We start from the raw sequence: 576,716 nt of genomic DNA on the forward strand, positions 1-576,716 counted from the left end.
GCATTTGTGGCCTAAGGCCCAGCAGTGCAGTGGTGCCGGGAATCACGCCAAGTCGCTCAGCACCGGAGCCATAGCCAGGATCTTACCTGCAACAGGAGCGGCTGGGGAAGGGCAGGGGTGCTTCCCTGGCAGCCGGGCTGGTGGCCACTCCCGACTCCTCAGAGCCCCTGGAGATGGTGGCTATGTAGTCTGCCTCTCGGCAAACTGTGGTGTAACTAAAATGGTGCCTACAGTAGGGCATTCTCTGCTGGTTGGCCCCCATAACCTCGTGGGTCCTGGTATAACCTCACCACTTGTATCATTATAGCTACGCCCCTGCGGCCAGGACTGTGTTCAGGGTGTTCTACCTTTCCATATCCTGCATGAATCCAAGTACAGGTTCTGTCCATCACCTGATGATGAAGGATGCCATGTGTCTTTTTTGGGAAGCAGAAGGCTGGGTACAGTGTGCCCTGTGCTAGAGTGACCAGGTAGCAAGTGTGAAAAATCAGGGCGGGGGGGAGGGGGGAATAGGCACCAATATAAAACAAAGCCCCAAATATTGGGACTGTCCCTATAAAATCAGGATATCTGGTCACCCTACCTGTGCCGGCTGAAATACAATCTTGTGCCAACAGCTAGTACAAACACCACATAACCCCCCAAAATAAATCTTAGTGGCCTATGCCATAGACCTGGTCACAGAAGGGACCACGATCATCTAGTCTGATCTTCTAGTCTGCGATCATCTAGTCTGACCTCCTGTGTAACACAGACCTTAGAACTTCCCCCAAATAATTCCTAGAGCAGATTTTTCAGAAAAATATCCATTCTCAATTTAAAATATTGTCATTGATGGAGAATCCACCACGACCTTTGGTAAATTGCTTCAATGGTTACTCTCCCTCACTGTCAAAAATTTACACCTTATTTCCAGTCTGAATTTGACTAGCTTCACCTTCCAGCTATTGGATCATGTTCTAACTTTCTCTGCTAGATTGAAAAGTCCATTATTAAATATTTGTTCCCTATTCAGATGCTTATAGGTTGTAATCAAGTCACCCCTTAACCTTCTCTTTGTTAAACTAAATAGATTGAGCTTCTTGAGTCTATCACTCTAAGGCAGGTTTTCTAATCCTTTAATCATTCTTGTGACTCTTCTCTGAACCCACTCCAATTTGTCAACCTCCCTCTTGAATTATGGGCAGAACTGGACACAGTATTCCATCAGCGGTCACACCAATGCCGAATACAGAGGTAAAATAACCTCTATACTCCTATTTGAGGAGTTCTTGTGGAGCCTTAGAGGCTAACAAATTTATTTGGGCATAAGCTTTCGTGGGCGAAAACCCACTTCATCAGATGCATGGAGTGAAAAATACAGTAAGCAGAATATATATTATAGCACATGAAAAGATGGGAGTTGCCTTACCAAGTGTGGGGAGGTCAGTGCTAACGAGCCAATTCAATTAAGGTGGAAGTGGCCTGTTCTCAACAGTTGACAAGAAGGGGTGAATACCAAGGGAGGGGAAATTACTTTTGTAGTGCTAACGAGGCCAATGCAATCAAGGTGGATGTCACCCATTTACAACAGTAGACAAGAAGGTGTAAGTATCAGCAGAGGGAAAATTACTTTTTGTAGTGACCCATCCATGCATCTGATGAAGTGGGTTTTAGCCCACGAAAGCTTATGCCCAAATAAATTTGTTAGTCTCTAAGGTGCCACAAGGACTCCTCATTTTTGCTGAAACAGACTAACACTGGATACCCCTCTGACTCCTATTTGAGATTCCTCTGGTCATGCATCCCAGGATCACATTAGCTCTTTTGGCCACAGCATCACATTAGGAGCTCGTGTGCAGCTGATTATCCACCATGACCCCAAATCTTTTTCAGAGTGCCCCATCCTATAAGTATGGCCTATGTTCGTTGTTCCTAGATGTTTACATTTACAATTAGTGGTATTAAAACATATATTGTTTGCTTGCACCCAGTTTACTAAGCAATCCAGATCACTCTGAATGTCCTCTTCATTATTTACCACTCCCCCACTTTTTGGGTCATCTGCAAACTTTATCAGTGAAGATTTTATGTTTTCTTTCAGGTCAGTCATTATTATAAACTTCCCCTTTCTTCCATTGGTTATATATTCATTTTTTATAGCTGCCTTCCTTTCCCCTCTAAACTAGGTCAGCTTTTTAACCAATACAGCCTTCTTCCTAAACTAAAAAGAAAAGGAGGACTTGTGGCACCTTAGAGACTAACCAATTTATTTGAGCATAAGCTTTCGTGAGCTACAGCTTCATCCAAAGAAGGTACTCCTTTTCTTTTTGCGAATACAGACTAACACGGCTGCTACTCTGATTCCTAAACTAAGGTATCCTTAAATTATTCCCAATTATCATTCACATTTTTCTGATTAAATTCTTCCTCCCAGCTGATTTGGCTCATAATTGTTTTCAGCTTTGTGAAATTGGCCCTATTAAAGCAACAAGTTTATATATTACTGGTCTGGACTTCATTCTGCTTGCACATTATAAGTGTGATCAAGTCATCATCACTTGTGCCTAAGCTACCATTAATTTTTAGGTCTGTGATCAGTTCCTCTTTATCTATTAGGACAAGGTCTAACATAGAATCCCCCCGTGTTCTCTGCAACACTTTTTGAGTCAGGAAATTGTCATCTATAATGTTTAGAAATTCCAAGGATGTACCATATGTCACTGAAACTGAAGTCCCCCATGATCACACAGGTTTTTTCCCCCCATACTTATAGATAGGTGTGTAAGGAGACAGTCATCCTGTTCCCTAATGTGATTTGGTGGTCTATAGCAGACACCAATTAGTGCCCCATCTTGTGCTTTATCTGTTAGAAAATTGATCCATAAGCATTCAAGATAATTTTCTTCCAAGTAATCAGTGATTAGGAAACAGGTAATGTCATTTTTGACAAAGAGTGCCACTCCCTCTTCTCTTTTGCGCACTGGATCCTTCCTAAATAGGTTATAACCATTGATCTTAACATTCAAATCATGTGAATCATCCCACCAGGTTTCAGTAATACCAGCTAGATTGAATTTATGCTAATAAATGAACAATTCCAATTCCTCTGTTTGTTACCCACGCTCCTAGCATTGGTGTATAAGCAATTCAAGTATTTCTTCTCTTCATGTCCTTTGGTTCCTTGATTAATTTTGTTCTCAGAGCTCATATGTTCCCTCTTTTTACCCTCCTCTTTTGTTTAAACTAATAATTTAATACTCTTCTCACTACTCTAGCCAGCCTGTCCCCAGGAGATTGGTTCTCCTTCTACTGAGATAGAGGCCATCCAAACTATATAACCCCCTCTCACTATAGAAGCTGGACCAACATTCCACAACACCAAAACCCTCCACCACTTACCTAGCCAGTGGTTCCTTTGCTTGTGGGACAGCAAGGATCTTAGAGAAGATTGCTTGTCATTCTTCTTCAGCATACTTCTGTCTTCCCTGAAGTCATCTACTATCTGCAAGATATCCCAAGAAATACTGTCATTATTACCGAAATGAACCATCACCAATGGATCCTGGCCTGTCAACTTCAGAAGCCTATCCAATCTTAGAATGATATCTCACGTCTTGGCTCTGAAAAGGCAGCACACCATTCTGTTGACCACCTGTCCATTGCAGAATTTCTTTTAGTTCTTCTGAATATTGAATCTCCAAGAAGAAATGTCCATCTGCCCTGGATGCTTGGAGAACTCTTTGTGGGCGCGCTTGATTTTCTTACAGGTTGGGCTGAATTGACATCCATGAATGTCTTGTACATTTCTCCATTCCCTTGGACCTACTGGATCTTGAGAGGTATCTTCCAAAGATTCCATATTGAGGACCTGGTATCAATTTGAAACTTCTAGCTGTATGGAATTCGTCCTGGTCCTCTACTCTCTGGTGGCCACGGCATGCCAATCTGTGTCCAGCCATGTAGAATATTGCCATGATCTCTTGCCACTGGTGGTTATGAACTGCTAGGCTTCCTCTCTGACTTATTCTTGCTCCAGATCCTTGGTGGCCAGCTCCATTCTTCCTTGAACCTTGTGTACTGGTGGTTCCTGAACCTGGCTATCTAGGAACTCCTCAGCTTCTCTGATTCACTGCTCCTCCAATCCAAGAATTTTTCTTCCAGCACAGCCATTAAATTGGTACTTCAGGCACATGAAATCCCTGCAGTCTTCAGGCTGGAAAGAGTACATGGCACATCTGTTGCATGTCACCACTGTTCCATCACTAGCCATCTTTCCAATTTCACCCATTATGAACTAGACTCTTCCATTAAGAGATAAAAAAACGGACTTTCCTAGGCTCACACCTGAAATTCATATTTAGATACAGATTGATTTAGTTGGTGTTGGTCCTGCTTTGATCAGGGGTTGGACTAGATGACCTCCTGAGGTCTCTTCCAACTCTAATATTCTATGATTCTTCTATGATACATCTTTGGTCACCATCCACCTAGAACACTACACATTTTGGAGGTTTGTCTAGCAAAATTGTGCTTCTGCCAAGAACGTAGCCCTGCTATTGATGCCAGTGCTTCCTTCTTGGATGACAGACAAGAAGCACAATCTGGATCTTCACACTTCAGAAAGATGATCTCTTTCAAGCCTCCCCTAAAAATAGAAGTAGTGATGGAGAAGAACAATCAGTACTATGTTTCAGCTCTGTGGCACCAGAGTTGTGAAGAGAAGTCACTCCAAGTAATAATAACCCATCAGCAATGGGACAAATCCTTTACTGTTCTGGGGCACCACACAGGTTGATGAAATTCTCAAATATGATGCGGGAGTGGTCTCTTTATTTTACTGTTAGCATCCACTATGGACAAGATTCTCCTCTCAGAGCTGTGGTGGAAAGCAACTGCTATATTCTGCTTTCCTCACATGTGCAGAAATGGGACTTCCACACTTGGAGGGGACAGCCTGATATCAGTACAATGAGCATGCCTTATGACTCTGTGGAAGGAATTTTGACTTCTTTCTGGATGCTGTAGAAAAGTCAGATTGCATCTACCACATTGGATATACTCTTCAAGTTCACCTGTTCACTTGTGTGGAAACAACAGCACTCCTCACAATGATTATGAGATTATGTGATTTGCTACCTATCATCAGCCGTGAAACAGTTGCTTTAAATGTATGCACCTAATTTTCTCCACATTTCTTAATATTTTGAAAAGAAAAAAGTATGTGTAATATGTTCATTACATGGGCCAATTCTTCCTCTCTTAACATGCATCTCTTTATCTTACCTATAGACCACCTATCACTAAGGCTATGATTTTGGCGTGGAAGTTTTTAGTAAATTTCATGGCACAGGTGCAGGAAAAAGTGATGAGTCAGCGAAAGGGGAGAAGGGCATTGGAGAGTGAGCTCACCTCAGTGGTGGCTTCGGCTAGGCTAGGTCTGGCTTCCCACTATGGGCGTTGTGACCTGGTGCATGGGGTTGCAGCACCACTCAGGTGTGGCTTATCTGCCCGTCTGTAGATAGAGACAGAAGGGTGGACAAACTGAACCTGAGTGGCTTTGCAACTCTATGTGCTAGGTTGCAATGCCACTGGGTTTGGAGGCCTAATCAAATGTGTTTTTACAGCCATTTCCAAGATTTCACAGGCTTTACTCAAATTCATGAGTTTCATGGCACAAAGTTATAGCCTTAGCTACCTTCTCCCCTTTCCTTAACATGCACATCTCTCTATCTTGCCGAGCCCATCTGTCATCTCCCCTTTCCTTAACATCCACTTTGATCTCTCAGCCTTACCAACAGACTACCAATCACCTCAATATCTACCTACCTAGGTACATATATGACCCTATTGCCATAATAGATTACAAGTTTCCTATGGTGTTCCTATAAGCCCAGCAGACATCTCCTTACACCTGATTTATTAATGTCTCTGTATTACAGTAGCATCTCCTAGCCCTGATCAGATCAGAATCCTGTTGCACCAGGTACTGGACAAATACAGAGCAGAGGGACAGTTCCTGTTGCGATACATTTACAATCTAAAGCCATGGTCCTGCAAGCTGCTCTGTATGGCTTGCAGGACCACTGAAAAGACTCACTGAAGATCCTGGGGCGCCATGTGTATGTGAGGGTCAGCCCATGCAGGGCTGTATGAAGGATCAAGGCATGATTGAAGCCAAGGCAAGATTCGACAGTGAGGATAAGAAAGGGGAGGAAAGAAGGGGAGCGGAAGGCTAAGGAAAGTGGCAATGAGAGCATGTGTTATCTTAGGCCAGCGACAATACAGCTGCTGTGAATGATGTGTGACTTTCTTTTGTTTAACTGTAAGGCTATGTCTACACTACAGCTTATGCTTATAATCTATGTCGCTCAGTGGTGTGAATAAACCACCCTCCTGAGCGACATAAGTTACGCTGACGTAAGTGCTTGTCTGCACAGCGCTATGTCAGCAGGAGAGCTTCTCCCACCGACACAGCTTCTGCCAATCGGGAAGGTGGTTTTATTATGCCGACTGGTGAACTCTCTCCCATCAGCATAGAGCATCTTCATCAGACGGGTTGCAACAGTGCAGATGCATCAGTATAGCCACGCCGCTGCAGCACTGTACACGTAGACATGGCCTCAGAGTCACAAATAAGAGAAAAATTGCCAAAGGCCCAAGGGGGTCATTTTCATTTAAATCTAATATAAATTTGGGAGGCCTGTGCATCAGTGGAGAGGGCACCGGACAAGGAGCCAGAAGAGCCTGTTCTAGCCTGTACTCTGCCACTGACCTGCTGTGTGACCTTGGGCAAGTCGCTGCCCCCTCTTCCAACCACCTTTTACCAGCCACGCCTTGTCTGGTTAGACTGTAAATTCTTTGGGCCAAGGACAGTCTCTCACTGCGTGCTTGTACAAGACCAAAGATGATGGGACCCTTCATCTCGGTAGAGGCACGAGCGGCCAGCGATCTGGCCTTTGGGGGAGGCTAGCCCCCAGTCCCTCCCCTTGTGCCTGAGGCCCCGCCCCTCACCTTTTGCCTCCCTCCCCCGCAGGAACCCAGAGAGCACCACCACTGTGGTCCCCGGCCCCAGCGCCGGGCAGCGCGGTTGCTGCACTCCCAGCCCCAGTGCGTCGGGTGATCAGTTCCGGAGCTCCAGGCAGCAGCGCCCCCAGCCCTGGAGTGCCAGGGTGGAATAATCCAAGCGCCAGGTGAGCAGTGCAGCCCCCGCATCAGCCGCCTGGAGTCCCTGCAGGAGGCAGGCCAGCTAGCCCCAGTCCCAGCCAGCCTGGGCCAAGGCAGAGTGCTGGGAAGTGCAGGAGGGAGCGTGGGGGCAGAGCATGGGCGGAGCCATACCAGGTTGTTTGGGGAGGCACAGCCTCCCACAGCCTACGATACCCGCCGCCCATGGCTCCAGGCACTACAGCAATACAAATAAATACTAATGACCATCTCAGATACTCTGCGCAGAATAGAAGGGAGATAAAATCGGAGCAGTTTGCACAGAACTGTATGAAACTTATCCCCCATCCTGCTGCACAGTTTGTCTCCTTTCCTCCCCTCTGCCTGTTGAAGGGTAATCTCATGTTTGTCCTCATTATCCTGGGCAACTGCTCTTTATGCTGAGACCTTTTGCCACTGATGAGTTAATCCAGATTATTCTTGCTCCAGTCAACTCCACAACTAGCCTTAATTAACTGGAACCCCTGATGCTGTAAGCAGCTGTAACAGGCAGTAATCACCCTAAACTGATCGTGCAATCATGGCCATGCCAAAAAGATGCAAAAGGGCCTTTCTGCATTGTTGCCTTTAAGCTTTTCACAACTTAATTTATGAGTGCTTTACTCGCATTAGTAGCCCTCCCCCCAAACCACACCCATTAAGAGCCGCGGCTCCAGCAAGCCCCGCTTCACAGCGCATTGCGATAAAGAGCAGAATTGAATTCAAGTGGGAAATGATCCATTTGCTTCAGCACGTTGCTCGGAGTATTATGTGACAGGGTTGGGCCGGATGGCTACAGGAGAGTAATAGAAGGCAGATATATTAGCCCCAGGTTAAGTAGGTCCCTTTTCCCTGGGTAACGTAACAAGGAAGGTTCCAGAACAATCAGGAACCTTCTGGAGACAATTAAGACAGACAGGCTGATTAGAACACCTGCAGCCAATCAAGAAGCTGCTAGAATTAATTAAGGCAGGCTAATCAGAGCACCTGAGCTTAAAAAGGAGCTCACTTCAGTTTGCGGTGCACGTGTAAGGAGCTGGGAGCAAGAGGTGCTAGGAGCTGAGAGTGAGAACACAGACTGTTGGAGGACTGAGGAGTACAAGCATTATCAGACACCAGGAGGAAGGTCCTATGGTGAAGATAAAGAAGGTGTTGGGAGGAGGCCATGGAGAAGTAGCCCAGGGAGTTGTAGCTGTCACACAGCTGTTCCAGGAGGCACTCTAGACAGCTGCATTCCACAGGGCCCTGGGCTGGAACCCAGAGTAGAGGGCGGGCCCAGGTTCTCCCCAACGCTCCCAACTCCTGGTCAGACACAGGAGGAGTTGACCTGGACTGTGGGTTCATGAAAATGGCCAAACTGAGGGCTGCTGTGAAGCTCCAAGGTGAGCAAATCAGCCAATAAGCGCAAGACCCACCAAGGTAGAGGAAGAACTTTGTCACAATTACTATGATCAAATTACAGCTAACAGGAGACTATTAATGTGCAGTGCGCACACCAGAGTTAGAGGAATTAATGTATGGATAGATTTGGTTTAGAATGGATTCAGGAACCCATGTTTGCATCAATGGATTGATTAGGCCCATCTAGCTAACCCTTGTATGTAGATTCTGTTTAGAGATTTCCACCACCTGCCCCTTTACATGGATTTCTGAGACTGGCTTTCCTTGGAGCCCGCACTTAGCTCTGCTAATACATCCCTGCTATGCCCTGTGTGTGTTTGGGGAAAAAACAAGAATGTACCTTCTAATTATAGGCAACTGGAAGAGATTTTTGGATGAATGAGAATGAAAATTATGAATATTTTGTGGTAGAGAATAGGGGCTGTCCTTTCTAAATGGAGACAGATATTGGGGAGAAGGGGGAAAGACTTTTCTAGTTACCACCAAAGAATATATTTAAATAAATGCCTAGAATTTAATATAGCCCTTTAGAGTCATAGTCTATTTTACAGATAGGAATAAAATGAGGCACAGTGAGATTAAGTGACTCATCGAAGGTCACAGAGCCAGGAATAGCTATTATGATTTAAAAAATGGGTGTTTGTACACAGTACATCTCTCTCTGTAAACAGCAAAGTGATTTTCACGAGCTCTGTGTAAAGATAGTTGTACCATATTACCTATAACAGTATAATTAAAGCAGTAGAACCCTCCTAGTGTGGACACAGTTACACCAGTGTAAATGTGCTTATGCTGGTATAGCTATTTCTATTTTGTGAGGGCAATACCCTAGCCTGGCAGAAGGCACTTTTATACCGGGATGGCTGTTTCCACACTAGGGGTTGTACTGGTATAGCTATATTGGTAAAACCGAAATAGTTTACACCAGTCCAAAAACTGTGTCTAGAGGTTTTAGGGTTGGATTCTGCCACCCCTGTTGACAGTGAGTATTACCTTATTCTGTGAGTTGTCTCCGTGAACTACCCTGGAGTAAAGTATGGCAGAATCTGGCCCTCAGAGAATCCTCAGAGAACGTTTAACATCAACAAAGTGTCTTTTCTAATCTGCCCTCATAACAGCCACTTTTTTACATAACCTTCTGGCTCACAGAGCTGAATGTATTTGTTGGCCAGACTTGGTCCTCGACACCATCTGGAAGCATGGAGAGGACATCTGTGATGTCAGATAGCTGGGTAAAGGAACAGGTTCGCTGGGAGCATATTCTGGGAAGTCACAGATTTAGCTGTATTCCTTCTACCTTGCTTGGCACAACACTTGAGTGGAATGGCTTTGGTTCAGTACACTTGCAAAGCCATATTGTTTCCAAGGCTGGATTAAGATGTAGGCACGTTAAGGATATGCCTTGGCCCCCAGATCCAGGAGCCATGTGATGGTGACAGAAGCGCAACAAAAAATATGTTTCTAGCTCTCCTGGTTGCAAAGAAAAGTTGGAAAACAAGTGCAACTAATGCAGTGACATTTGCCTAAGTCTGCAGACAGTATGAGCCTCACTCTAAAACCTGGTGCTCAGATGGGGCCCTGCTGACACCCCCCAGCAGCGAATCCTGGGGTTTGTTCCTCATTGCCACTACTTTAATGGATCTGCTGGGGTAGTACCAGCAGAGCTGCTCCCCCCATACCCACACAGATCCCTCTGCCATTGGCTCCGCGGGGCTGAGTCTCCCCTTCTCTTGAACAAGTAGCCTGGCTAAAGACAGAGAGAGCACGGAGGCCCCATCTTGCCTCAAGAGGAGAGGGAGTGTTCCCCACTCTGCCACCAGCTCAGCAGATGGCTCATGGTCGGGGGTCACTCTGTGTCTACCACCACAGGCTGAGGCATAGCCATGATACAGAGGTGGGGCCATTGGGGGCCTCTATGTGGGGTGGATTAACCCTGCCCCGACTGTTTCCTATGGCATCATTTCTTCTGGAGCCCATGTTCAGACCCTGACTGCAGCATCCCCACTCTCCCAGGGCAGCACTCAGTTTATGTCTCTCCTGCAGGGTTTCTCGACCCTGGGGCATTACCTGATGTTGGAACATGGCCTGGAGGAGCTGTGGTAACAAACACAATGTTAAATGGCTCATGTAGGCAAGGAGCTATCGTGTTTAACATCCTATCAGCTGGTCCTGTAGACCCAAGGGTCACCCACAACCAGCTGCTATGACATTAATGAAACACAATAGGGCCCCTCTATGCTAAGGTGTGTTCATCATCATGTTAATTACCACAACTCTACAGGGTTTTATTCGAACAGGATGTAATTTCCCATGGCAAACAAACCCCCCTTGATTACACACCCTCCCTGGAAGGGCAGACCTCCACACTCCCGGCTCCCTTCATTCTGGGTCCTAGAGCCACATGGGTGTTTCCTGCATGCTGGAGGTGTGGGGTCTTCCAGGTTTTGCTGGGTGAGGATGCTCCTGACAGTACTTAGCAGTGGGTATAAAGGCTGGCTGCTGCTGAGCATTCAGGGTAGAAACATGCTGCTGGTGTTGACAGACAGCATCACTGGGCTACCATGAAAACAGAAGCAGTCATTTGGAAAGGAGCACTTGCCACCAGAAGACAAGTAGCTGTTGATAGCTCTGGGTGAACAGGTTCAGATAAAATAAAAACCACCCTGAAACTTCATCTGATCTGAAACTTTTATGAGTTTTTTAAAAGTGCAGGTAACTTTTCCTTTAATTATTGTTCAGTTTTGCACTTCTTGGTTGTGGCCTTCCCAAAGCAATGCCATCTGGATAGCTCTTCTAGATGTATTTTCAGCAGGACAGCAACACAGAACTCTTACATGAGAGCCTGTTTTCATGAGGTTTCCTGCCCAAGAGGTTTGGCGCTAAGGATCCAGACAGAACCGTTGCACCTTTGCAGGGTTCACCAGCACAGGTTTGGGGTAGCAATGGTTTGAATTTCAACATTCTTGTAGAGGGTCGCCTGCTCTCCCCTCTCCCCCACATGGTTCTCCAGACATGCGTTCGCGTTTGTGACCTGGTCCTCCAGCCAAATTGCCTTTGAGGTGCAGTCCCCTTTCGGGGGTGTGGGGGGAGGGTCACCTAGTCCTTCAACCTCTTATCATTCCCAACTCCTCCAGCACCCACCCACGATGACTGGTACAATCATTCTTTTGCTATCAGGCGCCTGAAATCTCGCGTTTACCCCCTCACCACTTGGGGTTCCACCTCCTTTCTCCAGTTGCCTTTGTCTCTCCCCTGGGGCTACTCCCCTGGGACCACTTCCAAATAATCCTGGGCCCATCTTCCAAGGTCCTGCTGCCCAGGGTCTTCTCTTGTCCTTGCAGTCCCAATGTCCCAGCCCTTCAGCAAGGCCATCTAGCCCATGTCATAGGGTTGCCAATTTTCCAATTGCACAATACCAAACACCCTAACCCCACCCCTTCCCTGAGGCCCAGCCCCTGGTGTCCACTGGTGTCCAAAATCTGAAGCAAGATCTAGACTGCATTTTGCAAATGGCTGGGATGGTGCAAAGAATGAAAAGTTTCTATGAAATTGTGTTAGGAACTGATGCAATTCCATGGCAGGGCAATGACAGACCTGACAGTTCTTTGAGTGTCCCTCTGTAACTTGCCCATCACGGTGGTGTCTGCTGGGTTATAAAATTGTATTAAGCAAATTGGACGTTTGCTATCTTGGCCAACACACTAGGGATTGAACCAGGGACCTCCAGAGCTGAAAACATGATCTAGCTACAGCCTGAGCTAAAGGTTTCCAGCTGGAACGGTCATAGACTCATGTCCCTTGTAGACTGGCTCCAAAGGGGCACCCAGTTAGGTACACAACATTCTGACACTTGGACTGTCGTCTTCACCTTCTCAGTGAAACTGTGTTTGGTACAAACTCCTTCTCACCCTGGCCCCTCTTGCCACCCGTAGGGCGATTACTGAAATGGGGGAAAGCTAATACAAAGAGAGGGCTCCTACAGTTTCTTCTGAAGGTGGAGAGATCTGTGGCAAATGCTATGAATAAAAATACTAAACATCCTCACGCCAAGATTTCAGAGAGTGCTTTTTCAAGACTCAAATCAACAGCATTTCAAAGGGCAACTTCCCGCCCTTCCTGTCAGAAGCAGCACAGTGAGTGGGTGCAGAAAACTAGTGATGTCATCTAATGCTAAGTCTATACTTAAAATGCTACAGTGGGACAGATGCAGCTGGGCTGCTGTAGTATTTCAACGTAGACACTCACTACAGTGACGGGAGGCATTCTCCCATTTCTGTACATAATCCACCTCCCCAAGAGGAGGTAGGTAGGTCAACAGAAGAAATTATTCTGTCAGCCTAGTGCTGTCCACACTGTGGGTTAGGTCGGCTTAACTACTTCTGGCAGGGGCATAGATTTGTCACTCCCCTAAGAGACATTGCCATGCCAATGTTAATTTTCAGTGTAGTAGATCAGCCCAGAGTGTAAGGACTAGAGGGTGTAGGTCTCTCTCAGGCCTGGTCTACACTAAAAAGTTTGGTCAACCCAGCTACATCGCTCAGGGGTGTGAAAAATCCATCCCCCTCAGCAGCAGAGTCAAGCCAACCTAATCCCCAGTGTAGACAGCATGAGGCTGATGGATGAATTCTTCCATTGACCTAGCTACTACCTCTCAGGGAGGAGGATTACCTACGCCAAGAGGACAATGCTTCCCATCAGCACAGGTAGTGTCTACACCGAAGCACTATGGTGACGTTTCAAGTGGACACAAGCCTTCAGTGTTTTGGGGCAATTACTGAGGAAGACTCTATTATGTTCTCTAATGTTTCATTAAAGCTTTCAGAGGTGGTTAGGAAATCCAGCACCACAGCTATGGAATGAGTCATGGCATTCTTTGGTTCCACGATACTTATCTATATGCAGGCCCTGTGGCTGGCAGAAGCCGGAGAGAAGCCTTGTAGCCTTTGCAAAATGTAGGTCCAGATCTGAGACTTTGACCCCAAAGTGCAGGAGGTGCTTGGCTCTGGAGTTTTGGTTTGGGCCTCTCTGTAATACACAGGCTTTACTAGGTTTTCTAAGTGTTTGGAGAATACACTCTCACAATTCTCTGTTCTGACTTTCACAGCCGAAAAGGAAGGAATACTTTGTTTTAATTTAATGGGAGGGCAGGTTTATACAACTGCACAGTGGATGGTAACATCACAACAGTGAGCTCGGCAGCTGCACAAACACAACTAATCTACCGTTGTCTAATGCTTGTAGCCACAATATAAACAGACATATACAGTCATGTGCACTAGTGACTTCTTATCCTCATCCTCCAGACTACAGCTGGAAAACTGGCTAGACTGAAAATACCGTAAGGCTGCTGAAACTAGACGTGTTTCATTACATGTAAGCTGAATAAGGTAAGGTACCAAACTGGGTCAGCTAGAGCTGGAACGATCAGAGTTGGGAATATCATCTGCCTAGAAATGTGCTCTCTGTGACTCCGCTTGTACTCCTGACACAAAAGCTAGAAACGAGCCCCACAGAAGGGAAGTTTTATGTAAAAGTAATGCTTTGAATCTACATAGCACCTTGCACTCGAGGATCTCATAGCACTTTACACACATTGCTTCAGTCTCACAACTGATACTATTACACCCCTATTACAGACTGGGCCAGAGAATTTAAATCACTTGTCTAAGCTAACAGTGGCAGAACCAGTAATAAAGCCTGGGAATCCTGGCTCCCAGACCAGTGGCAGAACCAGACACGACTCCAGCCTTCCTGTCTTCCAGTCCTGGGCTTTAATCACCAACACTTTACAACCCCTAAAATTGGCCCAGGTGCAACAAATCACCAAAACAGAGACCATTTGTGATATCCAGTCATGATCACCTTAATGGATTCTAGCTGCATTGATAGGAAATGTACAATGTGAGGTCTTGATGGCCCCTAATCTGTTTGGGTTTCCCCAGCATCGGTCACTTACTGGCTGATGTTCCATTGATACTTGTGAATTACTTGGGAAGTGCTGTTGATGAAGGTGATTTGGGGATGACTTATTTTATTGTCTTCACTGAAGCCTTCAGTTTGCTGTTGAAAATGGCTTCTGGACAGTTATTAGGTTTCCCCCAGCTCTGCCTCCCCATGCAGATTAATGTTATTAACAATCTAACATGGATGCATCCAAATCAGCTCTCCACCCATCAGCCAGACTGAACATCTTAATGACAAACCCAGTGCTCACAACAAGCAGAGGTGGGTCCACATCACAAAGCTCAGGCAAATGCAGATTTCCCCAAGGCTTCAGGGCATTCCTGATCCCAAAACGTCATGAATTCCAATACTGTTAGCTTGTAACTCATTGTTCAGTGACATAATAGGTATTCACTATCATTACATTCACATCCTTCCTTTAGGCTCAATGCCCACAATGAGCGGATCAATAATGATCATTATATACATATAATTGCTCCACACCACAGAATCATCGACTCAGAGATGTAGGGCTGGATGGGACCTTGAGAAGTCATCAAGTCCAAACCCCTAAGCTGAAGCAGGACCAAAGAAACTCAGACCATCCCTGACAGGTGTTTGTCTAACTCGTTCCTAATAAAACCTCCAATGACAGGGATTCCACAACGTCCCTTGGAAGCCTCTTCCAGAGTTTAACTACAGTTCAAGTTAGAAAGTTTCCCCTAATATTTAGTCTAAATCTCCCTTGCTCAAATTAAGCCCATTACTTCTTGACCTACCTTCAATGGACACAGAGAACAATTGATCATTGTCCTCTTTAAAACATCCCAACCCTAACATATTTCAAGACTGCTATCATATTCCCTCCCCAAGTCTTCTCTTCTCAAGACTAAACATGCCCAGTTTTTAACCTTTCCTCCTAGGTCAGGTTTTCTAAATCTTTCATAATTTTGTTGCTCTCCTGTGTCCAATTTGTCCACATCCTTTTTAATGTGTGGTGCCCACAACCGCACAAAATACTCCAGCTGAGACTTTTTCCAGTGCCTGTTAATATGCCCAGAATGATTAGCCTTTTTGTAAATGCATCACACTGTTGACTCATATTCAATTTGTGATCCACTGTAGCCCCCAGATCCTTTTCAGTGGTACTACCATAGAATCATAGAATATCAGGGTTGGAAGGTACCTCAGGAGGTCATCTAGTGTCCAACCCCCTGCTCGAAGCAGGACCAATCCCCAACTATATCATCCCAGCCAGGGCTTTGTCAAGCCTGACCTTAAAAAACCTCAAAGGAAGGAGATTCCACCACCTCCCTAGGTAACGCATTCCAGTGTTTCACCACCCTCCTAGTGAAAAAGTTTTTCCTAATATCCAACCTAAATGTCCCCCACCGCAACTTGAGACCATTACTCCTCGTTCTGTCATCTGCTACCACTGAGAACAGTCTAGATCCATCCTCTTTGGAACTCCCTTTCAGGTACTTGAAAGCAGCTATCAAATCCCCCCTCATTCTTCTCTTCTGCAGACTAAACGATCCCAGTTCCCTCAGCCTCTCCTCATAAGTCATGTGTTCCAGTTCCCTAATCATTTTTGTTGCCCTCCGCTGGACGCTTTCCAATTTTTTCACATCCTTCTTGTAGGGTGGGGCCCAAAACTGGACACAGTACTCCAGATGAGGCCTCACCAATGCCAAATAGAGAGGAATGATCACGTCCCGTGATCTGCTGGCAATGCTCCTACTTATACAGCCAAAAATGCTGTTAGCCTTCTTGGCAACAAGGGCACACTGTTGACTCATATCCAGCTTCTCATCCACTGTAACCCCTAGGTCCTTTTCTGCAGAACTGCTGCCTAGCCATTCGGTCCCTAGTCAGTAGCGGTGCGTGGGATTCTTCCGTCCTAAGTCCGTTCTTCCATCTCCCCATTCTGTAGTTCTGCATTTGATTTTTCCTTCTTAAGTTCAGTACTTTGCACTTGTCTTTACTGAATTTCTCTTGTTGATTTCACACCAGTTCTCCAATTTGTCAAGGTCATTTTAAATTCTAATCCTGTCCTCCAAAGTGCTTGCAGTCCCTCCCAGGCTGGTGTCATCTGCAAATTTTATAAGTAAACCCTATACTCCATTATCCAAGCCAGATGTGCACACGCATAGCCCAAGTAACTACAAGATAAATTTGTCCTTCTTCAACCCATCCTTTTACTATTTGTGCTTACTCACCACTTCATATTCAATATCCGATTGTGAGCACTTTTGCATGCTATACCAATTGCATATGGCTACTTGGATATGATTGTGTGTGTCCATAAATTGCAAGTAGTAAAACAAAATATTACATGAAAATGGCTATGCATCACAAGCACACTTAATTATTCTATTGATTATACTTATGTGGCCTCCATCACTATAATATTGAGTGTTTCACAATCTTCAATGTATTTATCTTCACAACATGCCTATGAAATAGGGCAGTGCTATTATCCCCATTTAACAGATGAGGAACTTGAGGCACAGAGACAAAGTTACTTTCTCATGTTTCCCAGTCCCAGGCTACTACCCTAACCACTGGACCATGCTTCTTCTCTTCTAGACCAAGATCCATAGCTGGTGTATATCAGAGTAGGACCAATTTAAACCAGAAGGGGGCCTGGCTCATAGTATTTAATGAGAATGCTCTCCATTCTTTTGGATTTTTAAACCAACGCCTAGAATTTAAGAGAGAATATATCTATGAGTGATGGGTGTCCGCTAAACCTCACCCTATGGGAAAGTTCTATGGAACTCAAGAGAGAATATATCTGCATTAGCAACATTCCCAAAACACTTTCAGAAAGACAAGGTATGGTGTCTTAAGCAATGTAAGTTCTCAACAGTTCTTCCTTTGGGGTTTGGCACTGGGGGACAGGACTCAAACTCTTTCAATTCATTGCAAGTTTGGAACTAAGAGCTACCAAAGCTCAAGAGAAGGTGCTGGGAGTCTAGCTGATAGATATGCCTACTGCTGCTCTCAGCCACAGTTCAAGCAGCTTTTCATGCTTTCTGTCAAAAGAGACGACAGTTCTCAATAGCCCTTGAGTCTTTGTAATTCCCTAGTCCTAAAAACAGCTGCAGTACATAGCATGTTGCTTTGCCATTCTGATACAAATGGGAGGGGACAGAAGTAATATCCTACTCAGTCTCCTTCCCCAATCCCTAGCTCCATTTACCATCCACAGCCTATCTGGATACTTCTGCTGTGTGATCAATTAATGTTGGCATTTAAGTGATTCATCATTAGGCTTCAGAGCGTACACCTCATTGAGATGACTGGCGCAGTGGTCACCTCCCAATTTTTCCCCAGTCTGTCTGTCTGCAGACTCAGGCACACAGCCCTGCCTTGTTTCACATCTAGAAGGTTCCCCCCCATCCCCCGCCCATTAAAAAGAAATACAAACAAGCCTGAGCCAAATCTCACTAAAGTCAGCGGGAGCTTTGCCACTGACTTTAGCAAACTTTGGATCAGCCCCTATTCATTTAAGGAAAGCTTAAACTCTGTTGAATTTGCTGATGCTGCCTGAAGTGCTCTAATGATGTTCCAACCTATTTGACACATCTATTGTAACAGACAATGTATTTGGCTGGGAGACATTCCTTGATGTTTGCCGGAAGAAAAATGTTGTCTTTCCCAAGCCAGAAGGTGTAAAGGTATTGGGAAATTAAGTTCAGCCTTTCCTGGAATGGCCTATAAATATAAATTCCTTGTACAGTCCTTGCCTTCTGTTCATTAGATTTACCTCAGCTGCCTCCGTGCTCTGACAACACTTGCCTCTTGAAATATGCATCTAATAATAGTGTTTGTAAGGAAGTATCCTGGAAATTCCCGACATGTTGCCTATTCATATGGCTGGCAATGCACAGACCTGCCAAACGGGCACCTTTAATCATCAGTTACTTTTAGTGAGCAGTGTCAAGTCTGTGCCTGCGAAATACCTGTGATTAGCAATATAACTATAAAGGCCCAGTAGAGTTCAATATTAAAGGATAGGAGTACTTGTGACACCTTAGAGACTAACCAATTTATTTGAGCATGAGCTTTCGTGAGCTACAGCTCACTTAGTACTCCTTTTCTTTTTGCGAATACAGACTAACACGGCTGTTACTCTGAAACCTGTCAATATTAAAGGATGCAGTTGCATTTCCTTTGGTTTATTACAGGTCTGTAACAATTGTAAAAATTGATGAAATCAGCCCTCACAATTAGTCAGAGACTAACCTATGTTTGATGTATTGGGTCAACACACGCACTCTTACACATTCAGATGCATGCGGTAATGCACACCCATGCACCGCATGCATATTCATAGATGGATAGCATGGGTGGCCAGCTTCAGCTTTTTGTGCGTTACTGTGATGGTTGTATGAGGATTCACGCCAAGTCCCCCGCAGGGCCCTAACAGTTAATGATGCCTATAAAGCCTCATGGTGCTTTGAGTGCTCAATAGGAAGTATGCGTGCAGACAGGGAGAAACTACAGGCCCAGACAGCTGAGGATTTGAGGGAAGGACGGATCTGAGCTCTGCTGAGGATGAATGGTTGCCGGAAATGTCTGAGACCAGCGGTACGCATACCACTGAGTGTATGCAGAAGTCTTCCAGGGGCTGCATCAGCTCATCTAGATCAGTGTTTCTCAGCCTGAGGGTCACGACTCCCGGGGGGGTAGCAGGATGGGTTTAGGGGGTTCGCAAGTGCAGGGCCGGTGTTAGGAGATGGCAAGCAGGGCAATTGCTCAGGGCCCCGCCAAACTGTTATGTGCTGGAGGCCTGGGCAGTGCGGCTCAAGTTTGAGACTCCTGAAAGGGGTAGTCGGAAAAGGTTGAGAACCACTGATCTAACAAACACTTAGCATGTGGGGGGAAATCCATCCCTGTACAGAAGTCAGTACGTGGTGTATGTAACATTTAAGTTCACCTCAAGCCTTCTAAGCGGGACTCATATCTAAAGACCATCAAGGTCTTTCTATTGTCTCTAGGGAACTTTGGATCAGGTCTTTGGTACACAGGCTTTGTGCCATTCCTCTCTGCATAGGGGTGAATGTCACCATGAAAAGCTAATTGCACTTGTAGTCCCTTTCCGTTTTGCCAGTGAGAAGAAGAAAAAGGAAGATGTTACACTACACATCAAGGGCTTGGTCCTGAGTGGTGCCGGGAGGTGAGTTGAGGACTTCATTGGGGGCTGAGAACGCAAACTACTTGGCAGGATCATGAACATATTGAAGGTGACCTGCAAAGTGGGGGGAAATGTGGCTTTGTGCCCTTTTTAGGTATTTATTTTGGATTTTCATGGTGGCTGAAGGAGGCCAGAAAGGATTTTTTCTTTTTTTTTTTTAAAAAAAGATATATATTCTTAAAGTCTTGTCCTTCCTGTTTTTTCTTGGAAGACTCTATGGATGACTGCAGACTTTGTAGAATCCTGGCATCAGAGAGAGTTCAGAGAAATGGGATGTTTACTCTGATTGTTCAAAACTTAGCCTTGATTCTTCCCCTTCACCCAACCCCCACTCTGCCATTCTTCCTTGTCTCTCAGAATGTCCCTGACGGTGGCCAGTGCAGGAGGGAGTGGACAACAGTCCACCTACCTTTTTGCCAGTGAAGAATTCCCTTGCACAGGGCAGAATCTCCACTGGCCTTTCCCTGCCACTTTAAGGCCACTTTGTACCACTTAGCATGTTGCAAAGTGGCAGTAGCAGACCAGAGAATCTGGCCCTTTGTTTTTTGCTTGTGTTTAACAACAAATAATTCAGGCCAATCTACATTAGCAAAGGTTTGCTGGTATAACTATGCTGGTTTAGGTACACCAGCAAACCCTCGTAGTGGAGAAACAGCTTGTACCAGCAAAAACGTGTTTTTGCTGCTACAGCTTTGTGATAAAGTTGCCACCTGAACATGCCCCCTTCCTGGCTGGCATGGCATTGCAGCACCTTTTCCCCACCTCCCTTTGAACTGCTTCAGATGTAGGCCACTTTACAGAGTCCTATCCCTCCTGGGGCCTCAGAGTCTTTTACCAACCTCCAACAAGAATATGAACACAACCAAACCTTCAGCCTGGCTCTTTCTCACAGATGCACCTCCACTCCTCGTCTGCCCCCATGCCTCTCCCCAGACTCTTGGGCCTCCATCACCCCCACTGTTCAGGGGCTGGCACACTTCTCCTCTCGCTCAGGGGTTCAGGCAGGCTGCCACTCATCAGGGTTCCTACCTCTGTTCAAGCTTACAGCTCACCCTGGGTGTAGCCTGTCTCCCCTTTCTGCTTCTCAACCTTCTTTCAGGCTGCTTTCCACCTCCTCTCCTTCTCCAATTAGCTCATCCAGCTCTTTGGGAAAATCCCCAGCTCTTCCCTAGCTGCGTCTGATAACTAAATGGAGCCACCTGATCTCCAGCCAGTCAGGATCAGTTGTGTTGAAGCTAGCTGATCCATCATAGGCGGAAACCTTAAGGGCAAAAGCCAACACTAGGGCTTTTACCAGCATAGAAATGTCACACACAAAAATCACACACCAAACTGACGTTGCCATAGCAGGCAAACTTTCTAGTGCAGAACTGGCCTAAGTCAAACAGCCGTAAGAACAGTTGGGAGAAAAGCCATCTTTGGTAAACTTTCAATGCTCTTTGCAAGTAGGGGTCAGGAAACCACATAAATTACCAGTGAAACCTCAAGCAAAGCCAGGGAAGAAGAGACTTGACATCCAGATGTTCCTAAGGCAAAAAACACAAGCAGCAAAACCAATGTATTTTTAAAAGACAAAAACTAAACAACATTTTTAGGTCTCCTTTAAAAGGGCCAGAAAAGGCACATACTCATTTCCTTTCATCCTGAGGCATAGAGGAAGACTCAGTCAGTCAGTCAGACAACATTATTGTCTGAAGAGATTGGAATGGAAGATTTCGCATCATGGTTTGTAATGGGCCAACTCTTATCTCAACACACTGTTCCACTATTATAGGGTGGGGTGCAAAGAAATTAGAGGGTTGTTTTTTTTTTTGGAGTCTTAAGTCATGCTAAGCTGCTCCCATTAACCATGGTGGCTATAGCTATGCAACTGAAATGCCTTAGTCTTCGGTGTACTGCCCCTTTAAATCTTTAAAAGCTCTCCCTGTTTGCAAAACTCAGCAGCCAGGTTGCTATTCTCAGAGCTACTGCACAGAGACAAGAGGACACGGACACACACTGTATGTTCTCCGGGGGAGACTTGGGTTTTGTCCTTTCTTGATGTTGTTTTTCTTAGTAGAAAAAGAAAATGTGTTTTAGACTGAAAGCTAGTGTTCTCTCTTTGTGAATGGAAACATCAACTGAAAACTTTCCTCCCACCAATAAGTAATACAAATGTACACAAAAGGATCCCATGCAGTATTGGCCAACCCCAATCAATCAAAAATCACAAATCAGGCCCCCCAAAATCCTGAGATTGGCTCATAAATCATGAGTTTTTAAACATAATACAGCAAGGTTTCTTTTTATTTGCCTCTGCTGTTGGAAACTTTGAGGGTCATATTTTCAAGCTGCTCTCTACAACCATAAAGGCTAGAAACTTATTTTGAAAACAACAACAACCCCCCGCAAGCTGAGATTCTTACATCATAATGATGACCGAAGAAGGCGGGCTGAAAGAAAAGCTCCAAACATTGTGAGCTGGAAACACTGCCAGCATCATGTCTTTTTATGGTACTTACATGTAAAAAAGGATAAATCCTTTAAAATTATTCATCTAATTTGGTTTGCAGGAACACAGTCCACTCAGACCTCTGCTCTGCAGCAGAGGGAAAAAACACAAAACATGTCAGCAATTAAAATTCCACTTTTACAAACTTGATTTTAAATTGCCCAAAGGACATGGAAAATAGCGTGACTTTGAAGATGCGCACATATCTCCCCAACTGCTGTAGACACCTGCGTTTACAAGCTCCCCAGCTGCGAGATTATGCAGACTTCCATCCTCCTCATTCCCACCCCTTCATGTATTCTTTAAGGCGGGGGCCGGGGGGGGGGAGGGAGAAAAAGATAAAGACAGGCTGAAGTTTATGGATGTTGTTTAGGTCAATAATTTATTGATTACAGACTTTGAGGTGGAAAGGTTGACCTTTCAAATGGCAATTGGCGCCTGCAAGATTTGATTTAGGGGAAGGAAAAGAATTTAAATTTAATTTTCACTTCATATTTTGGTTGGGAGAAACTTGCAGAAGAGCAGATGCCAAGGACTCTTCTGCTGTTTTATTTTAAAGGTGTGAGCAAACTGCCTTGCTTCAGAGAGAAAATTGCACTGTTGATCCACCTCACTTGGTTCTGCTCTCCCTCCCAGCGGTACAAAGGAGTTTACAAAGCCCGAGCAACTAAACACAAGCAAGTGGACTATCTGTGCCCTACTGGAATACAAACACTAGATCAAACACTGGCCCCCCTATAACTGTTGGTCAGTACTGACCTGGGGGGATTGAAATCAGTGACAGAAGAGAAAGATGCTCTACCCTATTATCCAGTGCAAAGTGCTCAGATTTTTGTGTTACCAGGCAAACTATTTAATGCAGGCTGTCTTTAAAGAGTGTGTCATTATATAAACCAATGGCAAGAATCTGCCTGGAATACTGCATACAACTCTGGACATTTCGCCTCCCAAAATATACAGCAGAAATCAAAGAAGTCCAGAGAGGGGTAGTAAAAGTGATTAGAGGCTTGGAGGCTTTATTAATTGGGACTCAAATGATAAAGAACTAAAGGTGGGTAATGTAATTAATGCAAATCAACATGAATTTATGGCAAATAGATCCTGTCAAACTAACTTGATATCTTGTTTTGATGAGGTTACAAGTTTGGTTGATAAAAGTAATAGTGTTGCTATAATATACTTAGATTTCTGTAAGGCAGGGGTTGGCAACCTTTCAGAAGTGGTGTGCTGAGTCTTCATTTATTCACTCTAATTTAAGGTTTTGCATGACAGTAATACATTTTAACGTTTTAGAAGGTCTCTTTCTGTAAGTCTATAATATATAACTAAACTATTGTTGTATGTAAAGTAAATAAGGTTTTTAAAATGTTTAAGAAGGTTCATTTAAAATTAATTTAAATGCAGAGCCCCCCTGACAGGTGGCCAGGACCCAGGCAGCGTGAGTGCCGCTGAAAATCAGCTCACATGCCGTAGGCTGCCTACCCCTGCTGTAAGGTATTTGGCTTGGTACTGTATGACATTTTGATTAACAAACTAGAGTAATATAAAATTAACATGGGACACATTAAATGGATTAAAAACTGGCTAACTGATAGGTCTCAAAAATGTAAACAGAGAATTGTCATCAAGCAGGCCTATTTCTGGGGGGTCCCGCAGGGATTGGTACTTGGCCTATGCTATTTAACATTTTTATCAATGGCTTGGAAATAAACATAAAATCATCACTGATAAAGTTTGCAGATGACACAAAAATTGGGGGAGTGGTAAATAATGAAGAGAACAGGTCACTGATTCAGAGCAATCTGAATCATTTGTAATCTGGGTGCAAGCAAACAATGTATGTTTTAGCATAGCTAAATTTAAATGCATACTTCTAGGAAACAAAGAACACAGGCCACACTTACAGGATGGGGGATCTATCCTGGGAAGGAGTGACTCTGAAAAAGATTTGGGGGTTGGTGGATAATGAGCTGAACACAAGCTCCCAGTGTGATGCTGTGGCCAAAAGAGCTACTGCCATCCTGGGATGCATGAACAGGGGAATCTCAAGTAGCAGTAGAGAGGTTATTTTACCTCTGTCTTTGGCACTGCTGGAATACTGTGTCCAGTTCTGGTGCCCAAAATTCAAGAAGGATATTGATAAATTTGAGAGGGTTCAGAGAAGAGCCACAAAAATGATTAAAGGATTTGAAAACATGACTTATAGTGCTAGACAGAGCTCAATCTCTTTAGCTTAATAAAGGGAAGGTTGAGGAGTGACTTGATTATAGTCTGTAAGTACATACATGGGGAACAAATATTTAATAATGAGCTCCTAAATCTAGCGGAGAAAGGTAGAACACGATCCAGTGGCTAGAAGTTGAAGCTAGACAAATTCAGACTGAGAATAAGGTGCTAATTTTTAACCGTGAGAGTAATTAACCATTGGAACAATTCACTAAGGGTCATGGTGGATGCTCCATCATTGAACATTTTAAAATTAAGATTGAATGTTTTTCCTAAAATATCTGCTCTAAGAATTGTTTTGGGGAAGTTTTATGGCCTACGTTATACAGGAGGTCAGATGATCACAGTGGTCCCTTCTGGAGTTAGGATAAGGAGAAATCATTGAACAGATAAGCAGGGATGTGATTGAGGTGTACAATATACTAAAAGGTGTAGAAAAAATAAATTATGTTCTCTTCCATACCTCTTCCATAAGATGAGAATAAGGAGAAATTCAAGAATGACAGGCAAGGGATATTAAACCAGTAAAAGGAAATAGCCTGTTATAAAATGCAGTTAACCTATGGAACTCACTGCCACAAGTTATATTTAAAGACAAGAGGATTCAAAAGAAGATCGGACATTGACATGCATGATGACTAAGATTAAGATTTTGTCATTGCTATTTTTAGTAAAAGTCACGGACAAGTCATGGGCAATAAACAAAAATTCAAAGGAGCCCATGACCTGTTTGTGACTTTTACTAAAAATAACGGGAGGGGAGGGGTTGAGGGGAGAAGGAATGACAGCTGGAGTCCCATGGGCGGGACTGGCAGCCCGAGCCCCGCCGCAGCGGGGCGGGTATTCACAGCTCCGACTCCAGCCATGGGAGGGGCACACAGCCCCGGCTCCAGCCCCAGCTGCAGCCGCTGACAGCTGAAGCCAAATAAGTCACAGAGGTCTGGTGAAGTCACGGAACCCGTGACTTTCATGGACCAAATCATATCCTTAATGACGAGCACACCTGTGCCTCCATTATCTAGGAGGATAAAGCCTCTGGGATTCAGGGCATGAGCCAACCACGATGGAGTTGTTTTTTCTTTTTTTTTTTGGACAATGTGGCTTCTTTTGCCTCATTACGTCAGATGCCCCTGATGCCAGGGACCGATATAAGCCCTCAAGCCCAACTTTCCTCTCCTCTCTGCAGAACTGACCCTTTCCAGAGATGAGATCTGTCATCAGGCAATGGAGGCCGTCGGGCCAAGAGGTGGTTGACACTCTGCTGGGGCAATGTAATTCAAAGAAAGCTCCTTGGCTGCAGGACAGTAGACACTGAATCCAGGATAATACACTGTGTGGCTGATATAATAAACTAAAGCATGTCACTCATACCGAAGAGCCCCTGCTTCGTTGAGAACATGCCGCTCACTGTCATTGTAAAATGAGTTCAAAAACCATGAGCTGAGCCCACAAAATAGGAGGTTGTTTTTTTTTAATCACATGGTTTCTAAGCCAGAGCGCCCCTGGGGCTCTTTTTGTCTTCCGGTGTCACAGTCTTTAGGAGTCACATCTTCAAGCTTTTCTCTACAACCCTGAGAGCTTGAAACTTACTTTTTTTTTTTTTTAAAGGAAAGCTGAGATTCGCACCTAATCATTGGACTGTAGGAGCTGGGAGCCTTGCAATAAAATCACGAGAGCTGGCCATGCTGCACAAATCACAGAAAACTCCTACCTAGAGACACACTGTGAAACACTGCACTAGAACGTGAGCCATTCCCACAGTTGGTTCAGGGAGCACTGGTGCTGAAAGCTGTTTTCAGCTAAGTTCCATAAAGTAATGTGTAGACAGGGGTTAGGAGCGCCCAAGTGCGCATGGTTGGTCGATGGCGCTCTCTGGCAGCCCGACCTGAATCTACTCCTACTCGTCCCAACTAGGCAAGAGCCCTTTTAGCTGAAGTGTTAAGAGTCCTGAACCGAACTGAAGGATCAGGACACAAGGTCCAGCTCCTCAGAGGCGGGAGGTGATTTAGCCAGTAAATGGGGCCTTGCCTTTTCTGCACAGCCTGTGGGTATTTAAATGCAAGCAGGACAAATTGAACAACGAACACTGACACATGAGAGCATAATGGAAACCTGCCAGGTATGGAATTCTCATTGGCCAATTATATTTCCATCATTTCTTCAGCCTGTTTTATAAAGCCTCGCACAAAGCAATGGCCTATTTATAGTCTCCCCCTCTCACCACAGGCTGTACGTATAGTTAAAGTTGGCTGAAGCTCAGGGCAAACATTCCATAAATAGTTACTATTTACCCACCTATTTTGACAACAGCTTATTTTGTACACAGAATTATTCCTAAGCTTTATTTGGAAGTCAGGAGTATTGTTCTAAAGCAACTGTGCATGGGATGGAGAAGCATTGAACAGACACACATAATAGTGAGGCTGGGCTCCTAATGCTCCCCACTAGGTTTAAAATACACCGATCTGAAGGGTGGCAAGTTTTGATCAGTCAAGGCCCACCACTCAGCAGAACATTTGAGGCAGTGGTCCGAAAAGAGCAACTCCTTGTATTGTAAAACCTGAACAAAATCTCCAGAGAAACTGGAGGGTTATGGGTTCTAATCCAAAGTCCGCTGACGTCCATGGAAAGCCTCTCATTGATTTCAGTGGGTTTTGGCTCCACTCCTTGGAAACTCAGAGAAGCTGGCAATGGGAAGTGGAGTGTTCAGATCTGACCCAGCTTATTGCTTGGCTATGAAATGAGCTGGTGGATCCACACCGGAGGCAATTCAGACATGAATTGTTCACCCTTGGGGGAGTTCTAGCAGAGTGACTAAGGCCTGAGCACAAACGGAGCTACATGGCCCCTTTCAGAAGGGGTTCTCGCTAGAGCAGGGCTGAAGCCCATTAGCTAGGCAACGTATAGGAATCTTGCCTCATCAACACCTGAGCCGTGCTTGTCCTGGAAGGAGAGGACTTCAGTCTTCAGAGATGTCAATCCAGTACTTTACACCAAAACTGTGTAAGCCAATTAAATTAGCTATTCTTCTTCCTTTGCATCCATATATCTACTCCTGTTTGTCACTGCTGCTCATTGTGACAACTTTCATGAAGATGGGACTGGCAGTGAACACTGAGTTTTCTAAGGCTCTGCCTACATTAAGGGCATTTCTACTGGCGTAACTATAATGGTATCGTTACAGCGCTACACAATGGAACTGCAGATGGACAGCACCAGCGTAAAGCAGGGTTTACACCATTGCTGTTCATTCCAATATGAATGTTCTTAATGCAGACAGGACCTTCTTCTTTGAAGTATCCCACACTCCTTTTGGTGCTATTAGATAATAAAATAAACAACAGCATCAATAATGAATTGCCAGTACCAGAAACCTGATTCTAAGGATTACTCTCAGTTGGTTGGGAAAGAGAAAAAAAAATGCCATGAGCTCAAATTTCAGAACAAATATTTGCAACAAGCTGCCACTCCCAAACCAGCTTCAGCCCAAGCAATTGTCAGGAAATCATTTCCAAGAAATAAACTCATGGTCTGAGAGCAAGAGGCAAAATTTCCGGAATGAATTAATAATAATAATGGCAGCTAGCACTTTTCATCGGTAGATCTCAAAGCGTTTTCCAATGGCATTGTGAATTATTCAAGCAGCTCTATTTAGGAATAGCAGTAATATTGCCTGAAGCTTCCCACAGCACTTTACCGATGGCTATGTAAAGATCACTCCCCCACCACTGAAACGCAACCAGCTCTAGGGTACACTGTGTCAGCCCCTCTGCCTCAGCAATACTAACCAAACATAAGGATCTCTTAACAAAGTGCAGGTGGAATGAATGGAGGTGGAATATAATTCCCGATGGTGGAGGGAGCTGGCCAGGATTGTGGGGCTAGTAGTACCCCTCTTCTGAAAAGGCTTTAGGAGTTTTATTATGAACACAGTCAGGATCGCTGTTTTACCTCTTCCTCCAAGAGATGCCACCTCCACCAAGCTCAGCATCCCCTACTGCTACTCTGGGGCATGGGGTCAATACTGAGCCAGAGGGGGAAATGCCAGAATCTGTAGCACCAACCCCTAACTCCCTGCAGCCCTCTTCAGTGTCTCCCATTGTAAAGCTCTAGCTGATGCAAATCCACCAGGTTTCAGCAATAGGCTGGAGGGAGATTATATAGGAATGGATGGAGATTTGAAACTGCTTTGTACCTGGCACCTCTTCCTCATTGCATGCCCCCCTGCCCTATCCACACCCTGCTTACAGCATGGGAGAGCTACTGACTGCCCGACACGTTCCCCCCACATCTGAGATGTTTCTTGCCTTTGCTCCTCCTGGCACACATGGCCAAAGTGAGGAGCTGGTGGTATGAGCTCAGCAGAGGGGCTTGGCTCTCTGCTCAGGGCACCTGTTTCAGGCAGAATGGAGAGTGTTGAAGCTGGGTGTCTGGAGGCATGGACTCGTGGCAGAGAGCACACCCCCACATCACTGGCAGGAAGAAGGGGGCAGGGCAGGGCCAGGCACCCCACTTGTCTCTGTTGACTACAGTAGACTGGAAGGTGGCTCAGCACTCCGCAGGGCCAGGCTCTGAGGTCCCATTGCTAGTGACTACAGTTTGCCTCTGAAGTGGTTTCTTCTCCTGTGTGTGCTGTACCATAAAACAAAGGCAGGGGAAAAGTACCGTATTTGTCTGAGTTCATGAGCAATAAAAACAAGAGAGGATTGGGCTCATCCCGTGTTTTCAGGGAGATGGAGTAGCCATGAGATCAACCCCGGGCATCCCAATGCATAGTTTCTGTAACAACCATGCCGGCGTATGGTACGTCTGTTGCTTTTTGAGACTGGGGATCCTTTTTAAGAAGAGCAGCATCTCCAAGGATATCATGAAGCATCGGCTTATGGGATGCAAACAGCAGCAGCGGGAAGTAGACAGATGTTTCCCGTTTACATCTTCCAGTGTTTCATAGAGTTATTTTGTTCTTTGAAAAATATTTTTTGTAGTAACTTAATTTTGTAAATGAACGGAGGGGACATTCTTTTCTAACCGGGGATAAAGTTGCTGGAAACGTCACCAGTCAAGGGGCAAAATAAAAGGAAGATGTTTCCCATATCTGAGTTCCAAGCCATAATCTGAGTGCACTGTCACAAGCGAGAAATGCCCGTTCAGAAGTCCACATAACTCTCCCCTTATTGGGATGCTTGCTCACTGTCTGCCTTGTAGCTGATATTACAGGAGCAGGAACAATCCACACGAGGCAATCACATTGCTAAGCATTAAGGGGCTCTCTGCTGTAACTCCATAAGCTACATTCCCACCCACAAGAAGGGAGCGTCTCTCTCATAGGAATTCAGTATTACTCACCCAATAGGGCAGGCAGCCCCTCTCGGAAAGCAGACTGCTAAAGCTCCATCATTGCAGCTCTGTTTATTCTTGTAAATTAACAACTTTTTAACGACGTTGCCATCATATTGCACAGTCGTCTTTAATGCCACAGATGGGCCAAGGGGCCGGGCAGGGCTCAGATCACTCCCTCTGGCAGGAATACCCAGTGGAAACCCAGGAAGGATTCCAGGGGTGGGGCTTTCCTCCTACAGAACGAGCAGCAGTTCCAAGCCCCACAGACTGCCTAGACAGGTAGCATCTGCATACACCATTCCCCACAGTTTGGATCCAGGGGTTTTGGTTTGAGCCTGCACATAAAATTGGAAGTCACAGGCCAAAACCAAGACTTTGCTGCTAATGAAGGAAAAGTCTCTTTCTAGTAATTCTGTGAACTATCTTCAATTCCCAGTGGCTTGGGAAATGACAGAGGTGATCTACTGTGTTCTCTGAATTCTCAGACCTTGGCTTCACTGGGTCCCTATATGCCGTTCCCTAGAGATACTCCAGCTCCTTATGCTGCCTAGAAGGCTGTTTTTGATGTCAACTTCTATTTTGTTCATCTGGAGCTAGATCTTCTGGCCAATATTAGGCTCAAGAATGAGTGTGTGAGGTGAGGTGATATCAGCCACCATCCATCCTGGCAACTCAGATACATCAAAGCCCCCTCTAGAGGGGAAAGGAGCTATGGCTGGGGAATGGGACGACCAGAAGCAGGATGGGGAAGGCTAGGGAGGATTCTCCTGGGTAGAAGGGGAGGGTCAGATTCGTGGAAGTACATTAATTCTTCCAAGAACCCCGTAATGCTGGGGAGGACTCCTCTTGCTAGGGATTCCAGGGGCAGTGACTGTGGGGTTGGGGGAGAGCCCTGGCAGCCTGGTTCCCATACCCTGTACTGTCAGAGATTTGGAGAGAGCTGCCCCAGGGCCAGTGCCAAGGTACTGGACCACAATTCTTGAAGGCTGGGTTGCTCTGCTCATGGTTGTAGCTCCCTCCCGCGTGCTCAGAGTCGGCCTCTGTCTCCAGAAGCCGAGCCTGGGCTGGGAGCAGGCTGCCGCCCCTCCCCCGCCAGGCTCTCTCCCAGGCAGCTGGCTATGCTGCACAGTCAGAGCAGTGACCAGGAGTGGCTCCATCCCACTCCCGGCCCGGGCCTGGCTGCATGACTGTGCCGGGGATGGGGGAGAGCCAGCACAGTGGGAGGACAGAGCCCCTTCCCCCTCTCAGGTAATGTGGGATGGGGGCCCTGGACTGGGGGCAGGGCAGGGAGGAGACATATGTGGAGGTCACGTGTCCTCCCCTTTAGCTAGTGCCCCCCCGCCCCAGTATGGGGAGGCACCAGTTGCCTATGAAGGCAGTTGTTTCCTCCACGGCAAAAGTGACGCACACATCGGCCCTCTCCTGCCGCACGCTCCTCCCCCGTTCTATGGAAGCACACTCAGGGCACTGAAAAATGGTTACTTCCCATGTGCTGCTCATGTCCATTCCAATGGAAGTCTGTTTGCCCCAAGCACGGCCACTGGAAAGTATTTTCCTCAGTGGTATCTGTCAGGGCAGCTCTGGTGCCCCCTGGAGTCACGCCCTCATGGTGCTGATATATAGGGCCCCACCACCCCCTCAGTTCCCTCTTACCGCCCAGGCTGGTTGCTGGAACTGCTGCTTGTCCTTGTGTTTTCCTGCAAGTACCTCTCTCAGTGGACTTTGTTGATTTATCTAAAGTTTACGTTTCAGTTTTACTTAGTTATTAGTTAGTTAGATCCCGCTTACCAGAGTTAGCCCTTTCCCTCCACTGGGATATGCCTTGGTCGCCGGGGTTCAAGCCGTGCGTGTCGTGTCGTAAGCCGATGCCAGTTAGTGACCTACATTCCAGTTGCCTCAAGTGTCTGGGGGAGGCCCACATGCGGGAGCGTTGCAAGATTGGCAAGAGCTTCAGACCCAGAACAAAGGAGAACAGGGACACCAGGCGCGCACACCCCTACGTTGGAATGGACACAAGTAAGAGCTTGAAGAGCTAGATAATTCAGAACGATCTAGAAAATAGATATGGTTTTAATTCAAATAAATTCAGAACTGGATCCAGGGAAATTCAAAGAGAAAAAGCATAATTGCTGAGTGTATTTTCCAACAGCAGCCTCAGCCACCTACTTTGCTTCCCAGGAACGTGCACTGTGAATACTAACAGGAACAGCTCCCCCACCTGCTGCTCACTCTGCTGTTTCCTTTACTGCTTCAAGTGCCCGGAATAAACTCCTTAGGTCTTCATTCCAGCCTAGACAGTCTAGATACAAGCTTGCTTGACACTAGTGCAGATGTTCTCAGCCCCACAGCCACAAACAGGTGTCAAAGGGTCAGGATTGTCCTGCCTTCCCATAGCAATAAAGGGGAGAGGGTTAGGGCCCCAGTGTGGAAAAAGGGATGCAGCACGGAAAGGTGGAGAACTACTGCACCAGTGTACGTTGGGGACAGGGGAATAATGGATGGAGGTTCCCTGCTGAACAGAAGAAGGGGGAAATCTGCAACATGTGCCAGGTGGAGCTAAGATAAAGCAGGCGGCATCCTGACTCGCCAGGGGGCTCAACGTATCCCCAGATCAGAGCTCCTACCCCACACTACACAGCATTGATGCATGAATAGGAAATGTCAGGCTAGCCTTTCAACCTATCCCTGTTGTCTTGGGGCCCAACGGCCTATGGCTGCAGGTTTGGCAGCACCGTTTGAACTGGTCCTGCTGTTCACGTGGCAAATTAGGGAAGTCCTTAGGGTGAGGTTCCGCCGCAGACCTGTGGGTAGCTGGTTTTCCAGTGTAATCTGAACTTCTAATGTGCCGAAGGCACTTCACCCAAGGAACCACAATGTAGCCAAGGAGACGGTCTATCAGGATTTTCTGGCACCTAGGCTCTTCCCCAGGCTACTAGCTGAGAGTGCTACAGCAGGCAAGGTCTGGACGTGTGCATGGAGAACAGGCTAGACGGCTTCCATGAGAATTTATTCCGGTCTTGCTCAGGGAACAGGTTTATCTCCCACTGTGCTGGGCTGGTTATTCTTTAAACAAACAATTGAGGCAAAGAGAAGCATTTTTCTAGACAGAACTTCAGTTGTATAAGAAGGAATGGTGTGTGTGTGTGTGTGTGTGTGTGTGTGAGTGAGAGTGAGACACAGATACTCTGTGTGTGTGTGTGACACAGATCCAACAAAAAGAAAAGGAGGACTTGTGGCACCTTAGAGACTAACAAATTTATTTGAGCATAAGCTTTCGTGAGCTACAGCACAAGAGCAGCAGGTTGTGGAATCCTCGTCATTGGAGGTTTTTAAGAACAGGTTAGACAAATAAATTAGAGCTAGAGATGGTCTAGGATTTACTTGGTCCTGCCTCAGTGCAGAGGGCTGGACTAAACTACCTCTCAAGGTTCTTTCCAGCCCTACATGTCTATGATTCTAAAAAACCAAAATAGCCACACAGTACATAGACAAAACCCCTGTTCTTCCTTAAAGTCGATGGGCAAGTCAATGTGTTAATAAAATGAAGGGTGATCTTGCGGTTAAGGACTTCGGAGATCTGGATTAAATTCCTGTCTGTGAAACAGACTTCTCTCTTTGACCTTGAACAAACCAATTACTTGCTCTGTGCCTCAATTTCCCCATCTATAAAATAGAGAAAATCCTTCCTTTCTCCCACACTTTGTCTGTTATCTACTTAAATGGTATCCATTGTGTGTATGACAATGGGGCCTCGATCCCTTTTGAGGCCTCTAAATGCTTGTATAACACATATAAATAAAAAATAAGCAGCAACCTGCACGCTTAGTAAATCTACTGAATTTGCAACCACCCCGCAGAGTAGCAGAGGACTACAGAAACTCATACCATTAAGCAGGGGCGACACAAATGCCAAATGGTTTCCTTCCCTGCCTTTCCTCAGTGTGGCTTCATTTCTCTCTTTCCAGTCTTCTTTAAGATTTGCTGCAGCAGGTTTGAAGTGTTCAGAGGTGGATGTTCGGGGATGTGGCTGGTCTCCTGTCCACCCTTGCTGAGGGGATGGAGCACAATGGATGTTTTTGCAATGGGGGGAAAAATATACAAATTAGACTCCTGCTGCCAAAGTGTTTACAGAATGGAATGATGAACAGCTTCAAAGCAAACAATGCAAGTTTTGTAAAAACAATGAATGGGCATGTTTAATACAGCGATGTAGATCACCTAGCACGCTAAGTGGCCTATAATATTACAGTACTGAAGAATATGTAAACAGCCCCTGGTATTGAGAGTTTCTTAAGTGTATAAATGTTCAAGAGCCACTTCCACAGTCAGCTATAAGGTGACTGATTTATAAAATTAAAGCCTCCATATGTATGTAATGTAAAAGGCTGGGGAGTAGGAGATCGGAGCTTTTAGATGAATACAAAAATAAGGTCCTGCCCCCTTGTGCTGGTTGAAGGTTCCATGGCCCTCTTGCCTGTTCTGATGTTCAGTCCAGGATGAAGTGACCCCCCCAGTATGTACATAGCTTGGTAAAACACTTTGGGATGAAAAGCACTAACTGATAGATCATTTGCTATTATTAGGTCCCTAGTTTGAATCCAACCCAGGTTGGTAGTGAATGAGCATCATCTAACTACTCTTTGGTGCCATGAGTTGGTGGTCTTGGTCCAGGTCAAAGCGGATCAGCATCCTCATCATAGATCTGTAGCAGCCTTGCTGGCAAGTAGCGTTAAATAAGCCAAGAGATTACTGGGCATGGTAGGAGATTGAACTATCCTCTCATTGCTAGTGGAGATCTTTGTAGGGTGGAGCTGTAGCCTAGTAGTGGGGACCATGAGCATTTCATAGAGTCCTCAGAGGGGGTTTAGACAATCACACTTGAATATTCTACATGTAGTCAATCTTGTTCTGCTGTTGCTCAGTTTGAAGCTGCTCTCTGACTAAATAGAGCAGTGGTTTTCAAACTGTGGGTCGTGACCCAGATGTAAGGTACTGGGTTGTGGTGGCTCTGGTCAGCACCACCGACTGGGCTGTTAAAAGTCCCGACACAAGTGCTGCCCGGCTAAGACAGGCTAGTTCCTACCTGTTCTGACACCGTGCTGCGCCCCAGAAGCGGCCAGCAGCAGGTCCAGCTCTGAGGCAGCGGGCCACGAGGCTCAGCGTACTGTCCCTGCCCCGAGTGCTGTCCTCATCCCCGGCCCCACCCCAGAGCCAGCACTCCCAGCCCAGAGCCCTGACCCCCTCCCGCACCCCAACCTCCTGCCCCAGCCCTGAGCGCCCCCAAACCCAGAGCCACCTCCTTCACCCCAAAGCCCTCATCCCTGGTCCCCCCAGAGACTGCATCCCCAGCCCAGAGCCCTGACCCCCTCCCGCACCCCAACCCCCTGCCCCAGCCCTTAGTCCCCTGCCACATCCTGAACCCATTCCCGGGCCCACCCTGCAGCCCTCACCCCCGCACTCCAACCCTCTGTCCCAGCCCTGAGCCCCTCCCACACCCCAACTCCCTCATTCCTAGCTCCGTTGGGTCGCAAGCATCAACAGTTTTCTTCAACTGGGTCACCACAAAAAAAGTTTGAAACCCACTGAAATAGAGGACTCCCATTTTCCCCAGTGCTGTCAAATCTGGCACCTTTCAACAGCACAAATATTAACTTAAGAAAGATTGAAGTCTGCCATTGAGTTTGCCAAGCCGTTCAGTGAAAACTTCATGTACAGCTGAACATTTCACCAGCCTTGCCAAGTCTCATTCATTCCAGATTAATTTTAAGGCAGTTTTTAAAGTGATGATGAAGGATTAATGCAGTGTTTCAGCAGCATTTAAAATCTCTCTCTTTAAATCTTTCATTCAAATTGTCCCAGCTTGGCTATTCTGGAGTGTATTTGATTTGTGACTTGGAGCGATTCAGGGACAATAACATAATTCATTTATCTGAGAGCTTATAAGTGAATGTACAGTGCGTGGGTGGTTACAGTACCTTCCACTTTTAAGCATGATACTTGAAAGAATTCATTTGCAATGAAACCGTACCAACCTAAGACAGTGTCTGAAAAGTACCGGTCCAGCAATAGCATAACTATACGGGGAGAGGACGCTGTGCAACCCAGCTTCACACCAGCCGTAGGAACTTCCAGACCTGTGGGCTGATCGCTCGTGGCATGCAGGAGAATGAGCACGAAAGGGACACGCAGCAGTGTGATGCTAAAGTCAAGGAGCTGAGGCAGGCGTACCAGAAGCCAAGGGAGGCCAACGCTCACTCTGACGCAGTGCTGAAGACATGCCACTTCTATAAGGAGCAGCACGCCATCCTTGACGGCAACCCCACCGTTCCCAGAGGCAAAGGGTGACCAGTCGCACAGTGAGATAGCTACCCACGATGCAACGCTCTCTCTGTCGATGCAAGAGCCACGACTGTGGACGTGCTCAGCCGACACAAGGCGTGTTGTGTGGACATGCTCTACCGATGTTATTAATGCAACTTATGATAGTTGACAAAACTTAGCTCTTTAGTATAGATATGGCTTGAGATTCTGGTAAGAAGACAGCAAGGTGGGGGAGAGGTCATCTACTGAAATTGTGTGTCCAGGAGCAACAGGAAAGAATAAACACAATTTAATTCCTCATATTAAATGCAGGATTTAAATGATCTCTTATTTAGTAAAATTAACTCTAGTTCTCTGTATTGGAAACCACTGATAACGTTATAAAACTGCATGCATGTTAAGTCTAAAAAGAAAACTCAAACCCTCTGGGGCCAAGTGTTATGTGCAGTAAGTAATTACTATGCAAAACAAATACAACAGTCTGTGGTTTTTTGTTTTTTTTTTATTACTACATAATAAATCTTTCACACAAAAATAATGAAAAGGATCCCCCAGGTGGTACTTTACAGATCTGAAGGAAAATAGAGTATTTGTGAACGCGTCAGACTGCAGACTCCAAGACATTTGTATACCTGTATAATGCTCGGAAACTTGAAAGAATTAATCATACTAGGATGGATTTCATCCTACTGCTTCAACTTTGGATTCTGGCTCCCGCTGTTACAAACCTGCTGGCTTCATATGCACTGCATTTTAATTAACTGCACAAGAAAAGTATTGCACTGGAACAAGCATGCTTCTTGTTTACATTAGTGCAATGTCATTAAGAGGACAAACTGAAATTATTACGTGACTCCTTCATCGATTCAGTAGTCTTGTTTGACCTACCTATATCAGATTGCTGCTTTATACACCCCTGTGCTTATATAAAGTTCTTTTAAAAAAAATCAGATTTTCTCAAAGTTGACACACCAGCCAATAACCAGGAGGTCCTCGATGTCCCCAGCTACCCTGAAATCAATGGGGGTGGAGGATGCTCTTTACTTGCCAGGATCAGACTCTCAGTGCGGTTAAGTGACTTGAAGAACTGAACCAGCCAGTTAGTCTCAGAATCCACACTTCAAAGTGCACTGTTAGAATGACCATTCTAAAGGCCGTGCAGCTCTCCCGGCTCACAAACACTCTAGTCCTTTATTTAAAGGTAAAATTACAAATCACTACAGCAAACACAAAAGCCATTCATTCCCCTTTGACTTTTGTTCAGAGAGGTAAAAAACCAAACAACCCCAAAATGTAGCACAAACATACCCATATCTTCAGCCACAGTTCAATTGTTTCCCATATTTTACACTCAGAAGAGTCGCAGCTCCTGTCTTCATGTTGCCTCTTCCCAAAATGACCTCTACTTGAAAGCACTAGGAATGCTTATGCTGTGCACAGCTCTTTGTACTTACCGTTTTAATTAAATAGGGAAAGGAGTTTTTGAAAACCCAGCAGTTCCATTTGTCCAAAAGGACTTTGCTTCCAAACAAGCAGGTTTAAAAAAAAAAGAAAAAAAAAAGGTACAATTCCAGCTTCTTCAGCAAAAGAAAATGAGCACAGGAAAGTCTGTTTAAAGCCACTCAGAGGATTGTGTGAGAAAGCGAATGCGCACTATCCTCTGAGTCTATAAACAGAACATGCGGGGTCAGGCAGTGAATTAAGGGATTTGCCATATATGTGTAAGCACGAACTCCCTTATCTTTATATTTTGGCATGCAGTACACTTGATTTAGTGACCGAGACTTCCACAAAGCAGCCCAAGGTGTAGCAGGAGTTTCTGTGAGCACGTGGAAGTGAACACTGTCAGGAGCTTGTCCCAGAGACAAACAGATCCTTGACATGTGGGTGGGGGAGGGGGGGAGAAGACATTCTGTTAAAATAATGTCAACCTATTTCTTTCAGTTTTCTACCTGCGGAGAGAGTATTTTAATTATTTTCACTAAGCTAGGTACACCAGGAAAGAATACTTTAAAACATTCATTTTAAAGTGTTCCACATTCTGTTAAAACCACACCTCTGCTATAATCCCTTTAGCAGCAAAAAGGGGATTTTTAACATAAAGCTTCACTAGGGATTCCCATCAGACACTGCTGAAAGTGCACAAACTGTTTACGTGACATAGCTCTACTTTTACAAACTCGAACACTCTTCTCTGGAGATTTGTTTATGTGGTCAATTTCCAGGAAAATCTTTTGTACAGAAGTACCATAATGTGAGTCTGCAAGGGACTTTCCTTTGGAAGCTAGTGATTCAAGCCCCATAAAGAGTATTAACCATCAAAAGTGTTTTGATAGCTCTTCAAAAGAAAAGTCTCCCAGTTGAAAACCACCCCCCACACAGCACAGTATTCTCTCTGTCTAGAAACCTCATTTGATTAAAATGCAGCCTAGTTCACGCAGATGACATTAATATGGATATTTTAGAGACTGTAGACATTACAATGTCACCAAAATAAATGGCCATGAGAGGAGACGTGGTACTGGTGAGATGAACAGTCCATTGTAGAAAACGATAGTGTTCAAAGACTTTGACTCAAAGAAGTCAAAGGTAATAAAAACATAAATGCCACTTCCAAATCAACTAACACCCTTGATTTTCCCATTCCCCCGTTTTAGTTGTAAAAGCTATCAGTTTTCTTGGTGGTGGTAACATCACACTGCATGTCTAAGGCCTCATTTTCATTGGAGAAGCTCTAGGTTTTACGAAATAGAAATAAAAGTTTGCAACCAAGCTTGTCAGTTTCTCTCCCACACCACAATCTGCTTCCAGTGTGTCTCCTGCAGTCTGGTACCAAAATGTCAAAGTCGCACTGTACAATAGTAGCAAGCTTTATTCTCACTAAGCTTCAGGTTTAGAGGACGCAAGCTGGGAGGGGTCACATATTCACACGCAGTTTCAAGTTTCTTTGCTTGTAATAAGACAGAGCTGAGCTGGCTCTGCTGTTTGGCTTCTTCTCCCTCAGCCAGAGTCCATAGTAAAAAGCTGGATGTCCTGTGGGTTCCAGTACAGGGCCACAGCAGAATTGTACACCAGGGACCAGACATAGGGGATGAAGAACTCTTCAGGCTGCTCCTCCTCCACATACTTAAACTTCAGTTCTGGGAATTTCTACAACAAGAAAAAAGTCTGTTGAGTGAGGGTTTGCATCAATTCGTAAACCTGTAGACTGCGTAAGAGCTCAAGTAAGTGGTGATAAAAAGAGCTGTAAGGGAACTGAACCATCAGACCTGAAAGGAAAATACACTTAACAAGGAGGTTAAAAGACCAGCAGAGTTTTCTCTTTTAAATGTATGCTACATTGACACGTGCTATATTTAGCCCTTTGCTGTTGGTTACACACCTCGCTCTGGCTGCTTCAGTAGATCTCCAGGAGTCACACACGAGATGGGCCATTAACTAACGCTAAGCAGATGGAACCTTACAAACATAAAAAGTTGTGAAAAGGAAAACTGTAAGATATAGAAGCCCCAGGTCAACACTGCTGTCCATGCACATGCAGACCTGGCTATTTCAGTCAATATAAAAATGAATTATGCTATTATGGTCCATAGGTCCTTGAGAAGAGACTCATTTTGACAGGCCGTAGGAACCTGTATGATACTTTATGATTTGTTTTCAGGAATGTTATGATAAATTGACTTATTTCTCCAATTTTTAAAGATTGTTCTATACACAGATGTCTCCAGTATAGAAGCTAGTGCTCTCCTTCCAGGAAGTGTGGTCTGAGGAAAGAAGTGTGGTTAGATTAGGGCAGCTGGGTGCCTGGACTCCTGTATATTATTCCTAGCTTTCCCAATAACTCACTTTGTGGCTTTGGGCAAGTCATTAATTTCCCGTGCCTCAGTTTCCCCATCTTTAAAGAGAGAATAGTACTAATCCATCTCACAGGGCTGCTGTGAGGCCTAATTAAATTGCTTGTAAAGCCATTTGAGCCCTTCAGATGAAATGCATTAAATATGTATTCCATTCTATTTAAGTTCTCACACTATTCCCATCTGAGAGCCTTATTACCCTGTTATCCTCACACACAGATAACTCCTTCTCCCCCAAATTACTGGCCAAACTGTATCATTTCCACAATTAGAGAAACAAGGTAGGTGAGGTAATATCTCTTATTGGACTAACTTCAGCTGGTGAGAGAGAAAGTTTTTGAGCCACACACAGCTCTTCTTCAGGTCTGGGAAAGGTACTCAGAGTCACAGTAACTGCAAGGTGGAACAGATTGTTTAGCATAAGTAGTTAGGACACATTCTAAGGGACCATTCAAGGTAGAGTGGCCCGTTACCATCTTGCATTTAGCTGTGATGCTGAGAGTACCTTTCCTGAACTTTAAGAAGAGCTGGGTGTGGCTGGAAAGCTTGTCTCTCTCACCAACAGAAGTTGATCCAATAAAAGATATTACCTCACCCACCTTGTCTCTCTCATATTCTGGGACTGACATAGCTACAACTACACTGCACACAATCATTTCCACAATGTCTGGTGCTCTGCTGTACCATCTGCGAGTAAAACACTTTCCAGAATTAACATAGCATGGATGTGCCATGCAGCCCGTCCCCAGTTAGCCTGTGTCCACAGTCTCCAGTCTCTTTTCTCTCTTCCCTCCTCTAGTGTAATGTACAGGACAGAAAGTCAGCCCACCAGAAAGCCAGCATAGACAGTTCCTAACAAGGCACCTATTAGTTGACTATCAATAAGCACTTTTTTTGGGGGGGGGGGAAGAGATGGACCTATTTTTATATTGTGCAATTCATTCATTTTATCTACTTCTAAATGTTGCCTGTGTCAACAGCCTGGCAGGGATACAGAGAAAAGCCACATTACAGTAATCATTGGGGTAAGATAAAACATGGCTCATTTAATTGTTTATAAGGATGTGGCTAAGGCTAAGAATAAACTGCCATGGTGCAACATGATTAGAACAAGGATGACAATGGCTTAGAAGCCTCTGCCCATTAATAATGAAGGGATACCTTATCACCTTTCTCTAGTTCAGACTGTCAGTGCTTCCTCGTGTTGGCCCAAAAGACTCTTCCCATCGGAATTTCTCTCTACAGAATGGAGTTTTCTTGGCCCCTTGGCTTTCAGGTTTATTTACATTTATTCATCTTGTTTGTTTGTGCTCTAGGGAGCAACAAAAACATGGAAATTATTATTTCAGATATTTCCCTGTGTTGTCATCACTGTGAATGTAATATAGTAGTTTGATGCAAGCAGTAGCTTCCTATACTGTGAATCCAACAAGCCACAAACTAGTCTGGCCTTAGCTTGAAGCGTGTTGTATTAGGAACATTTTGTAGATGGACAGAAAAGCGAACAGCCATGCTCTTGGGCTTGTATAAGGTGTCGGGTTTAGTACATTCAAAGCAATGCCAAGCACACCTTGCTGTGCGCTGCTCTTTGTCAGTATGTGCTGACTCCCTCTTCTAGACTGGCACACGATGGCTCTGCTCACAGTGGGATCAGGATGGAGAGAGCTACAATCCTAAAAGCAGTTCTAACTCGTTTGGTTCTGATCCTAGTATAGATACGCCCTAAGACAGAGGTATCTTCGGTATTTATACGGTCCCCATTACTGAGTATCTGAGAGCCCCACAGTCTTTGGTATATTTTTCTCCCCAATACCCGTTAGTTGGACAGGATTATTATCCCTATTTTACAGATGGGGAATCGAGCCACAGAGAGACTAAGGCCTGGTCACACTACACTGTTAGGTCAACGCAAGGCAGCTTACGTCAACCTAGCTGTGGATGTTTCTACACTTAAATTTCAAGCACACTGATGTAAGTGCCCTGCTACACCGACTTAATAACACCATGTCCCTGAGTGTGTAGAGTCAGGGTTGATGTAATTAGGTCGATGTAGCAACAGAGTGGACACTGCTGTTATATATGTTGGCTATCACTGGCCGGCAAGAGGTGTCCTATAACGTCCCACACGGACCGCTCTGGTATTTTTGTGAACTCCACTGCCCAGGGGTCAGGTACACAGGAAGCTGCCCCTCCCCTTTAAAACTCCGTGCATTTTTGGAATTCCTTTTCTTGGTTGCCCAGTTTGACAAGCACATCTAGCAGCTCTCTCCAGTGTTGAGTGCAACTGCCCAGCTGACCCTGCTGGCTATGTGCTCCAGACTCGCTGCTGCCTGGAGTAGACAGGACGTATTGGATCTCCTGGGCCTGTGGGGAGAAGACACAGCTCTGATTCAGCCATAGAAACATGGACATCTATGAGCAGATTGCTTGGGGGATGTAGGAGAAGGGCTACAACAGGCAGGGCCGTCCTTAGGCATATGCAGCTGCATAGGGCACAATGAAATTTGGGGCACCAAATCTGCTTATCTACTTCTAAACGTTGCCTCTGTCAACAGTCTGGCAGGGATGCAGATAAAAGCCACATTACAGTAATCATTGGGGTAAGATAAAACATGGCTCATTTCATTATTTATAAGAATGTGGCTAAGGCTAAGAATAAACTGCCATGGTGCAACATGATTAGAACAAGGATGACAATAGCTTAGAAGCCTCTGCCCATTAATAATGAAGGGATACCTTATCACCTCTCTCTAGCTCAGACTGTCAGTGCTTCCTCGTGTTGGCCCAAAAGACTCTTCCCATCGGAATTTCTCTCTACAGAATGGAGTTTTCTTGGCCCCTTGGCTTTCAGGTTTATTTACATTTATTCATCTTGTTTGTTTGTGCTCTAGGGAGCAACAAAAACATGGAAATTATTATTTCAGATATTTCCCTGTGTTGTCATCACTGTGAATGTAATATAGTAGTTTGATGCAAGCAGTAGCTTCCTATACTGTGAATCCAACAAGCCACAAACTAGTCTGGCCTTAGCTTGAAGCATACGCGGCAGCACCAGCCCCGGTGACCAGCCCTATCCCTCGGCCACTCCCCCACACGGGCTGCACCCACTGCAAGAGGCAGGGCCATCCCTAGTGGGGTGTGGGGCCCCGGACAACTCCCTCTGCCCCACCTCTTACCCTTCCTCCCTGCTCCGCCCCGGCCCGCCCCCATTCCACCTCTTCTCCCAGCGACCCCACACTCATCGGCAGCGGCGGGAAGCGGAGCAACCTGGCCCAGCCTGCTCCACTCTACCAGCTCCCAGCCACGTCGCTCCGCTTCTCGCTGTTTCTTCCTATGTCCCACAGCAATCTAGCCTCCAAGGAATTGTCACGTTCCCTGCAGCTCCGCAAACGCTGCGGAATCAGGCACCGAGTGCTTGTGACGCCCATGACAATAGTGCAGACCTGTGCGGGCTCTATGCTTCTGTCATAGATGGCAGACAGTGAGAAGGGACATGCGATTTCGCAGGGATTTTGAAAAGAGGTGTGAAATACTACAGGACTCAGATGAAATTATGGGATGGAGAACACTGCCTTATGTAAAGTTGAACGCTTGCTCCCAGTCACCCCTGAACGACTTGTTTCACTCCCTTGAGGCATTGCAAAAACTTCCCAAAACACTCTGAGCTGGACGGTGGCGAGTTGCACAGTGGGATACTTACCCACGGTGCACTGCACTCTGTGTTGATACAAGTGCTCCTGGTGGATGCACACTGCCAACACAAGGAGCACACACACAAGCGATATAATAACTGCGATAGTTATATGCCGACATCACACAGGTCAACATAATTTTGTAGTGTAGACATGGCCTATGTGACTTGCTCACTCAGGAAGTCTGTGGCAGAGCAGCTTCCTCTTCAAAGCCCTCTCACAGCCTCAAACCAATCTTATTCCCTCCACCTCTTCTCCCCAACAATCTCCTCCCTTCTCTTAAATCTCCCCAATCTCATCTCCTCCTCCCAGTCTGTTCCCCTTCCCAAATCTTTTCATCTCTCATCCTCTTCTCTCCCGTCTCCCTCCTATTTCCTCCACTCATTATCTACTCTCAATGCCATCACTATGCCCCAGAAATCTCTCCTGCTTACCACATCCTTCCAGTCTGTGCTTACCCAACATTTGCTCCTTCCTTCTGCCAAGCATTCCAGACTTCTCCTTCCCAGTGTTTCCTCTCTCACTTCACTCTCTCCCTCCTTAATTCCAAATGCCCTGTTTTTCATCCATCATCCCCAACCCACACTCTCTTTGCTTAGAACTCTGCTGTGCATATTTTCATGTCTTCCCATAGATAACACTCCCTGAGCTGTCCTGGTGAACTTCACAGTAACCGGGCATCTGCCTCACATCCCCTCTTCATCCTCCCTTGATGCTCCCCTAGGTTTCCCTTCAACTACTGGCATCCCCCATTCCTCCTCATTCCTACAATCTTCCAGGCACTTCTCTTTTCCTTTCTACCCTCAGGATTCCCTGGGAATCCCTTCACACTCCATTGGTATCCCCAATTTTCATGCCATCCTCAGTTCCCTGAAGTGTCACTCCTTCCCCACCCACTCCCAAAACCTACTGGACTCCTGCATGACCTACAACCCCCTTAAAAATCACTTGCCCATTAGTACCCCACACTTTTCACTAAATCCCGTGTTGCCTTCCTTCTTGGCATCCAAAATCTCAAGTCTTTCTCATCTACCTTACCCCTGGCATCCTGGTATCTCGAGGATACTTCTGGTATGTTGACCTCTCATCCTAAGAATTACCTTCCTCCAAATTTCCATCCTGCTGATCCTCTGCATTCCCCCTAATTATTTCCTGATTTTGTGGTCAGTGTAGACAAGGCCAAACCATGTTCAGTTTTGCACCAGCTAGCTCAATGCTTAAAACTCATATTTAAAGCATGATTAAATTTCCTAGTGTAGACAAGTCCTTAAATAGCTGCCACCTGCCATGCCAGAGGTGGTTGTGCTTCAGGGTTGAGAATGTATGTTATTAAAGTGGTTTTGGATCCTTTGAAATGAAAGGATAAAAACATAAATTATAATAAATGCTGCTACTGAGGTAAACAAAACTATATATATTATATATATATTCCTCCCCCACAAGTCATGGCTTAAGAACTATCAACAGCAATGCCTGAGATGTTCAGCTCTCCCTATACCACTTACTCTCAGTTGAAAGGAAAGTGTAGAATATTCCTGATGGTGTTAAATTTTTCTGCCAATAGCTGTTTTTTGTTGATTTTCTCATCAAGACTTTCTTCAGACTGATCAGTGCTGTCATTAACTGTGACTACGGTAGCAATTAAATAATCAATTTAAGGATTAGAAATTATAACCCATTGCAATCAAATTTGTCTCATTGTCATGCTGAACTTTTTTTCCTGAACATTTTTCAGGTTTGGCTTGAAAATTTAGATGTCAATAATGAGATTTTAGATATCTATGTTTTATGTCAGCGTCTCTATGGTTTGTAGTTACGGCATGCAATTTCCGTTATGTCTTCACAAAATGAGTACAAGTAATGACAGATATGACCAGACTTTGATTAAATACCTAAGCAGTAGACACTGGATGGCTCACTGGGCTGATGATGAGATATGGAGCTTTTCACTTCTAGCTGACTAATTCAAATCCTGCCTCCGTAAGGGAAGTATAATTATCAATGGCCGTTTAGTGGACTGTGTCAAACTAATTGGTGGCCTAATGTGAAAAGGTATCCACATCATGCATAAAAGGCTATCGGAACTGACACCCTTTCTGGCAATTTCAACAAAGAGGACAAGAAGTGAATGTGTGTGGAGACTGAGCCATCTTGTTCCTAATGGTGGCCCCTCCACAGGGCTGGCCTTACCATGAGGCGAACTGAGGCAGTTGCCTCAGGTGCCAGACTGTGGGGGGCGCCACTAGGACCCAGTGTGTAGAAAATTGTGTCTGCTGCTCGTGCATCTGTATTCTCTCTGCTCTAGATGCACAGAGATGGTGGAGTGCTGTGAAGGAGGAAGGAGGGCACAAGAGACATAACAGGCGGGCAGGAGAAAAGGTGAGAGGGAATAACAGAAAGCAGCAGGAGCTGCAGGGAGAGAGAGAGGAGGAGGATCCTCTTATGTACCTCTCTAGCACCCCCAGGAGCCTGGACTGATTAACACCAGCTTCTCAGGGAGCTTCCTGTTTCCTGCTACCCATCTGTTTCTGTGAACCCACCTGAGAAGAACAGGCAGTCAGCTGAAGTGGTAGGAGCCAGTTAGGCCCTTAAGACACTGGTATCTTCCTTCACTCAGGCCCTGCTACCAGCCTGCTTATTTGTCCCCTTCAACTGAGTGTTGAGAGCCACTATAGCTGGCACAGAGCAGCAGTCATGAGTGAAAGAAGAAAACACCCCTCTGGGGCAGCATTCAGAAAAAGAAAGAAAGCAAAGGAAGCTTTTCTATCTAAACAGGAAGGAGCTCTCCTGAGATACATAGACACAAATGTTCACGGTGAGCCTTCCGGCCCCAGGGAGGATGTGAGTGGTGAGGAGATGCCTGATCTTCCAGTTAATCAGAGTGTAGGTGACCTGGCAGCTACATCCATATCTCCATCTCAAATGGATGTAACCATGCACATTCCTGAAGAAAAGTGTAGATCAGAGAAGAGTGTGGTGGAGGCGCAAGAAACAGCTGCTGCTGAGTTTAGTTCCCTAAGTCTAGATGATCCAGGACTGTGGACCCACTTGAGTAGTAGTCTGAGGGACTTCCTTGTACTGCATGGGCCACAGCAAGTTAAAAACTTCATGTTCCCCAAAGACAATGAAAATAGAAGTTTCCATCCAACACATTACTGGCTTGAAATCCCCAATGGTGACAAAGTGGAGAGGCCATGGCTTATGTACTCAAAAACCCAGAATGCTGCCTACTGTTTTTGTTGCAAACTCTTCCAGTCTAATGTTCTAGCCACACCGGGTTCTACAGGAACAAAGAGTCTTGAAAAAGACTCTCAGTGCTGTGGAGAGTCCGAAAGGAAGAACTCTGTATTGAAAATGGTCGTGACCGATTGTGAATCGTAGGAAGCGTCTGTGAGCTGGATGAATTGATATATGAAAATAAGCGTCCTGTAGGTTGAGGGCTGTGAATCAGCCCCCTTGATCCAGTGAAGGAATTATTGTGCCCAGTGTGACCATCTTGAATTTTTGTATTCTCACCAATTTGTTCAGTCGGCATAGGTCTAGTATAGGTCTCCATCCCCTGGTCTTTTTCTGGGTCAGAAAGTAATGGGAGTAGAATCCTTTCCCTCGATGTTGTGTCGGCACAGGTTTCACTGCACCTCATTGAAGAAGGTGCACCACTTCTGCGCGAAGTAAGTGTTTGTGAGAGGGGTCCCTGAAGAGGGATGGGGTAGGGAGAAGGGTAGGAGGGTAGGATATAAATGGGATAGAGTAACCGGACTGAACTATTTCGAGTAACCAGCGGTCCTGTGTAATCCGTTGCCAGGCATGTTGGAAACTCTGGAGGCGGTGGCCAAATGGGCAAGTAGGCGGTGGAATCAAGGGGTGGTCGTGCAGACCCTCAACCAACGTTTCAAAATTGTTGTTTATTCCCCAATGGGTGGGAGGTGGTTGCTTGAGCTTGATTTTGTCTGCGCTTAGGGGGTCTAGCGTGATTTCCTAGTTATGTGGTATGGTTTGGGTTGAGGCCGATAATACTGTTGTGTGTGTGGTCTTTGGTAGGGTTGGTATAGTTGTCTCCTGGGAAGAGATGGGTGAATGCCCAGGGTGTGCAGTGTCGCTCTAGAATCTTTCATGGTGTGAAAGAGTTAATCTTTTTTCTTTTGTGTTCTGTTTAATCTGGCTGAATACTGGAAAAACAAACATGGAGGCCAAGATTTTTCAGAAATGGCTATTGATTTTGCATGGTTCAGTTTCTGGATACCGAAGATGAATTACTTCAAAGGGCCTGGATTTTCAGAGGTTGGGTCCTCAGTGCTTTCTGAAAAACAGAGGCCGAGTCTAGGACACTTCAAGCTGTGCATCCAAAATCACTAATAACTTTTGAAAATCTCGTCCAGGGACAAATCAGCACCTAGTTCTTTCTCCTTAGCTCTATTCACTTGTGCTTTCTCTCAGCTGGCTAACAGCTACACCCTTCAACTAAGAGAAAGCATGTAGAACACACAAAAATTATTATTCACCTGCCCTTTTGCAATTACTCTTTGAACTTACTGTCCTGACCTAAACAGGCCTGGGCATTCTATGCATTTGTAGGCAGCCACTACCTCATTAAGCAAAGACAATCCAATAAAGCCAAGCTAGTTTAAAACAGAAACAATCCTAAAGACATTCAGTTGCTTTGAATTTTAAAGGCTAGGGTAATGCTAGGATTTTAACTGCAGCCTTCGATCCAGACAGCAAATTTATCAGCTCAGATGAATCAACCTACCACAGTGGCCTATCTTGCTTTCTTCTGCTAGAAAAAGCAGAAGTCAGATTTAGTGGTTGGAGCAGCGGTATAACTAGACAGAGCAGGAGCTACAGACTGTCTGAGCTGTCTATCATACGACTCGATGAAAAACCACAGGAAGTCCAATGAACAGATGTAGAAATAAACTGCAATAACTTTACTACCACAAAAGTTCAACAACATTTTTCCTCCTGCACCTAAAGATGTGAAGGATAGTATCACGAGTAGCTGACTACCCCAGCATAGCTCCAGAGGGGCTAATGCTTATTAAAATTCAATACCTCCTCAGTACATTTAAAAAAAATAAAGTTATGATTTAGGGCTCAATGTCATGTCAGTGGATGATCTCCATTTAGAAACAAAACATAAGCAATGGCAGATAGAACTGGTCTACGACTGAGTAAATTGGTATAGGTGGTCTCATAATAGCCTAGGTATTGCTTTGGATGAAAAGCTGGCCCAGGCACATGGACTGGGGCAGTAACAGGGGAAGGGCAAAGTATGAAAATATGGGGTTACCTATATGACATTAGAGACACTTCTTTTTCTCAAATATTGTATATGTATATTGTTTCTAGAAAGAAACTGCAAGAGATGCAGGCTCCTAAGTCATTTAGGTGCTTTTGAAAACATTAAACTAAGTCCCATTTAAAAAAGAGACTTAGGCACTTAACAGCCAAACTCCTGTTGACTTTCAGGGAGACTGAAACTCTTAAATCAGTTTGAATATGGGACATAGGTGCTTTTGAAAATTGTACCCTTAGTCTCATTTAGCAGCCCTGTGGCATATTGTCAAATTACGGGCTTGATACTGCCTCTGCTAATAGGAGTGCTGTGTGGGGAGCAGCTGTGTGATCAGACTCTGCATTAGCAATTCATCAAAGTTAGCAAAAAGAATTAGCTAAAGATTCAGCATGATAGTGAAGCCTTACTGCTAATGTTATATGCATTACAATGAAAATTTATCCTTACATGGCTAATTAATGTACTGGAATGACATAATGAGGCTTATCTATTCTTACAGCATGTCAGTCCCCCACAAATATGCCAATATACAAGGTGTTAAAGATGTCATCTGCACAAGAAGACTAGCTAAACAGCCCAGAAAAACCTAGGAGCTCTTTTCCCAGACTTTATCCCAACAGTCTCAATTTATGCCAAACTAATAGCTGACCAATCAAAGTGATGCAACAGCTGTACTTTGTACCCATTCCCTGGAATGTATTAAGACGACTATGTGCTTTGGAGGTATCTGGTTTTCCATCATTTCTGGAAGGCTGTTTCTCATCTGCTGTTTTAGGCTACCAGACAATATCCCTGAAAGTGGTACTTCAGTTCTTTCTGGGGAGGCCATACTGTTCCTCTCTCTTTGGTTCCATCAGCAATATCTGCATCGCTTCTCCTTTTGCTGCTGACAGACAGCCTATCTGACGTGGTTCAGTTAAGTGTCAGTGTGGTGTCCACCACGTCTGCCTCAGAATATTTTTTTCAGATTTACAGAATAGATACCAACTATGAAAAACTCGTGTTGCGAGAGACAGAGGAAGCCACAGGAAATGTACTAGGCAAAGCAAGATTTGTAGATTTTATTCAAGGATCTCTGTGTGTGGGCTGGGTGGGGATCATCACGGAGGGAGGGAAGCTGCAAGTGGGAAGTCTGTCTAGAGAATGAGGAAAAAAAGGGAACCTGAAGCGTGAAAAAAGGGAAGGCATGGAAAACGGCTGCATGGGTTACATTTTTTATATAGTTTAAACAATAGCATGGCCTGTACAGAAAATTAGTTTGGGAAAATGGTATTTTTGTGGACTCAATTGTCCAGGTAACCCATGCTCATCTTAAGTGAAATGACTGTAATTATGACATATATTTACTATTAGTTCTAATAAAACATGTACATTTACACAGCCCTTTACAAATCCAGGTACAACACTCCCTGCCCTGAAGAATTTACAGTCTGAAGAGACAAAATGTTTCAATAAGTTTAGGTCGCTGATACGATCCTTCCTGCAGCCGCACAGGAATGGACCAAATGATGAATGACTGCTATGGCCAACTGTTCAGCTAAGTGCTGAAGAAGCAGCTACAGTCGGAATAAGGTTGACATGTTATAAGATGATAGCATTGGAAGAGAGGTGTAAATATCCGAAGAATGGAAATCAGTGGATTGTAAAAGAAGAACCACAGTCATAAAGAGGAAGAAAAATATTTCCAGCCATTGCAAGATCTGTTTGGGTCCAAAACAGGTTTTCCAGAAGATACAAGTGAAGTCTTTATCTTGTAATGGAGAGAATACAATGGTGGTGCTGCAGGTGATAATGAATAACTTCATGACATATAAGTAACAGCGCTGAGGAAAGTTTTCAAGGCTGAAACCCTGGGACACAAGTCAGGGGACATTTTAAACCCACTGAATAAACAAGCAAGCAAACTACCGACAAAATTATATAAAAAGGTTCCAGCTTCTGACTCTGCTGGAGCATGTGATATCATTAGGCAAATAACGGATAGACTACTCAGACAGATAAGTAAAATCCTTTGGATGTTTTTGAATTTGGGGAATTAAAAACTGAAAAACAGAATAATCCCTAGACCTGTTTCTCACTGGCATTAAAATATATCGCTGCAAATCATCAGCTTTCCTACCGCACAAATGGAGATGAGCCTACTGGACAAACAGAGATAACCTTTATTGACATGAAATGGACATATATTGCTTCCTAACTAGAGATTTGCAGAGAATGCACATTTCGTAATGAGTAAATGCTACTTTTGTCAGTGATAAGGAAAAGGTAAATGAGTTTACAGCTCAAACTTCTTGCTCTTCATTCAAAACTCATACAGCTGGGTAAAGCTTTTCACAACAATGAAAAAGCAGTGTGCTTGGAGAAACTATTCTGATTATAAATCTGAACTGTTTATATCACATAAGCAACCATAGATTTACTGTTAAATATACAGACAAGATGTTGATATTTGTAACTTGATCAAGAGTACAAAAATATGGCTCCTGGTTTACAAACCCTGCAAATCTTATTCAGGCACGACCCAGACTAAAGTCAGGAAGAGCTGTGTCTGAGCGAGACTATAGAATCAGGCCCTCAGATGTGCCCGTTCGTCCGTCAACATAGCCACGGCATCTCAGACTCAGACTTGTAGACTTTAAGGTCAGAAGGGACCATCACGATAATCCAGTCTGACCTCCTGCACGTTGCAGGCCACAGAACCTTACTCCTGTAATAGATACCCATAACCTCTGGCTGAGTTACTGAAGTCCTCAAATCATGATTTAAACTCTTCAAGTTACAGAGACTATACCATTTACACTAGTTTAAACCTGCAAGTGACATGGGTGGATTAACTACGCTGACGGGAGAAGCTCTCCTGTTGCCACAGTACTGTCTTCATCTGCTGCAGTCTTTTAAGTGTAGACCTGCCCTAAGGGTGAAACCCTGGCCCTATTGAAGTCACCAAGCAGGATTTCACCTTAAGTCACTCCCATCCTTCAAGTGTTTTAATGTGTTCTAGTTACATTAAGTGAATTCCAGGAAGTTAACTTTATAACCAGAGGACCTGTGTGTTCTGCAGAATACACAGGAAGCAGAGTCCTTTCATAACTTTACTTTTCTGACTAGAAATGTGTTTTAAGACCGCCCTGATCAAGACGTAGGGTGGAGTGAAGTTTTGGAATAGCCTTCCAAGGGAACCAGTGGGGGAAAAGACCTATCTGGCTTTAAGATTAAACTCGGTAAGTTTACGGAGGAGATGGTATGATGGGATAACATGATTTTGGCAATTAATTGATCTTTAAATATTCATGGTAAATAGGCCCAATGGCTTGGGATGGGATGTTAGATGGGGCGGGATCTGAGTTACTACAGAGAATTCTTTCCTGGGTGTCTGGCTGGTGAATCTTGCCCATATGCTCAGGGTTCAGCTGATCGCCATATTTGGGGTTGGGAAGGAATTTTCTTCCAGGGCAGATTGGAAGAGGCCCTGGAGGTTTTTCGCCTTCCTCTGTAGCATGGGGCATGGGTCACTTGCTGGAGGATTCTCTGCTCCTTGAAGTCCTTAATTTGAAGTCCATGATTTGAGGACTTCAATAGCTCAGACATAGGTGAGAGGTTTATCGCAGGAGTGGGTGGGTGAGATTCTGTGGCCTGCATTGTGCAAGAGGTCAGACTAGATGATCATAATGGTCCCTTCTGACCGTAATATCTATGAATCTGTAATAGGAATTAAAATGGAAGCCAAATAATGTAATACAGACTAGAAATTACTGTGTTTTTACGTGGTTCAAAACTAATCTTGTATCTTTAAAAAAAAGTGATTTCTAAGACTTTCATCTCTGGCTTTGGTAAATGGATCATGTTTAAAACGTGCTCCCTTTCAAATATGCTACATCTAAACTCAAAACAAAGAAATCGACTTAAGGAAATCATGAATCCCAAATGCACAAATCAGGCTGGGTAAAGAGGGGAAAAACTCCTCAAAGGTGTAGACCTGGAATACCAACAGGATTTGTTCTGAATCCAAATTGCAACTAGATCATACTGCCAGAGATAGGAAATAAAAAAAAATCCTGTATGTGTAACCCACACACCTCCTGGGTGTGGTGTTCTGCCCCATCTAGTGGCACCGAGACCACTAAGAGAGACAGATAAAATGAGTCTGCTCTACAGCCTTAGGTAACAGCCAAATGGCTTTTAGCTCATGCTGTAGAGGCTCATGCACTAAACTCCAGAGGTCCCCAGTTTGATCCCGCCCCGATGACTGGGGTCTGTTGGTGTTACATGTGGGCTTATATAAAGTGGGACTGGGGTTCCTGAGCACAGTGGATCAACACTGTTATTAGTAGCACAGGTGTTTCTGTAACTGTAGTTCAAAGCTAAGAGTGCCCTCAGATCCATAGTTTCACCTGTGCAGTGCAATGGCTGCTAATACAAAACAAAAGGAATATTGGATAGTTCAGGATTTCCCAGAGGTTTCCAGGGTCTTATACAGATATATTTCTGCTTGGTTTTAGTATTTAGTGAAAGGAGCACATTTATAGAGGAGCATGTCAGAGATAATAAGATTGGCTTGGAATCCAAGAACTTATCTATATAAATCAGGGCAAAAATCTTTTTTGGACTCCTCACACAGTAGATTTTCTATTGCGTATTCTGTGTTTGTAGCTTGCATTGACATTAATGGGAATTTGACTTGGTGAATGAGTGCAGAATACACAACACAGATCTGCACATTTAGGGGCTTCCTTGGGACTCAAGATTCCTGGTTTCAATTCCCAGTTTCACAGCAAACTTCCTGTGTAACCTTGGGCAAGTCACTTGGTGTGTCTCTCTGCCACAGTTCCAATCTGTAATATGGAGACAAGAGGACTTTCCTACCTCAGACGAGTGTTGTGAGGATAACTGCATTAAAGATTATGAGGCACTTAGATACAATATGATGACAGGAGCCATATAAATACCTATATAGACAGAAAGTGCAATGCCAACATGCAACAAATGTCCAATATAACAGATGAAAAAATGGGCTGGGACCATATTGCAACACTGATACCACATTCAATCCTAAGGGACTTGAGCATCCTGTATAAATTAAGGTAGATTTTTGACATAATTTTATGGCTATTAAAGCAAGTGAACATCTTTCCCCTTTAACGACAATCTAAAAAGGCACAAAGCTGCAACAGAAATGTGATCTCTCCCTCCCCAGGCCAGCAGGAGGTGTGGAAGTTAGCACTTAGCATCTGGGGAGAAGCGGGGGGTGGGGGGGAAAGGGGGGAGGAGGCACAACATATCAGCTCAAAACTACTCTCTTGGTCAATGAAGGGAGTGGTGATGGCTTTCTTGGGGGAGTTGCATCCAGCCCAAACAAATTACCTATTGGTACATAGGAAGAAAAAGCCAATCCTGTCCAAGCCTTGTACAACAACATGAACTTTGAAGTCGGTGTCTCTACAAATTATGACAGTTTATAAACAGGTAAATGCTCTTTGAAGGTTGCAACTGACACCACAAAGGAAAGGGTTAAAGCAACTCTTGTGCGGGTGCTTTCATTTTGTCCTAAGTTTAATGTTTTAATCTTAGTGTGGTTACTACTACTGAGCTCAGTTTCTGGGTCTGTCCTCCTGACTGCTGGGTGTGAGGACAGAGCACCCGTGGGTTTTTTGGAAAATGAGCCCTGCACTGGGTCTCCCTGCAGCAGTCTCTCTTGCTGATCTAGGAATGGCCCCAATGGACTGTGAAGGAAGTACCAGCCAATTAAGCCCTGTCTAGACTACAAATACAGCCATGCTTTGGTAATGAGTGCATGAAACTCATCTGGCCTGGAAACAGGACTGAATCGTGTCTCCACAGCAGCTTTCCACAACACACCCATGTGTCAACTGTGTCTGCATCTGCACTTACACCAGCCACACTGTGTATCAGTGCATTCTGGGGATAGTGTTCCTGGAGGACATGTGCACAGAATGGCACCCGCAAAATGCTGGGCTATATCAGTAGAGTACTATGGATAAAATTACAGCCCTGTCTTCACTCTGTACCTCATAAAATATGCATTTTTACAATATTACAATCAATGACAAAGATATTCCAATTGTCTTGTCGGAAACAATAGCATGCCAACTATCTTCTCAAAAGTTAATCACTGCTTTTATCTCTTGTTAAGCAGATTTGTTAAAAATCTTAGCTATGAAAAATTAAACTGTCTTGAAAAAGAATTGCAAAAAGTTTTAAAGGGGTCTCTAAATGTAAAACACACACAACAAGGTTCTGAGAGCAAGAAACAACTGAATAATGAATTCACTCATTATATTTAGTTGTTTATTCAGAGACGAGGATCTACTGCGATGTCCTGTACATAAATTTTATAGCCATCCACACGTTAGTGAAAATATAGGAAATAAACTTCATATAAAGAGAGCTACTGTACTTTTATCTTCAAAGTCACAACAGCAAAGTGATGATGCTTTCACTGCTATTTTGATTTTGAAAGATGACTGGTATAAAACAGAAGGAATGTTGTTTACTAGGGAAATATTTTGTGCTAGAGATACCATCTTCTAATCTTGCTCCACCTATGTTAACATACACGCCCCATATCTAGTGCTCCCCATAACAAGAGTGATGCTCTTGTACAAGAGCAATATCAGATAAAAACCCTCATTACAAGCTGACCTATCCTCTTCCCTCCTCCTCCCAGATACTGTAATCTACCAACTGCGCAAATAACATTCAGACTGAACCAGGGAGTTCTGATCAGCAGTATAAAATAATCATACTGTATGTTTATTTCATTCCGTAGCAACAAAAGAAACAATTAAGCTTCAAGAACATGACCAGCATTTTATGTTTAAGCAATAAGCCAGAACAGGGCATGCATTACTGCTCCTGACACGTGATTCAGATGTGCTGGGAGGTAGGAATGCAAATTCTGATCTGGCTCATTATTGGAGCATTATTCACAAACATGGCAATTTGGAGCATGATTGTGTTTTCAAATTCTTTTTCTAGGTACTGTTACGGCTGTAGTAGTTTTCACTAGGGAGGAAACAAGAGGAAATTTTTGTTGTCCTTGTATGAAATTGTGTCTTTTTTGTTTATCATAAAGAAGAGTCACTGATTGTCGGGCTCGATTGTCTCGATTGGCTAGATTGTCGGGCTCAACGGGTAGTGATCAATGGCTCCATATCTAGTTGGCAGCCGGTATCAAGTGGAGTACCCCAAGGGTCGGTCCTGGGGCCGGTTTTGTTCAATATCTTCATAAATGATCTGGAGGATGGTGTGGATTGCACTCTCAGCAAATTTGCGGATGATACTAAACTGGGAGGAGTGGTAGATACGCTGGAGGGGAGGGATAGGATACAGAGGGACCTAGACAAATTGGAGGATTGGGCCAAAAGAAATCTGATGAGGTTCAATAAGGATAAGTGCAGGGTCCTGCACTTAGGACGGAAGAACCCAATGCACAGCTACAGACTAGGGACCGAATGGCTAGGCAGCAGTTCTGCGGAAAAGGACGTAGGGGTGACAGTGGACGAGAAGCTGGATATGAGTCAGCAGTGTGCCCTTGTTGCCAAGAAGGCCAATGGCATTTTGGGATGTATAAGTAGGGGCATAGCGAGCAGATCGAGGGACGTGATCATTCCCCTCTATTCGACATTGGTGAGGCCTCATCTGGAGTACTGTGTCCAGTTTTGGGCCCCACACTTCAAGAAGGATGTGGATAAATTGGAGAGAGTCCAGCGAAGGGCAACAAAAATGATTAGGGGACTGGAACACATGAGTTATGAGGAGAGGCTGAGGGAGCTGGGATTGTTTAGCCTGCAGAAGAGAAGAATGAGGGGGGATTTGATAGCTGCTTTCAACTACCTGAAAGGGGGTTCCAAAGAGGATGGCTCTAGACTGTTCTCAATGGTAGCAGATGACAGAACGAGGAGTAATGGTCTCAAGTTGCAGTGGGGGAGGTTTAGATTGGATATTAGGAAAAACTTTTTCACTAAGAGGGTGGTGAAACACTGGAATGCGTTACCTAGGGAGGTGGTAGAATCTCCTTCCTTCGAGGTTTTTAAGGTCAGGCTTGACAAAGCCCTGGCTGGGATGATTTAACTGGGAATTGGTCCTGCTTTGAGCAGGGGGTTGGACTAGATGACCTTCTGGGGTCCCTTCCAACCCTGATATTCTATGATTCTATGATCACCTGTGAAACCTCTGGTGTTTCTTCCCCCTATTTCTGATTGGTGCCTGTAATGAAACAGAAGGGGGAAAGGGATTTGGGAGTACAAACTACACTTTAGATAACACAGTTAAGGAGGTTTTTTTGAAAGTTACCATTTAAATTGCAGCAAGGGAGGTTTAGGTTGGATATTAGGAAAAACTTTCTAACTGTTAGGGTGGTTAAGCACTGGAATAAATTGCCTAGGGAGGTTGCGGAATCTCCATCAGTGGAGATTTTTTAAGAGCAGGTTAGACAAACACCTGTCAGGGATGGTCTAGAAAATACTTAGTCCTGCCTTGAGTGCAGGGGACTGCACTAGATGACCTCTTGAGGTCCCTTCCAGCCCTATGATTTTTTCTGAGACTTTCCCATTATCCCAGGATTTAGTTATGGAGGCTTCCCGTTTCACCCACAGAGGCAGGGAATAAAGTGGTCATCAAACTCCAGGGACTCAGTAGATGAGCTTCCCGAAAAATAAAGTGTAGGAGGTTAAAACAGAGTTTTGCAATTTTTTCTTTTTAGCTGTGTAAAAGTTGTAATGCTCCCAAGTCCTAGAGGGTGGCAAGAGGAGGAGCACAGTGATTCAGTTTGCATAGTTTTCTAGTGACGAGGTCCCAGATGTGCTTTCACTGGAAGTTGGTGTAAAGCTATAACAGTATCCACAAGGTTCAATCAGCCAAACGACATTGCTTTGGGCAACTATCCCTGATGTCACTCCATCCAGGTCCAAAACCCCCACTAATCTTGGTTTCACACAGTGAGTGGAGAAATATAATCTCTGTCCCCACCCCACCATGCTAGAGCCAAGTTGAACAAGTTCTCCATTTGTCTTTTTATTGCTGACTTTTACAGCCGATTTACTTCTGCATCAGAGGGCTCCATGCAGCTCATTTTGTAGTTTTACTTTTACATAGTAGTAGCCCACAGAGATGAAGACAGAACTGATATCCTCTTCCCCCACCCCCACCCCCTAAGTATGTCGCCTGCATGGCGTGCCAAGCCTGCAACATCCTCCCCCTTAAAAAAAAAAACGTGTCTAGAGAAAGCAGTGGTGTATATTTCTGAAGGAAGAAGTTCTTTTTGATTTTCTACATTTTAATCTGAAGGAGCCAGACCTGTAAATATTACAAAATGATAACAATTACTTAAGAACAGAGACAGACTTACTGTCACCAACTGTTAACTTTCTGATCAGGGCAGCCTAGGAAGTGGACCCTTATCTGTCTTAAGTTCAGGACATGCTGACTAACATCCCTGTTCAGTCTGCAGACCTTTGGCTCTGTAATCTTTGTGAACTGGAAAATGTACACTATGACTGACATACTCCCTTCTGAACTAGAGGCTCAGCAAACAGAGAACCGTGCTCTGAGATAAGCAGGGCCCCCCACTAAAATGTAAGAAATCAAATTAATTTGTATTCAGAAGAAATATACAGAAGTGTAATGACAGCAAAGCCTCTCCAACTTTACTACACAGTGGAAAAGAGACTTTGGGTGAGAGAGTAAACCAGAGCACGAGAGACAGACAGACAGTGAGAATATGCATTAGCTTAGGGTGGAGGGCACTTATACTTGTCTGTGTTTGGGTGACTGCATCATTTGTGAATAGCAGAGTATAGGAGGGTCTTGAGTTGGTGACTGGGTCACTCTTATAAGTGAATTGCTCTCCATTGTATCGCCCCATACTTAGTGGTTTATATAGTGGAAGCTTATAGGGAAGCTATTTTTTTATTGACACAATAGCCTTGCTCTAAGTGAAGGTTTCACTGGAAACAGAAAGGCTCTTTTCACATTGTAATAATACATGGGAACAATTTGGGCCTTCTATTTTGCTTCACTGTGGATGGAATTTCTCTATATCCACTCACCCTAAGTGAGTTCAGAGTCCACATGTCCCCTATCCTATAGATGTTATATCTATGGCCTGAGAGAAGTGGTTCATAGGATGCTGTCCCCTACTGTAGCTGATTTTTAAAGGGCAGTTTTGGTAAAAGAATTACGGTGGCCTTTTATTACTCCACAAATCTGCTCTCTGTGTGTATGCAAGTCACATCTGCTACCTTACTGACAACTAGTTTTTGCTGCTGTTAGCACTGAAGAACAGAGCTGTGCAAACCCTAAGGAGAGACAAGGTGGGTGAGATAGTATCTTTTATTGGACCAACTTTTGTTGTCCCTCTCACCAACAGAAGTTGGTCCAATAAAAGATACTACCTCTCCCACCTTGTCTCTCTAATATCCTGGGACTGACACGGTGCCAAACATTGCAAACAAACCGTAATGAGATCAGTTAGTGAGGAGTTCATGAACAGTACCCAGTTGTTTGGTCCACAGGACTTGGGACTATATCAGCCACCAGGGTTTCGCACGTCTCACCTTGAGTAAGAGATCGAATTTGAGGGCTGGGCTCCCTCTCCACTTGCCCTATTCTTTGGCCAGGAGATTGCCTACCTTGGTTTTTGGGTATGCCACTTGACTGTACCTTCCAGCAGTCTCTTCAGTGAAATGAGCCCCATTATCCTACCCATAAAAGTGGCTCTGTAGAGAAGTAGTCTTCACCTCACTGCAACTAGACTTGGGAAACATTCACTCTGCAGCATCTGGATCTTTGCTGAGCTGGAAGAGACACAGCATGTCTTAGCTTAAACTCTTGCTGTGGCACGTGAACTCCCATAGATTCTCTAGCAGGCGTGTTAGTAGGAATTTGGGGATACATCCATTGAAATTCATAGTGTTTCCCTGCTTACTCCACCAGTAGAAGTTTGATGGATTGTGGAATGCAGCAGCTGTCATCCCTAAAAACAATTAGACTGCCACCTGACTCAAGGGCAGAGGGACAGAAACTGGCTAATTGGGCCATCAGAATCCACAGAGTTTGTTGGGACAAGGGAGAAGTGTGTGAACATGACCAAGGACCTCAGCTCCTGTTTGCAAACCTGCACCACGGGCTGCCGCTTCAAACGTATGGACCTTAAACACAGGCTAAATTCACATGGATTCAAAGTTCACTAAAACCACTTCACCCAGCTCGACTGCATAGCTAGAGGAGAGCTATGGAGCACTAAACAAACTGCCCCTAAATTCTAATTGCAGAATCTTTATTACAAATGCTGGAATAGTTGAAAAAGTGAACCTCATAGCTGGCTTAGAAAAAAAAAAGTCAACAAAAACAATCTTTCTCAAAAAGAACAAAATCAGCTTGATAAAAGCATTTGCAACTTGTACTGAAAGTTATTATAGAATTTAACCCATGGATTGGAATGCAGTTGAAGCAACTATCAGTCAACAAAGTACATTTGTTCCTTATTTTCATTTTTGGGTGGTTACTGTAAATATTCTAAAATTTATCTCTACTTAAGCATTCAGAGGAAAGATATTTGTATTGTTCTTAGTGGTTAAACATAAACCAAAACTGCAACAAAAGTTGTAGTCTTGCCTAGAAATCATAAGCCATATCTCAACTTTATTTTAGGCTTCCTAATTTAAACATAAACACTACAGTGAAAATTTGTCTAATCTCAGAAAAAGTCTTATCATCTTCTACTCCATTACCTAGCCCATCTGTCAGTCCAGGCAGCTCTGTTCCATACATTATATTCTTCCATGTGCCACATGTTACTGGAAGTTTAATTTAAAAATGTCATAGCAGAAGAGTTAGTGAATGGCAATTAGGGTTGCGTGATGGTTTCCATTCTAACCTTGTATTCAGTTGCTTGTAACTGTGAGTTTTGCAGTTTCTGGGCTACAGCTTTCCAGACTTGGCCTCAGCCCAGTTATTAATATTATATTTTGAAGTCTGGAAAAAAGTGATTTTTAAACACAAGACTGAAAAGAAAACACTGACTTTATTATAATAAAATACAATAATGTAAATTATTATTAAAAATGAGACTCTTTTGAAAAGCTCTCCAACCCGAAAAGCTGAGGGTAAAAAGCTAACACATGGTAAGGAGGTAGCCCTCAATGAAAGAAAATGCCTTTGAGTATTCTTGTGAAATTTTCCTTTGATTTGACCCGAGTTACAAGTCCTTTGGAAATAACATGTCATGCCTGCGCAGTGCATTTGACACAGGGCTTTTCACTACACTAATAGTGTGTGTAGCTAAGGGAGGCTGCACAGTGCATGGTGAACTAGTTTAGCTAGATAGAGAAAAGTGTCATGAGGAGAAGGGATCTATGGGAGACGTCAACTTCTTCAACTGTGTGGCTCCTAAGATTTGTAAGAGAGGGGCTCTTCCCCACAGTGCTTGTAAGGGACAGGGCGTTCTGGGCTTGTTTAGACTGACAGTTTTGGATTATTGACAATTTGTTGAAAAGCCAGAGGAGCTTTGAAGTCCTGGATATTAGTGACAATCCTTTTATGCGCTCTTAAAAATGTTTGAATCATCCTTAAAAATAAACACGGCTTAAATGACACGGGGGTTAAATGGCCTGCAAAGTCAGAGCAATTTTGTGAATACCTGGGAGTTTGTTCATGCTCCATTTTCCTGTTTGAACAAAGTCCTCTAATCTCGAATCATTTATCTTAGTGTTTTCTTTTGTCCTGTATCTTACAGTATTCTTTTTGTTTTCGCATCAGTTTCTTTAAGTCAACGCCTAACCAAAGCAACATATCTAATAGAACCGGTGCCAGATAACCAAGAGACACTAAATTGCAATGGGCCACACAGCATGCTATGCTTTGTGTGTAGTATGTCAGGTCTTTTGCTTGTCACTTCATTTCTATGAAGTCAGACCTTCCTATCTTTCTGCAGCGTTGAAGGAACTTTTAGGGCCCACTTAAACTAGTAGGTTGTTTTTTTTAAACTGCATAGACAAATTGATGTCAGACAAGGTAGACTGACTTACCAGCTATGCCATCCCAAGGCCTGCCTAGAAAATCAGTTTTTCTATTGCCGTACTCATTTCCAGCTGATCCCGTTGTGGCACTTCATACTACAATGAGAAGTCTAGTCTAGACTGTAGCTTGTGTAAAGAGAGAAAGAGAAACATTTGCTTTATTTCTCTTGGTCATTCAAACTCCCTTTAAAGATGGGAATTCGTATTTAATGGGCTGCCCCCTCCTCCACAAGGTTTTCAAAACATCTAATTGTAAGGTCGGGTCGCACATTCATCATGACAGCTTAAAAACAAACACAGAGCCTTGGCTTTTGCTAGGACTGTTCAATCAGTGGCTGTTCTTCAATAGGGAGGAAAACAAACCTTTGTAGGTGGAAATATGAAAACACCCCCCCACCCTGACAATGTCCCTGACAATGTCCCTGAAAGTCCTGAGGATCAAGCCTTCCCTCCACATCCCCTCACTTTACACCCCCGCAGTGCAGCCACCTTCTTTATGGATAAGAACTGGGCGAAGAGTCCCTCTGGAGCCAGTCAATGACACTCAACCGAAGGAGTCATAAGACACTGAACCCTCCCTTCTCAAGGCTAAGTCTGCTACCTTTTGATTGAAGGAGGGAGAACCGATGAAATGGCTCTTCCAGTGGCAGAACAACTATCGCTAGGCTCACCACAGAAGAAGTTATGCATTATTCATTATTATTACTATTTACATAATCAAGTTTTGATACATGGAAATTTTCATGATATTGATTTTGCATTTGTATAGCACCCCTGACATTTGAGAACATAAACCAAATGTTAACTGCCTAGTGGTGAGGAGATAAGATCCTCCTTGGGCAAATTATTGCACGATTGCTCATTATGGGAGTTCTACAGATGGCAGAACAAGGAGTAATGGTCTCAAGTTGCAGTGCGGGAGGTTTAGATTGGTGGAATCTCCTTCCGTAGAGGTTTTTAAGGTCAGGCTTCACAAAGCCCTGGCTGGGATGATTTAGTTGGGGATTGGTCCTGCTTTGAGCAGGGCGTTGGACTAAATGACCTCCTGAGGTCCTTTCCAACCCTGATATTCTATGATTCCACTTTTTCCTCTGATGTGCCTGATACTGATCACTGTTCAAGAGAGGACACTGGACTAGATGGACTTGGCACAGCCCTACTGGCTTTAAAATGTTGGAAATTAGCAGCTACAGTAACAGCCAATGTAGCAAGAGGCACAGCAAAACTGTAAACACTCCCAACTCCAATGTCAGTATCACAAAAGGCTCCAGAATCTCTAAAGCTAAGCAAACAGTTTGGCCACTGGATGCGGAACACTGTAAAAAGTTTTAATTGCAATTATTTGAAAAGTTAGAATTCGTTTTTATGGGCCAACCACACGTTAGTTCATTTGCACTGTTTTTTCTATTCAATTCTATATAGGCTTTTATACGGCACTCGTCACGGCAGCGTCTGAGTGCTTGTATTTCATGCTTCAACAGGTAACATGTGAAGCATCAACAGTGTTTGTCTGGAGGGAACTGACTCACACGGCTACTCCATAATAATGTGGCACTCATGGAATAAATCCCCTGGGTAGACACTCTGTTCCGGAATAAAAGTGACACATCTCATCCCTGAACTGTGGAATCACTATTACTTCAATTAGTCACCTGAAACCTACCTCTGCCAATGCACCTCAGTGCTTTTGTGCAACAACCTACCCCACTCCAGTCTTTGGCCTCTGGATCAAGGACTGCCAATCTTATCAAACTTAATTATTTGCATCAGTAATATCAGTAATTCCTACAATGTGCAAAGTAATGTCTTTGAACAGGAAATACACTGTCCCTGTCACAAAGAATTTACAATCAAAGAATACAAGCAGCAGCTTATGAAGGGTAGGGCAGAAGGAGAGGCAATCAAGACATATACAAGGTGGGATTTGCAAAATCACTCACTGTCAGCCAACTGACTTCCACTGAAGTCCATGAAAGTTTTACCAGTGCCTTTGAAAATCTTGACCATAATGTTTATGTATACTGTATTTATCTTGATATACTTAAATTACTGGTTTCAGAGGAACAGCCGTGTTAGTCTGTATTCGCAAAAAGAAAAGGAGTACTTGTGGCACCTTAGAGACTAACCAATTTATTTGAGCATGAGCTTTCGTGAGCTACAGCTCACTTCATCAGTGAAGTGAGCTGTAGCTCACGAAAGCTCATGCTCAAATAAATTGGTTAGTCTCTAAGGTGCCACAAGTACTCCTTTTCTTTTTACTTAAATTACTATAACCTACTGCCCCTGGACCTGTCCATTCTCAACTGCCTGATATTTTGTAGGCATCAGGGCAGAACTGTATTGTGAGAAGGAGGAAAGGGCACTGTCCTTACAGATCAAACAGTGTTAAGGTCTATGGTGGTTTAATGATGACAGGTGTCCATCTGGGATCATTATGAGCCCACCAAATATTTTTCCACCGTGAGGCAAGTCTGTATTTGAATGTTGGAGCCCCTGGGTGAAAGACTAATGATATTTGTTTTCTGGGGCACCTTTCACCATTAATTCTTTCATTTGTAACAGGAAGGATGCCAAATGCAAGCACTTAGGGCTTTTATTTACTTTCTGGCTTGAGTATCTAGGGGGAAAAAAAAGATGAACCAAGTCTCTGTTTGAACTTTTCAGTCGTATGTTCTCTACACTGTGTATGTGTTTTAAGAATGTCGCTTGTTAGCAGGAACGTTTTGTTTATACAATAATAATAAAAACAAAATGGCTACCTTTGTAAGACTTGTAAGTACAATTTTAGCTGCAGACACAGCTTTGAAAATGTCTGATTTTTATGATTCTCAATTACATCAGTGACAAGGCTTCACTTGATGAGACAGAGTCATTCATTTATTCTCTTTTGCAATGGCTTGTCCCTACAGGGTCCAGACTGTGAGCAAGGCCACTAGTTGGCGCCAGCCAAGGACTGGTCTTGTGACACCACGTCAATCTCAGTAGGTGGTAGACAAGACATCCAGTTCTCTACAGCAGGTTGCTGGGTAGCTGTATTTAATAACAACTTGTTAATGAAAGAAGGATCCAAAACACTGACAAAGCCTGAGCATAAAGAACCCTAAAATATTTTCCTTGTGTCCCATTCTTAAAGAAAAAGAGAAAGAGCAATAATGATGAGACTGCAAAGGATCCTGTTTACAGGATCTTGTCATAAGAACTGATGAAAATTAAATAAGGCTGGTTTTAGTTGCTACTGCCATCAATTAATGCGGGAACCACTTCCAATCATAATAATTACCACATGTGCACTGTGCTTTACCTCTGGGCCTGTTAATTCCACACATAAGAGGATACAGCTATAGACTGCATTAGAACACATTGATGTCACAATAGAAATGCTCTTATTGTAATATTCTGTTACATAAACTGAAATGATTTGGGTGATAGGGAAACAGGAGTCAGCTCTGACCACCAGACAACTTGCTGGTGATCAATCCTCTCTGTGCTCAAAGACAAAAACAGTATTACACCAGAAGAATGACAACAGCTCCCTTAGCTGTCTAGCAGACAAAGCCTTCACAGTCTTGAGAGACAGATGCTGTCTCCTACATAGTTGCAACATTGTTCCGGGTACGTTTTGTATCAATGACTCTCCCTTCTCACTGAGATCTGCCAGATTATCGATTTATGTTCACAGCAGCAGTAAGTGCCACACAGACGTGTTATATAAACTGCTGAGCAACCCTTACATCTAAATATAATGTGATATTTCCCAGTAACTAAGTTGTATTTTAATTTTATTTTATCAATTAACTTGAATTTATAAATGCATATCTGATTTTACAGGTTTAGTATAATCTATGGAAACTATATACATAATAAAAGATTATGATACCCCAAATACCTTTAAAAATTGTTTGTAGCCAGTAGTGGTTTGTAAATAAAAGTAAAATGCAAAGTTAAAAGAAAAGTGCATGCAAAGATGACTATATCCTGTTTATACTTTTGATGGTCAGTACAACAGAATAAGTTTAAAAAAAAAAAAATCTGGTCCAGTTCTGGCCAAGATCACATAAATTAGATTATCTACTTTAAGAGTTAAACTTCCCGGTAAACAACAAAACCTTATCTGTGTTGTTCAAATGCATGCTTCTCTCAATTTTGTTCCTTCTACTTTATGCACAAGTTGATCCATAACATGAAGAATATGCTTAACTTGCCATCACACTGAATCACAAGTTAAAACCATTCAGGTATGATAAAACTGAGAACTGGTTGAAAATCATTTCTAACTATAATGCAAAGGAACAAACCTGAATGTAAGGGTTCAAATTATCAAGTTCACTATCTTCAATAAGTTTATATAGTGAGAATGCATGTCAGCAACCTCATACAATATTTAAATGTAAAAAGGACATGAAGTCTTCTTAGCAAAGTCATAAAGAAACTAACAAGAGTAAACAGTTAATGTGTTCTTGCTTCTTCTGAAATTAGGAACAAACCATATTTCGTCAGTGAGGTTTGGCAACGTGAGAAATCCTGTAACCAATTTCATTTCCTGATAAATGAACGGTCCACAGGGGAAAGTCAGCCAGAGGGTTTCGGAACTGTCGAGTGCTCAGACATTACTGAAAGACTCCTTGAAGGAGCCAGACAGTCTATTGCTTATCACTGCTGAGCCAAATAGCACCATGCAAACATTGGAACGGCCAGATTCCATTTAGAACTCTTACTGAAGCACAACATGATAGTACTTCATCAACATGTGGTATCCCCTTAAAAAATGAAACGGCTATAGCACACCTCCTATATTATGCTTTAAGCCACTGAGCTGGAAACACATGATTGAATAAAACACACACTGGTATATGGCTTTTAACTGTCTTTATTGTTTATGTATTTTAAAGCCAAGCCCTAAAAGCAACTTTGTATGTAGAATGAGTTTAGATTTTTATTTTATTTATGTATTTTAACTGGAGAAATATTAGTACAGAAAATAAATAATTCAAGTATGGCTATATTTTGGCAAGAGAGCGACTAGGGAAATTTTTCAAAGGAATTGACCGGCTATGTTGCTTGCAAAGTTGAGCAATCTCTAGCATTTTGGAGTTTCTGGTTTTAATCTAAGTAAACCCTCTCTGAGTGCTTTTCTTTTTTAAAGTTATCATAACTAGTATATGTGATCATTTTACAGCACAACATTAACAGTATATATCACATCTACCTGCAAAGTAACCAGAACTCTTCAACTTGCTAGACAAGCTGTGGTATGTTTTTAGATATGACAGTATATTTAAAAACATATTTCAAAATGGAGCTAAACTGTTTGTTCATTTTTATATTATTACAAATTGATTCACAACTCAAACATTTTTTACAGGAAATTCACGTAGGTTGACATGTAGAGATTTAACTTTTAAAAGTCCAAAGCCTGAGCTTGTAAAAAAAATATTGCCAGTCTGATGACCCCTGAAGGGAAGATAAAAGAAAAAAATAACCCAAATAATAACTTCAGGCCTTCATTACAAAATACTGGCTAACTTTTCAAGTGGCTTGCAGGCTTAGATTAGCAGTGGAGTCTGTAGCTGATTAGCTGCACCCTCACAAACAGATGTCACAGTAACAGGGAGAAAAAGGCTATAGGTTCTAGAGTTTACAAGAAAGAGCACAATTTCACTGATGAACAACAAAATATTAAAAAAGGAAACCAGGAAAGTCAGAGAAATATTATATGCTTGCTCTTAGCCCAAATGTCAGAACTCATTTTCCCTGCATCTTCTATTGCTGTAGTAACCACAGGAGAAATTCTTCACTTCGAAGGAAAATTTTGCTCATCTGATTCATTTCACACTTTATCATGATATAATCATACACTGATTTGCTGGGATCTAAGGTATATTGTACTTGAGGTCCAAACTGAAGGGATGGTTCTGTGTTTGATAAACCCAGGGTGGATACATTAAAAAAGGAAAGTTCTCCATGTTAAGTATTTACCATTCAAACCCTGGTTTGTAAGCAAGGTACATGAATACCAGAATGCACCTTGGAGAGAGCAGCATGGTTTAATTTTAGAATTCAGAGCTAGGAACTCCAGGAGTCATAATCCCAGTTGACACTGAGTACCTTCTGTGGCCTTAGTCAAGTAACTTAAATCCTCTGTACTTCAGATTCCCCATCTGTAAAATGGGGAAGATACGATTTACCTTACCTAGACACTGGGAGGATTAGTTATGATTGCAAAGCATTCTGAAGATAGAAAGGAGCATCTAAATGCTAAGTATTATTAATACCCTTTGGTTAAAGCAGTTAGTGCTATATACGTTACATATATATGATTTCTCTCCACCCCTGCTCCACAATTCAAGTATTAAGGTATTGAAAATAGGAAGAGTATTTTCTTCTCTCTTCAGCAACAAACATAGCTCATTGGCTGTGGTATGAGAATGAAAGACAATATACTACAGGTTATGGTGTATTGTAAACTGGGTGACTTAACTGAAAACCTCTACTGAAGGACAGAAATTTATAAATAGCTTCTGAGGTTACTAGCCAAAGCAAAATGAAGACATTTCAGCACTCTCTCATTGTAAGCATAATGCAATGCAAATGAGATGATTCCTTAGGCAGGTTCTATGGAGTATGTGATTTACCAGCAACTTCAACACTCAGGCACCCAACAGTTAGATTGGGAGAGAAAAGTGGCAATATGGTACTCAAGACTCACCCACAGCTCCCTCAAGCTGAGATTTCCTCATTAGCCATGCTACTAATCCCATCTTTTCCCACCCACTCAACATTACTTTGCTTCCATAACCCCTGCTATTCAGCTCCATTAGAGTGCAGAGCAGCAAAGTGAAATTGGCAACATGTTTGAAGCACTGGGGTCTCCTAAATTCCACTTTGCTGCTCCACTTACATATGCATAAGAAGAAAAACATGTTGGCGTGCTATACGAGATATACCAGTCCTGTGACCCCAAATGCATGGCAAGATGGACAGAGGTGTGGATTTAAAAGTGGATAAGGTAACTGAGGGAATAGCAAGTGTATATGAGTAGTGACTTTACTGGATAACAATGAAATATTTACCGATGCAAGAGTTATCTGTGAGGGGATAAGGCCAAAGCAGACTGGACACAAATCCAACAAGTGCTCTTCTAATCGGCCTGTTGATCAGGGTGATGGATGCCTGCCTCTACTAAAGAATAAACATGATCGCTGTGCAGCATCCTCAGTCCCTGCTGATATGGGGAGTAAGACTCTGGTCACCTACATCTAGGCAACAGCAATGCAAACTACTATTGCTAAGTTGGCTCCACAGGTGACACACGATTAGAAAAGCAACATGTATATATGTTCATTGTGAAATATGCTGGTAAAATATTGCACCAGTGCCACTATTACAAAATAGTGGTCATAATAAAAATGAACAACATATGCTTAAATAGCATCATTTATCTGAGTATCTCAAAACACTTGACAAAGAATAGGCCTGGATTTATGAAGTAGGCAAGAATTAAACTTGTTTTACAAAGAGGGAAACCAAGGGATTGAAACTCACAGTTTTACAATGAGCCAATAGAAGAGCCAAGCAAAGAACCTAGGAAACCTGAATCCCAGCCCCGCAGTCAAGTCCCCATACCATTTGGGGGCCTGATCTACTCCCACTGGAGACTCCTGTTAACTTTACTAGGAGTTGGAATAGTCCTTGTTTCCTATTATTAAACTAGTAGTAATGGTTCATAACATTTAAAACTACAGGGCAAAATCCTGGCCCCACTGACTTAATTAGGGCCAGTAGTTCAACCATGAATCTTTAAAATGCTAAGGAATAGGAATGCACGTTTTAGGAGGGAAACAGAGCTGAAGTTCTCTGTTTACTCTTGATCTACAAAGAAAAAGTTTTATGGAGTGCTCTTTCCAAGTTGAAGGCATGATTATTATTTTCTGCTGGAAAACATTCTGGCTCGTTTACAGTGAGAATCTAATATTACATGGGAAAGAGTTTAAAGAGCAGAGACTCAAGAGGTTGCTAATGCATATTTTCCTATGCTGATGCTGTAATGATGTTTATATTACTCTTTGATAGGGAGGTGTCAGAAAAGCATTACTGTAGCTTTGACTTTGTGCCAGGAGTACAAGTAAACTAAAATTGCTGTTTCTTACTAGCCCTGGTTAGCAATGCCAATAAGTTGCTTTTTAATTCCTCCCCTCGGCACCCCACCTCCCATTTACTAGGTTTCCCCACCATCACTGCTGGAAGAATCCATAGCAGGCCCTTGAAACAAATTTAAGCGAAAATGCTGTTTTAATTCCAGAAATGACTGACAGCTGCAATATAAAAGCAAACCTAAGTTGTTTGGGTTCTCAAGAGCAGCCACATTTTTGAAATGAGTTTCCTAAAGCCACTTGAGGGTTATTTTTGCACATAAGCCTATAAAAATAATTTAATAAAAATGTATATTCTAGAATTTTCATATCCAGAAGACACCTGGGGAGAGGTGGACTGCACATCCCCTTTTCAAACAGTCTTGAAAGTAATGTATAAATATGGTATCAGTTACAACATTAACTAACTCTCTTTGGGAGTGCCACACAGAGGTTGTAGATGCCATGGTATACACTACTGCTGCTAGACCTGGCAATCTTTTGACAGATAACTCGACTGTAACTAGGACCTTATGTGCAAAAGAACTTTTCTTATACCACCAAAGTAAGCCAAATCTTGGAATGTGCAACATTTAAAATTCCATATATAGGTTTAGTGAAGCAGTAATTGTATTGGGCATTTTCGTTGCTTTTTAGATTTAAAAATTCTAACACAAAAACAATCTTTTTTATATCAATATGCTTTACAAATGACTCACCATATTAAGCAAACATTTTAAAAGTCTAGAGGTTCAGTAATATGAAGCTTCTCACTTATTGAATGTTTCAAGCTGAACTACATTCCAAACAGTCACACTATACATTTATTTCACTTTCCTTAAAGCTTCCAACTTACATGCATTTTTACAACTTATACTGGAAACATGGCTTGGAAAACAGCTTTGTTAGTAGTTGATCACTAACTCATCCCCCTCATCTACAGTATTTGCACTATATATATTGTATGGACATAGAAATAGGCCATATTTTCATCTCTTCAGAGCCTGCTGAAATACATTTTAGACGAAGAAAGTTTCAGCGATGGGTTTTTGAGAGCATCATCGCAACTGAGGTCAACCCATTTTTCAAATGATTGTGGATCTCAAAACTGCTGCTGCTAAGTTATTTCCGTGCACTTAATCATAGAATATCAGGGTTGGAAGGGACCTCGGGAGGTCATCTAGTCCAACCCCCTGCTCAAAGCAGGACCAATCCCCAATTTTTGCCCCAGATCCCTAAATGGCCCCCTCAAGGATTGAACTCACAACCCTGGGTTTAGCAGGCCAGTGCTCAAACCTCCCCCCTTACTTGCCATAGCGATGTTGATGTAGTGCTGGAGACTATGTCTATACTTACAGCACCGAGTAGAGCACACACACACACTGCTCGCCTCCCTAGCCAGGGTATAAAGAGTAGTGCCACAGGGAAAGACTCTAGCAGTGGGGAAAAGCTCTGATAGGCAGGGGGCAGTGGAGAAAGGCTCCAGCAGCTCCCTATGGCAGGGAGCGGACATAGCTGTTTCCTGCTGCCTCCCCCTGCCAGAGCCTTTCCCTGCAGCAGAGAAAGGTTCCAGGATTGGGGCGGCAGCAGGATGCTATGTTGCTAAAAACAGCAGTGTAGATGGGGGAGGCACTGACTGTGTGTGTAGAGAGCCTTGTACGGTATATACCTCGAGGTTCTGGCGTGTCTTTGCTCCATTCACCTAAGCAGTGCCTCACCATTTACACTGTTATTTAGACCTGTGCTAGGTGCTGTAGCTGTGTCGTTGCTGCACCCATAGCATAGACATGGCCTGAGGCACTCTCATTCCAAAATAAGAGTGTCCACACATGGAGTTAATCAGGAATAGCTATTCCGGAATAACTCCCCTTAAACTCCCCTTTAGTTAAACTGGTGTAAATCCCTGTGTGGGCTCTTATTTCAATTTAGGCTCTGTCTACACTACAGACCTTACAGCCGCACCGCTGTAAGGTCTCCTGTGCAGCTGCTTTATGCTGACAGACGAATGATCTTCCATTGGCATAATTAGACCACCCCCAACCAGTGGTGGTAGCTATGTCAGTGGAGAGCGTCTCCCGCCGACACAGCGCTATTTACACCGGTGCTTTTGTCGCTGACATTTACATCGGTCAGGGGTGGGTTTTTTTTAAACCCCAAGGGACAAAAGTTTTACCGACAGAAGTGCTAGTGTAAACATAGCCTTAGTTTAAGACAATTAGGAACAGGTTGAAACTAAATGGAAATAAGCCACTATTAAATAAGAGCTTCCACACAAGGGTTTTCAACCACTTTAACTAAGGCTATTTAATTAAACCAGTGCAAATTTGTACGTAGACAAGCCCTTGGGCACCATCCTCAATGGGGCCATCTACTGTCATAAGTCCTGTCACAACGCTTCACATAATTGTTCCTGGAACACCTGACTGTCCCAAAGCATATTTGTTGAGGGACAAGCAGCACATTCTTCTCTGCCAAAAGCCTGTGAGAATATGACCTCTAGGTATGAATGCTTTCAAAAGGAACATGAATTATTATTCACTGCTTCTCAAACAGCTCCAAAGTGAGAAAGTGATATCTCTAGGGGTATGTCTACACTACAAGCACCACAGTGGCAAAGCTGCAGCTTCTCTACTGTAGCATAGGCACTTACTACAGCAACAGAAGGGATTTTTCTGTTGCTGCAGTAAATCTGCTCCCTCGAGAGATGGTGAGCTAAGATGACAGAAGAATTCTTCAGCCGATTTGGCTGTGTCTGCTACAGTGGGGGTTAGGTTGACTCAACTATGTCACACCGGGTATGAGAACCTAAATTTTAGCTGCAGACCAGGCCTTAGTCTCTTTCACTGTGAAACAATGACATTCAGCCCAACGTCTGAGTTGCATTGCTTTGGTCTGTAGACATACACTAGAACTGTGCTTTCATTTTTAGTCATGGTCCAGGCTGCCCCAATAAAACCACTACGTATTGTTTTTAGCATCAGTTCTTGAAAGCCGCAAAAGCAGTTTGCCAAAAATACATCCTATATTCCTCCTTCCAGTTTGATATTCCTCAGGTTAAGGGTTAACAGCAGCTGTGGGTTAGTAAAGGGAAGTCTGCATTACAGCTGCCTGCATAATGTCAGATCTAAGGATGTATTAGACACAGTCAGTTTCCAGTACTGTCAGATCCTTGACCTTTCAGAGCAGAAAAACATAAATATGGAGAAAAATCTGATAAATTTATTTTAGGAAGTTTTCTGTCTCCCTCACCCAGCACTACGCCCCACAGTCCCTAGTCTCCATCATTAATCTGTCATTTTCTCCTTTGCAATGCCATGTGGAATTAATTTACATATTCTTATGCAGTGCCCAGCGTCCATGGCAGCTGGGCACTATTACAACAATTAAAACAAACATAAAACAGTCACAGGCAGAGACAACCCGTTTAAATTAGTAAACCGTACGTCTGCAATAGCTTAATTAAAGGCCTGTGTAAACAAATGTGCCTTGCATTGTGCCCTGAAACTCCTCAAAGTCTTGTTCTGGCACAGCACAGCAGCATGACCTCCAAGCACTGGGGAACTCAGTGGGGAATGCCCTGTTGCAAGGACTCCTACAGTGAAACTCCATGAATCATCAGCAAGAGCAATCCAGCTGATATCAACTGATGTCATGGTTCACAGAGTGAGGGATGATCTCCCACGTAGTTGCACCCTAGACCATGTAAGGTTTTACAGATTGTAACCAATACCCTCAATTACATAAGAACGGCCATACTGGATCAGACCAAAGGTCCATCTAGCCCAGTGTCCTGTCTTCCGACAGTGGCCAATGCCAGGTGCCCCAGAGGGAATGAACAGAACAGGTAATCATCAAGTGATCCATCTCCTGTTGCTCATTCCGAGCTTCGGGCAAACAGAGGCTAGGGGCACCATCCCTGCCCATTCTGGGTAATAGCCACTGATGGACCTATCCTCCATGAATTTATCTAGTTCTTTTTTGAACCCTGTTGGCCTTCAAAACATCCTCTGGCAAAGAGTTCCCAGGCTGACTGTGCGTTGTGTGAAGAAATACTTCCTTTGGTTTGTTTTAAACCTGCTGCCTATTAATTTCATGTGGTGAACCCTAGTTCTTGTGTTAGGAGGAGGAGTAAACAACACTTACTTATTTACTCTCTCCACAAAAGTCATGATTTTATAAACCTCTATCATATTCCCCCTTAGTCGTCTCTTTTCCAAGCTGAAAAGTCCCAGCCTTATTAATCTCTCCTCATACAAAAGCCATTCCGTACCCCTAATAAATTTTGTTGCCCTTTTCAATTCCAGTATATCTTTTTAGAGATGTGACGACCACATCTGCACGCAGTATTCGAGATGTGGCCATATCATGGATTTATATGGAAGCAATATGATATTTTCTGTTTTATCATTATCCCTTTCTTAATGATTCCCAACATTCTGTTTGCTTTTTTGACTGCCACTGCACACTGAGTGGATGTTTTCAGAGAACTATCCACAATGACTCCAAGATCTCTTTCTTGAGTGGTAACAGCTAATTTAGACCCCATCATTTTATATGTATAGTTGGGATTATGTTTTCTAACGTGCATTACTTTGCATTTATCAACATTGAATTTCATCTGCCATTTTGTTGCCAATGTCACTTAGCTTTGAGAGATCCTTGGATCTTGGACCCAAATGCAAATAGGTGGTCAATCCACAGCATGGAGCACTGGTTTAACGTACTCATAGTGACCCAATGTACTCAGGACGTGGGTCTTTTCATTTTGCACCAGATATACAATAAACACTGAAGAGCACATTGCAGTAATATAGTTGGAAGCTAGCAATGGCAAGCATAACCGTGGCAGTGTCTGCATTCAAACAGAGGCCCAAGCTGTCTAGCCAGCCTTAGATGAAAAAGTGTTCTACAGGCCAAGGCCAGTATCTGAGAATCCCAGTGCAATGCAAGACTGAGGATGACTCACTCTAGTATGGAACTGCAGTTGCCAATATAAGTCAATTATTTGCAAGTTACAACGATGTGGGGGTTGATTTCATACTGCACAAGATTTATGAACCCAGTATTTCTTTGCTGAATGGCACTCCCCTCACTCTTCATGGGCTCAGACAGTACCGGACTATGCGTCTCATAAAGGGGCAAGGAAGTGAACAAAAAATGCCAACGCCCTTCTGATCACCCCAGAGGAAAGAACAGAACCCTTCCAGGCTTCTGAGAAGTCAGCAGCAGAACCAGCAAATTGCCTGCCCTCTGCATTGTAAATTCAGGAGCTTCCTCCCTCCAGCTTCTGGGAGGTCAAAGGCACTTTCCTCGAAGGGTATGTCTTCGCTGCAGAGCTAACTTGAGTTATCTACAGTCCAGTTACGCCTCTCAAGTTAGCTTAGCTGAAAGTGAGAGTAGCCACACTGTGAAAACACACTTGAGTTGCTGCAGCCATACTAGCACCACACGCATTTGTGCTAAGATTTCGGAGGGCACATGCTAGGATTTTTAGGACTGCAGTAAGATAAGCTGCTCTACGAATTCTTTCACACTGTATTGTGGGAGAACTTGTCTGTCCTTTCTGAGCGCATGGGGGGACTTGTGGGAAAACACTGGAGAATTAGAGGCAGTTGAGTGATGCTAGCCAGTGTCGATGCTGCAGTGGTTACGTTAGCAGCAGACATGTTGTGCTCACTCTAGCTTAAGTCTATACCCCCTCTCTTGGGCCAGTCAACTTGAGTGAAAAGCACCACTGCACTCAAATTAAAGGTTTTGTGCATGGACAAGAGTCAAGTTAGGGGCAACTCTTGAGCTATAACTCGAGTTAACTTTGCAGTGCAGACAAGCCCTACAATTTAGCGGCCAGAAGACGGAGTCCTCCATTGCCACCTTGGCCCAAAACCACGATTTATTTTAATTATAACCACAATTTCATTGTCTGTCTTCTGATGGACTAACTTTTGGGGTTGACAGTACTCCTGAAACCAGCTGGATGGTATGCCAAGGCTGTACTGCAGTTCTGGGACAGCTGTTAGGCAGCACTCAGGAACTATCTTGTCTCCAATTTCCCATTCCCTCCCTACCCCCTGCTATCTGGTGACTAAGGGCTTGCTTCCGATGTAACAAACAGGAGTTGAAGGACCTGGAACTGCTCAGCTAAGAGAGGAGCAAGCCTCAGAGGGTATGTTTACACAGGGTTTCTGGAGTGAACCTCCCAGCCCAGGTCGACAGACTTGGCCTAGCAGGGCTCATGCTAGTGCCCTAAAAATAGCTGTATAGACAGTGCCTTGAAATTGAGGCATGGGTTGGAGCTCGGACTCGGAAGCGACCTGAGCTGGGAGGCTCGCTCCAAAATGCTTTGTTGACATACCCTGAGACGTGCCCTGAACACTCAAACCCTGGTTTTTTGTTCAGTCAGGGTCCAGGGATTGGACGGAGAAAGGTTTTTTCCCTTTTCCATTTTGTTGAGTGAATTTTATTGCTCGTAAAACTAGAACAAGTTCTAATGACTGTTACATGCTTGACTCATATCAGAGAGGCACAGTATAAGAGCATAACTGCTTCTGTCGAGCACAGGGAGAGATGATAAAGAAACAGAGAAAAAAGAAGCAAATACAAATCAACGCAGTGGGAAAAATCAGGCAGGGCGGAAACCCAACTTAAGCAAGTGCTTGTAAAAATAAAATGATTTTAGTTTAAATGGCTTAGCCAGTGGGGAATTTCTTTCAAAAGCATGAAATGTGGTCTCTCAAGTGTGCTCACTCCATGAACCCAAATGTCAGCTTCCAGTTAATATCTGGCATTCAGAACAAGTTTTCCCACTTATTGTAAAATAGCAGTTATCTGCTGGCTAACTCCCATTGAAAATCCTGAGATAAATCCCAGACTCCAGACACAGTCTCACTTCTCTCACGCTCCTAATCCTCAAACTACAGAGGATTCACTGAAAGGAAGAAAAGACAACTTGTGAATCTAAAAGAGAGAGCGAGACACGAAGACCAATTTTCACCTATCACCATGATCTTTAAATTGCCCTTAATAAGCTTCTGCAATAAAAAAGGGAGCCTGGATTGTGGCCTGCTTGTCTGCAAAGGAGACAGCTCTATCTATGAGCTGTGGTTTCCACCTCAGTCCCAGGCTTATTAGCTTAATTTATCTTCTCTCTCAGGCTGAAAGAGAAATAACCAGTTCTTGATTTCAGCACCTGCCCTTTATCTCTCTGTTTATGCAGGAGTCTTCTAAAAGGCTAATTACTCAGCTTGGACTTTCCCTGACTTACACAGTGTATGGCTAAAAGCACATGATTTAAAGTCATGTTAATTACACTAGGTTTATCTTGAAGAGCAGTGAGGTTGCTTCTTGTAAGGATACTAAGACACAGAGCCTCCAGTTCTTGGCATGTATTTGCCAAATTGATTCAGGGGATGATTTTTCACATATTTACCTAAAAGGGTCAATTTAATTAGCAATCTGACATTTGCGTTTGAGTTACAGGTATGTGTTCCTGTCAGTCACATGCCACTTCCCAGTGTGAAAGTGACGAGGAGTGGCATGGAGTACAGTGAAATGCATAAGCGCCACTGTGCAGATCAGGGTCATGGCTGCAAGTGCTTTTTTTTTGGTTTACATTTTTTCGTACTTCAACAATGGCTCCAACAATATGCTCAAAATCTAAGTAAATCTAATTAATCTGAAGTTATTTCTTCCACTAAGCCCACAATAACCGAGTCAAGAATGGAGCTACCAGGATGCGTGTCTGCCTTGAGTCAGTGAGGGAAAGGACGGCTTCAGTCCTCACCCTTCCACCCCAGGGCCTGTTTACTGTTCATCAACCTCACTCAACATCAGGGATTACTGATGTTTGAGCACTCAAGACGAAACTCCCTGTGGACGGAGCTAACCATGGCATGCAGTGCCATACCCAGAGAGTCATTCACGGTATTATAGGATTAAGGCACTCTCCTTTGTCTGGTAGTTGAAGCTCTGAGGTTCTTTTTATGGCGCAGTGCTGCTGCAGAAAAAGAGGGTAGATGATGAAGCTGCCCTTCAGGCATCTACTCTAGCCTTGGGCTAGGAGTTTCCCAGGTGAAAAAGTCAGGGGCTACAACAGGAAGAGCTATGAGGCGCCATGGACAGAGAGAGAGAGAGACAGAGGCACAAAACAGCTTCTTTTGAGGGACAGGGCTGAGGGGCCTGCCCTGAGGTTTCTGCAAGAGACAGTTGCTTGGGCTACTGTTTGTTACCACCCACTTGAGAAAATGGGGCTTGTGTACATTTTATAAACAAACACACAGACACACACACACACTAAGGAAAACCTTGACTCTGAATCACTGATATCTGCTCCAGACAAAAAACTGACCTGCTTTGATCTGACCTTTGGTCAGCAATGGGGCAACAATACTAAAGTCAGTATTTGGGAGCGAGTGTTGTCTAGTGATCAGAGTAGCAGACTGGCAGTCAGAATGCCTGGCCTCTCTTCCTGCCCTGTCTCTAACTTGGGTGGCTTTTGGAAAAAGGTAATGAATAAACCTCAGATCTTTGTGTACTTCAATTCACTATCTAACAATGAATTTATGTCAAGCAACACTATTAATCTTTTGATTACCTGGAGCTTTTATTTATTCATACAAGAATGCTTTTTCTTAAACAATTCCATACATGGAATGGAAATGACTCAAGATGTAGTGTTCATTTTCAGACAGTCTCTGTGGTACCAGAGGAAGTGGAACAAGGAAGATGAAGGAAACTGTAACAAAAACATGTGCTTACATAGGCTAATTACATGCACAGCTAGATGGTTCCTGGGATTTTTTTTTTAAATAAGATACAAATCAATAAAATATCAGCAGTCACAACTGGTCATTCATCCTCTGCCATACACTGTTATCAGTCGATAGTTTCCTGAAAGTACCACACTAGAAGTGGATCTGGAGGAGGAATCTGATGAAGGACAAAGTAGTGGCTTTATAGACTAGACAGGGGAAGGAGTACAATGCGTAAGGGACAGCATGGAAGAGAGTGCAAAGGTGGTGGTGTAAGATGTAGATGAATGGGTGCTGGAAGGTGCCATTGTCAGCGGAACAGCAGTAGAGAGAAACAATGCAGTAATACAAGATTGGATATTGAGGGAGGGTTGGGCTGTGAAGAGCCTTAAATATAAGGATTACAAAGCATCTATTTGATGTAGTGGAGAAGGGGGAGTGTTTCAAATACAGGAGTTACATCTACCTATCTAGGTACTTATATGGCCCTCATTTCTGTAGTATCACACAATCATTAGTGGATTTTACCCTCATAACACTCCCCTGAGAGGTAGGAAAGTGCTATAATCCCTATTATACAGATGGGGAACTGAAGCTCTGGGTAGATTAAGTGGCTCGCCCAGGATGCTTGTGGCTGAGCAACATTAGGATTACCCAGGCCCTAGGCTTGTTACCACTAGACCATTTGTTCCTACCCCCAAACCATGGGTCAGGAAAATGATCTTAGCCATGTTTTGAATGGACTTGAAGGGAGCAATGTGGGTGTCTGGAAGGCCAGAGAGGATGACGACGCAGTAGTAAAAATGGGAAATGAGGAGGGCCTGGTTGAGAATGTTTAGTGTGGTCAAAGAGAAAAGACTCCATCTCTGAGACATTATGAGAAAGCCCCACCTTGGACGTGTTCTAATTTCTCCAAATCGTAGGCACCAAAATTCACTAGCAAATCAAGAAAATACATTTCACACACACACACACACACAAAATCCAAACATAAGCTTACAGTCCAAACTAATGAGGTATTTTAAATTAAAACACAAGCATATTACAATCCATAATGCAGTACTGTATGACCTGACCTCAAAAGAAAAAAGACATTTTGACATAATTAATTGGAACATTACATTTGAATTGACTAAGTCTTTGACACCACTTACTCTTAGTCTGTCTTTGGGCAATGCAACAGCTCCTTGTTTGATAATTTCCAGAACTCTCTCCACTGACAGCTGGGCTCCAGCTTGCTCTAACCGTGAGCTGAAAAAGCTGATCACCTGTAATAGAAAGTGATAACATATAAACAAGTGCAAGAAAGAGATAATTTTACCAGTTTACGAATGAAACAATCATTTTCTCTCCCTCTCTTGATCAGAATATCTTTAAACTGTTCTTTTCAAAGCACTCGTAATTACTTACGCCACAATCAAGAAATTTGTTGATTTATGGCAAGTTAATAAAAATTATCAGCATTCTTCAATGGTCAATGTTGGTGGATGATTAATTTAATTCAGTTTATTTAGCAATGCAATTCAGTTAATAGATTTACAATTTTTAGTGCCAGCATCAACAGATCTGTTGACATTCTGTTCATATATATTATGTTGCTAATGTGCACACGTAGAAAGTTTCCTAAACAACAGAAATCTGTGCAATACCTGATTTATTTCTTCCACTGTTATATATACAAGAAAACTTCTGGGTAAAATGTGACTGAAACAGGCTTATAACGAGTCAGTTTCTATTGAAACAAATTCATGGACTACCTAAGGCTTCACAGTGGATGTCACATTGCAAAATCAATTTCAAAACTAGACTGGAGAAAGGATTAGCAAAAGCACTGTTGGGAACAATCTTGCTTTGGCAGTCTAACCTCTAGCATAATACAGACCATAAAATGTTATCCAATGATTCCTGCCTCAGGACCAATAACTTGTGGTTGTAGCAAAGCATCAATTTTAGAAAATGGGATAGATTAATGTTTCCATCACAGTTGGACCCAAGTATTCAGAGATGCCAACTCTCACATTCAAAGTAGTATCTTGGTGCTAGCTTGAGATTTTGCTGCTCTTGGAAAACTGGGAAATGAGCACTCTTCCCAGACCCATACACTGAGAACAATCACTGAACAAACTACTGCCCTGGCTCTCTGCCTCTCCAGCTATAAGCTGGCTGAGCCCCAAGGAGTGGGTGATTACTGGGGTTAAAGAAAAATAGAATAAACCCATCAACGTAACTAAACCAGAGGCAGAGTGAGCAGAGAAACGAGGCACCCAGGGAGCACAGGGTTTGGGACTCAGTGTTAATAAAGGTGGAGTGTGGAGGGAAGAGATCCAAAACCCACACAAATCACAGTCCATAGACAGGTGGCTGGCAGTATCGCCAATCCCAAGTGTCCAAATATCATGAGTCAGGTCCCTCCAAATCAGGAAATTTTTTTTAGTTTCATGTGTGCACCTCTACATTTTGAGCCTTTAGGGTCCAACTTTTCAAGCTTTTCTCCACAACCACGATGGCCAGAAATGTACTTTTGTTTTCAAAAATGGAAACTGAGATTTGCATGTAATCACATGACTCCCAAGGACTGGGGATTTAAAAAAATCATGAAATATGGTGCTAAAACTGCGAGAGTTGGCAACACTAGAGTGGAACTTCAGAGGTACCCAAATCACAGTGATTAAAACTAAGCATACATCCAGGTTCCCCACATGTCTACCCTGTTTGTCCCTTCCTATTGCTGCTCCCCCAAAGTTCTGAACTCCTCATGCATCCCACTGGCCATATTTTATTCTCCCTTCTCTGGTCCAGCTTGCCCTGTCAGTCAGGGGTTCAGCCCCATCATTCACCTTCAGGTTCCAGTAGAAGCAGGTGGTCCGGCCCCAGTTCCTGATTTGGAACAACACTGAACAATAATTCAGTCATCCTACATTTCTCTAGGTCCTTTCATCCCCAAAGAACCTAAAGCACTTGACATTAGTTCATCTGGAAGATGGTGGCAACCATGAAGCACAGTACAGTGTACAAGAGGGAAGAGAGGAGAAATTCTGACCAAGGACACAAGATCCTGCCTGCAGTTCTACGAAAAAGGGGGATAATTCAGAACCCAATTCCCAGAGCACAACTGCATGTACTTACTGGGCCTACAGAAATACCACAAGTCTGCATGCACAAGTGAGTAGTTGGATGTCTAATTGACTATCTCCATATGCAAATACCCAAATCAGTGTACATATTCCATATGCAAATACGTCTGTGTACATGTTCCTGTAATGTGGGGATGCAGTCTAGATGGGTGAAACTGTGTGTGTCATTTTAGAAAAGCAGTAATTCCACATTATGCATCTGAAGCTTTACAACTCTAGCACTCTGAAGTAACCTTTGTTAATCATCTCCAAGTTTTTTAAAAAAAGCGTACTGTATTATAAAATCTCAGCGGAGCTGCCTTTGTTCTGTTGAGTGAGACACACAGCTGGAGCCAGGAACCATTAACCTAATTATGCCTCACAACTGGGCTGCTGTTAGTAAAACAAAGACAGCTGATGGTTTGATTACTTTGGGATTCAAATTAGGCACTCCTTTGCCCTGAGCCTGCAAACTCTGCCTCCTTTCAGAACAGGTAGATTTGCCAGGCTGCAGAGCAATCTTCTCTGGAAATTGCAAAGTACAAAACAAATTAAATACAAAAATATTATATTACAATCACTGCAGGTATCCTTTTCACAAGAGAATTTAAGCAATGATTTAAAGGGAAATAATACAGTTAAAAAAGTGGTTTGGATATGTCATTATAAAGTTACAAAAAAGAAAAGGAGTACTTGTGGCACCTTAGAGACTAACCAATTTATTTGAGCATGAGCTTTCGTGAGCTACAGCTCGCTTCATCGGATGCATACCGTGGATACTGCAGCAGACTTTATATACACACAGAGATCATGAGACAATACCTCCTCCCACCCCACTGTCCTGCTGGTAATAGCTTATCTAAAGTGATCATCAAGTTGGGCCATTTCCAGCACAAATCCAGGTTTTCTCACCCCCCTCCAAAAACCACACACACAAACTCACTATCCTGCTGGTAATAGCCCATCCAAAGTGACCACTCTCCCTACAATGTGCATGATAATCAAGGTGGGCCATTTCCAGCACAAATCCAGGTTTTCTCACCCCCCACCCCCATACACACACAAACTCACTCTCCTGCTGCTGGCAATAGCTCATCCAAACTGACCACATCATGCACATTGTGTAGAGAGTTGTCACTTTGGATGGGCTATAAACAGCAGGAGAGTGAGTTTGTGTGTGGGGGGGGGGTGGAGGGTGAGAAAACCTGGATTTGTGCTGGAAATGGCCCAACTTGATGATCACTTTAGATAAGCTATTACCAGCAGGACAGTGGGGTGGGAGGAGGTATTGTTTCATGATCTCTGTGTATATAATGTCTTCTGCAGTTTCCACGGTATGCATCCGATGAAGTGAGCTGTAGCTCACGAAAGCTCATGCTCAAATAAATTGGTTAGTCTCTAAGGTGCCACAAGTACTCCTTTTCTTTTTGCGAATACAGACTAACACGGCTGTTACTCTGAAACCTATAAAGTTACAAAATCTTTTAACTTTTAGTCAGTCCCAACAAACCAACAGACACATCTTTTACACCACACATAAATATCTTGTCCTTAAGCAATGTGTTACGCAAAGGACATAAAATTATTATGTTTGAAATGTTCTGTTAAGCAAATAATGCTAACAGCTCACTGGCTAAGATGGGCGTTTAATTAAATAATGGGAAATACCCAAAAACACTGGGAGCATGTGAACACTTGATAAAGTGGATCTCTCTCTCTCTCTCTCTCTATATATATATATATATATATTTAATCTTGATATGTCTAGCCTAAATACAATACAATGTTTTAATATGTGTATTTGTGGCTTCACTGAACAAAAAAGTTACCTCATGTATCTAACCAAGCTATACAAGATCGCTCCACACAAAATGATTTCTGTTGAAGGAATTGTGGGCAATCCTGGTATTGTGTGCACCATTTTGTGTAAAACAATGAGGAAAAGATACCAATATATGTGTAAGTAATCTTGTATTTCATATAGAGGTAAGTGGGAGGAAGAGCTGCTGCTTTGGTCAATTTTTACTTTTATCTCCAATATTGTGTTTTCAATGTATGTCAAAGCACACAGAGCTTTGGATGGGTATTCTTTGGTGTGGAGTTTAAGACTGAAATCTAAATAAATAGATATATTAAGATAAAAATATACAATTGTTTAAGTGTTAGGACCTTATAGTTATCGATTAGATGGCATAGTTGAGTAATTCCATTTTTAACCCAAATATTAAAATCTCCCAAGTGAACCACTGGGTTTACAAAAAAAGAGATGCACTATATATGGCATAAAGAAAAGGAGTACTTGTGGCACCTTAGAGACTAACCAATTTATTTGAGCATGAGCTTTCGTGAGCTACAGCTCACTTCATCGGATGCATACTGTGGAAACTGCAAAAAGAAAAGGAGTACTTGTGGCACCTTAAAGACTAACCAATTTATTTGAGCATGAGCTTTCGTGAGCTACAGCTGCAGAAGACATTATATACACAGAGACCATGAAACAATACCTCCTCCCACCCCACTCTCCTGCTGGTAATAGCTTATCTAAAGTGATCATCAAGTTGGGCCATTTCCAGCACAAATCCAGGTTTTCTCACCCTCCGCCCCCCACCACACACAAACTCACTCTCCTGCTGGTAATAGCCCATCCAAAGTGACCACTCTCTTTAAAATGTGTATGATAATCAAGGTGGGCCATTTCCAGCACAAATCCAGGTTTTCTCACCCCCCCACCCCCCTCCAAAGAGAGTGAGTTTGTGTGTGTGGTTTTTGGAGGGGGGTGGGGGAGTGAGAAAACCTGGATTTGTGCTGGAAATGGCCCACCTTGATTATCATACACATTTTAAAGAGAGTGGTCACTTTGGATGGGCTATTACCAGCAGGAGAGTGAGTTTGTGTGTGTGTGTGTGGGGGGGGGGGGGGCGGAGGGTGAGAAAACCTGGATTTGTGCTGGAAATGGCCCAACTTGATGATCACTTTAAATAAGCTATTACCAGCAGGAGAGTGGGGCGGGAGGAGGTATTGTTTCATGGTCTCTGTGTATATAATGTCTTCTGCAGTTTCCACAGTATGCATCCGATGAAGTGAGCTGTAGCTCACGAAAGCTCATGCTCAAATAAATTGGTTAGTCTCTAAGGTGCCACAAGTACTCCTTTTCTTTTTGCGAATACAGACTAACATGGCTGTTACTCTGAAACCTGTATATATGGCATAGTATACAAAGTATTTCAAGCCACATAGCTCAAGTCTGACTTTGATGGCAGCTTCTCAGAGAAATGAATAGGTAGGTATATCATGTGTTGAGGTGAATGGTTAAAAAAACAACAACAGTGGTACGGTATTGTTCAATATTCAACCAGTATGGGCAAAGAAAACCATGGAACCTACAAAACAGCTTGGAGAGAAGAACACCACCTTTCTTCCTCCAAGCCACTTCTCTGCTGTAACACAAGGTAACTGATTTTATACAGTTTATTAATCCAAACAAACGTGCAGATGTATTATGGTAAGATGTTGTGGGTGGTAGTTTAGACTGGTTTTTTGTTTGTTTTAAGAAAAAGAAGGAAAAATCAGATACAAATAATTCATTACAGACAGAAAATCATTTTTAGAATTAGGAGTTATTCAATAAAAGCTAAGTACAATAAAAGCCGTTTTATCCAGCACTTCACCAATCGGAAAGCTCTATAAATCATCATTTCTGATCTTCATTGAAATTCCGGTTCATAGTCTGGTTGGCGTGGGGCCGGCAGAGGGTTGGGGCGCAGGAGGCGGTGTGGAGCGTGGGCTCTGGGAGGCAGTGTGGGTGCGGGAGGGGGCTCGGGGCAGTGCGTTGGGGCACAGGAGGGGGTGTGGGGTGCTGAATATGCTGGATAAAACAGCTTTTACTGTATTTTCCAGTGGTCAAGATGCTTAACTAGATCCCACTCCTAAATAACTATATTTAAATAAATCCCGATAATTAACTGAAACCTCAACTCAACCTCTTGCTTACTTAAAAGAAGGCTTGTGAAATTGAAAGTGCTTCAGTTTTATCATAGTTATTTTAAAACCTGAGGGTAAACACACATTTTTTCTACCTTTTGCAAGGAGGGTTTGAGGCCAAAAGAAGAATAGTTTCCATGTATTGAGGACTTTTATATTCCTTAGTGTCCATTTTGATATCTTGGAAGTGATTGTTCTCTCTAATCATTTGAGCAACTGGTCTGATGGAAACAGTAAGTAACTTCAAAGATGAAAACGGGCAACCCAGGCTAGTCCCTCGGAATTATTTAAAGCCCTACAAATTTAAATATACAAGAATCCTGTCTACAGAAAGAAGATGACCCATGGTAAAAAGTTGTTCCTCCACCCTGGCCCAACCTTTAAAAGGGATTGAATAATCTTTGGTGATCAGTGTAGTCAGGGCCAAACGGCTTCCCTCCCCTATTACAGAAAGCACTTTTCTGTAATGGGTATTCAAAGCAGTTTGGCCTGGTTGACAATAGTGCCTAAACAATTTTTGTCCCACTTTGTCAATTTCCCAGTAGAGCTGCACCTTTAGTTCCTCTTTTCATATCACACAACTAGATTGCAAGTGTAATTTATGATAAAGGTGTTTTGGTGTTTTTTAAGAAATGGCAGAGAATCCAAAATGTCTATCATTTTGCCTGTCTGCTGAAGTCATTTGACATTTTGAAATAAAGAAATATTTATAAAATGCGTATTAAAAACCAAAGCTTCTAAAAACATATCCACTCATCTGCATTTCCTCAGCTTGGATTCTATTTCAGGTTAAGCTGAAGTGCTGCAGAGCCTGTGAGCCTTTGCAGTGCAGACCCACTGTCTGTCTAACTAGCAATCTCACAACTCAACTTTCTTTCAGAGATAAAAACAACAGCAGGATTCATTGCTGCCATCTCAGCCCACAATTTTCAAGGTTAACTCTGTGAAAGAGGAAAATAGCCTGCAATAAATACAAAAATCTTGACTTTTTTAAAATGGTGAAAACAGAAAGGCACTTTTATATTCCGAGGTTTGATATTTTAGATTTGCAGCATGGGTCATCACACACTGAGTAACATGCCAAACCCTCAAGCAAATCAAAAGAAGAAGGGGACAAAACAAACATCTCATGAGAACAGACAGTAAGGATCAGCACCTCACCTAAGCAGATCCCTTAGCAAGACATAGATCAATACATAAAAGTAACACATGGCTAGAGTATGGTGACTGCTGTTGGCCCCTACTGGCCTGCAGCACAGGTGAAACAGACCCTCTGTCTCTTTAGCCCTAACAACAGTGGCCTCAGGCATCAGCAATGAGAACTGTGCAAAAGGTTCAACATCAAACCCAAAGTAACAGTAAACACACCTGGCGGGACCTTAAAGCTCAGAGTAGGTTCACTAAATAATCTGAGAACCTTCTGTGGAACTCTGGGACCATTTTCAAGTGACCCTTTCACGGAAAATTATTAAATATTGTAAGAATGCTACAGTACTGGGTAAGTTTTACAAATCAAAACCAGGCAAATTATCATGAAAAATCTTTCATTGGGAATATTTCAACAGACTCTTGTAATCAGCAAGGCTGCAATTTTTCCAGCATACATTTTCAGAAAGTGGAAATGTAGTAAAAAAAACCTAACTGAACAAAAGAAACCCCACAAGCCATTAACAGTGTTTGGTACCAAAAATAACCTTTGCATTCCATTTTTAATGCAAAAGAGTGCTCATGCGCAGTATAAGTTCTGTAATAACAGGCCCAAAAATAAAAGCTGCCATATTAGAGCCAAGCCAAATCTCCTAATTTAGAAGTCTCTAACTAGGGAGGGAGATGGGAGCCATGAGACACACCGCGGAATTAAAGTTCTCACTAGAAAACACTGGGCTGATCATCTTCATCATCACACTGATGCTGCTGAGCTCCTGCTCTCTATCAGCCTACCTATCAAACAAGGATTTTAGCAGCTCCTAATGAAGTTTGTTCAACTACTTATCACATCCATCCAACTCTCACAGCAGTCGTGAAAGTAATGAAGTCAATGACTCTCCATGACATTCCTGGCACAGGTCCAGCCCTAGCAATTACCTGTTAGGAGCCTCTATCAAACTCCAGGGACATATGAGGCTGTTTACCAAATTAGGGATCATTTGTGGAATAAAGACAGGTACACAGTCTGCAATGCGGGGTTTCAGTAGTAAGTCGGAATAGAAATCATACCATTCCTCTGTGCTAGATGAGCCAGAGCAAGAATATCCCATTTAGCTCAACAAGATACACAATATCCCAGGAAGATGACTTTCTAAATTTAAAAGTAAATTAATAGTAAATGGAAGGTATTTTGATTTCAGTCTATTGTTTACAGTATGCCCATATGTTCCCAGTCATAAGTGTGCCCATATGTTCTCAGTCATACTGTGATGGTGACTACTAATTTGTTTATAAAAGATACAGAGAAGGGAAATATAATTAATGTCAAGTTTACATTGGAAAGTGCTTTTTACTCTGGTTACCCTTAAACACCTGCCATAAATATAGAGGTTACATCGGTATCTGCAACATTACCTCTAGGGAATAACTTGAATACTTCAAATACTGAGACAAAGTTATTAGTTATCTAAGGCAGCTGAGCAAGTTTTTAACAGTGACCACTGTATGAAAAACTCTACAGATTTTTCACACTGGATAAACCATCAGCTACCTTCTGCACTGAACGCTTTCATGCTGCTTACAGTTTAAGTGGGAAAAATCCTATGTCCAGTGTAAAGGGAGAATGCTTCCACTCTGTAAGCAGGATTTTGCTGGTGACTCCTGATCCTGCCAGCTGTGCGAGGAGTAGCGGTACTGCACGAATGGGGTCTGCATAAGTGATGAGTGCTAGCAGGAGTCCCCAGTGGCACCTGGTGTGGAGAGCTACACACCTTTGCCATGTGGTAGGGGTCAGATAAGGGTGATGATGGGTGGAGTCGGCATGTGGCATCACAATCTCTGCAGAGTCAGACAAGTGAGTTAGAAGGCATGAGGAAGATGCCCTCCCACTGCCAAATATCCCTACAGCTGGAAGCTTAGGGGCCATCATGTAGCCAGGGACTGGGCAGCTGCACCCGAAACACAAAGAGAATGTTTAGTGTGGTCAAAGAGAAAAGGACTGGGCAGCTGCTGGAGAAGAGGCATGTCTGAAGGCTGGCCAGCCTTGGCTGACCACTGCCGGTCAGAGAGAGACTCCAGATGGAATCCCCCTTTGCAGTGTTGTGAAGCCATTAAATCATCCTTGGCACCAACTTTCCATGGGGGGGGGGGGCTGTTTCCTGCTGCATGGGCGAATCCCTGCACAAAGATGGGCTTTAGATTGTGTGCCACTCCATAGGGTGGTCAGCATCCTCCCACAGGACTCCATGCACTCTGCAGCACCCTGAGAACCATATAATGGCAGGATCAAGTCCACAGAGCAGAGAAGGGAAATGTAGTGGCAAGAGCACAGTTCTGGGAGTCAGGGACACTTGGGCTCTATTCAGATGCTTACGCCTTCTGTGGTCTTAACCTCATTGCCTCAGTGTTTCCATCTGTAAAGTGGGGGTAATACTCCTTACTACTCTCTTGAGAGTGTTGGGAGGACTTGTCCATATGGTTTCGCAACTACAGTCTAAAAAAGACTGATTCTTTTCTCCAGGGAAGGGCGACTGTGCAGGCACTACTTCTGGACTGGGGGTGAGGAGAGGAGTCTGTTGAGTCCAATCATTTATTCAGATGGGAAAGCTGACAGCTCTCACCATCTGCTAGCTGGTGACAGGTACATTTTAAAAATAAAATTTCTGACATCTTTGCTTTCCTAACAAAGAAGTTATTTAAAACTTCAAGACACTCCCTTGGAAGGCTTTAAATAGTTAGAAGGCTTCAGAACCTGCCTGGCATTATCCTATATCCTAACATTAAAGGGTTTTGTTTAAATGGTTACATTAGTAAATCCACATTTAACTGTGAAGAACGCCTCTGTCTTCCACAGAAGGCGTAGCCTAGCGGGCATGGGTTTGTCAGGCAGCAATGCCAGGGCTCTATTCCTGGCTCTGCCTCTGACTCGCGTGGTCACAGACAAGACAAACCTCTTGATAAAATAAGTACAGAGGCTACCCACCTCACTGGGGAACTGTGAAGGTTAGTTAGTTATTCAGTTAGTGTTTGTCTAGATGGAACATTGTTCCCATTCCCACAACCTGCAAATGAAGTACTATAGGTCACCTCTCCTCGCCAATCCGGCATCATTACATCCTTTGAACACTGTAGCTGCAAAAGACCCTGGGGCATTTTGAGGTCTGAACTCTACCCCTCAAAAATCTTTGGCAAAATGAGAACAGTGGGTGGAGGAGAAAGAACAGCAATTGAGCCACTTCAGAGAAGAATGAAAATGGCTTTGCTTATGGATCTTTAGAAGTGTGTCAAACTCCTGTGGTATTTTAAAGTAAAAGTAACCCAATACACGACTCACAAACAGGCTTTTAGTAACATCACATGAAAAATTAGGTAACCACTGCAACAAGAAATTCAACATGCTGTAGAGCTTAAAGCTCCAGCAGCTTGAATCCATTGCTCTTAGTAGGACAAAATTACAGTAAATTCCTGATAATTAGGAGTCTGATCTTGGAAACCATGCTGTGCATGTAGAATGCCTATTGAAGTCAAAGGGAGCTCCTGGAATTACTATGGGTATTCAAATGCTGTATTTGTAATGTCTCATATAACAAGAGCTTCTTTAACAATTTTAGTGCATCTCTTCTCATTAGTGACCTCAAATGTCAAAGGAGCAACTAATAAGGACTACATGGCATGGATATCAGCATTGCACAATTAAGAGAGAAGTGGGAGAAGGAAAATATTTTGGTACACAGCAATCTGTAATTATAAAGCAGGTTAATTAAAACTGAAGGGAAAAATGAAAACAAGTTTTGTTTTATACTCAGACACTCGTGGTTTTCATTTCATTTACTTTTCCACAGAAAGATAACAATTATGCTCAGGTTTAGATACGGTGCAGTTGTGGAAAAAAAGCACTTAACCGTAGCTAAAGCTTCAGCGGGTCATGTGTGTTCCCCACTGTATGCAGCAGATACAATGACACAAAAGTGGAACGCTGCAGGTCCAGGGAAAAGATTGGATAGGGAAGGCGGCACACCAGCTGCTCCCTATACCACTGGCTCTGGCCTCATTTTTATGAATGCCAAGTGCTCCTGCAGAATATAAATATGTTTGTTTGTTTGTTTTTTAAATCAACCAATCCTCTGTCCTCCCTTGCTATGATCAGGGCCAGAATGAATCTGTACCATTTGGCTAATCTATACCTACTCATTTGGTTACCCAAACTGAAAGAGGGCGATGGATTTGAAATGTGGTGAATTACAATCTAAATTTCTAAATAAGGCTGCTAATGCTAATTTGGCTCTTCTAGTAAAGAAGAAAACAAACCATTGGTGAGATTAAATTAAAATATCAGTAAATCACTGGAGTGTAACTAGCCAACAGTATCCTGAACTATGGCCAGAAGAGATGGTAAAAAACTATTTGCATTTAATTACTGTATAAATACCAACTAATGGAGGCCAAAATACTGATCTACTGAACCTTAACATTTGTTATTTTCTAGTATTATCATCCAGGTCCTAAATATATGAATATTAAAGGCACCACTAAATTTCATACTAGAAAATACTTAACTACCAACCCCTTTTCCTACCAAATCCCCCATCACAGCAGCCTGCTATGTATGGAGCCACATACGAGGGTCTTACATGGCTTCCTACAGAGAAAGTGAAATTCATCCTTTCTAATAACCAGCACAGGTCCACTTGAAAGTGGCAGTAGGGGCTCTTTCACCCTACAGGGCAATTAGGGCTAAGAATTCCATTTTATGCTTTTCCTAAACTCCTACTCACCAGACTCTTCTGTAGTCAAAGCAGCACAAGTTCAGATAGGACATGCTGCCTGCCTACAGTTAGCTGAAGGAGAAACTCTCCTACACAATTTTTTCCTTCACTTCCATCACTGGAGTATTGACAGATATGAAGAGTAGCTGCCACTAGCCTCCCTTAGAAAACTGAAAGGCAACTACTTGGAGGGGGTTCCTTCCAGAAGAGGATTTGTTGCAGCTTGGGGAAATCCGCATTAGTGGGCTCCCCAGATCTCATGGCACAAGTCATGGTGTCTGCCAAGTAAGGATGGAATCCAGTACAGTTCATGGTGGAGTCCCTGAGACAGAAGGAAGGGAGAGGAGTTGAGAACAACCCAAGTTCCACCCCTCTTTTAGCTTCAATCATGATTTGGAAGCTCAATATTTCTAATAGAGTCTAAAAATATCTAGCAAAAGAAAGGGATATATAAATGTGAAAAAAATCACCACTTCTCTCAAAAGCATATTCAGCTAACAATGTGTTTAAGAGACTTGTTTTACTGCTTGCAACTGATTAATAAATATTACTTACCAGGTCTATATTTTGCATTATGTCCTGGAAGGAAGGGTGAGTTCGAAACTGTTCAAACAGATCCCGCTTGTAAAGCAATGCATACACCAAATTGGGGTTGTGATGGAGAGAATTTGTCAAGCAGGAATTGATAATCTCTAACATCATTCTGATCACTTCTTCAATCACATTCAGGTCTTGTGCCTTTAAGAAACAAACAAAAGGTTAGCATGTGCCCCTTTCCACTATATATTAGGCAGAAATGATAGTACTCAGGTATTATTACTAATGTAGCTATTAGCTGGCTGATCTCTCATCAATATGAACAAGTCTTGCATTCTTGCTTGTCTGGTAACATAGCTATGCTTTCTCCTTTAACATCCAAACTTTTACCTTAAAGGTCAATGGACTCTAGCATCCACTTTGCAGAATGCTCCCGCCCCAAAGAATTTTAGCCACAGTAACTGCAGTGAGTTAAATTCACTGAAGTTATGTGATTTTAGTCAATTTCAACTCACAGCAGGTGCTGCAGGTAAATGCAGGTCAGTACTGGTGCACTGCATTTTATTTTCTGTTCAGCACTCCTTGTGGAAAACAAAAAGGAGAAAGACAGAGAGCCAGAAAAAGTCAGCAAGAAGGAAAACAAAAGATGGCAGGGAAAAAGAGAAAGAAACAAAAAGTAGGAAGACAATCTGGACCAAAACACATTCCTCCTCCAAACTTTTCTATTGCACATTATTTTGGCACTCTACGCTACTGAAGTTGGATCACTGATGGTCTGTGAAAAAGTAGCCTACTGGTAGTGCACTAGGCCACCATACTTTAGATCAATTGCATTTGACAACCAATCCAGATAATGACCACCCATAATCCAACCTTCCATTCTGAACTAGATCAGAGAGAAGCTAGCAAAATTCCATCTCCAACACCACCTGACAATATCCTACACTCCTCTCACTGGGCCTTCACACCAGGATATGGCATAAAGACAGTCTTTGCATTGGAGAATAGTCCTCTCTTGGTTGTGGACAATGGGCAAATCTCCCAACTCATATTGTTCAACTTCTCAGAAGCATTTGACACTGTTGATAAAGATACTTTAGAGACCTAGTAAGGGAGAGCAAAAGCACCCCAAGATGGCTTCATTGTAAGGAGAGTGATCACTTTAGATAAGCTATTACCAGCAGGAGAGTGGGGTGGGGGGAGAGAAAACCTTTTGTAGTGGTAAACACCCATTTTTTCATGCTTTGTGTGTGTATAAAAAGATCTTCTATACTTTCCACAGTATGCATCCGATGAAGTGAGCTACAGCTCACGAAAGCTTATGCTCATATAAATTGGTTAGTCTCTAAGGTGCCACAAGTACTCCTTTTCTTTTTAAGATGGCTTCAGTCTTTCCTATTAGCCTGAAAACTTGATTGAGAATATTAGCTCACGAGCCAAGCATTGGTTTTGCCTTCTACATTTCAGAAAAACCCATTAACTACCCAATAGCACTTCCCTATTTCATAATGGAACTCTGCTGAACTCTGTGTGGGGAGTGAAAATCATTCCAGTGCATTTTACTGGACTTTCAATCTGCAAATAGTGAAGTTTCTTTCCAGTATAAAGCAATACCACTTTTTAAAATCCCTTCAGATTGCAGCTATTATCACATATCAGTTAACACTGCCTCCTTTGCCAAGGCAGAGGAGGAGAAGAAAAGTTGCCACTATTCCACCTGGGGGAAGACAAGGGGAAAAAAGGAATTCAGGACTTTCATTTTTCTGCAGCTACTTCCTATCCACAGTGGAGAGAAGTTAGTCTCCCTGCAGCTTCTCCGTATTGGAAGTGAACATATGTCTACCTCTTTTCCCCCACCTTCATCTCCTCCACAGCTTCAAGTTCCCTGTGCAACTATGTCCCTGCCCCCACTTTATTCTTCAGTGAAGTAAGCAATGTAGATCAGATAGACTCCAGTCTTTCATGTCCATTTGTCTCCCATGTATACAAAGCAGGTCTAAATTATAAAGTCCTTATGAAATGCTTGTTGGAATAACATTGTACCGTGCACATGTTCTAATTCATTTTTAATCCTCAGCATGCCAGCTGTTTTGACTTTTTTATTCTAATGCAAGAGGTTTCTTTTGAAGGGGGGTTATGGTCCTCGTTCCAGTCCTGAGGATATCCCATTTTTTACTGCTTTGGTGTCACCCATCTTGAAGGTCCTTTGTACGGTGGCCAATAGAATCCTGGCAGAAACTCACTGCAGAGATGATCACTGTGGCTATTTAATCAGCCAAAGGGACCATAGTGTTTTGTGATAGAAAGCAGTCTCGGCGGTTAGGACAAGATGTGCTCTCTCTGTAATAGTCCCAATACCTGGCTTTGAGTAACTAAGTGCATTTTAGTGAAAACATGGAATAATTACTTCAACTGAGTTATAGTGAAAAACTCAGACCTGGCTAAGCAAGGTGCATCTCCCGTGACATCAGCTGAGTTGTACCTGCTTAATTAGGTTTGAATTTGTCTCAATGCTTTTTGAATTATGGGAGGATAAATCGAATACTACGGTAGGATTTTCAAAAGCTCTCCTTGCTTGTTTAACTCTACTCCCACTGGAGTGGGGAGAAGAGGAAGGATAATCCAGCAATTAGGACACTAGTTTGAGACTTGGGAGACTGGAGTTCAATTCCCTGTCCCACCGCGGACCCCCTGTTTGACCCTGGACAAGTCACTTAACCTCTCTGTGCCCAAGTTCCCATCTGCAAAATGGGGATAACAGCACTTCCTTACCCCATGGTGGTGTGAGAATAACTACATTAACGGCCTTGAGGCACTCTGACACGACAGTAATAGAGGCCACACAAATTCCTAAAGCAAACAGTTTAAAGCTGATAGTAAGACTCCAGTTGTCCAAGACTTTAAGAAGGTTAAAATCACTAAATGGCTATTGCATGGTAACATTAAATCACCACCAGCCTGGACTGAGTTCGTTAGCAAAGAGGGGAAAAGCCTTGTATCCCATTACTAAACTGATGAACTATCAAGTATTCCAAAGCAGTCATTAAAAAGTCTTCCGGGGAAAGGATTTGGTTTGCTAAGCTTTGAGTCACTAGCAGATTTTATGACAGAGTTGTAACCCTCATGCCCTCTCCAAAACACCTGCACCCTTGGTTTCACGATGGACAGAAAGCAGATCTTACTATAGCAGATATATCCTGCTGCCTGAAACCTGGATACCCAATTCCCACAAGTAAATTTTTTTTTAACCAAAAATGCTCACCTAAAACATGGGAAGTAAAGCTAATTTAAACAGAAAAATATTAGTTTCTACCGGCATGATGTTTACTGAAAAACAAACCTGTTCACTGCTAAGCACACAGTCTGCATCAAACACCTAAAAGAACATGAAGTAACTCCTCAGTAATAAGGTCTCAGGTTACTTTAGCATTTAGTAGGTGGAATTTCCTTTCCCTCACTTTTTAATTCCAAGTATAATTAACAAATAGGGGGAACAGTGTTAGATGTCATATTTCAGATTTCTACCTGTAATTTTCTACATATATATTATGTAGAATGAGCTATATAAATGAATGTTAAAGAAAAGAATTGTTGATAATCCTATTATTCCACACATAGCATTTGCAAATTTGCTGCTATAATTTCTGATTAAAGCATTCTGAATACTTTTAAACCTTAAATTTCTACAAACAGGAAAAAAAAAACCAAGTTGAAAGCCAAGGACAGCATTTGGATTGGAGAATGCAGACATGCTGTCAGAGCTGATAAAATATTGCACTTTTGTTGCTTTGCATCACTAGTATCAAGCTAAGGCACCTCTGCATCTAGATGTGGCGTCAGGAAAGATATAAACGAGGTTATAAAAACATTTCATAGTTAAAGAAAAAAGTTTTTATCACCCTGTGTAATAACTTACAGACCAGTTTCAACACAAGGGAAACACAGAATGTGTGTGTCTGAGATGATGGCTAGAAACAGCAAAATTTTAGGAGCTCTTTTCTTGAGTAGATTAGATGTTATCCATAAGAAAAAGAAAACAATTATGCTGATATTTTTGTGCCCACCAGTCTAGCTGTTATGTGGCAATGGTGAATCCAAACAAGACACTAGTTTGAACTAGTGAAGTTTCTACAGTGCCTAAAGGGCTGAGTGCAAATTCTGCATGTTCTTCGTAATTCAGTTTACCACCACATTTGCTGACTGTTAATTACTCATTAAGATACCAGTATCAAAAACATCTCAGATGCATAGGGCTCAACTAGATCAGGACCCTTATTTGTGCTGTCAAATGTGCTTGGTGATATCTTGGATTTATGTAAGGCTTTTCACACAAAAAGATCAGAAAAGAAATTTGACTATTTTTAAATCTATGCAAATAGAAATCACTCAATCTACCAGTAAAATTGGATTTGAAACTCTAAGAGCATCACTTTGCAACTGCTTGTGACAGGAAATTGGGCACTGAAAGCAGGGCAAAGTTGGAACAACAGTTGCCATTAGCATTTGGCAACAGAGCGGTAACCTTACGTACCACAGGTTTTCCCTTCTACTCAGAATAGGAAATAACTTTGGTAACTTTGTTGGCAAATATTTACTTTTTAAATAGACCCCTGGCCTGGGGCACAATTCAGCTGGTGCTGTGCAAAGGTGGCCAAAAGATTAACTTTGGAGTCCCTTGATCCTGGTGCTGCTCTGTGCAGCCTGTTCCTTTTGTGTGTAGAGAGAGAAAGGAACAGGCAAACGAGATTCAGAAAGAGAAGAGAATGAAAACAGAGACAACTGACAGACACAGAAATGGGCGGATAACAAAATATATGAGCAAGCTAGATAATCACTGAGGAAAAAGATACAAATGAGAGTGCAAAGACTAAAAAACTGGTGGACAAACCTAGATGGTCTAGTCTCCATCCATTCTAAATCACTGATTTCCTTATTTCTTAATATAATCCATTTCATGAATAGCAGGACAACACTCCAGGCACTGCGTTTCAGATGATTCAGTGCAATCCTTGAGTGTTTAAAGCCATTTGGCCCATAAGTCTTGTTCCTTAAAACACCAGCTGCAGTATAATTGTTCAAAAGTGTACTGCTTAAAACGACATTAATACCTGCCTAAACATTCAAAACTGCGTATCCAAAGCTAGGCTCCTTAAAACCACATTTAGACATCTAAACAAAAGTAGACTGCTTTTCAGTAAGTGGAAGATACAGATGCTCAATGCATTTGGAAATCTGCTCACGTTTAGTTAAGTGCCTAACTTTTGGCTTCTAAATTTTAATATTCTGGCCATAATATTTATTGATTGATCTTCTTTTTAATTTTATGTTAAACGCTTAAAAAAAAATACCTTAACAAGTTCTATGGTGAGTGAGAGTGAACTCCCAACCTCTAAAGTTTTTGATTCCAAAGTCAATTTCCGAGGAAAAAGATGTCTCCCTTGCCAATCTAGACCTACCTTGTAGGTTTTTTATTCTTGCTTTTTCCCCACTTCAAACTACTATTAAAAATCTATCCAACAGGAACTGAGATAAACTACCGGTACTTTGTTTCTTGGTTCCTTTCCTATGATGCTAATTTAACTTTAGATGGAAAATTTTAGCCACATAAGATCAGAATTTTGGTCATTTATGAGAGTTCATTCCCTTATCCAAAGAGACACTAATTGATTAATCCGTCTCACAGGCTGAAATAAAGCTTGTGCTAAGCTCCAGAATGTGTGAGAGGGGTGTTCTTTTAAAGAATACTAGATTTCTAGACAAAACCATTCTCAGTTCATTTTCAGCCTATACCAATTTGCCAACTACATTTTTACTTCAGTTAGTCTTCAGCAGCCACTCAGGGCTTGTCTTCAGTGCTGAGCTAACTTGGGCTCTTACTCAGGTGTTGCCCTTAACCCAGTTCCCATCCACACAAAAAACCCTCTTGCTCAAATGTGGTGGTGCTTCCAGCCCAGAGTAGCTAGCTCGTCCTGAGGTACAGGCTAAAGAGAAGGTTACTCATCCTGTGTAGTAACTGAGGTTCCTCAAGATGCGTGTCCCTATGGTTGATCCACACTTTAGAGGTATCTGTGACCCTGAGCCTAGGATCAGAGATTTTTAGTAGCAGTGCCTGTTTGAGCCGCACATGTGCTTTCCCCATCTCACACCATATTTCGGCGGCTATATAGAGCTGTGTGGCCAAACCGCCTTCAGTTTCTTCTCTACCGCAGAGCTTGTGTCTAGAAACTCCAAAGTAGATGGGAGGAAGGTAGGTCGTGGAGCACCCATGGGGACACACTTCTCACAGAACCTCAGTTACTGCACAGGGTGAGTAATGAATAATAAATAATAATACTACTTCTTCTAGTAGCATCCCGATGGGTGTTGCACTTTAGGTGTCATAGCTCTACAAATGTCTGTGATCGGTATATTGTTCAAGAAAGCTATAGACATGGAAAGGGATTGTGTGGAGTGTGTTCAAGTTCTTGGTGGGGGTTGCAAGTCATGTTGATGATAACAAAGGCTAATGTATTCGGAAATTGATTTAGAAAGTCTTTATTTAGATATGGCTGATCCCTTAGATTGCTACGCAATTGAAAGGAATAACCTTGGTAATTTCCTGAAGGGTTTGGTCCTTTCAAGATAGATGGCTCATACTTTTCTAACATCTAGTGTGTGGAACTTTGCTTCCCTTTTATTCGCATGCGGTTTGGCGAAGAACAATGGAAGATGGATCGGCTGATTCAGGTGAAAGGATGAAGGTATTTTACGTAGGAACTTTGAATGTAGTCTGAAAGTGACTATCACTGAAAAAAACTGTAAAGGGGGTTATGCCATGAGAGCCCCTATTTCCCTCACTCTTCAAGGGGATATGATGCCCACAAGAAAGGCAGTCTTCATAGAAAGATGTATGAAAGAGCAGGTCACCATGGTTCAAAAGGGGTCCAGAGAGGCATCTTAGAACTAGGTTAAGGTCCAAAGGTGGAGTAGGATCTCAAACTTCAGGGTAGAAGTTTTGAATGTCTCTGAGAAACCTTTTTGTTATAGGATGGGTGAATACTGAATGTCTGTTGATCTTGTGGTGGAAGGCCATAATGGCTGCAAGATGTACTCTCAGTGAACTTGAGGATAATCCTGATTTTTAAAATTCTAGTATATAGTCCAGCACCAGTGACAAAAGAGAGGATATAGCCATAATGTGTTTACTGTCACACCAAATCTGGAATCTCTGCCATTTGTTTTTCTGCTATTTAATAGTATCTCTTTTAAGTCTTCTGAACAGGTCATGTAAACATTTTGAAACCATCAAGGAACCATGCTTTCAGGTGGAGAACTTCTAGATTAAAGTAGTGAATATGGATACAAAACTTGTATCCGTATCCAATACGCGATCCAATATAAAGTGGATATCCACAGATTTTCAGGGCTCTAGTCATATACCCTAGTAGTTGTAAGCAGGTTCTGGCTGATATCTGCAGGCTGGTGTGAACTGTCGAGATCAAACTGACTGGTTGTTGTAGCACATAGGTCTGGGGAAGGCACCGTGGAGCCCCCACCAAATTCTCAAAATTGATGTTTTGAAGTGGATAGTTGAGATTTCGATGCTTCTTATTTACAATGTCACCTGAAAGTGAGAATAGGCGCTTGCATGACACTGCTGTAGCCAGCGTTGCAAGGTATTTACGGGCCAGATGTGCTAAACATTCCTATGCCCCTGCATGCTTCGACTCGGAGGCTCTTAAGTTTTACATTGTTTTGATTTTGAGTGCAGTGATGTATTGCACTTTCACAATAACGAGATTGCACTACAGTACATGTCTGAGGTGAATTGAAAACTACTATTTCTTTTATCTTTTTTACAGTGCAAATATTTGTAAAAAAAATATACAGTGAGCACTGTGCACTCTGTATTCTGTGTTGTAATTGAAATCAATATATTTGAAAATGTAGAAAAATATCCACAAATATTTATAATAAATTTAAATTGGTATTCTATTCTTGTTAAACAGTGTGATTAAAACTCAGATTAATTGCAACTATTTTTTAAATCTACTTAATTTTTTTTGCATTAATCGCATGCATTAACTGCGATTAATGGACAGCCCTAAAACAGAGAGAACAAAATCAAAAAGGATACATTATAGGAGGTGCAGTTAGCAACTTCTATACTTAAGGTCGTCTGAAGCTTTCTATTATAAGACCCAGTTTTCAGTTGCTTATAACTTTGCCAAATATACCTGTTCAGGCTGAAATTTTCCATCTGCACTGAGCATGCTCCATCCCTTCCCAGCTCCGATGTGCCAACCAGACTGTACATGTGCCATCCCAACAGAGTGAATAAATATGCTCCATAAATATGCTCCATCTTGAGGTCTGAAGATGACTTCCCCTGCAATTGCAGCTCTAGGGTGCAGTGGGTCACTGTGGTGCGAGGCACCAGAACCAAGACCAGGGACACACGTTCTTCTGTGCTTTAAATTCTCCCCCCAGTCAATACCTAGCAGGTTTCCTCCATCATGATGCCCAACTTGAATGCAGAAGGAACAAGAGATTGGGAGGGAGGTAGACTGACATAGAGCCTCAGGGAGAGACTGGGAATAGCTGGGCCAGGAGACTGGGACCCAGTAGGTGAAGGGAGGGAAGGGAAGCGAAGCCTGAGCTACAAGTGAAATAAATAGGAGCAGTATTTTGAATGTATAAAGTCCTATATAATGCTAAGTACTCTGAAAAATCAGGCCCAGATCAAATTGGGCATCCCAAATCAGTGGACACTTTTGACCTTCTTCTCTCTATACTGGAGGTTCTCAAACCCTCCTCACCTCCCCCGCTTTTTTTTTTTGCTGAGGCCCACTTCAACATGCTATAAAAAAGCCAAGGCCTGGCCGGGGCAGGGGGAGATGATGAAGGGAGCGCGGGCTCCAGGCTGTGGGGTGGACTATTGGGCATAGGCATAGTTTTACTTCGGGGTGGGGGAAGAAGGGCTGGCAGAGCTCAAGCCAACTCCACACAGCAGGGTCCAGGGAAGAAACGCCACCTCCACCCCCGGACTCACTCAGGAGGCCACCCAGCCTGTCTGGGCTGTGGGGGGGACGCAACCAAAAATATAACTCAAAGGGGGGACTAAGTTCAAAAAGTTTGAAAACTACTCAGGGTTCAGGGAGGAGGCAGCTAGGGGCTGTGTGAAGTGAGGGGAGTAGCTCAGGGTGCACGGAAGTGGTAGCTAGGAGCTGTGCGGGCAGGGGGAAGCTCAGGGTGCAGGTAGTGGGGTAGCTAGGGGCTGTGTGTAGGCAGGGGGGTAGCTCAGGGTGAAGGGAGGGGGTAGCTAGGGCTGTGTGCAGGCAGGGCGGTAGCTCAGGGGGTAGCTAGGGGCTGTGTATAGGCGGTGGGGCGGGTCCCAGTGTGGCTCCCCAATTCAACTGGGGGAGGCGCTGGTGCTCCTGGCTTCAGCCATCCGCTGCTCCTGGCTTGGGGGGGAGAGCTGCCGGCTTCAGCCCCACACCACTCGCACCAGCTTCAGCCCCGCGCCACTCCCAGCTTCAGCGCAGGGGTTCGGGGGCTGCGGACCCCCAGTTGAGAACCACTGCATACCACAGTCCCCCATCAGTAAAACTGGAATAATAATACCCCCTCATATTATCAGGGGTGTTTTAAGCTTAGCATTTCTCTCAAGATTTAGGAAGGCCTGACTCATCCCTGTACTCCAACATCTGGGAGAGGAGGATCAGTGTCTTCTCAGCAATCACTGCCTCCTTCCGTCTCTCTCTGAGGTTCAGGACTGAGGCTTTAATCCATCCTAAATCCTTTGCCTCATTTTCCCCCACCCTCTTGGGGTTGCTAAGCCAGCCTCCTGATCAGAGCATGATGGGGATAAATCTTCAAAGGTATTGACACCTATATCGTTTAAATACCGGTGATTAGCTACTTACAACCACTGATTTTGGGTTCCTCATGATGTGCAAAAAAATCACTCAGGACTGATTGCATGATAGTAATCAAATAGAATGAGGACTGTATAATATTCATAAAAATAATACAGCTATCTCCCATCTTTATCACATTGTCCATTAACGTTGCTGGGCTTTGAACGAGATTTTTAGTGCTCAATTTTGCAACCTTAATGTTCCTTTAACATAGCTGTCTGTGTGCAATATTGTATACAACAGGAGAGTTTTACAAAATAAAAATTTACAACTCCTATTAAACTTAAATCTGCAACCTGAACCATAATACCATGACCAGTTCCATTAATATATAGATACAGTTTTAAGTGGGTACTGCTAACAATGGAAAATACAAGGAAATGTCCATTACATATACCAAAAGGCATATGAGTATGTTGTATTAACCAGTGATGAGCTGCCAAAATCTTAACAACCGGTTCCCTATAAAAAGTTCTGATTTAAGGGATGTGCCCCAGTATGTATTTTTTGTACCAGCAGGGTTACCATATGTCTGTATTTTCCCGGGAGGAATTTTTAAAATTTAAAAATTCCTCCCGGACGCTGATTTAAGAACCAAAAAGCCTGACCTGTCCGGGACAATACGGGTGTGTGTTAACCCTGCCTAAAGTTCTTTTTTAAAAAGATGGGCCTGAACTAGAAATGAGTTCCGTTTCACATGCGTGGGTCCCCGCCACTCCCTGGGGGTGTGCTAGGGAGACCAGATGTCCTGATTTTATAGGGACAGTCCCGATTTTTGGGTCTTTTTCTTATATAGGCTCCTATTACCCCCCACCCCCTGTCCTGATTTTTCACACTTGCTGTCTGGTCACCCTAGGGTATGCACATGTGTGGGTCCCAGCTGCTCCCTGCCCCCCTCATTGAAGCAGGTGTGCAGGGTTACTGCCATGGGAACTGCAGGGCACCAGTGGACGTGGGGCCAGCTGCAGACAGGGGCGTGGGGCAGGGCTAGCTGGGGGCAGGGGGTGCAGGGCTGGCTGGAGACAGGAGGGTGCGGGATTGGCTGGAGGCAAGGGGGTGTGGGGCTGGCTGGAGACAGGGTAGGGGCTGGCTGCAGGCAGGGGGTGCGGCAGGGGCTGGTGTGGGCAGGGCAGGGGGTAGCTGGAGACGGGCTGGTGTGGGCAGGGCAGGGGGTGGCTGGAGACAGGGACTGGTGTGGGCAGGGCAGGGGGTGGCTGGAGACAGGGGCTGGTGTGGGCAGGGCAGGGGGTGGCTGGAGACGGGGGGGCTGCGGGCAGGGCAGGGGGTGCGTGTGGCAGGGGCTGGCTGCGGGCAGGGTGTGCGGGGGTGGCTGGAGACAGGGACTGGCTGCAAGCAGGGCAGGGGGTGCGTGCAGCAGGGGTTGGTTGCGGGCAGGGGGTGCAGGGGTGGCTGGAGACAGGGGCTGACTGCGCGCAGGGCAGAGGGTGCGGCAGGGGCTGGTTGCAGGCAGAGGGTGCGGGGGTGGCTGGAGGCAGGGCGAGGAGTGCGGCACGGGTGGCTGCAGGCAGGGGCTGGCTGCGGGCAGGGTGGTGGGTACTCATGGGGAGAGCAGCAGGACGCAGCCCAGGCCCAGCAGAGCAGCCGGGGACCAACCTGGCATCATCGGGAGCCCCAGGGCCAGGGGAGCAGCAGCAGCAACAGGGCTCGTGCCCAGGGCCAGGCGGCAGCCCACATGGCTCCCGCAGAGCAGCGCCCCCGGCGGCCAGAGGAGGAATTACATCACTTCCCGGCCGGAGCCCGTCAAAGCCTCAGCACGCCCTGCAGGGAAGCGGGTTAACAACCGGTTCTAAAACTGCTTCAAAATTTAACAACCGGTTTGCGCGAACCGGTGCAAACCGGCTCCAGCTCACCACTGGTATTAATCCCAAGGTGGCAGCTGTTTCTTGAAAATAAATACAGAATTATAAGGAGCTCTGGAGCTTTTCTATTAACTATCTTCTCCTGAACCAAACTCTGCTCTCACCAGAGATGCTCAAACAGATGAAATTTGGTAATTGATAGCTAGGATCCACCTTTATCCATAGAAAACCCAGATTGATATTAGATGGATGTTCTTGGCTAATTCACCACTATGTTTTAATGCCGCTAGCTTCATAAATGCAAATGATTAGGTTTTTGGATGTTTAGCAGTTGGTTCTTCCTTGCCTACTTCTAATTTAATTACCAGAAAGTCTGGTATCAAGGCACTATTTTACATCCAATAGACAAGTTGGCACTTGGGGGAATTTTACTTTGATAACATCATTTAACAGCATCCACAATCACAGTGCTCATTATGTAAACTTCCTTTTCCTCTTTGGAGGGGAATTTATAAAGTTAACTGGTTTCAAATCATTTACTTTATTTTTAGTTACTTTAAGAGAAGCATATGTATCTTGTTTGTATTAGCTTTGGGGAGCTTCCAAGAGGGTTGTCTGAATTTCCTGCATTTTCAGCAGAAAATAAAACCTTTAACAAAATGATGTGGCTTTGCCAAAGGGGTGGGGTGTTGGGGGAAAGAAGGAAGTGCGCAAGAAAGTCGCTTTTAAAGTTAATGCACAAATGGTCTTTAAAGCCAATCATTTAGTGATTCAGCTCTGTTATCTCTGTATAGCTAATTTACTGGCACATATAATACTTTGTGGCTCTCATACCTCAAAACCTGACTAGCTTTCAGCCACAATGCTGAGTTGTTGTGGGGAGAAAGAAGGGGACTCCACTGTTAAGAGAAGAATTACATGGCTCATAAATGAATATACCATCAAAAAAGACTAAATCAGAGTGCTATGCGCATTACTCAGAATTGAAAATGGGGTTGTCACTTTGGGAGCAAAATTTATAATAATAAATAATAAATTTAATATCCTCGGGACTAGGGCTCTTTCACTATCATTCGCTTTTTGTCATTCTATTATTAAAAATGAGGTTTTTAAGAAGTGATGTCCATCTGCCTTCTCCATAGTGTATGCCTGCCTATATCCTACCATGCTAAATTAGATTCTTCAACAAGCAATGTGTACTGTCACTCTCCATCATATGGAAGAACTCTTTCAGAGATGGGAGGCAGAAGCTTTTTAAAACTACAGCTGTCACTCAGAACAGCAAGGGAGAAACTGGGGGAAGAGAAGACAAGCTGTGTTCCATACCAGAGCAAACAGCCAGCAACCAGCCTGACCCAAAGTAAAATATGTGCCAAATGAAAACTGGCAAGGTGATGACCCCAACAACTATGTTAGCTTTGCTAACCCTTTTAGATGGTTTAACAGCAACAGATGCTGACAAGAGCGCTCAATCAAAAATTGTCTGTGAGGATTTATAGACACCCAAGTTGAACTTCCGCTCAAGTCAAGTGGGTAGTCTGCAATTAAAATGCATGTTGGAAGTCCATGCCAAAAGGCATACTCTTCCTCCAATGCATCATAACAAATCTAAATTAGAACTGGAGTCTCCTGCAGATGACCTTTAGTGATGACAGATTATCTTAATCGATGCAGGCAGCCTTTATCGTCTCACAAAATGTATGAGTGTTTGATCTCATCATTCCTTACACGAGTAACTTTATTTCTCTATACGATAAATAGTCAAATCCCTTCTCGTAGCTGTCCATACTGCGCAAACACTGTGCATACCTCCTGTCTTCAGGACAGCACACCGCTGCAAGTCAGATGAATTGACCTGTACTTTTTATACAATTTACTATATTTTATCATCAACTGCTATGTGTCCCTTCAATTTCCAGTTAATCCATAACTTGATGCCTGGACACATCTCTGCCTTCTCCTCTTCAACCCACGCACTTTAAAACTAGTCCCAGTCCTAAACAGTTGCTTTCTTTATTCAGGATAAAATAGCCTCTCAAGTAATCAGAACTTTTTTGACATCCTCCTCTAAAAAGCTTCTTACAATCCACCAATTCTGTGACATATCTCACTGCTGAAATCCAGCTACTAGTCCATCTTTGTTCTGAACATACTCTATCCTTATTGACTCAGGCTTTTGCAAGAGGAAAACTGTTATATGTTTGATCCCATTTTCCTATTATACATCAACATATAAAGTTTCTGGTGGTATATAAATAATTGACAGATTGTTTTAATGGATTAGTAAACTACATCATGGAAAGAACTAACTGCCTAGCCACTGTTGAGCCCAATAACTTAAATGACGCTACACAATGTAATGGTTTCAGATTCAAGTTGACATACATAGCTTAGCAACTGTAAAATGTCTACTGTAAAACGTTTAAGAAGTGAAATGTAACAGTTAGAGACCTGATGGACTACTGTTTAAACACGCTTCCTTGAGAAGCTAGCAAAAACACAATCACCTATCAATTTCCAGTATCTTGGACTCCTTTGAGTTCAGACTCTCTGGACTAGTTCCTCATTGACTGCAGAGTATAATTTTAAGATCTCTGTCCTGCAATTTGAAGTCCTTCATTGAGTTGGCCTAGGTAGCAGATACTGTCTGACCTTCCATGACAGATACATTCCATTACACAACTGAACTGTCAGCCCATTTTGAATTTTTTGGGAAAATTTATGAGTGTGGAAGACGGAAGTTTCACAGAAGCTGGACAGAGACTATGGAATGTACTCCACACAAGAGGTAAGAACAACTATGAACCTCAACACTTGCAGGACTAATCTAAATAAAATTCATTTTTTTTATTTAGCTTTTCTCTCAGTAAGTCACACATACATAATACTATACAGTGACTAATTAAAGTTATTTGTCATACAAAGTGAGAAAGAAGAAAGATAGTTATTATTGCTAAATGGACTAAAATACTAAGTTATTAGGATAATGGGGTCCATATAAGTAGATAAGTTAGACAGGAACATGTGCTTTTGTGATGCAGCATCTGTGTGTTTCTATAATGTGAAGTAACAACAGAAATAGCAAACAGAATATCTTATGTGAAGTACTAGTAGCTTGATAGCTACTGTCCCTTGTAATGCATGCCATCTCAGTAGCCTCCGAGACATTTGTTCACAGACTTCACATAGCAGCTAAAAAGCCTTTAAGTGCTTTTATCTTTAGGGTGAAAATTACTTTTGAAGTGATTGCATGTGGCACAAAGAAGTTAGCCTGAGTTCACAAAACAGAAGTTTCAAACCTTTATGACATTTTTTTGATGCCAGAAAAACAAACAAAAATGTTGTCGCTTCTAAGACTGTCTAGAACCGGGGTTCTCAGGACAAATTTTTTGGTGGCCTCAGAATGCGGCCACCAACTCTTGCTGGTGGCCGCTCACACACTTTCTCCTAAAATACTTAATTAGCTTTAGGAAAACCAAATAAATATGCACATATACACATCCAACTAATTGTAACTTATTTATAGCTAGTGTGACAAAGTTCCTCCTCTGCCTTGGTGGGTCCTGCGCTTATTGGCGGATTTGATCACCTCAGAGATTCACGGCAGCCCTCAGTTTGGCCACTTTTGCTAGTGGCTCAAACCTGCCGTCCATTCAGCTAACCTCATCACTGGCCAACATGGGAAAAAGGAAGGAGAACAATTCCAGCAGTCTCTGCTGCCCCACCTAGTGGGTTGGGGGACAGGCCAGGGACCTTCCCCTCTGGTGGGACCCCACAGTCCCGGTCAACTCCTCCTGTATTCAATAGGGAGTTTGGGAGAATGGGGGGAACCCGGGCCTTCCCTCTACTTCGCGTTCCAGCCCAGGGCCTTGTGGATCACAGCTTTCTACAGTGTTTCTTGTAAGAGCTGTGTGACAGCTACAACTCCCTGGGCAACTCTACTTCACCATGGCCTCCTCCCAACTTCTTCTTTATCCTCACCACAGGACCTTCCTCCTGATGTCTGATAATGCTTGTACTCAGTCCTCCAGCAGTACACCTTCTCACTCTCAGCTCCTTGCACCCTCTTGCTCCCAGCTCCTCGCACGGGCCTCACTAACTGAAGTGAGGTCCTTTTTAAACCATTAGCCTGCCTTTCCTAATTGATTCTAGTTGCTTCTTAATTGGTTCCTGGTGTCCTCATTAGCCTGCCTGCCATAATTGGTTCCAGCGACTTCCTGATTGTTCTGGATCAGCCCATTACCGTACTCAGGGAAAAGGGACCTGCTTAATCTAGGGCTAACATATCTACCTTCTATCGCTCTCCTGTAGACATCTAGCCTGACCCTGTCACACTAGCTAGTAAGTCTATTGTGAAAAGTGATATTAAACATACAAGTATCACTTTTCACTGCAGACTTACTCACCCCTGGCAAGCCTGGAGACAAATTAAAGCCTGGATCGAGGGTTGGGGGAAGCAGCAGGGGGCTAGAGACTGAAGCCCTGCTGCCATAGTCCAAAGTCTCGCGGCCAGAGCCCAAAGCTGTGTGGGCCAAGCCTGGGGCCTGCTGTCATACAGCCAGAGCCCAAGGCTGGAGTCCGAAGGCCAGAGCCCAGGGCCAGAGCCTGTCATCCCGCCACCCCAGGGCTGAAGCCTGAAGTCTGAGCCCTATCGCCCCAGGGAAAGTGGGGAACTCACTGGCTGCCTATACCTACAGTATTGTGCCCCAGGTGTCTCCAGAGGGGAGCAGGGCCCTACCAAGGTAGTGCATGCAGGTGCTATGGAGGGGAAAGGAGTGCTACTTTGCCCTCCCCCCATCCCAATCACAGCCCAGAAGACTGTGGTTGCAGGAAAAACCCCTGGTGGCTGCATTTGAGAAAGGCTGGTCTAGAATGTCCATATGGCAACTCCTTGCTTTAAGAACAATAGTTTGCTCAATGAGAAAGGTTTCAAAGCTGATCCATTCAAAATCAATCTATGCTGAAGAAGAGACTAGTAGAACATCACCACAAAATCCAAGGAAGAAAAAAATAAATAGGCCTGCTTTCTATTTCCATTTTGTGCAGAGTTTTTATTACTTGTGTCCTGGTGGCACCTAGAGACCCTAGTCAAGATCAAGGCCCTATTGTGCTAACCACTGAACACATAGTAAATGACAGTCCCTGTCCCAAAGAGTTTACAATCTAAATAGACAAGACAGACAAACATGGGAGGGGAAACAGACACAGAGGGCTGAAGTGACTTGGCCAAGATCACAAAGCAGTTCACATGTAAGAGCTGAGACTAGAACCCAGGTTTGCGGAATCCCTGTCCAGAGCTCTGACCACTGGACTTCACTACCTCTTTGTTGTAGTTCAAATGACTGAGTACAGTTTACAATTGCTTGTGATCCTGATTCCCTAAAAAGAATTTCACAAATTAAAAGTTAATGACAAGACAAACTACCCTAAGGACTTCTTTTTCAATAGCCTCTTTTCTACCACTTTAACCTATATATCAATGTTGTAGTAGGTACATGAATGAAGCAACATTACTGTCACGTTGTATTCCATATGTTTTATGAAAATATGGAATATGTGAATATGATGTAACTGGAATATACTTTATGCAAAAGGTCTCTTGTAAGGTGTCATAATAAAGGTTATAACCTACTGAATATATTCCTCCTATTTGTATGCATGTATTATTCTTGTATCTGAATCTAGAAATATGAAGTATAACTCTGAGGTCCCATTGTAATTATGCAAAGTGTGGGCCATTAATGGTGGTTTAGAATCTTAATGGTTCCCATTGACTAGAACAATTGGTTGTAAATGGTTTATTTACCTGCAAACCTTCCTGTGTACATGTGGGCCAGCCCATAGGGAATGGAGACTGGGGTCTTACAGTGACATGTAACCATGTCACCTGATAATGAAATCCATCTTAAATCTGGTACTTTTTCATTTAGAAGGAGGGGTGGGGACCCAGAGAGACAAAAGATTCCCGCCTTGTGCCAAAGCTATAAAAGGGGGTGGAGAAGGACAAAGGGAGTGGCCAGTCACGAGAAAACCCCTGCTTACTACCTGAGATGTCTGCTGGATCTAACAAAGACTGTACCAGGGGAAAGGATTGGGCCCAGACTAGGAAGGAGTCTAGTCTGTAAAAGAAGCTTATTGGAACATCTTTGAGGGTGTAAACAGTTTCTTAATGTATTAGGCTTAGACTTGCATATTTTGTCTTATTTTCCTTTGTGACTTTCTTTGTTTTCTCTGTTAATAATTGAAACCACTTAAATTCTACTTTTTATACTTAATAAAATCACTTCTGTTTATTAATAAACCCAGAGTAAGTGATTAATACCTGGTGGAGCAACAGCTTTGCATATCTCTCTATCAGTGTTATAGAGAGAGGACAATTTATGAATTTACCCTGTATAAGCTTTATATAGAGTAAAAGGGATTTATTTAGGGTCTGGATCCCATTGGGAGCTGGGTGTCTGGGTGTTGGAGACAAGTAACCTGCTGAGCTGTTTTCAGTTAAATCTGCAGCTTTGGGGTCATGGACCACACCTTAGGTCTGTGTTGTGGCAGGCTAGCCTGTCTGGCTCAACAAGACAGTGTTCTGGAAGTCCCAAGCTGGCAGGGAAAATGGGCTCAGAGGTAATTTCAGCACATCAGTTGACAGTCCCAAGGGGATCTCTGTGACCCAACCCGTCACAATTACCTTCTGATAAAAGGCCTCCTGAAAATATTAAAGAAGACTGAAAACAGAACTATAATTTAGCCAGTTGCATTTCACATGGGAGGTGCAGTGGATACACAAGAAAGCTTTTGAATGAAGGTGCTGCACATATTAACAATGCACTACAAAGAGTTCAGGTCCAGATAATAAGCACTTGATAGGAATTATGGTACAAGACTCCCAGACTGTAAGAGCAAGAATATGTTACTTTACAGCCATCATTTTACCCTGCAACTGAAGCTAAATCATGAGACCCAGAGGAACGACAACATGGTCAGAAAATTAATTCAGAAGTGCAACACTTTATGAGAGCTATTGACATACACACTGTACCTATCTTAATGAGTTAAGTGTTATTAAATATTTAGAAAATACAGTTGGACAGACACAGATGTTAGAAACATACTGTATTGTGAAGCAAAACTGCAATATTGGCCTTTGAAGTGGTTTGCAGCCTAAAGTGCATATAGATAAAGCCTTTTAGAAGAATTGCCAAAGTGGTTTTATTTCTATAGCTTACTTCCTCTTTAAAACGGGCCTATTGTTAATTACAGTTTTCATCATCATCCACTAATCTATCAAGGAAGAGACTAGTGTTTTATATATATATATATATATATGTATATACAAAAAAGCAACATAAATAACAACAAGAAGAAACTACAAGAACCTCTTCACAGATTGAGGAAAGTGCAAACAGGAAGGAGACAGGAGACAGACTTTTGAGAGCTGATAGCAGGCAAGCCAAATGAGCAGGGCAACTTTTAGATTAAATGTTGTTTTTTACTGCATTCCTTTTTTTTTCTTTCGTGGTGCATTCACCTAGACACTGGATAAGAGCACTGTATGATTTCAGATAAACATAGGAGTTGATGACGCTACTCAACTTCCTGCCTAATGCACTGGGAGCACACATCAGACAGCATTATTAAAGGATGCTGAAAAATGGACTTTTCAAAATATGATTCCAAAAGGCAGGATATAAGAACAGCTTTCAAATGTTATTTCCCTTATATCCCTATTTACCAGGATGAAAAAATAATGAGATATTTATACATATTTATTAAAATTCTCTTCATTTAAATAAAGTTATTGCCATATCAATTAAGTGCAACAAAATATTTCTGAAGAATTATCTATTTTGGGTATGAAACTTATTCTAAGCAGTACATTTCAGAAAATATAGAACTGACAGATATAGGTAGGGTAGCAGAGTGGTGTATGTAGGAGAGAACAGAGAAGTAGACCATATATACTGCACATCCATACTGGCGTCATTTAATTGCTTGAAACAGAAACCCAGTCAGCAGTGATAATTATTTGCCTAGAAATTAAGAGCAACAACTCAAGGGTAAGTTTTCTGATGAACAGATAATAGGAGTCAAGAGCAAGGTGAGATGATAACTTTATGATGAAAAACTGGACTTTATATTTCAGGAAAATTCAATTATGCTTTTTCCCAGGGCAATGTAACATAAGTCTCGCCATGGTTTTGATACACAGCAAGTTGAAAGAACAGTGTGGGAACGGGAAAACTCACAATCACTGGCTCAGTCAACAGTTTTTGTTTTTCTCCAGGCTGGATAAGTGCTGGCAACAGTGGGTGATCTTATGAAAAAAAAAATTTTTTTTTTACAGGATGGGGGCAGGTTGCTGGTGAGCAACTCAAAGCCATGCCCTAAGCAACTACAATTTAAACTTTGATGTTTACTTATAATGCAGAAAATAATTGCTATTGTAATAAAGGTTTGGAAATATAACTGGAAAGACTTTATCCCGTTCTGAAGGAGAGAAAGGGAGATTTACTTTTTGTTAAGAGCAAAGAAGAGATTCTCTAAGTTCTGATGTCTGGGTTAACATACACCGACGTGCTCATGTGGAACAGACTCTGTACACACTATCCCAGATTTGCATCAATCAAAGAGATGCAGTAAAACAGGGTGTCTTTGAAATAGAGTTATAGACTTCAATAGCAGTCTACAGCTCTCTAAGTTTCGGCTCAAGTCTAAATATGAACAGCAGCAATTCTGGAAAATCTCCACTACATTCCAGTAACATATCTGAAGGATAATAAAAATCTTATTTGCCTCAACTCTGTTTTAAAAGTAGCATTACCAGTAGTCGGTTAATCACATACAACTCCCAAAGGTTCAGAGGAGAAGAATATGGCAGTATTAAATCTCTTGAGGTAAAATAAGTCTATTCTCTTTATGCATGTTTTAAAAGATCTTGGACCTGAATCTCCACTTTGTTCCATTGGTTTTATACCTGAAGTTTCACAGCATAAAACCAGTGTAAGAAAGTGAGAATCAGGATTTCAAAAGATGATTGGGCCTTTCTTCTTTTCTTTCTCTCTCTTTTTTTTTTAGATTTAGAAAACTGTATTTGTGCTTTTATGAAGTTTCAAGCAACCTAAGAATGAATAAGACAATGAATCGTTATTTATAATTACATGCAAAAAAATGAAGTGGAGGAAAAATTTAAGATAAAACACTCAAAAGCCAGGAAATGAGAAATTAAAGGTTGAAATCGCAACCTTAACTCTGGCCCAATGGGTATATACATCCCAATGCAGTCTAATTACATAATACTTATCAAATACGATGCTTCATTTTCCCCATAATTAAAAAGAGGGCAATAATATTTACTTAACTTATGGGGGTGATGTGAAGAACTATTTATAGTATTTGTAGCACTTTGAAAAGGTAAAGCACTATTTTAAAATTCAGCCTGGGATTTTAAATGAGCCTAAAGAAATTAGGCAGAGAGTCCTGTGGCATCCTATAGATTAACAGATGTATTGGAGCATAAGCTTTTGTGGGTGAATACCGACTTCGTAGGATGCACCTAAAGAAATTAGGTATCCATCGCCCATGGAATTTCAATGGGATCTGAGTTCACTTAGGCTGCTTTGAAAATTCCAGCTTGGGATTCTAGTTTTTCTTATGAATGCAGAACATCACATTTATGTGCTTGCAGTCATTCTGGGACATTTATAATTATTATCCAGTTCCAAAAGAATTGTTTAAAATCATTACTTGGTCCCCATTTCAGGGTTGCTCAGTAGTTGCTGTATTTGCACTAATTCATTTTGCAGAAGAATTCATATTTACAAGAACTGAGCACACGAAATGCACAACTTATTCTAATAACTCATTTAGAATATAAAACCATAAAGAAATGAGAAATGAGATAGAATTTAATGAGCAAACAAACAAAACTGAACCGTGTCCTTGCAATAATGTTTGGGGAAACTGTATTTTTAAGAAGGGCAGTAGGAATGAAGATTAGCTTCTCCTAAAAATGGTCCTCTCTGTAAATTCTTACATGAGTATATTGGTAGGGTTCTTTTCGGGGGTTTGTCAAAGGAAGACAAGGTCCACAGATGACTAAAAATAGAGAAACATTTTTTTAAATGTCCCATTTTCTGTTTCTTCATATTGTCCCTTGGGTCAAGTGACTTAATCCTCTGTTGGATGAGCCACTTTCCAGTAAATTACTTGGCTTTCCACGTGAGGCAGCAGGGCTTGTATGTAACTGAAAAGAGTACCTGGCTTTGGTGGGATGTTTTGTCTTCCTGTATTTCTGCCTATCTTCTCCATTTTCCTCTTCCTTCCTCTTTCTTCTCCCACTCCTTCATTCTTTCAATCTTTTCCATTTTGCCTGATCCCTTAAGTACACTTCCCTCCCTCCGTCTCAAACCTTGGCCATAGTCCTCTAATACCTGCTCCCTTGGCCATTCACACTTCAAGCAAGTCAAGCATTTACACATTAACTATAGTTCACATGTAATGCTGCAAATCCTACTAACAACAGACGTTCATGTGAGAAGCACTACTTATAGCTCTCAATGGGACAGCGTGCAATGTTGTTCCAGGGGACAAGAATGTGCAGTGATGGACCATGTTTCCTGTAGCCTCAAATGAAACCTTTGCATTTTTTTTAAACAGATTACTGCTTGGATTGAGATTTTATAAAGTTATGTGCAAACAACTATTTGACTACCAGTCAAAAGCAAACAAACCAGTGCATGTGCACTCACTGTGATGATAGTACTTAGATACTACAGTGATGGGTACCATTAAAAAAACCCTTAGAACCAATGAGTTTACAAGTATTCTTACTTTCATTTTATTTTTGAGGACATCCATCCAACTGACTGTGAACCTCAGAGTTTAAAAAATATTTTCACACACAAAATCCTCCACCCACATCACTCAAAAAACCTAGATATCAGGTTACTATCAAGGTGAATATATTTGCAGGCCTACCAACTGACAGAGTTTAAGGAATGGCGATAATTTTTTCTTTAAAAGAGGCCAGGAAAAAATATAAAAGAACAGCTGAATAATTCCAGCAAAATATCTACATGTTGGGTTAAGTTTCTACCCCCTGCTCTCCCAAATTTTGATAAATTGATTGCTGCTGGAAGACATGAGACCAAAACTTCCTTCACGGAGAGGAGTGCACGCTTTTCTTATGTCTCTTACTGTGCTGTTTGTACAGTGCATAGCCCTGCTGGGCCCTATTGGAAAAAGAACTATAATTTACCCGACCAATACATCTCTCTAGCCCTACAAATATTTATATCATGCCCACCATTCTTGTACCTGAGCACTGAAATCTTCAAATGGACAGACCAGCTTTAAGAGTGAGTGGTTAGTTCAGCTTCCATGTCCCAATGAATCTTTGGCATCTCTGCTTACGCAGCTAACAAGGCAATCAGATCCCTTGTATGGTTTAAATAGTTTAAATGCCCTAGAGACAGAGTTTTGCCAATTAGTGCCAGTTGTGGTGCTGGTGGTTTTTGTGATGTGGGCATATTTGGTTTCAGACCTAATATTTTCAGGTTGACCATCAAATGGTCATCAGATTGTAACGTCTGGTCACTTCCAACCTGGGCTGGAGTTGAACAAGCAACCCAGAGGAGAAAGGCTTTATATACTCTTTTATCCATGCCCTAAGCACCCAGTCTACTACAGAATATTTTCTGTCTCTATGTTACTAACTTTCATTTACTTGCAGCTCTTTTTTATTTTCTATTTCTTGCCACTTTTTCTAGAGAGAGGTCTCTCCATTGCACACAACTTCCAGCCAAATCACTGCCCATAATACAACTCGATAGTGAAGGAAACGCCAGAGAACTTGTTTTATTCTCCTTACACAACAGTATAACTTCTTTCCAATGCATACAGATATTGTTTAAAAATGCCAGTCATCCAACTAGAAGAGTTCAAAGGCCCTATTGGTTAGGGGCATTGGTTATGTCATAAAACAGGGATTAAAGGAAAGCTAAGAGTAATTAGAAATAAAAGGGCCAGGTCTTTTGTGCTATGAAATTTCACCAGTATCTCAGATAGAAAAGATAACAGAATATTTCAAATTTTAAAGAATTTATTTTAACAAAAGCTTGAAAAACCTAATATATATTCCTTTCAGTGTCTCTGTCACCTACTTCCCCTCCCCCCATCTTTGTATGTTTATAAAGAGAAATATTTAGACATCTGTAAAATAAGGAAACATACTTTGGGCTTTCTAAAGGTTATTTTCTTTGTTCCAAACTCTGCTTTATGACTGTTAACACTCCATTTTACTAAACTGATGCAATATACAGATGCTACAAAAATAATCTCACTCTTTCCAGAAACGTTGGAAGAATTAGGAACTGCTCCTGTAAACACTTAGACTTATTTTGGAGAACTACTGAATACGGAATTTCTCACTCCCCATGGATCCTTGATAAAGCTCAACTCCACAAAGAATAATCAACCTTTTAGAAAATGTCCTGAGCAACCCATTCAGACAGAGGAATAGGTCACACCACAGACAATTAAAACATTCTCAACCAACAGCATATACTGTATTACTGGCTGTTGCATTCAGACTCTCCTACACTGATGCTTTCATCTATAGGTCTATTACTATAAATCCACTCTTGGATGGCAGCGGGGAAACTTTTCAAAGGCCAATCAACAAGTAAAAATGAGGAACAAGCTTGTTGGGGAATGTGAACATGAATACTTATATAGCATTTGTATCTAAGGAATTCAAAATTCTTTACTAACACAAATTAATCAAGTCAGAAGCTTATTAACATAGGTCAGCACCTTCATAGAATCATAGAATATTAGGGTTGGAAGAGACCTCAGGAGGTCATCAAGTCCAATGCCCTGCTCAAAGCAGGACCAACACCAACTAAATCATCCCAGCCAAAGCTTTGTCAAACTGGGCCTTAAAAACCTCTAAGGATGGAGATTCTACCACCTCCCTAGGTAATCCATTCCAGTGCTTCACCACCCTCCTAATGAAATAGTGATTCCGAATATCCAACCTAGACCTCTCGCACTGCAACTTGAGACCACTGCTTCTTGTTCTGTCATCTGCCACCGAGAACAGCCTAGCTCCATCCTCTTTGGAACCCCCCTTCACTTGCAAGCCAGCAGTAAATTGTGTTTACAAAGAGAAGGCCTATGAAGACTCTCTTCCCCCACAATGGTGGTATCTGCTATCAAGAGTTTAAAAAGAATCATCTTGGGTTTTTTAAACACTGGACTGCATCAGTGTTCTAAATCCATTTTTTTAAACCCAGGCAACTATAATATTGATGTGGAAAGTCGTGCACAAAAATGTACCTTTTAATGGGGTTTTTTGGGGGTCCAATATGAGAGCACTCTGTAGTTTCTAAAGCAATTATTCCACAATTCATTTAGCTAACTAATCACTTTCACCTTTAATTATGTTCACATGAATTGCTTCCCCAATATATTTCTTCTGAGTGTAAATAAAAATAAAAATCTTCTAAACCTTTTTTCTCCAGAATTATGACAATGAAATCTGAGGAACAATAACCACCACATTTCAACGGAAAATAACAAATACAAATTTAGTATTTAAGTCTCTTCAAATTATTGTAGAGTTGTTGCATCTTTATACTTCAATGTGTATTAATGTTATATATGTAGTCTATGGAGAGAAACTTTTGAGATGCAAATCTAATTGCTATTGCTAATTGTTCTCGCCATTTCTTGAAGTTTATTTTCATGCCTCATATGTCCAAAGGATGCAGCTCTTTTGACCAGAAGATCATGAAACATTTCTACTACACAGAATATCCTTAAAGCAAATGTAGATGCTAAAATAACTCAATTTCTAGGTAACATAAGATATATCTAGTATATGAAACATAGATGATATGACACATTAGACTTTCATGAAATTCCTGGTGTTATACATCAAAAGCATTTTCTTGAACTTAAAATTGTCCAAAAATCCTTCAGCTACAAACTTGTTACTAAACAAAAAACAATGTGAAGAGCAATTGCAAAAAACAAACAAAAAATCCCCAAACAAAACATACTACAGTCTTCTGTACAAATGATCAGAAGTTTAAACAGTTTGAACCAAACCAGCATTTTGTCACATAATTTTAGGTTAATTTGTTCCTTTTGTTTAGGGGTAAATCATGCAGTCTTTACTTAGTAAAGACTCCAAATGGATTCAAGGGGAGGTGCTGAGTAAGAATTCAGAAGGAACTGCAGAATTTGGCACTTACTTAATAAAGGAGCTCATTTTGGCTCTTAAGTTAGACAGTTATTCAAGTCTGCCCAAAAATTGCTACCTTTTAATTATATAAAAATTGTGGGATTAGGTAGGAGTAATTTTCTCTCATGCTAAAACATAATTCATCTGGGGGAGAGGATGACTAATACTTAGAAAATATATTTATAGCCTGCAGCTCAGCACTCACAGTGGAAGGAAGAGCACCCTAAAAAGAATCTGATATTAAATGGCAATTCCATTTATAAGCCAACAGTGTAGGGTTGTCAAGAATCAGACAGCAACCAGAATAGTCAGAAGGGGATTAAACTGATAGCTAAAGAGAGGGTAAGAAGAGGGAAGATACAAGCACTCAGTACACAACCAAAATGCAGAGAACAACATTAATCAAGGAACCAAAGGACATGAAGAGAAGAAATACCTGAATTGCTTATACACCAATGAGAGGAGCCTGGGTAACAAACAAGAAGAATTGGAATTGCTCATTTATGAGCAGAAATTCTATCTAGTTGGTGTTATTGAAGCCTGCTAGTATAATTTGCATGATTGGAATGTTAAGATCAATGGTTATATGTTACCTATTTAGGAAGGATTGAGTGGGCAAAAGGGGAGGGGAAGTGGTACTCTATGTCAAAAATGAAATTACCTGTTTCCGAGTTACTGATAACTCACAAGAAAATGATCCTGAATGCTTCTGCATCAATGTCCTAACAGATAAAGCAGAAGTCGGGGTACTAGTTGGTGTCTGCTACAGATCACCAAATCACACGTGGAAACAGAATGAACAGCTCCTTATGCACCTATCTATACCTGCATGATAATGGACAACTTCAATTTGAGTGACATATGCTGGAGGTTTCATGCAGCCAGTACAATAACATCCTTCGAATTTCTAATTATAATAGATGACAATTTCCTAAGACAAGAAGTGTTGCAGTCAACACAGGAGAATTCTATAATTAAACCTTGTCTTAACCGATAAAGAGGAACTGTCATAAATATAAAGGGAAGGGTAAACCCCTTTGAAATCCCTCCTGGCCAGGGGAAAGCTCCTCTCACCTGTAAAGGGTTAAGAAGCTAAAGGTAACCTCGCTGGCACCTGACCAAAATGACCAATGAGGAGACAAGATACTTTCAAAAGCTGGGAGGAGGGAGAGAAACAAAGGGTCTGGGTCGGTCTGTATGCTGCTCTTGCCAGGGACAGAACAGGAATGGAGTCTTAGAACTTTTAGTAAGTAATCTAGCTAGGCATGTGTTAGATTATGATTTCTTTAAATGGCTGAGAAAAGAATTGTGCTGAATAGAATAACTATTTCTGTCTGTGTATCTTTTTTGTAACTTAAGGTTTTGCCTAGAGGGGTTCTCTATGTTTTTGAATCTAATTACCCTGTAAGATATCTACCATCCTGATTTTACAGGGGGGATTTTTTTATTTCTATTTACTTCTATTTTTTATTAAAAGTCTTCTTGTAAAAAACTGAATGCTTTTTCATTGTTCTCAGATCCAAGGGTTTGGGTCTGTGGTCACCTATGCAAATTGGTGAGGCTTTTTATCCAACATTTCCCAGGAAAGGGGGGGTGCAAGTGTTGGGAGGATTGTTCATTGTTCTTAAGATCCAAGGGTCTGGGTCTGTAGTCACCTAGGCAAATTGGTGAGGCTTTTTACCAAACCTTGTCCAGGAAGTGGGGTGCAAGGTTTTGGGAAGTATTTTGGGGGGAAGGACGCGTCCAAACAGCTCTTCCCCAGTAACCAGTATTAGTTTGGTGGTGGTAGCGGCCAGTCCAAGGATAACGGGTGTAATATTTTGTACCTTGGGGAAGTTTTGACCTAAGCTGGTAAAGATAAGCTTAGGAGGTTTTTCATGCAGGTCCCCACATCTGTACCCTAGAGTTCAGAGTGGGGGAGGAACCTTGACAGGAACTTACAGACTTTAAGGCCAGAAGGGACAATCGCGATCCTCTAGTTTGACCTCCTGCACATCGCAGGTCACAGAACCTCACCCACCCACTCCTGTAATAGACTGGCTGAGTTACTGAAGTCCTCAAATCATGATTTAAAGACTTCAAGTTATAGAAAATCTACCATTTACTTCAAATCAGCAAATGACCTTTGTCCATGCTGCAGAGGAAGGCAAAACCCACCAGGGTCTCTACCAAATTGACCTGGGGAAAAATTATTTTCCTACCCCATAATACAACCATCAGTTAGACCCTGAGCATGTCAATGAGACCCACCAGCCAGACACCAGGGAAAGAATTCACAGTAGTACCTCAGAGTCCTCCCCATCTATTGTCCCATATCTGGCTGATGGAGATATTTGTTACTAGCAGTTGCAACAGGGCCACATGCCATTGTAGGCAATCTCATCATACCATCCCCTCCATAAATTTATCAAACACAGTCCTGAAAACAGTTAGAATTTATGTCCCCTTGAAAAGCTGTTCCAGAATTTCACTCCTCTGATGGTTAGAAACCTTCATGTCATTTCAAGCCTTAACTTGTTGATGGCCAGTTTATATCCATTTGTTCTTGTGCCAACATTGGCCCTTAACTTAAATAACTCCTCTCCCTCCCTTGTGTTTATCTCGCTAATGTATTTATAGAGAGCAATCATATTCCCCCTCAGTCTTCATTTGGTTAGGCTAAACAAGCCAAGCTCCTTAAGTCTCCTCTTGTAAGGTAGGTTTTCCACTCTTCTGATCATCCTAGATGATCTGCTCTGCACCTGTTCCAGTTTGAATTCATCTTTCTAAAACATGGGAGACCAGAATTGCACAGTATTCCAGATGAGGTCTCACCAGTGCCTTGCATAATGGTACTAACACTTCCTTATCTCTAATGTAAATACCTTGCCTGATGCATCCTAGGACTGCATTACCCTTTTTTCATGGCCGCATCATATCAATGGCTCATAGTCATCCTGTGATCGCCCAATACACCCAAGTCTTTCCTCTCCTTTGTCACTTCCAATTTATATGTCCCCAGTTTACAGCAAAAATTCTTATGGTTAGTCTCTAAGTGTATAACCTTGCACTTTGCATTATTAAATTTCATCCCATTTCTATTATTCCAGTTTTAAAGGTCATCCAAATCTTGTATGATATTCTGATCCTCCTTGTTCGGATATAGATATTCAGGCCTGTCTGTAAAGGCCTATACTCTAAGAATTTAGGTGTATTCTTATCACTTGGCTAGTTATAGAGATATAAAAGAACCAAAATCACTGTCTGCTGGTGTAAGGGCCTTCTCTTACTGTGACAGTCTGAGGCCCTGTTTTTAGGCTAAGGCCTTTGGCTAAGCAACAGAGGCAGCCATAAGCTGGGAAGCGACCGGTCACATCCTCACATTCCAAACTAGTCACATTGAAAGAAGGTGCTATTGGGCTGTTAGGAATACAATCCTCTCCTGATAGTGCCTATTACCTCCAGAGAAAGGGAAGTGCCTAGAAGATGTAAAACGAAACTTAGTTTGATAGCATCCTGTCTGGCAAGAACTCACTTATCAATAGCTGGGATGTGAAATCCTCACTTCTGTATTGTTTTGTCATTATAGTTCCCACTTTGCTATTGTTTGTCTATATAATCTCTGGCTTCAGAGTAGCAGCTGTGTTAGTCTGTATTCGCAAAAAGAAAAGGAGGACTTGTAGCACCTTAGAGACTAACCAATTTTTCTGAGCATAAGCTTTCGTGAGCTACAGCTCACTTCATCGGATGCATAAAGTGGAAAACACAGTGAGGAGATTTATATACACACAGATCATGCAAAAATGGATGTTAACCATACACATTGTAAGGAGAGTGATCACTTAAGATGAGCTATTACCAGCAGGAGAGTGAGATGGGGGGAGAGAAAACCTTTTGAAGTGATAACCAAGATGGGCCATTTCCAGCACATTTCCAGGAGTTAACAAGAACGTCTGAGGAACGGGGGTGGGGGTGGGGGCTGGGGAAGAGAATAAACAAGGGGAAATAGTTTTACTTTGTATAATGACTCAACCGCTCCCAGTCTCTATTCAAGCCTAGGTTAATTGCATCCAATTTGCAAATTAATTCCAATTCATCAATCTCTCGTTGGAGTCTGTTTTTGAAGTTTTTTTTGTTGAAGAATAGTCACTTTTAGATCAGAAATCGAGTGACCAGAGAGATTGAAGTGTTCTCCGACTGGTTTATGAATGTTATAATTCTTGACATCTGATTTGTGTCCATTTATTCTTTTACGTAGAGACTATCCAGTTTGCCCAATGTACGTGGCAGAGGGGCATTGCTGGCACATGATGGCATATATCACATTGGTAGATGTGCAGGTGAATTCTTAGCCCAGCAGAAGAATCTGTCCCATCTCGGGGCCTCTCCTTCGGCCCCTCCACCCCCACGAACATGATACAGTTCTGTAGTGACCTAGAATCCTATTTTCGACATCTCTGACTCAAGGAATATTTCCAACACACCTCTGAACAACATACTAATCCACAGAGACCTCCCTACCAACCCTACAAAAAGAAGGATTCTAGGTGGGCTCCTCCTGAAGGTCGAAACAGCAGACTGGACTTCTACATAGAGTGCTTCCGCCGACGTGCATGAGCTGAAATTGTGGAAAAGCAGCATCACTTACCCCATAACCTCAGCCGTGCAGATTACAATGCCATCCACAGCCTCAGAAACAACTCTGACATCATAATCAAAAAGGCTGACAAAGGAGGTGCTGTTGTCATCATGAATAGGTTGGAATATGAACAAGAGGCTGCTCGGCAGCTCTCCAACACCACTTTCTACAAGCCATTACCCTCTGATCCCACTGAGGGTTACCAAAAGAAACTACAGCATTTGCTCAAGAAAATCCCTGAAAAAGCACAAGAACAAATCTGCACAGACACACCCCTGGAACCCCGACCTGGAGTATTCTATCTGCTACCCAAGATCCATAAACCTGGAAATCCTGGGCGCCCCATCATCTCAGGCATTGGCACCCTGACAGCAGGATTGTCTGGCCACGTAGACTCCCTCCTCAGGCCCTACGCTACCAGCACTCCTAGCTATCTTCGAGACACCACCGACTTCCTGAGGAAACTACAATCCATCGGTGATCTTCCTGAAAACACCATCCTGGCCACTATGGATGTAGAAGCCCTCTGCACCAACATTCCACACAAAGATGGACTACAAGCTGTCAGGAACACTATCCCTGATAATGTCACGGCAAACCTGGTGGCTGAACTTTGTGACTTTGTCCTCACCCATAACTATTTCACATTTGGGGACAATATATACCTTCAAATCAGAGGCACTGCTATGAGTACCCGCATGGCATAATCATTTTATTTCATAATTACACTAGAAAACCATATTAAGTGCAGCCATAAAAAGGTCTAAAATTCAAAGACAAACATTTAGGAGTAAGTGAATACTAACAATGCCATTCATTCATTAATATGATGGAACTAAATACTATCATTTTGATTTTGGTAAATCAAACCCTGAAAAGCTTAAATTATGTCGGGACCTTGACAAGTAAAAATGGAAGAAGTTACATAGGAAAATAATTCTGGAAAGACGCCGACAGAGCTTCAATGGAAAGAACAGGGCTAAACAATAGATTTTAAATATGACTCTTGAGTAAACACTATGCCAGAAAGATTACTTTCTTTTTTATATTTGATGATGAGAAGCCTTTTCTCGTTCAGCAAAAAATGACTCAACTTCTACTGCTAGCATAACAAAGGATACAATTAAGGAACTCTAATGCAATACACAGTCACTATGTGTAATTACTGCTAGACAGTATGTCGACAGTCTATTGTCTAGACCAGTGGTGGGCAACCTGTGGCCTGTCAGAGTAATCCTCTAGCGGGCCATGAGGCAGTTTGTTTACATTGACCGTCCGCAGCTCCCAGTGGCTGCAGTTCGCCGTTCCCGGACAATGGGAGCTGCAGGAAGCAGCATGGGCCGCAGGGATGTGCTGGCCACCGCGTCCTGCAGCTCCCATTGGCCGGGAACGGCGAACCTCAGCCACTGGGAGCTGCGGATGGTCAATGTAAACAAACTGTCTCATGGCCACCAGCGGATTATCCTGGCGGGCCGCAAGTTGCCCACCACTGGTCTAGACATTATTAATTGTATCATAGTAGCTGGATGGCTAACTGGTTTTGTTTCACCTCTAAAACACTACTAAAGTTACCAGATTGTAGCGCAGAAGACTGTCTTCTTAGTTCTATTTCTCATTAATCAATCTATTCATTTAATGATAGGCAGCTCACCTTCGTAAGAAATGCTTATTGCCCACTGTGATGCAGTTCTTCTTTAGATGCTGAGAATATCACAAGTAAAGTCTGTTTACCTTAATATAGCTCTAAAACCAAACTTTTGTTAGGTGCAGCTGTGCCTATGGGTTGTACCTATGTAAGCATACAAGACTTTACATGGTGCCAAAACGTTATGATCTCTTAGTTACAGTTTTTACATTGTCCAGATTGAGTGACTGAAATTCTTATATATTGGCAGTTTGGTAGACAGATTAACAACTCATTTGTCCAGGTCACAGAAACCACCACCTCAGCTGGTACTACTGTTGGCAATCTCAGCTAACAGATCAAGTGATTGTCTAAAGAGATCACAGCTGAGAGAACGTCACAGAAATTTATTCCTAAAGGACAAGGACAGGACAGGAGATATGGTGGCATGGTAGGGTGAAATAATTTATGTTACAGAGCATTAACTTTGCTTCAGCAGTTTAACAAAACTGAGATTAAATCACACATACTGAAGATAAAGCTTGTCTAGTTCTTATATGCAGTCATTTTTTATCAACAGCAACGTCATTAAATCCTGAATAAAACATGTAGCTTTCTATGTTGTTTCACCTTGTTTAAAAGATAGCTAATAATATTTCTGTTCAGAGACCTTCCTTCAGCTAGACTTTACAGATCCCAAGACATACAAGACAAATATGTAGATTTGACTTCTAACACACTGATTGTTTTAAGGAATTAAATGAAATAAGGGAACCATTTAACATCCACCCATATATGAGAGAGCAAGATTACAGATCCTTTGGTTCTCAGTTGGGGGAACTGAAATGAAGGTCTATTAATAAGTACTTTCAGCTTTGACTAATAATAATAACAAGATAGAAGTTACAAAAAATTCTTTTTGTTGAAACCACTTTTGTAATACTGCTTTTTAATAACCCTCATAATGGCCGAATTAGAAGGACCCCAACTGAAGTCATTCATCCCACATAAAACAAACATTGCTTTTTCTTCTTAGCTTTGTTTTACAAGCTACATTATTTCCAGATGATGCTTGAGGGGCCTAAGGGTTTCAAGAATTAGATGCTTAAATAGACAGCTGCTTTCTATTTACCATATAAATCAAGGATAAATCAAAGAAGAATCTAAATAGTGGACTTCATTTACCGCCATTATAGAGCACAAGCTGAGAAAGAAAAAGAATAGAAAGAGAGAAACATCTCATCAAGCAATTACGAAGTTTTATTTAGATTATTAACAAAGGAGGAGGAAATGCAGCAACATTTGTAGAATCCTGGGCTTCCAAATAACATTAGCTTTGCACAGCAGGTAAGAAATAATTCACTAGACTGGGAATTGGCCAGGAAAAATTCAGCTCTGATCAGCAGTTCTTACAAATCCATCAGGCTTTGCTACTGGACTCAAATTGCATGGCTTACTTTGCTCATATTATTTAAACTTTCCTTATTGACTATAAAAGTAGATCAATTTCTAGGCCTTAACTAATGCAGAAAAGTAACATTCTGGACTGTGCTTTGGAGGATGGATCATGAGAGCATTTTTTGTATTTAAAAAGATGGGATCATATGCCCCACATATGAAAAATGCGTTGCAAAGGAACTTTCTTGCACATTTCATATGATTTGGTCACATGACCTTCAACATATGGCACCAGAGTGCTCTAAAACACTAGGAATTTCTTGAGACCAACTTTAAAATGTGTCCAAGAAATAAATGTTTAGTAAAAGTATGTATTGACAACTGTGTAGTTACTCTATAGATCTTGTGGGATGAAAAAATAATATTTTGTACTTGTACAGCACCTTTCATCAGAGGGATTTCCAAATGCTATATGAATAAGCCAGAGGTACTTCCGGCCACTGACAAGCTTTTAATTGCCTTTGAAATGACATTCAAGTGACATCCCCAAAGCTGGGATCATTTAGAACTCCAGCACCTAACTGACAGATTTCAGAGTAGCAGCTGTATTAGTCTGTATCTGCAAAAAGAAAAGGAGTACTTGTGGCACCTTAGAGACTAACAAATTTATTAGAGCATAAGCTTTTGTGAGCTACAGCTCACTTCATGTGTGCAAGGATGTATTTTTAGGGTTCGCTTTGGGAAACACCCACTTTCTTCTACCTCCCATATATAAATGTCAAATTTTAAACTCAACTGATTTCCAGAAATTTCCCCATGTGGCCAGTTACCAATTTATCTTGGCTGTTTGTGGATAACCTAGCCAACTAGAAGATTGGTGGCTTAAATTCTTAGTGCTGGTAGTTGGCTAGTATGAAAATAAAGGGGTAGATTTTCAGAAGAATTCAGCAGCCAGCAACCTCTGAGTGCTCAGAACTTCTGGAAGTCTGACCCCAATTATGGGTGTTGCGCACTTCCAGAAGTCTGCTCCAAAAGGCCTTCAACTTGCCACTCAACATCTAAGACCAAATACTAGTAATCAGCAAGTAAAGCACCTGCTGCCATAAGCCCCCTATCCCTGTGTTGCATATAATTGCAGTTAAAATTAATGTGGACACTGAACAAACCAACATGACTAAATGTGCACTGAATATCATGTCAATTTATTAGAATAAAAAATTATTTTTAAATTTAAATTTTGTTCCTTACTGAGTTTTTCAACTTCTACCTAAAATTAACTATTTCATAAGACTTGGGGGTGAATTCTAAAGATAAAACGATCTTTAATCTTAAAAACTAGATATAATCCCCCAGGCCCCTAAACATAACCATCACATTGCCCTTGTCTGAGGTGTGGGGGTGAGGGGTGGGGGAAGGGGAGAGGATGGACAGAATTCCAAGGAGAAAAGGAGGACTTGTGGCACCTTAGAGACTAACAAATTTATTTGAGCATAAGCTTTCGTGAGCTACAGCTCACTTCATCGGAAGTGAGCTGTAGCTCACGAAAGCTTATGCTCAAATAAATTTGTTAGTCTCTAAGGTGCCACAAGCACTCCTTTTCTTTTTACTTATAAAGTTAGAGCACCAACCCATTCAGACTCTTGCAAAGTCTAAAGGACATCTGGTTGTTCATGCTTACCCAACTGAAAGAGCTTTTAGACTTATGTTATATTCTCTTTTAATAAAACACATGATATGGTTCTTTCCTTATGCTAATAAGTGACTTTTGGTTTTGTTTGTTTAACACCAAGTTTTGAGTTACAAATTAGTTGATATGTTAAAGGTTAGAGTGTTACTTCTCAAAAGCACAACAGACAAATCAGAGAGCATAAACTCACTGTTGTCGTAAGAAGTTACTCTGAAATATGGCATCACAGGTGGCAATGATTGTTTACTCAATAACTTAGCCAGCCCTCTGCTTTTGAATAGCAAAATGGCATTGTTTGTGTATTGCATATAAACAACTCTGGCCAGGACATGCGAGTCAAGAGATGTTGCTAGTTAAATTAATCATTTTGAGCCCCCAAAATATAACCTGTTAGATAAAAAAGTAATAGTTTCAATAGCTATTAGCTAGTGTGTTGAGACCACAGCCTATCGTGCTGACCAATATTGTTTTCTTGTACTCCCCTATTAGTCTGTCTGTATTCATCAGTTGTCTCTTGTCTTATACTTAGGGTCTGTAGGCAGGGACTATCTTTTTTTCTATTTGTACAGTGCCTACCGTTGGGTTCTGTTCCATGACTGGAGCTCCTAGGTTATATGATAATGCAAATAATAAATAATAATAATAAAAGATGTTCTAGAAGGTACATAGGCTTTTAAAAGCTTGAAATATGTGAAGAGGGAGTTGTACAGTTTGTAATCCCTCAGAGTTTGGTTTCCTGAAACACTTAAAAACTCAAGGTAAAATATGGTTATATTTCCATGGTCAAACTCATAGCAATTTATAAAAGAGGAAAAACATTTTTGCACAAGTTTTATAAAATAAAATGTAACAATGTAAATCAATATAAACCAGAGACATTTGAAAAGAATATATAAATAATACCATTTAAGACCTGGGAGGAACTTTCTTTGTTGTATAAATTAACAGTATAGTAAACAAGGAGTTTTCTGACAGTCATGCTATCAATTTACAAATTATTGTCCCATCTGAAGATATTGGCTTAGAACAGATGAGAAGCCATCCTTAGAAGTGCATGTGTGCATGCATGTTCAGAAAACACCAGTTTGGTCTACAACTTCATTCATATATTGGGCACTGCTGTTTCACAGACGAATTAGGGTTTGTTTCAATAGCAGATATGCATAATATTTTAGGCCTTTTAAAATATTGGTAGATGCCGAAGAGGTTTTTTTTTTTAAAGTATGCTTTTAACTATCTCTCTCAAATGCATCTGATTGCAACTCTCTTGAAAACTGCAAGCTGACAGGCTATGGAAGGTTTCTTAGCTTTGAATAGCTGTGGTTTTGTTTTGCCATTTTTAAGTATATTTTTCATTTTCTTACTAAGTTTCAGACATGATGTCATTTTGAGAGGTTCCTATATTTTGGTGTTGGTGGTTGCCTCATTGTCACACACTTTGATAAACTTTTGCAGATTTAGGGATGTTGCTGCTTCTATTTTGAGAAGTTCACTAAAACATTAAGCTCAATACTCACGTAATCAGGAAGTGGAGAGTCATCTGAACTGAGGGAACCTCGCAAGGTTTGTGTGGCTTGCTCCAAAACTTTGTTGTGTTTTTTAGACAACAAAGAAAACAAACTGAAAAAGAACACAAAAATCGGAAAATGTTTACTATAATAAGAATTCACAAGCGACCCTCTACTTCCAGTAAGCTAGACTATTCAATTAGAAGAAACTCTCCATAATATTTCCTTGAATTGGGAGATTTAAAGAAAAATACAATGCACATCAATTGTATGGGTAATATATGCTTTACATCTTAGGTAAGCGAAAAAGAACTTTGAATTCCATACTATAAAATATGGAGAAAGAATGTTAAGTTTTCATGCTTAAATATTCAAAAGTTTGGGAATAACAAAGTTAAGATTGTATGTGCAACTTAAATTCTGCTCCTGTGTATTCATAATAATTAAGTCTTCAAGCTCACTATCTCAATGCAATATACTTATTTTCCACAACCTTGGATACATTGTACATTTCCCCCCACTTTTTATGTTTCAGTTTGTTAATGTTCTAGTACATTAAAAAACCCCCAAGTTAATAAAGATATGTATTTTACAAATTTAGTCAGCAATCCCATACTATAAGTTTTCTTTTCAAGGAGCAGCAGAGACTTCAGGTGCAATTCAGAGGATGAGGAACTGAATTACAAAGGTAATTCCTCTGTGAATTTAGAGGGGCTTTGTATATCTGCATTGTTTTTTATTATTTTTAACTTCTTATACTTTGGGTGGAAATTTCAAAATCATCTAAGTGACTTACATCCTTATAAAAAGTCTCACTAAAGACATTCCCTTATGCTCAGAAATCACTTTGGATCATTTAAAAGTCCTGTGCTTAATCTTTACTAATTGGGGTAAGCACTGTGTATTCCCCAAATAAATTATTTTACATGCACCACCTGGCATACATAGTACTATGAGATGCTAAACAGATGTACTAAATCTGAAGAAAAATGTAAATTATGCAGTCCGTAACTGTACAGATTCATAGACAAGCCCAGAAAGGAACACTGTGATCATCTAATCTGACCTGCATAACAAAGGCCATAAAATTTCTCTGAATTAATTCCTATTTGCATTTGAGCCTAACTTTTAGAAAAACATCCGATCCTGATTTAAAAAGTGCTAGTGATGGAGAATCCACTATAATCCATGCCAAATTACCAATGGTTAGTTACAGTTAAAAAAGGGGCACCTTATTTCCAGTCTGAATTTGTATGAGCTCCTCGGCAGTGAATTTACTGGTTCAGGTTAACTACACAGATGAAAGTACTATTTTAGAAGTTATGTATTTTAAAGGGACTGCTCTTTAGTGCCACTGGTGTTCCTTTGTTGAGTGTCTTCACTGTACCCTTCACTATTTTGTACATCACCTAATCTTTCTCTTCAGGCTAAAGAACTTCAAGAATCTGGCTTCATATGTAAATCATGCATAAACTGTTTTGTTGCCCTTCAAGACTTTGTTGGTCTCTGCTACTGTAAATCATTCTCTAGGTGAGGTGATCAAAGCTGAACACTGTACATAATAGAACATCAAAGTGACACAATGGCCAAGAATTATGGGGTTTTGTGTGTTTAACCTGATCTATTACATTATCATAAAAATAATTCACAGGCAGTTTACTGCTTCTTACTTTCACTTCATGCATGTAGGTCCCTTCACCAGGATATCCATTTGTTTTAATTTTTCAGATTTTAAAACTTTACCCTACCACACCCCGCAAAAAATTAAATCAAAATTTATTTTCATTAAGGATAATAGATGATTTACAAGTTGGGTGGTTTGATGGATAAAACACTGGCCTTTCAATCAATCAGTTTAAATCTATCCTTCAGCTCTCAATCACATTAAACTCACAGGTTCAGCTTCGTTTTCAGATGTATGGGTATGTTCCTGGACGTTGATGTTTAGGTAGAGCATGACTATAAATCTTAATATTTTAAACAAATTTAATAGGGAATGTAATCGTTATGCTGTATATTTATTGTAAACACAAAGACATCACAATACTGTACTGCCTTGTCTAATGTTAACACAGAGATGGTGCTTTAAAGACACAGAAAGACAGGTCCCTGCCTGAGCATCGTACAATCTAAGGGAGGCAAGGCATAGGGAGACAGGATGTAGTCAAGGAAGTGGAAAAGCAAGGAATAGTGTTGCACAACAGAAAGCCAAGAAATTGTCTGTTTAACATATGCACCACAGTGTTTGATGGAGAGATATGAAGGAGGAAAGCAGCTTGAATGATGTAGATGAGAGAGGTCATTCCAGGCATATAGGGCAGTCATGTAAGGAAGTATGGCAGTGAATGTAGGAGGACGTAAACTGAAGGTGAAGGCAGAGGGAAGGCCCTGATGTCAGTAGCAGTAGGAAATAAAAGACTAGGATAAGTGCTCAGCACTTTCTGACAATCAGAACCCCTGTAAGGTGCCTCGAGTTGAGTATCCAAAAAATGGAGACCTCCAAAATTGCTAGTCACTTTTGAAAATCTTGGCCTAGAAGAATGCAGGAGCAGAGCTGTGTACAGCCTTGAAGTGTTCAGCCTTTGGGGTTGACAAATGTTATATTGCCCTACTCATACCATACATTTACTAATTCACAAATCATACAATTTATTACTGTCTGGATCCCTGCTTTATGAAGCTCCCCAACCTCTTTATTGTAATTTCTAACTTTTCTTTTTCTCCCAGGCAGTTAGCTTACTACTTTTATCCTCAATCCATTCACCACCTCTATTTTCGATCTCCCCATATTTTATATTTTACACACAGAGACAAAGGACAGACACTTTTGCTTCTCTTTGATGGCTATAACCATTCTGAAAGTGTGATGTGCCACCAGAACAAGGTAAGAGAGAAACTCAAAAGACACTTGAAAATCAACCATGTTTTAGTTCTGGATATGGCTCACAGACAGCACTGGTCTCATTGGTCAATTATAGCCTGTTTGAGGTAATCAAATGTCCATGCAGATTCTTTGAGATCTCTCAGTTGCCTTTGATACCACTGACGACAAGGCTGCAGTTCTTGGCAAGGATAGAATAAACCATGCTTGAGTGGCTCCATTCCTTTATCTTGGAGAGAATCTACATGGTAGCACTGCTCCAAGAATCCCTCTTTTGGAGGGTACCATAGGGCTCTTCCTGTTCAACATGCTTGTGAGACAATCAGAATATACAGTGACACAGTCTGAGGCTGCAGTGCTTTCACTTTGCAGATAGATCAATAATTATGTGATATCGTAACTGTTGAAATATTCTCAGTTGCTTAAACTACTAACTCCTGGATTTAAAAGGGAGGGGAACTGGAGATAAGGCACTCAGATAGTATGGTAATAGGCACAATGTAAGCTAGATTGATTTCAGAGAGCATTTCCAGAGAATCCACCTCAGTTCTGGAACCTGCTTCCTCACACTGGTTCATCAGAACCTGAATTTGTTAAGCTCATATATTTCCCTGCCACCCCTGCATGTTTTTCTGGAATTGTGGACTGAGTGAGTTTTATCTGGATGGTTGGAGAGTTTGGATTGGTTTGTGTCCTAATTTGAATGTTTTATTATATAATTCTTCTACATGCACCCAGAGCTCTGGATGGTCATAATTGTAAAAAACTTTTTTTTCTTGGTGCAGTCAATTATATCCTAGAGGTGACATGATTTACCATAAGTAGAAGAGCTCTGCTGTTGTACATTCTTTTATCATCTCCTGCTGGCTTATTTTCAGAGCATTCATAAGGATTTAGAGCTGGTATAAGATTTCACAAAAATCACTAATATTAATTAGTCATTTATTAGAGAATATAAAAGTGACAACACAAAACAGGGTAAATATAAGCTAGTGACACCCACTAACAATGAAGTGGTGGTGTTAGCATTGGGGAATGCTTGGTAGTCTCTCTTGATGGGCACCAGGGTGCAGCAGCAGAGCCTACTCTGTTCATATGTTACATTTATATAAACAAATATATACATTTATATAGCCAGTTTCATAAAATAGTATGCAAGAGGCAGAATATTTCCTAGGTTAATATACTATAGATACAAAATCTTTTGGGGACCTGAGAGACAGTTTTAGTGCTTTGAAGAGCAGAGAGAACTCAAAACTTTTCTCTCTGCAAAAGTGTTGATCAGAGTTTGAGCAAGTCTTCTTTGTTCTTTATTTGCTTAAAATACAGTCAGTATCTTTTACAGCATGTAGAGTAAGTTGCTCACACTAACAATATCCTGTTTCTTTATTGTTATCCAAGAACCTCTGCAAAAGACAAGAGATTTTTGCAATATTCTTCTGAGGGGGTCAAGAGGAAATAATTAGTTTTTCAAACCCACACCTTACCTTTTCTCTTAAGAGCCAATTCAATGTCCTATCCGTTCCCAACATCTCTTCAGTCTGTGTCATCTTAGGAATAGTATTAATAGCTTGATTTCTATAACACTTTATATTCAAATTCCTTATCAGTCATTATCTAATAAATCCTCACAACTACCTTTATGATAGCTGTATATTGTCCTCCCTATGTTACAGATGGAGAAACTGAAGCAGAATAATGAAGTAACAAGCCCAAGACCAGAGGGAATCAGGATCAGAGCTGGTGTTAGAAATACAGCTTCCTGAGTCCTAGCCCCAGGATGAAACTATCACTGAACCACACCTCTCTCAATTAGTCTGATATACAAATAGTGTTAGATAAGATTAAGAAATACTAATCCTTTGTGATAGGTATAGGTGGTGATCAATACCTACAGCATTCAGGATAATTCAATAGATCTGAAGACAGTGAAAATCTGTATCCCAGAGAAAAGTGGATCCATCTACAGTCTTTTATCAAGATATCTACCTGGTTAGGCCTCATATCAGCCTCCCACCAATCGGCAACTGTTATAACTGGAAACACTTGGATAAGACTACTGAAAGTGAATAAGAAAACAAAAATAAGATCATCCAGGATAATGGCATACACAGCAGCACAGTTCCTTTTCCCTTCCCAAATCCAGTTGCTGTTTTACACAGTAAATTGCTCATTTGCAGACAGATTTTCAGCTTGTCTAAAGCTTGGCTTTGAAAACTGGTTGTTTACCTGCAACGGGGAATGCAGTGTTACTTCTGCAGTCATTAGTACTGCTAATTCAGTAGTGTCATCAAAACCATCTAGTGCTGTGCAGACAGCACCTTTGGTTAAAACTGATCTAGAGGTGTCTAGTGCAGTGAGTTCAAGGGCAGATTAAGCAAAGTGTCTCAGTCTATTTCGGAAGGTACAGTTCATTTCAAGAAGAGGAAGAATGCAGCTCTGGAAAGAAGAGGGACTTCACCATAAGTAGCTTTTTGGGGAAAACCCTATGAGCTGCTTTGGCTGCAAAGGGAATTTAAATACAAAACACAGAATAAGGCAGCAGGATTTTGAGTAATGCATTTCTTCAGCATGTGAGAATGGAAACATACACAATATTAATCCTCCTGCACAGAACTGGAAAACATATGGCAAAATGAATCCCCCCCTTCCACGACCCCCCAGGAAAATAGAGGAGGATGAGTGAGGAGAGGGGAAGGAACAGCAGAATTAGAGAGAGAAAAAAAAGGTTGCCTCATTCCCTCTTCTTGTCTGATTTTCCCTTTTCTTCCTATAATTTAAAAGGTCAGATAATTTAATTAGGAGATTAGCTGCTGAAACCTCCCCTATCAATTTCTACTTCTGGTGGGTGTGTGATAAGGTGAACTAACTATTAATTTCAAAGAATTCCTGGGATGCGATGAAATTAGGCAAAGGAAAATATAGGCTGAATATCAGGAATAACTGCTGAACACTTACATCTCAAGGAGTGTGGAACAGTGCAATGGCGAAGTCTGGGGAAGCCTCATCACTCAAGACACTTAATGAATTAGAATAATAATTTGCACTTTGTGTAGCACCCTCTCTCCGAACATCTGAAAGCAACTGGTAAAATATTAATTCAGCCTCAGAGCACCACCTAAAGGCAGTATTGTTATTCCCATTTACCCGTGGCAGAGTCATAAAAAGGTCTCCTAATTCCCATTCATATGCCTTAATCACACTTCTACTTCTGCCTATTTAAGACTAGACTGGACACAACAATGGAAAAATATATAGTAGGAAAAAATCCTTCACGGTCAGGGTGGATAGACTAAATAAGATGACGATAGTGTGGGGTTTTCCAACATTGCTTTCTGTGATGATATGTAATTTATATATTAACAATGTACTCAAGTTCAGAACAGTTAAAGCTCAAATACACAGGGACCTCCTTACCACATCCTTTCATAAGAATGCTTATGAATCAATGGACCTCTAAAATCACACTAGAGAACAGGAAGACCAACTTCTTAAGCACATATCTATAATGTGTAGGGGAAAAAAAACCCTGAGTTATCATGGGAGACCTCAAAGTTTCATGCTGCCAGTACTAAAGTGTCCTTAGGCAATTGTCATAAATAATTGTTAGGAATTCTAACTCGGAAGGCGTTGAATCTAACATTAGGGAACTGTATATTAGACCTGATCTTGACAGATCAATTCCTCTTTATAGCAGAACTAAAAATTAGTGGTTGAATAGCTGCAAGTGACCATGAGTTGATTATTTTGTTTATGTATAACAAATGTAAAGTCCAAAGCAGTAAAATATATATATGGTGCTTTTAAAGGATCAAAGAATTAAAACAATTATGAACCAAATCAGCTGGGATAAAGAATTTTAAAAGACAACTGTCAATGATAATTGGAAACTGTTTAAAATAATTTTACTAGACACCCAATACCACAATTAAGAAAGAAGAGAAGCCGGGTTAAAAAAACAACAACAAGCTGTCTTCGAAGGGATGTGAAAGTAGCTATTTTTAAAAATATATATAACAAATAGAAAAAACGGGGAAGTTGGTAGTAATGAATATAAATTAGAAGGTAGGAATTACAGAATATTGATAAAGGAAGCAAAAGAACACAAGCAGAAATCAATGGCTAACAGAGCTAAAGAAAATAATGAGTTTTTAAAGTATATAAAGAACAAACAAGTTCTAAAAATGATATTGGTCCCACACTAGAAATGGTAGATGAATAATAATGCAAAAAAGGCAGAAGCGGTCAATAAATATTTCAGTTCTGTATTTGGTAAAAAAATATATGATGTATTTATATCTTATGATGAAATACTTTCCATTACAACAGTAACTAGTGAGGATGTTAAAAAGCAGCTACTAAAATTAGACACTTAATATAATATACATTTTTGATATAATATAGCTAAGACTTCTGTAAGGCATTTGGCTTGGTTCCACACGACATTTTGATTAAGAAATTAGAACCACAGAAACTCAACATGCTATACACTAAATGGATTAAATACTGGCTAACAGATAGGCCTCAAAATGTAATTGTAAATGGAGAATAATGATCAAGTAGGTATGTTTCTATTGGTCAATCACAGGGATCAATTCTTGGCATTATACTACTTAATATTTTTATTAATGACCTGGAAAAACCCCAAAATCATTACTGATAAAATTTACAATGGAACAAAGATTGGAAGAGTGGCAAATAATGACAAGCATAGGTCACTGATATAGAACAATCTTGATCGCTTTGTAAGAGAGATACAAGCAAACAATAACCATTTCAATATGGCTAAATTTAAATGTATACATCTAGGAACAAAGAATGAAGACATATATTCATAAGATGGGGAACTCTATTCTGGAAAACAGCGACTTGGGATGGGGGATCATGGTGAATAATCAGCTGAACATGGAGCTCCTTGTACAATGGTGTGGGTGAAAGGACATATGTGATCCTCAGATGTTTAAACAGGAATACTGAATAAGCACAGAGAGGTTATATTGCCTCTGTATTTGGCACTGGTACAACCACTACTAAAATACTGTGTCCAGTTCTAGTATCATACTTCAAGGAGGATGCTGAAAAACTGGAGAGGGTTCAAAGAAGGGCCACAAGAGTGATTAATGGATTGGAACATGTGCATTATGGTGATGGACCTCAAGGAGTTCAGTCTATTTAGCTTATCCAAGAGAAAGTTAAGGGATGACTTGATCGCAGTCTATAAGTATCTACATGAGGAACAGAAATTTGATAACAGGGGGTTCTTCAATCTATCAGATAAACACATACTAACATTCAACAGCTGGTAGTTGAAGGTAGACAAGTTCAGAGTGCAAATAAGGTGCTAATTTTTAACAGGGAGAGTAATTAACCATTGGAACAACTTACCAAGGGTTGTCGTGAATTCTCCATCACTGGAAATGTTTTAAATCAAGACTGGATGTTTTTCTAATAGATATGCCTAGATCAAACAGGAATTAATTCAGGGAAGTTCTATGGCCTCTGTTTTGTCAGAGGTCAGATTAGATGATGACAGTGGTCTCTTCTGGACTTAAAAAAAAAATCTATGAATTTAAGGAATGCCCTACAACAAATACTAAATGAAAAGAAAGAGAGAGGAAAGGCTGCAGTAAAATTTGCATATATTTTTATTTTGTGGTTTGCCATCAGACATAACCTAAAGAAAGAGGCAGACAAGACAAACAAATCTTTGTGGAAGATGGGTTTTCTGGCATAAAGAAAATCAATATAATTAAAATGGGTAAACTGGCAAAGGTCTCATCAGAACTACACTCTTGCATTAGCACCCTCACAGACCCACGCAACCATACAGAAAGGCAATATTAGCATTGGATCTGTATTGCTATTATCCATGTCCCTATTTGTAATTAAAGCTGCAATGATTAATCAATATATTTAATTACATAAATCATTTTTTTTTATTTGAAAATGTTTAACTGACTATTCAGGCAGGCAGTGACATTAGGCTTCAATCCTGCAGCTGCATGCATGTCAGCTGAAGGACTCCTGTGTGAATAAGACTGTAGGATTGGCGACATAATACTCTAAAGTTCCCTGCCTCCTCTGATGGTAAGAGGAGAAGTCAAAAACGACACTGAGGTTTGGAGCCTGGGTGATGAGGAAGATGGTTGTGTTAGCAACAACAGCAGAGAAGAGAGGAAGAAGAGAAGGTATGGTAGGGAAGAGGAGCAGCTCAGAGTTCCCCAAATTGAGTTTAAACAGGTGCTAGGATGTCCAGGAAGAAGTGAGAGGTTGAAAGAAAGGGGTAAGGTCAAAGGAAGAAAGGTAAACTGAGAGTTACTGGAACAGAGAAAATAAACAAAACTGTGAGAGAGAAGAAAAGGGAACCAAGGACAGAACCTCTCCCTCCCAAACACAAACAAACTCTCTCTCCCTCCCTCCCCCAATTTTCAAGGACGGTAGTTAATTTTATCAGATCAATCAAAAATAATTAGTAAAATCTGTGAGTATGGGAATACTCAAGAACTATAGCATTGTTTGTAATTGGTGTGTGGAGACCCAGAGGTCTCATGTAATTCCCCTTTCAGGAAGTACATGATGATAAACTGAGCAGCAGCTAAACACACAAAAAAAGCCATGCAGCTGTAAACACAGCCTAGTGGGACAGAAATTGGATGAACATGGTGTTATAGGGAATTTGGGGGACACTTTAGGATATTATGAATACCAATATTGTAAAATAGCAATGAGTTGTGCCAGATATGCCGTGTAAGGTATCTGCAAAAATGTTCTAATTTGCCAAGTATGGTAATCTTGCGAATGTGTTTGTATCACCTTTGTATTGTAAGTTATATGTATGGTATGTCTGTAGTTCCAAACTTGTGCTGTGCATCTGGGTGACATCCCCAGACAGATTGGCATCAGCACTGCCTAGACTGCTTCATGGCCCACCAAGGGGCATCAACTGTACAATGAACCCATTGAAAAGGCCAGGGGCTACACCTTATGACTCAGCAAGACATGCAGGGGCATGCCTATGGATAGAATTCTAACACTTCCAGGCCATGTGCTGGGCAACTTGTGTTTGGAACAAAGGAAATAGAAGCTGCATGCCAAAAGACTATAAAAGGCAGCTGCATCTTCTCCATTATGTCTTCATCATTCCTGCTTCTTACCTTTGGAGTAACCTTTCTACAAAGGAAGCTCTGAACAAAGGACTTCCATCCAAGCTGTGGATGTGTTCCAGAGGGACTTTCAAGCCAGCAAACTCACCAATACTGCTAAGAACCTGATATATGTAACTTTCAAGTCTCTGTATGTATGTGACTGTTTTATCATTTAACCTCTCTCTTCTTGTTCTTTCTTTTTTCTTTATAATAATCCTTTAGTTTTAGAGACTAAAGGATTGGCTGGCAGCGTGGTATTTTGGGTAAGATCCAAACCTATATTGACCTGGTAACGTGGCTGACCCTTTGGGATCAGAAGAACATTTTGTATAGTGAGCAGAGTTTTTTAAATAACTTCTCACTGTCCTGGCCCTATATGCTGATTAGGAGCCAGAGAACTGGAATACAATAAAGGGGACTGTGTGATTTCTTTTTAGCTTTTGATGACCAGTGTAGGGGATCAGAAGCACAGTTTGTGACTGGTTGAGGAGTTTAACTTTAATGTTACCCACTAGTCTTAGGAGTATTTGTTCTCCCTTTTGCAGCGTGCCCTGACGTTGGCATTTCCAGTGTGGGCTGCCCTAGGCACACCTGGGGCACACGTGGGTAGTTATGTACTCTAATATTACAGTAATATTCTCTGAATTATTGTTTCTCTTCTCTCTCATTTTCACATGCCAAGTGTATTACTGTCCTCAATTTAAAAAAGTAATAAAGTTACAAAATTAAATACAGGCCATAAAGGCCATACATTATAGAACCACACCTTAAACTGTAGCTGTAGCTCACGAAAGCTCATGCTCAAATAAATTGGTTAGTCTCTAAGGTGCCACAAGTACTCCTTTTCTTTTTGCGAATACAGACTAACACGGCTGTTCCTCTGAAACCTTAAACAATGGTATTCTACAGCTTGTATTTCACCATCATAATTCCATTAGAAAAGAACCCCTTTATATAAAGACATGAGAATAGCTTAGACTCAAAATTTTACCTCTTTTAAAGTTAATATAATCTTATGGAGAACGTCCTCTATGTTGTAGCTGTACCTTTGGTTTTTGAGCTACTGTTTAATGGATCACTGAAAGAAAGATAATATCTACATAGGGTCCCATTATAAACAATAATTTATACTCCCTCTGTTGGCTCATTAGTCACAATCAAAATATTACTCCACAAGTTTTACTGTTCTAAGCTTTGTTGTTTTCTGTGTTGCTGTTGCCGCTGCCGCGTTGGTCCCAAGATATTCACGAGACAAGGTGGGTGAGGTAATAGTTTCTATTGGACCAACTTCTGTTGGTGAAACAGACAAACATTAGAGCTGCACAGAGCTCTTCTTCAGGTCTGGACCAGGTAATCAGAGGATGGAAATATCACGGATGTATCTCACGGGTCCTATGCATGACTATCACAACATGTGGTGTACCTCATACAGTGCACTACATGCCTCAATAACAACTGTGTGGTTGAAACCAGACAATTGCTACTCTTTCAAATGAGGTCACAAAGCTTGTCTCTTTCACCAACAGAAGTTGGTCCAATAAAAGATATTACCTCAACCACCTCGTCTCTCTGATCTAAACTTTTGCAAACAAATGAAACACCTCCAGTTATTAGTTTAGTACACTGGTTATTATTATTTATATTAGGGTTGGAAGAGACCTCAGGAGGTCATCTAGTCCAACCCTCTGCTCAAAGCAGGACCAACACCCACTAACTCATCCCAGCCAGGGCTTTGTCAAGCCGGGCCTTAAAAACCTCCAAGGATGGAGATTCCACCACCTCCCTAGGTAATCCATTCCAGTGCTTCACCACCCTCCTAGTAAAACAGTGTTTCCTAATATCCAACCTAGACCTCCCCCACTGCAACTTGAGACCATTGCTCCCTGTTCTGTCATCTGCCATCACTGAGAACAGTTGAGCTCCATCCTCTTTGGAACCCCCCTTAAGGTAGTTGAAGGTTGCTATCAAATCTCCCCACACTCTTCTCTTCTGTAGACTAAATAACCCCAGTTCCCTCAGCCTGTCCTCGTAAGTCATGTGCCCCAGGCCCCTGATCATTTTCATTGCCCTCCGCTGGACTCTCTCCAATGTGTCCACATCCCTCCTGCAGTGGGGGGACCAAAACTGGATGCAATACTCCAGGTGTGGCCTCACCAGTGCTGAGTAGAGGGGAATAATCACTTACTTCGATCTGCTGGCAATGCTCCTACTAATACAACACAATATGCCGTTGGCCTTCTTGGCAACAAGGGCACACTGCTGACTCATATCCAGCTTCTCATCCACTGTAATCCCCAGGTCCTTTTCTGCTGCTTAGCCAGTCGGTCCCCAGCCTGTAGCGGTGCATGGGATTCTTTCTTCCTAAGTGCAGGACTCTGCACTTGTGATTGTTGAATCTCATCAGATTTCTTTTGGCCCAATCCTACAATTTGTCTAGGTCACTCTGGACCCTATCCCTACCCTCCAGCATATCTACCTCTCCCACAGTTGAGTGTCACCTGCGAATTTGCCGAGGGTGCAATTAATCCCATCATCCAGATCATTAATGAAGATGTTGAACAAAACCGGTCACAGGACTGACCCCTGGGGCACTTCGCTTGATACCGGCTGCAAACTAGACATGGAGCCATTGATCACTACCTGTTGGGCCCAACAATTTAGCCAGCTTTCTAACCACCTTACAGTCTATTCATCCAATCCATACTTTTTTAACTTGCTGGCAAGAATACTGTGGGAGACCGTATCAAAAGCTTTGCTAAAGTCAAGATATATCACATCCACCGCTTTCCCCATATCCACAGTGCCAGTTATCTCATCATAGAAGGCAATCAGGTTGGTCAGGCATGACTTGCCCTTAGTGAATCCATATTGACTGTTCCTGATCACCTTCCTCTCCTCCAAGTGCTTACTTGGTATTATTTTAAATGTAAATGGAGCATCAGTGATGAATGCATTATAAGACCAATCCACGATGTATTCACTCAAGTGGATTTCAGTTCTAACAAGTAAATAAAAAAGCATACACGTGTATCATACACTAGTATTATTATTGATATTAGCAGATTCCAAAGGTATTGAAAACAGCTAATTAAAACTAAAAAAAATGATTTCCTGCTAAAATTCAGCTAAATAGACACAAAAAGCATAAGAGAGCAGTGAAATAATAACTTTCATTTACTCAGCCCAAAAATATGAAGATCAGGTAATTTCAGCAGATAACCATTGTCCATATTACGAACACAACCATTCAAAGAACTTCATTACAAGACTGCTCGCTACCAGGTTACAAACAAGGTTTCAGTCTTTGGCATAGGATGGATCTTAACATTATTTTATAACAAGAGCTAGGTCAGACCATGGTGTATTCAAGGTCTTTAAGGTGGTCATATTTCTAGTGTAGTCAGGGACTAACATTTTTCTAAAAGAACAGTTTCTTTACAGATTTCATCAGTCTTAAGATTTATAAATGCTATACAAGCAAATATCCATTAATGGGCATGCTATTAAAGGAACGAGTTGATTTTGCAATAGGTAAAATATTTTAAAATTAAATTACCCTTCTAGTAGGAGAACAGTTACTAATCCATGTATATACTATCTCTGCAGCAGACTATTCATTTTATTTGTTACAATCCATGGGAATATGTATATTCTAAGAAGTCAGTAAAAGGAGTTTTTCAACAAATATATACACAAACTTCAGGATTGCTGGGAAAATCAATACAGATTTGTCTTATGATTCTTACTAACATATAGTACTTGCAGTTGTGCAAGTTTTTTCCATCCGTAAAACCACCATGGCATTCTTTTAAAAAAAAGTCTCAGGCCCCGAAGAGCACAGTAATTAAATTTACATTGTCTTCAGTTTGTATGGAAATTAACCTCATTTCCACAGAGGAAACAGGGTTTGCTCTTTGTTCCTTCACATTTTATTTCAGCGTTTTAATCTTTCCTTATGCAAAAACCAACCAACCAAAAAAACCCACAAAAAACAAAGAACACCCAAGCAAATAAAAAAACACCAGCTTTACTACATTCTGTACCTGAAATTACTCCATTTACAAATTAAGAGGAAAATTCTATTCTCCAGATCACACTGTGTCCTCATTAAAGCCAATGGGAGTCGCAGGTACACAACTAAAGGTAGAACTGGGCATAATGATAAAGCCAGCAACTGCAGGATCCCAGATACAATACTATAAAATGTATAATGCAGCACTCTAAGTGTATGCTTTATATGTTCATGGAGAATGCTAATCCCATTGCTCTGGGGAACACATGGCAACATACATGAACCCATCAATCACAGGTCCCCATAGCATTCTCAACTGGATGCAAAGCCTTTGCCCAGAGAATACAAGAAATATTGGTTTCTAGACCATGCTGATATGTCTCATACCGAGACATTAATTTACACAGCAGACAGCAAAATTTATGCAAATACCACAATGCTCACTTCACTGCATTAGTAATTTGGACTAATTTCTACTGCAAACTACTCTGAATACTAAACAAACTTGCAAATCTAAACTATTTACCATACATGTAGTAGAACAGCCTTCCAAAGAACAATAACTGGATTTATATTTATATTTAATAGCATCTACCCAAGCTCTAGGTGTTTTTATAATTATAGATAATATATAAAACAAAAAGGAACAATATGCACCACCCCCAACCTCATTCAGCCTCCAGCCCAGATCCATCCCCATTCCCTCTCTAGCACCAATCCTGCTTCGCCCCCAGCTTTAGTTCCACTCCACCCCAGCTCTGCTCTCATTCCCTTTCCGCCCCCAGGCCAGCTCCTCCCCCATCCCTAGCTCCGCTGCTGTGGAAGCCTTGGCTTAGCACTAATGGGGGGGGGGAGACGCAGATAGAGTCTGTTAATGGTGCAGGGGAGGGGCGCGCAACTGGAAAAGTTTGTGCACAATTGCTCTAAGGCATGTTTTCCAATCCTTTAATCGTTCTCATGGCTCTTCTCTGAACCCTCTCCAATTTTTCAACATTCTTCTTGAAGTGTGGACACAATACTCCAGCAGTGGTTGCACCAGTATCAAATACAGAGGTAATGTAACCTTTCTACTCCTATGCGAAATTCCCCTGTTCATACATCCAAGGATCACATTAGCCCTTCTAGCTACACCATTGTCCAGGGAACTCATGTTCATCCTAGATGACCCCCAAGTCTTTTTCAGTTATTGCTTCCCAGGATAGAGTTCCCCATCCTGTAAGTATATAGCCTGCATTCTTTGCTCCTAAATGCATGCCTTTATGCAAATTACCACTCCCTTACATTTGACCATATTGAAACACACATTGTGTGCTTGCATCATGCTTACCAAACAATCCAGATAGGTCTATGTCATTAATCAGTCATCTTCATTATTTACTACTCTCCCAATCTTTGTACCATCTACAAACTTGATCAGTAATAATTTTATGTTTTCTTCCAGATCATTGATAAAAATAACAACAAGAATTGATCCTTGTAGGACTCCATTAGAAACACAGCGATAATTCTCCATTTATTGTTACAATTAAATTTTGAGATCTGTTAGCCAGTTTGTAATCCATTTAATGTGCCATGTTGATTTTGTATGCAGTATTGGTGTAGCTGTGTTGGTCCTAGGATATCAGAGAGACAAGGTTGGTGAGTATCTTTTATTGGACCAATTTCTGTTGGTGAGAGAGTCAAGCTTTTGAGCTTACACATGATCTGAAGAAGAGCTTTGTGTAAGCTCGAAAGCTTGTATCTCTCACCAACGGAAGTTGGTCCAAAAAAAGATATTACCTTACCCACTTGGTCTCTCACTTTGTATGGTTCTAATTTTGTATAGTTCAGAACGTTATGTGGTACTAAGTCAAATACGTTACAGAAGTCTATTATAGCAAGCAAACTTGTAATCTCATCCAAAAAAGATAGTTCAACAAGATCTATTTTCCATAAACCCATGCTGATTGACATTAATTATAGTACTCTCTTAATTCTCTATTTAGTCCTGTATCAGCCATTCCATTATTTTGCTTGGGATGGAAACTTAAAATGCACACACCATTGCAACTATAACTGAAGCATTGCTACTGCAATCTTATGAGCCCAAGTTATTAGTTTATTTTATTTCTCATTTATGGCTTGATCTGCAAAATGCTGCACACTCCTGTAAAATGTGATTTCCTTCAACTCTCAGGCAAGTCCCACTGAAGTAAAGGTGAATGCTCAGTTCCTCCCCTAACTGAGCACTTTGCACTTTAAAAAAATATACATTTTTAAAAGTGTCTAATGATTTTGGATGCCCAGCTTGATAACTTAAAAGGACTTGATGATCAGAGGGCTGATGCAGTCTCAAGTTTGGTACCTAAAATCACTAGTCACTTTTGAAAATTTACTCCCGACTTCTTATTCCTACCATGATCATCTTACAGTTATTCTTTTTATTCTGGAGTTATAATGACTTTTCTTTCTGTTTAATTCCTTCTAATCAGACATTGGGACTGAATTCCAACAGTACAAGGCTCTGTCCTTTTTTGTCTTGATACAAATCATAGACTGCAATGACTGCACATGTGCTTAACTTTATGGAAGTGAATAATCCCCATTGACTTCAGTGGCACTAGAACTTCCCAGGTCTGTAAAGTGAAGCATAGGCTTAAGTCTCTGCAGGACTTTATGAGGAAGGCTCTATGCCAGAATACCTCCAAAAAAAAAAAAAAAAAAAAAAAGGGCCTACATAATCTTACTGTGTGGTTCCTGTGGTTACATAAACCTAAAATAAAATTATAAACAATATTCAAATAGCTAAGACTAAAATTTTGACAACATATTCCTTTCCTTTTCTTCCTCTAGCAAAAGCTCAACTCAAATTAATCCCAATAATTTTTTCTTTCACTCTATTACAGTGGTTCTCAAACTTCATTGCACCGTGACCCTCTTCTGACAATAAAAATTACTACACACCCCCACCTCCATGCCAGGCGGAAGCCTCAGCCTGAGGCCCGCTGTCCCAGGCTGAAGCCCTTGGGCTTCAGCTTCAGCCCCCTGGTGGCAAGGCTCAGGCTTCTGCTTCAGCCCCGGGTCCCAGCGAGTCTAACACCAGTCCAGGGGACCCTATTAAAATGGGATTGTGACCCACTTTGGGGTCCCAACCCACAGTTTGAGAACTGTAGCTATATTACTTCATGAATTTGCTTACTCAGTTTACCAGGCTCATCAAAAACATATTTCCTGTTTGTTTTCTCTCTCTCCCTTCCTCCCACACAGAAAATAAAACTGCCCTTAATTTGTTTAGCATCCCCAAAACCATTATCTTGTTAGCTGCCTTTTGCTAATACATACTGCAAGGAGTCTGTTTGACTTTCTAGAGTTATTCTCTAGGGTTGACTGTAGCTCAAAGAGGTTTGAAATAGAAAGTGAAGTATACATGACTAATAGAACATCATACAATGAATATGTAATCCAAAAGGAAACCATAATGGTTGAAGTGGGATAATACATTTCATTTCATGAGTTAGAAATACCATGGAAATCAATAAATAGTACAGCCACAACAGAATTATTAAGACAGTATCAAACAAATGTAGAGACTATGATCCCAGCTTCAAGTATTTAAGCTACATGAATGCATGGTATAATAAAACACCCAATACGCGTGTCCCCACAAGTCACCAGAGTGACACTGTCATTAAGACAGAGCTGAAACTGCATTCCCTTTTAAAGTGCCTCGAGAACAGGTACCACAGGCTGACAGTGCTCAGGCAATACAAGTGATAATAACCGAATACAGCCATCCCCACCTTTTCTTCTTTTAAAAGCCCATTAATTTTAACCAGTGTTTGTTGTTCAACAAGTGTGGTATAAACATGTTTACAAATCCAAGAAACAACAGGCCACCAGAAGCTTTTACAAGTCACCAGTCTCAAAATGTGAAAATAGTGTTCAACAAACACCAACTAAAGTACATTTAAAAAAAGACTAAACATAACTTGCAATGAATAAGAGCAGGCATGAACTGTGTTAATTTTTCTTAACTCAGTCACCTCTAAAGGTTCCCTGATGCCCTTCCTTCTCCCTTTCCTTTTTTCTTTGGTGGATGCTCTCTTTCTACCCTCCATTTAAAAAAAATTAAAATGGTATCACTGTTCACAGTACACATGCAAATAAAAGACCTGATCCCATGTGGTGCTATGGAGGGGAACACCACCTCACAGGAGCAAATACACGGCTTCAGAAGATTAACACACTATTTGTACAGTTTTTGGAGACTGATTCTATTGTCCTTACTCAGGGAAAAGTCCCATATACTTCAGTGAGAGTTCTGCTGGAATGAGGACCGTAGTGCTGTAGCGCAGTAGGAACTGTACTACAGCGCAATGGGAGTTTTGGGTTGCTGGGCTCAGAATTAGCAAACTGTTGTAATTCATTGCTTCCCATGTTCACTTCTGATTCCTGGAGTATAAATAATATTTGCAACCTCTAAGATAGGATAAAGTTATTGATAATGAATACTACTGTGATGATTGTACAGAATGTGTGCATGAACCCATACTGTCAATAAGAACATCTAAGTTTTAGATGCTTTTCACTAACTCCTTTTATACCAACATATAGAATTTGATTTTTTTATCTGCAGATTTATACAGAGTTTTACTTTTAGCTGAGAACAGCACACATACTGGTAGGTGTTTCCATTCCCAAATCATTAATTATCCATATAAAAAAGAAATAGCTAGCACAAAAAAGGCATTTGAATATTTTCATGAGCAGGGATCTTTATTTGAAATATCTTTGGTTTTAACAACCTCAGTTTGTCTTGTAAAAAGATAGCTTTTTAAACTGAAAACCAAATTCTCAAAACTTCTTGGGTTGATATATTCTGATACCTCTCAACTGGTGTACAAGTCACATTTCATAAAAGAATAATGGCAAGTTAGTCGATAGTTTATAAAAATGTATTCATTATTTACAGTATTCCAGTACCAAAGCTGTTTCCTTCCACTACACATATACATACATGCTTTGTTATTGTAAAGCTATTTTAAGTGCTGAGCTGTTGTCACTTTTTGTATTTATTTATTTTCAAGAACATATGTTTTGTATGGGAAAAAAGTGCACACATTTTGTAAACAAAAGGCAAGATTTTTTGGCCTTTCCAACACATTGTAATTCATAAGTATAGTTACTGGGTAGAACCACTGATGATTTTCACAATCCCAGCACTGGATTGGATCATTTTGACTGCAGCATTTTAGAAGAGCTTTACAATTGTACTGAGTGCTGATTTAAAGGTTCTTTCTATTCTATATAGGTTTTTATATTGCCCCACACCACTGTATTATCTATTGGGTGTACGCTCCACTCTTCCACCCATCCCCGTAATTGCCAGCACAAGCATAACTAATCTTCCTACTCCTGCATCTTATTTGCAGGAGTCTTGGAAATATCCCCATGGTACTAATCTGCCTAAACCACTGCTGCAGTAATCTCTGATTCCACTTGGATATTTCCAAGTTGTAACCCTCTGGCAGAGCTACTATAGACAGGCATGAACAATAACTCAGTATTAGTGCTAGCATCATGATGATACACGCATGCATAAGCAAGGACAGGGGCAGTGTCAAGAATTGATTCCAGTGCTGTTGTCAGTGAGAACTATGAAAATATAATATGTAAGACCAGAAAATTTGAAACGAAGCAGTTTGCTATGTGGTACTTCAATAATCCTGACACAGTTATTCAACGCTTTCCACCTTTATGTCTTTATGGAGGTTTGGTTCATTTTCAGCTTTACTGTGGACACTGAGTACCATAACGATCAGTGAGCTCTGTTCTTTTGCTCTAGAAACCTGGGTTCAGACCCTTCTGTTACTAATACGAACGAGTGTGGGGATCTTAGTATTTGTCCATATCATAAAACCAACATACAAATTGGCATGGTCTTAGGAGAAGCCCCAGCTTAGAAGAGCGGGGAGAAAGGAATTCAGGACTGAAGTGCTTTGGAAAACCTTTGAAAGGAGCATGCACAGAACCTGCCTATTTGATGCATGGCTCCAGCCAGTGATGTTACTAGTTCTTCACTCACACGAGCATCAAAAGTATCCAACCGGGACATAATTGCTGTTCAAGACAGCCCAAGTGTTACATAGAATGGGCATAAGCGTGTTCAATTATTCTGGATTAACACTAGTGCAACTAAATACAATTTGGCTCAACAATATCCATTTTAATAGATTTTCTAGAGTTCTGCAGATTAATTAGCTTTTTTAGTTCATAAACTACAGTCAGAGGCCTCAAGCCAAAATGGGCCCTTTGGGCACTACCCACAATACATATATTTACTAATAATACAGATATTTAACTAACAAGTGAATACACGGAATAATTTTATATGAAACCATGTCATTATGTGTACAGGATTTCAGTCCCTAGCACAGCATAACATTTAGTATGTGAATTTTTCTTCATTATTATTACTACTATTACTTTTAAGCAATGCCTTTGTATTCTTTAATTTTTTTTAAAACAGTGTCTTCTCTTCCTAATTAGTTGGTGATTGCTTCTGGGATAGCTAGATTTTCATTGCCTGTTAGGATTCTTTGGCATAATTCCCCATCATTATGGACTACTATAAAATTCATACAAACAGAGCTATTTCAACTTGCATGCCACAGTTTCTTCTTCCCTTGATAATCAAGCTGGTTTTACTTATGTTTACTGTGTGGTCTGTTGCTATTGTATGCTTGCTTTGCTGGGAAGCTGCATTTCCATTCTGGATTCTTTCCATGTTCTGGTAAATTTTGTCATGCAATTTTTTCCTTGTTTTCCTAAAACTCTTGGCATCTTGGATAATACATTAAATTATCTACCTAGTCAACAGAATAGTATGAGTAGAACTATTTTTATTTTAAAAAAAACACCCTTATGTTCTGTCCTTCCTAGTAGAGATTTTAAAACATTTCTTTCTATTTTACTGTTTTTATGTATGATCTAACAATTCTGATTAGAAAGATATTGACTTTCTATTGTTATTTGGGATGGATGGCTATTCATTACTCGCCTCATTATGTCTAATCTAGTCTACAACCATATGTCAAAAAATGGCAGCTCTCAGGTATGAGCGATCATGAAAATGAAATGAAGTAAGGTGCAAGAAAAGAGAGAAGGCTCTATCTCCACTGCTGTACAAAATAACTGCAACAACAGGACTCAGGCTTGTGTTTAAGACAGACGCATCGCTATACCAGCTCTACAGTGCAAAGCAAATAGATAATTATGCAGTAGCTTGAATATTATAGCCCATGAGTCTTATATTTTAAGTATTATGGCATTTTGGAAGAATATTAACATAATTTATATCTAATGTAAAAATCTAAAGCTTCCACAAGCTACACACAACTTATGAAAGCTTGTGCTCGACTTATGGTGACAGACACTATGTTGTGTACCACAAAACCTAACCTTAGGTCCTCTATTTATACCACACTTGTTATGACGCATATCTAGGATGCCATTAGTTGTATGATATTAAAGATACAAATAACCTCCTTGACCATTTCATGTTTTACATCTGTTCACTTAAGCATGCAAAGATCAGTCACACACAGCATGCAGCATGCAATAAATGCAGAGCAGAGGTTAATAACCTGGAAGCATAGGATCTGAGAATGTGAGAACAAGTTAAAGACAAAAGTTCCTCTCCATTGTCACTGAGGGTCGAGAAGCAATGCTGCAGCGTAGAGCAGTGAGAGTGAGGAAAATACAGTTTGTCCAAGACATATACATATCTCCGCAAGTGGCGGCAGGCATAACTGAAAGACAAGGGTAAAGGGAGAAAAACAGAAAGAGGAATTTTCCTTTAAGAAAGCCAATTAATGTTTTGTCCAAAGAGGTTTTGTGCCGACACTCAGCAGAAGATGCCAAACACAGTAAAGTAGCAGTTCAAACTAAAACAACAAAAAATTAGAAAGGCAGAAAGAACTGATCGTCTATGGTCATGTGCTGGGGAGTTTGCCAAATTTGGGGGCTTGTAAACACACAAAAAAATTAAATAAAATTGTAAGCTAACTTTTAACTTGGCTTGAAGACATGAACACATGAGACTGTGGACCTGGTTTACAATGTTACCAGAAAAAAATGAGAATATTCATAGAATTTAACTGGCTTCATGGAAAATGACATCTTACCTCATTGGAGTGAAAAAGTCATGTAGAACTACTGAATCATTACTCTGAAGTACTTATGCACTCTAGAATTCCTGCAGTGGAGACAGCCTATCGGTTATTTGAACAGGGTTGGTCAGTCCTTCCATGAGAAACCTCTTGTAATTACTTTCAAGAAATATATACTTCTGTCTTAGAGTTGGCAGATGGCGAGAGTTCTGGGGAAATCACTCTGAGATGTCTGGCTTTAGTGTTAATAATACAACATGTAGACAGAAACCCTGAAAATACGTTGATCACTCTTGAGTCAAAGTTCATACAATCTGTGTCAATGCTGTTTCACACGGTGTTCTCGCACTCATGAATTTACTGGAGAATAAGCTGATCAGTAGAACAGTTCACCTGCAATATACTGTACTGCTGTCACACTACCATGTGCACACACTTTAGATCCACAAAAAATTTATATCATTACAGTTACTGTATAGTAAGGGAGTAGTGTATGCACACGACAGATTAGATCACACACACGCAGTGACCAAAGAGACGACTCAGGCAATCTACTCAGGGTACACAAAGTGGCACATTCACCAGAAAATTCCTTAAATTATCTTTAATGCTAATATTTAAAGAGAGAGGAAATGTTAGTCAGGAAAAAACCTGGCTCACCATAAAATGCTGAATGGTATTCCATGTATTCTACTGAAGATTATTTACCAAATTACTTTCCTTTTGGTTTAATGTTCTGTGGGCAAAATTCTGCCCTCTGTTATGGGGCACACTAGATGGAGAAAGAAAGAGTAACCACCGTTATTACCGCTCCCTCACCCAGCAATTCAGCACTCAAAGTTCTAGAGTGATAGACTAGTTTTCAGTCTGGACAGTAGACCACAACCTTATGGGGCTGCTAGCTTGGATTTAAAGCACCACCAAATTCAGGAGAGGTTTGTGTGTGTGGACTGGAGAGAGGGTTAGGGACAACAGCGAAGAAAGAGCCCAAGTTAACTCTGAAGCGAAGGCATACTCTCAATGTACAAACCTCCCCAGAACCAGATTGCAGTTTAGATTATAAATTCTTCAAAATATGGGCCATGTCTTTGTATGTTTGTACATTTCCCGGCACAACAGAGCCTCAATTCTGATTGGGATCTCTGGGCACCACTACAATATAAATAAATAACTAATAGATGGCTCTGGGACTCTTTTTGTGATGAGCATTGCTTTGCTATCCCCACTTCCATGGTTCCAAATAGCAAGGCCATGTATGTGCCATGTATGCGTTAGGTCTTATCTATATTCAAAGTTGAACCAGTTTAAACTATAAACTGCCACATAAACACTCATTCATATAAACCTGGCTCATACTGATTTAACTTAATTTAGCATTGAATTGATTTAAGCTATTAATACAAGTTTAAATATAAGATTAATATACATTAAACTGAATTAAAGAATGTCCACAGTGTTTTGCACCACTTTAACTAAATCAGTTTTTAAAACGACTTCAGGTTAAACTGGGCCAACTCTGTATATAACCAAGGCATAACTCTCTCCGTATATTTGTATGTAAAGAAAAACAACTGTGAAATTTGGAAGCTAGAGCTAATACCAGTTTAAACATGGATCTTAACCAGAGTCTGAAAACTAATGTTCCAATGGGCATTCAAGCTAGAATCAAATGCTATGGGAAATTTTGTTATTTTTAATACTTTTTATTGGGTTGACTACTTTCATTTTAAAGCAAATGCCTATTTTGTATTTGCAATTTATTATTAAAATTTCTGAAAAACAAATGATTACAGCAAATGAAGAATACTGTTAAATACTGAGGGGTAGGGATATGTGCATTCACACACGTGTATGCATACTCTCTCTCTCGATATATACACACTGTACATAGATATAGATAGATATTTAATCCTAAACACAAAAAGCCCAAGCATGTATTTTATCCTTTAAAAAGAAAAAGATGCACCAGCACAGCAAATTAGATTTGTGCATTTTCCTCTTTTAAATAGTAAAACATCAAACTGAATATCTTGAGATTTGATAGTAAAATGTTAAGGAATCAATATCAACTCCCAATAGTTCAAATTTGGAACCTCTGGGTAACTGGAGCCTGGGAAATCATTAAGTGTGGTCTGGAGTTATCCCGTCAAGAACAGTTGTTCTTACTTAAAAGATGAAACTTTGCCATTTTCTGAGATAATGAAAATAGTAAAACATCTCTAGTGTCTTCTCACCATATAAATATTTCCAGGGTTATATGCTGCATAAATCTGAGAAGTTATTAGTAATAAAATATTCTCATCTGCTCCATTAAATCTAAAGATATCAAATTCTTAATGATCTGGAATAACTACTACTCAGTAAGAATCAAAATAAGACAAAAGACCAGGGGGTGGGGAAACTACGGCCCGCGGGCCGGATCTGGCCCGTCATGGCTCCCTGCCTACCCTGGCACAGCTCCCGGAAGCAACCGGCACCATGTTCCTGCGGCCCCTTGGGGAGGGGGAGCAGAGGGCTCCGTGCGCTGCCCTTGCCTGCAGGCACCAGCCCCCGCAGCTCCCATTGGCTGGGAACAGGGAACTGCGGCCAATGGGAGCTTTAGGGGAGCTACCCACAGGCGAGTGCAGTGCACGGACCCCTCTGCCTCCCCACTCAGGGGCTGCAGGAACATGGTGCCAGCTGCTTCTGGGAGTGGCACGGGGCCAGGGCAAGCAGGGAGCCTGCCCTGGCCCCAGTGCGTGTCGCTGCTACCCCGGAGCCGCTCCAGGTAAGCAGCGCTGGGCCAGAGCCTGCACCCCAAACCCCTCCTGTACCTTGCACCTCAACTCCCTGCCCTGAGACCCTGCCACACGCTGCCTGCACCCCAACCCCCTGCCTTGAGCCCCCTCCCACACTCCAACCCCCTTTCCTGAGTCCCCTTGTATACCCCACACCCCTCCTCTGCCCCAACCCCTTGCCCTGAGCCCCTTCCTGCACACCGCACCCCCTCCCACATCCTGCACTCTGTCCCGCACTCCAAACCCCTGCCCCAGCCCTACATTCATGGCCCTGAATGCAATTTCCCCACGCAGATATGGCCCTTGGGCCAAAAAGTTTGCCCACCCCTGCCCAAGACCTTACAGTGCCAAATCAAAAGAAAATGAAATGTGCACAGAGAAAGTCATTTAAATAAGAGATTAACATTACTATTTCAGAAACCAAAGTGACAGGAACGTAAGAGTGGCCATACTGGATCAGACCAATAGTCAATATAGACCAGAATCCTGTCTTTTGACAGTGGCTAATGCCAGAAGATTCAGAGGGAATGAACAGAACAGAGCAATTATCGAGTGATCCATCCCTATCATCCAGCCCCATCTTCTGGCAGTCAGAGGTTAGCGACACCCAGAGCATGGGGGTGCAGCACTGACCATCTTGGCTAATAGCCATTGATGGACCTATCCTCCATGAACATATCTAATTCTTTTTTGAACCCAGTTATACTTTTGACCTTCACAACATCCCCTGGCAACTAGTTCCATAAGTTGTCTGTGTGTGAAGAAATACTTCCTTTTGTTTGTTTTAAATGTGCTGCCTATTAATTGGATTGGGGGTTCTTGTGTTATGTGACGGGGTAAATAACACTTCCTTATTCATTTTCTTCACATCAATCATAATTATATAGGCCTCCATCATATCCCTCCTTAGTCATCTCTTTTCTAAAATGAACAGTCCTAATCTTTTTAATCTCTCCTCATATGGAAGCTGTTCCATATGATTCATCATTTTTGTTGCCATTCTCTCCACTTTTTCTAATGCTATTATATATCTTCTTTGAGATGGTGTGACCAGAACTGCATACAATAGTCAAGGTGTGAGCTTACCAAGGATTTATATAATGACATCATGATATTTATGGTCTTATTATCTATCCCATTCCTAACACTGTTCACTTTTTCAACTGGTGCTGCACACTGAGCAGATATTTTCAGAGAACTATCCACAACTCCAATATCTCTTTCTTGAGTGGTAATAGCTAACTTAGATCCCATCATTTTGTCTGTATAGTTGGGATGTTTTCCAATATGCATTACTTTGCAATGATCAACACTGAATTTCATCTGCCATTTTGTTGCTCAGTCATCTAGTTTTGTGAGATCCCTTTGTAATTCTTGGCAGTCTGCTTTGGACTTAATTATCTTGAATAATTTTGTATTGTCCGCAAACTTTGCCACTTCACAATTTACCCCTTTTCCCAGATCATTTATGAATATGTTAAACAGTTAAGTCCCAGTACAGATCTTTGGGGGACCCCCTCTATTTATCTCTCTCCACTGTGAAAACTGACTATTTATTCCTACCCTTTGTTTCCTACCTTTTAACTACTTACTTATTCATAACAGGACCTTCCCTCTTATCACATGACTGTTTACTTTGCTTAAGAGCCTTTAGTGAGGGACTTTATCAAAGTCTTTCTGAAAGTCCAAGTACACTATATCCACTGGATCATCCTTGTTCACATTAGTTGACACCCTCAAAGAATTCTAATAGATTGGTGAGGCATGACTTCTCTTTAGAAAAGCTGTGTTGACGCTTTCACAATATATCATGTTTATCTGTGTCTGATAATTCTGTTCTTTACAATAGTTTCAAGCATTCTGCCTGGTACTGAAGTTAGGTTTACTGGCCTGTAATTGCCAGGATTGCCTCTGGAGCCTTATTTAAAAATCAGCATTACATTAGCTATCCTCCAGTTATCTGGTACAGAGGCTGTTTTAAGCAATAGGTTATACACCACAGTTAGTAGTTCTGCAATGCTAGAAAAAACAGAAGGAAAGGGAAGGCAGGAATCTAATAGACACTAAAATCAAGGTGAAAAGAGTTAATAATATGCTAACTGCAAAAACAGTAATTGCCTTTTAAACCAAAATGTACCTAAAAAGTTCAAGCTGCAGCAGAGTTAGGTGAAGGAATCTTCCATCACTTGGGCATGCCTGTCTGCTCTAGCTGGAGGTTTATTTACCTTCTCTGACCCACAGTTCTGACATCTACTGCAATGCTCTCTCCCCTGCTTGTGGCCTCTTCTAATCTGGCCCAGAGATATGTGTGAGATAAGGAGGAAGCCTGCAACAGCCACTGCTACAATCCACTGCCTCCCCATTCCATTAAAGCTCCACCGGAAGATTTTAGGCACCTCCCCAGCCTATCTATAATCACTAGACATGTGAGAAACATAAGTTTATTTTTACTGTCTTCTTGATATCCCCCTCATCATGTCTGTGATCCTAAAAGCACCCCAATGCCAACTGGCACACAGTTATGATACTTACCCAAAGGGGGTATGTAATTTATCTCTGGAAAACTCACAATTCACTGATCATTAATTTTACTGTGTGGTGTATGTGCAAAGTTACAAACGTGTGCTGACATTATGTTCTTAAAATGTCTCCCAGATAGGACACAAGGAATCCATCTCTCCCCACACAAAGGAATGTGGTGCCACCTGATTGAATGTCTCTCCAGGGTAAATTGAGAGACACTGGACATACATTTACTTAAAAAGTAAACAAAGCCATCAAGCTAACACGAGGAGGTTGCAACCACTCATCTATCCCCAGGAGTGGGTGGGTGAGATTCTGTGCCCTGCGTTGTGCAGGAGGTCAGACTAGATGATCATAATGGTCCCTTCTGACCTTCATATCTATAAGCAAGGGAGGAACCAGCATGCAGTCTTCACCAGACTGCATGGCATCTCTTCCCAGCAGGAGAAAAGGAACTTTATCTACAAACACATTTCAAAGGCTTACTGTTCTATGAAGACAGGGGGAGCAAACCCCTAAGTTATCCTTTTACCTGACGAGATAAAGAAACTGAGCACTTTGGACTCCCGAAAGGATCCTAACCAGAATTAATGACCCATTGCTGCAAAAGAGACTTGGTGAGAAACGTTCCTTTTTCTGGAACAAAAGACTCCACTTTGTTAAATCAGGTTTTAATCTTATGAGCATATTTTGCTTTTGCTTGCTTGTAACCCTTTCTAACTTTATGACTTATACTTGTTTCAAAGTAGCAGCTGTGTTAGTCTGTATTCGCAAAAAGAAAAGGAGTACTTGTGGCACCTTAGAGACTAACAAATGTATTTGAGCATAAGCTTTCGTGAGCTACAGCTCACTTCATCGGATGCTTGGTATCACTTAAATCTATGTCTTTCTGATTAATAAACTTGTTTTATTTTTAATACAAAACTGCTCAGGATAATTAAGTCGCAGGCAGACTGTGAAGAGCTACAAAAGGATCTCTCAAAACTTGGTGACTGGGAAACAAAATGGCAGATGAAATTCAATGTTGATAAATGCAAAGTAACACACATTGGCAAACATAATCCCAACTATACATATAAAATGACGGGCTCTACATTAGCCGTTACCACTCAAGAAAGAGATATTGGAGTCATTGTGGATAGCAGCTGAAGTTTTATAACAAATATACAGAAGACTCAAATGCAAACTGTACTGAGCCAATGTCCTTATGAGTGCACAGACCTAAACTAACGAACTGACTGAGATGTGGCACAGAAAGTGTGTTTCAGTTTGTGAATATTGTGCTTCACCCGTTCTGTTAACACAAGAAAGTCTAAAGCAGCATATCCAGACATATTCAAAAAGGAAATAATTCCAAATATTAACATTTCAGTTATTGTAGTTCATAATCTGGCTCTCAACAAATGGCAGAGAGATTTTATGAAGGCTATAAATCTTTAAAATTACTCAGAAAAAGTAAGGTTTTGATTTTAAGTCTTCAAGACATGCATGCCACACATATTAGCTCAGAGAAGCTAGATTAATCTGGAGCCATGAAAAAAAGCCAATTCTACAAAGCCTGATTAAATATTTAGGTCATATTGTTTCTGCAGCAGGGTCTGAAAAATATACACTACACAACACTGTTTGCTACATGAAGAGTTAGAAAGATCTTAAAGGTCTAATCATTTATCTTTTCAAATGACAGTCATCATACGCCATGAGACCCGCGTGGAAAAACCCAGCTAAAATTATTTGGTAAAGGAATGGTGAAAGTCCACAGTGTTTGTGGACATGCCCAAGTGTTTGTGAGCATCCAAACGATACACATATGTATCAAGAATGTGATCTAGTAGTGACTTACTCAGACGGTCCCAAAGAGCGACAGTAAAAATGTACACCATGTAGACCCAAGAAGGATACAGATGATGGTGATGACCTATTAGATCATCCAATCCATTTCCTGGGGGCAAATGCTGGATTGTTCCACACGTTCACATATTAGCTTAATGCTACATTTCATCTTAATTTGTTACATTTCTGTTTTTCAGGCTTGTCTTGTTCTCCCTTCCTCAAAATGAAGTACTTTTATTATTAGGAAAACAAATAATCTCACATTGGCATAGACTCAAGTTTAATGATACCCACAAATACAAAACAGAGTCCGTTTTTCCCCTGGTTTATAAACTGTCAATTCACATAATGGTGATTTTGCTCATATACATGCTATAAACGCCTTCCTCCAGCTACTGGAGTTGGCATAAAAGCATGATGGCTCAAAGCTGAATATGGCGTCTTGGAAATAGGCATGTACAGTATAGTAAATAAAATTTCTGACCATAATGCTCTTTTACATATAATACTCTTCCATCTTGCAACTAATGCATATTGGCAGTGGTATCTAAGCACTGAGAATGATATAAATGTTTAGTGCATATTTGTTTGTGTATCAAGCTCCTTTTTGCTACTCTGCCTCATCAATTTCACATGCTAAGCACAGTCAGCCCAATTCAAATACTGCAAAAATAGGTGTTAAGAATTCAGTAGGTAGTAACTGTTCCTTTGGAATCAACACCAAACCAGGGCCCTGGCATGAAGCTAGGAGGCACTGCTGGAAATGCTCTCTTTTAGATGAGAAGTAAAATCAAGGCCCCGGCAGTTTGTGATCATGAAAAGATTCCACGGTACTTTCTGAATTTTTACCCCACCCCCTTTTTTTTGGGGGGGGGGGGAGAGGAGCAGTAAAAATGAGAGTATTAATTCCTAGTCTGCTGGCCAAACTATGGTAATTATATTCTGCTTATATACATCCTCCCTACAATTTCAGTTGAATACTGGATTTTTCTTCACTTCTTATCCTAAATTATCAGGTAATTTCCCTGTACATTGTTAAACAACTTACATACCCCACTCTATGGGAGAGCACTTTTCTGAGCTCTTGATTTTTATCTGCCATACAGGGGTGAAGTAAGGCTTACTGAATGAATGACTGGAAAGCACTGTGAAGTCCTGGAAGGGAAAGACCTATAGCATGGCAAATTATTATTTAAATTCCAGAAAAGGGAATAACTTGTGCTAATGCATAATGAGCATGAGTTCCCACACCCTTGAAGAAACACTCTGTCACAGTATCAGAACGGTATCTGTGTTAGTCTAGATCTGCAAAAGTGGCAAAGAGTCCTGTGGCACCTTATAGACTAACAGACTTATTGGAGCATAAGCTTTCGTGGGTGAATACCCACTTTGTTGGATGCATGTCTCTGTCACAGCAGATCCCTATTTAATGAATGTAATAGACAGTAGGTTTAAAACAAACAAAAGGAAGTACTTCTTCACACAAGGCACAGTCAAAGGAATGTTGTGAATTCCAAAACCATAACTGGGTTCAAAAGAGAATTAGATAAGTTCCTGGAGATGGTCGATCAAGATGGTCATGGATACAACCCCATGCTCTGGATGCCCTTACATCTCCAGCTGCCAGAAGCTGGGACTGGACATACCAGATGGATCACTTGAAATTGCCCTGTTCTGTTCATTCCCTCTGAAACATCGGGCATTGCCATTGTCAGAGAGCGGATACTGGGCTAGATGGACCATTGTTCTGATCCAGTATGACCATTCTTATATTCTTATTTAATAATGTGACTAATGATGAAACACAAACAAAAGTCTTATCAGAAGGGTATTACTGCCATACTATTGGCATTTATTATGGAGGAATATGGAAAATGGATACAGATTTGGTGATTCATTGGCTAGACTGAAATTCTAGTTATACATTTACGAGAAAAAGGAGTCTCATTATATAGAGTCCACATTACCTTTCTGAACAAAAGGATTTCTAAATTAGAGCCAGACAGAAGGAAGTGATGACCCATATGAAGAAAAATAAGGAAGAGATGAGAAGAGGTGTTTACAGGGTACCAATGTTAAAGACAAAGCACAAAAAAGTTTAATCATGCAGATGAACCAGCTATTTAGAAGGAATGTATCCAGGGCAGCTTAAGGAATATTACTACTGGAATGCTACCTTTGAAATGTATTTATCCGTTTATCGTTCGGTTAGACACTTGTGATAATTCACAAACTCTACAGAGGATTAAAGGAATTTCTTAGTACACTGGTATTAACACAGACACTGGCATTTTTGTGCAGTCTGTATGAACTTGAAAATCCTCAGTCATGAGAACAAGTATTTGCATGAGCCAGCTGGTTTCCGAAAGAGGGCCTTCCAACTGTAACCTGACAAGTCTTTAGAGCTGGTTTTCTAAGCCATCACCCCTTTTACCAGCATCCTCCCATCTCTGCCCTAACACACACATTGACTTTGGGGAAAGAGCCACTTGTGGACCCAAAAAGTAGTTAATGAGTCAGTAACACCTCTTCACATGACCTCATTGCAAGGTTAGTCATTCATTGCAGACTTAAGTTTATTTCCACCACACAAAGCCTGCTATTATTTCCAATATTTACTGTAAACTATTAGCTTTAGAAATGCTGAATCATAAAAGACTTATAGAAAACTTGATGCATGCTGTAATTGTCAAATCCTACATCATTTCAAGCTTCTTTCCTCTGTAGCTACAGCTTCACCCTTCATTTAAATCTGCATTAGAGATTTTAAAAGCCAATGTTCCACCTTTGAGGACCTGGCAAGTTGAGATATAAGCATATGGAGTTAGTAGATATCTTAGATGAAGTGCTTAACTGGACAGACAGATCCAGACTTCTCTTATTTGAGATCGCTTCAAGATTCCATCCTTAGCCAGGATCCTTAGGATAAAGTTGAGGTCAGAGTCAGAATTACAGATTGCTCGGGGAAGAGTAGATCTATTTGGGATGGAAGCTATGGCACTTAGACTCTGACTGATACAGTTTATTTGGGAATGCTACCACCCTCTTTTATTTCCTCTTCAGCAGCTACTTCCTCACACATACCTATCCTAATCCTGTACTTCCCACACTCTCCATAATCCCTAGACACAGTGATTATATCACTCACTGTACTGCAATGGTGCAATAAAAATAATGCCATTAATAAAGTGTGAAGAGCAGAGAACAAATCTCACAAGACAAATCATGTTTTATAAGCAGTTGAAAATTTTACTGTGCGTTATTCTTTACACAGAAAAGTAATATAGTCTTTAATTAAGCTGGTAATCATTCCTAAATCTTCAATAGTCATTCCCTAATATAGACCAGATTTTCACTCCCAAAAAGAAAATTTATAACAGGAATCATTGTGTGTCAGACCTGAACTAAGACCACATGCACTATGTGTTAGAACTCCTCACTGATGCTTGCAGAAACAGTCGACAATCAAACTACCACCCAACTGGAGATGATGGACAGGCTCAACCAAATCATCACTTATCCTGAATTTCTCTCCTTCTTTCTTTGTTACAGAATGTGGCTCATAGTTCTATAAATATGTTTAACTTAAAACAGACTGAGAAGATCTGGTCAGGAATGACTGCTGTTTCTAAGGTTCTACTGGAATAACAGAATTGTTTCTAACATTCTACTGAAATATCTTTTTTTTAATTTTCTTTTTCTAATGCTCAGAGAAAACCCCATGTAACGCAGTCATTACCACACATAGTCGCCTTTATTATTTTTTTTTAAAGGAAATGATGCATTAACATGTAGGATTTACATTTTCAGAGCATTGCACTGCAGATTAGACAAATCCCAAGTAAAATAATGGGACACATGTTAACCACTTTTGAACTATGTTACTGTGCTTTCCAAAAACTGAGAAGAAGTATAGTGTCAACAGGGCGTGCATACTGCTGGTAGTTCTTCCACTCTCCTTCCTAGCACTGTTTAACAAGAGAGGAACCTAATGTCACGAGTTTTGGGGGCTGAAGAGAATACAGAATTGCTCAGCAGCAAAAACCAGAAAACAGAAGACAGTCAGTCAGTCATCTTCCTCAAGGTTTGTCCTTGAAGTTAAAAATTGAACGTTCACAACAAACAAAACAGACCATCCAGCAGAATAGAGTCAGAAGATGCCCAAGTTGGGGTTGAACTCTATGGAGTCAGGTAGTCTCTCTCCTCTGTATCCTAAGCACTCTTACAGACCTAGGCCTAGGCAACCAGCGCAAGAGGAGTGGAAAGCTGAGTTGGCGTTACCCCCTCTTCACCGAAGACCAGTGAACAAACGCTGGCACCTCACCACACATGAGATGTTAGATCTCAGATCTCCCTCAGGTTGAAAGCTGTAGACTGGATACAAGCCTAAGCTTTATTTAACCCTCTCCCAAAAGCTTACAAATAACTGGCAGTTGCTTAAATGCCAATTTTCAAAGCAAATATAATGCAAGCTATTTTATTTGGAAGTTGTTTCTCGCCATCAAAGACTGGAATATCTTGGTAAAATATTCTAGTATGATTGAGAGGGGTAGACACAAGGCTAACTACTTCTGTAAAAGGGAGAACAGAAGGAATTTGTGGATTGTTTTCTGGCTGATAGGACAATATGCAAGACAGGATCAGATAAACTGTATTTGTTCTAAGAAGAAAAGGAGTACTTGTGGCACCTTAGAGACTAACCAATTTATTTGAGCATAAGCTTTCGTGAGCTACAGCTCACTTCATCGGATGCTCAAATAAATTGGTTAGTCTCTAAGGTGCCACAAGTACTCCTTTTCTTTTTGCAAATACAGACTAACACGGCTGTTACTCTGAAACCTGTATTTGTTCTAGTCTTTCCTCTCTCACTAGCCAAGTCATCAGAAGAAGGAGAGATCAAAGATAGTGCTACCAATGACTGTGACTGTTCTTTTGGCAACTACCACTCACCCCCAGTGATTTACAGCAAAAATAATTTCTTTAGAAGAGCACCTACTGTGCTTTCCTCCATAACAGTTACTTCTGTTGAAACAATCCATTTACATATGGTCAGACTCATACTGGCCTTAGAAGAGGTCAGAGTTCAGCTTTTATAAATATAATTTTATAAAGACATGAGAACCATCCTTTATTACAAGAGGAAGAGTTTTGTATTTTAAGATTTGATATTGTTTCATGATCCTTATGCTCAGGGCTCAGACAGTAAGGACAGGAATACATAGTTGATGTCAAGTCTCTGGACATTAGCCTGGTTAGACTTCATGAGTTACTTGCTGCTGGGTGAGCATATTGAATACATTTTATGCAATTAAACTCCATAATTTCCTTTTATCAAGAACTGAAAGATAATTCTTTAATTTATATGGGAAAATTAACCTGGAAAAAAGGTTACTTCCCTGTACAGTAACTAATGTTTTTCGAGATGTGTAGTCCAAACACATAGTCATAATTAGGTGAATGCATGTCCAATGCACACAGAGATTATCTAGTCAGCAGTATTCACCAGGGTCCTTCTTGTCCTTGTGCACTTTGGGAGCGTATAAAGGGTGGAACTGCCCTGACATACCCAGTTCCTCCGCTACTGCAAGTGTCTGTGATCTCAGGACTCTGAAGAAGCGAGAGGCGTGTGGATTGTGGAATATGTAAAAGGATTATACATCCTGAAGAGCAGCAATAACAGCTTTTTCTTTGAGTGCTAATCTGTGCACATATTCAACATTAGGTGACTCCCTAACAACAGTTGTTACAGGGGGGTGGATACAAGGAGTCTCTGTGAAAATGGGTTGCAAAACAGATCTTCCAAATCTTGCATCATTACTGGCTCCCTGCACCAAGACATAATGTTTTGCAAACGCATGTGTGGAGGACCAGGTGGCTGCGCCGCAATGTCCTGAATAAGGAGGTTCACTAGAGAAACTACATAGATGGATTTTGCTCTGGTGGAGTGAGCATATACCCATTTGGACGGCTGCATGTCTGCTAGCTGGCAACATGATCTAATTCACTGAATGATACAATTTGATATTCTGAGAGTAGAGATGGCCTGTCCTCTGACCCTCTCTGCACAAGCCAGAGAAATCCTGGGAGACGTCTAGAAAAATTGTGTTCCATCCAGGTAGAATAAAGTGGCTCTATGTATGTCGAGAGTATGCAGTCTCTGCTCCATTCCACCAGGCTTGGGAAAGAATCACATAATCATAGGACTGGAAGGGACCTCAATAGATCGTCTAGTCCAGTCCCTTGTACGTGATAACAAGACCACTCCTGATAGATGTTTGTTGAACTTGTTCATAAAAACCTCTAATGATGGTGTTTAAAACTCTGAATCTATGAATCTACAGCTGCTGGAATTTCAGCTTCTGAATTGCAGCTTCAAGTCTCTTAGAAATATTGGGTGAAATCCTGGCTCCACTGAAGTCCATGGCAAAACTCTCATTGATTTCAAAACAGTCAAGATCTCTCCCATTAACTTAACACAACATATTTTTTTATTTAAGATCAAATCTTGAGCACTGATTGACAGCTTCTAAATGTATTGTGGCAAAATGTACAATCCCATACCAGACCAGAGAAGCAGCAGTAAGTGAAGAAAATGGTCATAAAAATTCTCTCTCAAGTAGTGTGGCTCTTAAAGTAGATACAAAACAGGGTCAGATAAGACAACAGGGTGTTTTCCAAAGCTCAGCCCATCTTCAAGCCTGCTCTCACTCTGGTCTCAGCTCTCCTTCTCAAGCAAGTGACTGTTTCTCATTACCATGTCTCAAGCACTTGCAGAGCCAAGTCATGTAACAATTTAAGGACCGCTATGCCATAATACACTGCAGGGAGCATGACTAATTGCGAAAGAAAGAAAGAAAGAAAGAACCTACCTCTTATCTACCGCTTTTCATCAGTAGATCTCAAAGCACTTTAGAAAAGAACTCAGTATCATTATCCCCTTTTTACAGAAGGGGAACTAAGGCACAGAGAGGTGAAATGATTTGCCAAAGGTACACAGCAGACTAATGGAAGAACTGGGAACAGAATCATGTTCCCCTAAGTCTCAGGCCAGTGTTCTACACGCTAGACAACAATGCCTCAAAGTTCTCTTCTGCCACAGTTCCAGCCTGAACTCATGGTTGTCGTCATTTTCAAAGCCAGAGGAGCTATTCAGAACCTAGGTATTTGCCAGGGTATATTCTATACTGTTTCATACCCATCCAGTCCATTTCAAAATAAATCTGAGAGTCTGTCCATTTGGGTAATCTCTATAACCTATGACTGCCAGGCCTCTAGGCTCAGAACTCCCTTCTAATGAAATGTTATGTGCTTAGCCACTTACATCAGATGAACAACAAGAGTATTAATAACCCGCCAAGTGCCCACTTCTGAAACCCCAGCAGCTTCGACCAGGATTAAACCAAGGTTCAATGGTATTTCCATGTTGGAAACAGCTGATATTAGCCTAAACCTCCTCTCCATATGTTCCACACCCAGCAGACATGCCCACCACGTGTAGCACTCCTTTTTTGATGATGCAGCTAAAGCAGCAGGGATGTCACCCTAATGCATATGAGCACCACTACACTAGATGTACAGTAAACTGGACAGTAAGGGGCAATTTCATGGTTAAAATTACAGTAGAAGAGTATTTCACTCATTCACCAATCAATTTAATTAAACTTTACTTTGCAAAGACATTTGCAGGAGACATTTGTGCCCCTTTTCAATGTCTTATCTTTCCCCTATTTTAACAATAGCAGCTTCATTTTTGCTACATCACTTTTTATTAATTGCAGTGACACCTCCCAATAATGATCAGCTTATCGAACTCCCCACGGCTGAACTAGGTCAACAACCTACTAATACCGCCAGCATATGTTTCTTTTTTTGTATTATTACCTCAAGACTTTCATGTATTGTTCCTGCATTCCTCTGACACACAACACTACATGTGCATTCTTGCAACTAAGGGTATGTCTACACTGAAAACAAAGGTACATTCTTAACTCAGGCTAGCTAACCCACATTAGTTAACTTGGGCAAAAACAGCAATGAGCATCCCCATCAAGTCTATCCTCTTGCACTCTCTGTCCTTGGAGGTGGATTTATACCTTCCCTGCCTACCCCTGTCATTTTCTGCAGTCACCATCATGGAGTTAGGGGCCAGGTGGGAGTAGAAACCCTCAAACACTTGCGTGAGAGAAAAATATCATTTCTCCTAATGCTTTGCAGTAGGGAGCAATGAAGTATGAAGTATTCCAGAGGGCCATTGTAGGCTCCAGGAGAACCTCATTTATCAAGAGGGCTATTCTCCCTGGAGCTGATGGTTGGAGAATATCCACTAGCTTACGCATATTCTCCTGCGGGAATTCTGCTTGGATACCCAAGGTAGCAGCCATATGCTTCATGACTTAAAGCCCTTGGGCACCGAGGTAGAGGAAGATGACAGCACAGTAGAGTCATCCAGGGAAGACGAGGAGGTGGTTTGCTGCACCAGTGACAGATCCTTCTCTTTTACCACAGGATCCGGTTGGAAGAGCCCCATAGGTCCAGGGGAAACAGACTCAGTGGTCACTTGCAGCTGAGATGACAGGAAAGTGGAAGCCACTGTCAGGACCAGTGATCTTGCATTGGAGTGGGACCTCAGGGACTGAGGAGTGTCCCAGGGATTGCAAAGAGGCTATACAAACAAGGCACAGGTGGCCAGTACACACTGGGCCAAGAGCCCTTGTCTCGACTGCAGGACACATGCCAATCTCAGTACCAACAGCAATCCAAGGACTGGTGCCTAGCCGATGAGGAGAGGGAGGGCAACCTTGAACTGGATCTTGAGGAATCCCGGAGGTTCTGTGATGACAACAGAGGAGCCAGCCCCGATGGGGCAAACAACCTGTCAGATTCATCTGAAGCCCAGTAAGGAGGTGACATCAGTGCTGAAGAGGAGTGGGGAATCAGCGCCAGTGGCACCGAATGAGACATTCCCACTGGGTGCCAGGAGAGGTATCAGCACCAAGGCTGGTACCAAACTCAATGATGGCATGCACGAGTGTTAAGATGGCCTTCAGTGTTGGGCCCAGCCTCGAATCCATAGTCTGCGGCCCAGATGACATGAGCTGCAGTGCTGAAGGACGCGTCAGCTCTGCGACATGGGCAGAAGATGCCAAGGGCACAACATAGGATGAGCTGGTAGAAGCTATAGCATTGGAGAACTCCTGAACCAGCAAAGAGTCTGGGATTGGGGGTCAAAGCAGATCTGATGCCACCTGGCATGCCATCAGAATGGAGACAGCATGGTGGCTGACATCATTGGTACTGGACTCAATGGACAACCCATGGCCAGAACCAGAATCAATGGTACGGGTCCTTTTTGATCTTGGCAGTGGGAGCAGTTGGACGGACCTGCTCCATCCCACATGCCAGAGGGAGGATGGTGTTGGTCAGCACTCCTCCTAGAAAAGGAGGAGGAGTCTCCCCAAGCCCTGGAATGGTTCAAACTCATTTTATGGGACCTCTTCCTCACCACACCAGAGGAGGGTGAATGACCTCTTCCTCTTGGGGGAAACACCAGATCCCAAATGTGGGAAGGCATCACTTGCCGGATCTGAAGGCAACTGCTGATCAGACAAGGGCCCCAGTGCTAAAGCAGGCCTCATGGCCTGCTTCAGAAGGTTCTGCTTCAACCACAAGTCTCTTGCCACCTCTTTGTAAATGAGTTGCAGAAGAAGCACTCTCTTTAATGTGTCCCTCACCAAGACACAACAAGCACCTTATGTGGGCACTGCTGTTGGGGGGTGGCCCCCTTACACAATGGACAATGCCTGAAACCTGGTGAGGGCACCACACAGGGCAGCCAACTACTCTACTAACACTTAAACTAAACCGAAGGAACTACTATTACTATATACAAGAAACTTTCTAAGAAAACAGAGTGAAAGTGTGAAGTGGACATGCCAAAGAAAGCTCCAACTCTCGTGATGGATGGAGAGAAGGAATCGGGAGGGTCAGAGGTGGTATTGCTCTTATATGGCCAGGGGAGGGGATATGGCCACAGGTCATGAGCGCTGTCCCCAGAGGTGCAGCTAGGTAAAGTTCTCTGGCTCTGGTGTGCTTACACCCACATGCAATACATGGCTGCATTTATTTGAAGAGCAGAACATTTTCTTTTTAAGTTCTGCTCCCTGAAAAGTGCTGTTGTGGGTAGCCCAATTTCACTGCATTTCTGCCCTGTTTGTCCACTACTATGCCTATATGAAACAAGAAGCCATATTTTAAAAAAGTTTCCCTCTAGCATAGTGACCATCAAAGAAAAAAATAAATAGGCAGGAAGACTGGAATGCTCACATTGGGTAAAGCAGTGTGGTACACCCATTCATTTATCTTCCTGTGCCAGCAGCCTAATGCGTTCTGAGCTAGTAATTATGTTTTGGTAATGTCACTGCTAGGAAACTTTATTAACCAATCAGAGACTTCTAATCTCCCACCATATTTTTAGACTATTAATTTCAGGACTCTAAGTCCAACAAGGCCCCTAATAATCAGCTCAGATCACATGTATCTTGCTGCTGTACAAATGTTTTTACTTCTCGACAGAAAACATGTACTGTACTAATTGAATAAACCAAAGCTTGGCCAAGTCAAAACATCTTCCACTTCTAAATACAAAGATCCTTTTTGAAGGTTAGGGTTTGGAGTAAAAAAAACACACACCCCAAAAAACACATTATTACTACAATTCACATCTGAGGAATTGGTGAGAGACATTAAGCTATCTTGAAGTTACTTTTTGCTTTAGATCCTGTAAGGTGCAGATATCCTTCAACTCCTCTTGAAAGAAATGGGAATTGGAAGTTCCAAGCACATTACAGGATTGGTCCTTATAAGACTGATTAACTTCAAAAGGCTGCTATAAATTAACAAAACCAAATGAAAATTCAAACTCTATATATACAAGTTACCCAAAGCATTAAGCTCCATTTCTCAATCTGCACCCCACCTCTTCTCTTTGTTTTCCGTTCCAGTGGGTTATTTTATCTCTAGCTGTTTAAAATATTTCACCAAGATAAACTTCTAAAAATGAAGCTTCTTATTTTTATAAAATTTGCAAAGGTCACAAACAAAACAAAAAGCAGCTCATGAAACGAGATCTAAATAATATATGCATTTGTGAGTTTCTGTACTTCTACCAAGCATAATACAGGAAGTTTGATTAATTTCATTCTTGTTTTTAACTTGAGGAGTAACTGACAACAGAGAAGAAAATATAAGCAAGGGAGTATGTTCTCTTTCTTTAGAAACAATACGCAGGTCAGAAGCTAGCAGCACATTTAATATGAATATACATAGCCTGTAAAAGAGCTAGGCAAAAGTATGGATGGCTTCAGTAGTTCAATCACTTAACTGACAATAATCACACTTACACAATTGTTTTACCGTAATCTACCAGTATAATTCTGGACACTACATTTGTCAGCGCTCTCCAAATACAAAAAGAGTTAGACAGTGGCAGATAATATCCTTAGCTCATTGTGGAAAAATAGCCTGTGTGTAATTAATGAGCAATGTAACCAATGAAGAGGATCCTAACAGTTAAGAGATGGGAAGGCTCTCCACATGCACAAAGCAGGACAGTCTTCAATACAGGACGTATCCAATATTAATTGAGTGCTGCCCTGGATTTTATTATCAATAATGTTATATCTATTTCCATTCCCAGCTGCTGAACATAATGAAAATATTTACACAAATCTGTCAACTCTGATGTTTGCAGGAATGTGATGTAAATTTTCTGATGTCATAAAGTTATATTTTTTTGAGATCCTAGGTGCACTGTATTAGATATTCTCAGTCTTTAACAGACAATAGTCTTCATAATTTAAAAAAAATTGGCAGTCTCTGCTCAGAAGAGAATTATGAAAAAGCTTGCATGGAAACTGAATTACTTCTCACATTAAAGAAGAAATTATTAGAGCATCTGGTGAGGCTTGAATTATGACTGACTGCATTCTGTTGTATGGCTAAGCTATTGGCTATTTTATTTTAAAACTGTATATCCTAAAATAAAAAATATGTAGTTGTAAAGTATTATCTGCTTTTTAGGGCTTTCCTGTGGCCCTCATAGAGGGCACCTTTTTATTATGAGTACAACAGTTCCTTCATTTCCCTTCAGAGAGACATTTGTATTCTGATGGATTCAGAGTCAGAATCTAGATATAAATATAATTCTGCTTTATTCCTACCAGAAAACATGGAGCAGTTGGGGTCCACTGGGTGCTGAAACAGTTTAATCACAGTGGCTATTCGATTGTGGGGTATGAAAAGGAGGGATGAACACAAAGAGTACCCCATCGAATATTTAACACTTGACGTGTGATACGATATCATGACATACAGAGTACAGAGGACCAGAGGATGAAGAAGAACAGGCTACTCTGCGATGAGATTACCTGCTGATCACCTTGGGCAAACGCCCCAATCCACTGAGGTCAAGAACCTATATACTGTACTGGCAACAAGAGGAGAGGAGCACCCTAAAGGTTGGGGAAAAGGAGCCACCTGCCCTGAGGCTGGGAGACTCATTGCCTCCACACTCATAGAGGAGAAGAAATAGGATATTTGTGGTTGTGAACTCCCTTCTGAGGGGAATAGAGGCATCTATGTCTTGACCTGACATGATGTCCTGGGCGGTGTGCTGCCTGTCTGGAGCCCATGTCCGAGACATTACAGAAAGGTTGCCAAGGTTCATCCTTCAGACCACTACCCCATTCATGTGGGAACTAATGATACTGCCTATGACCTAGAGCATATCAGCAGCGACTACAGGGCTCTCTGAGCGAAGGTGAAGGAGTCGGGGGTGCAAGTTGTATTCTTGGCCATCCTCCCAATTAAGGTTAGGGGCCCAGGCAGAAACACACACATCCTGGAGATGACATTAAGGGTCCCCGCCTTGCAGAGTACCAGAGCTTGGGCTCCAAGCCAAACCCAGTCGTCTTCACAGCAATTGTACAGCCTCACAGCTCAAGCCCCAGGAGCCCAAGCCAGCTGACCGAGCCAGCCGGGGGTGTTTAATTGCTGTGTAGATGTATTCTGAGTCACCAACCTAGTGAGGAAGGCTTTAAACTAGGTTCAAAGGGACCAGGAGACAAAAGTCCACAGGTATGTACAAAAAAGGGTGACCTTAATAGAGGGCTAGATGCTGGGGGTGGGAATGGAAAATTACAATAGAGCCACAGGAGCAGCAAGAGGGAAAACAGTGGGGGATCTCCTCAATGGTTTAGATGTCTATACAAAAATGGAAAGAGCATGAGGACTACACAGGAAGAACTGGAAGTATTAGGGCATAAGCTAAATTATGGCTTAACTGGCATCACTGAGACTTGGTGGGATAAATCTCATGACTGGAATTATTGGTATATAGGAGGATAGTTTGTTCCGAAAGTACAGACAGGGAAAAAAGGGAGGAGGTGTTGCATTAATCATTAAGAATATATATACTTGTTCTGTGGTCCAGAGGGAGGTGAGAGGCAGACTAGTTGAAAGTCTTTGGCTGAAAGTAAAAGGGGAAAAAACAGGAGTGATGTCATCATAGAAGTCTACTACAGATCACCAAATCAGGAGGAGGAGGAGGTGGATGAGGTATTTTTAGAACAAACACACACCCAAAACACAAGACCTGGTATTAATGGGGGACTGTAACTACCCAAACATCTGTTGGAAAAGTACTCTGGGAAAATACAAAATGGTCCTTGGAATGTACTGGGAACAACTTCTTGTTTCAGAAGTGGAGGAAGTAACCAAGGGACACCCGTCTTAGACTTGATTCTGACTAACAGGGAGGAATTGGTTGCAAATCTGACCTGAGGTGAAAGTCAAATTGCGTGAAAGGGAGCATGAAATGATACACTTCATGAATCTAAGGAAAGGAAAGAGTGACAGCAGCAGAATAAGGACAATGGACTTCAACAAGGAGGCTTTAACAAACTCAGAGACCTGGTAAGGTCAGGTCCCCTAAGAAAAAAATCTAAAGATAAAAGCGGTTCAGGAGAGCTGGCAGTTTCTCAAAGACATACAGTGGAGTCGCATCTTACACAAGGGTTAGGTTCTAAAGTCAGTGCGTAAAGCTAAAAATCACGTATAGTCAAAATTACCCTTGAAAATCCCTTAAAAATCGTCCATAAAGTACAGTATACTGTACATGGTTTTGTGTATACAACTCTATACAGTAATATGTATAAATGTATAATGTATACAGTAATGTACAGTATATAATAAAGAGTACATATGCAAAACATAATTTTACTGTACTGTATTTCTAATTACAGGATAATTACAGGGGGTTGTCAGGGCTTGATGTCGATCCAGGAGACGGAGGTGACGGAGAGCTTGGGTGATGGAGAGCAAGTCGTAGACGAAGTGGTTGGCTCCAGTTCAGCTCGAGAAGTTGATTGCGTAGGCTCATCTGCTGCTGGTTGTTTTTCCTTGAAAAACATGGTGATCAGCAACTGTCGCTGTTGTCTCTTGAGCTGCTCAAACATTTCTTGATACGGTCTCAAATCGTCCGTAATACTACGTGTGATTTTGAGGCTTCGTTTCATAGAGGGATTGTATTCAGAAATTAAATCATTCTTCCTTGGCAGATGCAGCTTCACCAGTAGTCTGCACATTTCTGAGGTTGAAGTGCTTCCTGAAACTGTTAAGCCAACCTTGACTGGCTTTGAATTCCTTCTCATCAGAAGGCTGTCCCTCTTCGGTGGGAGGTTTGAACAGCGCATAGAGGCTAAGCGCCTTTTCTTACAACGTGTTGCCATTGATAGGCACATGTTTATGGTTCATGTCTTCCAGCCATAAGTTTAATGCCTTTTCAGTCTTCACTAAAGTCTTATCACACACCTGGCTCGTCACCTTAGCAGTTATAGGAGCACTTGATTCCACGGCTTGACAAATTCCTCTCTCTTGAATCTTGATGGCACGGATGCTAGATTTGTTGCAGCCATATTTACGTGCCACGTTGGAGACCGACATATCAATAAGTCCAACAGAGCCAGTTTTTCCTCCAGCTTTGGAACAGATCGCTATTTCTTCGGTTGAGCACCGATGAAGTAGTTGGCTTGCGTTTAGGGGCCATGTTGTATGAAAAATACGTATCTTTAAACACTAGACTCACACTCAGTGCGGCGAGATGCTCACACTATGAGAGGCATGCGGGAACTGAGACCGACTGAGGGAACAGCAGATTCACGTCTCCCATCTCACGCTCACTCCGGGTGGAATGGTGGGCAGAATCGCCTGCACTATTTACGGGTATCTTGTTATTTTTCTTTTTTTTTGCTGAGTGAGTATAGTTGAATTCGTGTAAGTTAAATGCGTGTATGATGTGGCTCACCTGTAATATTACAGATATGTAACAGCAAACTATCCCAGTGCAAAAGAAAGATAGGAAGAATGGTAAGAGGCCAATATGGCTGCATCAGGATCTCTTTAATAATGACCTGAAAACCAAAAAGAAATTATACAAAGTGGGAACATGGACAAACTGCTAAGGAGGGATATAAAAGAACAGCACAAACATGTAGGGACAAAATCAGAAAGGCTATGGCACAAAGTGAGTTATATGTAGTAAGGGACATAAGAGACAGTAAGAGGAGGATCTATAAATACATTGGGAATAAGGGAAAGACAAAGGAAAGTGTAGGTCCACTATTTAGTGGGAAAAGAGAGGTAATAATGGATGACATCAAGAAGACTGAGGTGTTTTATGTCTATTTTGCATCAGTCGTCACTAAAAAAGTTGCAACCAGATACATAACACAACTAATATTAACTCACACCAAATAGGGAAGGAACAGGTTAAAAAACATTTAGATGTATTCAAGTGGGCAGGGTCTGACAAAAATCACCCTAGAATACTAAAGGACCTAGCTGAAGCAATCTCGGAACAGTCAGCGACTATCTTAGAGAATTCATGGAGGATGGGTGAGGTCCCAAAGGACTGGAGAAAGGCAAACATAGTACCTATCTTTAAAATGCAGAAAAAGAGGACTCGAGGAATTACAGACCAGTCAGCCTAACTTCAATACCTGGAAAGATTCTGGAACAAATTATTTATCAATTTGTAAGCACCTAGATGACAATAGGGCAATAAGTAATAGCCAACATGGATTTTTCAATAATCATGCCAAACCAACCTAATTTCCTTCTTTGACAGGGTTACTAGCCTAGGGGATAGGGAGAAGCAGTAGAAATGATATATTTTGATGTAGTAAAGCTTTTGACACAATCCCACATGACAATCTTATAAGCAAACTAGGGAAATATGGTCTAGATGAAATACTTTAAGGTGAGTGCATCATCAGTGGAAAGACTGTACTCAAAGAATAGTTAGCAATGATTTGCTGTCAATCTGTGATGATATATCCTTGTGGAGTCCCGCAGAACTCAGTCCTGGGTCCATTACTATTCAATATTTTCATTTTTGACTTGGATAACCGAGTGGAGAGTATGCTAATAAAATTCGCAGATGTCATTAAGTTGTGAGAGGTTGTAAGCCCTTTGGGGCACAAAATGAGAATTCAGAACCACCTTGACAAATTGAAGAATTTGTCTGAAATCAACCAGATGAAATTCAATAAAGACAAGTGCAAAGTACTACATGTGCTGAGGAAGGCAAAATCAAAAGCATAATTAAAAAATGGTGAGTAACTGGCTAGGCAGTAGTACCGAAAAGAATTTGGGAGTTATAGTGGATCACAAATTGAATATAAGCCAACAATGCAGTCGCAAAAGAAAAGTGTAATACCATTCTGGGATATGTTAACAGGAGTGTCATCTGTAGGACATTGGAGGTCATTCTCCCACTCTATTTGGCACTGATGAGGTCTTAGCTGGAGTACTGTGTCCAGTTCCGGGCACCATGCTTTAGGAATGGACAAATTGGAGCGAGTCCAGAGAAGCATAACAAAAATGATAAAAGGTTTAGAAAACCTGACCTATGGGGAAAAGTTAGTAAAACCGGGCTTGTTTAGTTTTGAGAAAAGAAGACTGAAGGGGAACCCGATAACAGTCTTCAAATATGCGAAGAGTTCTTGTAAAGAGGATGGTGATCAATTATTTTCAATGTCCACTGAAGGAAGAACAGAAAGGGATGGGCTTAACCTGAAGCAGGGGAGATTTAGGTTAGATATTATGAAAAAGCTTTCTAACTATAAAGACAGATAAGTATATAGGTGTCTCAGGAACGTTTTGGAATCCCCATGACTGGAGATTAACAGTTTTGACAAACACGTGTCAGTAGGGCTTAAATTCAGCTGGAGCCATCCAGAGTGGAGCTCCAGTAAATATTTTCAAACCCGTGGAAGCCCCAGTGCGCTCCATGGGGCTGAAGCCCCAAGGCAGCCTGTGTGGCTGAAACCCCAATCCTGGTGCCTTCCTGTGTGGCTAAAGCCCTGAGCCCCGCCCTGCAGCTGAAGCCAAGATCCCTGAATTGGGGTGGGGGATGGGGAGCTCCAGGAAATAGTCTCTGAGAAATTAAGCTCTGCCTGTCTCAGCAAATTTAGACTGTAAAAACATTACATTATTACTGTTACCCTTGTCTTAATTTGTCCTTCCCTCCTAGTGTTGTTCACAGTCACTTGTTGTGTCCTGTCTTAAACTAGATAATGCAGCCACTTTTTCTTCTGTGTTTCAACCCAGCAAAGCATGGCCTCGATGCCGACAGGACCCCACGGGCACCACTGGAATAACCACCACATCTCACTTAGCGAACAATCAGTAAATCTGTACAATCTGCAGTGAAGAATTCTGTAAATGCAATGAGTTCTCAGATTTTTCCACCTGCCCCGAAAGATTACCAACATGCTGATTTTAGGCATGTTCCTGCAGTTGTTACTCAGATATAACTTCTACTGAATAAGAACTGCTAGGCCAGTCCCTAGTGGTTTAGACCTTATTGTTATTATTTGTATTGCAGTAGCACCCAAGAGCCCCAGTCTTGGACCAGGACCCCAATGTGTTAATCACTGTACAAACACAGAACAAAAAATGATTCCTGTTTCTAAGGGATTACTCTTTTGAAAAACTACGGTTTTGAATTCCAGTATTATTTTGACAGGTATCAGAGGGTAGCCGTGTTAGTCTGTATCAGCAAAAACAATGAGGAGTCCTTGTGGCACCTTAGAGACTAACAAATGTATTTGGGTATAAGCTTTCATGGGCTATAACCCACTTCATCAGATGCACGAAAGCTTATGCCCAAATACATTTGTTAGTCTCTAAGGTGCCACAAGGACTCCTCGTTGTTTTTAGTATTATTTTGGTTGCTCCAACTCTGATTTTTATTCCAGCATGAGTAGAATTAGACACACTATTTCAAATGCGGCTTTACTAGTTCCTTATACAATGCAAGAATACTGTGCAATATGCAATTTCCTACTTTTAATTTAAACATGACAGAGATTTTGCTATTTTTTCCATCATTACGCATCATAGCTTTAAATACATAACCATTCTGTATGTGTGAGGGAGAAATACAATGCAATTTTGTATCACACCTTTCATATAAGAATACAGAGCAACTAGTCTTCACATCCAAATAAAAACAAGTAGGTTCATATATCAGAGCAGTTATATCGTGAGATGGATGCAGTGGACACAAAAAACCCAAGCTCATAGTGAATTGTTGTGTATGAAGCGCCTAACATTATTTGGTTGAGTTACATGTCCTTGCCTGGGTCTTGAGATAGGATCTGAGAAATGTCAGGGAGTCAATCTGCTGCCTAGATGGTGGGAACAGCATGCAGGAAGGATCCAATGATCACTGTAGAGAAGGCTTTGGTGGAGTGCAGGGAGAGTGACTGGTAGAGACACAGTGACAAATGTTTGAAATGCAGAGGGATTGGAGAGTGGAAAGGGATGAAAAGAAAGGCAGGGAGGGAGGGAAGTATACCTCAGTGGTTTGAGCATTGGCCTGCTAAACCCAGGATTGTGAGTTCAATCCTTGAGGGGGCCATTTAGGGATCTGGGGCACAAATTGGGGATTGGTCCTGCTTTGAGCAGGGGGTTGGACTAGATGGCCTCCTGAGGTCCCTTCCAACCCTGATATTCTATGATTCTATGAGAGAGATTGGGAATATAGGAAAGGCAATTCCCTGCAGAATGTGGAAGAGGCTGTACATATCATATTCTGAAATGGGTAAAAAGTCTGCAAGTTTTCCAAGGACTGAGGTGATATATGCTTGCTTTCAAAGGCATCCATTAGTCTCATTATTATTTCACATTTCACAGGTTGATATTTGGAAAGTTGGACTTAGAGACCATAAAGGGTAATATGTAAGAATGTTGGATGTAGAGACCAGGAATCAGGAAATGAATAAGAATAGCAGCACAAGAGTTATTTAGGACAATATCAAATATAGGCAACAATTAGAGTTACAGACTTGGTAAACACTGTAAGGAAGAGAGCTCAGATTTAAGTTGAACATGTACTGTATGCTACAGCCATTGTGCATGAATAGAAGACTTGTGTCAAGCAGGGAGATGATGATGGCATACATAGAAGTGAGCACCTCAAGAGCAGGAAGGACCATCACAGAAATAGTTCCACAAAACCAATATTTTTTAAAAATACTGTACTTCTTGTTAGTCTAGACTTTTACAAAATACATACATACTTATCAAAGAAATATGTGATATTTTGAACTAATTTTTGGCATAAAATCTATATTTGCCAAGCATTGAAAAAATTTTCCCCTGGGATGTAATGTCATGGACCTTTTTGGTTTCCTTTGGAGCACTGAGTAGATGAGCTGCTAAAATAAACTAGACACATCCCACATGAGTACCTGTAATTACATGGTGGCCTCTGGAACTGGTGGAACTTGGTCCTCCCCATCTTCTATATCTAAGACTCTATGAAAGCAGTGTCCCTTTTATTAGAACACAAGCTGACATTAACTGACTTGTTACAAGAAAGGCTAGTGAACTTGACCATTCAAAAAGGCACAAAAGTAAGTAACTGCAAAAAGTGCACAATACCCCATCACAAAGGGATGGCTATGTTTTGTCTACGTTAAAAATAAAGTCCTCCGTCCTCAGCACAGGCAGAAATATAGTAAGTTGAAAGTCCAGTTAACAATGTTCTGGAGAACTATCACCCCCTGCATTTTTGTCATAACAGAACAAGTGACTGAAAAATATTCCAGTTTAAAAGCAGTTGCTATGGCTGCTCTATGGAGAACAGAAAAAATCAAAAGTTTCTTTGATAAAGATTCATAATATTTTTCACTAACTCAAAATATAACCCAGACTTCATGAAGGGAAATAAGATTTATCTGGTATAATTTAATTCCAATTTCACTTATATCTATTCAGTCATAGAAAATTCAAGTCCCTTTTCCTCTGAATTTAGTTGGAAGACCAGTTTAAATATTTTTAAAAGGCTTATATTTACCTGATGATTCTCTGAGCAGCATACTGATGAAGGGAGCGGAACTGTGCTGACATATTTGCTAAGGCTGCCAGACAATTTGTATGAAGGTATTTGTCCTGTTGGAAAAGAGGGGAAAAAACACATCAAACTGTCCTTTTCACATACACTAAGACCTGTCATAAGAAACCACTCAAAGGACTAACAAACATCCGTTGCTTAACACAGGTGGTCTTCTAATAAAGGTGGAGCAGAATTACACTTTGTATATTTAGAGATGCTTTAATAACGGTCTCTTTAGACATGAATTTGCCTAATAAGGGTGGGCTCTTGTACAGATTTCACTGTACATATATATTTTAAAATCAAAGTTGATATACAACGGGATCATGAATATAATTGATAAATGGTAGAGAAAACAGTCTATACTGCTTTTTAATTCTCTCTCCTTTCCTTTGCCCCAATTCTCTCCAAACTTACCCAACCCTTTTTGCCCTATACTCTGACCTCCATATTAATTATTTCAAAACATTCAACTTCTCCACAACTACCACTAATGTAGTATGTTATAAGTTCTGCTCCTGTATAGTTGGAGTTTCTGAAGCCCATTTTAACTGCCATCTTTCCAGATAAATGTTTAAACATTGGCTCACTCAAAGTCAGAGAACTGCAGAGCACAGACAAAATGGTGGAATCCACAATCCTATGGCTTATGCAATATGTATCTTGCTCACAGGAGAGAGGCAAATAAACATGGATTGTGCTATTCTTCAAGGGAAGACAATAAATCTTAAACAGCATATTGGAGGGATTAATTTATTGTAATAGATATTAAAAGTGGTAGGGGTTGCTTATTGTATCCTCACATTTTGCAGAAAATTAGATTCTCCACTCCCAGGCTTTCTCTCTAGTCATATGTTTGACCAACCCCTCTACAACATGGAGCAATGTTTAATGACTTCCTTCATTAAGAAGTTCCTCTTCCCTACTCAGGACTAAAATGTGCATTTATTCTCCTTAAGAGTAACACAGACCCCCAATGCCACATATAAATTCCGAGTATCTTCCATTCTAATTGATGTAAACATGGAGTGGCCTCTGGCTCCTTCTACTACTTATTCTGCCAGTGCCTGGGGAATCTGTATATTATGGCAATCAGTACAGTAGGCTGAAATCAGATATATATTCAAAATTCCATTTCCTATGTCACCTGCACTTGCCTTGTCTGTAACGAGGCTAGATAGAATTCCTGTGCTCCCATGTTCAAAGTATAAAGCTCCTCTTGTGAGCAAGAAGATTCATTCAGCATTGCTGGCTAGAACTTACCCAGGACTCAAAAAAAAGGGGGGGACGCGAAAGAATGGGGGAGTTTCTGGTTCCAACTGAATATTCTGTAAAGCCTCTAAGTTAAACCAGTGGGTTAATCTGATAAATATTTGGAATTTAATACCAAAATGCAGCCTATTTACAAGAAACCATTTACTGGTTAAATGGCTCGCAAACCCTTATTCCTGTTTATGAAATGTTACTTGACAAAGTACAGCTTACATTTAATCCAATATAAACTCTGCAACCAGTATCAGCTTCCTTGCCTTCCATCTCATTGTGTCTGTTATTTCATGAAACAGAAATTACAGCCAATTAATGTCTGTTTTAAGTAGTTAATAGGGGTGGTGTTAATATTATTACCATACAATTCTCTCATCTATATTTTGGTGTGACCACAGAGTTGGTGATTTTGGTTTTAAATTATTTGATCTAGTACAACTAACACCATGCTTTAGTTAATTTTATTGCAAAAGCTTCTCAACATTTTCAGCAATGAAAGAAACGTACAGAAGCCTTTAATGTAGTTTACATGTCTGCTACACACATTAGAGAGATACACTTGAAGTGCTCCTACATTAAAGATCCACAACATATAACCTAATGGATTTTAGGGAAGTCAGAAGTGAAATAATGCATGATGGGGAATGTATCTAAAACAACCATGTTTTGCCCCAGATCTCTCAATTATACTCATAAGAAAAAAAGTAAAAATAATTTTCTTCCACCCCAATTTCCACAACTGTTTATAAAACTATACTATCAAATAGCAAGGAACCCAAATCCATACTTCTGGATAATTTAATATAGGTAAAAAAATCCCACACATAATTTAATGCTGATATTTTTTTCTCTCATCAGAAATCTATTACTTTTTTCAGGAACTATGCAACTACTACTACGACTGGACTTTGTATGTTAGTAATCAAAGCAGCAGACCTGAATGATATCACAGAAACTGCTTTACAAATTCAGAAGCACTTCATACTGTACCTGAGTGCTGACCTTTTTTCTGCCTCCCCCACTGTGTTTAGGTGCTCATTTGCTGCAAAAAGGTTCACTTTTGGTTTTTTTACCTCTGTTTGGAACTGAACTCCAGCTGATGGAAGACTGCAGATACACACTACATATGTAAGTTCTAAATATAACTCTTACCCTTGTCCTTGTCATGTTGTACTGAATGGTTCTTATCACCACCAGTATCAGGAGACTCCCTAGTGAAATCTCGGTTAGAACACGCTCTGAGTACCAAGTGATATTTTTCAATATCTGCAATGAGGAAAAAAAATAGGTTTCAACACCACATTTCAATTGTGAGTGAGATGACATAAAATCATGCAGTTCTCTGGGCTCTTGCTTCCCTCGAGACAAATAAATTACCCTCCAAGTTCAATACACTAAAATGTACTCTGTTCTAGAGTTTCAAAAGATATTGCAGTAGTATCCAACTTGCAGATCTCATTAACTTTGCTCTGCAGGTCATGTGGAGAAGGTACAAAGAGGAAATATGTGAATAAAAAATTACTGGTGTGCTGAACTAACTTTAATTAAGCAGTATAAGTGTACACACACACACACATATATATATACACACATATGTAGCCACACCCGCACACATATGTGTGTGGCGAAAGTAAATAAAGAAGTGTTATTTACTCCTTCTCATAACACAAGAACTAGGGGTCACCAAATGAAATTAATAGGCAGCAGGTTTAGAACAAATAAAAGTAATTATTTCTTCACACAACACACAGTCAACCTGTGGAACTGTTTGCCAGAGGATGTTGTGAAGGCCAAGACTATATAACAGGGTTCAAAAAAGAACTAGATAAGTTCATGGAGGATAGGTCCATCAGTGGCTAGGATGGGCAGGGATTGTGTCTCTAGCCTCTGTTTGCCAGAAGCTGGGAATGAGCAATAGGGAATGAATCATTTGATGATTACCTGTTCTGTTCATTCCCTCTGGGGCACCTGGCATTGGCCACTGTCAGAAGACAGGCTACTGGGCTAGATGGACCTTTGCTCTGACCGAGTATGGCTGTTCTTATGTTCTTATGCAAAGTGAAACCTGTCTTGAAAGTCTATTTGAGAGACTAGCAAAGATCAGCTGTTTACCATGACTAGAGCTCCTAGGTTCTATGGACAATACAAATAAATTTATAATAGAGGTATCTCATTAAAGGTGGAGAAGAATTGTACTCAGTGCATTTGGGAATACTCTGGGAAGACTAGTGAAATAGGAAGTTGTCTAATAAGGGTGGTTACACGTAGAGTAAATGAAAGAAATTAGTATGAGTTAAGTTTCAATGCAATATATGAGATTTACAAAAAAATATAATAGCATAAAAATGCATGCGAAATGTATACAACGAAACCTATGCAATAGTTTAACAATTTATTAGCAAACCTCTTGTCTTGAGACCATTCAAAAATAATCTCAAAACAACAGAGTACTGTTCTGCTCCACATTTATTAAACAGCCACCCTGTTAAGGGACAGATTTGTCAGCCCTCCGAATGGTCATTTATTGTAGGTTTAAATCAACATTAGTAATAAAATGAGACAAGGAACTGCCTCTTGTTAACAAAGCCAGTACAAAACCTTCGCTTAGCATGGATGAAATTTCAAAAGCCCAATTTATTTATTTACCAATAAAACTTACAGAATTTTTAAATATTGCACTCAGAATTTTTAATTTTTTTGGTGCAGAATTTTTAATTTTTTGCACAGAATGCCCTCAGGAGTAAGTATGATAAGTAAATCCTCGTGGCAGATGTAGTTTTCAAGTCAGTCAATCAGTCTCAGATCCACTGAGTTTTTTACATCATTTTATCTCCCCAGAAAGGGAATTCAGTCTACGTGCATCTTGACATATTTACAAGTTATGAGATAATTTACAAGTTATGAAATAAGAGTACATAGAGAGGTCTATGCCAAAGGAACAAGAGACTATGGCTATCTTTTCCTTCTCCAGTTGTGGTTTAAAGGAATTGTTATGAATCATTTTGTTAGCTAGGTTCCCCTTCCGCATTCCTGGAACCAGACCATCTTTTACAAAGTGTTGAATAGAAAGCGTTCAGACTCAAACACACCCTTTAAAAATAACATTTTGTGCATCTGTATTGCACCACATGCACAAGTATTTACTTCCTTCCTATAATTAAACTTCTAGTTTAAGAGTCAAATTAAAAGCAGCCCTTGGCAGAGCTCAAATTGGACTGGTACAGACCAGTACATCAGGACTAGAACATTTTGCCAACGTATCAGCACTTCAGTGACTCTTGAGTCTTCAGTTATTCTTCTAAAAAGAAAAGGAGTACTTGTGGCACCTTAGAGACTAACCAACTTATTTGAGCATAAGCTCGACAGCTTATGCTCAAATAAATTGGTTAGTCTCTAAGGTGCCACAAGTACTCCTTTTCTTTTTGCAAATACAGACTAACACGGATGTTACTCTGAAACCAGTTATTCTTCTGGGAGCCCAGGCTGTATCCAAGTTCCACACCTTACTTCAAAGTGAGGGATACTACTACTGGTCAACTTCCCTAAAGCTAATCCAGTCTAATAACTACTTTCACTCTACTGGATGGAGCCCAACCTCAGCATAAGGAATAGGAGGGTGGGAAGATGGGAGAATATACAGAGGCAACATCCCCACTTGTCTTTCAGGGTGATTGTGTTCATCTTCTCATCTCTTCTTTGGATGTCACCAAGAAAGACCAATACTCTCTCTTTTCCAAGTAAAGGCTCTTCAGATGACAAACATATTCCAAAGAAGCAGCAATGAAAAACTGTCCTCTCGTCTGCTGACTTTTACAGCCTCTAGGGTAACAGACTGAGAGGGAAATCTTTCCTCCAGAAGAGAAAAGGATCAGGAGGTGGCAGCCACTATCCTCAGAAAGAAACAGAGACCTGAAGGGGTGGTCACTACAATACACACACAGACAAAGGGAGGAGGTGACACCTGATGCTACTTCAGGTTCTGGCATCTTTACACTCACTTCCTCTCTGGGATTAATGGGGTGGATCAAGGATTTGCATATACACCCCTCCCCCTTTCAAACAGGAGTCACAGGAGGTACCTAAAGCAAAAGAGGGAGTCCTATGGGAAAGGCTTTAAAACGTTCTATACAGAAAGTGTCCGGGTTTCACAAAATAAAATGCATTCGGTGAAACTCCAGAAAGTTTTTTAAAAAGTTACAAGATGTCTTGTGAACCAGAAGTCCTAACATATACAATTACCAGAAAAAGAGGGCAGCCTGTGTTCTGAAGTCTACAGGGGATTCTGGAGGAATGCAGCATTAAGGTTGTTAACTCTGCAAAAACTGCCACAACATTTGGAATGAAAGCAAAAAAGTATAGGAGGTTGTTATTAAAAAGTACACTAGGGGTGTCTTACCATTACACTTAACATTAGTATATAATGGCAATTTGGTATACTGGAAATCATAGCATTGTAATTCCACATGATTACAGGGCAAATGCATTTGAAAATAAATGCACTGGTTGTGCCTCAACAGAGAGAGCCCATTATTCTTTAGTGATATTGTAGTCCTGGGACATACGTTAATCTGCAAGAATGTACCTCTCTAAATATGGATGTCAGAGCTCAGGGCAAATGCACCACTCAAGGGTTCAGCAAGAGTACCCAACTCTCAGGCTTCCAGCTCCCCAGCTGTTGCCTCTCTTGAGTGGAGATGCACATCTCTCCTCCTTCTGACTGGCTACACCCAGACTGCCCCATTCCCTTGCCTCTGCTGTGTAATTCCCAGCACAGACAGGTTCCCTAGGCCACCTGCTTGCTTTCTCTTCAGAGACAGATAACAGATATAATTTACCACACTGTTCTTTCTAAGCAAGCCTACTCTATTCTTAAGGTACAAAGCATTACAGAAAAAAAAATTAAAAACAATAAAAGAACCTACACGTATGTTAATAAACTTATCAGAGTTCATACCAACTCTCACAGGGGCTCTGGCAACTGCAGTCTTTTAATAACCCATTGTAAGGGCATCCTTGTGGTAACAAGTTCATCAAAGCTTCAGCTCAGAACAAGCACAGTGTCTTATGAAGCCTCAGTAAGCCAAGTTTTTCCTATCCTCCCCTAAGGATTGGGGGCCTCTGTGGATCAGGGGTCTTGTCCATTTGCTGGATCAGGAAGAAGGCCCCAAGTCAGCTGAAAATCAAGGTTTTTACCCAAAAGTCTGTTCTTTGTCTATTGGTCTCTGGAGAATTCTGTTTGAATTAGTATATGCATATCTCTCCAGGGGAACTTCAAAGGCTAATAACAGAGGAAGTTCATTAGTGTGTCGTCCCCCCACTAGAGAAGGTACATACAATGTCACAACAACACATATACAATTGTACTTTTAATAAAATTTACTTCTAAAGATGTTAATTCAAACTCAGCAAGGTTTAACTTAACTCAATAAAGTTTATCTTAATTCCATAAAGTTTCTTCAAGATACTGTCAGTCTGTCCCAATGGGTATTTAAATAACAAATGAATGGCTTGATTTTTAGAGATATGTAGCACTCACACTTCTCACCGATGATAGTGGAAGCAACTGTGGGCAGAATCTCTGATAGTCACACTATTTCCTTCTTTGACAGAGTTACTGGCCAACTGGATAGGTATAAGCAGGTAACATGACTTGTCTTGACATTAGTAAAGCTTTTGATAATCCCACATGACATTCTCATAAGCAAACTACGGAAACATGATGTAGATGAAATTACTACAAAGTGTGTGCACAACTGGTTGAAAAATCATATTCAAAGAGCAGTTATCAATGATTCGCTGTCAAACTGAGAGGATGTATCTAGTGAAGTCCTGCGGGACTCCTACCTCCTGAACTATTCAACCTTTTCATTAACGGAATGGAAAAGACAGTTACCTTTTTGTAACTGGTTTCAGAGTAACAGCCGTGTTAGACTGGCGTTCTTCGAGATGTGTTGCTCATGTCCATTCCATTGTAGGTGTGCGTGCTCGGTACACGCACCAGTGCCGGAAGTTTTTCCCTCAGAGGTATCTGTGGGGGACCGGCTCTGGTGCCCTCTGGAGTGGTAACTGTATGCCGCGGTGTAAGGGGCGCTGCCGGTTCCCCCAACCCTCAGTTCCTTCTTGCTGGAAACTCTGACAGTGGGGAAGGAGGATGGGTCATGGAATGGACATGAGCAGCACCAGTTACAAAAAGGTAAACATCTTTTCTTCTTCAAGTGCTTGCTCATGTCCATTCCAGGTGCCTCCCAAGCAGTACCACCGGAGGTGGGTAGGAGTTCATGGACGTGTCGACTGTAACACAGCTCTGCCAAATCCAGCATCATCTCTGGCCTGCTGGGTGATGGCGTAATGTGCTGTGAACATGTGCACTACAGACCACATGGCAGCCCTGCAGATGTCTTGGATGGGTCGGTGTGCTACGAAGGCTGCTGAGGACGCTTGTGCTCTGGTTGAGTGGGCCCTTAGGTGGTGGTTCGACCGAACTAAGTCATAACAGGTCTGGATTCAGGAGGTGATCCAGTTCAAGATCCTCTGAGAGGACACCGGATACCTTTCATCCTGTCCACTGTTGTGATGAAGAGTTGGGTCGATACGCAGAAGGACTTGGTGCGCTCCAGGTAGAACGCTAGGGCGCACTGGCCATCCAAGGTGTGCAGCTGCCTCTCCTCCGCAGTTGAGTGCAGCTTTGGATAGAAAACCAGGAGAAAGATATCCTAGTTAACACAGAAGTGGGACACTACATTAGGCAAGAATGTGGGGTGGGAGGGTCGCAGCTGGATCTTGTCCTTGTAGAAAACCATGAAAGGAGGCTCCGAAGTGAAGGCTTTAATCTTGGATACTTGCCTTGCCGAGGTAATGGCTATAAGGAAAGCAATCTTGACAGATGTGAAATGGAACACGAGACCAAGGACCCAAAGGGAGGCCCCAGGAGCCTTGAGAGGACGATGTTGAGGTCCCATTGCAGAATCAGATCCTGGACCAGTGGGAAGAGTCACTCTAGTCCTTTTAGGAACCGGATGAACATGTCATGTGAGAACACCGATTTGCCCTGGACATGCTGGTGGAAAGCCGATATGGCTGCTAAGTGCACCTTGATGGAGAAAGCGTGAGGCCTTGATGCTTAAGGTGTAGCAGGTAATCAAGGATGGATTGCAAAGACGACCTCGTTGGGGAGATGCCACGCTTCTCCGCCCAGCAGGAGAATCACTTCCACTTTGCCAGGTAAGTCGCTCTGCTGGAGGGTTTTCTGCTTTCCAAGAGGACTTGCTGTACCTGACTGGAGCAGGCCCTTTCCTCTGGGTTCAGCCATTCACCAAGCCGTTAGGTGAAGGGAGAGAAAGTTCGGGTGCAGGACCCATCCGTGGTCTTGCAAGAGGAGATCTGGGCGGCTGGGCAATGGCCATGTGGGAGCCACGGCCAGGTCCATGAGCATGCCGAACCAATGTTGGCAAGGCCACGCTGGGGCAGTCATAAGACTCATGCTTTGTCTGTTTTGACTTTTGCTAGTATCCTGCTGACCAGTGGAATCAGCGGGAATGTGTATGTCAGATCCCCTTCCGATGACAGAAGGAAGGTGCCAGTGAGGGAGTCCCTGCTTAGGCCCTGGAGGGAACAGAACTGCTGGCACGTCCTGTTCTGTCTGGTGGTGAACAGGTTCACTCGGGGAGTTTCCCACCTTCAGAAGAGGACCTGTACAACCTCCGGGTGGAGGGACCACTCGTGGTGAGAGAAGGAGGATCTGCTGAGGTGATCCATCAGCGCATTCTGGATGCCAGGGAGGTACGATGCCTCAAGGTGGATGTCGTGCTGGATGCAGAAGTCCCACAATCGGAACGCTTCCTGACACAGAGCCAACGAGTGGGCTCCCCCTTGCCTCTTGATGTAGAACATTGAGGCCATGTTGTCTGTGAGTATCCATACCACTTGACCGGAAAGATGTGGCAGGAAGACTCCGCAGGCTAGGCGGACTGCTCTGAGTTCCCTGACGTTTATGTGCAATGTCAGTTCCTCTGGGGACCATGTTTCTTGGGTCTGCAGCTCACCGAGATGTGCTCCCCAACCGAGGTCGGAGGCATCCGATATTAGAGATACCAACGATCGAGGACTCTTGAAGGGAACTCCTTCTAGGACCACCCTCAAGTTGGTCCACCACTGCAGGGAGGTAAATACGTTCGGTGGGATTGTGATGACTTGTCCAGATGATCCCTGGACAGGGCATAGACTGTTGCCAGCCACCGTTGGAGGGGTCACAGTCTGAGCCTCTCATGGTGGATGACATAAGTACACACCAGCATGTGGTCCAACAGCCTGAGGCAGACCCAGGCTGTGGTGAGGGGATATGCAGAGACACTGGCAATGAGACCTGCCATCATCTTGAACCTGTCCTGTGGCAGAAATGCTCTGGCACGGGTAGAGTTGAGGACAGCTCTGATAAACTAAATTTTCTGTACTGGAATTAACGTTAATTTTTCCTCGTTTATCAGCAGGCCCAGGGCACAGCACATGACCTGTAGTTCTGAGACGTCACGCTGGACCTGAGACCTGGAACGGCCCTTGTTGAGCCAGTCGTTGAGGTACGGGTAAATCTGGATACCCCAACACCTGAGGTAAGCAGCCACCACAGCCATGCACTTGATAAACACCCTTGGGGCTGTAGCCAGGCAGAATGGGAACACCACAAACTGGTAAGGAGCGGACCCCACTGTGAAGCGCAGGAATTGTCTGTGTCTTTGGCATATTGATATGTGGAAGTAAGCGTCCTTCAAAATAGAGGGCAGCGTACCAGTCTCCCAGATCCAGAGGGGATGATGGAGGCCAGGGAGACCATGCGAAACTTCAACTTCTTGAGGCATTTGTTGAGGTCTCGCAGGTCCAGGATGGTCTCAGACTCACTTTGGCCTTTGGGATTAGAAAGTACCGGGAGTAAAACCCCTTGCCTCTGTACTCTTGAGGGACTTCCTTCACAGGCCCCACTTGCAGAAGGCCTTTTACCTCCTGCGCGAGCAGGCTCTCGTGAGAAGGGTCCCTGAAGAGGGACAGGGAAGGAGTGTGTGTGGGGGGGAAAGAAATAAACTGGAGGGTATAACCCTGAGCCACGGTGTTGAGAACCCAGAGGTCCAAAGTTAGGGAGGCCCAGGCAGGGACAGGAGGTTGGAAAAATGCCAGGAAGCAGGATCCGGGATACAGGCTGGGAGGGTGCCCTCTGGCGCACCCTCAAAATGCCCACGTACCACCCTGCTGGTTGCGGGTGGAGCTCGACTGAGCAGAGGACGCCAGCTGGTGGCCTTGCCAGCATTTATAGCCTTTGCCCTTCTTACGGGAGGGATCCAATCTGTTCTGGTTTCCAAACCCTTGGGGCTGCTACGGCTTAAACCACTTTCTAGCCAGGTCTGGGGCGTAGAGGCACAGGGTCCATAATGTTGCCTGGGAGTCCTTCAGCCTTTGCAATTTTGTGTCTGTTTGTTCAACAGAGCTTGGCCATCAAATGGGAGATCCTGTATTGACTGTTCGACCTCCATCAACAAGCCCGACGACTGCAGCCAGGATGCCCTTCTCATCGAGATGGCAGAGCTCATGGTTCTGGCCGCAGAGTCCACCACGTCTGAGGCCACCTGGAGGGCTGCTGTAGCCACTGCTTTGCCCTAATTGAGGATCACCCGGAACTCCTTCCTGGGGTCCTTGGGCTGCGAATCCTTGAACTTGGCCATGGACTGCCACATGTTAAAATTGTAGCGGCCAAGCAGGCTCTGATAGTTGACCACCCACAGCTAGAGGCTCAATGATGAATACATTTTCCTTCTGAATAAATAGAGTCTCTTTGAGTTCTTGTTTTTGGGGAGGTTGCATCTGGTTGGCCTTGCCTTTCCCGTTCATTAATGGGTGAGACCACCAGTGAGCTTGGGGCAGGGTGTTTGTAAAGATAGCAGGCACACAGTACTTTTGTTCTGCCCTTTTGCAGATGGGAGCAGTGATGAGGGAGTCTGCCACAAGGATTTTGTAATTTTTGTTACCACCTTGTGCAAGGGCACAAGGCCTGGAGCCACCAAGCTGAGGACTTCAAATAGACAGTCTGAGGGTTCCTCCAGCTCCTCAGCATGTAGCCCCAAGTTTGAGGCGACCCACTTTAGTAGCTCCTGATGGGCTCTGGAATCATCCGGTGGGTCTGGACGAGGGGCCCCTGTGATCGCCTCGTCAGCCAAGGATAAGGAGAAAGCAGGCACAGGAGGATCTGCCACCTCAGATGACTGTTCAAGTGGTCCCTCAATGGGGCCTGGGTGAATCTGAGGAGTCTTTTCCCCAGTCACCTTCATATCGGGGGGCGGTCAGGAGATGGGGGCCGATGGTTTATTTGAGGCCACCGAGGTCGACCAGAGCCCTTGCAAGGGCTGCGGGAACCCCCAGGGATTTCAAGGGTGCCGGAGGTAGGCCACTGGCCCTGGGGCCACAGTGCTTCGGGCAGTACCACACACATAATGGGTACCCCGATGTGGGACCCTGGACCGCTGGTAAAGACTTCTGCTGGGTACCAGAATCTGAAGAGAACGGATTGCGTCCGGGGGACCAGGATGGTGCAGAGGCCGACTGTTCACCCCGGTCACGTCACTGCTGATCCAGATGCAGCAACGGGGAACTGCCTGAGCACAACAACTCCTCATGCCGAGATCACAGAGACCGGTGGCGTTCAGTGGATCAGCGACGGTAAACCAGTGATCTATACCTCATGGTTTTTGACCAGTGCTGGTCTGTCAAATGAGAGCGGGAGGGAGTAGGGAACCGAGCTGGGGAACGTCGGTGCGGCCATGGCAACCCATACCGGCACTCAGGCGACCAGTAGTGAGGTTCCTGGGACCATCGGCTAGAGTCCCCGGAACGGTGCCAAACACTAGGGGAGTGGCTCAGGCATTCCCAGTAGTGGGGCCGCAGGGACAGGCTCACCTCCATGGTTCTGGGTTGTGTCACCGAAGATCGGCATTTTGAGCCCAACGAGCAGTGCCCTGAGTCTGGAAACTGGCGGCAGGAACTCCACTGGGCGGGCCGCCCCATGTCTGAGGGGTGGTAGCTCTGTGTGGACAAGCATTGGCGGGACATTCCATGTGGTGAGGAGCAGTGATGGGGACCACTGGAAAGGTCCCAGGGCAGGTTTACCACTGGAACGGGGCACTGCTGTAGCTGGTGTGGGAGGCACCGGTAGCACTAGGACGTCCTGTGCAGCCTGTAGGGCCTAAGGCTTTGACGGCACATCCAGGTGCTGAGCGACTATGCCGCTATCTGGGGTGGCAGGCGCGTCTCGGGGTGGGCTAACCCACTCCACCCGAGCTGGGGCCTGACTCCCACTTGGAGGTGAGGAGCTGCCCCTGTCAGGTCTTCGCTCTCCTCCAGCCCTGTTTTTCCCTTTAAGAGATGTAGGCAATCATCTCCTCCAGGCCTTTCTTTGCTTTCTTGCTGGTTCCGGGGAGGGGGATCGGCGTCGGTCCAAAGATGGCACCGGCAGAGCACTCCACGCCGATGCCGCAGAGCTGGGAGCAGAGTTCGATCTGGACTGTTCCGGTCCTGGTGCCAGCGCCGACTCCATACGGAGTGCCCAGAGACGATGTCCCGCTCCCTTTTTGTCCGAGGTTTGAAGCCTTTACACTTGTTGCTGATGTGGGTTTCGCACAGGCACAGCGACCATGAGGATCGCTGATGGGCACTGGCTTTTTAAGCAGTCACAGGGTTTGAAGCCTGGGGATCAGGGCATTCTCCACCCCAAGGCTGAGTCCCATCCCGGACGAACTGACTAAGGGAAACTACTAACAATTTTCAACTATTTACAGGAGAAAAGTTTGTAACAACAGTTTGAGAAAGAGAAGGGTTGGCGAAGCAAGAAGACATTCTAGCACCTTCACTGGTGGTAGGAAGGAACTGAGGGTGGGGGGAACAGGTGACGCCCCTTATATCGCGGCATACAGGTGCCACTTCAGAGGGCACCAGAGCTGGTCCCCTATGGATACCGCTGAGGGAGAAACTTCTGGCACCAGTGCATGTGGTGAGCACACATACCTACAATGGAATGGACACGAGCAAGCACTCGAAGAAAGTAAGCTTATTGAATTTGCAGATGACACCAAGCTGGGAGGTCTTGCAAGCACTTTGGAGGACAGGATTAGAATTCAAAACGACCTTGACAAATTGATCAGAAATCAACGAGATGAAATTAAAGAAAGATGAATGTGAAGTACTATACTTAGGAAAAAATCAAATGCACAAATACAAAATGGGGAATAACGGGCTAGGCAGTAGTACTGCAGAAAAAGGACCTGGGGGTTATAGTGGATCACAAATTGAACATGAGCCAAAAATGTGATGCAGTTGTAAAAAAGGCTAATGTCATTCTGGGGTGTATTTACATGTGTGTTGTACATAAGACACTGGAGGTAACTGTCCCGCTATTCTAGGCGCAGGTGATGTCCCAGTTACAGCACTATGTCCAGTCTGGGTGCCACACGTTAGGAAAGATGTGGATAAATTGGAGAATGTCCAGAGGAGAGCAACAAAAATGATAAAAGGTTAGGAAACCAGATCTCTGAGGAAACGTTATAAACAGTGGCCATGTTTCTGAGAAAACGAGACAGAAGGGACCTGAAACAGTCTATATGAAAGGCTGTTATAAAGAGGATGGTGATCAATTGTTCTCCATATCCACTAAAGTCAGGGCAGGAAGTAATCTGTAGCAATGGAGATTTAGATTAGATATGAGGAAAACCTTTCTAACTATGAGTATAGCTAAATACTGGAATAGTTAAGTTCTGAAGTAGGTTATCAAGGGATGTTGTGGAATCCCCATCACTGGATCTTTTTTAAGAACAAGTTACAGGAACACCTGTCAGGGATGATCTTCATATATTTGGTCCAGCCACGGAGTGAGAAGGTAACCTCTCAAGGACTAGATAACCTCTCAAGATCCCTTCTATCCCTACATTTCATGATTCTATGATTACTTTACAATCTAAAGTTTAATTGCACACCACACACATCAGTAAAGTGACTGGTTGGTTGCCAGCTGTTGAAAGAGTAACAGAACTGCAAGCCTAAAAGTACATCCCACATTTGTAGCTTTCCCAGACTTAATGTGTCCTTTGAAGTTCAAATGTCAAATTTAGGAGAATAATGAATGCTGTAATACACAATATTCAGGTCATTTACTGATCACATAACATTCCACATCATTATGCTCCCTTTGCTGCTACTTAAGCTCTTAAACTCCTTCTATTAAAGGATTTTAATGTCAAACGTTATTTCCTAATTAATATATGATTTAAGAAAAAATTGTTAAGCTATGTAAGGTGCCTAATGGCTTGTTTCACACTTCAATGGACTGTGCCAACTTTAATTTTTATCTGAAGAGGATGGTGGACTGTCTGGAACTATTTTGTACTTGTGTTCTTTGCCTTTCCATGCCATCCCTTCTCTGCCCTCACCCCCGTCTGTCACTGGCATACTTCATCTGCAGCTGAAAAGCAAGCAAGCTGCTTCCGTCTGGAGCTTCTGACTGCATCAGTCCTCCCATTAATATTAACCATACTTACATACACACACATTTTGAAGGAAGAGTAGAACATCAAGGACCAACTGTCCACAACAGCATGTTCAGCACTCTTCTTGCAAATAACCTTTTCTTTACCTCTCTCTGAGAAGCTCCATCAGCTCAGATATGAAATCCAAAGTCAGTTTATTAACATAGCTTTCCCCATTTGGCCCATACTCTGGATCTCATATCTGTTCAGACAATTTTGAATGACATTTGCTTTAAATTAGCATTTTGGCAGATTACTAGATTTCAACAATGAATGGTAACAAGGGCAAAAGTATTTTATAACTGAGGTGGAAGAAAGCCCCTATAAGGAACAACATAATATATAGCAAGGACTGGCCATTAACTTGAATCTAGATCACTTGTGTGTCTCCTCAACATATACAGTAACTCCTCACTTAAGGTTGTCCTGGTTAACGTTGTTTTGTTGTTAGTTACTGATCAATTAGAGAACATGCTCATTTAAAAATGCGCAATGCTCCCTTATAATGTTGTTTGGCAGCCACCTCCTTTGTCCACTGCTTGCAGGAAGAGCAGCCCGTTGCAGCTAGCTGGTGGGGGCTTGGAACCAGGGTGGACCAGGAGCCCACAAGCAGGCTATCAATTGCCAGGCAGTTCAGCTGTCCCTCCCCCCACTGCCATATGCTGCTCCTGCCCTCTGCCTTGGAGCTGCTCCTGGGAGCCTCCTGCTTGCTGTGCGGGGGGGGGGGGGGGGAGGGAGGAAGGGTGCTAATGTCAGGGTGACCCCCTCCCCCCACTCCTGTACCCCATCTCCACAGAGATGGGGAGGGGACATGACAGGGCTCAGGATGGAGGGAGCTTGCTGGCAGCAGCTGCTGTCTCAACTTGCTGATCTACTTAAAAAGGCAGTGTACTCAGAGTGGGGTCAGCGTAATTAAAGGGGCAATGCACATCTCTCTCAGACACACACAAACACGGGGTGTGTCTCTGTCTCTCTCACACACACATGGTGTGTGTCTGTCTCTCTCTGCCATGCTGTGTCTCCTCCCTCCATTCGTACTGCCTTGTAGAGTGTGAGGCTACATTAACAACGTGTTAACCCTTGAGGGCTCAGCCCAGTGCTAGTTCATCATTTAGCAGTAAGGCATTCCCTGGGAAATATCCCACCCTCTTCCACCCTCTGACTCCACCACCTCAACCAAGCTTCACAATCATCATTGCTGTGCACAGTATTAAATTGTTTGTTTAAAACTTATACTGTGTGTATGTATTTTTTGTCTGGCGAAGATTTTTCCCTTGAATCTAACCCCAACATTTACATTAATTTTTATGGGGAAACTGGATTCGCTTAACATCGTTTCGCTTAAAGTAGCATTTTTCAGGAACATAGCTACATTAAGCAAGGAGTTACTGTAATACTGGAAGCCAGTGATTCAACTTCTATCCAGTTTGTTTCATAGCTTTACTATGGAAATTATGAATCACAGAATCATATTAGGGATGGAAAGAAACATATTGCCCATTCTACTGCCAATACAGGATTATTCCCAAACAGTACATTCTCAAGTGCTTTGTCCAGTCCAGTTTTAAGTGACTAAAACAATTTAACTTCCCATCAATTCCCTTGGAAGATTATTATTCTACAGCCTAAACGATCTAAATGTTAGGAAATTTTTCTTAATTTTCAGCCTATTTCTTCCTCTTTACCCAATCTCATCCCAATTCTAATTAGTTATACTCCGCTGGACTATCATGGGCATTTCCTTTCCCGCAGCATTTATGCTCTCCAAATAAATCATATATTCCTCCCTCCCCTTTCCCTGAGTTATTTTAGTCTCCACCTGACCACACTTTACATTTTTTATTCTTGTAATTTTTCCTACTTCCAATTTAAAAACTTTTTAAGTACCAAAGTGCACAGAAACTTATGGTATATTTTAGGTGCAGTCTCAACAGTGACTTCTTATAAATTTCCTGGTCCATAACACAACGCCTTTGCAGGCTGATCAAAATGGAATCAACTCCCCACCCTTCAGAAAAAATCATCCTATAGGAGGCTCGTATTCAATTTGCTGTACATCATCACCCCAGGTCTTTCTCATTATTGTTGCTCTGCAAGTATCTCCCCCACTCCTGTTAAGCAAAACCCTTTAAGTACAATTGTTTTATTAATGTACTACTTCACTCACTCTTCCAGATGCCAAACCAAGGCATCTCCTGGTCCCTCCCCCTCTTTATTTTATACTTGCCCTAGCACCAAAAACTCAGAGTTGCCAATAGTCCCAATTTAGCCAGGATAAGCCCTAGGACAAAACCTTATTCATTTTTTCTGTCCAATAAAGCTAGACTTAACAAGCCACATCTTTTCAAAAAAATAAATGACTAACTTACCTAGCAGTCAAAATATTTTGTTCATAAATATATTGAAGCATCATAGATTTACAGATTCCAAGGCCAGAAGGCACCATTCTGATCATCTATTCTGACCTTCAGTTCACAGAACTTCCCCAAAATAATTCCTAGAACAGATCTTTTAAAAAATCATCCAATTTTGATTTAAAAATCCTCAATAATGGAAAAGCCACCACAACCATGGTTAAGTTGCACCAATGGCTCGTTACTGTCACTGTTAAAAATTTATGCCTTATTTCCAGTCTGAATTTGTCTAGCTTTAACTTCCAGACACTGGATTGTGTTATACTTTTCTCTGCTAGACTGGAGAGCCCATTATTAAATATTTGTTCCCCACGTAGATACTTACAGAGTGAAATGAAGTTACCCCTTAACTTCTGCTGTGTTAAACAAAATAGAATAAAAGAGCTCAATCTATCACTATGAGGCATGTTTTTCTAATCTTTTAATCATTCTCATGGCTCTTCTTTGAACCCTCTCCAATTTATCAACATCCTTCTTGAACTGTGGATACAAAACTGGACACAGTATTCCAGCTGTGATAGCAGCAGTGCCAAATGCAGAGGTAAAATAACCTCTCTATTCCTACTCAAGATTCCACTTGCATCCTAGGATTACATTAGCTCTTTTGGCCACAGTGTCACACTGGGAGCTCATGTTCAGCTGATTATCCATCATGATCCCTAAATCTTTTCCAGTCCCTGCTTCCCACAAAAGGAACCTCCCTTCCTGTGAGAATGGTCTACATTCTTTGTTCCTAGATACAGACATTTACATTTAACCATACTAAAATGAATATTGTTTGCTTCTGCCCAGTTTACCAAGCAATGCAGATTACTCTGAATCAATGACCTGTCCCTTTCAGGATTTACCACTCCCATAATTTGTGTGTCGTCTGCAAATTTACAAATCCAAAACACCTTTACAAACCCACTTCCTAAGCCTATCGGTACACGCATTTGCAGCATTTTCACTACTTCTTCAAGAAAAATAAAACACTTTACCATTAATGCAGAAACACTGAGGACCATGCATGGCTGCTAAATACTATGTATTTTGCCACTACTGATTCTTTCTTTGTTTTATAAAAACAAAAAAACAACCCCCTCTCTCCTCCCCAAACAAATAAGTTGTGCATTGGTAGCATTTACTCACAATCCCAAGTTTTTAATTTTTTTTAAAGTAATTTAAAATAATTTTTTAAAGTCCCAAACATAGGATAGTTTTCATGCAACAGAACAGCAATAGGATATGTGATCGGTACTATAAAAAGATTGTCAGGGCTGTGCGGTGGTTTTAAAACCAGAGACCAAGACACACAGTAATTATTTTGTTTTTAATTTAGACACATTTCTTTGGGGAGGGACAAAGAAAAAGACTGGATTTTGTAGAAAGAATATAGTAAGAGGATGGCTCTTCTCATCCTCCCTTCTTATCCATCTTTCTGAACTTTCTGAATTCACCAATCTTCTCTTTTCTTTGTTGAATTTTCTGAAACTTCCTGGAGCGTGTGTTTGGGACATCACTAATGCCATTATAAGACAGTAGAACTCTGCTGATCAAATTCCAAACGGATGTCAAACAGCAAAGGAGTTTTATGTTTCAAAATGTATGTGTGTATTTTAAAGCATGCATCCCTTTTCCAGCCAGTGACTATAGCTTTTCCTCAGCATGTCTTTACATATACTCCCTATACTTCCACCCACGAAACTCCATGAACTAATCAAGTTACTTCTTCTACAGCCTGCGAAGGAAGAAAGATTTTTAGTGTTGCTTCTATTTTTATATACATGGGGTGCACTCAGACACCAAGAGGCCATATTAGTATGTAGGACAGACAGATTAGTTTCTGATTGCTTTATGACAGCCATCCTGTGAAGTACAGAAATACTCACAAAGCAAAGGGGAAATAATCTATGTGTAAATCAGCTTCTTTGAAGATGTTGTGACAAATATGGCAATTCCCAGCAATATCCTTGAAAACCCTTATTTAATTAAATTTAAGTAGCTTTGGAGTTCATTGCATTAAAAAGACAAAGTTTATGAATTATAGTGGAAAATGTATGTAACTGGTATAGTGGGGACACATGACCAATGTAAACCCTAGGAAATGTTAAGAGCTTCAAAGGACTATTTGAAACAATGTGCGAAACAAGAATGAACTTTTGGTTCAATCTCAAGAGGTGAGGTGACTGCAAATGTGCCACCTCCAGTTATGCAAAAAACTCAGTCTTTTGAAACTACGCCCTGAGGAGGGGACCTTTGTCTGCTGATTATTTGTTCCCAGAGTCTTAGGATCAAAGGCCCAAGCTGTATACAGGAATGGCTGACTGATTCATCATGGTGCTAGTTGTGAGCTGAGGCTGCTCCGAATTTGTAATCACAGAACAACCCCTTAGTGGGGTTTGAAGGACTGACTCCTGTCAGAACCCTTGTTGGAGTTGGGGCTGATCTTTCATAAGCTTATTAGCATGTGTGTAGGTTCTTTTATTGTTTTAATATGTTTTCTTTGTAATGCTTTCATTTTAAGAATAAACATGCTTGCTTAGAAAGGGCTGTGTGGTAGCTTTTAACTGCTGGCAGTTATGCTGTTTATAGCCTCTGAAGAGAACGTAAAGCACAGATGCTGGTCTTTTATGCAGTCTGGACTGCTGGGAATAACACAGAGTAGGCAGGGAACTGTGCAGCCCAGAAAAACCCAAGTCAGGGGGAGAGAAACACGAGTCACTGCCCAAGAGAGGTGACGGCTGAGGAGCCAGGAGTCTAGAGCGGGTGCTTTTGTTGGACCTTGGAGAGAGAATATAGGTGCAGTTACCCTGAACAGTGACAGAACTTGTACCCTTAAGTCTCAAACTGTAAGTTCAAGTCAGGCCAGGCATCCCTTAGCAATGGGGTTTAGTCTTGTTAGCTAGGCATGGTTCCCCTTCCCTCTTTGCCTAATGCCAGTGCCTAAGCCATTAAGAATATTCTTGCCAATTCCAAACAAGAGAGAAGTAAGAGTTACCCTATGAAAGCCAAATATAAAACATCACCCCTAAAGATGTATGATATAATCACTCAAAAAGTCAACATACGACCTCCTAAGGCAAACTCCTTAAACATTTAGGAAGTGTGGGGTGAGTGAGATAGCTATAATTCTGTTGCTGTGAAGGTAAGTAATTTACTCTCTCTCTCTCCTTCTTCTTCTTCTTTTTTTTTTAAAGAGTAACATACTATCTCCTCCATAAACTTATTAAGCTCAGTCTTTAAGCCAGTTCATTTTTCTGCCCCCACTGCTCCCCTTGGAAGGCTGTTCCAGAATTACACTCCTCTGATCGTTAGAAACCTTCGTCGAATTTCAAGCCTAAACTTGTTGATGGCCAGTTTATATCCATTTGTTCTTGTGTTTCAGAATAGAAAAACTGCACACAATGTTAAGCCAATGAACAATTCTGCTTTTGTGCCACCACTGATCTGCTTTTGTTGCACAACTGATCTCTCTATCTTCCTCCTACTACTGTATGATGCACATTGCTCTATTCGCCTAACTCGTCCTGAGGCACCAACCTCCTCCAATAGAGGCCAGTCCTCCGATCCCTTACCACAGTGCCAGGTACTCCACTAATTCTACCTGTTTTATAGCCACTGACCCACATGCTTTTGGGATTTGGTTATGAACAGGGCTCCTTTGCAGAGCACCTGAAGTGCAGCTCTGACACGTATACTAGGGGCACTAATTGGGCCACCAATGCTAGTACTGACAGCACAATGTATGTAAGGATCTGAGATGAAGATCTGACACATTATATTACCCCAAATACCTTATGGGGTACTACACAAAATTACATTCCAGCTATCAAGAAGTAGGTGATCTATTTTATCTACATGTTAGTCAACAGATTCCAACTGGAAGTCCAAGCAAAAGAATCAAGTTAATAAAAATGATTGTTTAGAGGAATAATACTTTGCAAACACCAGCTCTAAAAACATTCTAATTTTTCAAGGCTCCACACAGTTTTGCACTTGCCTGTCCTCTCTGCATTTATTTCCTCTCACACCACCATCTGCTTTCTGTGCTGCATTCATTGTGCTCTGTTAACTGTTTCCATGTCTCTTTGGTCTGCACCCAAATTCATGTTCTCTTTCATGCAATCCAATATGCCTGAAATAGCACTGTAATTTGGCTCTCTTCCAGACCTCCTTCAAAAATTTCTTAAAGATCCATCTCTTTCATGATGTAGTCCCACTACAAAGACTATGCACTTCCTTTGATGGCCCTATTTGTACTGTTCTGCACTGTACCATCTAATGCCTTTTAGACTAACCTGTAGGAGGCAAAAAGAATGAGGAGTACTTGTGGCACCTTAGAGACTACAAAATTTATTTGGGCATAAGCTTTCATGACTAAAACCCACTTCATCAGATGCATTGAGTGGAAAATACAGTAGGAAGATATATATAAATACAGAGAACATCATGTGCCAGCAATGCCCCTCTGCCATGTACATTGGCCAAACTGGACAGTCTCTACTCAAAAGAATAAATGGACACAAATCAGACGTCAAGAATTATAACATTCAAAAACTAGTCGGAGAACACTTCAACCTCCCTGGACACTCAATTACAGACCTAAAAGTGGCAATTCTTCAACAAAAAAACTTCAAAAACAGACTCCATGAGAAACTGCAGAACTGTAATTAATTTGCAAACCGGACACCATCAAATTAGGCCTGAATAAATACAGGGAGTGGATGGGTCATTACACAAACTAAAAACTATTTCCACATGCAAATCCCCCCTTACTGTTACTTGCACCTTTTTGTCAACTGTTTGAAATGGGCCATCCTAATTACCACTATAAAAGTGATTTTTCCTCCTGCTGATAATAGCCCACTGTAATAGATTTGTCTCGTTAGAGTTGGTAAGGCAACCCCCATCTTTTCATGTTCTCTGTTTCTGTCTACCTACTTACCTACTGTATTTTCCACTCCATGCATCTGATGAAGTGGGTTTTAGCCCACGAAAGCTTATGCCCAAATAAATGTGTTAGTCTCTAAGGTGCCACAAGTATTTGTTCTTTTTGCTGATACAGACTAACACCGCTACCACTCTGAAGCCTCTAGGAGGCAAACATTCTTGTCTGTTTAGCACATTTACACTTAGTAGACCACCATATAGATCAATTCAACAAGAGCCACACCATCACAGACTAGATACCAAACAAATACCATCACAGACTAGATACATTTAAAAAAGGTATGGCCAGGGAAGGAAAACTTAGTGCTACTAATATAATTGTGGTGTGTTAATGCCTAAACGGCAGCCCTGGATATAGGAGATTCCTTTCATATATGGAGGCAAAATAAGTGATTGATCATTAAAACAGGGACACATTTTCAATAACTATGTGTTGTAAAAGTCATCATGGAAATGTTAAAGAATGCCATCTGGCTAACAAATGCAGAATCTTATTGTATGGGTAAGTCACAAAAAATGCGGCTCTCTATCAGTGATAGAAATTCAAGGTAAGCATAATCAATAATGAGAATAAGCTGCTCAAAGAATGAAGTGAGGAAAGTACAACACGGTCAGACTAAGCAAGAAATGGTCATCATCAGACTAATAGTAGTTCAGAATATGGAAGAGACATAGAGGAGATAGGTATCCAAGGATGAGTGAGGAGAAAGAAAAGGGGTAGACTGTAGTTTGTAAATCAGAAGTAACCATAATGCATATCCTAAAAAAGAAAGGATTTGTCACTAAGTAAGAAAAAATGAGTAAAAGTATGTATTAACATGGTTCAGAAAGACTGAGTAGAACCTGAAGAAAAACCTGAAAAATAAACTTTCATAAACAGTGATACAGAACACAAAAACAAATGAAGAATGAAGTAGTAGTGAAGAGCAGGCCATCTTCTGTCAGCACGTTCTAATTTCCCACACTGGAGGAAAGGGAAGGCAACAACTGAAATCTACATTGGGGAAAAGCCACATGCCCTCATGTTATGTTACACAGTTGTGTAGTACTGGATGAAGTGATGGTGGTGCTACAGATGTGATTAAGTGTGAACATTTCCGGTAGGCATTTTATGCTGAAAGGGCTTGGAAACTCTAAAGGAGAGAGACTAAAGGGAAATTAATATTTACTGAAAGCACAAAGAAGGCTGAGGAACTCAACAGGAAGCATAAAGTACCATAAAAAGTTTTTCAGTTGCAGTGTATATGAATGGACGAGGGAAAGGTATAATTTATGGTTTTATGTGGCCATTTCTACTAGTTTGAGATTAAATTGACAGGGGTATAAAATTAAAGCAAAGCATGCATGAAGTTTTGGAAAATTAGAACTATACATAGAAAATGAAAGCCATGGTATCTGTAGGGAAGACAAATAATGAGAGACTGAAAAAGACACTATGATAAATTGCATAAAATAGGTCTATTCAGGGCCAACCCGAGACCAAATTGCTCCCCAGGTGAGGAATGTCTTCTGCCCTCCCCCTGCCATTTGTTAAACTTTTGAATACCTTATTTTTTTTGCATTTGTAGCTCATTTCATGACTTTATGCATGATTTGCATGCATGATTTATCCCTGTCATAGAAGACGACAAATTTGCATGCTAGGATCTGTAAATCTGTATTTACTCATACCATATATAAGCAAATAAAAAATAATTTCCTCTAAGCTTATAGAAACTTCTTAATTTTAAGAATAACTGAAATGTACTAACATCAAGAAATTGAAAGATATACCAACACTGGGTGTACCAATGTTAAATAGTATTACAATAGGTGACAGCCGTAGAAAGATAACCCTAGTCCTTTAGTTCTAAAGGTCGCTTTTCTCGCCTTTGCCCTCGCAAATTGAAGCACAGCATCACAGAGATCCAAAGACTGGCCAATGGTATTTTTAAGCGATAAAATAGCAAGCCATGTCAGTCTCTTGTTGGCTATCATCGATCGAAAATATCTTTTAATGAGCCTGAGGTTTGAAAAGCTATGCTCACCACTCATGATCAGAATCCTCAAAGCTACCCACACATTAGGAAAAGTGTCCTTGAACTCTGCATCATGAATGAATTGGAGAACTTGGGGTGGAGAAAGCCTTCCTCATGCTGGGTTGCAAAATGTGATGTCTGAACATTCCCCAGGTGTCAGCGTCTGGTGAAGGCCCATACAATTGTTCAAGAGTGTTTTCCTGTGTGCCAGCAGCTTACTAAGGTCATACAAAACCGCCCAAGGTCTTTCCTTGGTGCTTCATTTGTCTAAACCCTTCTTTGATGGACACTTGAGCAGTGTCAACGAGCATGCAAAAAGAAAAATCCCTCTTGAATTTTTCTTCTGAGCTTCCTATCTTCTCATCTCTGTCCTCGTAGCCAAACTGTCTCTTCTTCCAATGAGTACATGTTTCCTTGAAGACAGGCTCAACTCCTAAGTTTTCCACCATTTCTTTGGCAGCAGTGATGGCATCTTCAAATCCGTTGTCTCTGTAGGCCACAATGAAATCAAGGCAGTTTCTCATGAAAGCGTTAGTGGTCACGATATCCATTGACTGAGTTTGTAAAGGCTGGCTTACAACATTGGCTTGGAACACGATATCGTGTCAAACCACAACTGAAACCAGAAATTTGAAGTGAGTGATCTGGTTTGCCAGGCTTGGTTTGGATTCTGACCTCAGCTTTACTTGACTGCACCAGATCCATTAGGGTGTCATAAACCTCAGCCACTTGGTACCTCACTGGCCTTACACCGGTAATGCGGCTCTCCCAGCAAGTATCACTTAGCAGCTTCACAGTCAGATTTGTAGCACTGTCCGTGAGGATTTTCCACCTGATAGTTGATGCTGAAAACACGATGTATACACTTTGCAGTATTCCGAAGAGAAATATTGAATCTAAAGATGATGATGCTGCATCTGACACAACCAGGCTGAGGGAATGGCATCCACAAGGCCTAAAGAAAACTCTTGGATTCAGCATAAGGATACTTGCCTTGACGCCACTGTTTCTTCCCTCCTTGTTCACACTGTTGTTGTACCCTTGACTGTAACAGTCCTGAAGCTTTATTTTATTCTCATTCAAATCATTCATGACGAGTTTTATTAGGCCTTTTCCAGTAGAATCATCCACAGACCAGAAACAGATAAAGTGTTCCTTTACTTGGATACAACCATCCTCGTCGTTAACAAATCTTACTGTAAAAGACACTGTTTCACTGTGACTAAATGTTGGGAGTGCAGTCCATTATTAGAGCACAGTATTTTGCTTTGCTGAGCCACATCAGTATGTTATCAAGCAGTTTCCGTGCCATAGGGCCAATCAATTCATTTTGAATTGTTTTGCTGCAGTAATGGTCCACAGTTTCCTTACAAACTACTTGATGAAGGTATTCACTCATGATATTACCTTATTTCCCAAGAAGCTCTACCAAACTGAGGAAATTACCATTATGTTTAGTGAACAATTTATCTGACGAGCCCCAGAAAGCCAAATTATTCTTTGCAAAGAAGAGGGTAATTGAGAGCCACGCTCCAGCACATTCCTCCGAAGCTGGGTTTCTGCATCAATAATGTGCTGGTTTTCTGTGTCTATGCATTTATTTAGCTTGAGCATGGACTTGACTTCCATCCATTTGGAGTAGGCCGTAAAATGTCTGGGAACTTTTAATGTTGCTTCAGAGCATCAGCTAAGTTTTGCCAGTAATAGTATCAGGAAAGCGCAAGCAACGATTTGGGATTCTTGTCAATTATTTTGAAACAAAAAACACTTTGTCACTTGATTTCAAGTAAACTAGCCAATGCCAATTCAGTTTCTCACCATTCTCAAGCACTCTTTCGCAGTGTGACTTTGAAAAGTGTCACTTCTGCTCATTTACTGGAAACATCATATCCTCTATTTTGCCCAGCCCGTTCAAAATTGTACAATCAATAGCAGCAGAGTTTAGGATCACCAGCCAGAAACCAGGATCTGATGTATCAATTTGTGGTATGCAATTTTCCTTACTGCTGTTTCTGTCATCATGCAAGGCTGATTCTTCTTTATCATTTCCCTCCTTTTCATGTAAACCAGATTTTTTGTCATTACTCTCCTTTTCATGTGAGCCACATTCTTCACCATCATCACATTCCTTTACCGCTGCAGAAAAAAAAGGATGATTCTCCATCACTTTCCTCACATTTCCATTCCTCATCTTCAGGTAAACCTGCTAATTCCTTAGTAACAGGACTTCCATCATTTACGCTTTGCTCCTCAATTTCTTCTGCACTGAGACAATCGCTACTGCCTAAAGCCAGGTCTATGTTGTTCTATTTCAGATATTTTCCCACTGAATTTGCCCTTTGCTGAAAACTAGATTGCAATTGAGCTTTTCGCTTCCTATACTGAGCTCCTCAAGGCTTCTTAGGGGGCATCTTTAATTTTCTACAGGCAAAAACAGCGAGCATTAGGGAAAGCAAAAGACTATATTCTGCAGTATTATAAAGTCATCAAACATTACATGTTAAGCATGGGAAAAAAATAACAGTATTTCTTTTATATTGTTGCATAGATAAGGGTTTGATAGATATCTCTGGCATCTCATTAAATATGTCCTTTATTAGTTGCTGCTTACACTTTTCAAGTCTTAAAACACAAGTAAATTTTCACAATTACACAATAAAATAAGGTTCATAATATCGCAGCTGTGCTCTCACTTCACTTCAGTTAGTTCTTATTTCTCCCTGACTGATTGGTGACATCCCACCCCTTATATACCCGCGGGGCACAGCTGACAACATTCTTGGAGGTTCAAGGAAAATGTAGTTCTCAGAAAGACTGGAAGGTTCCACGAGATACTACAAAGTCCAGAATATTCTAGGAGGTTAGTGAAAAATGAATCCACATATGGAATACCTGAAACATTTTACTTCAAACGTTCTATTTTCCCTTTTGTCGCTAACAACAAAAACAGCACCCTGAATCCGGCACCCCCCAAGCCCAGCAGCCCAGGTGGTTGCCTGCCCCTAAATCTGGCCCTGGACCTATTGGTCCATAACACATCCGATGAATAAAGAGGATTATCTTAAATATTAATGGCAATCTACACAACAATATTTAATAATTATTTATAGGACAGTTCCTGCCCTAATTTGACGGAGACACAGTGAAGTGGAATGATGCTGGTGATGAAGTGGCATTGTGCCAGAGCCATCCAAGTGGCACAAAACAAGAAGGCACAGGGGAGGCTACAAGCAAGTGATGTGCACACTGAAGACTGACTTCTTCTAATGCTATCCTAACTGCTCTGTACGGACATTGCTCTGATGTATATATGTGGAAGAGACAAGGAGGAGAGGCACCCACATGCTCTTCTCCCCACAACAGAACAGAGTAGAATTTATTCTTAGATATCTAATGATATACAACACAGCTCCTGCCTGGGTATTTTAAACTGGTCATTGCTGAGCATTTGGCTTGGATGCTGAATGTGATTACTCAGTTGTTATGTACTATTAGTTACAAATAGTAGTTTAATATGCATAATGTTATCTTGAATTAGTCTGTGCAACCTTAATTCAGCCCCCTTGTTCACATGCATTATAATGCAGTCTAATCACATGATTACATACTATTTTTCCCCAAGGCCACTGCCTCACTCTGTGCACAGGATGAACCTGCTCTGGGGACAAACTGTCTGTTTTCCGTAGGATGCCTGTCTCACTTGTTGCAGAAGTTGGAAGACATGTAGTGAATGAGATAGAGGTCTAAGGGAAGAGAAAGGATTGCCTCATGGTTAATGCAGTTGAATGCCTTGGAGAATTGGAGAGCTTGACTTGCAACCTTAAGAATGTTCTTTTAATATAGAAATTGCAAACAAAAAACAGTTTTTTCTTAAAAAGACGAAGTGAAAAAACAAATTCCATCATGTGACATCATATCCACATCCACACGGTTTGTCAGCAGGGTTGGAACCTTTAGATCCACAGACCTCTACCGCTTGAGCTAATGGAGGAACTGATAGGATGACAACCTACTATTGCTATATGACAGGTTTCAGAGTAACAGCCGTGTTAGTCTGTATTCGCAAAAAGAAAAGGAGGACTTGTGGCACCTTAGAGACTAACCAATTTATTTGAGCATAAGCTTTCGTGAGCTACAGCTCACTTCATCGGATGCATACCGTAGAAACTGCAGAAGACATTATATACACACAGAGACCATGAAACAATACCTCCTCCCACCCCACAGTCCTGCTGGTAATAGCTTATCTAAAGTGATCATCAAGTTGGGCCATTTCCAGCACAAATCCAGGTTTTCTCACCCTCCGCCCCCCCCCCCACACACAAACTCACTCTCCTGCTGGTAATAGCCCATCGAAAGCTCATGCTCAAATAAATTGGTTAGTCTCTAAGGTGCCACAAGTACTCCTTTTCTTATTGCTATATGGACCATCACTAGAGAGAGATAAGACACACTTTGCCAGTGTGTTGCAAATATTTGCTGACAGCAGGATAATGGTGACAGTCAGGAATCTCAGGTTCGATTTCAGGCTTTGGAGAGGAAAGTGTTCTGTTTGGTCACAGACAGTTCTGCATGTTCCTCCCCCAACCTTGACCCCTTTTGCCCCTTCCCTATCCATCTTGTCTCTGTCCAAGTCTGCTCTCTTCCCCACCTCTGGCTCTTCATCCCAGACCCAATCTCCTTGCTCAAATTGTCCTTGTCTCCTAGTTTGCCCCTTCAGGCTTTCAGTCCATGTCCAGTCTCCCCACAATTCTCAATTCAAGCCAGTCACCCCTGCCAGCTCCTCATCAGATCTTCCTCCCCTCTGCCTGCCACTCCCATTTTTACACTACGCAACAGCTTCCAGTGCCAGTCTTCCTCCCAGGGTTCCAGTTCTAATCTCAGTCTCCCCGCTCCCACGCTCCTTGTCCCAGTTTCCCCTGACACTATCTTTTTGCAGTCAGTCAAGTTATTCCCCCACAACCTGGCTCCTGGTCAGATCTCTTTTTCCTCCTTTTCCTGCCTCCCTTTTTCCCCACCCCACTTAGTTCCCAGTACCAGTCTAAAGAATAATGGTAGCTTAGATACAAATGATGATGACTTGATCACATTTATAATGTGCAAACAGAAAAAAAGTCCAGACCAGTAATATAGATACTTGGTGCTCTAAAAATGTCAATTTCACAAATCTGAAAACAACTTTCAGCCAAATCACGTGGGTGGAAGAATTTCATCAGAAAAATGTGAATGATAATTGGGAATTATTCAACAGAAATTTACTAGATGCTTGCTGGTCTGGCTCTTGTCCCCTCTGTATTCAGGTCAGGCAGATTCCTCCTCAGTGCTGCCTGGGCATCAGCAGGAGTGTCACTGAGCACACAAGAGAGAGGTTCCCTGCTCTCAGCTCTGATATCCAACCTCCCATCCCAAAGCAACTGGGACAGCAATTACAAGGAAAGTCTGGCTTTGCCCCTGTAGCACTGGTCTGGAGCATGCTCAGTTGCTCTGTGCGGCTGGTGCAAGTACAGTCCAGTCAGCACTAGGAGCTGTGAAAGAATAAAGCATGCTCAGTCACACTGTGGGGATTGCGCACGTGCAGTCTGGTTTATACTAGGAGTTAATGCCCAGTGAGCATGAAATGTTTTGGACTGTTACATTCAAAGATCTCAGAAGTCTCTACTGAGCATGTGCAAATGGAGATTTTTCAGAAGTTTATATCTTAGCCAAATTCAGGCAGTTTTTCACAGGATCAGAGGGATGGGATGTCTATCCTACTTTAGCACAAAAAAAGTTATCAGGAGCTAAAGAGCTCAATTAAGATACTGGCCACACCTGGAGGATGTGCCAGCCCCAGTTACTGATGAATCCCATCTCGGGAAGGAGCTGGGGGCTACTGTAAAGAGAAGAAGTTTGCAGCAAAAAGGGTCTGCAGTAGAGAGAGGGAAGGAACTCTGCAGCCACCTTCTGGGATCAGAGCATGGAAAGAGCCCAGACAGGCAGTTGAGGGCCCAGCATGTGATGAAAGATCAAGCCTGAGGATGACAGAAGGGGGTTTAAATTCATACTTTTACACTGGGATTTATAGGAGGATTCCAGGGGAGAGCCCTTTGAGTCCTAGCCCCGCAAGAAGGGCGAGTTTACAGAGGCTTTAGAGAGGCCTGTTGACAGGCTCAGACAGAAGGAAGCCCTAGAAGTTAGCAGGGAGTGGGTCTGAATATAGACAGACCTTGCTTGCTAACTACAGGGTCCCTGGGCTAGAACCCAGAGGAGAGGGAGGGTCTGAGTTCCCCTACTAGCCACTGGGGAAGGTGGTGGGAAAGCTGCCCTGAAAGAACAGGATAAGGATAATGAAACCCTGAGAGAAGGGTGTGGACAACGGGGCCCAGCGTCAGAGACAGAAAATCTGACATAAGGGCATTGGACATTCTGCTAATCTGGAAGTGATGGATTTAAACGCAATAGGGCTGGAAGGCTGAGTTGCGAGAGTAGCAGCAGCTCAGGTCTGGTCTGCACTACAGACCTATATTGGTACAATTACATCACTCAAGGATGTGGAAAATCCACCCCCCGGAATGACGTAGTTATACTGACCTAACCCTCTGTGAAGACAGAGCTTCTCCAGCTGACATAACTAATCCATCTCCCGGAGGGGCGGCAGCTATGCCAATGGGAGAGCTTTCTCCTGTCCGTGTAGAGTGCCTTCATTAAAGCACTGCAGCAGCGCCAATGCAGTGTTTGAAGTGTAGACTTGCCCTCAGTCTTCTCTAGTGCCCTTGGTCAACAGCTGCTCCAGTCCTTTGGTGTTCTATCGTGCCCATCTCCAAGGAGGGGCTCTTGTGATGAGTCCACTCTTCCACAAACAGCAAAAGACACATCCTTGACACAAAGGCCACCCCATGGTCCAAAGTATGGAGCTTCTCAAATAAAAGGTCACCCGAATTTTTAACATGTCCTAAACAACATGCTTTTCGCTGTCCTCATTCTGGAAATTGCTAATCCATTTCAGTTAAAACTTTCCAAAATATTCAGCCTGAGGTGGACACCCAGAGAATTTCAGGCCCAATCGTTAAAGTTTGCCAAAGCGGTAAAACTGAAAATAAAGTCTTATAATGGAAGTGTCAAGCAACCTTAATAATAGGCTTACTAGCCACACCTATAATATAATTTCCCACTCATCGGCGTTTAATAGCACTACGTAGAGCTATGTTCAGTCCTGACCTACAAGATACTTGGGTACTCTACTTTTAAGACTCTTATAATAATTACCTAACTATATACTCCGCTGACTCTTCAGCTCTAGTAACTTCCTAGTGTCAAATCAAAAGGCATACTAATAATCACACGCAAAAAAGAGTAAAGGATGTGGAACTCTCCTTTCTACTGATTCTGAGAACATACATTTGAAGTTCTATCACTGCTACATGAATCTTTAGGAAGGAGGAACTAGTGATATTACAGCTACAGTTCAGGTGAAGATAGATAATAAACCAAGTCAGTTCTGATGGCTAAGACGACTGATTATACTTTTAATGAGCCTAGAAGGGGGGAAAGTAACCTGAATACCATGAAACCAAAACCAGCACAGTTGACTGTAAGGCTGAGTGCTATATATGCACACAGAGATTTCAGTAAAACAGAACACATCAAAATAATAGCCTGCATTCCAGAGTAGCCCCAGAACACACTAATATGACTTCATTCCTCAAGAAAAAATGTTTCAGAAATTTTGACTGAATCATGGTGGTCAAAAGAACAAACCTTTAACTCCTGTATGTCATGCCTACAACTCTTTCATTTCATATTTCAGTTTACACCAATTAGGCCTTTAAGATACAAAAAATTCCCAAAAAAATGCTTGGTTTCTGAAACAATAGTAGTATACAAGCACATTAAAAACATGTCACCAACTAACAAAGAAGCACAGAATTCAGCAGTGTCAAATGTTGTCTCTTGTCCTATACTTAGACTGTAAGCGAATTGGGGCAGGGACTATCTTTTTGTTCTATGTTTGTACAGTACCTAGCACAACGGGGTCCTGGCCCATGACTTGCGCTCTGATGCACTGTGGTAGTACAAATAAATAATGATAATAATAATAATAAGTCATCTCATAAGGGGACTGGTAGTCAGGAGATCTTGGTTACCAACTCTGCCAGAGACTCATTAGGTCATTAAGTAAATAACCTGTGGCTGATTTTCAGAGGTGCTGAGCATCACAATTCCAGTTGAAGTTACAGGGAAATGTGAATACTCAGTTCCTCTGGAAACAGGGAACCAACACCTGACTCTCACAATCAACATTTTTTTTAAACAAATGGGGAAAATGAAACTTCTGTCTTTGTAAAGTGCTTTTAAATGCTTGACAAAATGTGTTATTTTCACACACAATAAAATTTCATTACATGACTGTTCAGCTTCAAAGTAGCTTCATCAAAAAAAAAAAATCCATAAACTCTCAGTAAAAACAGGAACTTTAAATTAAGGTTTAATTAGAGAAATTGTGACATTTCTGCCTCTATTCTCACTGAAGCTTACAAATTAATGGGTATAAAGAGTAGTCATAACAGAAAATACATTTCTTATCAAAATGACAATGAGCTACAAAACAGAGGCAATTACTAGCCCAACCGTGTATGTTTTCTTGCATTGTTCAACTATTCTTCAGCAAATAATCTCACAAAAAGTAACATAACTAAGTAAGCAGCATAAAATGCTCACAACAAATCCCCCAAACACATTCAATTTATCAGGTTTTAAGGTTTCATAAATTCAAAATTTAGTTAAGGTTTTAAGAAAGTTTTGCTAAGGTTCAAACATTTTGAGACAGAATGCGGACCCAGTTTCAAACAAATCTAGTACGATTTATGGATTTGCACAGAAAATGAAAATAAAACCTAAGGCTTTGCACACAATACCCAGAGAAAAGTCTGCAAATTTTGACTTGAGTTTTGCTCTGAATTCTCAAAGTGAAATAAGGGCTATAGACCCAAGAGAACAGTACTTCGAAAATGTGTTTGCATGAAACTCTGAGAACTGAAACCTCAGAATTTCCCACAGCTCTGATTATGAGGCACTTCTTCAGAATCTGAGGAAGACTGACTCAGTGTTAAAATTTTAAACTGCAACATACACAACATATTTCCAGTTATTATTATTTGATAACAGCGTCATAGCACCACTGAGGTTTAGCCCAGCCCCCATGGCGGGGTGGGAGGCAGAGCAGAGTGGTGTGTCTGGGTCAAATTTGAGTGAGTGGCATTGCAAACCCCATGCACCAGTGGCCAGGTCACAATGCCGAGAGCGGGGAGCCCAGCCCAGCCAGTCTGCGGGACAGGAGCCAGCTCAATTGGGACCTATTCTGGCTTTCTTGTGGTTTCTTTATTTCCTCCAATGTCTCACAACTCCCCTGAGGTCACAACCCACAGTTTGGGGAACGCTAATTTAGAGAGCTATAAGAAGGTGTTCGTTAGTATTTGTACAGTGCTATGAAGAGTTACAGAAGCATTTGCTAATGGGCAGCACAAAGTCACTGAAGAGCTCATTTTAAGTGTACTGTTGCAATCTGGAAACAAAATAACATTTAGAAATAAATATAGCTGTCTGTAGGAAAAAAGTACCATAAAACTTTGTGACACTGCATCTCATTTGAAGATCTCAATTAAATTATGGTTTCATGTTGCTGGGGGGTGGGGACGGGTGGGAGGGAATCAATTCACCAAAGACCCATCCGTTTACTCCATTGTTACTACTGAATTAAAGTGGGTTCTGTGCGAGTCACAGGGGTCTGCCTGCATGGAGTCAATTGCAGGAACAAGATCTATGTTTTGATCACCTCTTCCATGCAGCTAAGACCACATTTATTTTAAATAAAAACCCTTTAGCAGTTAGAAGAGTTTCTGTGGTTTCCTGGGCTCTTTACCAGTCTGTATAATCAAAAGATTTATAAAACTGTGCTTACTAAAATTAATCTTAAAAATCAATAAATAAATAAATTTGGGTGTAATACCACAAAGGAAAATATGCCCATAAATGGATCACACAGTAATGACTGTTATAAGAACATTACAGGATATGCATCAGCACAGAGAAAAACAGGTCGACTCAAAATACATTAAATTATTCTCTTATTTTCTCAGACTTCAGCCAAGTGATGGAAGAAGCTTCCTGCTGAAATTGCTAAAATGCAATAAATGCTTACAGTGAATAAGAGCTTCATTCAGGTTGTATGACTGGTGCTAGACATTCACATTTTACAGACAGATTTAGATAGCTCCCTTCTCTTCATTGATAAGTTTTTTTCTTCCCTCTGAGAGCCTCTCAGCATTTCGGGAGTTGTGTGTTTGAGATTTAAGACATTTAATGAAACTAATTAACACTATACAAAATCTATTTGGAAGCTAGTCCCACACCTTTCACACTGAGAATACACACCTAAAAACATTGAAAAGGATGTAAACTGGTGTCAGATGCACCAATGCGTTCTTACACCTGATTTCCAGAGGAAAAGAAAAAACATGGCTTTATCTGTCCTTTTATTTTCTTCTGACAGCCATATACAGGTGAGTGGGTCCTCAGGAACTGGCATCAGGAAGATCCTTTCACAAACTGTCCATCAGAACAGGGTTGGGCTTAACCTGCAATATTCATATCTGGATTTTGAAATCCTCCTTCTCTTCCCCTCTTCCACAAAGTTCAGTGATGTTCAGAATTAGGAATGAAACAAGGGAATCAGAAAATGCTGCTTGCCCAGGGTCGTGGGTAAAGCAAATAACTGGAGGGGAATTTTCTTGAAACACAGGAATCCTGGGGCCTCAGGGTCATAGTCTTTGACCCACTTCTAGTCAAGTATGTCATGGCTGCTAAGGCAATGTTGTAGTGTCATGGCTGCTAAGGCAACGGGAACTCACCTGCACACCCAGAGGTGAATTCTCTGGGTGAGGGCAGGAGATACCCAACCTCTCCTCTTCATTGCACCCATCCATCTCTGTGACAAAGTTTTGGAGTGCAAGGGGAAACAAAAGCCCTGGAGTTCAATGTAAGCAATGCTACAGAAGTAGCAAAGGTGCATTTTGTTTGACTTTAGGCCTTATGCACAGAGGGAAGTACAGACCATTCATGGGGCGTGAAAGAAGGGATAGAAAAGAGGACTGCACAGAGGAAAGAAACAGAGGAGGGTGGAAAAGGTTGAATGATGCCCAGGTCTGCCCTCTGTGTTCCTTCAGCTGCCAATGTGTTCCTTCAGCTGTCGATAGAGCAGCATGCAACTCCTTGAAAGTCATTCATTTTTGGCCCTCTTCCCTGATGCACCGAAAAGCTGGTCACATGAGTAGTTCACATGTACAGGACTAGGTGGGTAGAAAGTTGGCTGGTGGGTAGAAAGTTGGCTAGATTGCCGGGCTCAACGGGTAGTGATCAATGACTCCATGTCTAGTTGGCAGCCGGTGTCAAGTGGAGTGCCCCAGGGGTCGGTCCTGGGGCCGGTTTTGTTCAATATCTTCATAAATGATCTGGAGGATGGTGTGGATTGCACTCTCAACAAATTTGCGGATGATACTAAACTGGGAGGAGCGGTAGATACGCTGGAGGGCAGGGATAGGATACAGAGGGACCTAGACAAATTGGAGGATTGGGCCAAAAGAAATCTGATGAGGTTCAATAAGGATAAGTGCAGGGTCCTGCACTTAGGACAGAAGAACCCAATGCACAGCTACAGACTAGCGACCGAATGGCTAGGCAGCAGTTCTGCGGAAAAGGACCTAGGGGTGACAGTGGACGAGAAGCTGGATATGAGTCAACAGTGTGCCCTTGTTGCCAAGAAGGCCAATGGCATTTTGGGATGTATAAGTAGGGGCATAGCGAGCAGATCGAGGGACGTGATCGTCCCCCTCTATTTGACATTGGTGAGGCCTCATCTGGAGTACTGTTTCCAGTTTTGGGCCCCACACTACAAGAAGGATGTGGATAAATTGGAAAGAGTCCAGCGAAGGGCAACAAAAATGATTAGGGGTCTGGAACACATGACTTATGAGGAGAGGCTGAGGGAACTGGGATTGTTTAGTCTGCAGAAGAGAAGAATGAGGGGGGATTTGATAGCTGCTTTCAACTACCTGAGAGGTGGTTCCAGAGAGGATGGTTCTAGACTATTCTCAGTGGTAGAAGAGGACAGGACAAGGAGTAATGGTCTCAAGTTGCAGTGGGGGAGGTTTAGGTTGGATATTAGGAAAAACTTTTTCACTAGGAGGGTGGTGAAACACTGGAATGCGTTACCTAGGGAGGTGGTAGAATCTCCTTCCTTAGATATTTTTAAGGTCAGGCTTGACAAAGCCCTGGCTGGGATGATTTAATTGGGGATTGGTCCTGCTTTGAGCAGGGGGTTGGACTAGATGACCTCCTGAGGTCTCTTCCAACCCTGATATTCTATGGTTCTATGACTATAGGCTCAGGCAGCAGCCCACAGGCCCAGGATTCTCTCCCCCATTCCCATAGTACTCATTTAAGGAACAAAAAGATGTATGTCCTGGCCGCCTGGAGCCACCAAAGGATATCCTACCAAGCATCCTCCGCTGAAGAGGGAAACAGAGGCATAAGATAAGGCAGCAAAGAAAATAGTGAAAGAGAAGATATGGAAAAGAAAAGAGAACAGAGGCAGAGAAGGGGAAGCATGTGAAAACTGGCAGGAAAAAGGAGGGCAAATACTTGTTTTAATTAAAGGGAGATAGAAAATATCACTCACATTATAAAGCCACCATTATACCAATGTTGGCAATCTCAGCAGTGATTACAAGGATTAAATGGACATAGAAAGCGAATTATGCTCTCACCCCATGGCTTAACCTACACTGGCCATTTTAGGAAAATCTGCCATGTTTGCCAAAACAATGAGAGATCTGTTGACAGAGCATGTTTAAAGCCTTTAAAATAAATGAAGAAAGATGAGGCAAGGAAGTGATGGCAAGGTGGTGGCGTACTGTATCTCAATAGTTCAATAAACTCAATTCATGAGCAAAAAACTTGAATGTTAAGGAGATATTAAATCTATAGACACTGCATCCAAATATATACACCCATGGTGTGTGGGGCGGAAGGAAAAGTCTCCAGAGAAATGTTGGCCTCAGCCGTTTGCATATTTGCCGTCTGTTTTCATCCCAAAAGTTGCTTATTAGTCCCAAGAAATTTCACATACACACAAAGTCCTCCTGTTTTCTACATATAGATCTACATAATCTCCTATGAGGCTACAGAAATTTGTGACCAAAATTCTCTCTCTCGGGTTTTTATAAACCTCTATCATTTTGATAACCTGGGGAAAAAGTCACATTCCTGCTAAGACAGGACAAACTTACCTGTGAGAAAGATTCTGTTTAACTACCTGAACACTTGCTTTCAGCTTTTCACATCTCCTTTATGAATCAATGCATCACATAATCCCAGGAGATACTTTGCATGTCCGAGCCAAAAATCAGATAAAATTAGATAAAACTTCTTCTACATTGTGATAGCTTTACAAGCTAGGAAACTAGAACGACCATCCCTGTCAGTCTCTAGCACAGTTGGTCAAGGCCAATGAAATCTATTCAGAATTTGGACCATGTTATATGGCTAATATAAAAAAAAGATATTAATCTGGACGAAAGACAGACTGGAGATGCCAAGTAAGGAAGTTACATCCAGTTTGGGAAATAAAAACTCCCACTAAAGTCCCTTCAGTTGACATATAAGCTGCTTAAGTAAGGTTGCTGTGAAAGCATAGGACTGTTTACCCATCATTCTATTTCTTTTTCTTCCTTGGCAGTATCCTTGAGGCAACCTGCCTGCCTACTTCCATGCTCAGTTGGAAAGAGGAAACACCAGAGAAGAACAAAGTTATCCTAGTGGCAGGAAAATCATTTGTACACATCACTAAATAAAGATTATTGAAAGGAAACTTGTAACCCTCTTTTAATTAGTCCTGTAGGAAATGAGTATATATCCTCAAATCTTGAAGAGTAAATTTAATCTGTAAACCAGTTCCACTGAGGAGACAATTATTGTCCTGAAACGTGTAAGCTTATTTCTATTCAGATAAACATCTAAATGATTTTTATTTTCTAAGAGTTATTTACCATAACAGTAACTCACCACTTCATGAATAGATCGATTGAAGCCATCATCCTCTGTAAGGATCAACAAAATTATAAGAGCCATGTAAACATGGTGTGAATTCCTTTCTTCAACTTGATAGAGAATTTCAAGAATTGGCAAAACCTTGAGGGGGAAAATCAAGAATGCATTAGTTTAGCCTTTCAATCATCACAAACAATAAACACAGAAGGTTTTAAACCCTCCTTGTGTCATCCTGTCCTTCATAATATCACAGCATCCTTTCCCTCCTGAAATAGCCACCCCTAACTACTGATGTAAAATGCTCAAAGGCCTTCCATCTGCTTTTTATGTCTCCGTCAGAGTCATTAACAGTCTAAACATATTCTTTCTTGTAGTGAGACACTGAATTTTAATTCCTAATCAATGGAATTCCTAGCCACACCAATTACTATAAGGCTCTGAAAATTCCATCTCCCATCTGATAGAAAAACTGTTTGCTGAACCAAATTTATACCAGTCCACGGCTAACTCAGTTGAAACACAGTTTGCCTGGCTACAACACACGGGGCCCAATCATCTTCCTCACAACATTTTACAAAGGTTTAGTCAACACAGAACTATGGTTTGAAATGGTTTTGTCCCATCCATCATAGCTAGACAGTGTTTGAACTGCACTATTCAGAACCATTGTACAATCAGAGGAGGGCAAAAACTGGCACCTTAATCCAAACCTCTTGGAATTTAAAGGGGTGGAGGTGAACAAATTAGAATCCCCAGATCTGAAAAACAATTTGGGTTGGATCCAAAACCAATAAAAGCCTGTTTTTCCAATTCTAATTCATATACTGCCAGTGTTTCAGTGTTCCCATTCTTATGGGAGTTCAGCCCAAGGTCTTGCAACATTTCCACAAGATGGCCAGCTTGAGCCAAAGTCTTGAAAGAAGGGCTGACAGGATTTCATTGCCACAGAATTAGTACCTAAACTCTAGTCTTGATTTGTCCTCAAACTCCAGCCTAAACTTATTACTGTCTCCTCACCATTTCTTTGAATATTAGCTTTACATTGGCTCAGTATAATTTCCCCTTCCCATGATTCCTAAATCACAAAATAATATAGTAAAAGGACTTCAGAAGATTCTTATTTCCAAGGGTGAATGAGGCACAGAGAACTCTTCCTAAGAGATTATAGATGCTTAAAGACTTAGCTTGATGTTTTAAAAAACAAACCGAACATAGCAGGATGAATCATGTGAAACCTTTTCTGGTGACCAGCCAGTACTCTGAATGCATCATATGCCTCTAAAATTACCAGAAATGTTCTGTTATAATCACCAAGTTCCAAAACAGTTTGTTTTGGCTCGACACATGAAAGACATTTTTACAGTTTCTTATAAAACCAGTGGGTTTGTCTTTATGGGCTTCTGGCACATACCTTTTCTGGGGCACATTAACCAGGATGAAGATAACACCACAGGAAAGAATGAGACTTTTTTAAAAACACGTTTTTCCCATCATTAGAACCAAACATCTTTCTCTACAAATTCAAAAGTTAGGGATTTCAAACAGTCACTTCTTTGCTGTTAAAAACAGTTCATTTTTCTACATCCTGCAATAGTAGTAGGGATTGAGATTTTTTTCTCTGAACTACATGATCATTGAAACGAAGACAACATTGTTATAACATTTGTATTTCAGACAGAACAATATCAGTGCTAAAAATAAAATATATTTACTTCCCCATCCCTCAGTGGGAAGTGGTTTTCCCCATATCCTTGAGCAAACAGCTCTTCATTTCTATCTATCCCTAAATATAACAAGTACCATTGTTATGGCTGAAATGGACACAACTCTCACCAGCGTTAGATGCCACTAAAATTCCTTCATTAGAAACTCAGCATTTCTGTTAAGGAATGCGAGACACTCATCTCCCAGCTCCAATCAGAATCAACGTGTGCTCACTCGCTCTCTGTTGCATTCCCAGGAACTCCTGCCTTGAGGCGAGGAGAACAAGTTTAGAGAAGGACTCAGTTCTCCTGGATAGTAGCACAGAACACTGCCATCTAGATCATCCCTTCTTCGATATTTTTAAGCATAAGAAAAGCAGATAATGACTAAAGACATTTGTTTTTCTGACATGAAGCCTAGAACTCTTTAGTGTTATTACTGGCTTGTTCTGTCTTTCACAAGTTTTTCAACTGAAAAAGAAAAAAATTCAAAACTACCTCATACAAGGCTTACTGCCTGAGCTCACAGCTCCAATTGCTTCCAACTAAAATACAGTAGAACCTCAGAGTTATGAACAGGTTGGAATGGAGGTTGTTCGTAACTCTGAAATGTTCGTTACTCTGAACAAAACATTATGGCTGTTCTTTCAAAAGTTTACAGCTGAACAATGACTTAATACAGCTTTAAAACTTTACGATGCAGAAGAAAAATGCTGATGTTAACCATCCTAATTTAAATGAAACAAGCACAGAAACAGTTTCTTTACCTTGTCAAAAAAAAATTTAAACTTTTAAACTTCCAGACCCCAATGAGAGACCGCTGAATTGGAATTAATTTGCAAACTGGATACAATTAACTTAGGCTTCAATAGAGCCTGGGAGTGGATGGGTCATTACACAAAGTAAAACTATTTCCCCATGTTTATTCCCCCCTCCCCCCCCCCTGTTCCTCAGATGGTCTTGTCAACTGCTGGAAATGGCCCACCTTGATTATCACTACAAAAGGTCGTCTCCTCCCCACCCCCCGCTGGTAATAGCTCACCTTAAGTGATCACTGTCCTTACAGTGTGTATGGTAACACCCATTGTTTCATGTTCTCTATGTATATAAATCTCCCCACTGTATTTTCCACTGAATGCATCTGATGAAGTGAGCTGTAGCTCACAAAAGCTTATGCTCAAATAAATTTGTAAGTCTCTAAGGTGCCACAAGTCCTCCATTTCTTTTTGTGAATACAGACCAACATGGCTGCTACTCTGAAACCTTTATTCTTGTAGTAGTTACATTTAACACAGTACTGTGCTATACAGTATTTGCATTTGTTTTTGTTTCTGCGGCCTGATTGTGTAAGTCTGGTTCCAAATGAGGTGTGTGGTGACAGGTCAGTTCGTAACTCTGGTGTTTGTAACTCTGAGGTTCTACTATATGTATATTGCACATGGCTTTGCATTGCATACGTTCAAAATCCAAAACCTTTCCTAGTGCTAGTACAGTTATAAATTCCAATAGATGATAATTCTCTTTGCACAACATAAAGTAATATAAAAGTACTGCAGAGTTTCATTTACAATTTCGCTTTGCAGTGAAAACAACAAAAAGCTTTTTGAAGTTTTCCCCAAGGTAAATAGTGGAGAGGTAAATACTTAGTTTCTTAGATGGCTGCTAAGTGGAGAAATATAGGAACATCAGCTTTTTAGTCCTGTAGGATTTATTACAGTAAAATACTAATATTTATTAAAAGAAAAGGAGGACTTGTGGCACCTTAAGAAGAGAGCTGTAGCTCACGAAAGCTTATGCTCAAATAAATTTGTTAGTCTCTAAGGTGCCACAAGTCCTCCTTTTCTTTTTGCGGATACAGACTAACATGGCTGCTATTCTGAAACCTGTTAATATTTATTACTAATCAAAATTTAATATGTTGCCATGCAAGTTATAGGGCCTTGTAATAATTGTCAAGCAGACTTGTTAGTGCTGAATAACACTGAACCAAGCACATCTGGGACACATGTTGCTTCAGAACCGCCCAAGATACACATTATCTCTATTTGAAAGGATGTTAGTTCATAAACCATAGCTGGAGGAGTGTATTCACGTTCAAGAAGCACCCACGGCACTAAAGGTGCAGGGATAACTGAACTAAAAGCACCCTTATTGGCACTGAGTGAAATATTGTATATCAGCTCAATCAGCAGTAATCTGGAAATAAACCAGACACCCCTGTTTCCACCCTACACTCCATTTATAACACAGCTTCTAAAATTAGATTTCTTCATTATCATTCCGATCATGTCACCTTCTCTTTGAAGCCCTCCACTGGTTCCCCAATTCACTGCAAATTTAACTTCCTTGTCCTCACCTTCAAGGCCTTTCATATCTGTGCCCCTCCCTACTTATATATCCTTATCTCTCAGCATTTTGCCCAAGCCTCCTCTGCTCTGGGAATTAGGCCAGACTTAACACCCATTTGCTTCCCTAACAACTGTTATTGTGCCCTCTTCCATGCTGCCCTTTGAATATTGAACCTGAAATGATTCATAAGTGGACCATCTGAACCTTAAGATTTCTGGTTCACCGCAAATTTAGATATTTTTAAATTTTCTGTGAACCAGAAATTCTGAAACATTTTTGTTTCTGAAACACTGACACATGGCCTTTGCAAAACTAAATATATTCCCCCAGGACCCTTCCAGTTACTACTGAAATTAACATGCATCTGATCAGTATCACTGCTGCAGTTGTGAAATTGACAAGAATCGTATCAGTTTCAGTCAGCAGCTTCTAGGGCTCCTAAGGTCTGCAGTTCTGGGGAGCCCAGCCCTGCAGACTGCTTGGGGCTAGGGATCCAGGATTCCACAGTCCCCATCCTGAGGCAGGGCTGGCCTGGAGCCACAGAACCTGGAAGCCCGGTGTCCCAGCAGCCTACCAGGAAGCAGGCAGGGCTGTGACAAAAATCTGCATGTGATTAGATGAAAGTTCATGAACCAAGATGTTTCCACAAAACATTTTGGATTTGATGAATCAGTATCTTCCAATTAAGCTTTGTTTTGTTGGAAAATTCCCAACCAGCTCTATTCATACCTTTTCCTTCTCCAAACTCTCTTCAAGGCCCAGTCCTGCTAAAATGTTTATAAGAAATTAGCCAACAAATTTTGGTTAGGTTGCAGGCATTAAATGGGGATTAATGTGGTAATTAAAATACATATTTTTGTCTCTCTTTTTCCTCCTTCATGTACTATATCTTGTGTTAGTTTGTAAGCACTTCAGGGAAGTGATAGTCTTTATACGTGTGGCTCTGTGTGTGTGGACAGCACCGGGCATACAGTGGGTAGTAACGAAATATTATTAATTATCATTAATAAAAAAATTGCTAAATCACTATATACACCAGGGCTTGATCACAGACAAAATATTTTAAGTGCAGTTGAGATATCTTGCATTTAAGCATAACCAAAATTCTTATTTCCAGACTTCTCAATAAATGCATTTTCACATACTAGAGTTAATAAAAATATTTCTATATGAAATATATTTATGCTTATAAATCCATTATTTAAAAATAAGATATTAACATGCTCCTTTCATTCAAAGATCTTGCCTTATACTACTCTACTGCATATGTGGTACTGATATTCATTGAATAAGCTCCTTTACTTCTACAAAACATGAAATAAACTGCAAAAACATGTAATAAACCATTTATTCTGCACAATGGGCCCGCCTTACACACACTAACTCATCTCTACTAGGTCTACTACTTCTTTCCTTGTCGCTGAGCGGTCTTTAATCAGCTGACATTTTTACAGAAAGAATTCACCATTAAAAAGTTACTTCTAGTCTCCCAAATGTGGGCCAAATAAAAACAGACATTGAAAATTATAGATACTATAGTCGGTCCAGGGCCAGAGCTATTTAACCAGGAAAAAAAAAGTTTTTATATGCATCTTATCTAAAGTACATGACAAAATATACAATAGTGTGAATATTTATGATCAATATGCTCATACCAAATCTTTGCCAATGAAAATTATAACAAATCATATTCTATAATAATACATCATCTCATCCATTCCTTAAATACAATCATTTCTGGGAGGAGAGAGGCAACTAATGAATAGTCCATAGCAACACTGCACAACCGTACAGGACCCAAAACAAAGAATTACTGCATCCATTAGAAACTACATTTAGCATACTTAATATTGATTTGCAATTACCCAACTAATATTTAGCCTTGAAAACAGGGTTAACAATCCATATCCTTACAGAAGGAGTCAACATTTTTCATGAACACGAGTAATACACAGCTTGTTTTTTATATCTGAAAAGCTGTTCCGTGACACCATGTTGGGGCACTGGCTTTGCAAAGTGCCACCTACTGCAACACCAGCATTGCTTCTTGCAACAATTTGAGAGTATTTCCCAGTGATCTCCTTTCCAAATATGAACTAGGGATGCCCCTTACTAAATTTATGTGCTTTATTACCCTGACAGTGAGGAAGTTTTTCCTAATATCCCTTGCCGCAATTTAATCACATTGCTTCTTGTCCTAACCAAAGAGGTTAACAAAAACAATTTTTCACCCTCCTCCTTGTAAAAACCTTTTATGTGACCATATTCCCCCTGCCTCCCCCTCGCCCCCGTCTTCTCTTCTCCAGACAAAACCACCCAACTTTTTTCAATCTTCCCTCATAGGTCATGTTTTCTAGACCTTTAATCATTTTGTTGCTCTCCTCTGGACTTCCTCCAGTTTGGCCACATCTTTCCTGAAATGTGGCACCCAGAACTGGGCAAAATGCTCCAGCTGAGGCCTTATCAGTGCAAAGTAGAGTGGAAGAATTATTTCTCGTATCTTGCATACAACACTCCTCCTAATTAATGCCAGAATGATGTTTGCTTTTTTTGCAACAGTGTTGCACTGTTGACTCATATTTAGCTTGTTGTCCACTATAACCCCCAGATCCCTTTCCGCAGTACTCCTGTCTAGGCAGCCATTTCCCATTTTGTATGTGTACAATTGATTGTTCCTTCCCAAGTGGAGTACTTTACATTTGTCCTTATTGAATTTCATCTTATTTATTTCAGACCATTTCTCCAGTTTGTCCAATTATTTTTCATTTTAATCCTATCCTCCTAAGCATTTGCAACCCTCTCAGCCTGGTATTGTCCACAAACTTCATAAATGTCCTCTCTATGCCATTATCTAAATCACAGATGAAGATATTGAACAGAAACGGACCTAGGACCAATCCCCGCAGGACCCCACTCAATACGGCCTTCCAGTTTGACTCTGAACCACTGATAACTACTCTCTGGAAACTGTTTTCCAACCAGTTATGCACCCACACTATGGTAGCTCTATCGAGGCTATATTTCACTAGTTTGTTTATGAGAAGGTCATGCCAAGATAGTATCAAAACCCTTACTAAAGTCAAGATATACCACATCTACTGCTACCCTGCTATCCACAAGGTTTGTTACCCTGCCAAAGAAAGCTATTAGGTTAGTTTGACATGATTTGTTCTTGACACATCCATGTTGACTGTCACTAAAACCTTATTATCTTATAGTTGTTTGCAAATTGATTGCTTGATTATTTGCTCCATTATCTTTCCAGCTACAGTATGCAAGTTAAACTGACTGGTCCGTAATTCCTTGAATTGCCCTTATTCCCCTTCTTATAGATTGGCATCATATTTGCTCTCTTCCAGTCCTCTGGAATCTCTCCCATCTTCCATGAGTTTTCAAAGATAATCGCTAATGGCTCAGATATCTCCGCAGTCAGCTCTTTGAGTATTTTATTTCATCAGACCCTGCCAATTTGAAGACACCTAACCCATCTAAGCAATTTTTTACTTGTACTTGTTATAGGGCAGAACAGGCAGTTTCATACCCTGGTACATATATAAATATATATGATTATTCAGTGATGTTTTCTTCAATTCTGTCAGCTTTTCAGAAAGCAAGACGTTTTCCTTTGCATGTTATTTCTGGGCTTTCAAGCAGCTTTTTGGCAGCTGACTTTATTGGGAGAGGGAGGAAGGAAGGAGGATAGTACACCATGAGATTCTACATCACAGAATAAAAGATCTGGAGTAGTTCTGACATATAATCCCTAAGGAAACGTCCAAAGTCCACAGTATATCAATTAAAATAATTAAAAAAAACTAGCAAAAAGTAGCAAAAACCCTCAAACTTATGAATATTTTTCCACAGAGACAGAAAACTAGTACACTTAGTGCCTGTCACATTGACAGCTTGGAAACTTAATGCCGCTATTGATCCACAGAAGCGATCCACCAGAGTGACTCAGCCCTGACCTAGACTGTTCAAGTAAGGGGGGATAGAGAGGAATTCAATCTTCATTGGTAGTTCAGTAGCTGGCTTCCTTCCTGAATTTGCCAACAAGTGTGCCTATGAGTGCTAATTTTCATCATGTCCTTATCTGTCCACTAGGAATCAGACAGAGACCAAACACATTCCATACAGGTCCCCAAACAGCCTTCAGATGCTCACTGAAATCCAGCTTAGGTTGTTAGGTTATCTAACTATGAAAGGCTCTCTTTTCTTTTACCAACCCCTGAGACATCCAATTCTATCCTTACAAGAATTTTTATAAAATAAGATTTGCATAAAAGATTGCCAGCACGTCTGCACTATATAGAAAAGTGATGTTCTATAAACTGCCATACTACAGAACCACAGATCAGGTAGGATCACACTGGCCATTAGCTGCAGCTAGCGCTGCTGGAAAACAAAAAATTAATTTAACAAAAAAATTCAAGGTTTGAACATTTGTTTCAGCTTTGCATTGGAATGAGACAGACCTTTTGAAACTTTTCATGAAAAAATAAAGAGAGAGGAGCCACACACCTCCTCAACCCCAGAATAGCCAATAGACGAATCAAGCAGAGCAGGAACTTGAATCTAGGTCTCTCCAACATCTCTGGTTAGTGTCCTAATCACCAGACTATTGGGTATTCTGGGGAAGGTCTTTCTTTTAACCCTCACCCTGACAAGAAACCTCCCCAGCAAAATGTTTCCACAAAATATTTCAGTTTTGACACAGCATTTTCCTGAATAAAAAAAGTTTAGTTGAAAAAAGTTCCGGACCAGTCCAAGTCATGACCTCAATTCAAAGCAGTTAGAAAGTTTTTGCTACCATAACATTTCTAACTAAACTTTGACAGCCTCCCTCCCAGAACCTTTAGAATTGCCTGTTTTATTTCTGTACTCCAGAACAGGTCAACTTTCATTACATTAATAAGCCAAGTAGTTACACTCTGCAGTTAAAACTTACTTAGCTTTGCAGTCTGAGTATAATTAACTAGAAATAATAGAACTGATTAAATTTCTTGAGCATATCCTGAAGGTCAACAGATTTGGGCTATATCAAACCAACTATAGTGTGTGAAGGGGAGACGAGAAATTGTCCAGTAAGGATCATTAGGCATGAAGAGTTTAAGAGCCTGAAATGAAGATCACAGCATTTTGCTCACTACTGATCCTTAACAGAGAGGGGGGGAAAAGCAGCACAAGAGGTCTGTTCCTAGTATTTTAAATGTGGGGTATGTGCATGCACAAACAGGGCAGCGGAGGGAAGAGCAGAAGAGAAAAGATGGTGATCTTAGAATAGTTGGCCTGGGTGGACACCACCTCTCATACTCCTGTAGTTAGGACACCTGAAAACAGGAAAGGGGTAAAGCTAGTAAGTGGCTTCAGAAGATGCTGCCCAATTTGAGCAGAAGTGGCTTTACCATGGTCAGGAGAGGCTATCCCAGCTAAATAACAACTCAGGAACAGTTTGGAGGACACTGTCGAAGCTGTGCTCCTTATTCTAGGAAATACCGTAGGAAGTGTGGACAATTCATCACACCTTTAACTAATAGTCACAAATTTTTACCTGTTGACACTCTAACACATTTAGATCTGTGTTGACTAATAGTTTCCTGGCTAATGAAAGCTTGAAACACAGTTTATTTATATGAATTCAAAGTTTTCCTTTTGATTTCTCCTCACATTATTCATTAAAGAATACCAACTAATGATATTTATATCTAAAACAAATGGAAGACCATTATGTCACTAAGGACCAAATCTATATAGGCCTGTTACAACATGTCACATTATACAAGCACATGCGGAGCTGCATGCTGATACTGAATCTGTCTGTGCAAATACAGGTTTCTGCACGTGCAAGTTTGCAAATGCATTTTTGGAACCCTGTTAAAAATATCAGAGTGATAGAGTTTAAGTTGCAAAGGGACCACCAGATCATGTAGCCTGACCTCCTGTATATCACAGGCCACTAAACACCTATGGTCTTAACTCTCCTGCCATCTTGGCCCACCCATGCCATTCTTATTCTATCCAATCTCCCCCCGCATTTTAAACACATTAAATTTCCCTATCAATTTTGCTTACATTCCAGAGATTTATACTTTTATCAGTGCTATCTCTTAATCCAGTCACATGCTGAGCATAATAATATGAACAAGACATGACGAATCATGGACAAGTAATTCACAATCCATTGTCCTATAGAGATTCTCTCTACCCCCAGAATATTGAATAACATCACACAACCATACACAAATCTCCACAAATCAACCCCAATTGCCAAATATTAAGTATTAAATATGCAGTACAATACTTACAAGATTTTCCATATCAGTGCGGGCCAACATATATGTCCGAACATTGCTGTTCTGATGCAGTAATATGTATAAAAGGAGAGTTGCTTGATCAGATTTCTGCTGTTCACACAAAGCTGTGTACAAACTGTTAAAATTAATCTGGAAAGCATGTGGACTTGGTGAAGGAAAAGCAGTGCTATCTGGAATAAAGAAACCAAAAACATATTTAAAAAAAAAATTTACCACCTCGGCTTCTGTTTGTTTTACAGACACTTTCATGTCTGACACAGGCACCACAGAAAGAACTGGAGCTAAATACCTGCAGAAATAATCTTCAGTCAGTCTTGGTTCAACTTTTACTGGTGACCATAAACCTTAGCCAAGTCTCATAAAACTTTAGTTATGTCAAAGTTACAACTGTTTTCACACCTGAGAACTGGTGAGCCTTCCTTATACCCATATTAGTCTTTCTTGCTCCTCCCTCCAACTCACAGTCAGTCATGCCTGTAACAAAGCAGCCTTGTCACCCTTTATTTCCCTTCCTGACTCTCAAGGTAAGAAAAGAAGGCAGCTCAGGAAATGCTGGGTAATGGTGAAGCTACAGGGCTTTTCTTAAGAGCTAGAATTCCAAGGGAACATGAAGGAGTAGGTTTGTTTCTAGTCCCAAAATGATCCAACTTCCGGGTTTAGTTTACAGTGCTCTAGGAGTACCACATCTGTATTTACTGGTATGTATTAATCTTTCAAAGGGCTAGTCTACATTGAAAACTTAAATTGGCTTAGTTACGTCTCTCAGAGTTGTGAAAAATCCATACCCCAAAGAGACTGAGCTATGCCGACCTAACCCTCCGTGCAGACGGTGCTAGGTCAGCAGAAGAATTCTCTCAATTTAGCTACTATCTCTTAGGGAGGTGGATTAAACTACAGCAATGGGAGAACCCCTCCCATTGCTGTGGTGAGTGTCTACACTGAAGCATTACAGTATTGCAGCTGTAGAATTTTAAGTGTAGACATACTGTAAGTAATCTATGTTCAATGGCCATAATATAGGCCTTGGTTAGACTAGAAAGAAAGGTGTGTGCTGTTTTAAATTAGATTAGCTAATGTGATTTGAAACATCACTTAGCACAGTTTAACTCCTTGAAAATTGTGTCAGGTGGTTGTGGTGTGTATGGCATAACTTAGGGTGAAGGTGGAGATGGAAGCAGAACAGAATATTATGAAAGTAACAGTAAAAAAGGTTGAAAACTGGTTTCTGTGTGTTTCTATGATGTTTGTGGAACTATGTGACTTTTCAGCTATATCTGAGATATAAGCAGCTCAGAAATGTCCATTTAAAATAAAAAAAAACTTGTAAGTGGATACATGGAAAAAGATATTTCTTGCTATATGAGCTTCCAGAATGCTGCACTAAGTCAACTGGACATAGCTTTATTTTCAGAGAAGGTGAGCTGTCTGGAGCACCAGGAAAAATTAAAGCAGCCTTTCAAGATAACACTTGCTCTCTTGCTCAGAGTAATTTTTAAGATAGAATGGAAAACCTAGCGGGCGGTTTTGTTTATTTTTGTTGTGTTTTTTTTTAAATTGTGATCACCATGGTGAAGGTAGGCAAGCATGTGTGTGTGTGTCTGAGCTGATTTGCTGATTACTTTCCATACCAAGCTTTCAAAAGCTGAAAATTGGACTAAGCAGTTTTAACGTTGTTTGACGTAACAGCGTCAGCTATAGAGTTTCCAAAGCGATCAGAACTTCAGAATCTACTCTTAATCTCCCCAGGACTTGAATTAGCATATTAGGGGTGCTGGAGAACAGCTAATACTTTGCATGTGAATCCTCTATTTTTCATAAAAGCAAGATAATGATCAAATATTACACATTATACCACCATGAAAACAGTGGTGACTTCAACATTCTCACCAGCTATGCCGCTATGGAAAAGAACTGCAAGCCAATACGAATTTAATCTTCAAATGAGCAGTCCTGCACTTCTCTACTATGCTTTTCAACTTTTCTTAATAAACTTTTACATCTGTGCAGCGTATGCATCAAAAACTCCTGTGCATCAAAAACACTCCCGTTTTTAAAAAAGCCACTACTTTTCTCTTTCTTTTCCTTCCATATTCCCAGAATAAACCATTGTCAGGTTGTATTCCATTAATCCAAAACAACTGCTACTTTGTGAAAATATTTTTTATTAAAATTTAAAATGTAAGTGTAGCTAGAGATGACGAAGCAGATTAATTCAACACACTTTACTAAAGGAGCACTTAGATGCTATTGTCAGCTGAGAATTCTACATGTCTCAAGGCTCAAGCTGTGTGAATTACTAAACAAAACCACTAACAGTTGCAACTTTTCTTTACCAGTTTTGTTAGAGAGACACTTACAAACCTTTTTAAAAATTGCCAAAAACTACCAAAAGAATCTTTTAAAAACATTATGGAAGAAGAGTCCTAAAGAATTTAATAAAGACAGATAATCTTTCCAAACCTATTTATGGACTTCAATAGCAGGGATATAATCTGTATTATATTCCATAGAATGGTTTTAAAAATTCTATAGAAAAGATGTAGTTACTCTTTATTAAATTCTACAGGTTTCAGAGTAATTTCTCTAGAACACTATTGGTTTCATCCCCAATAAATTAGACAGGATATCTTCATAATGAAAACAGATAATTCTTGTATTATATTCAGACCTTTTATATAGTTAAAGTTGCAACAAGGCTTCCATTATAATTCTTGTTAAGAACATAAGAACAGCCACATTTGGTCAGACCAAAGGTCCATCTAGCCCAGTATCCTGTCTTCAGACAGTGGCCAATGCCAGGTGCCTCAAAGGGAATGAGCAGAACAGGTAATCATCAAGTGATCCAACCCCTGTCGCCCATTCCCAGCTTCTGGCGAACAGAGACTAGGGACACCACCCCGCCTATCCTGGCTAATAGCCATCGATGGACCGATCCTCCATGAATTTATCTAGTGCTTGTTTGAACCCTGTTATAGTCTTGGCCATCACAACATCATCTGGCAAGGAGCTCCACAGGCTGACTGTGTGTTGTGTGAAAAAATACTTCCTTTTGTTTTGTTTTAAACCTGCTGCCTATTAATTGTATTTGGTGACCCCTAGTTCTTGTGTTATGAGAAGGAGTAAATAACACTTCCTTATTTACTTTCTTCACACCAGTCATGATTTTATAGACCTCTATCATATCCCCCCACAGTCGACTCTTTTCCAAGCTGAAAAGTCACAGTCTTATTAATCTGTCCTCAGATGGAAGCCGTTCCATACTCCTAATAATTTTTGTTGCCCTTTTCTGAACCTTTTCCAAGTCCAGTAGATCTTTTTTGAGATGGGGCAACCACATCTGCATGCAATATTCAAGATATGGGCATACCATGGATTTATATAGAGGCAATATGATATTTTCTGTCTTATTGTATATCCCTTTCTTAATGATTCCCAACATTCTATTCACTTTTTTAACTGTCGCAGTACATTGAATTGATGTTTTCAGAAAACTATCCACAATGACTCCAATATCTCTTTCTTGAGTGGTAACAGCTAATTTAGACCCCATCATTTTACATGTATACTTGGGATTATGTTTTTCAGTGTACATTATTTTTGCATTTATCAACACTGAATTTCATCTGCCATTGTGTTGCCCAGACACCCAGTTTTGTGAAATCCTTTTGCAGCTCTTTGCAGTTTGCTTGGGACTTAACTATCTTGAGTAGTTTTACGTCATCTTCAAATTTTGCCATCTCACTGTTTACCCTTTTTCCAGATTATTTAGGAATATGTTGACTAGGTGATCTGGAAAAAGGGGCAAACACTGTTGTCATGCACGTTTGTTTTCCCTGCCTCCCAGTTTTTCCAGAGGAATAAATTTGATCTGAAGAATTGTCTAGTTATCATTGGGAGGAGCAGAATTAGTTTTTTCTAATTGTTCAATGCAGATACGATGTTTCCCAACACTTAAAAATGAGTCTAAATAAATTACACAAACACTGCAAGTAGTCAGCATGTCATTTAAAACAGCAACACCAAGAATAACATTATGAAATTAGGGCCACGGTAGCCCAAGGACTCTGTGAGGACTAAGAGCTTTTCTGGATAATGAAAGCAGCTCCGGATCATGCTGAACCGATTAAAATTTCCTGCTTAAATAAGCGAACTAGTTTAAAGGAGTATAAATATAAGTATAGAGTATACTCTATATATAAATGACACTTATACTTATAAACATAAGTATAGAGTATAAACATAAGTGTCAAACCAGCTCAGCTACAAACAAGTTCACATCTATGCATATAAAACTAACCAATGAAACATGGTCCAGGGTGCCCAGATCTCCCAATGCCCTATAGTGTTCCTAAAGCCAACAGGATCCTTTTGGCTACCTGACTTGCCCCCCGCCACCCACCCCCTCACCTTCCCATTTCTATTTCTATCTTGTGAAGTTGCAGAGCTATGCAGAAGAGAAAAGGTCTTAAAAACTTTGCAAGAAAGCAAGCTATAGGAACTCCATTTTCCAAAACCGAATTGCACAGTACCCTTCAGTGTTTAAACACCCTTCCCCCCCGCCACAGTGTCTTTTAAGTTTCATGGGCTGAGACATGCTGGCTCACGAACTTCACAGGACCTATGGAAAAGAAACTCCCTTTCTGTACATTTCCTGGGTTTACAGGACAGAACCTGTATTATAGCACACCTTGGTAAGAAAAATGGTTTAGAAGCCAGGATAACACAATGCCGCAGTTGCTTCTATTCACACTAGAAGATTAAGAAAAGGTACAAACCTTGTGTGTTCTTGAAGGACATAATAGCTTGTCTGTATGGGTTTGGTGTATCTGGAGCATCAGTCAAATTAGCTAGCACAAGCAGAAGCAGAAGGCTCTGATTAGCTAAAGGTGATGACTGTTCCTGCTGTGGTGCTGGTTTACTTCCTACTCCACCCAATGTGAATACTGTCCACAGGCCAGCTAAAGGGAAGAATTGAAGAAGACAATCCTCTTAGTGAATGTTATTAAATATTTATGGTGTGCTTTAAGGGGCACACCCATCTTTACAAATGAGTAAGAGGTTTCTTTTGGTCTACCCCAAAGTACAGCTACAATACAGAGAAAAACAATTCATCCTGAGACAATAAAGGGACAACATTGATCATGAATTTGATGGTGGAAGAATCATGAAAGCACATTTCAAAGGAGTAGGGGGAGAGCATTTGGCAGATGAGAACAGGGAGGCTGCTGGAAGTGTAAGAGGTAATAGTGCAGGAGGAGATGAAAGATGTGATTAGGAGAAAGAGGCAGCGCCATAATGGTGCAAGTCTCTGAAGGTAAAGAGATTAAACCTGATGTGATAGAAGACACAAAGCCTATGAGGGGATTCAAGAAAGGGGCACTGACACAGTTGGTGCACAGGAAGAGGAAGACAAATTTGTACAGTATATTTGCAATCAGATAATCTCCTTTAAAAACGCAAATAGATTCCAGCATGATGCATTTCTTAATGTGCTTTTTTATTAAACCCAGAATGTTATAATAGATTCCAAGGCCAGAAGGCCCACTGTGATCATGCAGTCTGACCTCTTGTATAACACAGGCCATAGAACTTCCCCAAAAAAATTCCTAGTGAAGATCTTTTAGAAAAGAACACAATCTTGATTTTAAAATGTTTAGTGATGGAGAATCTACCATGACCCTTGGTAAGTTGTTCCAATGATTAATTACTCTCACTGTTAAGAATGTATACCTTATTCCCACTCTGAATTTGTCTAGCTTCAACTTCCAGCTAGTGGAATGTATTATACCCTTCCCTGCTAGACTGAAGAGCCCATTATTAAATATCTGTTCCCCATGCAGGTACCTATAGACTGTAATCAAGTCACCCCTTAACCGTCTCTTTGTAAAGTTAAATAGATTGAGCTCTTTGAGTCTATCACCATAAAGCTTTTTAGCCCTTTACTCATTCTCATGGATCTTCTCTGAAACCCCTCCAACATATCAACATCCTTCGTGAATTGGAGACACCAGAACTGGACGCAGTATTCCAGAAGAGGTCACACCAGTGCCAAATCCAGAGAAGTAAAATAACCTCTCTACTCCTATTCAAGCTTCCAGTTTTTCCATCCAAGGATTGCATTAGCCCTTTCAGTTACAGCATCACACTGGGAGCTCACATTTAGCTGATTATCCACCACAACACACAAACTTTTTCAGAGTCACTGCTTCCCAGGATAGAATGCCCCATTCTTTGTTCCCAGACGCATACAATTTACATTTAGCCATATTAAAATGCATATTGCTTGCTTGCGCCCAGTACACCAAGTAATGCAGATCATTCTGTATCAGTGACTGGTTCTCTTCGTTATTTACCAATCCCCCTATTCTGGTGTCACTGTGACAGAATCCCCAGGGTACAACCTGGAACTGGCCAACTGCTGTGCCCCCTTAACTCTCCAGCCTGGGCTTTCTCTCACAATGCTTTGTTAGTGAAATGCAACAAACCTTTTCAGGTGCTGTTATCACTCAGCACAACAGCACGTGGAGCCCCACACTCAGCTAGAGTGCATGAATGCTGCTTGAGCCACTCACGAATCACACAGAGAAAGGCACCAGAAAATCTCCCAAGCCCCTAGCCTTGGACCCCACAACTGTACTTTCTTTCCCTGGTCAGAAGCCTGACCAGTGTAAGTTCATTACCTAGTGTGCCCCTCCCTCCATGTGGAGAGGGCACACATCATCCTTTGTAACCTGAGCTGATATTTCCCGACCACCTCATCGAAAACACACAGTTTTAGGTAAAATATAAAACAGATTTATTAACTACAGAAAGATAGATTTTAAATTATTATAAGTGGTAGGCATAATAGGTCAGAGATAGAAAATAAAAACAGTCTAAATCTTAAACCTTATTAGACTAGGCAGTATTTGGATCAAGCAGTTTTGTCACCCCACTAGGTGCTACAGTTCTTAGTACACAGGCTTGCCCTTTAAGCCTGGGACCAGTCTCCTCAGTTCAAGTCTTCGTCTTCCCAGCATTCTTGTTGCTTCCAGTGTAGGTGTGGGAGGAGAAAGGCCCAAAGCATGGCATCACCGTCCCCTATTTTATATCCTCAGTCCATGTACCAGGAAGACACTAGCTCAGGCATGCCTGGTGGGCCTTGTTAAGTCACAGCATTGAGCCCCCCCCCCCCCCCGGTGTGGTCTTGTACAATTTAGTCATTGAGTTGAGCAGTCCCCATTGTGTGGTGCTTGCACAACTGTCATTAAATTGTAAATCCCTTGTTTACTATTCTGCTGGTCAATGGCTGGCGATGATCGTTCAATGACCACCCAGCTGATATTGATTGGTATTAATTATACTATCCTCCTTTAATTCTTTATTAATCGAGTCCCGTATCAGCCACTCCATTATTTTGCCTGAGATCAATGTCAGACTGACAAACCTATATTTACCCAGGCCATCCCGTTTAATCCCTACTACCCTTTATAAATATTGGCACAACATTAGCTTTCTTCCAGTCTTCTGGAACTTCCCCAGTATTCCAGGACTTATTGAAAATATTAACAATGTAGCAAGCTCCTCAGCCAGCTCTTTTAAAACTCACATACACAAGTTATCCAGATCTACTGATTTTAAAATGTCTAACTTTAGTAGCTACTGTTTAACATCCGCCTGAGATACTAGTGGAATGGAAAGTGTGTTACCACATGATATGACTCCATCACATTCTGCCCCCCCCATACAGAATAGAATTTTTTTGCGTTATTTATGACAATTTTACCATTTCCATCTAGTAATGGACGAAAACAATTGTTAGGAATTTTTTTTGTTCCTAATATACTTATAAAATGACATCTTATTGTCCTTAACTCTGATTGCCTAAGCAGTTTTCTTCAATTCCTATCTTCTAATTTATATTTATTACTATCAACTTTCCCTTTCTTCCATTAAAAAAATTTTTTTTTTTATAACTTTCTTCACTTGCTCTCTAAACCAGGTCGTGTTTTTATCCAATACAGCCTTCTTCCTTGATTGTGGGTTTTGGGGCATCTAATAAGATGTTCTTAAACAATTCACAAGTTTTAGGAGAAGCACAGTTAGCTCATGACCAGGGAACATAATAATTGCTAGTATTTGTTAAACTTTAATAGCCAGATTTACAGTTATGCAAAAGACAGCAACACTGTACACTTCATTGTGGAGGAATGCCACGTCTTTCAAATTCCATACAATGTTCTTAATGGGGACAAGGCAAAACTAATAACGAATAACCTCAATTCTGTTTTAATCAGATCCACCCTTTGATTTTTAAGTTAGGATTTAGAATAAATGAATGAAACTTGAGACAGTGGGAGGCACTTATGCTACCTGTTAGACTTTTTTAATGGATTACATAGAACACATGCAGTTATGGAAATACAAATTTAGCCTGCAAAACTAGCAGATAATAGTTTACCTTTGACCAGTTGGCTTCTGCTAAGCTTAAAGTACACAATTTACTAGTAATTCTGTTGGGAACTAGTCACCTTTATTGATTGATGCCTCTTAGTAAAGTGGTAGCTTCCCCACACAACCCCCCCCCTCCCGCCGCCAAAGTAATTACACCTCTACCCCAATATAACGCAGTCCTCAGGAGCCAAAAAATCTTACCGCATTATAGGTGAAACCACATTATATCGAACTTGTTTTGGCCTCGAGCATTTCCGTTATTAAGTCAGCAAATCATTTTTGTTAGAACTAACACAGTGTATGCAATAAATAAATCTGTTCTACAATGGTTAAATTGTATCTCCTTTCTTTAATTACAACAATTATTTTACAAGCTTACTTAAAAGATACAGTGTATTAACAACATTGGTACTAAACGCTATTAAATGCAACCATGTGGGCTAGGTGGACTGCGTGTAATGCTTAGGAAAATGCAAAATTCACATAAAATATCAGAAAACAATTTTAATTACACATCCTTACAAATTGTTGTAAAAAAGGATTTTGGTATTTTAGCAAATAGGAGCATGGGCCACTTTGTTATTTAGCCAACTATGTTATACGTAGATTATTAAGTAATATGAACTGTTAACTATTAAATAGTTTGAAAACATTTTGGAGATGGGAGTTTTTACTTATAGAAAAGGTTAAAATGAAGCTAAAAAAGGTACAGTCATCAAGTTCTAGAGACACTGATAAAATGGTAAATACCTTTTTTTGGTGTTCAAGATGCTTTCTTATTTAAGCTACACCTCTTAAAATTTTTTTAATTAAAAAAAAAAACCTTGTTACACTTTGTTGCTTCATGCTACTGCGAGCCACCTTCTTCACCAGGTCAAGTATGGATTTTAACTGCAGTATTTGCAGTCTATCCACATCCTGGCTTTCTAGCCACTTAAGACCAATCTCTAACCCTACAACTGCATCAGCAGTTTTGGGCGGTAGCTCCGAGGGTTCTTCGTCACTATCCACAGGGTTAGACACATTTTCTGAGGCACCAGGTGGTTGAAGGGCAACATTATGAATTATATCTACATCTGTAAGTCGTTCATAGGTTGGACACATAGCATCCACCTCCATCCACTCTTGATCATCAGCTATCCCACTTTGAGCCATACGTTCCCTGTAGACTCGTTCTGCCTCCATGGCCTCTTCCATAAAACCTTCAAAGTTGTTCTCATCTTCGTCTTCTTCCTCATCTTGGTTGTCATTGCTTTCAGTGACAAAAGCACTTTTGAGACCACGATGCCAACATTTCTTTATCATTGAAGGAATGACTCCTAGCCAGGTTGTCTCGCCTAAGTTAAATATATCCAGCAAATTCAATTTTTTGATTACATCCGTTATGCTACTGTTGCCCTCAACAATTTTCTTTACTAAGGCTTTACGATAGTTCATTTTAAATGTGGCTATAATGCCTTGATCGAGGGGCTGTATTTTGGACGTTGTGTTCTTAGGAAGGTAGCTCATCTTTATCTTCCCATCTTCGCTGGTTATGGCCTCAACTGGGGGGTGGGCGGGACAGTTGTCAAGTAGGAGCAATGCCTTTGGCTCCAGGTTTTGTCTGCATAGGCGGCTCCGGACAGCTGTTACAAAATATTTATTAAACCATTCCTCGAAAATATCCGATGTCATCCAGGCATTTTTTGAATGGCGATAAATGAATGAAAGCGAATCCATGTTCTTATGGTGGAAAGCCCTAGGTGACCTGGATTGGTCTATGCACAGAGGTTTAAGTTTATGTGAACCGGTTTTATTCATGCAGAAAAGTATTGTCACTCTCTCTTTTATCACCTTAAAACCTTCGACCTTTTGTTCTTCGGTCCTAGAAGCAAGTGTTCTATCTGGCAGCATACGGTAACATAAGCCGGTTTCATCAGCTTTATAGATTTGCTCCGGAGCATAGCCACCCTCGATGATAATTTCTTGTAACTTTAGCGGGTATTCGTTGCAAGCTTTTATATCTGCAGAGCGTGAACGCCATGACGTTTTAAAAAACGATTAAGCCATCCACTGCTAGCTTTAAATTCGTTACCTTGATGTGCAGAAGCATCCTCGCCCGAGCATCTAAAATCAAGATCCTTCCTCAATTTCTCCGCTTGTTTCCTTATAATGTCACTGGAAATTGGCGTGCTGTCAGCATGTCTTGGGTAAACCACATAAATACTGCTCTATCTAGTTGGTTATCCTGGGCAGTTTTTAGGTGCTTCCTTTCCAGGCCGTCACTTTCATCCAGTTCAACTAGCGTTGGTCGTAATTTTTCCTCATCTTTGATCCACCCCTCTTAATGTTGATTCCCCCACTCCTAGTCCTTTTGAGACCTTCGCTTGGCTCATTCCTGATTTCAGTCTGTCCAAAGCTTCCAATTTTTATTTGACTGTCCATGCCTTTCGTTTCCGTGACTGTGAACTACTTGCCATCACGTCAATGGTACTTTAATATTAATGCTAACAATTTTTTTAATTGTTTAGAAAATGTCAGCGCAGTGTTACAATGTTTCCAAAACACAACTAGTGAGACAATTTAAGCTTAGTCTATACTGCACACAATTTAGAAACGAGATTAAAATAGGCGGGAGAGATGAGAACGCCTAATGGGACCATGGGCGCGCAACATACATTTACCCCTGCCTTCTCATTGTTGCATATTCGTTCCACCACTTTGATACATGCACATTTGTACAGACAATGTACGGTATGTACGTAATTTGATACAAGCCACATTTTAAGAGCCGAGGCGCCGACCACATATGGTTTTGTAACAACTTTACACTGACAAGGAGGCAGCAGGTTAGTCAACGACAAAGTTAGACCGAACTCTCCTTTTTGATAAATTAGTCATGGTTATAAATACAAAGGCTGTTTTTTATTATAACAGCCACTGAAAATTAGCTACCACCTCGCACATGGTTTTGTTGTCCGCAAAACGAATTTAAACTTTCAGTGGTTTTAAACTATCAATGGATTTAAACTGTCAACATTATAACTTTAATTAAGACTTGCAGACAAGACTTTTTTTATGCAATGAAGATCGGAGTGAAAGTTTAAAAATGCTGTAAATGCGCTCGGCTTTGAATTTTGACTTTTGATCCAAGAAAGGCTTGTAAAAACATACATACTGAATATGTACGCAGTAATCATTAACTGTATAAACTGGGATTAAACAGAATAAAAGTACTGTATGTTGTAGACGAGACAGAAAATCATTTTTGCTTTACCGCATTATATCTGAATTCATGTTATATCGGATCGCGTTATATCGGGGTAGAGGTGTAATTACAAAAAATTACATTATGCAATGCTATGGTTGCACAATTAAGCACTCAAAAGAAAGGAAAAGCAAAGGACCTTAACTCTAGCCCCTTACTTGAAGTCATTATGATACAGTCTTTAATTACACAATCACGTTATTATAAATATGCATGTATATCTAAGATAATTTCTGCTATTTTATATGAAATAGTATGTCATCATGTAGCTGAAGAGTTTCTGTGAAAGAGTTAAGATTATGCGTTAAACTTAATTTCCATATTTTCCAAGCTTTGGATGATCAAGAGTGCTAATTTGCATATTGTAGGTTCATTTTAAGTTAAATGTGTTAATATCGTAAAACAGCATACTTGAAATGCCCACTTCTTTTTAAAGTACTGATGATTAACGAAGTTGATCAGCTACATTTCTGTTTAGCACTCAATACATCCCCCAGCACAGCCCTGTTTCCCCACATTGTATGACAGAAACTGACCATTTCTTCATAAGGATTAAAATGCTGCTTGACCAGCAAAATCTTGAAACTCATAGCTCAGGATCATGAAATGAACAATCCCAGCATTAGAAATTCTTACTCATCACCTGTAAACTAAAATTTTGATTTACAATAAATACAATGTATTTCTCCAATGTAAAGAAACAATTGAGGCAATTTAGTCTTCTTTGAGACTCTAGACACATTGGACATGAGAGCCCATCCGGATCCTTTTGAATTTAAAGCAGAAATATACTCTATCTGATAGAATCACAGAACAACAGGTTTAGAAGGGACCACAAGGATCAGCTTGTTTAACCCCCTGCAAAGATGCAGGATTTGTCGTGTCTAAACCATCCAAGACAGATGGCTATCCAGCCTCTTTTTGAAATCCTCCAGTGAAGGAGATTCCATGACTACCATAGGCAGTTGTTCCATTGTCCTACTATTCTTACAGTGAGGAACTTTTTCCTGAGATTTTTATCTGGTATGCTGTTGTTTGAACCCATTGCCTCTTGTCCTGCCTTTTACGGCAAGAGAACAATTTTTCTCCATCTTTTTTATGGGAGCCATTCAAGTATTTGAAGACCACTATCATGACCCCCATTCTCCTCTTTTTCAAACTAAACATACCCAGTTTCTTCAGCCTTTGCTCATATGGCTTGCATTCCATCTCTTTGATCATCTTTGTCACTCACCTATGGATCCTTTCCAGTTTTTCGACACCCTTTTTATACATTGGTGACCAAAATTGGACACAATACTCCGGCTGAGGCCTAACCAGCGTCGACTGAAGCAGTACTATCACCTCCTGTGACTTGCATGCTATGTCTCCGTTAATGCAACCAAAAATGCATTTGCTTTTTTTGCAACAACATTGCATTGACGACTGCTGTTGAGGTTGTGACCCACCACAACTCCCAGACCCTTCACAGCAGTGCTAGTGCTAAGCCAGTTATCCTCCATCCTGTATCTGTGTATTTGATTTTTCTTCCCTGAGAGTAGCACCTTACATTTGTCTTTGTTGAATTTCATTTTCTTGTCTATAGCCCAGTACTCCAATTTATCAAGATCCATTTGAATTTTAGCTCTATCTGTCAAAGTGTTTGCAACTCTCCAACTTTGTGTCATTTGAAAATTTGATCAGTATGCTCTCTACTCCTACATCCAGATCATTAATAAGATGTTAAACACCACCAGACCTAGAACAGATCCCTGTGGAACTCCACTTTTGAGACCTCCTTCCAATCTGACATCATTCCATTAATAGTTATTCTTTGTTTGCAGTTGTTTAACTAATTATGTAGCCATTTAATGGTAGTTCCGCCAAGCCCACATTTCGCCATCTTACTTATCAGAATGTCATGTGGGACTGTGTACAAAAACAGCTTAAACTACATTTGGCCTTGTATAAACTCAAGCCACCGGAATGGCACTTTTCTTCAAAAACAGTTATACATTCAGATTCTGTAATAAACCAACACTCACTTCCTCAAGCTCACTGCAAAGAAATTATTACAATGCCAAAAGAAAGATAAATAATGCCATTCAGCATTAATTAGTTTGAAGGAGAACCCTTAATGAAGAGCTATTATAATTAGATACTTCACAGAAACAATCATGTTACATGAATCACCCTTTATCAGTAAATTTTTGATCAGCTGCTCCCAAATTGAAACAATGCAGCTAAATAAAAATGCTGCTCAACCTCAACACTGAAGTGTCCCTTTAACTCACATTAGAGCCATTTGGAAGTGTAATTTGGCTGGCCACATTTTGCAAAGAAGGTTAAAAAAAACGGAGATAATCATTTATTTTATCTTCACTCATTAAACAAATCAGATTATAATACATTTCCCCCCTTTTAAATCACAACTATTATGTATTTATTATTCTCAGATAAATCAGAATTTTTATTTTCCACCATCCCCTCCCTTCTGTAATAGCATCTGCAATTACTACACCTTTCTTCTGAATTTAGGAAAAGAGGTACACAGCCAAACTCATGACAGTGATATATGACCCAACTATCCTCCTGAAGCTCTGTCTCTCAGTTGGCAACTTTCTGGAAGAGCAATATCATCCTAAAAGAGACATATAACATTCACTTCAGATCCATAGGGCATCTCAAAATTTGGCACTGAATGTTATGAGTGGTTGCTCCCAATGTCCTCAAACCAGAAGAAATTCTTAAACTATTCCTTCCCGATTATCAGGAACTCAAAATACTGAAACAAATAGTTCGGAGAGGCTGGAAAAAGCAGATTCAGGAGCTATATAAAATTAAATATAGGAACAAAACCAGTCTCATATCCACCTTAAACACCTTAAGCATCTGTCATGAGAGTGACAGATATACAGGGTGCATATCAAGAATGCTACATTTGGTGAAAAAGAAAAGGTTGTCAAGACGCAATAAAAAATGGAGAGTACCCTATTAATGTGTGGCTGTCAAGAGGATGAATGGTATGTAACACATATATGCTGTAACTGACATTCTCAAAACATTGGCTGGCAAGATATGTCACTCAAAGGTTTAATAGTTCTTTACACCCGTAGTCAACATTTTAAGAGAAAACAATAACTAGCATGTTCTGGTTCTTAAAACTAATCTGGTCCTACAAGTAAAATAAAGATATTTAAGGTACATTCCATATCTCAAATCATCAAAATATCAAATTGTAACGTTGTCTTTGTCTTTTTTATTTAGTGTCAGGTAATAATTTAATAATTTTGAAACAACAAAGTTTTCAGATAAAAAATCTGTTAAACTGGAATTAAAATTGAGCGGTGTGTGTGTGTGTACACACACATATATCAGTAAGTGAATGTAAAAGCGGCAAAGAGTCCTGTGGCACCTTGTAGACTAACAGACATATTGGAGCATAAGCTTTCTGGGTGTCACAGGACTCTTTGCCGCTTTTACAGATCCAGACTAACACGGCTACCCCTCTGATACTTGACAATAAGTTAAAGGTAAAATTACAAAGGGATGTTGCAATTATCCCCAAAATAAGCATTGCAAACCCAAGAAACTCAAAACCAAAGTTAAATTTAAAAGAAATCCAAACATTAAAGGTATAGAAATACACAACTAAGGCACCCACACAGCCTTAACTCTGCCCTATAGTGACAATCGCCAAAAAAAAAAAAAGGGGGGGGGGAAATGCATCTTTAAAAAAAAGAGTTGAATCTATTTGGGACCATAAATATAATTATTCACTATTCAGAATTGTATTGTTATTGGATTGTCACTGCGCCACAATTTTTGTACACTCTTCATGCAGTCTTTGGTTTCCCAGTTACCCATTCCTGCTGGGCTGAAACAAGAAAGCCCAGGACAGTGAAGTCCCAGGCTGCAGATACACAGAGCAGTAGAAAGTTTGTTATATTATTCCATATTTAGTTCTGTTCATAATAAAGGTTTATCTGGATATCGGTCTGTTCATGAGTAAGATATTACACTCACTACAGCAGAGAGTGAAAGTTGTTTGGATGACTTAACTGTGCATTTTCATACCATGTTTGGATTTCTTTTCAAATGTAATCTTCACTTTCAATTTTATTTGCTATTAGTTGTTTTAAGAAGATCCAGAATGCGAGAATTAGATAGACGTTTTCTTAAAGGCCGTTTCCATCCCAGAAGATGACAAACACTAGCTGCGACTCCTTGCCTCTAAAATACCTCTTTCCTGTTGAAGATTTCTATATTAGTTAATACAAAAGGCTTTGCTTCAACTACCCTAGTTGTCAGTATATAAAAGCAACAAACCCATAGCCATAAAAAATTATTTCTCCATGTGTTTTCAATAAGCATATTTTTGGGTGTTTTATTTACATTTATGCCTTAATGTTGCATGTAAGAATATTTGCAGTGAATTCTATAATTGAAATTCTCTCATATGATTCTACTGATGCATTCGACAACAGGGTACCCTATTACCTGTGTTTTTTTCCCTCTAACTATAAAATTGCCAACAAATTTCTAAAAAAATTATTTTGTTTTGGCAAATACACAGAAGAGTCTGGAGAGAACATTTTGTTTTGATCTTAAACACTAATCAATTTTTTCCTCTGGCAGCTCAGAGAATGGAAAATTTCTTACTGATAATTTCATTTCTGCAAACAGCATCTCCCACAATTCTGGATTTCTGGGCTACTCTCCTCTCTCTGCAGCTTCCTGGAGGCAGATTAGTGCTTTGGCTCCGCACATTCAAGCCATGCCCCCTCTGCTCCCACTTGTCACCAGATGAGTTATTCCCAAGATGTAAAACCTGCATAATATCAGTACTTACAAAATGTTCCAGATAATGAAATAACTATGTACATGAGACCAAGGAAAAACTATCCTATGGTAACAATTCCACTTAATGTTTGACCTTTGGCTCACAAGCCATTTAGGTGGGAAGAATTTTGGGAGATGCTACTGGCAGAAAGGAAATTATCAGTAAGAAATTTTCCATTCTATAGCCCAGCTTCTCCCTCAATTCTGGATGTTGGGGAAGTATTGAGCAGAGAGCAGATGTTTTCATAACCATCCCTAAAAGAGTTCAATAGATAAGAAGTACCCCCCTTTAATATAGACTGCTCAAAGTTCTGTATTATTTCTGGACTGCCACCTCAGCACCTTCCTGCCAAAGGAGGCCTCTGCAGAAGACAAAATTCCACTTTGTAGTGCTTAATGAAGATGTTAGCTATAGAACAAGGGACCAGTTTGCAAATTTCTGAGGTGAATGAACTTGCTCGTGCCACTGCTAAAGATCTCATGGAGTGAGCCTTGATCCCTTTTGGGGCAGGAACCTCTGATGATCTGTCTAATCCACCTTGCGGAGGAAGTTTTGGAAACTCCACATCCCTAGCACTTTGGGTGGAAGGACACAAATGGGAAGTCCGATCTTCTCATGGATTTTGCACACTTGAGAAAGATTTTCAACACTATTCCAAAATCTAAGGTGAGCTATGCCTTTTCAGTTGGCTATTGTGGTTTTGGACAAAATGAAGGAAGCACAACCTCTTGGAAGGAAGAATTCACCTTAGAAAGGACTCTGGTACCCTAAGAGCCACCTTGTCCTCCCGGAATATACAGTAAGGTTTCTGTATAGATAAGGCTGCCAACTCAGACACTCGCCTGGTGGATGTGACAGCTACTAAGAAACAAGTCTTAATGGATAAATAAAGAGCCAACACTGAAAGCAAAGGTTCACAGGGATGGTTTGTCAGTGCCCTCAAAACTAGAGGTAGGTCCCATTTTGGAAAGTAGCCTGACCACTGATCTGGCTAGTCAGACTGCTCAAAGGAATCTGGCTACCTGTGGACTGTACACCTGGATGCTTGAAAATCCTACAAATAGCACACTAAAAGTGGACGTTACATGCAATGGTGCTGGGATGAAGGCCTCTGTTTAGGCCTTCTTGGAGAAAATCCAGAATGGCTAGAATTCCAGGATCTCTGGGATCAGCACTGTATTCTTGGCATCAGTTACAGAATGTGGTCCAGATAAAGGAATATGCTTTTAGTGTTGATACCCTCTTAGATGAAAGCAATGTCTTGATGACTGCGGAGGACATACCTCCTAGTGATTCCCTCTCAATAGTCAGGCTGTTAGTTGAAGCAGTTTCAGTTCCGGATGAAAAAAGGACCTTTCAAGAGAATGCCCAGTCTCCATGGAAGCTGGGGTGGGGATTCCAGTTTCAGCTCTATCAGGTCTGAAAACCAAGGTCTTCTTGGCCAACGAGGAATTATAAGAATTACAGTTGCCTGTTCTTGTCTGATTTTCTGAACCACTTTCCGCAGTAGCAGAAAGCATTGAAACACGCAAAATAGGTCTTGTGTGCAACTGTGTGATAAGGCACACAGGGATCTGCCTCCCTGGTGAAGTATATCAGCCTCTTTGTGTTTGTGTGATTCACAAACAGGTCAGTTGAAAGGAGAGTAACCATCTGACAGATGAGACTGAAAACCTCTTGATTCAGGACCAACTGTGAGTTGTCAACCCTGAGCCTTCTGAACCAGTCTGCCTTTTGGTCCAGATCCCCTTTGATGTGGATCGTTCTGAGGGAAAGGAGGAACTGTTCCACGCACTTCAATACTTCCAGGGCTTCTGAGTGGTGTCAGACTCATTGTTCCCCCTTGATCGTTTAAATACGTAACCACAATACTAGTGTATGACTGAATCAGGACATAGTTCCACCTTAGGGTGGGCTGGAACCTTTGCAGAGCTAATTCGACCACTCTCAACACTAGAGGTTTATGTTGTCAGACTTTTCCTCCTGGCTCTAGAGGCCCTAGGTCTCCAAGTGAGCTCCCCAGCCCTCCAGACTGGCACTAGTTGTGAGGACTAACTAATGTGGAAGGCAGATGGGCATGATTTTGCAAATGTCATGGATTGACCACCACTGTAAGGAGCTGATTTTTCCTGCATTCCTAGGAGTGTTCCCATAACTTTAAAATGAAGGCTTGAAGACATCTGATGAGTGACTGTGACCATGAAGCGATCCCTGTGCACGACACCAGGAGTCATAGCAGTTGGTAATGCTATGGTAGAGTCTCCTGTGGCTCTTGAGCAAGATGATAAATTTCAGAATTTTCTGAAACCTTTCTTATGATAGGTATATCCTTGCTACCAAGGTGTCTATTTCTGCCCCCAGGCGGATTATTCTGGTGGATAGAACCAAGGAACTTTTCTTGGCGTTGGTGATGAAGCCGTGCACCTAAAGGAGATTCAACATCCAAGATATGGCCCTGTGCGATGGAGCTCTGATCAGAATGTCGACTAAGAAAGGGTATAGGATGGGCTCTCTGTGACTTGAGTCTGGCAATTATCATTACCAACACCTTGTAAAAACCCTGGAGACCAGAACAGAAGTGTGCAATACTGATAAAGGTTCCCATCATGAGCAAACCTCAGAAATCTGCGGAAGCACGATCTGATGGGGATATGAAGATATGCATCTGGTAGACCTACAAAAGTCAAAAAGTCCTCCCTTGACAGAGATGACACCATTAAGACCAGGGCCAAGAATGAGACTTTTGAAGTCAAGAATTTTGCACAATGGAAAAAGATGGAGCAGAACCCAGAGAACCTTTCTTCTGAGGGAACATTCTCCACCACTCCCATATCCAGAAGATGAGTTATTTCATTCTGGATCTGACTGTGTTTTACAGGGTACTCGGAACTGGGTGACTGGATGAAAAATGGATGGGATGGAGCCCTCAGCTCAAGGGAGTACCCCTGGCTGACTACCTCCCTGGTCCATTTGTCTGTGGTTGATGAAAACCATTCCTCTAGGAAATGAGAAATTTTGCCTCCTAGCTTCAGTTCTGGGTAGATGTGATCTTTGTCATCAACTAAATTTGGAGGGTGGAGGAGTGAGGTCCCTCTAGATTGTCTCCCTGCACCTCAATGCCACTGTTTTCCCTCAGAGAATCTGTTATCCCTTTGCTGATGTCTCTGTAAGGGCGAGTGAAAGGACTGTCTCTGTCTGAAAGCAGTCTGTACCCGCTCCTAGGGATACGTATTGGGGCAGGGAGAGACTGTTTGGATTTTTCCACATCATCTGCCACAACATTCTCCAGCTCTTCTCCAAAGAGAAAGGAACCTGTAAAGTTGGCTGATCATAGGACCTGCTTAGAGTGAGTGTCCAACTTTCAGGGATGGAACCATAGGTGGCACCTGGCTACTGAACTGGAAGCCACGGGTTGGCCTGAGAACCTCAGTGCATCCATTGAGGCTCCAGCTACAAACACTGTTCCTTGGGAGACTTCTTTAAAATTGAACCAGAGGCTGCATGATTTCTGACCTTAAGGGCTTTGAGATCTTCCAGTCAGGAAAGAGTTACTCTTCCAAAACATGTAGCTGCTTAGGATACTCAGAGGGTGACAGAGGAGGCTTCAAAGGCCTTTTTGAGCATGGCCTCCATCTTTCTACCCGTCGGGTACTTAAAGTAGAACTCCCCATCTGAGTGAATATCCATAACCCTGGCAAGAGATGCTATAACGATATCCACCTTCTATATCTTAATAATAGAGCCCTTTGGCTCTTGAATATTATAGAGCCTGAGGTTGCTCTGGTTAACGTGCTTGCCCTTATCAGGCTTGTTCCATTCATCCCTAATCACATCCTTAAAGGAGGAATGAAAGAGCATTGCCACCTCCAGGGAGGATTGTGAGGCGAGGAATTTACTCTGAGGCCTGCTCAGGTGGGATCTGAATAATGGAAACAACCTTATTGCACACAGCTTGAAATTTTCCAAGGGGAAAAAACCTTTGCTGTATTTTACCCCACCCTGTTTAGATTCAAAGCCAGACTGCTCAGCTTACTCAGTGGAGGATGGGGAGGAAAACAAGTCAGAGAATTCATCTCTCCTGGATTTTTCATGCTTTTTCTTTCCTCTTTTGACTTTTTAGCACGTCAAGAGTGCAAAGGTTCTGCTGCAGCTCTAGGGAGGACTCTTGCGGCTGCCTTCCTTAGGGCCTGGAGCCCCCTCAATAGGTCTGACAGAATCCTCTCCCCATAGGTCCTATTCCCCATAGGAGGGCAGAATTTGTTGTCAGAATCCTCTTGATGAACTTGGGAAGGAGGAGGGATGATTAGAAGCTTTGCTTCTTCCCCAGGTGCTCATGACCCACTTTAAAATGTTGGGAGCGGGGGGATGTACGGCCCCGCAAAGCTCCCCTCGTTCTTCTGCAGGGATCTCCTGTGACTTATTCCTTGAGTCAACTGGTCAGGGTCCTCCTCTCCTGTGACTTATTCCTTGAGTCAACTGGTCAGGGTCCTTTTAGAACCTCTCCCTGCTCTAGACTGGGATTCCTAGTTTGCTTTTTACCATTGAAGTCACTGTGAGTAGGATATCCCACCCCATCTGACTCGTAACCTGAGGTCCTAACAGAATGAGAAATGGAAGGCTAGGTGCAGGCTGGGCACAACTCACCATCTGCCAAGCCTGGGAAGGCTGCTGCACAGATAGAGCACTGCTTGGATTTAGCCCTGTGCTTTCCTTGCTGCTGTGTCATGCCTGCAACGGATAGAGTTGCTGGCAGGCAAACACTGCAGCAAAGGCTTCAGGGAGGGTTAAACCTCCAATAAGTTAACTAACCCAGAGAGAAGAAGGAATGTCAGACAGAGAGAACATTGTTCCTCATTGCCCAAAAGGTGGGACGAAACAGCTCAATTTTCAAAGTAAGGGCAGGAGCAACAGAGACCGTCCATCTGCTGCTGCAAAGGTAGAGAATTTGCAGTAAGTCAGAGCAGGGGGGGCGTGGCCAGAGTGTGTGAACCCAAAATGCTCAACTGTCTCTGTGAAGCTGCAGAGAGAGAAAAGCAGCCTAGAAGTTTAGAACTGTGGGAGACACTAGGTTGCAAAATTCTCTCCCCTCCTGTAATAATGGTTCAATGTCAAACATAGCATGTAATCAAACATTTTTTCCTTGCTATGTTCCAGTGTTTCAAGCAGCCATTTTATGTTTAAATCGAAAATACTGATGAGAGTTTTGCTTACAAACCCAACAAGGTCATACCTTCTGATTCCCTCACGATATCATACAATCATAGAACAGGAAGGGACCTCGAGAGATCCAGTTCCCTGCACTCATGGCAGGACTAAGTAATATCTAGACCATCCCTGACAGGTGTTTGTCCAACCTGTTCTTAAAAACCTCCAATGATGGAGATTCCACAACCCCCCTTGGCAATTTATTCTAGTGCATAACTACCCTGACAGTTAGGAAGTTTTTCCTAATGTTCAACCTAAACCGCCCTTGCCGCAATTTAAGTCCACCGCTTCTTGTCCTATCCTCCCTCAAAGGTTAAGGGAACAAATTTTCTCCCTCTTCCTTGTAACAACCTTTTATGTACTTGAAAACTGTCATGTCCCCCCTCAGTTTTCTCTACTCCAGACTAAACAAACCCATTTTTTTTCCTATCTCATAGATCCTGTTTTCTAGACCCTTAATCATTTTTGTTGCTCTCTTCTGGACTTTCTCCAATTTGTCCACATCCTTCCTGAAATGTGGTGCCCAGAACCAGACACAATACTCCAGTTGAGGTCTTATCAGCATGAAGTAAAGCAGAAGAATTACAAAGAGTCTTGCTTTCAACACTCCTGCTAATACATATCAGAATGATGTTTGCTTTTTTTACAACAGTGTTAATACTGCTGACTCATATTTAGCTTGTGATCCACTGTGCCCGTGCCCGCCCCCACCCCAATCCCTTTCTGCAGTACTCCTTCCTAGGCAGTCATTTTCCATTTTCATAGAATCATAGAATATCAGGGTTGGAAGGGACCTCAGGAGGTCATCTAGTCCAACCCCCTGCTCAAAGCAGGACCAATCCCCAACTGAATCATCCCAGCCAGGGCTTTGTCAAGCCTGACCTTAAAAACTTCTAAGGAAGGAGATTCCACCACCTCCCTAGGTAACGCATTCCAGTGTTTCACCACCCTCCTAGTGAAAAAGTTTTCCTAATATCCAACCTAAATCTCCCCCACTGCAACTTGAGACCATTACTTCTTGTTCTGTCATGTGCTACCACTGAGAACAGTCTACAGCCATCCTCTTTGGAACATTCTGTACATGTACAACTGATTGTTCCTTCCTAAGTGGAGTACTTTACATTTGTCATTATTGAATTTCATCCTATTTACTTCAGACCATTTCTCCAGCTTGTCCAGATCATTTTGAATTTTAATCCTATCCTCCAAAGCACTTGCAACCCCTCTCAGCTTGGTATTGTCCACAAATTTTATAAGTGTCCTCTCTATGCCATTATCTAAATCATTGATGAGATACTGAACAGCACCGGATCCAGAACTGATACCTGCGGGACACCAATCGTTATGCCCTTCCAGCTTGACTATGAACCAATGATAACTACGCTCTGGAAACTGGTTTCCAACCAGTTATGCACCCACTTTATAATAGCTCCATCTAGGCTCTATTTCACTAGTTTGTTTATGAGGTGTAGCGAGGCGTAAGCTGGGCCCCTCTGGTTTCTGCCCCTGCTTCCCTTGCAAATCAGTCAGGGACACCTCAGGTTGATGCAAACGCCAGTGTTCTTTATTTACAGCTGTTTCCCCCACCCCTCTTTTACCATCTATGTACAGGTTTTTCACAGCCAAACTCTGCCAGCAGCAGGCCTGGCCAGCAGCAGACTAGAGGGCCCCACCCCAATTCGTGCCTGGCCTTTCTCTTCCCTACTCCTACTCTAGCTTCCTTCCTCACAAACTTTATAGCCTGCGGCTAATTAGGCTGGCAGCTGTTCCTCATTGCCAGGCAGGCACAGGGCCATTCAACCAGCTCCAGTCCATTTCCCTTGATTGGGGCTGGAGTGGCAGAAGGCTGATTAAGCCCTCCTTATCAGCATCCTGTCACAGAAGGTCACGTGAAATCATAACAAAAGCCTTACTAAAGTCAAGTTATACCACATCTACTGCTATCCTGCTATCCACAAGGCTTGTTACCCTGTCAAAGAAAGCTATTTGGTTGGTTTGACACGATTTGTTCTCGACAAATCCATGCTGTTACTTATCACCTTATTACAGGGGTTGGTAACCTTCGGCATGCGGCCCATCAGGGTAATCCGCTGGTGGGCCGCGAGACATTTTGTTTACATTGGCCATCCGCAGGCACAGCCCCCTGGAGTTCCCAGTAGCCATGGTTCGCTGTTCCCGGCCAATGGGAGCTGCGGGAAGCAGCAGCCAGCACATCCCTGCAGCCCGTGCCACTTCCCGCAGCTCCCATTGGCCAGCAACAGCAGACGGTGGCCACTGGGAGCTACAGGGAGGCCGTGCCTGTGGACGGGCAACATAAACAAAATGTCTCATGGCCTGCCAGCGGATTACCCTGATGGGCCGTGTGCCGAAGGTTGCCGACCCCTGCCTTATTATCTTCTGGTATTTGCAAATTGACTGCTTAATTATTTGCTCCTACTAAAACCTTGTCCCTATTGCTTCAATTCCTGTCTTCAAGATCATCAAGTTTCTGTAATAAAAGAATCTGAAGCTCCATCTCTGTGTGGTTATGCTTTGAATAAGAAGGGAAGAAACCTTCTGGATGCAGGGTACATTTGTTCAGCAGAGAATTTCAGGGCTTTTATGAAGTGATTGGAAACATTTTCTGTATCAGTAAACACAAACTTGGGATTTGAATTTAGCTTGACAATTTGTGGAACAGTATCAAATGCATGAAATGAGATTTTATGACAATAAGGAACCTCCATTCACCATCCTACATAGTCCTTTATATAAGGAGAAAACTAAAGAAATGGAATGCTAAAGATTGTATTTCCATTATCCAGGAAAAATCGGACACATCTGGGTGATGTTCATATTTGGGCTTCCACTCAGATAAGTTTTAAACTTCACTGCACACATTTATGCTTTCATGTGATTAAACAAAAATTTTAATGGCTTGGTTTCAAGGTGAAAGATTTTACGTTTGAATGATGGATGGGAGAATGGAGAGCCTACTTAAAAATATTTAGATTCAATAGAAAATGTTGCACTGATTTAATTTTTGCTGACTCTCATGTTAGAACCATACATTATTTAGACATACACAATATTTCCAAGTGTTTTGCCCCTCTGGAAATTAGTGGCTTCACTGCAACAGTTCTATTGAGTTTGGGGCTTTTCCTGGGATACTTATTAAAATCAGTAGTTAATGATCTCAGAATGAATGTTTTGTTCTATTTCATGACCTTTAGTTTAGTAGGGGATAAAATGGCCACTTCTGAGCCTTCTTCCTGAAATAAGAACTAATTCAGCATGAATTCCCTTTGTTGCTTATTTCATGTTTCTGACTGGAAAAGAAAAATGGAAGGGGAATTTAAAAATTATTTTAGAAATTTTTTTCCTAGTTGCTGCAAGAATCCATTACTGTTCCAACATCTATTGCTACCTTCAAGATTTAAGTTCTAGCACCATCTTACTTCACTATTAGAATCTTACAAAGCAGGATCCTGTATCATTCAGCCACACATTATCAGTCTCCACATTTATGACAGAATGCAAGACAAACTTTCAATGAACTTACATGGGTCAGTCAACTACACATTTTCCCAAGTCTCAAACAATTTTCCATTAAACTGACTATCCATCATTTTAAGTCTAAGCTTAACATTTTATTTTAATTCATGCTGACATAATCTTTTTGGATTGCTCATGTTTCTCATCACCGGAGCCTAATAGTACAGCACATCCATTTTTCCCAGCAGCCTCAACCTCTACTATACATTCTCCACTCTGCCATTGAGTTTATTGATTTAAAAAAATTGACACTAAGTGCCAGCTGCTGGCCATCAGACTTTTTCTGAGAGCCTTCATTAGAGCCTTGCATGAAGCAGATTTATTTGGCAGCCTGTAGCCACTTTTTGGCTGAAGGAGAAGATGTAGGCATTTTAGAGACAGTAGAGCCTAGACATCCTGGTAACTTGTTTTGGTCTCATTTTAAACATTTCCAACCTGACAATCATATCCCGAGCTACCAACTAGAAAGAAGAAAAATACTTACAGATTGGATTTAAGGGGAAAAAAATGAACATACATCTAGTTGCACATGTGAACTCAGCTCAAGAACTAGCTCCATGTCAAGTCCCAACATTTGGTGAAACTTTTGAAATACAGGCAGTTGTTTTCTGCTGCATCCCAAAAAGCTTACTGTGAAAGTAAAAGTTGACTGTGAAGGACAACAGCACAAAAAAGTTTCTTTAAACACTCACCTAATGCTATCAAGTCCTTCTTCCACCAAGAACAATGACTAACTGTTCTTAAAAAAAAAAAAAATAAAAAAAAATCAACAGAACTAATATTTGATTATTATGTCCAGACAGCAGCTTTAGGAACTTCAGGTCATTTGTTTAATATTCAGCATGCATACCAAATTTCTTAAATCAATGGTTCTCAAATTGTGGTCTGAGAAGCACTTGCTCATGGCCTGTGGAGAGCTGGCTGTTCACATGGTGCTCTCATTCTTGTTCCCAGCTGCTATATTGTATTAGACGAAAGCTAAACATACATAAATATTTTCCTAATATTACTTTTCCCTGTAAGCAATTTCGCTAGTTGCCACGGTGATGTTATGTGATAATAAATGGGAAAGGAAAAAGTGGTCCATGGAATCATTAATGAGAGAGGACAGATCCACAAGGCCATCTCTGTATCAAATTGTGGTTCCCATAATGAAAAGGTTTGAGAACCCCTGTCTTACATCAAAGAACGTTTTTATAATTTCTTAGCAATTTTTTTTAAATCCTGAGACAGATTTTAAAGAACTAAAATAAAGCTAAAATTGGGGATCACCAGCCTAGCCCTGTCCTGTTGATTAATGACTTGGATACTATTGCACCTAAATACACGTAGGAAATTCCCATTACAAGTCTCTGAAAGACTCAGCATAGAGAGAAACTGGCAAAGTTGAAACAAAGGAAACATGGGGTAATTTCATCTGGATAGTGATCTTTTAGGTCAAAAATCTTTCATCCTCAAAATTATCCTACTGCTCTTAAAAAGTTTAACACACTGTTATACAAACTATACAGAGGGATCACTTCGTCCAATGAATCAAAGTAACTAAGAGCAAGGCCTCATAAATTAGGACAGGAGTAGTTATATCCTTCATGCATTGTCGTTTTGAGGCAGTGAAATTATAAAACTTCAGAGGGACAACAGTTTTTTAAAATATTTAGAATGCTATCTGCAGTAGACACAAGTTTTAATAGAATAACATATCTTAAAAATCTGACAATATATGTGGTACTACATAACACAAATAATAATAAAATCATAATAATAGCAACAGAATTTCTAATTTTCAGCAGTATTTAACATGCTTTGTGCAATCATAAGTGTTTACTTAATCCACTGCCTGGCATTTGGATAATTAACCAAAACTAGCTTGCAACATAAAAGAAAGAACATTTAAAAACTGATTATGAAAGACTAGTTTCTAGCATACACAGAGTCTGGTAAAATAAGTTCAGTTTTTAAATACTTGTAGACTGGCTTATTTTTAAGACATTAGCAGAGCATGACAAGAATGAATGCAAGAGAAATATTGAATTTAAAGAAATTTGTGCAATGTTTTAAATGTTTTGAGATGAAAGCTAAATAGCAGCAAATCTTTATTTTGTTTTTACCTTTTGGAATATAAACACGCACAATAACTGTACATATCAATGTAAGTGCATACCAGATGGAGGCAGCAGGACAATTAATAAGCAGAATCATATCAAGCAAACATTTACTCCGAAATCTGAAGTACTGTACATGCAATATTTTAGTCCTATGATTTTCATGAACTTTAATAGGAGACTCTCATAAGATTTTAATAAGGGTGGCATTACTAAATCTGCACACACCATTGGAAAAATATAATTCTCTGGGTCTAGACTAATTAAAAAAAATCTCCCTTCAAGTACACATTAAGGGAGTTGTTTTTTTAAAGGGACAGTTTACAGAGAAGCTACTTTTCACAGTATGTGTCCATCTTTTGATCAAATCAACATAACAAGTCCATTAATATTGGGTCACATGCAAATATTTGACTGTCAACAGGACATTTGGTTATTGGTACAGAAGATTTTTCTTGGGTCAAAGTTCTTTAACACATACTACTACTCTAAAGCAGAAAAGTGCTCTCTCCCTGCTGCCAAGGGAAACAAACTAAAAACTTCTAATAGGTCAAACTGTGAAGTGAGAAATCTACTGCCTGTCTCCACTTTTGATCATAGCTTTCCTGGGAACAGCACAGTAAAAGTCACCTGATTCACTGCTATCCACATAAAGAAAAGGAGGACTTGTGGCACCTTAGAGACTAACCAATTTATTTGAGCATGAGCTTTCGTGAGCTACAGCTCACTTCATCGGAGGCATACCGTGGAAACTGTAGCAGACTTTATATATACACAGAGAATATGAAACAATACCTCCTCCCACCCCACTGTCCTGCTGGTAATAGCTTATCTAAAGTGATCATCAGGTGGGCCATTTCCAGCACAAATCCAGGTTTTCTCACCCTCCACCCCCCCCACACAAATTCACTCTCCTGCTGGTGCTAGCCCATCCAAAGTGACAACTCTTTACATAATCAAGTCGCAGGAAATAGCCCAAATAACTTGAAGAAGAAAGTTCCATGATCTAATAAACTTCAACTGTTCCACTTTATCCATTTACTCCTACAGGTAATTCTTTCTATGTAATACCATAACACCCCCGCCCCTCCTCGGTGTTCAGACCCCTTAAATAAAGGCAGACAGTCATTGTCTTTTTGTTGTTTAGCCAAACTACACATATAGGGTTTTCCTTTAAATCACTTCTTTTAAAGTCACTTTTCACTTTTGTTTCCTATGATTAATCCTAGCTCCAGCACTCTGTGACCTCAAACATCACAATGAAAAAATATCAAAAATAAATTGCTAGCATGTAGAGATCACTGTGTATCACGCTGACCTATACTGCCTCATTGTTTACTTGTACTCCTTTGTCTGTTTATATCCATCTGTTATCTTTTGTCTTGTACTTACATTGTAAACCCCCTGCAGCAGGGAGAGTCCATTTGTTCTGTGTTTATACAGCACCTTGCACAATGGGGTCCTGGTCAATGGCAAGGGCTCCTAGGTGCTATAGTAATACAAATAATAAACAGCAATACATTTGACAAAACAAATGAGCATAATTATATGTAAAGAGTACACTTTCAATAGCTGTATTCATTTTCCTTCATCCTCTACCTTTTCTCCTTTCTCACTGTCCTCAAAGATTAGTCCCTGTTTCATTACAACACCTAATTTAAAATAGGCTTTTTAAGACAGGAATCTTCGCTTTGTCTTTAAAGACTCAAACATCTTTTTTCCACTAAATGTATAATGATAAATAATTGGTCAGTCCTTCCCAGCCCAGTAATAATTTTTAATCATGTCTGAGTTCCCTCCAAACGGTCAACCTCTTCCTGGATACACTTAATTATACATATTCCAGGTGCAGCCTCATCAATGTCAAATAGCACATTTTAACAAAAACTAGGGATGTCAAGCTATTAAAAAAATTAATCATGATTAATTGTGCTGTTAAGAATAGAATATCATTTATTTAAATATTCTGGATGTTGTTTTCTACATTTTCAAATATATTGATTTCAATGACAACACAATACAAAGCGTACAGTGCTCACTTTATTTTTTTTTGCACTGTAAAAAACAAAATAAATAGTATTTCCAATTCACCTAATACAAATACTGTAGTGCAATCTCTTTATCATGAAAGTTGAACTTATAAATGTAGAATTATGTAAAAAAAAAACCTGCATTCAAAAATAAAATAATGTAAACTTTAGAACCTACAAGTCCAATCAGTCCTACTTCTTGTTCAGCAATCACTCAAAGAAGTTTGTTTACATTTGCAGAAGATAATGCTGCCTGCTTCTTGTTTACTATGTCTCCTGAAAGTGACAACAGGTGTTTGCATGACATTGTTGTAGCCGGCATCACAAGATATTTACATGCCAGATGTTCTGAAGAGTCATATGTCCCTTCATGCTCAACCACTATTCCAGAAGACATGCGTCCAAGCTGATGACGGGTTCTCCTTGATAACGAACCAAAGCAGTGTGGACTGACGCATATTCATTTTCATCATCTGAGTCAGATGCCACCAGCAGAAGGTTGATTTTCTTTTTTGGTGGTTTGCGATCTGTAGTTTCCGCATCAGAACGTTGCCCTTTTAAGACTTCTGAAAACATGCGCCACACTTCATCCCTCTCAGATTTTGGAAGCACTTCAAATTCTTAAATCTTCGGTCGAGTACTACAGCTATCTTTAGATATTTCACATTGGTATCTTCTTTGCATTTTGTCACATTTGCAGTAAAAGAGTTCTTAAAACGAACAACATGTACTAGGTCATCATCCGAGACTGCTATAACATGAAATATATAGTAGAATGCAGGTAAAATAGAGCAGGAGACATACAATTCTCCCTCAAGGAGTTCAGTCACAAATTTAATTAATGCATGAAGAGGCATATGAACCTTTAGCATATCTGGCATGTAAATATATTGCGACACCAGTTACAACAGTGCCATGCGAATGCCTGTTCTCACTTTCATGTGACATTGTAAATAAAAAGTGGGCAGCATTATCTCCCATAAATATAAACAAACTTGTTTCTCTTAGCGATTGCTGAACAAGAAGTAGGACCAAGTGGACTTGTAGGCTCTAAAGTTGTACATTGTTTTGTTTTTGAGTGCAGTTATGTAAAAACAAATCTACATTTGTAAGTTGCATTTTCATGACAAAGAGATTGCACTAGAGTACTTGTATGAGGTGAACTGAAAAAATACTATTTTGTTGATCATTTTTACAGTACAAAATTAATATAAATTGAGCACTGTACACTTTGTATTCTTTGTTGCAACTGAAATCTATATATTTGAAAATGTAGAAAAACACCCACAAATATTTAATAAATTTCAATTGGTATTCTATTGTTTAACAGTGCGATTAATTATGATTAATTTTTTAAGTCACAATTAATTTTTTTGAGTTAATCACATGTCATAACTGCGATAATCTACAGTCCTAACAAAAACATTTTTAAACACTATTGTATTTAACTCCTGTGGAACAGTGTTAGCTGGTCACAGCTAGGGAGAAGGCAACAGGATGTGCTAAGAAATGAACTATTGGACTGGAGGGAGCTTACTAGTGGAGTTTCAGAAGGATCAGTCTTGGGTCCAATTTCATTCAATATTTTTATTAATGACCTTGGCACAAAAAGTAGGAGTCAAAAAATGAAATTTGCTAGTGACACAACATTGGAAGTCATCATTACTAAAGAGGAGGATCAGAATATTATAATGGAAGATCTGGATGAACTTGAAGACTGGAATGACAGAAATGGGATGAAATTCATTAGTACAAAGTTTAAGGTAATGCATGTAGGGTCTAATAATGAGAATTTCTGCTATAAGGTGGAGGCTCATTAGCTGTAAGTGAGAGAAACCTGGGTGTGTGGGTCAATCACAAAATTACTATAAACCACCACTGTAATGTGATTCCGAAAAAGACACGAAGTCCTAGAATCTATTAGGCCAGGCATTTCCAGGAGAGATAAAGAAGTATTAATGCTTTTCTAGAAGGCACTAGTAAGACGACATCTGAAATACTGTGTACAATTCTGGTCATCCATGCTCAAAACAAATTTAAACTGGAACAGGTGCAAAGAACAGCTACTAGGATGACCAAGGGAATGGAGAGCCTATCTTTTGATAGGAGACTGGAAGACATTGGCTTTAGTCTAACAAAAAGAAGGCTAAGAGGGGATATGATTGTTCTCTCTCTAGATTCATTAGGGGGCTGAATACCAGGGAGGATGAAGAGCTATTTAAGCTCAATAACAATGATGGCACAAAAACAAATGGATATAAACTGGCCATGAACAAATTCAGGGTGGAAATTAGAAGAAGTTTAGAAGAGTGGGATTCTGGAACAACCTCCCAATGGGAGTTGAGAGGATTAACAACTTAATCAGAGCTGGACAAATTTATGAGTGTGATTGTGATGGTAGGGGGCAGGGTTTCGCAGCCCTGGGTTCACTTTCCCTTCAGCTCTAAGAACTCAACTTCAGAGTTTCAGAATATCACCTGCAAGGGCCAGGAAGGGATTTCCCACCTTCTCCAAGTAATGCATTGTGGGTATTTTTCAAATATCCTTCCTCTGAAGCATCAGGAATGGCCATGGCTGAGATGGGACATTGGATGGGGAGGGCCAGGGCCCTTAGCATTCTCTCTCTCTCTCTTTCCCCCTCTCCCTTTCTCAAGTGCTTGGCTGGCTAGTTCTTTCTCTGATGCTTAGGGTCTAACTGATTGCCATATGTGGGGTTGGGAATAAATTTTCCCCCAGGTCAAACTGGCAGTGACCTTGTGGGGTTTTCGTCTTCCTTTGCAGTATGTGGGTGTTGGTCACTTGCCAGGATTATCTGGGTATATCTCACTTAATCATTTCCCTGGCATTTTGGGGGCCTCAGAAACTGGTGTACCTTGGTCCTTCCTGTTCTCTGCATGTAGCACATACTAGTCTAGTCTCTTGTGGGCTGTAATTCTTTGGTCCAATTTCACTTGTTGGGAGAAGGCCTTCAGGCCAACCCAGGACACGCTGGAGGGATTATATCTCTGGCTGGCCTGGGAACGCTTGGGAATCCCCCAGGAGGAGCTGGAACCTGTTACGGAGGAAAGGGAGGTCTGATCTTCCCTACTCTCCATGCTGCCACTGTGGCCCTCACGAGGAGAAGTGGCATAAAGGAAAAAGAAGAAAAAAGAAGAAGGTTTAGTGCATGGATGCTGGGTAGTGTTGTGGGCCTGTGATATACAGGAGATCAGACGAGATGATAGGCCTTAACTCTGACTATATTAGTGCTTAAAGATGTCACTTAAAACATGTTAGTTAACCCATTTTTAAACATGATCTATATCCCTGGTTTACACATAGCCACAGAGAAGGATAATCCTGTTTCTAGTTGTAATGTCATGCAAGAGATACCATAACAACCCCAAACCCCAACATGTTTCCTATCTAGAGCATGCTTCAGAGTAGTGAGCATATCATGAGATACCCATCTGAAAAAATTGCATCGGACAGGCAAACTGTATGACAAACTCCAATTCAAAAAGTTTTAAAACTACCAAATTATAAAACTGAATATGGAACAAACAGTGAAACCATCAACTCACTCTCAATCAGTGTAGCCAAAATGACAACAGGATGAGTAAGAACAGCTGTTCTTTCCAAAAAAGGACCTAATTCATCAATGTAGGCACTATGCACATGCTTGTGTGTCTTTGCTGAACTGGGCCTAAATTAGTTTCATTTTTTTTGTATCTTAGTTTACAATTAATAGTAACAGGAAGAAAAACACAACAAAGGCTAAACAGCTAATGTGCTAGACCATTGCTTATCACACCACACAATCCTGTCATTGTTTACTTGTGCTCCCCCTTTCTGTTCATTGGATCCACCTATTGTCTCTCATTTTATACGAAGATTGTAAGATCTTTGGGAAAGGGACCATCTTTTTGTTACACACTTGTACAATGCCTAACACAGAGATCCCTAACTGAGGCCCACAGCTACTAACAAAATACAAATAATAAAGAAAGCTTTACAACATTACACAAAAACATAGTATCACCACATTAAGGCTGCTTTTAAACCTTAGAAACCTGGGAAGGTGCTGATGCTAATCGAGATTAAAAGTCTGTGAGAAGTGTGGGAAAGACTGCAATCCACCTAGTTTGGGATTCAATTACATAATAACTGACTCAATCAGCTATCAGGTCTCAGAACAGTAAACCCCAAGCCAAAAAGAAAACCACAAAATGAGACATAAGAAAGAGGAAATTTTATAGAAAACTCCCCTGGCTTCTACGCACTGTCCTACTTTGTGACTCCTCCTTTTTGGTTTTCTGTTTGGTTTCGGAGGGGCAGGGAGGGAGAGCACATTGTAGCTATGTGTAACTACATTTAGAATCAATAATATGATCTGTCAATGGTTATCAGACAGAAACAAGAGAGAGAAACATAGCATGTCAAAAAATTTCTCCTGGCAAAAGACAACAACATTTATTTGCAGTATTGACTGTGAAAACAAAATGATCCAGCTGGTCTGATGGAGAAAAATACTACCAAAAACAACACATGCTTCAGAGACTGGACAAAGGAGGAAAAGTACAGACAACAAATTTACGAGAAAAAGGATCCAAACATGTAAACTGACTATATAAAAACCTATAAATAACTGTTGTTTCCCAGTAAAACATCAGGAAATGTTTGTATAATAGGTTCTTGATATCTAAAATTTGCAAGTCTTTTACCTTCCAAATTCACCTTTACCAATTTGTGTTTAAAGCAGATTCAAGGGGAAGGACAGAAGAAAATCCATCTATATTTAAAAAGGTTATTTTGCAGAGTTTTCTGGGAAAAATGAGAAATATTGGCACTCAATTCAAATCCAGTTTTTTCACATTTACTTTCATTTTAGAAGGTGTTTAAAGTAACAGATCAACTGGATTGGATTGCTACAGAAACATTTTTAAATGGATTTCATGACCAAAGTGTAGATATATTTTAAATGAACGTAGATAACTTCAACCCTACTATTGGCATATTTAAAAATTCAAAGGAAAATTTTAACTTAATCTACTAGCACCAGAGAAATTTTTGGTTAAAACAAAAAATAGCAAGCCAAATTTCTCTCCATTACATTATGTTTTATTATTTGCAGTGAAATCTAGGAACTGGAGCCCCAGTGCTAGGCAATCTAAACACATGTAATAAAGAAAAAAGCTAATGTCTGCCCTACCGAGCTTACAATCTTAGCATATGACAAAAGACTCCAGGTGGGGGGGGGGGAGAGAGGAGGAAAGAGTTAACAGTATAATAAACCTGTTTCACTAAGGGTATGTCTACACTACGAAATTAGGTCGAATTTATAGAAGTCGGTTTTTTAGAAATTGGTTTTATATATTCAAGTGTGTGTGTGTCCCCACAGAAAATGCTCTAAGTGCATTAAGTGCATTAACTTGGCGGAGTGCTTCCACAGTACCAAGGCTAGAGTCGACTTCCGGAGTGTTACACTGTGGGTAGCTATCCCACAGTTCCCACAGTCTCCGCTGCCCATTGGAATTCTGGGTTGAGATCCCAGAGCCTGATGGGGCTAAAACATTGTTGCGGGTGGTTCAGGGTACATATCGTCAGGCCCCCTTCCCTCCCTCCCTCCGTGAAAGCAAGGGCAGACAATCATTTCGCGCCTTTTTTCCTGAGTTACCTGTGCAGATGCCATACCACGGCAAGCATGGAGCCCGCTCAGCTCACTGTCACCGTATGTCTCCTGGGTGCTGGCAGATGCGGTACTGCATTGCTACACAGCAGCAGCAACCCATTGCCTTGTGGCAGCAGACGGTGCAATAGGACTGGTAGCCGTCATCGTCATGTCCGAGGTGCTCCTGGTCGCCTCTGTGAGGTCGATCAGGAGCGCCTGGGCAGACATGGGCGCAGGGACTAAATTTGGAGTGACTTCATAGAATATAAGGGTTGGAAGGGACCCCAGAAGGTCATCTAGTCCAACCCCCTGCTTGAAGCAGGACCAAATCCCAGTTAAATCATCCCAGCCAGGGCTTTGTCAAGCCTGACCTTAAAAACCTCTAAGGAAGGAGATTCTACCACCTCCCTAGGTAACGCATTCCAGTGTTTCACCACCCTCTTAGTGAAAAAGTTTTTCCTAATATCCAATCTAAACCTCCCCCACTGCAACTTGAGACCATTACTCCTCGTTCTGTCATCTGCTACCATTGAGAACAGTCTAGAGCCATCCTCTTTGGAACCCCCTTTCAGGTAGTTGAAAGCAGCTATCAAATCCCCCCTCATTCTTCTCTTCTGCAGGCTAAACAATCCCAGCTCCCTCAGCCTCTCCTCATAACTCATGTGTTCCAGACCCCTAATCATTTTTGTTGCCCTTCGCTGGACTCTCTCCAATTTATTCACATCCTTCTTGAAGTGTGGGGCCCAAAACTGGACACAGTACTCCAGATGAGGCCTCACCAATGTCGAATAGAGGGGAACGATCACGTCCCTCGATCTGCTCGCTATGCCCCTACTTATACATCCCAAAATGCCATTGGCCTTCTTGGCAACAAGGGCACACTGCTGACTCATATCCAGCTTCTCGTCCACTGTCACCCCTAGGTCCTTTTCCGCAGAACTGCTGCCTAGCCATTCGGTCCCTAGTCTGTAGCTGTGCATTGGGTTCTTCCGTCCTAAGTGCAGGACCCTGCACTTATCCTTATTGAACCTCATCAGATTTCTTTTGGCCCAATCCTCCAATTTGTCTAGGTCCCTCTGTATCCTATCCCTACCCTCCAGCGTATCTACCACTCCTCCCAGTTTAGTATCATCCGCAAATTTGCTGAGAGTGCAATCCACACCATCCTCCAGATCATTTATGAAGATATTGAACAAAACCGGCCCCAGGACCGACCCTTGGGGCACTCCACTTGATACCGGCTGCCAACTAGACATGGAACCATTGATAACTACCCGTTGAGCCCGACAATCTAGCCAGCTTTCTACCCACCTTATAGTGCATTCTTCCAGCCCATACTTCCTTAACTTGCTGACAAGAATACTGTGGGAGACCGTGTCAAAAGCTTTGCTAAAGTCAAGAAACAATACATCCACTGCTTTCCCTTCATCCACAGATCCAGTAATCTCATCATAGAAGGCGATTAGATTAGTCAGGCATGACCTTCCCTTGGTGAATCCATGCTGGCTGTTCCTGATCACTTTCCTCTCATGCAAGTGCTTCAGGATTGATTCTTTGAGGACCTGCTCCATGATTTTTCCAGGGACTGAGGTGAGGCTGACTGGCCTGTAGTTCCCAGGATCCTCCTTCTTCCCTTTTTTAAAGATTGGCACTACATTAGCCTTTTTCCAGTCATCCGGGACTTCCCCCGTTCGCCACGAGTTTTCAAAGATAATGGCCAATGGCTCTGCAATCACAGCCGCCAATTCCTTCAGCACTCTCGGATGCAACTCGTCCGGCCCCATGGACTTGTGCACGTCCAGCTTTTCTAAATAGTCCCTAACCACCTCTATCTCCACAGAGGGCTGGCCATCTCTTCCCCATTTTGCGATGCCCAGCGCAGCAGTCTGGGAGCTGACCTTGTTAGTGAAAACAGACTTGATCAGGTCATTCTCTTTAGTCCTGCAGTCAGTCCTATTGAACTGTCTTATGGTGAGCAGGCAGGTGATACGGCTTGCTAGCAGTCCTATTGCATCATCTTCTGCCGGGCAGGCAAGAGATGAGGATGGCTAGCAGTCCTATTGTACCATCTTCTGCCGAGCAGCCATGAGATGTGGATGGCATGCAGTCCTTCTGCACCGTCTGCTGCCAGCCAAAGATGTAAAAGATAGATGGAGTGGATCAAAACAAGAAATAGACCAGATTTGTTTTGTACTCATTTGCAAAGCCCCTCTCCCCCGCCCCCTGTCTAGGGGACTCATTCCTCTAGGTCACACTGCAGTCACTCACAGAGAAGGTGCAGCGAGGTAAATCTAGCCATGTATCAATCAGAGGCCAGACTAACCTCCTTGTTCCAATAAGAGCAATAACTTAGGTGCACCATTTCTTATTGGAACCCTCCGTGAAGTCCTGCCTGAGATACTCCTTGATGTAAAGCCACCCCCTTTTTTGATTTTAACTCCCTGTAAGCCAACCCTGTAAGTCGTGTCGTCAGTTGCCCCTCCCTGCGTCAGAGCAACGGCAAACAATCATGCATCTGAGTTGAGAGTGCTGTCCAGAGCAGTCACAATGGAGCACTCTGGGATAGCTCCCGGAGACCAATACCGTCGAATTGTGTCCACAGTACCCCAAATTCGACCCGGCAAGGCCGATTTAAGCGCTAATCCACTTGTCAGGGGTGGAGTAAGGAAATCTATTTTAAAAGCCCTTTAAGTCGAAATAAAGGGCTTCATCGTGTGGACGGGTGGAGGTTTACATTGATTTAACGCTGCTAAATTCGACCTAAAGTCCTAGTGTAGACCAGGACTAAGTAACACTCAAGAAAAGAAGGGCTATGGAAAGCAGAATGCAATTGTCCTAGGTGATTTTATTACACTAAAGCAGCTACAAATACTGTAGCTTGATAATTATGAGAGAGATAATAGACTAATCTGAAGCTGTCGAGGACATAGCCACAGTGATCATGTTATGCTACACCCAACAATAATTTCAGTGTAACCACGTCAAAGATAGCTAGAGAAATGTGATGAATTGAAATCAGGTACCGAGGTTTTATGTTTTGAAATAACTTGGCTTCCTAAAGTTAAGGGAATATTTTGAATCTTTCTAAATCTTCAGAGAATGAAAACTAAAAATTCTTTGGGTCGAGATTTTCAAAAGTGCTCAGCATCCACAAGTGGGACCAGATTTCAAGAGCAAGCAGTCCTTGTTTGGGTACCTAGGTGAAGAGGCTGGATTTTCAAGCAATCATCTTCCTAAAATTTGCACTAGAACAACAAGAGCTGCTGGATACTGAGCACTACTGAAAGTCTGCTCTCTTGTTATTAAATTACACACAGGTAAAAGTTTTAGAACTTTGTCTTACTTCAGAGGATGGTCTGGATTTATCCCAATTCCCTTGCCCCCAAATTATTTATGGTACAATGTGGGTCTACAGTGCTCCAAGTATGTGTTATCTAAATCACAAATTCATAGAGAACTGTGTCAGTTCCCATCTGAGAGGGCAGGTGGAAAGTCTTTTAATGACCACCACTAGTTACTGTCAATGCACAGGTTGATACCCTACTTCTAGAATATCCTGTAAGTCAGCATGCTTTCCTCAGCAAAAGCCTTCCCCCCAGCAAAAGCTCTAGTCTGCACTAATAAAGAAAGCAGGATTCCTGAAGTACTGCCACAGGCTTCCCACCAAGCAAGTGTAACTTATTAAAGAGACACGGTGGGTGAGGTAATATCTTTTATTAAACCAACTTCTGTGGATGAAAGAGACGAGCTTTTGACCTACACAGAGCTCTTTTTCTGGACTGGGAAAGGTACTTGCCTCTCTCGCCAAACACAAGTTGGCACAAACAAGCTATTACCTCACCCACCTTGTCTTGCTAACATCCTGGGACCAACATGGCTACAACAACACTGCAAAAAACTTTTAAAAGGCAGACGAAAATTGAAGAAGTCAGCCTACAACCAAAATAATTTGTGGCTAATCTTTTTTCAGAAGATTTATGATTCCTAGAATGTCAGCAAGAGGAAGACACTGAGAAACTTTGTTGACCTCCACAGGCAAATGAATGGATGAATTTCACTATAGCAGTCCTTGCTGGACAGCCTGGGATGCACCAATAGTTGCTTCAAACAGTGATGCTCTCTCACATCACTGGACAGAAAAGCTGGAAATGAAACACAGTACCTTTGAAAGCCATCCCAAGGGCATCCAAGTGCAATACCAGTAGAAAGGCTTCCTGTGCAAGCAATTTTGCTCACTAGGAAGTCCCACTCACTGAAAGTGAATTCTGCCTCGGAAAAATTATTTGATCCTATGCAAGAATTTTATGGATTTCCCTAAGATTAAAGATACAGCTGAAAACAAATCTGCACAACCCTCTCTTTCCCTTACGCAGCAGTGCCTATCCATTACAAAATACCTACACTAAAAGAGGTTAAGGTGCCACAGTCAAGTACTCGGAAGTTAGGAAATGCCAAAATTAAGAATGCTTGTGCAGCCTTAATTGTCCTGCCCCTATTCCTCTTCTCCTCCTCACCCCTCTATATTCCACTCAGGCAACTTCCTCTTCCGTGATGCCAGGTATCAGCAGGGGGAATTAAGAGTACAGAGAAGACAGTCTCCATGGTCTCAGTTCTGCTGCTTGGAGTCACAGGTCCCCAGCTAACCATAAAGAGCAATTACTAAGCTCCTGCAGCCCTGGGGTTGGAGCATGCTCGGTGAACTCTAGGGGCGCACGTATGTTCAGTGTGGTTGTCATGGTGCTTTGTAGGGGTGGGACGCATTCCGTTTTCATGAAGTGTTCAGACTATTTTTCTCCCAGCTCCCTCTACTGAGCATGTGCAAACAGCTATTTTTCAGAAGCTTATAACTTTGCCAAGTTTGGGTAGATTTTCGTGGGGATAGCAAATAGTACATCCTTGTCCCCAGGGGAGCCCTGATATGCCAAATCTCAAGTGCAGTTCCAAATCATGCAGGCACCAGAGCTTCTCAACAAAAACAGTTGCTTTCCAATGTTAAATTGTTAAAACATTTTTCCTTAACCTTATTCTCAGAAATGGCAGAACCATTTTTGTTCAAATTATCCCCAAAAATTTAGTCTGAGGCAGACACCCAGCATGGAAAATTTCAACTCAAATAGTTAAAGTTTGGCAAAGTTATACACAACTTAAAATGGAGTCTCATTATATAAAGTATCAGGTAACCCTGCCCATGGAAATCACTACTAGCTCTGCCTATAATACAAATAATAAGTTGATGGAAATGGCACCTTGTGTGTATGTGTGCGAGATTTTGGTTCCGACAATGGTGCCACAGTGATTGGCCTGCAGATTGAAGTCCTATTCCTAGAACAGGTGTATCATGGTCAAACGAGTAAAATCTTCACCACAACTTGCCTCAACCTTGACAGCATGGGACTACCTCTAAGGCTGAGTGAGTCTAGTCCTTGGTCTCCCTGTTGTTTCTTCAAGAACTTAAATGATTGCCAGTGCTGATAGGTTGTTTTCTATTCACGGCTGCCTCTTGCTTGGCTCTAAGAACGGAAATCAACGCCACAGACATCAGATGGTAACAACTTTCTGTCACTAGTCACCCAGGCTGGATTGAAACCAGTGACATGGAGATGAAAAACATGATACCCCATTATCAATCCTCTGATCTATCTAATCCAGAGGTGGCCGACCTGTGGCTCCGGAGCCACATGTGGCTCATCAGAAGTTAATATGTCGCTCCTTATATAGGCATGAAGTCCAGGGCTGGAGGTACACGTACTTTCCAATGTACCGGGGGGTGCTCACTGCTCAACCTCTGGCTCTGCCACAGGCCCTGCCCCCACTCCCCACCCCTTCCCGCCATCTCCCCAAGCCTGCCATGCCCTCACTTCTCCCCCCACACCCTCAGAGCCTCCTGCATGCCACGAAAGAGATGACTGGGAGGTATGGGGAGGAAGGGGGAGGTGCTAATCGGTGGAGTTGCCGGAGGGTGGGAGGCGCTGGGAGCGGGTGGAGGGGGAGCGGATCAGGGGCTGCTGATGTATTACTGTGGCTCTTTGGCAATGTACATTGATAAATTCTGGCTCCTTCTTAGGCTCAGGTTGGCCTCCCTGATCTAATTCCTATTAAATCCCTTCTTTTTGGGGGGGCGGAGAGGGGAGGTGTAGGGAGGTCACGTTCAATGGATTTGCAGCAGCATATTTAAATATGTAAAACTTAATAGGGTACAGACCCTTAGACAAAATGGAATCTGATTCCAAGCATTATTTTTATACATATTTACACAAACAAAAATACAGACGAAAAATAGCACAACACTGAAAACATGGAAAGTGCGTGCCAACTTTCACCAACTTCGGCAGTTAAACCTTGAATTAGAAAATAATACAAAGAAAGTTTTGGTTCTGGGCAATGATTTGATATTTGCCAATTGCACTTAAATATATTAATCAAGGGTAAGGTCTGACTGTATACAAGGATTTGCATTTTCCCCACAGAACAGTGTTGAAATCATATTTGTCTTAACATTTTTTCATGTACATTCTCAGACCTTAAGACCTCCTAAAGGTCTTGTCTTTCCTTCACTGTCCACAAATTGTTACCACAGGGCAAGGGATCCCTTTGGCTTCTCCTCTTCATAAACATTTCATAATGATGGTTGTCATTAAAGGTCTGGTGTCAGCTCTCTGTGAGAGATGTTTGGAAGTACATATGGGGTATTTTCTATGACTCAGTCTTAGATTATACTGTTTACGGTATTTCTAAGCCTACACTTAGAGAAACAGAAATTACTAGCTTACCACAATTTTGATTCCCCACCAGACTAGATCAGGCACTGGATGTTGCTTCAAGTTACATTATCGTCTTCAAGACTGAAAGACTGCACACTGCTCTCTTACCTACCTGATACACTTTCTTTTCATAAACTGAATGTTTCAATTTCTAGCTAAGCTCTATCTTGTGCCACTGTTTTGAAAGCCCGTGCACACAAACCCTTCAGTATATTATACAAAACCTTTGTAGGCCTTCAAAATCTGTGGCTGTCACTTTTATAGAGAACTGATTTTTAATGAATAAATGGTTTTGTGTAGATGGATATGATTATTTTAATATCTGTGAAAATACTGCATTTTTTCCTAGTGTTCACTTATTATTTGTGCAATTGTCAGTTTCAGTTAACTTCATGAAAAACAGACAAACTGGTATCATTGCCAAGCTCTTCAAGTACTTACATCCTCTGTCTAATAAGCTATCTCCAGCTGCAGTGTACAGAACTGACAGGGTGAGTTAAGATAGCAAGGTCTTGTGACCGACCCCTGTACATCACTGGCACCAGAGAGACTAGACCAAGGCTCCAGCCTCCAAGTCTTGGCATGACTACTTCCTGACTGACTGGACACATTTCCAAAGCTTCCAGATCCTCTTTCACTCTCTCTTCTTCTTGGCTGGTCCCTTTTACCTACTGTAATCACATTTACTGAGGTTGGTTGTTTATTTAGTCACTTTTGACAAACAATTTAAACTCCATATATTTAAACAGCGTGATAAAGTTCCTCCTCTGCCTCCGTGAGTCCTGTGCTTATTGGCGGATTTGCTTGTCTCAGAGATTCACGGCAGCCCTCAGTTTGGCCACTCGTGCTAGTGGCTCAAACCTGCCGTCCACTCAGCTAACCTCATCACTGGCCAGCATGGGGGAACGGAGAACAATCCCCACAGTCTCTGTGTCCCACCTAGTGGGTTGGGGACAGCGCAGATCCCTTTCCAATTTAGACCTTCCCTTCTGGTGTTTGTCACAGGCCAGGTCAACTCCTCCTGTGTCCGATCAGGAGTTGGGGGGATGGGAGGGAACCCGGGCCCATCCTCTACGCCGGGTTCCAGCACAGGGCCCTGTGGACAGCAGATGTCCATAATGTTCCCTGTATCAGCTGCGTGACAGCTACAACTCCCTGGGCTACTTCCCCATGGCTTTTCCCCCAGCACCTTCTTTATCCTCACTGCAGGATCTTCCTCCTGAAGCCTGATCATGCTTGAACTCTTCACTCTTCCAGCAGCACGCCTTCTCACTCCCTGCTCCTGGCGCGCCCCCCACTAACTGATGGGAGGTCCTTTTTAAACCAGGTGTCCTGATTAGTGAGGAGGGCTTTAAACCTAGTGAGGAGGGCTTTAAACTAGGTTCACTGGGGGAAGGAGACCAAAGCCCTCAGGTAATTGGGGAAGTGGGATACCGGGAGGAAGCAGGAGCGCGCAAGAGGGCAGGGCTCCTGCCTCATACTGAGAAAGAGGGACGATCAGCGAGTTATCTCAAGTGCCTTTACACAGATGCAAGAAGCCTGGGAAACAAGCAGGGAGAACTGGAAGTCCTGGCACAGTCAAGGAATTATGATGTGATTGGAATAATAGAGACTTGGTGGGATAACTCAGATGACTGGACTGTTGTCATGGATGGATATAAACTGTTCAGGAAGGACAGGAAGGGCAGAAAAGGTGGGGAAGTTGCACTGTATGTAAGGGAGCAGTATGACAGCTCAGAGCTCAAGTATGAAAGTGCAGAAAAACCTGAGAGTCTCTGGATTAAGTTTAGAAGCGTGAGCAACAAGGGTGATGTCATGGTGGGAGTCTGCTATAGACCACCAGACCAGGGGGATGAAGTGGACGAGGCTTTCTTCCAGCAACTCACGGACGTTACTAGATCGCAGGCCCTGGTTCTCATGGGGGACTTCAATCACCCTGATATCTGCTGGGAGAGCAATACAGCAGTGCACAGGCAATCCAAGAAGTTTTTGGAAAGGGTAGGGGACAATTTCCTGGTGCAAGTGCTGGAGGAACCAACTAGGGGCAGAGCTCTTCTTGACCTGCTGCTCACAAACCAGGAAGAATTAGTAGGGGAAGCAAAAGTGGATGGGAACCTGGGAGGCAGTGACCATGAGATGGTTGAGTTCAGGATCCTGACATAGGGAAGAAAGAAGAGCAGCAGAATACGGACCCTGGACTTCAGAAAAGCAGACTTTGACTCCCTCAGGGAACTGATGGGCAGGATCCCCTGGGAGAATAACATGAGGGGGAAAGGAGTCCAGGAGAGCTGGCTGTATTTTAAAGAATCCTTACTGCGGTTACAGGGACAAACCATCCTGATGTGTAGAAAGAACAGTAAAAATGGAGGGCGACCAGCTTGGCTTAACAGTGAAATCCTTGCTGATCTTAAACACAAAAAAGAAGCTCACAAGAAGTGGAAGATTGGACAAATGACCAGGGAAGAGTATAAAAATATTGCTCGGGCATGCAGGAGTGAAATCAGGAAGGCCAAATCACACTTGGAGTTGCAGCTAGCAAGAGATGTTAAGAGTAACAAGAAGGGTTTCTTCAGGTATGTTAGCAACAAGAAGAAAGTCAAGGAAAGTGTGGGCCCCTTACTGAATGAGGGAGGCAACCTAGTGACAGAGGATGTGGAAAAAGCTAAGGTACTCAATGCTTTTTTTGCCTCTGTCTTCACGAACAAGGTCAGCTCCCAGACTACTGCACTGGGCAGCACAGCATGGGAAGGAGGTGACCAGCCCTCTGTGGAGAAAGAAGTGGTTCGGGACTATTTAGAAAAGCTGGACGTGCACAAGTCCATGGGGCCGGATGAGCTGCATCCGAGAGTGCTAAGGGAGTTGGCGGATGTGATTGCAGAGCCATTGTCCATTATCTGTGAAAACTCATGGCGATCGGGGGAAGTCCCGGACGACTGGAAAAAGGCTAATGTAGTGCCCATCTTTAAAAAAGGGAAGGAGGAGGATCTGGGGAACTACAGGCCAGTCAGCCTCACCTCAGTCCCTGGAAAAATCATGGAGCAGGTCCTCAAGGAATCAATTCTGAAGCACTTCGAGGAGAGGAAAGTGATCAGGAACAGTCAACATGGATTCACCAAGGGCAAGTCATGTCTGACTAATCTAATTGCCTTCTATGACAAGACAACTGGCGCTGTGGATGAGGGGAAAGCAGTGGACGTGTTGTTCCCTGACTTTAGCAAAGCTTTTGACACGGTCTCCCACAGTATTCTTGCCAGCAAGTTAAAGAAGTATGGGCTGGATGAATGGACTATAAGGTGGATAGAAAGCTGGCTAGATTGTCGGGCTCAACAGGTAGTGATCAATGGCTCCCTGTCTAGCTGGCAGCCTATATCAAGTGGAGTGCCCCAAGGGTTGGTCCTGGGGCCGGTTTTGTTCAATATCTTCATAAATGATCTGGAGGATGGTGTGAATCGCACCCTCAGCAAGTTTGCAGATGACACTAAACTGGGAGGAGAGGTAGATACGCTGGAGGGTAGGGATAGGATACAGAGGGACCTAGACAAATTAGAGGATTGGGCCAAAAGAAATCTGATGAGATTCAACAAGGACAAGTGCAGAGTCCTGCAATTAGGACGGAAGAACCCCATGCACCGCTACAGACTAGGGACCGAATGGCTCGGCAGCAGTTCTGCAGAAAAAGGACCTAGGGGTTACAGTGGATGAGAAGCTGGATATGAGTCAACAGTGTGCCCTTGTTGCCAAGAAGGCTAATGGCATTTTGGGATGTATACATAGGGGCATTGCCAGCAGATCGAGGGACGTGATCGTTCCCCTCTATTCAACATTGGTGAGGCCTCATCTGGAGTACTGTGTCCAGTTCTGGGCCCCACACTACAAGAAGGATGTGGACAAATTGGAAAGAGTCCAGCGGAGGGCAACAAAAATGATTAGGGGACTGGAACACATGACTTATGAGGAGAGGCTGAGGGAACTGGGATTGTTTAGTCTGCGGAAGAGAAGAATGAGGGGGGATTTGATAGCTGCTTTCAACTACCTGAAAGGGGGTTCCAAAGAGGATGGTTCTAGACTGTTCTCAGTGGTAGCTGATGACAGAACAAGGAGTAATGGTCTGAAGTTGCAGTGGGGGAAGTTTAGGTTGGATATTAGGAAAAAAATTTTCACTAGGAGGGTGGTGAAACACTGGAATGCGTTACCTCGGGAGGTGGTGGAATCTCCTTCCTTAGATATTTTTAAGGTCAGGCTTGACAAAGCCCTGGCTGGGATGATTCAGTTGGGGATTGGTCCTGCTTCGAGCAGGGGGTTGGACTCGATGACCTCCTGAGGTCCCTTCCAACCCTGACATTCTATGATTCTATGATTAGCTTGCCTGGCATAACTGAATCTTGAAAGTTCTTAATTGGCTCCTGGTATCTTGATTAGCTTGCCTATCTTAATTGGTTCTATCAGGTTCCTGATTGCTCTAGGGCAGCCCCTGCTCTGGTCACTCAGGGAACAGAAAACTGTTCATCCACTGGCCAATATATTTGCCTTCTACCAGACCCCTATATCCCACAGGTCTGGGTCTGTCACAATAGCCATACACTAAAATACTTAATTGTATTTTTATCAATTAGAATTACATTTGACATGATTGTTTTTTACACCTCATAATAAAGGTTATTCTGAGACAGTAATGTTACCAACATCCTTGAAGGGAAAAAAATGACATTGATTACCCAAGTATTATACGGCACTTAAAACATAAAATATTACCCTTGCAAAGAATAGGTACTGTACAGCTACAGACCCATCCTTACAAGTTAACCATTTTAGTTCTTGAAACAGGGACCTTATATAGTAAGTTATTACACACACAGCAGTAAGTTTTATAGATCTTGAAATAAGGTCTAATGGTTACAACATGGCACTAGCAGTCAGGACTCTGGGATTCTGGTTCTAAAGCCAACTCACTGTGTAATCTGAGTCAGGTCACAACCTTTTCGTTTCCTCTCTTTCCCCACCATCTATAAAAGGAGAGTAAAACCTAAATACACTTGTTGGATAATCTGTAAAACATCTGGGTGCCCTCGGATTGAAGGTGCTATATGTGGTCTTGTGGTTTAAGGCACTGGACTGAGATTCAGGAGCTATGGATTAATTTTCTGGTTCTCAGACTTTCTGTGCAACCTTAGGCAAGTCACTTAGTCAACAGAGCAATAAACAATACCATGAGTCTTCTTCATCGAAGCCATAATTCAGCAAGGTACTTGATCACATGCATTACTTCAAGCACTGAACAGTCTCTTTGGCCCTAATGGGACTACTCCCGTGCATAGTTCTGCACTTGCTAACATACCTTGCTGAACTGGGGTCTGAAAGAGTATTTCTGAACATAAAACTGGTTTCCAGAAATAATTCTTGAATTAAGACTAAGGAACAGAGGCCATGTAAAGTAAATTGTCCAAGTCACCTGATTACTATTTATATAAACAAAAGCAGAGTTGCATGAGGCTACGGTACAGGTCACCTGACAGACTAACCTTGCTGAAGCTACAGACAGCTACTATGTATATATGATTCCAATTTGCTTTAAGAATCTGTAATGATTCTAGAGAAGCATTAGAGAAAGAATGAGTGAGTTCCAGTCCCAATTTATGGATGGATGCACAAGAGTAGAAGAGACCTACATTTTGGAGAATAACTCCACCTTGGATATGGAAACTTTCAATGACAATGATTTTGAGAACTGGCTCTGAAGCAGAAACGAATGCAAGCATGAAAATCCAACAAAAAGATGGATCATATTAACAGAAATATTATAATCAGCAAGGCACCAAAATAATCAGCACCATAAAATAGCCAGCGTCCAATTTAGAGGTAATTTGTGAATTGTATGAACAACTGTGAAGCCAGGATGGAAACTGCACAAACCAAAAAATAGTTTTCAGTCCTACTAAAAATCCTCTCTCCTTTCAGTCTCTTGTCACATATAATTTCATTAGCTTTCAAGATGCCACAAGATCTTCCAAGACCTGATTGTTCAATAATAAAAATTATAGTTTCCTCAAAAGGCAAGTAAATAAGCCACATCTTCCAGTCAGTATTGAAAAATTAATGAAAAGACCCATAGGCTTCATATTGAATAGCTCATGTCTTTATTTTCAACACAAGATCTCATATTTTCCAAAAGCTTTTTTTTTTTAAAAGGGACTAGCCACTGACTTTTATGAAAGTGTACATTAGAAGCTTATAATCAAACCCAAACCTGCCTGACAAACTTACAAGTTATTTATTGGTCAAGCAGTCAAATAATTTATTTCAAAGTATTTATAGATATGCCTTTCAGAAGTTTTAGGTACATTTGTTTTAAAAAGAAGAATTAAACTGATCCACTGCAACATCTGTGGTGCCTGGAAACTTCTCCATCCATGGCAGGAATAATTTGTCTCAGACTGCTCTCCCCCTGCAGACTACAAATTTTGTACACGTGAAGTCTTGCCACAACCAATTTCTCTCTCTTTCAGAAGCAGAAAATCCCTACTCCAGAACAGGATCTGGTATCCTTCCTTTCTTTCTTTTTTACACACAAATCCACTTGCACCAATATTATACAATTAAAATGTGAATTAATCCAAGGAACAAAAGGTTTATCCAGCCCCGAAGCATCCTGTTATATTGTAATTGAGTGTTTTTAAAGTGCGCCCAAAATTGACTTGATATACTTCCATAACATTACACATGTATGATGTGGAAAAAAAATACAATAAAAGATTGTGAGATACTCAGATGCTATAGTACTGACGCTTTGTAAATCAGTTATTGATCCAGCAAGGGATAAGCTAAAGATGATGTAACACTAACAATACAGGTATAATCATTAATTTCTATTAGTGTAGCATCTATAAGCCGTAGTCATGAACCAGGACCCCACAACACTTCAAGAATAGACATGGGTATAGCTGTATAAGGGTGCTTACACTGTTACAGCTTATTTCCTTAAGGGAAAGATGATAAACTACAATATTAGTTGTGACAAAAAGAAAAGGAGTACTTGTGGCACCTAAGAGACTAACAAATTTATTTGAGCATAAGCTTTCGTGAGCTACAGCTCACTTCATTGGATGTTCATGAAAGCTTATGCTCAAATAAATTTGTTAGTCTCTAAGGTGCCAAAAGTACTCCTTTTCTTTTTGCGAATACAGACTAACACAGCTGCTACTCTGAAAGTTGTGACAAAGTTCCTCCTCTACCTTGGTGGGTATTGTGCTTATTGGCGGATTTGCTCGCCTTGGAGCTTCACGGCAGCCCTCAGTTTGGCTGTTTTCGTGAACCCACAGTCCAGGTCAACTCCTCCTGTGTCTGACCAGCAGTTGGGAGGTTTAGGGGGAACCCGGGCCCGCCTCTACTCCGGGTTCCAGCCCAGGGCCCTGTGGAATGCAGCTGTCTAGACTGCCTCCTGGAAAAGCTGTGCAACAGCTACAACTCCCTGGGCTACTTCCCCATGGCCTCCTCCCAACACCTTCTTTATCCTCACCATAGGATCTTCCTCCTGGTGTCTGATAATGCTTGTACTCCTCAGTCCTCCAACAGTATGCGTTCTCACTCTCAGCTCCTAGCACCTCTTGCTCCCAGCTCCTTACGTGCGCACCACAAACTGAAATGAGCTCTGTTTTAAACCCAGGTGCCCTGATTAGCCTGCCTTAATTGTCTCCAGAAGGTTTCTGATTGTTCTGGAACCTTCCCTGTTCCCTTACCCAGGGGAAAGGGACCTACTTAACCTGGGGCTAATATATCTGCTTTCTATTACTCTCCTGTAGCCATCTGGCCCAACCCTGTCACACAGCATAAAACATCTTTATACCAATATGACTACATCACAGTCAGGATTCCCAATTCATCTACTTCAGTAGAAAGTCTCACGTCCCTAATGAAAATAATTAAATCGGTACCAAAACCATGTGTAAACCAGTTTAGATGCTCAAGCAGTTTCTGTAAGCCTCTCTAGCTAGACTGATCAGTATTAGGTGCAGACATGCATGAGAGAAATAAATGCTGTAATGTTTAATTGCTGCTCCATTAACTGATTAAGTAAAATCTTCATTTAAGACATCAGTGCTGTAGTTAAAAGGGACCCCAAAATACATTCAGAACAAATTTCTGAACACACATATTCCATATATTAACCACTATGGCGCAAGCTTTTATTACCTCCCACACTTCTCACACAGACATTAGAGTTTAACGATAAGTCGCCCACATGCATGTATGATTATAATTTATGGATGATGGACCATGTTCAATTCTGGCCAAAAGCATTTGGCATTCTAGCAGATTATTATGTCCCTTCCTACGCTTAAGAAAGGATACAATAATGATTTACATAATGAACACCATACTTCATAAGGAATTATGTCTAGCACTACACCCACACTACCAGAGAGAAATATAAATTACCTTTTATAAAGTCTTTCTTCCTTTTCTGCAATCTGCCTCATAATGAGAAGAAATTGTTAGCAAAAATGTCAAGCCTACAAAATGCAGGGATTGTCAAAATCTAACATTATACAGTGTGTGTAATAATTACACATTTGAATTTGAAGGTTGCCATCTGTAGTGGTTGGCATGTGTTTGTTCTAAAGCACTCTTCAATTCTTAGTGAAAATTAAATTTCAAATCCACTAACTTTATGGGTCAAAACGTACTCAGAAGCAAACAATTCCATAGATCAGATGCTCCATGAACACAACTTCAATTTTCAGCTATGCCAGTTTATAGCACATAGAGATGATCCTGAGAATGGTATGATTGATCTAAACATCAGAGAAAGTCACAATGCAAAGTTTAAAAGGTCTATGATTGGGTAGGAAGAAAGAAGGCTGAAGAAGAGAGAGGAGGGACATGGCAATGGAAAGAAGGAAAGAAGTTACTCACTTTGGGCAGTAAATGTGTGTCCCTATGGGTGACTCCACTGTAAGTGTGCTTGTGTCCCTGTGCTACTGATCAGTAGCAGTGCTCATTAGGCCCACAAATGCACTCTCTTCGTGCCCTGCCACGAGGCTAGCCAGTAAGAGCAGGTTAATTTCCCCCCCACCGCCGGTCCTTCTCTATCACAGAGTCATTGACAAAAACTCGGAACTAGTGGGAAGGAGAGTGGGTTGCGGGGCACCCACAGGGACACAGATCTTGAAGAACCATCGTTACTGCACAAGGTGAATAACTTCTTCAAGTAGTGTCCCTATGGGTGCTCCACTGTAAGTCACTCCCGAGTAGTATCCCTCCTGGAGGGCTGGGACACTGGAGTTTGGTCAGCTACAATGACAGTACTGTGGAGCTGAAGATGGCATTGGAGGCAGAGTCCCCAGTAATCGCATAATATTCTGTGAAGGTGTGGACTGATGCCCATGTTGCTGCTCTACAGATTTCTGAGATAGGGACATTCCTGAAGGCGGCCACAGATAAGGAGGTTGACCTCTTTGAGTGTGTGTGAATGCTATCTGCAGATCTGATAGCTTTGTTTAATGCAGTTCAAGACCCATTTGGAGAGTCTCTGGGCTGATATTGCTGAGCCCTTAGATCTTTCTGCAATAGAAAGGAAACGTTTAGGAGATCTCCTGAAAATGTTTGTCCTATCCAAGTAATATGCTAGAGCCCTCCTGACATCTCGCATGTGTAATACAGCCTCCCTGTTGTCGCAGTGAGGCTTGTGATAGAAAATTGGAAGGTGAATCAATTGGTTCATGTGGAATCCCCTTATCTTAGGGATGAATTTTGGACGTGGCCTGAGAGTAACCTTGTCCTGAAAGAATACTGTGTATGGGGGGGATGTACCATCTGAGCCGCTATTTCTTCTATTTTCCTAGCCGATGTGATTGCTATCAGGAAGATCGTCTTCACTGAAAGGTATGCAAGCAAGCAGGTGGCCACAGGTTCGAAGGGAGGTCTAGTCAGGACTTTCAATAGCAGGTTCAGGTCCCACATGGGAGTAGAATGTTGGTCGGGTGTGATATCACTGAGTAATCCTCTACTTGGTGGTGAAAAACTTCTATAGCCACCAAGGGAGCAGAGAGATAGTTCAGAATTTTTTTAGAGTCAGTACATAGTCTAAGATCTCTGGAAGAGTCACAGATGTCAGGGAGATCTGATGAGAAGTACGCCAAATCCAAAACCTGGACCACTTTTGTGGGTAAGTCCGGTATGTTGAGGACTTCCTACTGTTTCAATGTGTCTTGTATCTCCTTCAAGCAGGAGCTCTCTATATTTTGGAACCATGAAGGATCCATGCCTTGACACAAAGAATCCCCAGGTCAGGATGTAGGGTGTATCCTTTGTTCTACGAGAGGAGGCATGGAGTGGATTGGAGACACTGGCGGGCAAGTCGCGAGTTGTAACAGGTAAGGATAACAGGTATGTCTCAGCAAAGTAAGGAGCAATCAGTATGATGTGTGCTCCTTCTCTTTTTATTTTTAATAGGACCTTCATCTGTAGAAGGAACAGAGGAAAGGCATAGAAAAGGTCCCTGCCCCCAGGGAGAAAGAGTGTTGCCCCATCCCTTCTCTGGAGCAGTAGCGTGAACATTTCTTGTTCAGGTAAGTGGCAAACAGATCTGTGGTAGCCAAATTGACAGGAAACAGTGTTCAGCTACAGTGGTTGGGGGGAGTACTCTATCGACGCCTTGAACAAAGCATTAAAATTGATGATTGGAAGCAGATGGTTCGAACATGGAAGACTATGGGCCAGATGGTTTATGTTTAGGGAACTTAGTTTACTTCTGTGGCTCGTAATAGCATGAGTTGGGTATTGGGAGGTGTGTGGTTTGTGCTGGGGCTGCAGATTAAGTTTTCTCTTTTGTCCTGGCATGCAGATGCCCAGCAAGCAGAGAATAGCCCTAGATTCTTTTAGGGTATGAAGAGAGGCATTCATCTTCTCTGTGAAGAGCTTTGTGCCTTCAAAGGGAAGGTCTTCGACAGTTGACTGCACCTCTTTAGGGAAGCCCAACAGATGTAGCCACGACGCACATTGCATAACCATTGCAGTGGAGATAGGCCTGGTCACTGTGTTGCTGCATCGACAGCAGACTGTAGCATTGTCTTGGCTGACCCTCCTGAATGATGACTTTGAACTGATGGTGGTGCAACTCAGGCTGCTGATCAATAAAATTAAGTTTTGAATAGTTGACAGAGGGCTCTGTAATTGGCAATTTGAAATTATAGCGTGGCTGAGGGCTTTCCTCCCAAAGAGGTCCAAACACTTCCAATCCCTGTCATAGGGAGTGGACCTCATTTGGTGTAGATGGCCACAAGAGTTCAGTGTCCACCACAATGGAGTTAGGTGGAGGGTGGGAGAAGAGGAATTCCGTCTCCCTAGCTGGGACATAATATTTTTTGTTGGCCTGCCTGTAGCTAGGCGCCACCGATGCTGGGGTCTGCCATATAGTTCCTCCCTTCATATTCATGCTGTTATTGTAGCCTTGGCTGAGACGGTCCTGAAGTTTTATTTTATTCTCATTCAGAACGTTCACAAAGAGTTAAGCCTTTTCCAGTAGAGTCATCCACTGACTGGAAACAGATAAAGTGTTCCTTTACTTGGATACAGCCATCCGTGTCATCAACAAATCTTACTATAAAAGACATCTTTTCCATGTGACTAATGTTGGGAGTGCAGTCCATTATTATGGCATAGTACTTCACTTTTCCAAGCCGCATCAATATGTTATCAAGAACCTTCCTTGCCATAAGGTCAATCAATTTTTTATGAATTTGTAACCCTTCTGCCAGGTGGAGCAAGTAATAATGCTTGCCTCTGGAGGCAATTCCCCAGCTCTGTTTTCTCTGTCAGAAAGTTTCCCATCCCGATATTCAGCCTAAACATGCCCTTTCTTAATTTATTCCCATTATTACTAGTTATATCCCTCATGTTTGTGATGCTATGTAATATTGTTGCCCCATGGCTATGCAGAAATGAAGGTTTACCGCTTGCTCTGCCTTTCTGAATGCTGTCCAAACCTGTATCAGCTCTTTCTTTTGTCGCTATATCACAATACAAATGTAGTTCTACTTGACTGTCACCCACAGGTCTCTTTCAGCATTAATAATTCCAGGTGCCTCCCTCCTTTTGAATATGTATGATGGATTATTTTTCCCAGAAGTAGCTGAGTATATTTTTCCAACTTGCTTCCTAGATTTTGTTTTCTGCCCATGCATTCTAAGGCCACACTACCTGCATAATATAGGCCATAGAATTTAATCCAGTACCTCCTACATCAAACTCATAACTGCTCGTGAAGGTTACATGTATCTTTCACAAAGACATCCAATCTTGATTTTAAAGACTCCAAATGATGGGGAATCCATTATATCTCTTGGTAGATTATATATTAATTCTGTACCTTGCTCCATTTTTTATGTCCTGTCAGGTTTTAGTGTGCTGTTCATGCCCTTTTCCGGATTATTAGCAAGACATTATATGAGACAGCTCTTAAGATCTAAATCTAGAACCAAATCTGACTTGCTTGGCTTTCATTTTTAAAGCAGTTTCTAAGACTCCTGCTCTTGGCTAAGGACTCTGCAGCTTGTATCAATGAGGTGTGCAAAATATCATGCGGATATTGCCTGTGTCAAACTTACTGATTAGGGCATCATTAGTGCTTTTCCTTACCAAGTCAGTAAGGATTGGAAGGGTCTTAAAGGTGTCCCACCTTACTTTAAGGAATGTTTTGCTTCCTGAGCCCTTGAATGGGCATCTCTAGATGCAGCTGTGTCATGTGTCTCTTGTACAAATCAATGTTTATATTTGTAAGCCTTTTTCCTCCCTTACACGATGACTCTCAGGGGAATAATTCCAGGAGAGGCCATTAGAAAGCTCCACAGGGAAGTATGTATTCTGTTTCCCTAGTCTAAGTATGAACTTGATTTTTGGTTTGGTTGCGAACTGAAGCACAAAGTGTCAGAGAGATCCAAAGACTGGCCAATGGCATTTTCAAGTGATAAAATAGCAAGCGATGTCATCTCTTGTTGGCCATCGTTGATCGAATATATGTTTTAATGAGCCTGAGCTTCGAAAAGTAGCGATCACCACTCACAACTGTGACTGGCAGTGTGAGCAGACTCCTCAAAGCTATCCACACATTTGGAAAAGTGTCCTTCAGCTCTGCATCATGAATGAATTGGAGAACTTGGGGTGGAGAGTGCTTTCCATGTTGCCAAATGTGACAGGTGTTGTTCAATTCAACATAGAGATCTTTATCATTGACATCTGAACATTACATTCCCCATGTGTCAGTGTCTGGTGAAGGTCTGTACAACTGTTCAAGAATGTTACTAAGGTAATACAGTTCCCACCCCCAGGTCCTTTTGTGGTGCTTCATTTGTCCAAACCTTTCTTCAAGGGACACTAAAGCAGTGTAAACGAGTGAGCAAAAAACCTCCCTCTTGAATTTTTCTTCTGAGCTTCCCATCACCTCATCTCTGCCCTGGGTGTCACTGAGGGGCCAATAAGATCACTTCTGCTTCCTCCTTTCTGCTCTTTTGTATTACCCTGGTGATGATGGGAACCAGATGAAAACCATAAAGTAAGCCCTTTTGCCACCTGAGCATCTATGCCCAGGGCTCTTGATACCCCTTTTCTTGCTAAATATTGGTCAACCTTCCAGTTTGCCTTGGATGCACAAAGATCCAGAATTGGACCTCCAAATTTTTTTATGATCAATCAGAAGGATTTGTTGTGAAGAGTCCACTGTGCCTGATCAATTTTTCTCTGCTCAGGCAGTCAGCCTTCACATTGCTGGTGCTCTTGATATCCAAGGCCCTGATACCCAGTAGATGGACTTCCACCCACCGCATCAATGATGCTTCCTTTTGTAGGTCCCTTAAACCTCGTACCTTCCTAATGGTTCACATATGACATTGCCGACGTACTGTTCACTATTACCAGAACAAAACCGCTCGGCAACACTAGGACCAGCTGTTGAAAAGTTTACTTTATTGCTTGGGCTCTACCAAATTCACGGTCCATTTTGGTCAATTTTTCACGGTCATAGGATTTTTTAAATCGTAAATTTCATGATTTCAGCTACTTAAATCTGAAATTCCACGGTGTTGTAATTGTAGAGGTCCTGACCTAAAAAGGAGTTGTGCAGGGGGGGTGACAAGGTTATTGTATGGAGGGTTGTGGTACTGCTACCCTTACTTCTGTGCTGCTGCTGGTGGCAGCTCCCTTCAGAGCTGGGCAGCTGGAGAGCTGCAGCTGCTGGCCGGGAGCCCAGCTCTGAAGGCAGAGCCACTGCCAGTAGCAGCACAGAAGTAAGGATGGCATGGTATGGTATTGCCACCCCTACTTCTGCACTGCTGCCTGCAGAGCTGGGCCCTCAGTCAGCAACCACCATTCTCAGAGCTGAAGTCAGCAGCGCAGGAGTAAGGGTGGCATGGTACGCTATTGCCACCCTTACACCTGTGCTGCTGCTGGCGGGGCGCCGCCTTGAGAGCTGTTGTCCAGGAAAGGGTGCACCTGTATCCTCTTCTGCCTGAGAAAAGCCACCAGAACAACAAAGACTTTCGTGAACATTAGAGGCACGGATGACAGTCTAAAAGGCAGTGCTTTGTATTGGAAACAATTGGTCTCATGAGCAATTCTTCAAAACCTTCTGTGCACTTGGTGAATTGGAACATGAAGATAAGCAACTTTCAAACTGACTGACACAAGGTAATCCCCCTGGCAGATCACCTCCACTGCAGACTTCAAAGTCTCCGTCTTGAATCTGGTCCTCCTTATGAACTTGTTCAGGTATTTTAAGTCCAACACAGCTCTGTCCTCCCTGGATCTTATGTGTACCAGAAACAAGATTTAATAGTGGCCAGAGACTATTCTCTATATTGTGCCACTTTACAAAAGATGATTCATTATTAACATATTAACATATTTCAATTCAATTGTGCCAATTAACATATTTCAGTTCTTTAGCGGAGCTGAAGATACTAGAGAAGGGAGAAAACAACAGGTTGGAATCCTGGAAAATCTGATAGCATTCCCTTGTTGAACCACATACAAAACTCATCTGTCCAACATGGTGGGAGATTATAGGTCCTTGAATTTTAATAGTCTCTCCCCGAGGAGTTGCTCACCAGAACTCTCCTGACAGCAGTCAGGCATTTTTTTTTCTAGTGTTGGAATTTTCATTGTGGGAAGATTGGTCTCTCCCCTTTCCAGGCTTAGACTCATTCCATTTGCTTCTGCTGTAGTCTCCTTCCATGAAAAGACTATTTAGACCTATAATAAGGCCGGCTACCCCCTTTTCCAGATTCGTTGTCCCAGATGCAGGTCTTATTTTATTTACCTGAGGATTTTGCCACCACTTTGTCTAACAGCTCCCCAAGACTGAACCTCCTACATATTTCCAAGCCACTAACATGATTTTGGCCCATATATTTCCTTTCCAGGCTCACAACCAGAGGTGCCATCTGGTATGTTGGTGGCTATGGCATGTGCTGAAAACATCAAAGTATCCCTAGCTGCATCGGCTATGAATGCTGAAGCCCTAGAGATTTTCTTTAACTCCAAACCTAACTGCAATGATCTCAAAGGCCTGGTCTACACGAGGGGTGGGATTGATCTAAGATACGCAACTTCAGCTACGAGAATAGCCTAGCTGAAGTTGACGTATCTTAGATCGACTTAGAATCACTTACTTCGCGTCCTCGCAGCGCGGGATCGACGGCTGCCGCTCCCCCATCGACTCCGCTTCCGCCTCTCGCCATGGTGGAGTTCCGGAGTCGACGGCAGAGCGATCGGGGATCGATTTATCATGGCTACACTAGATGCAATAAATCGATCCCCGATAGATCAATCACTACCCGTCGATACGCCGGGTAGTGTAGACGTGGCCTTAGCCTTTTTTGGCAGTCTGGCTGCCAAACAGTTAGTCCAAGCCAGTACTGCTCTTGTAAATATGTTGCCGCAGCAGAAGTCCTCAGAGAGGAAGGCTTTTGGTGCTGTGATATTTTCATTCTGCGGTCATTGGGTTCTTTTGGGAAAAAGTCCTCTTCCATCAGTACAGCGTCTGTTTAGTGCTGAAACTGCTCCATCCTCTTTCAGAAGAGGCACAAAATCTGCTTTGCTATGGTGCATATTGTAGAATTATTTGGCACACCAGAACAATCTGATAGACTGTGCTAGTGTTTTCCATTTGGTCTTAATTACTTTTGCCAAAAAGAGGTGAAGGAAAATGAGTGGTTCAGATTTTGAACCAATTGGAAAACACTTTTTTGTAATTTTTGTACCCATCCTTTCTTCTTCCTTTTAGAATCTTTTTCTAATGGGCTCATCTGACAGAATACCCAAGTATCTAATCACCTTTTGTAACATCTCAAATGATTCATTAGAAAAAAAGATCCTCCTACTTTGCTTCATCCCACAATTCAGACTCTGAGATTAAGAGTTCATTTTCCTTTTGTGAAGAAGATCCTGACTTTCCTCTTAACTCCCCTCCCCCCCCACCCGTTGGACTTAGATTGAACAGATTTCCTAACCTTCTCCTCCTTTGGCAATGCCCAGGAAGATAAGGATGAAAATGAATTAAATGACAATAAAGATGAAGAAGAACCAGACAAAAAATTCTATGCTTTTTCTTTCCGTGTAGGAAAATCTTGGGAGCAGAGCCTTTAGCTCTGGCACCTTCTGGTGATGAGTCAGATGAACTGCTATTCCCAGAAGAACAGGCCAGTTTTCTCCTAAGTTTAAGAGTTAAGTTCAGAAAAATTGTACTCCCTACCGGATGTGGGATTTGGGAACCTGAGTCAGATGGCTCTGCTAAGAGGCAGCTCTATATCTTAGTCCCTTTGAGAGTGAATAGCATGCCTGCAAGGGGACACTGCAGCTGTTGCCTGGAGATCACAAGATGGCGACCTCTAAGGTGAAGGTGTTTTCATGCCAAATCCAAGGGCTCCCTTGTCCAAAAGGAAATTTCTTCCTGAAGGGGAGAATCTCTTCTTCTTCCCTTTAAACCTGAGCCACAGAAGCTAGAGTTCAAGCACCAGACAGTTCCTACAGGTGGAGTTTTCAAAGCCCATCACCAAATGAGAGGTCATCTGCACCCTACTCACTGAACACAGAATTTGGCTTCCTGCCACCAGGAGAAGCATGGCCTTGCTGTTAATGTTGTGGACTGAGAATCGATAGACCTGAATTCAATTTCCTGTTCTGCCAAAGGCATGCTATGTGAACTTGAGTAAGTCACTTAATCTCTCTGTGCCTCAGTTCCTGATTGCAAAACGGGGATAAACAACACTTCCCTACCTCACAGCAGTGTTGAGAGAATAAATTAATTAAATATTTGTGAGATACTCAGATACTACAGTTAAAAGGGCTATATAAGTCCCTTGAGTACACAGAGATTCTTATCCCGTGTTTCTGATTCTCTGTCTCATAGACCGTAGAATCTCAAGAAGTGCTTTCCCAGTGTGGGAAAAATTGAGATGGAAGGGAGAGGCTTTGAGAGCCAGTAATCTTCAGTCTGTACACTCATCCCAGTCTCTCATGGCTGGGTACATTCCTGTAGTGAGAGCAGACTGCAACTGTCAATCACTTGCTCAGTGTGCTTATAAAATTTCCAGATGACACCAAACTGGGAGGGGTTGCAAGCATTTTGGAGGACAGGATTATAATTCAAAATAACCTTGACAAATTAGAGAACTTGACTGAAATCAGTAAAATGAAATTAATTAATGACAAATGCAAAGTACTTTACTTAGGAAGGAAAAACCAAATGGACAAGTACAAAATGGGGAACAACAGGAGAGGTGGCAGTACTGCTGAAAAGCATCTGGGGTTTAGAGTGGATAACAAATTTAATGAGTCAACAACATGATGCAGTTGTGAAAAAGGCTAATATTCTAGGACAGAGGTGGGCAAACTACGGCTCGTGGGACAGTCCTGCCCGGCCCTTGAGCTCCCGGCTGGGGAGGCTAGTCCCGAGCCCCTCCCCCACAGCCTCAGCACACCACGCCGCCAGCGCGGGAGGGGGCTGCCCTGCAGCCTCAGGGGAGCAGACAGGCGGTGCAGGTGCGCAGCGAATGTGCACAGAGGACTCAGGAGGAGCACTGGGAGGCCACGCAGCCAGTCGGAGAGAAGCGGCGCTTTGAAGGGGAAACTGCCGCTTCACTCCAGCTGCGTGGCTGTCCCTGCTCCGCCCACGTTCGCAGGGTCACATTCTGAAAGGGGCTTTGGGGGGGCGTGGATGGGAGGGTTCCGGGGGGGGCCTGTCGGGGGCGGAGGTGTGGATAGGGGCGGGGCAGTCAGGGGGGTTGGATAGGGGGTGGGGTCCTGGGGGGGCAGTTAGGGGCAGAGGACCCCAGGAGGGGGCAGTCAGGGGACAAGGAGTGGGGGCGGGGGGTTGGATGGGTCAGGAGTTCTGAGGGGGGCAGTCCGGGGGCGGGAAGTGGAAAGGGGCAGATAGGGTTAGGGTTTGGGGAGGCACAGCCTTCCCTACCCCTGTCCTAGGATGTATTAACAGGAATATCATATGTAAGACATGGGAGGTAACTGTCCTACTCTCCTCAGCACTGGTGAGGCCACAGCTGGAGTACTGTGTCCAATTCGGGGCACCACACTTTAGGAAAGATGAGGAAAGACTGGAAAAAGAGCCACAGAAACTATAAAAGTTTAGAAAACCAGACCTAGGAGGAAAGGTTAAAAAAAATGGGCATGTTTAGTCTGGGAAAAAAGATGACAGTTCTCAGATATGTTAAGGGTTGTTACAAAGAGGACACTGATCAACTGTTTTCCATGTTTACTGAAGCGGGGACAAGCAGTAATGAGATTAATCCATAGCAAGGAAGATTTAGGTTAGATATTAGGAAAAACTTTCTAACTATAAGGATAGTTAAACACGGAATGGGCTTCCACGGGAGGTTATGGAATCCCCATCATTGTCCAACTGTTCTTAAAAAGCTCCAAACACCCGTCAGGGATGGTCTAGTCGTACTCAGTCCTACTTCAGAGGACTGGACTTGACATCCTGAGGTCCCTTCCAGCCCTACATTTCTATGATTCTGTGGTTATTCACTGGGAGAATCTTCTTAGACTTTAACTGGTGGATCTGCAGGCTATACATTTTATTTAGCGCCATTCACCAATTTTTAAAACTTGTATTGGTAATATTCTTCCCACCTTAATTGTCTTTTTTCCTTTCCTGTGTTACTGCATATATCAGGGGTGGCCAAAGTTACTGACCCTGTGAGCTGCATGCAACAATCTTCAGAAGTTCGAGAGCCAGGATACACCTGCCAGCGTTTGGGGCTTTGGCCCTGCAGGGAGTGGGGATCTCAGGGCTTCAACACAGTGGGATGTGCCTGCCAGGGCTCACAAGCCAGTCTGGCCACCCCGATATGATATCCTAGCAATATCCTTTGGATCAATGATTTTAAATGTGTTTACAAAAGGACAAATTTTTTGCTTACCTGTAACAACTATCTTTTCTCTGAAGAGACAATTGCCAGCCCAAAGGAATCCTTGCTAAATTACCTTGGTTTACTTTACTGGTTCTATTTTTGTTATAGATATGCAGCTTTGCAAATAGTTGTCTTGGGATATTTTCATTCTGCAGCTATTAGTTTGTAAGGTGTGATGCCAAAAATATTGAGCAGAGCTGCCCCAGGGGAAGAGCAATTCTGATGGCATCTTTTCCCACATATTAATAAACACAGTTTACTAATGTATCTATATTAATGTAGCATGTATCCTTGGGGCATTCCATGGCTAGCCTTCTAGCATTTTGAAAATTGCCTATTTATTGCTACTCTATTTTTTTTATCTCTTACCCAGAGTCTCATAAAAAGCTATGACTAGCATTGAATTTTTCTTGTTACAGCTAGTATAAAAATTTACTATGAAATTAACATATTTAATCAATTTTCCTATATCTTGGCTTGATACTGCACTGTTGAAGTGAATGGAAATTTGGCAACTGGCTTCAATGAGAGCAGGATCAGACCGCCTGTTTGGTAACACAATATTTGTCTCTTTGGACCCACTTTATTACAATTTCCATTTCAATGTCTGCCATAATTCTTTGTAGGAAATTAACAGCAATTACTGTAAAACTTATTTGAGCCTTCACTGTTAAGTGTTCTTCAATAGTGCACAGAGACCCATAGTCTTTCACAAAGTGCCATTTAATCACCTAGATATCAAGTGCAAGATATCAAGATATCAAGATTCTCAAATGCAAAAGCCAAACATCATGAAACATGTCAGCAGAGGATGGGATAAGGTTTTCTAACGACTTGAAAAAAAATACATAAAGTTTCAGGGTATGTCTACACTGCAATTAGGCAGCTGCAGCTAGTCTATGCCAGCTGTCTCGGGCTCACAGGGCTCGGGTTAAGGGGCTGTTTAATTTGCAGAGTAGACATTTGGGCTCAGGCTGCAGCGCAAGCTCTGGGAGCCTCCCACCTCACAGAGTCCTAGAGCCTGGGCTGCTGCCCGAGCCCAAACACCTACACCGTCATTAAACAGCTCCTTAGCCTAGCCCCGTGAGTCCAAGTTAGCTGGCATGGGCCAGCTATCGGTTTTTAACTGCAGTGTAGACATACCCTCGGCCACTTGGGAGAAATCTGACCTCTATCCCTTTTATTTATATTGGGACTGAGAGAATAACATGAATCCTGAAGCAGACATATCCCTGATATCAAAATCCTGCAGAAATGCAAGAACTACTCTCACAGGATAAAATATATTAACATTTCACAATGTAATAAAGGAGTACACTTTTTTCTCCATTTCTTTAAAAAAAATAAGTAATTACATTTAATGTTAAAAGCTGACTCTCTCATATAAGGAACAACTGCAGACTCCAAGATCAGTAATTTTTTTAATGCATAAAAATCTGCTGAATCTTAGCAAAAAAATCAAATTAAATAACTTAAAAGCATGTAGAAAAGGGATGACTTCAAGGTGCAGAATCATAGTGACTGTATTCATGTTGGTATAGTTACAATTGTGTGTTAGCATTTCCATTATAAACCTCTGATGGGGGAAAAATTTCAATCTGGGCTGAATTCCAGAAGCTAAATTATTTGTTTTTTAAATAAAGTTGTAAGGAAATTGACTCAGTTATATATAAATGATAAGACAGTTAAACAGTGATTTCAGATGCTTTTGGGGCTTTCAGTAGTTCCTAAAACATTCTATCCTTAAATTAAATTTTTACACGTAATTAAGTAATGTCCTAGGTATTGGGGTTTGGTATTTTAGTTTAATGAAGTACATTATACCATATTCCATGCACCAGTAGCTGATCAATTTCTAAGCAGAAATTCGTGAAAAATACATTACAGATGTTGATATGGTCTATTTGATCAATAATACTTGTACTAAACATTTTCATGATAATTGTCCTGAACACGCAAAATACTATTTAGAAAATACATGCTGAACATAAATGTGTATTCAGGCATTTTGAAAGGCAAACACTCACCAAAATATACATCTGCTCAGGTGTGCAGAGTGGCTGCAGCTGATCAAAGGGATAATTGCAGCAAAGGCACCCCCAGTCTTGATGGGAGGTATATGATGGACTACATGGACATACTTTCCATGGAAATGGAGCATTTCTTTAAATACATAAATTATGATTTCAACAATGGTGGTAACCTGCTTCCTACTGTTGACCCACTCTCATCCCCAGTGGCTAAGGGATGTGCAGAAAAGGTGTGGGTTTTGTTGTTGTTGTTGTTGAATTAAATAACATTTGAAATTCAGGAAATCATGAACATTCTCCAGTGCACATATGAGTAATGTATTGGTGCCTGCTATGGTTAGTTAGAGACACTACTTCATGCCTTCTAACACACAAATTCATACAAAACTTCATGCATGCATTATTGGACTAAACATATCTTCTTATGTTTTAATCCTATACTTTGCCCCATCTTCCATCTGGTTGAGATGGAACTGAAATGTGAGATTATTGATTCTCTGACAACTGTTGATCACACATTTGGTTTTTTGGAAATGTTAAATATAATTTACTTTTCATTGTTCCCGGTATGGTAGGCAAATGAGCAATGAAGAAGGTGTGTTCTTATTTCCTCCATTACTAGAAATTACAGATTGTGAAAAACTATCAGGAAATGCCCTTCGGTATTAAACTTTTTCCATGAGAAAACTAACAATTTTGGCAAAAACTAATTGGAGCAGATTCCTCTGCAACAGAGTTAAAAGCTCCCTCCCCCACCCCCTTTTTCACAAGGTGATCCCACTGAATGTCACTGGGACTCTGCATGGGCACACAGGTGTGCCTGTGTGCATCACATTACAGGATCATGGCCTACTTTGTTTATCTCTTAACTCCACATTGTCGTCTGAGTAGTATGCCTAGAGGGCACATCTTATACAATAATGACTGGTTCTATTGCTCATTAATTACAGTGGGCCTACCCACTTTAAGATCAGAACTGCCTAAATATACTGAAGGGAGAACAGATAACATGGTTTTCAGCAAATGATTCCTTTCTCAAGTTGATCAATGTGCCAATCCATCCCACAATTTCCATCTCAGTTTCCCAAAGCAGCGCATTCAGGAAGATTTGTCTAAATCACTGGTGTCCTGTTGGCTAGTAGGAGGAAGACTACTTTTGTCTTCATCCACACTAGCACTAAGTTGATTCAGACTGTTTCAATTATGCTTTACGTGGTTATCACACCTGCTGAAAAGTAGTCTGCTCTAACCACTTACTAGACAATTGTAAACTGAGGATTTTTGAGTGTGGAAATAGCGTATTACAATCATCACAAGGCTTTAACCGGTTTAAATTTCTCTAGTGTAAACCAGACCTTAGATACTGGTGATATACTCTATTATGGCAAGGACCAGACCTAAATAAGTAGTTCCAGAGACTTGACAGTTTCAATATACCTCCTCCTTGCCACAACTTCAGCAAGGTGTGCATGTGTTGTGGTGAGAGGGGTTGAGCGGGAAGAGTAGGGATGATGGTTTTTTCCCTGCTTGCTCATTCCACGACACTCTCAAGAGGAGGAAAAAGCAAGACTCCTGAGCTGCCTGATCCCTAATGCTCCAGAGGAGAGACTGAGTTTTTGGCTGGATTTTAAGATTTTCCCCAATTTTCTTGGGCCACTATACTAAATAAGAACATCCATCCGGATACCTGTCTTCAGGGCTCTCCCAGGAGTTTTCAGAGACCAGCCAGTAGAGAGATCGGAGGTCCTGTAGTAGCAAGAGCAAGATCTGATCCAAACTGCCTTCTGGATAGGCCTTTAGATCTCACCACCATCACCACAGTGCTCTTATACCAAGAAGGGTGTAGGGGATGTTCATACAGGAGGCAGCAACATAGTGGGCATTTTCCAAGGTCACTCTCCATTCTTTTAAGTTTACTTTATACCATTTAGGAGGTGCAAAGTGAATTAAGTGGAGTGGAGAATCTGGCATTCTATATTATAAATGAAATATGGCTTCAAAATGAATGCCAGCTGCAGCTGATTTGAGTAGCTCTATTGCCATATACAAGCTGTCAGCAGAGCCTGAGTGAATTACAAACCTACATATACTCCAAGGACACATCTTAGGCCTTATGTAACGTATAATAACAGCTGTTTAATAAAAAAATTAATAGTAGTGTATGTTCCTGTCTGAAATAAATGGACTTATATTGAACTGATTAAGTGTTTTGTGTTATAGTTGTTAAGATTCAAAATAAGTTATTCAAATAAATGAGATTACTGTGTTATTTTGTGAACTAATACGCAGTCTGGTTGGAAAGTGAAAGTTATTTTACTACATTGAAGTTGAGATCTTATTCCCATGTGCACATTCACTGATTACAAATTTTCATTATGCTGAACAAACAGCTTCAAATCACTAATGAAACCAGGAAAGATGTAAGCACATCAAGCTTTTGTAACAAACAGGATTTTAAGATTATTATGGAAGTGTCAGGAGCAACTCGAGAGTTAAGATTGTATTGAACTTTTCACTTGATGTAGGATTCAAAACCCTCTTTTTCCACAGTTCGTTCATTGAATTTAGTCTCCAAATTTGCCACACACACTGTTCAGAGGAAAAGTGGCAACGTCTCAACTCTGTTGCTGTTAGAGGCTAGGACAAAAAAGCAAGTTTGTCTAACAGGCAGAGTTTGGATCTCCGCCACATGGAGGTATCTTCTCTGTCTGGCAAACCTCTTATGGTTCATCAGAGAGAAACCCTGCTCACTAAACTGTAGCAAGTCCATCAAACCAGCGGTGCCACTGGTGAACCCTATCAGATCCTTGAAAATTTGTGGGAAAGAGCTTATACAAGGGGTGAAGGAAGAAACGCAGGATCTGGGGGCTGGCTAGCTGTGTAAAGGCACATACTTAAGTGCTTTGCTGGATCAGGGTACTCAGCACCTTGCAGGATCAAGCCCTAAATAATGAGCCTGTAATAAAGTATGACCTGACAGACTGCAGCTGAGCTACAGAGACGTAGGGAATGGAGCTAGGAAGCATGGCTCCATGCCATTCAGCCTGCCTCCCTCAAATCACCTCCTCAGTTCCATGCTTCTCCACCTGTTCCACTTTATAGGACTGGGAAATGAGGCAGGCTGGAAGGAACTGAGAGAGAGAGTGGGGAAAGGGGAAAAGGTTCCTATATACTCCCTTCCAGCCTCTTCCATCTATCCACCCATTCTCCTTCCCACATTCCTCTTTAAATTTATACTTTTTTAAAATTAAATCTCTCTGATTAGATATGGGGTAGGCAACTGGTGGCACGTGAGCTGATTTTCAGTGGCACTCACACTGCCCGGGTCCTGGCCACCGGTCCAGGGGGGGCTCTGCATTTTAATTTAATTTTAAATGAAGCTTCTTAAACATTTTAAAAACCTTATTTACTTTACATACAACAATAGTTTAGTTATATATTATAGACTTATAGAAAGAGACCTTCTAAAAACATTAAAATGTATTACTGGCACACAAAACCTTAAATTTGAGTGAATAAATGAAGACTTGGCACACCACTTCTGAAAGGTTGCCGACCCCTGGATTAGATGTTGGTAACTACCAGGTAAAATTATAGTGCAACTATAGTACTTCAGAGACTTTTTAGAGCCCCAGGCCTGTTATCACTAAAATTGATAGCTAAACTCCTCTTGACTTCAGTGGGAGCAGGACTGGGCCCTTATAGAAAACATTTAAAGTTATAGAACATTTAAACATAATTGCAAATAAGCATTTTAAAAGCTGGCAAGGTTAACTAAGCGATAGTTTAAAACAAGACTATCACCTTACAAGGTGAAAAACAGTTTAAAACCATTACAGCTGTACATCTTGGTTTTGTTAACTCCAGCTTTAAAGCTGTTTTTGTTAGGCTTGGTCTACACCACTTGGCAGGCTTTGCCAGGACTTGTCTACCGTTATATCAATAAAATACTCCTAGTGTGGACACAGCTTATATCTGAAAAACTGCGCTTTTGCTAGTATATCCCAAGCTTCTTTCCCCTTTCTCCTCCCCATCAAAATATGTTATACAGAGCTATGTCAGTCACAAATAACCCCTCAACACACCCCTGATTGGCATAGTTATGCCAGCAAAAGTTTGTAGCATAGATCTGGCCTTACTTCATTTCCAAATCCACAAAGGAGTCAAATTACTGGAAGGTGAAAACAAATTCCTGTTGGGATACTGGTTAAACATCCCTATAACTCAAAAATATATTTTTAAAAGTGGAAATCCATTCTTTTCAACAGGACGCCTGTTCCTAGGTGCCACATACTTTTCCTGTTAATAGTGTTTTTCTTTCCCCCAAATGAGTCATTCTGGAAAATGCCATTCACTTGAACTCGAGAGGAAACTGACAAGCTAACCCAACTGTCATGAAAAATAATGATTGTTGCTATATATTATTACTACCTCATACCAACCATCCCCCAGTTGCAACCACCAAAAAAAAAAAAAAAATCCCAAATCTACTCATCAATAATCACTGGTTTTAGGAGGAGGAAATAAAATTAATCTGCAACAGTTAAATAGTTAGTTTTACCACTACACTGTTATTTTGCTAAGCACAGAATCACTATTTTGGCCTTAAAATTTGGCCGGGAAACTCTTTCACAGAAATAAGGAAAAAATGTTTTCAATGGCTTGTTCAAAAGGAAAAATAGTCATTTATCAGAGGTTATGTAAAAATCTCATACTTGTGATGAAAATTCCAGTTTGGCAGAACACATTTAATTAGAGCTGGCTCTTTTAAAACATTAAATACAAAATAAATATGTTTGCTATAATCATGTGAAGGGTTTATCCTAATCCAACAAAGACAAGAATTTTCAGAATCAAAGCCCTCATAAAAACCTTAGCTCACCCTTTATTGGACCTAGACATTGTAGGAGTCATGAAGAAAGTGCACAATGGATAGGAAACATGGCTGCAATCCCTAGGACCAACAGCATAGATTAAGGATATAATGAAGGCTTCCACATTCAATTTGATATTTTCCAGTATTTTAGAACTTTTTTATTCCCCCATAAAAAACTTTGTTAACTATGAACTAACATTGCTGAAGTAAAGAGAAGAACAAACATTTTAGTTCATACAGACCACATTGCAAATACGCACAGACATCCACGCAAGACACGCACAAAAGATAACACTTTGTATACCTAACAGGTATGAAGTTGGCGCTACTTTTTGTATATATGTCCCTGTCTTCCATCTCTTCTCTCAGTCATTAGGTGCCAGCTGAGGTCATGTCTACACTACAAAGTTATGTTGACGCAAGATACATTGGCATAAAGCCAATAGCAGACTAGAATCTGGGCAAATGGAGCCTGTGCCCAGGGGCTCCGGTGAATTGGGGGGCCCCCAGAAAATGGGAGCCCCTATACCCACGCTGCTCCGCCCCACCCAGCGCTCTTGCTGGGGAGTGGGGTCGGGTCGCTTGCCCCGTTCTGCCCGCCTGGCGCTCCTGCCAGCGAGCGAGGGAATCTCCCACACCACTTCCCTGAAGGAGTGCCGGGCAGGCAGCCAGGCAGAATAAGCCCCCTGCACTCCGACCCCATTTCCCTGGAGTAGGTAGGAGTGCGGAGGGGAGCCAGCAGGAGGAAGGGGTGGGGAGGGGGCCCTCACTTGCTCTGGCCCAGACAAAAACCCCTAATTCACATTTGCACGAAGCTGTTGCAGTTAGTACATTACTTGTGCATGTGCACACTTGGCTCCTTGTGTCGGTAGTTTGCATACTCACCAGGAGTGCTTGTACTGATGCACAGTGCAGTGCACAAAGGGTAGAAAGCCCATTGTGAAAGTCACCACCATCCACCACACCAGCTTTTGGGACATCTTGGCAATGCATAATGAGCCTGAAACAAGTCCCACAAGGATGACGGGAAGCATGGGGTCAACGTCCCAGTTTACAACTACCTCCATCCCATAATGTCATTGTTATCCCATAATTTTCACACCTTTTCCAAAATCCCGCAAACCCGCATGGTCCTCCTCAGTGTCCACCATCTCGGACAGAAGCATGGAGCCTGCACAGCTCTGCACTACTGTCATGAGCGTTGCAAACACAGGTTGCACAATCTGCATTATCTGCAGATCGGCAAGAAGAACCAAATCAGTGGTGAACATGACGATTTCTTGAAGAGAAAAGGTGAGTGAGGTTAATATCTTTTATAGGACCAACTTCGGTTAGTGAGAGAGACGAGCTTTCGAGCTACACGGTGTCTTCCTTGGGTCTGGGAAAGGTACTCTGATCTTATAGTTAGCTGTGACACTCTAACAGATAGTTTAACGTAAGAATTTAGCACATATTCTAAGACAAGGAAATATTTCTTGGAGGACAGTCTGCTGTGGGTCATAGTGAGAACCAATTCACAGTTGTTGGTAGCATTCATGGAGCAGCTGCAGATGGTGGAGCGACGCTTCTGGGCCTGAGAAACTAGCACTGACTGGTGGGATCGCATCATGATGCAGGCTTGGGATGATGAGCAATAGCTGCAGAACTTTTCTATATGCAAGGCCACATACCTGGATCTGTGCGCTGAGCTTGCCCCAGCCCTCCAGCACAGGGACAGCAAAAAGAGAGCTGCACTGACTGTGGAGAAGTGAGTGGCAATCACACTGTGAAAGAAAGCCTGCAATGCCAGATTGCTACAAGTCAGTCAGAAATCAATTTGTAGGCAGGAAATCCACCATAGGGGTTATAGATGCCTTCTGTGTCTTGCACAATACATGTGATGCAAAGGGAGAAAGTTTACACTGGAGTCGAGGGCGCAGCTGGAGTGGCTGTCTGCCAGACACAAGTGCTATTACAAGAGTTCCGCACAGAGGTGTAGAGCTCAGGAAGGCTTCAAAAGTCAGTTTTAATAGTTAGCCACAGTAATGCATTGTGTTGTAGTGTGCTCTACCGGGCGCTGCTCTTTTGTGCCATGTTAGGAATTGTGTGCTGACTGCTGTACACGCAGGAATATAACATTTTCAATACATCTGCTAATTTTGTTTGTGGCTTATAATAGACATGTATTTTGTAACAGAATTCAGTATAAAAAAGAAACCGTTAAATTTTAAAACAAATATATTTAAAATTTAATAAAACTAAATAAATTAAGAGAACAGAATTTATGAAGGGGAAAGAACATTTAGGTCCATTTCAGTTACACGTACACCAACCATGGCTTTCACAGGTCACGGTAGCTGTGCTTGTCTTTAATAGCCCCCGGAGTGGAGTGGTAGTGCAGCAACTCCTGATGCCACCAGGAATGTTATGGGGTGGGGGGGGTATAGGGAGGTCCCAATGTTGAGTTCTCAGTGGGCTGCAGGAGGAGGAGAGTCCAAGATTTTTGAACCTGCAGGTCCACCAGAGTCTGTAGCATCTGTGTTTGCTGACTGAGAATCCCCATTATATCCTGGTGCATTTCCCAATCCTTTTCCTGCGCCTTTCTTCTCTCCACTATTTTTCATCTCCAGGCTATCTCCAACGTTCATCCTCCAGGCCCTATGCTCACAGCCCGATGCAGCACAGGCTTGCAGGATCTCATTCAACATGTCATCCTGAGTCCTCTTCTTTCTCCTCTTCACCTGGTTCAGACTTTCCATGGGAACAGAGGGGGAGACACTGAAGGCCACAATAGCAGCAGCTGCAGATAACACACACGGATGTGCCCGTGTCAGTCTATTCACTACAGAAAGCAAAACTTAAGATGCAGAATTAACTCCCCTGGCTCCCCTAAAGTTTTAAGCACTAGATTCTCACCTCTGCTTGGGACTGCTGGTGCATGGCGCCTGTCACAGCATCCATCATGCTGAATATGGTTTGCTGGGTGTTAGGGACATGAGGATGGAATTGTTCAGTTGCACGAATCTTGTAGTATATGGCAACAGCATTGAATATTGGCACTATTTTCCACAGACGATGCTGATTTTAGCAGATATCTCACTCCTGAAGGTAACAGAGAGAGACAACAAAGCTGCTGCTGGCGTCTTGAAGTTGCCCGGGCCCAAATGCTGCTAGCCTGTATACTGCAATGAAGCTATCGCTGACTCATGTGGGAAAGTGTCCTATCATGGGGGAAGAAATAAGGCAGCCATCTCTAGAAACCTTTGGCACAGGATTGCAGAGTACCTCCATGAAAATTTCATTGAGATCTTTCAGGAGGATTTAAACAACATCACTGTGTCCATAAACAAATTGCTCCATATGCTCCCCCCCCCCAAATCTACAGGGGAATGAAAAGCAGATAATGCTACCTCTCTTTGTTGTACTGTTACTTCTTCCCGCATGAGTAAATTAATGAAAAGTTAAAAGGAGTGTCCTACAATTTTTGGGGGGGGGGGGGGGGGGGGAGGGGGAGGGAGAGAGGAGGCAGGAGGGCATGCGCGCACCATGGGCACTCCGGTAACAGAAAATTTATCCACACACCTACCCAAGGTTTCTTCCCATGCATCGGGCTTGCCCGTGCTTGATGGGCTGGACTGCGCTGGAGTCAAAAAATGGTCCTGGCTCACTGCACAGCTGGATCTCCTGTCCCCCTCACTCCTCCCTGCCGTTCACAGCAGGTGGCTGTGTCTCAGTCTTCTCAGAGGTATCCACCGTGGTGTGTGGGATCTTAGCCAAGTATGACAGCAGCTTGTTATAAAAGCAGCAGACCTGCAGCTTGACACTGGATCAATTGTTGGCCTTCCTTGTATGACTGCCGTAGCTCCTTAGCTTTCACACGGTTCAGCTTTCACTGCAATCCCTTCTCCTGTATGTCCTGAGCAATCTGTTTGTAGATGTCCATATTTCTACGACTGGATTGGAGCTGTGCCTGCGCAGCCTCTTCTCCCCACAGCCCAGGTAATCCAACATTTCCTGTCTATTTCTGGCAAAAGCGCACCAGGAATGTTTAGCCGGCATGGTCAGCGGGGCAGTTGCACTCAGCAATGGAGAGCTGCTAGGTGTGCTTGCCAAGACAGGCAATCAGGAAAAGGAATTTTAAAAATGCATAGGGCTTTAAAGGGGAGACGGGGCTTCCAGTCTACATGACCTCTGGGCAGTGCAGTTCACAACTGTAATCAGAGCAATCAGCGTTGGGCACCGAGGGACAGCTGTTGGAGGACTGTTAGGGTCGACATAGGTAACACGGTGTCTACACGTGTGCTGCATCAACCTCTTTATGTCGACCTTGGCTTAATGCTGCTCAGGGAGGTGGTGTTACTAGGTCCGCATAATGGGGCGCTTACATTGGTGGGAAACAAATTTTAGTGTAGACACATGCATGACTAGGGTGATGCAAGGCAGCTTACGTCGACATAACTATGTAGTGTAGCCCAGGCCTGAGGCAGCACTCCCCTGTCAAACTCACCAGCAAACATGCAGGTTTAATTAGAACCACACATATATGGGACATGTTGGAATGTTTGTTTACATTACAAGTAAATGTCCCTATTACTGAAAACCTACATTACTCAACGTAACAGATACAAAAAGTATATAATCTGCATAGTGTATGCCAGTCACAATAGACACATACCTCTCACTTTTAACCATAAAGCACACTACACATATACTGTTAACCAAGTTCACCAATACAGCCAGTGAGACAAAATTTAACAATTACACATTATGGTCATAGTTAAGGCTGCCTGTTTTCAGATAAATTTGATGAAGTTGTGTGCTAGGTCTTGTATACTGTGGATGTCCCAGCATGAATATATTTTCAATATGGCATATATGAGTTCAACCATTTATTTAACTGATTTTGAGGCATCGGGATGGTGAAAACCTCACTTCAGCAGAAAACACATTAGATTAATTTACCTTTATAGGCATCCCCAAAAGTTATGCTTTATAAATCACTTGTGCTTAAGACATTGTAACAATGAGTTGCAAAGTCAATCAGAGCCAGGAGAATAACGGATTTTTTTGGTTCACTGGTAGTACCAAAATATATACAATTGGGGGATGGGCATAATCATTTTGGGGTCGAACAAAACATTTAGTTTGACCCAAAAACAAAAATGTTTCATTTTGACTTTGAACAATTTTTTACTTAAAAAAAAATATTATAGGGAAATTTGTAAGCAAGAAATTAATCAAAAAATTTAAACGTCTAGTTTAGAAAATGTCAAAACAAATCTTTTTAAATTTTGCAGATATGCATTTTAGGGCTTTTTCCAAGTTTTTTTAAACCAAAATAATTTAGCAACATTGACACAAATTCATAAAATGTTATGGTGCCATCAAATCTGCATCTTCTACTGAAAAAAGTTCGTAAAAAAATTTCACCCATTACTGTTCACAACACTTACGAAGATCTTCCATGAGCACCAGGACACCACCTGTTCTGTACATTGCACATAAAATTTACAGAACAACTATTTTAGAAAAGGGTTGAGAGTCTGAAAATGCTACTATGAGACAGTGGAACCTAGTGGTTAAACCACTCAACTAGCTCTCAAGAGACCTAGGTTCTATTTCCAGCTCTGCAACTGCCCGCTGGGTGACCATAAGCAAGTCACTTCACCTCAATTTCCCCTTCTGTAAAGTGGTGATAAAACTGACCTCCTCTGCAAAGAGCTTTGAGATTTATTGATGAAAAGCACTACTATAGCTAGGTATTATTATTTGGTCTCTCTCTGCCTGCAAAGGCAGGGTCCCTTATTTACCATGAGTCCAAATATAAAAGATTTAGAAAAAAATTAAAATGTAGAATTCTAAGAATTATCTATAGAAGCTTTCCTGTACTGTCCAGAATGACCTAAATTCCAAATTCAATCACTCAGGCGCTCCCAGAGCTAGAAGCAAGAGTCTCTAGCAAGCAGAGAATCTCTCTTTTCAAACAATATGAAGCTCCTTTTTCTGGTTGTGAGATATCACACCTTAAAACTGTCTCTTTTTCAGGACTCAGTATCCCATCTTGGGTCTCAGATTTCTTTAATTCTGTGGGGAAATTCCACATTGGAGGAGACAAATATTTTTACGGCAAGGTTTTGTTTTTGTTTTTTTTAAGGAGGTTATTTTCAGCTGGCATGGATATGGAATATTAGAATAATCTCAGTGAGATAAAATAGTGATCATAATGCAGGCAAGAATTCTAAACTGCATAGTAAGTCTAAATTCTGACATGGATACCACCACCCCATGCGGTGTGTATACACTAAGGGGACAGTCTTTTAATGTGTACGTAGCAGGGGACCTCTGCGTATTAACATGATACAAATAAATATACATCATCTCCAGATAATGTGAAATTTACTGCAGAACTCTTGGTAAAAAAGCTGGACCGTATGGTCACCACTATAATTACTATTTGTATTATCATAGCATCTAGTCATAGACCAAGACCTCATTGTGCTAAGCGCTATACAAACACAGAACAAAAAAGATAATGCCTGCCCCGAAGAGAGTACAATATAAGACAATAGACCACAAATGGACAGACAGACAGACGGGGTAGCACAAGAAAACAATGAGACAGTATTGGCCAGCACTATAAGCAGTGGTCTCAACACATCAGCAGCCTAACCACTGCCAGGATTTGCAGACGTCACAGAAAAGGGGGATGTTAAGGAAGATAATGAATCAGTTTTGTGAATGTTTACATGGAGCTTTTCCCAAGTGTGAAGGGCAGCATGGAAGAAAGCACAAAAGGACTTCTTCAAAAATTTTACATGTAGGAGATGGAGGCTGATCCTTGCGGCAGCTTTCTGTATGGATATGACATAGTGTTTACTTCAGACCATTTACTTCAGCTTGCTTCAGACCACTTCTCCAGTTTGTCCAAATCATTTTGAATTTTAATCCTATCCTCCAAAGAACTTGCAACCCCTCCAGCTTGGTATTGTCCGAAAACTATATAATTGTACTCTGCCATTATCTAAACCATTCATAAAGATACTGAGCAGAACCGGACACAGAACTGATCCCTGCGGGACCCCACTCATTATGCCCTTCCAGCATTACTGTGAACCACTGATAACTACTCTCTGGGAACAGTTTTCCAACCAGTTTTGCACCCACCTTATAGTAGCTCCAACTAGGTTGTAGTTCCCTCGTTTGTTTATGAGAAGGTCATGCAAGACAGTATCAAAAGTTTTTCTAAAGTCAAGATACACCATATCTACCACTTTCCCCCATCCACAAGGCTTGTTACCCTGTCAAAGAAAGCTATCAGGTTAGTTTGACATGATTTGTTCTTGACAAATCCATACTGTTACTTATTACCTTATTATTTTTTAGATGTTTGCAAACTGATTGCTTAATTATTTGCTCCACTATCTTTCTGGGTACAGAAGTTAAGATGACTGGTCTGTAATTCCCCGGGTTGTCCTCATTTCCCTTTTTATAAATTGGCACTATATCTGCCCTTTTCCAGTGTTTTGGAATCTCTCCCATCTTCCATGACTTTTCAAAGATAATCGCTAATGGCTCAGATATCTACTCAGTCAGCTCCTTGAGTATTCTAAGATGCACTTTATCAGACCCTGGTGACTTGAAGACATCTAATTTGTCTAAGTAATTTTTAACTTGTTCTTTCCGTATTTTAGCCTCTTCTGATCCTACCTCATTTTCACTGGTATTCACTAAGGTAGACATCCAATCACCACCAACCTTCTTGGTGAAAACCAAAACAAAAGTCATTAAGCACCTCTGTCATTTCCACATTTTCTGTTATTGTTTCCCCCCCCCCCATAGAGTAACAGGCCTAACCTGTTCTTGGACCTCCTCTTGCTTCTAATGTATTTGTAGAATGTTTTCTTGTTATCCTTTATGTCTCTAGCTAGTTTGATCTCATTTTAATACCAGGTACTCAAGTTCACCCATTTTAGTATATAGACTTCCAGCATTTGTATGCAAGTACTTACAAAATGTGTCACTTTTTAGCTGTCTGCTGTTAAGTGATGCAACTGAATGGGACTCTTTCATTTGATTGTTTCCCTTCAGTTCCTACCTGTGCTTTATCAACTTCTATACTCTCCTCCTTACTCAGATATAGAGAATCCACATCAATAGATCTTCCTTTAAGGGATGTCTCTGTCCACACCTGTCAGTATTCCTCCAGCTCTTAATTTAAAAACTCTTCTACAACCTTTTTAATTTTTCATGGCAGCAAACTTGTGTTTATATTTTCAAAATCCTTATTTCTTGTGCCCTGCCAGTGTATTTGATGCTGTATAAAACAGAGGAGCACACAGAGCTTAATTTAGAAGTGTCAGGAACTGACCAACTTGTAATGTACACTACCACTACATGGCCTCTTATTTTCACTTATGATCCATACCCCCAAAGAAATTTAATATTCTAAAATGACAAAGAATACAAATCAGGCACACAAAACACTAGCTGACTCACATATGGATATAACTAGATACTCCTGGGGGAATTATGCACTACTGCGCATGCGCATAATTAATGAGCCCTGCAGATTTCTAAGTTTTTGCACAGAAAAAAGCTTCTGCCGAAATTTTGCTGCAGTTCTGCCTTTTGCCCACCATAGGGCGCTGTGGCGGAAGAATGGGAGCAGCTCCCAGCAGAAAATATCTTCTTTACTTCTGCCTTTTACCCACCAGAGGGCAGTGTGGTGATAGAACAAAGCTGCCGCTCCCCGCCAGTGAAGGAAGAGAAACAGAGCTGCCTTCTTTGCAGCGGGCCCGGTCAGGAGACAGGGGCTATGGAAAGACGTGTGGGGTTGCTGTTGGGTCAGTCTGAGGCTCATAAGGGCTAGTGGGGGAAGACAGACTGGGGCAGGGGCTGAATGGGAGTGGAGGCGCAGGGCCACAGGGGGGAGGGAGGTACAGAGACACCTGGGGACAGGGGAGTGGCTGGATGGGGGCACAGAGACACATGGGGACAGGGGGAGAGGGTACAGGGACAAAGGGAGGCCGGGTGAGGGCACAGAGACATGGGGATGGGAGAAGGGTACAGAGGGACTTAGGCACAGGGACTGGCTGGGTGAGGGCACAGAGACACACAGTGATGGGTGAGGGGGTAAAGAGCTACACAGGGACAGGGGAGTGGCAGGGTGGGGGCACAGAGACACATGGGACAGAGGCAGATGTGCCTGACTGAATGGGAGAAGCTAGGGGTCAGCCAGGGTCTGCACGGGGGAAGCTCCATAATAATCCCTCCCCACCACTCCAAAAAACCTGTTCCATACTTTTCCCACCCGTACCCAACAACTCTCCAAGTTCACACCCAAGCTCCTTCCCAGCAATTTACTTCCCTCTCCCTCAGCTCCTCTGTTACCCCTGACTCCCCAAGCCTTTGCACTGCTTCTGGGGGTGCGGGAAATACGGTTCCGTATTGTAGTTTAAATAAATTATTACTCAGAGTTCTGTATTAATATACCTAGTAAGGAATCTATTTGTCAAAAAACATTTCCTGAATCTTTTTTGTTAGAATCATAGAATATCAGGGTTGGAAGAGACCTCAGGAGGTCATCTAGTCCAACCCCCTGCTCAAAAGCAGGACCCATCCTCAATTAAATCATCCCAGCCAGGGCTTTGTCAAGCCTCACCTTAAAAACTTCTAAGGAAGGAGATTCCACCACCTCCCTAGGCAACGCATTCCAGTGTTTCACCACCCTCCTAGTGAAAAAGTTTTTCCTAATATCCAAACTAAACCTCCCCCACTGCAACTTGAGACCATTACTCCTTGTCCTGTCCTCTTCCACCACTGAGAATAGTCTAGAACCATCCTCTCTGGAACCACCTCTCAGGTAGTTGAAAGCAGCTATCAAATCCCCCCTCATTCTTCTCTTCTGCAGACTAAACAATCCCAGTTCCCTCAGCCTCTCCTCATAAGTCATGTGTTCCAGACCCCTAATCATTTTTGTTGCCCTTCGCTGGACTCTTTCCAATTTATCCACATCCTTCTTGTAGTGTGGGGCCCAAAACTGGACACAGTACTCCAGATGAGGCCTCACCAATGTCAAATAGAGGGGGACGATCACGTCCCTCGATCTGCTCGCTATGCCCCTACTTATACATCCCAAAATGCCATTGGCCTTCTTGGCAACAAGGGCACACTGCTGACTCATATCCAGCTTCTCATCCACTGTAACCCCTAGGTCCTTTTCTGCAGAACTGCTGCCTAGCTATTCGGTTCCTAGTCTGTAGCTGTGCATTGGGTTCTTCCGTCCTAAGTGCAGGACCCTGCACTTATCCTTATTGAACCTCATCAGATTTCTTTTGGCCCAATCCTCCAATTTGTCTAGGGCCCTCTGTATCCTATCCCTGCCCTCCAGCGTATCTACCACTCCTCCCAGTTTAGTATCATCCGCAAATTTGCTGAGAGTGCAATCCACACCATCCTCCAGATCATTTATGAAGATATTGAACAAAACCGGCCCCAGGACCGACCCTTGGGGCACTCCACTTGATACCGGCTGCCAACTAGACATGGAGCCGTTGATCACTACCCGTTGAGCCTGACAATCTAGCCAGCTTTCTACCCACCTTATAGTGCATTCATCCAGCCCATACTTCCTTAACTTGCTGACAAGAATACTGTGGGAGACCGTGTCAAAAGCTTTGCTAAAGTCAAGAAACAATACATCCACTGCTTGGACACCCAGGGAGCTGTTAGAAGTTTTGTTCAGGAAGAGTGAAGAGGGGAGAGGCATAAGAGGAGCTGAGAACAGTGCACATGTGTGCGGAACTTCAGAGGTGAGGACAAAAAATTTGAACCTGATAAGGAAATATAGTAAGAAGGGATTCACACAGAGGCACCATGTCATTAGAGCTGCATGTGAAAAAGAATTTGTAACAGTGGCAATTTGAATAGATTGGAACAGGGCAAGCAGATTACCGTATTCTCTATATCATTGACTTGAGGGCACGCAAATACTGTAATCTGTGATGCTTAACTTTCTTGTATTCCAGCAATCCCATCCACTGCACACAGGCCCAGTCTACACAAGTGCTGTATTTGTTTACTCCCGAGGGAATTTTGTGCCAATAAATTAAAAATTCTGCACCCCAAAAAAATAATTCTGTGCACAATATTTTAAAATTCTGCAAAATTCTGCATATTTTATTTGTCAATACATAATTGTGAAGGCTCCACCATGGCAGTGGGGAGCACAGGCCACTGGCTGCACAGAGATGGGAGATCACTCTGTAGGCCCCCCACCCACCCCAGAACACAGACCCTGCAGTGAGGCTGCACCTGACTCTTGACAGTGCACTGCCCAGAAACAGCCCGGGGCCCTACCCCTCCACACCAGGTGCACCAAGACAACAAGCGAGAGGGACAGAGTCTCCCATGCATATCCCGCCCTGGGCCCCAATCCAGGTGTGGGGCAAGTAGGTTCAGCCCAGCAGGATCCAAATGTGGAGGAGCTTGGTGTGGGGTGAGAGGGTTCATTGTGGGGCAATCTGGGTGCAGGCAGCTTGGTGAGGGGTCTGAATGTGTGGGGGATCTGGATGCATAGGGGCACATTGAAGATTCCAGGTGCAGGGGGATCCTCTAATTTTTTCCACCCATGTGTGGAATGAATTTTGTTATGTGCGCCAATATCAAGGTAATGTGAGGATGTGCGCCACCAGTAGAAACAAAAAACCTAGATATAATATATATTTTTAAAAGGTATCATAGGGATAATTACTCCAGTTAGGACACGTTAGGCATTTTAGAACTCAGTACTCAAAGAATTAAATTAAGGGAGAAAAAAAATCATGAAATGCATAGACCAGTCAAAAAACTAAAATAACAGCACTTTGAAAGAATAAAGTTACAGAGAATATATGTGCATTGCAGGAAGTACCAAGTAACAACAAAAACAATAACACAAATGTGTGTTGGGAGGTGATTGTGAAAGAGACAGAGAGTGCGTGTGTGTGTGCGCGCTGGCTGCTGGGGAAGTGTATGAGAGACCTTGCACTGTCTCTTTAAGCAGAGAAGCACTCACCAGTGAAGGCTCCTACAGACCGCAGCGACGTCTAACTCCTAAACCCTGTCCCTCCTCCCCAGCTCTGCGGAAATGTGGAACATGGAGGGAGGTGAGGTGAGGGGAGGGGACACCCTGACATCAGCACACCCCCCACTCTGCCCTGCACAGAAAGCAAGAGGGTCTTCGAAGCAGCTGGCCAAGGGCTCCAAGGCAGAGGGCAGGAGCAGCGTGGCAGCAGGGGGAGGGGCACATGTCACTGCTGTGCACGGTTCTACTAATCAAGTGCGTGGTACTTGATTGACTCTTGCATGGCCGCGCAGCTGAAAGGGAACTTTGGTCCTGGGAGAGTGGGCCTTGGTGGGGTGGGGTCCAGGTGCAGGTGGTTGGGGCTTAGTGGTGGGGTGGGGGTGAAGGCTCATCGGGGTAGTTCAGGTGCGGGGGGGGGCTCATCGGGGTGCGAATTCAAGAGGGAGCTCAGCAGCGGGTGGTCTGGGTGCAGGGGGAGGAGCTCATAAGGGGTCCAGACTCCGGGGAGGGTGAGGCTTGGCGGAGTGAGGGTTTGGATGCAGGGGGTGAGGGTCGGCAAGGGGGGTCTGGGTATGGAGGGGTAGGGCAGATAGGAGAACAGCTCCCCATACAGTGACCTTTTCCCCCTCATGGCTGAGGAGCGATGGGGCCTGTGGAGCTTCCTGCAGCCAGAAGGGGAGTCTAGGGGTGGATCTGACATCCTCTCCCACCCCCAGCTCAGCTGGGACTAGCAGCTGAGCCCAGCGCAGGGTGCAAGCCCACAGTGATTTACCTCTCTGTCAGCTGCTCTGGGTGCCTGAAACAATGGGCCCGTACTGCGGGGGAGGGGTGTGTGACCACTCTTGTGGCTTCCCTTTGCTTCCTTGTCAGAAGTCATTTTTCTGTAAAGAAGTAAAGAAATCTGCAGGGGACGTGAATTCTGTGCACACACAGTGGCACAGCATTCCCCCAGGAGTAATTTGAGATTCATTTCAAAACACAAGTTCACCTTGCCTCCCCCAGATTTTGAACAATGATTATGTTACACAAAGAAAACAATGAATCCATGTATCAGCACATTCTGAAAGTGACTTTACACATGGTTTGGTCTGTTGACACTGGAGGCCAAAGAGCATTCAAAATTTGTCAGAGGGGAGTAAAGTCTAAATAGTGTTTTGAATTTGTTCTTTTCAAATATGTCTCTCTCTAGGATTCATAGGGCCAGTGAGAAAGTTCCTACAAGGTCAAGCGTCATATGATGGAAAGCTGAAGGGGTAAACAAAACATCTGTAGAGGTCAGCTTGCTTAAAAACGATTGAAGACAAAAAAATCCCTAATTTGCCCATGGTAGCTGATGTCCCTTTGAAGTGTGCAGATATTGGAGCATGATTTGAAAGCCTGAGACTATGGAGGAAGACATGGAGAGAAACAAAAAGATTGGGAGGAACAGCAGGAATCAAGAAAATATACAGTAAAGGTTGTTTTCCATGTCATAAACAAGATCACAAACCATACAGAAACTCACCTTTTAAACAGTTTTTAAGTAATTATCACTATATCGTTCTAAGACTTAAATAAGAGGAAGAAAAGTGGATTGGTGGGTAGAACAGGGACTGGGGTGTCAGGACCCTCAGGATAACATGATTTTTATGAACAATGTATGTATACATAAATGTTCAGTTATTTAATAAAGAAGTGTCAAATTATATTGCAAGGGAAACAACTGCTTTATGACAGATTCTGGGCACCATTCAAACATTGTCAGTGTCAGTATATTTCCCTGTTAGAAAACTGTAAACAGAATTTGAAACTAGAAAAGAAATATGGGCTAACAGATATAAAGATGTGTGTGACTATATCTCTTTATGTGTAAATAGCACCATGTTTAGCACTATGTACTATAAAGACATGCTCTTTTACTGCCTCCGTGAGGAGATCCAGATACACAGTCCCAGTTGGACTGTAAAGTATTTCCTGGCAAACTACTCAGGGTCTGAACTTTAATACTCCTCAGAGAAGCAGTCACTGAAAGGATTGCACAAAAGAATAAAATAAAAAGCCTACAGTCCAGTAGCAACACACTTGCACAGAGTAGTCATTTAACTAGTCAGATTAAAAAAAAGAAATGTACAATGTTTATTTAACGTAGTAGATATATTCTCTTCTTCCCATTATGTAGCACTACTCATCTCAAAGGACTTTGCAAACTACACACTGAACACACACATGCAGAAATACAACCCCCCTTGGGGGTTGATGAGGGCAATAACAAGCCAGAGCTCAGCACAAAAGTAAGACAGATTAAAAACTTATCAAGGACAGTAGGAAAACCCCCCTACTCTTAGGAAGATGACATAGGACCTTTAGTATCATCTCAGCACACAGTACCTCTGCGTTTTTAAGCAGAAGACCAAACCACAAGAAGCTACATTGTACTCAGTTTATACACCTTGCCTGTGATGAAAGCAACTAACCATCAGAATTCTAGAACCTGGACATGTTGGAGCATAAGGTCTGGTCTACACTTCAAACTTAGGTAAACACAGCTCCACAGTCCTGAGTGCAATAGCTATGTTGAACTAACCCTCAGTGTAGATTCAACTAGGTCAAGAGAAGAATGCTTCTGTCAACCTAGCTACTCTTGCTCAGGGAAAATCCTGTTACAGTGACGGACAAAACCCCTTTAAATCGCTGTATTCTAGGTCTACAGTATGGCTTACAGTGCCACATAGTGCCCATAATGTGCACAGATAAAGTATTGCAAAACTGATATTAGGCCACTATCCCTCCAGCTCCATCAAGCAAGTACAACAAATAGATAATTATGTAAGTTTGTTGCTTCCTATTCAATCAAAAAAAAATAAAATGTATAATCCAAGATTAAAATGATCAGAGGTGTTAAAGCAGGGGTGGGCAAACTTTTTGGCCCGAGGGCCACATCAGGGTGCAAAACTGTATGGAGAGCTGGGTAGGGAAAGCTGTGCCTCCCCAAACAGCCTGGCCCCGCCCCCTATCCGCCCCCTCCCACTTCCCTCTGACTGCCCCCCCTCAGAACCTCCAACCCATCCAACCCCCCACTGCCGGCTCCTTGTCCCCGACCGCCCCCTCCTGGGACCCCTGCCCCTAACTACCCACCAGGACCCCACCCCCATCTAGCCCCCCCTCCGCTCCCCGTCCCCTGACTGCCGCCCCCTAGAACCTCTGCCCTATCCAACCACCCTCTGTTCCCCGTCCCCTGATCACCACCACCCCCAAACCTCCGCCCCCTGCTCCCTGTCCCATGACTGCCCCCCAGGACCCCTGCCCTTTATCCAACCCCCCGGCCCCCTTACCATGCCACTCAGAGCGCTGCCGGCGTGGCTGCAGGGTAGGAGGGACAGGGGAGGAGGGGCCAGGGGCTAGCCTCCCAGGCCAGGAGCTCAGGGGACAGGCAGGTAGGCCAGATGTGGCCCGCGGGCCGTAGTTTGCCCATCTCTGTGTTAAAGGGTCAATCAGTTTATGGTCAACATTTTACATATCGTGCAATGTGTAATTTGGCAGAAGTACAGACAATTATTTCTAATTAATTTTTCTTCAATACACTTCTAAACAAGAGGAAAATGAAAATAAAATGCATGTGACAACCTTTCCACCACATGCAATGCTGCAGTTAAGACTTATCCGCAATCATTGCAGAGACAAAATTACTTTGAACTATAGCAGACATCCAGAAAAGGATGGCTTACAAGACTGATTCATATCATATCTTGGGAGAAGCTTTCCCTTGTAATTACACTTATTTAATGTAATTTTTCCTGTAGTATAGTAATTTGAGAGAAAACAATAACTGCCATAACCCTTAGAGTCTTACATCTTCAGAGTGGTTTCCCAATGTTCACTACTTAAACATAAAGCCAAAGAGGTAGAAATTATGGCAGACTATTATTCTTTAAGTGCTATGGTGATGGGTTCTATAGAAATATTCTAGACTGATAATGACTGGAATACTTAAGAGTGGCAGAGATTCTGAATTATTTCTAACTTTGCCGAGTGCCAGCTCTACCTTCCAGATCTGTCTTCAAGCCTATTAAAACCTGCAAAAAAAGTCCTCCCCTCCGCTGCTGGGCCCTGCTCCTGCTCACTCCCCCCTGCTACTGGTTAAGTCCCCACAATCAGAGGTACAGGTATTAGTGCTGCAAAAGGAAATGAACTGCATGTATACAAACATGTATTACACAAACTACAGATTTAGGTAGCTGTTTAGAGGAAAGAGAAGACTTACTTGCCACCCCTGATGCAAAACCATAAAGCAATCCTCCTCCATCTGTCTGCTGCTGGAAGACATGGGAACCTGGGGGAGGGCTTCTCTCTTGTCTAATGAAGTTATATAATAATGTTTTCACAAGTCTGCTGGTGTATGGGAGACTGAAAAGAAAGAAATCTAATATTTATCAAAGTACATGAAGTAACTACATTGGTAACTGCACTAGAACTTAAAAGAGAGATTAATATAAATATATTTGCACAACAGGGCAGGTATTAACCATGTGATAAAAACTCAGAACTGGAATATTTAGCACCACTACAGTGCATTCCATCCAAGCAACTTAATGATCTCGGCAGACATTACCTAACCCACAGAAGCTTAATTCAGTAAACATCCCTGTTTTACAGATGGGGAAGCTGAGGCAAAATGAAACTAAGTATCTTGCCTGAGGTTAAATAAGACATAAGTATGTTTAATATAATTTTTCCTGTCCTATAGTGATTTAAGAGAAAAAAATAAATGCCATAAATTCTTAGAGCCTTGCATCTTCAGAGTGGTTTTCCAATATTCACTACTTAAACATAAAGTCAAGAAAGTAGAAATTATGGCAGATTATTATTAAGTGCCATGGCAACGGGTTCTAAAGAAATATTTGAGACAGATAAAGACTGGAATAGTTGACAGTGGCAGAGACAGCCAGGAATAGATCCCAGGTATCTCCTCTCGCAGTCCAATGCTTCATCTACAAGTCCATCATTCTTCTCTTTAATAGGGAAATTTAGTGAGGTATGCATCTTGATAAAGTTATAGGTTTGATGCCTCCTTTTATTCTCCAGAATGTAAATGGTAGCCAGGGTTATAGACACTTGTTTAAAGACTCTCTCCTGATGCTGGTCATTTTCTCCATCTTAAGGACATTAAAACGTATTAGAGTGGATTGAAAGCAATTTAAATCACTGATTTTAAACAACAAGCAAGAAACCATGATTTAAGTAATAGATTTTCATTGTGTTTTGCATTTTTACATTTTATTTATTTTCCTAAAGACAGGTTGAATCTCACTGGTTGATAACTATTAAAATGTTTGATTTGCAACTACATAGAACATTTACACTAAATTTAGTGTTGTTTCTTGTTAACCAAGAGGATACACTGTATACTCATTTATTTAAGCAATTGAATAGCTTAACTTCTTACTAGTTGACTAATATTTTACTTGTGATATGTGCCAAGCTCTATTTGGCTGGAAAATCAAATTAATTTGAAAATGAACAAAAACATTTTTTATTAAATAAAACTGCCTTAAATGTGCTGAATACATATAAAAAAAGTTAATGAAAACATATTTTTCATTTTAAATTAATTTTTGTAAACCAAGGAAGTATTTGTAGTTAGTGAATTGAACTGTTTGTTTCTGATCACCACGTCCTTAAAGATTATAGAATTAGTAGCTTTCGTCCCCTCACATTAGTTTTTATCCATAGATTGGAAGAGGAAAACAAGCTTTCCTGCTTTTTCAACTCTCATTTGGTTTATTAACTTTGAATAAACTAGTTCAATAACCTGAAATGAAGAAAATATTCTCTGTGCAGCTGCAGATGAGGTTACTGCTTTCAAAAGCTAATTTAGCACCTTAGCAAACTCTGGTTCCCCATGCTTAGACAGTGATTTCCACCAGTTTAGTGGCCTGACTCCCTTTGAAACTTCGCAGCAAACACATACTGCTTCATATTTTTGTATTTAATTTCAATGACTGTAATAGATTATAAATTTAGGTCTTAAGGTATGTTGTCAGTTTCAAATTTAATTTTAATAGATCTATTTTTAATTAATAAATCTCTATTTCAATTAATTTTTTAAAAATCTGGGGTTTTTATCCATCCCGACACTTATGTTGATTTGCCCATTGCTGTACATGTGTGCCAAGCATTCCATCAGCTATATAGAAAGGAGTAAGCAGCAACAGCAGGTCTACAGGAGAATTACTGTCTACAGCTAATATTGCCAATGTTTATTTTTTGTTTCTCTTACAGTTTAAAGCTAGAGCATAAATAGCACACAGGAAAGTGTTTTTTTTAAAAATATTCTTTCACTTTTAATAATCTATGATGTTATCAGTATTGTAATAATACTGCAACAAGAAGCTCTGCACAAGTGGACTCCTGCCGAGCACCACTGACTTCAACAGGGCACTGTATGGAATCACTTGCAGGACTGGGGACTACAGACTTATGTTTGTTTTCAGTATGATTTTTAAACTGCTAGTGTCCCTTCAATTTGCGCCATCATATTTCGCCACCCAAGAAGAACATTTTTATTCAGTGAAAGGAAATATACGGTACTTATTCCATTATTCCTCGGCATTTTGGCTACACAAAACAGGTAGACTGTATTTTCTCCAACATTTATAGTTACGAAACTAGTTGCAACCAATTTATATTGATTAGTGAAACACATGACCTCACCTCAGTGACTGTTAGTGGTAGAGAAGAGAGTTGTTGGAACTAAATGAATTAAAGAGAAACCACCGCAATATGTTTAAAAACAATTCAGAATTAATTACCTAAATTCTCCAATGCCAATGGGACTACTCATGTAAGTAAAGTTAAGTACGTGATTCAGTGTTTACAAGATCAGGGCCTACTAAGCCTCTGTCTCTCACTTCCCCCATCTATACAAATAGGGTTCATACTTCCTTATCTAACAGAATAATTCAGGAGCATTTTTGAGGCACTCAGGTACTACAGAGAGAGGAATACTATAGAAAAAGCCCACAGATAAATATAAAAACAAAAAGTAAATGACTTCTTTTAAAATAAAAGTTTTAAGTAATTAATAAAATTTATAAATGATACATATCAAGTTATAAGGTCCTTCCAACCCTGATATTCTATGATAAGGGCAAATGGGATCCAGAATAAAGCTGTGCTGAAACCAGGGTATGGGGAACCTTAAATGTGAAACACTTCACTAACATTTGGCAATGTTTTGGGTTTTTTGTTTTTTTGTTTTTAAAATGGCAGAATAATGCAATAAAACTTATTATATTTTCCTCTCCTTACACTGTCTACAAGTACAACAATCTATGAACACAAAACAGAAGTTTATCAACAGCATGAAAAACTATTTGCTTTTTTCTGTGTTGAATGCAACACTGTAATGTGACGTACCATCGGCCACGCATCAGGTATTTATGAATGATGCTCTCTCGCAGAATTTCCTTGTGAAATAGTTGGCAGGAAAGGAAGACAAGAAGTGTCGTCACAGCTTCCAGGGAAATGCTGTATGTTATGTCTCTGCAGGGAGAAGAGAGAATAGTCATAAGGATCAAGCTATTGTTTCTATTTACAAACTGACTTTTACATTATGAGAAAATGCTCTAAATTCACATGTTTATACAATGCTTAGCACATTGGGCCTGTATCCAATCTATGCCTGTTTCCAAAAAAGAGACCACCCCCACACCCCACCCCACCCCGCAAAAAAAGGAGACTGTATTTAAAAAAACCCCACAATTAAATACCCAAAATACACAAGCTAAAATTTTAAATTTTTGACCAAGCTTAGTCACTCACTAAAATAATGCATATCTTAAAAAACTGCTCTGACATTTGCACTTCATATGCATTTGTTTTAAAAATGAATAAAGAACAGTGAGAGGCCAGCTCTAATACAGGAAATATTTAGGGACACCAGAGGGCACTGAGACCAATGTGGATGCAGGTTGCTTGAGCTCTAAAGAGGCCCACCGGAATCCACAAACATTGTCCCCTAAAACACAACATCTAACCCCAAGAAATATTGCACCACACTACTGAAACCCCCAAGATGCCCTGTAGCTTGCATCTTCCCCTGATTCCAAAAGCACCAAAAAAAACCCGAAGATCTGCCTCCCCGACTTCTACAATCAAGATAGTGCCTGAGCCTGATGGAACGCAGCTGATGACTGTCCCACAACAGGTGGCTGCAAATACTGTTGAAATTAAATCTACAGTTTCCACCCTACAGACCACCATGACAGAGATTCAGATGGACAGGTGAAGCAGAACACAGAGTTTCTGAAGTAGAAGATGACTTCAAAGAAAACAAATTTCTGAAGCTGAGCACCTCGCTGGCACCATCCCACCCACGGCTGAGCAAACAAAAAACAAAAAGAAACAGTCAGACACTCAGTGATCACCTTGCTCCCCCAAACCCTGGAATTTGCCCTGGATGTGAACTTCACAGCAACATGAATACCACTTAGTAAAAGGAGTGAGATGTGAACCAAAGATCTTCTAACTCCCAGACCAATGGGCATTCCTGAATGCCAACAAGTATTTCATGAGGGGAAGGATGAGTCTCTCTCATGACGTGCTACCACCAAAAAAATGCATGGCACTTGGCTGGTCTGTCACTAGTCACTTTTGAAAATTTTGCCATAGTTACTATTCTCTGAAAACTAGAATCTTTACATTATGCTAGACCTATCCCTTGACCTATATAGTTCAGTGTCAAAGATACCATGACATTTTTCCTTCCTTTAAAAATTAATTATAGTGTAAAATCAGGCTCTTTCAAATAATGACAACTTAAAAAAAAAGTTATGCTCTAGTGCACTGAATGTGAATGGACAATTGAATTTAAAAGCAGGCTGGACTAAAACTCACTGCTCTGCTAATTAGTCTCAAGATTACACTGGAAATGATCCAATTTAAAAAATGCACAAGTTTTCTCCCTATGAAAAAAGTAATGTGATGTTTAGTAAACCCAAGAATTTTTGGTTTCAGAGTAGCAGCCGTGTTAGTCTGTATTTACAAAAAGAAAAGGAGTACTTGTGGCACCTTAGAGACTAACCAATTTATTTGAGCATAAGCTTTCGTGAGCTACAGCTCACTTCATCAGATGCAATTTTTGGTATTCTCAAGTTTACTATTTCAAAGACTGCCAATAATTTGCATTACTATAAATCATAAGGAATGGCCATTATGAAATACTTAGAACATATACAATATTGCATAGATATTCAGTAACCAAATCTCCTAATATCCCACCGTAGTAGATATTAAACACATTAACCAAGAGGTTAATATTTGCTCAAAGTCATAGAATATCAGGGTTGGAAGGGACCTCAGGAGGTCATCTAGTCCAACCCCCTGCTCAAAGCAGGACCAATCCCCAATTTTTGCCCCAGATCCCTAAATGGCCCCCTCAAGGATTGAACTCACAACCCTGGGTTTAGCAGGCCAAAACTCAAACCACTGAGCTATCCCTCCCCCTGAGCCAATAGCAGAAGTGAAATTACACTTTCCTGGCTCCCAGTCCCATACACAGTCCATTCAACTATGCTACCTCCAACACTGAAACACATTTTACAAGGTTAGGCAGACTAACATTTTCCTTTTAGTTTAAAAACAAAAACAAAAACGCTGACTACTGTTTTATTCTTGCTCTCACTATTTACATAAACATTTTAATCCATACATTTTTATTGCACACTTCAGTAAGATATTTCTGCTTTAATAACGTTCTTCCTTAAAAATTGCTGGCTCTAGTTTAATTAGTTTTAGTTTCCGTGAGTTGCCTGACTTTTTGCCTACTACTTAGAAAGTTAGCCATTGAAAAAGTTGATAAGATCCAAGATCAGACATTACACTGTGATCCAGTTCCACCACAAATTCATCTAAGCCAGAAACAATGCTGAGCTAGGAGCTGCTAGCAGGTTCTCGCCAGATTGTGCTGCATAATAATTGACACCTACATCAGTTCCAATCAGAGCACTGCAGCCGATTACACCACACAGGGATTAGAAATCTAGGGCTCTTTACAGGAGGCATCTACGTAGAACTTACTGTGTTTGGCTTTTTAATGACCAAAAAAATAAAATACATTCAAACGTGCACTTTCCCCAAGGCTGAAGGGTATATGGAGACTGATTCTCTCTCTCTCATTGACAGAATGAACAGGGAGGCTGATTTGCCCTGGATACAGAAACTACCATAAAATCCAGGACACTTATGTGTTTTCACTGGAAGCATACAGAAAAAGGTTTAAAATATACTCCGAGAATCTAGGATGTTCAAATTATACACAATTTTTATGTATTCTACCTATAATTCTTTTCCAATAAACGTCCAGCAATACAACTGTCTCCAAGCCCTGGTCTATACGACGGAGTTAGGTCGAATTTAGCCGCATTAGGTCAATTTTAAAATGAATGCATCTACACAACCAACCCCGTTCAGTCGACCTAAAGGGCTCTTAAAATCTACTTCTGTACTTCTTCCCGCCAAGGGGAGTAGCGCTAAAATCGACCTTGCTGGGTCAAATTTGGGGTAGTGCAGACGCAATTCGATGGTATTGGCCTCCGGGAGCTATCCCAGCATGCTCCAAGGGGACCGCTCTGGACAGCGCTTTGACTCCGATGCACTAGCCAGGTACACAGGAAAAGCCCCAGGAAATTTTGAATCTCATTTCCTGTTTGGTCAGCGTGGCGAACTCAACAGCATAGGTGACCATGCAGTTCCCGCAGAATCGCAAACGAGCTCCAGCATGGACTGAAAGGGAGACACTGGATCTGATTGCTGTATGGGGAGAAGAATCTGTGCAGGCCAAACTCGGATCAAAAAGAAGAAATGCTAATATATATGCCAAAATCGCACAGGGCATGTTAGAGGGAGGCTACAACAGGGACACACAGCAGTGCCGTGTGAAAGTTAAAGAGCTCAGGCAAGCCTACCAAAAGACAAAGGAGGCAAACGGTCGCTCCGGGTCAGAGCCCCATACATGCCGCTTCTATGATCAGCTGCATGGCATTCTAAGGGGGGACCCCACCACTACCCCACCACTGTCCGAGGACACCTCCAATGGGGGAGTCTCACACAACAGGGAGGAGGAAGAGGAGGAGGAGAATGCACAGCAGGCAAGCAGTGAATCCGTTCTCCCCAGCAGGCAGGGCCTTTTTATCACCCTGGAGCCAATACACTCCCAAGGCGGGATCCCCAACCCTGAAGCCAGAGAAGGCACCTCTGGTGAGTGCACATTTGTAACTACAGTACAAGGTTTAAAAGCAATAGTGTTTAATGTTTGATTTGCCCTGAAGAATTCGGATGCATTAGCGGCCACTACAGCTATTGGAAAAGTCTGTTAACATGTCTGGGGATGGAGCAGGAATCCTCCAGGGACATCTCCATGAAACTCTCCTGGAGGTACTCTGAAAGCCTTTGCAGAAGGTTTCTGGGGAGGGCTGCCTTATTTTGTCCTCCACGGTAGGACACTCTACCACAGCAAGCCAGTAGCAAGTAGTCTGGAATCACTGCAACACAAAGCATGGCAGCGAATGGTCCTGGGTTTTGGTCGCATTCAAGCAACATTCAGTCTTTATCTCAGGAGAGTTATATAATTCATGGTCACCTGGTTGAAATAGGGGAATTTTTGTAAGAGAACAGTAAAAGGACCCCGGTCAGGCTGGGTTGTTTGCGCTTAGCTAAAAGGGATCATCCTGGAGAATAGCCACGCAACGGGGGTGGGGGGAAGTGCATGCTGCACATCCACCCTAAAACCGCAGCTCCTTCTTTCAAATGTGAAACCCAACCGGCATTGCTTGCTATGGGAAAGGATGGTGCTGCAGTTTGAAACCATTCCCACATGTTATGAAGGAGGAAGAAGCCAACCCTGCATACCAAAACACTTACCATGGCTGTCTGGAAACCAAATTCTGTTGCCCAGCCGTGTGAAATGTGTCACCATACCGGCAGGCGCTCAATATAAAAGGCAAAATGCGACCTTGTACCTAAAGCACAAGTGCTGTGAATTGCTTGATTTCTTTGGAAAGAGTCTCCCCTTTGTTCTCAGAAATGTATCATCTTAAATTTTACTCTCCCTTTTTATGTCCCCCCAGGTGCAAATGTTTCTGTACTCCCTCCATCATCTCCATCCCTGAGTTTATTGCAGATTAGAATGCAAAAAAAACTGCACTCGCGATTACATGTTTTCCGAGTTCATGCAGTCCTCCCGCACTGGTAGGGCACAGCTTAATGCATGGAGGCATTCAGTGGCAGAGGCCAGGAAAGCATTAAGTGAGTGCGAAGAGTAGAGGCAGGAGGTGATTCTGAAGCTAATGGGGGAGCAAACGAACATGATGAAGAATATGCTGGAGCTGCAGGAAAACCAACAAGAGCACAGACCCCCGCTGCATCCATTGTATAACTGCCTGCCCTCCTCCCCAAGTTCCATATCCTCCTCACCCAGACACCCAAGAATGCATGCCGCCCCCCCTCCCCCACCCAGGGCACCCAGCCACTCCACTCCAGAGGATGGCCCAAGCAACAGAAGGCTGTCATTCAAACAGTTTTGATTTGTAGTGTGGCTCAATAAGCAATGTAGCCTTGTCCTTCCCTCCTCCCACACCACACCCCACCCGGGCTATCTTGTCAGTTATCTCACTTCTTTTTTTAAAATTAATAAAGAAAGAATGCATGGTTTCAAAACAATAGTCACTTTATTTCCTTTGCTAGCTGTGATTGAAGGGGGGAGGGTGGTTGGCTTACAGGGAATTAAAATCAACAAAGGGGGCGGGTTTGCAGCAACGAGTAACACACACAGCTGTCACACCGGAGCCTGGCCAGTCATGAAACTGTTTTTTAAAGCCTCTCTGATATACAGTGTGCCTAGCTGTGCTCTTCTATTCGCCCTGGTGTCTGGCTGCTCAAAATTGGCTGCCAGGCCATTTGCCTCAACCTCCCACCCAGCCATAAACATCTCCCCCTTACTCTCACAGATATTATGGAGCACACAGCAAGCAGCAATAACAGTGGGAATGTTGGTTGCACTGAGGCCTAACCTCGTCAGCAAACAGCACCAGCGAGCTTTTAAAAGTCCAAAGGCACATTCTACCACCATTCTGCACTGCTCAGCCTATAGCTGAACTGCTCCTTACTGCTGTCCAGGCTGCCTGTGTACGGCTTCATGAGCCAGGAGAGCAAGGGGCAGGCTGGGTCCCCAAGGATAACTATTGGTATTTCAGCATTCCTAAAGGTAATTTTCTGGTCTGGAAAGTAAGTCCCTTCTTGCAACTGCTCGAACAGCCCTGAGTTCCGAAAGATGTGAGTGCCATGCACCTTTCCCAGCCATCCCACGTTGATGTCAGTGAAACGTCCCTTGTGATCCACCAGTGCTTGCAGCACCATTGAGAAGTACCCTTTGCGGTTTATATACTGGTTGGCAAGGTGGTCCGGTGCCAAGATAGGGTCCGTCTATTGCCCCACCACAGTTAGGGAACCCCACTGCTGCAAAGCCATCCACTATGACCTGCACATTTGCCAGAGTCACTACCCTTGGTAACAGAATGTCAGTGATTGCATTGGCTACTTGGATCACAGCAGTCCCCACAGTAGACTTGCCCACTCCAAATTGATTCCCAACTGACCGGTAGCAGTCAGGCGTTGCAAGCTTCCACAGGGCTATCGCCACTCGCTCCTCAACTGTCAGGGCAACTCTCATCTTGGTATTCCTGCGCTTCAGGGCGGGGGGAAAGCAACTCACAAAGTTCAAGGAAAGTGGCCTTACCCATGCGAAAGTTTCGCAGCCACTGTGAATCATCCCATACCTGCAACACTATGCAGTTCCACCAGTCTGTGCTTGTTTGCCGGGCCCAGAATCGGCGTTCCACTGTACCAACCAGCCCCACTGCCACCATGATGTCCCAATTGCCACAGCCCATGCTTTCAGGAATGTCTGTGTCCATGTCCTCATCACAATCATCCTCATGTTGGCGTCTCTTAGCCCTGTTCTGCACATACTCCAGGATAAAGCGCAAGGTGTTTACAATGCTTACAACAGCAGCGGTGGGCTGAGTGGGCTCCATGCTTGCCCTGGTATGGCGTCTGGGTAACCCAGGAAAAAAGGCGCGAAACAATCGTCTGCCGTTGCTTTCACGGAGGGAAGGAGGGGCGACTGACGACATGTACCCAAAACCACCCTCGACAATGTTTTTGCCTCATCAGACATTGGGAGCTTAACCCAACATTCCAATGGGCAGCGGAAACTGCGGGAACTGTGGGATAGCTACCCACAGTGCACGGCTCTGTAAGTCAATGCTAGCCACGGTATTGAGGACACACTCCACTGACTTAATGCACTTAGTTGGGACGTACGCAATCGACTGTATAAAATAGATTTCTAGAAATCGACTTCTATAAAATCAACTTAATTTCGTAATGTAGACATACCCCAAGTCATTTATTCCATGAATTAGCGGGGTTTTTTCCAGTGGCAAAACTACATAAGTGGAAATACAAGTTTGAGGAGAAATTAGGAAGTCCCTTCCTCTTTCTTATATTAGTCAGACTTTAAAAAAAAAAAATTCTAAGATGTTAGCGTAATATATTATGCCACTTTCTAAAAAGCTTCTTTTCATATTATTTAATTGTTCAGAAGCAAAACTGGTAAAATTCAGTAACTGGAGTTATTTTATGTCTTATTCCCATGTTCTTTTTTATTCAAGCCTATGTCCCCAGCATTGTCATAATTAAGGGATGTTTAAGTGTATGTTCCTTACTTTCAGCTTGCAGAAGAGCATGGGCAGACTATCTAAATTAAACCTTTTCTCCTAAATCCAATGAAAACCCTGTTTTCCATTATTCCAAGATGCTGTTCTTAAGTTACTTGCTCAGTAACACTGCTTGAAGTTTGAAAGCCCAATGCCTACCTGTCCTGAGGGCGAGTTCTTAACTCAAGTCTTTCTAAAGCCCCAAAAGACTCTAGCAGCAATCTTTTCTAACTTTTCAAAGAAAATCTTGAGTGCACACAGAAAAGGTAAAAAACATGAGGCAGTCAGTTCATACACACAGCACATCTGGCTAATTAAGTTACACATTATATTCCAGACTCTGGCTTCCTCCTGTGTTATGGGTTTGTTGTTGTGTTTTGTTTTTTTCCCCTCCATAAGAAAGGATTACTCACCCTGTGCAGTAACTGAGGTTCTTTGAGATGCGTCTCCCGATGGTCACAAGCAGTGCTCGTTGGACCACACATGCACACCTCCCTTGCTATGCGCAGGACGTATATATAGCGCTGTGCAGTCCGACCACGCCCAGTTCCTTTTCTGCTGCAGAGCTTATGTTTTCAGCTCCAAAGAAGAGGGGAGGAAGACGAGTAGGAACACACATTTCAAAGAACTTCAGTTACTGCACAGGTGAGTAACTCTCTCTTCTTCAAGTGATGTCCCTATGGGTGCTCCACTGTAGGTGACTATAAAGCAGTGCCTCTAATTGGAAGGCTGGGGCTTCGGACCGACACGTACTGCTGAGGATAGACATCATGCGTAATAGTGTAGTCATGGGTGAAAGTGCCTGTCGATGCCTAGGTGGCAGCCTTACAAATGTCATCATTGGGGACATTATTAAGAAAGGCAATTAATGTAGATAACGATCCTGTGGAATGTGTTCTGATTGAAGTAGCAGGTTGTCTATCGTGGAGTTCATAAGATAAACGTATACACTGTGAGATGCATTAAGAGAGGCGTTGTTTAGATATAGCAGTGCCTATGGATCTTTTGGTGGTGGAGAGGAATAATCGTGGCGATTTCTGGAAGGGTTTAGTCCTGTCCAAGGAGAATGCACGCCTCATGTCTAGGGTGTGTAGAGCTGTCTCCTGTTGATTACTGTGAGGCAAGAAGCAAGGGAGGTGTTATCGGTTGATTTAGATGAAATTATATTGGGACCTTAGATAAGAATCTTGGGTGTGGGCATAGTGTAACTTTGTCTTTATAAAACACTGTGTATGGTGGAGATGCCATGAGGGCCGCAATTTCGCCCAACCATCTAGCAGAAGTAATGGCGACAAGAAAGGCCATTTTCACTGATGGGTGTACACAAGAACAGGTTGCCATTGGTTCATTCAGGGGCTTAGTCAGAGAATGTAAAACTAGGCTGGGGTCCCAGGCTGGGATCAGCTCTGGTATATGAAGATAAGATTTTGAATACCCTGCAAGAAGTGCTTCATGAGTGGGTGTGCGAAGATTGAGTGGCTGTCAATGTAGGAGTAAAAGGTTGTGATTGCCACCAAGGGTATCCTAATAGAGCTACTGACCAATCCTGACTGTTTAAAGTGTAGAATGTAGTCAAGAATAAGTGGCAACAAAGAGTGCACTGCAACAACCTGGTCTGAGGTGCACCAGCAGTGAATCTAGTTCACTTATAAATGTAAGTGTCTCTGGTTGTGTCACACCTGCTATTCAAAAGTATCTGTTTGACTGTGTCTGAGCAGGTTATTTCCAGATCCTGGAACCACAGAGGAGCCAGACTTTGAGGTGGAGCATCTGTCGATTGGGATGGAGGATGCATCCTGTGTATTGTGAGAGGAGACACGGCGTTACATGAAGAGAAATCAGTCAGTATACGATCATGCATAGAAGGTAAGTATACCAGACCTTTCGTGGCCATCTTGGAGCTATTAGTATGACATGAGCTCTGTCCTTCTGTATTTTGCAAAGTATTTGGAATAGGAAGGGAAAGAGAGGGAAGGCATAAAGGAATGGTGCATGTCAGGTTATGAGGAATGAGTCTTCAAGCAATCTGCGCCCCAGTCCTGCCCTGGAACAGAATTGAGGGCAGTGGGCATTGTGTTGAGTGGCAAAGAGATCTATGGTGGGATGGCCCCATTGGTTGAATATGGGTTGAACTGCTCGCTTATCCCGGGAGCTATGCAGCTGAAATGGAGATGTTGTTATGGACACACCAGTCGCACAGTTTGATCACCGTCGAGCATAAAGAGTGGGACTTTGCTGCGCCCTGCCTCTTAATGTAATACATGCAGGTGAGATTGTCCGTCATCACTCTTATGGTATGAGAAGAGGTAGGAAATATCAGCAGGCACTGCAGACCACTCATAGCTCTAGGAGGTTGATGTGTAAGGTGGATTTGGTAGATGACCATCTGCCCAGCACTGTGTGTTCGTGTAGATGTGCTCCCCAAATGATTAGGGAGGCATTGGTGGTTAGGATCATAATTGGTGATGGTTGTAGGAAAGGAACTCCGACACAAACATTGTTGGGCTGTGTCCACCAAAGTAGTAAGTCCTTGACTCATCGGCATGGATAAGATTTTGTGGAGGCTGTGTTTGTGGGGGAGATATACTGTGCGAAGCCATGCCTGAAGACATAGCTTGTGCAGTCTTATATGCCTCACTACAAAAGTGGCTGCTGCCACGTTGCCTAGAAGTTGGAGGCACATTCTTGCAGAGATCTCAGGGCAGACCCATACGTTGGATATCAGATCTAGTATGGCTGAGAATCTGTGAGGTGGTAGGAAGGTTCTGGCTTGTATGATGCCCAATTGTCTGCCAATGAATTCTTGTACTGGTGTTAAAGAGGACTTTTCTAGGTTCATGAGGGGGCCTAGCTTCATAAACAGGTCCATTGTTATGTGGATGGCTCGGAGAGCATCGGTTTCAGATGGGGCCTTGAGGAGACAGTTGTCCAAGTATGGAAAGATGATGACACCTTGTTTCCTTAGGTAGACAGTGACTATTGCCAAGACCTTGGAGAATACCCAAGGGGCTATGAATAGACCAAAGGCAACACCTTCTACTGGTAGTGGTCATCGCCCATGACAAATTGAGAAATTGTCTGTGGGCAGGGTGTATTGCGATATGGAAGTATGTGTTTTGGAAGCTGAGGGCCAAGAACCAGACCCCCTGTTCCAGTGTTGGGATAATAGAGAGAGGCTAACAATCTTGAAATATTGCAGTTTGACAAACTTGTTTAGATTGCAAAGGTCCAGGATGAGTCACCAGCTTTCTTCTCGATGAGGAAACAATGGGAGTAGAAAACCTATCCCCCGTGTTGGAAAGGGACTGGTTCTATGGCTCCCAGGTGCAGAAGATTATTTATTTCTCTCCATAGAATGAATTCATGAGAAGGGTCCCTGAAGAAAGATGGAGAGAGGGTCTGGCAGAGCAGGATAGATAGGAAGGGGATGAAATATCCTTCCTTGATTACCTCTAGAACCCACGTGTCCAAGGTAATTAGTCTCTATGATGGGAGAAACTGAGCTAGTCGGTCACCAAACTGTTGGGACGTCAAAGAGGGAGAGGCTTCTCGGTGCCTTGACCACACCTTCAACATTGTTGCTTCGGTGCGGGTGCATGAGAGGTAGCCCCTGAGGAGTGGGTGTACTTTAGAGAGAGGCCTTTGTTTACGGCACTGAAGTCATAATGCCATTGAGGAGTATATTGCTGTGGTTGGGAGCGAGAGGGGAAATAGTACTTTCCCAGCCGTCTCTTTGGCACAGGCCTGTAGGTGCCAAGCGATCGGAGTGTAGCTCAGGAGTCTTAAAGGGAGTGCAGGGAATCATCCATGTGCTCCAAGAACAGTTTTTGTCCCTCAAAAGGTAAGTCTTCCGCAGGTGGTTTAGACCTCTTTAGGAATACCCGTGGATGGAGCCATGATGCACACCTTATGACCACAGGAGTTGCAATGGATCGGGCCATGATGACTCTAGTAGTAGGAATCCTTCAGTCTTGAGAGACCATGGGTATGCACCCCTGAGAGATAAAGAATTTACTCAGTTGATTTTATGGCAGCCGCAAACATGGCTGAAGAGACCCACTTGAGAGAGACAGTCTCTGCCGCATCTGTCACATTTAAAGGTGATGTTTCGAGCCTTTAGGCTCTGCCTTCTGCGAGCTCTTTTCTCCTCTGCTAAGCTGGACGGCTTCCTCTCATAACTCCGAAGACCTCTGTTAAGCTCTTGTTTCCAAAGGCTGCGGTCTTGAATCTGATCTTCCCATTTGTCCACATCCATGTCCACTTCTTTGAAGTCTCACTTGCACGCACCCTTGAAATGCAATTTTGGGCGTCCTTTGGATCTTTTTCCAGATGCCAATTTGCTGTAGAGGATGTCTTTTGGAATGCACCCATCATTCATTTGGCACACATGCCCAAGCCAGTGACGGTATCTCTGTTTGAGGAGTGTTTGCATGATGACTATTGCTGGCCCGTTTGAGCACCTCAGTGTTGGTGATTCTGTCCCTCCAGGAGATTCCAAAGATTAGACAAAAGCTATGCATATGAAAGCTGTTGAGCCTCTTTTCCTGATGAGAGTATAAGTCCATATTTCGCTCCCATACAAAAATGTGCTGATAACACATGTACAATATTCACAGATCTTTGTGCGTTCTGTTAGTTTGTTGTTTTGCCATACCCTCTTGTTCAGTCTAGACATTGCTGTGGCAGCTTTTCCAATGCGGATGTTGAGTTCTGTTTCAAGTGAAAGGTTGACTGTGATAGTGGACCCCAGGTATGTAAACTCATTCACCACTTCAAGTTCATAGTTGTTGATCTTGATGGAGGATGCTTCCTCAACTCCTTGGCACATTATGTTAGTCTTTTTTAGGTTTATAGTAAGCCCAAAGACTTGGCAGGCTTTGGAAAAACTGTCCATTAGGCTTTGAAGATGAGCTTCTGTGTGGGTTGTCACTGCTGCATCATCAGCAAAGAGGAGGTGTTGGATAAGGGCCTCCCGAGTCTTGGTTTTAGATCTGAGTCTCGTAAGATTGAACAGCTTTCCATGAGATCTTGTGTGCAAGCAAATTCCCTCAGTTGATGAACCAAAAGCTTGTTTCAGTAGCAGGGAAAAGAAGATCCCAAACAGCTGCGGCAAATACACAACCTCGCTTAACTCCACTACAAATCTGGAAAGCCCCAGACACTGAGCCGTCATGTTGGACGGTGCCATGCATGTTTTCATGGAAGGACTGAATCATGCTTAAGAGCTTGGGGGACATCCAATCTTTTCTAGAAGTGTGAATAGTCCACTTCTACTGACAAAGTCAAAGGCTTTGTGAGATCGATGAAGGCTATATAGAGGGGCTTTTTTTGTTCTCCGCATTTCTCTTGTAGCTGTCTCAGCAAGAAGATCATGTCAATAGTAAAGCTTTCAGCTCTGAAGCCGCATTATGATTCAGGATAGATTCTGCCTGCAATGGTCTCAAGTCTGTTCAGGACAACTCAGGCAAAGGCTTTTCGCACAATACTAAGAAGAGAAATGCTAAGATAGTTGTTACAGTCACTCCTGTCACCCTTGTTTTCATAGAGAGTGTGATGTTGGTGTCTCATTTCTTTTGGTACTTGGCCTTCTTTCCAGCACAGGCAGAGCAACTCGTGATGATGTTGCAGTAGAATAGGTTTTCTGCATTTTATGACCTCGGACAGTATGCAATCTTTTCCAGGGGCCTTTCCATTGGGGAGGCTATCTATGGCAAGGCTAAGCTCCTTGACAGTTGGTTCATCGTCGAGTTGTTTCATAATAGACAGGCACGTCTTTAGGAAAACCCGCCTCATGCATGTCTCATGACCACAGCAGTTGCAATGGACAGGGCAGTAGTGTCTGCAGAGTGTAATGAGGCTTGTAAGGCTGTAAAGGCTAGAAGGTGTCCTTCCAATATTAGGGACAGGAATTGCTCTTTCTTGGCCTCCAGGAGGTCATGACAGAGTTCCTTCAATTTGAAGTAGTTTAAGCAGTTATACTTAGCCATCAGAGCCTCGTAGTTCAAGATTCAAAACTGGAGCATAGCTGATGGATATGCCTTGTGTCCAAATAAGACTAGACGTTTCCAAACTCTGTCTGGATGGCTAGCACAGGATTGGTAATGGTGGCCTCTCTCTTGCACCGTATTGACCACCAGAGAATTTGGGGTAGGGTGCGAGAATAGAAATTCAGCATCTTTCGCTAGAATGCAGTACTTTTTGTTGGTGCATTTGCAAGTCATAGGGATGGATGCCGGGGTCTGCCAGAGAACTTTTGCGGGGTTGAGAAGAGCTTCACTGATTGGTAGAGAGATCTTGGAAGAAGAAGAAGAAGTGTGGAGAATATCAAGCAGTTTAATGCTGCTGATCCTTGCCTTCCTCCAAAGGAATCTGCAGGGAATCTGCAATCCTGCAGAACAAGTCTTGAAAATGTCCGAAATTTTTGGCAGATGTAGGGAGTGGAGGTATGATAGCCTCATCAGGTGAAGAGGAAAAGAAATGTAATGTAGGAGGAGCTTCCTCCTCCTGTTCTTCCTCCTCATCGCTGGGGAAGGGATGTGTCCTCCGTGGGGGAGAAAGGGAGGAGTGTTGTGAGCCTGGAGAGTGGGGGGAGGTCATGCCAAAGAAGAAGTGACTCAGGAGTGTCTGATATCAGAAGAAGAAAAGGAGTACTTGTGGCACCTTAGAGACTAACCAATTTATTTGAGCATGAGCTTTCGTGAGCTACAGCTCACTTCATCAGATGTATACCGTGGAAACTGCAGCAGACTTTATATACACACAGAGAATATGAAACAATACCTCCTCCCACCCCACTGTCCTGCTGCTAATAGCTTATCTAAAGTGATCAACAGGTGGGCCATTTCCAGCACAAATCCAGGTTTTCTCACCCTCCACCCCCCCACACAAATTCACTCTCCAGCTGGTGCTAGCCCATCCAAAGTGACAACTCTTTACATAATCAAGTCGGGCTATTTCCTGCATAGATCAAGGTTTTCTCACATCCCCCCCACCCCCATACACACACAAACTCACTCTCCTGCTGGTAATAGCTCATCTAAACTGACCACTCTCCAAGTTTAAATCCAAGTTAAACCAGAACATCTGGGGGGGGGGGGTAGGAAAAAACAAGAGGAAACAGGCTACCTTGCATAATGACTTAGCCACTCCCAGTCTCTATTTAAGCCTAAATTAATAGCATCCAATTTGCAAATGAATTCCAATTGAGCAGTTTCTCGCTGGAGACTGGACCAGGCTGAGGTTGGTGGTGGGATGGAAATTGTTGAAATCATGGTGGAATTCCTGGTGGAAATGATTTCAACAATTTCCATCCCACCACCAACCTCAGCCTGGTCCAGTCCACACAAGAGATCCACTTCCTGGACACTACAGTGCTAATAAACAATGGCCACATAAACACCACCCTATACCGGAAACCTACTGACCGCTATTCCTACCTGCATGCCTCCAGCTTTCACCCTGACCACACCACACGATCCATCGTCTACAGCCAAGCTCTGCGATACAACCGCATTTGCTCCAACCCCTCAGACAGAGACAAACACCTACAAGATCTCTGTCAAGCTTTCTTACAACTACAATACCCACCTGCAGAAGTAAAGAAACAGATTGATAGAGCCAGAAGAGTTCCCAGAAGTTACCTACTACAGGACAGGCCTAACAAAGAAAATAACAGAACGCCACTAGCGGTCACCTTCAGCCCCCAACTAAAACCCCTCCAACGCATTATTAAGGATCTACAACCTATCCTAAAGGATGACCCAACACTCTCACAAGTCTTGGGAAACAGGCCAGTCCTTGCCTACAGACAGCCCCGCAACCTGAAGCAAATACTCACCAGCAACCACATACCACACAACAGAACCACTAACCCAGGAACTTATCCTTGCAACAAAGCCCGTTGCCAATTGTGCCCACATATCTATTCAGGGGACACCATCACAGGGCCTAATAACATCAGCCACACTATCAGAGGCTCGTTCACCTGCACATCCACCAATGTGATATATGCCATCATGTGCCAGCAATGCCCCTCTGCCATGTACATTGGTCAAACTGGACAGTCTCTACGTAAAAGAATAAATGGACACAAATCAGATGTCAAGAATTCTAACATTCATAAACCAGTCGGAGAACACTTCAATCTCTCTGGTCACGCAATCACAGACATGAAGGTCGCTATCTTAAAACAAAAAAACTTCAAATCCAGACTCCAGCGAGAAACTGCTGAATTAGAATTCATTTGCAAATTGGATACTATTAATTTAGGCTTAAATAGAGACTGGGAGTGGCTAAGTCATTATGCAAGGTAGCCTGTTTCCTCTTGTTTTTTCCTACCCCCCCCCCCAGATGTTCTGGTTTAACTTGGATTTAAACTTGGAGAGTGGTCAGTTTAGATGAACTATTACCAGCAGGAGAGTGAGTTTGTGTGTGTATGGGGGTGGGGGGGATGTGAGAAAACCTGGATCTATGCAGGAAATAGCCCGACTTGATTATGTAAAGAGTTGTCACTTTGGATGGGCTAGCACCAGCAGGAGAGTGAATTTGTGTGGGGGGGTGGAGGGTGAGAAAACCTGGATTTGTGCTGGAAATGGCCCACCTGTTGATCACTTTAGATAAGCTATTACCAGCAGGACAGTGGGGTGGGAGGAGGTATTGTTTTATATTCTCTGTGTGTATATAAAGTCTGCTGCAGTTTCCACGGTATACATCTGATGAAGTGAGCTGTAGCTCACGAAAGCTCATGCTCAAATAAATTGGTTAGTCTCTAAGGTGCCACAAGTACTCCTTTTCTTTTTGCGAATACAGACTAACACGGCTGTTCCTCTGAAACCTGATATCAGAAGGTCTTTTGAGTATCTAAAGTCTACTGGAGGGGGGGAAAGGACCATTGGTTCCAATGTATGACTCGGTGCCAAAGGAGTGGTGTATTCCCCTAAGGTGTCAGTAGAGGGAGCCAGAGATTTGACTGGCAGCAAGGGCTTGCTCGGTGCCGAAAAGAATGCTGGTGCCATAGCTCCTGCAATCAGCCTGTCTCGATCTCCAGATGTGATTGACTGTGCCGAGGGCTGCCTGGTTAGGCTGCCTGGTTACTGTTTCTATATTCTGATACCAGAGGTACTTGGGTGGGCCCTAGAGCTGTGTCCCCTGTCAGATGCTGTTGAGGCAACTGACCTTGCAGGTGATGGTGTTCTGGTGGGCTGTGCCTCAAAATGTGAGGTGAGAGCCTGTTTCTTCTCACCCGAGCAAGAAAGGGACAACTTTCTCTTCGTCTTCTGATCCTCATTCCTCAACCTGGCAGAACGTGAGGGCCTCATAGGAAGAGAGTCCGGGCCCAGGTCTGATGCAGGCCCCAGTGATTTCCCCATGATGAGAAGTTTTAAGCAAATGCCCCAGTCATTTCTGGCCCTGACCATGGCAGTGAACATTTTTGTGAAACATGTCCCTCTCCAAGACAGCAAATACAATGCAAGTGGCCATCCATTACTGGGAAGGTGGCCCCACAAAAGATGTGCCTCTTAAGCCCGGGGGACTGAGGCAGAAGGGTGAAGGAAAAAAAGCTTCCCAGTCGTGAAGGGCCAGGGGGAAATGAAACCTAAGCTATGAAATAACTGTAAAGGTAAAGAAAAACAAAAAACTGGGGGTTGTTGTTTTTTTAGAGTAGAAGAAAAAGAAAGAAGAAAATACTAACTACATGACATCTAACGTGGAAAGCACTAACTACTGAGGAAACAGGAGAAGTAGACTCTGCTGTGGATTCCATCCACAAGGCAGTAGAGAAGGAACTGGAGGCGGTCAGACTGCACAGCACCATATATACATCCCACTCACAGCATGGGAGGGGGGAGGTGTGCATTTGCGGTCCGATGGGCACTGCTGAGGAAGATCTCCAATCCCAGGTGCAGGGGCTGCCATTCCTACAGTGGAATACCCATAGGGATATCACTCGAAGAAGAACCAACTCTCTCTCTCTGCTTCCCACCTTTTAATTATTTTCTTGAACTTTCACCATGCCAATTCAGGTTCCTATAAGTATCAAAAGGTTAAAATGTAACTAATTTTCTAATTAAGGATGGTTGCCAAAAGGGCTGAGTCACACAAAAAGTTTCAAATCATACAGGAACCAGGTTTTATTAGAATGCTTCCTCGGGGCCCACAAGAAAGGTGAAAGAAAAGTCACCACAGAGAATAGATCAGTTTTGAACACTGAAAAGAAGTAGAGTATCTGATCATTGGACTCTGAATGTAAGTACAATAGGTCAAAGTGAACATAATATTTCCTCTTGGAATCACTTCCAAATTTATACCCAATGATGGCAAAAATGCACACGGTGGCAGTCAAGAAATACACTACTCTAGTTATAACTGACTTGAAAGATTTGGGAAATTTCTAAAACATGCACTCAAGAAATATGAATTGAAAGCAAATGGCACCCACTGGCCTTTTCTACTACTCTCTCTCAAATGAAAGAACAGGAAATATTCCCATCTAGTTCTCCCATCTCCATAGATAGGAAGGGAGTGCGTCTAATGAACAGGTCAGTGAATTGGGAATCAAGATTTATGAGTTCTATTCCCAGATCATCTCTGGCTCCTTGTGTGGTGGGCACAAATCTCAGCCTCCCTGTACCTCAGTTTTTCCATCTGGGCAATAAACTATCTCATCCTGGTAAAAATAGGTAAGAGAGGATTTCATTAAAACCCTATATAAGCATTTTTTTAATGCTTCAGCTGATCCTTCACACCAACAACACAGGTTTTCCTGAAAATGTTAGCTGTAACCAAATCTGAGATATTGTCATTTATGTAAGAGAAGACTTAAGACAAATGCCTAAATACCTAGCCATATATGATCACACATTAAAGTTACTACAAAAGGAAACTGAATTCTGAATGACAGGTTTCAGAGTAGCAGCCGTGTTAGTCTGTATCCGCAAAAAGAAAAGGAGTACTTGTGGCACCTTAGAGACTAACAAATTTATTGAGCATAAAGTTTTTTTTAAGTTGTCCTCACTCTCATCCCTTGAAGCTGAGATCTGGCATCATAATTAAGCTCCTACACACTCAGCTGGGATCAGTAACTATCAGTACATTGTTAGATCACCGGTACACCTGAGATAGCTGCTAGGTCACAGGCAAGGTTAAGACCAGCTTTCCTTAAAGGGCCAGTCAAGCCTGTGACACACCACCACAGAAATGCCTTACACATTAATCACCAGACCATCACCACCAACATTCTAGCTTTTTGCTATCTGTTTTTATAGTAGGTTATCACTAAACCATGGTGACCTGGGAAGGAGGTTTGAAATCAGCGTGCTGATGGTTGTGTTCTGAACAATCTAACTGTCTCATGATTTGGACATTTCGGTTATATTCAAAGATGAGACTGACTAGGAGGATTTTTTCCCTTTATAATTAAGATAGATTTTCCTAAATAAAGGGTTATAGTCAAACAATTCTCAAATACTACAACTATCATGACATTGGTAAAGTCTCCTAAGTAGTTCTCTATCTAAATGGAAGTCTTTAAATTATTTTTGGAGAGTACCAAAACTAGCATCCAATATAGCAACCTTTTCAAAATGTAAAGGAGGGGAAAAAAGGCTTAGCTTCCTCCCTTTCATACGATTACTGAGGAAAAAAAGAAAAAAGGAATTGTAATTTTCATTATGTATTTATGGGTTTTGTTTTGTTTTTTTACAGTGCCATGAAATTATAAAGTGCTATATAAATGCTATTATACACACTATAATTTTGCAATCTCTCTCTCAAAAGTTACTATATCTAGATCACACTGTGAACCTGCCAGCTGCTACATTTCATTTTTAAATTCCAGGAAATGCAAAGAGCATCTTAAACCAGTAAAATCTTATTAAATTGAAAATGGTCCTAATTATTTTCAAATTTGGAAGATTTTAGCCAACAGCAGGTTTTTTTTAAAACTACAGAAAATAACGGAATGTAATGGAAATGTTCGCTAACCTACAGTGGGCACTACAGGGTGCTGCTTAACAATGGTGTAACTGGATCAGAGTATTTCATTCTTTTCCCAACATGTATTTATAGTTCTTAATGAAGTGAAAATGTACTAATAATAACCAGATGTTCTGTTACGTACACCAATTCCTAACAAGCTGCTGAAAGATGCCTCTATAATTTAACGTTTTTGGAACTCCATCTTACAACAAAATGTTAGTAACAGTTGCTACACAAAGCATATTGGATGACATATTTAAGCAGTACTATACAATGGCCAGTGTAGTAATACTTGTTAATGCACACCTTTGGGTGCGCATAGTAACAAGAAGACCAAAGGAAGACCAGTATCTGCAACACACCTGAGGCATCCATAAATCAAACAGCGTTGAACAATAACTTGTCTCTTACTGGGATAACACAATGCTGATTTTTAAAGAGCAATAATGTTCTTTAGGCCATATTCATGTTTTAAAATTAAAAGTTTTAAATGTTAAAAGCTTTTCCACTTAGCATTTTGTGAATGACACTGGCTGCCTGTTATTCAGCAAGGGTAATTCAAGGTCTCATTAGTAAGCTTTAAATAATATTGGCTGCTGTCATATGATCCATATGCCACCTGCTCCAACCCAGCTGATGGCAACTTCCATGATGAGGCACCGGGCAGCAAGCAGTCCTCAGGTAGACACTAATTTCAAGAAAATGGGGCTTCCTCCATCCATGGCTACAACACTGAAATGTTCTCCCATCATATATCCCAGAATACGTCTCTGGATCCTTTCCAGACAAGGCTCAAGACATTTTGTTTCTTCATTTACATTTTGTGGGAGGTGTTTGTATACTTGAGAGTAGGAGGTTGTTCTAGATTTCTGTTTTGTCTTTTGCTGGAGCACATATGTTATTAATACTAGGCTAGGCTGAAAAAAAGCTTTTCTAAATTATTTAGAAATCAAAATTAACTTTAACTGGCCCACTCCTACCATGGTGTCAGTATCTTTAAGTTAGGCATTATGGCTCTTAACTTTCTAGAAAGTTGTTTTATACAGAAAGCTAACTTTAATAGAAGCGGTGGTGTCCGGTCAATTAGGAAACAAAAGAACTAATTCATATCAATATTTGCATACAAATTTCTTAACAAAAAATGGTCATATATAACACCCTAGAAAAAGGATCTGCATAGACAAATTACCCCAGAGGAATGGGATTTTATGTGGCAAAGAAGACCAGCAACCTCAATCTGTAGCATGATCACAGAAAATGTTTTTAAGATACTGTTTCAATGGTACTTCATACTAGTCAGGTTAAAATGTATATATATAGATTTAAGGGGGATAAACGCTGGAGAAACTGTTGTGAAGGAGGAGATTCCATGTATGTATGGTGGACGTCCAGTTATTAGAGAGAGTATTGGAATGCAATTCATAACCAAATATTACAAACTGTTGGCTATCTATTCCAAATGATCTTTTTCTAATCCTCTTGGGGCTTCCTGGTACAAATGGTCACACAAAAAGAAACAGAGAATTCATCTCTTATCTGCTAGCAGCTGCTAGACTACTGGAAAAAGTCCAGTCATAGAGGAATGGTTAATAAAACTATAGTAAGTTATGGAAAAATTAAAATACCAATTATGTATCCACCAAAATAGAGGACAAATAGATATTTGTTACCTAATGTAATATTTGTTACTCAATGCTCAGTACATTTGCCTGCACCAAAACCCAGCACAACTCTCCAATGTTTTTGAATATTTACATTTGATAGATATGGTTGGTTTGATAAATGTGTAATCAGAAGTTTCACTCAATTTACTAAAATCACCAGAAACATCACATTCTTGTAGCTTAAAGAGGCTCACTCTATAAGTAGATAACACCTTAAGTAGAGAGCTCTGATGATTACATTATTGTATAACATTTCTCTAAACAAAAGCTCACGGTTCTAATGATTATCTTTTTGTCTCTGACCGATACATGGCAATGATTTGTAAACCTGTAAAAACTTTCTAAACAAATAAATAGATCCAAAAAATTGGGAGGCTATGCTGTCCATTGCAATTTTCAGACTCCTCTCCTACATGCCCCCAGAGTGTCTGTTCAGTTATCTACATCCGATTCAAACTGAAGCTCTCTGGGATACCTGAGATTGAAGCTCTGTGAAGAAGTCTTCCCCAGTTTATCTTACAATCATAATTTCACCATGGTCTGTAATTCAAGTATTCTCTCCGCTCTGTAATGGAGTTTGAACAGCTCCATTCACAACAGGCTGGTTCTCTACTGAATAATGTGTTCTCCAAGAGATAATTTGCAATAACACACTGAAATGCAGTCACAGAGAAAACAGTTACTTTCCAGTAACTGCGTGGAATGTACTGCCTCTGTAGGAGTCAAATGTCTTGCCAGGAGAGCCATAGAACCATTTAAGTAGTAAAGCAGCTGGGGGACATGAAAATGTTACTCCCGTTCTGCATTCTGGACACAAGGAGGCTACTATATAACTATCCGTCAGCTTCTCCAAGACAGGTCATTAAAACCTTTTACTAAGGGGAGGAACGCAGTATAAGTAAGGATCTAAAGAAGGGATATATTCAGAGAGCAGTTACTGGTAAGTAACCTTTTCTTCATGAAATTGCCTATTCAGAACCCCCGAGTAGGGCAACAGCTAGCAGTGACAGTCCTCTGGAGGTATACTGATGACTACTAATGGATGCTCTACTGAGCAGAGCTTCCAATCTGAACTCCCCATTGGAACACTGATGGTCTATAGAAGTGAGACTTCAAATCCAAGAGCAGGTTTACAGACCACAACTACAGAGACACTAATAATACAAGTTGCAGAAGCTGCCCACCTTGTAGTGGAATGGGCCCCAAGTCCTCTGCTATTGGAAAGCCAGGCAAGTCACATTAAGTCTGAACATGTAACTTAGTCGATTTAGACAACCTCTGCACTGAAACGGCTTGACCTTCCAAAATTCACATACAAATTTGTGGATTTTCTAGACTTATTTCTGTCAAGGCAATAATTAAACACCTTTTATGCCCAAAATAAGGAAAAAATTGATTTGGTAAATCTGACTTGCAGGTAGAGAAAAATTTAACTGCCAAAGAACTTGATGAGCTGGATAAAAATCTGAAGTTACCATAATCCAAAAAAAACAAAAAAAAAACAAACAAACAAAAACCAAACACCTTTCAACGCTACCACATCTTTCTGAAAAACAGCACAACAGAGTTTGCATCCAGCCCTCTCTGGATGATGTTATAGCTACTAGGAAGACAACCTTCAGCAACAGTTGAATTTGAAAAGACTAAACTAAGAGCAAATCCTCAATGAGGATTTTTTTTTATTGTGTACTAGAGGGAGCAGTTTTCCATGTAGTCCCCTCCACCAAATGACCCGCGAAAGAACTTGTTGGCTGGAGCAGTTTTACATTGTTAAAAGTAAGCAAAATGAACGTTTTCTTAAGTATCCATATTTGTACTTAAGATGTGTCAAAACTGTCAGCATCTTAACATACTACCTTAGGAATATTTTGGCTAAAAAAAAAAAATCTAGCTCAGCATTTCAAATAGTAGGTCCTGACCACAAGGGGGTCACAAGGCTATTGTAGGGCGGCATTGCCACCCTTACATCTACACTGCCTTCAGAGCTGGGCGGCCGGAGAGCAGCAGCTGCTGGCTGGGTGCCCAGCTCTAAAGGCAGCGCCACCACCACTAGGAGTGGCAAAGTAAGGGTGGCATGGTATGGGGGCAGGGGGTTGCCACCACCTGAAATATTTTTAAGGTGTGGGGGGTCTCAGCAAAAAAAGTTTGAGAACCTGTGATCTATATAAATATTTTGCATGTGTATTACTCACAGAGTCAAGAGTACAAACATAAAGAATGTAAGTTTATATTCCAATTAGACACCTGCAGTTGGCTCATGTCAGCTGACTCGAGCTCATGGGACTTAGGCTAAGGGGCTGTTTAACTGCAGTGTAGACATTTGAGCTCAGCCTGGAGCCGTGACTCCAGTCTCCTGTGAGGTGGGAGGGTCCCAGAGCTCAAACATCTACACCTCTATTAAACAGCACTGCGAGCCAAGTCAGCTGACTTGGCCCAGTCACTGATTTTTAATTGCAGTGAAGATATAGCTAAAGAGAAACTAAACTATAATGTTTCCCACAATGTTGCCAACTTTCTAATCACACAAAACCAAACAACCTTCCGGCTGCCCCACCCCTTCCCCAAGGTCCTGCCCCTGACCCACCCCTTCTCCGAGGCCCTCCTCCCACTCACTCCATCGCTCGCGCTCCCCCACCTTCACTATCTCATTTTCACCAGCTTGGAGCAGGGAGTTGGGGTACGGGAGGGGGTGCAGGCTCCAGGGTGGGGCCAGAAATGAGGGGTTCAGGGTGCAGGAGGGGGCTCTGGGCTTGGGGTGCAGGAGGAGGTGAGGGCTCCAGCTGGGGGTGTGGGCTCTGGGGTTTGGCCAAAGGGTTCGGAGTGTGGAAGGGGGTCTGGGCTGAGGAGGGGGTTGGGGTGTGGGAGGCAGTATGGGCTCTAGGCTGGGGGTGCAGGCTCTGGGGTGGGGCCATAAATGAGGGGTGCAGGGTGCAGGAGGGGGCTCTGGGCTGGGGCAGGGGGTTGGGGTGCAGCAGAGGAATGAGGCTCCAGCTGGGGTTGTGGGCTCTGGGGCGGGGCTGGGGATGAGAGGTCTGGGGTTCAGGAGGGGGTTAGGGGGTAAGGCCAAGGAATTCAGAGTGTGGGAGCTCCAGGCTGAGGCAGGGGGTTGGGGTGTGGAAGGGAGTACAAGCTCTAGGCTGGGGGAGTGGGCTCTGGGGTGGGGCCAGAAATGAGTGGTTCAGGGTGCAGGAGGGGACTCTGGGCTGGGACAGGGGTGCAGGAGGGGGTGCGGATGCCGGAAGGGAGTTTGGGTGTGGGAGGGGGCTTAGCGCTGGGGTGTAGGAGGGGGTGAGGGGTGCAGGCTCCAGGCAGCGCTTACCTCAGGCAGCTCCCAGGAAGTAGCCAGCATGTCTCTCTGGATCCTAGGCAGAGGCGTGGCCAGGTGTCTCTGTGCACTGCCCCCGCAGCTCCCACTGGCCGCAGTTCCCAGCCAATGGGAGCTGCAGAGCGATTGCGGTTTCCCTTGTAGCCACCCCTATGCCTAGGAGCCAGAGGGACATGCCAGCTGCTTTCCGGGAGCCGCGTGGAGCTGGGTAGGGAATCTGCCAGCCCCACACCAACCGGACCTTTAACGGCCCAGTCAGCAATGCTGACCAGAGCTGCCAGGGTCCCTTTTCGACCAGGTATTCCAGTTGAAACCAGACACCTGGCAACCCTATTCCCACAGAGCTAAGTGTTTTTTTTAAAGTATGTAAAGACTCCATCAACCCACTACATGTTTCTTCCTATATTGCTGCTGGTGTGATTGTGGCTTTCAACAACTACTACTGTACCGAACAGGTATATTCACAGAAAAGGTGGAGACGCTGACACTAGGGTCCAACTGTTGAAAAGGGTTAAGTCAACTTTGGCTGTAGAATATGTTTACAACTAGAATGACAGAATATATGACATTGGGCTCCACACAGTATATGATAGTGGACTGCCTTCCAACAAAAAGATACAGGACTTATGAATGCCTCCATGTGTCTCAGCCCTTTCACCTCTTAGTATTTCCTCTAATTTGTTCTGAACAAAAAGTGTAACAGTTTCAGGAAGCATTGACAATGCCTCTTTGCTCTGCAGACTGACACTCTAAATCATACCATTAATTCATGAAACAGTGACAGCCCAAAACACTGGTGTAACGCTGACAGAATTCTATTTAATGAGCACAATATTTCAAAAACAGTTGTATCTTTATCAAACAGATAAACAAATAAGCAAACAGATTTGTCAGCTTTCCAATCAGAAGCACAATTAGCAATGTAAACACTGAGGGCTGGTCTCCACTATGGGGAGATCGACGCTGCAGCAGGGATCGATTTAGCAGACCTAGTGAATACCCGCTAAATCGATGGTAGAGCGCTCTCTGGTCGAGCCCAGTACTCCAGCTCTCAGAGAAGAGTAAGGGAAGTCAACAGGCGAGCGCCTCACATCAACTCTGCATAGTGAAGACAGCGGGGTAAGTCGACTCCAGCTATGTTATTCACGTAGCTGGAGTAGTGTAACTTAGGTCGACCCAGTAGTAGAGACAAGCCCCGAGTCTGCAACAATGAAGTGAAATGCATACAGCAACAGATAATCTGAGAAAAGTTAGAAACATGGATTCCACTGAAGTTCTTTCAGAATTGACTACATTTCAGTTTGGGCAATACGTATTTTAGGCACAAGCTACCAGGTGATCACACACATGAAAAGTTAATGTTGACCAAAGCTGCCTTGTTAAAATTTATACTGGAGAAATGAAGTTTAAAATTAAGAGAGACTGGTGTGGGGAACACATTATTTCAAATAAAAGAAAGCAAGTACCATTCCATAAAAATGAGGTTAGAAGATAAAGAACCTATTATTTGTATTATCCTAGTGCCTAGAAGTCCCAGTCCTGGACTAGTACCCCATTGTGCTAGGCACTGTACAAACACAGAACAAAAAGACAGCCCCTAGTGAAGAATGTTTCCAGGCACATCTCCCAGATGAACAGGTAATCAATGTACATTTTTTACATGGTAGAAACTGTGAAAATGCAGTATCACATAAACATGGTACCAAATCTGTTGGATTTCTGGAGATCTGTAGAAACAGTCTGCCCAATAATTTCTTTTTTATTCAGATTTCAATTCAACTGTAGTTTGGAAATAGAGCTTATCACCATTACCTTTTAGATTAAAAAGAGCAACATAATTTTTAATTTAAAAACCCAGAACCCTGCATAAGTGCAGGAGGCAAGAAGCCGTTCTCTCACACATTGTTGTGTCCCTGTGCTGCAGGCAGGCACAATTACAATTCTGTCACGCAGGAGTTTCAGGTTAGCACCTATAGTAACAGCAGTCTTCACCTGAAGGGGAATGATGCTGAGTCTCACCCCTGTCCGCACCATAACAGTGAGTGCCGCTGTTCCCAAGCACATAGCACCTTTTCAGAATGTAGTAGCTGTGCTTTCTGTGTACTCCCAGAGGTACTGTGCAGGGTCAGAAATGAAACTACAAAGTAAAATGGGACAGGGCAGAACAGATGGACTGAGGAGGGCTGCATGCCCGCAGTTTATCTAGGGCAGTAAAATACTTAGATCAGATCCAGAGGACAATATATCACTATTTATATGAGACATGATGATCTTGCAATTGGCTAATGCTCAAATAAAATCATTCTTTTTTGCACAGTAAACTTGGAAATTATGAGGAACACATTCCCTCCACAGAGTACAAATCCCAAGTTTCAAACAGAAATCCCTGTCAAAAGCACTTACAGAAGGGGAATTTCAACAATGAGCTGAATGAGGCAACACAGCAACTCTTCTATAAGGTCTTCACATTCCACTCCTGAAACAGAATAAAAGGACACTCTTTGTCTCTGGAATTTCAAACATATGAAAAGAAACTACAGATTCAACTCATACTGAAACTTTTTAAAGTTAGGTATCAAATTACTAGCATGGGAGCAACCAGGCAAATAAAATGATATAAGGTTAATGTGAGAGGGAGTATGCCAATATCACTGTTAAGCTCAAAGCACTTGGTGCCTTGTCTACACACTAACCATGCTGGTGCAGTCAAAGATGTACAACTCCCAGTCTCCCCTAGTCTGGCCACAGTTATGTTTGAATAAAGGTGCCTTATACCAATATGGTTATTTCTGTAGGGAAGGTTAATAAGCTATTGTGGTATAAGGAACCTTTATATTTACACTGATAATTGCATCTACACCAGGAGCTGTACTGGTACAAGTATTTCAGTAGAAAGATCACATCCCTAACTGATATCAATGGTACAAAACCTGTGGGCAAACTAGGCCTCAGTGGCAACTAGTTGTTATTTATGTGTATTACTGTAGTTCGCATGAGTTTCAGTCATGGACCAGGATGTCATTATGCTAGGCCCTGAACAAACCAAGAATTAAGACTGTCCCTGAGCCAAAGAACACTAAAAGCCTGAGCTAATTAAAAATTATGTCCAGTCAACCTGACTCCTGAGTGCTGAAACATCCACCTCTTACTAACGGTTTGATTTCACTCAGTTTGGGTGATTAAGATGAGTGGTCAGTTTCACTTTTTCTTGTGAACCATCAATTACTAGTCATTTCTCCCCTTTGAATCTCAATGGCCCTTCAGGGCATGTTAAAAGATCCATCACCTCCTATGGGCTTTTGGTGTTGAGGATTCTGATGAAGGTTGGTGTTTGCGGATATTAATTCAGGTTTGATTTAATCTCTGGTTAATATATTTTCTAGTTTAAAGGTAAGGAGTATCTGCTTGGTGAACCTTTTTAGGCAACTGTATTTTAATTTTATGGCAAAGGTGCATTGGCCTTACAATATCTGTTTTCTGGGAATTATAAATCAAGACTATTTTGCTTTCATGTTTTTTTGCACTAGCGCAATACAATGTTAGGACTGCACACAACGGAGGGAATTCTGGTTTATAAGCCTTTTGACTTAAGTTTTGTAAATGCTTCTTTATCAATATTGGGGGAGGGGTGGCAAATTTGACCTCACAGTGACCCCATAAGGCAAGCCAGTACTGCCATGGCAAGTTTGTACAGTCGTTTACCGTAACAAACCAAACACTTGGACCCTGGCAGCAAACCAACAAATACTGTGTCTCTTTGATGGGGCATCCACCGTACACTAACCCTGGAGGGGTTAATTGAGGCAACAGAGGCCAATTAGCCAGAGGCTGCATCTGGAGCAGAGCTAGGATGCAAATGAGGCTTAACTAGGAATGAAGCTCACCTGGGGAGAAACAGTCACACTCCCTGATTCAAGGGGAGAGAGTAGGAGCCTGTAATAGGCAGAGTAGGAAACAGTCCAGTGAAGGAGCAGCAAGGGCGGGCAGAACAGAGACCCAAGCTTCTGTGTGGAGGGTTCCGGTACTGGAACCCGGTGTAGAGGATGGGCCCAGGTTCCTCTACACTGGGGGAGTGGCATGCTAGGGGCAGCCGATCTGGGGACTGCCAGGGACAGTTTGGAAGAAGACTTTGATAATACCCCGGAAGGGAGGGCAACTTCAATGTGACTTGGCTAGAAGGCTAAGCCACAAAGAGGAAAGTGCTGCACCTTTGGGAGCATGAGAGACACCATGGAGCAAGTGAGTGGGACAACAAGCTGAATAAGGAAGGAGCGTCGGACCATGCGGCAAGCTAATCCCCATATGGGCCACTAGGAGGCACCAGAGCAGCAAAAGAGTACCCGTTACAGTCTCCCACAAGCCTACTATGCAATAAACCATGAAGTATCCTTACGCAGTCAGCAGAACCACAAGAAGGGAAAGCTGGCTATCATGGCGCTTTGCCACAATATGGAGAGTGGGCGTAGGAGTGCCAAACAGTAGATGCATAATGTAGATCCTTAAGATTCATAGTCTCCAGTTAAAATGTAAGGTGATAGACCCAGTTATACATAGAGAACAAGGAGGGGCAAAGGACTTTCAAGGATTCCAGTTACATAATTGTATATATTTATTTTTATTTGATTAAATGCTCTGGATGCATGTAAAAAAAGATTACATATAAATAAAAATGAACAGAGTAAGATCACATCATGGTCCAAAACTAAAACCCCCTAAACTGAAGGTTCTCCCATCCCTCTAAGGCTTTGTCTACACTATGCACCTTTTAGCGACACGCTGTGCCGCAACAGCCATGCCGCTAAAAGGCATGCAATGTAGCCATTGTTTGTCGGCAGGAGAGAGCTTCAATGGAGCTATGACAATTTATACTAGCTGAAAGAAAAGGAGTACTTGTGGCACCTTAGAGACTAACCAATTTATGTGAGCATGAGCTTTCGTGAGCTACAGCTCACTTCATCAGATGTGATGAAGTGAAGCTACATCTGATGAAGTGAGCTGTAGCTCACGAAAGCTCATGCTCACATAAATTGGTTAGTCTCTAAGGTGCCACAAGTACTCCTTTTCTTTTTGCGAATACAGACTAACACGGCTGTTCCTCTGAAACCTGTCATTATACTAGCTGAGGATCTCCAGTCTAAGGAGGCACTTTTAATCCAGTTTCCCTCTAGATGAGGCAGCTGGGGAAGAGCCAACACAATTTAGCTGGTTTAATCACTGACCACATTTCTGAAGAAGTTTATTTGTTTAGCTGATTTAACAATAGAGATGCAGAACAGGCCCTGTCAAGGTTCCTCCCCCCACTCTGAACTCTAGGGTACAGATGTGGGGACCTGCATGAAAACCTCCTAAGCTTACTTTTACCAGCTTAGGTTAAAACTTCCCCAAGGTACAAATTAATTTTATCCTTTGTCCTTGCCGCCACCACCACTCTCGCCACCACCACTCTCTCTCACCACTGCCACCACCAAACTCTAACTGGGTTTACTGGGAAACGTAGTTTGGACAGGTCTTTCCCCCCAAAATCCTCCCAACCCTTGCACCCCACTTCCTGGGAAAGGTTTGGTAAAAATCCTCACCAATTTCCCTAGGTGACCACAGACCCAAACCCTTGGATCTGAGAACAATGAAAAAGCATTCAGTTTCTTACAAGAAGACTTTTAATAGAAATAGAAGTAAATAGGAGTAAAGGAATCACCCCTGTAAAATCAGGATGGTAGGTACCTTAAAGGGTAATTAGATTCAAAACACAGAGAATCCCTCTAGGCAAAACCTTAAGTTACAAAAAAGACACACAGACAGAAATAGTCATTCTATTCAGCACAATTCTTTTCTCAGCCATTTAAAGAAATCATAATCTAACGCATACCTAGCTAGATTACTTACTAAAAGTTCTAAGATTCCATTCCTGTTCTATCCCCGGCAAAGCAGCATACCAACAGACACACAGACCCTTTGTTTCTCTCCCTCCTCCCAGCTTTTGAAAGTATCTTGTCTCCTCATTGGTCATTTTGGTCAGGTGCCAGCGAGGTTACCTTTAGCTTCTTAACCCTTTACAGGTGAGAGGATTTTTCCTCTGGCCAGGAGGGATTTTAAAGGGGTTTACCCTTCCCTTTACATTTATGACAGGCCCACAATGCCCAAAGGAACAGGTTAGTTCGCATCTTTTTAATAAATTCTAGACAGGAGAACAGAAGGGACACTTCTCTATGCATACTATTCATCATTCCAAATCATGGCCTTCCCTCCAAAAGGAATTCAGTCCACATTTTACATTAGGAGACTTAAGCAATTCAATCTCCAGTTTTATTATCACTTAACACTTTTTAAGGAAAACTGTATTTATTTAGTGCAAAGCTTAGCACATTTTAAGAACAAGGCCTCTGCCAGAGCCCATCAAGAATTATTCTCTTCCAAAGAAATCCAATAGGGTTTTATTTGCTAGAACAAGAGTTCTTCACTGTTTAACTCATAAATGCATCCAGGGCAAGATATAAAATACTCACCTCACACTTGGTGCTTCAAAAAATGTCTCTTAAAAGAATTCCAGGTATTTCTAATTAATAAGAGCACCAATGTTTTACATTCATACAACATAATTTAAAAAAAATTCTCTTATGGAGCAAAACTCAATTACAAACCCTTGGAGATTAAAATGTCACAGCTCTAAGCAAGTTTCAGATGTATTCTTGAGTCAGCAGGGTGTGTCTGTGTTTAATTTAACATTTCATATTAGAGAAAGATACTTTGGAACATAATTTACTCTCATTTTTCTATTTTTAATGCTTCACAGCAGGCAAATCTTGTCCTTCAGCCTATCAGATAAAGGGCAGCAGAGCATTAAAAAATTCCCAAACATTGGTGTACTTCATATGTTCAATTAAACATGTCTTACAGCAAGCTCAACTTAATCAAATTATGGTAGTGCTATATAGTAGTACTCGTGCTATTCTCTTTAACCTGAGTTTGCTCCTAATTTCAGGACTCAATTTAAAGCAGCACACTATAAGGACTACTCACAATAAAGCAAAATTATTTCTTTCCACAACTGGTTTATTAAAAACACATTAAAATTGTCACCTAGTGAACTGCACATTCTAAAGGAAATCAGTTTTTTATTACGGAAACATGGTTTCCTTTATATAGAATCCCCCACGAGTAACACAATGTAGCTCCTGTTAGCAACAAACCAGGATTAGTAAATGAGCATACTTAACCTTGGACTTAAAACCACAGCCAAAAATGAACCCTAGGTAATGTAATCTAAGATAAGTTTCAGTTTGGAATTACCTAACTTTTTGAATGTTGGAAATGCTAACAATGCAAAATTGATAAACTGACCAAAACTTACAAAGTATTCTAAAAATTCTTCCTAGCAATTGGAAATAAAAATAAAATCAAGGGCACGTCAGAAGAATCTTTCCATCATATAGTAAACACATTTTGTTAGGGTAGAGTTGAATGTGATTTGAACTATTATAAATGTACAGAACATGAAGATGTCATTTTTTTCTACTCCACTGAGAATAAAGGATAAACATCTGCCTCTAGCATGTTCATGTATTATGCAAGAAGTTATCCCTTTTTAGTTAATTACTGTAACCAATGGCACTCTGTTAAAACAATTTATGTATCCTTTTCCAGACTGGGACATATGCATTCTTGTTTAATTTTTGTCTTGCCAAGACAATGAAACGGATGCATGCCAAATCTATAACGTGAGAGAGAGCTATAAAAATGGAACACTAGGTATTTTCATAAACAATGTTTTTTCAATAGTAGGATAGACACAATACACACCCTACTCATTCATATTAACAGATTAGATGCTTGATTAAAGGAGAGATGTACCCTCTCGAATCATACAGGGGATAAGTGAATCCAGATAACATTCGAACCAATTTGCATGGAGGGAAATCAGAGGTACATCATCTAGTCTTAGTTACCGTGCTAAAGTAATAAACAATAACACAAAGACAGAAAATTCAGAGGTAAGGCTTAAACACCATTTAACAAACCAGCTATGTAAATTCTTCAAAACATGGGTTATTTTATTTATAGGATTTTGTGACAGGAATAATACTTAGCATTTAATATTTTCTAAACCACCCATGATGCAGATGGCAAAAACAGACACTGGAGAGGCTAAACGACTTGCCCAAAGCCAACTAGGCATTTTTCTTAGTGTGCCGTACTGTTGCTAATACTGGTGCAGCTCCACCAGTTGCAGACATAGAAAGAGACACAGCGATTCTCAACCAGGGGTACATGTATCCCTGGGGGTATGCAGAGGTCTTCCAGGGGTACATCAACTCATCTAGATATTTGTCTAGTTTTATAACAGGCTACATAAAAAGCACTAGCAAAGTCAGTGCAAACAAATTTCATTCAATGATTTGTTTGTACTGCTCTATATACCATATACTGAAATGTAAGTACAATATTTATATTCCAATTGATTTATTTTATAACTATATGGTAAAAATGAGAAAGCAAGCCATTTTTCAGTAATAGTGTGCTGGGACACTTTTGTATTTTTAGGTCTGATTTGGCAAGCAAGTAGTTTTTAAGTGAGGTGAAACTTGGGGTATGCTAGACAAATCAGACTCCTGCAAGGGGTACAGTAGCCTGGAAAGGATGAGAGCCACTGCTCTAGGTAGACAAAGCACTGGCAGCCATCACGATTTTAACCATTGTGTTTTCTACACTTGATCTGAGCTGCAACAACAGCTGGTTGATGGTGTGCATTAGTGCTCCTACTGTTTGTTACTACGAGTGGTAGCAATGGTGGAAAATTTTGGGAAGACAAATCTAGTGCAGAACCAGTCAATGACAGAGCCCAGATTACAACTCCATCGTGCCTGGTCCCTACATAGTCACTAACTCACATCATCTCTACAGTACCTATGAGGTTGCAATTAACAGTGGACAAGTCAAGGAAAGCATTAGCCTACACTTGTTATACTACATACAAAGATATGGCCCAAATCACTTTTATTAATATTTAGCACTGTCTTCCTGGACCTGGAAAACCTATCAGCTCCACTAAATGATGGCTGCAATTTTGAAAATATGTGGTGTGACTCAATCAACCAATCCAAGAAGTTTCTTTGCTACAGATCACACATGCATGCATCAACAGGGAGCGGGCATGTTGTAGTAGAACTGACACTCAACCTGAGCTGCTGGGCAACTGGGCATGTGTCTGACTGGTTAGTCATTTCCTTGGGCTACTTGCCCTGTCTGTTCCCAGCTGTATGCATGCACACTGAGTGTCTGCCGCCTTGTAGAGCAACTTTCTTGTCCCTACACTGGCAGCAGCATGTGAAGTCTGAGGCAGCTCACACAGGAGAAACCATAGCCTCTGCTAGCTGCAGCCTGAAGGTCACTGGTGAGGGAGCTAATCAGGAGGCAGCCTCACTTCCTGCTGCTGCCTGCTTCTCTGCTGCTGCCCAGAGCTCATAGGCTTCCCCCTCCAGCAGTCCTAGATGAAAATCTAAACACAAGTAATAAAATAAGTATTTCCAAACCACTTGTGAAATAGGACTAAATCATTACATTACTTCTTTAAAATCCCCTATATGCAAAAATGTAAATATAAAATGAAGCAAAAATCAGCCACGTTGTCAACCTGATGGGTAAGGTCTGCAAGAAGAGAGACAATTTTCCATGGCTCTTTTTAAAAGTAATCTGTGTTTTGTTGATGCTCTGGGAGGAGGGGGAGAGAGAAGGTGTTTCCATTTGGTTTACTATAAAAAAGACCCCCAGAAAAGCTGCTATTCTCTGGGTCACAGTCTGATCTACTTTAATTGACACAGTTTCATCAGGCTGCATTTTCTTGATTCATGATTCCACACTGGCAATTTCAATGCTTAAGTTCCACTATGTGATTAATGAAAGTTTCTGTACTCATCAAATGGCTGTAGTAAATATAGCTGCTGCGTTTTTTCCATTAAACACTTGTTTGCATGGAAATATGCAGTAACAGAAAACACTACATATGCAAAAGATCAAGTGTGTTTTCAGAGAAACTGTAGCTTTTAATTTCCTGCCTTTTCACTTGAAATTCTCAGTCACATTCCATGAGCAGTTTTGGGGGGTTTCTGCAGTTACTGTAATATTTTATAGTTATGATTAGCAGCTCAATGAACTGTAACTGGCTAATACAGAAAAAATAAAAGTTTCTGCTGCAGGTCAGGGAATGGGCTACATGGATTTACAGTTATGTTGGTACATATTCTGACATTTCTTTCCATATTCTTTATGAAAATATGCTTATAATATGGATCTGACATAACTGAGATATACTTTAGGTAAGATGGCTCTTGTAAGGTACTGTTGGAAAGGTTATGATTTACTGAATGTGATTATCCAATGTGTATGCAGATATCATTTCTGTATCTGAAGTTAGGAATATTAACTATGTATCTGTATTTCAAATGTGTTACTTTGGGTGTCACCCCCAACCAGCCCTTCAGATACAACAATGGAAAAGCCAGACAGGGCTAATGGGCCAACGGCAGACGCAATGAACTGTGAAAGAGCTTAGTCTTCCTATGGACACTCCAGACAGCCTACAAGTATGGCTGCCACAGGCCTGCAGAGACATGGGTCTGAGTCACCTGGTACTGGATCCACCCCTTGGAATGCCAGTGTTCTTCCACTGGGAGACAAAGGGTTCCCATCACACACAAGAGCTATCTAAGGCAGGGAAGTGACATCATTGTGGTTCTCCTCTGCCTCCCCACCCAAAGAGACATTGAAAAAACACCTGAAAGCAAGAAGTGAACTGAGGGGAGACGGACTGAACCCAGGCTGGGAGGACATCCAGTCTGTGAGTGGAAATACCTAAAATCTCCAGCTGCAGGCCAGTGCAGCTGCCTTTCAAGACTTTCTGTAATCTACCTGTGACAATATCTAGGATGAGAAATTACATTTTGTAACCTGTTTCTTAAAGTATCTTGAGCTTAGCTTGCATATTTCATTTTATTTGCTCAGTTATCTGCTTTGTTCTGTTGGTTATCTCTTATAGTCACTTAAAATTCACCTTTTGTAGTTAATAAACTTATTTCTTGTTTATAATATAACCCCAGTTGTACAATTCACAATTCGGGGTGGGGCAGGGGTGTTAAGAGGTTGTGCATCCCTTCCTCCACATTGAGGGAGGAGACAGATTTCATAATATATCTTTGGGTCTGCACACCAAGAGAAGTGGACACCTGAGTGCTGGAGACAAGTCCCTTAAGCTGAGCCTTCGCAGAACTAATCTCAGTGTCTGTTCCATTCTGCAGTTTGGTGTGGCCCTCCTTGTGTGTGCGCTGGAGAAGGCTTAATAGAATTTCTTGGCTCAGCAAGACAGGTAAAAAGGATACCCAGGCTGACGAAACAGACAGGCTCAGTGGTATCTCAGCACATCAGGTGGCATCCTAAAGGGGGACAAACCATCACATATCTATTTCAAGTGAATTTTGTGTGTATGAATGGCACTGGATTGAAGGCCATGAAGATAAACTTTCTACCCACAGAAACAGCATGGTACAGGCAGCAAAAACTTCACTAATGTGTCTGATTGACAAGAGATTAACTCTCTAGGTTCAGATGTGTCTGTTCAGTCCTCTGCTTCTCTGCTAAGACTCACAATAAGGAGCTAAAAGAAAAGGAGTACTTGTAGCACCTTAGAGACTAACCAATTTATTTGAGCATGAGCTTTCGTGAGCTACAGCTCACTTCATCAGATGTATACCGTGGAAACTGCAGCAGACTTTATATACACACAGAGATCATGAAACAATACCTCCTCCCACCCCACTGTCCTGCTGGTAATAGCTTATCTAAAGTGATCATCAGGTGGGCCATTTCCAGCACAAATCCAGGTTTTCTCACCCTCCACCCCCCACACAAATTCACTCTCCTGCTGGTGCTAGCCCATCCAAAGTGACAACTCTTTACATAATCAAGTCGGGCTATTTCCTGCATAGATCCAGGTTTTCTCACATCCCCCCCACCCCCATACACACACAAACTCACTCTCCTGCTGGTAATAGCTCATCTAAACTGACCACTCTCCAAGTTTAAATCCAAGTTAAACCAGAACATCTGGGGGGGGGGGGTAGGAAAAAACAAGAGGAAACAGGCTACCTTGCATAATGACTTAGCCACTCCCAGTCTCTATTTAAGCCTAAATTAATAGTATCCAATTTGCAAATGAATTCCAATTCAGCAGTTTCTCGCTGGAGTCTGGATTTGAAGTTTTTTTGTTTTAAGATAGCGACCTTCATGTCTGTGATTGCGTGACCAGAGAGATTGAAGTGTTCTCCGACTGGTTTATGAATGTTATAATTCTTGACATCTGATTTGTGTCCATTTATTCTTTTACGTAGAGACTGTCCAGTTTGACCAATGTACATGGCAGAGGGGCATTGCTGGCACATGATGGCATATATCACATTGGTGGATGTGCAGGTGAACGAGCCTCTGATAGTGTGGCTGATGTTATTAGGCCCTGTGATGGTGTCCCCTGAATAGATATGTGGGCACAGCTGGCAACGGGCTTTGTTGCAAGGATAGGTTCCTGGGTTAGTGGTTCTGTTGTGTGGTATGTGGTTGTTGGTGAGTATTTGCTTCAGGTTGCGGGGCTGTCTGTAGGCAAGGACTGGCCTGTTTCCCAAGACTTGTGAGAGTGTTGGGTCATCCTTTAGGATAGGTTGTAGATCCTTAATAATGCGTTGGAGGGGTTTTAGTTGGGGGCTGAAGGTGACCGCTAGTGGCGTTCTGTTATTTTCTTTGTTAGGCCTGTCCTGTAGTAGGTAACTTCTGGGAACTCTTCTGGCTCTATCAATCTGTTTCTTTACTTCTGCAGGTGGGTATTGTAGTTGTAAGAAAGCTTGACAGAGATCTTGTAGGTGTTTGTCTCTGTCTGAGGGGTTGGAGCAAATGCGGTTGTATCGCAGAGCTTGGCTGTAGACGATGGATCGTGTGGTGTGGTCAGGGTGAAAGCTGGAGGCATGCAGGTAGGAATAGCGGTCAGTAGGTTTCCGGTATAGGGTGGTGTTTATGTGGCCATTGTTTATTAGCACTGTAGTGTCCAGGAAGTGGATCTCTTGTGTGGACTGGACCAGGCTGAGGTTGGTGGTGGGATGGAAATTGTTGAAATCATGGTGGAATTCCTCAAGGGCTTCTTTTCCATGGGTCCAGATGATGAAGATGTCATCAATATAGCGCAAGTAGAGTAGGGGCTTTAGGGGACGAGAGCTGAGGAAGCGTTGTTCTAAATCAGCCATAAAAATGTTGGCATACTGTGGGGCCATGCGGGTACCCATAGCAGTGCCGCTGATCTGAAGGTATACATTGTCCCCAAATGTGAAATAGTTATGGGTAAGGACAAAGTCACAAAGTTCAGCCACCAGGTTAGCCGTGACATTATCGGGGATAGTGTTCTTGACGGCTTGTAGTCCATCTTTGTGTGGAATGTTGGTGTAGAGGGCTTCTACATCCATAGTAGCCAGGATGGTGTTATCAGGAAGATCACCGATGGATTGAAGTTTCCTCAGGAAGTCAGTGGTGTCTCGAAGGTAGCTGGGAGTGCTGGTAGCGTAGGGCCTGAGGAGGGAGTCTACATAGCCAGACAATCCTGCTGTCAGGGAGCTAAAAATGTGATAGAAGATTCTGAGATATGGTTACCTGCTGTCAGCAAAGAACAAATGAAGTCAACTCATTTCCACAGGATGCTGGACAGCCACCTGATATCAACTATTTTCACTCAAAATTCTAGGCCAGACAGAAAACAACAACCTAGGGTGAATACCCTGACCCTACTAAAGTCAACTGGAGTTTTTACCTGACTTCCAATAGAGCCAAGATTTCACCCCTACAGATGAAAAAGTCACTATCCCATTGTTAGTTCACAAGTCATCCAATCCTCTACACAGTGTTAGAATTTAATTCCAAGTAGAATGTGAAGTGGCTAGTACACCATGGCACAGGTAACAAAAGGAAAAATAAATTATTAACAGAGTTCAGAATCTCGTTAAACTAATGGATAATATTTATTTCATTTTACTCTTAAAATACAATATAGTCTTGAATTTTACAGTCACCAAAACATTAAGTAATAACAGCAGTGACTAGGTCATCTGCAGAGATTGAACCCAGGACCTCTGGGCTTAAAAACATGAACCTCTTCTGCTTGTACTAAATAACCAAGTGCATTAGATAGAAATTTCTGAATGCAGTAGAAGACCCTATGTGGTCTAGCCATAGAAGGGAGACAAATGCCACTGTTATGTTTCAATTTCCCTCTTATGCTTGGTTCTATAACTTTCCTCATTATAAGCCGAGCACTGTAATTGCAACAGTATGCTCTTCTAACAGCCTTTCTTCTTATACACTCTTTGGAACACAAAAGTTGCCACTGGGCACTTGAATTGATGCTAAATACAACAATATGAAGCTCTTTAAACCTAAAATATAGTCTGCTGAGAAAGCACAAGCTGGACTCGCTTGCATAGATCACACACTATACATAAAATGAGTAGGTACCATCTTTCAGATGAGACACTACTATACTCTATCTAATAATTTGCTGTCAAAAACTGTGCATTCAATGATCTGCCGAACACAAAATGCTTACATATTTATAAAAGATAGTGAGTGCCCAATGGCAACAATATTTTCCCACACATCATTACTCTAATACATTGTACAACCTTTTCCCTTTAGAAAGAGCAGAAATCTTGCAGCAGGTGTTAATGTTTTAGTTCATTATAGCAAGACTATGGTGTACTGCAATGCTATGTTCTCAGTTTGTGCCAAGATCCCAGGTATCTAAGTTAGCTACATTAAAATCAAGGAGTGCTTTTTACTAAAATATGGGCCTCTGGCTAGAAACACTAGAGAACAGATGCTAAAAAAAAAGAGAGAGAGAGAGAGTAGGAAAGCAGACTGTACACAATAGTGACTTACAGGGCGGCTTTTAGGAGACCTTGGAAGAATTTTGCCAAGGTGACCTTGAAAAAAGGTAGCTGCTCTCTCAACCTCAAGGTGAATGACACATAAGGAGAAGGGCTGGAATCACAGGAAGCATGGATTATTCTGAATGACCATGGAAGGTGATTCTTTGAAAGTGGATTACAATTAACTTTACAACAATAATTTCTACTGATTAAATAAAGTTATGTTTGTGGATGGAAGAAGTCGATGTGGGCCATCTAGTGTTGTGCACAATCAATAAGGAATAACAGTAAGCCCAACTGTACATCAGGCTGTAATGCTAAAGGTCCTTCATAAACCATAACAAAGCTAAAGCAGATAACATCCTCAGAATCCAGATATGGAACTAATGTCTTCATTTATGTACATATTATTTGTACTTTATTTCAGAATATGTATAATAAGGTTTCCCCAAACGCACAGCCACCTGAAAGAGGGAGAAATACCAATAACCTAGCGCAGCAGCTGAAAAGCCAGTAAGAACTGTTCAAAATGGTTTCTTTTTAATAAGAAAGCAGTTCATCATATGTAGTGCTAGGTAAATAAGCAAATACAAAATGCAATAATAAATCAGCGTATACTTTGTGACACTAGGGGGAACTCTAAGGTACCAGGAATGAAAAAAATTACTTCGGGAAGCTACTGTTAGTATAGTTATACAAGGGACCTTAAATTCATTACATTTTTTCCTCTTTGCTTTACTAGGTCAAAAAACAACAGCTTTTTTCTTTTTTTATTATATTCTTTTGATGACACGTTAGTCATTTATTTTTCCAATATCCTAAATTTACAGACTGTAAAAATCCATTAGCCTACTACAGTATTAGATGCATAATCGTAATACTGTGTAAAACTGTTTAGGATCCTCAAATAAACCAGTATTCCAGTGAGTTTTGTAAGAAATAATCCCATTTTACAGAGGGGGAAACTGAAGCACAGAAGTAAGTGGCCCAAGTCCACAGCAAAGCAGTGACAGAGTTGAAAAGGAACCCAGATTTCCCGAAATCCGGTCCCCTGCTCTAACCAACAGACCACACACAGCTACCCTTTTAATTTATAGCATTCAACTAACAATCTGCTCATCTAAGATGAATGCTCAGTAACATTGTCTATACTAGTCCATATGCACAAACTTATACTTAAACTTCATAAATATCTTTATGAATTAGTCATATGGTGCTAAATATTGTGTAAGTACTGTACAGATATCTAGACATCTACTGTACAGACGTAGCTCAGTGATATTAGTCACTCTGAATACTGTAGAATACGGAATTCCCTCATTGTTAAGAATAAAAAAATTACTGTGGTTCTGACTGTAAAATAAAGCACTTAAATGTCACTTTTCTCATGTGGCATTTCCCTGTCTGTTGTTACAATGCTGGCATTTCCCCATGTGGCATTTCCCTGTCTGTTGTTACGATACAACTCAGCAACATTTCTTTACCAGGTGAAAGCCCACATTCACTCTGCAGTGATAGTTTATTGTAAGCAGGCACTGCTTGTTTAATGTATCAGCTAGCTGACCTCATTCTTAGAGATTACTCATCACAGCTTAAAGACATTAAACCATTTCAATATGTAGCTGTTAATCTTTTGGCACCAGAAGTCTGGTTTCCCCAGAGCAACAGCAGGCGCCAAGGAGTTAAATAGATTTTAATGAATGGTTTTCACTAGTCTATGCACAAACAATTATTATGTCTTCAAGACACATGCCCTTGCTTGGGCTGACTGTTTGAAGGAAGCCCATATTCAAATGCTTGTGCGTTCTTTTTTCCACAACCCACACATATTGTATTAGAATTCTGACACCAGCCATCCATGCTGAAGAAAGCAAAGTAATTAGTTTTATTCAATAAGCCACATATGATTAGAACTTTAACCAAAACTTTATTGTAAAGACAGGAAATTGAGAGGCAAGGTTTGCACACTAACCTTCACTCTGCCTCCTTGTGTGTGCACTCTACAATAATGTCTCATTTCAGGATGACAACACTATTCAAAACAGTCTTCAGCAAATAAAGCATTATAATGAAGAATGTTTTTATAATTGTAAATGGAATGGATACACAGCGTTCATGTTTTTAAAAGACTTTTTGTAATACATATCAGCAAGTGATAAGGAGAATAACAATTCAGGTTGCTAAAGTAAGCTCAGCTCTTCATTTCCTTACTTCTGCAATGAAAATTATTTCCATTTTAAGTGGTCTGGGGCAGTTAACTGATATTTGTCAATGCGACTTATGCATTGTGACTGCTATATAAATAATAATGCCTCAACATTTATATTACACTAACCAATTGTTGCATTATGAAATGCATTTATGACTCTATTATTACTTTTTCAACAGAACCACAGAAAAATTGTAAGAGATTGTGTATAAGAGATCATGCAGCCCGGCTTCCTATCAGTGCAGTCTTTTGCCCATCTTAAATTTAAACACTCCACGCAATGGGCTTCCATTACCTTAACTGGAAGACTATTCCAGTCTCTATAAGTTCCCACAAGAAAGTTTTTGGTGGCCGCTCTGACAATTTTTCCTAAAATACTTAATTAACTTTAGGAAAAACAAATAAATATGCACATATCCAAATCATTTATATTTATTTATGTAGGTTTTTTTATAGACTCAATAATAAAAATAATGTACAGTTGTCTCTATTCTTTACTGGACCTAAACAGAATAGAAACAAAATAATGTGCTTTGCACATTCTTGTCTATTTTGTTGTTTCTTTTGCTTTATTGATTGCTTTTTTCTTAAGACTTGCTAGCTAGTAAGGCTGCTGCTGTGAAAAATTATATATGTATATTTGTATGTATAACTTTTCACAGCAGACTTACTAGCTAACTGGAAGGCAGTGAAAAGTGATATTAACAAACATACAAATATAGTTTTTCACAGCAGACTTACAGAGCCCCGGCAAGCCAGGGGACAAATTAAGCCACAGATGGAGAGGTGGGTAGGGAGGCAGTGGGGGCCAGGGGCAATGGGGGTAGGGGTGAGCCCAGGGCTCCCAGGTGGGGATGCAGCCTGAAGCCCTGAGGCTGTAGCCTGGCACCTGCCACCCCAGGGCTGCAGCCAGAAGCCCGAGCCCCACCACCCCTGGGAAAGTGGGGAACTCACATCAGCTGCCTGCTCCTCTGGCATTTGTGGCTGCAGAGGAGGGCAGCCCCCAGATCCCTTCTGGTAGCCCCAGGGGAGGGGCCACTGTTTCCCCCCTCTCCTCCATCACTGCGCAGGAAGCTGTGGCTGCAAGAAAAGCCTCTGGTGGGTGCATGCGGGCATGGTGGCCGCATTTGAGAAACACACTGTAACTGGTTTCAATGTGAGGAAGCTGTTCCGAATTTTCAGCTTAAATTCACTTTTCTGTATTTTCTTGTTGAGTCAGACTTTTATTTTTTTTAATAGTTGTATTCCATTATCCATGAGTGAATTTTACCTGCGTCATTTATTAATGGCTCTACTGTATCCATAGTGCTGCTCTTTCCCCTTGATATATTATTAAATCCCTTTATTCCCTTTGGCTGCTCTTTTTTTATGAAATTCTGTCTTTTACATATAAAATTGTACATTCCTTTAAAAAAAATCAAAAAGATGAAAAATATAATACACAGACAATGAGGAGGAATTTCAGATACAACTGCAGGAATAGATTCCAGCAGCTGTGGTCTGAAGGACACACCAGAGTGTCTATCCCTAGAGGTTTCAGAGTAGCAGCCGTGTTAGTCTGTATTCACAAAAAGAAAAGGAGGACTTGTAGCACCTTAGAGACTAACATATTTATCTGAGCATAAGCTTTCGTGAGCTACAGCTCACTTCATCGGATGAAGGCTTTCCTTCCAAATCCCGACAAGAATTATTTCTATTTAGCTTGGGATCTTGGCAGAATCATAGCACATCGCATGGGCAGAGGGGGACTAAGGTTTTGTTGGTGCATTATTTAAAACACTAGGGAGCACAACCATCAGCAGTGGGAATCAAACCCAGGTGTCTTACATAAAAGTCCAAAGCATTGCCATTAAGCCAGCAGGCATCCAGCAGGACACTAGAAATTAGAGATAATGGATCTGAACATTCCCTTACAGGACAACATTTTTGCTTCATATTAGTAATACCAAAGAGGATCAAATACACATTTCTCACAAACAATTAAGGAAAAAGATCTCTAGATGTTAGTGAACTTGATGAGTGGCTGGTTTAAGAAACCAAATGCTTTCAAATTCCCCCAAATTACTCAACATGCAATTTCCTGAGAGACAATAAAATCATTTTTTCCTACCATGGAAGCACAATATACAGTGCTGATCCTAGGTATATTTGCAAACGACTTTCTTGTTCTCACCATCTCCCTGTACTCAACAAGGCAGATGATATTTCTCCCTGAGTCTCCTCTTTCACCCATCCCTTCTCTCCCCCTTTACTAGGCTTGGAACCTAGTTCTCTGATTAGGCAGGTCTTATACTTTGGGGTTGGGCTCATGGAGCACAAATATGGATGATACTGTCTTCTGATCAGATAGCTTTCATCTGCAATGGGAGCAGAGGTAAGCCCATGCTGAGTGCTTTTGAAAATCCCACCCGACACACTTTCAGGATCTCCTCAGGTTCAAAGTTTCTCCATCTGGTTTTTCCATGGCTGATGAACACCTCAGTATATAGCATAATTACTTTACTATTTCAAATTTTAAAGTGACATTTGGACTTGAAGCTGAACTGGGTGCTATAGTAATAATAAAAAACATTTTTCAACAAATTCACATCCCAGGGGCATTGCTTGTTTCCATGACAATATTTAATACCTACCATATGAGCCTGGCATTCTCTCCTCATAAGTAAAATGAAGTTGCAGTTCCTCTTCTGACATCTGACATATGAACACTTTTAACAAACAGCAAATAATGAACAACGCATTGTGGGCCTGCCAAATAAAAAGATGGCTAGAAGGGAAACAGAAAAGTAAACAAGAGTCAATAATGTTTTACTTATTAATGTTCAGCAATAGTCATGACCACCTGTGTGTAACAGTGAATGGAAAGGTCTCTGTAGCCCATATGAGGCAAAGGCAAGTCTCAAGTGTGGACACTCAATAGCAAGGAAAATGTATTTAAACAAACGCTTCTTTTCAAGAGGATGCAGCCTTCTTGCTACATATAGTTTAGTACTATTATTAAAAACGTCATAGTTACCATTAAGTGCCATTCTCTTCAGGAAATTGACTAGCTACCCTATTATCTTTTTTAATCTCTACATCCCAGAGGTCCCCAATCTGTGGGGCACGCCCCCGCAGGGGGGCATGGAGGAACGTTTGGGAGAGCGTGGCTGGGGTTCCAGCCTCGGGCCCTGGCACCTGTGCTCAGGGCACCAGCTGCCGGCTCAGCCCCTGGCCAAGGTTCATCTCCCAGCTATGGCCCCAACATCAGCCCCCTTATCCCTGTCCATATCCCTCATTCCCACTCCTGGCTCCAGCTCCAGGGGGAGCAGGGGTGGGGGCACGGACAGGGGAAAGGGGAGGTGCAAGGTAAAAAGTTTGGGGACCCACTCCTACTTACAATCGGGCAGATCTTCTCAAATGAATCGAGACCTCTACAAATATCTCATTCTTTCTGCATGGAAATTTATCCCCAATCTTATCCCTTTACGTGCACAAATATTCCTCAGGTGACACTCGAGGTGGAAGATGCTCAGTGGATTTCAGGAGCAACAGCAGTAAGTCCAGTTACTCTTCACAACTTTAACCCCAGATTTCTAGGCATGAAGGCAATCCAGCAGGGAACTGTTTTATGTCCCTCTGGGTCCCTATGTCCAGCTGCAGGGGGACCCTGTCAACAGCAATATATGCAGCTCCTGCTGAAGCCATGCTGTCAAGGGGCTGAGGGGCCAACACAGCAGCAGCCAAAAGGAGGACTTCTTTCCTCTGGACATAAGACAGATTCTTTCTCAATGGATCCCTAGATTAGAAGAGGAGTTGGCCTCAAAATGTCTGCAAACTCCTCTTCCTTCCCCTGCCAGGAAAGAAGTTTCCAGGAAAAAAAAAATCTTTGGAAAGTTTCTTGGAAAACTATACTTCTGAAAGTATAACCTCTTGAAATTTTCATCCCCCACTGGGAGGGAAGAGGATTAGAAAGACAATCTGATCATACAATTTGAAAGCAGTGGAATTTTATATCATTTTCTATTCTGGCCTGGTCAGAGTTTCAAGTATTCTAGAAATAATGCACTGATTTTAAAATAAATTTAGATTAGCTAAAAAGCATCATCAGATGGTTTATAATATGCCTTAAAAAAGCATTTAAGTTGAAAAATAAATGTTTATTTTGCAAAATAAGCAGCCAGTAGCATGGCATCAGAGCCACTGCTACTACAGTTTAAGGGAAACAAAATCCCTAGCGCATCACTTGTTCTCTTAAATTTTATTTATGCTCCAAGGAATTTTGAGTCACAGACTATGAACCTAGCAAAAAGGAGTATTTGCGTAGCATTTTTATTGTCTGTCATGCCCACCCACAGAAAGGAATGGGACTGCAGTGCCTAGGACTGCAGAGTGGGAAGGGAAGAGATTAATCCAAAGTTACATAAACATATGTTTGTTGCAACATTTAGACCCACTCACACCAGTAAAGCAAATGGAAAACTTCTATTCTTCTGTAATGGCACAGCTTTACATATTATGCTCCATTCCCAATGCTTGAAATACACAAGATACTTGTTCCTCTGAAATTAGTTTATCTTTTAAAAACAAAAACAAACTTTAAGAGAACCTGAATTTTCACCATGCCAATTAAGGTATTTATGGAGCAGCCATCAACAAAATGAACATTTAAAACATAAAAGGGAACACCCGGCATTTCACTGCCAACTTACTTTTGACATTCCGCTGAAATTTTTAACTCTTTGGTTCTAGAAAGGAAAACTTTAATCAATGCCCCAAGATTTCCTGTTCGAGGATTGTTCTCAACTAGATGAGGGATTGAAAAGATTAGAGTACATTTGTAATTTAAGTTAGAATAATTAATTCAAACACAGGATATATAGAGTGGGAATTACTCTCCATTGCACATTTTATGTATTTTTTTAAATAAACACACACACAACAAGCCTACTTTTTTTAGTTTTTTTTTTTTAAACAGTCTATAGTTAAAGATGACAAAAACCTCCAAGATTCTCCTGTCAACGTTTCTGATATTGCAAGATTGTTCACTACACTACATTTTCCAACCTACATTTAAAACATTCCAAACAACGGACCCACAGCGTTTCTTTCAGGGGACTATTCCACACCTCAATAGATCTCACTATCAGGAAAGTGTGCCTGACTGTGACAGGTTACAGAGTAACAGCCGTGTTAGTCTGTATTCGCAAAAAGAAAAGGAGTACTTGTGGCACCTTAGAGACTAACCAATTTATTTGAGCATGAGCTTTCGTGAGCTACAGCTCACTTCATCGGATGCATACCGTGGAAACTCCACGGTATGCATCCGATGAAGTGAGCTGTAGCTCACGAAAGCTCATGCTCAAATAAATTGGTTAGTCTCTAAGGTGCCACAAGTACTCCTTTTCTTTTTGACTGTGACAATGTCATTTCATTCCTCACCCTTCTACCATCCCTGGTTCTTCCCTGCATAATCTCTCTCTATCAGCATTGTTACCCTTTCAATATTTTAGAAGTTTCTATAGTGTAAAGAACAGAGTTAACGTTGCAAGTTAAAACTTAAAACATCCAGGGAATCAAATTAAAATTCAGAATGAGAAGCAGAATATGCACTCATCTTCTAATTCAAGTGTCAACTCCACATGACAGGTATCACACACTAGACTCCATCTTTGCCCACTGACACTCTATATATCGTCCACTGATCTTCTACTTCTAAAGGGGCAATGCTTTAAAAATCATTATTTAAAAGAAGTCTGCTCAATTACTAAAATAACTATGCCCAAGTCACTTCCGTCTGTTGGCAACACCCAGAATAATGTGATAATGTTACATTTAAGCAACACAGATTAGTAGAATGTGTTTTCATCTTCCACTTGGAGATAAATATGATTTTAAAAATCTCATTATTGAAATGCAGATGAGCAAAATTAAATAAATACAGACATAGAAGTTTACATGAACACTAATTTATCAGAAAAGTTGATAAACACAGAAATATGTGAAGACATCAAAATAATCTCTCTCACCTAAAGACTTGCAGATTGAGATGGTGGCTTCTTCCAACAGCTTTAGCTCGGCACTGAAGACGAAGAAAGGAAGCATTTAGTTATATGAGCAATAACAATCCCTGAGCCTATAGAGGCCTGCCGCTTGTATAATACAATTACTGCATTTAAATAAATTTGTTATAGTGCAGTACTGCAATTCCTATGACCTTGTAATTTAAAAAAAAAAACAACGAGGAGTCCTTGTTGCACCTTAGAGAATAACAAATTTATCTGGGCATAAGCTTTTGTGGGCTAGAACCCACTTCATCAGATGTATGCTAAAGGAATTGGCGGCTGTGATTGCAGAGCCATTGGCCATTATCTTTGAAAACTCGTGGCGAACGGAGGAAGTCCCGGATGACTGGAAAAAGGCTAATGTAGTGCCAATCTTTAAAAAAAGGAAGGAGGAGGATCCTGGGAACTACAGGCCAGTCAGCCTCACCTCAGTCCCCGGAAAAATCATGGAGCAGGTCCTCAAAGAATCAATCCTGAAGCACTTAGAGGAGAGGAAAGTGATCAAGAACAGTCAGCATGGATTCACCAAGGGAAGGTCATGCCTGACTAATCTAATCGCCTTCTATGATGAGATTACTGGTTCTGTGGATGAAGGGAAAGCAGTGGATGTATTGTTTCTTGACTTTAGCAAAGCTTTTGACACGGTCTCCCACAGTATTCTTGTCAGCAAGTTAAAGAAGTATGGGCTGGATGAATGCACTATAAGGTGGGTAGAAAGTTGGCTAGATTGTTGGGCTCAACACGTAGTGATCAATGGCTCCATGTCTCGTTGGCAGCCGGTGTCAAGTGGAGTGCCCCAGGGGTCGGTCCTGGGGCCAGTTTTGTTTAATATCTTCATAAATGATCTGGAGGATGGTGTGGATTGCACTCTCAGCAAATTTGCGGATGATACTAAACTGGGAGGAGTGGTAGATACGCTGGAGGGGAGGGATAGGATACAGAGGGACCTAGACAAATTGGAGGATTGGGCCAAAAGAAATCTGATGAGGTTCAATAAGGATAAGTGCAGGGTCCTGCACTTAGGATGGAAGAACCCAATGCACAGCTACAGACTAGGGACCGAATGGCTAGACAGCAGTTCTGCGGAAAAGGACCTAGGGGTGACAGTGGACGAGAAGCTGGATATGAGTCAGCAGTGTGCCCTTGTTGCCAAGAAGGCCAATGGCATTTTGGGATGTATAAGTAGGGGCATAGCGAGCAGATCGAGGGACGTGATCGTCCCCCTCTATTCAACATTGGTGAGGCCTCATCTGGAGTACTGTGTCCAGTTTTGGGCCCCACACCACAAGAAGGATGTGGATAAATTGGAAAGAGTCCAGCGAAGGGCAACAAAAATGATTAGGGGTCTGGAACTCATGACTTATGAGGAGAGGCTGAGGGAACTGGGATTGTTTAGTCTGCAGAAGAGAAGAATGAGGGGGGATTTGATAGCTGCTTTCAACTACCTGAGAGGTGGTTCCAGAGAGGATGGTTCTAGACTATTCTCAGTGGTAGAAGAGGACAGGACAAGGAGTAATGGTCTCAAGTTGCAGTGGGGGAGGTTTAGTTTGGATATTAGGAAAAACTTTTTCACTATGAGGGTGGTGAAACACTGGAATGCGTTACCTAGGGAGGTGGTAGAATCTCCTTCCTTAGAAATTTTTTAAGGCCAGGCTTGACAAAGCCCTGGCTGGGATGATTTAATTGGGGATTGGTCCTGCTTTGAGCAGGAGGTTGGACTAGATGACCTCCTGAGGTCCCTTCCAACCCTGATATTCTATGATTCTATGAAGTAAAAGATACAGGAGCAGGTATAAATACATGAAAGGCTGTGGGTTGCTTTACCAAGTGTTAGGTCAGTCTAACGAGATAAATCAATTAACAGCAGGATACCACGGGAGGAGAAATAACTTTTGAAGTGGTAAGAGAGTGGCCCATTACAGACAGTTGACAAGAAGGTGTGAGTAACAGTAGGGAGAAATTAGTATTGGGGAAATTAAGTCATCAGCCACACCATCCGGGGCTCGTTCACCTGCACATCTACCAATCTGATATATGCCATCATGAGCCAGCAATGCCCCTCTGCCAGGTACACTGGCCAAACCAGAGTCTCTACGCAAAAGAATAAATGGACACAAATCTGACATCAGGAAGCATAACATTCAAAAACCAGTAGGAGAACACTTCAATCTCTCTCGTCGCTCAATAACAGACCTCAAAGTGGCAATTCTTCAACAAAAAAACTTCAAAAACAGACTCCAAAGTGAAGCTGAAGAACTGGAATTAATTTGCAAACTAGATACCATCAGATTAGGCCTGAATAAAGACTGGAAGTGGTTGCGTCATTACAAAACCTAAACTTAACTTCCCCAATACTAATTTCTCCCTACTGTTACTCACACCTTCTTGTCAACTGTGTGTAATGAGCCACTCTCTTACCACTTCAAAAGTTATTTCTCCTCCCTTGGTATCCTGCTGTTAATTGATTTATCTCGTTAGACTGACCTAACACTTGGTAAAGCAACCCACATCCTTTCATGTATTTATACCTGCTCCTGTATCTTTTACTTCATACATCTGATGAAATGGCTTCTAGCCCAAGAAAGCTTGTGCCCAAATAAATTTGTTAGTCTAAGGTGCCACAAGGACTCCTCGCTTTTTTTGCTGATACAGACTAACATGGCTACCACCGAAACCTGTCATTTTAGTTACTCCATTTACCTCAGTCACACAGACTGCATGCATTATTTGAAGTAGTGTGGCCATACAATGGACAATTAACATTCATCTCACTTTGTCAAACAATTCATATTTAAAGCGGACAGATAATTTCTATGTCCTAAACTTCACTCGTCCGATGCTTGTTTTGGAATAAGCCCCTGAAAATAAACATAGGTCTACAGTTTCAATTTGTAGAAAAAGTTTTGCTTTTGTACTAGGAATATCGTTGCATCATGTGTGGATATAAAAGGAAGAATGTAACGTTTTTCTAAAACTGAAAGTGCCTCCATAAGCAAACATTTAATTTCAGACTTAATACTGTAACCCAGTTTCAATAATTATTGCATGTGGTTACAACAGATGCAATTGTAAATCACGTATATATCATGAGGACAGGATTTTTACACGTTCACTAATTGCCAGATTACATATCTATATCAAAACAGCTACTTATAAGGATTTTTCAATGAAAAGGGGGGATGGCGAGGAAGAGAGAAGGGAACCAAACAATCTTAAAATAATCCCAACTATGTGAAACCTATAAAATACATACACACCACTAGAGGTGCTAAGTCTGTAGGCCTGCAAAGCATCGTACAAATTAACTAATCCTCATATAATCCTTGTGAAGTAAATCAAGTATTTGCATTTTAGAGACAGGAAAAACAGAAACAGTATGTAGGCATCTTGCCCAAGGCCACGTTAAATGGAACACCTCTATATTGCTTCTATATTAGATATTTAAGGATCTTATCTCCTGCCAATATTACCAAGGAAAGACAAGATTCCTTAACAACAGAATGTAAATTTCCCCTTTTCCAATTTAGTGTTATTAACCTGACAAACTCCATTGAAAAGAACAGATTTTAAAAAATGTATTAAAGCTAATGTTAAAATTATATAATACACAGGTTAAGGAAAGAGTGTTTATACATCTGGGTATAATGCTTACATTATCCAAAAGTACAAATTTTGGTTTAAAAGTCATAAAATACATATAGTACATAATCTGCAGTAACCCAAATTAAGGTTAATAGATTTAATGATACAGTTTAGATATTAACATCCAAATATTCAGGTACATCACTCATAAAAGGTTATACTGAGAGTAGCTTGTGGAAAGGAAATATAGCAATGAGTGTAGATTGTCCCTCAGTAATTGAACATTTAGGATAGGTTGTCCCTCAGTAAATACAATCCATCACAGAAGTATTTCACTAAATATATATATATAAAGCCAATAAGGTTTTTTGGGTGGGGTCTTTTACGCTTCCAGGCCCAGCTTGTTTGTTTTAAGAAACCTGGTACAAAGAAACATGCTATAATCAGTAGAAAAGCTGGAGTCTATTGAACTTCCATTTTCAAAACCCCCGGCCTAGGATAACTGCAGTTCAATGAGTTTTCTGACAAGCTGACAGTCTATAGGTAACTGCCTATTATTCCATCAAAAAGAGCTAGATATATTTTACCAAGTGCAACTATGAAATGGGATTTTGTTTTTTAAGTTTGTCACCTTCTGAATACAAAGAAGGTAAATATCACAACCAGAATTTTCACTAAGCACCAAGAGACGTTTAGAGGTGGAGCTGAGTCTAGCAAGTAAAGAAGACAGTTAAGAGACTAGATTTCTGCTCCTCGCTCTATCATCAGCTCACTCAGCTATCCTTGGGCAAGGCACTTAACCTCTCAAGGCCAAATTCATTGCTGGTGTAAGTAAACAATTCTAGTGATCTGAAGCTGTCATCTATAAAATGGGCATAGCAATACAGGAGGGAGCATTGTGGTCAGTCTTTCAGAATGAAAATGAGGGTGGCGCAAACATCCTAAATGGATTTGGGCCAGGGGAAGGATATCATATCAGCCCAAGGCTGAGAAAAATCTAGAGGGCTTTTGTTTGCTTTACCATAGAGGGGTTGAATAGAAAACTATGCTTTTTCATTCTCTCCTCTTTCTGCCTCTTTTAAGCTTCATCTGTCTTGCTGTATCTTTTCATTCTCTCTCCACAGCCCCAAAGGTTTCTACACACTAATTTCTTTCGACTGCACTGTTATTTCTCAGCTCCAGCACACACCCTCACCTAGTTCTCTCGCCTCCGTAGATTCTCTCAATTTTGTTCATCTTTTCCCTTGTGCATTTCCCATACATCTTTGTCCTGCTTTTATAGAAGGTAAGCAGGCAGACTCCCTCTGCTTATCATCTGAAACACAGGTTACCAAAGGGATGTGAAGGGTGAGCAGGTGAGTAGACCCCAGTATCACCTGCCAATGCAGGTATGTTAGTAGGCCTGGGAAAAGTGAGGATTCAATCCTTACTGTTTTCAAAATGTTTTGAGGTCCCTGGACAGAAAATGTTACGGAAATTGAAAGTATTTATGTTTAAAAGTTATTCAGCCCTCTTTACAATGGGAAATTAGGGGAAAGACCGACTTCAGTGGTTTCAGAAAGCTCCAAGCATAAACTAACCTAGTTGCCAGTCTCTTTTACAGTCAGAGGTTCCCAAAGACAGGAGTATACTTTCTCTCTGGCAGAAAGTGACTCAAGAGCCTTCTTTAAAGCTCAAATCTCCTCTACTTGTGAGATATTTTGCCCAAGCTGTTTTTGTACATTCCAGTTTGCATGCTCATATAGTAATTATATATCATCCCACATGTTCTCAATAGAATTCCTCCCTGTAAAACCAAGAGAGGTGCATCCAGAAGCCCAAACCTCTCCAGTGGGTTAAAATATGAAACAGATTAGTTCCTGGGAGGTATGGCTCTCCCACTCACCCTCAAATCACGCAAAAGAACTATAGAAAAACAGGATTTAATGGATTAGCCAAACCAATCATCATACTCCAAGGAAACCTCCAAATTGAGATTCCATAGGAACTGCTATAATGCATGAGATCCATGGTCCATCTAGTCCAGTACTCCAGTCTCTGACAGTGGCCAGAAGCAGACACTTCATAGGAAAATGCAATAACCCTTTACAGTGGAAAGATATCAGATAGTTTGCCCCCATGAAGATCTAATCTTCATCCCTAAAGGTTAGATTTTGTCTTTAACCCTGAAATATGAGGTCTTAAATCCCTTACAAATACTCTTATTTTACCCATTAACTATAACAACTCTGGATATATTCTGGTTATCCATATAAACATCCAATCTTACTGAATTCTTGGCCTCAATAACATCTTGCGATAATGAGTTCCATAGTCTAACTATATGTTGACTAAAAGAGTACCTCCTTTCATCTACAAGTTGACAAAGTAAGGCGCATATCTGCAGAAACCTGGGGCCCAAATGCTTCTGTGGTGAGCACCCAGTTCCACAGCTGGGTTGTGTGCAGTGACAAAAATGAAGTCTGGAGAAATCTTTATCACCCAAAAACATCCCCAAACTTCACCTCACTTCACTAAATGCCATAGCATTTAATATGGAAGTATATTTGTGGGAGTAGGAGAGAAAATGGGAGGACAGTGGGCAGGAAAGATCCATAGATTGTAAGGCCAGAAGGGACCATTGTGATCATCTAGTCTGACCTTCTGTATAGCACACATCACAGAACATCTCCAAAATAATTCCTAAAGAATCTCTTTCAGAAAGACATTCACTCCTGATTTAAAATGGTCAGTGATGGAGAATCCACCATGACCCTTGGTAAATTTTTCCCATGGTTAATTACTCTCACCATTAAAAATTTATGCCTAGCTTCAACTTCCAGCCATGGGATCATGCTATACGTTTCTCTGCTAGACTGAAGAGCCTATTATTATACATTTGCTCCCCATGTAGATACTTATGGACTGTAATTGAGTCACCCTTTAACCTTCTCTTTGTTAAGCTAAATAGATTGAGTTCTTTGAGTCTATCACTATAAAGCATGTTGTGTAATCCTTTAATCATTCTCCTGGCTCTTCTCCGAACTACCTCCAATTTATCAACATCCTTCTTGAAGTGTGACACCAGAACGGGACACAGTAGGCCAGCAGTGGACACATTAATGCCAAGCACAGAGGTAAAATAACCTCTCTATTCCTACTCGAGATTCCTCTGTTTATGAATCCCAAGATTGCATTAGCTCTATTGGCCACCGTGTCACAGTCGGAGCTCACGTTCAAAGGATTATCCACGACCGCTCCTAAATCTTTTTCAGAGTCGCTGCTTCCCAGGCTAGAGTCCCCTATCTTATAAGCATAGTCTACATTCTTTGTTCCTAGATGTATAGATTTACATTTACGGGATGATCACAAACAGAAATCCACTCTGCGACGCTTCCCAGGGGTACCCAGGGTTGTGAGGCACCTTGCTACTACCTGCTTTTAGCATGAGGAAGCCTTGTCTGTGCCTGCAATGAGTAGATCCCCAATTCCTCTGGCCACAGAGTATTTCTGAGGTATGTCACTTTCTGTTGACCTACCTTAACTTCAAAACCTTAAGAACATAATCTCCCATATAGATACATAACTCCTTAAATATTATCCATACATACATTTCACAATGACTATGATGACCAGTGGGCTACTGGCTCTCAGAGATCACACTGCCACCCTTCAGTGAACTATTATGCATATATCTGACCCAGGAGATCCCTATAAAACCATAGGCACCCACTGTGCCCTCTGCCCACTGGCAGCACACACTGTCTGGGTCACACACTCCTAGCTAGTAAACATTCATGTACACCTAAGGATAAGCCAAACCCATTTATATCCATCAACTTCAAAAATCACTTCAGAGATTCCTAGTGAAGCCTCTTACATCCTGAAAAGCCCTTCCATGTTCCAAATGGATGATTTACTCTCACTTCCATGTCTCCTCCACCTGCACACACAGACTAGCTGCACATTCTCTTCCTAACAAGATTAAGGTCTCAAATTGCATGACACTCAAGACTACATTCACATCAAATCCAATTCTGCTGTCCACAGGTCTTTCTGCCTTCTTGGGGGCTCAGCTGCCAGTGTGGCTTTGACTGCATGAAAAAGGAAGCTAAGTTTCCAGACAGGGGTTTTCTTTGGTCTGTGGGCACCATTTGGAAATGTTTTACTGGTCCAAAACCCAGGATGTCAAAGAAGGCATCTACAGTCTCTGTGCAGAAGCAGCTAATTCAGAGTCTGAACTGTAGAAATGAGACAACTGTTTTAAGCAGCATTTTTCTAGCAGGTCTGAGAATACAAATACAGTCAAGCCAGTTTAATGTCTGAAGATGAGATATGCTACATAACATATACTTAGTACTTCCAAGCACTCTTTATCTCATCTCAAAGCACTTCAAAGGTGAGGGAATATCATTGTCACCAATTTACAGATGGGGAAACTGAGGCACAGTGAAGTCAAGGATGGTGTCCAAGTTCACCACAAATCAGTGGCAGAGTCTCTGTCCTAGTACCCCTAGTATACAGCCTTCCATAAGCATTAAGTCTTATCATAATCAATTTGCTAAGTCATTCCCCATCCTTACTGAGCATTAGCTTATTGGAAAACACTGGCTATCTGACAAACAAAATCGAAGTAATTAAAGATGCGTAGACCAGGCTGCTAGATCCCTGCACGGATACAAAATTTATATCCATGGATGCAGATATCCGAGAAGCTGCAGGGCTCTAGCGACAATGAGTGAAACCAGCAGGGCCACGGCCTGCAACCAGGCCAGGATCCACAGCGGTGAAAGCAGCAGCATGTCAGGTTGCCGCTCGCAGGAGCCAGCACGGGCAGCTCCTCTGGCGTGGCTGTGGATATAAATCTTGTATCCATGCAGGGCTCTACAGGTCTCCACTGAAAAGTTAGGTTGACCCAGCTACATCACCCAGGGGTGCAAAAACTCCACACACAGAAGAATTGTTCCATCAATTTAGCTACTGCCTCTCAGAGACGGGGAGTAATTACAGTGATGGGAGAATCCCTCCTGTGCTGCAGTGAGTGTCTACATTGAAGTACTTCAGCGTAGACACAGCCTTAGTGTTTGTCTACACTGCACAGTTGTCGCCAAAACTTTTGTCTTTCGTGGGTACTTAAAAAAGCCCCCCCGCAAAAGAAAAGTTTTGCCGACGCAAGCAGCAGTGTGAACACGGCTTTGTCGGCAGGAGTGCTCTCCTGCTGACAAAGTTTATGTCGCCTATAGGGCTGGAAATATTTTGTCAGCAAAAGTGCCGACAAAATACCGCAAAAGAGTATTCACACACGCTGACTTTTAGTGACAAGGCTGTCGACACAGCCTTGTCGCTAAAAGCTGCATGATGTAGACAAGCCCTTAGTTAGGAGGGGAATAAACCTGGAGCAAATACTTACATTCTTCAAGCGTATGGGAGCCAATAAATAGGGTTTTGGTAAGATCTTCAGTCAAAGGAGTTATTAAAAAGGTTTCCAGTAGTAAAGCCAGTGTTAATGCTCCACGACAGAGTAACTTCACCAGTGAGATGAGCCATCAAATTGAAATTTAATTTTTTTTTTAAATCAGCAGATTATCCTGTGCATTAGACTATTTTGCAGCATAGTGAATTGACTGCATGCATGAGAGAGAAAGCAGTCACCTGGCACAACGTCTAATACTCTGCCTCTACAATTTTAATTTATGCTTGTTTGACTACAGAGAAACTCACATTTGCATTGTTGCCTGCTTTATAGTAGCATTCTGTAGCTGAATTTCAGAAAGATTAAACTTACTTGCCAATACATATTTTTTGAAATGTTAAAATTTCATCTCTGAGGTGGTCTCTTATTTCAGCTCTAGAAACACAGCTGTAATTGAAGACAAATGGTATAAAAATGGGAAACAGAATCAACGCCTACAGACATTACAATTTACTGGGTCTGAATGAAACAGGGACTTCTCTCAATTTTCTATCTAAAAATCTGTCCAGCTGGCTGCTTGTCATCAGGATGTATTCCTTCCAGACACTGACAGATTGGGAGAACGTTTATTGCACTTCAACTACACTTGGGGGAGGGTGGGGGTGTCTCTTTGGACGCAGTATAATCTGAATCCAACAAAAAGGGAGGGGAGGAGTGTGGTGTTGTTGTTTTTTTTAATAGGGGTGCTTAAAAAGACACCAAAGGCTCTTGTAACTCAGATTACATGGTTAATATAGCTTTTTTAATTGCTACAGGATTGAAGCTTTCAATATGAAGGGACAATAATCTCATAACTGAACCTCTTGTATTTCCTAATTTTGAGTGTTTATCTTTGCAACCATAACACTTTTAACATAGTTTTTGTTCCCTAGTTATTTTGAAAAGCAAACTGAAAAAACCCAAACTACCACCATTCTGCAGAACCAGACAGACTTCCTGCTTTGGTCAAAATGGTTGGACAGCACAGACTTCTCTACCTCTTTAGTCTTTTTCCACTGAGAATAAAATATAGAGTTAAAACCTTGAAAACCAGACACACCCCATTTCCTCAAGTTCAGACAACAAGAGAAAAACAGAATTGTATTTTACCATTTTAAAATTGTACACGTTAGGTAAAAACATGCCTGCAAAATCTCAGCACAAGAGTTATAAGCACCTGGGGGGAAGGTTATAATGGAAGTGCCTCCACCACAAGTACAGCATTGCTACCGTGCCCAAACATTGTAACACTATTCCTTCACGACTCAAAATTATTATTAGGCCCCCAAGGATGCCTTATGAAGAGGGTGCAGTGTACACCTAAAAAATCAGCCCATTTTTAGGAAGCTGAGGCAAAGCTTAACAGGAAATGCAAAGTAAACTGCCATGTAAACTGTAACAGCCAGCTAAACTCAAGCAGGGGAAAAAAATACGTGCAAGAAGGGGAAAAAGTTGCCTGAATAATTTTTCTGTTATGAAGACAGAAGATAGATTATATTAACCACTTATGCAGAAAATGCTTCTGCATGTCATCAGCCAAGATTCATGAGGTGGCATGAGAGCAAAAACACTAGCCATTGGATTTGCTTTGCACCACATCCCCCCCGGAGATGCTGTTTAGTTAATGAATGAATATAAAGACGGAAACTTATCTTAAGCATGGATCCTTTCATTTATCCACAGTGTAGCAGTGTTAGACTTCAAACCATTTTCCAATACTGATGAACAACGAGAGAATATTTTTCAAGGAGTAAAGCTCAGGTAGTGGATTGATCACAGACCGCAGTTCAAGAATTCCAATCCCCCTTCCCTGCCAAAAAAATCTCCCCATAAAGTAATGGCAGCCTTATTGTCAGGTAGGACTTTTTTCAAAAAAGTATTTATGATTTCAGGTATAAGGTTCAGTGTATGCTTAAAGTCATGTAGTTCAGAAGATTACTCACCCAGACAGGAGAACAAATTTGAGAAATTACTTATGAATCAGAATCACAAAAGTAATATACACTCTACCTACCTATCAAGTATGTTTGAAGCAATAATTCATCCCAGGAAGATGTGTTTTATACACACAGAAGAACAATCAAAGAGCCCTCAACTTTATCAGGTAAACTTTTGAGAGTCCCTGTACATTCGTCACAGAATGAAAGGAACCTAAGCTAGACTCCATCACTTTTCACAAAGCAATCACTCTATATTTGACCTATCAGTCCTCATCCTCAAAGGAAACCTGCACAATACCACTTTCAAAAGATTATCTTAAATTCAAACTTTACTAGACACTAAAAATTATGGACTGAACAGACACACTGGATTTATGGTTTATTACAAACAATCTATAACCCACTAACAACCCTCCCGCCAGGTACTCCCCCACACTCCTTTCTTCCCTATGACTGGAGGGGTGTAAATGGGCCACTTCAACTTGAATGGTCCCTTGAAATGTGTGTTAACCACTTATGCTAAACAATCTGTTCCAAATTGCATTTAGCTGTAACTTTCTGAGGCTATGTGTATACTGCCTACCTTACGGTGGCACGGCACAGTGTAGCCACTCGATGCTGGCAGGAGAGAGATCTGCTGTTGGCAAAATAAAACCACTCCCAGTGAGGCATATTTTGTCAAAACTTTTGTCGGTCGGGGTGTTTGGATTTTTTTTCACACCCCTGACCGACAAAAGCTTTAATGACAAAAGTGCAGTGTAGAGATAGCCTGAGGCTACATCCGCACTACAGCACTTACAGCAGCGCAGCTGCGCCACTGTAGCATTTGTGGTGGAGACGCTTTAAGACAAAAGGAGAGAGCTCTCCCGTCAGCTTAATAAACTCCTGCTGCCAAGAGAGGCGGTAGCTATGTCAGCAAGAGAAGCTGTCTACACCAGCGCTTAGGTCGGTATAACTTATGTTGCTCAGGAGCGTGTGGTTTAATCACATAAGTTACAACAAGTTACAATGTTATACCAAAGTAACCTGTAGTGTAGACAAGGTCTGAGTAAGTTTCCCAGACCAGAAGATGAGCTCTGTGTAAGCTCCAAAGTTTGTCTCTCTCACCAACAGAAGTTGGTCCAATAAAAGATATTACCCCACTCACCTTGTCTCGCTAATAACCTGGGACCGACACGGCTACAACAACACTGCATCCACCATCATTGTTGGATTATTCTCCACAGACTATTCTCAAACAATAATTAAATTTAACTGAAATCAGTGATGCTATTAAACTGGATACGAATATTTTTCTAGGTTAATTTTTGAAATATTTATTTACATCTTCATTGAAGAATATTGTCCTAGAGACACTTTTTCATTCTTGTTTTACCAAGTTACATCCTTATTATTAAACATTTTATGGAAAAAAAACCCAACAGATTACTTTAAACAATATTTGATCACTGCTCTACATAATGAACTACCACACTAGAAACAGTAGCTTCAGTCTGCACTTCCAACATTTCTAGGCCAAAGGAATCCCTGGTGAATGGAGCCCTCACGTAGAGTGTTTGCAGTTACTACATGTTCAAGAGATAAGTATCAAGGAAAGAAGGTCTATCGGTGAAAGTCTTATAAATCCCCCAGTAGAAGCAGGAGTTACTTAAACAACTAACTCAAAGTCAGGGTATCAAAGTCATAAATGCAAGGTGAAGAAATTCTCAATTAATTCTTATTTCATTCTGATTAACATTATCACATTGGCTAATATAAATAGATGGAAGTCCACTGTATGGATATAATAGGTGTTAACACTGTACTGAAGAGGAGGAAGAGGCAAACAATACACACATTAGTCATTAACAAGTTGTATATTTTACTCTAGCATGACAGTTCAGTTAATTACGTGCCTGAATTTTTACTGAGCCAGACAGCCTCCACAGGTTGAGGGCAGCCACAAGAGAATAGACGCTGCTTAGAGCAAGTACCAACATTACAGTCAAGTGGGCTTTGGGGGGAGAGCACTGAGGCTTGTGATTCCGAAGTACATGCTATGCCAATATTCATGCACTGTTCTCAGCCAGCCTTGCTCAAGGAGAGTTGCCTATCACTAGTAATGAGCAAATAGCAGCATGAACAACGACCACTGCTCTTTCAAAGTATTGCTAAGGAGAGACAAGGTGGGTGGTATCTTTCACTGGACAAACTTCTGTAAGAGAAAGCTTTCTCTCACCAACTGAAGGTGGTCCAATTACCTTTGGAGATGCCTTTGGATCTTCCAGTGGTTTTGATTTTACCAAGTTGTGAACACTTTCCAGCTCGGGGAGGGGACAGGGATAATTTATTTGCACAGAACTTTATTTTTAAAAAACAGTAGCAGCACTTTAAGCAATATTCAAAACAAATGTACACTGATTTGTACATGCTTGGGAAGCTAATTTAGCAATGCACTGAACATGCAAAAACCCACTCTTATTTACCGCACAACTTACCATTGCATACATTTTGGGTTTTTTGAGGGATGGGGGGGAACATTAATTTAATATGTTCACATACAAAGCAAAAGTCACTTGAGAACCATTATAGCAAGGAAAGGTCAACCTTTCACAACTCATAAGTGAGAGAGTGCAGTGGAACCCCACAGCAGATGATGAGTAGCGCTGGACAACATTTTTTAGATGAAATTAATTTGCTGAAATGCAAAATTTTGTATTGACCACAACATTTCATGAATTTGGGTCAGTTTTGGCAATTAAGTTTGGTTAAAAAAAAAGAAATCAGAAATGTTGAAATGGTTTGTGACAGACTGACAATATCCTGATCAAACCCTATGGAATTAAGATAAAGTTTACTGAGTTAAGTTAAACCTTACTGAATTAGGGTCAATACCTTTGGGGCCCGTTCTCAAAATGCAATTGTGTTTATGTTATTGTGGCATTGTCTGTATCTTTTCTAGTAGGAGGGAGATGCTAATATATTTCCTCTGTTCAGCCCTTTGACGCCATCTCCCTGGAGAGGTAAGTAACTAGTCCAAACTGCTTTCTACAGTGACCAACAGACAAAGAAAGGATTTTTGGATAAATAGCCAAATTGATTTTAAACTGGCTCAGGGCCTTCTTCCTGAACCAGCCAACAGACAAGACCTCTAGGCCATCAAGGGCTCCAATTCTTAGGGAAGTAATGGATGAACTGGCCTACTGAGGCCCCATAAGACTGGGTGCTTGTTTTGAGCTAAAGCTGTGATGAGCTGGTGACCATAAAGGAAACCCTTTGGGTACGATGTCGAAGGACTGCTCCCGCCAGAGCCAATGTCAGAGGTGGAGTGATGTCTAGTAAGCTTATTAGCACGTGTAGGTTCTTTTATTCATGTTTTCTCTGTAATGCTTTTTTACCTTAAGAATAAAGTAGGCCTGCAGAGGAAATACTATGTGGTAACTTATAACTATGGTAATTGCACTGTTAACTGTTGTTGAGGAGGAAAGCAAAGCAGGCCCGCTTAGGCAGCCTGACTTTCCAGGTGAATTCACAGTACAATCAGGAAGCTGTGCAGCCTACAAATACTCTGGACAGAAGGAGGTAAGACAAGTCACCACCCAAGAGAAGTGACAACCAGAGGAGCCAGAAGCCTGAGAGTAGGTGCCCTTGCTGGACTACAGAGGCAGAATATAGGGGCAGCAGCCTTGAACTGTCACATGGTTTATTTTTTCATTTCTGAAATGACACATTTTGATATTTCTGGCTAGATTAACAAAGGCTGAGGTGCCATTCACAAAACCAAGAAGGAGGATAAGGACCCCCTTGTATCCAATGGCCAAGTGGTTAGAACACTCATCCAGGATGTGAGTGACCCAGGGTCTAAACCCCCTTTTGCCTGATGTGAGGCAGGGACTTGAACTCTTGTCCCCCACTTCTCAGGTGAGTGCCCTAACCACAGGCTATAGGAATATATTCTAGGTGAGCCTCAATCTCTCCTGTGGAAGCTGCTCCACTTGGTATAAACAATTAAATACTCGTTCAGCCAGAGAGCGAGAGAATGACTATAGCCTGGTAGTTCGGGCACTAATTTGGGAGGGAAGACAGCCAAGTTCCAGTCCTTCCTCCCACGTCCTGGGTGAGTGCCCTAACCACTGAGCTACTGAGTTAATGGTGGGTAGGAGACAACCACCCCTCGTGAAATGTGCCTATATCCCTTGTGAATCTCACCCCTTGTTTCCAAATTTCCTTAACTTTTATTAAAACCAGTTTAAAAGGCCCCAACATGATTTTATTATTATTTTTCAGAACTGCCAGTGAACCAAGCAAATCCATTGTTTGCTCACTCTTATTATGAGCCATTATCCAGATTGATTTCAGAGTAGCAGCCGTGTTAGTCTGTATTCACAAAAAGAAAAGGAGGACTTGTGGCACCTTAGAGACTAACAAATTTATTTGAGCATAACCTTTTGTGAGCTACAGCTCACTTCATCGGATGCATCCGATGAAGTGAGCTGTAGCTCAAGAAAGCTTATGCTCAAATAAATTGGTTAGTCTCTAAGGTGCCACAAGTCCTCCTTTTCTTTTTATTCAGATTGAGTGACTCTTGTATTACGCTAATCACTATTCACACACAGTATTTTGTTTGGACAATCCAGAATTTTGTTTTGCTTTGTTGAACTCACATTTTAATCTGTTAGCACCTGATCTTATATTTATGTTTTTATTTTTTTTTTAATTTATTTTGTGTTTCTATTTCTGTAATCACTTCTTATAGCACAAGGAGTTTCTTCCATTGATGAGTAATCTCCTGTAAGAAACAACCTTTTTAAAAAGCAAAGATTGGGGAGAAGACCAAGAAAGGCAGTTTACTGACCAAAATTGATGGCTATCATTCCTTGTATGTTTTTATATTCAGCTTGGTCTCATCTCTAGCTTAATATTAGTAGAGGGCCAGATTCTGCTCTCAATTATTACAGCATAATTCCAGTCCAGAATCCTATTAAAATCAATGCATTTAATCTACAGTAGGTCCAGTTCATTTCAACTCAGTTATGTTGGATTTATACCAGTGTAACTGGCCCAGAATCTGGCCCAGAGACTTCAGCAAAAGTGTCACAGTAACAGAGACTGAGTGAAAGTTGCTGCCTGACCATGTGAAAAGGTTGACAGGACAGAATATTCTTCTTTTGAGAAGCCACTCTCCTTTTAATTTAATGACGTCAAAGCATTAGAAACAGAATCTCTACTTTAAAAAAAACATTGTGGCTCAAATCATCAGTCAGAATACCACCCACACAAGTTGCAGTTACACACATGCTACAACACTGGCGAGTCTTCATAAGGCATAAATAAGACCCAAACTGTAGTACACAACCACCCCGGGGGGGAAGAGGGGGTTGTTAAAAGAGAGGAAGCTTTCCTGACAGCTTTCTCCCTTATGCAGTGTCGTTGTAGCCGCGTTGGTCCTTTTTCCCTTGACTAAGCAAAGCTTTTCCCTTGCCATCATTCACAAAACAGAGAAGAATCAGCCCATTCAGTAAATTCATACTGTGGGAATGCTGACTTTAATGGACTATTCATAAGACGGACATCGAATGAAAAGCTGCATATAATTTATTGTACCAATTTTAAAAATGCACCATATTAAGGCAACATAAGAGTTGTTCATTTTATGTCTTTCCATTAAAGAATCATGCACACTATTCTTCAACCAGCCATTTCTAAAACTCAAGGGAAAGAACAAAGTGGAACGTTAAATATTAAGCTTATGATTTTCAGCAAGTTCTGCTTTAATTAATTCTGTTTTAGCTTTCCATCATGAAAACATTGTAACTAACAACAGTCCTCAAAATAAGGTCACATTCCCCTCAGCAATGCACTGCTCTGCCTGACTTGAGAACAAGGCTCACACATCACATGTCATGTCCCATGGCTCTTGGCCTAAAACCAGGCAAAGCTAGATAAAGGCCTACAGATTGTTAACAGTTCTTCTGCGTACAAAAACATTATTTAGGCTGATAAGTCAAGCAACTAAAAGTTAGGAAATGCCAAATTTATAGCTGCCTGTGTAACCTTAATTCAGCCCCCTTGTGTGTCCATCCTTTGAACTGAATGAGCCAGGAATCTGGTAGGAAAAAAATCACATGTAGATCATGTCATTAAAGACTATCATGATGTATATGGACAAGGGGGCTGAAACTAGGGGAATTTCATGGGATAAAGAAAAGGCACTTCTGTAGCCTGAGGAGAGTCTGCCTGATGAATACCCACAGCCTGACTGCAAACAGATTATTAGAGCTCCTCAAAAATAAGGATGCAGAATCGTCTACAATGGAAAGTGTTGGGCAACCTAACAGAGGTCGCTGCTTGTTCCCCCTATAATACCACATACACATGCAGTGCCCACCCTCCGTTACCCATAAACTCTGCTGAGGTCCCACTGGCAATGGCTGCCAAATGTCACTCTATAGAGTGAGTCAAACGTTTGCCCCTGCAGCTTATCACTCATGCCGCAACGGGCTGCAGGTAGCTAGCAGTTTCCCTTTCAGCTCCTTCTTCTGGCTATTACACACTTGTCTCCTTGGCTCTACATGGCAGAACCCCATCATAACAATCAAAGGAACACATAACAGTCATAACAACAACACCAATATCACCCGCTTTCTTCACAGACGGCATGTTGCATCTTGGTGTGCTTCCTCCTATGTGTAAGGGGCAAAGAGCACACATAGCTGGTGGGGTGGAGGGGAAGGAGGAGGAATCTACTGTAGCAGGTAACAGATAGGAGCTTGTTGGCCCCAACACCCAGGAAGTTTTAGAGATCTGGAAGAGAGAAGAGATCTCCCCTTAAACTTCCCCACTCCTGACACTACTAACTACAGCAGTGGTTCTCAAAGCCGATCCGCCGCTTGTTCAGGGAAAGCCCGTGGTGGCCGGGCCAGTTTGTTTACCTGCCACATCCGCAGGTTTGGCCGATCGCGGCTCCCACTGGCCGCAGTTCACCACTCCAGGCCAATGAGGGCTGCAGGAAGGGCAGCCAGCACGTCCCTTGGCCCGTGCCGCTTCCCCCAGGCCAGTGGGAGCCGCGATCGGCCGAACCTGCAGACGCGGCAGGTAAACAAACAGGCCTGGCCCTTGGGCTTTCCCTGAACAAGCAACGGACCAGCTTTGCGAACCACTGAGCTAGAGGACTAAAAACTTAAAAAGCCAAAGCTGACATGACATATACGTCCTCACAGGAGATGGCATCCACCTTAACTTTGTAAGAGCTTGCCCAATTTAATCCAACACCACTTATGAAAACTATCCCCCTGAAGAGTCACCATCAGTTACCTCAACTTAGCATAGATACCGTTTTCATTATAACCTGAAAACTAGCATCCGATGATGAAGTGAGCTGTAGCTCATGAAAGCTTATGCTCAAATAAATTGGTTAGTCTCTAAGGTGCCACAAGTACTCCTTTTCTTTTTGCGAATACAGACTAACACGGCTGTTACTCTGAAACCTAGCATCTACTGATAAACCATCCAATTCTGCAAGAGACTACAATGAAGAGGTATAACTCTAGAATTAACTAAAAAAAATTCTGCCATGTTTGACAAGTGACAAACCTGACCCCTTCAAGCCATTGTTTAAAATGACTGATCCCCTGGGGTGAACAGGAATAGCTATATTTAATACCCACTGTAATAAAGCATGGTTAACCCCTGATTTCTTAACAAGGTTGACCTTGCTTTTTTACAATGAGTGTTGAACTCTTATTTTGCTCATGTAAGTAAGATCATCCAGCTCAGCCACTGGATCAAGGTGGCATGCAGGGAGCAATGTTTGACACCATTTGTAAAACAGTAAAACTTCTTAGGCACAGCTTAACTAGAAACATTCATGTTTCCTCCTAATTATTAAGCCACATAGAAGACAGTACTATGCCTCTAAAAATACTATCTATTCTAGTTGTCATGCAAGAGCACCATCTGGTGTTCAGTACACTGAATTCTTCACACCAGTTTTTATTCCTGATCTTGGTCACTCCAGATTATTATACAGAACCAAAACATTTATAGGGCCTGATACTGTGAAACTCACTCAAGTAAAGGTTGATGAATAGACCCTAAGAGACAGACTTTCCTCAAGACAAAAAAACAACCCAAACATTTCTCCATCAATCAGTATACTGTTTAATATTTTGAAAATATTAAACAATACACTAAAAAGCCACAATATAATTTTAACACTATGTACACAGCCCTTAATACTTAGCAAACAAGTATGCTTTTCCTCAGTCAATTGCACCAAGAAAGTACAGAAGTGAGTTTGTCACAACTTTATTCTTCCTTCTCACTACGCTTCCCACCTACCAAACCCTTATGATCATCTACAAGCAAACCAACCCCTTCATATCCCTCCTTTAGATCCTCCATTAGGCTCCTGAATATTCCCCCATCCAACCTTCCTCTCCCCAGAAGACAGAACATTCCTATCTTTCTAGATAAGAGCAAAACAACATGCCTTCAGGATGCTAATTCCCTCCATTTTTCTCATCTGAACATCCACTTGCAGACCAACTCCCACATACCAAATACCTTTTGAGATGATCCATCTCCCAGTTGCCTGAACTGTCTCCTACACCCATGCATGAGGCTCAGTCCACCTGCCAACTATAAGAAACCCTACTGAAAATTCCAAATAGGCACCCCATACCTGTCTTATACCCAGTCCTTGGAACATCAAGTTTACAGCCACCTAAAAGCTACGGTAAATAAGGGTTGGACTGATGTAAATTCATATCCATATTTTACTAAAATTTCTAATATAATATCTTCCCATCTTTATTCAGTCTGTCATTCATGTTCAAAATTTAAGATTTTAAGATTAGTAAAACTCTCTCTACAATTCACTTGAAAAATAGCTCCTTATTAAAGAAGTATTTTTAAAATGACAGAAAACATTAGTCCAGAATGGATACAGCACATGTTTTCAGTGAAAACAGGTAAAAGCTAAATATGTCATCTTAGACTGCAGACAGTTTGGTGCACTCAGCATAGCCAATAAAATAGTTTGGATCTATTGCTTCAGATCACTAAAGAATGCATGACTTCTTTGTAGCAGACAATGCTTCCACTAATTAAGAGAGGGCCTGCTATCTTCAGACAATGCTTCCACTAATTAAGAAAGAGCCTGCTATCTTCAAACTCAGCAACAGAGAAATCAGGGACAGAGCAATGCTTGGCAAGACCAAGTCAAGTGAAGGGCCCTTTGGGTGACCAGGAGAGTTGAGCCACAGCTGCAGGTTGAATGAAGAGGTGAGGACAAGGAAACGTGCAACTACAGAGAGCTGGATGGGTCATCAACATGGAAGTTACCGAGAATATGCATGTGAGATTGTGATGCGAGGAAGAGACAGAGGAACCAGACAAGAGGATCAGTGGGCGGAGCTGAGTGGACAAAAGATGACAGCAACATGGAGAGGTACAAAAGACAAGTCAGAGGCAGTGCTGTTCAAAAGGAGGAAGGGGTTGGAAGCAGCAAGTCCAATCCAGTATAGGCAATGTGAGAGAAGGACAGGCCTTCGTAAGAAGGAAGCTGTAGAGGCAATGTCAGACAAAACAAAAGGGATCCAGGTCTCAGAGAGTCAGGAACTGGAGGGAGAAAGATAAGATGACATCATGGATAATGGAGATCTCTTTAGAGATGGAGCAGGCATTCCAGAGACAGCAAGATAAAGGGAAAAGGAAGTGGGAAGATGAGCATGGGGTTAGCAATGGTGACATGAGGGGGAATGATGGTGATGAGGAAAGATGTGGGACGTGGAAAGGGTGGAGTTGTGGCAAATGTCATCAGCGGTATGGAGGTGGAGGCTGAGAAGGTTGTGAATGTGGAATCTGAATTTGAGCTGGTGGGAGCAGTGTAGGTAGAACTCTTGGGAACTTTAGTGGGATGATGATAATAAGGATGGAGAAAATGGAGCCTGTGGGAGGGGATGGAGGAGGAGGGCAGATGCAATGATGCAGAAGATGGGTATAGTGAGAGCCTTGGTTAAGTGGCAGATGGACAAAGTTACCCCAAAAAAGTTTGGAAAATGATGCACAAATTCCCACTACCAGGTAGCTAGACTGTATTACCCCAGAAACGGTGGAAGAGGCGGTCAGGCTGCACGATTGTTCTCTGAGGCTGACACATAGCTTTCAGGCCCTCCTCTCACCCTTAAAGAGGCATAAATAAGACACCTTAGAGGAGAATCTAGACCACATGCATCCTATCTTGGGTGCATCATTATTAAAATCTGCCAAGAAGAATAACCAAATTTATGACAGTGCACTAATAATCTACCCAGATCAATCATTACTGAGGAAAAAGCAAGAACATAAGCATGGCCATATTGGGTCAGACCATTGGTCCATCTAGCTCAGTATCCTGTCTTCCAACAGTGGCCAATGCCAGGTGCCCCAGAGGGAATGAACAGAACAGGTAATCATCAAGTGATCCATCCCGTCGCCCATTCCCAGCTTCTAGCAAACAGAAGCTAGGGACACTATCCCTGCCCATCCTGGCTAACAGCCGTTGATGGACCTATCCATTAATTTATCTGGTTCTTTTTTTGACCCTGTTATAGTCTTGGCCTTCACAACATACTCTGGCAAAGAGTTCCACAGCTTGACTGTGTATTGTGTGAAGAAATACTTCATTTTGTTTCTTTTAAACCTGTCTATTAATTTCATTTGGTGCCCTCTAGTTCTTGTTTTATGAGAAGGAGTAAATAACACTTCCTTATTTACTTTCTCCACACCGCTCATGATTTTATAGACCTCTATTATGTCACCCCTCAATCATCTCCTTTCCAAGCTAAAAAGTCCCAGTATTATTAAGCTCTCCTTTTTGGAAGCTGTTCCATACCCCAAATCATTCCCCCCCCCCCTTTTCTGTACCTTTTCAAATTCCAATATATCTTTTTTGAGATGGGGAGACCAGATCTGCATGCAATATTTAAGATGTAGGCATACCTTGGATTTATATAGAGGCAATATGAAATTTTCTGTCTTCTTATCTATCCCCTTCTTAATGATTCCCAACATTGTTAGATTTTTTGACTGCTGTTGCACATGGAGTGGATGTTTTCAGAAAACTATCCACAATGAATCCAAGATCTCTTTCTTAAGTGGTAACAGCTAATTTAGACCCCACCATTATATATGTAGAGTTGGAATTATGTTTTCCAATGTGCATTACTTTGCATTTATCAACACTGAATTTCATCTGCCATTTTGTTGCCCAGTCACCCAGTTTTGTGAGATTCCTCTGTAACTCTTCAGTCTGCTTTGGATTTAACTATCTTGAGTAGTTCTGTATTATCTGCAAATTTTGCCAGCTCACTCTTTACCCCTTTTTCCAGATCATTTATGAATATATTGAACAGTACTAGTACCGATGCAGACGCCTGGGAGACACCACTATTGACCTCTCTCCATTCTGAAAACTGAGCACTTATTCCTACCCTTTGTTTCCTATCTTTTAACCAGTTACTGATCCAGGAGAAGACCCTTCCTCTTATCCCATGACAGCTTACATTGCTTCAGAGCCTTGGGTAAGGGACCTTGTCAAAGGCTTTCTGAAAATCAAAGTACACAATATCCACTGGATCCCCCTTGGCCACATTCTTGTTAACCCCCTCGAAGAATTCTAGTAGATTGGTGAGGCATGATTTCCCTTTACAAAAACCTTGTTGACTCTTCCCCAACAAACCGCGTTCATCTATGTGTCTAATAATTCTGTTCCTTACTATAGTTTCCATCAATTTGCCTGGTACTGAAGTTCGGCTTACCAGACTGTAATTGCCAGGACCACCTTCAGAGCCTTTTTAAAAAGTTGGTATCACATTTGCTATCCTCCAGTCACTTGGTTCAGAAGCTGATTTAAGTGATAGATTACATACCACAGTTAGTAGTTCTGCAATTTCACATATGAGTTCCTTCAGAACTCTTGGATGAATATCATCAGGTCCTGGTGACTTATTTCTGTTTAATTTATCAATTTGTTCCAAAACTCCTCTAAAGAGACCTCAATCTGGAACAGTTCCTCAGACTTGTCACCCAAAAAGAATGGCTCAGGTTTGGCAATTTCCCTCACATGCTCAGCTGTGAGGACCAATGCAAAGAATTCATTTAGTTTCTCTGCAATGGCCTTATCGTCCTCAAGTGCTCCTTTAGCATATCAATAGTCCAGTGGCCCCACTGGTTGCTTAGCAGGTTCCTGCTTCTGATGTACTTAAAACAAAATTTTTGCTTTAACTTTTTGAGTCTTTGGCTAGCTGTTCTTCACATTCTTTTTTGGCCTTCCTCATTATATTTTTACACTTCAATTGCCAGAGTTTATGCTCCTTTCTATTTTCCTCAAAAGGATTTAACTTTCACTTTTTTTAACGGCTTCTATTACTTTGTTGTTTAGCCACAGTGGCACTTTTTTGGTCCTCTCATTAGGTTTTTTAATTTGGGGTGTACATTTAAATTGAGCCGCTATTGTGATGTTTTTAAAACGTTTCCATGCAGCTTGCAGGGATTTCACTTTTGGCATTGTAACTTTTAATTTCTGTTTCACTAACTTCCTCATTTTTATGTAGTTCCCCTTTCTAAAGTTAAATGCTACTGTGATGGGCTGCATTGGTTTCCCTCCCCACCCACAAACACACAGGGATATTAAATTTTATATTATGGACACTATTACCAAGCAGTTCAGCTATATTCACCTCTTGGATCAGATGCTGTGCTCCACTTAGGACTAAATCAAGAATTGCCTGTCCTCTTTTGGTTTCCAGGACTATCTGCTCCATGATGCCATCATTTAAGGTGTCGAGAAACTTTATCTCTGCATCCCATCCTGAGGTGACATGTACCCAGTCAATATGGGGATAGTTGAAATCCCCCATTATTATTGAGGTTTTTTTATTTTTATAGCCTCTCTAATCAACCTGAGGATTTCAGTCACTATCATCATCCTGGTCAGGTGGTCGGCAGTATATCCCTACTGCTATATTCTTATTATTCAAGCATGGAATTACTATCCATAGAGATTCTACGGTACAGTTTGGTTCATTTAAGATTTTTTACTTCATTTGATTCTACGCTTTCTTTCACATATAGTGCCACTCCCCCACCCAGCACAGCCTGTTCTGTCCTTCTGATACATTTTGTACCCTGCTATTACTGTGTCCCATTGATTATCTTTATTCCACCAAGTTTCTGTGATGTCGATTATATCAATATCCTCATTTAATACAAGGCACTCAAGTTCACCCATCTTAATATTTAGACTTCTAGCATTTGTATATAAGCACAAGAAGTTTATAGAAATAAGCAGAAAAGCCTGAAATAAGATTGTGTTCCACTGGACTGAGTATGACAGGGAACTGGCTTTGGAAGCTACTCAAACATCTTCTCTTCTGCAGAAGGAAGCCAGGAAAGTGTCTGATCAATGGTATGATTGAGATGGAGTTAGACAACTATATGACAAAATCTTTTATATTTGTGAGATGAGACAATCCTTTCAGTAACTGTCATTCAAGTATTACCTGTTGCATTGGTAAAAACAGGCTTAAAAATAGGCAGAAAGAAATGGAAAGATGACAAAAAGCAACTGGCCTTGTCTTGGGGGCTAAATGTGAACCCAAAGGTCTGGGTTCACTTTCAATACTACTTCTGTGATTCTTCACAAGTCTGATATGGGAGTTGTGAAGAACAGCAAAGCCAAGCTTTGTACTGCACCATATGCATCATATCAAGAGTGATTCTGTTACCCTGAAGCCAGTATAGACGTTTTGCCCTGCTTCCAGTTGTCCAGCAAAAAAATTTAAAACTTCCAAATGCCACTAAAAATAAAAATAATAAAATATTTTTCATGATTAAGTGCTAGGAAACAACTGTGATGAATACTCCCTTGTACTCACACCCTACACACTATTGTAATAATCTTTATACAAAGTATGCCCTGTGAGGTAGTATTTAAAAACTCATAATTTGCTGATCAGTATTGTCCTGATAAAATGTGCGTGACAACACTATTTCAGATTCCGCGTTATGATCTTATTAACACATGTTCCAAACACCCCAGCCCTTCCCAAAGTCAGGTCTGTCCTAAACAAAAGAAGGAATGTGTGCTTGCCTTAATTTGCATTTAAGAAGTAAACAGAGTCATCAAGCAGGGAGGGAAAACAAAGGAAGTTCAAATAGGTGAAGAGAAAAAAAAACAGAGTAGAGAATATCCTTCCACATAGATTCTTTGTCTCCCGATCCTCAGCTGGAAATGTTTTCCAAGGGGTGGACTGAAATTATTAAAAGGAAGAACAGACACCCCAAGGGACCCTCCCCACCCCCATTTTTTCTGACCATTGCATTTACTGCATCTGAAAAGACAAAGGAAACAGTTGTTGGACTCTGTGGGAGGGGTCCTGACCTAAAGAGTTTGGTCAGTAAGACTGATGAAGCACGTGGTGAGAAAACTTTGTTTTGAATCCAATGTAATTTGTTAAATTAGGCACCAGTAAGCATTCTCTCTCTATCTTTCTTGTAATCGTTTCTAACTTCTATGCCTCATTATTTGTAGTCACTTAAAATCTCCCTCTTCGTAGTTAATTTCTTTTACAGTTTTATCTAATCCAGTGTGTTCAAGTTAAAGTGTCTGGTAACTCCATTTGGGGTAAAAAGTTGTGTGCATATTATTCCCTTACATGAATAACAGACTCAGTTATTTGTACCGTCCAGAAGAGAGCTGGACAGTACAGGACATACATCTCTGGGGGGAAATCCAGGACCAGGGCTGTGATGGGGTCACCCTGCAGCATAACTAAGGCTGGTAAGAGCCTACTTGTGGCTGGCTGGAACACACACACAGACATAGCTGAGAAGACTTACATGCTGGAGACCATTTGTGAGCAGTCCAGGCTGGAGACTATAGTAGCAAAGCATTGTAAAGGGCTCCCCACCAGGCTACAGGACCAGGGTGATACAGCTACTCATAAGTCTGGATTATATCCTGGTATGTCACAAGAACATAAACTATAAGGGACCCTATCCAGTAACAAACTTACAGCTCAATCACCTAAGATGCTAAATACCCTCAGCTCCCATTAAATTCAATGGGAGTTTAAGGGGCTCAGCAATGGCAGGATTAACCCATAACTTCATCACTGCTTTAATCTGCTAGAGCTGGAAACTATAGGTCCTGCAAAGGGGGCACGCATCTGTTATTCTTCAGCATTTCCAGCAACCTATTTAGACAAACAGCATTATAGACCTATTGCTGACCTTTCTTGGTTGTGAGGAGAAAGGAGACTAATTACAGCTGCAATGAGGAGGAAAAGAAGCAGCAAGAATGAGAGAATATGGTGGAATTGTACTCCAACAGCCCACACTCAGGTGGACTTTCCACAGACCTACCTCCACAAAAGAGAAGAAAAATAAGTCTATTTTGCATTCAGAGTTATTAGGCACCATTGCTCATGGATTTGTCACAAATGTTCAGTCCTTCAGCAAGCATCCTCTTACCTGCTTGTTGGGGCAGTAAAGCTAAAAGAAAGCAGCTGATTCCAGAATGGGTCATTCTCAGAGACAGCCTCGGCTCCCGATAATCTTTTTAAGTACTCATTTTCTGGGAGCTCACAAATGCTGCTACTGTTTGCGCCCATTTTCTTATTTTGTAAGTTCCTTTTTAAAGCTTCATTCCTTCAACAGAAGCCTACAAAAAAGAGAGAGGGGAAATATTTAAATCCTAGTAACAGGAATACACATCTTTGGCACATATAAGGGATATACAGAACTTACCAAACTAGAAACCAATAAATCTCTAGTTCCATAACTACAACAGTTGCTGAAAAGACACAAAACTGAAGAGCACAGGAGCAGGCTAGAATAGTTTACTTTCAACAGTTTAGGACAGTAAGATATAGTTAATATCCAAATTTAAAAAAATTGATTGGCGTACATTCCAGGCCTTCTCCACTGAATTCTTCATTAGCTGTGGTCAGAGAAAGAACACATTGACACAACAGATGTAAGCAAAAGGGAAAGTAGCAGGAAACTTACAATTTAAGCAGGCACATTAGTGAGACCACTATTCAAAAATTTAGCATTTTCAAAGTCGTGCACAGATACTCAGAGTACATCTACACTGCACACTACTGGCAGAGATGTATAGCGTATAGTGCAGCAATGAAAAGCAATCTGTGTTCACATTGCACTGTGTAGCTACCCATGTCAGTGAAAGTCTCTAGCACAGGGGAGGTGGCAGAGGATGGCTTCAGCAGCACTGCCCCCACTGCCAGAATCTTTTCCTGCTCCAGCTACAGGGAGGCAGCAGAGAGGCAGCTGGACACTACATTGCTAAAAATAGCAATGTCGACGGGGAGGCACAGCTTGGGCAAGTAGAGAGCTGTGTAGGATATATACTCAAGTACATACCCACGCCCTTCTGGGGTGTCTTTACCAACCTAAGCAATACCTCACAGTCTACACTGCTATTTATACCTGTGCTAGAGGATATATATATATACACACAACGCATCGCCGAAAGCAGCATGCAATTTAGACAAACCCTTGGGTATGTGACTGCCATTGGCAAGAATGGGAATCAAGCAACTAAATTCCTGTGAACCACTGATGATTTTCCCCTTCTCTATGTTCAAAACCACAACAACGTCACATAGATATTATCACTTCTAGGCGAATACTTTAAATCTAGATCAGGTGACAAGCCTCCTAATGTCATTAGTATCTCATAGCTATTCGCTGACCTATGTGAAATGAGTTGGTTAGTCCCAATCCAGTGGATAGTGGAAAGGTCTAAGACCAAATGTTCATGAAGAATTAACTCATTTTCAGAGGTGATACTTGCAGAACTAGTTAGCAGCACACTGTAGGTTATATGGGGAAATAATCACATTATCCTTGGCTGTGCTGTACCTGTTCTGTGTATTCTTCCAGACTGTCAATTATGCTTTCCCATTTTTACAAACGTTAACTAATTAATCCACTAGAGAAGTAAGAAACTAGCCAAGGGCAACTGAAGCTTAGAAGAAGGTATTTGGATTAAAAAGGAAATATATGAAGACCTAATAAAACTAACCTGGACTCCAGACCATCCAAGCTGCATAAGCACTTAACAAAATGCCCCACCCCTATAGACATAGCACCCTTCCACTGAAATCTCATAAGATCCCACAAACTGAGCTATATAAGGCTGTGTCCATACTTGGGCAAGAGACTTTCAAGGAACACCTGTGGATAGGTGATGCAGAAAGAGACACTGGCAATCAGTAAGTGGCACTCTCTCCTCTGACTCCACACTGAACCAATGCCCTGCATATGTTCATGGTGCTCTGTACTACTGGAAGTGCCATCTTTCAGATGAGATGAAAATCAAGGTCTTATGGATCTCATGGATCCTTAATAAGAGTATGCATGTCAACCCGCAGTGCCTTGACTGAATTCTAACTTGGATAATTATTTTCTGCCTACATACACTCCCCATGAAGTTTCAGGTAGATCTGATATTCTTCATATCCTGCCCTAAACCAGTGCACTGTTAAATACGGCTATGTTTCATTTCAGAAGTGGGTGCACTTCAGGGGTGTACAAAATGTATAACTGTTTAAGTTTGCAAATTGGTTTGTCATCCTCTGGGTTAAGAGGTGCTATTGTGGAATCCTGCATGCTGGTTGGGTGGCAACAGGATAAGGGTTTACATGCATAAGTGATATTAGGAGCTGATCAGCATCTTGAATGATTTCACTTAACTGTAGTGGGATTTTTAGAGAGAGAGAGAGTGAGTGTGTCAGTGTCACTTGTCCATGAACTTCTCTAAACTATCGCCATACCTGTTACTGAGAGACATTTCACTGCTAGAGTAATACTAGTTTTAAAATCAGTACAAAATAAAAGATAAAACAGAAACACCAATTTCTTTCATTTGCAAAGATACTACAGCAGTGCTTTCACGCAAAGAGAGATGCTGCCCACCACACACGTAAATAACTGATGGAATATTATATAAGGCTTCCCCAAATACATGAAATAAATGCACAACTCCTTGCAGAAGTAAAAAGGGAATGTCAGTTTCTTCATAAAATTACAACTGTTTAATTTTATTATTTTTTCAAGAAAAAATATAAAAGCAAAAACAATGTAATTAACATGACATTTAAATTAATAAGGAAATTATTATTACCAATGTTGGGATAAAGAAATACAAACACAAATTTCTTGCTTTATGCTTTTAGCTTCTGGTATTGTTTGTTTAATGCTGGCCTCCAACCAGCTAACCTATCCCACACAGGAAGTGTCACACTGGACCAAACCCAAAGCCACAGCGAGTTCAATATACTGTCTCCCAACATGGTCAGAACCAGATGCCTCAGAGGAAGATGTAAAAACCCCACAGTAGGCAGACCAGTAAGAAGATCAGGTCCCATCCTGATCTCTAATAGTTAAAGATTTGCTTAAGCCTTTAGCATGAGGTTTTAAATCCCTTCCATATTTTTTTATCATTACTTATTACAACTTTGAATATTTGAGATCCATATAAATGCAAAGGAAAATAATTTTTCTTCCCATAAATTATAAACATACTGGAGCAATACATGCAAGATCTTTCCAGAGTTTTGTATACAAAAATCTGCCCTGCTTCAACAGTCTGTGTACTGGAATCCAGGAGCTAAATTTTCTCTCAAATAGCATGTGTTTATTTCCTTCTTTAAAAAAAAAGGAAAGGAAAGGAAAAGGAAAGGAAAGGATTTTTCTGCTCCTTCACTGAATTTATATGGGTCTTTTGGTCAGGCCTGCGGCCACAACCATCACCAAACATGCCCAGGCCCATTCTTTCTCTGCCACCTTCTTCTCACCTCTTCAGCTTTGCTGATATTACCGGTAAACACCCTCTTGCAGAGCAGAGGCAGAGAATGCATGTAAGCTTTGCCACAGCAGCAATGTCTTAGAGCAGTGGTGCCCAAACCTTTCCTGTTGTGCCTCCCCTTACCAGTAATGGAGTCTGTCTGCACCCTCGCTCCATTACTATACAGCCAAGGCTTCCTCAGCAGAGGAGCATGGGTTCAAGGCAGAGGTGGGGGTGGAGCTGGAGGTGGGGTAAGAGCTGGGGACAGAGGTGGAGCTGGCCAGGGAGCAGAGAGGGCATGATGGCAGAGCTGAGCGGCAGGTGGAAAAGAGCTGCGGCTTGGCACAAAGCAGAGCTGAGGGGCGCTCCTTTCCTGCCCCCCCTGGGGTTTTGCCCAGGCCCTCCCAAACATTCCTCCACACTCTCCTAGGGGTAGGATATGTACTTATATGTATGTCCTGGGCAGGGGAGGGGGGGAGGGCCAGTTTGGGAACCACTGCTTTAGAGCGATCCAGCTGGCCATCAACAAACCAATGAAACTGACTAAGCACAAAGCAAGGAAACTAAAAATAAATGGAGAAAAACATTTTCTCCATGTAATTTTAGAGATTACTTGTCGTAAGAACTAACTTTCGCATGGAATTGTGATTTCCAAGTTGATGTGGTCCCTTTGATACCCTAATAAATCTAGCTCAGGTAAAGCAGTTTCCCTTCTCAGAGCGACTGTTTCAGGTTGTCTGCAGATTCAGGCAGACAGCACTGCATCCATAAAACTTTAAAAACACAAACTAAATGTCCATTCACAACTATGAAGTCTACAAGGGGGTGATGGTATTAATGAAAACGTTGTAATAATCACAAATTAATAGATTCTAAAGGTAGAAGGGACCACTGTGGTCATCTAATTTGCCCTCTTGAATAACACAGGACATATGACTTCCCTGAATTAATTCCTGTTTAAAACTAGAGCATATCTTTTCAAAAACCATCCAGTCTTGATTTTAAAATTGCCAGTGATGGAGAATCCACCACAACCCTGTGACAAGTTTCAGAGTAGCGGCCATGTTAGTCTGTATCTGCAAAAAGAACAAGAGTACTTGTGGCACCTTAGAGACTAACAAATTTATTAGAGCATAAGCTTTCGTAGGCTACAGCCCACTTCATCAGATAGATAGAATGGAACATATAGTAAGAAGATTATATAATACTTATCTATAAATACATACACATACAACATTTTCACCTTATTTCCAGTGTGAATTTGTCTAGCTTCAGCTTCTAGCTATTGGATCTTGTTATACTTTTGGTGGATACATTGAAGAGCCAGCCTATTGTCAAATTTCTGCTCCCCATGTAGGTACTTAAATGATTAAGTCACCTCTTAATCTTCCCTTTGTTAAGCTAAACAGATTGCTATCCTTGGGTCCATCACTAGAAGGCATGTTTTCCAATCCTTCAGTCATTCTCATTGCCCTTCTGTTAATCCTCTCCAGTCTATTAAGATCCTTCTTGAACTGTGGACACCAGTACTGGACACCGTGTACCCATAGCGGTCACACCAATACCAATCTGAATTTGAGTCTAGGCTCAAATGTAGGCTGTATAACTCCAACATGAAGGCTGTATCTAGCCTCCAAGCCATGTGTTTTGACACAATTGTATTAGCATATTAAACATATACTGATTATAAACTAACATTCAATCTAATGCAATACTGACTCTCACAAAGCACTCTCACACTAGGCTTGCACTTCTACTCAGAGACCTACAAGAATTCAGTCAACTAATGATGGCAAGACTGAGAAACAGCTGATTATTATACATTAGGTGGAAAAGTTCAGGTATGTATGTAAAGATTGCATGTAAATTGTATATTTTTGACTGTATCTCTTACAACTGAAGTGATGGAAGAAGGGTAAGGGCAGAGATAATATTGCGTGTTTGTACATCACCTACAACAACAGTTCCACATTCCTGATTGGAGCCTCTGGGCAATACTGTTATTAATAAGAGACTAACTTTTCACATTTGAAGTGGCTGCCAAACATAGTAAATTAATAAGTGCTAGCTTTAGTTAAAAGGCTGAAATGTTGATTTACTTCTGTTTCTACGTAATAAGAAGTGCTTCTTACCTTTGGAACTCGAAGATTGCCAGAATGAGCCAAACGGATGCTCTTTTCCTTTAAACAAGGTAGATTAGACCACTACAAAAAATGAGAAAATAAAAGATATCTATATAATACTGTGTATTCAGCATTAATCAAGTAGTTATACTAAGACGTCAAAGTATTGATTCACTAAGTGAGCATATTGGTACTTTGAGAATTATACTTTATAGAGCACATTTCATCTGGAAACATTATGCAGTTAATGAATAACCATTCTATATTCACTAGCGCATTCTATTTTATGATCGTATAATCCTAATGCAAACCTTGCCATCAAGTTAGTGGCAGGTTGCAATACAAAGAATTCCCCAGGCTGCTGAAGGCCCAGAAGAGCATTTAAAAGTCTCTGTTCAGACATTCATATTTTCTTTCACATTATCATACTCATCCAGTATGACCATATCATCTCACTCTGAATGCCTTGTGATTATTCGTACTTCAATAGCACCCAGATGCCTTGATCAAGATCCCTTGTGTTAGGTACTACACAAACATGGCCCTTATCCCAAACACCTAACAAGAGTAGGCTCACAGAATAGTCCAATTGACCGGCTTCATTTAACTACTCAGGTGCACAGTTACATGTGTAAGTGCTTGCAGAATCAGGGCCTAAGTTTATAGTTCACTGGCTCTCCCCAGTCTATTGCAAAAAGTTTTAACTTCTTGCCTTTGCCTTCAAGCTTCTGTATAACTGTCCCTGCCTAGAGATCCAATCAAGTCTCATCACATCTTACGAATCTTCTACTCCACCAACAAGGCCAGCTTCTACGCTCCATTTGTCTGCTTCTCACCATAACAATGCTTTATTCATACCACCCCCCACATATGGAATGCCCCTCATTGTGATCCATCAAGTAAAAACTCTCAAGATTCACCATTCCTACTATTCTCACAAGAAGACAATTATTATTATTATTAACAAAAAGGTCTAAATGAACCAAGACTGATGAGTGCCTTAACTGACTGACTGCATGACTGTATCGCTGTAACCTCTGTCCTTCCTTAACCCAGCCCCTTTCTACACACCCCATCTCACCATATTTTAAAGTTAGATTGTAAACTCTTCACCACATCTAACCCACTTTTGGGCATGGTGTGACTTTTTTCATTATCCACAAGTTTTAGTTGCTGTTTTTCTTCCAGTTCTAACACTTCCAAAATCTGGACGTGAAGTCTCTGCAATGGCTTACTCTAATTTTTAAACTCACTTCTATGCAAGGAATACCAGTATCATTTATGCTGAACAATTTTACAGCATGGCTCCTTTAAGAGTGAAGTGAACTGTCAAGTGACCTGTGCACTACACAACCTAACAGTTCTCTGAGCTCCATAGGCATTAAAGACAAATAAAGTAGGGAGAAGTTTGAAATAGAAAGGGACCTTGGCCCTGTAAAGCTTTAACAAGAACACTACTTTCCACTGTAAAGCTGTACAATTCAGAGCTTCAGCTTATCTCAAACTATGTAAGCTACACTATTTGCTTTCTGCTCACTCCCACGTGCAGCAAACTGGGAAAAGAATTTGCCACAAAAATAACTAGAAGTCACAATCCAAGGTCTATGGCAGCTCATCAGAGCTAAACGACACCTCCCCCCACCCCCGGCCAAGTGTCCTTGGTGCCACTGCTCTTCCAACAAAGCTGTGAATATCATGGTTCCCCTGATGAGTGTTGTCTGTGGACTTGTCTGACACACTGAACTTGTGCAGTTCTCCACTCTGGCAGGTAGGCTTAGTTTGGTTTTGGTTTTTCTTTGACAGAGGGCGGGGGGCTTTTTGGCACCATTAGCAAGGAAGAAGGATGCAGTGTTGGATCATATTAAAGAAGTTCTGTATTAAAATCACAAATGAGTTTGATTCCCCATAGTTCAAATTCCAGGGTATTACTAATTAAGAGGTCTCTTGGTTTTTGGTACTGTTTCTCTCCCTCTATGTGTGAAACTTGCAAGCTTTGCTAACTGTGTTAGTACATTCTAAGACAGAGTCTGTTCTCAAAGCAGTTCACAGAGAGAGAGACTCAAAGCAATACTCTAACAACAGAAACAGCACCCAGAGACTCCCCACCCTTTTGTTGTATTAACAATTGTGATTAAAATAGAGATAGAGGATGTATGTGGATAGATGCTTGGTGTGGATAATAACTGAATGATCAGGGAGGTGCCAGCCTAAGAATCCAGTGTCCATTGGCTGAAGAAGGCGTCAAGTGGAAATAACCAGAGGACCCCCAGAGGGCAGACTGGAATCCACCCAACAGCCTCAAGAATGGGAGAACCAAAGAACAAGATAACATCTTGGAGCCGTCAGGAATGTGCTATCTGCTGATTGATTCAGCAACAGCATGATGAAGCAATTCCCATAGACTGGCATAGGAAGAAATTCCTATAAAAATAGACTCTAAAAAGTGAGAACTTTGGGGTCTGATTCTGCAAACCAACTTCCAGGAGCATCAGATGAGCATCTGACAAGGCCCTGCTCCCTCCTCATGTCCAGGCCACCTGGCCAGTGGCTTGGCATGAGCAACTCTAAGGCTGGTAACTATGATAACAACCTTGCAGAACCTGTGTGTGTGTGTGTGTGTGTGTGTGTGTGTATGTTTGTATGAATGAATGTGAGAATAAATTTGAGATTGAATGGAATGTTATAACTATAACTAACTGCTTACTATGATTCTTTCTGTATTCACAGTAAATGTGGTATTTTGCCTTTTTCCCTTTAATAAGATCCTGCTGGTTTTTATTTTATTGGTATAACAGCAGGAATCTCAGTGACAACTCTCTTCCCTTAGTAGATGCTGTTAACTTGTGCTAGACAATCATTACAAACCAACTTCATGCACTTATCCAGCAGTAGCAGGAGAGGTGGTGAAATGCTTCAAGCAGTGTAGTTAGGGGTTGCCTTCTGTGCAACTATCAGGGTGGATTTGATTTAAATCACTAGCCAGGAAGACTCAATTTAATCATGGATTTCTACATAAAAGTGCATTCTTGTTGGTTGTTACAACCTTAATACATATTCTTCACAACTCAGAGATAGATGAGACCCAAACTGGGTCTCTTTTACGGCCTGCTGCCATTATAGGTTTTCCCTTCTAGTGAGAGAATAGTATAGGAGATCTCAAATCAATGATGGCTACTCTCAGAAAGACCTCAAGACTTTTGGAATATTTTGCTCAAACAGTTTCACTTCTGTTTCTACTGTCTGTCCCTCCCTTCTCACATCTATCTCCAGACTTCTCCTTGTCCGGATCTATTGTGTCCCCAACAATCTTCTATTCATTGAACTTTTTGAAACTTTGCACTTGTAGAGAGAGAGGTAAGGGATTGACTCTGTACACAAATTTGCAGAGGGACAATAGGGTTGAGGTCTGTTATTTCTCACCTCTAGATATTTATTTAAAAACTTTTTTGCTGTTAACAAGCATGTTATCTCTGGAGACACAAATCCACAGTTTGAGAACTGCAAAACTAAGCATCTCTGATGGTATCTTCTAGACTGAGCACTTAGTCCCATTGGGAAGATAGAAAGATTAACCTAAATAATCTATACAGAAGCCCCTGGAACCCCATATCATTAGGTCCCTAATCCATGAACTATTGGAACTCATTTACAAAACTTTTCTTTAACATTACATGAATATATTGTCTCATACTATAGAATTAGAATTTATAATCCCTATTCCATGATGAGATATCTTTGAACTACAGACGCTCCCCAGGTTACGCAAGACCCGATTTATGCAAATCCCCACTTACGGAAAAAGCTCCGTAAGATAGAAATAGGAGTTTTTTGGGGGAGGGAGGTTTGGCATAATGGTCGGGTATACGTTTCCGACTTACGCAAAACTCAAGTTACGTAAGGCGTTCCAGAACGGAATGATTGTATAAGTCGGGGAGCATCTGTATAATGTATCTTAATTAAAACTATCTTTAGATAGGCTAGGAAAAAGCCTTTTATAAAAAAAATCTGATTTTTTTATTTTTTTCCACTCTTGCAATGGTCATGATTGTCTTGTCCACAGTTCAGTTTCTGTTCCGATTAATTCAATAGGCCTCCAGGGCCTTTGCCCATTTTACCTGTGCAACAGTTCAACTAATGCTTTGGCAGCACAGAACATTCCCATGGTCCATTAGCCCTTTGAACAAGCAGCTCCTTTCACTACAATACCCTGATGAGCTGAAAACTTCCTTGCTCTAAACCAGTGGTCACCAACCCATCGATCACAATCGACTGGTCGATCCTGGAGCCTCTGTCAGTCAACTGCGATCTCCGTGGCCAGCAGCGCAGCGGGGCGCAGGCAGGCTCCCTGCCTGCCTGCTGTGGTCCCACGCCGCTCCCAGAAGTGGCTGACTGTTGGCATGTCTCTGCAGCCCCTGGGAGGAGGGAGGGGGTGAGGCAGCAGCTCCCAGCAGCTCCCCTTGGCTGGGAACCGTCTCTGTGGCCCCTGGAGGGAAGGGGGCAGTGGGTCTGCTCAATAATGATCCAAAGCAGTGCAAACCGACGCACATTCATTGTCGTTATCTAAGTCAGATGCAACTAGCAGAAAGTTGATTTTTTTTTTTGGTGGTTCAGGTTCTGAACTTTCTGTATTGGAGTGTTGTTCTTTTAACTCTTCTGAAAGCATGTTCTACACCTCCTCCCTCTCAGATTTTGGAAGGCACTTCAGATTTTTAAAACTTGGGTCGAGTGCTGCAGCTACTCTTAAAAATCTCACATTGGTACTTTCTTTGCGTTTTTTCAAATCTGCAGTGAAAGTGTTCTTAATATTAACATGTGCTGGGTGATCATCTGAGACTGCTATAACATGAAATATATGGCAGAATATGGGTAAAACAGCAGGAGACATGCAATTCTCCACGAAGGAGTTCAGTCACAAATTTAATTAACACTTTTTTTTGTAACGAGCATCAACAGTATGTAAGCATGTACTCTGGAATGATGGCCACATCATGAAGGGGCATACAAATGTTTAGCATACCTGGCAAGTAAATACCTTGCAATGTCAGCTGCAAAAGTGCCATGCGAACACCTGTTCTCACTTTCAGGTGACATTTTAAAAAATAAGCAGGCAGCATTACCTCCCATAAATGTAAACAAACTTGTTTTTCTGAGCAATTGGCTGAACAAGAAGTAGGACTGAGTGGACTTCTAGACTCTGAAGTTTCACATTGTTTTGTTTTTGAGTGCAGTTATGTAACAAAAAATCTACATTTGTAAGTTGCACTTTCACGACAAAGAGATTGCACTACAGTACTTATATGAGATGAACTGAAAAATACTATTTCTTTTGTTTATCATTTTTACAGTGCAAATATTTGTAATCAAAAATAATAATACAAAGTGAGCACTGTACACTTTGTATTCCATGTTGTAACTCAAATCAATATATTTTACAATGTAGAAAAACATCCACAAATATTTAATAAATTACAATTGGTATTCTATTGTTTAACAGTGCCATTAGTTTTTTTAATCGCGCTTAATTTTTTTAAGTTAATCATGTGAGTTAACTGCAATTAATTAACAACCCTAATTTACATCTGTGTGTTCCATCCCCTGAACTGAGGACTGACTTTACAGTTTAGGAATATGGTAGCCACTCATATAATAGTACTATGTCTCCTCACTGTTTATTTTTGCTCAGTAACTGGAAAATAAAAATTTGAGGGCTATCACAATAATAGGGATGACATTTTAAATGCATGAATTTGACAAATTTTCTCTTTTCTAGTGATTACCTAACCAAAAAAAAAATCTATTAAAATTATTATTGTTGGAAGCATTCCTTAACATCAGAATGTTTGGTTACTACTGTATGAAAATTCCAGGGCAACTTTGTCCATCTCTTTCTTTACCTACTACACATATGTATCTAGAAAAATTAAATTTCAAAACTTTAGCAATTCACTTTAAATTATGGTTAAAACTGGCAGCTGCGTATGATGTAAATCATGTCAAACCAAGCACTGTTTTGCAATCCAGGCAGATTTACCCAGGTTAGAGCTGGCGCTTTCCAGAAGAGACTTCCCTTGATACAAAAGCTGTAAGTATACTCATTTCAACCTTATGGCCCACTTTCCTCTCCCAAAGAACTTGCCTACTGGCCACAATACATTTCCACAAAGGAAATCTCAACTGGGCATCTGCAGTGCCTTGTAGGTATGGGAAAGATACTTAGACGTTCATTAAGTTTGATATAGATATAACCTTTTTGCATAGATCAAGTGTTAGAGAGGCAATTATTTTGGCTGCTGTAATCTGGCCACATGTGAGTGTTATGCAGACTCTAAAATAGAGCTAAGTGTCTCTAGTTTAAACATAGCTAGAAATCTGTACACTGTATAAAACTGCATACTGCACAGAACAAAAGTAATCCACCCTTGTTTAGCTTTTTTTTACATTCATCTACGTTACCTTGTACTCCACATTATGATTTCTGTCTTGTATTTTACCCCCAACCTATACCACGAGAGTCAGCTGCTCCCACCACTTGCTCTAAATTAAAATAACTTTGACAATCAGTTTAATTACCGCAAGGTACAATAGGTTTCCTATTTTGAACAGAATTTTCAGGCTCTGAAAAATGAGGATGATCTGCTTTATTCACCCTCTTGGATAACAGACCATCAGACACCAAATAGGATTTCTCAGATTTTAAATATTTCATTGTATCTGCTTTATATAAAAAGCCTTGCCATTTTATTTTTATGATGCCTAAAGATGAATTTGCAAGCCCAACTCTTAGTCATAAGAGTATTAAAGCATTAAGAGTATTAAAAACATATTGAGATTGAGCACAGCTGTCAAAAAATTCTAAGTTAATATAAACTGATATTTGCTAAAGAAAACTTCTGCTGCACTGAAACTCACAATACACTGAGCACCAAATACAGTAAGTAGTAAAACATTTTAGACATCCAGGGTCAAGCCTCTCAGCACTAAATCTAAAGTTTCCAAGGAGGTTTGTTCCTCATTTTTCTCCCCCCAGCTAGAAGAAAAAATTGAGATCAGACAGTTAGTTTCTCCAGTACCAAGAAATGTCCAGTAGCAGAACTGCAGAGGGAATAGGGGGAGAGACAAGTGGACTGAGCTCTCATGTGATCATGGGAAAGGTTTAAACATACACAAGGTTAGACCTGTGCTCTCCACAAACAACTAAAAGGTTGGGATGAAGGGTTCTAAAAAGAGTTCCTCAGGGCCTAAATCACACAGTGAGGGTTTTAAAATGTATTAAATATTTCCTAGATCTGGGCAATCTATCTATTCCTACAAACACCAAAAGCGATTACTGCCACTGCCTAGAACTAGCATGTTACCCCATATTATATGCAGTGAAAGAAACTAGTTGTAGGCACGTTTCACAGTAGCAGCCATGTTAGTCTGTATTCGCAAAAAGAAAAGGAGTACTAGTGGCACCTTAGAGACTAACCAATTTATTTGAGCATAAGCATCCGAGGAAGTGAGCTGTAGCTCACGAAAGCTTACGCTCAAATAAATTGGTTAGTCTCTAAGGTGCCACAAGTACTTCTTTTCTAGTTGTAGGCACAAAATTTAGATTGCAGAATCAGTACCTCACGGCCCAAGGCACTAGAGAGATGCATAATGAAAAGACAGTGCTTGACTTACACCCTAATATAAAACGTACTGTGATTAATTAGAATATATTTTAAAATAAGTATTTCCCAGCCTAACTGCGAACCCAAGAACAACATGCTAGAGCAGGGGTCGGCAACCTTTCAGAAGTGGTGTGCCAAGTCTTCATTTATTCACTTTAATTTAAGGTTTCACGTGCCAGTAATACATTTTAACCTTTTTTAGAAGGTCTCTCTCTATGTCTATCTAAACTATTGTTGTATGTAAAGTAAACAAGGTTTTCAAAATGTTTAAGAAGCTTAATTTAAAATTAAATTAAAATGCTGATCTTATGCCACCGGTCCGCTCAGCCCGCTGCCAGCCTAGGATTCCGTTCACTTAGGCCGGCAGCAGGCTGAGCAGGGCCTGTGGCCGGGACCTCAGCTGGCAAGGGGCCAGCAGCCAGAACCCCAGACCAGCAGCAGGCTGAGTGGGGCCAGTGGCCGGGAACCCAGACTGGCAGCGGGCTCAGCGGCTCAGCCTGCTGCCGCTCAGCCCACTGACGGTCTAAGGTTCCATCCACCGGCTCCTTCCAGCCAGGGTTCCGGCTGCCAGCCCCACTCAGCCCGCTGCCAGTCTGGGATCCCAGCCCTGCCCATATAGAGTGGGTTCCTACCTTCTCCCTGGTTCTATCCCATTCTCTTCCTCTCTCTCTGCACTGAGCTGAGGGTGGGAGTGCACTGAGCACAGGGCTGGGGGTGAAGGAGCAGGCTGGGGGTTGGGGTGTAGGGTCTGGCCCTGAGCTAGAATGAGGGAGGGGGCTCAGGGTTGGGGCAGGAGGTTTGGGTGTGGAGTGCTTACCAGGGCAGCTCCCATTTGGTGCGAGGGGTGCAGGTGGGAATGTGTGTGGGGGTGTGTGCAGGAGCTCCCGTTTGGTGCTTAGGGTGGGGGTGGGAATGCGGGGGGTGCAGGAGTCAGGGCAGGGGGCTAGGGGTGTGTGAGGAGGGTGCAAGAGTCAGGGCTGGGGTCATGGGGGGGTGCAGGGGTCAGGGAATGGGGGGACTGGGTATGTGTGAGGGGTGCTGGAGTCAGGGCTGGGGTTGTGGGGGGTGCAGGGGTCGGGGCAGAGGGCTGATGGTGTGGGCTGGGTCGTGGGGGTGCTTCCAGCCCCCTGCTGTGAAACTGCTCTGGGCAGGGGGCTGGAGGGGATATGCCCTGATTCCACCCCCCTTCCCCAAGGCCCTGTCCCCACCTCTTCTCTGCCTCCTCCCCGGAGCAGAGAGCGCTCTGCAGTTCCGCTTCTCCCCCTCCCTCACAAGGGACTTCTCCTCTCCCTCCCTGCCACCGATCAACTGGAGGGGCAGGAACGCAGCACTCTGGTGGAAGAGGCTGGGGAGGAGGGAGCTTGCCTGCCAGGCAGTAGCAGCCGGCAGGACCAAGCTTCATCACCCTGCCCCCGTGGGGGGGGGGGGGGGCAGCGGAGAAGAGCGGGCAGGATTTTTAATGGCACATTGCTGCCTGCTGGGGTCCCGGTCTGGGTTCAGCAGTGGGCTGAGCAGGGCCAGCGGCTGGGACCCGGCAGGCAGCAGCGTGCCATTAAAAATCGGCTTGCGTGCCGTATTTGGCACACTTGCCATAGGTTGCCAACTCCTGTTCTCCAGTAAGGAAACTAGAGAGTGAAAGTGACTAGGAAACGTCAATGACAATTACCAGTTTTGTTTCACTGTAGAGGCTGAGTATTTTATTTATTTCCTGAGCACCGTAAGTGTCCTCTGCTCTATTAAATGCAAAAAGAAAAACAGCAAGAATTGGAACCACTCCATTGCAACTGAGGCATAATTAGTAAGGGCGTTGATAACACAAAATATATACAAACAGACAACTCTCTTAAAGATCTCATTCTAGACTCTGCATATAAAAAGATCATAGATGCAACTTGGAGCACTGAGGAGAATCCCTTAGGATTCCAACAAGACGACACTGGGGAAATTTCTTAGTGACTATTCTCATGGTAAACTGCTACAAACAACAGATACTAACAGCACAGGGCCCAGGCTTCACAAGCATACAAACAAAAAGGTTCCCTAGACAGAGATGACCACAGCATGACTATTTAACCATGCACTGAAAGTCATTATCTTCGCAACTTTAGCTGCTACAACATATATCTTCAACACATATGGGGATAGCAAGCCCAATCCTTTCAAAGAAGGAGGAAGACTCAGTGAACAGCAAGGATAAGTCTGAGTATTTTATCACTATACTGGGAACTCTCCACAGAGATAGTGCTGGGAGTTACTGCAGTACACCCTGTACTTGCAATCCAAAGCAGCAAAGCAAGCCAATGGACACGTGCAACAGTATGAGAATAGTGGGTGCCGTGAAAATATACGTTACTGATGGTTTCATTAAGTCAGAACACTACAGTGTGTGTATGAAACACCTATGTGCATCACACTAAATCTGGGCAAAATTTCCTGCATTCTCTCCTATGACACTTTGAAAAAGCAAAGAGAAAAAGGAAGAAAGGAGAACCACTTTTTCCAGTTGTTACAGAGCTCATCTGGGAACGAGGAACCCAGAGTTCATTTCCCTGATCTACTACAGACTTTCTGTCTGCCCCTGGGCCTCTCTGTCACTCTATTTCCCATCTATAAAATAGGAATAATACCACTTCTCTACCTGTGAGTTCACATACCTGGGGTCCACTATCGCACTCAACCTTTCACTTGAAACAGAACTCAACATCCGCATTGGAAAAGCTGCCACAACAATGTTTAGACTGAACAAGAGGGTATGGGAAAACAACAAACTGACAGAACGCACAAAGATCTGTGTTTATCGTGCATGTGTTATCACCACATTTTTGTATGGGAGCGAGACATGGACCTTATACTCTCATCAGGAAAAGAGGCTCAACAGCTTTTATATGCATAGCTTTTGTTTAATCTTTGGAATCTCCTGGAGGGACAGAGTCACCAACACTGAGGTGATCAAATGGGCCAGCAATACCCACCATGCAAACACTCCTCAAACAGAGATGCCTTCACTGGCTTGGGCTTGTGTGCCAAATGAATGATGGGTGCATTCCAAAGGACATCCTCTACAGCAAATTGGCATCTGGAAAAAGACCCAAAGGACGCCCAAAATTGTATTTCAAGGATGTGTGCAAGTGAGACCTCAAAGAAATGAACATGGATGTGGACAAATGGGAAGATCAGACTCAAGACCGCAGCCTATGGAAACAAGAGCTTAACAGAGGACTCCGGAGTTATGAGAGGAAGCTGTCCAGCTAGCAGAGGAGAAAAGACCTCGCAGAAGGCAGAGCCCAAAGCCTCGAAACATCACCTTTAAATGTGACAGATGCGGCAGAGATTCTCTCTCTCAAGTGGGTCCCTTCAGCCACGTTCGCGGCTGCCATAAAACCAACTGAGTAAATTCTTTACCTCTCAGGGATGCATACCCATGGTCTCTCAAGACTGAAGGATGCCTACTACTACTACCTGCAACGATAAATTAAAGATTGCAAGGCACTCAGATACTGCGATGATAAATTGTTTTGAATCTCATCTTACTCTTTTCACGAGTATGTTTATCTAAAATAATGAACATTGTAAATGGAACAAAGTACAGATGGCAGCACCAACCAAGGCATAGCAAACACACTTGTTATTGAACTATACTGAAATCCAACAATATTTAGGTTTCAGAGTAGCAGCCGTGTTAGTCTGTATTCGCAAAAAGAAAAGGAGTACTTGGGGCACCTTAGAGACTAAGCAATTTATTTGAGCATAAGCTTTCGTGAGCTACAGCTCACTTGATCGGATGCAAGCGATGAAGTGAGCTGTAGCTCACGAAAGCTTATGCTCAAATAAACTGGTTAGTCTCTAAGGTGCCACTAGTACTCCTTTTCTTTCAACAATATTTAGTTAGTCCTCCCTTATCATCCCCATTTACTCTGGCAGATCTGCTAGGAGGAAAGGAAGATTCCTTCACTATAGATTAGTCTTTTAGACACTTTTTAAGAGTACTGTATCACCAGCTCATGATGAAGGATTTTTCTGCATTTCAAAAACATTTTTAAATCTTACGCATGTTTTTTGGAATTCCCCTTGTTTAAATGGGCTCTGGGCCTATCAAGGTAGGACCCTGCCAAATAGAACATCCCTCCAAATCTCTTCTCTCACGCACGCACACACACACACTCCAATGTCCCTCCAAATATCTCTCTCTCACATACACACACACACCCCAACTCCAAACCCTACCAAGTCACAATTCCTCCCCTCTCAAAAAGGTCACCACCCCTAAAATACCTGCCCGGCCCCTTTCCCAGTGGAGATACACCTGCCCAAGGGAGGCCACTTCCAATGTGTCTCCCTGTGAGCTGGGGAGGCTCTGCGGAGAGGGCAGGTGTAGTGTAGGAAACTACTTTCTGTAGGAACGTGCTACTTATGGTGTACTGAGCATGCTCAGTAACATCTGCTGAAGCCACTGCCCTTCACCCTGCCCTTTCTAGACGTAAGATTCTGCTGACTGCTTTTTAAAAAGGTTAAAAAGAGGCAAAGGAGGCAAACCGGAGGAAGGTAACCAGGGTCTGAGCAGGCGGCGAAACGTGACTAATCAGGGGGGCGGGGGGTCAGCAGCTGGAGGCAGGGTTAGGGTAGGGCCTGAAGCGCAAAATTGCGGGGGGATGGACCCAGGGTTAAGCCCAGGGGTGAGGCGCTGCCAGAGGGTGCCAGAGAGCAAAACCCCACCACAGGCAGGGGTATGGGGGCTAACAGTTACCCCAGTGGACTGAGACACCAGTGTCTGCAAAAATGGGGGGGGAAAGGGGGCAGAGCGGCTTTTTTATTTACCCTCCCACAGGACAGTACCTGTCAGCATGGGCTTTCCAGGGCTAGGTTCTTAAAGGCACAAGCATCCCAAAGCCTAGTCACTGCAGCTCCTCTTTGTCTGATGTAACCTACTGAGGTGCTGCAGTGACTTAATTGACTTAATTCAGTGAAATATTTTACATATACCCCCCCTCAGAAACAAAGAATCCCTAATACGTGTATCTGACTGCATAGAGTCTCATAGCAATTCACCCATTTGTCTTTGCTGCTGCTGGGACTCTCGGGACTTCATCATTTAGCTTTGTCATTGTGCAGATGCATGTCATTTCACTATTTAATTTATATTTTAACAGCAAATACTCTTTGCAAATATGTATAAGTAAGTTTATGCTAGTAGTTTTAGCAATGACATCTGTGTTTCTAGTATTGCACTTGCTATTTTTTACTGTGATTTCTAATTTGGAATTTTTAATTCTAACTTTTTCTTCTTATTTTTAGAGCAGAAGTTTATTCTGTTGGGTCATGTGAGTTCCCATCTGACTGAATTTATGGACTGGTCTCAAAAACTTTGTTTTCATTCAATCCACCAATGGTGATTGAATTTTGCAACTGTTATTTTGCCTATCAATCCAGCCCTTAGTGTTTTTCCGCATACCACTGCTTGTGTGTACAACTGGATTCTCAAATATTCAATAAAGGCAGTATACTATCTCCTATAACAGCTTTCTCAAAGGAAAAAAATCTATTGTAACTTTTGCTGAACATTAGAACTGCCATAATGGGTCAGACGAATAGTCCGAGTAGTCCAGTATCCTGTCTTCTGACAGCAGCCAGAGCCAGGTGCTTCTAAGGGAATGAACAGAACAGGCAATCACTGAGTGAACCATCCCACTGTCCACTCCCCCCATCTGGCAGTCAGAGAACCGTTTAGGGACCACAGAGCCTGGAGCTGCATCCCTGATTATCTTGACTAATAGCTGATGCACCTATCCTGAGGGACTGACCTAATTCTTTGTTGAACCCATTTATATTTTTGGCCTTCAAAATATAATGAATACACATCTACAACCCCAAGATACTTTGACAACCACAAGAATTCTGAAGGCATGAGTTATACACCCTGAAGTCAAGACATTTTAATAAATACATGATATTTTGTTCTTATGCACTTCTTTGTTCCCGAGCCTTTAGGGTGCAGTAAGGCCAGTTCCACAAAAGCTGGAGCCCAAACATATGAATGAATCTTAGTCTACCCTCATACTTTTCCTATTACCTCTCCCAAACATTTCATATACCTAAGGTCATATCTACTCTACAAGTGTATGTTAACTCAAGTTACGGCAGCATAGGCTCACTACGGTTACTATGTCACTTGTGTGCATGCCTACTGAACTCCTTGTCTCAGTGTGAGGGTACTCACCAGAAGTACTTGCATAGAGTCAGAGTGAGGTGCACCATGAATAGATATCCCACTGTGCAACTCATCACAGTCCACCATACTGTATTTTGGGAAGCTTTCGTTTGGCCTTGTATGCTGGGGCCCAAACAGGTCGCACAGGGGCGACTGTACTCATGGGATCAATTTCCCATAATGCATTGTTAACCATCCCCTAATTTTATATGTATCCCATAAGTAAACATATATATAATGTTTGCACCTTTTTTTTTCTAAACCCACAAACCTGCCTGGCCCTCCTCACTCCCTGCCATCTCACACAGAAGCATGGAGCCTGATGACTCTCCACTATTGTCAGGAACGTTGCAATCCCAAGGTGCATGATCCTTTAGTATTTGCAGAGCAACAAGCATAGAAGTGGGGTGTGACATTATACTCCATATTCTTTATGAAAATATGCTTATGATATGGATATGACACAGCTAAGATATACTTTATGCAAGATCATTGATAAAGTTATGACCTACTGAATGTGTTTATCCAATTTGTATGCATGTATCATTTTTGTATCTGAAGATAGGAACATTGACCATGTCTCTGTATTTCAAATGTGCTATGTTGGATGAGGCCAGACAATGTGAGTGGCTCACTGAAGAAATGCACACAAGCATAAGGAACTGTGTGCAACAGAAACCTCTCAGAGATAGCTCTACACAATGGGAACTGTTTGACACAGGTCATGGCAAAAGAACCTTCCAGCAAGTAGGGGGGGAGATTTAAAAAGGGGGACAATGACAACATGAGGGGGCCTCACTCTCCCTCGCTCTGGGAAGACAGGCACTTCAGCCTACTGAGAATGAGAAGGATCTGACATTATCAACCACTGAAGAATAATTCAGGTGTGTATAATATCTCTTGTGTCTACACTTGCAGACATAGGCCTTTTCCTCACTGCTAAAAACTAATGAAAAAAAAAACCCCAAAACAAGTTAAGATTTAACAGTGAGGAAAAAGACTCAAGAAAATGTCTCAAAAATTAAATGAGAGAGCAATGAGATGACACGTGAGCGCCACGGCTCTGAGTGTAATTTTTGTGGTGATACCTTTTTGCTCCGTGTACGTGTATAACAGTGACAAAAGTGGAAGTCTGTATAAAGCACAATGGCAGATTTTCTGCCTATGAGCTTGCTTTCAAAAGGAATTAATATGTATTTCACATAACATTTATAATGCTTTTCACTACTCTCAATATTGTGTGTGCATTCAATGTTTCTTTACTAATAGACTGTATGACCTACTATGCAGTGGAAAGGGACTAATAAAAGATTTCTTTTTAAATGCTCAGACTTTCATTAAGGGTTTTTCATACAATAGCTATGAAACAGTGTGTAATGTTCTCTTCTGTGATCAATTCTCAGTGAAATCTTTTGAGGAAAAAATTGCACAGGTATTGGCATATAAAAGGAGTGACACATCCAGAAGGAATGAATAAAGCAGGAAGACTTAACCTGCATCGATTTGCTGCCAACTTTTCTTTGGAAGGTAAGCAATTATTTTTCTCATGTAATAAATACACAGAACACAATAGAATCTTCAGCATATACATGATGGTCCTGATCTCGCAACACTGGGATTACTTGAAGTGTTAAATTTACCTTCACTGGGACTAGGATTAGTTTTCTTCACATTTCCAAGAAAATCTCCTTTGCCTACTACAACAGGGCCTCCTCGGTTCCACTTCTGTCTCGGTATACAAACCACGCACTGATCCTTGTTCTGGTTCAACACCCTGTGCAGTTTATTTATAACTGAGTCCCACCTACAGATGTCAGCTGTCCAGTTTTCTACCGGAATGCCTGGTCGCAAACGGACCCTTGCAGCTCTGGTCAGCAATGCTGACCGGGCCGGTAGAAGTCCAGTCAGCGGCGCAGCATGGCTAAGGCAGGCTCCCTGCATTCTGTGGCTCCGCATGACTCCCGGAAGCAGTGGCATGTCCCCCCCTCCAGTTCCTAGGCAGCCAGGCGGCTCTGTGCACTGCTCTGCCCCTTCCACAGTCACTGGCTCCGAAACTCCCATTGGCCCAGAACCGTGGCCAATGGGAGCTGTGGGGGAGGTGCCTGTGGATGGGACAGCGCGCAGAGACGTCTGGCAGCACCTCGCACAGGAGCCGTAGAGGGGACATGCTGCTGCTTCTGGAAGCCACCTGAGGTATGCGCCACACCGAGACTGCACCCCTCACCCCCTCCTGCGCCCCAACCCCCTGCCCCAGCCCTGATCCTCCTCCCGCCAACCGAACCTCTCGGCCCCAGCCCAGAGCACCTTCCTGCACCCCAAACCCCTCATCTCCAGCTCCACCCCAGAGCCTGCACTCCCATACACAACCCACCCCCTGCCCCAGCCCAGAGCCCCTTCTCTCACCCTAAACCCCTCATTTTTGGCCTCATCCCAGAACTCACCCCTAGCCCAGAGCCTGTACCCCCTCCCGCACCCCAACCCCTTGAGCCAGCCCAATGAAAATGAGCGAGTGAGTGAGGGTGGGAGAGAGCAAGCGACAGAGAGAGGGGTGATGTAGTGAGCGGGGGGCAGGCCTTGGAGAAGGGGTCCAGCAGGGGTGGGGCCTCAGAGGAGGGGCAGGGCAAGGGTGTTTGATTTTGTGTAAGTAGAAAGTTGGTAACCCTAGTCCTACCACCTTCACAGCATACCTAGCGCCTTCACAAGCAAGGGGAAAGCAATTGCTCTCTCCTTCTCACTGCCTTTTTCCCCCCTTTCCACTTCCTTCCTGTGCCTGGCTAATGGCTTAATTAGCCTTTCTGCTGCCCCACCCACAAATTAGGCACAGGGCTGCTTCATCAGCTATGCCTGATTGGAGGTGCTATGAACAGAGTGCTGACTCAGGGTTTCTTACCTAGCACTCTGTCACACCTACATATGTAGACACTGTAACAATGTATTTCTCAGTTATATGACAAGAGTATGAAATACAAACATTACCAAAAAAGCCTAAATTGTATCTTTATTTCTCAAGTATGTTATCCAGTGTATCCTACAAACAACAGTCCATAAATGTTCATTGAACAACAACTTCTAGCTTAAAATTTTTATTTAACATCTACTTATAGTCATATATTGAAATGTTTCAGAGTAACAGCCGTGTTAGTCTGTATTCGTAAAAAGAAAAGGAGGACTTGTGGCACCTTAGAGACTAACCAATTTATTTGAGCATAAGCTTTCGTCAGCTACAGCTCACAAATGTCACTCACCCACCCCTTACCAAAGGCAGAATGACCCATTCTGTATTCAGCTATCTTGTATATGCATATGCCTTATAATGAATCTAGGACTTTGAAAATATCTGATAATTGCTTAAGCTCAGCAGGTGATGTCATCATATCTCCATCTTCTCTGATTATCAGAGGGGACACTTTTCCATTCCGCCAAAGGAAGCAAGATTGTCGTTGTGCACACCAGGAAACAAGCCCTACAACTCTTTGAACAGTATCATGACAGCTCACAGGGTAGACATCAAGGAATAGTCAAAACGACAATTGCCATGAACACAAATTATTATTGGCCTGGGATGACAAAAGACATTGCCGATTGGGTCTGTACCGGAATAAAACTAAATCCTGGAATATTTACTTTATATTTTAAAGACAAAGTTTACATTTACATTGCAAAGAACAGTAATTATACTTTTGCTGTAAAAGTACAATCCCTTCCCTTGCAATAATATTTTCATACAAGAATTTTAATGTCATCCTATTATTCCGTCTAAACTAGGTTTCGCGATGTCTGCATTGCCAGAAAGTGAGAAAGGAATTAAAGCTGGATATCACCCTGAAAAGCATAAAGGTGAGTTTTCAACTCTGAGACATCTACTAAATTTCTTCAGAATTTCCTTTTACCTTCCTTCCAGTGTCAAAGCATTAGGAATGTTCTTAGTATGAACTGCATATATATGACATCAAGTCTCATTCTCTTCCCTTAAAAACCGTTAAGAAATCTTATAGAGAGTCAAAGGTAATTGCTTATTATCCATTTTTACCATTGCTACACAATGAGGCCTTTAATTCCCAGCGAACGCAATGCATGTCAGTGGCACAACAGAGTGCAACAATGAGCTCTATTGCTCCTTGCACTTCTGTATTTCTGCAGGTTTATTATTGTATCATTTTTCTTATATGTATTCCTATATTACTTTTTTGTTGACTTCTTTTTATTCTGTTTTTACAAATGGAAATTAGATTCTGATAGTGTGGCTGTGTAACCCACATCACAATGTTCAGTATGCTTACTACTTATGAGCTTATTGAGAATATGAAATAAGAGAAATCCAAAATATGACTCCAACTGGTTCCCTTACATACAGGTCATTCGGCCCTTTGAATTGGTGGGAATGGATTTAATAGGACCATTACCAGCAACAAAGAAGGGATACCAGTATATACTGACAGCCACAAACTATCTTACAAGATGGGTTGAAGTATTTCCACTTCGAAATAAGTCAGCATCTGAGGTGTCAAAGAAAATGTACAAAATTATTCAGCGATTTGGATGTCCACAGCATATACTGACAGATTGTAGGTCAGAATTCATTAATGAGGTAAATACTTATTTCTGAGGTTGTTTTTGACTATGTCTTAAACCATACTTTCAGAACACAGATAGTTGACAGTGAACATGGGCTTCATTGCCCTTGTGAGTTTTTCTTTATGGGCATTTTTTCGACAAGTTTCTATGAACTCCCACTCAACTTTGGCAAGGATTACTGCTGGTCACCCCATCAGAGTTGCTATAACGTTTTATTCTTTGGTCTCTTTTTAGCCACCAAACCTGTCCAAAGGAAAGTTTATGGCATAACTTTTTTTCTTTCAGTATAACCGAGACATTGGCAAAAAATTGGGAATACAACGTAGCTTCATCAGCCCATAGCACCCACAAACCACTGGATTGGCTGAAAACACAAACAAATCCATTAAAAGGTAATTTTAGGGCTGGGAAAATTACAGTATTAATAGCAAGGAGAATGCACTATGACAGAAGCTACAAGTTGCTTCAAAATTTTAGTAAATTGCAAGTCTATTGTCTTGCATTTCAAGAAAAAAATAATCATACCAATGCACTAGGATGGCCTCTTTTCGCCCTTTGGATTGCATATAATTTCTCTCAGTAAAGACAGTCCTTTCCCCTCCCCCCCACAAATAATCCATCACCATTTGTTACAGAGCATTGCGGAAGTTGGTTGATGACACTGGGAGTCATTGGGACAAATTTCTTGGTGACATTTTATTTTCTTTGCAATCAAAACCAAACATAACAACCAAAATGTCACCCTTTTGACTACTGTATGGCTTTGAAGCAACATTGCCAGGCCAAGCCTCAGACAATTACACGTAAGTGTCTTTGAGAACCATCAACTTTCCGGTGCATGTGTTTATTCTGTGATTGTTCATTTTACAAAACACAACTCCTTTTCTATTTGTTTACAAAGCCAACAGATTTTGAGAAACTCAGTGAGGAATACTACAAAAAGAGTACAGCATAAATATGAAATCTAGCTGTGATGCTGACATTGAACTGGCTATTAGTAATATTTCTAAAGCACAAGAAAAGCAACAAATACAGTATGCCAAAACTAAGACTTGTAAACATGGGAAAACAACATTTGAGGTTGGGGACAGCGTCACGTTACTGAATGCGAGAAGGAAAACAAGAAAGGGAGGGCCGCTGCAACCTACCTACCGTGGACCATACAAAGTTACCACTGTAGAGGGCAAAACAGTTAAATTAGACAGGTTTCAGAGTAACAGCCGTGTTAGTCTGTATTCGCTGTAGCTCACGAAAGCTTATGCTCAAATAAATTGGTTAGTCTCTAAGGTGCCACAAGTACTCCTTTTCTTTTTTAGTTAAATTAGAAACCATCTCAGGGAAACTTTTAGGATCCATGTACAGTATTTCCCATTTAAAACTATTTAAAGAGCCTCCAACATTAGCTGCTGAAAACAGATCATAGGAAAACATGGAAATGGAAACTGTAGTGGATGACACTGTAAAAACAGCCACCTCAGAAGAGGTAGGAGAAATGGGAGGCAATATATCTCACAAGCCTCACGACAGCCACGTGATAAAGGTAGAGGTCACAGACACAGAAGAAGAGGAGTGTGTAGTGGCAGAAGTTGCAAGCAGTCATCCAAGTGATGCTGATGACATGCCTATGGAGGATGATAAAGACAAAGAATGGTTTCTCAAAGGTATTGCTTACCACACATTTGTTTTTAAAGAATTTGTTAACACTTTGCATGTCGATAGCTTTCATGTAAGAACGGTTTCATGATGGTCAAACAGAGGAAAAAGTAATTGCATTACCATGCACGTAATATGCATTTGGTTTTGTTTTTTTCGAGTAAAATTCATAATGACGCACAAGATTGCGGACAGACTGGAGGCCAAAGTAAGAAAAATCAGTTTGTATGACGCTGCATTTTGTGACCTGATGCTAGAAAGATGACTGACCGATGACATACGTTGAAATAGCTATAAACACAGAAGGTGATTGGATTGATTGCTCAGATGTTTTCAAATGTTAACTATTCTTTCAACATCTGTTGTAGGTTATTGATGCGTATCTGTGTTGTGTGGTCGAGAAAGCAAGTGGAAAGATAGGCCACTTATTGTGATGCTACATGGAAATAGCAAACATATCAATTATCAAACTATCAGATGAATATGTGCTAAGACATGTTTAACTGCACATAGCCTGGAATTGTGAATACAAACCTCTAATTGCTGCATCTCACTGTACTTACTGCTGCCAAACATGTACTCAGAAGTAATTTGAGGTATATACCTGAGATACAATCCGTGACATGTACAGAGCCACATTAGTTTTGATATACAGATCAGTGCAGCCATGATAGTAACACAAGTATATGCACTGCTTAGTCAGTTCTTAAAGTAAGTACAACAGAGCACATGCGGTCTTAAAAACGTAAGATTTGTCAACTATCTTACATATGTTTTTTGTAACAATAAGGATCTTTTCCATGCCCTTTTTTAAAAAATGAATTGCATTGTGTTTTTTGTGTGCCACATTAACAATTTCCTGGAGTGTTAACAGATGCAAGCCATCTCCTCAGTAGTTGCTACTAGCATTCTGTCAGGCAGAGCAAGCCAAATGAAAATGGAGAAGGTAAATGTTAACAAGCTTTCGTGCCCAACATGGGCAATTCCCATTTTCAGAAAGGCAGTTAAGCACAGTCTTAAGAAACAGTCAAAACTATTATGGCAGAGTTCATTCTGCTCCTCGGTGGGTTTCCCGCCTCCACTTAGCAGCAGGCGGGAGTATTCCTCTCTCCCTCAGAATTTCCCCATGCCCCTGGGCTTGCTGTGCACACCTTGCCTGAGCAGGGTTCCGCCCAGCCCCCTTGACGGGGGGAGCGGGAGGGGAGGCTCTTAGTCTGTGGTAACACCTCCAGACGTGGTGGCGACAGACCAGACACCCAGTTCAGTCTCTCCCCTCTGGTGGCGTTTCTTCCCTCAGACCTCCAGGGTTTGGAAGGGCTGTTCGCCCTGTTGGGCAGTGTTTCCCCTGCCCTTTGCCTCTGCACCTGTGGGGTTTCCCTCCTGGTGCTTGTCAGCGTCTGCACACCCACCTTTCCAGTGGTACGCCTTTCTCCCACAGCTCCTATCACGCACCTCTAGCTGGCTGGAGGGAAGGCTCTTAATAGGTTCTGACAAGCCCCTTGATTTACCCCAGGTGTCCCAATTATGGTGAAGTAACCCCTGCTCAGTTACCAAGGGAAAAGGGGCCTGTTTATCCTGGGGCTAATATACCTGCCTTCCACCACTCTCCTATAGCCATCAGGCCTGACCCCATCATACTATGCTATGTTGGGGAATGAGTAATAGTAAGCATGTCCTGAAATTGGGAAATACAATGTAATCCACACTGACTGCTTTGCTTCACAGGAAAGAAGAATTAAAAATGCAGTTATATTTGCAATGATCACAGAGTGGAATTCTGCGAAGTGATATAGTCGTGCTTCCTTTCAACTCTCCAAATCACTGGGTTATTGTGGTAAGATGCTTTCCAATGTTATACTTTGCGATTATCTGCACTTAATATATTATTACATAGGATTCAAATAGAGCTGTGTACCAGTGACATAATTTCCTGTTATACTGGGCTTTTAATAACTTCAATACATGGAAAATGAAAATGGAACTGTAATGTAAATCTTGAAATTCTGCAGTTTAGAAAATAAAACACTAGTGCAGAGATTGTGTTATTCTGTTTGCAATGTAAATATAAAGAATATAGTCTGCACTGTTGTATTCAAGGAACTAACAATAGGATTTTCTCTTGTGTATTAGTAACACACTACCAATGATAAGATCTGCATGCAATGTTTAGAAAAATCATTAGAAAATTGTTGCAATTATCATATTTCCAACAACATACGTTGATGCATGTTCACTTACAGATAACACTAATGGAAACCAAAGAGTTGGTAATAATTGACCCCTTGGGTAATGAGATGACATATGAAAGAGAATTCCTGAGGGATTGGAGGTGATTTTTACTTTCACAGTTCACATGTACTGTTATTGTGAAAATTGTTTTTAAAAACTGTTACAATGAGGATAATATCTTCCAGATAGCGACAAAGAGAAATGGAAACACCATGCACTTGTGCTTAATAATGGACATTGAGTGAACTTGTGAGATTTGAGCACAGCTAACTACTTCACTGAAAAAAGAACAGGCGTACTTGTGGCACCTTAGAGACTAACAAATTGGTCACAAAATACTAGCATTTAGCATGAGTTATGAGGTGTTAGTAGCAACACTGGCCACAGCAAAGCAAGTAATATATGTAGCATAAGACTCAGATACAATTATATGAAACCAAGTGCATACATGTGATCATTCAGTCCTTGCAAGCAGAGAAAGAAAGGTTTACAAAACATGTACAGAAATTGCAAGAAAAAGCAAAACCCTCTTATACAGTTGGCTACTGTACTTCCTTCAAATTTCAGGTCTTTCCTCTACCAACAAACAGCAAAACTGTCAGGGAATTGGAGAACCAAAATAGCGGAACACAAGAGACAAAGTGATGGGCACAACTGTGGACCACTAATCCTAAAGGTATTCAATACCAGATGTTCAATATTGATTGTTAATTATACATAATTATGATGTTTTTTCCAATTAGAAGTGTTATTAGTTTGCAGAAACATATTTACAGTATAAAGACTACAGTACTATAGAAACTACACAAGCGGCTCTAACTACATTTAGAAGAAAAATAGCAATTCTTTTAATGAAAGAGTCAGCTAATAACTTTGTTACATATACTTAATGGGCCCATAGCATATGGGAAGATAACTGAAAGAATGGAATAAAGTCATATCACAAAGAGTTATCTTAATACACCTACAATGGGATATGTCACATATTTGATTCTCTAATGGTGAATCTGCATGAATAATGTCTGTAAGTACTATTAAAAATGTGGTGGGAGTGAATGGTTGCTATTGATCAAGCAGTGAAATCTATGTCGATATCTTTATAGACCACCAGCAGTAAACCAAAATTTGGAAAATCATAGAGTGAGGCTCCAAATAAAATTTCAACTATGAGCCCCACACCCCACCCCCAAAAAGGAAAAGTATTTGCAAACCAGTAATTTTTTTGGTGTAATTGATACTAATGAATAAATCAAGCCTTCTATTTACAGTTTTGGTCACAATATAACCATTATTTGACAACATTTTATTGATTTTTTCAGAGAGTGTGGAGGACTACTGCTTATACTGCAGTTATGTGACTTGCAAAAAAAAAAAAAATAATAAAGATGGCATGATGGTAGGAAACACAAAATGGTATGAGAAACACACACCATATATCGGAGCAGAAAAGTAAGGAGAATATTTTTATGTGCAGTACAAGAACAAAGCTCATGGCCGAAGATGTAGCCAGTTGCATATTGTCCCAACGTAATAACCTGCCTAAGGATCACGATTTTTGTAATAATTCCACAGTAGCAAGTATTTCCACTGCTGCTGATAGTCATATCTTGAGTGATTATATGTTGAAACAATATTATTTTGTAACTTTTACCAGTTAGTTGAAATGATCTGTACAATTGTTAGTTTTGTGATTTAATTTTCTCATCTATTACTTATCAAAGGTGCAGTGCGACTCTTGTAAGAGGTGGACACATGTGCACTCCTTCCAGAGGGAATCAATGAAGAAAACCTGACTGATAGGAAGAAAGAGTACAGATGCAACAAGTGTTCATAGTTCAGCTATTTAACTAAAATGTACATTGTAGAATGATTTTGTTAAGAGGAGTATTTTGGTTTTCTTCAAATAACACTGCTGAAATATAAATGAGAAGTAGAGAAATGTAACAGTACTATACATTTCAGTAAAGAAAAAAGTGTTAATAACTGTATCTATAAATGTGTCCAGATGCTTTTTTTTTTTTAAATAAACTGTTGGAATGAAAACTAAAATGTTCTTGTTTATATATCTTGTTACAATAGTAAAGGTTTTATATTTTGAAAAATACCTCTCTATAGTTGAGTCCACATTTACAATGGGGATTTCACAATGGTAACAAATTGTGACAAGGCATCAATCATCCCTAAAGGTTTTCTACCTTTGAACTTTCTCATGCTGTGCTCTCAGGTTGATGTCCCGTCACATTCATACCAAATTGGGCCAGAGGTACCCTCCTCCATCACACTTTGCTACCCCTGGACCAGAGGAGGGGAAAGTTGAGAGGAGAAACTGGAGGCACACAAGGTGATGTGACTTGCCCAAGGTTACACAGCAAGTCAGTGGAAATCCTGGCTCACTTCCCTATATTTTTCTGCAGAATCCCAAGTTATAAACTTTCTGGATTCCCCTTGTAAATTCTTCAAAGGCCTCTCTGGTATACTCTCCTGCTGTATTTCCAGCAGCAGCAGCTATTACCTGGCAGGTTCATCAACTGAAACTCTCATCTTTCCAAATGTCATCTTGTGTGTATTTCATTTTGTGTTGAGTGAGAGAAGCCAGATGAAAATAGGGAGTGTGACTGGGATGGGCATGTGCAGAGCTGAGCCAAAAGCTCTGGGAAAGATAGAGAGATCTGTCTGATACTTGTTTAGATCACATTCTGTCAGCTGCAGTATTCAGCATCAATTATGCTCCTAATGTAAATAGCAGGATAGATTTGTTTATTTTGCGAGGCTGCTTCACTGGCTCATTTATTTGTTCATGGGAGAATCCTGAACCTCTAAAAAGCTATTCACCTCACTGAAACCACCACATTGTTTTTTCAATAGAACACTCTGCCTCCCCACTAGGTCTGTCTGAGTTTGAGATCCTCAGTAGCAACAGTTATAATCATTCTACGCCATGTTTTATAGAGATCATGAGCACTTTACCAACTGCAGGCCCAGTTATAGCTCTAAAGCTTGAACAATGGGGTGGAGGAGGAGAAGGTGGTACATCTTCAAGCAGTGGTGGTAGGAGGGGTGTTTGTGCTGGTGGAAGCGAGGGAAAGCCTCGGGGCCACCAGGAGCACTGTGGAGTGAGGGTTGCCCTCACCAGTATAGAGTAGATGTAGCAGTATACACACCACACAGTGCATGGCTTCTCTAGGGTGCTCATTATAGCTCAAGGGTGGGCAAACCTTTTGGCCTGAGGGCCACATCGGGGTTGCAAAACAGTATGGAGGACCAGGTAGGGAAGGCTGTGCCTCCGCCAACAGCCTAGCCCCAACCCCCATCTTCCCCCTCCCACTTCCTGCCCCCTGACTGCACCCCTCAGAATCCCCGACCCACCCAACCCCCTCTGCTCCTTGACCCCTGACCACCCCCTCCCAGGACCAACCGCCCCTAACCGCCCCCCCCCCGAGACCCCAACCCCTATCCAACCCCCCTGCTCCCTGTCCCCTGACTGCCCCGACCCCCATCCACACCCCCACCCCCTGACAGGCCCCCCAACCCATCCAACCCCCCCGCTCCTTGTCCCTGACTGCCACCTCCCGGGACCCCCCGACCCTAACTGACCCCTCGGGATCCCATCTCCTATCCAACGACCCTGCTCCCTGTGTCCTGACTGTCCCCCCCACCCCCCAAAACCTCCGCCCCATCCAACTGCCCCCTGTCCCCTATCTGCCCCCTGGGACCTCCTGCCCCTTATCCAACCCCCACCTCCTCCTTACCATGCCGCTCAGACCAGCAAGACAGGCTTATTGGAAAGCCTGGGAGGTGGGCGGGCGCAAGTCGTGCTGCCACCTCGCATGCAGGGGAGGGGGGAAAGCGGGGGAAGGGCCGGGGGCTAGCCTCCCTGGCCGGGAGCTCAGGGGCCGGGCAGGACAGTCCTGCAAGCTGGATGTGGCCTGCGGACCACAGTTGGCCCACCTCTGGTATAGCTGGTAGTGCCTTCTGCCCCTACCCATCTGCCATCAGGCAGCCGCAACATTATAGCTTCCACATGCATGGGAGTATTTGGGGGGGGAGGGAAAGGACTTTTTGCCCTCTTCTCACCTCCACCACCACCACTGTCTCTGTGGGATGGCAGCCATATTTTGACCTGTAATAAATAGATAGCAACTACTTCTGCCAGGAAAAATTTCAGGTGAGCATAGATGGCCCTCAGTAAGGGAAAGAGGAAATCCAAAATACTTCTCTCTCTCCTTTCTACCCAACCCCCAGAGAATAAAATATAGCTGCATGGAGACAAACCCATCTGGCTCATCTTTACCATACAGACTTCAAAATGTCTTTCTGAACAAGCCCTTTCATCTCCAATGAGCTATTACCACAGGAGCTCCCTGGAATCTACACTCCCTCTGATCAGAAACCTTTCCCAGTCGAGGCAACAAGACAAGTGCATTGCTGCCTGTGCATGCCTGCCAAGGTGACGAACTATAACGGTCGGAGATCGCACCAGCACAGAAGTATACTGAAGGCCAAGCCTAACGAAATTCAGAGTTTAAATTATCCACCTGTCCCACATCCCACTGCAATGAATCCAGGCAGGGTCGTTTGGAAGCTGAACGCTTTATGCTTTCACCCTACAGCACTGTCAAGTTTTAGTAAATTAGGGCACATCTGCACATAAAAACAACCCTACGTACCAGTAACTGCTAATGGCAACAATTCACTACCTCTCCCTGCTCCGGGTAGCACAGTCCGACAGTGTGAGAAACTGCTCGCTGTAGGAATTAGCTACATCAGGTGTAGCACGTTCCTACAGCGAGCAGTTTCTTACATTACACCACTTCTTCCTCCACCTGCCACCCGCTATCGCCCGCCCCCGTCCCAGCCCCAGCCCCTCCCCCCATGGCAACACCCAGACCTACTCCCCCCCTCACCCCTGACACCGCCCCCGCCCCCCAACCGCCATCTCCCGGGCAGCAGCGACCCCCACCCAGACACAACCAACCGCCAGCCCCACGCCTCGAGCCCCAGCCTACCCTAAGCCGCCCCTCCAGGCACCACCCCCTCTCCCCAGAGATGCTCAGCCCGCACCTTGGGAGGGGGGAAAGGGGGCGGAGACTCACCTGGCTCCCGCTCCCGTGAGAGGGGCTGAGGGGCGGCGGCTGTCGCGCCCCTCCCCGCGCGGCTGCCGGGCTGGCTCGCTCTCCGGACACCCCACACACCCGCGGCTCTGCCGGGATCAGGCCGCGTCCATCTTTCCACGTCGTCACCGCCGCAGCTTCCCCTCCCCCCGCTGCGTCCGTCCGCGGCCAGCGACAGGCGAGGAGGAGCATGCTGGGAAATGTAGTTCTCTGCGCGGGGGGAGACTCTGCGTGAGCGCTGGAGGAGCAGCCTGCCTAACTCCTGCTGAGCGCGTCCACGAACGGGGAGAGGGGGGCCTGCCCCAGGTCGTGTGCCCCTAGGGGGAGGGCAGGAAGAGAGGGGACGGGACCTGCCCCAGGTCCTGTGCCCCTAGGGGGAGGGCAGGAAGAGAGGGGACGGGACCTGCCCCAGGTCCTGTGCCCCTAGGGGGAGGGCAGGAAGAGAGGGGACGGGACCTGCCCCAGGTGGTGTGCCCCTAGGGGGAGGGCAGGAAGAGAGAGGAGGGGACCTGCCCCAGATAGTGTGCCCCTAGGGGGAGGGCGGGGGACCTGCCCCAGGTGGTGTGCCCCTAGGGGGAGGGCAGGAAGAGAGAGGAGGGGACCTGCCCCAGGTCGTGTGCCCCTAGAGGAGGGCGGGGGACCTGCCCCCGGTAGTGTACCCTCAGGGGGGGGGCAGGAAGAGAGGGGAGGGGACCTGCCCCAGGTCGTGTGCCCCTAGAGGAGGGCGGGGGACCTGCCCCAGGTAGTGTGCCCCTCGGGGAGGGCAGGAAGAGAGGGGAGGGGACCTGCCCCAGGTAGTGTGCCCCTAGGCAGGGAGAGTGGGAGGACCTGCCCCATGTAGTGTGCCCCAAGGGGAGGGGAGGGAAGGGGTGGGAACCTGCCCGAGGTAGTGTGCCCTTAGAAGAGGGCAGGGAGAGAGGGGGGGGACCTGCCCCGGGTAGTGCCCATAAGGCAGGGAAATCTACCCCAGTTACCATTCACTGGAGGACAAGAGAGGGGCTTGAATCAGGCATTTCTCCCTTGCAATGGGGAGAGAGAGAACTGTCCTTGCCTCAGGAGCATGACCTGAACGCCCTTTCCTACTGCATTATTCAGCAAAGTTTCCTTGCCGTATTCGCCATGTTGCTGTGTTACAAATTGTGTTGACTTACTGTCAGTGCCTTAAAGTTTATCTCCAGGGTGTGGTGTAATTTACCCTTAATATAAGATGCTTTAAATATTGGTAAAGGGGTCTTAAATCACAGGGTAGGGCATAAGCCAAGAGAAAAGGGAAAGGCTCAGGCCTGAATTTTAAACTTGCAATTAATGTTCAAGATACATAAGACAGCAGAAGTCATCCAGAGAGTACTGGTATAAAAACCTAACAAGAGAGAGGCAGTATTAACAACCTGATGTGTTAAAAAATTGTGAGACAAGCTCAAGAGATTGGGTTCATTCAATTTAAAGAATACACTTTGGACTTGTTTTATTTGCATTCTGGTTTTTGAAACTATTAGCATTCAGACTGGACTTTTTAACAGAGAAAGTTACCAAGGATTGTGGTGGATTCTCTACTGCTGACAATTTTTAAGTCACGATTAGATGTTTTTCGAAAAGATGCGTTCTATTTTTGAACAGGAATTAATGCAGGTATATGGCCTCAGCTATATAAGAGGTTAAACTAGATGATCACAGTGGTCCCTTCTGTCCTTAGAATCTATTTTTTTCATGTTTTTCTTTCACAACTGTGAGAAGTTTATTAGAAACTTTCTATTAAACAAATGCCAATATTCTCATTTACCATGTGACTCCAGGAGCTGAAGCTTTAAGAAAGACTATCTAATCTTCTATCTAAAGTACTTATACAGCTCTCATCACTATAGTACCAGAGCACTTCAGAATCGCAACAGCCCAGTGAGATAGGAAAGTGCTGTTATCCTGACATAGGGACAGGGGCTAAGGCTGTGTTTACACTACAGATTTACAGCGGCTCAGCTATACCGCTGCAGCTGCACCACTGTAAGATCTCCCATGTAGCCGCACTATGCCGATGGGAGAGAGAGCTCTCTCCTCAGCATAATTAAACCATCCTCAAGAAGCAGCAGTATCGATGTTGGCAGGAGAGCAGCCAAGGGGTGTTTTGTTTAATAAATGCTCCCAAGAGTGAGATCCCAGATAACAAGATCCAGGATGATTTACTTTGCACCTGTTAGTTAAAAGATTCTCAAATACTCAAACTATAACTGGGGATTGCTTCATCCACTAATAAATGCCATTACCTTAGGGGTGGAACACAGGAGCTGTTTAACAGTGCATAACCATATTTTAGGATGGAAAGAAAAAAATTGTATCCCCTTGATTCTACAGGGGAATTTAAGTAGGTAGAGTATAGCTAATTTAGTCAGGACATCAGAATTAATGCAAACTCATGCGAAAAGTACTATGGGATCTTAATGATCTCATGTGGTTGGAGTCCCAATTGTATGTCTCCTCCAAAACCACCAGTAGTACAGGGGCCCACTAGACTATCACCTACTGAGCCAAGATGGCTGAGATAATATCTTTTTGTTGGACCAACTTCTGTTGGTGTAAGGAACAAGCTTTCGAGCTCCCACCATGCATTTAAGTGTGACATTCTGAGTACCTTTCCCAGACCTGAAGAAGAGCTCTGCATAAGCTCAAAAGTTTGTCTCTTTCACCAACAGAAATTGGTCCGATAAAAGATATTACCTCACCCAACTGGTCTCTCTAATATTCTGGGACCAATAGGGTTACAAAAACACTGCAGATATTACCTACTGCATCACATACACTACTGGCTGCAGGATTTGGGTTTTCTTTGGTTGTCTCATATTTAATTGCTAACTAATTGCATCCATGTTTAGCTTATAAGATCTGATATGTTCACAGTCCAATGTGGAGTGATGTGACTCCATCAGTCAATGTCTATTTAACTTGTTTAGATTTTAGTTTTTAAATCATTATTGTTCATACACAGTCCCCTTTACATTGGGACATTTATAACCTTGACTCACAGAACTTGGATCCTAGTCATGGATTCATAAAACACCCACTTTCCTGGAAACAACTATAATATTGCAGTTGTCATGCTTCTGATTAATTCTGCTTATAGCCAGAGGCTTTTCTCATTACCTCTTGAGATATTCTGGGATATTCCTTAATGTCTTGGCCTAATTTCATTTTCTGATAATAGTACAGTACTTTCAATTCATGGGAATTCAGATAAATATAAAAAGTGGAAGGAAAAGCAACTGTTACAGAGATAGGAACATAGGATTTGGCATACTACATCAGATTCTTGGGTTATCTGATCACTTACCCTGCTTCTGGCAACATCCAGTGTGTGTATGTATATAGCTATGTAGCACGTTATTTTAAGATTTTCTATTGTGTCCATCAATATCTATTCAATTAAGTATCTCATGCTTCTGCTGAGTGAAGAGTAATAATCTAGGTGGGAGCCTCCCAAGAAATTTAGGAGGCCTAAGAGAAGCAGGGAGGAGTGACTGCAGAAGGGAAATGTGTGAACCATATCCCATGACTCTGCAGACAAACCCACCAACCTCAGCATCAGCCCCAGCACCCTCTGTAGAATCTGTTTTATGGATTCCTGCTTGCAGAGACTCTGCCTTCACCTGTGATCCTCAGGGCAGAGCTGTTGCCTCATCTGATTCTATAGCCACTAGAGGCCATGTTCCCCTCCTCACCCCATTACCCTCTGCAACAAGTGTCATTTCCTAGCCTACAAATGCTTGACTTTGCAACCTTAGTGTTTTGAATGTAATTTTTCCTAGCAGCTTCATTGCAGGGAAGGTCCTGCATGGCCCCTGCAGCTCTGAGCTAGAGCATGCTCAACACAAATGGAATCTTTGGAAGAACTGTGAAGCCAAAACAACAAGTCTGACTATCTGCATACTGAGATCTTTCAAAGGCTTATAACTTGGGCAAGTGTTCACAGGGACAGCAACAGGAACAAGAGACTCGGGTTAAATTTCAAGTCCCTGCTCCAAAGCTCATTAGCCCTAGAGCTTCTCAACAAAATGGGTGCAAAAAAATTTAACCTGGCCAAAAGAACACTTTCCCCTAATCTCATTCTTGGAATCAGCTGAACCATTTTTTTTTAAAGTTAACAAAGACTTCAGGCTGAGACAGGCACTAAAGCATGGAAAATTTCAATCTCAATGGTTGAAGTTTGGCAAAGTTATAAAAAACTGCAACAGGGTTTTATTGTGGAACTTTAACTACAGGTGTTACCTGTGCCATACAGAATAAAATAATCAACTGTTAAGTGGAATATTAAAATAAGAAGTTCAGTTCCCCCTCCCCTCTACCATGTATTAGTCATACAAGAATGTTTCCTATTATCTTTTCAAGTTCAGTTTTAGGACATCCCAAGAGATGGGGCTCCAGCCACATGCATTGGAAGAGTGGGCCAGAGCCTGATATACATCAGTAACTTTTCCTATTTTCATTCCATTACTCCTAGTTATGCCCTCCATGAACCACCCAAAATAGTTCTTCTCCAGACTGATGACATTTTTGGACCGTTCAGTAGGAGGCCCTCCACCCATCGGTCATTATTGCTTCTGTCCTCTGAATTGCCTCAACTCATGTACCACTCCAAACAGAACAGTATCCCACCTGCACTGGAGAGGTATACAGAAAGGGACTATTACCTTTATACTCTGCAGAGCTGAGAGGCATGTAAAACAGCACAGTTTCCATTAATGAAGCACAGCAGGACAGGAAGCCTCTTTCTATTGGGGGTCAGACCTGGCACAGCATGAGAAGTCAGGAAGCCACCACAAACAAAGCAAGCTGTTCAGATGCCATCCCTGTGGTGGGGTCCCGGTCTATATAATATTCCCCTGAGCTTTGAGACCTTTCCATTACAAGAACAAAAATTTTAAATTAGAAAAAACAAAACTAGAAACATTTTTATAAGAAACAAATGTTTTAATAAAATGCCAGTTTGTTTTAGTTAAGTTACACAAGCAGGTTAACCAGATTTTTCTGGACTCATTCTGAATTTTACAATTCTGACATCTACCATCTTAACTACAGCAGCTTGCACAAAGTAGTAATTCTCTCATGCTATGTCCCTGCCATTCCTCCGGGCTTGCTTTCTGCATCCAATAAACTAAATATATCCTGTAAATACTGCACCTATTCTAGCTTATTGGTTACCAGGTGGAGATCTCTTTTATAAATTTTCTTCAGAGCATTGCCAAGAAACACGCTGGTGTCCTCAGTACAATCCATAACATGTTTAGCAGGGATGGGGAAAGTTATAGCTCTTAGAGCAAGAGATTGCACATTACTCCATCAAACTATATTGGATGAAACCCTAACCTTTCGCATGCAGCTCTGAGAGCAGAGTAATGAGCTACAATGAAGTTTGATTTTCAGGAACTGTTGTAAAATACATAGATTTTAGATGAATTACAAGACAACTATAAGAATTTGACACATTTACCATGTAAAGCTTCATTTATTGATAAAAATAAATTAATCTAGGATATCTAACCATATCATCTGAACTGCATTACAGATGCAGAGAATTTCAGTGAGGAAAATGTAGTAAGGAATAAGAATAGTTTAAAACAACTTAAAGAGAAAGCTGCTAAATTCACACATTTCAGTGGCAGAGGAAACCCTCTGCTACAAACAACTCATGCTTCGTTTCAGGTAGAAGGGCCACCAAATCTCAAAGAGGAACAATATCACCAGTTCACATTGTGCAGCAATGAGAAGCTCCTAACGAACAAGTTCCTTTAATCAGTCTTCTTGTCAGAAACTTCCATTGATCCCTCCGTAGTGAATCCATTTGCGACCCCATTGCTTTCAATCTGAAATTGGAAGTAAATGATAGTACCATGAACCCATGTCAAAGAAACAAATTCTTCACATTCAGAACCCTAGAGTTTAGTTGGGGAGGAAAGAATGAAGAGACAAGTTCAGAACATCTGCCTCAGTTCTGAGAAATTTGCAGTAACAGACTGAAATTTAAAAAAGTTAGGTAAAGCCTTATATACAATTCTTACTTTCTAAAAGGCCAGAGGAAAAAAATGTATATAGAAGAGCTTATGCCCATTTCTTTGGATATTAAAGTGCAATTATGGTACAAAAATGTTACCACGTTAAAAAACCACAGCACTTGAAACATGTTGGTCAGTACACACTATTGTTTACTGCGACTGCAGAACCAGTACAGGAAACTGGCTTCTGTTCTGCTTAATGCATCAGATTTGTCATTTAAGATTTAATTCCTGAATTTTTCGGAGTGAAAAACTTTTCTGACTCCTTACTTTTCAAGCAGAACTATTAGCTATAGCTGGGATAGAGCATGCCATTCTACAATGACTCTGTTCTCTCTAAGAGGTCTCAGAGGTTGATTTGGGGCAATTGTTCTTCCTACTTGAGAAAACTGTAGCTGGTTAAAAGAAAAAGTAGTACCTGTGGCACCTTAGAGACTAACAAATTTATCTGAGCATAAGCCTTCGTGAGCTACAGCTCACTTCATTGAATGCATCCGATGAAGTGAGCTGTAGCTCACGTAAGCTTAAGCTCAAATAAATTTGTTAGTCTCTAAAGGTGCCACAAGTACTACTTTTCTTTTTGCGAACACAGACTAACACGGCTGCTACTCTGTACCTGGTTAGACATTCACAACCTTTTCTGTCATATCTGAATTTCCCCCAAAACAATCCACCATGCCCTTGTGACTTCCAGGTTGGATTGTTATAGGGTGCTCTACTTGGGGATTCCATGCTTAGCTACCTCCCTCCCTCCCATATGTATTAAAATATATTACTTACCTTATACATTCCAGAATCATCTGTTGGGCCTAGGTTTGTGGTTGAAGTCCCCAGAATAGTTCCAGTACTGTCTCCTTGGCCTTGTTTGGTGGCCAGTGTTCCCTGCACAGATTTCCTAGGCCATATGCGCTTAATAAAAGGTGAAATTATAGGGTAGACATATGGCTCAAGGAATTTCTTATAGACCCAGAGCAGAACTGGAATGACAATACAAGGAATGCACACCATGGTTCTTTCCAATCCTCTGACAGAATCTGTTGATACAAGAGGCAATAAAATAGCACTGAAAACCAAGGGACTGACATTTTAAAAAGTCTTAAAAAAACAACTTATAAAAATCTTTGCAATGCTTTAAGTTTAAGAAGCCAGTCTCTAATTTAGATCAACATGTCTTCTGCTTACTATTCATCCTTCCAACAGCTTATACAATAGAAACAGTGAAGATCTTAGTCACCCTGTTCTGCCTCCTCTTCATGTTGTATAAAGGGGACCTGAAGATTTCCCTGCTTATTTCTTTATATTAGAAATTCAGGTGCTGTCTAAAAGACTAAGAATAGAGAGTTCATGAAATAAGAAAGTGAAGGCTGAGCAACGGAAAGGGGAAGGGATTTTAGTCAGTGTTAAATTCTTTGTTTTCATAAATTCTATTTAACATTGTGGATAGAGGAAATCTTTGTTAAAACCTCAGTCGATCCCAACTCTTCCATTAAGTTATGCATGCAAGCAATCAATGTGTGTCTAGACACCCCTTCTCCCAAAAAGTTTTCCAGCAAAGACCAGAACTGGCATGCATTACATTTCAATGGCCAGATGGTTTCAAGGTCAGTATTCTTTTTACCCAAGAGGTTTTTTTTGTTTTGTTTTTGCAGCCACAAAGCTGGAATTGTTGACTGAGAAGTTTTCTATTAGAAAACCAGCACAAAGGATTGAAACCAACCAACAAAAGCATGAACTCTTGTCCTGTTTATGACACAGATTCCTAAAAGGATTTATTTCCAGAAGCTGGAAGGAAAGGATAAGCACAAAAAACGCCAGGGGCCCAGCCACCTCCACAAGGCCAGAAGCAACCCTGGGCATAGGGCAAGAAGGGCCTGGCGTCTTTCACCGCCTCCACCTCGCACGGGGGTCACACGCTTGGGGGAGGGCGTCCAGGGCACCAGAAATGAGGGGAAGGAGGAAAGCAGGCAGGGGAGGAGGGAATCCGCGCAGGGACAAGCCGGTGGGGCGGGAGCTCAGTCAGGGACGGCGGGCGTGGGGAGTTCTCCCTACACCGGGGGAAGCCGCCAGCTCCCCTTCCCGCAGGGGCGGCGCCCGGCAGGAGGCGCGGGGAGGCAGAGGGAACAGCCCCCCCCCCATTATGAACGGAGGGAGGGGGACGGACAAGGGACTCCCTGACCGCAACGGACCCACCTGCCGGCTCCTCCTCCTGCAACGACCCCAACCGCAGCCAAGCACCGCTCGGGCTGTGAGCGACGCCGCGCCGGAAGCCGCCTCTTCACTTCCGCCTTCCGGACGGGATTGATGACGTCGCCGGCCCAGCGCCAATGGGAAAAGGAGCCCCGTTGATCACGTGCGCAAAACATGAGGGGTGGGCGTGGCCGCCAACCGCCAGGACACCAGAGGCAAAGCGGCAGCGGCCAAAGCTGCGGCGTCCGGACCGTTTCTGCCCCCGCCCGCCGTGTCTCGAGCCGGCCGGGAGCGCCGAGAGCCGCGGCCGGGGAGAGTCCGGAGGCGGCTTAGAGCGGAGCGGGCCCCCCAGCCCCCCGTTCCGCTGAGCCGCCGGGGAACTGGAAACAGGAGCTACCGACCCCAGCGCGTGCAACGCTAGGGCGGCGTCTCCCCGCAGCCCCGGCCAGGTCATTGTGCGCCCCCCCCCTCACCGGCGTTTAGTTGCGTCACAAGCACTGTGTGTGTGTGTGTGCGCGCGCGCGTGTGGTCCACGTGATCACCTTCGGATTCCCCCTGGGAGCGAGCCTCGGCATTCCCAGGGAGGTCCCTGAGCCCAAACCCCCCCCCCCCCCCCCGCCGACCGGAAGCGGGAAGGCAGGTGTTGACCCTGGGGCCTCGCTCTTGCCCCTTGTCATCCCCTAAAGCGGTGGGTCTCGAACCCCCCCCCACACACGGACCACTTGAAAATTGCTGCGGGTCTTGGCGGACCCCTTAAGGGCCTTTCTAAATGCGTGTACCCTGAACAAACTATTGTAAAGCGCTTTGGATAAAAGCTCTAGATAAAAAAACCTTAATAAGCTTTTTTTTTTTTTTGTTCTACAAATAAAAGCACACAACTGATATTTTAATAGCCGTACTCTTACCTTTCTAGTGCGATGGATGTGCCCTTGCCCCCCTGCCGTGGCCGCCCCCGTGTTGGGGTTGGGAAGGAGGAGGGTCTCTCCACAGCCCCGGAGCTGGGGAAAGTCACCTCTTTCTCTGGCCGCCGCAGCCCTGCATGTCCCAAATTCCCCCCAGTCCCTCTTCTCACCCACTGCCCCCTCTCACCTACCCCCTATTTCCCCCAAGGCCACCACCTCACCTTACATGTGCATCTTCTCCAGGGTCCAGGCACCTGATTAGTGAAGGCACGTCTGTGCTGCTCCACTAATTAGGTGGATGGCCGTTCTCTCTGAGAAGCCACCCAGGCACGCACCTTAGAGGGAATGATCCGTGGACCGCTTGAATGGAGTGGTCTGTTGTCCACAGTTTGACAAGAGCTGCCTTAAAGCACTTTATAAAGGCGGTCAGTCTCATTAGCACCATACCAGTAGTGCTGTTCAGTGCTTGGGAAATGGGAATAGGGTTACCACCTTTTCAAAACGCAAAAGTGGGACACAAGCAGGAGCCCTGACCCCAACCCTTCCTCTTTCAGTGAGGCCTCAGCCCCCACTGTCCCCACTCCCCCATAGCCTCAACTCACTGTGCCGCCAGCGTGGCTGGCTTTGGGCGGTGCAGCTGCCAGACATGCTGCTCTGGGCAGCATGTTAAGGGGATGGGGAGGTTGGATAAGGGGCAGGGTGTCCCAGGGGGGCAGTTGGATGGGGTAGAGATTTGTGGGGGGGGCAGTCAGGGAACAGGGGTGTTGGATAGGCATGGGAGTGTCAGGGGGCCTGTCAGGGGGCAGAGTGTGGTTAAGGGTCAGGGAGCGGGGTTGGATAAGGGGTAGGGCCCCAGGGGGGCAGTTAGGGGACAAGGATTGGGGGGGTTGGATCGGTGGTGGGTTCTGAAGGGGGCAGTCGAGGGCAGATAGAGATCGAGGGCCAGGCTGTTTGGGGATGCACAGCCTTTCCTACCCAGCCCTCCATAGTTTGCCCACTCCTGTGTTAGAGGGAGGGGCTGTGCACTTCTTGGGTTGATAGTAATTTTCATCTGCATGAAGAACTTAAAAAAGGTAACCTCATTACACATAACAAAGGGTCCAGATATTTTTGGTGTAGTTGAGGCAGTTGCAAATTTTTGAAAAGTTGGTGGCTGTTGTTACAGATGGAGCACCTGCTGTGAGTGAACTAAAGGTCAGGTTTCAACATGAACCTGGTTGTGAGTTACAAACTTGATTGGAAGTGGCAACACATCACTGTATCTTCACAGATTTGTGGCTTTTCTCAAATAAGTGGATGCAAAGTGTGATGGCTGAACTGTGATAAATGCTTTTTGAGACATTTCTTGCACTTCAAAGAGATAATTGCTTTTCTGAAAAACACTGCAAGTTTTGATACTGAGATGTTCCTGGAAAAGCTGGAATATTCCATTTTTCTTTTCAATATGGTATTTTTTATCGACAAACCTCTAAATTATTGGAATCTGCAATTGCAAGGCATGGACCAGACTTGTCAGACCTCATTGATCACTTGGATAGTTTCAGAAGCAAAGGTGCACTTTTCAAGACTCAGCTGTTGCATTTGGATTTTGTCCACTTTACAACGTGCTGCACTTGCATGCAGCATGGCACAAATGCAAGTCAGTTTAGCAGGTACACTACTGATGTTGAAATGATGCTTAATATCAACAAATTTTACAAGTTTTCAGCCTCATCTGATCTTTTTTAATAATCCATTTGCAGCTGTTGTCAATGACCAGCCTTCTGAATTGCAACAGTATCTGCAAACTGCAGGCTGATTTTTTCTTAGGTGCAGCCCCTGAAAGTGATATTCAGTTTTGGAAACTGCTTCAGAGTCCTGTTTCCCAAATCTGAAAAAGTGGTTGTCGAAACTGTTCTATGTTTGGAAGCGCTTACATTTGTGAAAGTAACTTCTCTACACTGAATCACTTGAAGTCAAAGAAAAGGAATTGACTGACAGATGAAAACACTCTGCCATCTTAACGAGTTAGATGCACTAAAATTGATAGAGGTAATTTGATATATACATTGGAGGCTCACCCTCAAGTTTCACTGTAAGATACTGTAACAATAAGCCGAGAAAAAACATTACGTTGCTATTTTCATTTATTAATCCCCTGCTCTTCTGCATATTGAAAAATATTAATGAAAGATGTTTAAATGTTTTCTTAAATTAAATTAAGAACTTTGGTTTTACACTGTGAATAATTAGCTGTATGCTAACATACTGTACCGTCAAACATTTGAGTTACGCAATAAACTAAAAATTAATCAATATTGATTATATAGTCCACCAAAGGCTTTTAGTGGATTTTGTTGCCCTTTACTACCTTAAAGTTGCCCATCTCTGCTTTAAAATTAGGATTTCACCTTAAAGGCTGACTTGTAATTTTTATATTTTGTAGAAGAAATAGATTAATAGCAATCAGTTCACTTTTGTCCACACATTTACTTCAGTACAACTCAGAATATCAGTTTGAGTACGGTGTTTTTGGATCAAATATATTCCTCAAACTTTGCTACATGAGAGATGTAAATACTTTAAATTTCCCCAAGGTTTTGGGGAGAATAGAAAGGAAGACTACTGAGATTACGAGAAAACAGGCTAGGAATTATAATTCCTAATTTCAGGAAAAACTTTTTCTGAATGTTTGCATTGTAGACAATATAAAAATGAACAATGTCATACTACTAACAAATCCCAAACATGTAATTGTTTTTACAATAAAAATGCAAGACTTCAGATGTCAAATGGTGCTATTTAGAGTAATTCTGCAGGTTAACAAGCAAATTAATCTACTCCAAGAAGAATACAAATACACCAGGGACAAGACTGATCAGGGGATTGGAAGCCTTTCAACTATTATCACCTCAAATCCAGCTCTGGTCATTGGTAACCAATGTAACTAATGAGAAACTGTTTAGCAGCCTAGGTGAAATAAATGGTTGGACTCAGTCCATGCTCATGATGGGACAGCTATCTACACAGAAAACCATCATAATGTACCCATGTGCTCCCCTGATGCCCATTTGATCCTTGGCATCTGTCACCTCCTAAAAGTGGTCTTCCCACAGAACATGATTGAAAAACTGATGGGACAGGATGGAGAAATCTGCACCAACACGGCACATGCTGCACTGGTTTGTGGGTAAACAGAAGAGTTAAATCTACTGAAATGTATAGCCATCTTTCAGCAATAAATTCAATATATGCAAAACTAAATTTCCTGCCTCAACTAAGACAACTACAAGTTATTCAACCTACTGTTCTCATTTATGAAAGCTAAATTAATATTGCTTCCAAAGTGATGTAGTGGAGATAGAAATGAAAGACCAGGCATAGCTCTGGACATTACACAACTTTCAAAGGTAAGTTCATTAAAAAGCAGTCAAAACACTTTGTATGTTTGGATTATCAACTGTGGCCTTCATTATAAGACACATCACAAAAGTTCCAGTAAAATCAACTGGTAGTGTAAACTTATTTTACAATTTTCAAACTCCAATCTGGGAGATAATTTATAAATAACTGTTTAGAAAGGAGTAGTTTTTAAAGCCTTGAAGAATCTCAGATAGTAACATGCAAATATTTAAATAGAGCAAAAAACCCCACCCATTAAATATTACAAATAAGTTATGCTCAACAAAGCAAAACCCTGAAAAAAGTTAATTCCCCAAGAAAAGAAGCACACGATATCAGTTTTCTTTTTTATTTATGTACATCTGTTTTGTCAGATTTACTCCCGAGCCATAAGTTTTTGCTTCTTCAGCTTCTTTTGAGAGATCTGAAAAATAAAAAGGAAAGAATGAAAATCTGTATCTACAAAAGAGATTATACCACCACTCTGTGTGTGACCTATCCGTCCCCATCCTCAAAGGAAACCTGCAAAACACTTTCAAAAGACAAGCATGGGAGCTTAAATCCATAACTTTGCTCGACACTAAAAATCATGGTCTTAATAAAGACACTGAATTTATGGCTTATTACAAAAAAATCAGTAACCCACTATTTCCCCCCCCCTTTGTCCTATAACTACAGAGGTATTTTATCAGGCCACGTCATCCCTTAGACTATGTGCTAACTACTTAAGCGGTTCTCATAACAGTGGGTCACGACCCCATTTTAATGGGGTCGCCAGGGTTGGCATTAGACTTGCTGGGGGCCGAGGGCTTCAGCCCTGGGTGGCAGGGCTCAGGTTACAGGCCCCCACCTGGGGCTGAAGCTCTCAGGCTTTGCCCCCCACCCCCACCTGGGGTGGCAGGGCTCAGGCTTCAGTCCTGCCTCCTGGAGTTGTGTAGTATTTTTTGTTGTCAGAAGGGGGTAGCAGTACAGTGAAGTTTGAGAACCCCTGTCCTAAACTGTTCAATCTTCTATTTAGCTGTGACGCTCTTAGTACCGTTCTCACACCTGAAAAAGAGCTGAGTTGCTTGAAAGCTTGTCTCTCTCAACAAAAGTTAATCTAATAAAAGGTATTATTACCTCACCCACCTTGTCTAATATCCTGTGACCAACACAGCTACAACAACATGGCCTACAATTAGGCCACTGTCCTTCTCAGTTTCACATAAGAGTTTGGAAACCTTAGAAACATGTACTATTTCACCAGCTGTCCTCTTAGTGTGGCTATTTTACCTTGACATTATCATGTGGATTTTTCTTCAGGAATAATTATAAGTATTATTTTTAAATCAGGGACTGGAAAGCATACAAATGAAAACCATCTCTTTCAGTGAAGTTATGTACAGAGAATCCTTTCATATTCTGAATGGTATATTTAAATTGTAACACTATTAAGGTCACTCAGAATGCATTTTTTTCATGGTTATTTCTAAATGTGTCCTAAGATCGTCATAGTAGCAACAATTTTATCTGAAAAATGCAAATTTAAAAATTCAGATTTGTTTAAAACACACTGACAAATGAACAAGTCTGTAATACACAAGTTCAGAGCAAAACCACTCAATAATACCACTGCTCAATAAGTTATCTTCTTACCTTTTTCTTCTGAGCAACTTCCTCTTCTGGCTTTGGAACAATCTGCTCCTTCTCAGTGAGGATCATCTCAATATGACAGGGGGAGCTCATGTAGGGGTTGATACGACCATGAGCTCTGTAGGTACGCCTGCGCATTTTGGGGGCCTTGTTGACCTGGATGTGCTCAATTACCAGAGAATCCACATCAAGACCCTGAAAAAATGCAACAGAAACTTGTAAGGGTTATTCTAGGTTTATTTTCCTCTAGTAACAAAACATTTTTGTTTGTACCAAAAATGACAGAACACGAAAACTGGAGTTATTGCATGGGAATATGTGCTAGTTTATCATGGCAAATCTCACAGAAGTACATAGCATTTTTATGCATTTATAAAGTGGAAGAGCCAACTAATAGCTCAGGAAGACTAAAAATTTCAGACTGCCTTTTACAAAAAACATTCAATATTATGATGGCTCAGAAATGAAGTTTGTTTCATTGTTATTCGAAAGGTGTCCTAAGATAGTCATCACTGCCACCACAGGTCACTACAATTTAGTGTTACAACACTATAAACAAAATGCAAGTTTTCCATGTGTAAAACAAACAAAAACCAAACAAAAAAAACCACAGACCTAACTGTGGATCTTAGACTCATTTTTGACACATGTACTCATTCTTTATGTAGTCAAGTTGAAAATTTAGTGTATGAACTAGGTATAATTTATAAGACTTCCCACCTTGTTCTGTGCTCCAAAGATTTGCATAAATTAAATATGTTAATAGATACAGCACCAAACCAAAACCACAGATCCAGACCTGAGTACACAACTCAAAGCTCTCCAGACTCCTCTGACCTTTCAGATTTTTAACCATTGTAGGAGTATTTGGATCCAAGATTTTGAGCCGCTTTAAACCCGTGGTACCCAAACTTTTCCTCTCACATCCCCCTTTATAAATAATGGAATGTGTCCACCACCACCCCCTCCCCCCCGGCCAGGAGCAGAGCTGCAGCCAGGAGCGGGGTCTGGCGGCCAAGCTGCTGCTGAGCAGCACTCCCAACCCCCACCAAGGGGGCTGGTCTGGGCCCCACTGTGCTCCCCCGACATTCCTCCAAGCCCCCATACGGGGCTAGGCCCCACAGTTCGGGGACCACTGCGTTAAACTGTCCATGTCCATTTGCATTTTCAACATACCTTGAGTTCAGCATTACTCTCAGCATTTTTGAGCATGTGCAGTAGGAACTCTGCACTCTTTTTAGGCCAACGCCCCTGTGTCCAGCCCCATTGCTTGGCCTGGAACGTTGAAGAGTTTAGTTGTAATTTTACTCAAAACAAAAACAAACACCTGTCTTTTACAAAGGTTGCTCAGAATACACATTTCTTTTCATGGTTAATCCAAAGGTGTCCTAAGAAAGTCATCATAGCAACCACAAATGCACATAACTTTACAAGCAATTCTAACCCAAAAATATAGGATGAAATCCCTTTTTTGCTTTTCTAGCTAACACACCAAAATGACTGTACTTTCTTTCCAGATGCAACTAGCCCCCCACAAGCTTTCCATTCCCCTTTACCAGTGTCCAGGATCAACCAAAATACATCTGTCCTCTCATTTTATATACATGTCCAAGTTGGCTTTGTGTGCACGTTTTTTGTTGTTTTTTTTAAAAGATATGAGTGCTATAATGTCAGCCTCCCCAATGCATGTCTGAACACATCAGTTCTGACTTACAGTACTGCTAATGACTGCTGCCCTGGACCTCCTAAGCAAAAGCTGCCAACTATGTGAAGTTATACAGAGGTTTACATTCATTAGAATGGACTGAGCTCATACTTTTTTGCTTATGATCTAAATACACTATTTTTTGCTTGTCATCAGTGGTGGGCTACACACAATGCAACCTAGCCCTCTTCTATCATGAGAATCAATTATTCAAAGAGTCTTTCCAAATTTCAATCTCAACTCTTACCTGAGCACATCTGCCAACTCCACCATTGTAACGACGGAAGGGAACACACTGCTTTTTTAGGGTCACATCCTTTAAGTATTTAGTGGCTTTCCGGATATGCATGCCCTTGATAGCTTGAGCTGTCTCACGAGTGTTCTAGCAACAAAACAAAGTATTGTACATTCATGGATAGGTTTCTCTAAGTTCTTTTTTTACTGGCAATTTAAGTATTCTTCCATCTAGGCACTCAGCAGAGAAGGGAAAATAGCTGATTAGTTCTAGTTTGTTTTGTTGCATAATTTGTCTCTGCAGAGCTTAATAAACCCAGAGTAAGATTATTTTTTATTTAGTTTTGAATGCAACGAGGTTAGCAGACATTATCTGTCTGGTACTGAATTCCATAATCATGGACTGACTTATGAATGTTGTGCTTCCTGCACCCATAAGCCCCATCCACTTGCCACTTCAACTGACAGTTTTGTGGTTCTTGTATAACCTAGCTGCTCCTTGAGGTCACTGTGGGGGACCAGATCTTTCAAGTAGCAGTGACCAAACCCTTGACTATAGTTCCTATTAATTATACGACTACTGATATTTGGACAATGTTTGCCAAAATAAAATGCATAAAAATTTACAAATATTCAGCTGGTTCAGACACAAAATATTCACATAATACACTCTTCTATTATAGAGGGGACTGGGCTAATTTAATGCTATTTCATCTACTACTTCAGAGCCAAATAGCCAGTAAAGGCTATTCTCAGAACTGAACCAAAAAACAATTAGAAAATCAAGGAAACAAAAAGGGGTCATATTAATTTCAAAGCCATATAAGAAAACTGAAAGGAGGAAGATGAATTAATAGCTATCAAATGTAGGAAGATGCATGACAGACGAAATTTAACCTCTGGAGAAGTAGCTGCTCAGAATTCCATTTTCTTTTCATGGTTAATCCAAAGGTGTCCTAAGAAAGTCATCACTGCAGCCACACAACACTGTTTCTCCAACCATAAAGAACGCACTCTTTCATATGTAGCCAGATATTACACTGCAATTATGCAAATATTTTCCCTTGATGGTCAGTATGACATGGGTAAGATTGGCATAATGGTCTTTACTAACAGTAAAAAATAATTTAATGAAATTTAACAGAACTTCTCAGATGTCTCTATCCCTAAGCATACAAACAACAAAACATTTAAACCAACATGTTTGAACACTTTTCCATTGCCTGAAACAAAAGAATTAGACTAGATCAGGGATCAGCAACCCTTGGCACGCGACCCATCAGGGAAAAACCATTCCGGCCTACCAGCGGATGTTTACCTGAAGCATCTGCAGGTTCGGCAGATCACAGCTCCCACTGGCTGCAGTTCGCCATTCCAGGCCAATGGAGGCTGCGGGAAGCGGTGCGGGCCGAGCCGAGGGATGTGCTAGCCACTGCTTCCAACAGTCCCCATTGGCCTGGAACGGGGAATCGCAGCCAGCGGGAGCGATCGGCCAAACCTGAGAACACTGCAGGTAAACAAACCATCCCGACCTGCCAGCATATTTCCCTGACAGGTTGTGGGCCAAAGGTTGCCGATCCCTGGACTAGATGAACCACTGGTCTGATCTGATATATATCAATTACTACGTTCCCATTATAAGCAGCTACTTTTCCCACTGTGTTGTATAATAATCAGACAGCAAACTCCTTAGGACACAGACTGTCTTGTTTCTATATTTATGAACACTACCACTACAAATAGATTTAATAAATTCCAAGGCCAAAAGGAACCACTGTGATCAACTAGTCTTACACAGTAGAACTACCCATGTGCTGACACGACTTTATCCTACTGTACTTGCATAAGTAGTTACTTTAATGAATTCATGAAATACAAAGGGAGAAAGCATTTTCTTCTAAAATTAACGTTTTTTCTATTCCTTACATTCTCAAAAAAAATATTTCCAAACATACACTCCGCATACCTTGAAGTGGACTCGAAGGTTAGAACCCCTTGACTTGCATGCTATGGAAACAAAAAACAACATTTTGAAATTACAGAACCTGATTGATTCCTGAAAAGTGCAACCAATACTTGAAAAAGCACTTACATTTGGTGGGGTTCTCTGGATCAAGTGAGTAGCGGACCATTTTCAGAGCTTACCTGTGGAAAACATTAACAAAGAGATAGATTTCAGAGTTCTATCACACGTGTGTCCAATATGCAGTTATTTCTTACTTTGGCTGAGATAGCAGAGAGAAGCAGCCGCTCAGAAATCCATTTTATTTTCATGATTAATCCAAAGGTGTCCTAAGAAAGTCATCACTGCAGCCACAACCTTCTCATGAAAACTGTTTTTCAGAACAGTTTGTATACCGTTTGATATAAATTAGAATGGAAACACTGCCAGCATGCATTTTTAAGAGGGTAAATACACTATACACATGACCTTAAAACCTACTCCTTTCACAAACCGCTCACATTGTGTGTGGCCTGTTGCAACATGACAGTAAAACATCCTTAATCTATCAGGAGTTCTGGGAGATCACACACATGAAGTGAGCTGTAGCTCACGAAAGCTCATGCTCAAATAAATTGGTTAGTCTCTAAGGTGCCACAAGTACTCCTTTTCTTTTCACACACACAGGGGGGACTCATGAATTTTTTTTTTTTTAAACACAGAACCATTCTTTGAGGTGGATTTCCATACTGAAAACTCGTTATATAAACCACATAGACATACATGCACCCACAGAGAGAACTTGTAATTATAAACAAGTGTTACCTAAAACATCTTAGTCCCAGGCAGTTTCAGATAGAAATCTAGCCACTGCCGTAACGTTTTAGCCCTAGTGCACTGGGCACCGGTGTTCAGATCCTACAGCAATGAGCGCGAGCACAAGAACGAGCATGCTAATAGTCCAGCCAGCGAGTGGGCTCCTTGCAGCCTGTAACAGCCTCACTTCCCCGGGGTAGCTAGGGCTCTTACCCAGACGCTAACGGGAAAGGCAGGGGCAGCGATTAGCGAGCCACGCACCGAGCGCGCCTCCGGCTGCAGTGAGCCAGCCCAGTCCCCCCTCCCGCTGCACTGAGCCAGCCCAGTCCCCCCACCCCGGCGTCCGAGACCCGACATACGGACTCTGTCGCCCCGCGCCCTCTCCCCAGCTCCTCACCCGAGCTGGCACATCCGGGTCTTTCGGAGCCTGCATGCGGGGGCACTCAGAGTCCGCCATTTTGCTCCCCCTCCCCCGGCCTCCCTGTGGCGGCCCCCGGGCACGGAAATATCGGTGCCAGCAGGCGGCTGAGCCCGTCCCCTCGCCGCCCGGTGCCGGCTCCGGGACTCCCAGGGCAGGATGGCGCCGAAGGGCGGCGGATTGAAGCCGGGTCCGGGGCAGCGGGGCGCAGCAGCCAGAACAGACTCACCTCAGGGGCCGCCCGCACCGGGGAAGAGAAAGAACAAGGCCTGCTGGGAGATTTCCTGAAACCTCGAAGTCTCGCGAGAGTCTACGAGGTGGGATGGGATTTCAGTTAGGGAGTGCTGTGCTGCAGCTGAGCTGGGCGATAGACGAGAAGGGCACCAAGGGAGCGTCTGCAAATAACATGTATTTGGGTAATTCAAAGTGTGCTGCAAAAGAGTAAAACTAGAGGTTGTATAAGTAGGGGCATAGCGAGCAGATCGAGGGACGTGATCGTTCCCCTCTATTCGACATTGGTGAGGCCTCATCTGGAGTACTGTGTCCAGTTTTGGGCCCCACACTTCAAGAAGGATGTGGATAAATTGGAGAGAGTCCAGCGAAGGGCAACAAAAATGATTAGGGGTCTGGAACACATGACTTATGAGGAGAGGCTGAGGGAGCTGGGATTGTTTAGCCTGCAGAAGAGAAGAATGAGGGGGGATTTGATAGCTGCTTTCAACTACCTGAAAGGGGGTTCCAAAGAGGATGGCTCTAGACTGTTCTCAATGGTAGCAGATGACAGAACGAGGAGTAATGGTCTCAAGCTGCAGTGGGGGAGGTTTAGATTGGATATTAGGAAAAACTTTTTCACTAAGAGGGTGGTGAAACACTGGAATGCGTTACCTAGGGAGGTGGTAGAATCTCCTTCCTTAGAGGTTTTTAAGGTCAGGCTTGACAAAGCCCTGGCTGGGATGATTTAACTGGGAATTGGTCCTGCTTCGAGCAGGGGGTTGGACTAGATGACCTTCTGGGGTCCCTTCCAACCCTTATATTCTATGATTCTATGATTCTATGATTAGGTGTTGGCGTTTTTCCCAGTACTGAGACCTCCAGCGTCTAAGAAAATGACAAAACTGTCAGTTGTGTGATTTCAAACTTATAATTAATATGCATTTATGTAACATCTTTCATGTCAAAAATCCCACAGAGCCTGAAATGCAGCCAGTTCTGGGGATGTGGAGGGTACCAGGCATAATCACGGAAAGTGGGTCAGAACCAAACCCCCAGATCTTTTTTGTTACTTATTTGAATCCTGGAGTGAGGGTCCTGGGCACAACCAGACGATAAAATATAATTTAATAATAAATTATTAACAACAGCAATTAATAAAAAAGTCCCCACACATTATGCACCAATTACAAAAGTCCTAAGTGGCTGATGCAAGAAAAATTCTGTGGCACCCTTGCAGAAATTAGGTATGTGGTCATAAACTGTCCTTGTCATGTAGGGTTACCAGATAGCAACTCTAAGGTGCCACAAGTACTCCTCGTTCTTTTTGTGAAAAAACAGTACAGCGGGTGCGGGATAATAGGCGCCTATATAAGAAAAAGTCCCAAAAAACGGGACTGTCCATTTAAAAACAGGACAGATGGTCACCTTATTGTCATGAACTGACTTTCATACGTCTCATGATAATTTGGTGCCACTGATTGTACCTATTCATATGCGTAGATTGTATACTCCTTGGAAAATGGATTCTGTTCTTTCTTCAGTACATCTAATTTTCTTTTAGTCAGGATAACTGGACTACTGGATGGGGTGAAGCAGTAGATATGATATTATTTGGATGTTAATAAGGCTTTTGACACAATTTCACATGACATGCTCAAAAGGAAATGAGAGAAATATGATATAGATTAAATTACTATACAATGAGTGCATAAGTGGTTGAAACTTCTCAAAGAATACTAATCAAAGATTTACTGTCATAGTGGGAGGACATATCTAGTGGAGTCCTGCAGGGGTCTGTCCTGGGTACAGCATTCTTCAATATTTTCATTAATGACTTGGCTAATGAAAGGTATGCTTATAAAATTTGCAGATGACATTAAGCTTGGCATAGTTGCAAGCAATGTGGAGGACAGGATTAGAATGCACGAATTCCAGAGATGGACTGCTTCTGCACACCGGGAGGCTGATCTTGCTCCCCTTTGTGTACTGATGTAGAAGACCATTGTTGTAGTGTTGTCTGAAATTATCAGGACATGGTGAGAGCAGATGAACAGAAAAAAGGCCTTTCACATGTTCCTTACTCCCTGTAATTTGAGGACATTGATGCGCAGTCTGGCCTCTCAAGTTATCCACATTTCTTGTGCAGTATGGTTGCCCATATGCAGAGCCCTGCGCTGATACAAAATTTGTATCAACATCCGATCTGCGATCCTCAAACATGGTCTGCAGATATCCGCATCTGGATATAAAGCGGATATCTGCAGATTTGTAGGGCTCTATCCCTATGGACTCCCCAACCTAGTAGGGACACATCCATAATGATGGTCTTGTCCGGCAAAGAGGGGAGAAAAGAGTCAAAACTCACTCATAAGTGCATAAGTGATGAGGATTTGTCAGGACAGTACCTTGGTGGGATCTGCCAACATAAGGTTCATAGAATGACGGTTTGGGGAGTAAATCGACTGTAGCCATGCTTGAAGGCAACTAAGGTGGAGTCTTGCAAATGGAGTGCATGAGGCCATGTGGGGACAAACATGTGTTGACCATTACCTGAGGGTAGCTTGTGATATGAGCTATGATATTGTTCATGGTCCGGAATCTGTCTGTGGACAAGTATGCCCTTGTGGTGATGGAGTTCAAGGCTGCTCCAGTGAAGTCCAAAGAATGTGTAGGGGTAAGAACAGATTTTTCTATGTTTACCAAGGTATTTTTAGTGGTAGCAACTCATGTCAGGCATCATGGACTCCTCGTTTTCCCATACCATGAATACTGGGTCCTTGCCACCAAATCTCACCAAGAAGCCTGTACGTCAACCCATAGGCGCCGACTCCAAGGGTGCTCCAGGACAGGAGCACCCACGGGGAAAAATTAGTGGTGCTCTGGACCCACCAGCAGCCAAGGTTCCCCCTCCCCCGCACTCCCCACCTCCTCCTCCACTGAGCGCGCCACATCCGCGCTCCTCAGTCTACCTCCCAGCGCTTCCCGCCTTGCTGTGCTTGGAGCGGGAATGTGGCGCACTCAGGGGAGGAGGCAGGGAAGAGGCGGGGCCAGGGAGGGGATTTGGGGAGGGAGTAGGAATAGGGGCAGGGGAGGGAGGCAGAGCTGGGGAGGGGACTTTGGGGAAGGGGTTGGAATGGGGGCGGGGCAGGGGTGGGAGTCGGGACGGGGACAGAGGGGGGTCGAGCACTCACTGGTGGGAGCAGAAGTTGGTGCCTATGCGTCAACCTCTCTCATGCCCAGTTATCACAACACTGCCCAGTGAGCCTCTCTCAACAGAGAACTGATTCGTCCTGGCAGGGACTCTTGCACCAGTCTCTCTAGTGTCATTTGCAATATGGCAGCTAGTCCTTCCTGTATCTGGACTCATACTGCCATACCAGGCTTCATCTGCCAGGCACAGTCCTGCCCACCAGCCACAGCTTACAGAGAGTCAAACTCTCTGGCTGCAGAGGTTTTAAAGAGTTTATAATGCAATAATTTTTGAAATATTCATAAACTTGTCCATAGGTACCAGTCAGCTGCAATAAGGGACAATCCATGTGTCACGGAGTCACATCTCAGAATGAAGTTCAGACAGGACTCTAGTGCAGTGTGTCTCCCTTTGGGGCACACTTTCACCAGGGCAAGAAGCCTCCTCGGCTTCAGTGCTTCCTGGGTCTGACCTCGGAGCATTCAGCATCCCTGTTCACAACGTGAGCTCCCTGAAGTGAGTCCACCTGGATGGGACACCTGGGAAAGCATTACATGTCCCCAAAGGAGCCATGCACTCCAACTTCACAGTCAGAAGTGACTCCCAGCCAACGTTGTAAAACAGAACGGTTTATAATGATTTAACTGGGAATTGGTCCTGCTTCGAGCAGGGGGTTGGACTAGATGACCTTCTGGGGTCCCTTCCAACCCTGATATTCTATGATTCTATGATTAGCTGTCAGGAACACAGCCTAGAACAGATCTTAGCACAGAAATCAGGAATATTCAGTAAACTACATCTTGGGGCAGATCCAGGGCCTGGGCTCTCTCCCCTGAGTCCCAAACCAGGAGACTGACTAGTTTCCACCAGCCCAGCCTCAGACATCTCCACTGCCCTTCCTCCAGGCTGTCTCTTTCCCATGCAAACAGGTCACCTGGTTTCTTTGTTCTCGGTTGAGTCTTGCAGAGGAGGGGGCCCGGCCATCAGTTGCCAGGATACAGAGTATCAGCCATTCGCTGTCCCCAGGCAGCAGTCACACCTCCCCTCTAGGGGGTCTCTGCAACAATCACACCCCCTTATCCCGCTACCTAGATACTTGAGTAATACATGGGGAAACTGAGGCATGCACACAGAGTTCAGAGAAAACATTAAGAATATTCGCACTTCGTCACATCTACTCTGAAACCTATACACTTTATGAGGCCCAGAGCCCTTTCTCTCCTATCTCATCCCTTCCCCCGCAAAAAGTTATACAATTTTCAGATTCTTTTAAGCAGCTCATTTTGGGGGAATGGGGGTGGGAGAGGGATGGAGAGGTGTGCTGTATCTCAGGAACTCCTTGACAAAATAATCCCAAATTTGCATTACAAACTCCACTAAAGGCGCTGTTGTGTCATAACATTTCCAAGACAATATCCTAATGCATGTGAGTTTTAGAGCAATTTAAATATTAGAAAACAGTTCTTTATTGGTGGGTGCCTAGTTCTGAGCCTTGGTGCAGATATGAGTGCAAAGCACTTTGGGGTGGATGCACGACAGTTCATGTATCAGCCATTTCCTGTCCTTAGAACAGCTAGAGAACAAAGAGTCAACTTAGTTTGGATTCATAATAAACCGACAGTTTTGGATTGAGATTCACTTACTCAGAAGATGGGTCTAAAAATTTTTATTGAGGCAAAACACTCAGCAAATAGTGATCAATTATGCACAATTGGCACGCTCATCAGTATGATCTTATCACAATCGCCTCCAGCACCTGACAATACAGTTTCAACCAATCTTTGTTACACACACTGTATCTTTTTATACATATATATTAGTCTCTCATTTCCAGGTTAACTCTCCTCCTCTGTCAGTACAGGTTTACTGTTAGTTCAAACCAGTCTTTTCTAGCTTTTTAGTTACTTTATCTTTTCTTTTTCTCACAAACATGATTACTCTGCAATTTCTTACAAATACGCAGTTCTACTTATGCCTGCACTGTTAAATGTTTTCAGAACAGATTCTTAAGATCCACAGCAGGCTTCTGTCGGGCCTAAATATGCCTTTGCATGATATCATGTGTATCTATGGATGTTTCCTAATATTGTATGCTAATCTCCACCCTGGGGCATTTCCCCAGTGTATCTGTCATTTTGAATATTTCAACTCGCCTGTCTTAAGGTCAACAAATGTTCTGGACATCTGCTTCTTAAGGCCTGCACATTTAAATGCAATAGTGGAATGACTCAGCTTACAGAGTAATAGCCGTGTTAGTCTGTAGTCACAGAAAGAAAAGGAGTACTTGTGGCACCTTAGAGACTAACCAATTTATTTGAGCATAAGCTTGAAGTGAGCTGTAGCTCACAAAAGCTTATGCTCAAATAAATTGGTTAGTCTCTAAGTGCCACAAGTACTCCTTTTCTTTTGACTCAGCTTAGTTGTACCACACGATTTAGGGCAGCAGCCATCAGAAGGGCATCAGATGATACATTATGGATCTCATACTGGGGATCCGGAAAAATTACCTTGTCCCCTATTCGAGTAACCTTTCTTGGAACTAAGCAGAACATTGGCCAGTCATCAAAACATGTTTGTGTTCTATACTGGAAGTGTGTGACCTAATAGGTTACACAATATTTGCCTTCTTCAGCCTTTGCAACCTTGGTTTGACCTTGCCCCATTGCCTCAACCATACTGTGCAATTTCAGGTTTTTTTATTCAAGGTGAATCCACACAGCAATGAACTTTGCAATACATCACAACCAGGTACCATACCTCTAGGAACAACATGAGGTATCTGGGGCTTTCCAGACTCCCCCACCTGCCATTAACAGTATCTGAGGATGAGGGACATATTCCTTTAAGATGTAACCTGCCATGGTAGGCTCCAGCATACATATGGACTGGACACTACGCACTCGTAATGCCTCACTTAGTCCTGTGTCCACTGGTACTGCTAGTACCATAGGAAGGATCTATTGTTCATCAAGCTTGCACCTAGTCTCAGCATAACAGACCCTTGAGTAGTGCTTAACTCTGTTCCAATCTACTCCTTTTATTTTTGTCTGTTGTTCTAGCATCTTATTTGTTATAAACCCAGGCACTTCCCTACCTTGAAATTTCCTGTAGTCCCACTTGCAGTTCCTGTATTAAGCAGCTGCCATACCAGAAACAGTAACTGCCTTTGATATATTAGGATGGTTCTTGATTTTCCCCATTACACTGATTGCTGTTTCCACTTCCCTAAACAGCAGTTCTGTTATCCTAGCATCCCAAACACCCTTTCAATCCTCCCCTATATCCTCATTTTGTTGTTTGTTTAACTTTGTTAACAGATTTTGTAACTGAACTCTCATTTTCTGATTTTCCTCCCACAATACTGTGATATCCATGTTGATGTTCCCAACCCCTTAACTCAGAGGTCCCCAAACTGTGGGGTGCACCCAGCTAGGAGAGCCCGGAGGAACATACAGAGGGTACATTGGGGCCTGGGCCAGCCCCCACAGGGGGTGGGGAGGGAATGCCACCCAGCCCCCCTTAGCTCCCAACTCTGCTCTGGCCCCGCCCGCAGCTGCGGCCCTGGCTCCCGGCCAAGCCCCCGCCCCCAGCCTCTGCCCCTGGCCATGGCTCCATTCCCGGCCCCAGACCCACCCCCAGCTGTGGCCCCAGCCTCAGCCCACTTACCCCTGTCCCCCGCACCTTGGGAGCCACAGCCTTGCTCCTGGCCCCGGTTTTGGTGCGGGGGGAATGCGGACAGCGGTAAGGGGGGACGTGACCCTGAAAAGTTTGGCAACCACTGCCCTAATTCCTAGTACTGTTTCTATATCTCTTATCTCTCTTCCCTTGACTCTTTCCCTTCTTAGGCCACCAAATTTCCTCCAATTCCACCCCTCCTCCACCTCCAATTTTGCACCACTTTTGCTATCACTTGCATATAGACTTGCACATATTTTGCATGACAGAGCTGCTGTAGTAATGTCAAATTGATTAAATTCAATTCTACAGTATCAGTTGGGACTGTACATTATTATACATCATTTGATAGTCATGATTTATCACTAATCCATTGTCAGATCCTGCTTCCATTTCTGGGCATGGGTCATCATTTTGCTTTACTTCTGGAGGAGGAGGCATTGTTACTCCAGTATGCTCAGGAGTGGTAGTGGTACTCTGCCAGTCCTTATTTACATTCAGAGAAAAGGTCAAAGGCTCAATCACTTTCCTGGCACGGTAGGTCAGTGATCTGCTAAAATAAATTATTGGAAATAAAATACTTTCCGCATGTGTTAACTGTGTGCTATGGATGGTTAGGTTAGCCACTACTGTCCCATTTAAAACCCACTGGTCTCTCTAGGTCCCCCTAGGTCCCCTAGTCCAAGTCCCTGCTCCTTAGAGCTGCTTGTGCTGCAGGATCCTCCACCTTGGCTGTGGTCCAGTCTGTACCAGAACACTGTAGGCTTTCTTCATGATAACCTGGGAATCATAACACTAGGGTGGCATTTCCCACCTCATGCACTGTCACTGCCTTGTTCCTCTGCTGCATCACGAATTCCACGGACCCCAGTGTAATTCATTTTATGCCTCTCATGGTGATGAACACCTGAAAAAGATAACAAATATTCTCATTTCCCTCTTTTTACAGCAGTCTATTCACTTCTGTCCTCCCCTCTATACGGTTTCACCTGCACACCATGCATTCCTCCGTTCACCACCCCTTTTTCATTCTTTACCTGAACCGGATACACTGCTGGACTACCTTTGTCCATTACACAGGAGGGATCCTCCCAACTGGTTTTTGGAAAGGGCTTTTTATCTGAGACATACTGCACAAGTACTTGATCTCCCACTTAATGCTCCTTGCCAGAAGCTTGGCCATCAAAATATCTTTGTCATTGTTTGTTGGACCGCCCCTAAATTAAGCAGCTCACATTTCTAAATTGCAATTTTATTTTTATATTTCATCTTAGAACAAATTTTTCAAGGTGATGTTTTTTGTTTTTGGCTTTCTTGGCCAGGGATCTAACTGCTGTATTTTAGCAACATTCTGTTTTACTGCCACTTTAACTTCTTTATTCTTTCCTGAGTCTCAGCCAACTTAATGACAGGTTTCAGAGTAACAGCCGTGTTAGTCTGTATTCGCAAAAAGAAAAGGAGTACTTGTGGCACCTTAGAGACTAACCAATTTATTTGAGCATGAGCTTTCGTGAGCTACAGCTCACTTCATCGGATGCATACCGTGGATACTGCAGAAGACATTATATACACAGAGAGACCATGAAACAATACCTCCTCCCACCCCACTGTCCTGCTGGTAATAGCTTATCTAAAGTGATCATCAAGTTGGGCCATGTCCAGCACAAATCCAGGTTTTCTCACCCTCCACCCCCCTACACACAAACTCACTCTCCTGCTGGTAATAGCCCATTAGAACCAGCGTGCTGTACCCAGCTTGTTTGAATCATGAAAGACCTCCCCCCTGCCAGCCTGTCCTTGAACCAAAGCCAATCAGAAGAAAGACTTACAAAAAGCAATGAAAAGGCAGTGGAAGACACACCTAAACCCCTGGGACAAGGGTGACAGGATTAAGGAAACTCCCCTAGCCTCATTTGCATCAAAGATGGGACAGGGAGGCATCTCTATTACCATACCAATGGAGAACAGAGCTTCCAAGGCAAGAACTGCACTGAACTCTGGGACCAGAAAAGCAGGGAAGCACTGCATGATGGGGAATCTCTGCTCCAAATGTTAATGAACCCATGCCTGCACACTCTCAGCTCAGTAGTTATTAGACCAATTCTAGTAATACATCCTTTATTGGTATCCAAAATACTGAAGCTGCCTAATTGCATTGTGAGCTCTCTCGAAGGAACACCGCCCATAGCCAGGAATGATCAGTTCCCATTGTCTAGCCTGAACAAAACAACTTTGGTATACTCCCTTCAGCAATTAGTTTACCCACAAACAATACTAGTGTTCTCCCTTGAACCATTGTTCTTTCCCTACAAAAACCCCTACCCATGCTCAAGTAAGTGTTCTGATGCCTGGATCCAAAATCTGCCTCGATTTCACTGGGACTTCATCTTCTCCTGACTGATCGTGCTGGGGGCTCTGCCTGTCTCCAGCACTCCAGACCCTCAGCTACCACCACCACCTGGGACCCCCGATCGATTCAAGCTTCACAAAGTGGTGAGAACCTAACTCTCTAGGTATAGCCTTCTGACCCTGTCTTGTGTGATCAGTTATAGTTTTCTAAAGCTGACTTTTGTAATTAAATTTAAGTTAGATTTAACATTTTAATTGTTTTGTTTGTTTGGCTCCCCTTGTATGGTTATTACCTGGCAATAAATAACTTTCATGGTTAAGCTGGTTGCTTCTCTCTCTCGCTCTCTCTGCAGCAACGCTCCTCATACCTAAGCTAAAGATCCCTGCAGCACCCAAAAATCTGGTGGGGTTTGCTCATCAAGTGGGTTACTACCAGAACAATTGTAACATGAAAGTGGGGATAGGGATGTGCTGAACCTGGGACATATGAGGGCAGCAGATTGAAAGTGCTGCTCAATCCAGCCTGCTCAGGTGTACTCTATTCTGGTGCGGTGCCCATGGCATATGAGGGTGACAGCTTGGAAGTGCTGCTCGATCCAGCCTACTAAGTCCAGGGACATAGAAGGGGTCAGGTTGGGAGTGCTGATTAACCTGGTCCTCTCAGACGCGCTCAGTTAATATGTGTGTGTTCATCTGATTCTGTGGCTGGAAGAACCCAGCCCTGGGGAACCTAGGTCCTGCAGGATAGCTCCATTGGGCGGGAACTTGCAGAAGGGAGGAGTAAAGCTCCGTATGAGAACACAAGTGACACGAGCAGTACATTGATAGAATTACAGACCCGCGCCCCCCCCCCGAGAAAAGGAACCCTAATAAATGAGTGTACCCCAAAGTAACGGGCAAATCTGGTAACAACAAAAACATGAGTAACAGAAAAACTCTCTATAATTACATTTAAGGGCTTAGTAAGCCAGTGATTGGCTCCTTGCCCTATCACTCTAGTCATGGTAATACCCTGGTGTGTGACATCCCCTGCCTGAATTCTAGGCATTGAAGAGAAACACCCCACTATCAAGCAAAGCTGGCTTATGAATGCCTTTGATAACGGATGACACCATGGGGCATCCCCACACATTCAAGGTAATGTAGGTAAGATTCCTGGATGAGTGGGAGGAGGCTGCCTTGCTATCCCTATTTGGGGGTGGAGGAAACAGTTCTAGCCAGCAAACTGCTCCCTGCTCCCAAGGTCAGTTCCTGAAGCCTCTGCACCTCCTCCTCCTGTTCCTCATTACACCTCTCTTCCGCAAAGGGAATCCATGGGCACTCACGGCTACCGCCTTTCCCTTGTCCATGCCCTCTCCAATACCCATGGGCTCCCGCGTTACTCTCATTGGGTTCCTGGGCACTTTCAACCCTCAGAGCTTTAGTCTCATCCACTCGGGCCCCATTCCAGGGCATGGCAAAACAGCATATTTTGCTTTTACAACCAAAATCTGAACATTAGTACAACCTGTATCAAACACCACATGATGGGGTGTACAAACCCCACACTGAGAAACAAGAGCTTGAGGGCTCATTTTGGGCTCAGCCAGCCCCGCCCCACCACATCTGCAGCAAATACTCCATCTGCTAGAGGAATTAAAAGGCAGCATATTACTCAGTTGGCAAGCAGTTCTGAAGGTGAGCCGAGCCAAGCCAAGCCAAGCCGAGCCGCGCCAAGCCGCAGCGCACCGCACCCCACCGCTCTGACACAGCTGCCGAAAGGGGCCCTCCATGAGGGAAGGGAGGACCCTCTGCAAAGACAAGCAGAGAGGGAAGTATCCTGTGGCCCTGGACAGTGGTGACTCCCTCTTGCTTCCTTTTGATTTGGATTTTCCCACCAGTCGAAGGCCTGGGACTGAGATGACCCCAGAAGGGGAGACGAGAGGAAGAGGCCCAGGGAGGACAGCCTTAAGTAGACTTGGTTGCCAGGTTACTGGTAGCTGAAAGAGCCCTGGGCCGGAGCCCGGTGGAGTGGGAGGGCCTGGGCTCCCCTCCCCACAACCCCTTTGGCAGTCTGGGGTTGTGGCCGTGACTCCTAGGCCACACTTCCCAACCAGACTGTGAGTGGAGACCAGTACACACCATTTTAATTACCTCTCTCACCTCTGGAAGGAGCCCATCTATAATAAGATGTGGGTAGCCTGGATCATCATGAGCTGGATTATTTGTAACCAGAGAATAAACAAAAAAGAGTCAGACCTTCTCTACACTTCCAAGTTTTGTCGACAAAAGTGATACTGACACTCAAAAATTGGCATAATAAAAATTGGAAAGTCATGTTCACACTCGCTCCCTGTGTCGGCAGAGTGCGTCCACAGTTGGGGCACTATCATCAACAGTGTGAGCAATTTACTGTGGGTACCTATCCATCTCAACACCTTCTGTTGCTACGTGTTGTGGGAAGGCAGAACAGATCGCAGTGCATCTTGGGACTGGGCTCGGTGTCCCGTGATGCATTGCTTTCTGCCTCAGCACTTCATGGGCTTCTGGATTTCTTTCATAGCATTTTTCAATGGCCGTTCTTTGCTGTGCACCCCGGCATCTTTGTGAGAAGGGATGGATCCCGCACTGCTCTCCTATGCTCTGTTAACTGTCATGAAGACATCACGGATGGCAATGCAGTTAATCACAAAGTTCCTAACTGAATAAGACTCCCAGTTGCCTGACATGCTGTGTGATATGGATAGGAGCAACTTTATATTGCTTTTGGCATTCAGAGAACAGATGCATAGGATAGACCGTTGCTTTTGGGCTCGGGAAACAGGCACTGAATGGTGGGATTGTATTGTCATGCAGTGTGGGATGACAAGCAGTGGCTACAGAACTTTTGGATGCAGAAAGCCACCTTTCTGGAATTGTGTGCGGAGCTTGCCCCAGCACTGTGGCGCAAGGACACCAGAATGAGAGCTGCACTATCAGTAGAGAAGCATGTGGCAATCACTGCGTGGAAGATGGTGACTCCAGACTGCTACTGGATGGCAGTGGAATGTGCCTTTGGCAGATTAAAGGAGCGCTGGCGAGGCCTTTATGGCAGGTTAGACCTTAATGAGGATAATATTCCCATGGTCATAGCCGCGTGATGTACATTGCATAATCTCTGTGATGCTAGGGGTGAAAGGTTTGCTCAGGGGTGGAGTATTGAGGCAGACCACTTGGCTGCTTATTTTGAGAAGCCAGATACCAGGGCTATCAGAGGGGCCCAGAGGGGGGCAATTTGAATCAGGGAGGCTTTCAGGCAACACTTTGGAAATGAGAACCAGTAATGTATATCTCTGTGATTGGTGCTGCAATGTTACATTACATGTAATTTTCCTAGGAAGCAATGGTGAAATTTGGGGCCTTACATTCCAGTAAGCTGATGATTAAACTGCCTGTGTATGTATTGGTAGTGCCTGCTATCTCAATTTGTAGGAAACAAATAAACATGAGTTACCATTCAAAAACTTTGCTTTTATTACACAAGAAACAACACACATAAACACACAAAGATGCTTGGTGGGAAAGGAGGTACCAGGGAAGGGCAGACTTTCACAGCTGTGTGTAGGTCCAGCTATCATTTTGCAAGTTGTCCAAGGGGGTGCAGTGAAAGGGAAACCAAGAAGTCTCAGAAAGCGGAAAGACTGTGCGGGCAGAGTTGAGGGGAGGCATGGAAAAGAGTTTTGAATATGCTGCAGGGGAGTGCAGGCACAGATCTGCTCAGTCTGCAGCATTATTAAGGACTTCAGCATCTGCATTTTCTCCTCCATGACTTTAATCATCCGCTCAGTAGCGTCCTTAACAAACTCCTGATTTTCTTTTCTGTCCTGCCTTTCGGCTTCCCTCCACTACTTGTGTTCCCTTTTCTCTGCATTGGAGAAGTGCAGTATCTCCCGGAACATATCTTCTTTGCACCATCTTGGGAGATTTCTTATCTGGTGGAGACGCTCAGCTGGTGTGTGGGGGTGTTCCTGAAGGCCACATCTGCTGAAACACAAGGAACAATGCACAGAAGCTGATTGTTAAATTCACGCACAGCATTGAAACATTTCAGTAAAATACACCTTTTGCAACATAACAATCACTTTCTTATTGACCCTTGGCAAGCGCACATCTCTGCGAACACCCAAAGCATGATAAGTGTTGGCAGGGAGGGGCGGGGTCTGGGGACAGACCGGACGTTCCATATGGGGAAAAGAGCACTCACTCAGCAGGTGGGTCGAACAAATTTTATTAAGACAAAACACTCAGCAGGTAGTGATCAATTGCCCCCAAGTGGGAACTCAACGGGACAATCTCATCACAGTCGCTTCCAGCACCAGACAATACAGCTTCAACCTTCCTTTGTTACACAAACTTATTTATGTCTTTGTTATCTTTTCTTATACATAGGTATTAGTATCTCCTTTCCATGTTAACTCTTTTCCCCCATCAGTTCAGGTTTTGTGTTAGTTCAAACCAGTCTTTTCTAGCTTTTTAATTACTTTATCTTTTCTTTTTTACTCTGCAATTTCTTACACATGCACAGTTCTACTTATGCTTATTCTGTTAACTGTTATCAGAACAAACTCTTAAGAGCCACAGCAGGCTTCTGTCAGCCCTAAATATGCCTTCACTCCCGACATACAGGGGAAAGTGTATGAAAGGAAATATACCAAAGTAACAGAACTTGTGTTCTTTGCTTTCCTCCCCTTCATTAATGGTTATACCATGTCCTTGAGCCACAGCAGATCACCCACACTGCAAATGCAAAACCCTTGAAAAAAAAAACCAGAAGCCACTAGGTGGAGCTGGTTAGTAGCCCTATAAAATCAACTATCTACACCAGAGGTTCCCAACCTTTTTCTTTCTAAGGTCCCCCCAACATGCTATAAAAACTCCACGGCCCACCTGTGCCACAACAACTGGTATTCTGCATATAAAAGCCAGGGCTGGCCTTAAGGGGTAGCAAACAGGGCAATTGCCTGGGGCCCTGTCAAGGTTCCTTCCCAACTCTGAACTCTAGGGTACAGATGTGGGGACCTGCATGAAAACCTCCTAAGCTTACTTTTACCAGCTTAGGTTAAAACTTCCCCAAGGTACAAACTATTTTACCCTTTGCCCCTGGATTTCCACTGCCACCACCAAACGTTTATTTGGGTTTATTTTATTAGGAAAGCATTGTTTGGAAATGTCTTTCCCCCGAAAATCCTCCCAACCCTTGCACCCCACTTCCTGGGGAAGGTTTGGTAAAAATCCTCACCAATTTGCACAGGTGACCACAGACCCAAACCCTTGGATCTTAAGAACAATGAAAAAAGCATTCAGGTCTTACAAGAAGAATTTTAATAGAAGAAACAGTAAAAAAGAAGTAACAATAAAAAGAATTACCTCTGTAAAATCAGGATGGTAAATACCTTACAGGGTAATTAGATTCAAAACATAGAGAATCCCTCTAGGCAAAACCTTAAGTTACAAAAAGACACACAGACAGGAATATCCATTCTATTCAGCACAGCTTCATTTCTCAGCCATTTAAAGAAATCATAATCTGATACATATCTAGCTAGATTACTTACTAAATTCTAAGACTCCATTCCTGTTCTGTCCTCGGCAAAAGCATCACACAGACAGACCCTTTGTTTTTCCCTCCCCGCAGCTTTTGAAAGTATCTTGTCTCCTCATTGGTCATTTTGGTCAGGTGCCAGTGAGGTTATCCTAGCTTCTTAACCCTTTACAGGTGAGAGGATTTTTCCTCTGGCCAGAAGGGATTTTAAAGGGGTTTACCCTTCCCTTTATATTTATGACAGGCCCCATGCCACAGGGGCCCCCACGAAGCTACATTGCTCAGGCTTCAGCTTCAGCCCCAGGTGGTGGGACTCAGGGACCTGGGCTTCAGCCCCAGGCGGTGGGGCTTCAGCTTTCTGACCTGGGCCGCAGCGAGTCTAATGCTGGTGCTGCTTAGAGGCCCCCCTGAAACCTGCTTGAGGCCCTGTAGGTGGCCCCGGACCCCTGGTTGAGAACTACTGATCTACACATCATTTGCAGGTTAGACTGGTGTGTTTTGAAGACTGTAGGACAACAGCTGTATACCACACCAGTGTGACTTTTATATAAATCATTTTATACCATGGAACAAAAAGTGAAAGTAAAGTTTACTACACACTGGAGTGCTACATAAAATTATGTATGTCTAAAGCTTAGGTTGTGATCGTATATGTAAATAAAACACAGTAGATGACAGAATACACAGATGAGAGTTTCAATGTAAAACAAATTTGCTCCAGTAATGTTGGTGGGAAGCACGCTGAATGTGAATAATTTGGGACAGCCTTTTAGGAAGCAACATGCCTTGTGTATGCATAGACACCATGTATACAGGAACATGTGTATGAAAAGCAGGAGCTATCTTGCAATAGCAGTATTTTGGAGAGCTTGTGTGGAGACTAGCTCCTGACAGACTTGTTTGTACTAAGAAAGAGATGTCTTCCCTAACTACAAGAAATACTTAAACCCTACAGGTCAATTCAGACATGCCAGCTGTTTACATCTCAGTATGCAACACACTTGTGTGCCAAACTTCTTAATGAACGAAATCAGACATAACCATGACTGAGTTGAAGACATTCATGGTGCCTTGTGTTTTGTATGCATATGCCTGGTTATTGTAGCAATGCCACATTCATTCTAGTTTTATTAACTACTGGCTCAAGGTCACTTCTATTTACAATAGGAAACAACTGAACTTTAAGAGTGAGAAAAGAATAAGGAGCAAATCAGAGAGCAGCAGCTAGGTGGCAGATTAGGATGAGAATAAAAATAGACTGGGAAAGTGTTTCAACAGGATAAAATAAACCAATCTGAGAGATGGAGCAAGGATAATAACTTTTCGGGAATAATTTCTTTTATAAATTGCAAGTGATAATAAATAAATTAAAAGCTTCAGAATAAAAGAAGAGAAAGTTGAATGGCTGTATGTTAATAGCGACGATGTGAACTTCTAGAGTGCATTTCGTCCACCTACCACTCCATCCACCTATCTTTATCAAGTGCCTTGTACCTTGGCATCTAAGCACAGTCTCTCTTTTGGCACTTAAATATTTGGGGGTCCAGTTTGAAATACCTATTATCCAGTTCTCAGAGGCATTGATCACCTCCATCGTCCATCAGCTTCAACTGGAGCTCAGGTTGTTCTACACCTTTGGCAGGCAAGTCCTAGTTGGACTTTCTAAAATGGAGGCTCCTAAATTGGTGGGCATTTGTTAAATTTCAGCCTAAATGGCTTTTCCCAGGTCACATAGGTGATCTCAAATGAGGATTTATAGCTAGACTTTTGTGACTCTCTCAGGGTATTAAACTGTAAATCATGTATACATATTTGCTACAATAGAGCTGTACACGTATCTAACAGTTGGCTCAAGGTGAGGGTAGTTCCAGACAAGATTGCCACAGGCAGGTCCTTACAGCTTGTTGTCAAGATATCTGGAATCACAGTCCTTTGTAAATGGGACAAACCTACAAATAAGCAAACAAAAACAAAAAAAGAGGTATGGTATTCAGCTCCTCTGAAAATCAGCCTCTAAGTGTCTTATTTTGAGCTCTGAAAAATGTGAGAGTCATTCGAAGATGAGAAGCAGCTTTTGAAAATGTAACCTGGATCTCCCGGTGTCTCAATTGCCTCTTCTATAAAATGTGGACAATGCTAATTTCTAGGAATGCTGGAAAGTTTATTTAATTAAGGCTATCAATGCAATTTGAGAGCCGCAGATATAAGTTACATATCAGGGACTTACATGGGCCTATAACCACAAGGGGCCTTAGGTGCTGCAATGCTGAGCCAACGTCTTAGGTGTCTAGAAAAAAATCACAGAAACACCTGTGCAAGTCACAAAGCCTGAGCTAAGCGATGAGGCTCCGTGTACAATGAATGGCAGTGATAGGCACCTTAGAATGTGATCCACAAAAGCCAGCACACAAAGCAGGGAGACACCTAAGCCAGCCAACAGGGGTATGTGCTGAGCCCTGCTCCTCCCCGCTCATGGAGATGGAGATGGCTAAGTCAGGCACCTCCTGCTAGCCCATCTGTGCTTAGCAATCCATGAATGGGAACCCGCTGCCTGCAGTCAGGCAGTTTAGATTCCTGAGCCACTTCTTGCAGGATTGAATTAGGTCTGTGCCTTGCTCCACACACAATGGTGGTGCCACCAATGCTAACCTTATAACTTTTAGCCCCTGGTTAGAACACTTGCCTGAGAGGTGGGAGACCCAAGTTCAATTCCCCTCTCTGCCAGAAGGAGAGAAAGGATTTTAAAGACAGTACTCTGATCACAAGACTATGGGATATTCTGATGTGGGACTCCCTCAGTCTCTCCTATTGAAGCTGTTCCACTGTGAATAAGTAATGAAAGCGTGGTTGGAGCAGAGTGACTGGACCCAGGGTCCCTCACCTCCCTAACCAGTGGGCTACAGAGTCATTCACTCTCTGGCTCAGTGGTCTCCTCCTGCTGTCATATTAAACTGAGCATGCACATAACCAAACTCCTGACCTTCCCTCTCAAACCTTCTCCACTTCCCCTCTTCTTCATCATTGTGGACACTAGCCTTTCTGCCTGTCATTCAGGCTGGCAGCTGGAGGTGATCCCTTTCCCTGGCCCCATCCATGCCATGTCCAAGTTCAGCTATTTCTTTCTCTGCAACATCTCCAAGATTTGTGTTTTCTTTCCATCCCCAAATCCCTTGTCCAGGCCCTCGTTGTAGCCTGCCCTGACTGCTGCCACATTCTCTTCTCCAAAACACACACACAGTTCCACTTCAGTCCACCCAAAATGCAGCTCTAAAGTCATTTTATTTGCTTATTGACTTAGAATCATAGAATATCAGGGTTGGAAGGGACCCCAGAAGGTCATCTAGTCCAACCCCCTGCTCAAAGCAGGACCAATTCCCAGTTAAATCATCCCAGCCAGGGCTTTGTCAAGCCTGACCTTAAAAACCTCTAAGGAAGGAGATTCTACCACCTCCCTAGGTAACGCATTCCAGTGTTTCACCACCCTCTTAGTGAAAAAGTTTTTCCTAATATCCAATCTAAACCTCCCCCACTGCAACTTGAGACCATTACTCCTCGTTCTGTCATCTGCTACAATTGAGAACAGTCTAGAGCCATCCTCTTTGGAACCCCCTTTTAGGTAGTTGAAAGCAGCTATCAAATCCCCCCTCATTCTTCTCTTCTGCAGGCTAAACAATCCCAGCTCCCTCAGCCTCTCCTCATAAGTCATGTGTTCCAGTCCCCTAATCATTTTTGTTGCCCTTCGCTGGACTCTCTCCAATTTATCCACATCCTTCTTGAAGTGTGGGGCCCAAAACTGGACACAGTACTCCAGATGAGGCCTCACCAATGTCGAATAGAGGGGAACGATCACGTCACTCCCCTATTTTGAATCCCAGCCACCGCTGGCTCCCCATCTGCTGTTGCATGAAATATAAACTACTAGTCACCTCCTTCAAATCATCTATCCTTATTTATTTGTCCTCCTTAGATAACTTTCACAACGTTCCCTCCTTCCCCCTCTCCAGCCCCTCCACTCTGCTTGAAAGACAGACAGACAAGCATACAAATATAGGGAATCATAGAATATCAGGGTTGGAAGAGACCTCAGGAGGTCATCTAGTCCAACCCCCTGCTCAAAGCAGGACCAACTCAACTAAATCATCCCAGCCAGGGCTTTGTCAAGCCGGGCCTTAAAAACCTCTAAGGATGGAAATCCCACCACCTCCCTAGGTAACCCATTCCAGTGCTTCACCACCAACCCCTGGGGCACTCCGTTTAATACCGGCTGCCAACTAGACATCAAGCCGTTGATCACTACCCGTTGAGCCTGACAATCTAGCCAGCTTTCTATCCACCTTATAGTCCATCTATGCTTCCTTCCACATGACCCCACATTAGAATAATAACAATAACTCTCTTATAGCACTTTTCATCAGTAGATCTCACCTGTCAGTATAATTATCCCCGGTTTACAGATGTGGAGACAGACACGAGGAGGTGAAGTGCCATACGCAAGGTGACCCAGCGGGCCTCTGGGAATTGAACACTATGACTTCTCTGAACTCATCCACCAGGCCCCTATTCGCTCCTGCTTTTAACTTCTTAAGAACCCACTTCTGCTGTGCTGCCTGTTACTGATTTGTATAGAAAATTCCTTTCATTGCTCCCCTACCCTGACCTCTATCTACTTGTCTGCCTGCCTGTCCTTGGGCTGTGAGCTTCTTGGGGCACAGACTGAGCCTTCTTGAATGTCTGGCAAGCGGGGAAACACACATAAATAATTAATAATACATACCCCAGGCCCTTACAGTAAACTTTCTCATTTTAATAATATCCATATTCTATTCACACACAAGCCACTGATAAAGGGAGTGAGTAATTAAGAGGATAAAAGTTAAGCAATAAATGGTAAACAGCCAGAGTGCAAACAAGAGTTCTACGGTGGGGTACCATTTTCAGATCCTTCCTGATCCTTTTCTTCCTGCACATAACAACAGGTTCTTCACATTTCACATGCAATTAGCGTGTAGATTTGTTTATATTAACTTTCGATTTTACATCCAAGGGTCAGGCTGGGGGGCGGGGAAAGGTGGTGAGGCTCTTCTAAGCTCCGCCCAAATGAGTTGTTAGCATGAGATGCCGCTCACAGTATATTAGGCAGATGCTTAAGATAGGATAATGCGTGTTCTCTGAATGTCACTGGCTTATCTTCAGTGAGGTTGAATGTGTCTATACTGGCCTCTGTCAAGCTCCATGTTAACTGGGGGGTGGGGAGGGAAATGATGGTTTCTCCTAAATACCACCTACTTTTGGCAACAAAACGAGAATTGGAGCAAATTGTGCAAATCTGTGAGAAATGAAATAATTTAAAATGTCACCATTGTAAACTAATGTCTGCGTTAAGACTTTACTGAGAAGAATAGGAAAGTTCACACCTGTCAGAGGTATTGTTCCAGGCAATCTTCACGGTCCAGTAGACATCTCAGCATTAGTTTATCCTTGGTTCACATTTTGAGGTTCTCTTTGCAACCCTAACAATTAAAGACATATTTTATATATATCAAAGGAACGCTGGAATTCAGAAGAACAAGATAGTCATTTGAGAGAGGAGCTGGCATGTAGTACCCCCTTGGACTGTGTATTTCCAAGAGCTGAATTTATACCTCTCTGTCTTGCTCTTATTGAAATAGAAGACACCATGTTAAGCTCATTTGTAGCTTAAAATATCAACACATATCCTCTAATATGGATGACAGGGAGTGTATTAATCCAGTGTGACCCTTCTGCCAGGTGGAGTCAGCAGCAACAAGGGACAGGTTCAATATCTAGGGGTTCCTCTTAGCAGTAAAAAACAGAACCAGTTCGAACCCCGACCAGTAATCTGGGAACACTTGACACCACTCTGGGTGCCTCTAACAGGCAATATTTCCCCACTCGCAAGCACTGAGTCTGTGGTAACAAAAGAGAACTTTTAATAAAAGGAACCAAGCATTCGTTTGGGAAAACATCACAACCACATTCAAAAGTATGTAACCATAAGCAAAAACCCAACCCCACAGTGCGCTGGGCAGTGCCCTTTGCCTAGTTTCTCACCCTGTGATGGGAAAGTCCAAAGAATGAATGTCCCTTTAACACATCACTCTCCTCTCCTTCCGCTGCACCCCACTTACATTGGTTAGCGAAGATCCAGGGTTCACAGGCGTTCACCTCCCTCCCCAGTTGGGGGAGGCGGGGGCATGGAGCAATGTCTGAGGTTGCTGTGTGCCTCTGCAACTGGCTGGTTGTTGCTGCCCCCGCTGCTTTTCTCTGCTGCCACTGGTGGCATGCTGCCGCTGCTCTTCTCTATCACTGTTGGTCACATGCTGCTGCGGTTGGACACTCACTGCCCCTTCTGCGATGCCATGTTTGATGTTCCACTGCTTAATTCAGGTCTTTTGTGATTTCAGCTCTTAGTGACTTCATCGGGGAGCAGCGAATCTCACTTCCCAACACTCAGAGCTCAGTGTGGACTGTCTGAGCCTATTACAAAAGCTGAGGAGGCAGACAGGAATAGCAAGTTTTATAAATCCTCTCCCTCTATTTAATTCCACCTTTCCAAACTCCATGGAATTCATGACATCCTCTTAGGAAATGTACCCCATCATCAAATGGTATGCCTGATAGCCACAAAACCAGGGCAAGTGAATGCTCATTTGAACAATGTACTGCAGTCTGTTTTGAGCCTCAATCTGAATGTTCATTTTGATGGTGTAACCCATGTGCCTAATAGGTAGGTATCTCTTTAAGAGCTCTATAGAGAAGGAGGGATGGGAATCAGTTGTGTCTGAGGCTATGGCTACACTACCGCGGTAAGTCGACCTACGCTACGCAACTCCAGCTATGTGAATATATTGATTTATCATCACACAGTTCTGTGCCTATTCAGGCCAAGACTATTTCTTGTATTATAACATGCAGGCCAATGACCTGTCATGAAGCAGAATATATCCCAGTATTTCCTATCAGTGGGGAAGAAGTTGCTAATGTAGATGCATTGGCGAGGGATTTAAAAAAAAAAACTCTCATGTTTTTAGGGGTATCTCTTCCTGATGCTAAATGTGGAGTAAAGAAAGCTGATAATGGTCCCTTGTGCTGTCATTGTATCTGGTTCTGTGATGCTGTCTACACTGGGGGGCGGGGTGTCGATGGGAGAAAATCTCCTGTCGACTTACCTTATTCTTCTCATCAGGGGTAGATTACAGGAGTCGACTGGAGAGCGATCTGCAGTCGATTTGGTGGGTCTTTTGTAGACCGGCTAAATCGACCGCCAGTGGATCGATCTCAGAGCATCGATCCCAGCTGTTGTGTAGACCTGCCCTGAGTGATTGTTGCTCGGCCATTGGTTATCAGCCTTTTCCATTTCCAGAAAATTTCAAATGGAGGTGCGGATCCCTGTGGAAATTCAACCTCTGGCCCGTGGACCCCTACCATAGAAGCCTTCGACTGAAAACGAAGTGAACAGAATTCAGCTACCAATGTTGCATGTGCTCGGCATGGCATTTGATGCACCATGAGAAAGGGTGCTAAACTGTGGGCTGCTTCAGTCACGAGAACACTTCTGGGTTTTGACCAGTAGGTGGGGATATTCACATACTTTTGACTGATCAGACAAAACAGCATGCCTTTTCTGGGGTCTGAAACTATTTTCGTAGTCACCTTTCGCGGACACCTTAGACGCAGTCTGCAGAACTCCAGAGGTCCACGAACCACAAATTGAAAACCGCTGTGCTAGGCTGACGTACAATTAGCACTCCACACCCAGAAGTTTCTGGATCGGGGGTGGTAGTTCTGGGTATGCTCAATAGGTTCCCTGCAGCTGGACTCAGACTCCATGAGAGCAAGTAGTCATGGGAGCTTCTTCACAAAAGGCCATGTGCCCCGCGTGGGTTAGGAGAAGCTGAACCAGAGGAGCAGAAAGCAGGCCGTTTTCCTTAGCTCTGAAACGTTTTGCAGCGGTTTAGTGATGTTGTTCACTCTCCAACAGGGAAGCACTGGCACTGTTAGTTATGGAAAGAGGAAATTGGGAGGGAAAACTAATTTCTTCTATTTAATTTTAATTGTACACTTGGAATGGTGCTTGATTTTAGCCAAACCGTTTTAGTTAAATGGTCTCAGCCAGTATGATTCACCAACTCTTCTCTTATTTAAGATGTGATGGTGTGCAAAGAGTCATTTATATTTTGCTATTCTCAGTTTCGTATTTTTCTTGTTACAGGGTTTTTTTTAAAAATAATCTATATATTTAAACTGAGTAATTGGCTAATTAGTTAGCTGACTAGCTAACAGAGTGATTTCAGCAGAGAAGGAGGAAGAGTCTGTATGGATTCCAGCTTAAGATTTCTACAAGCAGGTGGAGGGAAATTACTATTGCAGTCATGGGCGCCGAGTCTGCGAGTGCTCCAGAAAAAAAAAAGTGGGTGCTCAGTGCCCACTGGCAGCCCCACAGATCAGCTCCTCCCCCTACCTCCCACCACCTTCCACCCAGTGCGATTAGCTGTTCAGCGGCATGCAGGAGGCACTGGGAGGGGAGGGAGAGGAGTGAGGCAGGAAGAGGTGGGGGTGGGGCAGAATGGGGCAGGAAGGGGTGGGCGCAGGAAGAGGTGGGGTGGGGGTTTTGGGGGAAGGGGCGCAGTGGGGTTGGGGCCTGGGGTGGAGTGGGAATCAAGCACCCGGCAAGAACTCAGGACATCAGTTCCTCTGGTTGCAGTTCTTTTGACCAGCAGCCTGTATAGATTTTGGTGATCAAAGACTGAGACTTAGGTGAACTCAACCTAAGATTCTGGGAACTCAGTTACTTCTCACTGTGTTTCTGTGCAGACTGACCTGTTTAGATTTAATTTTGTGTTCTTTATTTATGTTTATATATCAATGAAGGTAATAGATGTGGATTATAAAGTAGCCATGTTATGTTATAGATATTAAGTTATTATGTTTCTTTATCATTATACCATTTGATAAAGTTGGTATTTAATAATTAAGTAAATTTATTTTGTTCCTTTTGGACTTGGTTGTGGGAGGCTGACCCTGTGCAATCCTTGCTGAAAATCCCCAGTGACTGAACTGTGGGTCTCTCTGTGCTTTTCTGTGGGAGTTGGGGTTTTTTAGGCCCTGGAGAAGGGCAGTGAAGTAAACTCTACCCCACCCAAAGGTTTCATTGGCACTCACACACACTCTCCTCAGGGACTGGGCAAATCATCCCCAGAGATCTGGAGGAAGAGAGTGAGAGGGCCAGTCTAGTTCAAGGGAGCTATAAACATATGTAGATAAGTAGCAGGGTATCAGAATTTCTGCAGGGATGGGAAAGGCAGCTGGTGCACTTAGAAAACTGGGAAGGAAAAGAAATATTATTCTTTAAGAAAATTACTGTTACTGGATGAGGAGAAAAGTGAAGATACAGAAGCCAGAAAAACACCATTTTGTATTCATCCCTCTTCCCCACACCTTCAAAGGGTGAGTGCAACTGTAAGGACCAGTTTCAGAGGAACAGCCGTGTTAGTCTGTATTCGCAAAAAGAAAAGGAGTACTTGTGGCACCTTAGAGACTAACCAATTTATTTGAGCATGAGCTTTCGTGAGCTACAGCTCACTTCATCAGATGCATACCGTGGAAACTGCAGCAGACTTTATATATACACAGAGAATATGAAACAATACCTCCTCCCACCCCACTGTCCTGCTGGTAATAGCTTATCTAAAGTGATCAACAGGTGGGCCATTTCCAGCACAAATCCAGGTTTTCTCACCCTCCACCCCCCCACACAAATTCACTCTCCTGCTGGTGCTAGCCCATCCAAAGTGACAACTCTTTACATAATCAAGTCGGGCTATTTCCTGCATAGATCCAGGTTTTCTCACATCCCCCCCCACCCCCATACACACACAAACTCACTCTCCTGCTGGTAATAGCTCATCTAAACTGACCACTCTCCAAGTTTAAATCCAAGTTAAACCAGAACATCTGGGGGGGGGGGGTAGGAAAAAACAAGAGGAAACAGGCTACCTTGCATAATGACTTAGCCACTCCCAGTCTCTATTTAAGCCTAAATTAATAGTATCCAATTTGCAAATGAATTCCAATTCAGCAGTTTCTCGCTGGAGTCTGGATTTGAAGTTTTTTTGTTTTAAGATAGCGACCTTCATGTCTGTGATTGCGTGACCAGAGAGATTGAAGTGTTCTCCGACTGGTTTATGAATGTTATAATTCTTGACATCTGATTTGTGTCCATTTATTCTTTTACGTAGAGACTGTCCAGTTTGACCAATGGACATGGCAGAGGGGCATTGCTGGCACACGATGGCATATATCACATTGGTGGATGTGCAGGTGAACGAGCCTCTGATAGTGTGGCTGATGTTATTAGGCCCTGTGATGGTGTCCCCTGAATAGGTATGTGGGCACAATTGGCAACAGGCTTTGTTGCAAGGATAAGTTCCTGGGTTGTTGGTGAGTATTTGCTTCAGGTTGCGGGGCTGTCTGTAGGCAAGGACTGGCCTGTCTCCCAAGACTTGTGAGAGTGTTGGGTCATCCTTTAGGATAGGTTGTAGATCCTTAATAATGCGTTGGAGGGGTTTTAGTTGGGGGCTGAAGGTGACCGCTAGTGGCATTCTGTTATTTTCTTTGTTAGGCCTGTCCTGTAGTAGGTAACTTCTGGGAACTCTTCTGGCTCTATCAATCTGTTTCTTTACTTCTGCAGGTGGGTATTGTAGTTGTAAGAAAGCTTGACAGAGATCTTGTAGGTGTTTGTCTCTGTCTGAGGGGTTGGAGCAAATGTGGTTGTATCGCAGAGCTTGGCTATAGACGATGGATCGTGTGGTGTGGTCAGGGTGAAAGCTGGAGGCATGCAGGTAGGAATAGCGGTCAGTAGGTTTCCGGTATAGGGCAGACACAAATCAGATGTCAAGAATTATAACATTCATAAACCAGTCGGAGAACACTTCAATCTCTCTGGTCACGCAATCACAGACATGAAGGTCGCTATCTTAAAACAAAAAAACTTCAAATCCAGACTCCAGCGAGAAACTGCTGAATTGGAATTCATTTGCAAATTGGATACTATTAATTTAGGCTTAAATAGAGACTGGGAGTGGCTAAGTCATTATGCAAGGTAGCCTGTTTCCTCTTGTTTTTTCCTACCCCCCCCCCCCAGATGTTCTGGTTTAACTTGGATTTAAACTTGGAGAGTGGTCAGTTTAGATGAGCTATTACCAGCAGGAGAGTGAGTTTGTGTGTGTATGGGGGTGGGGGGGATGTGAGAAAACCTGGATCTATGCAGGAAATAGCCCGACTTGATTATGTAAAGAGTTGTCACTTTGGATGGGCTAGCACCAGCAGGAGAGTGAATTTGTGTGGGGGGGTGGAGGGTGAGAAAACCTGGATTTGTGCTGGAAATGGCCCACCTGTTGATCACTTTAGATAAGCTATTACCAGCAGGACAGTGGGGTGGGAGGAGGTATTGTTTCATATTCTCTGTGTGTATATAAAGTCTGCTGCAGTTTCCACGGTATGCATCTGATGAAGTGAGCTGTAGCTCACGAAAGCTCATGCTCAAATAAATTGGTTAGTCTCTAAGGTGCCACAAGTACTCCTTTTCTTTTTGTAAGGACCAAGTCAGTACTAGGGGTCTTTGAGACAAAGAACTGGTGTTGGAGAGGAGCAATAGCAAGCAGACACCTGCCTGGAAACATAGTAGCTAGAAAGAGGAAACTCTTACCTGAGACACTTTGGAAGAACACTGTGAGTCAAGAGCAATCTGAACATTAAGGCAAGTCAGAGGTCTTGGGGAGAAAGCAACTAAAATAAGGATCTAGCTTGGCCTGCACTGGTTAAGAAGGCCAGCGGGAGCAGGGGTCACAGGCAAAGAGCCTGTCTTTGGTTAAGGGTCAGCCCACCACAGACTAGCAACTTGCCACAGAGGAAGAGGGGGTGGATTCAGTTCAAAGCATTCTGAAAATCTCACTGCTGACAGAAAGAAAAGGAGTACTTGTGGCACCTTAGAGACTAACCAATTTATTTGAGCATAAGCTTTCGTGAGCTACAGCTGACAGAGATGCCTGGAGGCAAGTACACCCTGTAACTCTCCTCACTGTCTGACAACATGAATGAGAATTAACATTTTCCAGGAATGCATGGATTTACTCTTTAGACTGCAGCTCTTAGGGCTACAGTGGGCCTGAACACTGCACCAGGGGAGCATGTGCTTGATAAGAACACCGAACAGATGCCGGGGGATTTAGTGGTGGACATGAGGCCCATTACAGGTTTTCAGATCCCTGGCAGGGTCTGTTGTAAATATCTATTCACAATTAGAGGCATTCATTTAAGGATTATGTGCTGTGGTAAAGTAAATTTGTAGCTAACAGAACACTTAGGGGCCCGACAGTTTAGCTGGCCATCTAGCTGCAATTTATCCTCCTTGATCACTTTTACTGCATCTAAATATCAGTGGGGATATTGAACCTGAATGATGCTGCATAAAAAACAGATTAGGAGAAATGTGAGAGGGGGTTACCTTCAGCAAAGACAGGTTGGCAGAGATCAAACTGGGCCTTCAACAGAGGATAATGCCACGGATGATTGTGGCCTGGCTTCACCAAACCTCCAGGAGATAGCTTATTCTGTAAGCAAAAAGACGTGTTTATGGAAGAACATGAAGGAACCGAAGCGTTGTCCGTCTGCCGGCGTCCTCATAGCTGTTCAGTGTCTGAAAGGAATCACTATGCGGGAGCAGGGGGAGGAGAGAAGAAATGTGTTGAGGGTGGTTCACAGAGGAATGGCTTTGAAAGAAATGGGATGGAATTGAGGCCTCATTTACGCTGGGATTTCCAGCCACAGCTGCTAGTGTAACTGCCCCAGTGCAAAGCCCTAATATACACAGGCAATGCCATGATTAACACTAGTGCAGCTTAACCCTGCTTGAAACTGGGGCAAACCACACACATCAGCGCAAATATGGATTTATAGAGGTATGCTGGTGGTCGGCTACCGATGGCTGTGACCAGGGCAAATTCTCAGTGCAGACAAGTCCTGAGCTAGTGAAAGCATCCAGAGTGGAGCTAAGCCCTATTGCCTGAGACATGTAAAATTAAACTGGACAAGTCATAAGAATGGGAGCTGTAGGAAATGATCCTGCCATGAGAGGTAACTAGGTGACCTAATGGAAAAGCCTGCCCTAATTTCAATGGTGGTGAGATTCCAAAGGTGACCTAGACTGAGGGCCAGCCTTGTGGAAAAAGTGGTAGAATCCCAATTGCTGGAAGTAATCAGAGCTAAAGCCAGGAAGGTTAACTGGCTGGAGGTAGGCAGGTGTTGAATTGGAATTCATTTGCAAATTGGATACTATTAATTTAGGCTTAAATAGAGACTGGGAGTGGCTAAGTCATTATGCAAGGTAGCCTGTTTCCTCTTGTTTTTTCCTACCCCCCCCCCCCAGATGTTCTGGTTTAACTTGGATTTAAACTTGGAGAGTGGTCAGTTTAGATGAGCTATTACCAGCAGGAGAGTGAGTTTGTGTGTGTATGGGGGTGGGGGGGATGTGAGAAAACCTGGATCTATGCAGGAAATAGCCCGACTTGATTATGTAAAGAGTTGTCACTTTGGATGGGCTAGCACCAGCAGGAGAGTGAATTTGTGTGGGGGGGTGGAGGGTGAGAAAACCTGGATTTGTGCTGGAAATGGCCCACCTGTTGATCACTTTAGATAAGCTATTACCAGCAGGACAGTGGGGTGGGAGGAGGTATTGTTTCATGATTTCTGTGTGTATATAAAGTCTGCTGCAGTTTCCACGGTAAACATCTGATGAAGTGAGCTGTAGCTCACGAAAGCTCATGCTCAAATAAATTGGTTAGTCTCTAAGGTGCCACAAGTACTCTTTTTCTTTTTGCGAATACAGACTAACACGGCTGTTCCTCTGAAAGGTGTTGACTATGTAAATCACTTGAAAATATTAAGCAGGGAACAACCCTGCATTGGCAGTGAGAATGGTCTGAAGCAGTAGTTCTCAACCTTCCCAGACTACTGTACCCCTTTCAGGAGTCTGATATGTCTTGCACACCCCAAGTTTCACCTCACTTAAAAACTACTTGCTTACAGTTACAGACATAAAATAGAAAAGTGTCACAGTGCACTATTACTGAAAAATTGCTGACTTTCTCATTTGTCTATATGAAATTTTAGTTTGTACTGATTTCACTAGTGCTTTTTATGTAGTCGGTTATAAAACTAGGCAAATACCTAGAGGAATTGATGTACCCCTTCGAAGACCCCTCCGTACCCACGGTTGAGAACCACTGGTATGAAGGATCTTATAAGCTTTTTCCATCTCTACATTCTGCTCTTTGGTAATGAATCTACCGTGTATGTGCGAGCAAAGGGAAACAATGACATTAGGGTCACCTGCCAATTATGCAGAATTTTCTGGGTTCCTTTCCTTTACTCCACTCAGACATTTCCCCCTTAAAGCTTTGTCTACACTATCATTTTTGTTGGAAAAATGTTTGTTTGCCAGGGGTGTGAAAAAACATACCCCTGAACAACATAAATTTCACCAACAAAAGCACCAGTATGCACAGCACTATGTCAGTGGGAGATGCTCTTCCACCAACGTAGCTACCACTGCTCATTAGGGGAGGTTTAATTATACCAGTAGGAGAGCTCTCTCCCATTGGCATAGAGCGGCTACACGAGAGACCTGACAGATGTGCTGCTCTAAAGGTCTGTAGTGTAGAAAGAGTCTCAATCCCAGTCTAGTCTCCTTTCTCTATGCCTTTGTCCTTGGTCTTTCTCTACTCTCCCTCCCCTCCATTCACCAAAAACCAAACTGTCCTTTCTCTGCCAAAAAACAAAACAAAGGAAACTACCAGCCCATGCTAAAATCTCATCCCCATGTTGGCTGTGCTCAAGTGTTTTGTATTTCTAACTATTGGGGCACACTCTGTCCCAAAATGCAGTTTTTATCAGAAAAGATGGGTGGGTAACGCTGGTTCAGGCCTGCTGGGTCCAGTCCTACAACTCTACCTTCATTTCATACACCTCTCTCCATTTTGCACAATCACAGAATCATAGAAGATTAGAGTTGGAAGAGACCTCAGGAGGTCATCTAGTCCAACCCTCTGCTCAAAGCAGGACCAACCAACTAAATCATCCCAGCCAGGGCTTTGTCAAGCCGGGCCTTAAAAACCTCTAAGGATGGAGATTCCACCACCTCCCTAGGTACCCCATTCCAGTGCTTCACCACCCTCCTCGTGAAATAGTTTTTCCTAATATCCAACCTAGACCTTCCCCACTGCAACTTGAGACCATTGCTCCTTGTTCTGTCATCTGCCACCACTGAGAACAGCCTAGCTCCATCCTCTTTGGAACCCCCCTTCAGGTAGTTGAAGGCTGCTATCAAATCCCCCCTCATTCTTCTCTTCTGCAGACAAAATAAGCCCAGTTCCCTCAGCCTCTCCTCATAAGTCATGTGCCCCAATCCCCTAATCATTTTTGTTGCCCTCCGCTGAACTCTCTCCAATTTGTCCGCATTCTTTCTGTAGTGGAGGGCCTAAAACTGGATGCAATATTCCAGATGTGGCTTCACCAGAGCCAAATAGAGGGGAATAATCACTTCCCTCGATCTGCTGGCAATGCTCCTACTAATGCAGCCCAGTTCCCCAAAATTTACAGGTGACTGTTTGCCATTTATCTGTGCCAAAGTTCTTAGGCCTCAAGCATTATGCTAATTGCTGAAGCCAATGTCTTACAAGTTACAGGCCTGCAGGTCCCATGCATTACTGCTAGTTCTATGGGCTACAATGTACTTAGACTGTAAGCTCTTTGGGGCGGAGACTCTCTCTTTGTCCTGTGTACAGTGGGTTCTTGGTCCATGACTGGGGCTCCCAGATGCTACAGCAATGCAGATAAACTGGAAATTCCCTTTCTTATTGTAATAGTCCTGCTAAACCTGGAACATTTTGTTCAGTGGAAGTTATCACAGGGGGACCTTATCTCCATCAGATCTACAGAACATCCAGCACACAATTGACGCTGTGCAAATAATAATTAGCAACCACCCAGGGCTCCTGACTTGTGCTCAGTCAACTACTAGACTGTATAACTTAATGACAAGGGTCAGATCACATTGCCCTTACCCTTCTTGACTACGCTTACTCCACAAGTAGCCCCATTGACTTCAGTGGTGTTGAACCTGACATCTGAATCTGGCCCAAGATGTGTAACAGGCAACATTTCCCATGGGCTAGTGAAAGGCTTTTGCTTTTCTAAATCCTGGCAGAGAAGTAGGGCTCTTGCCCGGTTTGGAGAGGAGGACGTTCTGGAAAAGAATCAGAAGGAAAACTGCTGGGAAAGGAGATGGTTGTTCTTTTGTATGAAGCAGGGAGCAATGCATTGTGTGTGCTGTGGTGCTTTCTTTGGAGATACACTAAGTGCCCTGCGCAAGATCATATAAGAGTGTAATGGAGTCAGTGACTGCTCAGACGTCCCTGACACACAGGATGCTGGTAGGTGTAGTCGAACGGAGTTCTTGGGAAATCGAGTGGAAAGAGGTCTCAGAGGGAGTCCCAACAGTAGGGTGCACGCAGCAGCACTCCATTTGCCACACTCCCTTCAGATCCTTTAGCCAGGTCAGTGTCCCTGCCCAGCAGATGCACATTCTCTGCCCTTTCCCTGTCCCCAGCTCTTGTGTGCTCCAGGGTTACTGCCGGTCAAAACCGTCCCTTCCCCCCATCGCTCCATTCATTCCCCAGCATGAGTCTGCCCCGCCCCCGCTCCCATCCGTCTCAAACCCGGATTAGGTGGAGGGAGCTGGGAAGGGAACCTGGTAACCAAAGTCTATCCCATTAAATCCTGATGCCCAAATTGCATTTTATAACTAAACCTTTAAAAAAAAAAAAGCTGTAAATCCTTCATTCCACTCCCTCTCCAACTGGAGAAGAGGAATGAACATAAAGGGAAGCGGGAGGGGGCGGGCGGGAGGGCAGTGGATAATATATACGAGGAGAGGTTCTGTGTATTGGTGTGCATGGAAGAGAATTGAAAAGGAACCCTAACAACCTAGTATTAGGTTTCAGAGTAGCAGCCGTGTTAGTCTGTATTCGCAAAAAGAACAGGCACCTTAGAGACTAACCAATTTATTTGAGCGTAAGCTTCCGTGAGTTTTCGTAAATTGGTTAGTCTCTAAGGTGTCACTGGTACTCCTTTTCTTTTAACCTAGTATTAGGTCATTACCATACCCTGGATTTCTGATCAGAGATTAAAATATAAAACTCTGATTCAGTTTTACTTGTATCCTTGGTGTGCAAATCAAAAGTCTTTATTGGAATACCTCCCAATCCCATTGTTGGGCCATTAATTTCAATAATAAATACCCTGCTAACCCCAAATAGCCCAAAGCCATCATACTAGCTCATTTTAAGAGAATGACTTGTTTGTTTGTGACTAAAGGAAAATACCTAAAGATGGCTTGGCCTGCAGAGAGTTCGTCCCAGTACGGAATCCAATCCACATTTCTTATCTACTTTCCTGCTTCTGTCTATTATATAGTTAGGCCCAAGCTAAGAAGTTCTTCTACTGACCTGGATCCAAAGTTCAGGAGGGGCCATTCAGACCCAGTGTTCCATTTTTGCCCCATCTGTAAGGTTAATGAGGCAGGTTTATAGTTATAAGAGAGAATAATTTGCAGATCCATGTGGAAATGTACATTTATTATCTGGCTAACTAAATGCACTAGTGCTGGGTAAGGGACTGTTTTGTTCTGTGTTTGTACAGCACCTAGCACAATGGGGACCTGGTCCATGACTAGGGCTCCTACGTGCTATGGTAATACAAATAATAGACCTGCGGTATTGAATGGTTTATCTAGTGTTAATGAATGAAGTTCCTTGGAATTGCTCAGGATGAGAGTTTGAAGTAGCTTGTGAGTTCACCTTCAGCCCCATTCACACAGCTTGTTGCTGTTTATCTCCCATTAAAAATTTCAGTCTAGATATGTTACCTGGACCCTCTGAAGTTCTTTGATCTTTTTGATGAGATTTCACAGGACTCTCACTTTTCAGTTAGCACTTATATGGCGTGGGTTATTCATAGATTTAGCACTTATATGGCATGGTTTATTCATAGACCTCATAGTGTTTAACAAAGGGAAGGAAAGTGTCACAACCCCCATTTTACAGATGGGGAAACTGAGGCACAGAGGTGGCAAAGCCACATTTTTGAAAAGTGGCTTCTGGTTTCAGATGCCTTACTTGAGACACCTTAAAGGCCTGATTCTGGGCATTGCTGAGCACCTACAGCTCTTAGTGACTTCAACTGGAGTACAGCACCTGTGTAAATCAGATCAAGTGTGTCATTGGTGGGCACCCAAAAATGGAAACACATTAAATGTGAGGCCACTTTTGACAAACTGGCCTTGCCCCAGGACACACAGTGAGTCAGTGGCAGAGCACAGAGTAAAAAATAGATCTCCTGGAAAGGCTTTAAATGTCGAGAGGGAACGGTTTAGAAAGTGCATGTAAATGTCGAGAGGGTAACGATTTGGAAAGTGCCTGGGGGAGGCAATTCCGTGTGAAAGGTGGCATGGAAATAAACGCTGTTGGTTTTCCAAGTAGAATACACTCCCCCCACCTCAAAACTTGACTCCCTTCCTGTCTTTTCTGCGGGGAGCTCTATTCTGGTTTACAGATGGGAGACAGGTCAACCCCTGCCTCTCAGGACAGGGAGGTGAGATGGTGAGATGGCTGAGATGAGGAGAGTAGTCATTTCTCCAGCCCATTCAGGTTACTGAGGGGAGGGGTCACTGCAGACAGTATTTTTGGTCCTTGCATTTACACTGTCCAAGCCCCTAACTTCAGAATTAGCCCCTCCATCACAAGGCCCACATTCCATCTTCCACTGAGGCAGCCAGGAATTACTCTGCTGCAATTATTCCTCCTCCTTTCCCACCATTGTCAGATAGTCTTTGCTGTGGGAAAGCTAACTGCAGTGAATGGTGGTGGGATCCACGTGTAACCCTTCAACCAGGTGGAGCTGGCAGCAACCAGGGCTGGCTTCAATATCTAGGGGTTCCTTTTCAACAATACAACACAGAACCGGCTCAACCCCCCTACTCAGTAATCCAGGAAAATTACACACCACCCCTGGGCACCTCTCAGAGGCAGTACTTCCCCTCTCACAAGCACGGAGTCTGAGTGTAGAACAGAAAGTTTTAATGAAAGAAGGGAAGTCACCCAGCATTGATTAGGGAAAATGCCCCAAGCCGGATTCATAATCATAAAACCATGAACAAAACACCCACCCGAGACTACATTGGGTAGCGTCTTTTGCCTCAGGTTCTCGAGTCCAACAACCAAAAGGTCCTTTAACATACTGCCCCCATTCTCCCTCCACCACATCCCACTCACAGTGTCAGCGAAGACACAGAGTTCAGAGCTGTATCTGTTTGTATCTGTATCTGTACCTGTGGGGGCTGGAAGTGAGAAGGCACCTTGCTCGCTCCACCATCTGAGCGCTTGCTCTGGTGTCGCCACCCTGCTGGTCGCTCCAACCCACTGGCGGGGTAACCCAACACCACAGCTCTGTCTGCTCATACCTAGGCAGAGTGGGTGTGTTCATGTAAATACAGTCTGGTCCTGAAGTCTTTTCCCCTCCCCAGCTCATCACTAGCTGTCAGGGGAGAGTTCATTCAGACCCTGCATACACATGGTTCTTCCCCTCCTTCAGGAGCAATTCCAGTCTTGGGCCAGCTGCCAGTAAGCTCCAGGCCTCGCTCTTTGGAGTGCCACCCTGAAGGTTGCCACTTTCAGGGTAGAGCAAGAAGCAGTCAGTGCTCCACAATAGGGAGCAGACAGTGGCCTGGTGAGTCAGTTCTCTGGGGATATTGCAGTCAGAGCATTGGAGTGGGGAGCAGCAGTATCCCTTCCAGTACCCTGGGATGGGGGTTGTTGAAAAGGGCACAGATGCCACCCCTGGGTTTACTGGGGGAAAGTGTTGTTAAAAAGCAGCCCTGGGGGGATCCAAGAGAAGTCAGCAGCCATCCACAGAGTGCCATATAATCATAGGACTGGAAAGGGCCTCGAGAGGCCATCTAGTTTAGTCCACTGCACTCGTGGCAGGACTAAGTATTATCTAGACCATCCCTGACAGGTGTTTGTCCAACCTGCTCTTAAAAACCTCCACTGATGGAGATTTCACAACCCCCCGAGGGAATTTATTCCAGTGCTTAACCACCCTGACAGATAGGAAGTTTTTCCTAATGTCCAACCTAAACCTCCCTTGCTGCAATTTAAGCCCATTGCTTCTTGTCCTATCCTCAGATGTTAAGGAGAATAATTTTTCTCCCTCCTCCTTGTAATAACCTTTTATGTACTTGAAAACTGATAACATGGCCCCTCTCAGTCTTCTCTTCTCCAGACTAAACAAACCCAATTTTTTCAATCTTCCCTCACAGGTCATGTTTTCTAGACCTTTAATCATTTTTCTTGCTCTTCTCTGGACTTTCTCCAATTTGTCCATATCTTTCCTGAAATGTGGTACCCAGCACTGGACACAATACTACAGTTAAGGCCTAATCAGCACAGAGTAAAGTGGAAGAATTACTTCTCGTGTCATGCTTACGACACTCCTGCTAATACATCCTGGAATGTTTGCTTTTTTTGCAAGTGTTACACTGTTGTGTTGTCTCATATTTAGCTTGTGATCCACTATGACCCGCAGCTCCCTTTCCTCAGTGCTCCTTCCTAGGCAGTCATTTCCCAGTTTGTACGTGTGCAACTGATTGTTCCTAAGTAGAGTACTTTGCATGTGTCCTTCTTAATTTCATTCTGTTTTCTTCAGACCATTTCTCCAGCTTGTCCAGATCATTTTGAATTTTAACCCTATCCTCCAAAGCACTTGCAACCCCTCCTAGCTTGGTATCCTCGGCAAACTTTATGTGTCCTCTTTGTGCCATTATCTAAATCACTGATGAAGATGTTGAACAGAACCCGACCCAGAACTGATCCCCTGGTGATGGGTGCACTGGGAGGATGTAGACAGACATGGGGGCAGTGGCTCAGGAAGTAGCTGCCCTGGAAGGGGGTGTGGGGGGAAGAGGAGCAGGCAAGGGGCTGGGTGGAGAAGGCAGTAGCATGGCGGGAGGGGTCGGGGGGGGGGGGGGTAAGGGTGTTGAGTCAGAAAGCAGCACTGTGCCAGGGACGAAGCAGTAAAGCCACGCTGCTCCCCGGCTCCCTCCTGCCTCGCTCCGCCGCGGGCTGGGGGCTGCCGGCTTCATTCAGACTATTTGGAAAGCTGCCGCCTCGCGTCCGGGGAGGGTGTGACCAATCGGATCCCGCAGCCATGCATAAATTAGTCAAAACCATCTGGCCATGGGTCAGGTGACTCCCAATTCTGACGGTAACAACTACCCCCCTCCCCCCCCCCCGCCCGCCTCTTGGCAGGAGCAAGGCTTCACCGGCAGCTCTAGGCGCCTTGCAGTTGCTCCTCTCCCTTTCTCTCCTTTGAACGAGCTACGTTCTCGTTCCTTCTGGTGGAGGAGGGAGGCTGAGAAGCCGGGTGCATCTATCTCCCCGGCTCCGATTGGAATACGGCCAGCAGCAGGAAAAGAGAAAAGACCCCCCTCGCACACACACGCGCGCAAAAAGAAGAGATCCTGACTCGTTTAAGCAATGGGAAGCTCTGCTTTCCTGCTGCTCATTGGAATTGTCTATGGCATTGCAGCGAGGGACTCCGCACCGGTTGCAAAGGAAGAACTGCTGAAAGGTAACTGACACCAGACCTTAGTGTAAGGATCAGTGCAACAGTGATTTCATTGACTTAACGCATGGACTAGACATAAAACTACAGTCAGATTCCAGTCATTTATGTGCCCCACTTATAACTCCATGGTGACTTTAACTTGTTCTTGTCCGTGTTCCTTTGGTTGGTTCAATGCCCACTTTCATACCTTTTTGTACTGGGTATTAAATAAACTGCTATTGTAAAAATAAAGTTCATATAAGTTTAGTTTAACATAATGGTGGATTTCTCCTACCACCCACAGTCTTGATCCATACAAGGCACTAAAGTTTCAGATTGAAGGGGATAACTACTGGGAGAGGTGGTTCCATTACTGTAATAGCAAACCTCTTAAGAGAAAACTTGATTTCTTTTAAAGTATTTGATAAGACGAGTGTGTAGAAAGCTGGGACATGCATCACGCAGTGTAGGCATGGGGTAGGAAATCGAAGTAGCCTTTTTCAGCTGAACAGGTAGACGAGCTAGTGCTCTAGGAAATATATGAAAGTTCCCTCTGAACGCTAGAAATATTTTACAAAAAGAAAAGGAGTACTTGTGGCACCTTAGAGACTAACAAATTTATTTGAGCATAAGCTTTCGTGAGCTACAGCTCACTTCAACTGTAGCTCACGAAAGCTTATGCTCAAATAAATTTGTTAGTCTCTAAGGTGCCACAAGTACTCCTTTTCTTTTTGCGAATACTGACTAACACGGCTGTTCCTCTGAAACCAGAAATATTTTACTCACTCTACAAGCTTTAAACAAACTGTTATGTAGATAGTGTAGCAAGGCATAAGCAGTACCCTCGAACAGCACCCCTAACTAACTGTCACTTCTTGGAGCCTGGATACAGGAAACCTGTTAGACACTCTCACATACACACCTCTTCATAGCTAGTTCTGCTCACCTGTTCTCCTGAGCTGCTGAGTCCTGGTGCATTCTGTAAGGTCATAGAGACAAGGCAAATAGCATGTTGAGGTGATCAAGACACGTAATCTCATGTTAACGTGGACTTGATCCTACCTGTTAGCTGTAAAACTCTAGTAAAGGCACAGTGGTATAAAGCAGGTGTACTTCCACTGAAGTCACAGGAGTTGCACGAGGGCCAAATTTCCCTTCAGTTTATAAAAGTTGCACTTACAGTAAGACTCGACACCAATTTTGAAATGAATTCTAAACTGATTCAGTGTCAAATATAGCACTTGTTGCTCCACAGAAACCCAGCTGTTAATCACTCCCTGCCTCCACTTAAAGTTCAGATGGGAAGGGGAAAGGCAAATTCTGTAACCCTTTCTCAGAACTGCCATCAAAGTCAATGGGGATTTTGTGCTAATAAGGGCTGCAGCATTTTCCATGGATAATTAGATTTTGGAAGGTCAATACATTTTGGCCTATTTGAGCTGCAGCAAGCCATGCTCTTGAAAGCCAATCAACATTATCTACTCTGCATAACTGACTTACACTAATTAAATGAACAGCACAGTATCCCCCCATGGCATCCTTCTGGACACCCTCCCTCCCTCCTGTAATTCCATACCAAACTACTGTGGCTAGCAGACTGAAGTGACTGGGCAGCTCACCAATCTGTAATCAGGATAGTTTGCCATACTGTGTAGGAGATCCTGCATGAAGTTCAATTACAGGAAAGTGGCAGAAGTCCCAATCTTCCATTAAAGAAGCCCCAGGCCTCAGAAAAGTTTGGATATTACCGAGAAACCTGTTTTTCAAAACTTTAGAAGAACACAGCATGAAGCTTCTTGCTTTGACAGAACAAAAGCCAGCTGTTGAGCTGGAAAATGCTGCTCTACTGGATGGATGATAAGTAGGGGGATGTAGTGTCTGACTTTGAATCACTTGCAGAGGATGTAGACAAGGGCATTTAAAGAAGTTGAGGTATCCTCCCTATGCAGCTGTCTCTGCCAGCTGGTGTCTTTTAGAGGTATCTTTAGAAGTACTGTATTTTGTGTGAACCAGAAAATCACCTCCCCTTCCTCAAATTGAAGAAGTGGAGAATCTGATTTCCCATATCCCAGCCTTCGTTTGACACCAAAAGGGCAGCAAACTCTTAAAATACTCTACTTCTAAATCCTACCTTGCATCTACTTTGTTGAATAAGACCATAAAAGTAGTAACCATGCACCCTGCTGATCTGTCTCCAGATGACACTATTGCTGAGCTGCTGAAGAAAGAAAAAGAACTTGCACAGGCTCAGAAACTACAAGTGAAGTTTAATCTTCGCTCCTCCACAGTTCCAGGGGATGAAGACTGCTTTCTCTCCATAGGCCAAGACAAATGTTTAGAGGACTGCAAATTCAATTTGACAGCTAAAACCTTCTTTATTATTCATGGATGGACAGTAAGTATGGGGAATTCAATGTAGCTCTAGGCACTGTTTAGTTTTCTTTGTGCTCTTTAATTGGGCAGCACGAATGGCTCTAACAATATTATTTGGTATGCTTGAGTTTTCATGCATGTGTCTCTGTCGAGAACAGAGGCGACCCCTAGAAGGGGTGTTGGAGGGGTCAAGTGCCCAGAGGCAGATTAAGATTTACTGGGGTCCTGGGCACAAAGAACATTTGGGTCCCTCCACATCTCCTCCTGCTTTCCGCCATGAGGCCCTGCCCCCTGCTCACCCCTTTCCCCCAAGGCCCTTCCCTTGGCCTGGCCGGAAGCTGGGGCCGTGGTACGAGCAAAGTACAGAACACAAAAAGTACAGTAGCCTGTATATTCTACACAGCCTCTATATTCTGCCCAGGGAGCCTGGGCCATTGTTGGGAGCCCTGGACCTTCCACCTGCCCTGAGTGGGATGCCCTGGGGGGCAGAGGCACAGGCCAGGGGCTCTCAGGCACCTCAGCCTCCTGCCCGGAAGATGGAGGGCTCTGGGCTCCCCATAGCTGCCCAGGCTCCCTGGGCAGCTCTTATCACAGTCTAGGGCGGTGGCCCCCAAACTGTGGGGTGTGTCCCCCTAGAGGGGCACAGAGGAAAATTCGGAGGGGAGGGGGCAGCATAGTAGGGCTGGAGGAGGCACAGTGGGGCTTGGCTCAGCCCCCACGGGGGAAGGGTGGGAGCGCCACCCAGCCCTGCTCTGCCCCCAGTTCCACTCTGCCCCCACCCCAGCCCTGCCCCAGCCCCAGCTATGGCTCTGCTCCCAACCATGGTTCCTGGCTGTGCCCCACCTGCACCTCTGGCCATGCTGCCGACCGCAGTCCCACTCCCAGCTCCAGGCCTCAGCTTCGCAGCGGGGACGGGGAGGAGGGGGATGACTGAAAAAGTTTGGGGAGCCCTGGCCTAGGGTGACCAGGTGACTGTTTTGGCCCTGGATATCTCAACTTTTTTGGCAAAATTGGGCATTTGACCCCTTTGCTCTTGCCAACTGATCACCAAAAAGGGGCTACGAGAAGGGGGGGTGACCGGCAGGATCAGGCCAGCCCTGGGCGGAGGAATGGGGGCCTTGGACGAGCCACTTGTCCATCTCTGCATGGCGGAAGGTGTCACTGGGCAGAGGAGACCTGTGAGGCGGTCATGTGTCCTCCCCTTTAGATTGTGCCCCCCCCCCCGTCCTCCAGTATGGGGAGGCCCAAGTAGTCTCTGGTGTAGAATATACAGGCTACTGTACTTTTCGTGTTCTGTACTTTGCAACCTCCTACTACTTATGCTTGAAGGCATAATTAGCATAGTGATGCAATGTTGCTAGCACTTAAAAGAACTCTGCAAAATCAAACTGACCAGCCTGGGTCTTTTATCCTCATTTTATATTTGTGCCACATGAAGCTGACCAAAGAAATCGAACTTTCTAAATGAAGCGTGGAGACAGTGTTCAAGAGAAGACCTCTTTTTTTAATAGAGGTACTAGCGAAGTGCTGGATACAAGCACTGGTGCCTAGTTAAAGCTGTAACTGTAAAAAGTTGACCATGTAAATTTTAAAGCTTAAGGCTAACCTAATGGCATGTGTGTGTCCAGCTTTCTATGACCAGGAAGAACTTATATTTTCTCTCTTGTAGATGAGTGGCTTGTTTGAAAACTGGCTGGAAAGCCTGGTGGCCGCTCTTCAGGAGAGAGAGAAGGATGCTAATGTGGTGGTGGTGGACTGGCTTGGACTTGCCCATCAGCTCTATACTGATGCTGTGAACAACACAAAGGTGGTTGGAGAGGCCGTTGCAAGGGTGCTCAACTGGTTACAGGTAAAACTTGGAATACTGCCCCCTGTGTTGTAGTGTAGTGTATCGTTCAATTTGCACAGGGGAACAGAACGTACACCAGTTCTAGCACTTCTGGAATGTGAAAGATGGTGTAATTCTTGGTCTCAGTTCAGTGGCACAGTCAAGCACAAAGATGTGCCACATTCAAACCTAGTGTAAGCAGGAGCAACTCTTAAGTGATTCTATTCCTGCTTTAGTGAGGATACCTCTGCTTACATCAGGACTGGAGTTCTGGCCAATGGGATGGCCTTATCTAATGCTACAAACAAGAGCAGATATACAGTGCTTACTGAATTTAAAAGTTTAGACCCTTCACTTGATCAAAATTAAGGCCCAAGTTCTCAAGAGGTGACCAGTGACTGAGTGCCTCTATTTGCAGATGTCCAGATTGAGACTCTTTGAGCATGTGTTCAGAGGTGCTGAGCAACAGTGCTGGAACTGGGGTAGGGAGGCATGCCCCCCATTTTTTAACATGAGTGTAGTTTGGGGGGCAGTGTTGCCCTCCAAACTGAGCTGATCCCCCACCACAAATCACAGCCCCCTTGGTGGTGCCTCTCCACGCCTACCCAAGGCTTGCAGTTTGGGGTGGGGGGGTGGGAAGTGCAACGCTACCCCCGCCCCCCCAAATGATGCCCATGTAAAAAAAGGGGAGGGCATGGCCCCCTGGTTCCAGTGTCCGTGGGCCGTCCCCACTTCTACAAACATTCTGGCGCCCTTGGTGCTGAGCACCTGCAGAACCAATTGACTTCAGTTGGAATTTGGATGCTCAGACCTCTGAAGATGTCTGAAGATGACTTGGATGTCAAGTCTGGCATCCAAAAATCAGTACCATTGCTGGAAAAAATAAAAGCTACCCTGCTAATGCTGCTATTAAGTTACTAAAGTTGAATGCACTGAAGCCCAGACTCCTCACTCCAGATAGTTTCTCAAAGCATACCTTTACTGTGACTGAAGGCTAGAAACAAGACGGGACTGACTAGTCTCCAAACGACTGAATCACCTTGCCGGTGTCTTGAGAAAACATAACAGTTACAGGCACGATCCAAAACCACTTTTACACTGGGGATGTCTAGACCTAAACTTTGCAGTTTGAGTCCCTCTGCTAGATATGAGTTATCAACTCTCTTGAAAATATGAACAAACTTAATTATTTCTACACTTGCAGGAAAAGCAGAACCTGCTGCTTGAGAACGTCCACTTAATTGGGTACAGTCTTGGTGCCCATGTTGCTGGATATGCTGGTAACTATGCAAATGGAACAATAGGCAGAATTACAGGTAAGGCTGTCCTAAAACTGCTACCATGCAATACTTTTGTCTCCTCCTAAAATATTAACAGGATTGTCAGAACCTCAAAATCTGAACTGCTTTGTTGAGATGTCTTAGTCTGGGGTTAGTAATAATTAAAGTATCCAACTTATTTTCTTTTGTAATTCTCCAGTCACACTCCTCACTGATGCATTTTCTTGCATCTAAATGATATTAAACTAAGGCGATTCTACCTCTCACTTTTTGCCAGAAAAAAAGATCCTTGGATTTTTATTAGTCCTTACGCTTTCTCATGAAAGTGAGACTGCTGGCACTAACTGGCTTCAGGTCCCAACTAGATGTGCAAGCTAAACACGGATTCACTCAAATGCTCTCAGATCCATCCCTGCTATCAAAATTCTAAATCTCTGAGTAGACATGGCCTACAAGCTAGCCTAAGCGTGAGAGCCATTTGCTTCCCTTTTGGCCGACTTCAAATTTTAAACTCCGCTCTTCCTTTGTGAAGAGCTACTTTGTCCCTCCATGACTCACTTCCTAGTAAAGTGCTATTGGTTCAGAAAGCCAGTAGTCTAAAGAGAAACTTTCATCTTTCCATGTGGAATGACTTGGATCTTGTAGAGATTATTTGGAAACATGGTGGGGAGGGCCTCATTGGGAACAGGACTTTCCCTGCAATAACGTGTATAGCTTAATTACCTGCTACAGTAGGGATAAGATATGCATCTCCCCATAAACACTTGCAACAAAACCAGTATAAGTGACCGGGGAAAGCAGATAATACTACCATTTGAATAAACTAGTACTTAAAGTTACTAAACAGTGTAAATTGACATTTCCACCTGGTGACCTCCAAATGTCACAAGCCCTCAATTTAGAGACAACTAGGTTCATTTTTATTAGATAAGACAAAATAGGGTAGTGGCTAGTAGTGGCTTATAACTAGGACCCTACCAAATTCACGGCCATGAAAAATGGGTCTTGGACTGTGAGATCTGGTCTGGTGTCGTTTTACCCTATACTATGCAGATTTCACAGGGGAAGACTGGCATTTCTCAAATTGGGGGTCCTGACCTCAAACGGAATTGCTGGGGGGTTCCAGGTTATTTTAGGGGGGTCGGGGTATTGCCACCCTTACTTCTGCGCTGCCTTCAAAGCTGGGCGGCCAGAAAGCAGTGGCTGTTGGCTGGGCGCTCAGCTCTGAAGGCAGCCCCCCGCCAGCAGCAGCATAGAAGTAAGGGTGGCAATACCATACCATGCCACCCTTTCTGGCTGCCCAGCTCTGAAGGCAGCAGAGCAGAAGTAAGGGTGGCACACACACATACCACACCGTGCCATCCTTGCTTCTGCTCGCGGCAGCTCTGCCTTCAGAGCTGGGCTCCTAGCCAGCAGCTGCCACTCTCCAGCTGCCCAGCTCTGAAGACAATGTAGCCACCAGCAGTTGCGCAGAAGTAAGGGTACCAGTACTGCAATAGCCTTGTGACCTTCCCCCCCCCCCCAACTCCTTTTTGGGTCAGGACCCCTACAATTACAACACTGTGAAATTTCAGATTTAAATAGCTGAACTCATGAAATTAACGATTTTTAAAATGCTCTGACCATGAAATTAACTAAAATGGACTGTGAATTTGGAAGGGGCTCTACTTATAACCAGGTTCCTCAGGTTAAAAATTGCCAACGTACAGGATGGTTCAGACAAAACATTTTGGTTTTGACCTATCTTTAGTTCTTAGTGTTAACCAGCTACTCTTGTCTAGACCTTATTACCATAAAGAAATTTCCTATTGTCCAAGGCATCAATATGGTGTTACTAATAGGAATTTGGATCCCTTGAACACTGGGAAAGGTCAGTTGTTCAGATTTTCTTTACTACCTCTCTCTTCTTCCCCACCAATCTCTCCTCTGCCAATTTACCTTCTGGATTCTGCAGTGGTTCCTCTCTGCTATAGAAATTCATGCTTCATAAACTGTCTCCTTTGCCCCTCCCGTACTAATGAACCTGTCTCCAAGTCACATCTCTTATGCCCCTACATGAAAATCTCAACTAACACACCTACCCACAGAACTTACCTTGTGTTGGAGTTACTATTTATGCAGGGTATTAGCACAATGCTAACTTAACTATAAATTCCTTTATTAAATCCAAAGGCCAAATGTTATTTATACAATTGCTGTAAACATGCCTAAATAAGTTATTACATCCAAACAGCAACAAAATATTGATAAGCATTTGATCAAGATACTAAAATAGGCTAAACCCAGGGATGCTTAGATCCATATTGGTCGGCTCCAATGTGGTCAGGCAGGTATTAGCAATGAACCCTTTAAGAGTTTATTTTTTTTATACCCTTTAACAAGAGATGTCATTGCCAATTACTGATGTCAGCGAAAAACAAATTTGAGACAGTTTACCCTCATTTCCAGTCTTAGTCCAGATAAGATTTACAACCACCTTTCTCCAAGGCTATTCCTCCCCTCCTCCCTTCTGACTAACGGGTTTTATTTGTTGCACCTGGGTTCACATAGGCTCTAATTTTTGAGATAACACTGGTATGTGGGGTGGGAAGATCCATGTTGGCTCATTTTAAGACAGACAATGTCTTATTTAAAACCATCTGCAGTCACCTCTATCAGTCAGAGACCTTCTTTTTAGAAACTGCCCTTATTTCATTAGTTATTTTTTGAACCTGCCACCCTCCCTACTTATAACTCATTACTTTCAAGGCCTTTCTCTTAGTTGCTAGTTAGGGCCTTTCTTTACAACACATTTCTTTAACCAAATTTAAGCTAAACTTTACGCCTCTAGTTTTATATTCATTCCACACCATGTGAAGGGATAATAAAGTGTCCTACAGGGTAAAGGTCTTCACTTGTTCAATCCACTGCTCACTCACTGCTCCTGTTGAAGTCCAGATTTAGCCCTTAATACCTAAGCACTAACAGTGACACATTTCAGAACTGTATCAACACAAACTTCCTCCATTCACAACATGAATCATGGCTAAACAAATGACCAGCTTTCTCTCCTGGTGATCAGACACCTCGTGGTGGTACTTGCCCTGGTTGCCACGCCATTGGACCCCTCTAATACAGACTCACAAGTGCCTAGTGGCTGGAGTGTCCGGCACCATGGACATTTCACTACCTTTTTTTTTTTTTAAACTTCTGTTCTTTGCATCACAGCTTCTAACAGCAGCAGTTTTGAAGGAATGTCCCTTAATAACCTGGGAAGATTCCAGATATTAATGCACACACTCACTCCGTGTGACAGTGATTGAATGAAAATTGTACACTTGTTTTTCTAGACTGTACCCTGGGGGGTAGGGTCTGGTTGCGTCACCCTCTGCTAGGAAAGTACCTAGCAGATTTTTTGCCGCTGCTGTATTGTGCGCTCTGCTTAACAGGCTTGGATCCAGCTGGCCCTATGTTTGAAGGAGCTGATCCTCACAGACGTCTCTCCCCTGATGATGCAGACTTTGTGGACGTTCTTCATACATTTACGAAGGAAACACTGGGTGTTAGCATTGGGATCCAGATGCCTGTGGGTCACATTGATGTTTATCCCAACGGGGGAGATTTCCAGCCTGGTTGTGGATTAAGTGATGTTTTGGGAGCAATTGCATATGGGAGTAAGTTCTTATTTTTCCTATTTAATAATTGACTGGAGTAGGGGGGGGGAAGAGACACACACCTTACATAGGCAGGTGTATTGGAATAATAGTTACAATCTAACAAGAGGCAGTTCTCCATCTAAGCTGTCTTTAGACTGCCCTCTCCTCTTGAAATCAGAAAATCTTGTAAGTCTGGTGTTAAGCATCAGGAGCTGAAAAATGAATTTCTACTTCAGGCCATGTTATACTGGCTCTGAAGTCTTGCCTTCCATCTCTATAGCTAAATGTGTTTGAACAAAAGTCTGTCAGCCTTAAATGTATTGTATTAACGTTTCATTGTTTTTAATTGAGAAGCGTATCTGGTTTTGGTCAGACTTAACTTGTATTGAATTACAATTAGTTTAACTCACTAACTTTTGCAGCAGATTGTAGGTGTTGGGGTGGTGAATGTTAAATTGCTGAAGTGTATCTTACCACCACATCTTTCTCTATTGAGCTAGATATTGGGAATGTTGTTAGATGTGAACATGAGCGAGCTGTACACCTCTTTGTGGACTCCCTTGTGAACCAAGATAAGCAGAGCTTCGCCTTTCAGTGCACCGACTCCAGCCGTTTCAAGAAGGGAATCTGCCTGAGCTGCCGAAAGAACCGCTGCAACAGCATTGGCTACAATGCCAAGAAAATGAGGAACAAAAGGAACAGCAAGATGTACTTAAAAACCAGAGCAGATATGCCTTTCAGAGGTAGTATTTTTTTTTAAGCTACTGAGATCCTAACCCACTCATCTCTCTGACAAAAATATTCTGTCCTCTATAAAGTTATCTCCCTCTGTTTCAGAATTCTTGAATTCAGATTTAGAATTTGGAGGGCTTAGCAGAAACTAAAATAGTACAGATGTGCAACAGATGGTGACAATAAAAGCAACTTTCATTAATACACGTGAATGAAATCTGCTTCCTGGTAGCAAGATAGCAACATTTAATATTAAGGAAGAACATAAACACTCCACCTCCCAACTAAAACAAATGTTTCCCTGACTACTTCTGTAAGAGGACACTTTCAACAATGTTCCTCTATGTAGGAACTGTGTGGGGAAGGTAGAAGATCGCTAGGATTCTGCTGCAACACAAGGCTCAGGGAATGGTCCTAGAGTTCCATCTGTGACTGAGTAATTATCAGCTTTCTAATCTGAGCTAAGGCTCATAGGCCCCCATTAAGGCTACTTGTATGGGTGATCTTGTCTCTGCCAGCTGGCACCATCTTGCAAACCACAACTTGTCATGGAATAAACAATGCCCTCTATTCACAAACTGGACTCTGTGCTTGTCTCTCTTCAGTTTACCATTATCAGATGAAAATGCATATCTTCAGCTACAAAAGTTTAGGAGAAACGGAACCCACGTTCTCAGTCACTCTTCATGGTACCAATGGCGAGTCTCAACCCCTCTCCCTGGAAATGTAAGTGGAGTTCAGCTGACTCATCTCCCTATTTTGATCAGAACAGTGGGAAGGACTCATGGAACTAGACGCAACTGTTAACAATAAAAGTAGAGTTGAGAAAGAATTATTGCTATTGTTGCAGTAGAGTCTAATATCCAAAGATCTGCTGAATGATGATAAAGCAGCAACCTAATTAGTGCCAGATTTTATTCTTGGGGAGATGAACTGCCATGTAGGAGACAGTAGATTGGCTTCCAGTCTGATACACAAATCCCTGGGCTGTAAGGGGTAATGTGCCTTGTTTCCTCTTTTCTTTCCCTACCACCAATCTTACCAAAGACCTCTCCTCTGCCTTGCATGATGGAGGATTTTTATGTGGTTTAAAAGCATCCCCCTGTAGTCTGTCCTTGGCAAAAAGCATTCCTCATCCGGGGGATTACAAAAAGGGTGTATAGTTCCTTTACTTACTCCCCCAGAAGGATGATGTGAATTGTAACTGCATGTTGCCTTAGGAGGTGCTAGAAAAATGAAGGAGCCAAATATGAGACACCCCACAAGGATAACACTAAACCAGATAGCCAGAGTCACTTTCTTTAATCAGACCAGTAACAAACTAGAACCATGATCTTCAACTGCCTGTGTGGAATGCTTGATGCTCTCTCTAAAACTCTTCTTTTCCCAACACAAGTGTTTGAGAAGTGCAGTAAGTTGCTTCATTAATGAGGAAGAATGCTGAGTCTCTACCTATTTTTCAGACTTGAGCAAATTGGCCTGAATTCTACTAACCCGTTCTTGGTCTATACTGAAGAAGACATTGGTGACCTCTTAAGGATCAAGCTCACCTGGGAGGGATCATCTCAGTCTTGGTACAATCTGTGGAGAGAGCTCAAAAGTTACTGGTTCCGATCTGCTAAACCTTCCAAAGAGCTGCAGATCAGACGTATACGTGTGAAGTCTGGGGAAACGCAACAGAAGTGAGTAGAGCAGTATTTCTTTAGGGAACACTGGTGACTTGATAGGAGTTTGAGACTTCCGAATCAAGAGTGTTCAGATGTGTCAAAGACAGCAAGAAAAGTAGCTAATGGCTGCTCAGTGAGGGACCTTTGATGGTTCAAGCAATGCCTCTGTCAGATGGCACCCTGTAGCAGGGCTTACAGTGGTGAACTTCCTGACGTTGCCAGTTAGAGAAGCTAATTAATTCAGAAGAATATACATGCTGTGTCAAGGACTTGGCTTCTTACTGCCCCTTATGTTACTTGTAAAGCACTAAACTAGAGAAGGAAACTAATTATTGTGAATGCCATTCAATAGCAGACTGATCACTGTTAAAAACTAATACTCTAGAAGGAGTGGTGAAACAGCATTCTTGAAATAGAAATGGCCCAAATCTGACAAGAATTGCCTTCCTGCCAGTGAACAGTGCTATAACTCTTGCTGACCCCTTCTCTGTCTCTAGAAAAGAATAATGGCTATGTGTTCCATTTAGAAGCTAAAGTGTATAAATAATTTCTAAAGTGTATAAATAACTTACATCGGTTTGTATGTGTGATGTCTCCATGGCTTCTGACCTTTTCCTTTCAGGTTAACTTTCTGTGCAGAGGATCTTCAGCTGACCAACATATCTCCTGGTAAAGATCTTTGGTTTGTGAAATGTAGAGATGGATGGCCAACAAAAAAACAAACAAGGTAGGGTTTAATTAAATGCTTACCTTTTGAAATCCTATTGTCTAAGGCATTAAGCTGTGTATATTGAGGACAAGTATAACCAGATTGACACTGAAATTTCAGTAAGTGGGGAGAAATTTGCAACAGATGTTCTTACAGTCTTGAGCAAGAAAGCTTAATAGAACTCAGTGGACTCCTAATTACTAAAGGCATGTTCATGAAAACTCAGCTGGCCCATTTAGGGCTATAACAGCTTCTACAAAGGAGGTACTCTAAACTCTAGTGCACCCTCCTGATCAATTCGGATTGCTCCTGCAGTGTGACTTTAAATCCATCAAGTGTTAAGTAGTGAGGATTTGATGACTCTAACTATCCTATGTAGTAAAAAAAAAAAAAAGTCCAAATTTGTTCTAGATCACTCCACTGACTTCATTTGAGATACACTAGAGGTCTAGCACCTCTTGGACTTAAAGTCCAAACTGTAAAAGAAGAGTCTGTACAACACTAATCAAAATGCAAACTGTTAGAGCTTTTGCAAACGCTGTAACAAAGCCCTGTGTAAAAAGTTTGCTTGCACAGTGACCTCAGATGGCAGAATTCTGTCTTTGAGCAATATCAGATGGTATCTAGTGCCAGATTTGGCAGAAATAGTGAATTGCTTTTAGTGTTGCTGCTGTGTGTATTAAGAATTTCACAAATGAGATCATGTGCAAAGGCCAATATAAGATTCTCATGGCAAAAGAATTGGAGAATGTGCTAGCTGAAACAAATACCCAGACCTAACCCAGAAGGTACAAAGGCAGGCTGCAGTAATGCACTTTCCAGTAATGCCTACCATAGCAGAAAGACAGCTGGCAAACCAGACTCTTCCTCATGGTGTAGGTTCACTCCTGGAATTACTGCTTTGGGGCTGGAATCTACCACCCTTTCTCATCTGGTGTAGTAGCTTACTTGACAAGTAAGTAGATGAGTATTAATGGATGGGCAGATTTAGGCCCTCAGGGTATATCTACGTTGCAATTAAACACCTGTGGCTGGCCCGTGTCAGCTGACTTGGATTTGTGGGGCTTGGGCTAAGGGGCTGTTTAATTGTGGGGTAGACCTTCAAGTTTGGTCTGGAGCCTGGGCTCTGAAACCCTGCAAGGGGGAAGGTCCCAGGGCTCTGACTCCAGCCCGAGCGTGAATGTCTACATCACAATTAAACAGCTCCTTAGCCTGCGTCAGTTGACATGGGCCAGCCACAGGTGTTTAATTGCAATGTAGTTATGCCCTCAGTAAGTTGTAGTTAGATTTGTAGGTCAAAGTATCAATCCATTCCTGAATACAACTGAATGTGCAGGCTCTAGAGTCAAAGATCTTAAACATATAGTTTGTCTATTAGCAATTACACTTTTTGCCTTGCATCACAGCCATCTGCAAGTCTGTCTAAATGCACGTTACACTTGGTACAAGTTGGAGTTCCCATAAAAGGTTCCAGCTCTCTGAAAGTTATTGTAGGCAAAGGTTCCAAATAAGACAAAATACTAAACTGCACCTAGTCTTCAGCCTGTCTCACGTGTCCATGGCTTGCTTTCTTACGAATCCATATGTTACAATTTTGAACTTAAAAAAAAAAAAAGCCAGCTTTGCATTTTACCAGGTATTTCTTCCTTTCATCCATTTCTCCCCACTCTTTCCTTAGATCAGCTTTGAATCGCCACTGAAGGTTTTTCTGAAGACTTGCACAAAAGGACCTAACTATCCAAAACATATGAGAAGCCTACTGCTGAAGATTACATAGGTGGAGAGACATTTATGCAGTTTGTCTTAGTATCACTTACTATTCAGGACAGAGAACTCGGTCTTGTTGAACTGATGCAGGCAATGTTTCTGGTGAGGAGTGATCCATGTGCATTCAGTTGCTGTCCTAGAATAACTTATTAAAATTACTAAACTCACCCTACTTAGGGGAGTCTAGTTTATGTGCATTAACCTAATTTTCCTGATCTGTGTTATGCTCTGCATAGTCTGTTCCCAGTTGTCCCAGACCATTGGAAGTATCAACAAAGTTGAGATAAATCTGTGCCTTGGTTCTAGTCTACCTATGTGCCGTAGAAGTCAAGGGGAAATTGATTTAGCTGATCAGAATAGCTGGTGACTAAGCTACTGAGAATGCATAACAGTGTATGTACAGCTTAGGAGTACTACAGAGTCTAAAATTGCACTAAACGATGTGGAAGAATGAGTAGCCCAAACCAGCAAAGTGTAAAAAGGCTAAGCACAAGGTAGTCTCTCCTCTAACTTCCATCTTCTCTCCATTCTGTCCTTTGCTTTTCCCAGAGACCATTACTGTAGATCTGCCAGATATTGTAGTACACATGGCTAATCCTGTAGGAAAGTCCACTACTCCATCCCCCTCTGTTCTATCGAGAACGCAGATCCTGAAGTTATTGGCAGCTACTTTCCTTTAAAATGTTTGTTCTGATAAACGTCAGTATTTTATTTAAACAAGGACTATCCAGTACTTCATGCAGATCTTGTCCTGAACCATATAGAAGGGCAACAGCCATCGACTTACTGTATACTTGGAAGGTATCTGTACTGCTACAGGCAAGCTTGACATCATTCAGCAATATGTATTTTGAGGATGCATTCACCTCTGCAAACTGAACTTGAATGCAACTGTAGCAGCAAGGCACATTTTAAGGTTGTGTGAGTATGTGCACACGCAGGCACTTGACAAGGTTTGGGAACTAATTTAACCTACAACACAGCCACGCTTCCACCCCAAAAGTGTTTTAACGATATTTTTATTCCAGGATTCCAGCTAAGCTTGGTTTTGTAATGGAATTAAATTTAATCCATCCTGCAGGAAACTACTGTTCTGAAAAGGCCAGATTCTTGCAGGTACTCAGTCTGCTTAGGCCAGAGGTGACCTGACTGTCTTTTCAGGGGCTGGGGGCATTTTAATACATTTGGGATCACTCTTGGTTTTGGTGTGAAAATGCAATGCTTTCTACACAAACACCAGAGCTGCTAGGCGGCCTGATGCTTTAAGTTATGAAGACCGTCATCAGCCACGTCTCTTTAAAGGGCCAACAAGGGTGCGTTAGTTTGGCTTCTTTCTTAGTGTCTCATTCCAACCAAAGTTAAAATAACCATACATATTTGGAGAATAGCGTGATGTTTGTCTTGGTTATATACAGTCTTCAATAATTGAAGCCTCTGGTAACTATCTGTGATTTGTCGCCATGCCATATATTTATACAGTGGTCTTGAAGCTCTATTTGTATATTTATGTTTTTTGTATGACTTTGAACACTATTTATTTCTCAAATGTACATTTGTAAAAAGTTTAAACTTTGCTTTGGAATAACAGTTTTTATAAACTTTAAGCAGAAAAATAAACAAGTCTCTTGTAGAAATAAGGTGCACAGTTTGTAATTCTGGGAAAGGAGAACACCCTGTAAGTTGGCCATGAAATCCTTCTGCCTATTTTATTCAAACTTGTAAACAATGCAGGTCAAACACTGTTGCCAGTGAAGTCACTGAGAACAGGATGTGGTTAATAAATTCCAAGCCAGAATGAATACTGTGATCATCTAGTCTGATTTCCAAAATAATTCCTGGAGTTTATCTTTTAGAATAACGTCGAACCTTGATTTAAGAATTCAGTGACATAAAATCCACAACATTACTTATTGTTAAATTCGTGCCTTATTTCCGGTCTGAATTTGTCTAAGCTTCAACTATGGTGTCTGAGATCAGTGAACATAAGGGTAATGCTAGCCATTGGGACTAGGGGAAAGAATTTCTAGTGGAGGCAGGCAAGGAAACACACATTCTACGCCATCTCAGCTGCAAAGTTTTCCATACTTTAGTGAGGAAGCTTGGGTGCTCTCCCTGCTACAGCTTTGCCCACATTTAGATTAGACTCTCTCACTGAAGTGAAGTTTATTACACTTGCTTTAAGAACAAAAAAGCAGTCTAGACAAGTTACTGCAGCAGGACAATTCGTGAGACTTCAGCCATTCCAAACACCCGCATTTACATTCCTCTAACTTAAAAAAAAAAAAAGGTATTGACAATGTTCTGTAACAATCCTGCATTGCCAAAGGGATGACCCTCCCTTTGAAAGGGAACTGCAAAGTGAGTGCATTTTGAATTTGCACATCTGTGTAAAAAAGATACTGCTAATCAACTGCAAATAAGTTATCCAGGGATTCTAATATGATACTTAGAATCATAGAATATCAGGGTTGGAAGGGACCCCAGAAGGTCATCTAGTCCAACCCCCTGCTCGAAGCAGGACCAATTCCCAGTTAAATCATCCCAGCCAGGGCTTTGTCAAGCCTGACCTTAAAAACCTCTAAGGAAGGAGATTCTACCACCTCCCTAGGTAACACATTACAGTGTTTCACCACCCTCTTAGTGAAAAAGTTTTTCCTAATATCCAATCTAAACCTCCCCCACTGCAGCTTGAGACCATTACTCCTCGTTCTGTCATCTGCTACCATTGAGAACAGTCTAGAGCCATCCTCTTTGGAACCCCCTTTCAGGTAGTTGAAAGCAGCTATCAAATCCCCCCTCATTCTTCTCTTCCGTAGACTAAACAATCCCAGCTCCCTCAGCCTCTCCTCATAACTCATGTGTTCCAGACCCCTAATCATTTTTGTTGCCCTTTGCTGGACTCTCTCCAATTTATCCACATCCTTCTTGAAGTGTGGGACCCAAAACTGGACACAGTACTCCAGATGAGGCCTCACCAATGTCGAATAGAGGGGAACGATCACGTCCCTCAATCTGCTCGCTATGCCCCTACTTATACATCCCAAAATGCCATTGGCCTTCTTGGCAACAAGGGCACACTGCTGACTCATATCCAGCTTCTCGTCCACTGTCACCCCTAGGTCCTTTTCCGCAGAACTGCTGCCTAGCCATTCGGTCCCTAGTCTGTAGCTGTGCATTGGGTTCTTCCGTCCTAAGTGCAGGACCCTGCACTTATCCTTATTGAACCTCATCAGATGTCTTTTGGCCCAATCCTCCAATTTGTCTAGGTCCTTCTGTATCCTATCCCTCCCCTCCAGCGTATCTACCACTCCTCCCAGTTTAGTATCATCCGCAAATTTGCTGAGAGTGCAATCCACACCATCCTCCAGATCATTTATGAAGATATTGAACAAAACCAGCCCCAGGACCGACCCTTGGGGCACCCCACTTGATACCGGCTGCCAACTAGACATGGAGCCATTGATCACTACCCGTTGAGCCCGACAATCTAGCCAGCTTTCTACCCACCTTATAGTGCATTCATCCAGCCCATACTTCCTTAACTTGCTGACAAGAATACTGTGGGAGACCGTGTCAAAAGCTTTGCTAAAGTCAAGAAACAATACATCCACTGCTTTCCCTTCATCCACAGAACCAGTAATCTCATCATAAAAGGCGATTAGATTAGTCAGGCATGACCTTCCCTTGGTGAATCCATGCTGGCTGTTCCTGATCACTTTCCTCTCATGCAAGTGCTTCAGGATTGATTCTTTGAGGACCTGCTCCATGATTTTTCCAGGGACTGAGGTGAGGCTGACTGGCCTGTAGTTCCCAGGATCCTCCTTCTTCCCTTTTTTAAAGATTTTAAAGATTTAAAGATTACTTCCTAGTGTTTCATTCTGAGATCTTTAGTGATCCAGAAATCTGATGAAGTGACCTGTAGCTCCCGAAACCTTATGCTCAAATAAATTTGTTAGTCTCTAAGGTGCTACAAGTCCTCCTTTTCTTTCTGCAAATACAGACTAACACAGCTGCTACTTTGAAACCAGAAATTTCCGAGACGACCTTACTAGGGGAGAAGGAAACAGGCTAGTTAAGAGTTACTGTTTTCAACCAAGACAGCACTTTTCCTTATCTCTTAGCCTGATCCACATGCAAATTGGTGCTGAACTAAAGATCTGAATTTCTACTTTGGCTAGGTAACTTCCCTCTAATTTCTTTGTGCTTGGTGGGCTGGGTTTTGCTTTCTAGAAGCCTATTGTGCCTTTAAGCAACTACCACCATTTTGGTAGTGAACATGTTTGACTCCAGGGGCCAGTGCTGGTGTTTAGCAGCCTCCCCAAAACTTGCCAAGACAAACTTGTCCTTTTTCCCACTGGTCCATTGATTTCTTCCATTAATCTTACTTTCCTAAAATGAGATTTTTTCAGAAAGGCTGAGTATGGGCCGAAGACTACTCCCCTTGACTTCAATCAAAGCCAAGTTAGGCCAGCACTAAGCACTTATGAACTTCACTCTAACTGTCCCAAGAATAGCTTAACTCTCCAAATCTCCCCACCTGTAACAAGGCCAGTGCAGCGATCTTACGAAATCATTTTGGGCAGGCTATCCTTGTGGCTTTAAGGAAATCTTTTGTCTGGGTCGCTGATGGCACATATCCCATCAATACAGTGGTTTTGCAGAGGAAGTAAGTATCTAAAACCTGTGCCATACCCCCTGAAGGATTTAACTCAGGGGTGAGTAAACCTTTTTGTATGTTAAAAACAGAGGTATGGTTGCTTATGCAAAGAAAATAGCTACTTTTTGGAAAGGCAGTATAGAAATGACCAGGTGGGGTGGTTTTTTAATGCACATGCTTAGAGTCAATCTCCATCCAACTGACAACTCTCTTGTAACAATGCCACACACAATTCTCCAGAGTAACCCCACTCTCACTCCAGTTTTTTAAGCCCCAGTACCAGATTGTTAGCAGGAGTACTTCAGATTTTCTCATCTTATCTAGATGTTACAGCGGGCAAGCGGTACCATCTCCCCACATGCAGACAGTTCCCAAATGATAAAATCTTTATAGAGCAAAATCAATGCCTTGAATTGAACTGGAAGCCAGTAGTGGTGTTTAGCACTGGAAACCATAGAGAACGTGCTACACAGACAGTCATTTTCCACAAGTGAAGCTCCAAAGGTAGCCTCACGTGTGCCATATTGCAAAAATCTGAGGAACTGAAGGTAATGATCCTGAAACAACAATGGTATGAGTTATGATTTTACTCTTGCTCGAATGTATACATCCCAGTACAAATGATACAGGTCACTGGCTTCCAAGGAATTTTTTTCTTGGCAGTGAACACACAGAATTTAGCAACTTTCTAAAATCTGTGCAAAAGTGTCAGCAGACTTTATACCGCAGATAAGAATGGGTATAACAGTCTTTCCTAAGGCCTTGGCTACATTACAAAGTTTTGTTGGCAAAAGTTATGCTGCTTTAATGAAAGCTCTTTAATTAAAACTGCTGTTACATGTCCACACTCGCTCCTTGCGTCAGCAGAGTGCATCCACACTAGCAGCTCTTGCATCGACACAGAGAGCAGTGCACTGTGGTAGCTATCTCACTGTGTAGCTGGCCAGAGTGCTTTGCGAAGGGTTTGCAATGCCTCATGGGGCAGGTACAGCATCACATGATGCAGATTTCTTAATCCCATCTGTCAGCCGCTTTTCAACTGAAGTGTAGGGGGCGGTTGGCGGGGGGGAGGGAGAAGGGTGCGTTTGGGAGGAGACGGGTCAGACAGCAGTCTGACCGACCTATCCTGAGGCAGGGGAAGGGGGAACAGCCCCCCAACGTAGCCCCCAGATCTGCTACTTGACACAGCAGTCTCTTCCCCAAGCAGCCCGCTCTGCCTGCCGAGTTCTCCCACAGCATCCTTAGCTGCCGGAAGTGGCATCCTGAGCCGCTCTGTGAGCTCTTGGTACGGAGGAATGTCAAAACAGCACAGCAGTTCCTGCCCTCCTTCCCTCCCGCCCCTTCCGCAGCAGCAGTCTGCCTGCCCCTGTGTTCCGAGTGCAGGGGAAAACAACAGTATACCACATTAATGATTTGCTCTCTTTGTTCCCAGAACAGAGCAGCACCCACAGCTGTCAGATACTTCCTGGAACTTTGAAAGGAGAGAGGCGCATGCCTGCAGGGCAGCAGAGATCAAAACAGTAAGCAGAGCGGGTCACTGCCGGCACTGTGGGATACTGGTGGAAGCCAGTTATGTCGACAAAACAGCAGTGTACGCGGACGCTTTGTCGCTTTAACTTTGCCCGCAAAAAGCTTTATGTCTCTTATTGAGATGGTTTTGTTTTGTCAGCAAAACAGCAGAGTTTTGCTGCCAAAAGTAGCTTTGTAGTGTGTACACCTCCCGTTTTGTTGGCAAAACGCAGCTTTTGCCGACAAAACTTTGTAGTGTAGACAAGGCCTAAACAAGAACTGACCCAGACTCCAAACTTAAAGTCAAATGGAATCAGATCTCTTTCTGAGGTTTGAAAAAAGAAAAAAATACTGTTGTACATCCCTACCTTTTTTGTTCTAGGTCACTCTGCAAAACGTTTCACCCAGCTCTAGGATTTTCATGGCCAGCATTACAAAGAAGACATAGAAGGCAGAGTGTTCCAAGTAAATTCCTTCTGACACAGATTGCCACAAGAAGGAAAACTGGGGAGGGGTTGAAGAGATAAGATTCATGTTACAAACATAAGATTCCACCAATAAATTCTTTCCTGGTCACACTATTCCATCTCTTATAATCAGTGATCCTAGTTATAAAGGAATGGGCAAACTGGCTCAGATAAAAAAAAGAAACAATCCCAAACTTGGACCAAAAGTTAAGTCTGGTAAAATTTTTCATGTGCAGCCTCCTTTTGGCTAACAAAATATCAACAGCAAGGCTGGTTTTAGTTTCAGATGAGCAAAATATACCTCAAGAAGTGGAGTATGTTGTGTGACATTATCGAATTAAAATATGACCACGCAAATCATTGTTGCTACCACTGTTATATAATTGAAACAAATTTTATACAAAGTGTGACACATGGCCAGAAAGGATTAAGCAGCTTGCAGGCTAAATGATCCAAAGCCAACCTTTAGAGACATGTTAGAAGAGTATGTAAATAGTAATTATGGCCATTCCATGGTAGATAGCCTAGAATTTTGAACTGCAAACCTATATTGTTAGAAGTTAGAGGTGATACTAATTGTATGTGTGTACTCATATCTTGGTAAAGGTTAGCCATGTAAACAGACAGTTCCTGTCTGTCACTACAGCTATTAATTCAGAGAATCTTGGGTGCAATAAAGTCATTGTCTATATGTCTCTTTGAAGTTTCTGACAGACTGCCTAATGAATAAATTGCCTTATGTTAATTTGTGTAGCTAATTACCATTGGTGCTTAGGAAATAAGTCTCCATAATTGCCTATTGTTCACTGAAGGACTCCAACCTGTCAAAGAAGGCCTGAAATGGTATTAAAAAAGAGGTTGGGTCCTGATCCTTTTTATCTCAAATCTACTTGATGCTTCATGCAGGGGAAGCTTAAGCCCAACACTGAGATCTCCAGTCCTAACCTGGAATCACCCTGAACATAAGCATTGTATGTATACTGATCTTTTAACCAATACTCTCCCTCTTTTCTTTTTTGATAAATTTTAGTTTAGTTAATAAGAATTGGCTGTAAGCATGTATTCGGGTAACAGCTGGAATATTCATTAACCTGGGAGGTAATGTGTCCTATTCTTTGGGATTGGTAGAACTTTCTTATATGATGAATAAGATTTTCAGTAATCCTCATCATATTTGACTTGGGTGTCTGGGTGGAGGACTGAGGCTGGGTTGCTTTAAGAGAACTGTGTTGTTGGCTTCTGGGTAACCAGTGAAGTATTACAGAAGCTGTTTTGTGCTGGCTTGGTAAATGTAAGTTTTGGAATATCCACCAGCTTTGGTGATTGTCTGCCCCATTCTTTGCAGTTCACCATAATTGAGTGACCTCAGTGGGCTCCCCCAGGACTCTGGTCACACCTTGAAATCATCCTTATTAGTCATTTTCCTCTCAGAAGAGACTGCCCCATAGTATCCTGAAATGTTAGGCAGAAGAGGACCTGTGTTTTTACAGATCTCCATGAAGTAACCAAGTTTTGTTATTCCCTGGAATGATCTTTACGGTCATCTTGTGGGAGAGCCCAATTAATAATACATGTACAACCATGGACCTCAAATAAATATCAAATAATGCTAGCAAGTACATTAATATTGACATATCTATTTTACAGATGTGTAAATTAAGGCAGAGTTCACTGACCTCAGTCAAATGCATTTGTTGGTCTCAGAGCTATCAAACGGGAATCCACATTGCAAGACCTACCACTGTAATGGGTATTAACTTGCACCATTGCAAAGAGTCTCAGAAGAGAGGCCAAGAACTGACTGGGCATGGAGACTGGTAGTGCTTCCTGGGCAGGATTGAGGCACATTGGATGGGAACTTTGCAGTGCTGTCTCCTGTTCTGTGGGTAAGGTAATGCCCAGTGTTGTTAACCCAGCATCTTTCAAAGAGGATAGAAACTCTATAAAAAACAGCCACCCCCAACCTGAGGCAGAGAGAGAATTAACTGCCTGGCCCAACTGTTACTCAACAAATCAGTGGAAGAGGCAGAAACAGAACTCAAACGTGCTGATCCAAATCAACTGTGCTAACCACTAGACATGCACTCTCCCCCAAGAGGCTTCTATACATATCAGACAAATAGTCAGACTTTTGGGCACTTATCCAAAACCCTCTTGTTTTCACCCTTCTCCTGCTTATACATCTGCCCATACAGAAGAGAAAAGCAGCTGAAAACCCCACTCCTTCCCATCCTTGGTATGGAAAAGAAGGGAGAAGCATTCAATATTACTTCAGAGTGCTCTAGCAGAAACTTTTAATTAACACAAAGAGGTTAGCATTTGTGTACTGAATATTTTCCTTAATTATGTTAATAAATAAAGCCCAAACAATCAAAGTCAAATGATATTTTGGCTTGCATGTAAGCAACATCTACAGAGTTTCAACTTCAAACTCATCTGTTTTTGTTTTTGACCTTGCATGCAAACTAAACATTGTGCAACAAAAGAACAACAAACTCTTGGGTTCTTTTCAGATGAGTAAGTATCCAAAGAAAATAATTTACAATTAAATTATTAGTTGCTATTATGATGTATGTAGCACCTCAAGAATACATGAGGCTATACAGAAGGTGGCCCTTGCTAAATAGATAATTATAGAATCACAGGACTGAAAGGGACCTTGAGAGTCCAGTCCCCTGCTCTCAAGGCAGGACTAAATATTGTTTAGGCCATCCCTGACAGGTGTTTGCTCTTAAAAATCTCCAATGATGGAGATTCCATAACCTCCCTAGGCAATTTATTCCAGTGCTTAACCACCCTGACAGGAAGTTTTTCCTAATGCCCAACCTGAACCTCCCTTGCTGCAATTTAAGCCCACTGCTACTTGTCCTATCCTCAGAGGTTAAGGAGAACAAATTTTCTCCCTCCTCCTTGTAACAACTTTTTATGTACTTGAAAACTTGTGGCCCGTCTCAGTCTTCTCTTCTCCAGGCTAAACAAACCAAATTTTTTCAATCTTCCCTCATAAGTCATTCTTCTAGACCAGAACTGGACACAATACTCCAGTTGAGGCCTAATCAGCACGGAGTAGCGCAGAAGAATTACTTCTCATGTCACTGCTGCTTATGCATCCCAGAATGATGTTTGCTTGTTTTTTTGTTGTTGTTGTTTTTTTGCAACAGTGTTGCTCTGTTGACTCATTTAGGTTGTGATCCACTATGACCCCCAGATCCCTTTCTGCAGTACTCCTTCCTCAGCAGCCATTTCCCATTTTGCACTTGTGCAACTGATTCTTCCTTCCTAAGTGGAGTACTTTGCATTTATCCTTATTGACTTCCATCCTATTTACTTCAGACCATTTCTCCAGTTTGTCCAGATCATTTTGAATCTTCTAAAGAACTTGTAAACCTCTCCCAGCTTGGTATTGTCTGCAAACTTTATAAGTGTACTCTCTATGCAATTATCTAAATAACTGATGAAGATATTGAACAGAACCAGACCCAAAAGTGATCCGTGCCCTTGTCCCAAATGGTTTACAATTTGTGGCCCCACTTCTGCACAGACTTATGCACAAGTTTAGCTTTAGCCACTGGAGTAGTCATGAAGAAGTCAATGAGGCTGCTCAGAGCACATAAAGTTAAGCAAATGCATAAGTCTTTGCAGGATCAAGGCCTCAGGGCCCAATCTGATTCCCACTGAAATTAATGGGATTCTTTCCATCGACTCTAATGGGAGTTGGATGAAGCCAAAGGCATGACTCCGCCAAACACTGATCCTGCGAGGTCACAAGCACTCAACTCCCATTGAGGTCACTAGGGCTCAGATCCACAAAGTGTTGCTATGTTTAACTTTTAGGTGCCCGGCCACCCAGTGGAATCCACAGACCATGGTTTAGATGCCTAGGTTCCCTATAGAACGTGTGGGAAGAGACAGATGCCTGAGAATGGGATCCACAAAAGCCAGCACACTAGGCAGGGAGCCGCCTAAGCTAGCCAGTAGCAGATGTGGATGAGAGGGAGTTTAGTGCTTAAGTTGGGTCTGGAGGGAGGTGCCTATCTCTGCTTGGGGTCCCCAGGAGAGGGTTCCTGGCTGGAGTCAGGCACCTGAGCTGTTTCCTCTAAAAATGGTGAAGATGCAAAATGGGGGGGCTCATTTGGAAAGAGAAGGAGAAGGATGACAACTCCCTTATATCTTTTAGCACAGGGATTAGTGATCTCACCCAAGATATGGTTCAATGCCACCTCAGTGAGGAGAAGGGATTTGAACAGGGGTTCCTCAGCTCTCAGTGGAGTGCCCCTAACCACTGGGGTATAGAGCTATTCTCACTATCTGAGAATTTTTTTTGGCAGAGGAAGCAGATGGGGCTTCACTGAGGGGCCAGAGTCAGGAAAGGAGTGGAAGGCTGTACCAGTGAGAACTGACCCCCTCCCCACCAGACAGAGTACCCTTCAGAGTGGCCCCTCTGCTTTCTTTTCATGGGGGGGAAGCGAGAGGGGCAGGGAGCTGGGACCACTACACTGAGACCATCTCCCCTTCCCCCACCCGTGTGCACGGAGCACCTCTCCCCCTGCCCTTTGTTTTCAGCTTTTACTGATCCCCTCCATTTTTTAAATTTTAGAACAAACACTGATAAATTCCTGGGAAATAAAAATAAAAACAGAAAACAAAGGGCCTTAACAACATCCCATAGTCTAGGCAGGAAGCAATCAAATTATTTTTTGCCAAGGTCCAAATTTCTTGGTCAAGGTACAGTTGAGGTCCAGACTCCAGGCAAAATACAAAACCAACAATAATGATAATAATAAATAAATAAAAAGATTTCACAGTCCATTCAAAAGCATCCGGTGGTCCAGATTTGGCCTGCAGTCCGCCCATTAACTACCCCTGGTCTAGTGGTTAGGGTACTCACCTGAAAGGCGGGAAACCCCTATACAAATCCCCTCTCGTTAGGCAGAGCAAAAAATTGAACAGAGGTCTCCCACACCCTGTGTCAGCCTCAGGGAGTTCACTCACCAGAGTGGCGCCTCCTGCTGGCCGTCTCAGGGATTAGCTCTCAGCTGGTGTGCCCTCTCCTGGTGACCTTCCCTGCCGCCTTCTCCGTCTGCAGAACTGTCTCAGCCCAGGAACTGCAGTGTCCTTTTCTTGAATCAGCTCTCTCACCATGTCAACATCTGTGTTTTCCCCCTTCCGGGGGCGGGGGTTCAGTATCTCCATGAATAGTCCAGGCACTTCCCCAGTGGCAAGTGGGAGGGGGACCCAGGCCTGCCCACTGCTCCAGGTCCTGGCCCAGGGTCCCTGTAGATAGCAGCTTCCTGCTGCCTCTCCTTAACTTCTCTGCCAATACTGCTTCAATTCCCTGGGCCACTTCCCGCAGTCCTAGCACCTTTTTCACCCTCTTCTCCAGTCCACAAGTCCCAGCAGCCAGCCAGGAGCTTCCTCATGCACACCTGGTCCCTGCCAGCAACTGCTCTGTCCACGGTGCTACCTTCCTACAGCCCGCTGGGGACACAGTCCTCTCGCTTTGGGCTCCCTGCAGCAACTGACTGCTTGTGGCCATGCAGCTTCTTTTATATTAGCCTGATGGGCCCTAATTGGCTGTCCCGTGCAGCCTCTTTCCAATTGGCTTCTCCCTGTGCAGCCCCCCCTAGATTGCTTTTAATGCTTTCCTTTCTGGTGTGGGGTGAACACCCCATTTCAGGTGAGTTGCCTAACCACTGGGCTAAAGGTTATAAGGGAGGCCACCAGCCCACCTCCAGCTGTTTTGTGTGGAGTTAGGCATCCTTTCAGCACACCTACCAGATTGGGCCCCACAGGGAAGACAGGCAGAACAACGCCTATTTGCACTTTATTTGACGATCATCCTGAGGCTTAGTCATGAGATAGGCATCCAGTTGCTTGAGGCACCAGTGCACATACCCAGAGGCAGAAAGGTAGGCACCTAGGTAACGTTCACAGCAAACATTTAGGTGGTGAGTGAGTTTAAGCACCTACAGGGTGAGGCAGCAGCTCAACATGGCTTTTGTGGATTGCAGTACAGCCTAAATCCAGGATTTAAGCACCTAAATCTCTTTGTGGATCTGGGCCTAGGTGAGGAGGGTACTCAGCACTTCACAGGATTGGGCCCTAAAAGGCACAAAGCTAGAGGATTAGCTTCACATTTTTGTTGGGTCTCATCTTCCCAGCACCCCCAGTTGCTGTCCTAAACTCTTGTCTTAATTCCAGGCAAGTTGCAGTAACAATAACATCGTAACTTTGACTGATGATAGTAAAATAACATTGACTGATATGATAGTCCAGCCTACAGGTACTTAAAGGGACACCATTAACTTTAAATCTAGTATGCTTTTTAAAATTGAGCCCAAAGTAGCTCCAGATCCTATAATTGTTCCAAAGTCCTTTTACTGACTTCTTTGTCTATTTTGTTATTTCTTTTTAAATGTTCTTCTCTCCCCTGTTGCTGAGTGAAAGGCTCCTCAGAGACAATTGGGAAAACTGACTATACAGAAGAAAGAGCAAAACTGATTGTCTGTAACCTTTGGGTGGACTAGAGTTTATGTCACCGCCCCTCTCCTCACAACTCATCTGGAAAAGCACGTGGAGACCCAGAATTCACTCACTAAGGATTTTCAGCAAGGATTGTACAGGGTCAGTCTCCCCACAATCAAGTCCAAAAGATCAAAAGGAATGAATTAATTATGAAGTACCAACTTTTATAAAATCTTACAATGATAAAGAAAATAATAATTGCTTAATTTTGACTACATAACAAGACTACTTCCTAATCTACTTACATTATCTTCACAATTATACAGAAATATAATAAAAAAATGTAAATCTAAACAGATCAGGCCCCACAGAAACTCAGTGGGAAGTAACTCAGAGGTCCAAAAGCTTAGGTTGAATTCACCTGAGTCTCAGTCTTTGTTCATCAACTCGCTATAGTTTGCTGAGTGAAAAGCAGTGCAATCACTTCCCTCCTTCTTGCTTGCAGACATCTCCAGTCGGAACCCATGCAGACTTTGTCCTCCTCTGCTGAACTGCTAGAGTCTCTCAGTTAGCTAGTCAGCTAACTAAATAACCAACCAATCAGTATTAAGTATTAAATAAATAATAGTTACCAAAAAACTACAAAACTGAGAACAACAAATTAAAGATGACTCTTTCCCCATCATCACAGTTATATAAGAAAAGAGTTGGTGACCCATACTGCTTAAAACAGTTTGGCTAAAAATCAAACAACATTCTGGGTATACAATTAAAACAAAAGCAGTTCATTTTCGCTCCAATTTCCCCTTTCCATAACTAACACTGCCAGGGCTACCCTGTGTTGGAAAGTTAACAATAGCACTAATCTGCAGCAAAATGCTTCAGGCAGGGGAAAAACGATCTACTTTCTGCACCTGTAACTGAGCTTCTCCCAACCTACGCAGGGTCACACGTCTTTTTGTAAAGCAGCTGCCCAGACTACTTGCCTTCAGTGAAGTCTATGAGTCCAGCTACAGGAAACCTGTTGAGCATGCCCCAAATTACCGCGCCTAATTCCAGAAATTTCTAGGCATGAAATGTTAATTATGCATCTGCCTAGCAACAGTGACCCAGACACAACTCATTCCTCCCCTCTTCTCTCTAGATTTCTCAAAGAGATATCTGTCTCCCTATTAGGCAAGCAGGTTAGATGTACGTGAAGTGCTGTCAAATGCATAAAGAAAATATTAGAGAGGCACGATGGGTGAGGTACTGTCTTTTACTTCTTTTGGTGTCTGTAGCTCAAAAGCTGGTCTCTTTCACCAACTGAAACTGGCCCAATACCTCAATCACCTTGTCTCTCTAATATCCTGGGACCAACCCAGCTACAACAACACTGCAAACAATTAAAGAAGATATTGGAATATAGGTGTTCCTCTAATTCAGTGGTGGGCAACCTGTGGCCTGCGGGCTGCATGCGGCCCGTCAGGGTAATCCACTGGCGAGCTGCCAGACAGTTTGTTTACATTTACGTGGCCGCCTGCAGCTCCCAGTGGCCGCGGTTTGCTGTTCCCGGCCAATGGGAGCTGCAGGAAGTGGCAGCCAGCATGTCCCTGCAGCCGACATCGCTTCCCGCAGCTCCCATTGGCTGGAAACAGTGAACCACAGCCACTAGGAGCTGCGGGTGGCCGTGCAAATGTAAACAAACTGTCTCGTGGCCCGTCAGTGGATTATGCCAACGGGCCACGTGCAGCCCGTGGGCCACAGATTGTTTTCATTTGTGGTCACCTTAGAAGTTATTTGTAGTAAAAGTACGGTGGGGAATTAGAGTTGTGAAGTTTAAATGGATGGTGTCCCTTTAAAATATATCAGTGCTGAATACCCGATGTCATTGTGACAAAAGGAACTAGAGCTTCTGGTCTCATTTCAGTGTTGATACCAAGGTTGTATAAGGTTTAAACAAACATCCTGATGGATACGAAGACATTAATTAAAACCACATCCTGTACAGCACACTGAAGTCAAAAGCCAAATCTTTCCCTGTTTCATTGGTTTCCATCAATCACTGTTATACTATGAAACTTGGCCTTTTCTCTCAGTCTGTAGAGCGAAAACTCTCCTTTAGGCCCAAATCATCTCACATCTTAACTACTAATCTTCTCTGTAGCCTTGACAAATATAAACTTGCCCTGTCAGGCTGCTGCCTCCTCCCACCTCTTCCCTGGCCATATCAGGTACGTTCAACATGCTTCTGTCAAAATCATTGCCTCACCACTCCCTTTAGATCCCCCTGGCTCCCCTTCATGCACGGACAGTGCTTAAAGTAGCCTGAAAAAAGTGTGTATGTGTGTGTGGGTGTCTATCATAACCCCAGATGAAGAAAATGTCCATGCACTTGATACAGACAATTCACAATCTCTTTTATACCTGTATTATGTAATTACATGCAATTTTTAGCCCAGTAAGCTATTTATACATCATTGTTACTGTTTTTAAATGAAGCAACAGACTTCATACAAATTATTAAAATATATCCTGTGAGTTTGGGACCTGAGGGGTGCAGTGAGATCAATGATGTTTAGGGTCTCTGAGCTTTGGGGGGGTGCAGTTACATTCACTGGGGTTGCAGCCTCTGGGAATGGGAGGGTGCTGTGACAGTCATTGGGGTTGCGAGTGTCTCTGGGGAAGCGGGGCTGGTGGGTGCAGCGATAGTGGAGTTGTGGGATTTTCTGTGCTTGGGGGGCTGGGGTGAAGTGAGTGGGGTTGTGGGTCTCTGGGGAGGGGGTGTGTGTGCAGTGACAGTCAGTGAGGGTGTGGGAGGCTGAATCCCTGAGGCCCATTCTGGGGGTACTGCTTTTGCTCCCCCAGCCCATCCCTCTCTGCTGGCACAGTGCCAAGCCTGTCCCTACAGAGTTCTGGGTGGCCAGCAGGGGAGGGTCTGTCTTCTCCTGGCCCCTCCCCAGCTTCTAGGCTGTGCTGGGGTCAGCCCCCCCACACTCCCAGAGCTGCTACATCGGCCACTCCCTGGGGCTCTTGCACATCCCAGCCTACAGCTCATCTCAGGCCCCGTGTGTGTGTGATGGACAGGCAGACAAGCCAATGAGTGAGTGACAGTGACCACCCATAGGGGTATAGTGCAGAACCCCTGCCAGGAGCAGTATGGGGCAGCATCAAGAGCCCAGGGCACTGGTAGAAGAAGCTCTGTTCCCTGCCCCCAAGTTTTAATTCCTCCCCCCCTCCCACCGGATCTGCAACACCCTGTGGCCCCACCCACTTTCAGCACTGTTCACAGAAACAGACACAACTTTGTCTTTACCTTCAGGGGTCAGCCCCACACCAACAGGCTATCAAGTCATTGACCCCCCAGCTGTGCTCTGCCGACAGTGCCAGTCTTCATTGCCCTCTTGTCTAATTTTCCCCTCAAACACCTTTTGTGTTTTCTCCCCAGCCATCCCCTATGCACCAGACAAGCTCCTCATATAGCCGCTGCATTGTCATTCTTCAGTTCCCCCCTTAAACCTGACCTTTGCTGCAATGCCCACAGAATGCTGGACAACAGCTGGGCAGTTGGTGCAGCTTATTATACTGAGCATGCTCATTTTTGACAGGGTCACTGGCCTAGGGCATAGGAGGGCAGTGGTAGACATAGTGTATCTTGATCGGAGTGAGCCTTTTGACACGGTCCCGTATCACTTTCTCATAAGCCAACTAGTGAAATGTGATCTTGATGAAATTACTATAAGGTGGCTGCACAACTGGTTAAAAAACTGTACTCAAAGAGTAATTAGTTGTCCATGGTTTGCGGTCAAATTCAGAGGGTGCATTTAGTGGAGTCAGGCCTGGGTCCAATACTGGTCATTAGTGACTTGGGTGGATGGAGTGGAGAACATGCTTATAAAAATTGCTGCGGGGGGCAGGGGCGTTGCAAGCATTTTGGAGGACAGAACTAGAACTCAGAACCACTTTCACAAATTGGAGAACTGGTCTGAAATCGGCAAGATGAAATTCAGTAAAGACAAGGGCAAAAGTACTACACTTAGGAAGGAAAAAGTCAAATGCCCAGCTCCAAAATGGGGAACAATTGGCTCGGCAGTAGTACTGCTGAAAAGGATCTCGGGGTTCGAGTGGATCACAAATGGAATGGGAGTCAACAAAGTGATGTGGATGAAAAAAAGCCTAATATTATTCTTGGTGTATTAACAGGAGTGCCATAGGTAAGACCTGAGAGATAATTGTCCTGTTCTATTCAACACTGGTGAGCCTTCAACTGGAATACTGCGTCCAGTCCTGCGCACCACCATTTAGGAAAATCGGAGAGTCCAGAGGAAAGCCACAAAAGTCACAAAAGGTTTTGAAAAACAGGTCTATGAGGAAAGACTTAAAAAACTGGGCATATTTAAGCTTGAGAAAAGAAGACTAAGCAGAGGACCTGATAACAGTCTTCCAATATGTTAAGGGCTGTTTTAAAGAGGACAGTGGTCACCTGTTCTCCATGGCTGCTGAAGGTAGGACAAGAAGTAATGCACTTAATCTGCAGCAAGGGAGATTTCGGTTAGATATTAGGGAAGAATTTTGTAACTAAAAGGATAGTTAAGCTCTGAAAATAGGCTTCCAAGGGGAGTTGTGGAATCTGTATCACTGGAGGCTTTTAAGGACAGATTAAACAAACACGTGGGAGGGATGGTCTACATTTACTTGGTCCTGCCTCATCACAAGGGGCGATGACCTTCGAGGTCCCTTCCAGATCTACATTTCTATGATTCTATTGTTATGATGTGGTAACAATGCTGCCTCTGGCAGGACACAACTGAGAGTAGCAATTCAGGACAAATTGCTTAGAGCAGGGCAGTTACAGCCCAAGGTTGGGTTTCCTTTACTATTAAGGCACACCAAACCAGCCAAACAGAGGGGACTTCGGTCTCACCCCACTGGCTAACCATAAGTCATACAAGCAATTCCCTTAGACACTCCAGTTTCCCAGTGTCACCACCAGTGCCACTTGTTATGGGGGCGAATGGTTATGAAAACCAATATCCCAGTAAAAGAAAAAAAGGGTTCTCCCGATCCCAAAGGACCAAGCCCCAGACCCAGGTCAACATACAAGTCAGATCTTACCCACAAGTCACGCTGTTGCCAATCCTTTAGAATTTAAAATCTAAAGGTTTATTCATAAAAGAAAGAAATATAGATGAAAGTTAAAATTGGTTAAATGGAATCAATTACATACAGTAATGGCAAAGTTCTTGGTTCAGGCTTGTAGCAGTGATGGAATAAACTGCAAGCTTAAATCAAGTCTCTGGAGTACATCCACAGCTTGGATGGGTCATTCTGTCCTTTGTTCAGAGCTTCAGTCTGTAGCAAAGTTTCTCCAGAGGTAAGAAGCAGGACTGAAGACAAAATGGAGGGGTTTCCCAGGCCTTTTATATTCTCTCTCTTGTGAGCAGAAACCCCTTTGTTCTCCTGTGCAAAATCACCGTAATAAGATGGAGTTTGGAGTCACATGGGCAAGTCACATGTCCATGCATGACTCAGTTCTTTTACAGGGAGAGCAGCCATTGCTCACATGCTACCTTGAACGTTCCCAGGAAGACTTCTCACATGGATTGGAGTCTCCCAAGGTCCATTGTCAGTTAGTGTTTGGAGTCTCCCAAGGTCCGTTGTCAGCTAAGTGTTTCTTGACTGGGCACTTAATCTGCAAATTCCTTTCCAATAAGATGACCAAATGCTTCACTAATGCTACTTAGAATCAAACACATTGAGATACAAGTACATAGCCAATATTCACAAGTTCACCTACAAAAATGATACACACATACAGGTAGCATAATCATAACCAGCAAATCATAACCTTTTCATAGACACCTCACATGACAACCTTTGTACAATATTTGCTGCAAATATATAATAGTGTTTGCAACAATGATATATACGGTCACAATTCATGTCAATAATGTCACAGGTGTCCTCCTCACTTTATTTGTTCGCCAGATTCAACTGTTGTTTCAGGTCATATGGGAATACTATAAGTCCTTCAGGGCAGGAAGTGTCTTTTTTATGTCTATACAATGACCAGAAAATGTGGCCCTGATCCCAGACTGGGGCCTTGAGGTGCTACTGCAATACAAATAATTACCTGAGGTGACTGGATAGCTCAAGGGTTTTTTAAAATGGGGTCCACCATCCATTGCTGCCAGTATTTGTTCAGCTCTTTGGGTGACACTTCTGTTGACAAAAATGAGCTTCTTCTATCTCCTCCCATACTAACAGGAATGGGGCACATACAGGTCCAGAGCCTCTTGGCCACCTAGGAACCTGACCCTCACCAAAATCCCACTGGCACTTTGTTCCCTCCAAGTGTAGTTCCAAAGATGAGGCAGCTGAAAAAGGATCCTTTACACTGTTGTCTCTGCCTCTCCCCCTGATTGTCCTGTTCTGTGCGGTAGCGAGCAGCCAAGCAGGGAACCTGCATGGGGCACTGAAAACTGGGACTTAAAGAGGGACAGGCTCAGCTGCCTAAAGACCAGGCAGGATCCAACACAGAAACTGGGGAAAACATTGCATCCTTCCTGTGACATTGCAGCAGGTAGGCCCAAGGCATGACATTTGGTAGCCAGCTCTTTTCATAGAATATCAGAGTAGAAAGGGACCTCAGGAGGTCATCTTAGTCCAACCCCCTGCTCAAAGCAGGACCAATCCCCATTTTTGGCCCCAGATCCCTAAATGGCCCCCTCAAGGATTGAACTCACAACCCTGGGTTTAGCAGGCCAATGCTCAAACCCCTGAGCTATCCCTCCCCTCCTCCCTTTTGGTCAGTGGATTTTGTGATATGGAGGCCAGTTCACTGAATTGGTTTGAAACCACTGATATTTTTCACATAAGCCACTTAATTGTGGGTAGACTATAAAGACTTTCAACCACTATTAGCCCTACCAGGGTTTGGCTGACTGACCTGACAGTAGACAGTTTAGGTACCCAAAGCCTATTAACCAACCCCTGAGCCATGCAGTCTTCCCAGGTCAGCTGCATTTAAAGTTTTTAAAAAGCAGTTGCTCCAGAAAGTTACCCACATCCAAATGTGTGTGTGTGGGGGGGAGGGGTGAGGGTGGGGGGAGAAGAGACCTGAAAAACGTCCTGCAGCATAAAATCCTGGGTTTTAAACACATCAGTAACTCAATGTAATTTTTACTAAGAACAAACCTAAGACATTTCAGCTTGAAGATCAGTGATTTATGACTCCCTGAAAACAGGGTCTCGGAATAAAAAGTGCCTTCTTCACTGTATCTCTAGAACAACTACCATGACCATGGACACCGTTGCGGAGTGGTGAAAGAGCTATGGACACCACTGGAGACTTCTGATTGGCTGACATTAATGTCTGACCTGTGGCTAGTATCCAAATGATAGGATAACGATTATTGTGTTTCGAAAGACAAGTGATTGGGAGTAATGACGCTAGAGGGAAGGAGGCAGGAAACAAGGGACAGGAAATGGGAGGAGTGAGGCTTCTATGGTACGAAGAAAATCACTGTGTTTTTCCTGTACCTAAACCACATTGTTTTAGCAAAATAAATGTTTTGTTATAGAAACTTAGCATCTCTCTTCTTTCTTCCCACAGCGGAACTCACCCCCGACAATGTGCATCTAATACACAGTAATGTCTGTTCTGATGTTTTAAATATAAATTCCAGCTCACATTGGAGTCAACAGGAGTCTTTCCATCAACTCCAAAGGTCCCCAAAGTCCTTAATGCCCCTGACATCCTGTGACTTCAGCGGCAGGTGAGGTTGCTCAGCATCACCCAGGAGTTGCTCAGTACCAAAGCAGAGGATCAGGACATTCATTATTAATCTGACTACATTGAGAGAGTCTGAATTAAGTACAGCCCCAATCCTGCAAAGACTTATGCACATGCTTACTTTATGCACTGCAAGGACCGCTATTGATTTCAATGTGACTACTCACAGTGCATAAAGTTAAGCAGGTGTGTAAGTCTTTGCTGCAGAGAGGTCTAGGGTAGCAGATATCTGGGCATTCCAATATCAGTTACTTTCCCATACAGCCTGGCAAAGTATGTGCACGGCAGTGTAAGGACTTCTTGTTTTAGCTCTTATGCACCCTGCATGAAAACCTAAGACTAGTATTTCTAATGTAATAACACACACACAGACGCTGCAGCCTGGTCTACACTAACATTAGGTTGACATAAGCTGCCTTGCATCGACCTAGTTGTGCATGTGTCTACACTTCAGTTTGTCTCTCACGGATGTAAACGCCCCCCTTAAAGCCACATAGTAACACGGCCTCTCTGAGCGGTGTGGAGCCATGGTGGATGTATGGAGGTCCATGCAGCATGAGTGTTGACTCTGTTACTTACGTTGACCCTAACAGTCCTCCAGCAGCTGTCCCACAATGCTCAACACTGACCGCTCTGGTTACAGTTGGGAACTCCACTGTTCAGGAGTCATGGAGACTGGAAGCCTCCCCCTCTTCCCCCCAACCCCCCTTTAAAACCTTGCAAATTTAAAATGCCTTTTCTTGATTGTCCAGCGTGGTGAGCACAACTGCCAGCTCCCCATTGTTGTGTGCAACTGCCCAGCTGACCACGCTGGCTACACACTCCAGATGTGCTCTGGCTTGGGGTAGACAGGACGTACTGGGTCTGCTGGGCCTGTGGGGAGAAGAGACTGTGCAGGCACAGCTACGGCCCAGCCCTAGAAACGTGGACATCCATGAGCAGATTGCACAGGGGATGCAGGAGAAGGGCTACGACAGGGACCAGCAGCCGAGCTGTGTGAAAGCGAAGGAACTGCATCAGGCATATCAGAAGGCCAAGGAGGCCAACAGCTGAGCTGGTGCTGAGCCGCAGTCCTGCCACTTTTACAAAGAGCTGCAGGCCATACTTGGTGGACACCCCACCATCAACCACGGCCCCACTCTGGATACCTCCAGGGGGCCTGAGCCACAGGCCCATGGCATGAACAGCAAGCACCACAAAATTAATCGAGGCATTGATAAGGTTATATTCGTAAATGTGCACCAAGCACCACACAATTCCTAGCAGGGCCAGCTAGAGCACAATAAACCACAACACATTACCAGGGCTCACTGTTAAAGTGCTCTTTCCAAGCCTTCCTGAGCCACATAACTCCATGTTGAGCTCTTCTAACAGCCCTTGTGTCCGGCTGTCCAAACCCAGGAGTCAGCCATGCCACCCCAGTGGCCACTTTTCCCCCTTTGCTTCACAGATATTATGCAGGATACAGCAGGCAGCTGTAACCACTGAGATGTTTTTGCACTGAGATCCAGTCTTTTAAATAAACAATGCCAGCGTCCCTTCAGTCTACCAAAAGCACATTCCACTGTCATTCTGCACCTTCTGAGTCAGTTTTTGATTCTTTCCTTGGTAATATTGAGGTGGCTAGCGTATGGCTTCATGATCAGCAGAGCAAGGGGTATGCTGGGTCCCCCTAGGATCACTAATGGCATTTCAAGATCCCCAGTGGTAATCCACCACTCAGGAAAGAACATCCCTGCTTGAAGCTTTCTGAAGAGTCCTGTGTTCTTAAAGATGTGAATGTCATACACCTTCCCTGACCAGCCCACATGATGTCCCCGAGATGTCCCCGGTGATCCACCAAAGTTTGCATAACCATGGAAAAGTAGCCCTTTCTGTTGATCTACTCTGTGGCTCGGTGGTCTAGTGCCAGAATAGGGATACACATGCCATCTATTGCTCCACCGCAGTTCAGAAATCCCATAGCTGCAAAGCCATCCATTATGTCCTGCTGAGAGTCACATGTAGTAGGAGATGATTAATAACCAGTTTTCAGAGTAACAGCCGTGTTAGTCTGTATTCGCAAAAAGAAAAGGAGCACTTGTGGCACCTTAGAGACTAACCAATTTATTTGAGCATAAGCTTTCGTGAGCTACAGCTCACTTCATCGGATGCATACCGTGGAAACTGCAGAAGACATTATATACACAGAGACCATGAAACAATACCTCCTCCCACCCCACTGTCCTGCTGGTAATAGCTTATCTAAAGTGATCATCAAGTTGGGCCATTTCCAGCACAAATCCAGGTTTTCTCACCCTCCCCCCCCCCACAAACTCACTCTCCTGCTGGTAATAGCCCATCCAAAGTGACCACTCTCTTTAAAATGTGTATGATAATCAAGGTGGGCCATTTCCAGCACAAATCCAGGTTTTCTCACCCCCCACCCCCCTCCAAAAACCACACACACAAACTCACTCTCCTGCTGGTAATAGCTTATCCAAAGTGACCACTCTCCTCACAATGTGTATGAAAATCAAGGTGGGCCATTTCCAGCACAAATCCAGGTTTTCTCACCCCCCCACCCCCCTCCAAAAACCACACACAAAAACTCACTCTCCTGCTGGTAATAGCTTATCCAAAGCGACTACTCTCCCTACAATGTGCATGATAAATAAGGTGGGCCATTTCCAGCACAAATACAGGTTAGGCAGACTTGCATGGCACCACCTCCCCCCACACAGAGTGGATTTTTCAACTCCAAAATCATTTCCCACTGACTGGTAGCAATCCGGCACTGCAAGTTTCCACAGTGCAGCTCTCATTTTGGTGTCCCTGTCAATACAGCTTTCATTTTGCTATCCCTGTGCTGGAGGTCTGTGGCAAGCTCTGCACACACATTAGGGTGTCCAGGTTTCCAGTTTTTGACTGGAACACCGGGTCAAAAAGGGACCCTGGTGGCTCCGGTCAGCACCACTGACTGGGCTGTTAAAAGTCCAGTCGGTGGTGCAGCAGGGCTAAGGCAGGCTCCCTGCCTACCGTGGCTCTCCATGGCTCCCAGAAGCAGCGGCATGTCCCCTCTCTGGATCCTAGACGTAGAGGCAGCCAGGGGACTCCATGCACTGCCCCTGTCCCAAGCACCAACTCTGCAGCTCCCATTGGCCATGAACTGCAGCCAATGGGAGCTGCGGGGGTGGTGCCTGCAGATGGGGCAGTGCGCAGAGCTGCCTGGATGTACCTCCACTTAGGAGGTAAGCGCCATCTGCAACCTGCACCCCTCACCCCCTCCTGTACCCCAACCCCCTGCTTCAGCCCAGAGCACCCTCCTGCATCCCTCATCCCTGGCCCCACACCATAGTCTGCACCCCCAAATGTAGCCCTCACCCCCCCCCGACACCCCAACTCCCTGCCCCAGCCTGTAGCACACTCCAAATCCCTCATCCCTGACCCCACACCAGAGCCTGTACCCTCAACTGGAGCCCTCTCCCCCCCACACCCCAACCCTCGGCCCCAAACTGGAGCCCTCTTCTGCACTCCAAGCCACTCATCCCCAGCCCCACACCAGAGCCCGCACCCCCAGCTGGAGCCCCCTCCCACACTCTGAACCCCTCATTTATGATCCCACCCCAGAGCCCACACCCCCACCTCCCTCACCCCAACCCCCAGCCCAGTGAAAATAAGTGAGTGAGCGAGGGTGGGGGAGAGTGAGTGACTGAGGGAGGGGAGATGGAATGAGCAGGGGGCAGGCCCTCAGAGAAGGGGAGGGGCAGGGCAAGGGTGTTCGGTTTTCTGCAATCAGAAAGTTGGCAACCCTAACACACGTGGAGGAATGTGGCTTTGTGCATCCAAAAGTTCTGCAGCCACTGCTCATCGTCCCAAGCCTGCATTATGATGAGATCCCACCAGTCAGTGCTCAGTTCTCGGCCCCAGATGCGAAGCTCCACCATCTACAGCTGACCATTGAACACCACTAACAACCTTGAATTGGTTTTCGTTATGTCCCACAGCAGTCTGTCCTCCAAGAAATCGTCAGGTTCCCCACAGATTCAGTTCTTTTAACAACTCTGCAAATACCAGAGGATCGTGCGTCCTGTTCTTGCAACGCTTATGACAATAGTGCAGGCTCCATGCTTCTGTCAGACATGCCAGTCAGTGAGGAGGACCATGTGGGTTCATGGGACTTTTTTAAAAAGACATGGAAATTATGGGATATAGATAACATCATGGGATGGAGACAGTTGCATGCTGGGAAGTTGACCCCTTGCTCCCAGTCACCCCTGCATGACTCATTTCTGCCCCACCATGCATTGCCAAAACTTCCCAAAAGACAGTGCTCTGGATGGTGACAGGTTGCACACTGGCATCCCTGCCCACATTGCACCGCACTGTGCATCAACACAAGTACTCCTGTTGAGTATGCGCAGCAGCAACTCAAGGAACCAAGTATGCATGTGCACAAGTGATATACTAACTGCATATCGGCTTTATGCCACCATAACTTGCATAGACCAGAGTTTGTAGCATAGACATGGCCTGTTTCTTCACCAACCTCTGCTTGCAAGGCTGGCTAGGAAGTGAACAGCCAGGACACTAATGTTGGGAGAGGGCTTTCGGTGGAGCCCTCAACTCTATCCCTTTCGGTCTTGAAAATCTGGGACTCTTTACTGTAAAGGGGGTGGTCAGGGAAGACAGTGTTTTCTCCCTCTGGCTACTCTACTGGGATCTCCTAGTCCCAACTCTGTCTCTCTCTCTCCCCACCTGCTTCTTTCAGACTTCAATCAAACCCTTTGCCTTCTACCTCTGCCTACTGTGTCCTCCTCACCTCCGTTCACTCCCACTCAGTCCCACCAACCCAACCCAGCCACTGTGAGCCAAGTCCCTGTCCCATCCCACCACTGCTCCCACAGTGGTAAATTCACCCCTCAGACCACCCCCCTCCTCTATTTCTGGGTCTGGAGAAGCAGATACAGAAACAGCAGGGAGAAATTATGGCTGCATGGGGTCACACTACCGGACTCTGAGGAGCTAACCTGATTAGGGCGTGTGTGTGTGTGTGTGTGTGTGTGTGTGTGTGTCTAGCTGTAGTCATATTCTCACATGGACCATATACAGTCTATATGATAAAAAAAAACAGTATTTTCTTCTTTTCTAGTTAATTTAGTGCTGGTGGAAGGTGCTGGATCATTAGCAATCTGGGATGTATTTAACATGGTGACCCACAGGTAAAAATCTATATAGACCCATTCCACACCCTTAAAAAGGGTATCATATGCCCCTGTAACAAAATAGGCAGCTAGCAGGGGTTGAAGTCAGGCTCAGCACATATCACTGCCCTCTGAGCTGAAGGGCTGATTACTTACGGCAAGGTGCTGATTTGACAGCATATAAGAATGACAAGTTCTAGCCACAGCACACAGAGTAGGCTTCAACAAAGAATGCAGTTATGAATGGGAATAATATGCTTGTCTACATTATCTGAGACAAAGTTAAGTGGGCACTTATGCTGTGCTTCAGGGCCCCAAGCTCATCTTCAGCTAAGATCAAGGAAATTATTTTTCACAGGTTTGTCAATAAACAATGGTTAAAGGCAAGTTGCTCTGTTGCAGGCCAGATTCTGCTCTCATCAGCTGGTGCAAATCCAGGGACTCTATTGACACTGCTGTAATAAGAACAAAAGCTGGTTCTTAATTAGCTTACTGGTGTATACACTATTGGGACTTGACCTTTTGCGGTGTTGAGCACTTTCCTTTCCTAAAGAATCAGAAGGCACTGAGCGTGGGATCCACAAAGGGATATGGGTGTTGCAACACTGAACATCACAGCACCTAGATAATCACAGGAACACCACCAGGGTCCACAATGCCAATTTATGCACCTGGGATCCCTATACAATGAGTGGGAAGAAAGAGGCATCTAAGAGTGCGCTCCACAAAAGCCAGCACACTAGGCAGAGCGCCACCTGGGTTAGCCAATGGGAGATGCTGATGCAAGGGGTATGCGCTAAGTCCTGCCCATCTCTGGGGGATAGGTGCCTTTGACAAGGTCCCTCACCAAAGGCTCTTAAGTAAATTAAGCTGTCATGGGATAAGAGGGAAGATCCTTTCATGGACTGAGAACTGGTTAAAAGATAGGGAACAAAGGGTAGGAATAAATGGTAAATTTTCAGAATGGAGAGGGGTAACTAGTGGTGTCCCCCAAGGGTCAGTCCTAGGATCAATTGTATTCAACTTATGCATAAATGATCTAGAGAAAGGGGTAAACAGTGAGGTGGCAAAGTTTGCCTATGATACTAAACTGCTCAAGATAGTTAAGACCAAAGCGGTCTGTGAAGAACTTCAAAAAGATTTCACAAAACTAAGTGATTGGGCCACAAAATGGCAAATGAAATTTAATGTGGATAAATGTAAAGTAATGCACATTGGAAAAAATAACCCCAACTATACATACATTATGATGGGGGCTAATTTAGCTACAACTAATCAGGAAAGATCTTTGAGTGATCGTGGATAGTTCTCTGAAGACATCCACGCAGTGTGCAGCGGCAGTCAGAAAAGCAAACGGGATGTAATGGATCATTAAAAAAGGGATAGAGAATAAGACGGAGAATATCTTATTACCCTTATATAAATCCATGGTACGCCCACATCCTGAATACTGCATACAGATGTGGTCCCCTCATCTCAAAAAAAGATATACTGGCATTAGAAAAGGTTCAGAAAAGGGCAACTAAAATGATTAGGGGTTTGGAACAGGTCCCATATGTGGAGAGATTAAAGAGGCTAGGACTTTTCAGCTTGGAAAAGAGGAGACTAAGGGGGTATATGATAGAGGTCTATATAATCATGAGTGGTGTGGAGAAAATGAATAAGGAAAAGTTATTTACTTATTCCCATAATATAAGAACTAGGGGCCACCAAATGAAATTGATGGGCATCAGGTTTAAAACAAATAAAAGGAAGTTCTTCTTCACACAGCGCACAGTCAACCTGTGGAACTCCTTGCCTGAGGAGGTTTTGAAGGCTAGGACTATAACAGGGTTTAAAAGAGAACTGGATAAATTCATGGAGGCTAAGTCCATTAATGGCTATTAGCCAGGATGGGTAAGGAATGGTGTCCCTAGCCTCGGTTTGTCAGAGGGTGGAGATGGATGGCAGGAGAGAGATCACTTGATCCTTACCTGTTAGGTTCACTCCCTCTGGGGCACCTGGCATTGGCCACTGTTGGTAGACAGATACTGGGCTGGATGGACCTTTGCTCTGACCCAGCATGGCCGTTCTTATGTAGGTCAGCTTAGTGATCCATGAATGGGAACCCACCACCTGGAGTCAGGTGCCTTAGGCATCTAAGCTGCTTTTTGAAGGAATGAGTTAGGTGCTTGCCTTGCTCCACACAAAACAGCCACAGGAGGAGGTTGTGACCGCCTTATAACTTATGACACCCAGGTTCAATTCCTCCCTCTCTGCCAGCGGCGGCGAAGAAAGACTCCTAGTCAAATCCTACCTTGCAGGAGCAAACTCTAACCACTGAGCTATGGGATACTCTGATACAGGGATCCTTCAGTCTCATCCTGTTGAAGCTGTTGCACTGTGGATAAGTAATGAGTGTCATTGGAGAAGGGGAACTGGACCCAGGGTCTCCCACATGTGTGCCCTAACTGCTGGACTAGAGTCATTCACACACATTCACACCATTCCACTGTGGTTAGATATTTAAACAATCACTGGGCCAGAGAAAGAGACTTAGGGCTTGTCTACACTTACAGCACTGCAGCGGCGCAGTTAGCCGGTGCGTAGTGCAGATGCTACCCACGCCGACAGGAGAGCTTTTCCCATTGGCGTATGTACTCCACTTCCCTGAAAGGCGGTAACTGTATGGATGGGAGAAGCCCTTTTATCGACAGAGCGCTGTCTACGTCGGCGGCTAGGTCGATATAACTATGTTGCTCAGGAGTGGGAATTTTTCCACAGCCCTGAGTGACAGTCATACCAATATAAGTTGGTTGAGTATACCAGGGCTTAGATGACTGTACCTCTGTCTTCCCTTCAGATCAGGGGTGGGCAACTTTTTGGCCCGAGGGCCACATCTGGGTATGGAAATTGTATGGCGGGCCATGAATGCTCACCAAATTGGGGTTGGGGTGCAGGAGGGGGTGAGGGCTCTGGGGTGGGGCCAGAAATGAGTTCAGAGTGCAGGAGGGGGCTCCGGGCTGGGGCAGGGGGCTGGAGTGTGAGAGGGGGTGAGGTCTCCAGCTGGAGGTGTGGGTTCTGGTGTGGGGCTGGGGATGAAGGATTTGGGGTGCAGGAGGGTGCTCCAGGCTGGGACCGAGGGGTTCGGGTCATGGGGGAGTAAGGGCTCTGGCTGGGGGTGCGGGCTCTGGCGTGGGGCCGGAAATGAGAAGTTCAGGGTACGGGAGGGGGTTCTGAGCTGGGACAGGGGGGTTGGGGTGTGGGATGGGGTTGGGGGTTCTGGCTGGGGGTGCAGGCTCTGGGAATGAGGGGTAGAACTTCAGAGTTATGAACAGCTCAGGAATGGAGGTTGTTCATAACTCTGAAATGTTCATGACTCTGAATAAAACGTTATGGTGGTTCTTTCAAAAGTTTACAACTGAACATTGACTTAATACAACTTTGAAATTTTACTATGCAGAAGAAAAATGCTGCTTTTAACCGTCTTAATTTAAAATGAAACAAGCACAGAAACAGTTTCCTTCCCTTGTCAAATCTTTTTTCCCTTTTATTTTTTTTTAATAGTTTACATTTAACACAGAACTGTACTGTATTTGCGCCTTTTTTTTTTTTTTTTGGGTCTCTGCTGCTGCCTGTTTGGGTACTTCTGGTTCCAAATGAGGTGTGTGGTTGACTGGTGTGTTCGTAACTCTGAGGTTCTACTGTATTAGTCCAATCTTTGCTACCAGTCCCAGCTGACGTAAACTGGTGTAGTCCCAACAAAGCTATTCTAGTTTACACCAGCTGAGGATCTGTCCTGTAGAGTTTAGACAGGCATTGAATGCCAAGTGCAGGGGAGATTTCCATGCCTATATTGCCCTGCAAGAAGAGCATTTGTTCTAGCTTGTTTGTAAAAAAATCTGGATTATTAATTCACTGTACAGTATGCTAGGTTGTTTCAACCACCCTTTCATCCTCTTTATTATTTCAATCCAGGATCATTTTTCTTTTTAACAGACCCATATCATTAAGATGTACATTGTTTAGTCCTCTGGCTGACAAACAGAAATTGTTTTGAAAATTCTTTCTGCGTTTTTTGTTTTGCTGATTAACTTTCATTAAAAGCATTTTTTATTAAAAAGAAGCTAAATCCGTTTTTATAATCCTACTGATTTACCTTCTTAAACAGCTTGAACAGCATTTTCTTTTCCTGATGCAAAATGGGGTGCAGCTTGTGCCAAGTTACTCACACTGCTTTGCCCGTGCAAGGCTATTTCATAGCATTGCTGGGGACTGAGCGTCAGGGAATAAAACTGGAAAATGTAGATGGGTTTGAGCATGCACTGATTTAATTTCTTCAGTCTGCTGTTGAAATGTTTAATTATTATTTTGATTAGCTGGAGGGCAGCTATGGTCCTCCGGATGGTGTATGTGTTGGAGTTACTAGGCCTGGGTTCTGTTCCCAGCTGTTCCAGTGACTCACTGTGTGAACTTTGGCAAGTCACCTAGGTCAACATAAATAGTGACCAAACGAGACAGGGTGTCCCTTAGATGCCGGGGTTGCTCATGTGTATGATCAGATGTGAGCCTACTGCAGAATATGCACCAAGCATGCGCTTGTTGGATACTGTCACCTTATTAAGGAGTCCTGCTGCAAATTCTCCAGAGGCTCCAAAGTGGATACCACTTTGAATGGTCTGCCAGCCACAGAAACTAAAGTGGATTAAATTGCCTCTGGTGCTAATACATCACTGCAAACCGGATTCAAGGCATGGTCATCTCAGTTATGTATCCAGGGGTCTTGTGCTTTCGCCACGATGAGAAGGAAACTCTTTGAAAATGAAGGCCTGACTACCTATGGCAAAGACACAGACCCACAGGATGACGCAGTGAAAAGGAAACATGAGGGATACTGGGGACCTCACAACATGCCATGAGTGAGCCCAAATGTCAGGCGGTAGCCCAGCAAAGGGCAGGAGCTAAAACGGACGTTGGAACCATGTGAGTCTTGCAGAATAACCAGAAAGACCCAAAGGGCCTCTCAGATCCACCCACATCAGCTGATGGGCCGTGGATAAGAATCCCACTGGCCCTGTGACAAGGAAAAAGCCATATCTATCTGGTGCTCACTGACTCGTTTTCTATATTTGTAGAAATTCTGCTTCTCATTAAACCGGCAAGTCAAAAAACAAAAGAAAAGCTACATGGGATCTTTCCTCATTTTGGCATCTAAAAGGAAATAGTCACGGATAATGGGCCACACTTAACAGCTGTGAATTACAAGCCTTTGGAATACAGTGGGGCATATTTCAGGCATATTATTCCCAGGCCCCCCACACACACCAGGGAATGGAGTGGCAAAGAAAGCAGTACAGATTGCTAGGAGATTTTCAGAGCAAAAATCCTATATTAATTCTGTAGAGCTAAATGGTAATCTTTCATTAGTTACTGGAGTTAGCCCAGGTCAGCTGCTTATGGGTACACAGATGAGAACGACTCTGCTAATTGTGGAAGTAAATTTTGTCTTCAGTGCCCCAGATTTAGAGGTGTTGGAGCTCACCTACTGCCAAGCCAGCTAGGTCTGGTCAGCATCCAGAAACTGTCCCTAGCTCTGGGTCTCTGAGGCACTCTCCCAGGGTGTGGACTCCCTGCCTGAAACCCTTCCTTGGAACATGGGACTCTCACAGTCCAACCGCCGTAGGCCCCAAGACCAGTGCTCTGAGGCTTCCCAGTTGCTAAGGCAGACTTCCTCCACCCCAAGTTCCACCACCATGGACACTCCAGTTCCCAGTTTAACTCTTTGGGTCTCATGGCAGGTAAAGTAAGGAACACAGGCTTCGTACAGGACTTTCTAAAGGCCAAGAACTTTTACTCTCAAAGCACACAAGAGTTACAGATCTTTAGGTAAAACAACAAAAACCTATACACACTCTCTCCCGAGTCTATGCTCACCCCTTCTGTGAATACTTAGGCCCAGTCCATGCATAGAGTGACCAGGTGTCCAGTTTTTGACTGGAACATCTGGTCGAAAAGGGCTCCTGGCGGTTCCGGTCAGCACCGCTGACCAGGCTGTTGACAGTCCGGTTGGCAGCGCCACACATCCTTGCTAGTTATTAAGCCCTGATATTGGTGTATTGTACAAAACACACAGGAAGACATGGACCGTGCCTGAAGGAGCTTCTGTCTTTCTAAGCTAACATATCTACTTTCTGTGGTAGAAGTGTAGCTGTCCATTACCCTGGTATCCAAGTGGTGTAGACTGTTAGAGATTAGGGTGCCTTAAATGGCAGCGAGACATAAGAATTGCCATGCTGGGTCAGACCCCTGGTCCATCTAGTCTAGTATACTGACTCCATCAGCGGCCAGCATCAAATGCTTCAGAGAAAGGTTCAAGGAAACCTGAAGTGAGCAATTATGGAATAACTTGCTCACAGGGTTAGGAAGAAATTTTCCCTATTACTTAGAGGCTGGCTTATGCCCTGAAGCATGAGGGTTTCTCTGTCTCCTGGACTTTTGGATATTTAAAAACATCCCTGCTAGTTAAATTCTGGATGTTCTCATTATCCAAATAAATGTCCATTCCTTTTTTGAATCCTGCTCCTCCCTCAGCAGTGCCACAGTCATCAATCAGGGGACTCCCTTCCTTTGGGCTCAGTGCAGTGCAGGCTAACAGTAGCCATACGCCCATGCTCCCTGGACCTCTGCCGCCACACTGGGCCAGCTGTGTCCCTGCAGCGGCCACATGTGCCCTGGCCTGCAGCCTGCATTCTCCCTTCTCCAATGGCCTTCCCATTCTCCAGGCAGAGGGAAAGAGGTGGCAGCAGGAAGCAGGGGTGCGTTTTCCAGCTAGCTCCCTAGTCAGCCCTGGCTCTAGAGGCAGAGGACTGGCCCTTTCACTGTTGGGAAGTGGAGTGGACCCTCTCCAATAGCATTTGGAAAAGAGGTTTATTCAGCTTTACAATAACAGCCATCAAGCTATCTCCTAGATTGGTTGGGTGGAACTCAAGCTGGGGACTAGTTCAAGAGAGTCCCTCTGCAATTCATGTCTGCATCCTCTGTGAAGAAACTCTGTGTTGAACTCTAGGCTGTTGCCAAGGAAAATAAGATTTCATTTACTTTTCTTAGTCTCTTGTAATATAGTCTTTTCATAATCAGTTTCCAGGGTCCACATCTGCAAAATAAATGTTTTCTTGGACAACTTAAAGGGTAGGAGGGTAACTCAATTCTCCCTCATCTGGAAACACCTTTTAATCACACACTTTATAGTTATAGAGCACCTTTAATCCAGGATGATGCTGAAGCATTTACAGGCCATGGGCCAAATTCTGCCTTCAGTTATACCTGTGCAACACTAACTTGATTGCATGAGGGCTTCATGGATGCAAAGCGGAGCAAAAATTGCCACAGTGTCAGTATAGTAATAACACAACGAACCAAATTTGGCTCACATTGACAGTTAATAGGATGTGGATCTACTGGTATAAGAGGGCAGAATCTGGCACATAGGGCCTAATTATTGTTTCTATTACAGAAAGTGTCTTAAGGCCTTGACTGAGATCAAGGCCCTATTGTGCTAGGTGCAGTAGAAACTCATAGTAAGAGACAGTGACTGCCTCAAAGAGCAGACAGGCTAAGAGCTGGTTTGCATTAGAAAGTTGGGTTGACCCAGCTATATTACTCAGGGGTGTGAAAGCCCCAGTGCAGACAACGCTAGGCTGATGGAAGAATTCTTCCACTTACCTAGCTATCACCCCTTGGGAGGTGGACTTACTACAGTGATGAAAGCACCCCTAAGTGTCTACACTGAAGAGCTACAGTGGCACAGCTGCAGCGCTGCAATTGTGCCGCTGTAGCATTTCTAGTGTAGACACAGCCTTAATAGATAAGACAGAAAGGGCAGGGGTGGGGGAGGAAGAGGGGAAATAAAGGTACAGAGAGGTGAAGTCATTTACCCAAAGTTACAAAATAGAATCCAGGTATCATGACTCTGAATCCCTTGCCTTATCTACTGAACAACCCCACCTCTCCATCTATATCTCCAAGTTCTACAGAGAATACTGAAAATAACACAACATTTCATGGGTGTGACAGAACAAATTCAGACCTAGAGACACAATTCACCCACCACTGGAATGCAGCTGCCTCTGGCGTGAAACGTGCAGCTGCCATTCTATATCTGCTACATTGCACCAAGAATTTGAAGCCTGTTCATAGAATATCAGGGTTGGAAGGGACCTCAGGAGGTCATCTAGTCCAACCTCCTGCTCAAAGCAGGACCAATTCCCAGTTAAATCATCCCAGCCAGGGCTTTGTCAAGCCTGGCCTTAAAAACTTCTAAGGAAGGAGATTCCACCACCTCCCTAGGTAACCCATTCCAGTGTCTCACCACCCTCCTAGTAAAAGAGTGTTTCCTAATATCCAACCTAAACCTCCCCCACTGCAACTTGAGACCATTGCTCCTTGTTTGGTCATCTGCCATCACTGAGAACAGTCTAGATCCATCCTCTTTGGAACCCCCTTTCAGATAGTTGAAAGCAGCTATCAAATCCCCCCTCATTCTTCTCTTCTGCAGACTAAACATCCCCAGTTTCCTCAGCCTCTCCTCATAAGTCATGTGTTTATGTTGATGTTTAGTGTCTTAAAATAAGGAAAATCCCTTTCTATTATCATAACATTGCACTTGACATCGAACGAGGCAACTAAGTCCTAAGAAATATTTAGAAAAAACCTTATTAGTCCTTTAAACATCAGACTCCATGTATGCTTAAGGGTCCTGACTGCATACAATGCCTACTCCTCAGTAGGCTCCAAGGATAAGTGGTATTTGCCGTGGGTCTGATGGGGCTACTTTGTGAATAAAAAGGTTTCCATTTATTCCGTGGTGCAGGTTTGAACCCATTATATTAAATCCTACATGAGTGGAGTACGTGTCAAGGATTTAGTGTGGGGGATGGGAGTTCATTTTCTTTTATCCTTATTGTCACTAATTATTCACAGAAATAAAGGCTGCAACAACTTATCCTTGGATACCAGAAACAATTGACTTTCCAGGAGGTTTCTTCGAATCCGAATAGAAAATGTTGGTATTCTCAAGAATTCTTGCGATAGAAAACTTGTGATACTCTCACTAATCCAACTGCTTTCTCTGCCAAAATTAACCAGTGAGCTTATTTCTTTTTTGATATGTCAACTGTGTGATTCATTGAAGCTGGAAATGCCTTTTTCTCATGACGAGAGAAAAAGGCATTTCCTTGTGCTTGGAGCAGAAAGCTGGAATGAGATAAATCCAAACTCATGACATACAGTGGGCTATGGGGCAAACTCACCCCATTCTCATTACCACATTAACACTATGACCTTGTGGTCCTCTTTGGCTGCTCCCAGCCCAAGAGCTAGGAGAAAGAAAGCCGGGGAACTATTCTGCTTGAAAGGCTGAGCTGAAGAACTGCCAGGTGGAGCCCAGCCAAAAGGCAGCAGACTGTGACAGAGTGACCTATAGCATTTAGACAGCAGCAGTTACTCAGGGAAAGAATCTAGCCAAGGAGGCAAAAACACACACACAAGCGGATGGAATTCGGCAGAAGGTCAAAGTCCAATTTAGGTACTTTATAACTCGTTTAAATCTTGCCTCGCTTTCCAGGGCAGCACAATGATGATGTGTGCACTTGAATCCCTATCTCTGCTAGAGATGGAGGAGGATTTGCATTTGAAGTGACTCACTGATCCCATTCCCAGGAGGTTTACTTGAGGCATAGTTTAGCAGGATGCGTGGGTTAGTTTATTTGCCCCTGAATTTGGCACACACTGACTGCTCCATATTCACAAAACATCTGACAGGACGTCAGCACTGAACGCAGGCTTGAATTTCACATGCCGCATGGAGAAATTATGGGCCTGATTTCTCCTGGGGCTGAGCAATCCCATTGGAACTGAGGAATGGGAACTGGGAACTAGGCCTAGATAGAGCCTCTGCCCTTACGCTAGGATTTGGAAGAGCTGAAAGCTTTTCTTGGCAATCCTGTCACTCTGACCCAGGGGGCAGTGGCTCAGGCTAGCCCCCAGAGTACAGACACGCCCAACCCCTGAGTCTGGACTCAGGCATCTAGCCCAGGCTGCCATGGCCACACTTCTATTTTTAGCACACTAGCTCAAGCAGAGCTAGTGTGTGTCTGTTGACCTATGCTGGGAAACACTCATCCATAGTGAAGACACATGGATGGTCATGCTACTTATCGGTCATTTGTAACAGAATACTTGAAAAGTAAATGTACAGTACATACATAGTTGGCTCATTGTAAATGTTTAAGGAGTTGGGTATGAACTCTGCCTGGGTTATATTATTAGGAGTTGAAGGCCATGCTATGTCAGTGGAAAGTTAATTTTCTTAGCTTTATTGCAGAGTCTTGAGTTTGACTTTCTACTGCTCAAATCTACTCAAAATATTTGTGTCAAACAACCTCTTAGCATAATTTTGAGAGAGGAAGTTTATGCCGTATGTGAAGGGAAAGATTATTGTACATGTATAGGAAATTACGTGTCATACTAACCCAGTGACCCCTGAGAGCTGACAGATTATTAATAGTTACTTACTTATAGTCATGCCCACTATTTGCTTTCCAAACAATCAACGAGGACAGTCCCTGCCCCGGGGAGCTCACGATCTCAGGAGTAGATGTAAAACCCTTATAGACTAACAAGAACTGAAAGTCAGAACACGCAGTTGGAAAGAATTCTCCATTGATTTGTAATTTTGGATTTTATCTGCATAACACAGATGTCATGAAATGTGGCCATCTTAATATTCCTATTCCTCTAACCTGAACATATGCAGAACATATGCTGCACATTAAATCCCCTCAATATTTCATATATTCATATGTTTGTGTGCTTGATTCTCTACTAACATCCAAGCTCTGCACATAGTGGACTGGGGAATCTGCTCTGTATATTTAAAATTCCCGATATACAGGGGATTGTGGGAGATCACACCCCCAATTTTGATATTTTTCCACATAAGACACTTTGAAAATATGCATGAATGTCCAAAAGCAAATTACCAACAGGAATTTAGGGGCTACACAACCACCTCAGAATCAGAGTGCACTGCTCAGTTCATGGATTAAACAAACTGATGGATTTTGTGAACATTTTTATTTTTAAATACCGTGGTTGTAGGGGTTGCACTCTGTGCATGTTTCTTCCTACATCATTTTTGAATAGGCAGAAACTAGGGCTGTCGCGCGACTAAAAAAATTAGGCACGCGATTAAAAAAAATGAATCACAATTAATCACACTGTTAAACAATAGAACAGCATTTATTTTAAATATTTTTGGATGTTTACTACATTTTCGAATATATTAATTTCAGTTACAACACAGAATATAAAGTGTGCAGTGCTCACTTTATTTTATTTTTTTATTACAAATATTTGCACTGTAAAAAACAAAAATATTGTGAATTGAAAAATACCTCATACAAGTACTGTAGTTCAATCTCTTTATCATTAAAGTGGAACTTACAAATGTAGAATTATGTAAAAAAAAAACTGCATTCAAAAATAAAACAATGTAAAACTTTAGAGCCTACAATTCCACTCAGTCCTACTTCTTGGTCAGCCAATCACTCAGACAAACAAGGTTGTTTACAATTTGCAGGAAATTATGCTGCCTGCTTCTCGTTTACAATGTCACATGGCAGTGAAAATAGGCACTCTCATGGCACTGTTGTAGCTGGTGTTGCAAGGTATTTACGTGCAGATGTACTACAGATTCATATGTCCCTTCATGCTTCAACCACCATTCCAGAGGACATGCGGATAATGGGCTCTGCTTGATAATGATCCAAAGCAGTGCAGACCGATGCATGTTCATTTTCATCATCTGAGTCAGATGGACCAGCAGAAGGCGGATTTTCTTTTTTGGTGGTTTGTGTTCTGTAGTTTCTGCATCAGAGTGTTGCTCTTTTAAGACTTCTGAAAGCATGCTACACACCTTGTCCCTCTCAGATTTTGTATGGCACTTCAGATTCTTAAACCTTGAGTTGAATGCTGAAGCAATTTTTAGAAATCTCACATCAGTTACTTTTGTGTTTTGTCAAATCTGCAGTGAAAGTGTTCTTAAAATGAAGATCCATGACTGCTATAACATGAAATATATGGCAGAATGTGGGTAAAACAGAGCAGGAAACATACAATTCTCCCCCCAAGGAGTTCAGTCACAAATTTAATTGATGCATTATTTTTTTTTAAACAATCATCATCAGCATGGACACATGTCCTCTGGAATGGTGGCTAAAGCATGAAGAGGCATAGGAATGTTTAGCATATCTGGCATGCAATTACCTTGCAACGCCGGCTACAACAGTGCAACATGAATGCCTGCTCTCACTTTCAGGTGACACTGTAAATAAGAAGCAGGCAGCAGTATCTCCCATCAATGTAAACAAACTTGTTTGTCTTAGTGATTGGCAGAAGAAGAAGTAGGACTGAGTGGACTTGTAGGCTTTAAAGTTTTGCACTGTTTTGTTTTTGAGTGCAGTTATGTAACCAAAAAAAAATCTACATTTGTAAGTTACACTTTCACGATAAAGAGATTGCACTCCAGTACTTGTATGAGGTGAATTGAAAAATACTATTTCTTTTGTTTATCATTTTTACAGTGCAGATATTTGTAATAAAAATGATAATATAAAGTGATCACTGTGCATTGTGTTCTGTGTTGTAATTGAAATCAATATTGAAAATGTAGAAAAACATCCAAAAATATTTAATACATTTAAATTGGTGTTCTATTGTTATAAGTGCGATTAATTGTGATTAATTTTTTTGAGTTAATCTCGTGAGTTAATAGCGATTAATTGACTGCCCTAGCAGAAAAGGATTTGACTTCAGAGAACTTAGGAAGTCACTAATCCCTTCTGGGGTCAGAGGAATTGGGTGTAAAAATTCTGAACATCAAGTCTCATTTTGGAAGGTATAAAAATATATTGAGAGAAGGAAATAAGGGCCAGACGACATTTCCTTTTGTTCACAGGTGCAATAATGCAATTGAAAACAATGGGGGTTTTAGTTTCTGCGTCTATAGTTCTACAGATCCAAACCTCCGGTGCTTTTTTCTTGTGTTTTTGGTTTTTATTTTTCTACAGCACTATATTGAATCCACTCCTCCCTTCACCCCAGGGTGACTAGGATCTATGCAGCACCTTCCCTGCCTCTGAGAGATACAGTCTTGGGGAAGAAAAAAAAAGGTGTCAGGGCAAAGCCAGTCTCAGATCTGGGGCCCGTGAAACATAACCTCAGCAAGAACTAAAGGGTACTGATCAAGTTGAGTCCCACGGGGATTGATCCTGGGTCTGGTTGTGTTCAATATCTTCATCAATGATTTAGATAATGGCAGAGAGAGGACACTTATAAAATTTGCAGACAATACCAAACTAGGAGAGGTTGCAAGTACTTTGGAGGTTAGGATTAAAATTCAAAATGATTTGGACAAACTGGAGAAATGGTTTGAAGTAAATTGGATGAAATTCAATAAGGACAAATGCAAAGTACTCTACTTAGGAAGGAACAATCAGTTGCACACGTACAAAATGGGAAATGACTGCACAGGACAGAGTACTGTGGAAAGGGATCTGTGGTGGTAGTGGGGAGGTACTGGATTACAAGCTAAATATGAGTCAGTGTAACATGGTTGCAAAAAAAAAAAAAAAAGCAAACAGCATTCTGGGATGTATTATCAGGAGAGTTGTAAGACAGACACAAGAAGCAATTCTTCCGCTCTACTCTGTGCTGATAAGGCCTCAGCTGGAGTATTGTATGAGTTCTAGGCACTGCTTTTCAGGAAAGATGTGGAGATATCGGACAAAGTCCAGAGAAGAGAAACAAAAATGATCAGAGGTCTAGAAATCATGACCTATAAGGAAAATTTGAAAAAAGTGGGTTTGTTTAGTGTGGAGAAGAGAAGACTGAGGGGGGACATAAATCTTCAAGTACATAAAAGATTATTACAAGGAGGAGGGTGAAAAATTGTTCTCCTTAACCTCTGAGGACAGGACAAGCAGCAGTGAGATTAAATTGCAGCAAGGGTGGTTTAGGTTGGATATTATGAAAAACTTCCTCACTGTTAGGGTAATTAAGAACTAGAATAAATTACCTAGGGAGGTTTTGGAATCTCTGTCTTTGGAGATTTTTACGAACAGGTTAGACAAACACCCATCAGGACTAGGCCAGTTATTTAGTCCTGCCTTTAGCACATGGGGCTGGACTTGATGACCTATTGAGGTCCCTTCCAGTCCTACTTTCATGAGTCTATGATTATGTAATCAGGTTGCTTTCTCCTTTTTTCCTCTGGACATTCTCACCTTCATGCTGCCTTGCTATTTGCTCTAACCCCCTCCTTCACAATCTCTCCACTTCACACTCACTCTACCTTCTCTCCATGTTCTCCTCTTCTTTCCTGCCTGACCCTCATTTTCCCCTCCTTCTATGTCCCTTCTCCCTTCCATCTAGCTAACCCCCTTTTAACCAAACCCCACCCTCAGAATTTTAAAAACAAATCCAACCCCTCCACCCTGACCTCACCTCAAAGTAACAATAACTCACAGAAGTAACATGATGTTTGCAAGTCTAGTGGTGCCAGCTGCCATGATTTTATCATGAATCTTATGACATTTGGTGTATTTTTTAAAGCTATAAGTGTTATGATGCTTTGGAGGCCTCACTCATTACTTTTGAATGGTTGGGGTTGGCAGTACTGCAAACCTTGACTCTGCTTGTATGTTTTATCCCTCCCCCTCTAACCTGTATCTATCTTTTCTATTTAGTTTGTAAGGTCTTCAGGGAAGAGACCATCTAACTACTCTGTGTTTGGGCAGTGCCTCACCCGATAGGACTGCATTCCTTGTTAAGCCCTAGGCAGTACCCATAATTCAAATAATAAAAATACATATTTCAATTCAACGTTAGTAGAAAACGACACACCCATAGTTATTGAATAGAAAGAATTTATGGCAGTGTGCCAAAATTTTTTGGCGATGTAAATTGTGGTAGGTTGTGCATAAAAATGCAATGCCAAGAACAGACTAGTAGTCCATATAGTCTAATATACTGCCATGGTAAGGTCTGAATTCTTCAGATATAAGACATAGTCCCCTTGTATAACAAATCTTAATTGTGAAATACTATGCTATGGGGAGGAAATTTCCTCTTGGTGAGTAGTTTATACCCTGATGCATGAGGTCTGATATCCTTTGTAATGTTACACAAGTAGTATTCATCGATTTTAAAGTCAGAAGTGACCATTGTGTTCCTTTAGTCATATAAATGTCTAAGTCTACTAAGCTATTTGCCTCAGTGTCCTGTGATAGCATTTTCCCTATATGGTATTAGTAGGTTCTTGGCAAGTCAGTACAGACCTGAGGAGTTCATAATAATTTATTTAAAAATTAAATAAATAAATAAATAAATAAAGAGAAGGAAACACAGATGGGCAAGAGATAACTTTTAAACAAGCACTTTAGTCCCATGCATAGCCATAAAGCCCATTCAAAGCAAGGGTCACCATGGCATCATAGATGATTATAAGGCTCATTTGTTTTAGAAGGTTCCTCTTTTAACCAGTTATTGTAAATTCCGCCTCCTTAACTGAATAAATAGCTACAGGTGTAGCCAATGCTCTCCTCCATCTATGGATGAATGGGAGACTGCCCCCAGCGTGTTGCATTTAGACTTGGCCACCGTCATTCATTCATTTGCAACCAGTAGCCTTCATGACTGAAGTGGACTGCACTGTCCCTGCACTTGAAGCTGCTGATTTATTTATTTTTTTAAAGAAGTTCCAATTAGCACACAGTGTAACAGTTCAGTTATTGAGCAACAGACTACGAAGGGGATATGACTCTGTTCCAGAGGCAATACTGGGGTGAAGATGAAGGCTTTAGTCCTGATCTTTAAAGGCCTCCACAGAAATGGGCTAAGCTACTTGAAGGCCCAGCTCATTCTCCAAGGGGTTGACTGTGTGTGGCAGCTATGTTTCATTGCAACAATGGAAGCATACATCAACAAAAACCGCTATCTGCATCTGTGAAGCTTATGACCTGGCCCGATGACTGGATTCAGGGTAAATCTCCAGTGTAGACAAGGGAGAGGAGCAAGATTTGGAGATGGAGGAAAGGGGAGAAGAAAGAAGGACAAAGTAGCTGAGTATACAGGCAACAGGGTAAAAATAGTAACCCAAAAGGGTAAGGGCAGAAGTCAGTAATGGGACACAGGAAGCTAAATACAGTAAAGTAGCAAGTGGATGGGAGGAAACAGACTTGTGTCCTAGTTTTTGTTCAGAAATATTGTCACTCTAGAGAGATGTGGCTGAGTAGAGCCCAGCACAAGAGAAACTATGATGTGGTGCAATCTCAAACAGTACTTCAAGGACATGGACAGACCAGAAACAACAGACAGATTAAGGTCAAGAGTGGAATCTGGTTATGGATGACATGCATAAACAAACATGGAGTGTAACAAGGGACCAGGCTAAAGGATTTCAAAATAAACTATGATACTTACACCATTATCAGTTCCCAAATACAGTTATGCTGACCTGGGTGGCACGTCCCAGCGACAGTCTCCCATGTAAGAGAAACAAGGTCAAGTACAGTCAAACAATAGATAAGACCTATTGAACAGGACGCCATGGTCAATACAGAAAAAATAAAACAGCAGTTCAGTTAAAAAGTTAATTAAAACAACAGGGGTTGGAGGAGAAGCTTCTTTGAATCATGAGAGGTCCAGCCAGTAAAAAGCTATTAATAAAAATCAAGGCTGAAGATTCAGATTCAGCTGCATATAGAGCCATTGAGGCACCAAAATAAATGTCTAGATTTTCAAAAGAAAATGCCAAATGTGGGTGCCGAGGCCTCTTGCACATCAGGTTGCAAGTGTCACAATGGGAACTGCCGAGAGCTGAGCACTTTGGAAAATCTGCCTGTGACAGGGTGCTGTTAGCAGCTATAAACAGAGCCATAGGCACTGAATCTGTGGGTACTCCAGGGCTGGAGCTCCCATGGGGAAAATTAGTGGGTGCTCCACACCCACTACCAGCCAAGCTCCCCCGTCCTTGCCTCCTCACCCCTGAGCGTGCCACCTCCCTGCTCCTCCCCCTCCCTCTTAGCACTTCCTGAGCCCCCACTGTCTAACAGCTGTTTGGAGGCACTTAGGACTTTCTGGAAGGGAGGGGGGAAGAGCAGGGATGCGGCATGCTCAGGGGAGGAGGTGGAGAAGAGGCAGGGCAGGGACTTGAGGGAAGGGGATGGAATGGGGGCAGGAAGAGGGTAGGGCTGGGGTGAGAAAAGGCGGGATGGGGTAAGGGTGGTGTAGGGTCGGGGGGGCCCCCGAGCACCCACCAGGCAGAAGGGAAGTTGGCACCTATGAACAGATCCCTTTGGAGGCCAGCACACTGGTGACCTAGAACACCAAGGGCACTGGGTATAGTTAGAGGAGGGACTCAGGTAGTTTGGGTTTGGAAGGACAGAAAGGATCACTTGTACCTGTAGAGGGCCTGATGAACTACTTAAGTAGTTCAGCTCACCAACTGCGTGGCACTGAGAAGCAAGAAAGCTGTTTAAAAAGGCTGAGCCAGGGAGCAGCAAGGGGACTCCACATAACTGCTGCTGTGTTGTAATGTACTTCACCTGGAGCATAAACAATAATAAAGACACTTGATGGAGGTACCGTGGTGGCCTGAGTGCTGCTTAAAGCACAAAGAGGGCTTGCCAGACAGGGTCTCCAGGAACTGAAGGGGGAGCCCGTTCACACCGCTGCTTATCTAGTACCTAAATGGGATCTGAGCTCTTTCAAAATCAGGCCTCAGCTGTGGGTCCTGAGCACTCGAAAAATCCCACCCATAGCTCTCAACAATTCAGCGTATAGTGATTGCATCAAAAGGTTTTTCTGTTGTCTTTTTCGTTCTGTGGCTGCGTATGTGATAACTTTATGTAGAGTGAAAACTGATATATCCAGCTATTGAACCTGGCCAATGAGCAGCAGGTAGCTTGCATGGTTAAAAAGTGCTCAGTTTGCCGGTAAAGGTTCTACTTGGACCATTAGTCTAGCCTAGTATCAGTTACATATGTTTGGAAGAGTCTGACTTTTAATACCCACCTGCGTCATATGGCATAATAGCCCAGAACCATTAGACATCTTCTCCCTGTGATGTCAATCTAGGTTCCTTTACCACATCCAGGATAGAGATGGGACACTGTTCCCCTGATGTGGTATTACTCCAAGAGAGTTTCATTTTCCCAGAACCTTGTAGTAATATCTTCCTCTTATAAAGGAAGATTGACATGGGATATTTCGCATGGATTGGACTAAAATAATCAAATGCTAACATATTTAAGGTATTTATTGCCATGGTATTTAAGTAATGACAAAGAATAGTGACAGCAGAATTAGTATCAGGTGAACCTTAAAAAGTTCAGAGTTAGGATTCCACCTGGATAACCACCCAAAAGTTCGAATGTTTATCAAAACTCAATGAGCCTGAAGAACTTGGCAGGAGAACAAGCTGACAAACTATATTACTGGTACGTTCTGCTTCCAGTTGGAATGGGCCCAAACTACAAAGTTTGGCTTTGGAACTTAATTTCAGAGGTGTTCAGTAAAATCTAGCCATGATATTTGTATCCATATTTATGATTATTATTATGGTGGTTGCTCCTAGACACCTCAGTCAACTCAAGACCTCACTGCTCAACAACTGGGTGCTGTGCTAACACAATCCATGTCCCAAAGGGCTTACAAGCTAGAATTTAAGATTTGGATCTGAGCTGCACTAGACTTAGGGGGTGTTAAGATCTGGGCTTTTTGGTCTCAATCAATTTTTAGTTTAAGCACTTGTCATTCTGGTCCTATCTGGAACTTGGAGATGCAGAAGTACAGACAATTAAAAATAATGGGGAGAAAAATAAAATTCTGGTTAACTTTAAAACAGGGAGCTTGGAACCTGGGCAGAAGTTCACGGGGGTATCACAAAGAGCACTGGGTGGAAAATTATTTTCCCCAATCTGTAAAAATTTTCAAGATTTCAAATAGTTTTCCCATTCTGAATCAGGACAAAAAAGTAGAAATCTCAATAATTTATGTGACTCTAAAATCTGATTTTCCTGGTGTGGATCAAAACATTTTCTTAGATCATTTCCTAAAGTTTTGTTTTGATTTCAACCATTTTCTTTTTTTGTACTCTAATTAGCCTAGATTTTCCCCCTTCAAAAATGACAAGGCAACCCATTTGGACAATCTTGACATTTTTTAAAAATAAATTTCAAGTTGAGAAATTTGTTGAAACTGACCCTATCTCCGCAGTTTTCACAAATCAACTTTTTCTTTGTTGAAAAACGAACAAAAAAAAATTCCCAACCAGCTCTAATCATGATTACCATCTGTTGACACAAAACTCAATCAGAAAAAAGCAATTTAGTGTTTCTTCTAAGTGGGTAAATAAAAATTAAATACATTGCATCTAAACGAATTCTTACTGTGTGTTGACTAAGGGTTTTCTGTCTGATCTCTCCAAGATGTCACAGTAGTGTTTTTATGTGGTAGTCATGTTAGACTTCCCTCCCTTACCAATTATGGTTCCTTAGAGATTACAAAATGGCCAACACAAGAGATCACAGCAAAATGTTAGAAGCAAGTATATTCACAAATCTTACCTGTTAATATTAAACCCATAGTTTTTTGTAACATGCACTGGGGATTAGCAGCCATAGGGTTTAAACTATATACACAATAAAGAAAAGGAGTACTTGTGGCACCTTAGAGACTAACCAATTTATTTGAGCATGAGCTTTCGTGAGCTACAGCTCACTTCATCGGATGCATACCGTGGAAACTGCAGCAGACATTATATACACACACACAGACCATGAAACAAATACCTTCTCCCACCCCACTGTCCTGCTGGTAATAGCTTATCTAAAGTGATGATCACTTTAGATAAGCTATTACCAGCAGGACAGTGGGGTGGGAGGAGGTATTTGTTTCATGGTCTGTGTGTGTGTGTATATAATGTCTGCTGCAGTTTCCACGGTATGCATCCGATGAAGTGAGCTGTAGCTCACGAAAGCTCATGCTCAAATAAATTGGTTAGTCTCTAAGGTGCCACAAGTACTCCTTTTCTTTTTGCGAATACAGACTAACATGGCTGTTACTCTGAAACATAAGTAAGAACACTTTGTATTGTGCATATAGGAAACAGTCTAAAACAACTTACATTAATCAAAAGAATGACGACTTTTCTGACTCCATTCTTTCTAAGAAGCAGTCTTCTGTCTGTCACCACTTAGTCATTTTATTCTCTTATTCCAAAAACTCCACAGGACTAATTTTGAAATAGGCTATTCAGGAAAAAAGTTGAGATGCCTTTCTCCTGTCCACTGCCTTCACTCTTTCAGCATTTGTATCTGTACCAAAAGGTAATCAGACAAAAATAAATGGCCTTTGTGAATGTCTATTCATTGAAATAAGTACATTTATATTTATTTCATTGTAGACACTGTCAGAGAGATGCTCACATAAACATGCATATCTGATATGTTGCACTCTAACCACAACCAAGCAAAAATCTACACCAAGACCCCTGAAAACTTTGGTGTTTGGATCTGATCTTCATGGGTGACTCATTCATATAATGGATCAGTTCCAAATACGAGACTGAAACACACCCAAACTGCAGACAATCTGGAAGCAGATTTGGGAGGTTCACCTGTCTTTATTTTTAGATTAATAGATTATAAAGGGAGACAGGACTATTAGATCATCTAACCTGACCTCCTGTATAAACACATCATAGAATTTCATCCAATTTCAATTTCATTCAGTTACTCCTGTATAGAGCCCAATAATCTGTTTTAACATATCTTCCAGATAGGCATCCAGTCTAGTTATGAAGAGTTCAAGAGATGAAGAATCCACCATCTCCCTTGGTAGTTTATTTCAATGGTTAACAACCCTCACTATTGATATTTATTCCTCTACAATGATCACCAGTTCACAGTGGGCATTGAACCTAGGACTTTCAGCACCTAAAAAGTAGTCAGACCTAAATACTAAGGCAGGGTGTTACACTTGCACCATATGAACTATACTAGCTGCTAATACTATAGCTAAATTCATTCCCAATGTAAGCCAATGGAGTTACACTAGGGATGAACTTGTCCAACTCACAGTAAATAGTGGGTTTTCCTATTGCATTGTAATATATGTTAGTGAAATCCCCACACTGTATAGATCAGATATGGACTTCTCAGTCTGTACACTCCTCAGGGCAGGGACTGTGTCTTCCTCTGTGTTTGTACAGCACCTAGCACATTAAATCTCTGGTTAGGATTGTGGCCTCTGGGCAATACTTAATACCAATAATAAATATTGCTGCTATTTATAATGGTAAAAATGCAGCAGTGTTTCTTTGTTGAGGGCATAGAAAGACCCTGAAACATTTTGGAGGAATGAAATTAAAAGTGCCTAGAGAAGAAGATAGAAGTCTTACGCTCATATTTCAGAAATGTCTGCATAGATTCACTAAAGAACTTTTCAAAATGTCTGAGGACGAGACCAAGCAAGAGAAATTTCAGCTGAAGTGGCAGCTTTGTGAAATAGTTATCAGAGGGTTTGAGAACAAAACAGTCCTCTCAAGATTAACTAAACAAGTGTGCATTAGCACTAAAGTGGGGCTTGGTTCTAGCAGAACTTCTGCTCCTCTCAAAAACAAAACAAAAACAAAAATAAAAAACTGGACCTCCCCCGACACACCTGTCCCCATCCTCCTGGCACATTATCACCACCACAGCAAAGAGTATGCTAGAGCAGTGCTACTCAAAGTGGTGGTCCGCAGACTGGTGCCAGTCCGCAAGCCATGGGCTGCCTGTCTGCACGCACGTTGAGAAAAAAATTGCTGGTCCCCCACATCAGATAGTTTGAGAAGCACTGCTCTAGAGTCTCTCCGCAAGTGGCTAATTGAAGAGGCCAGTGGATGTGTCTGGGGTTAGAACAAAACATCCTCTATGTACATGTTATTCTGTCCTTGTGAATTATGGAGTCATATTTTGGCACCATCCACTGAAGTGTCTGGTACCAGCCATGGTCTCAGACAACATAAAGGACTAGATGGGGCACTGCTCTGAGCCAGTATTGCAGTTCCTCTGTAGCTCCAAGGATCTTAGATTAATCCTTCTCCTCTAAAGCATTGCTTCCATGATGAAACATACAGTACGCCTTATTCTCTTACTGTAAGAAGAAGTCAATGGGAGTTACCCAAATCCTGCAACAGGAGAACTGGCTCTGTATGTCCCACACAGATATATGAAAATAAAGAAAAGAAGATTGTTAAAAAGCTTTCCCACTTCTGGGTCCCGTTTGTACTTTTGCAGCTATCCAGATGGTTATAAATTAGGGCTGTCAAGAGATTAATTTTTTAATCGTGATTAATCACGATTAAAAAATTAATGGCGATTAATTGCACTGTAAAACTATAGAATACCATTTAGTAAAAGGGAAATAAGGACAACCAGGGGAATTACAGACCAGTCAGCTTAACTTCTATACCCAGAAAGATAATGCAGCAAATAATTAAGCAATACATTTGCAAACACCTAGAAGATAAGGTGATAAATAACAGTCAGCATGGATTTATCAAGAACAAATCATGTCAAATCAACTGGATAGCTGTCTTTGACAGGGTAACAAGCCTTGTGGATGGGGGGAAGCGGTAGATGTGGTATATCTTGATTTTACTAAGGCTTTTGATACTGTCTCGCATGACTGTCTCATAAACAAACTTGGGAAATACAATCTAGATGGAGCTACTACAAGGTGGGTGCATAACTGGTTGGTAAATCGTTCCCAGAGAGTAGTTATCAGTGTTTCACAGGCTTGCTGGAAGGGTATAACGAGTGGGGTCCTGCAGGGATCGGTTCTGGGTCTCTGTCTGTTCAATATCTTCATCAATGATTTAGATAATGACATTGAGAGTACACTTAAAGTTTTCAGACAATACCAAGCTGGGAGGGGTTGCAAGTTCTTTGGAGGATAGGACTAAAATTCAAAATGATCTGGACAAACTGGATAAATGGTCTAAAGTAAATAGGATGAAATTCAATAAGGACAAATGCAAAGTACTCCACTTAGGAAGGAACAATCAGTTGCACATGTACAAAATGGGAAATGACTGCCTAGGAAGGAGTACTGTGGAAAGGGATCTGGGCGTCATAGTGGATCACAAGCTAAATATGGATCAACAGTGTAATGCTGTTGCAAAAAAGCGAACATTCTGGGATGTATTAGCAGGAGTGTTGTAAGCAAGACATGAGAAGTAATAATTCTGCTCTACTCTGCGCTATTAGGCCTCAACTGGAGCATTGTGTCCAGTGCTGGGTGCCACATTTCAGGAAAGATGTGGCCAAATTGGAGAAAGTCCAGAGAAGAGCAACAAAAATGATTAAAGGTCTAGAAAACATGACCTATGAGGGAAGATTGAAAAAACTGGGTTTGTTTAGTCTGGAGAAGAGAAGATTGAGAGGGGACATGATAACAGTTTTCAAGTACATAAAAGGTTGTTACAAGGAGGAGGGAGAAAAAAATACTCATTAACCTCTGAGGATAGGACAAGAAGCAATGGGCTTAAATTGCAGTAAATGTAAACAAACTTGTTTGTTTTCGTGATTGGCTGAACAAGAAGTAGGACTGAGTGGACTTGTAGACTCTAAAGTTTTACATTATTTTGTTTTTGAGTGCAGTTATGTTACAAAACAAAATCTACATTTGTAAGTTGCACTTTCACAACAAAGAGATTGCACTACAGTACTTGTATGAAGTGAATTGAAAAATACTATTTCTTTTATCATTTTTACAGCGCAAATATTTGTAATAAAAATATACACTTTGATTTCAATTACAAACCTGGAATACAATATATATGAAAATGTAGAAAAATATTTAATACATTTCAATTGGTGTTCTATTGTTTAACAGTGTGATTAAAACTGCAATTAATTGCAATTAATTTTTTTGAGTTAATTGCGCGAGTTAACTGCGATTGACAGCCTGCAACTCCTGATTTTCCCTGGTCTTTGCACTCACAGAATAAACACTTGATTGTGTTGTGTCTGCCAGCTTGGAGCCAGACATCAGAATGGATTTAACCAATTAGCAGATTTCCGCTTCAAGAGACTGGACGTGCGGCAGGTAAATCCTGCACATTACCACAGCTGATAAGCTAAACCAGGACTCCTGTGATCTTTACACAGCCGTCCTGCCAGGCAAGCCATAAAAGTGTCTCCCTCTCTGTAAAGCAAGAGGAGCAGTCTCTTAGCTGGAACCTGATCTTTCATATCTTACAGAGTACCTTAGGCTTAGAGCCAATACAGCACTTGTGTTAACAGCATGCCAGGTTCCAGATCACATACTCATTCGTTACACACAGGACTACACAGAGCTGTGATTAGAGACAAGAGCTTCTGTCTGGGCAAATAAAAACGAGGGACCTGCTGCCAGCCAACAGTATGGCGCCTATGTTAGAAAAATCAGTCTGATGCCTGGAAAGACCTCTCCCTGCAGGTTTCTCTGCTTCATGCCAGGTGAGAAGATATTGTTTTAAAATGCACACGTGGGTTTTTTTAAAAATGAAGTTGCATATCAGGGAACAATAGACTCCAGAATATGATTTACACGGCTGTTAGCTGTGCTGCGACATTGACAGGAGCCTGGGAGCCACCTTCACCCAAGATCCAATAGAGCAGGTTGTAATTGTTCTCATTTTTAATATGGCAGTGTAGCTGTAGAGACTGCAGGTCCCAGTTTGCATTGCTCCGTACGGTCAAAGGGCCGCCCTCAATGCATTTAACATGCTAGGAAGGCAGGTGGGGGTCACCGGGTAGAACTGTCTGGCCGCTCTTGTAATAGAGCGTATACAAAATAAATGCGAGACGCAGTTTTGCTTATAAACACCCAAAGACCAGGACACATAGCAAAATCCATTAACCATTGGGCTTAGTTCACTCCTTCTACAGGTGTAACATAGGATGCGAGGCTCCCAGACAGGGTTTAAACTTCACCATTAAGAGGTTTGAAGCTGCACCTCGTGCCCACCTTTGAAGGGATCTACAGAGAGCTTGCACAGCCCCCACATGTTACTCTGCCCAGGTGGAACTGCTGGGGGAGGGATGTGGTGCAATTTGCCCATTTCTTTCCCCTTAATATTTCATTCATCTTGCACAGAGGAACTTAGGGATCTCAAGAGGAGAGAGACTAATTGTACCCTGGGGTCAGGGTGGAGAGCTGCCATTCCTTTTGGCAAGATCACCTTCTGGACAGCTGCCTAACAGAGAGCAAGGTGAACACTCAGTGTGTGACATTCACTGAACCAGCCTGATGTGGCATGTGACAGGCTTTGCTGGTGCCTAAGGCACCAGGTGATTGCTTTTCTCAGTGGTGATCTCCATGAAAGGGGGCTGCATGTACTTTTACAATCAGATGCTCCACTGAGACACTACGTCCATTGAGAGTCATCTGATCTAGTCAGAGTGCTGCCAGCCTCAATCATTCACAAATCAGGATTCCTGGCCCTTACCAATAATCATGAGATTGGCTTAAAAATCGTGAGATTAAAATGGGTTGTTTTTCTTTGCCTTCTCATTTTTTAATTTGTAGGCTACAGCGCGGTCACATTTTCCAGCTTTTCTCCACAATCATACAGACTGGAAGATTTGTTTAGTTATTAAATGAAAGCTGAGATTCTCACAACTGCAAGAGTTGGGTTTTTAAGAAAAAAAAGAAATTTCAAGACTTGCTATAAAATCACCTAGATGATCCCCTAAAGGATTCCTTTGGTTTTAAAAATATCAACACTCCAGGTCATTTAGATAGTAAAAAAATTACCAAGATGGCTGTGATATAGGACCAAATACCAGACGCATATAAAGACAAATAGGGGCTTTGTAGTTAAACTCTTAAATTTTGTGGTGACCGCCTCAGCTGCTTTGGATTTTCCTTTTTCACCCCCTCAAAATTCAGAGGAATTAAATGCAGGAATACAAAAAACAAAACAAACAAACAAACAAACCCCCCACAACCAAGCTAACACTGAATTATTGTTAAAGGCAGAAGAAATCTCTCTCTCTCTGCAGCCAGGGAATTCTGGAAGCGAAAGTTATTTCTACATTGTTAACCTATGGGCAGGCAGATGCCATTTAACAGAAATGATCTTAACTGACCACATCCCCAGGAACAGTAAGAGCCAGCATTAGCTCTATGGGTTCTTTCTCTTTACAGGAGTACAACACAGAGTTTAACTTTAATTCTTCAGAATTTAGGCATGCAGTGCACATGAAGGTCTTTTAATACTGTCACAGCAGTGTAAATGGGCCTCATTGTGAGAGAAATAGCCCTAGGAGTTCTACAGGACTGGAGTGCCTAGTTATCCAAGCCACTGATTAGCCAAAGCTTCAGACTGTCCCCTGGACCTTTGGATAACATGGGTTTACCTGGATAATATTTTTTACAAGGAAAACTTCATGCACATTGGATCTTACTCTTTGTGTTATTAATTAGAGCTGGTTGAATTTTTTTCATAAAACTATTTTGGTGGCAAATGGCTTTTTGAGTGGAAAAAAAATTGAGGAAAGTTTTCACTTTGGAAAAAAATTTCCACTTATGTAACAGAACCCCCAAATTGAAAATTTTTGGTAAAAAGTTCGGAGGTTTGGTAAAAAAAAGTTTGAGAACTGATTCCTCACCCCCCATGTTTTGTTAGTTTTTGTTGAAAAAACAAACAGTTTTCAAGGGAAATTAAAAAAGAAAAGATTTTTTACCAAATATTTTCTACAAAAATATAATCAGCATTTTTCAACCCGTTATGTTATTATTGTGTACCAGTTAATGCTGCATGAGAAAATTTGAGGTTTCCTGTCTTTTGATTATGTCACTTTGCAGCTTTCCCATAGCCTCAGTTCTAGAGGGTTCCCCCCCCCCCCATCAAACTTTACCTAGAGCTCCTGCATTGCTTATTTTTCCACTTACACCTATAAGTCTGTGGTATGCCTCCCAATAGGCTCTGTTTTGTTAAAAGCTCCTTCCTGCATGATTCCCACTGAAGTCAAAAGGAGTTTTAATCGCAGCATTTCTACAGAATTGGGCCCTGTATGAATGAATAAAGATGACTTGGTACAGTGAAGTGAGAGAAGTACAATGGCACATGTTTCACAGTTCAGCCTTTAATAGTGTGTGCTGACTCAGAACACGAGAAAGAATTGGACATAGCGTAAATGCTACAATGCTAAGCAATGTGCAGTGCTGGTATGCTGGAGAACGTATTTAGTAAACACCTTGCCCCCTTCTCCTCTACGAATCTAGAACAAGATTTATTAAAAACTCAACACTGGGATCAGGCATTTTTCTCCCAGAAAAGATTACAAAACACAATTGCAAAAAGAAAAGGAGTACTTGTGGCACCTTAGCTCACTTCATGAGCTGTAGCTCACGAAAGCTCATGCTCAAATAAATTGGTTAGTCTCTAAGGTGCCACAAGTACTCCTTTTCTTTTTGCGAATACAGACTAACACGGCTGTTCCTCTGATACAAAACACAATTGCTGTGTTTGTCCAAGGTTGCGTGTGTCTCTACAAACAATAAATATGATCCAGACAAGGTCATAAGCACTAATAGGAACCTTAATTCAGTTTTAGCTCCAACCAGACTAGCTAACTAAACTCCTTCTGCCTGCTGATGTCTTACGACATTGGTTCAAATTCAGCCCTGGTGAAAGCACTGAAGTCAATATAGTTGTGCCTGATTATATGAGGATTGAATTTGGCTCATTAGAACTAAAGGGGTCTCAACCAACCTCTTAAAATTGTGGTCATAATTTTCTGCACCAGCTGAATGTTTCTGGGTGTGCAAAGCCTTTCATTTGTGCCTGTATTGGCTAAATATGGATATATATCAATTTGCATGCAAAAAGCTACTTGTATTCACAAATTAAAGTGTTGAGTTTTTTGCACACAAAATCCTAGTCATAAAAATCTGGCCCATCAAAAATAACTATGGAAAGTTGTGCCTCTTAGAGCAATTTCTGAAAATGTCTAATTGTATGTAGGTTTCAGAGAGGTAGCCGTGTGTTGTATGTAGTATTTCATAGATCTTGGCAGCCTACAGAAAACAATGGACGATCTGAAAAGGAAGAGCTCTGTGTAGGCTCAAAAGCTCAGCAACAGAAGTTGGATGAGCAGCTGGATGAGCAGAATGTGTAATCGCATAAGTAAATTCATATGTGGAAGCACAGTGAAGTTGTTGCATGTGCTTTAGCAACAAAAATGATCATATAATCAAACACTTATATACACAGCTGCTTATTTTGTGCCTTTTTTATTTTGCTTACTTTGCATCCACTGTGTGTATGCAGCAGGGTGCTGTGCAAGTAAAGGTGCCTATTTAGCATGTAATTGCCTGGTTTTGTCCATACACAGGCACAATTTAAAGCTCCTATTGTTGAAAATCAGCATATCCTGTATGGTCTACATTAGAGGGTGGGCACCTGTGCTTCCCCACCCTGTCCTTGTCTACCAGAGTCTTTTGTGCCACAAATTTTCTACCACTGCTACAATCAGAGGGAATCCAGTGGTAGCAACCAGGAATACATTCATATGGAAATATTCACAGGATTAGATTTAATTTAGGGCAGCAGGGAGTGATTTAGCTGGTCTAGTGAAGTCCCGCTAAATCGATGGCAGCATGCTCTCTGGTTGACCCTGATACTCCAGCTCTCCGAGAAGACTAAGGGAAGTTGACTGGAGAGCGTCTCCCGTCTTCACTGCTCTGTGTTGACACCAGGGTAAGTTGACCTAAGCTACATAGACTCCAGCTATGTTATTCACAAGGGGCCACAACAGTGGTTCCCCTAACCCACCCAGCAATATTGTTAATCTATCCAGCTATACTCTTGGCCCAGCAGAAGAATCTGTCCTATCTCAGGGCCTCTCCTTCTGCCCCTCCACTCCCACGAACAAGATAGAGTTCTGTGGTGACCTAGAATCCTATTTTCGACGTCTCCAAATCAAAGAATATTTCCAACACACCTCTGAACAGCATACTAACCCACAGAGACCTTCCTACCAACACTACAAAAAGAAGGATTCTGGGTGGACTCCTCCTGAAAGTTGAAACAGACTGGACTTCTACACAAAGTGCTTCTGCCGACATGCACGGGCTGAAACTGTGGAAAAGCAGCATCACTTGCCCCATAACCTCAGCCGTGCAGAGCACAGTGCCACCCACAGCCTCAGAAACAACTCTGACATCATAATCAAAGAGGCTGACAAAGGAGGTGCTGTCGTCATCATGAATAGGTCAGAATATGAACAATAGGCTGCTAGGCAGCTCTCCAACACCACTTGCTACAAGCCATTACCCTCTGATCCGACTGACAGTTACCAAAAATAAACTACACCATCTGCTCAAGAAACTCCCTGAAAAAGCACAAGAGCAAATCCGCAGACACATCCTTAGAACCCCGAGCAGGGGTATTCGATCTGCTACTCAAGAACCATAATCCTGGAAATCCTGGATGCCCCATCATCTCAGGCATTGGCACCTTGACAGCAGGATTGTCTGGCTATGTAGACTCCCTCCTCGGGCCCTATGTTACCAGCACTCCCCGCTATCTTCAAGACACCACTGACTTCCTGAGGAAACTACAATCCATCAGTGATCTTCCTGAAAACACCATCCTGGCCACTATGGATGCAGAAGCCCTCTACACCAACATTCCACACAAAGATGGACTACAAGCCATCAGGAACAGTATCCCCGATAATGTCACGGCAAACTTGGTGGCTGAATTTTGTGACTTTGTCCTCACCCATAACTATTTCACGTTTGGGGACAATGTATACCTTCAAATTAGCGGCACTGCTATGGGTACCCGCATGGCCCCACAGTATGCCAACATTTTTATGGCTGACTTAGAACAACGCTTCCTCAGCTCTCGTCCCCTAATGCCCCTACTCTATTTGCGCTACATTGATGACATCATCATCTGGACCCATGGAAAAGAAGCCCTTGAGGAATTCCACCATGATTTCAACAATTTCCATCCCACCATCAACCTCAGCCTGGACCAGTGCACACAAGAGATCCACTTCCTGGGCACTACAGTGCTAATAAGCAATGGTCACAAACACCACGCTATACCGGAAACCTACTGACTGCTATACTTACCTGCATGCCTCCAGCTTTCATCCAGACCACACCACATGATCCATTGTCTACAGCCAAGCTCTACGATACAACTGCATTTGCTCCAACCAATGTAGTGAAGACAAGCCCTTTGACAACATAGTGCTTAAAATGCTGGCAGCTGCCTGGAGCCCTGTCTTTATGACATCTGCATGCAACACAGCTTAAGAATGCATGCAAAATATGCAGTTGCATATCAGTCACTTGTTCTACTTGTTCTGCGATTGCACATTTTTCATGCAGTTAGTTACCCAGCTGCAGCCACATGGATGCCACAGACAACTCTTTTTGAATACTTGATCCTACACTCAGGGTAACTTAGCAGGCACTGTATGTGGTTAACCTGACATACATTAGTTGGTTTGCATTTAGCTTGTCCAAACCTATATTTTTGGACTGATAACACAACAGCTCAGCTGACCCCTGCTTATTATAGATACCAAACACAAATGGGACAGACAATATAAATAACAGATGTTCAGCTGCAAGCTCTGTCTTTCCACTCACCTTCTCTGTTTACAGCCACTGTGTTTCTGTTTACATCCAACGATGCTCTGGATAAGTGTGCTAACTCGGACTCAGAGAGGCCTTTCATGGGGAGCAGCTGTCTTTCCTCACACGGGCTCAGAAGACGAGTGGAAGTAGGGGAAATGGAAGCAATAGTAGATCTGTCTCATTCCTATTACTGGCAATGCCTGACCTTGCCTCAAGAATTAAATGTTACATCAGTTGATTTAATCTTAAAGAGACACCATTCCCCTAAACAGGGATATATCAGTAGGAGTAACAACTTAGATTATTAAAACTGAAAGATTTAAATGTCTCGTTTAGACTGCCCTTGCAGTTGAATCCATTCTGGAGGACTTTTATCCCCTTCAGGAGCCCAATGGCTCAGAAGAGCCACTCTTACTTCTCTGCTGCTGTTGGTGGTGGCGCTGCCTTCAGAGCTGGACACCCAACCAACAGCTGCTGCTCTCCAGCTGCTCAGCTCTGAAGGCAGCGCAGAAGTAAAGGGTGGTAATACCACGACCCCACTACAATAACCTTGCGACTCCCTTTTGGGGCAGGACTCCCAGTTTGAGAAATGCTGTGTACTTTTGTATACTTTTACCCTATAGTATACTTTACTAGATTTCATAGTCAGTGACGTGTTTTTCATGGCCATTACTTTGATAGGGCTCTACCTATAAGTGAGCTCACTGTGATGCATGAATAGGGCCCTACCAAATTCATGGCCATGAAAAATGCCTCAGACTGTGAAATCTGGTCTTGTGTGCTTTTACCTGATATTACATAGATTTCATGGGGGAGACCAGCATTTCTAAAATTGGGGGTCCTGAACCAAAAGGGAGTTGCAGGGGGCTCAAAGTTATTTTAGGGGGAACGCAGTATTGCCACCTTTACAAAACTGGGCAACCAGAGAGCAGCAGCTGTTGGTCGCTTGCCCAGCTCTGAAGGTCCTGCCCCGCCAGCAGCAGCTGTGCAGAAGGAAGAGTGGCAATACCGTACCAGGCCACCCTTACTCCTGCGCTGCTGCCTTCAGAGCTGGGTGGCCAGAGCGTGGCGGCTGCTGACTGAGGGCCCAGCTCTGCAGGCAGCAGCACAGAAGGAAGGGTGACACTCCCATACCATACCAGCCTTACTTCTGTGCTGCTGGCTGGTGGCAGTTCTGCCTTCAGAGCTGGGGTCCGGGCCAGCTGCCGCTGCTCTCCAGCTGCCCAGCTCTGAAGGCAGCGCTGCCGTCCGCAGCCGCACAAAAGTAAGGGTAGCAGTACCGCAACCTCCTGCGCAATAACCTTGCAACCCCCCTGCACAACTCCTTTTTGGGTCAGGACCCCTACAATTACAACACTGTGAAATTTCAGATTTAAATAGCTGAAATCATGACATTTATGATTTTAAAAATTCTACAGCCATGAAATTGACCAAAATGGACCACGAATTTGGTAGGGCCCTATGCATGAGACAGTATTGACACACTCTCTCAATAATGCTGAATATATTAATGATATCTTTTATACCGTGAGAAGGTTTTCAAAAGGAGGTGGCTTAAGTCCTATTGCCTGAATCAGTTGAGACTAGACAGGACAAAGCAGTGGAAGACACCTAGGGAAAATTTTGTGCAAGTTGGGAAAGATGTACAAACATAAAATGAGGAACACGTTTATCCAGATTATTAAGAAATAATGGCTCACATCTGCATTTGCCTACAGAAGGATTACAAAATAAACCACACATACAGTAAAACTAAAGCAAACTCCCACAAAACCTAGACTATTCAATCAAGGCTGAAATTCAATGATTAACTACCTGTTATTGCAATGTATAGTATATGTAACATGCTGGAACATCCACCACGTATCTGGAGTCTGTTGTCATACCAATTTGCTTTGCACCCTTCAGCATCTGGGGGTTTCTCCACAAGAGAGAAAACATCAGTAATGAAAATATCAATGTAGGCCCAATGACTCCGAGAACCAGCCTCTCTGCCAAACAAAAATGGGCCGATGGCAAAAACCCCCCAGAACAAAGAGCAAGTGAGAAAGGAGGACCCCCCAGAAAGGACCAGAATGAATGACTGACAGAAAGGCTTAAAACCTGAGCCATGAAAAGATCCACTCTAGCAAAACATTCTCAAGGAAGAAGTTCAACGGACAGGATCCCTTACAGGAGAAGGCTCTGTTTCCATCCAACGTGTTCAGATAGAACCTCAAGAGAAAAAGAGAGCAAAGATAATCCAGTTGACCTCAGGAGTCTTGGAGGGACACAGCAGGAGAGATTAGAAGTACCTCCAGCTTAGGTACACAATGCTTGTGTGAAGGACAGAGCTTTAGATATAGTTGTGAATTTCCTTACCTATGCGGAGGTTTATTTGTTGTCATTTGGTTACACATGTAACAATAATACCTAGCTCTTCTGTAGCACTTTTCATTTGTAGATCTCAGAGTGCTTTATGGAGGGAGGCAAGTATCATCCCCATTTTACAGAGTGGGAAAACGGAGGCACAGATTTGCTCAGGGCAGTGGTTCCCAAACTTTAACAACCTGTGAACCCCTTTCACTAAAAGTCAAGTCTCACGAACCCCTTCCTAAAAATCAATATTTCCAGGGATTTTCTCCTTTACCTGAGTATAAATTATAAAAGCAGTGACCTTGGAAATATAAAATTTGTTTTTATGACATGCTTATTACACACTATTATTAATTATTATTTATCATGACAGTATTTTTATTACATTATGAAAACAGCAAAACAATTCCAAGATCTCACTTTTGTAGCTTGTATCACTTTGAATAAGCCTGTTATAAGACAAGGCTCCTATGTTTCATCAAGAAGTATCAGATGTGAAACAGCATGAAGGTATTTAAAAAGCCAACTCAAAGAGTTCCTCCTACACAGGTTTCAGAGTAACAGCCGTGTTAGTCTGTATTCGCAAAAAGAAAAGGAGTACGTCTCTAAGGTGCCACAAGTACTCCTTTTCTTTTTCCTCCTACACAAGCATTCAGGTCTTGAGCAGTCCAGGCAAACAACGCACGTTACAACAAAGCTTAAACTTGTTCTTCATAATAATTTTAGAAGCAACACTAGCTGCCTATTTAATTTTAAAAACAGCAAAAAATATCCACCTCCCTTTCCATTTCTTATAAGGAGTCTTGAAGTTTAAATCTCCTCAGTGTGATAGATATGCTTACTTTGATCTGCTTAGCTCTTGGAAGTCCTGGGGCTCCAGGCTACTGGCCCCGTGCTGCCCGGGGTCCCTAGGGAGAGCTCTGGCTGCCATTATGGAATTTCCTCCCCCCCGAGAACCCCCTGTAACATTTCATGAACCCCAGTTTGGGAACCACTGGCTCAGGGTCACCCAGCAGGCCAGTGGCAGAGCTGGGAATAAAGCCCAGGTCCTGAGTCATAGTCCAGTGCTCTAATAAACAAAGGGAAAAAGCCCTGCTAATGGATACATGAGGTATTGCAATCCCCAAGCATTCAAAAGACATGGGTCAGGCCCCCACTCCTCTGAAACAGCATGGGATTTTTAGAAAGTAAGTGTTGGGTTCTTTTTATTTGCTCTCTAGTTATGGTGGGGCTAGTACCTCAACGGTCCCTGAAGTCAAGGGGGCAGGAGGTAACACAGCCTCTCTATGCCCAAATCCATCTTCTAAACCCCTCTGCAGTTAGCACAGTGTGGCCCACGGGCCAATGTCCATCTACTTCCCCTCCTCTAGTGGGGTAATATGGCCTAGCGGCTGCGGTCCATACAATCCACCCCTAGGGCAGCCTGGCCCAATAGCCAGAGTCCATCTAACTCCCCTCCTCTGGTTGGGTAATGCGACCTAGCGGCCAGAGTCCCTACAAGGCACCCTTGAAGTCAGGGCTATGCAACCTAGTGGCCAGAGTTATTACAACAGCCCTTGGGTCAGGGCTATGTGGCCTAGTGGCCAGAGTCAAAGAAGTAGGGGTGGGTGGTGGCAGAGGTGGTAGGGGGACCCAGCCCCTCCCTCTCCACCGGGTCCCAGCCCAGGGCCCTGTCAGCGGCAAGTGTGGTCACCACCCAGTCAATCAGGATCCTTCCGCAACATCCTGACATTCTTCCAGTGCAAGGTACCACTCACTCCACCCACCTGGGCCACTTCCTACCATGTGTCCTGAAGCCGGGATCCATTTGTTGTTGAGGTCTCCAAGCTCCTTGGTGCAGGTAATTTGTTGGGACTCTGACTCCTGTTGACTAGCTATGGGCAACCGGTCTCTGGCCTGGGCCTCAGACTCTCTGATTTCTGCAGTCAGGAGCTGAAGCCTCAACCAAGCATCCTTCTTCCCCAGTGGTCAGCCCTGACTGAGCAGCTCTGCAGACTTTTATACCTGATCTCCAGGTGGAGCATGACCCGGCAGAGCCTCAGGGGCGGGGCTTCTTCCGCTAGGAGAGAAGAATTAACCCCCGCCGTACCAGTGCGGGGCCGATCCGCTCCGTCACACTGGTATCTGAACATTTAGTGTACAATCACTTCACATTTTCAAAGTTTTCTTTGCAATTATGAGGGCTAAAAACTTAACTTTTTCCAAATGGGAAGCTGAGATTCTGATGCAATCACAGGACTCCAGCAGGTGGGGCTTTAACTCTCTCCTGTTGAAGCTGTTCGACTCTGGGATAAATAATGAAGGAGTCATTGGTTCAGGGAGACCGGACACAGGGCCTCCCAGATGAATGCCTTAACCCCTGGCATACAGAGTCTTTATCACACTCTCTGACCCTAAGTAGTTGTCCCCAGTGGAACAGTCACTGGCTCTAGGCACTCAGGACTAATTAAGTGGTTTACTACCCTGGATAGTTCCTTAGGGTGCAATTTGGCAGCTTCCACTGCAGCAGAGAAGAAGGTTCTCTTTCTGTAATAGCCTCAGCATAGAACTTTTCCATGTCTTTGTGTTTCAGCCTGTCCATATCATCGCTCTGGGAGCTGTTTGAATTAATCCTTGTAGTACAAACTTTCTTGTCTGTAGAACACTGAGATCCTTGGGTGTCAGGTAATATAGAAATGGAGTTTTTAAAAAAGGCATTTTAATAGTGATGGGTCTGAAGGGTGAAGTTTGAATTCAAATCTGTACTTTACACAGGTGCGTGCACACGTGCATGGACATACACGTAAGAGGTCAGATTTGGCCCCATCCATGTTGGTCCCATCGCTAGTTCATAGTTGTGCAACCCCATCTCAACAGCTTTCCAAGGAGTAGCAGTAGCCTAAAGAGTTAAGCACTAAGCAATCTGGATATTGCAGATGGTATCTACCATGAGCCAAATCAAGGCATGTTGCAAAAGGAAATTGGTTGGCAGACTTTGGCTGTGTGTATCTCGCTTTCCTTGGTGAAGGGGTTAGCCATTTTAAACATTTTTTAAGTCACACGTTGAGGGGAAATGCTGCCTGGAGAGGCTTAATGCATGGGTCTATTTACAGTTTTTGTTACTTTTTGCTAATTGTTTTTGTTCCTCCCTTCCTCACATTCACTCTTCTGTGAATCAAAACCACAATCTCTCTCACACTCCCTCTGCCCCTCCCAACTGCTTCTCTTATCATTTGCTGGCATCGTTTAACAGCAAAGAGTTCTTATGTTTCAGTTTCCAAGAAAACTCTGCCTCTGCCTTAAAAGTAAATGGCCTGAGTGTAGCTAGTCCTTTTGCATGTGCACATGGGAGTCTTATTAGATCTCAGGATCAGGAAATTTTTAAACATACCAATCACAACTGAAAACACACGTGAAGTGTATTAGGGGTGGAAGCAAGAGGTCAGAGGACAAGATAACACTACTAGCATCTGTTCATTATTGTAGCCAAGGCTCTGCGGTGGTTTGGGGGTTGTGTTCGTGGGCAGTGACAAATCTCTTTTGCTCCTGAAAAATTCTCTCCAACCTGCCTGCAGTATTTCTCTGCTCATGGACTTAGATCCTGAGCTGTGGCCAAGGAATATTCAGCACAGCTCAGGCATGGAAAGTAAAAAAAAGTATATTTAAGCTACATTTGCACCCCTGCCCAGTCCTGGAGCTGACCACCCACAAAGACACTCCCTGAATTGTCCACCTAATTGTGACAAGCTGAGCACCTAAAACTGAGAAATCAAAAATTAGTGGACACCTTTGAGAATTTTGGCACTGTAAAGTTAAGTTTTCTGAAACTATTTAATGTTCAAGTTAGATATTTGAGCAGCCCTCCCCTGACAATCTATTGATGCACTCCCCACAATTCCAGCTAGAGTCACAGGAAGTTATTTGAGCCCATGAAGCTGAGGAAGATAGAAGCTTCACAGGGGACACTTGAACCAGAGATAGACATTCTATTGCACTTGTAAGAGCAGAAACACAGTTTGCATTTAACTCATTTTCAGTTTTGAATGGAGCCAGTGTTTCTTGTTGCTGAGTGGCCGGATAGCTACTTCTGAAAAAAATTGTTTATCTAAGTATTGGTGGAAGGTCCCAGATGGATAGCTGCTGAGCTGAAATCCTCTGATCATCTACAGCCCCACACTACCAAGGGCCTTTGTTAGAGTGAGAGAATAATTTAGTCTCCACACTGATTTAGTCCATGGCTTCTCAGTTGAAATTGCTTATGAAGTTTCCAACTGAGGTGATGAGTTCTGAGATATTGGCACATTGTTTAGTAGTAAGTAGGAAAGACCACAAACTCATTTAACCAAACAGCTGTATGATGTTAACAGTTCCACTCACCACCACTCAGAACTGGATTTGAAATGGTGATCTCTCATTACAAGTCACTTGAGCCATCCAGTCCCCCACTGCCGGAGACATTTTAAGCGAAATGTCTTTGGCTTGAAAGTATGATATTCATCTTCATGCTGATGCAGAAAAGCTACTCACATTTGAGAGAAAAGAATCCTGAAGGTACTGTTAGTCGTGTTTTCATTATCTGTAGAACGTAAATTGTTGCTTTAATTTATTGCTGCTTAACTATCACTTGAATACCAGCCAATCAAATATTGTCTGAGCTTTGTATAGTGTGAACATGTGTGATTAACCTCAAATATGTTGTAATAAACTTAAACACTTCCCAGAAACCATGGCCAAGATCCACTGGTTATTGTGGACCTGCAGATTTTGCCTATCAAGGCCAAAAAAGTTTCTTTCTCATGGTGAAATGAAGTAGAAAGATGGGCCTGTCTCTAAGTAAGGTATGTAGCATGATCGCTTTATACTGGGGTGAGTTTCGTATCCAAGAAGTCACTTGCTGATATGACTGGAACCTGAAATGGAGTTTCAAGAAGCATTTAGCAGATGGAGGCATTTGAGGGCGTTTTCAGGGGGTGAGCAGGAAAGAAAGTGTAACTGCCTTGGGGTTCAGAGAGCATGGTCCCTTTAAAACCTTGTCCTGAGGCAGAGGAAGTGCTGGTTGTGACAGGGCTTTGAAGAGGAGGAGAGCAACTGGAGAGCTCCAGACAAGATGGGCTACAGCCAGCAGGCTCCTCACATAATGAAGCAGCTGAGAACAAGCCCAAAGCCTGGGAGGGACTGATCGGCTAACCAGGGACACCCCAGGACAGGAGCCAGGGAGGAATCACATGAGAAGGACAAACCGGAGCCAGACCTAGTAGCGCCGTCACCCAGAGCTGGATGAGACAGAGTGCTGGGGCTTGTGACTTTGCACTGGGATAAAGGAGGGAGCTGGAGCTAGCTAAGTGGAGAGGTTGTCACTCCGTGGGGGTTTGCAGAGAGCAGCAGAAGAGGGCACTGGAGGGGTTTGTTGGGGAAAGTTTATTGGCACCAAAGACAACCAGGAACCCCCAAGACTCACTATCAGACTAGTTTCAGAGTAACAGCCGTGTTAGTCTGTATTCGCAAAAAGAAAAGGAGTACTTGTGGCACCTTAGAGACTAACCAATTTATTTGAGCATGAGCTTTCGTGAGCTACAGCTCACTTCATTAGATGCATACCGTGGAAACTGTAGCAGACTTTATATATACACAGAGAATATGAAACAATACCTCCTCCCACCCCACTGTCCTGCTGGTAATAGCTCATCTAAACTGACCACTCTCCAAGTTTAAATCCAAGTTAAACCAGAACATCTGGGGGGGGGGGGTAGAAAAAAACAAGAGGAAACAGGCTACCTTGCATAATGACTTAGCCACTCCCAGTCTCTATTTAAGCCTAAATTAATAGTATCCAATTTGCAAATGAATTCCAATTCAGCAGTTTCTCGCTGGAGTCTGGATTTGAAGTTTTTTTGTTTTAAGATAGCGACCTTCATGTCTGTGATTGCATGACCAGAGAGATTGAAGTGTTCTCCGACTGGTTTATGAATGTTATAATTCTTGACATCTGATTTGTGTCCATTTATTCTTTTACGTAGAGACTGTCCAGTTTGACCAATGTACATGGCAGAGGGGCATTGCTGGCACATGATGGCATATATCACATTGGTGGATGTGCAGGTGAACGAGCCTCTGATAGTGCGGCTGATGTTATTAGGCCCTGTGATGGTGTCCCCTGAATAGATATGTGGGCACAATTGGCAACGGGCTTTGTTGCAAGGATAAGTTCCTGGGTTAGTGGTTCTGTTGTGTGGTATGTGGTTGTTGGTGAGTATTTGCTTCAGGTTGCGGGGCTGTCTGTAGGCAAGGACTGGCCTGTCTCCCAAGACTTGTGAGAGTGTTGGGTCATCCTTTAGGATAGGTTGTAGATCCTTAATAATGCGTTGGAGGGGTTTTAGTTGGGGGCTGAAGGTGACCGCTAGTGGCGTTCTGTTATTTTCTTTGTTAGGCCTGTCCTGTAGTAGGTAACTTCTGGGAACTCTTCTGGCTCTATCAATCTGTTTCTTTACTTCTGCAGGTGGGTATTGTAGTTGTAAGAAAGCTTGACAGAGATCTTGTAGGTGTTTGTCTCTGTCTGAGGGGTTGGAGCAAATGCGGTTGTATCGCAGAGCTTGGCTGTAGACGATGGATCGTGTGGTGTGGTCAGGGTGAAAGCTGGAGGCATGCACGCTTCCTCAACTCTCGTCCCCTAAAGCCCCTACTCTACTTGCGCTATATTGATGACATCTTCATCATCTGGACCCATGGAAAAGAAACCCTTGAGGAATTCCACCATGATTTCAACAATTTCCATCCCACCACCAACCTCAGCCTGGTCCAGTCCACACAAGAGATCCACTTCCTGGACACTACAGTGCTAATAAACAATGGCCACATAAACACCACCCTATACCGGAAACCTACTGACCGCTATTCCTACCTGCATGCCTCCAGCTTTCACCCTGACCACACCACACGATCCATCGTCTACAGCCAAGCTCTGCGATACAACCGCATTTGCTCCAACCCCTCAGACAGAGACAAACACCTACAAGATCTCTGTCAAGCTTTCTTACAACTACAATACCCACCTGCAGAAGTAAAGAAACAGATTGATAGAGCCAGAAGAGTTCCCAGAAGTTACCTACTACAGGACAGGCCTAACAAAGAAAATAACAGAACGCCACTTGCGGTCACCTTCAGCCCCCAACTAAAACCCCTCCAACGCATTATTAAGGATCTACAACCTATCCTAAAGGATGACCCAACACTCTCACAAGTCTTGGGAGACAGGCCAGTCCTTGCCTACAGACAGCCCCGCAACCTGAAGCAAATACTCACCAACAACCACATACCACACAACAGAACCACTAACCCAGGAACTTATCCTTGCAACAAAGCCTGTTGCCAATTGTGCCCACATATCTATTCAGGGGACACCATCACAGGGCCTAATAACATCAGCCACACTATCAGAGGCTCGTTCACCTGCACATCCACCAATGTGATATATGCCATCATGTGCCAGCAATGCCCCTCTGCCATGTACATTGGTCAAACTGGACAGTCTCTACGTAAAAGAATAAATGGACACAAATCAGATGTCAAGAATTATAACATTCATAAACCAGTCGGAGAACACTTCAATCTCTCTGGTCACGCAATCACAGACATGAAGGTCACTATCTTAAAACAAAAAAACTTCAAATCCAGACTCCAGCGAGAAACTGCTGAATTGGAATTCATTTGCAAATTGGATACTATTAATTTAGGCTTAAATAGAGACTGGGAGTGGCTAAGTCATTATGCAAGGTAGCCTCTTGTTTTTTTCTACCCCCCCCCCCCCGATGTTCTGGTTTAACTTGGATTTAAACTTGGAGAGTGGTCAGTTTAGATGAGCTATTACCAGCAGGAGAGTGAGTTTGTGTGTGTATGGGGGTGGAGGGGGATGTGAGAAAACCTGGATTTGTGCAGGAAATAGCCCAACTTGATTATGTAAAGAGTTGTCACTTTGGATGGGCTAGCACCAGCAGGAGAGTGAATTTGTGTGGGGGGGTGGAGGGTGAGAAAACCTGGATTTTTGCTGGAAATGGCCCACCTGATGATCACTTTAGATAAGCTATTACCAGCAGGACAGTGGGGTGGGAGGGTCCTTATTAATCTTTCCTCATATGGAAGCCGTTCCAAAACCCTAATAATTTTTGTTGCCCTTTTAACCTTTTCCAATATTACTTTTTTGAGATGGGGTGACCACATCTGTATGCCGTTTCATATTCTCTGTGTATATATAAAGTCTGCTACAGTTTCCACGGTATGCATCTGATGAAGTGAGCTGTAGCTCATGAAAGCTCATGCTCAAATAAATTGGTTAGTCTCTAAGGTGCCACAAGTACTCCTTTTCTTTTTACTATCAGACTAGAAACCTGCCCAGGATTCTTGAACTCTGAGTACAGATGCGTTGCTCGGTATCTGCCCTTTCATATTGTGGGCCCACGGGTCCTTGTTTTAGCTGTAACCCTGCTATACCACTCCCTCTATCTCCCCGCTGTTTTTCTCCATTTATTCCTCTAAATATTTCCTTTTTCTATATTTGTTGTACTATTTTCTGTGTGTACACACTCCAGGGCGTTTGGAACAGGTACCCCTGGGATGGAAGGGAGTTTCCCTGCTGGGTTCCTGCGCACCTTTTCTTGGCTAGAGCAGCTTGCAGAGTGGACTCTATCTTGGCCATGAGGGCTCTACAGTTACACAACAATGTAACTGTCCTTTCTTGCTTCAGTAGGTACTGAGGGGATAGTCCTGTCCCCATTTAAGTCAATGGGGAAACTGACTCTAGTGGGGAGCACGACTGGAATTGAACATATTTGTAGGGCTTGATTAAGAACATAAGAATGGATCAGATCAAAGGTCCATCTAGTCCAGTCTTCCAACAGACGCCAATGCCAGGTGCCCCAGAGGGAATGAACAGAACAGGTAATCGCCAAGTGATCCATCCCTTGTCGCCCATTCCTAGCTTCTGGCAAACCGAGACTAGGGACACCATCTCTGTCCATCCTGGCTAATAGCCATTGATGGACCTATCCTCCATGAACTTATCTAGTTGTTTTTTGAACCCTGTTATAGTCTTGGCCTTCACAACATCCTCTGGCAAGGAGTTCCACAGGTTGAATGAGTTGTGTGAAAACATACTTCCTTTTGTTTGTTTTAAACCTGCTGCCTATTCATTTCATTTGGTGACCACCTAGTTTGTGTTATGAGTAAACAACACTTCCTTATTTACTTTCTCCACACCAGTCATGATTTTATAGTCTATCATATCCCCACTTAGTCATTTCTTTTCCAAGCTGAAAAGGCCCAGTCTTATTAATCTTTCCTCATATGGAAGCCGTTCCAAAACCCTAATAATTTTTGTTGCTCTTTTAACCTTTTCCAATATTACTTTTTTGAGATGGGGCGACCACATCTATATGCCGTATTCAAGATGTGGGCGTACCATGGATTTATATAGAGGAAATATGATAATTTCCATTTTATCTGTCCCTTTCTTAATGATGCCCAACATTCTGTTTGCTTTTTTTACTGCTGCTGCACATGGAGTAGATGTTTTCAGAAAACTATCCACAATGACTCCAAGATCTTTTTCTTGAGTGGTAACAGCTAATTTAGACTCTATCGTTTTATGTTATCATGATTGTTTCCCAGTGTACATTTCTTCACATTTATCAACATTGAATTTCATCTGCCATTTTGTTGCCCAGTCACCCAGTTGTGAGATCCTTTTGTAGCTCTTCGCAGTCTGCCTGGGACTTAACTATCTTGAGTAGTTTTGTATCATCTACAAGTTTTTCCACCTCACTGCTTACCCCTTTTTCCAGATCATTTATGAATATGTTGAATAGGACTGTCTCACTACAAACCCCTAGGGGACACCACTATTTACCTCTCTTCATTCTGAGAATGGACCATTTATTCCTACCCTTTGTTTCCTATCTTTTAACCAGTTACCAATCCATGAGAGGACCTTCCCTCTTATTCCATGACAGCTTACTTTGCTGAAGAGCCTTTAGTGAGCAACCTTGTCAAAGGCTTTCTGAAAAAATCTAAGTACATTATATCCATTGGATCCCCCTTTTCCACATGCTTGTTGACCCCCTCAAAGAATTCTAGTAGATTGGTGAGGCATGATTTCCCTTTACAAAAACCTTGTTGACTCTTCCCCAACAAATTATGTTCATCTATGGGTCTGACGATTCTGTTCTTTACTATAGTTACAACCAGTTTTCCCGGTACTGAAGTCAGACTTACTGGCCTGTAATTGCCGGGATCACATCTGGAGCCCTTTTAAAAAATTGGCATCACATTAGCTATCCTCCAGTCACTTGGTACAAAAGCTAATTTAAATGATAGGATACAAGCTACGGTTAGTAGTTCTGCAAGTTCACATTTCAGTTCCTTCAGAACCCTTGGGTGAATACCATCTGGTCCTGGTGACCTATGACTTTTTAGTCTATCAATTTGTTCCAAAACCACTCTGACGCTTCAATCTGGAACAGTTCTTCAGATTTGTCACCTAAAAAGAATGGCTTAGGTTTGGGAATTTCCCTCATATCCTCAGCTGTGAAGACCGATGCAAAGAATTCATTTAGTTTCTCCATAATGCCCTTACCATCCTTGAGCATCTCAATTGTCCAGTGGCCCCACTAGTTGTTTAGCAGCCTTCCTGCTTCTGATGTACTTAAACATTTTTTTGCTATTACTTTTTGAGTCTTTGGCTAACTGTTCTTCCAATGCCTTTATGGCCTTCCTAATTATATTTTTACACTTCACTTGCCAGAGTTTATGCTTCTTTCTATTTTCCTCACTAGGATTTAACTTCCACTTTTTAAAGGATGCCTTTTTGTCTCTCACTGTGTCTTTTACTTTGTTGTTTAGCCACGGTGGAACTTTTTTGATGCTCTTCCTAGGTTTAATTTGGGGTATACGTTTAAGTTGAGCCTCTATTATGGTGTCTTTAAAGAGTTTCTGTGCAGCTTGCAGGGATTTCTCTTTTGGCACTAAAAGAAAAGGAGGACTTGTGGCACCTTAGAGACTAACCAATTTATTTGAGCATGAGCTTTCGTGAGCTACAGCTCACTTAAACATCTGATGAAGTGAGCTGTAGCTCACGAAAGCTCATGCTCAAATAAATAGGTTAGTCTCTAAGGTGCCACAAGTCCTCCTTTTCTTTTTGCGAATACAGACTAACACGGCTGTTCCTCTGAAACCTGTCTTTTGGCACTGTACCCTTTAATTTCTGTTAAACTTCCTCATTTTTCTGTAGTTTTCCTTTCTGCAATTAAATGCTACAGCGTTGGGCTGCTGTGGTGTTTTCTCCACCACAGGGATGTTAAATTTAATTACATTAGGGTCACTATTACCAAGCGGTCCAATTATATTCGCCTCTTGGACCAGATCCTGCGCTTAATGACTTGTCCTGTGAACTGAGCACCACTAGCAGCCAGGGAAAATAGAAGCTCACTCCTAACTGGAACAATAACATAGTTTGTTTTAAAGTCTATATGGATAATTATGATGCTGTTGCTGAATAGTGAACTGCATAACCAAAAATACATTACACAATTATGTTTGCTTGCTCTTCTCTCCTTTGACTTGTAAGAAGGTCTTCATGATAGTTTTTATTCCCTTCCTGCCACACAACCTCTTCCTGGGGAACTTTGCCAGGCACAAAGGTCCTTTCCTCCTTGCGTGCCTGGTGTCAACTCTGGATCCAACTGCAGGCCATCCAGTTGGGGGTGGGGGAAGAACATAGGGCTTGCCCCTTTAGGTTCCCCCTTAAAAAAGGTCACCCTGCAGCTAGGAGAGGGCTGGCAGCACCATGGCACCACCCTCCTCTATACTAGCCCACAGAGTTGGCTGCCCACATGGAGGGAGAATGCTGTAGCACACTAAGGGATGGTGCAGTGTGCTTATTCCTCTTGAACACCAGAGTGCTCCCGGTAGGAATGTGCCTTTTGAGGCACGCTCCCTCCTTGAGCTGCTCTGCACTGCCCCTTACTCAGAGCAGAGGCTGGTTCAAAATATTATTAGTATCACCAGGGACTTCAACTACCTAACATTGATTAGGTTCTGCAGCAGTAAATTTAAGTTCATTCCGGTATGAGAAGGTCCTCAATTCTTCATGACTTGCCTACAAGGTAGGGACTTTGGGTGGGCAGGGGAAATCTACGAAGGGACTTAGATGCTGCAATGCTGAACATCCCAGCATCTAACTTTTAGGCACCTAGAAAAAAAATCACAGGTACATGCAGTGAGCTACACAACCGAGTTAGGCACCTAAGCTTCCCTGTACAATGAATGGGGAGAGAGAAGAGCCAAAGAGTGTAATACACAAACGCCAGCCCACTAAGCAGGGAGCCGCCTAAGCTAACCAGTGGGAGATGCTGACTAGAAAGCTAAGGACAATCCCACTCTGACAGATAGGTGCCTGCATAAGCTCAGCGATTCACAAATGGACCTGCCCCCTTGAGTCAGAGAGCTGAGGTGCCTAAGGGATTTGAGGGAATGAGTTAGGTGCCTGCCTCATTCCATATAAAGCAGGGAGCAGGACTTGTAACTTTTAACTCCATGTTTAGAACACTCACCTGACATGTGGGAAACCCAGTTTCAATCCCCCCCCCCCCGCTCCAGAGTGGGAGAAAGGACTCGAACAGGGGTCTCCCACCTCTCAGAGAGTGCCCTAACCACTGAGCTATGGGATATGCTGGTGGGAGCTCCCTCAGTCTCTCCCTGGATAAATAATGAAAGACTGGTTGGAGCAGGATGACTGGATGCAGGGTACTCTCTCTTGCCCAATGACTGAGTATCTATGACCCAGTGACTATTCCACTGGGCAGAGAGGCGGCTGAATATCTGCCTTCCTCTGGTTTGTGAATCACTGTGGTGCTTGGGCAGGAGATGGGTGTCCTGACACCTAGAATGAGGCTGTGATGGGTTGGACCCCTTGGGAAGCCACCTGATGTGCCGAGATACCACTGAATCTACCTGTTCTTCCAGCATGGGCCCTCTTTAACCTGTCTTGCTGAGCCTGGCTCTTAAAACCTCCTCCAACACACACACAGGCAGGGCCACACCCAGCTGCAGATCAGCTCTGGGAAGACTCAGCTTAAGGGACTTGCTCAAGCACTCAGACATCCACCTCCCTTGGAGTGCAGACCCAAAGATAGATTATGGAATTTGCTCCCTCCCTCAATGTGGGGAGAGGTGTGCACACTTCTTGCCCCCCCAGTTAGAAATTACAGAAACTGGGTTTAATAAACATTTTTTTATTAACTATAAAGGGCAGATTTTAAGTGGTAAAAGGGGTAACAAACAGAACAAAGCCGATTCCTAAGTAAATGAAATCGAACATGCAAACTAAGCTTAAGTTTCACTTGGTTACAAATAGTATTTCTCACCCTAAATATTGTTGCAGGCAGTTTGCAAAGTTTCTGTGGTTCAGAGTTCCTGTTATATTCCTTTTCAGACTGGACCCCTGTCTCAGTCTGGACTCCTCCCTAGCCTTCCCTTTTGCAGTCTTTCTTCTTGGGTAGACAGGCCATGGAGTGGAGGAGTCCTGTTTGCCTTCCTCCCCACCCTAAAATAGGATTTCCATAAGGCGGGAATCCTTTGTTTTCCAAACTTGACTCCCCTTCTCTTACAGTGGAAAGTTACAGGACGTCCCAGGTAATGTTTTAGTATCAGGTGAGAAGACCACCTGACCCTGTAGTATCACAGCGTCCATGAGTCAGGGGCAGTATAGAGGGTCACAGGAAGGCCAAGCTTTTCACAGTCCATTGTCCTCGCTGATGGGCCATCCGCCCTGTCTGGCTGTTCCATTGTTGTACCTGAAGTGTTAGCAGTGGGAGTCACCCAGAGTAGCATAGATGAAATACAGATACAGAGTCAATATTCCTAACTTCAGATACAGAAATGATACAGGCATACACATTGGATAATTGCATTCAGTAGATCATAACCTTTCCAATGATCTCACATGAGCCATCTTGCATAGAGTGTATCTCAGTTATGTCATTCATATTATAGCATATTTTCATAAAGAATATGGAATGACACATCACAGAGGCAGCAGTGCATGCGCTCAGAGGCAGGAACATAGGTGTCTGTGGAACTTTTACTCTGAAAAACTTAGGCGCCAACGTGAATTTAGGCACCTACGGGTCTGGTGGAAGTTTTGTGGATCACAGTGGAGCCAAAACTGCCTAAGTACTTCTGTGGATACCACCTTAATGTTTAATTTTCTTCACAAAGCGATCCTAACCTCCACGACTTCTTCCCTAGCACGTGGGGCTTTGTACAACATTTTAAATTAACAATAGGCTCAAGCTACAGAGTTTGGGGCCTAAACAAAACAAATCAGCTACAAAACCAAATTTTACCTCTCACAGCGGCAAGCTAGGCCTCCCCAAAAGCTGTAGTTTTCTCTTTTATCCTCACTATTCCTCCCTCCCACATCTGTTGTCTTTTTGTTGTCTCTTTGGTCTCACTAAAATGTACTCCCTTGGCAGTAGGCACCATGCATACTTGTGGTGCTATGTGTAATAAATTTTGATGCAGAACTGGATCAAAACAGGAACTGCCTCAAAATGTGTGTATGGATCCACTTCCTACAGTTAAGCCACAATAAAAATATGAATAGTGAAATCAGGAAACCAAGATTCTTTATTTTGAACAACTTCCTGTGGGTGAAACTATGTAACTGATTTTGAGGTCAGCAAGCCTGATGCTCTTGTTCCCTGCCTCCCAACAGACCCCAAGAAGTCTCAGTTTAGTTTTCAGGCTCCCACACTCTGGAAGCAAGATTAATATGTTCATCCACTTCAGAGAACGCTCATCCTACTTTATGGACAAAAACAAAACAAAAAACAGGTAGTCATCCCTGAGAGAACAGTAACGGCAAAAGAACCAAGAAGTCCTCCCCTCCCATCTGCCTTGATAGAATTTGGACAAATTACCTAAACAGAAGCCCTGGACGCTCTGAACATCTCAGAATAGATGTGAAACTGCAGAAGGGAACATCTAGAGCCAACAATAATGTTTTCTTCAAAGAAAACAAATGCCTAGACACTGTCAATAAAGAGTGAGCAGTCCAACCAATGCTCTATATGGTTGCATCATGAGTTCTGTTTAAGGGTCAACATTTCTAAGTCCCCTCTAAAACTGACATGCTTAGTAGGATTCCTTTGAAATCTGGTGTGCCTCTGGAGGGCGTAGGGTAGGTTTAGTGACCCAAATTTGAGGCAATTTGTGCCAGGAGTTGGAGATAAGCGCCTTGAAAAAATAGCCAAAAATATTCTAGGTGGGTTTTATTGCACAGAGCTGGAGACCAAATTATTGATGTGATATGGGTGAAAATGGTCTTACCCTGTGAAGTTTTACCCAAGGGAGTCCATGGCAGCTACCAAATCTTGCGGGGGGGGGGGGGGGGGGGAGAGGCAAAATGAGAAAAACATTTAAGAAAATGTACTTTTTTACATCACATACACACCAATACAGAGCAACAGCTGAAGGGTTTCCATTCCTACCATTTTATATGCTTTAAAGCTCAACTCTTGTAACTGCTCTATAATCTGAATGGCTACTTGGCTTGCTTTGATATTTGGTGTTGCTCATAGAGGCATGGGGTAGTGTTACTGATATACATTTATGGTTATTTGATCAAGGGTTTCCGTCCAAAACAGCTTCTGCCTTGCACTGTTAAACAGAGATACCAATGACCACATGATTCACAGACCTCATTGAGACTGATGGCCATGAATTCACCCTTCAATTAAAAGAACTAAAAGATAAGTTAATCACAAGTGCCCATCTAAGAAAGTTTTGGACTGCATGGCTAAAGGTTGCTAAAATATTGGTACATGAGTGGTAATTTTACTTTTTGGGGGGCAGGGGAAGTGGAACGTAATACAAATATTTTGGGAGAAATTAGACATATGACTGCTTCCTGGGAAGGGAGGGGTATTAAGGGGAGAGGGATTATAGGTGGGGAAATAAATGGCAACTGGTGGTAGGGGAGGAGAGAAGGGTTGGGGGCTCAGGTGAGGGAGGGATATTCTCCACACCCATGTGTGGGCTCATATCTGGGGGGAATCTTGTCCCCCCTTAGGGGTTTGAGCCCCCTTATGAGATAGGATATGGGGGGGCTTTGACAACCCTGAGGGCCAAGGCCCTCTTACTGTCCCCCATGTCTGTGCCAGGATCTGGGGTGCCCATGCCCATCTATAGGGTTTGGACCCCCTTCCCCATGAGCCAGATTCAGGGAGTACCTGAAGACCCTTCCCTGTCCCCCATATGAGCTGGGATCAACAGAAGTCCTGCCCCTTTGGGTGGGGAGCAGAGAACAGGCAGCCCTGTATAGAAGAACCCTTTTCCTCCATCCTTCCTGTTTAACGGATGGGAATTCCAAGTGCTCTAAAATTCACAGGCTTGCACAGATTTTCTTAAAATTTGCTATACCTTGTGGGTGTGCAGAGTTCATGACCCACATTTGGAGTCATCTGAGACAGGGGCTACAGGATAAGCCTCCTCAAAACTGTTTTTTTCCAAAGAGTTCTAGGTGTGCTGAACTAACCACTCTTCCGCTCCTCCTTAAGTGCTACAGATATGCTTTTACTTGACCCTACCTCAGAGCTGCTACCACTACCTCCCAAATCTGGCATGCTTTTCCTTTAGGACCCTCCCCACAAGTGTACTCCCTCAGCTTTCTTTATAAGGCCCAGATGCCTAATGATGCTTACCTAGCTCCACCTCCCCAGCCAGGACTCAATCAATTACAGGTGCACTAATTGGCTTTTACACCTGTCACCTGTTTGATAAGGGGTTTAGCCCCATCACAATAGCACAGAAACATTACAAGCTCTGACACAGCACTGTTTCTCAGAGATGGGGTACATCTTTTGGACAGGGGTCAGACTCAGAAGTGCTCTCTCTCTCTCTCAGATAAAACTGTCAGTATTTTGGAATAGAAATCCAGTCTGTGATTTTTCTTACCAGCCCTGCCACAAACTCCACCCATTATAAAACATGAGCAGGAACGCTGTTTCACTATAACAGCGGTTCTCATACTGTGGGTCAGGACCCTGTTTTAATGGGGTCGCCAGGTCTGGCTTAGACTTGCTGGGGACTGGAGCCAGAGTCCGAGCCCCACTGCCTGGGGCCAAAGCCCAACAGCTTCAGCCTGGGCAGCAGGGCTCAGGTTACGGGCCCCCTGCCTGGGGTTGAAGCCCTGGGGTTTTGGCTTTGCCCCCACCCCCACCCCGGAGCAGTGGGACTTTGGCTTTGGCCCCCCCACCCAGGGTGGTGGGGCTCAGGCAAGCTCAGTCCCCCCTCTGCGGATCGTGTAATAATTTTTTTTTGTCAGAAGGGGGTCGTGGTGCAATGAAGTTTGAGAAACCCTGCACTGTAACATAGTTTGTTGCAGGCACTACATGTAAGTCGGGTTGTAAGAGTGGGGGAAGTAATGGCAATCTTAACATTTGTATATGAGGGAGTGAGGACTTCAGGAAGATGTGTTTCCTGCTTGTGGTGGTGGGGGGCCTGGGTACAGTAGTGGGGAATGGAGAGGAATAGGTCACAGGCATAGTTGGGTAGGTGTGCCAAAGTAGGGCTGCGGGGGGGGCCCTGCATGCAAATTGTGGATCACGATAGGTATAACTTCCTAAATGACTTTTGGCTCCTGCTGACAACATCTCTCTTCCTGTTTTAAAAAAGAACCTAGGAAATTCAAAGGCATAAAACTCCATTAATGAAGAGTTAAGGTTCCTGGGTGGTAGGTCATCCCCTTGCAGAACACTGAGTTAAGCAAAACTCAAACTTCTGATGACTAGGGCATGCACGGTTAAGGTTGCCCATGCAAGTAAATGTACTGCGCTAAATGGTAGAGGCAATAGTTGGGCTTGCTTGGTAACGTGTTTGTGACAGGAGGAGGTGTGTGAGTTACTTTCAGGTGTGTGACAGAGCTGTGATTGTGATATGAGGAGATCTGTTTTGCACCCTCCAATGTATGTAAGCACAGGGAACAGCTGCATGTGTACCTCCAGGATCCAGTCGGCATCATTTCTGTGCAGAATTGTGTACATTATAATAGTTAGCAGGGCACGGGGGTTTTAGTACAGCGGGTATTGTCAATAGTGAGCTGGGATATGAAGGCAGTCTAAGCATTAATTTTCTGAATCCACTGAACCTTAACTTGGTAGAGGTGTTTGCAAGGTCTGTGGATTACTCTGAGCTGTGACTGTGACGTGAGGAGATCTGTGTTTCCACCCTCTTGTGTGTGAGCAAAGGGCAAACATGCATGCGTCCCTTCAGGATGCAGTATCCATCCTTTCTATGCAGAATTGTGTAGGTATTACAAAGGGTATTGACAGCAGTAAGGTGGAGTCTGAGAGAAAATTCTAATGCTTTAATGACGGTTAAGTGAAAGTGTAGACTGAGATGGTGAATAAGTGTAAGGGAGTAGAACAACTTAAGAACCGCTTCTCAGCCTTTTGCACATGAGGTATTCTTTCTGAGTAGTTGGTCATGTGTGAATGTACACCAGGATCTGCAGCCTCCTGAATCTTATAGTGCAAATGGCCAGTGTGAGTATGTGCATACGGAGGCATTGCTCAAAGAGGGAAGGTGGGCATGGTCAGTTTTTCTTCCTTTTTGTCTTTTAACAGGGATAGATGGAATCCTGTGGGTGAGAGTGAATGGGTCATAAAAGGATACAAAGAGCTTGTGCACTTCAGCAACAGTGGCACTGGCAGAGCAAATGTATTTGTGTATTGGGGCATAGCTGAAAGAGGGCAGAGTTAAGGTTGCACAGGCAACCTTAACTGTGTATTTTCTGGCTTTCTGACGTTTGAGTTTTACTAATTTTAGTGTTCTGTGATGGGACAACCTACTACCAAACAATCTTAACTCTGTGTTAATGTAGTTTTTTGCCATTGAATAAAATCAATACTGATAAAATTTGCTGTTGATCCAAGGATTGGCTGAGTGGTAAATAATGAGAACCGGGCAGTCACATTGCATGATTTGGATCACTTGATAAGCTGGGCCCATACAAATAATTTGTTTTATTACAGTCAAATGCAAAGTTATTAATCTAGGAACAAAGAACATAGGCCATACATACAGAATGGGGGACTGTATCCTGGAAAGCGGTGACTGTCTGAAAAGGATTTAAGGATCTCACTAGATAAGCAACTCAACATGAGCTCCCAGTTTGATGTGTAGCACAAAGGGCTAATGTGATCCTTGGATGTACAAACAGGGGAGTAGTGAGAAGGAGTAGGCAGGTGATTTTATGTCTATACAGCATTTGTGAGACCAGTACGGAAATAGTGTGCCTGGTTCTGGTGTCAAACTTTAAAAAACATGTTATAAAATTGGAAAGTGTGTAGGAAAGAGCTACAAAAATGATATGAAGGCTGGAGACAATGCCTTATAGTGAGAAACTTAAGGAGCTCAATCGCTGAGAAAAGGATTTAGCTATTAGTGAGAGAATGTAACTCAACTGCATTCACTCATTACATAATTTTAAGGAGGGAGAGTGGAGTACAGTTTATGCAACTGCAGCTGCAGGAGAAAATCACAGTTCATGTTCAAGTGATTCATCCCTTATCTACTGTATCTGCCACTGCCCAGTGTGAGAATAGGACTTCCTACTGATAGCAGTTACGGCCTCTGGCTGACAGATTTGCTGTCACTGGAGAAATATATTTTCTGTCTTTTTCTTTTGACTCCATCTCTCCTTTTTAATAAAATAATACTCCTTCATAGAGAACATTTTATTCAAGGATCTCAAAGAACTTTATCAAGATGCATAGTTATCATCATCCCCATTGTACAGAGACGAGAGAGGTTTAGGACACATTTTTTAGACGGAAGTTAGGCACTTGAATCTACCTTCAGACACAATAAAATTAAGTACTTGTGGCTCCCATTTAACTTCAGTGGCAATTCTTGGTGATTGGCACCCCCAATAAATAAATCAGGCCACTTGCTAAGTGTGCCTAAATACAGATTTTAGGCACCTATATTTGACAATTATGGCCTAAAGGCTAGATCCTAAAAGATACTTAAGGGCAGCTGCAAGCATGGGGAGTTAGGTCCCTAAATACTTTTGAGGATCTGGGTCTAAGTGATTTACCTGAAGTTACAGTGAAGCGGTAGTAAAGTAGGGTTAAAAATCATCATTACACATCTCCCAAATCTGCTGCTCTAACTACTGTATTAAGCTACTCAACTTCCCCCCTCTCCCTTCATCCCCAATCTATTCTCCTTTCTTTTGCCTCACTTTTTTTTCCTGCTCCTCTTCCCTACCCCTTTTTTTCCTGATTAGACAGCACACCAAGCTGCCCCAGGAAGAGGGGACATAAAATCAGTGGCATCCGTTCATTATCATAAGTGTCCTGGTGCAGACCCATGGCCTGAAATGAACCCTGAATTCTACATACAGCCTTTATCATATATTCAGAAAATACACAAGAAAAAACACATGCTTAGAAATATGAATGGACTGATTGGCCCAGACAGTGTTTTGCAAACCTCCCTGACTATCTGCTGCTCATGGTACAAGGACGTGGCCTGTGAACAAGACAGTAATCTTTATAGTCAGCGCTTATGGGTACTCATTAGAACTTAATTATCTAGTGTTCACAATAAGAAGTGAGCAATGTAAGCTATAATCTAACAAGATTACAAGCCTCGGAGACTGATGTCCTCAGTTTATCCAGACAACATATAGGGGCAATGCAAGCTACTCCACGTGTCCTCAAACCTGACTTGGAGCAACAGCTTCTAAAGTAATTGGTCTCCAAACCCATACAATCCTTATTATTTATATTATGGCAGCATCTAGGAGCCCTGTCATGGACCAGGGGCTCCATTGTATTAGGTGCTGTACAAACAGAAGGAAAAAAGTCCTTGCCCCAAAGAGTTTATAGTCTAAGTCCTAGGCAGAAACATCACGAGGGGCCTGATGCAATGTTATCATGCACTGATATGACATGACTTGAAGATGTAAGAACCAAATATCATGAAATGGCATCACATATGGTGGTGTTGGGTGGCCCTACCCGAAACAACATTTCTGATGTATCTGCATGTCCCCCCCCTCCAAGATTCTTGAATCCTCTCTTTGGTCTGAGCCATTGTTTGGTGCTAGTAGATATTTTGGTAAAGTGAGCAGAGCTGGTTGAGAAATTATTTTTGTTCTAATGGAAAACTTTAACCAACTCTCCTCCATAAAAAACGACAAACAGAAAGTTTGTTTGTGGTGTTGTAGCTGCATTGCCCCCAGGAGCCAAGGTGGGTGAGGGTGAGCTCCCAGCACAGTAGCACAATCTGCAATGCCACTTGACGACACTGAAACTGGAATCGCTCAGGGGGGTGTTTTTTCACCCCCTTGAGAGAGGAAAGTTTCAGGGCTGTAAGTGGCAGTGTAGACAAGCCCTCAGTTACACTGATGTACAGCCACCACAGGAATTAAATCCCTTCTGCATGTCCACACTATGCTCCTTGTGTCGGTGGTGCATGTCCTCACCAGGAGCACTAGCACCAATGTAACTGTCAGCTTGGAGGATTGAGGGATGGCTTCTGAAAAGCAGCAACAATCGATGTCAGCAACACAGTGTCTCTACTGACATTGCTTCAACCTAACTATGCTGACCTAAGTGCAATGCCTCTTGCGGAGGTGGAGTTAAGTCAGCATAGTGGGTGAATTTCATCGGTGGGAGCTACGTTTCTGTGTAGACACTTACAGCGTTAGGTTGACGTAATCTGCCTTACGTCAACCTAACTCTGTCGTGTAGACCAGGGCTCAGCGTGTCACAGTTAAATATCAGGGGGGACAGATTGTTAAACATAAGCAGTTAATGCATGCTGCAAGAGATCATTCAAGGTGAAGCGGGCAGTTAACACCTCTGCATCATAGAACAAAGGAGGATTAGTGGGTTACAGACAATGTTCCCTCTAATTTTTTACATCCATGTGCAGAATGAATTTTGTTATCTGCACCATATCAAGGTAATGTGCGGATATGCGCCACCAGTAGAAACAAAAAATGTAGATATAATATATATTTTTAAAAAGTTACCATAGGGATAATTCCTGAATGCTATTAAAAGCCTTCTCAAAGTCTATGAAATTTATGTAGGGTTGCCATTGCCATTCTAAGCACTGTTCTATTATGTTTCTTAGAGTGAAGATCTGGTCTGTGCATCCATGCCCTTTCCGAAAACCAGCTTGCTCTTTTCTGAGAACACTATCAACTGCCTCTGATATATGCTGGACTATGATCTTACACAATACTTTGCTGGCACAGATAAGCGTGTGATACCACACCCATTATTACAATCACTGAGAGTTCCTTTCTTTGGTATCTTCACTATAACTCCACTGGTCCACTCATCTGGCACTTTTCCCCTTTCCCAGACTGATGTAAATAGTTCCATACAACCTGCCTCAGAAAAATCCTCTGTATCTGTTGGCCCAGAACAATCTCAAACCAAGATCTATTGACACAGTGCAGGCAAGAGGATCTGAGCACCATCATTGCCAGGAGGCATTGGAGATGGATCGGTCACGTGCTTCGGATGGAAGCTGATTCCATCACCAGAGTAGCAATAAGATGGACACCTGAAGGCAAGCGAAAATGAGGCCACCTGAAAAACGACATGGCGAAGAGCTGTGGAAGCCGAGCTGAAAAACCTGGGGCACAGCTGAGGAACCACTGAAAGACTTGCCAGATCCAGACAGGAGTGGAGGAGCTTCATCACTGCCCTAAACGCCAGAGGTGTAATAGGAACATGATGATGATAGGGATAATTAATTCAGCTAGGACAGGTTAGGCATTTTAGAACTCACTACTCAAAGAATTAAATGTAAGTGTAAGAGCGAAATAAAAATTATGAAAGGCATAGACCAGTCAAAAAACTAAAATAACACACTTTGAAAAAATAAAATTACAGCGAATACATGTGCATTGCAGGGAGTACTATGAAGTAACAACAACAGTAATACAAGTATGTGTTGGGAGGTGAGTGTGAAAGACTGTGTGTGGGAGGGGTGTGAGAGACAGAGACAAAGAGCGTGTGTGCTGGCTGCTGGGGAAGTTTCTGAGAGATGCTGTGCACTGTCTCTTTAAGGCAGTCTTACTGAAAGCTCTCCTGCTCCTGAGCCCTGTTCCCACTCTCCTGCTCTGCGGAGATGGAGTACATGGACAAGGGGGGAGGGGGAAAGAGAGAGAGAGTGTGTGTGTGTGTGTGTGTGAGAGAGAGACACAGAGACTGTGTGTGTGTGGGGGGGTACAGGGGTGGTGGGAGGGGGACACTCTGACATCAGCACCCCTCTCCTCCCAGCTATGCACAATCAGCAGGAGGGGCCTGGGAGCAACTGGCCAGGGGCTCTAAGGCAGAGGGCAGGAGCAAGGTGGCTGCAAAGTAGTGCGGGGAGGGGCACCTGAACACACGCTGCTGGAGGTGCACAGCTCTGCTAATCAAGTGCACGCCCCTTGAATCACTCCTGAGTGGCTGTCCGACTGCGCAGCTTAGAGGGAACACAGGTTACAGATGGTTGTAATGAGCTGTAAATCCAGTGTCTGTACTGAGTCCATGATTTTTAGTGTCTAACGAAGCTTTGAAGATAGCATGCAAATTTCCTTTGCAGACAAGGACGGAGGTCAGATATGCAGTGATCATTTTTCTTTGAGAAGTGTCCCTCTGGGTGCTCCACTTCAGGTGTACTCAGGCCCCTTGTGCCTTTAAGTGGAGATTTTTCATAATAGGTTGCCTTTGGCCTGCGCATGCACCCTGCGCTTCCTTGTGCCCCATTCCAAAGCTATATAGAGTTGTGCAGGTGAACCTCCATCAATTCCTTGTCAACTGCCTTGGCCTGACACTGAGTGTAAGTGTGCCTTTTACTTTCAAAGTCACTTAGCCTGGTTATCCTTCTTTAGTTATTTTATTTACTTTTTATTTAGGGGGACTTTCTCTCGATCCCTTTCCGCCTTGGAGAGGAGGACTGTCTCTTGTTAGATTCTGTTGCCTTGGGGTATGCTTGGCTCTCCAAACCCCCTCTCGCACTCCACCCCCAATCCACAGTGCCCTCCCACACCCAAACTCCTTCCTGGAGCCCACACCACCTCCAACACCCAATCCCCTGCCCCAGCCCTCTCCTTCACCCCAAATCCCTCATCCCCAGCCCCACCCCAGAGTCTACACTCCCAGCTGGAGTCCTTACCCCCCGCTCGCCCCAAACCCCTGCCCCAGACCGTAGCCCCCTCCTGCACCCTGAACCCCTCATTTGTGGCCCCACCCCAGAGCCCACACTCCCAGACAGAGCCACACACACTGACTTTACTTTTGTCAGGGTTTTTTGTTCCCCTTAATCTACAGTAAAAGTCAATCAGATGGAAATATGATTGCATGTTGCATTTGGAGAAATGTAAATGTTTACTCATCTCTGCCTGACATGCAGACTCCTTGTAACACCAGGAGGGTGACAAAATTACAAGTATGTTTTTGTATTTTTACTAAACTTATACGAAGGTGGAATGCTCTTTACATTAGAGGAGGACAAGATGAAAACATCTTTAACCCTCTGGGTTTTGCCTTGGCTAAGAGGGCTTTGTTGACTTGATGCAATGAAATATTTATTTATTTACTATATCCGTGTAAAGTTTTCTCCGTGACACTTGAAAAAGAAAGTATTTAGTATGAAGGCTGCTGAATTCTTATTTAAATAAAAGATTATAGCAATCAGAAAAAGTTTCAGAGATAATGCCACTGAAAATCCCTTATTTCAGAGTAACAGCCGTGTTAGTCTGTATTCGCAAAAAGAAAAGAAGTACTTGTGACACTTTAGAGACTAACCAATTTATTTGAGCATAAGCTTTCGTGAGCTACAGCTCACTTCATCGGATGCATACTGTGGAAAGTGTAGAAGATCTTTTTATACACACAAAGCATGAAAAAATACCTCCCCTCACCCCACTCTCCTGCTGGTAATAGCTTATCTAAAGTGATCACTCTCCTTACAATGTGTATGATAATCAAGTTGGGCCATTTCCAGCACAAATCCAGGTTTTCTCACCCCCCCCAAACACACACACAAACCCACTCTCCTGCTGGTAATAGCTTATCTAAGGTGCCACAAGTACTCCTTTTCTTTTTAGATAAGCTATTACCAGCAGGAGAGTGGGTTTGTGTGTGTGTTTGGGGGTGTGTGTGAGAAAACCTGGATTTGTGCTGGAAATGGCCCAACTTGATTATCATACACATTGTAAGGAGAGTGATCACTTTAGATAAGCTATTACCAGCAGGAGAGTGGGGTGGGGGGAGGTATTTTTTCATGCTTTGTGTGTATAAAAAGATCTTCTACACTTTCCACAGTATGCATCCGATGAAGTGAGCTGTAGCTCACGAAAGCTTATGCTCAAATAAATTGGTTAGTCTCTAAGGTGCCACAAATACTCCTTTTCTTTTTGAAAATCCCTTAGGTGTTTCTGAAAATATTGACAAGCATAGAAAATTTTCCAGATGAAGAGAAATTGAAACTATTAATTTGAGAAAGAAAAGTCTATAAAGAGTGGTCAT

General features: G+C 42.6%; 4 protein-coding genes, 2 long non-coding RNA genes and 5 other non-coding genes across 16 annotated transcripts; 2 read left to right on the plus strand and 9 right to left on the minus strand.

The window, feature by feature from the left end:
- Positions 1-36,589: 36,589 nt before the first annotated feature.
- On the minus strand, positions 36,590-422,173 carry DYM (dymeclin). Of its 5 annotated transcripts, none has more exons than XM_048851022.2 (19): positions 422,009-422,172; positions 394,608-394,679; positions 389,136-389,325; positions 362,652-362,704; positions 361,335-361,428; positions 359,277-359,410; positions 341,890-341,962; positions 315,164-315,289; positions 312,009-312,151; positions 232,393-232,575; positions 227,609-227,787; positions 217,267-217,392; positions 181,405-181,518; positions 178,948-179,042; positions 150,868-151,032; positions 129,214-129,316; positions 92,424-92,606; positions 80,017-80,130; positions 36,590-39,257 (listed from the first exon to the last, which is right to left on the minus strand). In XM_048851022.2, exons 3-19 carry the CDS (start codon positions 389,273-389,275, stop codon positions 39,108-39,110), a joined length of 2,175 nt encoding a protein of 724 aa, XP_048706979.1. In that variant the 5' UTR covers positions 389,276-389,325; positions 394,608-394,679; positions 422,009-422,172; the 3' UTR covers positions 36,590-39,107. The 5 variants fall into 5 exon arrangements, with proteins under 5 accessions (XP_048706979.1, XP_048706980.1, XP_048706984.1 ...); XM_048851025.2 differs by lacking the exon at positions 36,590-39,257 and adding an exon at positions 42,704-42,848 and having other exon boundaries at positions 422,009-422,173; XM_048851024.2 differs by lacking the exon at positions 36,590-39,257 and adding an exon at positions 78,749-78,846 and having other exon boundaries at positions 422,009-422,173.
- Positions 422,174-426,961: 4,788 nt separating this feature from the next.
- On the minus strand, positions 426,962-430,414 carry C5H18orf32 (chromosome 5 C18orf32 homolog). The gene is made up of 3 exons (XM_048851036.2): positions 430,255-430,414; positions 428,845-429,098; positions 426,962-427,875 (listed from the first exon to the last, which is right to left on the minus strand). The coding sequence occupies exons 2-3, from the start codon at positions 429,070-429,072 to the stop codon at positions 427,801-427,803; spliced, it is 303 nt and encodes a 100-aa protein (XP_048706993.2). The 5' UTR covers positions 429,073-429,098; positions 430,255-430,414; the 3' UTR covers positions 426,962-427,800.
- Positions 430,415-434,869: 4,455 nt separating this feature from the next.
- RPL17 (ribosomal protein L17) lies at positions 434,870-441,597 on the minus strand. Its single transcript, XM_048851033.2, has 7 exons — positions 441,511-441,597; positions 440,198-440,250; positions 440,072-440,112; positions 438,119-438,253; positions 437,343-437,441; positions 436,170-436,361; positions 434,870-434,958 (listed from the first exon to the last, which is right to left on the minus strand). Exons 2-7 carry the CDS (start codon positions 440,235-440,237, stop codon positions 434,911-434,913), a joined length of 555 nt encoding a protein of 184 aa, XP_048706990.1. The 5' UTR covers positions 440,238-440,250; positions 441,511-441,597; the 3' UTR covers positions 434,870-434,910.
- On the minus strand, positions 435,970-436,034 carry LOC125637485 (small nucleolar RNA SNORD58). The gene has a single exon (XR_007356965.2). It is a non-coding gene; the product is annotated as a small nucleolar RNA SNORD58 (small nucleolar RNA).
- On the minus strand, positions 436,619-436,684 carry LOC125637483 (small nucleolar RNA SNORD58). Its single transcript, XR_007356963.1, has one exon. It is a non-coding gene; the product is annotated as a small nucleolar RNA SNORD58 (small nucleolar RNA).
- LOC125637481 (small nucleolar RNA SNORD58) lies at positions 437,509-437,575 on the minus strand. The gene has a single exon (XR_007356961.1). It is a non-coding gene; the product is annotated as a small nucleolar RNA SNORD58 (small nucleolar RNA).
- On the minus strand, positions 439,016-439,082 carry LOC125637480 (small nucleolar RNA SNORD58). The gene has a single exon (XR_007356960.1). It is a non-coding gene; the product is annotated as a small nucleolar RNA SNORD58 (small nucleolar RNA).
- Positions 440,352-440,418, minus strand: LOC125637482 (small nucleolar RNA SNORD58). The gene has a single exon (XR_007356962.1). It is a non-coding gene; the product is annotated as a small nucleolar RNA SNORD58 (small nucleolar RNA).
- Positions 441,598-454,182: 12,585 nt separating the features above from the next.
- On the minus strand, positions 454,183-462,880 carry LOC142071986 (uncharacterized). 2 transcript variants are annotated; one of them, XR_012668269.1, is made up of 3 exons: positions 462,418-462,880; positions 461,683-461,778; positions 454,183-454,707 (listed from the first exon to the last, which is right to left on the minus strand). It is a non-coding gene; the product is annotated as an uncharacterized LOC142071986 (long non-coding RNA). The 2 variants fall into 2 exon arrangements; XR_012668270.1 differs by having other exon boundaries at positions 454,183-454,710.
- Positions 462,881-477,704: 14,824 nt separating this feature from the next.
- Positions 477,705-493,807, plus strand: LIPG (lipase G, endothelial type). The gene is made up of 10 exons (XM_048851029.2): positions 477,705-478,033; positions 480,208-480,404; positions 482,052-482,231; positions 483,415-483,526; positions 486,919-487,143; positions 487,626-487,868; positions 488,463-488,583; positions 489,321-489,539; positions 490,147-490,251; positions 491,912-493,807. Exons 1-10 carry the CDS (start codon positions 477,940-477,942, stop codon positions 491,931-491,933), a joined length of 1,518 nt encoding a protein of 505 aa, XP_048706986.2. The 5' UTR covers positions 477,705-477,939; the 3' UTR covers positions 491,934-493,807.
- Positions 493,808-498,091: 4,284 nt separating this feature from the next.
- Positions 498,092-499,324, plus strand: LOC142071987 (uncharacterized). Its single transcript, XR_012668271.1, has 2 exons — positions 498,092-498,177; positions 498,549-499,324. It is a non-coding gene; the product is annotated as an uncharacterized LOC142071987 (long non-coding RNA).
- Positions 499,325-576,716: the final 77,392 nt, after the last annotated feature.

Source organism: Caretta caretta, chromosome 5 (genome assembly GCF_965140235.1).
Source record: "Caretta caretta isolate rCarCar2 chromosome 5, rCarCar1.hap1, whole genome shotgun sequence".
Classification (NCBI taxonomy): Eukaryota; Metazoa; Chordata; order Testudines; family Cheloniidae; genus Caretta; species Caretta caretta.

Bases quoted from the DNA above. Each gene is read 5' to 3' on its own strand.
- DYM (XM_048851023.2), bottom strand. From the start codon at position 389,275: ATGGGCGCAAACAGTAGCAGCATTTGTGAGCTCCCAGAAAATGAGTAC. The intron at 227,788-232,392 runs GTTTGTACCTTT...TCTTTATTCCAG, and splicing joins GTCCTTCAAGAACACACAAG to ATAGCACTGCTTTTCCTTCA. The intron at 129,317-150,867 runs GTTATTAACCTC...GTTCTTTTTCAG, and splicing joins CTCAGATCCTATGCTTCCAG to TTTGTTTTCTTTGTTGTCTA.
- C5H18orf32 (XM_048851036.2), bottom strand. From the start codon at position 429,072: ATGGTGTGCATTCCTTGTATTGTCATTCCAGTTCTGCTCTGGGTCTAT. The intron at 427,876-428,844 runs GTAAGTAATATA...TTCCAATTTCAG, and splicing joins ATGATTCTGGAATGTATAAG to ATTGAAAGCAATGGGGTCGC.
- RPL17 (XM_048851033.2), bottom strand. From the start codon at position 440,237: ATGGTCCGCTACTCACTTGATCCAGAGAACCCCACCAAAT. The intron at 440,113-440,197 runs GTAAGTGCTTTT...TTGTTTCCATAG, and splicing joins TCCAGAGAACCCCACCAAAT to CATGCAAGTCAAGGGGTTCT. The intron at 437,442-438,118 runs GTAAGAGTTGAG...TCAACGTTCCAG, and splicing joins GAGTTGGCAGATGTGCTCAG to GCCAAGCAATGGGGCTGGAC.
- LIPG (XM_048851029.2), top strand. From the start codon at position 477,940: ATGGGAAGCTCTGCTTTCCTGCTGCTCATTGGAATTGTCTATGGCATT. The intron at 487,869-488,462 runs GTAGTATTTTTT...GTCTCTCTTCAG, and splicing joins AGCAGATATGCCTTTCAGAG to TTTACCATTATCAGATGAAA. The intron at 488,584-489,320 runs GTAAGTGGAGTT...CCTATTTTTCAG, and splicing joins CAACCCCTCTCCCTGGAAAT to ACTTGAGCAAATTGGCCTGA.